The sequence below is a fragment of the Hippichthys cyanospilos genome, chromosome 20, assembly GCF_059441005.1.
Source record: "Hippichthys cyanospilos isolate Australia breed blue-spotted pipefish chromosome 20, RoL_Hcya_1.0, whole genome shotgun sequence".
Lineage (NCBI taxonomy): Eukaryota > Metazoa > Chordata > Actinopteri > Syngnathiformes > Syngnathidae > Hippichthys > Hippichthys cyanospilos.
In genome coordinates this window covers 1,700,562-2,235,986 of record NC_142388.1, presented here as the reverse complement: position 1 = coordinate 2,235,986, position 535,425 = coordinate 1,700,562, and the positions used below count along the sequence as shown (strand labels likewise).

Sequence of the window (535,425 nt, the reverse complement as noted above, 5' to 3'; positions counted from 1 at the left end):
TTCGAAAAAACGTATGCGTTTGCTTAGTTAAGATATATACAGATGCACATGGCCTCCAAAGTATATGTCACGTTTTGGAACTGGGATACTTTTTTTGGAACCAGGAAGCTGTAGGTACCAGAAAAATCGAGTAGCGTCGAGCCGGGTAGATTTGTCAGTGGAAACGGGGCTTTAATCTCGATATTTTTAAATTGGATTTACCCAACTTGGTCAACTTCCACCAGCCCATATCTACTGATGAGTCAGCACCTAGAGCAACTGCGGGTTCAGTATTTTCATCAAAGCGAAAGATTTTTCAGTCTTTTTGGTAGCCGTTTTTCCCGGGAGGTTTGCACCTCCACACTTTTGAAACAGCAGAGAACCAATTAATGGCCTACAAAGTATTTATGTCACGTATTGGAACTGGGTTACTTTTTTTGAGAACCGCAAAGCAGCAGGTACCAGAAAAAGCGAGTAGAGTCGAGCTGGGTAGATTTCTCAGTGGAAACTGAGCTTTAAGCGATAGTGGACACACCCAACTTGGTCAACTTCTCCCCCCAGCGCCAGGAGCAACTGCGGGCTCAATATCTTGTTCAAAGATACTTCATGAATCGAACCCGCAACCTTCTGACTGGGAGACGAGCCGATGTCACTTCTTTGGCAGAAGAACCAGAATAAAGCAGAAGGCGTCGAACGATCTTCTCGATTGCTGGAAGCAGTCCAAGCAAATTTTGGCGTTTTATCCTGCACAAGTTATGCCGTTTAAAACGGTAGAATATTTTCAAAGTCTGTATTTGCCTCCCCTGTTTGACACTCACGGTTTTGTCCTTTCGCATTACGTGCTGATGCTAACAAAAAAAAAATGTCTTTTCCCAGATGCTCCTCCCGCTTAAAGGCGCACAGCTGCGAGCGCTCCGTCTTTAAATCATAACCCTCGCTCCCAAAGCGCACCGAACGTGGGCTTAAACATGTACATTCTATCTTAAATTGCACTGTCAAAACTGATTTGTTCATCATGGAAGCCCGGGCGGCGTCCACATGCTAATGGCGTCTTCCTGGGGACGGAAGGCGTCGCTTTGCATTCTTTCAGCGCCGGCTGAAATATGGCAGCGGACGCCTGATGGATCGGCGGGATACTTGACGCGGACAGTCGCCGTCTCGTGAGGATGAATCCCGCTGACCCCGTTCCGCTACCTTCCCACAAGTTCCTCCGCAACGCTGACATTAGGTTTGATTGGTACCAAATATTAAAAAAAACAAAAAAAAAATCACGTTTGTATTCTCTCGACGCACGCCGTTAAAATCTCTCGTGAGAATTTTGCAGGAAATCGCACAAGAAGTTAAGAAGTATTACGTTCTAACTGGGCTATGTCAACCCTTGGAACATTGCACGCCACATTTTTTTTTTACTTCCCGTCTTGAAAACTTCTCGTCCCCCAGTTGAGTTGTAGACGTTTTATGAAAGGTGGAAAAAGGTTGGAAAATATTTATCTTAGTTTCATGACGATTGAACGGGGGTGTGTTGACTTTTGATAGCCATGGTCAAAAGTAGTTTTCTGATGAGAATCTATATATCTATATCTATATATCTATATCTATGTGTTTGGTTTGATGAACCCAATAAAATTATTTTAACATTCAAGATTTTTATTGTCATATGCATTGTGATACCACACAATGAAATGTTTATTCTGTTTACTTCCCCGAGCAGACTACATTCCATAATCGAGCCAATAATAAAGTAGGCAATAAAACAAAAAAAACAGTGATAGAGCAATAAGGGCAGTAATCATAAAACACTAATAAATGAATAAACTTACATTCGGAGCATATTATGGGGTAGATATTGTGGAAGAAACTCCACTATGCTAAACATTTGTTGCACTGAGTAAAAACATTTTAAAAAATTGGTGTATTTCACGTATATACATTTATGTATCGCATGTGTGTGTGGCTTGAAGGGGCGTGGCCTCCGGAGTGACATCAAAAGCAGAAACGGGCTTAGTTAGTGCGGCGCGAGCGCACGGGCGTGAGCCGTGGCCGACAGCAGCGCGCCTTCGCTTTCCGCCGCGCTAACGGCTACGCTAGGCCGTCGCACCTGACGGCGGGAGACGTTCTCCTGTTTTCGGCTGCCGATTTATCATTTCCTCCGGAGGACGAGGCGAAACGTAGCCTTTCATGTTGTGACGGGGGGGGGTCCCCTTTCGCTGACAACCCACCGCCGCGATACAAACGAGAGATTCTTCAAAGACCGCGCCGGGCTTTCTCCCTTTTGTGCGGCCCCATGCCATTCATTCCTCGCTTCTCAAATGTCTCCCGGGCCGACGGCGGGAGAGGACGGACGCACTCTTTTCCGCATCCGTCAGCACCGGCCAAAACACAAGGCGGACATAACAGCGGCAAAGGACAAGGACCCCTCCGAAGAAATCTCGCCATCCTTAAATGAGGTTTGACGTTGCCTGTAAATTTCCTCGAAGGCCCTCCGGAGCTAATAAAGCAAAGCTTTCTTAACCTAAATACTACACTTGGTTGACCTTCTTCAATGAGCTGCGCTGTCTTTATTTCCTGTCTCCTCGTCCCCTGTGGTCCGCCCCCGCCCAAATAGACGGCGCGGACAGCCGTCCCTCGCGCCCCCCCCCCCGCCGACCGGGAGACAAGGACAGTCTGCTTCGCTCAAGCGTCTCTTCCGCAGAATTCCTTTGCTTGCGTTTTCCACTTTTTGCGCCTAACGAATAGAATACTTATCCGAAGAATACAAGAGTATGGGTAAGGCCAAGAATATGGGTATTAAAAATTGAATAAGTGTCGACAGAATTAATTTGACAAGTATAATTCTCACTTTTCAGCCATGCTGACGTTTAGAAAATACAAATTGCAAACCGCTCCTTGGAACAAACCGGGGCGATTTTCAATTATTTACTCGAAAACAGCATTATAAAGTCAAATACTGCTTTAGCCTCATTAGCAAGCAATTGTACACACAAAACGAATTGACGAATTTCAAAATGATTACATTTTAAAAATATATTCACTCATTCAATGCAAGGGATGCATATTCACATTCAATCGCAGATAGGTAAGTCCTAAATTAATATGTAAGTCTTTGGAATTGAATGCCTGGACTCTTAAAAAAAACAAACATAAAAACGTGAAAATACGTCTTTGGCATTGAACGAGTTAAACTGGTTGAATTGATTACTTTATTGAATATTAATGAATACTTTCACAATTTTATATAAAATAATGTGAAATTAACACACACACACACACACATTATATATATATATATATATATATATATATATATATATATATATATATATATATATATATATATATATATATATATATATATATAAGCTAAACTGTCGCTCTTTCTGGAATTGAATTTGTTGCCACTACAAGGCCCTGGTCCTTTGATGATGTCATCAATTTTTCTGTCCTCTAATTGGTTGATCAGAGCAAAACCTGTTTATTTTGATCCTGGTTTTCAAGTCATTGACTAAACATGACTAGTGCTTTTCGTGGCCCAGTTGGACGCTGTTCTATTATGTTTTTGCTAAGTAATGATTGTTTGCATTACCGTGACATATTAAGAGACGGATGAAGTCGGGCAAGTCCCCACAGAAGGCCCGGGTATCAAATGCACGGCCCGCCGCTGGCAATTACGGTGGAACCGGTCCCACATGTGGGCCCCGGGGGTCGCCAAACCTGTGAAAGCCATTACGGCGGCGGGGAAACTGAAATCATGAGAGGCGGGCAGCTGCGAGAGCGCTAACCTGCCAGAAAAGTGCCGTTAACGCACGTTGACACTGGCCCGACAACTTTACGGGGTGCCAGATTGACTGCCGGCCGTAAAAAAAAAAAAAGTATGGAGCGCGTGAGTAAAAGTGTAATGATGTCACAAGGCGTGAAATTGAGTTTTATACTGAAGAATATCTGCTGGTTGCTGACTTAGACATATTTTGCCCCCCAAATTGGGACGCACCCCTAAAGAAGGGCAGTGGCTCTTTGACATTTGAAAGATGGAGCGATGACAGAAGCGTGTTGTTTCCGCACCAAATTCAATGACTCGGAACACGTCGGCTTTGACGTTTTGTCACCGTGCAGGAAAAAATGACTACAACTACATGTAACGTGTCTGATTTATCAAACTTTGGAACTACATTTGTGGTGGCTTTATTTCTAGTTCATCTCCCTATAGAAAATTGCATCAGCAATAAAAATGCAAGTCTGTTCCACGTTAAAAAAAAAAAAAGTCACTATAATACAATTTATCAATCGGTGTCTTCAGCTTCCAATTGATTAGCTCTTAATCTGAAAATGTAGTGTTCCAGTCTTTGCAATCGATTAGGTTTGTTGATACCTGGAGAAACCCTATTAAAATCTTGTATAAACCCTCCGAGATGCCCTCTTTTACCCCTAGAGGTACATGTACATATGAATCCGAGCATTCGTAACTCATCCACTGCCAGCCGAGTAAAAATGGCGCTTTGATGTCTAAAGCCGTCATTGGCAGTGACTAAATTAAATATTCTTCCACTAATTTACAATTTAAGTAAATTACAGATTAAATCTGTTATTTGCTTAAACTAATGCATTTTTACTCTGTGTCTGTTTCCACCTCATTTGCTCTTAATTTGAAAAGAAATCTACAGTTCCTGTCACGGCCTTGCAGAGCATTAAATTAGCTTAAAATTAAATTAGCCAAAATCCTGCTATAATGTCATGTCGCTCCTGAAGTGCCTACATAAGAGAACCGCTGCTTTTTTTTTTTTTTGTTCAATAGATTCATGAGATCCTCTTCCAAGTACGATTTATCAAAAAAAAAAAAAAAAAAGTTACTTCACTACCTCTGGTGTCATTGAACTGCAAATGGCAGCTAATCTCAGCGCTAGCCAATCTAGCCGCTATTAATAAGGACCCAACAAAAGAACGCACTGGAGACAGGTAGCAACCGAGCGTGTTTGCAAAAGCGTGTGACACATTTTGGACACGTCCCCGGTCCAGTAAACGCCAGCCACCTGGGAAGTCACGCTGATGAAATCAAATGTCCCTGATGTGCTTTTATGTCCCTGCCTGATTAGGCTTTGTGTTTATTTGCGCCAGACCTGTCACATGACCCGCGGCGGCTCACACCAGCGCCGCCATTGTACGGTCAGCTTCTTAATGGAGCCTAATGGACTGCATAGTGTACATTGCGTGCGGGTGCTCGTTTTTTTGGCACCCGTGAGAAGAGCGCTGACAGAAATGGAGGTGACTCATCTAAAAAAAAAAAAAAACTGAATTGAATAGTACAAACAGTGTTGGTTCATCTACGCCACAGACCTTGTCGTGACAGGCAGAGCAATTTAAGGCTCTTCCACTAGATGGCAGAGGGTGAAAAGAAAATAAGAACTGCTGTGGCAGTAAATGAACATTTCTTTGTGGCGCAGCAACTTTGCAAATTTAGCTCATTTGAGATACGCCCCTGATTTTTTTGTTTGTTTTTCTTTGTTGGGGGGGGGGGGGGGGGGGTCTTTCTCCCATCTCCATTGCAATACATAGAACATCTACAAGAAAGATCAGAGTATTTTTTTCAACCGATTTTTTTAGGTCGATTTACCCGACTTGGTCGATTTTCCCCCTGGCCCTAATCGGATCTAATCGTCACCCAAAATGAAAATTGGGACACATTATTCCCTTTAAAATTATACAGAATACATGAAGGTAGCCAGAAAATTAAGAAAGTTACAACAATTGGAATGCTGGCAACATCAATTGGAATTGATGTTGAAAAAAAAAAAAAATCTAATTTTTAAGTTACCAAAATGTCACGTGACTATTCTTGTAATCAGCATCCGGCGGCCAATGGTCACCCGGCGAGATCGCGCACAGCGAGACTTTGTGTCTGTGCGGCAAAGTCGCCCGCGCGGCCGGATCCTTGCCAGGTGGGGCGGAGAGCTGAATGGTTTCTTATTTTAGGTTGATATTCAACCGGGGGGGGCGGGGAGGGGGGGGGGGGGGGTCACCTGTTGTGCAAAGAGAGAAGAAGGTGAAAGGGCTGATGGCTGACATGCCCCGCCCCCAGCAGCAGTGGCGTGCAGATCCAGCTAAAGCTCCTATTAAAAGATAAGATAAGCGCGCACACAAGCAGGATGGATTGTATGTCCCAACGGTTTCATCTGGTACCTGCGGGCTTATCTATTTGACAGACGAGGGCGGGCAGCGCGAGGGCTTCCCCGAATTTGCGCTCATCCAACAGACACAGCTGAACACGGGTGGGATTTCGGGAAAAATACTTTACACATGAGTAGTCGCGTGTACCAGTGCAGTGGTTCTTAAATGGGGGTACTTGAAGTAACGAGATTTGAAATCAAAAACAAACGTGCAAAAATCCTTAAAAAATTAAGACAATGTCTTAATGCATTCATGTCAACCAACTAAATTAAAGTGTAATATTTTGAAAAGGAGCCACTATAACATGGTTCAACAATAAGTAGCCTCATGTTCCAATTAATTTGCTATTAATTTGAAAAGAACATTAAATCCATGTGCATCCATATAAACCTTCACAAAATTAAGGCATATAAGATTTTGCAGATGAGTCACTGTATAAGTTAAATAATAAGATGACTCGTGTTCCAATTAATGTGCTCTTAATTTGAAAAGAACAAGAAATCCATGTGCATCCATACGAACTTGAACAAAATATAATATTTTGCTAATGAGTCACTGTAACAATTTAATAATAAGCTGACCAAGAGATATACTTCTGTTGTACAACTGGTAACTGGTTTTCTCCATACATAAATGCACCATGTTTTTATGGTTGAGTGGAAAAAAAATACATTCAAAAATGCAGCTCAGTATGTATGTATATATGCACACACATATACATATACACACACAACGGAACAATCTGTAGAGAGTACAAATACTTTGCTACAATTCCAATGATTCAAAAGTGCAAATATGTACTACCATGTCGATTTGAATTTGATTAATTGTTCAGCTCGTTTAAAGTCGCCAAAAGAATACGTGGCCCACCTGTGCGCTGCAACGTGCCATCTTCATCCCCTTCTTTCTCCTCCTTCCCGGGAGACAGCAAGGCCTTCTTTACTACTAATCCTCCTAAAGAGAGAAGAAAAAAAAAAGTTCTTTTAGCAGCGGCCAGCTTTGATCCTGGACAAATGAAGAGTAAAAAAAAACTGACATAAGCTACTTAGATGGACCCCTCTTTCTTTCACTTCCTTCATCGTCTCTCGGCTCATCTCTCACCTAAACACGTCAGGTCGGACGCCAGGGTCAGCGAGGTCGGCCGGGGCGGCGGCCTTACAACAAATCAGGAGGATCAGATTTGACACCCGCGTTCCCATCCATGCTCAAAAAACTCGGCTCCCGAGTCTTGATGTATAAACAATGTTTTGTAGACTAAACAGGCTAACTTTAAAGTGCCTTTTTTGATGCGCCCACAAGTTACATTTTGATGATTTTTCTTTTAAACTCAAGCAGGATGGATGTTGTCGCAGGTTTGCTTCAAGCTGTTCATTTGTCAGAGTTGAAGTTTACTGTAAAACCAACACGTAAGGCAAAGCAAACGCAACGTTGTACAAATAAGCACCAAAATGTTCAACCAAGCCATGAAATTTTGCCCTAATGAAAGTCCACTAGCTTAATGCTAACATATCATATATAACTACATAAACAGGCTTTAAAATAGCAATTTCAAAACTTAATGTTGACATATGTAAAACGCTATAAACAGGCTAATGGAAATTAGCATTTGAATGCATTCTATCTAGAAACAGCAAAACTAAATTAGTTGGCATCGCTGTTCCAATACATTTGCAAGACAACATATCTGGATTATAATTGTAAATAGAAGCAGCAAAAAGGTTCAATCAAGCCATGAAATTTTGCCCCAACGAAAGTCCACTAGCTTAATGCTAGCATACACTATATGGTGAAATGTCATAAACAAGCATAAAATTAGCTTCCATATCCAATCTATCCGCAACAGCCAAACTAAATTAGTTGGCATTGCTGTTCCAATACTTTTGCAAGGCAGCATTTTTGGATTATAACATATCTACAAGCACTCAAAAGGTTCAACAAAGTCTTGAAATTTTGCCCTAATAAAAGTCCACTATCTTAATGCTAGTCATAAACTTGCTCATTAAAATGATCTTAGATACAATCTGTCTACAGCAACAAAATGAAATTAGTTGGCATCGCTGTTCCAATATTTTTGCAGCGCAGAAAATCTGGACCTCACACATTGTCTTCCCGTGACACATCTGGGCATCCGCAGCAGAATAGCAAATCGGGGCGAAAAAAAAAAAAAAAAAAAAAAAAAGTGCTGTTTGTTGTCTTGAATCAAGCATCAACAGACGCATGCGGTTTGTCGGCGTCCGTTCCGTGTGAAACCAAATCCCAAAACACTCGCATCGGTATATAATGATGATGAATATGCTGGCTTGATGATTGTGTGCGTGTGTTGACGTGTTTGTTGACACGAGGAACCTTTGCAGCGCAGCGACCCTTGAACTTGAAATGTATACGGAAACACACACTCATTCTAAACACTCCATTCAAGCTCCAGGTGTTCAACACAACACACACGCAAAAAATACTCTCACTCTATACTTAAAAAGGAAGACCCAAAGTTGTGTAAACACCATATTATGAATACGAATAAAGCAGAGAAAAACACCCTCTTTTATCCATCGATTTTTTTGCTTCTTGCAGTCGGCGGTAAATGACATCACGCTCATGAATCAGGTGACGACCAATCACGGCTCAGCTTGTGAACCTCACGAAACCGAAATAAAAAATAAGAGAAAAAAAATACTCATAAGTACCTGGAATTGTACATCTGGACAATTCCAGGTACTTATGAGTATTTTTTATATATATATATATATATATATATATATATATATATATATATATATATATACACACATATATACTGTATACATATTGTATTGGAGTTGTATTTTTTTCGAAATGTACAAATACAGATTAAAAAAGGGCGATAGATTCATAAACAGAAATATTGCTAGCGATTGCTAACACTTTGCTGTGGGAGTCCTCGTAAAAAGTTTTTTGGTCAAACACCAGTTGTAGATTTTGCTGTTGGGCAAATCTATTAATCTAATTATAATTCGTAAAAACGTCTGATTATATGCGAAATCGAAAGGTTTTTTTCGCGCTGGCTGGTTACTTGGCTGAAAAAAAATTATATACATATCGTGCCTATGGGTATATCATTAAAAAAAGAGTTGAGAAAACATTGTTACGTGACTGGTAGCATTTACGTGACTAGTAACATTAAAAAATGTAGAAAGCCATGTAATTTCTGCTTTAAAGGTTTATTTTGAAATTAAGAGCAAACTAATTGGAACATGAAGCAATCTTTAGCGACATGGTTATTTTGCAAAGCATATGCCTTTATTTTATTGTCTAATATGCATATTGTCATAAGTAACACCATTTTCCGGCAGATGAGCTAGAAATTTGCGTTCACCTGGTAAGGTTACTGCGCGTTTTGGGTTCGTTCTAAATTTTTAACATTTTTATAGAAAAAAAATTCCCACATGACGTCACAGGGCACAGGTGCAGTGTGGGAGAAGAATGCGAGGATTCCGCCATATCTGCTGGCACGAATGTGAAGGGGATGTCTCCACAAGGGAGGACGCTTGGCGAGCATGAAAGGAGTATTTGTTAGCATACTGGATGATCAACATTATACATAGATAAATCACAAGGAGATAGGGATATCGGCTTTCGGTAACAATTTAGAAGGAACCCAAAACGCGCCGTAACCTTACCAGGTGAACTTCACAAAATTTTGGAACTCAAATTTCTAGCTCATCTGCCGGAAAATGGTGTTGCTTATGACAATATGCATATAAGACAATAAAATAAAGGCATATGCTTTGCAAAATAACTATGTCGCTAAAGGTTGCTTCATGTTCCAATTAGTTTGCTCTTAATTTGAAAAAAAAACCTTTATAACAGAAATTAAATGGCTTCCTCCATTTTTCAACTCTTTTTCTGAATTGTATACCCAAAAAGCAAGATATGTATTTTTTTTTCAGCCAAGTAACCAGCCAGCACAAAAAACCTTTCGATTTCGCATATAATCCGACGTTTTTACGAATTATAATTAGATTAATAGATTTGCCCAACAGCAAAATCTACAACTGGTGTTTGACCAATGAACTTTTTACAAGGACTCCCACAGCAAAGTGTTAGCAATCGCTAGCAATATTTCTGTTTATGAATCTATCGCCCTTTTTTAATCTGTATTTGTACATTGGAAAAAAATACAACTTCAAACTGCAAAAGTGATTGAAAACAACACTATCAGATCAAAACACAAGTGTAGTAGCGGTAGCTAACATGCACGTGTTTACATGGCTAATGCTAGCTTGGTATAGCCTTTAGCGCTGATATTTTGTTGCGACGGCATTCGCTCTGACTTGTTATGACATTTATTATTCAGATTTTCACATTTTGCAAGTGAATCACAAACAATAATTGTGTGGGTTCACTGTAGCTCAATTTGAGTTGATGCTGAAATTTCACCTGGCATCGCTAATATTTTCCGAGTCACGTACATAGCGTCAGATTATGATTGAAATCCCGTTCTGAAGCAAGTGAAAAAATGGAAAAAAAAAAATCTCTACTTGATATCCAAAGCCATTTAAATTGAGATAAGGCCATTTGGAGCGCTATAAAAATGCTTTGGAAGGAATTTGGATTTGCCGTAGGATTGTGGGAGTTTTTTTGGACAATCCCCTCGTTTGAGTCAGGTCTGGCCGAGGATCTGAGCGCCGATCACAAGACGCCTTTCCTACTCCGGCGGTTCACTGGAAGCAAATAGGGCGAAAAAGACGTTTATAAACAGCGGTGGGGGTTGAAGAACACAAATGCAGAACACCTCCAGGATGGGATATACACGCTCGTAAATATTTATCAGATAATGTGTCTCTCCTGCTGCTCTGCGCATCTCAGACTTCCGCAGACTTTTTGTCTGCACAAAATGCACCCCTTGTTCCCTAAAAAAAATATTTTTATCAGGATAAATTCTGTAACTGAAAAAGTTCTTCCATAATAAATATAGAATACAAAAGATTGTCCTCATGATGCCACTTGTTGCTAGGCAGAAATAAAGCTAGACAATTTAATTTCTGAGTCTATTTTTTTTAACATTAGAACCTTGCCTTACAAGTTTAAGATCAATATTACTGCAGTTTACTGAATAACTTGCTGTGAAAGTCTTCTTTATTTGGATGTCCATGAGGGTTCTATACTGCCCCCGGTGGCAAAGTCACACACACCGAAAACTGTCACAATTATTTGACACTGTTTAATTCGTCATGTTATTTTTTGAACTGATACCAATTCCTTTTATTTGGAAGCAAATTAAACTTGTATTTTATTTAATATGTTAATCCATGTGTGTAATATAATAAAATAATATCTTACACTAGCCAACTGGGGTGTTTTTGTGACATAATAACAACACAGTATGATTTGATAAACTGGAAAATAGTCCACTTTGAAGATGACAATGTTTAATCTTCTTGGACAATTTTTTAAAGACACTAGGCACAAGCTTCTGGATTTTGTCCCAGGACAGTGGAAAACACACTTGGCACCTGTTTTTTATTCTATTCTGAAAGTCAATGTAAATGTTTATAAGTTGAGAAGCTGCTTCATTCGTATAGCTGACATTGCGTGTTGCACAGCCCCCCCCCCCCCCAAAAAAAAAAAAAGCACAAACGTGAGAACGTATTCATTACAAAAAAAAAAAAAAAGTGACGGGCTGATTTTGACATCAGCGGCAGGCGTTGCTAATGACATGAATAATGGCCGTTGTTCATGGAAATTGTTGCAGTGTTATGTTGACCCGTTGGCTCATACAGCAACATGAATGGAATTTGACCACCCTGAACGTTATTGTTTGCACCTGTGCCTCTTCTGCTTTGACTTTTACATTTCTTTTCCATGAAGACCAGCCAGCCATATACTTTACAGCATACGCGCTCTATACACACACAAATATATATATATGTGTGTGTGTGTGCTGTATGAATCTTGAAGAGTCGTTGCCAAATGGTTCTTTTCTAATGCCCTGACTCCATGGATACAGAATGAGGTGCAGTGGTTTAGTTTGAAGCGAACGTCCCTTCATTTGTGGCTAAACAAGATCGAGTATTAACAGGCTGCTTCAGACTCCACACTAGGACTAAGAGTGTTATTGCAGTACTTGTGTAACGTGATGGTCAAAAAACGCAAAAGGACTGAAGCTGGAACACTACACACAAATATGTATGTTGTCCAGATTTGAAACAAGACGTATGTCTGTGGCAGTTCAGTCACCACCTGTGATTTTTTTCCAAAAACCTTACATGAGTGTTTGAAGACATTTTCTGCTAGATTTGAACATAATCGCCTGTGCAAAAGCAAGCTGGGAAGAAAAGACGACGGAATGCATGACAGCCGTTTTCCTTGTTAGTAGCACGCATAGAATCACAGGCGCAGTCTAATTGATGTCTTTTCGGAAGACGCTCGCACGTTCGGTCGGGCCGGCGGGTTTCGCGAAGCTCCCACCCGCGCCTGCGCCGGGACGTCCAAGACAAGCGTATGCTTTTTGCTGCCGTTCCTCAAATGAGAGCAGATGGAGCGAGAGGACGCACCGGGAGGCAGACGCGAGCGCTTCCTGTTTAAAGGCCGTGAATACACCAAGCATGGAATTAGTTCAAGAACAAAGCGGAAAAACACGGCGGATTTATTTTTTGTGCGGCGGGGTGTCCGCCTCTGAAGTTTTGTAGTATTTTTGCTGATTTTACTGTATATCGGGGCAAAAGTGGTAGTTTCAATCCAGGTCCAGAAGATGGCACCCTCTAATCCACGGTTTAAATGGTTTAAAGTTAGATATGTTTTCAGCAATCATTTTTAACCCTTGTGCAGTATTTTGACCATTTTTGGGACTTTTTCATCCTTGCCGTAATATATCCAAGGGGCGGCATACTCCTGGTAGCGTGATAACTATGATATGTTGTCACCATCTGGGTGAAATTTCAGCTCCCGGGTGTCTTCTTTAAATGCTTTCCCTTTGATGGAACGATCAAAGATTTGGACAAAATACCGCAGAAGGGTTCAATTTGAACAACACTCGTCCATCTTAACTGTACAAAGTTAACTAAAAAAAAACGCATCGAAGGAAGATATATACTTTTTCCCGCCAAAATTAATTCCAGGTGTCTGGCACATTGGCGGAATACATTTGCAGACACTCCCTTGCGTTTCCTGGCCTTTGTAATGGTGAAAACAGCCGAGTTCAAGTTCCTTTAGGGCCATGAAAGTCAAGTCAATAGCCGACATTTTCGGGCCTATTTTGGACGCGTTCTATTTGGAGCCGTATCTGCTCCCTCTCTTTGTCTTCCAGCTGTTTGATTCGTGGCCCGGCTTCCTCATTTTTGATTCGCCTCCCACCATTTTTCCCATGGACTTGATGCGTTGGCCATTCCGCGGGATGAGCTCAGCATGTGCGCGGTATCGTTACTTACCTTTTAAAACACATCAACGGTACTGTTTATATGTACAAAAGTAGGTAATAGCCTTACAATGGAATTTGATCTGGGTTAAACGATGCTTCAAAGTTTACGTGAGCCCAATAGCAAAACATCAATCACCTTAAAAAGATACGTACAAACAAGATTATCGACTAAGACCATGAGGTAATTTTTCTGGTTTATCTGCGTGTGTCTCTGTTTATGTGTTGAATCCTTGTTTGAGGCGGACACATTCCAGACACATACAAAAATTTTAAATACAAGCACTGGATGCCAAAAGAAATAAAATAAAAAGATTCCCAAACAACACGAACTGGCAGAGTTTGTGTCGGGGCATTTTTTATGCAATTTTAGATGAAATTCCCTGTTTTCAAGCGTGAAATAAAACATTAAACTGAATTTGACATTGTGAAAGCTTGTTTTGTGTAGTTCTCAGTAATAATGTAACGGAGTTCATAAATTCGTAGAAAAGACGAAAAGAAAAAAAAACGGAAACATTTGAAATAGAGAATTTCCCATTCTATTCACCCATATATATATATATATATATATATATATATATATATATATATATACACACAAGCTATTTTTTTTATAGGTGGTTTAGATACTGTTATGTCCAATTAAGTTTCATCTCCAACCATTTTCTGCATTGAAAAATAAGTTAAAAAGAACAAAACAAAATTACCGTTATTCCCCAATTAAAAGACACACCTGTGTATCGGACGCACACTTAATTTTGGGATCAAATTCTGTTATTTATTTTACGGTGTATAAGAGGCATCAACACTTTGGCAACAATGTGAAAAGGATGGAAAAACAGAATAACAGAAAAACAGGATCTATAAGTTATATATTTGTTGTGCGTTAAGTTGAGCGTGTTTCAGATTTCCCACATTGTGAGTGGTCATTGAACGCCTCGCCGGTGTAACGTTGAAGGCGCTCAAAGCAGTTGTTTTTTTTTCCTTGCAATGCAGCTCGAGTTGATTTTACCATAAATACCAATAGTTGAGCAGCATCCGTATTTCACCGAGTTTGTGATTGTATGTATATTTCAAAAGACCACAATTAATCAAACAAGTCAAGTGAAGACCTTCTCGTATTTTCTAGCCAATGCGCACCGCTTGCTACACATAATTGTATAAGCTGGAGACATCGCAAACTCTCGGTTTTAGTAACATTCCTGTGTGTGAACAAGGGGGGACTCGGACGTTGGTTCGGTCTGCTCGCTTCTTTTATTGAAAATAATGCCCTAAGGACCTCGGTTAACGCGAGCTGCAACATTCACTTGCAGCTAAAAGCCAGTTGACATCCGCCCTCGAGCTCGTACCGTTACGTAATTATCGTGAGTAAGAATACGGCAGAATACATCTGCGCCTCAAAACTCGGCTCATGTGGCTGACGGATCAATCTTCCTCCAATGGTGTCAAATAAAAAAGTACATTCTAATTTTATAGGCCTTCATTTCGGGAGGGAGAAAATAGTACGCCTCATATCTGGGGAATCGCGTTATGTTGGATCTTAATGGCTAAAAGGAGCGACGGGTTTCATCCGGATGCGGAAATCTACCTTGATCCAAGGTAAACAAAATGTCAACACCAAAGCTTCTTGCTCATCGATTCGACATGTGGTAAACGTTTAAACCTTGGCGCCCTCCGAGCGCTCTCGTCCTTCAAAATTAGTTTTACAGAGCGGTAATATTTTTCACACACTTGATTGGTTTCCCCTGTCGGAGAGTTCTAAAGCCTCCCTTTCGCAGAAATACGCCTGCACTTGACACACGAGCTCCGGATAGAAAACAAGTGATCCGGTGAACGGATTGACCAACGTCGTTCACGCTATGACACGGAACACTTCTTGTTGTGTTTCCTTTTATCATGGCGGTTCATCATCTGCATGAGCGGCGACTCTTATCGGCGCATTGGAATCGGAGCCGAATGATGCCTTGTTTTTAGTTTGATCGGATCGGATGGGCGGTTCGGTACGCGTATTAAATGTGTACCTCCCGGGGGGTGTCGCATACTGTACATGTGATAGGACAACCATACCGGGAAAACAGTACGGGGCAACCTCTAAAACATCTAAAAGGTCTTCATTTCCCCACCAAAATTATCGAGAAAAGAAAAAATATCGATTGTATTTTTCGGATTATGAGCCCCAACTTTTTTCTCATTATTTGAGCCCTGTAGCTTATAGTTCAATGCGGCTTATCTGCAGGGGTTTATTTTTGTTTGGTTTTTGATAGCCATGTGTGTATCATTCAAGGTGACAATTTATGGAACAACTATGAAATAGAACTGAAAATATATGAATCCATGGTTGCATTCAAAAAGCCTTTTAAAAATATACTGCTATTTAACCCTTCGGTATTCTGTGATTGTTAAGTTGAAAATCTCCATCCGTCCATCCGTTTTTTCCAAATATGTTGGTACTAAGCCTGCAGGCTCCATTGTGTTGAAGATAGACTGTTGCTATAAGTAGGCAATTAACAAAATATGCCTTAAAAAAAAAAAAAAAACGTACGAAACTTCCATATGCTGTACCATCTTTCTGCGCAAATATCTGATGTCACAACCTACACCTTATAGTCCAGTGCAGCTAGGCCATGAGAATTTTTTTTTTTTTTTGGGCTCAATTTTGCGCTGTCGCTGGAAGTCTGAAAAATACGGTAGCAAAAATTTCAATACAAAGTATGTAAAAACATGTTCTTCTCGTTCTTCATGTTTTTAGTATGGCTGCATCATTTTTGTCCACCACGACGCCACATCTGCCCTAATCTAACACTGTCGTCATTCCTGCGCTCCTCTCCGTCCCTAAGATGTTATTCCGAGCCCTGCAAAATATTATTTTGTTATTGGTGAAGATTCCGCAGAAGACGATGCCATGGCGTAAGCGCGCGATGTCACGAGGGGGGAATTTAATAGGCGGTGTGTGAAAGCTCATGGGAAACACGGTGGCGGCGCACCAGGAGACTTCGCTCACATTACGGGGAGGGGGCGATGGCGCGGGAGGCGCTCGGGGGCAAGGTTCAGCGTTTCCCAAACTCCTGCAGAGCTTCGGTAGCCCCGACCGCCCGCCACCCCAAATCTCCCTCCTCTCCTTCCCCTCGGCTCGCCCTCTCGGCTTTTCGCCTTTTGTCCCAAAGTCTCACCTCCTCTTCCCCGGACATCATCGCGAGTTCAATTAATCACGCGGGCCGCTCCCATACGACGCCGGATTTTACTGTACGCAGTAAATCACGTTAGATCTGAGGGCTCATCCCCCCCCCCCCCCCCCCTACCCGCCCCCACGCCCCTGACGGAGGGTCAATATTGACTTTCGACTGAACCCGCGAGGCGGGAGCGCAACAGCGGCGCGGGGACTTAAGCGTTGCTTTTAAAGAGGCCGTCTCGCTCGGCTTTTTTGTTTGGTTGCCACTCAGCTTCGCTTGTGCTGCCGCAAAGTCAACAGTGTCAGGAATTTTCCGTCTCGCGCGGCGTGATTTTACCACCATTTGCTCCATGTAGAAAAACCGGCATTCGTCTGTCGATAACACAAATTCTTTGCCAATCAATCAATACGCCGTCGCTTGTACTTTAATGCGAAGACGCCTTATTTGACCAGGCTTTGATGTTCCTGAGAACAAACGCTTTCTCGAAACACATACAAGTACATTATTTTACCTTTAAGTGCTATACTGTAAGGTGTTCCTTTACACCTGGGAACTATGGACTGGAATCATTTTGTGCCATGCGGAAAATCCTGGGATGCCAAAGCAAAAATTGAGCTCTTAAAAATGGCTCAATTGAACTCCGAAGACCACCGCATAACGATACTGGTGGTGCTCCACAGGGCTCTTTACTCAGTCCATAGATTATTTGAAAAAACACTATCCACAAATGGCAAAATTATTTGGCAGTAAGTTAGAAATCTCCTGTAGTGTAGTGTGATCGTTCCAATCTCAATTTCATAACTTTCTATACTTCTTATGTTCTGTTTCCTGGTTAATTTGCCACCTTTGGGCTACACTATAAAAAATATACTAACGAAAAGCCTACCTTAGCAGATGCTTCCGACTTGATTTGCGATTTTCCTTTGAATCAGTGCAGTGATCAAAATAAAACAAAATATAAAACAAAAATGTTCATTTTGAGATTTAAATGTCAAAACAGTACTCAGTGCTGTTAAGTAATACCAAAGGTTTGCAGATTTACTTTTGACTTGGCTGATGTCAGCCGACAAAATGATCTGTGCTAAATTGCTAATTTTGCCATTGTATCGCATGTCTGTATACATACTAATTGTGAAACAAATTTTCTGTTCATAGCTCCTGGCTGTCTGTCCTAATGCGGTTTTAGCCACATCTCTGGAAAATGACAAATCTACTGTACACCTAAGCACTTATTTTGAATCATTCCTGACTTTAAATTTCACATTAGTGAGTAGCATGCTTAGCGACTCCTTTTTTGCCTTTGGTGATTTACTTGTCACCACGGAGGAGAAGATTCACCTCACGCAGCTCTCGGTTGCTGCGCACAAACATATGACATGCAAAAAGTCCGTGCTGCAAGCTAGCTTAGCGCCTAGCGTTGCCCAGTAACCGCAAATAAAATTACTTCCCGGACTACTGCTTTTTTTTTTTCAACAATTTCAGAGTTGATTAGTGTGACCTGTCCAGCGTAGGTTGGGGGCTGGGCGTCTTAAAAAAAAAAAAAACTCAAAATCATGTTGTCAGAGACCAAAATTTCTAAACGACACATCGTACAGCCCTTACTCCGGACTCCACTAAACTCGCTGCAAACATATTGACTGAAGATGTATTTAATACGGTGTCAAAGTGACTGGTGATAATTGTACACGCCAGTTGATTTGTTTTCACAAAAACTGCAGGAGGAAAGAAGACAGCCTGAGAAAGGAAGCTAATCAAACGGACAAATCACTCTCGGGAGGCCCACCACACCCCCCGGCTTTGCAAAGCTCCCACACACAGTCAGCTACCCGCCCGCTAACCAGAACCGGTCTACGTTACTGTATCGCTCCCTGGACTCGCATCGCTACGCTGGCGACCAATCATCATTTGAGCCCCATTTCAAGCTCTACGCCTAGTTGCGTGTCCAAACTCTGGACTCCTTCGCCTTTTGCGCGTCCCACGCTGTAGGTCCACATCAAAAGAGGGGCCGAGCCTTCGCCGGTCTGGCCCCTCAGGTCCTTCGGGATGGTCTACCGCGATCGATTCAATCTGCTGAATCCCAAGACTGCTTTCAAAGATGCCTAAAAATCTATCTCCACCGTCTTGTAAAACAGTATGCATGTGTTTTTTATGTTTTTGCCGTATCGGAGGATACTATGGATTCCGCCGGTTGTTTTTTTTTCCATCGTGTTCAAATTCTGGGTATATTCGGGGTTTGTGCTCATTACGGTCACAGGTAACCAGATTTTTCCCAACAAACACGCTAACAAAAAGTATTTTTTTTCTCTGATTATATCCTACTAAAAATCCATGAGATTGGGTTCAACGACGTGAATGGGTAGCTCATCATTCAAAAGCAGTTTTCAGGGGAAAAAAAAAAACGGCACCCAGCCCATAAAGGCCCGTCTGCGTGAGCGTCCGGTGTGTTCTTAATCAGAACCATTTGTTTGCAGAGAGGTGCGCCCCGCAGGCAGACTGCTGGGGATTATTAGACTGTAACGTTTTGTGCTGTTTTAAGCGGGGATCTAAATTTGCTGGCCATGAAAGGGCAGAATTATTTACGGTCGTGTTTACATGAGGTTGTTAGGGCATTATTTTCAATAAAAGAAGCAAACGGACTGAACCACAGTCCGAGTTCATCCTTGTTCACACATAGGAATATTACTAAAATGGAGAAGATTGTGTTAAAAGCTGATGTTTGCAGCTGATTCAATTAAGAGTGACAAGGTATGGACCTGTGTGCACCATTTAGAGACCACGGAAATGTATTCCATTAGACTCATTTATCGATTGTTGTCTTGGCATATAACATAATCATAAACTAGGTGGATTCTGCTCAACTTCGAGTAATTATGGCAAAACGAACCGGTCTACTGTTACTAGTCAGACACCATGGTAACGAACCGGAAACACGACTACACCGCCCGTAAAAATGCCAAAAGAATTTACAAACAAATCTCTGAATTTAATTCAGGGTTTTTAACCAATTAATGTTCAACACGCGAATTTTTTTCTCCTTTGGGCCCAGCAGGTCATGAACGGGTCAGGGTCGGGCAGGGTCGCACCCTCCCGCTGCGTCCTTAGCCGTGTGGAGAATGTGGGTCATCTTCAAAGAAGTCCTGTGATCAAGCTACTTCCACCAACGCGGAACTACAAATTGCGCGGGCGCAACAATTGGAATTCTCGAACATTCGCCAGCGCGCTCGCATTTAAAGCCTGAAGACACAGACGAGGTGAGAGGGTGCACAAGTCAATAAATTGTTTATATGTTGTGTAATGTCTGGCTGAGAGGGAATTAGGGGATAATTGTTGGCGGCATGGAGGATTTAAAGAAATTCACTGAAGCTTTTATGGCAGGGGAAATGTTCCGGGCCCACCCCCAATAGGTGAAAATCCACGCTTTGGAGAGACGCTATCAAAATTATTTTCTTTGAAAAGTTATACCCACCCACATGCTTTAAACACTTATTGAAACATAACTTTTAAAGTAGAGTGGTGTCTTTCTCCGCTCAAGGGAATCGAAATGTCGCTAATCCATTACAGCCCCTCCATCCTCGTCGGTACAGTATCGTACAATCTTGCAGCCATAATGACAAAAATGGTAAATTTTTGGTCAGGTTGTGTCTCTTTATGGTGACTTCTACGCACACACACAAGTTTTTTTTCTCGACTTTTCTGTATTGTTTCTCAAAAACAATTACTATGGACACAAAATGTAAAGCTAAAATGGTCTGCCTGTAATTTTTATCTTCAACATTATAAGTACTAAGAAAGCAAAAAAAATTGGTCTTAATATCTATTTTTTCCAATTATCAGACGATTAATTGGATTTCACATTTCATTCTGCCAAATAGAGGTGTATTATCTGTCTACATGTGTTGTTGCACCATTTGTGTTCAGATATCTACCGCTTAACAGCGCCACATACAGTAGATAGTATTTGTTGGTTCTCTGGAATATGACATTTTTCTTAATATTAAGCGAGCTGTTGGTTTATTTTAATTACACTATATGTCATTCTGTTTTAGGAATTTCCTGATAAAATTTATTCCATTTCAGATATAATACCAATATCAGTCTGTATATATATATATATATATATATATATATATATATATATATATATATATATAGGCCCCAAAACCCCACCTGCACGTAAAATAACCAAAAGGTCCCTGAGCTTCCCATCCACTCTCTGTCATTGATTTACATCCACAGTATTAAACAAAGGTAATTTCTCGGAGTAAAATTTAAGTGGCCGGGTCGCATCGGGAGCATTCAGTGTCGGGTTTAGCGGACACCCCGGCGTGTGGCCCGCCTAGAGTGAAACCACACCTCGTAAAGTAGTCAAGCTTTTCCTCTTTTTTTTTTTTTTGCACCCCCCAGCGAGTGTTGGGTTTCCCTACCGCTCTGTGTGCTAAGTGTATCTGGGAAACCGGCAATGCTAACAAAAGCATTTTGACCACATGACACAAACGCATATATGCAAACTCATCCCGCAAGGTTTCACATTGAAAACAAAGCAGCAGTATGCAGATTTTATCCAATCTGAAATAAATAAACAAGTTGTAGGAAATAGCATATAAACGAGGGCCGGGGAGGAAAATGTTGACCAATTCGGGTAGTTTGCTAAATATAGGTCGACTAAAACTAATTATTTTGAAAGTCCTGATTTACTTACTGATTTTGTAATTAGCTGACTGTTATTAAAGACAATGTTAGCACATGTAGCTTCGCAACGTATAGAACTTACCAAAAAGGACTAGGGCTGTATTATCAGAATATACAGTATAAACTGTCGTTACAAAAAATCCATGGCGGCTCACTTGTAGGTGTTCAAATCTTAACTAATAGGGGGCAGTCAAGCACAAAATGTAATGGAATATTTTTGAAGCATCTTGTAAGTAACTAAGGACGATTACATGTATAATGTACATAAAATATTAGGTATATATGACTTAAATGAGCATTAGCATTTGTTGACCTTTAATGTAACCGCTGACACGCTAATGCTAATCACGATTGCTAACCAGTTAGCCTTGGCAAATTTCCTGCCTAAATATTCTTACGAATACAAAAGCAATAAATTCATTTGTTTAGGCCATCATTCCCGTATGTTTGTAATGTGACCGCTAAGTGTTTTTGTCCTTTTTCCTTCCTGCTTCTCTGTGATCATTGCAGTGACCCCGACAAGGCAAACAAAAACAGAACAATAATTCCGCCCGTGAGAAGCGTTCATATTTCTTCGGCGTACTCTCTCAGCAGGTCCGCCGAACGTGGCCCGGAGCTACGCATTCCATCTCCGGCTGTACTTGCTGCTGAATATTGACTTACATAGATGGATGGGTATCTTCTCTTCTTCAGATGTTTTTCCTTATTTCCATTCTTCCGGATCTCATGATTTAGGTCACTGTACTGTTTTTTTGTCAATGCAATTGTAATTTTCCATAACAAGGCAGTGTTGAGGGTTTTTTTTGTTTTGTTTTGTTTTTTTGAGGGGGGGGCTCCATGTTGAAATGTGAGTGACCCCACACATGACAGTGGAAAAATATAGTATCTAGTGCGCAGTGGGGGGGCCGCTATGAAATTAGTGGTGTTTTAACGGTATTTAAAGTTCAGTATACCTACAAACTTACGGTAATGTCTTTGCATGTGGGAAAGGAGAGTCACTAATGCCCTTTATATGGATTTAGTGGGGCCGGGAGAACAGTTAAATGCAGTGAGCTCACTCAGCAGAAACTGAAATCGTTCACTGCTCACTCCCATGTCACAATTACTTGGAAGTTCCAGGAAAAAAATGGTGGCGTTCTGCAAGGTCCACTACTCAGTCCACAGAATGTTTACATAAATTTTGCGTGGTGTTGAAAATTTCAAAATTGCTTGGCATTCCAAGTGGGATATATATATATATATATATATATATATATATATATATATATATATATATATATGAGGGAGGGAGAGAGAGAGAGAGTTTGGAAGTCATATACAGCATGGAATGATCTAGATCAATGAGTGCATGTACCCCTGGGGGGTACTTCAGAGGGGGACTTCAGGGGTTATGAAATTTTAACAGGATTTCTGCAGATGTCAGCAAATCTAATTGAATGCCTTGACAGAAACAGTCCAGTTTTCTTTTAGAGATATGAAATGAAATATGAGGCAACTAATTAAGTTGTGTCTTTATTTTATTAAATTTTAAATGGATGCACGCGTTTTTCATTTTTTGTTTTGGCATAAAAGATAAAAAATTGGATTTTTTTTTTTTTTTATTGTTCTACATTCATGGCCTAGAAATGCTTCCCATACAAAAAATTATCCTAAAAATGTCTTTACAGCAGCTGTAAAAAAAAAAAAAAAAAAATCTTTGCTAACTGAGATCCACATTTTTTTATGACTAAAAAAAAAAATCAATCCATAACTAACTTGATAATGTTGGCTGCTAGAACGCAGATAAGGAACGTTCAGTGTTACTTCCTGTATTTTTAAAGATACTAGTGTGTAGTTTGTAATTGTGTTTGTGACATTTCTATAAAAGTTGGATAATTTCCACTCTTTTTTCATTCTCCAGCAATTAGTCAAAACATTATCTTTATTAGTCAGGGTGCTTGTGGGAAATCAGACTTGAAGCACACAAAATGGCCTTTTAATTGGATTAGACAGACCACAGTCCTGGTTCAGACTCTTTAGGGAAATTATTGTCTCTTTGTTATTAGCAACTACTAGTGCAAAAAAAAAAAAAAAAAAATCTTTAAAAGTAGTGATTTTACTTTAGGTCTAAAATGCACACTATTTTGGCTTCCAATTTGAAACCTTAATGTGCTATTTTAAGCAGTGAGGTGGATCGATTATTCGCTCAATTTACTTCTCTGATGTGTGTAAATTAAAAAACTGATCTTCGAAATTTGACATTTGGCATTGTGACGAATATCGCTAGAGGTATCGGGCATTTTGACCAATATTGGCGCAGATATTGGGCGTATTGATGAATATCAGCATAGGTATTGGGCATTGTGAAAAATATCGGCACCGGTATTTGGTATTGTGATGAATATCGGCGCCAGTATTTGGTCTTGTGATGAATACCATTGCATATATTCATCACAACGCCAAATACCGACGCTGATATTCATCACGCTAAACGCTGGTGTCAATATTCCTCACGATGCCAAATACCCACGTCGATATTTCTCACAATGGCAGCCGTTCATCAGGCAACGGAAGCGCTCCGCGTTTTGTAAACAGAGATCGTAGCTCACACGGCTACCTAGCGCCAAAGCTATCCGTAAGCTGACCCGCTTTTATTTCGGTTGGAAAGACGGCACCAAAAAGAAAAAAAAAACAGGATGTGTCACGCCATCTTGGCTTTAACGTGTGAATATCGTAGTCTATGAAATAGCTGGTGGGGCGTGTCTGTCTCCCAGTGACTTTCCACCATTCACTCAAGTGCTCACACACACACAATGGCCAACACAAAGGCTTTACGTTGGTAAAAGAAGTTGAAAGCGCGCGCTTTAGGTGCGGCGTCCCGCCAGCAACCGACGTCGGCGGTGCGCAAATATGACGGCTTCATGATGCAATCGTGCGCTTGCCTTGCGTTTTATGGGAAACGGAGAGACTCAACAGGTGAGATTAATCGATGAGTTCAGAGACGCCGACCCGTTGTCGGGAAGGAGGACAGTTGCGCAAGCATGAGAAGGTTTTAACAGAGCCAAGACGTGGTCAAGATTAGCATGTTTGGTGTGTAAAACCGGCTAATGGTTCAAAATAATTCATGGTGGAGATAAAAACTTTAAATGCTTTCGTGGGGATTTAATTGCCCTCCATACCACTGCTGTTGCATCACATTTTTTCATCAAAAACATGAATAAAACAAAAAAAATTAACATACATTATTATACATATTATACAATATATATATATATATTATATATTAAACTGTAGTGATAATTCATTTTCCTTTGAAATTACTGTATTTCTTAGTTTTTAATATTCATGTTCTAGAATAATCATACCATAAATGTATTTACTTTTTTACTTTACTTTTTTCCTTTATAACACAATCAATCATGTCATTCCTGATTAATAAAACAAATGCAGTATATTTTAATCTACGAAATTTATATATTAAAAAAAAAATAAGTTTGGGCCTGGCAATAAACTTATGTTTCAATCAATTTGTCATTTTAAAATTTATTTAATTTTTTTGTATTCATTTATTATATTGTGTTATTTTAATTTATATTTATTATATTATTAAAATTAAATTGACTTTATTCATATTATTTTATTATAGGTTAACTAAAGGGTCATAAAAATTGATCAATTATTTTGTATTTATTTGCTTGTATTTATTATTATTATCGTATCGTATTACTGTATTTTAATTTTTATTTATTATTATATCACAGGTTATATTATACGATTACAGATTAATAAAAGGGTTTACTATTCGTTAAAACTGATTTACATTCGAATACGTTCTTGTCTGAATATTTTGCACAAAATGTACTTAAAAAACGAAAATAAATGTTTGTTGAGTTTATTTGACTAAAATAACGAAATGGTTGCAACAGACTGTTGGGCGAGCCTGATGAAAGACCTTTTTTGGACCGCATTCTTGTCCATCCTTGGACTTCAATCAGATTAAGTGGACCGAGAAATGACTCTCGGGTATCCCTGCTCTCCATTCGAATGGACTCTTTCCATTGGCCGATGACGTGGAGTCCGTTTATTCAGGTGAAAGCTTCGCTATTTGTGTTTGTGATGATGCCGTGTGCCGGTTTGCGACACAATGGCGGATTAGGCAGTGTGTGTGTGTGTGTGTGTGTGTGTGTGTGTGTTTGGGGATTGCCTGTAGTAACACAAACACACCTGGAAGATGCGCTAACGTCAGATAAAAGCCGTAAAGTCAAACAGTGCTCATTTAAACGACCTGGCCTAAGTCATACTTGTGGCTTGGGATACTATCTCACAGATGCTATTTGTAGACAAGTAAAACAAAGAGATAAGTCTTACTGAACTGCGCAAACAAACCACAGTTTGCATCCTGCCAAACTTTCCCCAGCATCAAAAGATCTTGCGGCTAAAATGACTTTTGTATTACCTTATATCGCGTCCGGTATACGATAAGGCACCCGAAACCGCAAATTAGCATTTTCTATGGTAAGATCCATTTTTATCCTGATAATAGATTTGAAAGAAAAGCATTGTATCCAACTTTGGATTAATAAACGAATGCTAATGGTGGCCAGGCTGTGACGCAGTATGCTAAACATTAGCATTGGCGGCAACTTTGTATTTTACGAAACACAAACAAATTACATCTCATAGACCTGTTCTAAAAACTAAAAGAGTCAAAACCAAACAGGAACTAACTATAATTACAAAAAAAAATATAGAATCATACGTAATAGCTTTGCTCCTCCGCTGTAAAAGGCGAACTAGCGCTAAGTAGGCTAAAGTCCAGTTTTGGAGGCATTTGTTTGCTTTCTGTCGTGTGACTTCCACAGCAAGCTGCAACATTTCCACTGTGGACTTGACATTGCTCGAGCCAAAGTCCACTTAGGTTTGCATTATTTCCACTCTTTTCTACAAAGCTGGTATAAACACTCACACTGCGTACTTAAGTACTTGTGCTTTGAAAGTAAATGTATTGTTTCCCCTCTTGTACTTAGCATTTCATGTTATTTATATATCTTACGCATGTCTTGGCACAGAGTAAAAAACTGCTATGTACACAAAATAGATTTTTTTTAAATGATTTTCATTGGTTCCATTTGTAAAAGTTGTGTTATAGTGTATTATTCATGAGCTAGCTAGCATTGGGTTAACTTTTGCATGTTTGGAAAAGCAAATACCCGGTAGGTCACGTGTGTATTATGCTGTGGTCAAATCCTACTATGTTCAGTATTCACTTAAAATTGTAAGTAAAATAGGGTTGGCTGAAAAAAGTCGACCATGTCGGGCAGTCAGCTTTGGGTAAGTTGAAAAAGAGTGGCAAAAAAAATGATCAATTATTGCAAAGTGTAAACAGCAAACCATAGCAGTACTAGGAAAAAAATCATATGCAAAGACCATCTTGACATATGGCTCCATTGCTTGTCTTGGTGCGCCATCTAGTGACTGAATAGCTAATGCTATTTGTGTGCTTAAGGACACTATTACGTGTGTGATGTACTGTACATTAAACATTATGCATATGTGAGCTAATTAATAGTTAGTGTTTGATTACCTTAAATTATAATCATTGGCATGCCAATGCTAACCACAATGGCTAACTGTTAGCACAAGTACATTTTTGCTGGTGGCCAAAAATTCATACGTATAGAATATAATAGACAAATAAATGACTAAATAAAAATAACAAAGCAAACAAATAAAAGCAACAGGACAAATCCCTGAACCATCTGTGTAAGTATCGAAAGAGTTTCCCGGCCATGTTGCTTATCTGAGTAAATGATTTGAGGCTGACTGGAAGCCATTGAGGAGAGGAAGGAGAGCGACGAGGGCGGAGGGGACGGGGACGAGCAACTTGGGAAATGATGGGAAGTCATTTTTCACCCTCATTTGCCGGTTAACGCGCTTGAACTTTATCTTTATCACCCCTTCCCAATATGAACGCGGGACGAAGGGGGGGGGGACCCGAGGCCTCTGCCTCCGTGCGCCACAGCCGGGGCGGGTCAACGGTTGCGAGGCCGATAGGCGGATGATTTATTTCGATGCTATCGGACGTGAGCAAAGTCATCTGTGGAGCCGCGGTCGCTTGCCAAATTTCTCTCTCTCTCGGCTCCGGCCGGAGTGGCGTTTTGGCGAAAGATCGCAAAAAGTGGAACGGGCTGCTTTTGTGTTCCAAAAACTACAAACAAGATTTTTACTCGGGCGCTGTCTTTGGGAGACAGTAAACAGACTCAGTAGACCGTTTTACGTCTGCGCCTCGTCCGGCGAGCAGACAACTTTGACTCCGCTACCGGCCGGAGACAAATTCGTTGGAAAGTTGCGAAGCGGCTGGCTCAACGTTGCCGGGATCAGAAAAACGGTCGAAAATCTCTCCGCGGAAGCTCCGAAGTAGTTTTCGGCAGCCGTTGGAACGTTGGGGAGAGAACGGGGAATAGGTCAGTCCTTTTCAATGTTATTGTGCCAAGCTCCCACTAAGAAAAGGATCCCCCAACCCACTCACTGCACCAACTATAAGAAAGATTATCTCGAAAATTCTGGTATTTTCTATGTTACCGTGTATAGGATGCAGTTTTGCAACAATTTAAATGTACAGTATTTGTATTTATATCCGTTAGTTATTTGTTGGGGGCAAACTAACCTTTTTGTGTGTGTTTGTGAGAGAGAGAGCGAGAGAGAGAAAGAGAGAGACGAAGAGACAGAGAAAGACAGACAGAGACGAAGAGACAGAAAGAGCGATAGAGAGAAAAAAAAAGACGGAAAGAGACAGACAGACAGACAGACTGAGAGAGAGACACACAAACACAGACAGAAAGAGAGACACAGACAGAGACGGAGTGAGAGAACGAGAGACACACGCATATAGAGAGAGGGATGAAGAGGAAAAACAAAGAGACAAAGAGAGAGACAGAAAGCGATAGAGAGAGAAGGCCAGAGAGAGAAAGAGCACGACATACAGAGAGAATGACAGAGAGACAGAAAGAGGGACACGGAGAGAGACAGGCAGAGAGTGAAGGAGGGACAAAGAGAGAGCGACAGAAAGAGAGAGATACAGAGACAGTGAGAGAGAGAGACACAGAGAAAGCGAGAGAGAGAGAAAGACACTGAGAGACACGGAGGGAAAGAGAGACACACACACACAAACTGAAAGACAGACATGGAGAGAGACAAAAACGAGTGAGCGAGAGAGAGAAAGAGACTGAGAGACACGGACAGAGAGAGAGAGAGAGACACACACACACAAACTGAAAGACAGACATGGAGAGAGACAAAAACGAGTGAGCGAGAGAGAGAGAGAGAGACACACAGATAGGGAAAGACACAGACAAAGAGAGAAAGACACACACACACACACGCACAGAGAAAGAGGGAGGGACAGACAGAGAGAAAGAAAGAGAATGAGACAGAAAGAGAGCGAGAGAGCTGAGGCGCAAGGGGAGACTTACAGAGAGTTTCAGAAAGAGTCCTTTTAAAATAAATGTGAATGCTGATTGTACCTTCTTGTTATCCGGTTTAGTCGGCGATATTCCTGCGCGTGAACAAGGATGACCTCGGACGTTGGTTCAGTCTGCTCGCTTCTTTTCTTAAAAATAATGCCGTAATATGCCAATCCTTATATTATTGCAATCCAACTTCACATGGCATAAAGGAAGTCTTTTCCCCGGGGTCATTCGCGCCCCCATATATGAGAAGGACTGGAATAGGCGTCGACGTGGGGGTAAGAAGGCAGGAATGTGGAATTTGGCTGAAGGTGCTTGGGCAGACGGCCATTTTTGTGCGTCTGGTGGCGCCGCTGATGCAATTTACAGTATTGCGGAACCACAACAACGAACGTGCTCCCACACGCGCAAAATCATGCGTCTTTTCGATCGGACCCAACCAATTGGCAAGACGGTAAATTTGCGGTTGCGTTCATCTGGAAATGAATAAACCATTGTCTCTCCGGGCCCCTGTGCTGAAAGAGAAACATTTCAGACTTGTTATGTAACGATTGTATTTTTCTTAACATTTTTCGAACGATCCGGTGTGTACAGCATATTCACCGCCTTTATCCGAAAGTTTCTGAGTTTGTTCTGGATTATATTTAGAAAATCCCATATGGAAAACATCATGACAAAAATACATCGAAAACTATAGGCGATCTGGATAAAACAAAGGATACTCTCATATGAATTGGGCGTGTCAAACATATGGCCCGCGGGCCACTTCTGGCCCGCCAACGGGTATAATTCGGCCCACGAGATGATTTTCTAGTTTAAAGTATAGAAAAAAAAATGAAGGTACTTGTTTTAGGGATAAGTCTAGTTTTCTCAGATAAACCTCCTCTACAAATGATTACCTGTTTGGATTATATGGAACCTACTAACCAATTGTTTATCTAAGTAAACACTCTCCATTTTCCACAATTTAGTTGAATTTAAAATGGCACCTTCACCCTAAAAAAGGTCAATTTTGTAAATGTTACAAAAAGATGGGGGGTAAATTTTGTCATTGGCATTTTTGTGGATATCATTATTTGTGGTTATCCTAAATAAGTGGTTCTCACAAAAATAAATCATTAACCTGACAGGTAACGAGAGGTGGCACGTGATAAATTGCCTCAAACCATTCTAGTATGGGGGACAATCTGCCTTTTTATAATAATGAAATGGAATATCCTACTGAAATTTTTTTATGAACTTATATTTTGCTCAAACAATTTATTTTGAAAGGATTTGTGGATGTTCCTTCAACTACCCCCATTTGAGAACCACTGTCTTAATTGGTAGGAATTTTCAAATCCGAATATGAAAATGTTAATGTTTGGAGCGAGCAAAATACGATTACTAGCAAAAATAACCAAATTTGAAAGCATCTCATTGACTTTCATAGCCTTCTGCTCGTCATCACTTCTTAAAATGTTTTTTTTTTATATATTTAAGTATCACTACAAAAAATAAAAACAACACCGTATACAGCAAGCGCATTCCTTTTCTCCTACTTTTGCCATGTTATGTTTCAGCTCCCGTCTTCGCCGAAGTGTTGTCATGTCACACACACACACACACACACACACACACACACACACACACACACACACACACGCACACACAGAAGCGGTGTGTTATCACATCATCACACGCTCGTCAGTCTGTCAACTGTTACAGTGGCCTTATTACAACTGCAGTAACCTTTTTGACCAGCAGAGGGCAGCGCCACTGTATGAAGACACCTTGAAAGCGCTCAAGCCTCCGATAAATTGGATTTATTTTCTTCTACAACGCACACGTGAAAAGGTTTTTGAGTCAATCAAATTTCAGCCTCATTCCAAATCATAAAGCATCAACCACATCATCATCATCATTTTGGCAGAAAACAAATGTGCACGTTATCATTTTTGGCAAATATTCACAGGGTATTTTTGTCTTCATCAAATCCCATTTGATCTCATTCCGTGCCAATGACGACTATAGACGTCAAAGATGCATTGATTGAACTATCATGAACAACACAATAGTTATATCACTATGTGATTGGAGATATTTTCCATGGCTTTTGATGTCATATTCAATTTCAGTTTAAAAAAAATGTATAACACGTTCAGCGCAGTTGACAAGAAAAAAAAAAACATCAAAGGGACTACAATTCACGTCAATTGACCTAAATTACTTTTTTCTCTGGAAATGGGCGGAGCTTTGTTCCTTACGTGTATTTCTGTTCTTTTTGAGTCTTGAAGGGTGCAATCAATTGTCTATATTCCACATAAGGATTCATCTGTGAAAAAAAATACCTATAGCTAGTCAAAATCTCAAAATTTGCTGACAATTTAAAAAAAATGGCTGCCATTTAAAGTCAATACAGGGGCAATTGTGCTAAGTAATATACTGAGGTTGTTGTAAATCTATAATTTTCAGTATGAGGGAAACCTTGACTACAATATGACTAGTTGATAGGAAATTGAAGAAAAAAAAAACAACTTTAAATGTCTCATGGGCGGTCAAATCTCAGGTGTGTCTATCTGCACGTCGGCGCTTCTTAACTATGATTCACATTTAAATGAAGCTCTTCATCCGTCATCACTTTGGAAAGCCCTCTTTCCTTTCCTCCCACATCCTAGCCAAGATGCACCAGCTGTTGCCCCCCCTCCCCCCCCCCCCCAAAAAAAAGAAGACAGGTGGCTCCTTCAGAGCGGGACATCCTTGAGAAGACCCATTCAAGGAAAAAAAAAAAAAGAAAGGGGGAAGTGAGAGCGCGATCTGTCATGTGGACGCTGACGTTGCGCCGCTCACGCACGCTTGAGGTTGGGCTACGTGCGTGCACACACGCGGCACTGGAGAAACTTACAGTCAAAAGGGCATTAGTAGCTCGATTGTTTTAGCAATGCCATAATGTTCAGCTATAATTAGAATGGCACTCTGCCGACCACGCCAAGGTCGAGTTGCCCTGAAGCACTCCCGTCCCGTAGATGGCGGTAATGTTCAATAATCACAAAATTGCTGCCATGGACAGCATTTTTTTGTACATTACAGAAAAAAAATCTGCCATGATTACTGGATGATCCGTTTAATAAAATACAAAAAACAAAAAAAAAATGAGTAGACTGAAGAGTGAGCCTTGTGGAATGCCACCAATTAGCAAATGGTGTAATTGGCCCATTAACATTCGACTATTACGGAGACAAGGACACATTTTTTTTTTTTACATTATCACTGAAAGAATACTACAGTATATTCAGAAATACAGTTTTGCAAAACTAGTACATTTTTGGTAATCTCTTCGATTAATCTTCTGTCCTAATCAGGGTTGATGGGTACCGATACCAGGTATTGATATCGAGATGATACCACCCCTTATTTCAAAGTATCGGTATTTGCAATGGTAGCTGAAATTGGTGACGCTTGGAGCAGTTCATTATCACAAAATAAAATAGATATTTTGAAATAAAAATTACCATTAATTTGATGAAATTTTAAGGAATTTGCCATATTTGAATGGGTAGATATTTTTCTATAAATGATCTGTCACTGTTTTTTGAGGGGAAATGTTACGTATCAGTAATACTAGTTAATGGTGGAGTCGCACTTTTTCACTTCTGATACCAATATTGCAGCCGGATAGATCCAATACGATATCAGCAGGGATGATACATGACTTTATTTTTCTGTATGAAATGTTTGTTAGCATGGGCATTTTTAACTGCACTATAACGGCAGATACAGACGAGAAGAACTTACTTGATATCAACATTTTTAGCTTTCAGTATCGTGGCTGGTATCGGGAGCATTCAATCTGATAATTTAACGTATCGGCTGAACCTGTCCCGTCGTATAGTTGTGTTAAACTGAGTGAATATAAAATACAGTGTTAAATCGTTGTTTATTGTTGGGATTACGTTACCCAAAATACCTGCAGTAACTGAAATCTGCAAATACTTTTTTTTCAGTTTGTTTCTTTTATTTAAAAAAATAAATGCATAAAGTTGCTTTTGTTTTGAACTGATCCAACTTAAAAAAAACTTAGGGAGAAAAATTGTGAAATTGTTTCTTTTGTATAAAAAAAAAAATGGCTACTTTTTTTTATATGTTTCTTATGTTGAAGAAACGAGGGGGAATAAAATATACAAATAAGAACAAACTATCTTAAAAATACTTGAATAATTCAGGAGAATATCCCAAGCCCAAATGTAAAAAACTTTTCACAAATTAATCAAGTCACGGCAGGACTAAATAGATCAAGAGAATTCATGAAGAAGAAAAAAAAAGACCTTTTTTCCACTGGCTACTTTCGTACAACAAATGATTTAACTCTGCATCCCTCATTCCTGTCAAAAGAAAAAAAAAAAAAACGCTTAACGAGGAGCCTAAGGCTTGGAGCAAAGCCACGCCCCCGCCCGAAGCTCACCAATCACCGCCGCCCGCTTCACCCTCACACACACGCACGAACACGCACCGCGGAGTGCAGCCGGAGCTGGCGAGCTGAACGCGTCCCGGTTCTCGGATGATCATCTGACTCCGCGGAAAGGAGACGGACGTCAGAGCCGAGTTTACGCGGACTTCGTCCCCGCGTGTTCGGCCGGAGGGAGGGTGCGGGAGCGGGAGCGGGAGCGGGAGCGCGGGGCGAACGGCGGACTGACTGCCACTGGCGTTGCAACAAGCATGGGATTATTATTCGCTGCGTAATGTTGCCACTTGGCCGCCGCGGGACCATGTGAGACGTCCCGGATCGTGCCCCTCTGTGTTTGTGTGTGGAACGCGTGGATAGTAACCCCCCCACCCCCGTGGAACCCCCCCTCCTCCCGCCCCCGTGGATCGCGAGGAGTTTCGGGGCGCAAAGAGGATTTTTTTTTTTTTTTTTTTTGCACGGCACCCGCGCAAACCCAGGACCCCCCCCCACCCCTCTTTTTTTTAAATTAATTTATTTTTCAAGGCTAGCCTAGTAAACGCTAACTTGATGAACGTGAAGCCCAGCGCCCCCCAGCAGCACCGCCGCGGATTCTAACACCTCGCCCGGATTTGGATTTGACAACACCATGAACTTTATTGACAGTTTGACACTATTATTTCTGACGCTGTCGGCTGTCAAGGTGAGTCCACTGTGGGTCGAAAAGGAAAAAAAAAAAGATAACGAGTCACTCGACCTTGCCGGGTCATTCTCGGTCCTTCAAACAATTGGCTTTCCTTCGGAATTATTCAAGTATTTTTCACATGCTTATTTATTTATATTTTCGTATTACATCTCCTTATAACTGTAGTAAATATATTTTGAATGGATTCAATTAGACAAAAACATACAATGACCTTATTTAAGGTATCAGATACTCATCGGGGCATTCGATACCAGTCACTGATACTGAGAGCTGAACATTTGACACCAAGTTCTTCTCGGCGGTTTCTGGTGCAGCATTTTATCACATCAGAAATGTTTCATTTGCTTCAGAAAAAAAGTGTCAATAGGTGTCAAAGGTAGGGATGCTTGATACTTTTTTCAGACCAATACCAGTACAAGTATTCAACTCAAGTTGTGGTATTGATACCAATAGAACTTTTAAAACTCAAAACTAAAAATTCAGAAAAAAAGAGCAACAAATTCAAATCAAATTAATGGCAATATTCTTTTAATAGGTTCATTATCGTAAAACTAAAATGATACTTGGTATTGGTACTTGATATCGGTAAGTAATTAGTGAATCTTATCTTGGTATCAGCAAAATGTTTAAAAAAGGGTCAGAATGGTCAAATAATATTTTTATTTTAATATTAAAGGGTTTTTTAAATGTTTTCTTTAAATTTCCATGTTTTTCTTTATGTTTGCAACTATTGATTACATTAAAAAATGTGTTTTATTTATTTTTATAAGTGACATTGATTTAAATTCAAAGTAAATGCATTATAAAAAGGGTTGTTTTAAATCACAACGCTTTTATTAGTCCATGAATTGGGATTTATTTATTTATTTAAAAAATAAAAATACATATATTTAAATGGGATTTTTTTCTTGATAAAAAAAGATTAAAAATATATTTATTAATTGAAGTATTTTTGGAAAATTATTTAGAGTAAAATGATTTTAAATTAAAATTCTAATTAAAAGTAAAAACCGCAGCAATGATCGACTTTCAAGACTGACTTTTTTTTTTTTAAGAAGAACTCATTGAACTTTCCCATTGTGCCCTGGCTGCTCATAGGTCAAAAGTGTTGAAAACATACAGTCCTTAATCAACGCAAAGGTGAAAATGCAAGACAATTTAAAAAAAAAATGATCTCTTGTAATAATGATCAACGCCCCTTTAATCAAATTCCAGCACCCCCCCCAATAAACCCTATTAAAGTCTGACACCCACCAAAAGATTTTTCGTGAGTAAGTTTGCGATTGGTTATTTGGGGGGTTGGGGGGGGTGCTCCCTCAACCCTCTGTCACACCACCCGGAAGGGTGGGCCTTACCGCAGGAATTACTTCTTTTTTTTTCTCCATTAAGTCCAATTGCTGGCGTCTCACGCAACATGAGCGAGGTATTGCAAACTCATTCAAACTTGCCAGTAATCCTTTTGTGTAGTGCCACACACACACACGCACACACACACACACACACACACGTAGCGAAGCAATGAAAAGGGTTGACAGGGAGGTAGTGGCTGGTTGACATTCTCACCGGCTTTTAATGGGAATGAATGCAGCCGGGAGTCCATAAAGGTTACCAAATCAACGCACGCCGCCTTGTAAAAAGTTTGGCGTGTTCGCTACCGAGCTCGGGTCACGCTGCCCCTATGTGCTGTCAATCCATTATTATTGTCACACACACACATATATATATATATATATATATATATATATATATATATATATATATATATATACACACACACACATATATACACACACACACACATGATCAGGCTGTGTATACTATATACTTTTGTCCCCCTTTATTTTGCAGAGTGCCCAATTACCGAGGGAAACGCAGAGAGGTCCACATGACGGTAGGTGATCAATTGTGATTTGCAATGAAGTAGTCCGTGTGAAATAGCCAAGTATTCCCTAAACAGCGCAAAGTATTTTTGCATTCAAAAAAAAAAAAACTTAAAGCAAAGTGCGGTGCCATCCGCGACTGTTTTCACAAACTTTATTTTCTGGGTCTGTCAAAACAATGCACCTTTGCCTAAAACTTAAATAAAAAAATATGTTCTGCAAAAGAGTTACTATAACACCATATTCCAATTAATTTGCTTTTAATTCGAAAAGATACAACTCTCGCTGTCACGGCATGAACTCATATCGTACCAGCCGACTTTTCTTTCCCCTAATACTTGTAAATAAATAAATATTTACATAAATGCATGGGATTGAATGCCTAGTGTAGACTCCTGAAAGATCCGGATAAATACGTCCTTGGGATTGAATGAGTTAAAAACATCACCTTGACTTTGCTTTTACTTGCAAAAAAACTGTTAAAATCTCACATACTCGCTGAAATGCCTTCATGTACGCCCCGAGGTCCCCCAAATTTAAGAATCTCTGACTTAGGCTGGCAACGTAATGATGTGAGTGCATCATTGTGTCGAGGTAGAGAGAATGGAAGGGGGGGGGGGGGGGTATGTGAGTTTGTAAAAGTATGTGATAGTGCAAATGAGTGTTTGCGGCTGAGTGAAAAGTGAGTGAGCGAAGGTGCGTGAGCGTGCAGGTTACCATGAATGAGTTTCAAAAATGCGTGGAACTTTGTGTGAGAGGGCAAGTATGCGAGAGTCAGCAAATGTATGAGTGAGTAAATGTTTCAGCGTATGACTTTGAGTTCATGAATGAGAGTGCGTGCGAGAGCGCATGAGGGTGCGAGAGTTCATGTGCTTGCTGGCGAGGCCTACCACAATGAGAGTTCACCTTGACGACGTACAGGCACATGACCGCCCCCCTGTGGCGACTTTTTGCACTTCATTGCAAGGCCTTTAAATGGAGACATTTGGAACGTTTTTTTCCACTTTTTTTTTTTTTTTCCCCATGTCTGAGGTTAGACTGAGGGAAATGTTACGGTCACCAGACTCACTTTTATAGAACGGAATGCGATGTCACCCTCATTTTTTTTTTTTTTTCAGTGCAAAATCCCAGCATTGCCCAATCGGATTCGGGAAGAGTCAAAGCCGAGGGGGAGAAAACTTGTAGTTATTCTTGTGTTTGCATTGGCGGCCCCGAGCTTGTTTTCCGCTCACTTGTTCTCAGATTGATAGCTTGGAAGCGGCGAGTCCAGTACGCCACCCAAGGGACCGGCTAAGCGCTTTTCCTGCCGTTGATTGATTTACTTATGAGCAAAAGTGTTGACGCGGATCAATTTATTTAACCTCTGCATCGATTCCAAAATCAAACAAAGATTGCCTGAGACCGACGATATTATCTGCCTTCAAAAGAAATGGTATTTTTCTAAACTTTGAATAAATGCTCCGAGCAGAGCCAGTAGGCCTTCTTTCAGTTCAAATATGAAATTCTCAAAATTTCCCACACCTGTTCTCCAAGATACTGTCAAGCCTCCCCACAAGAGTGGAAGCTGTACTAACGATGCGAAAACGCCGGATTTTCCCTCCGTTTTCACTTTGTGACCGTAAAAGCCAGGCGTCCCAATAATTTTGCCCAAATGTAAATATCGAGGTGTTAAGTAGACCGCCCGGCTCCTGATCCAGACCTGTGACATTTTTATGGAGCCCGCCGCAGCCTGGGAATAATAAGTGCTATGCCAAGAGATAATGAAAAACGCCAGGGCGATTACGCAATAATAATCATACATTATTGATATGGCGGTTATGACTACTATGCGGCATGTGATGAAAACGAGTTTGACGGTCCCGGTAAATGATTTTGACTGTTTGTTTTCGTAATATTGGCAGCTAGGTACATTTTGATCGACTTCAAAATAAATGCGCTCGAGGACCATAGACCACAAAGTTACAGTTGAGAATTTTGCTAGCTAACGGTGAGCAAGTTTTGTTTAAAAGTGATCAGTAGGAACGGCGTCTTTTTCAGCTGAGTCAATTGAACTGACTATGAAAAGTAATGTCTCTTGCCAGTGGGGCACTTGCTAGCATCCGGTGCCGTTCACGTCCGCTAGCCGCTAACGTTGGAGCCGCGGCTAATCGCCGGCTGCGGGCACGGCGTCATACAATGTAATTGTACAGTAATTAAGTATTTTTGAAAAATCCTTAATGGGTATAATTAGCAAACGAACTTGATTTTAGGACAATTTAGCATTGCTGACCTTTGTCGTGTGCCAAGTCATTGTGCGGCGATACGCTACGTGATCTACTTTGAAATTAATGCGCACGGAGTATTAATGGCAATTTTATTTGGGAAGGTGATATTTTGAATCCAACCTTGTAACGCAGAAGCCTTCGATTGAGCGGCAGAAACCCGTAAGGCAGTTAGCGCAACTACCCTATTCATACAGTATTTTTCTGACGCATGCTAGCTAGCTAACCACAGTGCAATTGTTCCAGATGAAGCAAACGTTTTTAAAATGTGTAACATTAGAGATTGTGAATTCAGCAAACGGTGACTGAAAATGAGGCGGGTTCTTTTCGCCCGTAGTGATCCCCTTGATGGAGGTGTACAACAAGAGCTTGTGTAAACCTCGGGAGCTGCTGGTGGAGATCCTGCAGGAGTACCCCGAGGAGGTGGAGCACATCTTCATCCCGTCGTGCGTGGTGTTGACGCGCTGCGCCGGCTGCTGCAACGACGAGACGCTGCAGTGCATGCCCACGTCCAGCTATAACGTGACCATGGAGGTCGGGTGATCATCTAGGGAGCCGTTTTGTTTTGGGAGAGAGGGGCTTTTGTAAAGCATTGGGATTAAATCATCATTTTCTTCCTGGAGCCAAAAGGAATTCTGCATGCGGTTTTTCCGACGAGACCGTTATCTTCTCAACAATTTGTCGATCCATGAATGTGTCTCCGGTGTCTTTCTGATCGGTTTCCTTTTGGGATTAAATAACAACACACTGTGTGATTGTTTAAGGTTTTGAGATTTCACTGCTTACTAACCCTTGTGGGTTGTTTTTTTTTTCTTCCTCCACAGATCAAACGAATAAAAACCCAAAGGCAACAAAACGATATCTTCATGAGTTTCACAGAACACAGCGCATGCGAGTGTAGGTAAGAAACCCAATACACACACACACAGACACACCACTAAAACATGCGAATGTGTTGAGCAAAATAACAAAAACAAACGTCAAATCCTCCTCCTGATACATTTGACAGGTCCGCTAGATTCATATCTGCTTATCGTTTGCTTTCTTCTCTTGGCTGGCGATAAAAAAGCCGGCTGCGGGTTGAAGCGTATCCCAGTGGGCGTTCTTCATACATGTGCGCCGGCTTATCCTCATTCCATCGCACGGAGACACATTAGTGCAGCTACTACCCAAAACGCCCTCCCCCCCTTCTGCTTCCTTACATTTCACGTTAAACGTGCTTTTACTCTCTCATTATCGTCTCGGACGACAAAACGAGTCATTCGGAAGCCGGGTCTCCTTTCCAAAGCGTTTAGTCTTTTTCCAGAGTTTGAAAGCAGCTGCGAGATGCATTTTTACCTCCTCTAGAGAGCGTTGTCCTCTAAATCAGTGATTCTCAACTAGCGGGCCATGAGAGGTCAACACAATGCAGGTGGTGAGCTGCAAATGGCCCGCGGGCCATAATTTGGACACCTCTGGTGTACATCATAATGAGATTACTTCAAATGTAAAAATATATATGCTTTCGCTCGATAAATTTGAGAAAGATTGCCCTCCACTCAACACAGCTGCATCGGGACAATCCCACGTTAAACCTACTGTAGCTGCACACTCAACGAAAAGCAGAAAATTTGTCAAGTTCACAAAAAATTTTTTGAAAAAGGTCCAAAAATGTTTTCTGTATTGACCTAGTCATACCTAGTTTTGAAATCAGAGACCGGCAAAAAGTGTTCAAAAGAGAGAAAAAATGCTTCTCCCCCCCCTTAACTTTGTAAAAGTTGAAGGCAACTTGCAATTTGGTATTTTGACCAGAAACTTGAGGTCAAATCAGCATTTTGTGGCCTACATTAAATGATGCGGCAGGCCAGATTTGCCCCGTGCCCTGAGTTTGACACCTGTGCTTTAAACTGTGAAAACCATTAAAAAAACTAAATAAATTAAAAAAAAAACTTGAATGTAGGTCACTGGCCAATGATGACAAAACGGCGCTTCAAAAGTCCATTGACTCCCTCTCTTTCGGGGTTACGACACGAAAACCCGCTGATGAAACGCGGTTTCTGCCCGCAAAATGTTTCAAAAGGCCTGCGCGCCGCGTGACCCGGCAGAATGCAATTGTGCGCCTTTCCTCATACTTTTACCCAACAAAAGATTTCACCACAAAGCATTATCAACAGGAGAGGCTATTGTGCGCGTACGCATCTGCGAAACGACAATGAAGCGCTCGGGTGCCTCGTCACACTATGACTGCGCACCCAGAGGTCGGGTTCATTGAAAAGTGAATTCTAGTTGGGCCGCATTTCTGGAGGAAGAAGATAATCGTCCTCGGCGCGAGCCTTTTGTATCTAATACCGCGTTTTTTGTGCCCGCTTTCAGGTTAAAGAAAGAAGTGAAAGAGCTGCGAGAAAAGTGAGTACAGAGCATCTTTTCAGCTTTAATGTTTGACTTGAAGAATAGCCAGCGGAGATTTGATCCGGTTCCGGCAAACAAAAGTGGGGCCCGTCGCTCAGGCTCGGCCGTTTCGACTCCGGCCGAGCCGCCAAAGCGCAACACGAGCCGTCGTTCGGCGAATGCCGCTCGACTTCCAGGGTCGTCAAAACTTTAGTGGCGCCGTGTGTTAAGTAACCTTATAACATTCTTCGCTTGTAATACACGCGTAAAGTCAAGTTAACAACTCTCAGATAAAACTAAAATCAAAAAAAGGCGGCCAAGAGGCGCGCGGGAAGGACGAGGGGAACTGGGCGGCGTTTGCCGAACGATACTGTCACCTAGTGGCAGCTTATTGGTATTCGTTCACGATGGCTACTACTTAAACCATTACTTTATAATGAAATGGTTACTATAGTACTTAAGTACCAAGAGTAATTGATTACTTCAGTGGCTAACTACCCAAAGTAACTAATTATTCCGTGCCAGCCGTTTTTTGGCCCTCCTTTCGCCAAGCACTTGAAAAAATTTGAAAACAAATTAGCGTTAAATAAATGTGATTGGCTGTCTGGACCGAGGGTCACCAAGATGGTGCCTGCGGGCATCAGGTAGCCCCCAAGCGTCACATGAGCGGCCCGCAAATAGCTTACAAGTGATAGAACATTGTAATTTAGTTACAATTAATCATTTAGTTACAGTTGTCACTACAGTGCTGAATTGGCTCAATATTAGATAAGCACTCGTCAAGGGTGTCAGTTACCCTCCATAAAAAATGTATTTGATGAGAATGTTTTATTTATTATTATTACTATTTTAGAAGACAAGAATTCTCGTTTGTGGCACTGAAAGAGTTAACCTCGGTGTCCTCACATAATCTGGTAGCCCTTCGTATTACTCAGTTTCAAATAAGTAGCGCTCCGGTTCGAAAAGGTTGGTGATCGCTGGTCTGGACTTTTTTGGGTTTTTTTTTAATAAAGACACAGAAAAATACATCTGTGGTATAGAACAATTGTTTTTTTTTCCCTAACACTAACTCACCGAAGGTAGACTGCAGTTTAATTAATTTTTAAAATAACTGATAGTTGCAGCCCTCGTAAAATAAAAGTTTCTAGATGTCAAATAGGGTGCATTTTCGGTTCATCCTGGAATCGCAACTAAAGTGTCTGATGTCTTGTTAGGACTGTATTTATTTTAAATGGATTGGAAATGGATCTTCTGAACCTGCGTTCAAGGCCCGGGGGTATTGAGCAGAAATATATATATATATATATATCTGTGGCCCTATATAACTCAACAGCGCCTCTGCAGGTTGTAACCAGGAACTGCATCCCCTTTTGCCGCAGCAGCCTCAAGACACGACTAATCGATTGGCGTTTTTTCTTATTAACAAACGCCTACATTGCTGAAGCGCGCCGGTGGCTTTTGCCGTCTTTGAAGCGGTAAATAAGTGACTTAACGAGTTTGTTGCCCTCGCCACGCCTGACCTTTACGCCTTTCCTCCCTTGGCCCTATCTGCTATTTACATTCTTCCCCTCTTTTACGTCCACTTAACTTCGCTACTTCGATGAGCGCAGGCTCTGACATAGATAGCGGCGTCTTTTTGAAGAGCCGCCTCGGTTTATGGCGTTTGCTCAAGTCGGCGCCGGAAGCCGCGAAAATCGGTTCAAAAGACTCCCTAAGTGAACGCTCGTTAATATCGGGGGCGGGTGCTTACGTTGGGGCTTTAGGCGGGCCCGTTTGTCGCACCGTTGACTTTAACCTCCTCGGTTGTTTACGAGTCGTCCCGCAGAGGCTTGCGGTGGACGACAAGGCACTCGGGGTCATTCAACTCTGCCACTTTTTCCGTTTTTTTCTTTCTTTTTTTTTTTTTTTGTACCTTGTTGGGTAGTGTGACCTAAGTCATGAATGCGAGAGGTCGGGAGAAACAGCGGGATCCAAAATACGCGGGATTTCATAATCGTTCAAAATAACACCACCACCGAATTCTGACACATTTTTCCGGCGAGTTAGAAAAATGTTTACGTAAACACAGCAGAAACGACAGATTTAGCACCAGAATGATAAATCCGTTGCTGAGTTTAATCTTTTAGACTGTTTGGGGAGGCGTACAAGAATGTGGACATAATGAATACATGTCAAAATGGATATTTAGCTTGGTCTTATCAGCTTGTAATGATGGTAGCGGGTAAAAAAAAAAAAAAGTTTCATAAATACATCTCATTGACATTTTATATTTAACCCTTGTGTAGCATTTTGATCATTTCTAGCCCATTTTCTTCCACCGCAATCTCGTCGTATTTTAGCCAGGGGATGGCACAATCCTGCAAGTGTGATAACTAAGTGATCGCGCCATTTTGAATTTTGTTGTTTCTACCCTCTGGGTGAAATTTCAGCTTCAGCTAGTGGTTTTTTTCCAATGCTTTCCCTTTGATGTGAAATCACTTTGATGTAAAAATCAAAGGATTGGATATAATACCGCACAGAGGTTTAAACTCACAAAAAATAAAATAAATAAATATATATAAATAAATATATATATATATATATATATATATATATATATATATATATAGTGAGTGATAACGGACTGCAAATGAAAGAGTAACCGTATTTTCCGCACTATAAATTGCTTAGATTTTTTTTTTTTATGATATCGTTAAAGAATCAATGGGAAAAAAAAGACTAGGTTTGCCATCCTTACGTCTTACGCTAATTTCTGAGATTTTGAATGCGTGTCGTTTAAAAAGTGAGTTATTCGGTGCGTGATATCGGTCAGAGTCAGCAAATGAAAAAGTTAGCTGTTAGCTTCGCTTACGCAGAACACTTGAGATAGGCGGAAATAACATGTAAAATATAGAGCATATATGAATGTTATCATTTAAAGCACTGGTTGTTAAGTGGCTAACTGTAAGCCTGTACGTGTGCAGAATGTTAAGCCGATGATATGCATATGTTTCAAATTCTAATCATAGCAAATTACAAGCAACATATTTTCCATTGACCTTTTCCAGCCCATTTGGTCAAGCGAAAAATGGAGAATTTTTCAATTGCGAATAGCTGCGGTCCGACACGCAAACCACTCAAGTTTGTTGCGTTTTTGTATTGATTGCGGGTTATTCAAACAGGCTGAAAAAAAAAAAATCACGTTCAAAAAAATGCTTCCAGGCCAGGGGATGAATTCCTAGTGAGCCTTATGGACGTTTTCATTAAAGAGTCTTTAAATGACTGAAAGTAAAATGCCCAGCAAGCAAAAATGTGCAGATGTAAAGCCCCAGGTGCATCCTTTGTAGGCCTCTAATCCTTTATGAGCTTATTCCCATTGTGTTGCACTTTGAATCAATAACAAAGTGAAGACTTGGGTTGACTGATGTGGTCCGGAGGAAGTTTATTATCTTTCATTCATGTGGGAAGTTTTATGTATTTTATTTATTTTTTTTCCGAAAAGAACACCATAAATTGCTTGCACGCTCGTCTTCTCACGGAACATTTTAGGTCCACGGCGTTCCGTTATTTATGTGGGTAGCGCCGGCTGACGGGAGGCTGCGTTGTTGCCCATGTGTTTATGAATTTTTACCAGTCACATCTTCCTCTCTGCTAATTATCAAAATCCCAGATATCGCATTCGCTCTACATGAGAAATGTCTCCTGTACTTTCTCACCACATTTTTGGAGTTCTTTTAGTGAGGAATGTAGTATTGAATCCAATACAGGCCCCCCCCCCCCCGTCTTTAAAACCCCGTCATGTCCACTCTCTTCCTCTCAGACTTTCTCTCTCTGCATTGTTGTGCTCTCTCTTCCAGACAATCCCGGCGAGGCCCGGCTAAAGGCCAAAAACGAAAGCGAAAGAAAAACCCAGACATAACAATTGGCGATGCGTATGTCAGCTCCGCCTTCTCCACCTACCTGCACCTGAGTGTCGTGCTTCTCGTAATTAAGATGGCTTGGGAGGAGATCCTTTGCCCTTTTTAATGTACTACATCCGCAACCCGTCCATTAGCATGTTGCTAACGTGCTCCTCCACGCTCACATCCCATCGTCTCGTAAAATTGTGTGTTTCGCTAACGTTGTCATACGCTTCTAGCCGCTAAATTAATTCATCTTACCGGTCAAAACCCAGCTCGTCGTAACACTAAGTAATAGTCGGCTTATATTAGTTGCTAGCAAAAATGCTAACATCAATAGCTGCTACCTTGACAGCCATTCTAAGGACCACGTACTAATGTGTTCATTGTCCTTGCTAATAAGACGCATTAATAGAACATTCCAAAGTGTTTTTCGGATATATATTTTTTTTTAACTTCATATTGTGTTACCGCCATGAATTCAAAGAAAGCGAATGCTAGTCATGTGACTTCCAACGGCCGTGACTGGCAGGGTCACATGATGAGTGGAACTGCAAAAAAGGGGATCCCCACAAATATGTGGGAAATGGAAACACACCTCCTAACGTTTTTTTGTCACTACTATATGACATTTCTTCACATCATAGTGATGATCTTGGCGATAGATATTGTCATGATACAATTGTCCCGATATATACGAAAATACATCAACTGCTTCAACAAAACACAGCATCGTGAACTACATAGACCATGATACTTTGCACCAAGTCTATTTCTTTGTCACTGTTCTACAACAAATTGTGTTTTTCGCCCAAACGGGACAGTTGTAAGATTTGGCGACATCTAGTGGTGAACAAAATAATAATAAAGTTTACTAATACTAAAAACATGCTTCTTTGTGCAACGGATCCAAGAGGTAGAAGAACTTTGTAAACGTTGTGTAGAAGTCGTAGCTTTGCAAAGTGTGGTCTCTCCGAGACACCGTAGTGTGCATCTTTAAAATCGTTGCATTCTCTTAGATCGCCATTAGATGGCATTAAATTCTATTGTCATTTTAATATCATGAGCTATTTTTTTAAGGAAATCCTAAGTTATAGATATCATGAGGTTTTATTTATCGCCAAACCCTCTATGTTATCGTGATAATTATATTGACGATCAAATCGTGATATCGTAACATGATGATATAACGTGTTCTCCGATTAGATTGTCAATTTTTCCTAGTGAGGACATGCTATAGCTATCGTTAGTTGTTTATCAGTGTGCTCTAGTGATTCTACAAGTTCACTGAACAAAGAGCGTCCTAGTAGATGTTCGGAATCAAAGAAACGCTCAAACGATTTTGCGTACGCCACGCCTAACTACTGCGATGCGTCATTAAAGAAAAGTAAAAGCATGGGTACATTTCCCCGGAACGTCCCAACTTCAGACGGGCGATAAAGGACGAGCAAGAATAAACGCATGGACTGTTAGCCTCTGTCGCGCCGCTATCAGCGGGATCGTAATGGCCGTGTTTAGTCTGTGTCGCTTTGCTGTGTCTCGCTTCTGTCTGCTTTGCCCTCTGTGTGCTTTTCATCTTTTTTTTGTCTCCGCGTATAATGCTGGTACTTTTTTTATGTCATGCTCAGATATGAGTGATTGCTATCTTGTTGCTTTCCTTCCCCTCTACTAGGGGTCGTTTGTAAACCAGACCGATTGTGTACCAAGCACTTTTTTTGTGTGGCCGACCCAGCTCCATTTTTTGGTTTTGTGATTCATGTATGAAGAAACTGAGTAGTTTCGTCCTTCCATTTTTTTTCTTACAATAAAATGAAATGTCCTAGCGATGCACGAAGCAGATTCTTGAGTCTTCCTTGATGACGGATATCGGATGGTAGTCACGTTTCACCCAAGTAGTCCAGTTCAGTTCGGAATACCATCATATATTTTGCTGTTGTTTCACAGGGGGTTAGCGCCCTCTGTTTGTGAAGGTTTGAGCTTCACGTCAGCTCACGTGTGTCAAAATCGGTAGCTCGCCATTGAGTCGTCCTTATAGCGCATGGAAAATTGTGCAGCATTTCTATAGTGTAGCCTGTTTGCCGGCTATCGTAACATCAATTTCGGTAACCCTAGCGGTGGATCGAGTGACTAGACTTGCAATGCCTCTAACTTTGTAGAAGTGACTTGTATGTATCACAAACCCATTCACAATGAAAATATGAATTTTAACGGAGCTTATGAAATCGTGGCTATCTGACCTTTAAAAGACACACAAGGGGGAATGTCGTTTTGTTTGTTCACCCTGACGCCACACTAGTCAGACAATTTCACAACGCTGCCGTTTTGAATCGCGCCAGAAGTCGGGATTGACATTCAAGGACATTCGTTTTTCTCAGCCTTTTGTGTAAAAAGCACTCGAAACTGTCTGATGAGTTATTATGTATATTTGTCAAAAATTCTCATTTCATTTCTTGCTGATATGAAAGGATACAGCATACTCCCATACAAGAATGTAGTTTTTTTCATTAAGTGTGTGGATGAATACTATACACTATAACACAAAAGAAAATGGTCTATTGTACTGCTTGGTGAAATTGAGGCTGATATCTTTTCTTAACCTTCCTGTTCTGTTTGAATGCAAGGAACAATAATAATGTCCCCGGGTCACCGTGACCCGGGGCGCGTTCAGTCACCCAAACGTATCGGTACTGTGTATAATCCAAATCCTATGTTTTGATTTAAGCAGTGCTTTATGTTCATTTCTCAAGAACAGAAATAATGTCTCTGGGTCAATATGACCCGGAGATGAGTGCATGTATCCGAGCGTGACAAAAACTCTGTTTTGTTTTTTGTTTTTTCCTGGAAATTCACTCACAAAGTAACAAAGACAATACTAAAGTACTTCTACACACGTATGTTATGTTTATCTTTGTTGAATAGTGATAACATCCCGGGTCAGTTTGACCCAGGCTAATGCGGAATTATCCAAAGGCTTCAGACACTTTTTCGTGTAATACCCCCGAAACAGAAATTATATTCTTGGGTCATTTTGACACTGGTTTTGCCCCGAAAAAATGCCATAAATGAATAACGATCATTCTAAAAGCATTGTTAATAAAAATGCACACAAATGCATTTTTGTTCCGTCGATGATACATAAGACAACCGCATTTAAGAACGAACTTTCAAATGGGTCACTTTGACCCACAACACGAGGGTTAAATGTCGGTATGCCGAACAAACGTAAAGCATACGCAAACATTTGGAAGAGCAAACTGGGCCGTATGACCCGAGGGAGGCTGACGCTTTTCTCGCTGTGGTAATTCTTGATCATCCTCATGTCTCTCCTTCCTGTCTGTCTGTCTGTCTGTCTCCATCCAGCGTTTGCAAGCCGTGCTCGGAAAGAAGGAAGCATTTATTCGTGCAGGATCCTCAAACCTGCCGCTGCTCTTGCAAACATACCGACGAGTTTTGTAAAGATCGCCAACTGGAGCTCAACGAGAGGACGTGCAGGTGAGAGACAGCCTCTTCAGCCAAACACACTTGTATTTCTGTGTGGGGTTTTTTTGTTTATCTTTGCAAACTAAAGAGTTCTAAATTTGTATTTTGAGTGTTTCGCAATGTTTTCACTATTGTTAGAACGCCTCTTGTAGCGCCACCTAAAGTTGAAGAATAAAAAAAAACGATCCAAGCTATTTAGGCCCGGACCTAAAATCGGTAGGCGGATATAGCACCTCAAGACAGACACAAAAGTCCAAGAATGTACGGAATATTAGTTAGGAACTTTTAAATGTCCATTTTTGGACTTATACTTTTGCCCCCTGAGCCAACACACTTTATACGATCAACTTCAAATTTCGCCTGCAACATCTCAGGACCCGGGAGCGGAAATGTGCCAAAAGTCTTGGTGATTCCAAATACTATACGACGAAATTTAGTTTCATATTTCCTTTGGCACAAAGAAAAAATGCTAAATAACTCAATAATAATAATAATATAATAGTAATAGCATGCAGATCGCGCAAAAGCGTTATCAGGTCGGCTTTTAATTAGCGAACATCTGCATTAAAGTAGGACTGTGATTATGGAATAGTTTTTAATCCGTTATTCCATTGAATAATTGGATAAAATGTTATTTTGCATAAAAGTGTTTTGTTCTCTTTGTTGTTGGTGTTTATTTGGTATTGTTTTGGGATTGAAAGAGCTAAAGAACAATTATACAGCATGAAACGAGAGGAAATGTCGTCGTCACAGACTTTTTTGAAACTGATACGCTTACTGTTTCAGTCATTATTTTCAAAAAGGAAGCAGATGTTTGTGAATGTCTTATTTCGGTTAAACGCAAAAAAGGCTCCGTTTCCATGAAGGACTACAAAAATCTACAAGAGGTGGAAAGCAGAGGATAGGAACAATTTTAAGTTCAACAATGGCTCTGAACAATTACTTGATTATTAAAACAGATGTCGATGAATTTGAAAATCAATTAGCTGTCATGAATGTAAATTTTTTTCGTGAATTTAATAATTAATTGAATTAGATTATTTAACAATTAAATTAAATAATTAAAGTAATAATTGACTGCATTAGGAGGAAGCAAACGCTAATTGTAATTCATTAGAATTTTTAAAGTTATTCGACCGAATCATCTTTTTTTTTGTGTTAAAATGTGTTCTTGAATTTTATTTTCCTCTGTTCAGATGTGATAAGCCCAGAAGATGAGTGAGGAGGAGCAACGCGCAAATAAAAGATGAAGGAATACTCTGTTCTATTATTAGAACGTAATACAACGGATATTTCACAGCACAGCACTTTTTTCATTTTGGACCCGTAAGCTCTTTTGTTTTCTGTGGAAAGCATTCCCGCTCTGGACCTTCGGAGAAGGATGGACGGTTGCCTCCCGCTGTATACCCACAGTATAGGTGTGCGTGAGTAAGTGTGTAGACTACGGCATACTACACAACTGTTTGCTGCTACGGAAAAAAAAAAAATTCAAGTAAAACACCGCATCATTTGACGGAAGCGCCTTCTAACCAACTTGTTGCTTTGACTTCACTGGATGCGAGTCTACTGTGCTGGTGCGCAAAGGAAAAAAAAAAAAAAAAAAAAAACACACGCCGGGAGATTTCAGACTGCTTTAAGACGACAAGAATGGAGAGGACAACAAGCGTCCTGGCGGGGATTTTTTTCAGCAAACGACACGAGGAGTGCCTTGAAAGGGATGCAGCGAGCCAACGAAAACCACTGAACGAAAAGTCTACTGTAGTTTGATTCCATCGAGAAGACCGGCGCCTCGCTTCGAAAGAGAAGAAGAAAACAAAAAGACTGAGAAAAGTGCTTTATAAATTATTTGTTCCTTTTTTCCAGGAAAATGGGGATTGAACGCAGTAGTGCTTCGATCACACGTCCTCTCTGACCTTGTATATACCTAATATTATCTCCTCATGCCATAGTCCATCCTAGATAATTTATAATGTCATAGAGTATTTTTCAGTATTCATTTTATTGCCCATATTTAATGTGCTCTATTTATATATACAGTGTTGTGTCCCACTTTTCCCAACAACTCCCCCATTTGGCATGGATTCCCCGTGCTTCTATTTTTTACATATATAACTAAACGAAAAATAAGCCAACCAAAAAAAAAAAAAAACAAAAAAAATATGATATTTACTAACATTCCCTTAATGGTTCCTTTGTAGCGAGGAGGACACCTGAATTATTAAGCGTACGCAAAGCGTGTTGAACTTATAGCATCTGTGTAGATGTGTATGTGAAGTAGCATGTGTGTTTTGTCCATCCTGCAACATGCAATTACAAAAAAACTACTGCTACAAACACCAACACCAATACCGCCAACACATGTTCGGAATATATACAAAAAAAAGAAAAACATCGACCTCTGCCATCAGTCTTAGAAACCTGATTTTATTAGCTCCTTTTTTGTTGTTCCATCACTAATAACCTGTTTTTATGTGTCCATGTAAAACAGTAAAGCATATTTATTTTCAAATTATATTGTTTTTATATAAAATACAGAAAAAAAAAAGGTTCCTGCGCTGTGTTGTGTTTTCTGACTATTTCCAACACCGAAAGACGGAAACGTGAACAATATTAAAAATAGGATTTTATCTTAGTGGAAATACCCGGTGAGTCGCATGAGTATGTCGTTGTGGTGCGATCCTAGAATGTTCAGCATTAATTTCCAATTGTAAGTAAGTAAAGGCTGAAAAAAGTGGACCAAGTCGGGTAAGTCGACTTTAAACCTAGGCCAACCAAAATATTCGCCCCCAAGCTCTGCCAGAACCGTGTTTACGCCATCGTTTTCGGCACAAACCTTTCTTGCAGATGTACGTACATTGGCCCCATACCAATTCAATCTGGCCTGACAGATACCAATGATAAAAAAATAAAACCTGATGATTAGGGTCTCAATATTGTCTCAATACTGTCTCAATATTCACAATACAGTACCTTTCTGGTATTGTTTCTGTGCAAAATAATTTGTTTCAAATGTATTTTTTTGTACTGTGTTGCGTTTCAAACAGTGACAAAGACATTGGTCACAGGCAGGAAAGCTAACATCGATTTAAAAAAAAAAAAAACATTCTTATAACGCAACCAATTTTGATTACAAGAATGTTTGTACTCCGCATCAAAAAAAAAAACAAATTATGTATGGCTATAATTTAAGACATAGGTGTTGAAATCCAGTCCTCGAGGGCCGGTATCCTTCATGTTTCTGGTTTTCACTCCCCAACGCACCTGATTCAAATGATTAGCTTATTAGAAAGCTCTGCAGGGGCTTGAAAATGATCCTAATCATTTGAACCAGGTGTGTTTTAGAGTGAGGTTTCTAAAACATGCAGGATACCGGCCTTTGAGGACTAGAGCTTGACACCTGTGACTTAAGAGGTTCGGAAGTCCGCTGAAGAAATTCCAGCAGACTTCTACCCCCCAAAAGACAGTCGGACGAGGCGCCTCGTGAGGCCAAGTGCGAAGTTGGAGCGGGAATGATTGATTGGTCAAGGCGGGAGCAGCGTTGTATCGAGAGCAGCTGTCGCTCATGATGCGCCAATAACATCTGGTCCCCCGTGCCAAACGTCTTACGCAAGGACATCAGATGAGCAAGTCATGTGAAACGTGTGAGTCATTAATGCAGTTTAGCATTACTACTTTCAAACCGTCCTCCGTTGGCAAGTCCACAATGTCCTGAGGAAAGACAGCAGAGAGGAGGCCGAGGCATAGTCTACGCGTAGCCGGGGGTTCTTGAAAATGTCTCTGGTTTGCCCTATCATCTATTTTTTTTTTTTTATTTCTCTAAAAACTTTGCCAAGTTTCCCATCAGACGCAGACATTGGTGACATTAGGGGCACCTCTTCGCACCAGCCCTATTACTACATTCCCTCTGCACATGCGTTTGATGTAGTACTCCTCCGTGCCATAGGCGGCGCTAGTCACTGTTCCTACCGCATGATGTACATTTTGTGCAATGCATTATGAGATACCGAACGTCACGGCCGTTAGACACACTAAAACACGACAATTATCCAGGTTTAAATTCATAGCCCTGGTTACATGTACACAAGGCCTAATAGAACAAATTAAAGACATTTAATACGACAAATTGAATTTGTGTTGTGAATTTAGGTCAGTAATTATGATAGTCTTTGAGCAGTGCTCCCTGCAAAAAAAATAATAATCACACCGCTATTTTTTTTTTTGGAAAGTAGTCAACGCGGTGGGATTAACAACTTGCTCAGTAACACTTTAGCAGTAGCTGATCTGCAGGCCCCATGGCACCAGTTTAAGCCCTCTGAATATGCTTTAAGTGGACCTTTGGAGATCTTTGGCCATGTTTGTTTTGAAACCGGTTTCTCATAAGCCTCGTTGCACGGCCGCTTCCTGGCCGGATTAGCTCCCTTCTCTTTACATGCATACCTACGTATATAAAGCACACCCGTGTAATCCCAGTAAATTCTGGGGGCCCTCTCGGTTTCACGGAGTGCAACTCCCGAAAGAATGTCGTAAAACGTTTAATCTGTGATTTAACGGCAGCTCCAGACCCAGGGCGCAAACTTATTTCCCTCTTTTCGCTTAATTGCGTTTGCTCTGTCAGTCTGGCGGTTAACGTAAGACGGCGTGTTATCTTGGGAGCTGACGAATGTGCTTCAACTGTGGGGAAAAAAAAATAAAAAAAAAATAGTGAAGATTTCCCGTCTAATAGATTTTGCCATTATGAACGGAAACGCCAATGAGCCGCAACCGTGGCCACACCCCCGGAAAAAAAGAAATGTCGTTTTAAAAGAAGGAAAGATATTGTATGGATATTGTATGGATTATTTGTAATGATTAGCTAAATCGTGAAATGTAAAACATTTAATCATGGCGTTGTCGCAATTTATACATGCGACGGCTAGCTATTTTTTTTTACCTAGCTATAAAGGTTGTATAAACTACTTTTTGAACTAGCTGTGTTAATTTGAAATCAGTTTTAACGCACTTAATCAGCTACTTTTTGAAGTAGCTTTGAATGTTAATTTAAAATCAGTTTTAACATCAACATAACATTAATAGCTAGATCTTGAACTCGCTATGAATGTTAGTTTAAAATCCATTGCGATATGAACTTCGAAGCTATTTTTCATACTAGCTGTGAATATTTATTTAAAATCAGCTGACGTAAACTTAACATTTGTCGCTATTTTTTTTTAACTAGCAATGATCGTTAATTTACAATCAGTTTTAGTGTAAACAACGTTTGTAAGTATTTTTTTAACTATGATTGTTAATTTAAAATCAGTTTTAACGTAAACTAAATAGTCATTGTTATTTTTTTAACTTGCAATGTATGTTAACTTAAAATAAATTGTAACAAACTTAATATTGTTTTTTTTAAACTTGCTTTGAATGTGAATTTCAAGCAAATTATAACATAAACTTAACATTTGTGGCTACTTTTTGGCCTCACTATGAATTAATTTAAAATCATTTTTATTTTTATTATCGTTCTTATCACAGCTATCTATAAACTAGCTATGAATGTTAATTGAAAATAAATTGTAAAAAAGACAATATTCATAGTATACACTGAGAAATAGGCAAACAATTTCTTTTTGAATAGATGAAACCTTTAAAAAAATATTTGCTGGGAAAAAAACAAAACAAAACAATTAAAATTGTGTTCGTCCAGAATGACTGACGAAAAAATGTATATATACATTTATTTCTGGTCATATTGCCCAACAATAACTTGAAGTATTCAAGTTTGGATGTGTGCCTTTAAGGGGCGTGGCTTACTGAATGTCAGAACTCGAGTTGCAATTGTTTTGATTTTGTAATTGCATGACTGTTTCCCCTATTCAATAAATGACGCCTTTATTCTTGTAAAATGAGACTTCTGGCGGCATCTTGTAATACAACTTGATTTCAATGTTCTATCTTGTAATCATTCATTTATTCAAATGACTGCATCTTTTTCAAGATGACTTGATTCTCATAAAATTATTTAATAACACAATAAAATGATGACTTCATCCTATAAAATCTCCTAAAGTCCCCTGTAGTATCGCAAATCATTCCTGCTAAACTGCGACTTAATTCTCTTAAGAGTAAAACCTCTCGTAAAATTAAGACATTTTATCTTGTAAAAGCAACCAAAAAAAAAAAAATACTCCTATAAATCGGTGACTTTATTCACTCCAACCCAAAACGAGAACTTTTTATAGCCAAGATTTATTGCTTGTCTTTATTTGGGAGCACTTTAGTGTAATTTGGAGCAATATTTTGCCCTGCTGTGACCTTTTCGCCTGCGCCGCTGGAAACCATGGCGACCGGCGAGACTTAGTCAAGACCCGAGGCGGTAAACGTGCTTCCCAGCAGGTATACGGGTGCGCGCGGCGGACTGTAATCGCCACTCGGAAGCCGAACCGAAGGCGTGTCCGCGCCGTGCTCGGGTATAATATGTGCCGGCTCACACGTACCCTGCCTTTATTCTAGATTTACCCACGTTTGTGACCGACGGCGACGTGGGGAAAAAAATGCCCCGGCGGGGTCATGTGGCAGGAAATATTAAGAGGGAAATCAGTTTAGCGAAAGGATCGAGGGGCAGCGGGGAAAGGAGACTAATTGGGATCGAGGAGGACGGCGGAACGGGGGGAAGGGACGATAAGAGATTGATAAGTCAATGATAGCGGTAATAACTTATCATATGGTTTGATAATGAGGTGGCAAAGTTACTCCAAGGAGTAAAAATACAGACACGTGTAAAAAAAAAAAAAAGTAGTGATTCAACTTGAAACTTGGAAATGTGTATTTTCTTAAAGGGGAAGTCAACCCACAAATTTGTATTTAAATGCTCTAATCGCCATGTAATCCATGTTCATTCATATTTTGATTGTGGATTATGAATGAAGCTGCAAAATCCACCTGTGTTTATTTATCTATTTTTTTGGTGTCATAATGGGGGGGGGGTTAGGGTCCGAAAATGACATGTACTGAACGGCGTTAATTCCATATGCACAACATGGGAATAAATCTCCATGTAATCCATGTTAATTCATATTTTGATCGTGGATTATGAATGAAGCTGCAAAATCCACCTGTGTTTATTTATCAACTTTTTTGGTGTCAGAATGGGGGGGGGGGGTTGGGGTCCGAAAATGACATGTACTGAACGGCGTCAATTCCATATGCACAACACGGGAATAAATCAGAAGAGAGAGAAAAAGAGAGAGAGAGGCAAAATGAAGCTGTAATATGGGTGTTGAATGCTGCATAAATTGCATGAGTGCACTCGACATAATTACTGCAATATTTACCATTTTGCTAAAGTAAAATTTTGCATACAGTAAAACAAACATCTTCAGTTTATATTGTGAGCTAAATGAATGTGAGAACTCACATTTTTTAGAGTATGTAGTCGTTTTAAATGTACTAATACATGTGTTGACAACATCATAACTGCTAAGTACTTTATGTGGCAAAATTTCAGAATAATAACTCCCTACCAAGTATTTCCAGGTACTGGGCTTTCCGGGTGAGAGGTCGGGTACATCGCGGATTTGTCCTGGAGTTTCAAGTGAGTGCGTTCAACTTTTCCCCAATTGGCCGCGTGACACATGAATTGTTTGCCTGTAATCAAAAAGTGACAAAAACAAATGAGTATTGAGCCATCGCTTATGTAGCGCTTCACGCGTCTAACAGCGCGCAGCTGGCATCAAGTCCGTAAACGGAAATAAATTCATAATTTAGCAAAAATCAAATCTCCAAAATTGCCTTTTAAGCCTTTAGAAAGCCGAGCGTTGATTTATTCCTCCTAAATGGTAGCAGTCGTCTGCATTTATTAGCCGCAAGCTTGGCCTTGTTAAAAAAAAGAAATAAATGAAAACTACAAGAGCTCGGGGAAACAAATTTGGCGGGCGTGTCAAATTTTTTGCTCCACCACAAATGACTTTGTACTCAAATGAGATTGATGAACGCGTCGAGTTTTAACATTATGATCACTGCTCGTTCTTTCTTTTAACGGTTTTGAACATGATCATCACTGCTTGTTCCCTCGTCAAACACTGTGGGGGTTGGATTTTTTTCTGTCTGTCAATGCCATTCGTGATGGGGCCTTCTCTTGTTTCCGACGTGCAAATTGGAATTAAAAAAAAAAATTGCCTTATGTTCCCCTGGTTTCATATTTTCTTATTGCGTTTGAATATAAATAACAGCAAAATTGGAATTAAAGAAAAAAAGTGCCTTATGCGCCAATGGTTTGGTATTTTCTGTTACATTCAAATATAAATAACAGTAAAATTGGAATTAAAGACAAAAAATGCCTTACCAGCTCCCCTGGTTTGGTATTTTCTAATTACATCTGAGTATGAATAACAGCAAAATTGGAATTTTTACTACATCCGAGTATGAATAAGAGCAAAATTGGAATTAATGGAAAAAAAGTGCCTTATGCTCCCCTGGTTTGGTATTTTCTGTTACATTCAAATATAAATAACAGTAAAATTGGAATTATTATATTATAATTAATTTATTTTATTTATTTTTTTACATACATTCATATGAGTATAAATAACAGCCAAATCGGAATTTTAATAAAAATTGCCTTACGCCTTTGGTATTTTCTTATTATATTCAAATATAAATAACAGCAAAATTGGAAGTAAAAAAAAAAGCCTTATGCTCTCCTGGTTTGATATTTTCTTATTACATTCAAGCATAAATAAAAGCAAAATTGGAATTTTAAAAAATCCCCATGCTCCCCTGGCTGGATATTTTCTTATTTGAGTCTAAATAACAGATGGCTTGACATACATTAAGGGTGCCTTTTAAATGCAGCACCCGGTTTGATCCGGCAAAGCCGTCCTCAGTGTAAACACAGTAAATCTTTGGTAGCCTTTGCATCGTATGGCGACCACTTCCCAGCCCGCTTTATTCAGGCATTAAATTGATGCATTGCATAATTGCAAAGTTATCTTGCGCATTTATAGAGGTGACACTGAGCTAGATATGTTTTGTTTAACTTCCACGCTGTCGTGTCTGCCGTTCCGGCCACATCAGAAGACTTCTGCGCTTTATTATGTCAAAGTTGATTTTGTCTTCGCTGGTATCTCCTGTGCGATTAGATTCCCAGGAATTTTTTTTTTTTTTTTAGTTTCCCTTCCGGATGAACACAATTAACTTTGACCTGCATTCTGCTGACAATAATAAAGACCTTTTTTTTTTTTTTTTTTCCAATTTGACCTTTTTACTTACTTTCTCTCGTGACAGCAAAAATGTCAGCCGCCGTTCAGGTTTGAGGATCACAAAAAAGTCAATAGAGGAATATTATATTACTTTTTTTATAGTCTCCCTTGTGACTGGCAAAATGTCACCAGCTTTTCAAATTTCTGGAGCCCCAAACATCATTATACAGATATTATATTACATATATGGGTTCGGGCCAATGTAATGGGACCATTTGGTGAAATTTACGATTTTTCTCCATTCAACCAATGTAATACACTCCATCGCGGAACGGATGGCGGCCGGGAGACGTCTGGCCCGAGAGTAGCAGACGCTTCTCCCAGATTAGCGACGGGGTTGCGGGGGACGGGTTTAATTAAGATTAAGACATTCCCGGCGTGTTTTTGTTAAAAACGGCCCATTCATGACCACTTAAATCATTTACATGTGATTACTTAACTTTACGTGGCGGAGTAATCGGGCCCGGCCGTGATGGGCTTGTTACAAAAGACGTAGATCTTGATTTCAGATCGTCAGACTTGAAAGGTTGGGGAATCAAGAAGTGACTTTGATTTTAAATAAAACATGCAAAAAACCTTTAAAAATAATCGTTTCAGGAAAACTTAAGTTCATAAAGCAAATGTTAGATTCAGTAAGTTATTCAATTTCATTAGTGTAAAAAGCCAGATTCTCCTCCACGCTAGAATGGTTCGACCCAACTTGTCATGTGCCACCTCTCGTTACCTGTCAAGGTAATGGTTTATTTTTGTTAACACATCTCTACTAATACGATGCCAAAAGTTGAATATTTTTCATTTATAATTATTTATTTTTGAGAACAAGTCTGACACTTTGTTGATCATTTTTTGTGGACAAATATTATATTTTTTTTTTTCTAGAAGAGGTCTGACATTTTGATATATTCTTAACAAATATTTATTAAGAATTCAGTTATTTCTTTTTGATAACACATTTCTTCTATGATCAAAAAGAGGACACTTTATGTTGATTTGTTTTTCTTTTCGACCAATAAAAATGAGTTTTGAGTGGGTCTAAATGGTGGCATATTTTAAGTCATTTTTTTTAAATCCCCAAATGCTTTGCTCTGGTTAAGGGGCACTTGTCTGAAAAGATATTTTACGGGTTAAAAGAAACATACAGTTAAAAGTTTATGATTGCAGTTTTTTTGGTTGTTTAAATGTGGCAAAATTTTTAAATGGCTAATCAATATCCAAACATAGATACAAATGATGGTAATGATGAATACAATGACAATTAAAAGTACGATCCTACTGTTTCTTTCCCGCCCTCGCGGCCTGTTTTACAAGCATCATGTGTGACCCTGTCGCATTAAATGTCATGTTGTGATCACACAGTATATTGCCTATACATTAGAGCGATAATCTCAAACTTTAAGTGGTTTATGTGTAATCGCCTTACAGTTCCATATTGAAGGATTTTCACATATGTGGATTGATAGCTGCAGGCAAATCCAGACAGGAAATGGAGCCCCCCCCCCCCCCCCCCCCCCAAAGTGACGCAGACGTTCACGAATAAAGGTACAAGTGCAGTGTCACAAAGTCAAGTGGTGTGTCACACAAATCACACTGGACAACAGTACATAAATATTTACTCTGAGTGTGTGGTAAAGTTGGGAAATCGGTTACGTCACCACGCGTACTTGTCTTTAACCTGTTGTGGTCAAATCGCAGCGTGCAGCTGTGCAGCTTCATGGTCACTGTGGCTTTTACGCACACCAAAAAAAAAAAGGTCTCTATTGCTATGTTGTTGCAGGTCGAATTGACCCATTTTGATTTAAAAAAATAAATAAATATATATTTTTTAAATATATATATATTTTTTAGAATATATATTTTTTATACATATATTTTTATACATTTTTAATATATATTTTTTATACATATTTTTTAATATATATTATATATATATATATATATATATATATATATTATATCTATCACACAAACATACACTCATACATACAGGGCAAATAATATTTCCAAGACTATGACTCTTATAACAGTAGGAGCAAAAATAATTTGGGGAAAGCCTCACTCCTCCCGTTTGCAGGCTTTTGATTTGTCTGGCAAGCTGAAGCTCAAGGACGAACAGATAAGAGCACCGACACACACACACACACGCGCGCTTCCACACAAACGCACAGACCTGTGCACACACAGACACACACAAAAATCGAGTATCTGAAAATGAGCAACATCATGAAATCGATCATCTGGGAAAGTGGTAGAATGAGACGAGTAGATTACAATAATTACCATGTAACTGATTTAGCGGTATCCCTTTTCCGACCCTCCCTTACAATAACACTTGAAAATAATAAGTGGGTGAATAAATAAAAGGCGGCTGGGTTTATGAGTGGTTAGCATGTCCGCCTCACATTGAGTTAAGTTGATAGACCACTTCAGGTAATTAAATACTAAAATAATGGATTATTTGAAGTGATTAAGATATAAAGAAATTTTAATTTTATTTTAATTTACTATCATTTTACTTTTAATTTAGGTAAGATACTTTAAGGGTCATCCAAGTAATAAAGTTACCAATGACAGAAGTACTTAACTCATTCCATCCCAAAGACGTATTTTTACGTATCTTTCAAGCATTTTGGATATTCATTCGCAGGCACATTATTTATTTATTTGTGCAAACTAAAACTATGTCGAGACACTCCTTTGCTGTACTATTTGAAAAAAAATAAAAGATCTGTAAATTTGTACCTGTGCCAGCCATTTTTAAACCCAACATTTTAGCCAAGGAAAAAAAAAAAAAAAAAAAAATATATATATATATATATATATATATATATATATATATATATATATATATATATGGATCTGTACCCTGTTAACAATCTCTCAAGAGAAGCCTCATAAACAATTTGTAATCAAAGCTCAATAAGCAGCACTTTTCCACTCCCGGGTATACAAACCAGGGACACAAACTCATTGACATGCCCGATACCCCCCCGACCCCCCCCCGGTCAAACCTCCCACGAGGCATCCTGATCTCCTTTTAGCCCGGGCTATCAGCAGGCCAAGTGCCGCTGTCACCAGATCCCTTCAAGGTTCCCCGGAATGGCATGTGAACCCAATTGGCAGCTTAGCGGACGCCCCCCGCGACAAACGAGAGGCTCTCTTGGGTCATTTGGCCCGCGGGCTCCCCAAAGCGCGTCCGCCTCCCTCGCGATGTTCCGTCCGCGTCAGACAAGCGAGATCAAGGAAGCCAAACGGGCCGCTTCCGAGACCAATTGGTGAAATTTACGACTCCTGGTTTCACAAAAAGAACAAGTACGGCATTTGGTGAGCAGCAGGGGCGATTCTAGGGTCAAGGGTTTAGGGTTGGGTGACCGGATTTTCAAAAATAAAAGCTGGGACATGATACATTGGAGGAAAATTAAATATGCGACGCATTATTACCAGGAACGATTTCGAAAAAATGTGGGTACGGGCCAATAGGAGGGGACCACTCGGTGAAAATTTTAGAGGCGGGTTTTCATACTATTTTCTCCAAAATTCACTATTGCAAAGCGGGAAATAAAAAAATAAAACGAAATATGCTGCCAAAGTTTGTTTTGTGTCTTTCTCAAAATGGGGATGCCTGGAGCTGTGGAGTTCATAAAAAAAGAAACAACGAAATGAGATCTGAACCTCAAGTTTTTGTAGCATTGTTTTCTCCGAAGATCACTGTTTTGACGGGCGAAATACAAATTCTGAATCTCTGAATATGTTCAAGTTTTGTGATTTTCTCAAAATGGGCGTTCCCTGAGCGGTGGAGTTCCAAAATGCATTTAAAAAATTAAAAAAAAAATATTGTATGTGAATACATTTAGTTCAATAGCTTGTTTAAAAAATCTCTTACAATTTAGGGGGTGCTGGGATCAATATAGCCCACCAAAATGGTCTATAAACGTCCACAATTTTGACACATCTATATCAAAAATGAGTATGACGCATTTTTGCAATAATGGTTTCTTTTATTGATATTCCAGTACAATAGTAGTGAGACCGCATTATAATTTGTTTGTGGCATTTTAAGACCTTTGGCAGACTTTAGGCAAGCATCTTTACTCTCCGGTTCCCGTCGTCTTCCCCTAGCAATAAACGCGTCTTGCCGGAGATAATGTCAACGTGGGTGATCCGGTTTCAGAAAAAAAAAAAAAAAAAAGTTGCACAGCCCAAGTTTCTTGGAAGTGATAATGACCTCTCCTAACTCGGCGGGCTACGCCAGCAGGCACATGCGCCCGGCAAGTCGTTGGCCATTGTCACATTTACGGCGGTCCTCGCTTTACGACGGTACCGACATATGACGTTTTGAGGTTACCGAGGGCGTGCGATTTACGAGCTGCGCTGAAGAAAGCACACTCAGTTACTGCCGTTTATACTGCTTTTTATTTGATTGTTTTATGTTTATGACCTAGGGATGCTTTTCGTACAAATATTTACTGTAATTATGACTTTTTCACTGTGTTAGCTTAGGAGAATGACAAATTACTGTATGTTTGGACTTTTAAATTCTGTAGAAAATGGTATTCCACAAGGCTCTACGATAGATCCGTTGATTTTTTATTTTTTTTTCCATACAACTATTGTGTTTATTGATGACTAACAAGGCTCTATGATCCATGGGCTTTTCATATTAAATATGACTTTAAAACTATTACCATAGGTTCATGATGACAGTATATAATTGTTTTGACTTTTAAATTCAGTAAAAAATGGTATACTATTCTACAAGGTTCTAAGATAGACCCATTGATTTTTTTTCAATATATCTATTTTATTTCATAACAAACTTTTAAATTAAGTTAGTGATAAAGACTACATACAAATTATGTTCTGACTTTAGAAATCTGTAGGAAATAATATTCCACAAGTTTCTAGTAGATATCCCTTGTTTTTTTTCATACAACTTTTTTGCTTAATAAAGACTTAATAACCATTAGCATAAGTTAGTGATTAAAAACAGCATCGAAATTTTGTTTTGCTTACATTCCCTTTAGCGCAGCTCCATCTAGTAGATGCGTAACACAACCCCAGCCACTACAGTAGCTTCAATTCTATGCGCCTTATAATACAGTGCGCCCTATATATATATGAAAACTGTTTTCTTGTAAATGACTTTTTAGGTTCGTGATAATGACAACAGAAGGTTTCTGCAGGTATCAGCAACTGCGTGACAAGAACATCTTTGCAAATTAAGAGCAAATTGGAACAAGTAGAAAACTGGTGGTGTTCCTCAAGGGTCGCTACCAAGTACTTTTTTTTTTTTCCGCCCCAAAAACAATTATGAACTTTGCCATTGTTTTAGCATAGCTTTTATGTACGGCGCTTTCTATATCACGGCTGTAAGAGAAGAACTCATTCATAAATGTATACGTCAAAAATCGAACATGCATGTGAGAAGTTCACGTAAACTCATACCGTGCATGAATGCCATCGATTTTTTAGATAGATTTTTTCCATCTTGGAATGATACTCCATGTAAACTACACATTATTTTGGATATTCATTTCCTCAAATCTTTGTGCTGAATGTTCAAGAATGTCTTTGGACCTGACAAGGCCAAACCCGATTACCTTCTTGTTAGTGGTCGTGATTATCTGCAGCTGCGAGTTTCTATTCGCCAGCATTAAAAAAAAAAAGTACTTTTGTTTTGACAGCGCTCATCGGATGGACCAATAATCTAAACAATGGAAAAGTCCAAAGAACACAATAAAGATCTAAGAGGACGATTAAAGAGTCATACCAGTCGGGATTTTTTTTCTTTCTTTTTTTTTTTTTTGAAGCCATAGCTTAACAACCCCAGATTCCACCATCGTTTTTTTTTTTCCCCTCCAAATCACTGTACATAAATTCAAGTTAGTGGGACTTGTCACCACGGCCAAGAGAAAGTATTGTGATAAACTGTCAGCCGTAGATGAAAGGAAATTAGTAAGGAACAGATCAATCCTCGCTGTTTTTTTTTTTTTTTTTTTAAGCGATTGAACATTTTATAATCATTTTGCCCTGGGAAAAATGGCTGGAATAAAATCGTGAAAAGCCCCAAGTTATTGTAAAAATCCAGTCTGGTGAGTGTATGTGCGAGTAATGTCTGCCCACAGCCAAGCGGATGTTTGTTCTGCATTTGAAAATCCAATTTAGCTTCCTCATTTGGTGACGTTTCGCTTTGACCGTCGTCTACTTTCATTCTTCCATATCTCAATATGGAAGCTCTCTTTTATCATAAATTAATCATGCTAAGTCTAGTTAATAATTCAATTCCATATCCTGTGCCCTCTTCCAACACCTCTCATGCTCTCGGCAAAAATGACAGATTCATTTTTCATGACTCACTTTATTGCATTTCTGTATTTAAATATTTTATTTTTTGTAAGCTGAGAAATGATATCCTCATGGGAACAAAACCTATTAATTTATGTATTTACTGTATGGACATTAGATTTGGGTCTATCTCTTAATAAAATTAGGCTACCCGACTAAGTCCTAATGTGCTCAGTAGAGGACACAAAGGCTGGATCCTGTGGGACTGTAACAGGACTGAACTGTGAACTGTGAACACTTTCTTTTAAAGATGATAAAGCCAATAGCTGATGTGTGGTGATAGGCCCTATTTTTTTTTTGTTCCCCCCAATTGTCAAAAGCTACTTTCCATATATGCTGCAGGACCATAAAAAACGAACATGGGGCCACCAATGTCCCCGAGCCTTAGTTTGAATACCTCCGATTGAAAAGCCTCATTTTCAATATTTGACTTTTTTTTTTAAACATTTGGGGTGGACTGAAGAGAAATTTTGTTCCAATTTAAGCTGTAATTATTTATTTTCTTTACATATTTATTATATATTACATTTTTTTTCCTATTTAAAGTGTAAATATACATTTTTTGGACATATTTAGCAAAGGTTATTTATAGATATAACGGTAAGCTCCGTTATTCATGTCCCCGCCCACTTTTTGAAAGCTACTTTTAATGCTATACATTTTTTTTTCTTCAAAAAAAGGCGTAAAAGTTATTTTTAGCATATCCTGCAGGCCCTTAAAAAGGAGATGATGGGCCGCACTTGGCCCCCGGGCCATAGTTTGATTACCATCTTTTTTTTTTTCTCCACAAATAGCAGTGAAATAGTTTTATAAGCGTTTTTCATAGAAAATCAAGGGCAATACCGACGCATTGGACCTCATGGCGGCGACGTTGGAATGAAAAGCGGTTCAATTCCACAAACGGCGGACAGCAACGACTCCAATAAAATAAATAAATAAAAATCTCCACGGGCATGCCTTAAGGCTCAAAAGCTTTCCTCTTTAGAATGGGAGCAGCCTACCGGAGCAGAAATGAGCCTCGGGGGCTTTGTTCCGATACCTGTGGAAAATATGAGCGTACGTCGTTGCAAGGGCTTGCTGTTAGCCAGCGTCAAATATTTACTTGGTCATTATAGCCACCTGTCTCACTAAAAACGCACGCGCGCACGCATACACGCGCGAATTTGAGACTTAAGAGGACACTTGTTTGACTTCGACCATGGCCACCGTCATCAAAATACACCCAAACATTGAAAGACAACTGGATGAGCAATATTTAATAGCAATCAAATGCAAAAGAAGTAACGCTCTTATTCAAAAGTAGGTCAGGTTCTAAGGTTAAGCTTTTTCGTGCCAAATTGTGTTGGACCTGCCAGAACCAGCGCTGGCCCTGGAAATGGCTGTGTTGGGCCCATATCTCAAGCGACGCACTTGAAATCGATATAATCTTGTTTTTTTTTTTTTTTATTTTAGTTTTTTATTTTTTTTATTTTATTGGGTTTTATTTTTGACTTTTCTTATTTTATTTTTGTTAATTAATAAATACACGATCGAATGCTAAAGTCAGGAAAGAGACGTAAAAATACGTTTTGGGGATTTAATGGGTCGATTGTGACATTTGAGCAAGGTATGGATTAAGTTTATGTTAAAACTGATTTCGAATCAGTGTACATTATTGTTGAAATTTTCCACTAGATTTTTTTTTTTTTTTATAATCACATCGCCTCAATTAAAATCGATTAAAATCGGAATCATCCACAGTGACTGGTGAAAATTGAGCTTTTATATTTTGGCCATAATCGCCCAGCCCTAAAACAGTAAATTCATGAATTTTATAAATCACTTAGCACATGAAGTTAAAATTATCTGCAAATATCGCGCATTTGGCCGCTTAATCGGTAAGGGGCCAAAATTAAAACAAAAGCTGGATTAAAAACAATTCTACACTAGCTTGAAAATGTCGAGAGTTTAATCAATTTTTAGCCAAGCATGACCCAAATCCTAAAACTGGTAACGCAAGTCTGTTTTGCAGCTGGGCGGTATGAATTTTGAATTCACAATTAACTCATTCACTCTCAAAGACATATTTTTACATTTGCCACAATTAACTGATTCACTCCCAAAGACGTATTTTTACGTATATCACAATGAACTCATTCACTCCCAAAGAAGTATTTGATCTGGTCATTTGATCTTGTTTATTTTTTGTTTGTTTGTTTTTTTTCACTTGTTAGGGTAAGGAGGGTCAGAAAATGGCTGGCACTGAATAACTTAGGTTGTAACTATTGTAAACGTCTTATAAACCGTTCGTCGCGCTCTGCCACGATTTCACAATTTACCGTAACTCATTTTCTAATCTTTGATTTTTCAAACGGCAGGGTCAATTTTTTTCCGATTTCTTCCCGGGCCTTAGTCTGACTCGGGTCAAATCCCGGCTCTGGAGTCCTTCAACCCGGGTTTGCTTCTACAGTAGAGCGCATGTTGTCATCTTGCATCATCCCTGGGTAAATGATGCAAGAATTCCAAACTCGTGAAATTCCAAGAATCCCTCAACAAACAACCAGCCAATCAGAAGTAGCCGCGCGATAAAAAGACGCCGCCGCCGCCGCCGCCGCCGCACGATGACGACGACGGCCGCTTAACTTTACGGCCCGGGCCAACTGGTGGGTATTTTTGACGACGCGGCAGAATGTAAATAAACACATACCATTTAGTCACGGGTCCAAAGCCAGCAAAGCTTCCCTGGCAACAGCGCTCCATCACTTTACAACGCTAGCTCACAATTACCGGCCCACCGCAACGTACACTTTACGCGCTCGCGGGAGGATGACGAAAGATGCGCGGCCCTGCCGAGGAATCCCCCTCAACTGCTTTGCCGCAAGCGCTCACACTAAAAATGACGGAAATGCGCTAAACGGGTTTTGCTCTCACAAAAGGATTTTAATGTGTGAAAGCATTCCAGGAAGTGGCAAATTGAGACCGTTGCGTTTTAGGTTAACTCCAATCCATCTAGGAAGTGGCGGCCATAAAATGTCAATAGTAAACGACAGTAATTATCTGAGCATAGTGATGTGACCAAAAAAGAAAACTTGCGATGATTCAAGTTTGGATTCGCCCCTGTATAATAAAAGTCTTTTAAATTTGCTAAATAGCTTAATATATAAAATAAAAAAAATTAAAACGTGTCCAAGCTAAGGCTTGGGGGCCATTTGTGGCCCATGTTCTACTTTTTAAGAGCACAAGGTACATACAAAAAAATAAATGTTGTCGTAGCTTAATTGACTAAATGGGCTAGACCCAAAAGAGTTTTTAAAAATGACTGGTGTCCAAACTATGGCTCACGGGCCGTTTGTGACTACTCTTTTAGGGCCGGGGTAGATACTAAAAATAACATGCTTTAGTCGAAAAAAAAAATAAGCATTAAAAAAGTGAAGGTACGTTTACGAATAAGGGGGGGTATCGCTAACACAATTAAAAATTGGGTTATTCGTTTTGTTTTTTAAAGTGAAAATAAAGTAGAAACGACAAATGCACAATGAAGCTCAAAATGTTCACGCCCTCACCAAATTTGAAGTCATTCACTGCCATTGACGTCCACGGCTAGACAGGCAATGGGTATGTTTTAACCACTATGGACGTCAACGGCAGCGAATGAGTCAACGCAGGCTTAGGCGAAGTGGTAAAGCTAATCTTTTTTCGTTTTACAATCTTTTTCCAGTCAGATGAGACCTACACACCAATAAAAATAACTCAATTATTTGGCGCGTGACTCATTTTCCACATGACTACGTCGTGTAATCGTTTTATCTCCGAGTTGCGCGGTCCTTTTCCTCCATTTCCCATTCATGCCCTCAGAGTGTAACCTTGCGTAGTCTGCTGATTGGCAGCTAAGCTTTCAGGCTAGCGTTCCAGGAAACATTTTGTCATGCGGGTCTATCTTTTCAACTACCGCTGCTTTGATACTTGACTGGAGAGGGGGGGAGGAGGTGTTGTCTTCTAAAGCATCAGTCCAAATCTATTCTTAGAGGTTTGCTCATCCGCGCGCCGTATTTTTAGCTGAACACCTGAAATTGTTGAAATCCAACATTGTAGGGCTATTGTAGGTATCAACACCTTTTTTCGTTACTTTGCTGTTAGCCTCTTACACTGCTATTGTGCATACTTGGACTCAAGGCCGTGAGCTAGCTAGCTAGCATGAAAACTAGCAACACCTTTGTTCTTACTTTACTGTTAGCTTTTTACACCATGCTAGCATGAAAGGAGTTGGCAGACTTTTGAGGCTGACTGCTAGCAATCTAGCTAGCACAAAGAGAGTTTGCAAACTTGAACGCTGGACTGCTAGCTCGCTAGCACGGTTTTAGCCACCTAAGGCAGTGTATAAACAACTTTGTGTCACTGTATTGCTAGCCTCTTATATTGTGCTAGCATGACAGGAATTTGTAAACTTGGATGAGGGCTAGCTAGCATGAGAAGAGCCTTCTAGGCAGTGTATCGCCTTTTTCGTTACGTAGCTGTTAGCGAGAAGGGAGTTTGCAAACTTGGATGCTTGACCGTTAGCTAACATGAGATGGGCCTTGCTATCTAGCTAGCTTGATACGGACCTTCTCGGCCAAGGTTGTCAAACATGGAGTAAAAGCTTTTCCCAAGTGCTCCGGACTGATAAAATCATGGTATAGATTTAAAGAAATGGAAAATATGAACTTATAATTTGTACAACAAAATTTTACAAGCACAACATCACTATCAAGCATAAAACATGAACAATACTATAAATGAGAAAACATTGAGTTTTTCATTTATGGGAATTTATGGGAAAAATTCAGCTCATTTTTACTCTTTACAAAATCACGGATAAAAGCTGTTTGCGGACCAGAACCGGCCCATGCTCCGTAAGTTTCATACCCCTGTTCTAGGCATTGTCTCAACTGCTTTTTTGTTATGTTTTTGTTAGCCTCTTTTGCCCCGCTAGCATGAAGGGAGTTTGAAAACTTGGACACTGGAAAAAGTTTTTGGAAAAAAAAAGTTCTGCCCTTGGCCAGTGTGTTCCAATGTTTTCTGAAAGTTAAATGAAGTGATTTTAAATTCAAAATAAAAATGTTTCCATAGTTTGACATGGCTACGTTAGCGTAATAATTTTAGTGCATTAACTGAGATCTCAAAAGAGTGCTTGAATCAGGATTGTAACACATTACTGCCCCCTAGTGGTCACAAGCCGGATTTAAATGACCTTTTTGAGCCCAAAGTGGATTACAGGCCATTTATGAAAAAAAAAAAGCATAATCTCCATTCACAAAATAGTGACGCGGTTGTAATATTTCCTGACCTAATGCACACGAGCTCCAAAGTACAACGTCCTTGTTAAGAAATGATCGGATGTACTTTGACTTATCCCGGGGGAAAGTAAAAGCGTTTGACTCAGCGGACGCCAGACTCATTGAGGGAGTACGTGGCCGCAGACACACACACACACACTCCGCCGTCACACACACACACACTTTGCGTCAGCGCTTTCCCTCCGCCACACACAAAGCCCAAACTGTGCTCGCCCAGGAATGAAACAGCAGCTGATCACACGTCGGCTCCAAGACTGACGGCTGGGGGGGGTTAAAAAAAAAAAAAAAAAAAGGGAGTCCTGTGGTGCATGCAGGTGGCATTGGCCACAAATGGACTTTATGAGCCATGTGCCATCATGCTGAGGCATTAGACATGTGCTCACGTCAATAGTGGACTTTTTTTTCCCTAAGATGAAGGATAGTGCTGATACTTCCATCTCGCCTTGTGTCCCTTTGTGGACACTTACACAACAGGTCCCTCTCACTCACACACACACACACACACACACACAGACACACACACACACACACACTCAGACGTGCTCAATTAGACTAAACTGTGCCAAGTCCCCAGAGTTAATGTTTAGACGAGCTCGGCCTAGCAAGATATACGCAGCACGGACTGAAGGTCGGGCTGGATGTCCTCTTTGATCTGGGTGTGTGCATGCTTTTGTTCCTGTTTTCCTCATGTCGTGTGGACCTGAAGCAAAAATACAAATGCTACGCTAGGCCTTCGCGATACTTCAAATTAATCTGATGAATTTGCCATACGAAGGTTAGCTAGGTTATGAAATTGAAGTCTTTCACAGGTGGCATATGGATGACAAAGTGTTTTGCTGATTACTGTATTTAATTGGCCATTTGATCATTTACACTCATGTTTATTATTATTGTATCATATTATTAAATTATTGCATAATTTATATTTAAATATACTTATGTGCATATATATATATATATATATATATATATATATATATATAGTATATACACACACACACACACACACACACATTTATGCTTCGCTTGACCAGCGAGGTGATAAAAATTATAACAAGATCAAGGGGGAAGTTTGAATTGATTCCGAAAATCATCAAAATTAGAATGACATGACAAATACGCCAAAATGTAAGCAACCGTCCCCCAAAAAAGGCCATTACATGCAGCACCGGATAAAGCTGTCATAAATAATTAATTAATTGACAACTAATCAATTATCGATTTAATCAACAACTATTTTGATGATTGAGTAATCGCTTGGAGCCTTTGATTAACCCAAAATGATGCAAAAACCAGTGATTAGATTAAACATTTTGTTAAGTAATGTTGCTTTTTTTACCCCATTCCCATACAGTACAAAACAAGCAAATATAACTGGTAAACGAACTTTAAATGCGATAAAAACATTTCGATACCATCCGACTGCTCCGGTTACTAGAACGCAATTACAAAACGAACGGGCTGTTGCGAATCTTTATGAATAAAAAAAAGACAATTGGGTTTATAAACGTAGGTCGGATTCAACTTTGCAAAAGACAAATGGCACTTAGGAGGCGTCCCAATAGATTGACAGGCAAACGGCCAAGCTGTCACACACACGGCCAGAGTGACGGAGCCGCGAGAAAATCCAGCTGCGTCCAAACGAGGCCGTCCAAACGCTGACGGCGCAAAAAATAGCACAACAAATCCCGCACGCGGATATTCGCATGACCACACGAGAGCTTGTGAGAGGCATTGTTGACCGATCAAGTCTCTCTATTTTTATTGGCCGCCGCCGTCACATGACGGCTTTTTGCCAACCCGGTACAGCATCGGGCCATTAACGTTCATTCTTTGGCTCGGCTCAAAACGCGGAGTGCTGAAAGACTGTCTTGTGGGACGATGCGGTATAAGCACCAAAGCTCGTTTTGGTTTTATCGCTTGAGATTTCGGAAAGTCTGATTTGATGCTGTGGTGGGAAAAGTATGTTTCTTTTCAAATTAAGAGCAAATGAGTTGGAACATGAAGCAACTCACTGGTAAACTGTGTTACAGCGACTCCTTTGCAAACCATTCTATAACTTTATTTTGAATTTACGTACAAATGAACTTAAACATGTTCTCATCATACGGATGAAATTTCAGCTCCCCTGTGTCTTCTTACATTGTTTTCCCTTTGATGTGAAATGCCTTTGATGTAAAGATCAAAGTTTTAGACAAAATACCGCCATATTTCTCTCCCTGTTAATTGACATGTGATTTAGCTCCAGTCTTTATCTTCCACTTAAAAGCGGTGCTGATCTCAAAATAAAGAGATGCAACACCGCCATCTAGAGAGATTCTTGAGTCATTACAGTGGTTCAGATATTGACAAGTACGACATTCGCAGGAAACAGTAAATTTTACACACGTTAAAGAACAAAAGTAATCAATAACAATTTGGTACACAGTCAATAATGTTGAGCAAAATGAATAAATAAAATATTGCACTTCCTGATTTCATTCTGCTACTTTTTTTTTTTTTAATTATCAATGACTTCATTTGTACTGTGAAATAACACCCCAAAAAAATGGGAGATGGAACAAAATAGTTGGAGAGAAAATACCATATATTTCTATGTGTACTTTTTCTGTAACTTTCACTGCCATTGACGGCTGTTAACGCAAACGTAAAATATCAACTTTTTTCTCGTCTCTTCCAAATCAAAAGTAAATGAAAACACATTTTCATATCTTTTAAACTGGGAAAATGGACTCACGACTAAATTCAAGTTCTGAGCTTTGCAAGGGACCAAATTCAAGCCTTAACTCAAGGTATGAGCGTACAGCCGCCGCGGTTACTCGATACCAAAGATGGCCACCTGCTCGCCCCCCAAAAGCTTCCAAGCATTCTGCGTGCTCTCGGTTGGGGCCAAATCCCGCTAGTGCGTTGGCCGCGTGCTGGGCGCCAAGCCGGCCGGCGGAATTGCTTTTGTGCCCGTGCCCGGACGGCCAAACGTGGAAAACCTCAACAATGGCCACACACACTGGGAGAACGTTGCTCATGTCTTGCCTCAAAATGTGGACGGCAATATTTTAGGAGAGACCACCAGAGCTTGGGAAAATTTAATCATCTTTCCACTGAGCGTTACGCTTTGGTTCCGCCCAACTTTGGCTAAGATTTGAGCTTGCACCAAGCATATTGAAGTTTATTTTACTGCTGAAAACCGTTGTGACCCCGGGACTCACAATCCTAAAAAACTATGCGTCCCAACAGGAATTTTTGGAGTCCCGAAAATTGCACCGGAAAAAGGACAAAGTAAGTCTAAGGTTCAAAGTGCATTAAGAAGAAATTAGTCAAAACCAACAACGGATATGAACAAATGTCGCAGGAAAATGTAATAATCGAATGAACTTGCATCTGTCATCAAGTTGATTAATATGGCAGAAAAGTCTGCTGTTTACTTTTTGTGTTTGTTTAGTTTCAACATGTCTGTTTTGTTCCTCTTCTCGAGCTTCTGAAGCGTTTCGTTTTTTTCTTTACTTTCCGGCTCATTGTTGTGTAGTACTTGACTTCTCACTGATACTAAAACTTACTTAGTTTCGGGTACTGTAACTGAGTACTTAATACTTAAAGTATCATAGGCTTGAGTACTTAATTATTTTGGCACTAAATTACATCAAATAATAGATCACTTGAAGGCTTACCTAAAATAATTGATTACTTGAATACTTTATTATCTATGGTAGTTTATCAATTTGGCAGTCAATTTAATACCAAGCAAACAATTTAGGGTTTAAAATTTAAGCTAAATTTTGGGCTAGGGCATCAAAGTAGTGTTTCAAACTAAGGTTAGGGTTTCAAGCCACATTTCAAACTAGAGACATACATTCAAAAATAGTGTTTCAAATTAAGGTTTTAAACCAGGCTTGGAGTTAGTCGAACTTCAAGCTCGGGTTATGATTTCAAATTTGAGTCGGGAGAAAGCCTGGCATCTTCACACTTTTATTATTTATCAGCATAAACAAAAGGCCGAAGAAAAAGCTACAGTCATTCGATGACACCTGGTTTGTTTGATTTGCTCGTTATCACAAATCATCACGGCATTTGAAGAGTTACAGAGGAATCCGTGAGCTCTGAAAAGACAGTGTCTTGACTGTGACCCTCGGTTGCCAGTTGGCAAGCGACATCCTGGCTCGGGGCCAGGCGAACCCGACGCCTCGGCAACGTGCAGCTCGCCTCGTTCACCGAGGCGGCTTGGAAACCCGGAGGCGCCTCCTACAGGCGCATCTGCTCGACAACAGCGGCCTCTAGCGGCCAAAAGGAGACACATTCGTTCGCAAAATTTAAGTAATTCAAAAGCGACGCTTGAAGATTATTGGTTGGCCATTATTAAGGCTTTAGGGAACTTTTAAAATGTATTTCGTTCTCCCAGTGATAACCAGCTTAAACGACTCTTCCATAAAACAAATAAGCTCAAGAGAAACCATGCGAGTAGTGCAATTTCCATGTGTTGCGAAAGTGCATACATGAGATAAACGACTCCTTACAATCATGTGATTCTAGAATCGGAGTACAATACTGATAAATACGGCGATACAAATATTTATATGTATATATAAAAAATAATGTAAAAAAAATAAGAGGCTTACCTCTCTTACAAATGTGCCATCGTGTCCGGACGTTGATGTTCCGTGGTGCAGTTTCCAGGCCTTGATGCTGTTTCCATTCAATGTAATGTCCAAAACCAAGCGATGTCAAATCCATCCAAAAAGAAACGAAAGGCCAGCGACGCCCCGGTGAAGTTGGTCATATAAATTACAATAACCACGAGTACTTTACTTTGTTTGTTTGTTTGTTTGTTTGTTTGTCGAACATACAGTACGTATCGTCGATATTTTTCAGGGGCGAAAGTGTCGATGGAACAACTACCAAAAGACGTATGTTTGCGCTGTACGTCTACAAAATCTTACAAGAATACCAATCCAAATAAAGCAGTTCATATAAACGAACACCTGTGTATTTCAAACTCAAAATACGAGAGAAGAAAAATTGAAAAAAAATGTTGCCCCTTTTGTTTACACACCTGCCCCTGATTAGTTGGAGCCTATTAAACCCTCCTTGGAGCATGCGCGTCACCACGTGGCTGAACCAAACAATTACAATCAAAAGAAAATAATGTAACTGGCCCAACTCGTTTTTTCTCGATGAAAAAACTATACATGGTAGTTTTTGTTTTTTATACGCCTTATTGTACTTGCTTCATGCCTCGAAAAAAGCCGACATTGTTCTTATACGTACTTAGAATTTGTAAACGATTTTTTAAAAAATGGTCTGAATCTGTTTCTATTGCAACGTGCTTCCTTTTTTGTTAAATTTTTCAAAAATAAGACTGGGGAAAAGGAAAATGCCTTATTATACACAGTCGTTTTTTTGGGGTCGGGGTGTACTTTAAATGCTCTTACATTTAAAAATACATTTTTCTTTCTTTTTTCTTCGTAGTTTATCATGTATAATAAAGTGTAAAGTTAATGCAAGCATTAGCATTACACAATCTTTTGGGATAAACCCAAACACAATCATAATAACAAACATAAAAAATGTGTCATTTGCCAGTTTTAATGGACCAGCGGGTCCCATTGAAGAAATTGTGCTTTCAAATTCAATATTCCTACATAAGCAGCTCAAAAAAAATAATGATTCTTGTACAAAGCAGTAATGTGTGAATTTGAAAGCAGATCACATAGTGATTATACATACAAACAAACAAAAAAAGTCAAACCCCGAGTTAACTTCTCCAGAATAGACCTCGGGTCACGAGGTCCCTTCTTGATCAAAGTGCTCTGAGATCTTTTCAAATAAAAGCAAAGGGAACGGGGCGGTTAGAGGAAATCGAGCGGAATGGCGTTGGCGAGGTCATCCCGCGCCAGTCCGTCGAGTCGCCCGTCTGGAGAGAAGCGGCGAGACGGGGGTCTGGGTTTGCCGGGGGCCGAGACGTACCACATGACCACGCCCGTGGGGTTCACCGACACCACGAAGCTGCTTGAGTCTTTGAGCGTCCCGGTATTTCCGGAGAAGACGTCGTATACCTAAAACAGCGAGATGCAAAAATGATTCATGCCCGTCTAATTGAATTCTTTTTAATGCCATAAGAACAGTTCATTTTTCTTTTCAAATTAAGGCCTAATTAATTGGAACACGAAGCAACTTATTGCTAAATTGCATCGTAGAGATTGTTTAATCCTACTACACAAAAATAATGAGACTTTTGAGGGACAAAAGCGAAAAAATGTCGGTTTCCCTCTTGACATTTCTCCCTATTGACGTGACAAGATTCAACTCCAATCTTTGTCTTCCACTCAAAAGCGGTGCTGAACCCAAAAAGCAAATCAATGCCGCCATCTACAGGGATCATCACCCATTGCAGTAGATCACAAACCTGAATTTCAATGACAAGCTGTGCAAAACGCAGATGGCAGAACACTATTTTTATTCTTTTACTTTTCTGCCAGGAAAGAACCGTCAAATTACAGTAAGACATTTTCTACATTTATTGTAAAAAAAAAAAAAAAAGATACTGGGTAACGAAACACTTGGAAGCTTCGAGTTTTCTACTGCAACGGCAGTAGTACAATGTAAAAATCTGTGGACTTAGCATAGAGCCTTGTGGTACACCACCAGTATCTTCCTCCAAGTTTTTATTTACAAGGCACTTAATTAAGTTGGATTTGTCATAATGTACCGCAGTCTAACGCAAAGCTCTGCTATCAATGGTTAAGTTATAAGAGAATAAAAATGTACACAAAACTTGCTAAGCATTGTGGTCAAGCACAGACTGCGAAAGTCATAAATAATGACAAAGGGCCTAGCAGTGAAAGCCTGGGGCAGATTTCTTCTTCACGGATTGGTACCTTGTAAATTCCCGTGGTGTAATTGAGCTTGCTGAGGGACGTTTGATATCGGTACGGCATGTCGTTGCGTCGACTGAAGAAGACCAAGGCGCTGGCATCGTTCGACAGGGGGCGCCAAAACACCTCGATCCCGCTCTTTTCCTGACGGGCGACGAGCGCGTTTTGAAAACGGCCCTGCGACGGGATGAACATTTTGACACACCTTCAGGATGCGTCTTCCTTGAAGCCCCAGTGGGTCCTGGTTGATGCCGATGACCATTTTGTTCTGCAGAATGCTGCGGGCGCCGCCGCCGATGGCGCGCAGGTCGTTGGACATGAAGAGAGGGGCGGCCATAATGGCCCACAGAGCCATTTGCGAGCGAGACTGCTCCATGCTGAGGCCAAAGTCGCCGACGATCAGCTGAAGGGACGGGAATTCCATATTCCGCCAAATGACATTTTAGAACCGGTCACAATTAACTCATTCCCTCCCAAAGGCGTATTTTGCCGTTCTTTTTTTGGAAGGAGAGCAGACAGTCAATAGCAGTTATACGAGATGTTGAGGAGGGTCTAAAATAGGCCGGTAGCGAATGAGATAATAGCGCAAACCATATCGGGGTCATTCCAGCTCCCGGGTCCGGCTGCGGCAATCAGGACGTTCTGGTTGTCAAAGAACCAATCCACAATGTTCAGCACACTGTCCCATGAGTCCTGGATGTCGCCGTAGTTACGCCACAGGTTGCAGATCTTGGCCAGAAGACCGTAATTCACCTAAAAATAACAGATAAAACAATGTTTTGTTTTTTTTCCCAGGGGCGATACAGATTATTAGGGATGGGCAGGAACCGATATCAGACATAAAATGATCCAGGTAAACCTTTGTGTATAAAAGCACTAATGGTATCAGTACCTGGTATTGATATCAGTGACCACTTAAGATGGGATGAGAAAATACTGATACCAAATATCGATATCAGGATGACAACTGGCCTTATTTCAAGGTATTGCTACTTGCAAAAGCAGCCGAATAATAGTAATAATAATCGAATAAAAGTAATAATCGACACTGGTATCGTGGTGTCACGATAAATATCAAACATCCTGTTAGGTTTTGTTAGAGATAAGAATAGTCAAGGAGGCTGATAAGCAATATTTGGACCAGATTAATCGTCATAATTGTCAATATTATTATTATCACTCATTAAAAGGGAAAACTCTGGCATAACGTAACGTAATACTAACTCAAATTATGTCTTCAAGCATATCCTTATCGAACAACACAGATTTGCATAATGTTGACTGAATGATAAATATCATCGCCGCAATGTACATCTTTTTTGTATCAGCATGTCTCAAAAAGTTGGTGTATCTTGATTAAAAACTTCAAATAATCATAAATCAAGTGTAAAGACACTTTACCTTAGGTGGCAGCCCACCCTGGTAGGCGGGCCAACTGCAGGAGTATCCAATGGGACGGCCCGTGGCGTTCAAAGCCTTGGACATGCGAGGGTAGCCTTGCCGCACAGGAAGACAAAACGGAATCAAAAGTGGATCATCCCAATGAAGCGCCGTCAGATTCCAACGAGCTTACCTTGCTCCTGCTCCGTGGCGTTGCTATAACAACCGTCAAATTTCAACATGTCTACCTCCCAGGCGGCGAAGGTCTGAGCGTCCACCTCGATCTTGTCCAGCGGCGTGCCCGGGTAGCCCCCGCAGGTGTTCGTTCCCATGTCGCCGTAGATGCCCAACTTCAGCCCCCGGTCGTGCATGTAGCGGGACAGCCAGCGAATTCCTCTTGGGAACCTGAAAATTGGTCAAAATAAGGAAGGAAAAAAAGTCAAACCAGCAGTCACAGTTATTTACATCATTTGTACCCTGAGAATAACGTATGTTTGGTACATAAAATAAGAATGACGCATAACAATTTTTGAACTGAATCACTCTAACACAACTTGGCACTAAGTTGCCTCATGTTCCAATTCATTTGCTCTTAATTTGTAATTTAATAAATCTGATGTTCCTGTCACAGCACGACATTAAATGTGCTCATACCTGAAGAAATCCACCTGAAATATCACGTACCCTACAAAGTAGGGCTGTATACCAATTTTGCCAGACCCATACCAGTTCGAGTACACAGATCTGAGTAGTCACTGATACCAAGAGCTGATACCACTCGTGCTTTTGACACACAACCTTTTGATACACAAAGGCAGATCATTTCAAACAAAGGCATACCTTGTCCTATACATCACTTTCCTTAAAAATAAATAAAAGCATATTTTTGCTGATGTCATACCAGATCAACAATGATACTCCATTGATACTCCAAGCTTCAATCATGGTATCGTATCAAAAGTGAAAAAGTTGAAGAAACAGAGGATAACATATGTAATTAAAACAACTTAAGAATACCAATGATAGCTTAATGCTAGCAAATGTTTCATACTAAGAAAAAGATAAAAGCACTAAAGCCTGTGCTTACCTACATAAACGCATGTATCATTCCTGCTGATGATATTGAACAGGACCTATATTTGTCTTAGATAGTACTTCAAGGCTGTAATATCGGTATCATAAGTGAAAGTTTTTTTGGGAAACAATGAGAATCAAATATTATGTAATTAACAAAATTTAAGAACGCTCATGCTAGCTTAAGTCTTAATTAGCTTAATTAGATAAAAGCATGTATCATTCCTGCTGATATTGCACAGGACCGATATCTGTTTTGGTCAGTACTTCAGGCTGCAATATCTGTATCAAAGTTAAAACAAAAAAAAAAAGTAATATCAGGACATTTCTAACCACTAGTGCTTCTGATACTTTGAGTACGTAAAAATCTATGGACCTAATATGGAGCTTTGTGGTACACCACCGGTGTAACAACCATTCATTCATGTGCATGACACAAGCTAGCTGCTCACTAAATGTTGATATCCATGAGCACTTGAGCTGACATCCTTGTGAACCTGCTGACTATTTTTTTTAAGCTACCATGTGACTGTCACACCTTCAGTAAAACATTTATTGACCTAGGGGATTATAGTGCAGGTGTGTATGTGTGTGCGTGCACCTCTTCGGGTCCGCCTGGAGCCGGCCCTGCCCGTCCCTCTGCATGGAAGCCCAGCAGTCGTCGATGTTGACGTAGACGTAGCCCAGCTCCCTCCAGCCGTCCTCCGCCAGCCTGTCGGCCATGTCGGTGAACAGTTTCTCGCTGGACGGGAAGACGCTCGCGCCGTGTTAGGAATTTTCCGTCACGTGAACCATTCCAAATGAGGCCAACTTGCCTGAGGCAATTTTGGGGGTCGTGCTCGCAGTCTATGTCGCAGCGGAAGCGTTCCCAAGCCAGCCATCCCATAGGAGGGGTCCGCATGAGACCGTTGTCCAAGGCCACGCTGGCTCCAAGGAGTCCGGATGCCAACACAAGCAGCGTCCAGCACATACCTGTGGAGTTAACGGCTTGGAGTTGCTTGCATTTGAAAAGGATCCTGGGTCCCCAGTAGACCGCACACCCTAGTTTGAAAACCTCTGATTCAAAGTCATTATGAACACTCCAGAGCTGTGCGATGGATAATTGACAGTTTAGTATTGATAGGCAACAAGTAAATACTGGTGCCAGTATTTTATAAACTGTAATTATAAACTGCCCCGTTTGGTGTTTAATATTCTATAATATTATTAAAGTCCGACAATTAGCTTGAAGTAGAAAAAAAAATGGAATGTAGGGAAGCAGACATTAGAATCAAAGCAGAACACTAGACAAACATGCAAATAAACAAACTGGAATTTAAATGTTAAAAATAAGTCAAACTCTACACCAAAATAGTATTAAACAATAGTGAAACTACCAATTATTGTAGCTATAAAACGGGATGACGCGAGAGACATGAGAAACATGAATAAAAAAAAAGTATTAAAATTGGTCAAGAGGGAAATTTTCTACGTTGCGAAGGTCCTCGAACTCCCCATTTAACAACACGGCGTTCGAACAGATTATTAAATAGAAAGAAAATGTCGAAGAACAACAAACAAAAGTAACCACTTAAGTGCATCGACTTGATTTATTGACAGAAAAAAAAACATCGGTGTGTTGCCTGAACAACGTGGAGGTACTTACCGAATTTCCGGTATCGTGAAGCTTAACTAGGAAACTGTGAACCAATTCGTTCGCGTTGTGGCGTTCAGGAAAATGAAGAAAAAGCAATGGAACAGTTTCCCTTTTGAAATAAGGAAGTGGAGGTCACGTGACAAGACGCAGCTGTGTCAGCTGACGGCCAAGGAGGCCGCGTTCCATTTTGAATTACTGACTACCTATTATTCTCCCTCGAACCGTCAAGGGTGAACGTTTCAAGATGACAACAGCTAAGTTTAAATAAATCATGATAAAAAATATCAAGATTTTAAAAAAAAACGTACATTCGACACGAACAAACAGTTACAATTATGCATTAACAATTGAAACAAGCGTGATTTGGGTGAAATGGGATGGTTGTATTTTTTATTAAAAAAAAAATATAATATTGCACACAAAAATATATATAATTTTGAGAAGACAAAATGCTGAGGAATTTTAGAAAAAAAACGTGACAGTGGCATTATTTTGTACGTAAATATAACATAATTGAAAATAAACAAAAGACTTGTAATGTTATTGGAATTCTTTTTTGTTGTTTTGTTTTCCTGAGGGTTAGGGCGTTCAAGCAAAGAATTTAAGGGCCAAACATAAAATAAATATTTTATGATATATGATTCATCTTTGTCCCATATTTTTTACATGACAAAAACTTGCCAGTTATCCAGGTGTGTACATACTTATGGCATACGCTTTAGTTTTGCTTTTGTCAAAAAATAATAAATAAATAAATCAAAGATTTCAAGCAAACTGGTATTGCTTCAGGAGCAGGAATTGAACACTAAATATGACTACGGTATTTAACATGAGTTGAAACATTTTATTGGTGGACTCCTTGGTGTCCCAATGCAAATGTTTGTGGACGAGGACATTGGTCCCTTTGACACTGAACATTAACTATGCCAATCGATCGGTGTGTAGATTCTGATGATACCGCGGCAGCCATTGCACATACACACGCTTACAGTGAAATAAAATAAATAAATAACAAAAACCAAGCCAATTTGGGTTGCTTTCAACCAAGCTTTATGAGTTAAGATTACAGTATTCCCTCGCTATATCACTGTTTGGTTATTGCAGATTCCTTATCGTGGATTTTCATCTATGACCAGAACTTTTTTTTTTTTTATGGCAGGTTTATCTCACTTATTTTCTTCCTTTTAGGTAGTTAAAAAAAGTATAGACTTGATGTATTTCCTTTCTCAACAAAAGAAACAAAATTAAAAAAAAATGGAACAAAAGCAATAAAAAAAAAAAACAAAATCAAACGTTTTTTTATGAATTTGCATTTTTCTTGCTATTGTCAGACCAGTCAAAAGTATATGGAGTTTGTGGGTTTTTTTTTTTTTTAAACACAAACTGGAAAAAAAATGCAAACTTTTTTCTATCATTTTAATTTATGACCATAACACTATTGCAGGTTTGCCTCAATAGTTTTTGTATATATTTTTGATAAAGAAAAACAATAAAAATTGTATGTATTTTTTTAACAAAAGAAACAAGGTAAAGAAAGAAAAAAAGAGCAGAAACGAGCAATATATACAATATAATGTAATTGTAATATTTCAACATAAATTATGCAATAAAGTAAATTTACATGACGGTAAACGATCAAATAATAATACAAGAAACTAGAAAAAAACTCTTTTTTTTCTTTTGTTTTAATTTATGACCATAATTTCATTGCAGACATACCTCTCTATTTTCTTGCTATGTCTTAAGCTAAAATAAGTTTGGCACACCTGGTTTGTTCCATTTTGAGCTCAAGCCAATTTGGTTTACGATCCAATTTCAAACGCAAATTGAAAAGTGATTACAATAAATGGACATTTCCGCTCAAAGTAGCAAAAAGACGCCCACTGACCCCCAGTCAAGATTATAGATCCATTTGGTCCAGTGGGGAGGTTTTTGACCCGGGGAACCATGATTGCGTCCTTGCCTGCGGGCCAATGATTGACTAGCGTCCCATTTGACCCGTGAGGTGTTTTAAGGGGCGCTCAGTAAATGAAAAAAAGAAGCTGAGAGCGCATCTTGCCGCTGGCGCGCTGGCATCGGGACCTCGCGGGACAAAATGGAGACGTCCAAAGCAGCCTTCCTGCTGGCTGCGCTTGTCTGCACCGCCGGTAAGAATACATACTCTGCAAAGTGTTTTGATTTTTTTTTTAACCACGCACAGAAATAAAAAAAACAAAGGTTAGGTCGGATTTGATTTTTTTAGGGGTGAAAGGTTTTGGGATATGATTCCTTTTTAATTTGCTTCTGAGAGCAATTCAAAGTGAATGAGACTTAACACACAACTAAATTATATTCCCCATTTTCAAACTGTTTTTTTTTCTTAAAAAAATGTTTTTCTTTTAAAATGTGTTTATACTTTAATTTTTTGTATATTTAGGTCAATTGTAATATAAATTACACACACACACATATTATATATATATATATATATATATACACACATACATATACACATATACATATATATACATATACATATATATACATATACACATATACATATATATACACATATACATATACATATATACATATACATATACATACATATACATATATACATATATACAAAAGAACTACATTCTTCCAAGCAACCCTTCATCTCTCCAGGAGTTGTTTACGGTATTTAGGTCACGGTAGTCCTTTTCTGCCAAATCAAAGATGTTTGTACCGATGAACTTTCATAAGCAATAGTTTGTCCGCCATGTTTTCTGCTCATAAAGAAATTCCGGAAGGGACGCGTTGTGGAAAATCTGGCCCACGCGGAGGGGCGTGGTTGCCGAAATGACATCATTTTGACGCGTGGTGCCGAGCAGAGCTCGCGGACGCGTCAAGCTTAAAATCTCAACAAGACAGGACAAAATACAGGATAAAAGTAAGAAATATGAAAGATGGATGAAACAAAGTGAAAGTCATTTCGCAAGAAATTGATTTTTTTTTTAATAATTTATATACTTTAGGAATAGGATTTGTTTTCCTAGTTTTCTGTAAATTGAGACATTTTCTTATTAGAATAATTTGTTCACCCAGACGCATGCTTTCAATTTTAGTAATATTCCCCACTTTGAAAATATGTAGTATTTCTGTGTTGATGAATTTCTTCTTTTCGTCAATGAATTGCTTTATGTGTCTTTTAAGTGAGCGGTAGCGATGTGATGGGGGGCTACGCCAAAACCGGAGGCGCCTGGCTAATCTCAATCAACAAGCGACTGTATTCCACCAACACGGCAGAGGAGTGTGCCGCCAAATGTGATGCGGAGACCAGCTTCACATGCAGGTGGCGCTTACTCTCACACACATTTACGCTATATATTAGGGCAATGTTCTCAAAAGTTCACCTTAAAAAAAAAAAGTCTCAAATTTTCTCATAAAATTTGAGAAATGACCTTCAAAGTCGGACGAATTTGACAACTTCTGGAATGTTGTCATAGAAATTCTGGGACTGCGTTCAAATGATTTCAGAAATGTTCTCACGCAAGTTTTGGGAATGTCCTCACACAGGTCCTTCATGTACGTGGACAAGGATCAGGAATGTTGGACGGCAGGAGCAAACTCCAAAACGGAGACAGTCCTGCGCAGAACCAGCGCAGCTTTATATGAAAAACAAGGCATGTTTACTTTTTAATACATCCATCCATTTAATACGTTATAGCTTAATGCTAATGAATAATGGAAAAGACAATGGAAAGGCTAGCAAATAGCATCTATAATGGCAGGGTATATTGTGGGGTATATACAAAAAAATGAACAACACACATCCATCAAAGGACAGTACTTTACTGTAGATTACTGTGACTTTGTCTAAATGACTGAATTATACTGCCACCTGGTGGCCAAATCGCACACACCAGAAGAAATTCAATTCAATTCAGTTACACTTTATTAATCCATTAAAGCACAAACCATTTAATTATTTACTTTGTTGTTTAAAAAATACACAACAAATAAAAGAATGTGCTTTTTTTTTTATCTCAGATTACCTCCTAGAGTGCGTGAACGGGATCGGAAAAGACTACAGGGGCACAAAGTCCAGAACAAAGTCTGGAAAAATGTGTCAGCAATGGGCTGCCAAAACTCCGCACAGGCCTAAGTAGGTCACGATGTCATTCGTAAAAACTCTACTAGTCAAAGCAATGTCATTCAAACATTGTACGATGCTACAGCTTGACGCCAGAGACCCACCCCAAAGCAGACCTGGAGTCCAACTTCTGCAGAAACCCCGACGAGGACGCAGGGGGCCCCTGGTGTTACACCACGGACCCTGAAACCCGCTGGGAGCACTGCAACGTTCCCAGCTGCACGGGTGAGAAGAAGTTAAGTTTCCCTCAGTCTTATGCCTGCCCTGACTGCCCCCTTGTGTACCGACAGAGGACTGCATCCACTGCAATGGCGAGGACTACCGCGGTAAGGTCTCCATCACAGAGAGCGGCGCGGCCTGCCAGCGCTGGGACTCGCAAGAACCTCACAACCACGGATACAACCCTAACGCGTGAGCACCATAGACCGCATCGTCTTCCAAAATCGAAGATTCCGAGCTACGTCCCTTGCCACCTTTAGGCTCCCTCACAAGTATCTGGAGCAGAACTACTGCAGGAACCCAGACGGAGACCCTAAGCCGTGGTGCTTCACGACCAACCCCAACAAGAGATGGGAGTTTTGTTCCATCCCCCGATGCAGTAAGCCATAACGGGGGGTGTCAGTGTATGACGGTCCCTCATGGTCCCCTCATAAACTCATTCACACCTTGTTCGTGACCGAGCTTTCGGACAAATGCTTTTGAGACTTTCTGTGTCTTCGCCAGCATCCGAACCCCCCACCGTGGCAGCAGAGACCACCTGCGCCACAGGCGAGGGAAGCGCTTACCGTGGAACCATCGCCGTGACAGAGTCGGGTAAAACGTGTCAGAGCTGGACCGCCCAGACGCCGCACAAGCACAACCGGTCGCCTGAAAACTACCCCTGCAAGTGAGGCCTTGAATAGTTTTAACAAACAACTGATGACTCCAAAAACCAAATGTATATTAACCAAACCACCTACTTACCTACCAAACCAATCAACTGACAAATCTTTAAAATCCAACGAGAGTTGCCTCTATTCAACTTTTACGGACTACCGGGACCTGGATGACTGAAAATATCTACTTCAGCGTGACCACAAATAGTCCTCTGACTGAGCTTGTCCTTCGTGTACTCAACAGAGGTCTGGACGACAATTTCTGTCGAAACCCCGACAACGAGAGGAAGCCGTGGTGTTACACCACAGATCCTGACACTCGCTGGGAATACTGCAGGGTCCCTACTTGCGGAGACGGACCTGGACCAGGTTCTAACTGGCAAACTACTTCTTATGGAAAGCTGTCTAGTGGCCAAGTTTCTTCAGTCATGCTAACTCACGTTAACTTCCTGTGGCAGACGAACCGGTCATTCCCACAGAGGATGACGACTGCTATGAAGGCAATGGGTCCAATTATCGTGGTGTGACTTCTGAGACCATCAGTGGCAAAAAATGTCAGGCCTGGGCCTCTATGAGTCCACATCGGCATGCCAAGACTCCACAGCAGTACCCTACAGCGTAAGACACAGTTTTTTTGCTGAAATTCTTCCTGTGCCAGGTACTCTGAAACCCTTCCATGTACCAAAATCTAGTAACAATCAATACAATTGTAGACCACATGAGATACACTCTAAAGGGCCCACAATCCTGAAACAGATTAAATACCTAAGAGGTGTTGTCTTAGAAAGTGATCCAAAAACATAAAAAATATCCTGGTCAGCTAACAAAACTTGTAAGTATTTGGTCCTTCTTACCAACATTGTGACAATCTTCTCATCTAACAGGGACCTCAGGAGGAACCTGTGCAGGAACCCCGATGGAGATCGTGCTCCCTGGTGCTATACCACTGACCCTAGTGTACGCTGGGAATTCTGCAACATAGAGAAATGTTCCAGCCGTCCTGCCGAAGGTCCAGCCACCACCGAACCTACCACACCAGAAAAACCCTCCACACCAGATACAACACAGAAAGGTAAAATTCTTCTATGGCTTTTGATCGCTTCCAATTGTGACTTTGCGGCTGTCTTCTGAAGACTGCAAGGTTGGGAACGGCGACACCTACCGTGGCTCGACTTCTATCACCATTATGGGTGTGACTTGCCAAGCTTGGAGTGCTCAGACGCCCCACCAACACAACAGTTTCACGCCGGAGACTCACCCTGACAAGGGATTGGATGGCAATGTGAGTTTGGGCAGTGATGGGTCTAGATCTGGTCAAAGGTTTTGGGACACATGTGGTTCCCACCAAGTCGTCTCTTGTTTTGTTATCAGAGCTGCAGAAACCCCGACAACGATGCGAACGGACCCTGGTGCTACACAACGGACAGCAACAAGAAATGGGATTACTGTCAGATCCCTGACTGCGGTACGTAAACCATCACAGACACAAGTCGGCATACATTCTGGGAGCTTTTCTTCTTCTGACAATACCCCTACATTTTTGTTTCTAGCGGGCTTAACTTGTGGCACACCCTCCACCAAACCTAAGCGCTGCTATGGTCGCATCGTGGGCGGCTGTGTGGCCAAAGCGCATTCGTGGCCCTGGCAGATCAGCCTTCGCACCAAGTGAGTCCTGCTAGATAGACCGTGACGCTAGATAGCAAAACTTTGTGAGTTTTTACAATTGTGAAGCAAAATGACACTTGGTCGCGCCTCTATCACAATGTGGAAACATGCGCTTGACACGAGTCAAAAACACACAGGGAGTCGGCCATTTTGAATTGAAGCTAGCCATTTTAGGGTCATTTCTTCCATGTCTAGAGGTTCTTCAGAGCAGCTTGTGCAGATCTTGTCTGATCTGTTTTGGCCATGTTGCTGAAGACTTTCCATAACAGCAATTTCCAATGGATTTTACTCGATTACTAACATATTGCTGTTGCTAATTCGAGGTACATCTACTCAACAGATATTACATTCATTAAAACTTTCCAATTCTTTCCAGTTCAGGAGTCCACTTCTGTGGGGGAACTTTGATCCACCCTCAATGGGTGCTGACAGCCGCCCACTGCCTGGAGAGGTCAGGCTTTCACATTTGCGAAGAAATGATTCACAAAGCCTTTGCTAACACCATTGTCATCTTGTAGGTCTAGGCGACCGTCGGCCTACATGGTTATTCTGGGCTCGCACAGGGAGAGAAACCTAGAGGCTTCTGCCCAGCAGAGGGAATTGGAAAGGATTGTCATGGGGCCCAACGGGGCAGACATCGCACTGCTAAAATTAGAAAGGTGACGACGTGACCGCAGTCCGACTGGGTCTGACGTATAATCGTAATCCTACCAGGGTTTATAAAGTTGTATTTCTGCTTGCGTGTACCATTTCAGACCTGCAGTTATTAATGATAAAGTCCTGCCAGCGTGTCTCCCACAGAAAGATTACATAGTTCCCAGTGGAACCGAATGCTATGTCACCGGATGGGGAGAAACTCAAGGTACACGTGTCAGGCTCAAGAAGCCATGTCTAAAAGCACACCAGAGGTCTGACATTTTGATTAGAAGCAGACATTTTAAGGCCTTTACCTTGATTCCTTCAACTCGCCCAAGAGATTTTGTCCGACAATTTTGTTTTGTGGCTGCCATGGTTATTAGGTACGGGTGGCGAGGGCATCCTTAAGGAAACCGGCTTCCCGGTCATAGAGAACAAGATCTGTAATCGTCCGTCGTACCTGAACGGCAGAGTGAAAGATCACGAGATGTGTGCTGGGAACATCGACGGCGGAACCGACAGTTGCCAGGTAACCTCCAATCGCATCCCCATTTAAAGTCAACATTGACGTTGCGTCACCTTCTCACCCAACTCTCGAAACCTGCAGGGCGACAGTGGAGGACCTCTGGTGTGTAACGCGCAAAACAAGTTCATCCTACAGGGCGTCACATCTTGGGGTTTGGGCTGCGCCAATGCCATGAAGCCCGGCGTCTACGCACGAGTCTCCAAATTCGTGGACTGGATTGATCGAACCATCAAAGCCTACTGAAGTCGACGCGACGTAAAATGTTCGGAGCTTCATCAGAAAGGGAAGCAAAGTCAACCTCATCGCAAATATTTTGTATATGTCGGGAATAAACACTGGCCAAACCTTGTTTCTCTGGTTTGCTGACTCTGCAATCGTGCTAATGCGAAACAAGAAGATCCCCGTGACAACAAACATACAAGAGATTCCAGAATACACAAAGAGTTCTAGTTTATTCCTTGAAAGAAAAGGGGAGAAATCGTACAGGGACGACGCGACACAGCGTGCAGCATACAAGATCATCTGACTAAAACGGCAGCTGCTGTCACACTAGTGCTAAATAAATAACAGATTTAGGGAAGAGCTCAGACACTTGCGGGTTCTTGGTTGGTGGAAATGTTGCCATATGTGCTGTTGGGGAGAAGCTTGCTGGACAACTCCTGTTGTTGCTGCTGCTCCATCACTTTTTGCTTCATCCTAAAAAGAGCAAAACCCGCATCAAGGTCAACGTTGGACACAATTAGCATTAGTTTTAGCAAACTAGCATGAACTAGGAGTTTTATGCGGGAACAAGTAACTTTAGCCTGTAAACAGAAACTAGGACTTTTACCAAGGAACTTAGAGCTTTGCCGTCATAGTCAGACAGTAGGAATTTTACAAAGAACTTGCTTCTCAGGAACAAGGAGCTTTGCACAGGAACTAGGAATTCTACCCAAGAACAAGTACCTCCTGGGAAGGAGGATCGTTAGAAACTAGAGACTAGAAGACTAGGAAACAGAAGACATTTGGAACTAATGTAGATATTTAAGGCAGGAACAAGATACTGGATACTTTAAACTGAAAATAAGAACTTCACTCATCCAAACATCCATTTTCTAGAGCCGCTTATCCTCACAAGGATCACAGGCTTGCTGGTGCCTATCCCGGATGACTTCGGGCAGTAGGCGGGGGACACCCTGAACTGATTCCCAGCCAATTGCAGGGCACACAGAGACGAATAACCCTTTCACGCACCCAATCACACGTAAGGACAATTAAGTATGTCCAAACCTCACTCATGAATACGTAATATTATAAACTTTACTTGGGGACGCCTCAAGAACAAGGAACTTTACCTAGGAATTAAATTCTTTATCCAGCAACTCTGTACTTTACCGGGGAACAGAAAAAAAACACTTTCAGGACCATGGACCTTTCCTAAGGAACTATGAAATGAATTCTGCAACTACAATTTGAACTTTAGCCAAATAAACACTGGAATTTAGTCCAAAATTGATCATTATTCCCTGAGAACGTTTCTGTGGGAACTAGCATTGTAGATTTAGCTAGTTAGCACACCTAGAGCATCTACTTTGCATTAACTGTTAGCGTTAGCCATTTGGCATAAGCGTGTGCTTCTCAAATATTTGAGAAGGACTGGCATTACCACATAAAAACTGTCTTTTACAAACAACTCTCGCTCAAGACTTCCTGTGACTCACTTTTCTGGGTGTTCGACATCGTCGATGGTTTCGGGCAGTGGGAGTCCGCGAGTTTCGGGAAGCATTAAGACCAACCCTCCAGCCAGGAACGCCAGGAAGCCTGAAATGAATAAACATTCTGAAGGTTACTCCAACTAGCTATTTAGCCTGAATATGTGTGCTAGCACGGCATAGCAAGCTAACCGAAGATGATGAGGGGCAGCTCCAACCAGATGACGGCCAGCCGGTAGAGCAAGAAGGGTGCCACGATACCGCCGACGTCGCATAACGTGGAACACACCGACACGCCCAGATTCCTGAATTCAGTAGATGGTATTAGAACCTTTTCAGGAAATAAGTGTAACTAGGACCAGAAAATGAGAACGTGACATGGTAGCTTCTGGCTCAAGACCCTAGTTCCTCTGTAAAGTTAGTAGATTTTTGATCACATGTAGCACTTAAGTGATCGAGGCTTGAGGCGATGAAGATTTTACCTGACAAAGGTCGGGTAGAGTTCCGTGTTGACAAAAACGACCATCTCGAATGTCATAGTTATTCCCAGACGGCCCACGCACGCCACCGCCGTCTTCAACCAACCTGCCGGCGCCGCACCGAGCGTTAGCCACACCCCAGCCGTGAAGGAAGATGACGTTACTAACCGTCCTCAAGGAAGACTGCGATGAAGCAGGCGGCTCCGGCCACAGCGTTGGCGGCGGCGAAGGGTAGGCGGCGGCCCAAGCGCTCGATGGTAAGGAGGATGAGGAAAGCGGCGGGAAACTCCATCAGGGCGGAGATCAGGAAGCTGATGTAGACGTTTCCTCCCATGATGCCCAGACGCATAATAAGACCTTGGTAGACCACTGCGCTGGTGAACCTGTGAGAATATGGCACTACTGTTGAACCCTTCGATGGTATTTGTACATATTTTGGACTTTTATTGTCCACAGCAGCGAACATCTGCACAATTTAATTGAGAAGCACTGAGCTAGTGTCTTAGAGAGTACCAAGGTTATTAAACTTGGTGGGTACTGACCAGTTGTAGCTGAGAATGAAAGTGTGCTTCCTCATGTTGGGCGTTCGAATCAGGTCCATCAGGGAGGCGGTGGATGAGGTGTCAGCGTTGTCGTCCGCCAGAGTCTACGCCGCAGACAAAGCAGAACTGGATTAAAGCTGGGTTTGTGGAGTGCCTATAACGTGGAGGCCACTTAGAGCAGACCTCAATGTTTTTGCTAAGAGTCCTGTTGTTTTCTTTGGCCATCGCCTCAGTGATGGCCACAGCTTGGGACTTCTTGTTCTGCGATAGAAGCCATCTTGGAGATTCCGGGATAAGCCTGCCAAGAACAGATGCCAATATAGATAAAGACATATATTTACCACTCTATATTACTAATTGTGAAAAGTTCCTAGTTGTCAGTACTGTAATTACATCTTGTGTAACGATTTTACTTGTTGACCCACGTGGTGTTTTTATTTGTATTTTTTCATGAGTATATCTTTTTCAACACTGAAAACATAAAATTTTCTTTCCAACGTTCTGGACAATCACGGTCCCAAAAATGGACAAATACCGCCAAAGGGGTAAAAAGTCCTTTGTTCAGCGGTAACGTTACCAGTTCCTGTGTAAAGCTTCGTTTCGTTTAAGAATCATTGATTAAATCACTAGTCCTTGAGGAGCATTGCTAGTTCTCAGTTAAAGATCTGGCTCTCGTTCCTAGGTAACGTTCCAAGTTAGATCCTGCTTCCTGAGTTACGTATCTTCATGTTTAAGTGCCTTCAAATTAATAGTATAAATTCTTATTATAAAAGGAAATCTTACCAGTAGTAGACAATGTAGATGAAGTAAGGAATGGTGATGACCACCTGCAGCCAGCGCCAGTCGGTGATGAAGTATGCCAGCAGGGGGAGCACCAGTAGTCCCACGCTGAAGAACATCTGGTACAAAACGCCCACTGTGCGCCTGGACTCCACGCCCACAATTTCCGTAACTAGAAGAGAATAGCGATGGATCGTGATACTATCGAGATCGAGTCATTGGGCTAATATATAAAAGATCATCTTAATTATCATTAGTGGCTGTTTGGATAATTTTTGTCAATTGCAATAAGATCAAAAGGGTTACACACTCAGCACGTATCCCGCCATCCATCCGCCCTTCACGCCAAATCCGAAGAGCACGCGGAAAATCAGCATAGACACGTAGTTGGGCGCCAATGCCACCAGGATGCCCGCCACCCCGTTAAACACATTGGACATCACGAAGCTCAACTTCCTGCCGAACCTGCGTAGAGGTAAAAAAAAAAAATGTCAGGAAGCAATGTCAGAGTGGACTACGGTGACGCCGGCTGCTCACCTGTCGGCCAGGTAACCAATGGCGATGCTTCCGAGCAGGAAACCGATGTTTAGCATGGCTTGGAACATGTCCATCAGCCAGGCATCGGAGCATACCAAGTCAAACTGCAAATGCAAACATCACTTAAAAAATGCGGTGGCACTGCTACGCACGAAAGACCGTTTTGCACAGAAGATAAAGAATCTATGCCGGTGATGATTCTATTTCACATCAAGGACGTACCTCAGTGACAAAAGATCGCCTCCCCTCGTAGTCGTACTCCCATCCGCTGGCGCAGGGCTTGGTGGACACCCCGCTCAGGTTAACTTCCTTGGCGTCGCAGGTGAGCGTGGCGTTCCAGTCGACGTCGTACTGCTCGCAGCTGCTGCGCTGCAGCACGCCCGAGGCGTTGACCAGCGGCGCCGTCAGACGCCGGCCGTCGGCGAGCGTTCGGCCGCACGACTCCCTCCACTCCTGCACCGCGCCGTCCCGGCACCAGTGGTCCGGCGTGAAACCCTGAAAGACGATGCCCACGTAGACGCCGGCCCACGGCATGGACACCAAGCAGAGCAGAGCGAAGATGCGCTTCTGGCAGCGGCCGAACTTGCCGACCTCTTCCAAGATGTCATCGAAGGAAGTCATTGTGGCGGAAAATGGTGAGCGGTCCGATTCGCTGCGTTTTTAAGCGGAAGGGTCAGAGCAAAGTTCAGCCGGCTGAGCGGCGAAGCGTTAAAGCGTGTTTGCAGACGCATGCTTCTGGACGTCACGTGGCGTTCGTAGCTTACGTCACTCACATACACAAACGTGCACGGTTGAGTTACCGGTTGGGGAATGAAAGTGGATTTACGTCAGGTGAGGCATTTATTTACAGCGCAGGTGTCAAACCACAGTCCTCGAGGGCCGGTATCCTACGTTTTCAAAACTTTTCCCTCAAAAACACGAAATGATTGGGATCATTTTGAAGCTCCTGCGGAGCTTGCTAATGAGCTAATCATTTGAATCAGGTGTGTTGGGGAAACATGCAGGATGCCGGCCCTCGAGGACTGGAGTTTGACACCTATGATTTACAGTGACCGGTGAAAATCTGAGTTATGTGAGATTTGAATCATTCTTTTAACAACTGAAAAAAAAATAGTTTTTGTGAAGTGAAGCGCTTATTTTCTCAAGTGCATGACAATTACTTGTGTTTTTTTCTCCAAGATCACAAAAGGACATTTCTGTGAGGCGAGGGATTGATTTTCTCAAAGTTGAGCACCACCTTCCCCGTAAATGAGAAGAATGAAGTTTGTGGGGGTGAGGTGTTAAATTTAAGTGCATGATAAACAAGTTTGAAGTGGAGGCCCTTTTTTATGTACAGAAGACAAATGAGGCTTGCATCTATTGAAATAGATTTTGGACTTATCTCGTCGTCAATAACACAACCCAGAAAAAATTGATCTTTGATGCCTACAGCCGTCGATTGTGGTGAATGATTTAAGTTCGAGGAGGCGTTTATTTGCTAGGTTGAAGACGGGGCCATTTACTGTATGTTAGGTGAGGAGTTCGGTTGTTTTTAAGGCACATGGTAGAGTGTTTTAAAAAATAAACATGTCAGATTTAGGTCACATCCCAAGCCAAGTGACCTGTTATTTGTTATATATTAGTTACACCTGTCAGGAATTATGCACCATACAAGAATACAGCACGGCATCATTCATAAAGTATTTAATCAAATAAAGAGACACTTATTTCATGAAGGTTCTTTTAAATAGCAAAAATGAGCACAAACTTGGGAACACAAAAGCAGGATGATAACGATGATTATGATCGCACCGCAATTCTTGTGCTTTTCTCCAGTGCGCCACCATTTCATGTTCGCTTTTGAAATTTTTCAAAAACTAAAGTAGAGCACGTGCAAATACCCAAAATAAAAGCCAAAAAAGCAAAAACAAAAAAACAATCTGTAGCCAACGTCACGTACCGAGCCAGGCTTTCTCACAGCTTCGACGATTGTACGGGATTTATTTGTTGAAATGTTACAGCTTAACATAAACGTCTTTGACTTTTATGACTGAAATGCAAATAGATTTCTTAAGCCTAAGTTTGCTAACTTGACAAAAGAGGCTGTTTATGAGAGGTGAGGCATTTATGTGAATTGATGCTACGTTTGTCGGGTGAGGTGAGGCTCTTCTTGAAATGGAAACACCACCCTTTTTTTCTGAGGTTAAAATCTGATGTTTTGTTTCAATGTGGCATTCGATAAACCTTGATGTCGGGTGACGTCCAGCATATGTTTAAGTATGCAAAGCTTTTTCCGAGGAGGAAAAAAAATTTAATATACGAGATGAGGTGTTTATTCACACACTTGACCGGTTGTTTTTCTATGATTAGAGGAAAGTGTGTTTGAATGAGGTGTGATTGGGAATTATTTACTGAAGTTGATGATCGCCTCTTTAATTTCTCTGAGGGGACCATTATGTGAGGTGAGGCATTTATTGCCTTAAGTGGGCAAATCTTTCTCGTCTATTTTTGAGGAGGAACACTTTTGTGTCTGAGTGACATTTATGTAAGGTGAGGCATTATTTGCTTAAGGGGGAAAAACTTGCTCATCTGTTTTTGAGGAAGAGCACCTTTTTTTCCGTGGGGAAAATACGAGGTATTTATTTACTCAGATGCACACTTGATCCGTATTTTGTAGTTGTTATTTGAGGAAAGTGTGTTTAGATGAGGCGTGGCGCTTATTTGCTCAAGTTAACGACAAGTGATCACTTAATCTCACCAAAGGGAGCATTTATGTGAAGTGAGGCATTCATTTGCTTTAGTGGCCGACAACAGTTGCTTATCTGTTTTTGAGGGTGAGTACCTTTTTAGTCGGAGGTTGAAAAAGGTTGTTTATACAAGCTAAGGTATTTATCCACTCACTTGATATTTTCTGCGATGAGAGAAAAGTGCATTGAAGTGAGGTGTGGCGGTTATTTACTCAAGTTGATGACACATGCTCACCTTTTTATCATTTATGTGAGGCGAGGTATTAATTTGAATAACTTGAATTCATTTTCATGTTTTGTTTTGGCGTGAAGGTGTTAATTCACTTACGTGGACAAAATCCCGCAGCAAACAATGGATGACTATATACACTCAACATGTCAGCCCTCAAAACAATTCATAATTATGCTGGCATTTTCACCCAAACAATGTGGCAAATATAAATTTGACGAGGGAATACTACTAAAAAAAATAAAATAATGATAACAGGCATAGAAATATGGCTTTAACTGGACTTCACTTACATCGCCACTCTCAAAAATTTCATCCCTTGGCAGAGTCACGCTTAAATAATCATAAAATCTCAAGCAAACTAAGGATCATCTACATAAAGCGTGAAAATGTGACAACAATCGATTTTTTTTTTTAAAAGGCCTCGCGCTCTTTTCAGGGGGGAAAAGATGAGCTTTTGACCGAGTGTAAACAATGCAAGACCCAAGCATCTTAATTCCCTTTAAAGCCGCATGACGACTGACCTTCACCAAACACGTCCGCTCGACCAGCGTTCGTTCCTTGGTCATTTGGATGGCCAATTCTCTTTGCCGCCGCTAACCCTTGGTCCTAACAGTCTGCAAAAGAGATGCTCGCTTAAAGATAAAGTGCTAAATAAATGGCACGGCTACAATGAAAAAGAACACCGTTGTGGACAAATGCGGCAGCCGGAGACACGAGGGACCAGCTCGCACATCTTGATCGCTTCCACAGCAACGCTGAGAAACACTTTAAATAACGGAGCAATCAATAAATAACAAGATGGCGGCAAAGGGGATGGTGGAGGAAGTGTCAGTAATGCTGAGGGCGTTGCTATGGCGACATTCACTGAGAAAGAGATTGAGAGAAAACGAGAACAGTTCCGGGGTGCGGGTGGCCCCGTTACACCCGTAGGAGGTCCTCATCGCTGTCATCGTCCTCCCGCTTGGGCTTCGGCGCCGCCGCGGTGTTACTACGGCGCCCGGCCGCCGAGTCGGCTTTTGCGCTCTTGCGCTTTCGCTCGGGCTCATCCAAAAGGCCCACCAGGTCCTCGTCGCTTTCCTCCTGACCGCCACAAAAAAAAAGAGGGAAGAGGTTTATCATGATGAAGTGCAAAGGGAAGAAAACGCTGTTTATTTTGTCAAAGTGAAGACAAGACGAGTTGCTTCATCTGTTTGCCTGTTATCTGGCCGAAGTGCGAGCGAAGGAAGGCGAGATACGTTGTCACGCTGTCAAAGTTCGAGTTGACGAAAAGCAAGTGAAGGCCGGCTTTATCGCCATCGTGCCAAAACACAAGCAAAGGCATGTCGGTTCATCTTGTCTGTTGTTTTCTTGCCAAAGTTGAAGTGATGGAAATTTGTTATACTGCCCAAATGCCAATAAAGACAAGATATCAGTTTACGTAAATGCTTGTTTGGCCAAAAGTGCAAGTATAGGCAAGACCTACTGTTATTGTAGAAAATTCCATTCAAAGACAAGGTACTTTAATTGTCACCAGCAAGATGTTACCTTGCCAAAGTGATTCATGGCAACACTTGTTGCTTCATCTGTTTTCCAAGCCAAGATGTGAACTAGAACAGTCAAAGCGTTGTTGAATCCGAAAAAAAATGAATGCGCTCCCTTCTCTTCATTTTCTTTGTATAGCCCTAAATCACCCAAGTCTCAAAGGGCTTCACAGATGAAAAGAGGTCATGTGGAGACCTCTTTCGAAAAAAGAAGTCGTACAGAGACATCTTTTCAGTGTAAGGTACACAACAGCAGTGTGCTGTGCCTTCTGTGTTTGATTGATTAGACTTTGGAATGGCGTACAGTGTGTAGTAGCACTTCTATTTTATTCAGCACACTCTGAAGATAGATTTCATAACATCGTTTTTTTTTCTGGCTTACCTGCTGGAAAATAATGTTGCTAATCACAAGGTGAATTCATATAAAACAACAAAATAGAAGAACAGCGTAGTGATCAAAAATGTATATTTTTTCAAACTAACAATGATCATCTCACAATATATTTGTGCTCAGATGTTTACACACTCTAGGGCAGAAGTTCTCAAATAGGGGTACAGCAAGGCAATTCAAGGGGTTCCGTTGGATTTTAACAGGGTTTCTACAGGTATCGGCAAATCTACTTTAATGCTTTTTAATGCCATTGCCAGAACATAATTATTTTCAAATTAAGAGCGAATTAATTGGAAGAAGAGGCACCTTATTGCTAAATTGTGTCATACATTTGCAAAATATTACATTGTATTCCTTTATTTGGTTATTTTTGATATTGTAGTCATGCAACTCTCTGGCAGACAGGCTAGAAATAAAAGAGGATGTTGCACGATCTATCTTAGGAAGTTGCTGAGTAAAAAGCGCAAAGAGATGCCACTACTCAGGCTGTTCCAAAGTTAATTAAATGAGACAATGCTGTTATAGGTCTCCACCCAATATTGCTTTGTGCCAGTTTAAGGGTACTTTACCGATACCACTGATCTGGAAGTATGAGGGCCGAAGGCGCTCACCTGCAGGAAGACGCTCCGATGGGCAGACGACGACTTGACCACGCGCACTCCGGGGACGCTAAGCACCTCGTCCTCGCTGTCGTCTTCTTGCTCATCCAACGAGAAGGAGCGCAGGCCGTCCGTGTTGACCGGCTTGGTCTTGATGTGCCCGTTGCTGTGGTTAGCACGGCCCCGCTGAGTGGAGGAGAAGGATAAAGACGTGGAAGTCGCGGAGGGAGCCTCCAGTTCCTCCATTAGCCACTCCATCTCGTCTTCGCCGGCATCTTCATCCATGTTCACCTGAAAGGCCGCATAGGCAACATTGCTTCACAACCCGTCAGCGGTATCGGGACCCCTTACAGCCAATTAAGAAAACGTGGCGTTTTTCCAAGCTAAAATGGCTTTTAATCAATCTTAAACTTTTATTGCTTTAAAGCTTTTTTTTTTTTTTTTTTAACCAAAACGTCAGCAAAGATTGTGAACACAATTGGCTAACGCTTTTAGAATAAGGGTAGGTTATTATCATTTACAAAAACTAATGGAATAACTTTGGGATAATGGAATCATTTTACATACATTAAGCACCATTTTACATTCAAATCTATGCAATTGATTAATCTGTGGTAACCCCTGAAGGCTCCCCTTGGTAGTGTTCCAAATTCCCTATATATGGAAAAAAAAAAACAAAGTTTGACATCAATTCACATTGATGGCAACCCTCATAAGTTGATGTCCTTTCACGTCAAAGGCGCTCAAATTTCCCCCCCGCCCCTCAAAAAAAACACTCGTAAAAGAAAAAAGTCAACATGAAATACAATACTAATTATAGTGAAAAATTAGAAACTATCCAAACTATCCATGTGATTCATTTGTTCACCAGAAGAAGGAACGCACCTTGGAATATTTATAGGCGACTTGGTTGCCTCTCCTGCAGCAGCCGGTCACCTTCTGCATCACCATTTCTCTAAAAGTCAACAAACAAAAGAGACGTTTGAAAAATGCCATCTTGATTATATCCATTTTGACCAAATGAGATTCAGGTAACATAGATGAAATCCGCCCCCACATTGAGTTTCTATGGCCATGATTTGGAGGCTAGGCTGAGCATTGATTCAGTCACATTCCAGCACAAAGTGGAACCCGATCATGTCAAGACTCCATCCGCACTCATGAAGTAAAAAAGACATTAAAAGTTGTGTCCTTAAAAAGAAGACGAAAGCACTCCTTACCTTCTCTCTCGCTTCCGCAGCAGCAGTGCAAGTAGACAAACGCTCAAGCTCGCCATCAGCAGGCTCAGCAAGATGGCGGCTGCCTGACTCTTTCTGGAAAGAACCGGAAGGTTGTCGTCCTCGTCGTCTTGCGTCTGCATGTCCGCAGTCCTTCAGGAAACAGTTTGGTCGTGATTTTTTTTTTTTTTCATGAAAATTCTATACAAACATATTTAATATTGAAGAAGCAAATTTGAGAAAATTCTTCAAAATTTCAAACTGGACTGAGACAATTTCAGTGATGTGAGCCTTTAAATATGTGCTACTATTGCGACTCACGTGAGGCCACACACGGCGTCGGTGTGCCACACAAACATATACTGGCACTCGTCCGTCTCCAGCAGGAACTTGGGAATGCCCACACCGGCTGACGGGTTGCACTCGAACATGATGGTGGATGACACCGTTTTGTTAGACTCCCGTCCGCATGCCGACTCCGAAGACATTGTCACTTCCAGGATGTTACCTGTTGGGGGAATGAGTCCAGTACTCGCAAAGAATCTTTTTATCCTTTCCTCTGCATTTGTCTTATTTAAAAACAAATGACTATCTATTCTTTTTTTCACTTCAAAACTGACACACAAAAAACATCCCATAATGACAACATAGGGCTGCACAGTTATGGCCAAAATAATAATCACGTGCAATCACAATTATTAATCACGATTATTCATCATGTTTGGTCAAACATGTCTATTTATTGCACTTTTTTTAAACAGGCAGTAGGCCTATATTCAGTATAAACAAGGCTTGACACTTAAAAATAATAATAAAAAAAATAAAAAAGTGAGCATAAACCAAGCAGCGGACGTTCTTGCAGGATTTGCTCACTTGCTATTTCTTAAGCTTAATTAACTCATTCACTCGAGGATCCTTTTGACTTGGACTAGTTCAGTTTAAATGGACCGTTGACGTCTGTAGCCGTCAATGGCAGTGAATGAGACAAACACTGCCACTGCCCATCAGAGATAATGAATTCCTTGAATTTGTTGAAGATACGCGGATTCCCTGCATGTAATATATAAGTGTTTTCCATCAAAGTCCGTTTTTCCCACAAATTATCTCCAAATTACATAATAAAAGTCAATGAGTCACGATGCCAGAGTCTGTTTCAAGACCTGATGACGAAGATGATGCACGAAAGGATGACTTATTAACCTTTGAGTGGCCAAACTGCATCAACTCGAAATATCCAACATTGTGCACCAAAAGCAGGAGAGGTGAACTTTTGTATTGCCTTTTCAAAGCCATCTAACCATTGGTGAAAAAAAGTCAGTGGGCAAAATAACGATTATGTAGACCCCAAACAATTTGAACCTAATTTATAATTCCCAAAACCCGAATCAAATACCTTTGATGGAATATTTGGCCTTGCTGGAGGAGCCAATCCGTCGCCTGTTGGGTCCGTTGAGTTTGACCTGACAAATATTGGCGCCCATACAGGTGGGCAGGGAACTGTTGGTGAGCCCGGACAGCTGAATGTGGTAGATGTAGTGGTCCCCGTTATCGCGGATGTCTCCGGAGGCTTTGTGGGGACTAGGACAGACACAGACACAAGTGAGCATAGGTGTCAAATAAAGGAGGAGGCATATTCATTTTCATACCACACTACCTGAAGTAAAGCTCTCCAAGACTAAGGCGGGCACCCGTGTTGGGGTTCTGAATGGTGCCGTTGACCATCTCCGCTGCATGCTGCTTGACGGCACATGCCAAGCTGGTCTCCCAGCCGATCACAAAGAGGCAAGACGCCTCGTCGACGCTGAGACATTTAAAGCACACTACGTTAACACAGCAATACACGGGCTGCCCCCCCTCCAAAATCTTCACAATAAGAACATTAGATTTTTGGATAATTAAACTTATTCACTGTCACTCAGATGTCAAAGTTCCAATTTTAGTGGGCTGGGTCATTCACAGCCATTGACAGCTATGTAAAGTAAGTCAACAATCCAACAATATTATTATTATTATAATTAATGAATAAATAAACTCAATTACTCTAATTTCCTCTCAATTCTGATCACCCAGAAATGACGTAATTGGGATCACCATAGTTGCATATTTAGAAAACCTCTGGAGTAAAAAAAAAAAAAAAAAAAAAAAGTTGCCCCCAAACCTTAGTTTGGACACCCCTGTTCCATACTGTAGAACGTATTGCTTTATAATGGCGTCACAAAATGCCAAAATTTAACCTGAATGACGGAAGACTCTTCTGTCATTAACAGGCTGCTCGAGACAGCTAAACTGGAAAGTAAATGAATGTCACTGTTGTATTTCGCTGCTAAGGCGTCACGACACGTTCGTGGTCTTCACTGACGCATGAACATTTTGTCACGTGTCAAGCTGCGTTCATACTTGATGATGGCCGGGTGGCCGATGGTGCTGTCACAGCTCATCCGGATCTCCGTCCTTGCCGCCACGCCGTTACCACAGGAGGCGTCACCGGCCGAATAGGTGATGTAAATCTTGTCGTCTTTGTGAGAGGAAAGAGATGACCGGATATAATCAAAAAGTTTGAATAACAGAGTAAATCTACTAAAGTGAATTGTGGTGAACTGTGATGTCGCCCTTGATTTAGCAAAGGTGAAAAGTTGAGATGTTAGCTGTCACTTTTTTCAGATACCAGTATGAGTACCGGTATTCAATTTTTGGGTAGTTACCAATACTGATACTATTACCAATTCCATTAATACTAATTAATACACTATACTTAGTGTGCGCCATTCAATACAAAAAAGTGTGTCTATACTGCTATCACTGGATCGCAATTGCCAATACCTTTGTAAAACAGTGATGTGAAAGTGGTAAGAAAATTGTCAGTTTCTATGTTGTATTCAGCCATACTTCTTAATGTCAAAATTTCCCACCCTTATAGGTCATCATCTGAGTGTGGACGCGGCCCAGCATCTGTGTGCTTCCGTCTGCTGAGTGCCGACACACAGTGGCCCCCTCATCACAACCCGGAGGTCCTTTATGAATCCCCTGACACAGGTTGATCAAATATCTGTAGGTACGGAAATGGAAAGTCACAAGGAGGAAAATTAAAAAGAAAACATGCCGTTAACAAAATAGACTCACGTGACTCCGTTGTGGTTGAACTTCCACGGCTCGGTGAGGGAGGACAGGGCTCGCAGGTCGAAGGTTTGGTGCTGGCTGACCAACTTGCATTCCATCTTCCGTGGTGCGCACACAGCGCTCGTTCGCCACTCGAAAGTAGCCGAGCATCCTGCCGTTTGTGAAAGCAGCTCCGGCAAGCCGTGGCCCGCAGACGGGTCGCACATAAACAGTATGGATGATTGCCGCTTGGCGGATGCTAGCGGAGAGAGTCAACAGTAAATTTTGATCAGAGATGGCTTTATGTTCCTTAAAGGCGATTTAGAAAATGTCTTTTTTCCTAACACATCGGCGATATAGATTAGTTGCTGAGCATAATCCATGACTCATGTTGCTTGAAGTGAATGGTTTTTAAATTATTATGACAACTTGAAGCTCTATAAAAAAAAATATGGGCAGTTATAATCAGCCGCCCTAAAAAAATCCTCTCGAACAATACACTTGCACCCGATTTTAAATTTCAATCAAATTTATGGGCAGATGTAAGTAAACCATGAAAGACTTTCAGTTCTTTAGTCATTAAACTTGTATCAGCTTTTTTTTTTTTTTTTTGCCACTTAGCACCATCTATCTACCTATGTGGTTTCAATTAATAAAGACACTAAATCTCAAGGACTAACTATTTAAGGAACATGAGGCAAAATGTTTTGCCCCATTTTCTTGACACTTATTTAGTGGCTTTGCGCTGAGCGAATTCCATGCTGCTAAGTGAAATGCGCTGACTCACCTGGCTGGCAGAAGCCCCATTTTCTGTCCTGATCATAGCTGGCGGTGGTGGAGCACCACTTCCTGCCGTCGGTCCTCGCGTCCGTGGTGCATTCAGTGTATGAGCGATTCATGACGGTAAAGGGGAAGACGCACGCCTCGCCTCCTTGCGTCACTACAGCACACACCATTTTCACATCATTATTTCTTATGAGGGCTATAAATTGAAACTATGAACAAAAGTAAGGTCCAACAACACTTCAGATCGTGGCCAGCACTTACCGGGGGGGCACGGATCCCCACCACCATACTGCATCAGCACAGCTTGCTCCTCATGCTTGAAGTCCATGGTCATAGCCTTGCTGATGCCGAATGACTCTCCGGATTTGGCCGAGCCAGACACCCGGCAAACGGCGGCGTTCTTGCAAGCAGGTTCGGCCACTGAGCTACACACATTGATGAGGTAGCTGTTGGACGAGCCCAGAGGGACCTGTGGCACAAACACTGTTGCAGAACCTGGGCCTGTTTGACATTCTGGAAAAAAATAATGCATGTGTCTTTGAGGTGACCTGCACTTGGCCTGTCAAAGTGGACAAGTCAAAGGTGTACTGCAGCTGAGTGTCAGTCAGCTTGCAACCACTGGTGTGGGTGCCATCCGGACACACCACGGGGGTGGCCCATTCAAAAACGTATACGCAGCCCTGCAGCCTCAGCATGCGGGGAGAGCCCTAAGAAAACAGCACAATTTTTTCATTGTACGATGAGTGCTTTAGGGGATTGATTGGGGTTTCGGGGGGTGCACTGACCAAGTCCAGGCCTCTCTGGCAGATGAAGACGATGGTGGAGGTATAGTTTTGGGCCGGGTCGGATGCACACCGGGTGGAGCTGGAATAAGTGATGGAGACGTCGCCCATGGGGCTGATCTGAGGGCCGCTCGTTGTCCGCCCGATGTCCTGTCATAGACACAAAAAGAAATGTTAGATTCTGACTTGATGGCTTTAGATTTCAAGGATCCAACTTTAACTAATTCACTACAACTGGCAACTATACGTGTCAGAGGTGCCTATCAGATCAAAAAGTCCAGGAACTCTTTCATTAAGTACCCTTGAAAACTACAGACATAAAAGATCCATTTGAACTCATACACGATCATTGATGGCTATGGACTTCAGGGATCTGAATCTCACCATTAAAGAATTTCTTTGTTTTAAACTCCATTTTTACATTATATGACTTGCATAGATTTGCTAAAATCAGTCATTATTTGAAAAAATTCTCATTTCCCACTTGCAAAAAAAAAAAAAAATTGTGACTCACAATTGGAGGCCCGTTGTCTGGGTCCATACAGACAGAGGCGCCAGGTGGGCAAGTGACCCCAGGAATGGGGTTCAAAGGCTGACAAATGTTGATGTAAAAGTCCGGAGAGTGATCATTTTCATCCACCGCGTCATCTGAAGACCACAAGGACAAACGAGACATCAATGTGGACGACGTCAGGCTGGTGGACAAGTGCCAGCAAACCTGTGGCAGTGTAGTATGTAGCGATGTGGATCAGGGGCGCCAAGTCAATAGTGGTGGAGCCGTTCTGCACGGAACATTTGATCTGGGAGGAAGATAGTTGAAACAGTGATAATATGTGCTGTAGAAAACTTGTAAACACACAGAAACATACTCACAGGCTGTTCACAAACTAAGTGAGTGTGAAAGGCAAACAATTGTGTGCAGGTTTCTGCGTTGGAGTCAATGAGGACGGGTTCTGGCGGGGCAGAGCTCATAATGGATGGTCTATGAAATACATGAGGCAGATTTCAATGTGGCACTCCGGTTCTGAGCAGATGTCAATGTTGGGAGCGGCTGTCATACCGGCAGATAAAGTGGATGACAGTGCTGTACTTGAGGGTGGGGTTGGCGGGGCACGGACTTCCTCCTTGATACGTCAGCTCCACCACGTGATCCTTGTACGAGAGCTTCCCACTGGTCTGGCCACCGCTCAGCGCCGTGTTGACATCTTTAATGCACACCGCTGTGGCAGATCGTCACAGTAGTGCATGAATAGCCATTGCAAATATCAATTAAAAATGCACACACATCTCGTACTTCATTACCAGCATTTGGACTGTTTCGCCAAAGTGGCTTAGTGCAAACATAAATAAATATGAGGGAAATAGCACGTGAGGAGAATGAGTACATCTTTAAGGTATATTACATTTCCAACCATTTAACAGACAAATCCATATGAAATGCCTTTTCGTAAGCATGTACACCTCAAACATTAAGTATTGTCAACGTCTCAATGTAAAGATCCTTGGGGTGTTTTGATGAGAGCGTGTAATAGACTTTTTATCAAGGCACATGGGATTTTTTTATTTTGTAGCATACCGGTTCCTGAGCTACAGCCGGCGTTGGCTATGTCTGCGCAAATGTTGAGACGGAATATCCTGCTTTGGGCTTTGTGGTCGTACACCGTGTAACCACCCTCCCGTCTCAGGCTGTTCAGGTCAAACAGATGACCTGCAGGGAGAAGAGTTTTCAAAAAATAAAGAAAGAAGTGCATGTGAGGTATAAATATAAGCTACACAGGTTTACAGTAAAATGACATTTAAAAATTAAACCTGTAGCTGGGTTGGCAACTCTGCAGCCATCGTGCTGGCTGCTGTTCAATGGGCAGGCAGCGGCAGTTAACCACACAAAGGTGTACAAACAGTCCTCAATGGCGGAAATGAGAGTTGGACGAGAGTCCTGAGAAGGGGCAAAAAAAAAAATATATTAAAAACACCAACACTTTAACTCATTCACTCCCAAGGATGTATTTATACGTCTTTACAGAGTCGGACATTCAATCCCAGGGACTTTTTTTTTTTAATACAGTAGGTTGTTTTTTTTAATAATTAGGATAAAGAAGTATAAGATAAAAATCTGGTAAATTTGGTAACTTACAAGTTGGTCTTTGTCACACTTGAAGCGAATGATGGTACTCCTGTTGCGAACTCCATCGGGACAGGCTTGGCCACCGCTGTACTGCAGCTTCAGCACGCTGGCGTCCCACATGAGGCCGCTCGTTACCTGCCCGAGACTGACATATTGGTCTCCGACCTTCATGCAGGATGCGCTGCCAGAGGGACACTTCCACGAACCTGCCATGGAACCACAAAAACATCTTTAATTTGAAAGGTGAAATATAATGTAAACGTGACTTTCATTGTACAGTATTTATAAAAATAGTTGCTTGAAGCGGGTGCATACCTATTAAGTGTGAAACTTAACAACCAAATAAATCAATTTCTGAATATTGTCAGAAACACAATGCTACAGTCAAAATGAGAGGCATACCTCCCTGCGGGACCAGTGACCTGCAGATGTTTATGTAAAATCGCTTGTTGGTGTCCTCCGTTGAAGCGGTCACCTCCCAGTTTTGGGCCTCCATGGCCAGAGGTGAGAGGTCATATGAGTGGCCAGCCCCATCGCTAGGAACACAAACAAAAATAACAACTGGACTTGACCACTGTCGACAACTGGGTAGGAATAGACTTACAACTGGGTAAGGATAGACTTATATTTAGTAAGTTACTGTGGATTTACTTAAATTTCGTAATATGTTGAACTGTCAGAGGAGTATTCATTTAAAGAACCGTGACTTTTACTGTTAAATGCATTACTTGGCAGAATGTTTAAATATTGGAAGGTATGAGGACATTATTCCTTGTATCACTATAGAGCTTACTGGTATGAGCAGCTGGTGGTTTTGACAGGAAGGCATGCCAGTGCAGTGGGCCAGTTGAACAAGTAGGTGCACTCTGGAGTCTCCTTGAGGAACTCTGGTGCCCCCTTAAGGGAAGAAAAACAGAAGTGACGTCAACTGTTGGAACGTTCCAAATTGTCAGTTTACAGTCTGTATGTTGTATTTGTATGCTGACACAGGAGGTTTAACTGTACAAAGAGAACAAGTAGGATAGTTGATATCTAAGCTTGATCCTTACGGGGTGCATGTCAGGGTGACAGGAGAAGTAAATTTCTGTGGATCTCTGGTAGATCTTGTGACAGGTTTCTCCGCCAGTGTAGTTCAAGATCAGATGATCTCCCACATAGCTCAGACGCTGGTTAGCCAATCCTGTATTCACATTCATCAACCACAATTACAGAAAAACATAACTCGCACTGCAAAAATGATTATACTAGAAAGTGGGATGATTTTCCATTTTTGTTGTTGTTTGTCACCTGCTATCCTGTGTTTGCTTCCGTCCGCCTGGCACGAGGAAACGACGTCGCTGCCCGTGTCTTTGTCTGTACAGACGCCCCGCTGGAGCCCGCCACACACTGACAAGTGGTAGATATACTTGTCACTTCTCACGGGGTAATCTTTGTCCTTCAGGGAACTCAGGTTGAACTCAAAGCCACTTCTTGGGTCGCGGACGCGGCATTCGTCACCTATAAGGGCCCACAAACAAGCAGTAACAGTCAACAAGCAATTAAAACCATGAACCTTTTTACTATAGATGACCCGATCACATTTTTTTGCACTTGTGTCCATGTCCTCTGATTTTGAGGATCTGCCAAGTCCTGATTGGATACCTTGGTGTGCACCACCTTTTTCAGGTGGCATAATCTGTATTTAATACACAATCCTTCTCGCCCCGCAAAACGCAAGTCTTTACATTCTGAACGCGGCCAATTTACGATCACATGATCAAGATCGGGACATCTCTACTTTTTACACTGCTACACATCTCTGTGAGATTCAACCTTGGGATTTCCTGATGGGACAAGCCTCGGATGTCCGCCAGATGAATACATACTCGCAACCGTCCTGTCGGTCAAACATGGGGGAACCCTGGAAAAAAAAAAAAAAAAAAACACAGACGATGTCTCGCCCGGCCTTATTATCAACAGCTGAGTAAGATATACTGTACTAACTGGGCTGTCGTCACACAGCAAGATGATGCGCGTGGAGTAGCGAGACACAGCGCCACACTTGTCCCCGTTGTGGTACAAGATGCTGATGGAGCCGTCCTCCGCCACCTGCGGGCTGGCCTGGACCAGACCCAGGCTATAACTGGCACCGTCAATTACGGCACAAGCACCCAAAGGACCAACTGGAGGGACACATAAATGAATTTTGTTGTTATTAGATTTCTAAAGTGCGCTTGACTTTGAGAGGAATTGCTGACTGACCAGGACAGTTCTTGAGAGAGGGGAGGGGTCTACAGACGTTGATGTAAAAGCTGCGTGATTTCACCGCGTCCGTATCTATGGCAACCCAGGGGCTGTCCTCACCGCTTCGGACCAGGTGACTCAGGTCGTACTCGTTCCCGCGGGAATCTGGAGGTCACACAAATTAATGTTAAATTTAAGTACGTGGACAAATCTTATGACACATTCCGTACTGATACCGATGACGCGACAGTCCACTGGCGCGGGGATGCAGGCCAGTGCGGTGGAGAACTCGAAGAAGACATCGTGGACCACGTGGCTGGGCAGGGTGCTCAGGTCCTCGCGCAGCAGCTTGAGGGATCCAGGGTGTGCGGTTGGATCACACACAAAGTTAATGGTGAAGGTGTCTCGCGTAGCTGAAAAGAAAAGGAAAGTCTCAAATGAAATTGACATTTAACACAGGAGTAGGCAGGTAATTTCTCCAAATTAAAAACCTGTAGAATCGTCACGAGGTCCCTTGTATGTCAGTTTTAGGAGGCCATCGGTGGAGTACTGCAGGGTCTTTTCCACCCCGACTGGGCTGACAGGATGCCCGTCTTCCAGCTCACAGCCTGCCATTCCTGCGCCGCATTCCGCCAAGTCTGAGCAAATGTTCACCTACGAGGCGGGATGGAGTGAGAGAAACCGTTAAGAGTCCTTAACTCATTCACTGCCAGCCTAGGTAAATTGGGTTTAGGAAATCTAAAGCTGTAAATGGAAGTGAACGATTACTTTAGGTGCGAATGTATGAAGGGTAATAGATTACCACTTAAGTATATCAAGTAATTAAGACTTTAGTGCTCATCACCCTAAATAAGTAAGTAAAATAAGGCTCATTCATACAGCTTCTGCTTTCTCTGTGCTCTGTATTATTCATGTTCAAAATGACTTCCCTAAAAAGTGTGTCAAAACTAGACTAGACTAGAGGAAAAGACGTCTGTCTCACCAAGAAGTCCTTTCCATTGGCGGTGGTCTTGTATCCAGTCTTGGAGGTGAGTGGCTGTAAGTTGAATTCCAAGCCGGTGTTGGGATCGATCACAGCGCAGCTCTGAGAGGGGAGCGCACTGGTCACTTTACAGGTTCGAAAGATCGCTAAAGTGGCAAAGATTGTTGCAAAACGACTAATGGACTCAAATTACTCGATAAAATCACTTACGTTATTCTTGGTAGTGGTGATGGCACATGCAGCCCTGGTTTCCCATATGAAGTTGGTGGTGCAGTTCTGGTACATGAAGAATCGTGGGCCCATTGACTGTGCAGTAATGAAGACCAAAACATAAATGACATGGTGAATGCTGAAGTACACTCATCCAAAGCGTCTCCACTGACCAGCATTCCTCTGGTGCACACCAGGTGGATTTGGGTGGTGTACGTCAGCTTGAAGCCATCTGACTCGCACGGGTCGCCATCTGTGAACTCCAGCAGCAGCCGATCGCGGCTTTCGATGATGGGGCCACGCTTGGAGACGCCCATGTTACTTACGGACACCACTTCTTGTGGAAAGCCCTGAGGGAGGGTCAAGATCATTGCATTGTGTACATTTTAACACTGTCGTATAGGAATATATGTTAAAGTGAGCAAAGTGGATAGTTTTTTTCAAAACATCAATTATCAGCCCGGTGTCTACTTGTCTTAAGTGTTTCCCCCCAAAAATAACATTGATCCATTTGAAATGCACAAACCTGTGTATTTGTGTACTTCATCTGGCAGACGGACGCGTGGCGGTCGCAGCCCATTACAGCGTTGATGGGTCGACATATGTTGATGTAGTACTTGCGAAGGTTGTTGGTATCAGACAAGTCCATAGCCTGCCAGTTGCTGCCGGATGAGGGGTAAGACAAGCTGCAGAGAGAAAATGTTGGTTTTTTTTAAGAGGGGTGTCTACTACTCGTGGCTTTTCGCTTTTCCCATAAATAGCAGGGGTTAACTGTATTCGAACGAGTTTACCTGGACAGGTCATACTGGTCCAAGGTTTTGGGATCAGTCACCAGACATTCGTGGGGCCTTTCGGGACATGCGTACGAGGTATACCAGTGAAAGTTATATGTGTACTTGTCTTCCACCTGTGCCCATTGAATAGCATTAGAGAAACCGCTCAATAAAACATTTAGGGAAAAAAAAGAATAGCGACAGGGGGTCAACCTGGAATTCTGGTTTTCCAGCGCCAGCTTCAGGGTCACATAAGAAGGAGATGAGGGTGGATCGAAGCGTGTGCTGCTGGTTGTTGTACTGTGAGCCATTGCTGTAGGACAATTGGATCAGGCCATTGTAATAGGAAAGCCGCGAATTTGCCTTTCCTAGACTCCAACTGCTGCAATGACAAAAAGAACACTCATATGAACGACAGGGATAGACATAATATGCGGTATTTTGTATTCTTTATATAGGATCCAAATAACATTGAAAACATGACTGATAACTGAGAGGCAGGTTACCCCGACAGGATAGGGGTACCACAAGGATGCATGTTAGGGCCATTACTGTTTCTGATATATGCATATCAAAAAATAAATTAAAATGGAAATTCAGTGAACATGCATGTTAACGGTGGAGAAATACCTAAGATCTACAAGACTTAAAATATTAATTGATGGTATACTTATTTGATAGGCACATATTAGTTTTGTTTTTAATAAGGTTACAAAATCTCTGGGGATTATTAGTAAAATCAGCACATTCACCTTGTTTTCAAACCCTTTTATAGTCTGGTGTATCCGTATTTCAGTTACTGTATGCTCTTATCTTCATAAAATTATATTGTTGCAAAAGTGATTTATTTGAAATGCAGTGCACCATTTTTTAAATTTAAATATCCTTGGTATTACAGAGGCTATGTTCTGATATATTTTTTGCTCTGGAATGTGTAAATAAACAAACAATAAATTGTTTTCAATAGATGCAAACAAAACCTTTGTCTTACCTTTTTTCTACCTGGCAAGCACCTGCATTTTCAGGACAGTTGGCAGCTGTAACCGGGCCGCACACATTGATGTAGTAGTCGTAATTGTCGTTGGTCAAGTTATAATAGCCGCCGTTGGACTTTGTGAGCGGCGACAAGTCAAAAGAGAACCCTAGCGGAGAAAAAAAAATCCATAGTTGCTTAATTTTCTCTAATTCCAAACAGACTTCGGACCTTGTATGTATTGTATAGGGCGTACCGGCCTGCAGGTCCTCCACCTTGCAGTTGTCCCCTTGGGTCTTGGAGAGGACACACGCGGCAGCAGTGTACCACTCCAGCTCGTACATGCAGCGATCCGAAGAAAAGCTGCGGAGGACGGGGGCGCTTTCCAGATCTCCTGCAGAAGACACAAAATTTGTTTTCATTCATTCCATTATCATTTGCTTTATAGATTATTCAGCATCACATATATTTCTTTTAAAAAGCCGTGTCACATAGTCTTACTTATTTAAGATGATCGAAGCTCATATTAAGCCCACCTGGTTTACATTTAAGTGTCAGGATAGTTTGAATTCTTGTGGTTTTGCTGCAAAAGTCTCCATCAGTGTACACCAGCCTGATGTCGTTTCCCTTTTCAGTCTTCCGGGGAGAAGAGAGGAAGCTGCCCAGGCTGATCTTCTTGTGCTCTTTGTCTTAAACGCAAAATCAGAGTCATAGAAAGTATCGTTTACAATTAGGATCAACAATGTTAAACCCTTAACTTTGAAGATTACTGGTAATTACGGTAATATTTAAAGAAGAGTTAAAAAAATTCACAATCATGGAAAAAGTTGCAATTGATTAGTTAAAACATTTGAATTACTTGACAGCATTAATTTCAATTTAAGGATCATAAAAAAGGTCAATTGATGACTGGACTAACTTTTGGATGTTCTTATGTGTTCAGCCAATTAATTAAAAGTCAGGAATTGACATCGCTCTTCTTACCTTCAGCACAAATTGCAGCACTCTCCGGGCAGCCGGCTGCTCCTTCTGCCTGGACGACTTTGTGGCAAACATTGAGGTAGAAGCGTTTCAAGTCTGATTCAGCGGATTCGGGATCCACCACCTCCCAGTTCCCATTCAACTCTGACCCTGGAACAAAAGACAAAGAAAATCCAAATCGTTGTCGGAAAGCATCTAGATCTGGATTTCACGAAAATGCAATGTAATCGTCCACACTCACCCGGAAAGCGAGTGAGGGGCGAAAGGTCATAATGCTTGCTGCCATCAGTAACCCGGCATAGAAGATCCTCCTTCTCCTTGACGCAAGCGTACGCAGTCTGCCAGTCAAAATAGTATGTGCAGTCTGTCTCACCCACAAACACCGGGGCTCCCACACCACCATTGGCTGAGCAAAAATACCACATGTTAGTAAGGATTAGGCGAACGTGGCATCAGAGGCTATGTTCGTTTTCTCACATGCATTCCTGTTGCACTCAAAGTTGATGATCGTCATCCTCTGGAAGCCAGTGGAGCACTTGGCACCGTCAGGGTAGATAAGAGTCAGATCGCCATCGGAGTACCTGAAAGACATGGCAGGCAGATGTGACCTCATTTGCTGCCAGCCCACTTAAAAATTCATCTTTGACTTCAGTGACTGCCAGTGGAGTACAGTAAAATTGGATGGTTGTCATGTATAATTTTCATTGAGTGAAAAATAACGACAGAAAGCAATATCCATAACTGAATGGTTTAAATGAATGTGAATGAACAAATTTCCGCCAATGCTCCAGCACAAGCATGCCAATATTTGGTGATGATTGCTAAGCAACTTTACAGGACGTAGCCTGGTGCTTTTGGTGCAGAATTACAGTAGGTAGCCACCCTGCCATATGTATTTCCACAAAATGAGTGAGATGAGTAAAATAAAATAACACTAATATATAAATAAAAATAATTTCCAAAACATCCCATATCAACTGAGTTGGTTTAAGTCCAAATGGTTTGAATTGGTTAAGTTCAAATTGGTTAAGTAGTGGAAAAAGAAAATGAAGTGTCCTGAAATTATGTGATAGCTTGGATCAGAAATTTTAAGGAAAATAAAAACAATTTGGTTCACAGTAAAGTGTGTCAAAAAACTGCCTAAACACCAAAAAGCGGCACATTATGACGCATATTATTCAGACGAAAGACAAATTACCGCAGCGTCTGGTTTTGATATCTCCCGGCCACCTTCTTGACATCACCCGACTTCTTCACTTGGCAGGCGGATACAAACTCGCCCAGGCCGCTACATTCATCCGAGGGCACTTTTCCACATACATTTAGGTAATAAATGTAGCTTTCTGTCCCATCGCTATTTGAAGAATGGGCATAGTAGGGATGGTCTGCAGCTAGACACACACACAAAAAATCCCTCATTAATTTTAATGTATTGAAAATGTAGTTTTCAAAACAACAGGCAAATGGACCACTTACAGCTCAATGTGAGTGGCGTCAAGTCGACGGAGATGTCATGCTGCTGGCTTGTGAGTTTACATGTGTCGCTCTCTAAATAATCCCTGTGGCAGGCGTACTCTGTGGCCCATTCCACCTCATAGCGGCAGTTAGCCTCTGCCGTCATCTTGGGAGTGCTGCCCTGTGACCAAAAGCTCATTCAGACTCACAGACGCTCACACTTTGCGCCGGGCATGAACTTGACTGTAAGATACCGAATGTCTGCTTGATGGGCAGATGAAGGTGATGGTGACGGCGGGGGAGTGTCCGTTACAGAAGACCGGAGGAGTGGCATCGGCGCTCATGCTGTACTGCAGCCGCAGTCTGCACAGGCAGGTGAGCAAAAAAGAAAATATGTGATGTGATTGGTTGTGACCCAAGCTTTGAGCACTTGTGATGTCATTTTCGGTCAACAGCAAGTAAAAAAAAAAAAAAAAAAAGTTTTGGAACGTACTAATTGTACATGAAACATAATTTAATTATCACAGTTATAACAAAAACAACCTTCCATAGCTGAAAATTGCTCAATAATTTTAGCTTTTTTTAAACTTATAAATAAATAAATAATACAACATAATCTTGGTGATTTTAGGGGTTGTTGAGGTTACCTGTCATTGGATAGGAGCTCTAAGGGCTTGGTGGGAGCGCCCATATTGTAGGCCACGTTCTTGGTGACCAAGCAGGCAGCAGAACCTTCGGGGCAGAGTGTTTTTGCGCCACCTGGTGGAGCGGAAGATTGTGTAACTTCAGATGATAGCACCTCAAGAGGATTCAGGTGTTTTATGAACAAATGCGAGAAGAAATGCAGAGGAATTATGGAACGTAAGCAACACAAATGTGATGCTATTGTTGTGAACACACTGCGGGCAACTGACTGAGGCTGCGGCAGATGTTGATGTAGAAGTCGACGCTGTCGTCGCCATCGTCTACCAGGTAGCCGTCGCTCACTTTGATCAGCGGGTTGAGGTCGTGCTTCTTACTGTCGGAGTCAAAGGCGAAGCAGGGCACCTGTGTACACACAAAGAAAGCATTGAAGTTGCCAAGGGCAGCCAATCATTCGGGGATCTTTTTCGATATGGAAAATGTGTCTTCGGTCGCACCTCTTTATGAGGTTTGAACTTGTCGCTGCTGCAAGCCACGTAGGTCCTCCACTCAAAGTAATGCATACAGTGAGAAACGGCCACAAACTCCGGAGTACCCTGCAGGCCACAAAAACAACAATTACAGGGGACATACTGCATTGGCCATGTTCCACTGATTTTGCCTCAAGAAATGAACATAGACTAATGTAGACATTTCAAAAAAAAAAAAAAAAAATCGTCACATTGTCCTTACTATCTACAGTATTTTTTTTTCTTCCAAGTCAGCCGCTTCTTGTTAGCGTTTTTATCACATTTGCCAGTCTTGTGCTGTTGATATGCACCGTGACAGAACATCGACTGCAAGCGTGACATTCCATCCTCCATTTTCCCACTAGACCCACAAAAGAAGGTGACGCAGGTTTGTTCGGCAGAAGCACAAAGTAACAGGAAGTGACAGAAAGCGAGACACGCCGCCGAGCCGAAACCACTCACAATAGCAAGCGTGCATGTGTGAAATGTGGCTGCTATTGTTGCATTTGTTTGCTCTCGGTGCAGCCATGTTTGAGAGCAATTTCAGTCACATGGCCTGTCTGCGACTCTGTACCGTGTTTTACTGGCAAAATAAAGTATACAGTATATTTTTAAAGGAACGTTTACATTATAGTGGTCAAATTGTGACAATTAATGTTTTCTTAAGGTAAACAATTCAATTGTTACACGAAAATCAGTTTTACTTATTTCACCATTGTATTGAATTTTTTTGGCCCAATTTTTACAGCTGATGGAAAATAACATTGTCCGATGGAGTGGTTCTCAAATGGGGGTACGCGGAGGCACTTTCGGATGTACTTGATACAAATGTAGTTCCAAAGTTTGACAAATCAGACATCGATAGCTGAGAACTCTACATCCCAATTTGTTTTACGCTGTTTAAGGGGCACTTGTTTGAAAAAAAAAATAAAATTATGGGGTATATTGAAAAAAGGTTGAGAACCCTTGGTCTAATTTAGCTTGTTTTTGATGACTAAAAGTGTTTCCATATGAGAATATATATATTTTAGGCAAAATAAGAAATATTGTCTTTTTGAGACCAAAACTTGCAATAAATGGGAATGTCTTGTCTATTTCTGGCATCACAGGTCATTAAAATTGGACCTGAAGTCTTGGTGACGACACAGTTCTTATCAGTGCTGAACTGGGCCAGGGTCAAGCTTGTCGGATCTCACCATAGTTTTGCCACACTGGAATCCGATAGTGGTCTGGATAAAGTTGTCATTTCCCGCACATTTGACAGTACTGTTGTAATCCAGGACAAATCCAGACAGCCTCCGAAGAGACAGCTCACCTGCATGAAGAAAAAAGACGATATGTCTATAAAAGGCTTTAAAATAAACAAATAAAAAATAAATTGAGGATCATTGTAGTGTTTGTGACTGTGAATGCATGTGGCGTTTAAAAGCAGTGACATTTTAGTTTTTACCATGTAAAACAAATATGACTTTTAAACTTATGACAAAAGTCACAGACGGGGAAAAGGGTTCGTTTGCTTTGAAAAATGGAAACCTCAGCTGAGCCTATGCCCTTTGAGAAAATCATTTATCACAGCTGCCATGTATGACAACGATATAAATAAACAGCAGTGGGAAATGTTGTGCTATGGTAACTTCACTCACAGGACCTCTGGCCAGTAGCTTAATACTTCAGACTTGGCAGCCACCAAAAGATGAGATTCAGCGCCACAAGTGGATTTAATCAAAATGTTAGTGTAATTCCAGTTTATTATTCAGAAAGCAGGCGTCCCAATTGCATTTGCTGTCATTATGACTTAACTTGTGCATCGGTGCAGGTTAAAGAGAATGTTGCATTGTGACTTTTGCAGTCCCGAGCACCGCATCGTTAACCTGAATCAAGCCTTAACCACCCAGTTCAGATCTTTTTTTCTATTATTATTATTATTTCTATTATTATTCATTTTGACTACTGCTCAAAATTGCTTGTTTTTGGATTGTACACTAAAATGGATGATGTAACCATAATGACAGGTCGGACGGCACCACAACAATACATGCCCACAGTGTCTCTTTGTCATCCTGCAGCAGGACTGAAAAGGCTGTAAAATATCTTGTGGTGTGTGCCGGTCATGAGACATGAGGGGGAGTTCATCAGGCCGCTTGCATAAAGCAATCAATCAATCAACACGAAACCCGTAACACCACTCTTGTTTAAGAGCAAATAAAATTGATTGCTGATAAGGGCGTCCTTTCATATACTGTGGATCATTATTTGACATTTATTTTATTCAAATGCGATACATTTGTCATATCTAAGTTCGAGTTTACGTAGCTTAAATATTTGGAATAAAAAGGTAATATCTTCTCATATTTCATGAGGTTAACCATTGTTTTTCATTTGAATATTAAGTTAACTTCTGACTAACTTGAATTTGTCACAGTAGTCTATGAAATCAATAAGTATATAAATCAGTTTTAGGAAAAACACACAAGACTCACCAACAGACTGGGAAACATTGCTGGTCAGGTCACGGGCGCAGACCGCCGTGCCCTCGCCGCACGGGGTGGACGGGGATGAATCACACAGCTTGAGAGTGTAACTTATTTTATTATCTAGGTCGATAGCCTCCCATTTGTAGCTATGGAGAAAAAAAGGAAAACCATATCAACAAGAAGCAGCTCACTTTTGTACGACATGTTTACAAGGATCAAATATGAAACTCTATTTTACAGCATATCACAAAGCCCCTAAACTAAGCCTATTTTGGCAAGAAACATTCTTAAAAAATCTAGGGGTAGGGCTGGGTGATGTGGCCCAAAAAAACATCTCAATTTTCACCAGTTGTTCGGGATGATTATGATTTTAGCAGAATTTTTTTCTAATAAACCAAAATTGCTATTTTTTTTACTGGTCAGACTTAAAAGGATGAAAAAATTGCAAGAAAAATAATGGCGCCAACTGGCAAAAGACAAAGTTATGGTCATTGATGAAAATCCGCGAGGGAGTGAAGCCGCAATAATCGAACCACGACGAAGCGAGGGAACACCGCATATCCAACTGAATCATAACCCCACTGAATAAAATCGAATAGAATTGATCCACTTTTTAATGTACTGCGATGCACACCACTAATTCTTATCATTTGTGGAACTTTCATATGATTTATTTATCCCCAACTGACGCATACCACAGGATTAGCGAAAACTGGAAAAAGTTGTTAAAATTATGTCTTGTTTTTTGCGCAAAACCTTATCGCAATAAGACATTTAACCAAACAACCAGGGCGACAATAAAATGATCTTCACGCATTATTATTCAACTTTACTACGGCTTAAAAGTTAAATATTTGGTATGGAAGAGTCTTGATATTATCGCGTTAGGTGCTACTGTGTCAATATTTACTCACTCTTCGTGTCGGGTGCGTGAATATTGTTGACCGGTTAGCCGCTTAGCTAGCTACTTTAGCTTCACCACGGGAAGCTTCGACGGCCACAAATGTAAGCATGTTAGCGAAATTTGCTTTTTTTAGTTTATTCGGGACACTTTTGATGTGACAAACCGCGGCTCGAACGAGTGGAAATATTAAGTTGACAAGACAGAAAAAAACAATGGCTGACTCATGTTGTCAGACCTTTGAATGTCAAGAGGCGGGAGTGTAATCACGTGGTCCAGTTGCCAATTAAATGTTTAACCATTCCACTTCGTGTATTACTGTTTGATTGCAATAAGTGTTTTTTGTTGTTGGTTTTTTTTTGTTTTTACCTGCAGAGGTCCTGGTACCACAGGCTTGCATCCGCTTTCTTCTCCTCTGCTGCAGCACCAGCAGCCGTCGTCGCCGCTTCAGAAAAGACTAATAAACATCTTACACTGGCCACCAAACAAAGCAGACGCCAGAAAGGCAGACGACGCCGGCCGTGGTTCGGTAAAAACATGCTCGAGCAGGTTGGCTCTTCAGCAGGACGACATGATAATCAAGCCAGGAGAAGAATCGCTCCGGAGGAAGTGACTGCGCCACATGATTCAACGTCACATGACTGTCATGTTGCTCAGCCGCGAAGCCTTCGCGGAGCGTGGGAAATTCAGGCACCGAAACTGCAAACTTTGTCAAGCTCACGTATGTAACAGCAGTAGCACTTTCGATTTGGACGTTTGTGCAAAAATTCGTTTCCGGTTAGTCTGGTCGTCCAACGACAGCCGAAAGCGCATTAGGTTTAACTATATAAATTATATATATAAATGTTATAATGATGATAATGTGAATATATAAATATTCACTTCAGAAAAACAAATCAGCATAAAATTGTGGCTTCTTTTATTTTTCTCCACGTACGCCATCTTCCTCCCTCATTCCCCAAACGTTCACGTTAGCTTTATTGACCAATAAAATGAAACGTAAACTGCCCATAAAAAGTGAGTACAGTATAGCTGTCCAAAGTTGACATTCAAAGACGGCTGGATAATGAGTTTTTAAAATAAATAATGAAATAAAACTAAAATTGAACGAAGTTTCATATCACCAGACGAGGGCAGTATTGCGACATTCACGTCCCAATTTTCACATCGTTTCAGCCCACCTTATTGGCTCGTTTGTTACCACAAACGCGTAGGAGTTAGTTTGCACAATTTGGTCTCTATTTGGACTGAAGAAAAATGTTCTGCAAATATGTCTGCACTTGTCATCACACATGTATGTATATTTGTGGGTATTTAAAGATATGCAAACAGAGGCTAATTAAGACATGCCTTCGCAACTATATCAAAACACGCAGGCAAGGACTCGTCTGCGGAAGGGGGGGAAAAACTCAAATAGTTTTGTGTAATGTTTGTGTGCACATGTTGAATGATTGCCTCGTAAAGCCCATTTAAACATGCTGTATTTGTAATCTGTCATTTCTTACTGACAAATGCAAACATCCTCACTGCAAAGGTGCACAAACAAGTTTTCAATTTCATTGGAAGGCAAGACCAAATTAATAATAATAATAATTGTTTTGAAGGCTGCATTTACAAGTGCTTTACATTTCGAATGAAGCACTGTAAAAATGATTCTCAACTGGTGGGGCGGGGCCCAAAAGTATGTCGAGACAGCTAGTAAAACATTACATGTATTTTTAGACAGATTATATTTTAAAAGAGTTTTGAAGTCACCTAAAATGACCGGTGATGATCGAAAAGATGCTGTCCTCATGATCCTGAATGAAAAAGAAGGAAATACAAGAAATGTGTTTTGTGATAATGTAGGATTTTTTTCTATTAGCGCGTGAAAAAACTAATGAAAAAAAATCAGATTAAGATGGGGGGGAAAAAAAAGATTTGATTGTAGGCCAGTGCAGCAAGTGTTTTTTTTTTTTTTTTACTTTCTCCGAAACGGCCTCCTTTGCATGACTTCCATATACACTGCGGTCTTTCTTATCGACAAGACAACCACAACTCACACTGATAAAATGTGCTCAATGGTCTTGACATCGCATGGGAAAATAAATCATTTCAAATTCATCATCATCTTGTTAAAAGAATGATAAAATACTGTAGCTGCATTGCTTTATTTAGACTAACGCTACGCTAACAAAGGTACAGGCTAAAAAGCTTAAAAGACTGTTGACCTTTCTTTCAATCCACTATCTTTATTCGTTGTATTTGTATGGTTGAATTTAATTATTTTTATCGTATTTACACACTTCTGTGACAGTTATAATGAATAAAGTGGTTTAAAATGGGTAAATGCACAGCTAACAAAAGTACAAATGCTAAATGCTAACAGGCCAAGATGGCATTACCTTCATTATTTTCCACTCCATTATTGCATGTCAGTATACAGTACGGCATCTTCAAAGGGTGACGGCTTTATTTTTGTTTATTGTAGCTAAATGTTACACTTGCGGCAGTTGTTCATTTGTTAGCGAGTTAAAAACAAGTGAGGCTCAGCAATCAAGGCTAAAAGAAGGAAACGCTAAAAGATAACAGATGTCACATTTCCGAAACGTACGTTTACGTCAAATGTTTTCAGAAGGTTTGACATAGATGTATTATTATTATTTCAAACCTGGAACTGATTACTTCTATTTCAATGAAATAAATATTTTCCCATGAGAAACAAAATGCTATGTTATATGTACAGAGGTGAGATATTATATATATATATATGTCAACTTCTTTTTAACTTATACTTAAACTTCCTGGTTGCCATGGTCTCAGTGTGTTGCGGTTTTATCCTTCCTTCCATTGCCCTAAAAACCTCCGGAGGACCTTTCGCCAACCCTCTCGGGCCCGTTCAAAATTATGGTATGCTCCAAGAACAAGGTCTGGAGGCATGCTATGTCTGCTGTAAATTGACATATACGGTATAAAATTAAAGTTGAATTCATCTACTTTTGTGAGATACTGTGTTTTGAAAAATAATCATCCGATGGATGGGTTATAAAGATGTTTTTTTTCTGTCCAAAATCCAAATTGGCAGAAGGTTAATTGATGTCTTATCAGTCGGGCCCTAATATTTACAAGCAATAACATGGCTGATACAAAGAATTCAGCAAGTACATCATGTGACGGATGCGTAACGAAGATATGAGCCAGTGACTTTAGGTTCAACTCTAGACAGTTTGTGCGTAATGTCTGTGAAGCCTTTGAGTTGGCTTTAATGTCAGCATGTCAATCCAAAATGTCTCCGGGCGAAACAAGGCGGGCGAGGCGAGGAATGAAAGATTTAAGAGAGACCTGACAAAATTAGGATGACAAAAGGAATCAGTCGAAGCAATAAATGTAATCTTTCCTCAGTACCTGCTTGTTACAAGGCTAAAAGTGTTAACTGCTTGATCTCCATAAGCATTAACAGCAGCACTTTGTCATCACTTTGTCACGAGTGGAGCTGAATCACGTTTGAGTCGGTAGAGTGGCCAGATGATGGACTTAACGCTGACTCAGCTGAGTCATGGTGACGTCATTTGAGGGTCAAAAGGTAACGCTGTACGAAAATCACTTTCGATACAGCGGGGGAAAAAGTTGCAATTTACAAGTACAGTATATATTTTCTCATTTGTTATCAGTCCAATTAAAACGGATTTTTGACATATTGCAGTCAATGGAAGTGAATGAGTTAACTATACTGTACACTGCTAGTCCCATTTAAATAGATCGTTGACATCCATTGCCATCAATGGTAGTGAATGAGTTTTATAAATGTCAGGATTCATGGGAATAACGTTGTAATTTTACAAAAATCAATTTCAAAGGAAATAACAGGGGCATGCAAATGGGGGGGTGGCCTCAGGCGTACACACAAGGTATATATACAAATATATATATTTTTTTCCTGTTATATACGTTTGCAGGGAACAGCAATAATGTCCCTGACCTGAAGTGTATTTAGTAACGCAAACATGCCCGAAACGTGTATGATCCAAATGTTGTTTTTACCGGTGAAATTGTCACAAAGTGTCCATGTGCGAGTTTACATGTCATAAGTTTTGTATGTCACAACCTGCCTGTCATAAGGTGCATGTCTTAAAGCCTGTATGTCACAACCTGAATGCCACAAAGATCTGTCACAAACTGTACACCACAACGTTTATGTTTCTGGAATAGTAATACTATCCTGGGTCAATCTGACCAGGGGTCATGTTTAATTAGCGAAAAGTGTCAAAAAAACGTTTTTGTGTGTATGTGTAATCCTGCTAACTATAAAATCTTGTGACACCCCCCCAGAAACAGCAATATGATATTCTTGGGTCATTTTGACCCAAGTTTTGCTAATATATCAAAAAAGTGGCAAATATTCAAGAACTTTTAAAAGCATTCTAAAAATCCATGCAAAACACATTTAAATGGACAGAGGTCTTGTGCTGAAGAACTACATTCAACGATGAACTTTCAAACGGGTCAGAATGACCCAACAACATAATAGGAGGGTTGATAACATTTGCATATGCTACAAAGCAACAAAATAATTGAGTTACACAGACATTGCTAAAAGAAAAATATCTAAACTTCACGCTATACATCACAACGCATTTAGTAACCATGTGGGGAAGTTTCTGTTTGCGGCAAGCTAACGTTAAGCTAGGATCATTTAACGCTTATGCGGTGTTTTGTTCAAATTTCTATGTAAAGAACTTACTTCCTGAGTTATGTGTCTTTTTCATATTCAACCCTAGTCCGGTATTTTGTCCAATCTTTTGATCTTTACATCAAAGGGAAAGTACTGAAAGAAGACACTAGGGAGCTGAAATTTCACCCAGATGGTGACAGCATGTTAATAGTTCAACATGGCACAACCAATTAGTTATCACACTTGCAGGAGTGTGCTCTACCTTGGCTAAAATACTGCACAGGGCTTAACATAGGTAATGTCTGCAATATAGGAATATAAAACAAGAAATTAAGACAATTTGGATGCATTGTTTTCCTCAATACATTACTGAGGAAAATCTGACGACTTGGTGTCGAAAAACCTGTGATTGGGACATCCCTATTTGGAAAATTTCAATGCTAGGTTTTTTTTTTTTTTTTTTACACATGAATTGTCTGAAAACTAAGCTCACATTTGTGCCTGTTCCTCGCAATTGCGCAATTTCTGAAGCAACTGTGAAAGCGAAACGCTTGACTTTGGCAGCCGGCGACCAGTCAAACATCACGACGCACTTCAATAAACAAGCCGGCCTTATCTTTATCGCCCATAAAAGTGCCTCATAGTCATTTGTCACTTCAGCAGACCGTTGAGTTTTACAACAATCCTGGCGCGCCTTGATCCTCTGCCATGAGACGTCGTGGACAAATAAAGTGTCGTCTGAGGAGGAGGGGTTCAAAAGTCAGCTCTTAAGTAAACAAAGAAAAACATTACCTTAAAAATAATGCGTGACGGATGTGATTGTGTTGGAAACCAAGTCAGATTGCACAAAAGGGAGCGAAAAGAACTCCGATTATGTCCTAAGGCCTCATCATCCAGTCCTGGAATTGAACGTCCAGGTCAAGCCCGGATCGTCTTTTCCCTGTCTGACAGTAGAAAGTTTGCCATGGAACGAGCTGTCTGGACTTGTCGAGTCAGGAGGCATGCGCGAACCCTTCTACTACCTCCCTCCTCCTCTTCCCTGAGGAACGCCACATTCCTCGCAGCTTCTCCTTCCACATTGGCATTGACATAAATCAGAAGCTCCGTCGTTAATTCCCAGGCATCCTCAGCGAATCCCTCTGTGGCAGCTAGAGCACAGTAAGTGACGCTAAGGGGGTACACCGGGGGGCTACACTGGAAACCGTCACTCACGACAAATTTATCTCGGGAATGTAGAACCAAATGGTCTTTGGGGTTGACTCAAATTTGTGTTTGGTTCAGTGAAGAATCCTAAGCTGTGGAGGTTCGCTTCATGCTGGCTAGAATTAGGAGGGATGTCATTGCGAAGTCCAGAGAAGTGAAGCTGTCACTCACGAGAAAATCTCTGCACACGCAAACTCGCGGGGTTGAACAAAGCGAGGCCTCGGAATAGCTCGGCAGATAGTTCTCACACTTGGTGCCAAAAGATTGCGGGATGTCTGCGAATGCCTGTCAAGCACGTCCAGAAGCACGTCTACATGTGCGTCCGCAGGCACGTCCACGCTGACGTTGAGTCGTCCGAACGCTGGGCCGGCCGGGGCCCGGGTGACTCACCTCCTGGGGCTATAAGGAGGAGCCTTGTGAACCAGTTGCACCACTCTCCCGCCGTGAATCACTTCCAGAGCTGGAGCTTGCCGGCGTGAACAGAAACACAACAAGCCGGACACCCGCAGCCGGGGAGGACCCTGCACCCGCCGGGAACGCCGCAACAAACCAAGGAACCCCCGTCGCGGAAAATCACGATCCAACTTTGGAGCGCATTCGACTGACGGAACCGGTCGGACGAGATTCTGGGGTTTGACGAGAGGATTTGCTTTTTGACTAGATGCCCAAGCGGGTTGGCTGCTGCGTCTCAAGCATCGCTACGCCCTTTCCCACACTTGGGGACTTGCAAACTGCAAGAAATAAAATCAGGGCAGGCTAAAATCTGTTGGGATTCGGCCAAGCCCCTGAAACCATCTCTTCCAGCTCCTTTTCCCAGGTAGGCACTTAGACCTAAGCACACATTGCAGCCGCTTCATTGTCTGTGCTAGTAAAAATTTCAAAATCTTAAAAAGTTGACCATTTCCCATATTGCATGTTTCTCATTTGCATAATTTGCATAATTGTTGCTGATTAGTATTACCAGCAGGGCTGTAGTAATCTGCTCCAAGCCCGGACTCAATTTTCATCGTCTTTGACGTTTCTCGGACTCCTTGACATTCGACTCAGACTTGTCTCTGACGAAATATTTTTATTGCCTCGACTAAGTCCAATTATGTTTTAATTTCTGGAAATAAAATGTCAAACCTTGTCTAAAGAAGTATGCGCCAACCGGTCACGACAAGCTCTATGTCCTCGCACTTTAATGTGCGCGGTTGACATACTTCAAAGAAGAGTGTTGAGCATAATGATCTTTCTCCTATTTTGTGGTCATGAAAATAATATTTTTCCAGCTTAGGGTTTACTCTTGGTCTTATCTGGACTTGACTTGAACTCTACATGTCTCTGCATGTCACACGTAGACATCTTTTTGACTTGGACTTGACTCGGACCGTGGTGACTCGAACTTGTTGACTTGGACTCGATAAATACGGTGTTGACTACAGCCCTCTAGTGGAGGGAGGACAGAATTCGTTGTATTTATTAGTTTTAAAATTAGCTAACATACGAGACTGAGACAAGCGTTTTACCGAGGCGGTCCGATAAAGGCGAATCTGATTCCGATTCCAGAGAAGCTTCATTTCGGCTATCCACATGGCCAACGGCTCCATCTACCAACTCATCGAGGACTGCGAGGCGGCGCACAAGGGCCTCTACAAATTCTACGCCGCCGTCATGATCGTAATCGTCATGTTGGCCTTGCCTCTCAACATGTCAATCCTGCACCTCTTCATCTTCAAGTTGAAGTTCTGGAAATCCAACACCAACAACGTCTTCCTGTTCAACCTGGTGCTGGCCGACATGCTGCTTCTCTTCAGTCTGCCCATCAAGGCTTATAACTTCATCCAGGGCGAGCGGCGCAACAGCAATGACGCCGTGTGCAAAGCCATGCTCTTTATGCTCTTCCTCAACCGGGGAGCCAGCATCGCCTTCCTCACCGTCACGTCCATCGACCGCTACTTCAACGTGGTGCACCCGGGCCGCAAGAATCTGCTGAAAGCACTCAAGAAGTCGCCGCACATTTCCATCTTCATCTGGCTGCTGCTTCTGCCCCTCACTATCCCCACCATGCTCAAAAACTTTGATTGCTGCAATAGCCACAAGAGTGACGGAAACCAGGAGGATACCCTGATCAAGGTACGGTGAGGCCCGGGTTTATAGGTGAAAAGCTGCGATTTTTTTCAAATGTATTTGTTTTAAGGTCCGGCGGGGTCATAAATGTTCTCCGCTGGACCCTGCCGATCTAATCTCATTCGAGCATACTTGCAAATATGTTCAAACACATTTTTATACATGTATATACAGTACGTACCGTATTTTCTGCACTATAAGGCGCACCGGATTATAAGGCGCACCCTCAATCAATGACATATTTCAAAACTTTTTCCACACATAAGGCGCACCAGATTATAAGGCGCGCCCTCAATTAATGACATATTTTCAAACTTTTTCAGTCACAATATAGTAATACTCATAAGTAATAACAATAATAACTCCAATAATAACTCTAAACTCTCAATAGCATAATAACTCAATGTCAATATGAGCAACCTTGTTCAACTGTAAACACACAAAAGAAACAGGTCAATCTTACTTTATCAGTTCCTGCAAATACATCCAAACATACTCGCGAATATGTTCAATCGTAATTGTAAATATGTCTTAACATACTTGAACATGCATGCAAATATGTCGGAAAATACCTGCAAATACATCAGAACATACTTGTAAACATATGTCGAAATATACCTGTAAATACATCGAAACATACTTGCAAATATGTTCGTTTGTACATGATAAATGCATCTGAACATACTTGCAAATGTGATCGGAGAGCGATTCAGCTATTTTTGCAGAAAAAAATATTAATATTTTATTGTAATACTAAATAATATTTTAGCGTTTTTCCCAAGCTAACGACATAGCATTTTTCCCCATAATGCCACAGGGTATTCATTTGTGCATGTGTACAGAAAAAGTGATTCCTTTAGTATTTGGAAGACATGATACCAATATGAATAAAGGGATATGAAATTTACATAGCCGTTTTTCAGCAGTGGAAAAAAAAATAAAAAATTTGAGTGTTATCTATTTAATAACTAAATTATTTTTTAACTACATTGTTTTTTATGTAGAGTATGCTTAATACCTTTGCTAACACATTTTTCTAAATGCTGTCGCAAATCACAGATAAAGTAGGGCGTGAAAGATAGCAGAGAAAATAATGTACTGGGCCTAGTACAGTACAGTACAATCTAAACTTGTTCCTAGAAACCAGATCATTAGCTCCACGCTTGTTGTGGAGTGGCAGTCTATTAATAAAAGGGTTAGCTCAGCGGTTAGCACTGTGGCCTCATGGGAGAAAAGTTGACATGGGATCTGGGCCGCTACTCTCGCTTCCTGCCGCATTCCAAAAATATGCACGCTCTAGTAACTCCAAATTGCTATTGTGTTTACAAAAAGAAAATGAATGTTGGCATAAACTTAGTCAATAAAAAAATAGTTATCAATTTACAAGAAAAATTGTGTTGCGTATAGGAATGGCGTCTAAATTGGCCTTTAATGTATATATAAATGCACATAAGATACATTAAAGACTCTAAATTGTTCCCAATGTTCAGTTAAAAAATGTTTGGTGAGTCCGAACTGTTGAACTATTTAGAAAAAAAATGTGTGGAAGATTTTATTTTCTAAATATACTTTCAATTAACACGGTCAATATCAATTACATTTTTACGTGTTTTTATATATATACACACGTGTCTGTGTGTGTGTGTTTTTTACAAGTGTTTGGCTAAAGAGGATCTAAAAATGGCTGGTGAATTAATTAATTATTAAAGTAATCGATTACTTTAGGTATAAAGGGTACTAAAGAAATTGCCTACTTCAGGTGCTAAAAAAAACAAAAACAATTGTGGTATCTTGAGGCATATTTTCATCGGAAACTCAAAGTTCATGTGACATCATTCCTTTGAAAAAATAGAATAGGATGCTTCACGCTCCAATTAACTTGCTCTTACTTTGAAAAGAAAGCTGAACCGTCCCTGTCGCGGCATTCAAAAGTATAAAACATTTGCTTTGAAACCTTGTTCAAATATCATCTTCAATTCCTAAAAAAAAAGTCCCGTTTATGATGATTCAAAGTCGCACTGCCGCTGAAATTACCAGGACGTGGTGGACAGCCTACGAGAAGCGGTCTTCTTCACGCAAATCCTCATCCCCTTCATCATCCTGGTCTACTGCACCGTGCACATCGTCAACCGGCTGCGCAAGAAGACGGTGGGCGACAAGACCAAGCTGAGACGAGCCGTTTTCCTGGTCACCTCGGTCATGGTGGTCTTCTCCCTCTGCTTCCTGCCGTGCACCGTGGCGCGGGTCTTCCTGCTGGTGGCCCGAGTGCAGGAATGGCGCGAGTCCTACCAGGACAAGGCGGCCACGGCTTTCGACGGCCTCATGGTCCTGTCCTACTTGGACTGCCTGCTGGACCCGCTGGTCTACTGCTTGAGCAGCACCAAGTTCAAGGCGCTCTACTTGTCCAATTATTTCCCCTTCTTGCTGAAGGACGGCCCGCTGCCCATGGACAGCTCCACGGGGAACACGTCCAACCCCAAGCGAAACAACAACGTCATCTGAGCCGATCCGCTTGCGCGCCGAGCCGTAGCGGACTTCCTTCGCAAATTGGGACTTTGACTGACTGACTGAAGATATGTTGTTGGGCGACAAGTGAAAAAGAATATGTTGAACGTTACAAATGAAATGAAATTCTGTTGATCGCAAGCTCGTTTACTGTACATGCAAGCTATTTGTCAATCTTATTTTTTGTAAATAAAAGAAAATATCACGTTTTGTTATGAATGTTCTTAATTTGTTAACCCAATTCAAAGGGATTTTGGGTTTACAGTATGTAAGCCGTCATTTAGTTAATTAATAAATACATTTTTAATTAATATTATTTAAAAATCAATCATTATTTAAAATAAAATAATAAATATATATAATAAATATATAATTAATCAATTTTTTTTCAAATAAATAAAACAAAAAATAAAGTACAGTATTTATTCATTTTCCCTTATACCAAAGGAGTTATGATTTTTTTTTTTTTTTTAGAACCGTGACAAAATAGTCAACAATCCCTTCTGACTTCACGCCGTGTTGCGCAACAGCTAAAGGTCCGAACAGGAAGACAACTATTATTCATGTCATTTTGTCATTGCTTGTTTCCTGCAAGTTTCCTGCAAGCCTTCACTCGAAAAACACCAAAATGGACATTATTTTAAACTGACAATACAGGAAATGCATGAATACTAATTCATTATGATTCTGTTACTGGTTTGGGCCATCGAAATACTGTCAAAATACATCAAAATACAAGAGAGTTTGTTTTTCTTTGTTTTTTCCGAAGAAATTGTGAGCATTTGGACAATTTTAAATGTAAAAATTTGATTGAAAAAAATATTGATTATCATTATGAATGTATTACTTGTCAACTAATCCATTACCACACTGAAATTGATTTTGACTTACGGTATATTTATTTGTATGTATTGTAAGTAAGTAAAAGTTGATCTTGGACGTCTTTTGCCGTCAATGGTAGAGAATGAGTTCATCATTGCGTCTCAAAAATCACTATATATTTATAAAATTAATCCTCAGGTTAAAAACAACTCTTCCCTTATTATAACACACACCAAAATAAAATGTACAATTTTAAATACATTTGCAAATACATTTACATTTTTTTTTAAATTGAATACCTAATTAAAGATGAATCAATTATAGAGTAGAAAAATATATACAGTATATTTCCTACCATGGAAGGATCCAGAAAAGAGCAAGATCTTGAGCAGACGTCTCGGAATCAATGTCATTCATCATCTTGATGATGTCATGCCTGAATGGTCACATGACACATCCAATGATGTCATCCAGATGGCAAGTACGCGCATGTGCCGTCTAAAAATAGAAAACAACCATTTTGATTCAGTTCTGTGTCATCGCTTTGTCCACCTTCAAAATATGTTGAAATAACCATCTGTGTGTGTGTGTGTGTGTGTGTGTGTGTGTGTCACGTATGCCAACTCACAACGTTTATTGCAAATCGAAGCAAATGAAACACGTTTCCAGTAAATAGATGTTTTCCTAAGAATTCGGTTAAAGAGTCAGAAGCCTTTTGAATTAATTGAAGGCCTCACTTCTAATAAAGATTTTTTTTTAACATGCATCATCCAAGACAAAAACGAAAATGGCCCACCTCAAATCAGCGCTTCAGTTTCAAGTCTCACGTCATTTTTTGGGGCGGTAAATGTGCCATGCACTAAAAAATATAAACGCCTCGCCTTCAATAATCTCATTTACCCATTATTTGTTTAATAACCTCATTTTTTATGAGTGTGGCATCAACTACAAAATAAAAGCAAACAGCAACAAAAGGCCAAACCTATAACAAGGTGAACACCTCTCCTCAAATAAACACTTTGTTTGTGAAAATCTATTTGAATAAATAAATGCCTCATATCTCATCCCTTTTCCAAGTGCCATCCGCTACAAAATAAAGCACCTCAAACAAAGTAAATACCTTATTTAAGAAATATTAAAGACAATTAAATACCTCGCCTCAAATAAGCCCCCTTAGTCATGCAAAACAAAATTTATCATCAAACATGTCGCATCCTTTTTCCAAGTATCATCCACTATAAAATAAAGCATTTCTAACCAAGTAAATACCTGATTTAAGAAATATTAAAGACAATTAAAAACCTCGCCTCAAATAAGCCCCCTCAGTCATGCAAAACAAAATTTATTATCAAACGTGTCGCATCCTTTTTTCCAAGTATCATCCACTATAAAATAAAGCATTTCAAACCAAGTAAATACCTTATTTAAGAAATATTTAAGAAAATTAAAAACCTCACCTCAAATGAGCCCCACGCACTACAATACAGACTAGAATAAACACCTTGATTTTTCCAGTTTGGCCACTACAGTAAAGTAAACATCTCCCCTCAAATAAAAACATTGTTTTGACAAGTGTGGCAATAAATAAATCTCACCTCCTTTTTCCAAATGTCAAACACTATGCAAAGTAAACGCCTCACTTTTTTGCCAAATCTACTGTAAGAAATTATTATAGATATCGTATCGCTTAAAACACCTCAAACTAAGTACATACTTTATTGCAGAAATATTTAAGAAAATTAAACGCCTTTCCTCAAACAAGCATGCACTAAAATAAAAACCATACCTAAAATAAATCCCTACATTTTTCCAAGCAGAATTTGTAACGAGGGCGCTCAAGTAGTGTTTTGCGGTTTTCGGTCTTGGCGGGACGTGTCGGGACACAACAAGTATCAGACGGGCCGGTTTTGGTCCAGTGGGCCAGATAAGGCAGGGATGTGCCTTGGCAGTCATGTCTTTTACCTAACCCAAAATGTTGTTTTTTGATAACCATATAAGGACGCCGGCTACGATTCTGCTTGTGGTAGAAATTGGCTAATCGAAGAAGGAATCAGCGGCAAGCGGGCAGGATGAGATGAGATTGCAAAATGAGAGATTGCGTGCTTTGCGAGAGGCACGCACGTTTGAGGAAAGCCTCAAGACAAACAACTTCCCGCTCCCGTCAACGCGCTAGCTAATCTTCTGCATCTTGAAACTGGTCTTCTCGTTGCCGTGGCGATGACACAACTCGCCCGTCAAGTCAAGCGAATAACCGGCTAATAAATGATTGCAGTCCGAGCTTTCAATCATTGGCTAAAGATCATCCAGCACAACACAAAATAAACCTTAAATTTTGACTGTTCTCTTGCCTCTGGATAAAACCTAAAGACCTTCTACTTTTAAGCGCAGAATGTAACAAATAAATGCCTCACCTCAAAGAGGCACCTTCCTTTACAAACTTGTCGCCCCTCCAAAAAATAAACACCTTTCCTCAAAAAAGCAGCAGTGTTTTAAATCAATCACCAACTGTAACAAAGGTGCACCTCCTTGTTTCAAGTAATGCAAATAAATGCCTCGCCTCAAATGATGCTTTTCAAAATGTCATCAACCACAACACATAGTTATCCTTAACTTTTGACTTGTTTGAATGCGTCTGGACAACGACTTAAGAACCACCACTTTTAAGTGCAGAATGCAAGAAATAAATACCTCACCTCAAATAAACACAATTATGTTTTTCAAAATGCCATTCACCACAACACATAATAAAGCTTAAATTTTGATTTAATGCCCTCTGGATCAAGACTTAAGAGCTACCACTTTTAAGTGCAGACTGCAAAGAATAAATGCCTCACCTCAAAGAGGTACCTTGTTTTTTAAGAACATCCCTCCAAAAAAAAAAAAAAAACACACGCCTTTCCTAAAAGCAGCTCCAATCTTTTAAGACAATCATAACTAATGAGGAGAACCTTGTTTCAAGTCATGCAGATTAATACCTCGCCTCAAATAAAGACAAGATCCAAAGGGGCCATGGATGTGTTGTTGGGTTTGTGTGAAGTGGAACTTGTGCAGGCATGAGTGAATGTCTGTCATGGACACCTGAGGAATTTCACAGCACTTTCCAGCAAAGTTCTTGGGAAAAACTTGTGATGCATTCATTCATTCCACAGTGAGGTTTTTTTTTTTTTTTTTGGCAAAGGAGGCAAACAAAGAGGATGGCGATTCAGGGGAGGCCAGACTTGAAACCACACCTCCAAGCGTGAAGCTCCGTGTCTCACTCTGTCTGCGCGGGGAGGAAGAGGCAGTCGCCACTTTTGAGTTCGGCGTTTACTAACAGAGCTTTTCCTAGGAATGTGACTCAAACTTGACCCGGCTCTCAGAAGGACCAAGTAGACTTTGAGGAGAACCGGCGGAGGAACCTGCGCCAAGATGACAATGGAAACCAACGGCCAGATGGACCACTGCAACGTTAGCAACGCCGTCACGTATAACGTCCTATCCGGGATCGTGGTGGGTCAGTTTGTGCTTGGGCTGCCTCTCAACTTGTCCGTCCTCTACATCTTCATCTTCAGGTACACACACCTCTCAATTGGGCCCGTGCCATATTCAATGAACTATGATTCCATGTTACCTGAATGTTAAATGAAAGCCTCGCCTCAAATAATACTGCATGTTGTCCACAAAAAAAACACCTCGCATGAAGCAATTTGCATTGCCATGTGACACCAACTCACCTCAATTTGATAAGTTTTCTCCAGAAGACAAATAAATGCCTCACCCCTAAAGTATAAACTGTCACACTTTGAATTAAATCCTCTAGTTAAAATATCATCACAAAAGAACTATCTAAAATAGCCTAATGAAAATAAACTAAAATAAACTAAAATAAATGCCTCACCTCTCACCTGATTTTTAATTCCTCACATCAAATAAACACTTTGACTCATCCACAACAAGCAAGAAAACACCTCGCTTCAGGTAAACGACAGCCTGCAATAAACATGTGGAAAATGCCTCTCCTCAAATAAACATCTTATCAAGTATCAACAATAACAAAGCCACACTTCAAAAGAAAACCTGCATTTGAAATAATAGTGCCTCGCCTCAAATGGATGTCTCCTATCAACGAAAAATAAATGCCTCGTCTCACATAAACATAAGGGGTGATCCTTCCCAATCACAAATAAACATTTTTGGCTCATTCAATACAACGACAAAACATCTCACTCAAACGCCAGCCACGAAGAATAAATGCCTCCGCTCAAATAAACATCTCATGCAGGAAAAATTATGACAACATCAGAATTCAAATAAAAAGGTGAACCAGGAGAACAAATACATGCCTCAGCTCTGATGGAAGTCTCATTTTGAGTGCATCGACCATGACAAAAATTGAATGCCTCACCTCACATAAACACACTTGTCTGCAAATGTCTCATCCTTTGCATCAAGTAAACAATTTGACTCATCCACTACAACCAAGAAACACCTGACTTCAAGTAAACACCAGCCTCTTCCAAACTTGCAGAATAAATGCCTCCTCTTGAATAAACACCTTATCAAGTATCAACTACATCTATGCCACACTTCTAAAGAAAACATGCATTTGAAACAAAAACAACAACAAAAACAAATAGCGCCTCACCTCAAATGGATGTCTCCCTGTGACAAAAAAATAAACACCTCACCTCACATAAACCTATTGTCTGTCCTCCATGATATCAAATAAACTTTGACTTACCAACACCAAGAAACACCTCACTTCAAATAAACACCAGCCTGTACCAAAATGCTAAATGCCTCCCTCTTAATAAGCATCTTATCAAGTGATGATAAGACCTTGATCAGCGCATTTCAAAAGAAAATCAACCTGCATTTGAAACAAAAAACAAAAAAGAAACAATCAGTGCCTCACCTCAAATGGATGTCTATAAACATAGAACAAAGAAAAGCCACATCTCAAATAAATATTTTTGCCCTCATCCAGTACAACTATGAAACATCTGACATGATGAAAAAATGCCACCGCTCAAATAAACATCTTTTCAAGTACAACCCATGCCAAAATCAGACTTCAAATAAAAATTCAAAGCTCGAGAACAAACGAACACTTCATTAACCCCTCGTGGCAAACTACGGAATATTTTCCCCCAAAAAGAGTTTGAATTGTCCCGGTTGTTCTCCTTGGAGGTTCAAGTTCTGGAGGAACAAGAGCGTGTTCCTGTTCAACATCGTGGTGGCCGACTTCCTGCTAGTGGCCTGCCTCCCGGCCAAGGCCTACAGCTACCAGCACGGGCAGCGGCGGAGCACCAACGATCTGATGTGCAAGGCCATGCTCTTCATGCTCTTCCTCAACCGAGGAGCCAGCATCGCCTTCTTGATCACGCTCTCGCTGGACCGCTACTTCAACGTGGTGCACCTCGGACGGAGGAACTTCGTCAAGGCGCTGAAGAAATCTCCGGAGGTCTCGGTGGTGATCTGGCTGCTCCTGTTGCCCCTCACCATCCCGACCATGCTCAGGACCTTCGAGTGCTGCAACAGCCACGGGCGAAACGAGACCACCGTCTACCAGGAAATCACGGACACCTTTAGGGAGGTATTCAGCCCGAAAACGCTTCTTCTTTCCTCCGCGTCAAATCGTAAACGCCTCGTCACACAGAAACACATTTTTCCAAATGTGTCATCCGCCACAAGAAAAAACTCAACTCAAATCAACAGCTTCCCCTCCGTCAAGTAAATGCCTCGCCTCGAATATTTTTTTAAAAAGTATCATCAGCAAATGAAGGCCTCACAAAATTCTTCCCCCCAGGCATGAACTACGACAAACGTCTCTGAAAAATGCCAAACCTCAAATAAACACTTCCCCCGTGTCTTCTAATATTAAATGCCTTACCTCAAACAAACACATCTGATTCTTAAAAAAAAAAACATCAACTACAATGAAAAAGCCTCGACTAAAAACAAAAAATCATTCCCGCAAAGTGAAAGAAGTGCGCTATCAACTTAAACACCTCGCCACAAATAAACATAATTTTTCAAAGTTGTGATCCATGACAACAAAAACAACTCAGCTCAAACATATCTTCCCACAAATGGCATATAGCATTGAAAATAAATGCCTCACCTCTAATAAACATCCTTTACCCCCAGCATGCGTCATCCACTCAGGCAAATAAATGCCTCACATCAAATAAACACTTTCCTTGTGTAAATTTCAGTACAAACACACAATTAAGCACCTCTTATTCCTCAAATAAGTGGCATCCGCTCCAACAAAAAACACAGCTCAAATAAACATATCTTCCCACAAATGTAATAAACCATGTCAAATAAATGCCTCACCTCAAATAAACAAGTATCATCCATTCAGACAAATAATTTCTCACATCAAAAAACACACTTCCACCCTAGTGGAAGTATTCCTCCTATTCCTCAAATAAGTGTCATCCACCACAACAGAAAACCTCACCTCAAAAAACAAACAAAAAAAACTCCATACCGATCAGTTTTTGCTGCGTTGTACAATCTGGGCTTTCCTAAGCGTATTTTATTTTCCTCCTGGGCCGTAGTTGGTGTTCTTTTCCCAAATCCTCATCCCCCTGATCATCCTGCTCTACTGCACGGCGCGCATCGTCCAGCGGCTCCGGAAGAAGACGGTGGGGGAAAAGGCCAAACTGAGGCGGGCCATGTGCGTGGTGGTGTCGGTGGCGCTGGTCTTCTCCGTCTGCTTCGTGCCCTGCGCCGCGGCCCGGGCGGCCTTGCTGGTCGTGCGTCTGAAAAGATGGCAGGAGGCCGAGGACGTGGTGGTTCAGGTCTACGACGGCCTCATGGTTCTGTCCTACAGCGACTGCCTGCTGGACCCGCTGGTCTACTGTTTCTGCCAGTCGGGCTTCAAGGACGCCTACCTGGACGCCTTCTGTCCCGCTTTTGTCTACGAGAGACTGCGGAAGGCCGAGACCAGCGCCGCCGCCACGACGACCACGACCACCTCTACAGCAAGGAGCCTTTCTTTGCCAATGATTGAGAAATTTCAAGTATGAACATTATTTGGATGCGTTTTTGTTTTTTAAAGTCAATATTCATCATTAAAGGAAACTCTGATGTCACATACTGCAAAAATCGGTCTAAAAATATAGGAAAGGGTAACGATGTGAGAATTTCGCTTTGCACAATGTATTCGATTGAGAGTACTTTAAGATACAAGTGACCTGAATAACGAGATTTGCGTAAAACGACTAATATTACTGCAGTTTACTGTTCACATTAAGGAGCTGTGCAAGTCTTGTCTTCATGACTGCGTTTTACTGCCCCCTTGCGGTCAAACTGCGCGCACCAAAGGAATAACTACAGTACACAAAAATTGCTTCATTCTTTCAAATATTTTGAATTATATTGTTCCTAGTATGTTATTTTGCGAACCTTATTAATGGCATTTTCAGTTTAAAGTGGCCTAATTATGACAGCTTTTTGTTCAAATCGACGTGGTCACTCAAATTTCCGATTAACGCCGACTAAGCTTGAAAGTTTTAGAAAAACTACAATTCGTTTGATTTGTGATAAAAAAAAAAAAACGCTCATTTGGGGTCATTTCCAATCAGGCACAAATTACGAAAGGACCGTCTGTAGGAAACTACGCCAATGAGCGTCGGAACAATTTCAGTGCGACACCCAACGGGGGTCGGGGGGTGTCACCATGGCAACGGCAACAAAAACCGGCCCAACTTGTTTCCCTTTGACTTTTCCTCGCCATTAATCTTCTCATTAAATCCTTTCTGCTTTACGTTCCATCCGATAGCTGTGATTTATGTATTCTGCGTTTGTTCTTGTCGTAATAGTTCCGTACAAGATTGTAATGGTACATAGTATACCATTACGTGGATGATAAGATGTTAAAATTACACCCACTGACAAAAAGATAAGTAATGTATTAATACCCGTGTTATTTTTTTATGAGAAGTGAAATTACGCTGGAAAAGAACTAAATCGCTTCTCTGCTGCCCTCTCGTGGTTTAAGCTTGACATGAGAAAAATGACATTTTAATCAGTTGTGTTAAAATATTGTGTCTTAAATACTGTACAGACCCACATTTCAAGTGTGAAATTTAAAAACCAAATCTTCACTCATTGCGGTGTTCCAATGACAATTAAGTCAAACGCTATGACGTTAGTTGCTTATCAATCTTTGTTTCATATTTGTTTGCATGAGCCTTCAGCAAACTATTGCCCAATTGGGCAACACCGCCCTCAGCCGTCGACAAACATTAATGACACAATTAAGGTCTTGCTTGGTTAATATCACGTGACCAAACCATATGTGCCGCGATGACCAGCATAACCACATACAGTAGTTTGATCCTCCCCAAAGAAAAAAACAACAAAAAACATCAACTCATGTTTCAATAACCTGTCGTAAATATTGTCACCCGTATTCTAATAGCACTAAATCATCCCACACTTATATTTTGGTAGATCAAAAAAATAAATGTTTATTGTTCATATAATGTTCAACATATTTAAACGTATTAATTCATGAAGATAACTCTATTTTCAGTATAAGATGATTATTTAATTCCCATAAAATGCTTAAGTAAAAACCCGATTTCTTTTTTTCTGAAAGTGATGACACTCGGCTGCAATTAGCCAGCTAGGCCTTCTCCTTGATTCCTATTGGACAGGACACCCCAGTCCCGCCCAGCCCGCAGTAACCACCTGGATTCTTGCTGAGGTATTGCTGGTGGTAGTCCTCGGCGTAGTAGAAGGTTTTCCCATCCGCGATCTCTGTTGTGATGCTTCCAAAACCTTCTTTGGTCAAAACCTGCACCGGCACAAACAGAGACCATTTATATTATGGGATGGAAACTACTGTATAAATAAAATGATATATACTATGTCTACTACTATATATATAAGCTTTTGTACATTATATGTGTGTTAGTTTTGCAATTCAAGTGACTTTAGAAGGAGACAGATTTAGGACCCAGATGGTTTGGCAAAAGTGTGTGTGTGTTCATGTGTTTGCTTTGGGCCAACTGCTCACACACTCACACACATACACACACACACGCACACAGATGGGAGCGAGAAGGGGATATGTGATTGGGGGGAGACATTCTGTTGAGGAAGAAAAAAGGAAGCAAATGGAGATGCTCACCACAAACCTCCTTATCAATTTGACATCAAGTCAGGAGCAAACGATCACAGAGTGGCAATGCAATAGGATCATGTTGATCCAAAAAAAAAAAAAACACTGTAAAGACCACCTATGGAGGAAGATTGCTGTCAAAAAGATGTTGTGTAGTTTGCAAGCTAATGACCTGTGACTTCTATATACTGTTTGAAAATCATGATTATTGAATATAAAATATAAATTGATCCGTCACGATGTTTTTTAAGAGATTGACTGCCACATCACCGCAGCAATAAATAAATAAACAATAAATCGTATAAAAGTCTTTATTTGTAAATCATTAATCTTTATTTCGTGCTAGGATTCTACTTGAGCGCTAGTGTGCAATTCAAAGGAGTTTCCCTAATTCACTGCAGTGCTTGTTTATGCCAGCAGAGGTCAGTAGTTTTTACAGAAGCTTCCCAAAATGATGCATTTTCCAAGAATATGGCCCCAAAATCTTTATTTGAGCATCACTAAAAACGCAAACATTCAATTCGTAAACTCAACACAATTTAGAGTCGTACCCATACGAAAACAATTCAAACTGAACACGATTTAGAGTCATGCTCATACGAATAGTGAAACACTCAAATGTTTTTTTGACAGCAATCTTACTCCACCGCGCTACTTAGTCGCCATAGAGCCGTAAACGATGTCATACAAACCTTCTGGTACTGATCTCGGGATGCCAGCGCTTCCTCAAGTTGCTGTTGGGTAGAGGTATAGATTGCAGAGCGGTACGTCGTACCCACGTCGTTGCCTTGACGCATACCTGAAGGCGGACACACCGAGAAATAATAATTAAAAAAAAAAAAAAGAATACAAATTTCAGAGACTAACTAAGAGACTAACTAACTCACAAAAGATTGACATAAAACAACAAAAAAAGTGGTTTCAGGCATTTATTTTCTTTAACAGATGCATTTGCAACCATTCTGCTAGAATTGAGACGAGCCCCAATTGCTGGCCGCAACCTTGAGTTTCCGCCATCAGGAGGCACGGCGCACGTTTGTAAATTGCGGCAGGTAGCTATATAAGCGTCCTTTTTGCTGTCATTAGCTTTGACCGCAGTCGCAGCAGGATGCATTGCATTGATGTGGTAAGCTAAATTCACGAAGGATGCACATTCATCGGTTCAACAGCTCTTACATTTCGTTTTCATGTCTTCCTTTTGACCTTCCTTCTTCGGATTATGTCAAACTATAAAACACATATCCACATAACAGGATAAAAAGTGTGATCTCGAGTGTGTATACCGTACCTTGCGTTGGGTTGTGGCTTTCCCAGAAGACCTTGAGCAGATTGGCGAAGGAAATCTGGTTTGGATAATAGACCACTTGGACCACCTCAGTATGGCCTGTCAGACCTTCACACCAGATACACGTTACACATTATTGTTGCACAATTTTCAAGAGTAAACACATGTTTTGCGCGTAAGTGTGTGTGTATGTACCTGAGCACACTTCCTCATAGGTGGGGTTGGGTGTGTACCCCCCAGCATAGCCCACCTGAGTGGAGTAAACGCCTTTCTGACGCCAAAACTTTCTCTCTGCACCCCAGAAGCAGCCCATTCCTGCGGGACACATCAAAGAAACACAAACACACACACACACAAAAACATACACAACAATATAGGGTTTAAAAAAAGATGAAATATAAAATTCTGGAATATTTTTGAGGGGTTCTGAAGATCTTCGGAGCACCGCCACTCACCAAAAACGGCAGTCTGCGTGTCTTCCGGGAACGGCGGCGTGGTTTTATTGCCGTTCACGTGGTGTTTGGCTGAAAAAGGACACAACAAAAAAAGAACTCATGTAATGATTATTGACTGAGATTTTGTGTGAGATTTTTTATGATATAATAAGTGAATATTTTTCAAGGTTCTTGCAATGCAATTGGGAGCAAACAATCAAATATAGAAAAAGGAAAAATACAAAGCACACAACAATAGTGGCAATAAATAACATGCATCACAAATAGAACAAAATAGACTGCCTGTATTGTTATTGTATAGCTGGTATCCAAAAAAATTGGGAGTGCTGCTCTGATTGGTGAATATTAATATGAACTAGGGCTGCACAATTATGGCCAAAATAATAATCCCGATTATTTGGGGATTATTATATCTCAATTGACAGCCAGGAAACAATGTCCCCTGATGGTAGGATGAAAAAGTGCTTGATTTGACTTGTAATAAAAAAAAGTGCTTGAATTTTTAAATGTTATCGCTGAGGATCATTTCAATGAATCATGGCAGCCAATATCATGATCGCGATTAAAATTCCATTGATTGTGCAGCCCTAATATGAACAATAAATGTAATAAATATTATAAAATAAAAATCCTGGTTTCACAGGGTGCAGTTGCTAATTCCATCGTGTTTTGGGGAAAAATCTATATAATATAATACAACACAATACGATATAATAGTCAATGTTATTATTATAAATGTAATACTATGAACATACAATGATACATAAGTATGTTGATTCTTTTTGGCATGGATGCGCACACATACATACACACACACACACACACACACACACACACACACACACACACTACATATTAGTGCTGCTCTATTTCCGTTCAAGCCTACTGTATGTGGGTATCAGAATCAACCAATCAGCATTAAGCAGCAGTGACATCACTTCTAACCTCTATCCATTTTTCAACGAAAAGTTGGGTCCGAATTTTTTCATATCCTCCTGAGACCCAGCCTAAACATTTGTGTGCACTGTAGTGGACGTTTGTTTTTGGGTGATATCTTTTGAATCGCTGGCGCAACCCTACTAAGTCCTAGTGTGCTCAGTGGAGGACATCCTGGTCTTTCCGACGACGTCTCACGCAACTCACTTTGCTGTCTTGCTGAGACAAAATGGACACAACAGTGGACATAAAGGACTCATGGTCTCAGGAGGATAAGACACCTGTCTCTCGCATGAGACTTATTTTGACACTTGAATTCGGTTCATCGAGCCTATATGGATTTTGGCCTGTTTTCTTGCCATTTCCCCTGCATCCCCCTTTCCCATACGCGCGAATCCGATTGCAGGAAGTTGCGTTGCAGCGTGAAAGCACACCCGATTTGAAGCGACGTCCTGCCGCGGCTGGGTTCTGCGTAAAAGGCAAAGGCAGATAAATGGATGCTCTTCTGTTCCGGTTCCGATGCCAGTGCACATCTATTCACGGCGCGCCAACACTCGGGCGCCCCACTCGTACTGAAGAGGGGAGCGCCGCGGTGCCAGCGGGAACGGCTGCCAGATAAAAGCTGACAGCAGCCTTGTTGTTTCCTACACACTCGAGCACACGCACACTCCCATCGCAAATACTAAAAATAAAGAGAACATATCCTGAATAAACAGATGGACAAACTAGTCCGCAATGCGTCGCGCTCGTCGACGTTACACAACACTTGGCCAATATACCGAAATGCAGTTGATTATTATCCTGTTCGGAGTTCGCCGTCCCTTCCACTGAGATCGATCAGGTCCAAGTTCTGAGGTAAGCAGAGCTGCAGTGTGAGCAAACATTACTACCCGGATAACTAGCTTTAGATTCTGATACATTTCTATTCATTTTTGGTTACGTTTTTTTTTTTTGTTGTTGTTGTTGGTTCGGTGTGATATCGCGAGGTTTGGCCAGGTGATTCATTTGTGTATTTCGACGGGTTTGTGAATGTTAAGACAAAAGAATGCTACAGGCATTATTTCAGACACCTCTTTTACGAGAGGTTCAAGCGGAACGGGAATTAGTTCGTAAAGCATTCAAACAGAAGAACCAAAATCATTTTTGATTGCGTTTAGTCATTCGCGATTGCTTTCGTTATTTGTCGTGGTTTACGCAGAAGTTAATACATCGTGCGCATGCGCATTACTTTCAAAACCCAAACGACAATATAATTTGTTTTTGCTCAATTATGACGGTATAACGATTGTTTTTTTCATTCTTAATGTGTCCACTACCAATATCTTCATCGGGAAATTATTGCTCTCGTTTTTCTTAGCGAAAGAGAGAAATAGTGTTGTCATCCTGGAGCTAGCATGCTAAAGCTAAACCAGTGGAGACTTACCGGAAACTTTAATGGCTTCAGCCCGGCCGGCCAGTGCTTTATCCGGGCTTGGCATCTGAGTCTTGGAGGCCATTTCTCCCATACGACCGTTGACAAAATGTCGCCAAATAAGACTTAGTCTGGAGACGGAGGGGGAGACCATTTAATGCGTCAACCGGATTAGCCGCTAACTCGGTTATCTTAGCTACGTGACATCCACCTGTTTACACAAGTATCGATTTGTGTAACCAACAATTTTGACGTTACTCAACTTCGCCCTCTTACACACATGAGAACACGGAAAGACGTACTCTCATTATAATGATATAGGCTTTCTTCGAGTGAATTATTGATCTTTCTGCTGCTTTTGCCGCATCAAAATGACATCATGTATCCGGCATTGCACTGGTTACTTTGTTGGGTTTCGATTGATCATAACCTACGATAAACAAAGTTAAGAAAAAAAAAAACAATTTACAAGCCGAATTATTTACCCTGCATTCCTCCATCATAAGTGAATTGCATTGTGGCGTTTATGCGATTTCTTTTGCAAAACGACAGCGAAGTGAGTAAATTCCCAACGGAGTTTGGCTTGGAAGTCGACACAATGAATCAACTGCGATGCCCTCCCCAAGCAGTCAAAAAATAAGTTAAATTACCTCGTTGACAATAAAAAAAAAAATATATATATATGTATATGCATATCTTTAGACGCTGTGCCGATTAAAGTGGCCGGTGGAGATCCATGTCCACTTGATGGAAAAAAATGCTGCGCTGTCATTACTTGGCCACAAAGTAAAAGGTGTCTCTATAACCATAATGATATTCATGGAGTGTGTAGCTGCAGTGGCGCAGTCCAGGCCCCATCAGTCAGTCAGTCTCCTTTAGTGGGGGAGGAATGGCCAGGGGAAGCAGGATTATGCCCATATGACCATGCGTGTCCTTTTTCCATTCACAGTAACGAAAGTGCGGGGTAAAAATGCGCTGCATCAAATCATGCCGGGAAACCAGATTGCAGCTTCTTTTCTCCACATACCTAAAGGCCTCGAGTTTAAGTACAAATGATGAAAACGCAACATACAAAAGAACATTTACATTCGTATTTTGAGCTCCATCGTGTTTCCATGTGACTATTTAGCTCACATTTGACTTGTTCATGGTGAATAAATATAAAACACGATGGACTGGTCCCTCATTGAGCTGGTACATAGAGGATGCAAGGGGGAGGAGGGTGCAGAGCTGGAGGCTGAGGATGTAACAGAGGACCACCCCTCCCCATCCTCTCTCCATCTGACTGCGCCCAGCTCCTCATCGTCATCCTTCATCCTCATCCTGCTGCAGCCTCATGCGCTCCTAAAACATGTTCGGATCCACTAATCTCGTTGGAATGACTCGGGAGCTTCCCTGGACTCGTTTGGGAGACGCAACAACAACAACAAAAGGATGTAGGTCCGACGTCCGCATCCCTGCCCCTCAGCATCCGCAGCATCCTCATCCCCCTCCGCCCCACCACCCCCCGCGCGGACCTCCGGCGGAGGACTCCGAGGTGATGCTCTCTAAAACGCGCGGTGTTCGGACAGACTCGCCCGCATCGGCCTCTTCTTCCATCGCTTTCAAAGGCATCCGTGCGGTAAAAAAAAAAGAGAGAAAAAAAAATAACTGCGCCATTTCCCCTGAAAGGTACTGTCTTAACTGAGCTTGATGTTTTTATTACATTTAAACCGATCATTTGAAATATTAATCGGTTTTAAGACGTAATTTCAACGCGGAGTCTTAAAAAAAGACGCAATATGCGTTTGTGCTGTGCATGCGCAACTTGCGCGAGATTGCGCATACGCCCTCGTCCGAAATACACGCATCCTACTGAATTCCATTTAACATTTACCGTTACGGCTATTTAACATTCAAACGCACACGGGACTCGTTGTTTTTCTTCTTCAATTTGAATGATTTCTGTGGGCGTCAGGTTTACACACGACCCCCACAAAAGGCAGCCTAGCACCCCCAGACCCCCACCCTTCTTTTTTTTTTTTTTTTTGCATTTGATGCTGCTGCACGCTATCTGGGTTATTAGCATGTAATGCTGAAGCTCCATTTACACACAAAAAATGCTGCAGGTAGTCCGTTTTTTGTTTGTTCTTTTTTTAAGGGGGGGGGGGGGGTATCTGACATGGGTGATGATGTCAAGTCCCAGCATCATGATTTCCTCTACACCCCCGCCCCCATCACTACCCCTGCAGCTGAGCCAGTAATGCAGCGCTCTATAAGAAGGTGCATTATGGTTACTGGATAATGGAAGCTGAAGGTTTTAATGGGCCCAAGTGCTGGCTAAAGTGCCATTCCGCTGCTTTTACCTGATGCCCGTGCACAAAAACCTGCACCATTTGTGCTCAATGCTGCATTGAAAGTAAAATCCGGAATTAAAAAAAAAAAAAAGTAACACCCCCCCCCCCCCCCTAGATCTTGGTTGCCTTTGATGAGATTTCAAAGGCTGAAATGAAAAAGCACCGATATGATCTTGGTGTAATTCTTCAACATTTTTGCGTGTAAACTGCGCAAAAACTCACAGCTGGTGTGGCAGCCACAAGGTCACCAGTCAAGGTGATGGAGATGCATGCGAGGATGACACAGGAAGGATGCGGTGGAATTGAACAGAGTGTACCATGTTGGTGGGGGGAAGGGATTTAGGCGGGGGGCCGCAGGAAAAAGTAGGCCAGCCGATGCAGTCGGCGGTCACGTGAAAAGCGGGTCGTCTCTCGTCGTGTTCACAGCGGACCTTGATTTAAATGTCCATACAATTAAGGCACGCGGTGAATGCCAAGAGCGAGGCCTACTGACAACAGCGGCACATATGGAACCATCCGATTCTCCGATGTAACCGAGGGGATGAGCTCGTATCGGCTAGTAAAGATTTTGAATTTTACAAGTCAAACGTTTAGGATCTACCAGGAGTCCAAATTGAAGCGTTGTGTTGCATTTAAGGCCTCTCGGGGTTTACATAAACGGGCACGATCAAGCTTGCTTCAAAATGGTGGGCGGTCAACTTCATATATTCAAGGGGGTGCAAACTTTTGTGCACGAGGGCAGGAGTGCATACTTAAAGTAAAAGAAAAAAATACAAGTACAAAAAAAAAACTAGATTGTGTATGGAAAATAAGATTACATTTGTAGTTTATTTATATTTCCACTCTTTTAATTGACACTGAATTGTGTACAGTATATGAATGGGTTACAAATTAAAAACAAAATAACTAATAGCAAATAGCTGTTTAAGACAAAAGAAAATAATATTAATTATCATTCCAGTGTTAGAATAAAAAAATGAACAAAACATCTCCCAACTCATTTAAGCTTGTGCCATTTTTTTCCTGTAATATGCTCAAAAAATTTTTTTAATGACGACATCATGCTTTTCTTTGTGTTCTCCAAATAGCATACCGAACATGCAAGCAGCTCACTAGTGCCTCGAGAGGTCAAGTAAGGTACTGCATAACATTCAAGGAAAAAACGTCTTAGCTCAAGAATGTTCTAATGTTAAGAGGTTGATAATTTACTTGAAAAATGTCTTCATCCAACACAAGTACGATTTAGGGGAAAAAAAATATTTTTTCAAAAAATACTTTTATTGAAAAAAAAATACACTGATTGATTAGTATATTACAGGTTATTGTACAATTGGGTTTCTAAAGATTTATAATATCTGTAATATTTTCAACCATTGCTAAACTACTCTGTCAGCATTATCTTTTTGTAAAAGGTATTCATCTCCAACAGTGAAATAAAGTTTTTTTGTGTGTGTGTGTGTGTGTGTGTGTGTGTGTGTGTAGCTTGCCCCTTGATATTTTACCAGACAATAAAGTCGATAATGTGTGGAAAAATGACTATAATTTATTGTATATATAATAAAAGAAAACTGGTGCACCAATAAGTAATGACTCTTTGGTTTTTCTATGCGCCGCACGGAGGAAAGACTTTTTTGAACTTTGAAATTTCCCAAAAATTGGTGATGCCATCCCGAGCAGGAGCGCGAGCCCTTCCCCTGAGACACGGAGGAACGTGTTTCCGTGGCGACCAGACGGAGCGACTGAGTCGAAACTATTCACGGCGCCTCACTGCCATACAACGATATGTACATGTAATTAGGGATGTCCAGATTTTGATCACGAAAAAAGATCGGGGTTCGCAAAATTTCAATTAATTTTTCTTAAGGCAAGAAATATACACAGAAAAAAGATCAATAACAAAAGACAATTTTGATACGTTTTAGAATAATTTAATAAAATATTAAATCGAGACGTTGTATCGACAGCTCCTCAAAAATCAGGTGACAAAACTATTGTGATCGGGACATCCCTGTACAAAAATACATACCCGAGAGTACATGAGGAAAATAATATAAATTCATATCTCTTACGTGATCTCTAGAAGCAACATCGTAAAAACAGCGAGGACTTTTTCATGCCTTTTTTTGATGAATTGGGTTTAACCTGGAAGCATAGTATGAAGAAATGAACATTGAGAAATAAACAAACAAAAAAAATCCACAATTGTCACATGAAGCATTGTGGCTTCAGATCATTTTTAAAGGAAATTTTACAAAAAACAGTCATGAGTACTAACATGAATAATAAATATTGTCTGAGAGCCCAGTTCCTATTTTAGAATCAAAATAATTGAAATGAGGTTGCTGCGATTCCGGGCTAACGGTCCTGAGGAAAAAAAAAAAGAAAAACAATGGAAATTAGAGGAAAAAACAAAAGCAATAAAAAGCCGATCAGATGAGAGGAAATCAATAATAAACGAGTCATTTTTGAGCACCTTTTGTGGGCGTCAATGGAAGGAGAATCCAGATGCGGGAAGGCCGCCGCACCATTGGCTGATGAACTTCAGGACGTCCTGACACTCCGGACTGTGACTGGTCTAAAGACGCAGCGTGTCCAATCGCAGCATGAATTGAAAGAACGCGTGCGGTCATTTTTCGAAAAGGCGACGTATCGTCATTTGGAATTGACAAACGCGTTTTTAAAATGTCCTCGCTCACCTTGGTGGCCATGAGGAATTTGTTCCAGTCTTCTTTGTTGGCGGATTTTCCCGCCGACGAGAACTCCACTTTGTTTCTTAGGACGGGATAGCCTGTAAGGTGGGAAAACATTTGGAGATGATTCGAATTTAGGAGCTGGGCGATTCCTCGATTTGATTGGCCAGTAGCTAGTTTTGAAAAGCAGTCATTTGTTGCCAAGGAACAATTGGATTCTTATGTGCCCAAATATGGTCAATTTCATGTTTGTTTGGTTTTTTTTTTTTTTTTTATAAATCGATGCTATTTAACCCTGGTGTAGAATTTTGTCCAATCATTTGATCTTTACATCAAAGGAATTTCACATCAAAGGGAAGACATTGAAAGAAGCCACCAGGGAGCTGAAATTTCACCCAGATGGTTCAACACTTGATGTAATTAAGAAATTGATTGTCATTTATTAAATACTAGAGAAATGGATTACCAAATATTCAATTACCAGAAGTGATCGATTTATGTCAATAAATGTAATCAATTGCCGCGCGCGTCTTACCGGTGAGAAGACAAGGATGCGAGCGCAGTCCGCTGTTAGCGTCCACTAGCGAGGCTTCGTACGAGTTCCTCTCGTCTCGCGACAGAACCCGCTCCAGGTGACCGCTCACGGCCATGGTCAGGACCCAGTTGCGGATCTCCTCCCGCTGGCCGTCCTGCATCGCGCGTGCACGCAATATTAGAGGAAAAGGGGGAGGGGCACAATTTTTGAGGGGGGTTGGGGGGAGGTTACTTACAGAAACACAAGGCTTGGTCGGAAGAGGAACTTCAAAGGGGATGTCGGTGTCGGCGAAGTCCGAGGGATCAAGAGAGTCCAGCGACCCGTCGGCGATAGCCTAGCGCGAAGCGACCCACGGTTTTAGATTGAATCCGGAACGGTTAGCTGATTCAAATCCACTCACGTCGCACACGTCCAGAAAATGGTTGAGAAAGATGAAGGCCATGTTGTCCCAGCCCGCCGCCTGTGAGGACGAGGGGGACGATTATATCTGAGGGGCCAAAGACCCCCCCCCCCATCCCAAAAGCAGAAGAGGACCAACCCTGCAGGCCAGGCCCGCTTCGTAGAAGGCTCGGTCCGCCGGGACCACGTCGGTGTGGCGCAGCAGAGACACCGACAGCTTGGCTGAGATGCTCATCTGGAAGAAAAAAAAAAATTTGATTTTTCCAAAAAAGAAAATGCATCTGATACCTCAATTTGGAGTTGTGCAGTTGTAGGCAAGAATAGAAAGAGAAAAATTTAATAATAAATTCAAAAATAAACAATTAACATTACATAAGTTATAAATAAAAAGATTTAAAGTTTTTTTCTTCAAGTTCATAGAACTTCAACTTACAAGGACTTATTCATTGTATTTTTTTTTCATTTTCAAAAAGTCTGAAATTAGCTGGCCATGAATTAGTTTGATGAAAATTTGACCCTATTTTTTACATTTTTTTAAACATTTATAATCAACTGCAAGGTCTAAAATCAAATAAATTAGCACAATAAAAATCCCATCTATGTACCAATTTGGATTACCGTATCAATTAACTCATTGACTGCCAGCCCAGTAAAAATCAATCTGACGTCCATAGCCATCAATGGCAGTGAATGAGTTAAATATTTAGGGCAGCATTTTTTTTTTTTATTATTACTGCAAGTAATATATATTAATTCTTCAATATTTGCCAGCAAAATATAGTGAGGTAGAAGAATGACCTCATCCGATGCCAGCCCAGAAAAAAATCAATCTTTGTCGTATATATCCGTCAATGGCAGCGAACTGTTCAAATTGTTGGACGTACCAGCTCCTCCAGCCCACTGACAGCGGCTCTGGTGGCGTAGTAGTGCGAGATCAGAAGCATCTGCTCAAAGTCCTCGTGGGCCAGAGAGTTCTCACCCGCCGACTTGGACAAGTTCTCGCACTGATGTCCCCAAAAAAAAAAAAAAAAAAAGATGGCTTGTCTCGTTTCTTATGAAATCGTCACGGCAACGTTAGACTGTTACCAGCTGCAGCAGAACGTTGCGGAGGTCGGCCCACGTGCGGTACGAGTCGGGAGCCTCGGGAAGGTGGAGCATGTCGAGGAACAGCCGCTTGTAGATGTTAAAGTTCTGAGGAGATGGATAAGATGATGGAGAAAAACGGAGGATGATAGAGGAGATGTCTCCTCTCCTCCTGATGCTCCTCCTGATCACCTGCGGGTTAGGGGGCGCTCCGTGCTGCACGTAGAGCTGCAGCGCCTTCAACGGGCGAGCCTCCTTGATGAGATGCGTGGCGTACAAGGCCACGTACTTGTGGAGGATCTTAAAGTTCTGAAATGACGCCGCGATGACGGTCGGCAACGTGATCGCGCGCACGCTTGCGTTTGCCTCGTTTATGCACCTGCTTGGACGCCGTGTCCAGGCATTTGTCCCACTGTCCTCTCTCAGCGTACATGTCCAAAGCAGCCATGACGTCTACGCCCACCAGCTGGATGGAAAAAACTACGTTAGCTCCTTTGGTTAGCATGGTTAGCATTAAAAAGTGTATAAAAAGAACATGTCACAGAGGGTGTACAGTATACTGGACCTACTGAGTCTACTTTGCCCTGATTCTTCAGGTGCTCCTTGTATTTTTGGTCCACGTAGCTCTCGTACCTGTGGGAGACATTGGAGACGAGTGAGTGAATCTAATGGGTGTGTGGGTGTAAGTGTGCGGATGAATGTGAAAGTTTGTGATTGGGTGACTAACGTGTAAGTGTATGTGTGTGTGTGGATGCATGTGAATGTTTGTGAGTCAGTCAGTGAGCGAGTGACTAAAGTAGTGAGTGAGTCTGTCAGCCCGTCAGTTAGTGAGTGAGTGAGTCAGTCCATCAGTGAGTGAGTGAGTGAGTAAAGTAGTGAGTCACAGGCTCAATTAGTGAATGAGTGAGTGAGTGAGTGAGCGCGTACCTTGGCTCCAGCTCCTTGGCCACCCTCTTGGCTTTGTTCCACTCCTCACCTTCCATGAGGACATCAATGGCATCCTTGATCAGGCCCACGTGCAAGTACTGCTCGGCGGCCTATAACGTGACAAAAAACAAATTAAAAAATCTATTTCAATCAGGGTGTGTGTGTGTGTGTGTGTGTATGCAGATGCGCGCTGACCCACAGTGTTGTACTTCCTGAGCTGGGCCAGGCGAGGTCCCACCACCTGAACCACCTTCACGGCCCTGTCCTCGCCCAGGAACTTGATTGACAGCTCGGCGGCCTGGCCGTAACAAACGTATCAAATCACATCCGAGGAAACCATTGCTTCGGAGGAGAGGAGGAGAGGGTCACCTTGATCCAGCACTTCTCCATCAGGGCTGCGTTAGGGTCGTCCTTCACCTTCAGGTAACACTCCACCGCTCGGGAATACTCGCCCGACTGCTCCCACTCTCGAGCCTGTTCCAGCAGACCTTGAGCACCTCTGGACAGATCCATGTTAAAAACGTTAACTGAGGAAGGTCAGCCCCCCAATTCAAAACACATATTGCCACTTGCGGTCGACTGAAAATGCCGTCACACCTGATTGGTAATGACCAATCGTGGCTCACCTGACGCAGGCTGAGCAATGATTGGTGACCTGAGCCCTGAGTACATGCGATTGTCATTTTCAGTCGACTGCAAGTGGCAAAATGTGTTTTTAATGGTATTTATTTTACATGAAAACTATCTTTATATTAACAGCTATATATCTATATAGTATTAACTGCATGTAAGCTGAAAAATATCTTTATATTAACAGCTATATGTCTATATAGTATTAACTGCATGTAAAAATAATTTGATCCGATCATAAAAGATCAAATGATCTTGTTCTATTCATCGTCAAATTATTTATACCAAATCTGACTTTGACTGCCTTGCGTTTTTCATGTTTCATAAAAAAAGTTTCTTTTAATAAGGCAGAAAGTAACGCAGGCAAGAAAAACCAAAATCAGGCGAACGCAAGCGGAAGGCAGACTTGAATAATTCAGCGTTGTCTTGCTTAAAAGGGCCTTCTTCCCGCACGGTTTCCACGGGTAACGTTTGATGTCTTCTCCCACCAGTCGTCGGGGGGGAGGCAAGCTGCCAAGTTATTCCTGTGAGTGACGCTGATCCTTCAAGTCACCCCCGGAGACTCAAATTCTTTTCAAGCCAACGTCTCTCAGCATCATTAGACGCTCATGTCCATGAGCCGATGAATGCTAAGCTAATCAGAAGAGATGTTTTAGCTCCATGGCAACCGGAGGAGGCGGCGGAGGAGGTGGGACTGCACTTACTACAATGTACGTCACTAGCTGGATATGTGTGGAGTGGACCCTCGCAATCAATATTTTTTATATATATATATATAGCGTATTAGTCTATGTTGCGTGAATTATAAAATCCTTCTTTTGATTATATGAGTTGGTGAGCTAAGTCCCTCACCTCATTCCTTTCTTGGTGGCTTCTTTCTCGTATTCCTCCTGAAGAATGGAGAGCTTGTTGGGCAGGTACTCCTTGCAGATACGCATGGCGTCGCTCCACATGTCTGCATCCTGAGAAAACACAGGATACAGACATAAAACGCATTTTTTTTCAAGCATATATTGTATTTAATGGACTACAAGCAGCACCAATTTGTAAACCCCACCAACATGTTTTTTTATTCACAGAAAATATATTTTTTCATATATATAGGCCCCAGTGGACTATGAGCTGCAACCAGCATATTTATCAGATATTTAAGGTGCATGGAAATATTAAACTTTTGTTTTTATTTACATTTTTCCCCAAACTGCCTCAACATCACGACTACATCACAGACTGAACATGCCAGCACCTTTAGAAATAAGCGCAGTGCCAACATATTTTGATGATGAAAAGTTGTTAGAATACTGCATCAACACAACAGTAACCTGACTGTAATGCCTGATTGCATTTCCTGGTGGCGATTACGCCCTGGTGGCTAGTAACAAAAACTGCAGATAAGCCGCAGTGGACTCTAAGCCGCAGGGTGCAAAGCGCGAGAAAAAAGTAGCGAGTGATAGTCCGAAATTTACAGCATTTAAAAAAAAAGAAGAATCACTTGAAATTGGAGTAAAGTTGACCTTGTAGAATTTGATAGCCAAGTCTGATCTCTCTGCTCGAAGCAGGAGGGCTTCCGCCTTCTGGTAGTCTTTCTGTTCGAAACAGAACTTGGCGTGTCCCACCAGAACCTCGGGGACGCTGTCTGGATCGTGGCTTTCGGCCACGCGCTGCGCGTCAGCCCAATCTTTGTTGTGCGCGTACCTGCAAACCATGCCAAAGCGAGCGCACGCGTCAGCAAATCTTTGCACGCCGAATGCGCCGCGGCATCTGAAACGCGCGCACTAACATGTGCACGGCTTCTTTGGGCTTTCCCGCTTTAATGAACTCCAGCTCGGCCTCTGCAAACTTGTGCTGGAAGCAAAACGGGGAAAATTTAGGAGCGTGCCGGAGCTTTTGTCAGTTAGCTCCACGCGTACCTCATCTTCCAGGTACATGGCGTGCTTCAAGTGGATCTCGGGTATTTTATCCTTGCTGGAAAGTCGAGCCAGATCAAAGGCAAAGTCGAATAAACTTCGAGAGTAAAAGAAAGAGAAATTGTTACTTCGGCAAGCGGGCCACGAGCTCACAAGAAAGGGCGCGTCGCTCACAAGCTGTTTGACGCCGACTCGATGGCGTAGTCCAGCAGGCCAAACTTGGTGAGGAGCTTGACCGCCGCTTCGCCGCCCAGACTCCTGGCCCACAGGTAGCCCACCTGCTTCTGAGCGTTGGGGCCGCCGTGGCTCTTTGCAATCTGACACGCCAAAGACGTGAATATATTTTTTACATCTGTACTGGCGCTGCCTTGAGACACGACTTTAAATGTTCATTGTTTCTCGTTGAAATGAATCGAAATGTGCGGAAGCGCTTTCGTGCCAGCGGTAAAAAAAAAACAAACAAAAAAAAAAACAAACATGTTTTGTCTTTGTAAGTCTTTATCTCTGGGAATTTACAGCCAGTTTAAAACCAAAACAAAGAAAAAAAAACTTATTTTTTGTAACTGTCCGAAGCCCGTTTCTGCCAGTGGATTCTTTAAAAAACATGTGCCAACTATAAATATAAAAATAATAGTAATAAAAAACAATAACTTTAACAATAATTTTTTCTGATGGAAGCTCGTTTCAGCAATATTTATTTCATAACAGTTCAATAAAAACTGTCAATAAAATCTCCCCATTGGTGGTGAAAAAAAAAAAAAACGCAAATCTTTTGTGATAAATATTTCTACTGTTATTTTTCATAAAATACACTCTATAATATGGTAATTGACAAAATCATAAAATAAAAACAGTAAAAATATAAACATAGTTGCATGTTACATTCTATTCATTGTGCTCCTCAATCTAGTATGCATGTCTTTGCCACTAGTGGGCAGTATAATGCAGTCATATGAAGAGAAAAAGATATAGTACATTCCTACTCTGACGAGGTAACATGCTGTTGTTACATTAGTCATTTTTCAAAGAGAATTAATAAAAATACATAGTTCAAATAACTGCTTGTATCTCAAAGTACTAGTAAGTTGGGTCACTTGTATTACAGGGCAACAGTGCGTGTCGTCCAGCAGAAGTGCAAGAGAGAGAGAGAGAGAGAGAGAGAGAGAGAGAACGTGTGTGTGTGTGTGTGTGTGTGTGTGTATACCCTATATGCATCCTCCCACATGTCATGAAGTCGGTACATATTGACAGCTGCCTTCCAGTCTTTGGCCTCCATCAGGTGATGTTCCGCCTCAGAGAACTTGGCCTCGGCTTCCAGCTCCTGCAACACGGAAAACGGCTCACCAACAACTGTTGCAATTTTTCTTTTTTTTGCAGAAATAAATGAGACACCTGAAATCCGAATACTTTGCGAAGCTTACCTTGGCCAAGTGGAGGTGGGTCTCGGTCAGAAGGTCGGGGTGATGTTTGGCCACCAGGCGGACCACCTCGTTGAACATCTGCTTCTTCTTGTACATGGTAATGGCCATGTCCGTCAGGTTCACGGTGGAAAACAACCTGACGGAAGACAGCATTTGGAAATAGATTTGAGGGGTTTGGATTCTTGAGACTTTTTTTGTAGGTCTTCTCATGGTGGCATATGTCTATTAAATTTCATGTTGCTGAAACTGGCTTCATGGGGCTGATTTTATTCATTAGATAAAATAGAACAAGACAAATTTTAAAGCTTTAAAAGTAAAAAGATTTAAAACTGGTAAACATGTAAAAAAAAAAACAAATACCACTTTTACCTCTCAGCCTCCTTAAATTTGCCGTCGCGCTCCATCTCCTGAGCTCGCTTCACGTAAAGTTCGGTGACTTCCTCTGTGCTCATGCACTTCAGTGCCAACTGTTACATGCCAAAAAAACAAAACAAAACATCTTTATTACCAACACTGATGTTTAATGTTTAACCTATTCAATTCCCAGAACATTTTTTTTCTTTTTTTAAGGTCCATACTGAATGTCAATTTGGGGTATTCATTGAGAATTCTGTACATTTTTGGAGATGTTTGTCTAAAGGAGAGAAGGTCCAAAAATGGCAGGTACCGAATCAATAAAGTACTAAATTAATTGAGTGCTTTCTGTAAATAAGTAATCAATTACTTAAGGTAATCAACTACCAATGTGATTCTTTTAGGTAATTAAGTCCTAAAGTCACTGATCACTTTCAATAAACAGTTACTAAAATAATCACTTACTTTAACTTAACTTTAGGTGCTCAAGTACCGAAGTAATCAAACCCTTAAGGCATTTAAGTTTTTAAATAATCAATTACTTGAAGCAATAGTGTACTGAAGTAATGGATTACTTAATTAGCTCAAATAATTGTACCTGGTATGGAATATCTAAGCCCTAAAAAAATGGAAAAAATCTGTCTCTGAACAAGGCAAAAATTGAGAACATAATCAAAACCTTATGAGCTTTCTCCCAGCACCCCGCAGCCGTGTACATGTCGATGGCGTCCTTAATGTGTCCCGCTTTGATAAACAACTGCTCTGCTACCTATAGAACACAAACAAAATACATTCTACGTCAGTGGCATAAAACAATTAGATTCTAAATGACAAATATAAACACCCATGGCAGTAAAAGTTTAATCATAATATTCACTAGTCTTAATTTGATCAATTTAAACTGAATCTACTTCCAACAGGGTTGAATTATCTCAGTGTTAAAATGCATTACACAGAATCTACTTTCAAACATTTTGACACAGGTATGCCACAGGGGTCAATCCTGGGTCCAATTTAGTTTTGTTTCTATGTAAATAAGCCAAGGTCATTAATGTACACTGAAGCCACCATGATTTTTTGCAAAGGGTTAAGATCAACCAGAAGCTCCTGCAAACCTTCTAAATGTGAAGCTAAGCGTTTCAAACTTCCAACTCAACTTTTCCCCAAATTTTTGCAAGACAGAATATAAAATAGCGAGAAATAAAACGTCAGCATTTCAGGTGTAGGAATGACGTAAGTAAAATGGCCCACCACCGCTTTTGCATCCAGTACATTGAATGAAGCGGTGATGGAAAGATATAAAAAAATCAATGCGGCAAATGCGCATTTGGCAGTTAAAAAGTGTCACGTCATTGTTTCCCGCAGGTGCGGGCGCGCGCCTGGGTGGTCTTTATTGTTGTAGTTTGCAGAGAAACACACTTTCCTGCAGGCGGCAGCCAGCTTGTTATCTTAATGACTTTGCCAGAATGTGCCCGCGGAGCAAAGGCACGCAAATAGACGACTATTTTCAGCTTTGCAGAGGCGGCTCACCGAAGCTGAGCTCATCACAAGCGGCATCCTGCGTCGCTTTTATTCCTCTCTATGCATTTTACGTCTCATCTTGTTCCGCTCTCCCCGTCAGCAATTATTCACACCGCTGTGACAAACTTTCACGACGCGCAACTTGCGCCCGGTTGTTTGAATTATTGTCGTGTAAGCAACTTTGACTCTTAGTTACGAAGAACTCTTGCAAATTAAGCGCGGGGCTGTAATTCAATGTATGTGTCAAATATATTCAATGTCATCCATTAATGAGTGTAACGGCATCAATTTTAAATCTTTCCATCTCATTAGGGTGTTCAAATATGGATATGCCTGAGAAAGGGAGCCATACGTTGATATTTATGTAATTTATTGATGCAGACATGAAGGCTAAAATTGGCTCATACAACATCGCCCCCTAGTGGAATTGGTCCCCGCAGTTTTACATAACAGAGGTTTCGAAATCTTTTTCCAGTGATGAAATACCGAGCCTTTTTTTTTGGCTTATGCAGTTTTTCTATTTTACTAACCCCAACTTCAGCATACTTTGAAACCCTGACCCTCGCTTGAAACCCCAATTTAAAAGCAGAAACTAGTTCAAAACCATCGTTTAGAAACTTAACACAACTTAAAACCTCAAATAGAAACGTAAAACCGAGTAAGAAAGTCTGCACTGAAATCCTATTTCTAATTTGAAACCTTACTTTGATACCTTAACCTTCACTCTAAATCCCACTTTGAAAGCATATACCTGGTTCAAATTCAAATTTTAAATCTCTAATTTATTCTTTTTTACCGCAGTCTTATTTAGTATGCCGGTGTCAGCATCCACCATTGCTCAGCTCTGCAGCTCCACTTATTACTCCCTGATTGGTGATTTCAATAATCTACTGTAGAGCAAAGCCCCAACCACAGTATGTGGCCGTAATGAGAAACCAAACAAATATTTGAGTCGATAAAAGAGTTGGTTAAGAGGGACTATTACAGTGTACTAAAGTGTTTTAGATGCAATATTTATCTTACAGAAAAGCGTGCCAAAGCGTTGACTTCATCGACTCCTTAGTAAGATTACCCAACGTCTCCGTTAACGAATATACACCTTAATCCATTTTTACTTAACTGAACTAATGCATTCACTGCAATTAACATTTGTTTAAATTAAAGATGCTTTTAAACTCAGGTGGCAATGAATTATTGAGCTCAGTCAAGTAAATATGGATCATTAACGTCTATAGTTGTCAATGGCAATAAATGCATTAGAAAGAACTAACATATAGCGAATAACAGCTCTATAAATCAAAGATCAATTGTAAATGGGCTGGCAGTGAATGGGTTAAAGTGGGCAGTTATTTTATTCATCTTGTGAGAGAAAATACTTTCATAGATTGGAAATGAAATGCAAGACTTTCTATGATATTGAAATCAAACAATAAAATCACTGAAAAATTAAGAGGTTGAATTCCAGACAATCAACCCCAGGTACGGATTTTTTACGTTTTCCTTATTTTTTTTTTTCAAGCGATAGCTTGACGGATGGTCTGAGCAAGGTTGGCAGTGAATGAGTAAAATTCCAAAAAATGATGACATAAAGTGTGCTGACCTCCATTTCCTGCATGGAGGCATAGTGCTGAGCGATCTTGAGGCAGTAGGTGGCGGCCGCCGGGTCCTCGTTGAGCACCAGGATGTGGACAGCCTTTTTCCATTGGCGAGCGGCGATGGCCGCCTCCACCGCCTTGATGGAGCAGCTGCCATGGGACGACCCCCACGAAAGAAAAATATTAAGTGTGTACAAAGTGTAAATTCGAGTATTCAATGTCATTTTTAGGGATAATAAAGGCCTTCAATTTACTGAATCTAAACAGTCTGTGATTAGTGGTGTTCAATTTTTATTTAGAGTTATCAATTTAACAATGTATGTTATTATAGAAGTTGTAATTTGCAGTTATGGGTGAGCTGGAGCTTTTTTCTCAGTTTTACAAACACGCTAACAGCGAACCCACCATGCAGCATATTTTCAGCCTTTCATGTTGCTACAATTTGGCAACCAAAAACTCTACCGGCACTTCAAAATACAGGCATTAAAGTGTTCTTGTTTTTTTAATGAGTGACTCATCCTCCCAGCTCTCCATCTGCCCATAAAAGTTCTCCCGACTTCAGACTTCTTTACCCGGCCTCGATGAAATGCGTGATGGCGGCGTCCATCTGTTTCTGTTGGACCAGGTAGTCCCCCCAGGCCTCCTCTAGTTTCACCACCTCGGCGGGAAAGGAATGGCGGGCCAGCTCCACGGCTGCAACGTTTTAAAAAAGCTCAATGGGCATGCGTGTGTGTGTGACAGCGACTGATTGTACCTTTACTAAAAGCGGCTCCTTTGCAATAGCACTCCAACGCCCTCTGCTGGTGGTTGGTCTTCACGTAAAGGTCGCCAGCCTGGACAACATTGTTTTTTTGAGAATTTCCAACGATCCCTTCGTTATCCTAACAGTCATGCGTCCCACTTAATAGAACTAAATTGTACAAAATTCTGATAGCTGAATAATCAGCCCATTCAACTATTTTGCAAACGAAACGTTTTTTTTAACTATTAACACAATCTCTGCTTCAACCAAGGAAAATAACACTTAAAGGGTGTTTAGGGTAATAAATTAACATTGTTACAGGGTTAAGGGCTCCCAAAAGTTGGATTTCTATGATACAAGCCCTTTAAAATTTGAGATTTCAGACATTTTTGAGCGAAGGAGAGTCCCCGCCTACCTGCTCGTAGTACTCGGCCTTGACGAGGCTGGCGGTGATGCGGCTGACGGTGTCGCTGTTATTGGTGATGTTGGGCCGACTCATGGCCAGCCGGGCGGCTTTGGCCGGAAGCCCCGCCTTCAGGTACAAATTGATGGCGCCCTGGTAGTCTCCCTCGCCTTCCTTCACCTCGCCGGCCTTTTCGTGCTGGCCCGTGTCAGTCAGCCACTGGTAGTAGTTGGAACGCAGGGTGTCCAGCTCCGGGTGGCCCTACGTCGGGTCACCAAAACATGAGGCGGACTCAGTCGGGAGCTGCCGGATCGAAATTCCAACCTACCTTGGCCTCGGCCACCGCGATGCATTTGTCCCACATGTGGAGCTCCTGGTACATCTCTATGGCCTCGTCGATGGCGTTCTATGACAAAACAGTGTCACATGACTGACAAAATAAATGTTCTAAAGTCCCCAGCATGGCCAAGTCAGGAACCTGCTCCACGTAGTGCATTTCAGCCAACTCAAGGTTCTTGTCCAGCATGGCCATGCGCACCTGAACTTGATAGTACATCATTCCATCGCCGCCCTGGACATAGATATACATGACGAAACATTACTACGGCAAGAATTTTGTGTATGTAGTGAATGTCTGTAAACGCAGGAAACCCACCATTTCCTTTGAAACTTTCTCCGCGATCTGGTTTGTTTGGTGGAGGTAGCGAAGAGTGGAGACGTCGCCCAAAGCGGCAAAACACCTGCAGCAAATGTTAATTGACACCCATTTGTCATTTTTTCCTGATGTTGGAGATCAGTTTGAAAAGTAAGAAAGAAAAAAAAAGTACTCAGCTCGAGTAGTCATGATACGCTTCAAAGTAGGATTATTATAAAGAAAATACTCAAAGGTTAAAAAAAAAAATCAATAAACAAACAAAAATTCATAAATGGAGGGAAAAAAACAAAACAACATACAGTTTAATAAATGAAAAAATGTATATAAGGAAAAACAAATCAAAAACGTGATGAAAAACCATAAATGAAAAATCAAACAATTAACAAAATGAGGTACAGTAGTAATAATGCATTCAAAATCAATTGTCTCTAAATTAACATGTTCACTGCCAACCCAGTAAAAAAAGTATTTTTGACATTTTTGTTTACCAATGGCAGTGAACAAGTTAAATGTGACAAAACCAAGCAAAAATACATAAATCACGACATTCATGTCTCACCAAAGTGGTGTCAGTTCATTCAATGGATGTCATGTAGAAGTTTGGCTTCAGGCATGTGTTTAAATACTTTTTCTGTTATAATATACCCAATTTCATGTTGATTGACTCAAGTGGGGACTAAATGTGGAATTTCCACCTTCCCGCTACCAGGAAATATGAGTCACCCAAGTGTATTCATTTTCTCAAGTGTATATAAACACACCTGCAAAAATTGGTGGTGTGTGCGTGTACTTAACAAACCTTTCTGCAATGTGCACCTGGCGGGCTTCCAGCGCCAGATTACGGAGTGTTTTCCACATGGCCTCGGTCTCCGGCGACATCTCCAGAGTCTCCAGGAAGGCCGTGACGCTGCACATTGCTTAAAGTTCAGCGAAGGTTCAACAAGAAAAAAAACCTACGCGATATTGCGAAGATGATGACGGGAAAGCGTACGCTCCGTAATCGCCGTCGTTGACCGCCGTGCCGAACTCGATGAGGCTCTCGTCCAGCGTGTACGTCACCGTGTTGACGCCTTCGGTCACCAGGACGTCCGTCTTGCCGTCAGCTCTTTCCAGATCTTTGATATCTCCCTGCAAATCAGTAAAGACAATATTTTTATTTGAGGTAAACAGTGGAAATTTTAACTGCTCAGGTCCAGGAAAAAAATCTGATTAGATAGAATACAAAGATCTTAACATCTTGCGCATCGTGATCAAACCATTCACTGCCGCTGACGGCCACAAGGGGCAGTCTTATAAAATACAGCATAATAAAACACTTTGGATAGAAAAACAAGCCTTCCTAAGCGTGGACAGGCCAAAATCTTGGACAATCCTCACCTTAATGGGGAACATGGTGATGCTCTCAGGGCTGTCGATGCTGTACCAGATGCACAGGTTCCCTCGGTTCTGGGCCACCACCACGTCACTGCCGGGTACCCACTGGACGTACGAGCAGAAGCTGAGCAGCGTGCTTTTCACGCCGCTATTGATGTCGTACAGATGAAGCTGCAAAGGAAACGTCATCACGTCATTACGCAATAATTGATGACGTAAGGTGCTAATAAAGTAGTTACGCTTGTACCTTAAGTAATAGATTAATTTATAACGTAATTGACCACTTAGGAATTGATGACTTTGATCATTAATTTATTTAGTAACAGCCACTTTAGATATTCCTTTAGCGAAACACGAAAAACAATATAAAAAGATATAAAGAAGTGAAACATACGGCTCGAGGTTTAAGGTAGGTCTGCTGTCCACAATCAATTGACAAGAATAATTTCCTTAACAAGCAATGTTCAGATGATAGCTACAATTTACAAGCAAACGTGATCAGTTGCAACAGTTGTATATAATCAGGTTGAATAGGACTCATACTTTTTTTTTTTTTTTTAAATCACATGTGGTATACCCCTGGGTTCAATTTTAGGCCCAGTGCTTTTTAACCTATATACGCTCCCTCTTGGTGATGTCATCAGAAGACATGGCAACAAATTTTACAAATACGCTGATATCTTTTGTTACTTAAAAATTCCAATCGGCTACTTCCAACATTCACCGCACTTGGCCCTGCTTAGCTTGCATCACCCTCACCCGCAGCTTTTTGTCACGAAATAGCAGCTTGCAGCCCGTCTCGTTCAGTTCCAGCCAGTCCACCTTGAAGTCATGGCTGATGGTTCCCAGGTTGGAGCCGGCCACCAGGTCCACTGAGGAGAGGAGACCAGCTCAATTACGAGGAGCTTGGTTCGTTATCATACGTGCGGCCAATGTCGGAGGTTTTTCATTCAAGCTGACTATGGGTCACCGGATAACGAGACATGAACTTACCAACAGCGATGGTCTTAAGGTCGACCAAGTATGCAAGCTTTTTGTTATCTTGAACTCCTTTGTGCTTCCTTTCATTGATGCGCACACTGAACACACAAAACACGTCACATATAAATTTTACACTACTGAATGTAACGTTTCATACGTAATCTTCTGTTATTTTTGCATGTCCTGAATAGAATTAGAAATTATAAAGAAAAAAATCCAGCGATTCTAAATTGTGCAGTAACCCTTTCTAAACACAGCTTCACAGCACCATCTAGTGTACACAAATGGAAAGACAATTTTAGTTTGAATGTGAAACATACTGAGCCATGATGATGCAGATGATAGTGAGCCTAATATTCTAAGCTGAAAAAAACCCGTTAGTTTAACAGAGTTAAAAAATTGGAGACCGTCTGTCTGTCCAGTAAATAAATAGCTTATCTTTTGGGGTGATTTTTTTTATGTCTAACATATATATTAAAATATACGTATCTTTCAATTCAGAATTTTGTATTCTTCATACCTGATGAGGTGATGGTTCATAAATTCTGTTCTGACGGAGCCCAGCACTTGGTTGTCACTGTACTCCACCAAGCTCAACTCCCCAGCATTGAAAATCATGCACACCTACAAAAAAAAAAAGTAAATAGCAATGAAATGATCGTGTGTGACAAATTGAATTTTCGTGTTTGTCCGCAGCAGATACTTACAGACTCATTTTCAAAAAAGAACTTCTCATTTCCACCGCCGCCAGGCCAGGGCACCTAAGAAAATGAAGGCAAATACGTTTTAGAAAATGCACAACAAAAAAAAAAAAACCTCCTGTTCCTTGTGTACGAAAGTCAAGCGCGTCACCTCGCTGAGCTTGTTGGCCAGCATGTCGCCCAGCAGGAGCGTGTCGGACGTGTGGGCCACCAGGTAGCGATCCTTGCCCATGATCCTCACCTCCTCGATCTCGTAGCCGTAGTACGACTTGAGGACCACCCGCGTGCCCGTCGAGAGGTTCCTCACGATGACCTGAGGAGCAGTTGAAAGAATGGTGACCTCACATGGTCAAAATAAATTCCTGTGTGCCATATTTTAAGTAAAAACTCTGAACTTTAAAGTCAGAATTTGGGGAAATTAAGTGAGAATTCCGAGAGTAATAAGTGAGTATTGTGAGAAAAAGTGACATTTCTGAGAAGGTAAAAAAAAAAATTCTCACTTTAAAGTCAAATGTGTGACTTTGCAGTGAGCATTCTGAGAATAAAACCTGAATTCAGACTTTAAAGTCAAAACTCTGATTTCAAAAGTCAGAATCCTGAGAATAAAGTGAGCTACGGTGCTTTTTTTTTTTTTGTTTTCCCATCAAGCCGCTAAAACCATTGAAAACGAAATGTTGTGTATGCTTGCTGGTACCTGGCTCAGGCCCACGTAAGTGATTTCAAACTTGTTCTTGTAGATGCTCCTCCTGAGGCAGCAGTCGAAGAGCTCCACGCCTCCACACAGCGTCCCCTGTCAAAACCACAAGGAGGTTCAACTCATCGTTTCCCCACATAACGCGACATCACGGAGTGAGTATTTACAGCGCAAAGCCGAGATCCGTCTCTCTTCCAAGCCAGGCTGGTGATGGTGTAGAGGTTGGCGATCTCTTTGGACTTGGCCTCGTCCCACACGCCCCTCCGAGGCGCCCAATTGAACACACGCAGCCTGAAGGGGAAATTGTACAAGTCGTCCGGATCGGACGAGGTCATGGATTTGATTTCATGAAAACTTGCTGCAGCGGTCCCTTTCAATACAACTACTGTGGTTCTGACATTTTTTTTTGCTTTGAGTTGAGAGCAAAAAACACTCTGGCAGAGGATTGGAGCTCCTCGAAAAATAAGCTTCAACGGATAGTTGAACACAAACAGTGGAGCAACACATATAGACAAATACAATACTGACAAGCATATTTGATTTGTCCTCTAATAAAAATGACAAATTGAGGCACTTAGACCATATCCATGTACAGTGGTGTATAATCTAACTTTTCATTGGCCCCCAACCTGTCAAAGCTGCCCAGTACCACAGATTGGCCGCTGGGGCTGCTGGCGGCGACGGTGAACTCCCTCTCGCTGCGATCGCGACTGTAGTCGAAAGTCTGCAGGATGTGACCCTCGCGGCTGTAGGCTACCACTTTCTTGTCGCAGCCCCCCACCACCACGCTGTTGGCGCCCCACGCCAGGGCGTACGGTGGGCACACGTGTGTCAAAAGCTTCCCCTTTGGAGGAAAAAAAAATCAATTCAAATAGGCATTGACAAAGCTAGGAGGAGGTCGTAATCTGTTGGATACTTTGGTATTTTTAGTCAATTATCTTCCCAATATTTGCATATTTATTATTTTCCATCTGAATTTATTGTTTACCAATGTGTTTGCATTTTACACATTCTGCTTAAAAATATTTTTATCAATGTTTTCGACAGATACTTGTATTTTTTTCTCAGTAGTTTTTTTTTAAATATTTTTCTGTTGATATTGAACAGTATTTTAAGTTTTTAGATAGTTGTATGTGTACATCATAATTTTACATACATTTTGATTGATTTTGGAGGCATACTTGTATTTTGTAGCTCTGATGTTAGGTTTCCATTTTTTTCTTGTAATATATTGCATCATTTACTTTTACTTTTAAGTAAATTTTACACATGTCGTATATTTTACATGGTTTTCTAATATTTTTATTTTCATTCTGTGGTTGTTTTAAATGTTTTTGCTTATTTGAGCTGGATCCAATTTTTGTCATAATATTTTGAAAATGTATTACGTTATCTATTTTTTCTATGAACAGCTTTGCATTTCTTCCCACACGTTTTTATTTATTAATTTGTTTTTCTTAATGCTTGTGCAAATTACATTTGATATTTGTACATTTTCTTCTGATATTTTTCTTTTTTTTCCTTTTATTTCATGCATTCGCGCATTTCTGTTTTCGCTGTAGTTAGCTTTCCAAGTAGTAGCAAACTTGTCTTTCCGCAATCAACACAAAACTTTGCGCTAACCTGAGATTCACCCGAGCCTTCATCGTCAAAGAAGTAGCGAACGACATTCCCGTTTGCATGTCCGCACAAGATGCCTTTCCCTGAAACGCTGGAGAAAATTCAGAATACGCAACAAAAAATATAAAAATGTCTACATTGACTTTTCCTGAATTGTTTTTGAAGTTAAAAAAAAATTAAAGATATACTTGGATGCCAACGATACAACACAAGACTCTGTGCCATAGATGGGCGATGACTTGTTTGTCTGAACGTTGGCTAGGCGAACCTGCGAAGAATTACGAAGGTTTAAAAGTGAATTGGTCATCGCGAATTGATTCTTTGCAATCTCACGCTTACCTTTCCATCCATTAGCCCATAAACGATAGCATGCTCTGCAGGCCAAAGAAGACGTGTCACAGAACTCTGAAGAAAACATCATGCATAATGAATACATCCCCTTTGCTCACAAGAAACAACACACACACACACACACACAAAAAGTTCTTACTGTCTGAATAAATTTGTTGCAAATGGTTTTTTTATCCCCCCTGCAAAAGAGAGAATAGATGTGTCATGTTCACACATTGAAAGTAAGACGCGTGCGCTTGATGTTTGGTACCAGTCTTCTCCGATCCTGTACACGTAAATGATGTTGTCCGACTGGCCGATGGCGATCCTGGTGGAGTCGGGGGAGAACGCCATATCGTTGACAACGTAGCTTTGCTTCCCATACTGACAAGAAAACACCCAATAGCAATTCGACATACATTCAACCTGTTTGGCAACGTCTAATTAACTTGCTGGTATGTGCATAGTTTTGTTAAAAAGGGAAGTGTGGCATTGGTAACTGAGAAGACAAGATGGAGATAGAAGATACCTTAGAGTCGATGGGCTTTGTGGAGAATTTATCTCTTCTTTCTCCCTGCTCGTCGTACAGCAGCACCACTCGGTCCACGGTGCAAACAGCTAATTTGCTGTTATTCGGGGCCCAGGCCATGCAAGTCACTTTGGCCGAAACCTCCTGAGGAGTTGAGCCAATATGTCATTCCAAATTTTTATATAAATATTGAAACTACGGTCGTGTTTCCCTCTTGTTCAACACAATAGTCATTTTGACTTGACATCTAATAGTCCTATTATAGACTTTTTTGAGGCCTTAAACGCACCACAAGAGATTTGGGCATCATGCCAACTAAATTTCCACTCACAAAGCGTATGTTAAAACGAAAGTCCAAATTAGCATCTCGTTTGGCGTTTTCGAAGGCGCCAAGTCACAGTTTAGCATCGTCTAAATTAGCATCTTACCTGGGGTGTTAAAAGCGTCTTTAGATGCTTCAGCTGCATGTTTGGTCGTCGGTCGTCGCAAACAGAAACAGCGTTGATATTTTTATTTATTTGCTTTGGGGGACGGGTTTCGTGCTTGCATCTTGCAAAGACGACAACTTGCGGAGTAAAGAGAAAGCTGGGGCGTCGCTCGGTGTCCTAGGGGACGCTGACTTCATGGCTGACTTCGGCTTCGGATGTCCACACTCTTTTGCTATGGGAACAGTCGCCATCTTTACGACGTCATCAACGTTTTGAAGAAGGGGGCGCGGTTATAGCGTCATCAGATAACTGAGGACCGCCGATACGCTCACCATTAAACAAAGAATATTTTATCATTTCAGAAAATACAATTGCCGTCTTGCCAATTCGGTACAAAATATAATTTCAACGACTACATTACCGTTTAGAGCATCCAAGAAGAAACATCCGGGTTCTGGATGCGCATAGTCTGTCGCTGGATGATGACGTTTACAAGAACGCAAATCTACCGAGTTTAGCAGTAAACAATGTTATCTCCTTGGTTACGGGTCAAGTGAACGTGTTTTGCGTCGAAAAGCACAGAAGTCAAGTACAAATAAGTGTGTCATTCGAAGGGATTTTGATTTAATTTAATAATTTACATTGAAATGTTTTGAATGAAAATGTTGATTTTTATAAATGGGATGGAACTACATTGATTGCTAGAATATAACAAGTGGAAATGCTGGGAATTGAACCCAGGGCATCATGCATGCTAAAGATGCACTCTACTTCTGAGCTACATCCCGAGATGAGGGGTATAACATTGCCAAAGTAATTTGCATTCTCAATTGCAAAACACCAGGCCGCAAAATGTATGCAATTAATTTTCACGGCTTGAATTGAACCTAAAAAAAAAACAACACACCCATGGCAATGTTATCGGTAGCCATGACATGTGTCTTTGCTGTCACAAGGAAGCAAAAATGACTTCAGCAGCCAGACAAAGCTTTGATGATGTCACCTTTGTGTCATTCATGTTCACAGGATGTCTTGGTGTCATCAATATTGGTGGTTTTAACCTTGTTGTAATATATTCAAATCATCTCAGCTGTGTAATTTGAGACCAGTAAGGATGCCTCCCAAAAAAGCCAAGGGCAAGGGCAAAAAGGAGGGAAAGGCGGGCAAAAAAGAAAAAGAGCCCGAGCCGCCGGTCGAATTGTCGGAGGAGGTGAAGGCCCTCATAAGTCAAGTGGAGCAGCTGCAAAAAGATGTGGAAACAGAAATGAAGGAGCGCAACAAGTTCCAGCTGGAGGTGGACATGCTCCGCACCTTCTGGGAGGTGACAGGCCAACAGCTGGAGGAGACTAACGCAGAGTTTGTCAACCTATACAATGAAATCGAGACGGACGAGCTCAACCATCGACAGGACATCAAAGAGTACCTCGGAGAAATCAAGCTCTACAAAGAGGACCTCAAGAAGCACCAGAAGGATTTTGAAAAGCACGTGCGCAAGGTTGACGACATGGATGTGAAACCGTACGAGAAAGAGCGTGCGGAAATGATCCTGGATGAACAGCTGGACATAGAGGACACAGTAAACATAATTAAGGCCAAGCACAATGAAGACCGAGCCAGGAGGGAACAAGAGATGAAGGAGCAGCTCCTGCAGACGGAGCAAAAGTATAAGAAGAAGCTGGAGCTCCTCCAACACGACCTGACCAACAAAGAGAAGACCAAACTGAGCGAGAGGGAATATTACTGGAGTAGCCTGATCCATAGTCTACAGCAAGATCACGACAGACGCTACAGCGAGTTTGATGCCTTCCTTGAGGAGTGCAAGCAGAAGGACCTTCGTCACAAGGACAGGCTGAAGAAACAAATCCAAGTTTTTGCCTCGGACGAGAACCAGCGTGTGGATGGATCGCTGGATGTCAAAATGCTGAAGCAAGAGCAAAAGAAAGTCCAGGCACAGATTATCAAAGTCCGAAAACTCTTGAGGCACCCCATCTTGAAGATGCATCCCAACGAGAGAGTCAAAGGTCTGGAACTGAAACGCCTGCGGCGCGACTACGACGCGCGGGATCAGAAGTTCAAGCAGCTTGACCAGGACATGGAGCGGATGCGCAAGAAGTATTGTGAAGACATCCGGGACATCCAGCAAAGAGCTAACGAAGAACATGCTGAGCTGGAGGCCAAACTGGCCGCGCTGACGGAAAAAATCCAGAAGCACCAATCTGCGGTTTGCTCGCAACTCTTCGGGATTGAAATCCTAACCTCTGGGGGACCCTTGGACAACCAGGACCCGGACTCCAAGGGGGATGCAGTTCCTGCTCAGGAACACTGGAGCCGGAAGACCAGACTTAACCAAACGATCAGCTGGCAGCTGCAGAACGTCAAGGAGCTCCTTCAGAGAGACTTGGAGACTGCCATCAAAGAGAGGTCCGCCCTGATCAAACTCATCAACGATAAGGCGGACGAGGTGTTCCAAGCCAAGCTGGAGTTCCAAAAAGTCTCACGCCAGCTTGAAATGGTGACCAAGTCTCACTCTGAGGACATCCTAGAGGAATCCACTCCAGAGCCCTTGGAGCCACCGCTCCATCTCCATGACGACCGGCAGCCCCTGGGCGGCCTGATGGATGAAGTCGTGAGGATCGCGTGCAAGAGCGCTCCGGACGATTCTCAGAACAGGTTTAGCGCCTTGGTGTGTGACCAGGTGTTGGAAAGGCAGCAGAGGAACACCAAGGACCTCCTGGAGAGTCACGCTGAGATGGCCACCAAGAGGAGGACCAAGCTCATTCTGATGTTGAACGACAAGACGCATGAGCTGCACCAGCTTCAACGCAGGGTTAAAGAGCTCAAGAAGGAGCTAGAGAAGCAGAAATTAGCCGCCGACCGGAATCGGAGTGTGCGAGGAGCTTTGCTACAACGCCCGCTGTGACAATGAGCTGTCCGGTCCTTTCTTCCATTGCTTAACTCCGTGGTTCACAAGTGGTGTACTCTTGGGGTACGTGAAGGCAGATTTTGACGTCTTCCGCAAGTACCAGAAAATCTAAATGATGGTTTTTCGTGCCGTGATAGGAGCGGTACATTCTTTTCAAATTAAAGGAAAATTTATTGGAACATGAACAATTTATTGCTTTATAGGGTCTTCTTTGCAAAATGTATGCTTTGCAAAGTTTTACACAGACGCACATTGCCATTAGTTATGCAAGAGTCCAGCAGATGAGCCGAAATTAAAAAGATTATGTAATATGATCTATCTTCAGAAGTTGCTGAATGAAATACTCGTGATATGACTGCAAATGTAGTTCCAAAGTTTAAATAAAACAGAAAATGATTGTGCAGCACTTTGTCATTTTACTACGGTAAGAAATATACTGTAAGAATGTTTGCAATCCTTGAGTTTGCTACGCTTTGCTAGCAAAAGAAATGTACTGAAAATCGAGGAATATGCAACAGACGCCACCTTCAGGCCAGGAAGTTAAACAGATACACAGAAATCACAATGACGATCTGAAAAGGCAGAAATTAAAAAATATCTTTTTTTATTTGGTCAAATTGCAGAGCGCTCACACACAAATTTTCAGTTTTAATCAAGTCATCTTTTTTTTTTGTTTATTATTACAGATAATTACAGAAGACAGATTGTCTAACCTTTTTTTTTAATGAAGGGACTTGAGCAATAGCTGGTGGCTAACCATAAACATGCTAACAGGTTAGCAAAGCTTTTTTTCACATAACTTAAAAAAAGTATTTACAATCGAATAAAAACCCTTACAACAACAAAAATAAAAGTGTCATCTTTGAAATGTTTTGCTGATGTCAAATGACGACAAATTTGGCTGTGAGGTAAACAAGACATCTTTTTTTTTTTGAAATATTGTTTGAAATTAGCAACATTTATATAGATTAAACGTCTAAACTTGTCAAGTTGGAGCTCAGTTTTAGCAGCGGACTTCAGAATGTGCTCGTCAACATCTGGCATGAGGAAAAAAAAAAAAACTTGTCTTTTCCAACATGATAAAGGCTCAATAAAATGCTGGTTTGATTACAAATAAGCAATTTTGCATAGTGATGAAGCATTAAAATCAGAATGAATAAAGTCAAATGTATTGAGGTTCATTTGCAATTGGTTTTTGTTTTGCTGGCATCGGGCCAAAATCACATAAGCCACATTTTGGTGAATTTCATATTTTTTCCATAATTCTATAACTATTCGTAATGGACTTTTTAAATTAAATGTCATTTACTTTTCGGGGTCTTCGGAAAAGTTATGATTTCACCCGATTTCTAAAATAGGGCTGTCTTGAAATTTTTGGGAATGGAGAAAAAAAAAAAAAAAAAGACTTTTCCACAAGTGTCTGCTGCACTTCTTGTTCAAGGCACAACATGCTCGGGAATTGTCCATAAAATGGCGTTGACATCATGATGTGGGAGGTTTTTTTTGATTGTTATTTAAAGCAAGATTTTTTGAATCAGAAACTTGTAAAATACTCTTTTGTATGTAAACATGGAATGTAGCGAACATCTATAATCAAAGCAATTAATAATGGCAAATGCTTAGGTCCTCTTGAAATCGCTTTTATTCTACCAAGTCCGATATTCACTCATTTAATCCCAAAGACGTGTTTTACCAATCTTTAAGGGGGGCAGGACTAAGATATTCACTTTTTTTTTTGAGACCCTTGTTTCGTCTAATATTTGAGAAAAAAAAAAAGTTAAATTATTCTTTTGGATTGAATGTCTGTACTCTGCAAAGACGTATAACTACGTCTTTGGGATTGAATGACTTAGACAGGAAGTTAGCCACTTTAGGCAAATTCCTTTCATAGCGTACCCTGGAAAGTTCAGGAAAAAAAAACAAAACGCCCACATTACCAGTTTGATCAATCAAGATCAAACTGGGTGGACATGTTTTGGAAAGAATCAAGGACCCATGCGTGAAATATTGTGGGTGTCAGCCATCTTGATTTCGAAGCTTCCATTTCAGGCAAATTACGCCAAAACCATCCAGGCTCGAATCTTTTTTTTTCTCCCCGAACAAGAATTCTCCACGAAAATGGGCCAGCGATGGGCGGCTCATCACCGCTTGACGTTTTCAGGTGTGAAATGATTAACAAGCTGCTACGATAGTAATGGCAACAGAGAAGAAAAAAAAAACTGCTGGCACGAAGCAGATGTGGCTACTGTCAGTGTGCTACATGGAGCTCCTGGAGAAAGAAAAAAAAAAAAATGTTCCGGTCGCACGGTCCGTTTTAGTGGTTCAGTCAATTCGCTGGTTGTTTTTTTTTGTTTGAAGTGGCACGAGACAAAAAAAAAAGTGTTTGGGAGCAGATTCTGCAGGTCTATGGAACCAGAGTCCATGCATGATTAAAAAAAAAAAAAGAAGAAGAAGAAGAAGCATGCATGTTAAACTTCCCTGAAGAGGAAAGTGGTCCGTTCCGCTGTGAACACTGTTGCGTGATTTCCTGCTCAATCCCGTGTGGAGATGAGATGGAGGTTAAAAAAAAAACAAACCAAGAAGCAGCTTTCCTTGGAGGAGGTCCGGCGGGTCGGGAATCGGGGCGATGGTCCGGCGCTGGCTGCAAGGGGGGCTTCCTAAGTACCCAAAAGAAAAGCCTCGGTATTATTGACAAGACGATGATATTGCAGAAGTAGAATAACACTAAAGCGACAAAAGTGTTGGGGTAAGGATCAGCTATTTTTTGGGGATGTTTTTGATGCGTGATATTAAAGGAAAAGCATACAAAAAAAAAACACTAGAAGGCTAAAATTCTGCATAGATTGTCAAAACATGTCGACCCTTGCAAACAGGAGGTCAAGAGGTAGACCCTGTAGGTGTCAAATTTAGCCCATGTCGGGCTTATTTACTGCCATTCAAAATTGGAAATATTGTCAATTTGGGAAATATTGAAAACCCAATGTTTTATCATGCACTTCCCCCGATTTTTGCATTAATCCTTTCAAGGGCAACTCGCAGAACAGGGTGCAATAAAAATTTCTCGTTGAGAGCCCAAAACCACCAGGGGGCAATAAGACACAACTTATGACTTTTGCAAGGCTTTCAATGACTTCATTGAGTGGCTTAGCCTGACTCCCATAATGCAAAGTTCTTGCCATGCATTATGGGACTTTTAGTTGTACTATTTACTTGTAGTAAATAGACATATGTATGGATAGGGCTGATGAAATTAAAAATATATGTATATTTGAAAAGATGATGACTCTTTCAAAGTCAGCCTAAATTGGGTCATAATAAGGCCAGGTTAGTGTAAGTACCCCGTCACCGAAGGGTTAATTCTTTTTTTTTTTTTAATTAAATGCTCAACACTCAGAAATGAATTTAAAATGCAATCAAATAAAAACAATTGTACTAATCACCTGCTTGCTTTTTTGTTGGTTCATGACGTCCAGTGTCATCGTCCTGGGATTAAAAAAAAACAAACAAAAAGGCACAGTGGCAACACTGACGATGAAATTGCAATTTTGAACGCGTATTGTGAGACATTAACATGCAGAATGGACACTTCAATCGAAAACTGAAAGGCGAGGTTAGTGGAAAAAACAAGACGGACATGAAAAAAGACAAGCTCGGTAAAAGACGGCGGCGGGCGAGCACGGACGAAAAGGAAACGGCGGCTCTTACGAGTCATTTCGACTCGGGCAAGCTCTCGCGGGGCCTCTCCTCTTCCGCTTGCTCCGTCCGGGACTCGGGCTCGGGCGCCGGCGGGGGCGGCATGGGCAGTGGGATGGGCGGACTTTTGCCATCGGGGGTGTCCCCGCTAGACGAGGGCTGGCCTATGATTACCGTGCTGCCTGCTTTGTTGAAAATCAACAATACAATGCGGACATGCGCATTAGCTCCCCTTGGAAGAAAAATAGGGCAAAGATGTTCCGCTGCATTCAAGCACCTCCAGCCGCTTGACTTCCTATCAACTTTACAACTCGTTGCATATTGGAAAATTAATAGGCATGGGACGAGATCTCCTACAATGAGATCTTGTGAGATTAAAACAGCATAAGATTGATTTTTTTCGACCCATTTACAATGAAATACATAGCAGAATGCGCTGCATGTCAATAAAACTACCAAAGAAGACCAGACAATTTATGAAAATAAACCTTTGCATAAAAAAAAAAACAAAGTATGAACATGAACTTAGCATATATTAGCCGCTAGCTAGCAACGCTTGAGTGCTCCTGAGAGCAATCGAATTACTTTCCAGAGGCGGTTGAATGGATTTAAAACAAAACGGCACACTTTGGTGCTGACATCCTGACACGATCGCCGTTGCTACTGATCACTTTTGAGCATGTTTTAATGTCCTTATCCCTGATCTCGGAGCGCTGCACTGTGGCTGTATACTGACAGGCCTTAGTGTTGTGTAGTCCCCTGTTTGTTCATGTTTTTGTGTGTTTCTGGGACAAGTTCCAAATGTGTCCTTTGTGGACAAAATGATCAAATTTGGTCATTCATTACATTACCAGGAGACATTTTTATTTGGACTTCTGTGTTAATTGTGCTTCACCAAATAAAAAATGTATTTTTTGTATCTAATGATATCAAAATACTCAACAGAAGTAGCCCAACAGGAGAAATAATAGATGTGCTTACTATTTTCCAATCAAGTGTGTGGCTATATTTTGGTTTTCCAGTTGAAGAAATGAATGGTAAAATAACGGCATATTAGACAGTTTGTAAACATTGCGGGAGAAAAAAAAAAATCAGCCAACCATCTAAGATAAACACAGGCGATGTACATTTTGTTCAACTAGCTTCAAGAAAATGAAAAAAAAGAGCCTGTAACAAGCCTGTGCTTCTTCTGTTTTTACTTTAGCTCTTTTTTTTTTTTTTTTTTGGCAGAAGAGTTGAAAGAAAACTTTGAAAACCGGAACATTTATACTGGGCATTATTTTATACTACAAATTTAGCCAAAATCTCATCTCATTTTCATGGACTCAAGTTTCTGGTCCCGTTCCTAGTAATTCTAAAAGATGGAAGACATGTATGAAAAAAGCTCACCGTTGTCTTGCTCCGCCTTGATTTGCGCTTCCAGGTCCTCTGGGTCCACATACTGGTAGCTGTCATCCTCATCGGGTGGCTTGCACTTGCCGCAGCAGAAGCAGCAGCAGCAGCAACAGCAGCAGCAGCTGAACAGCGTGCAGCACAGCACCAGAGCCTGCGCACAAAAAAAGTCAGCCCACGGAAAAGAAAAGGGACTTGGAAAATTGGGTGAAATCAACCCAAAATTCACTATAACATTTGGAGGTGAACCAGAGGAAAAATCTCTCTCAGTAATCTCAATGTTTGGTGGCCAAAGGCACCGGTCCCCACCTTGAACCACCACTTGGACATGAGGAAGTAGTACTTGACGCTCTCCTCTCCAAACTGCTCCGACACGTAGAGTCCCATGGAGCCATACTGATCGTAGATCTTCCTCTTGGTGTCGTCGTTGAGGATGGAGTTGGCGTTGTTGATCTCCTTGAACTTCTCCGCCGCCTCCGGGTTGTCCGGGTTCTTGTCCGGGTGGTACTTGAGCGCCAACTTCCTGCCGGGACAAAGAAGGGACCGTTTCAACTTTTGTGTTTCAAACAGGAAGTCGGGCTCCGATTGTGAGGCGGGGGCTTTACCTGTAGGCTTTCTTGATGTCCTCGGCCGAGGCGCCTTTTTCCAGTCCTAAGACCTTGTAGACGCTCTCCCCCGCCGTGGACATCTTCCTCTGGGCCCGCGAGTTGGAGTGGGGGTTGGGGCTAGTCATGGCTCACCTCCGCTCTACACCACAACGACAATTCATTTGGATTTGTTGATTAGCTAACGAAACTGCCAACGGTTTAGTTTTGGGTTGAAAATTTGGCTCACTGATACAGCTCTTGTATTGGTTATTGTTAAACTGAAGTATACCACACATAACACACACAGACAGACTCTCGCACACACACACACTCATGCATACAAGTCATTAAGATAAGAAGATTACATTTTGCTGACCTCTCACATAATGAGCAGGTGGATCAGAGTCTGTGGTCACAAGGTCACAACCACACACACACGCATAGTCTCACATTTACAGACGTACGGCTTACATTAAACTTATGGAAATATGACAAGGGCTGCGCGAAAGAATAAACCCAACAAACATCTATTAGACGTTCAGATTATTTTTAATCTATTGGAAAATATTCAACAAAAAACAATAAATACAGATTAAAAACAAGTGTGCGAAAAATAGCTATTCAAAGCTTGATATTTTTCTACTTGTCAACTGAGAATGACATCGCCTGTGGTCAAGGCTCAGGTAACAACCAATCACGGATCAACTCTAGGCCATGTGACGTCCACAAGCTGAGCCATGATTGGTTGTTGCCTGTCACGACACAAGTGGGGAAAAAAGTAATCAGCTTAGTAAAAATAAATAAAATTAAACAACTTTTTGTCAAAACATTTAAATGGATGCTAAGGTTGTTTAGCCATTTTACGCTGTAAAAAGTTAAAATTGTGTTGATTTAATAACTTTGTATCCTGTACAGCTAATTCAATTCAAAACACATTTTTTTCTACTGAAAAATAAAATGACATTACATGCACTTAGGGCTCAGATAACAACCAATCATAGCTGATCTTACAAACATCACATGATCGAACAGAAAACAGGTGAGTCATGATTGGAAATTAGGCTTGAGCACATGCAATACAATACAGTATATTGAGGGCTCATCCAATCAAATTCGTTTTGGGATTTTTTAACTTTGGGCCTATCCCTTTAATGTAATAAAGTTTAAAAAAAATACAGGCAGAACATTTGCCAAGTTTTACACCACTTTATCCTAAAGTATTCAACCTTGCTATTGAAATAAATATCGATTTTTGGAGGAAATGTTTCAATGTCATTATGTTAAAATGTGCTGAAAAATGAAAAACAATCACCAAAAGTCTTCCTAAAATTTTTTTTTCTTCCAATTTTAACTCATAAAACGCCAGTTTTCAACATCTTTGGCGGTCAATGGTAGTGAATTAGTTAAAAGCGGTAATACTGGCCAATTATAAACAAAATCAATTGTGTAGTACGACATTTACAGATAGCGATGCTGGGAATTCCATGCATCCCTAAACACACGAAAACAGTGATGTCATTAATCCAGACGCGTGGAGTCTTTGGGTCAACAGACTGCCCTCTGAAAGCGTATCAAAGTAATTAAAAGCCGACCAGAGTGAAAAGACAGATCAAGAACGTAGTTTTAATCAACCCTGTCACACACACGGGCATCCAGATGGTGGCGCCCTTCCTACAACTATGCAAGGAATATGAATGCGTACCACCTCATCAGGCAGAATAAAGCGAGAAGTGTTTTATTATTTTTTTTTTGTATCTGTGGTCGTTTCAGCTATTTCAATGCATCTGAATTTAGTTCATCTTGAAAAGCACAAAGATATAAAAAGAAGCATTTTTTCCCTCAATCTTAAAGGGAGAGTCCACTTATTTAGACATTTACAGTAGTAAATATTATTATTATAATTATTGACAATAATTTGTTAAGGATTATTTTTCAAATACAATTAATCCTTTGGGGAAAAAAAACCAAAACATTTTGCCACCAGATGCTACATGCGCTGACGTCTCCAATAACAACCAATCATGACTCAGCTGGTGAACATCACATGACCAACAAGTGAGCTGTGATTGGTTGTTAAGACTTGCGCATATGTGATATAATTTTCAGTTCACAGAGAATGGAAAAATGTGCTTTTGAAAGTATTGATTGTTCATGAAAATGATTAGTTATCAAATTAATGAGACACAAAATTAACTAACAGCTGAAAATGGCTAAAAAAAAAGTGGACCATATCTTTAATAAGCAATCATTTAGCATCTATCCTCTTTCACAAATGAATAAAGATATAAAGACAGTATAAAGAAAATAAATAAACAAAATTTCTATTTGTTGTTAAAAAAAACATTTAAATCCATTTTTTGCTTGTTCCGGCTCAAGTCAACCCGCAATATGTCATAAATCATAATCCATGTAATACACTTTAATTTTTTAATAAATAAAAATGCTGTTTTTTGACTGGTCTAAAAGGGAAGAAAAATTGTAAGAAAATTATCGTTGTACACCTGCAACAGAAAATGTTGTGCTCATAAAGGAAAATCTGATGTAGACTGAGTCAAGTTATGGCAGTGATTAATTCCTAATATTCTGATTCTCTTGTGCAGCCAAAGAAAACGATGAAAAGAAAACTTGAGTACCTTTTATAATAAAGTGCTGCTGATGCTGATGATTGACAGGTCAGCGAGGACGCCTGAGCCTGCGAGGTTGGAATCAGGGCACAATACCGACGCAACCTCTGTTTGCCTTTTTAACCCTGATTAGGTCACTAGGATTACTGTATATCACATCCGTTATTTTCACATTATTTCCACCAACCAAAATGACTTTTATGATATTTCACACCGTATGGCCAAGGTGTTGTTGAAAACTGTCGCAAACAGAAGTGACGCTGCGTGTTTGTCGCCCTTGTCCTTGCCTGGCTAGACCCTAATCCTCCGGCTAATGTTAATCTCTCGGCACGTTGACAATTAACTACTTTCTATTATTCCGCTTGACAGCAATTCACATTCAGTGAGATCCTCATTGCGAGGAATTTCCGGAATGAAAGAAGAAGACAAGTATTTACGCCCCGCTTCGTTCAAATACAGGCTAAAAATAACATCAGCCCCAAACCGGGTTGGAATTGTTAGCAACTACACATTCACCCCACAATTTTCTGCGTTAAAACGTCACGAATGTTACCCAAATGTGTTTACACATTTTAAAAAAAGTATGACCTTTAATTCGGCTTAAATTTCAACGTGATGCGTCTTTACGTCGGTTCTCGGGGATAGTATTGAAATGTCAGCATTTGTGGGCAACAATATCTCAAATGAAAACAAAATCAACGCTATTTTATGAAATTATTGGCAAAACAATCTTGAAGTGTCAGATTTTATTTTATATTTTTGAATGGAAAAAGGCCTATCCTCATCGGTTAGCATGATGCTAGCTAATATGTGTGTGTGTGCGCGTGTTACCTGATGCTAACTAAACGTGGTCTGTCTCGCCTGGAAGCTAACTGGATCATCTGGTTTAGCGTCCGGACCTCCAGTCATGGGTTCGGTACCGCGTAGGGAAGGTCAGCCGGCTTTGAGCGTTCATGTGGCGGCGTTGTTATCCGAACCGAACCGAGCCGCGCCGGTGTAATCACAACCCGCTCTCAAGATCTTTCCAGGGAATGACGTCGCGCCACCGACTTGACGCGTTCAATGTCACATCGGAAAAGTTAGCGATCTGTCTAGGCGCCTTGACAGGCGTCGCATTTACTGGAGTTTAAAAAAAAGACCGTTCAAAACTAATAGTGTTAGATAAAATACTAACAAGAACCCATGATATCAATTTTAAAAATATATAATTTTGTCAGAACATTTGCATGTGTATTTAAGAGGGCGTGGCCAGCAATTGACGTCAGAATTCCGGATCCTACTGGCTATTTACACGAGGTGAGTTCAGGGTAGCATTCCTCCTGCTCCTTTTGTTTTCGTTTTGTATACTGAATTTAACTTTATCCTGTTCAAGAAATAGCTAAATCGCAACAACTTTACTTGATAGGAGGTGTTGAAGAACTTTTTTTCATAAGGCCAATGCCCTTTCCGATATTTGGCTGAATAAAATCCTGATAACCAATTGTATATAGTATATATATATATATATATATATTATTTTTTTTTTTAATGAAATAATTTGTGATTGCTTACTAAGGTGAAATAATGAATTACATTAATAGTTGTATTTACCTTCACAACAGCATCAAAAAGTCTCCAAAAATCATCCCAGGTCACGTTTTTTAATAATCGTTTTCAACAATATCAATTACAAAGGGATGACTAGTATTTTATTTAATTTTGCATGATACAAAAACATTCTCCGACCCTACAGAGACATGATATCCATGGTAGTAACCGTTGTCTCTTTATCTATTACATGATACATAACTGACAGCAAAACCCCAATATCACCTAAAAATGAGAAAGGTTATGGGGTAATGTTGCATATTTCAACAAGATGAGGTATATCATAGGAGTGGGGCAAAAAAAAAGCAGGCTTTTTACAACCGAACTGGTGCTTATGTCATTCAAATCCAGCAAAGTCTTGTTAATCAAAGCAGCTTTCTTTTCCTCTGAGGGGGTCCCTTTAAAAAAAAAAAAAAAAAAAACTAACACTGGTCCCAAAATAATTGACGTCAGGAATGGCTAAAAAGGAGAGAAGCTTCATGTTAAAAAAAAAACAAAAACAAAAATTGATTAACAAGAGTGGCTTATCTACTTACTGCCTCCAATAGATGGCGCCAGTCTATCGTCCAAGTACGGTGGCCAGCAAGGCCATTCGGATGTACATGCCGTTCTCCGCCTGGCGGAAGTAGGCGGCCCGCGGATCAGTGTCCACTTCGGCGCTGAAACCAAAACTAAATCAACAAATTTGTCCCTTGATGCATTCTGTGTTGAGCTGCTTTTCATTTACTTTATGAGACTCTATTAATCTGACACCCATGTCACTCACCAGGTTAGGCCCCGCCTTTTAAAGCCATACACACTCAAAAGTAAAAAAAAAAAAAAAAAAACTACAGTAAAACGTAAAGATGGCAAGCCCAAGTGGATAAAACATTAAAGAGACCGCATGCGTGTAACTGAATTGAAAATAGTTATTTCGATCAAATTACTTGAATAATCGATGGAATAATTTGATTCTAAAAAAAAAATAAAAATAATCAAGAGTCAACGTGACTGTTTTGGAATGGAACCTGATTTCGTTGACTCGGGGCATTGGGTGCATGACCACCATCTTCTTCTTGGCTGCGGTCATGATGTGAGGGCTGAGAATGAACTGGCCGAAACACTGCATAGGGAAGAAAAATGATCAATGAAAACATGGCAACTATTTTTCTCTTTTGAATTGATTTGTTGGATAAAAGTGTCCTCTTACAGCTTTGTACTCCTCTTGGGACGCAAACCTCTCCTTCTGAATCCTGGTCATGTAGAGGACGTCGGTCTCAGGCAGAGCTTCCTCGATGCTCTCAAACTCCTCCTGCGGATGACATCATCGTTCCCTTGGGTCAACTGTTGGACCAGATACTCAGATACTTCAGGGCTAAAGTGATCAAACTCTTTAGGTTACTTTGGATTAAAAGTACTGTGAACGGTGTCCGCTATTCATTTTTCAATCTTCTATCATAAAGTTTGTTAACGTACTTGTCGTTTCCCATGAAAGGAAATTCTGTTATAAGGAAAGATTGGAAACGCAAATAAGATTCCTTAGGAGAGAATACTAACTGTTTATTCAAATGTACCTGTTTTATGCCCTTGGAGGCCACAAAGTCAACAATCTCCGCCGGCATGTGGAGGTTCTTCGGGGCCACGTAGCGCAGCGTGATGCGGTACTGAGTCAGCAGCTTGGCCAGCGAGTGGACAGTGCGGCCGTGTTTCAGATCTCCGACCATGGTGATCTGGTTGAGAAGAAAAAGGCAAAGATCTGTGAGGTATTTTTATTCATTTTTTCAAAATGTCGTCTTTATGGCAGGCAGTCGAAGCGTGCCTCACCGTCATGCCGTTAACCGTGCCCAGCTCCTCCCGGATGGTGAAGACGTCCAGGAGAGCTTGGGTGGGGTGCTCGCCCACACCGTCGCCTGCGTTGATCACCGGCTTGCGGCAGTGGCGGGATGCGCTCTGATGACGCCGCACCAACAACATATTCAAATACCAAATGTTTACGAGTCAAAACAATGAAAAACCATCAGCGTAAAAGTGGTAACAGGATGATGTAATCGCATCTACAAGATTAGAAAAAGCAGGGATGCTCAATTTTTTTTTTTAAGCCTTTTAGGACAGAAGTGCAATGAAATACAAATTCAATCTATTCAATTTTAGTAAAAGAGCCAAAAGTTGTCAGAAGGCTGGTCAATACTTCAAAATAAACTGCACCATGACAAGTCTTGTATGCCACAAACGGCCTTAGCATGCTTTTATTTTGAAGTTCACCCCAGAAGCATGGTCGTGATAACTGTCAACTTGATCATCTTAGCCTCTCAGAAAGAGAGAAGCTCCCGATTGTTCTTTTTTTCCGCTGGGATGTCACATTTTATTTTAAAGTTAAATAAGACATGTCATCAAGCCCAGAGACATTTTATTTTTTTGATCTGAGATCAATAACGATTGATTTATAACCCCCATATTGTATGTACTTAAAACACAACAGTTGATTGCAACGCCCAAGCTTCAGCTCACAGACCCCACTTTGAGATGTACCTCCACAGCGCCGGGCTTTGGGTGCCTGAGTACCAGAACGTCGGCGTAGCAGCTCATGGTCTGCACCGAGTCGGCCAGGGACTCGCCCTTCTGCGCGGACGATGTGGTCTCGCAAAAGTGGACCACGGAGCCGCCTAGACGCTGCATGGCCGCCGCGAAGGAGCTGCTGGTGCGGGTGCTCACCTCGTAGAACATGGAGGCCATCACTTTGCCCTGCAGAGTGGGTCACGACAAGACATACATAGACAGGAAATTTGACGTCGAAACGTTGTGATTTCGGCACAGCTTATCTTTGTTGAAAGCCTCCTCTGAAATCCTACTTTTTACACCTACAGAAAGTGGTTGGAACGTAAAGCTCATTTACTGTACTTACCTTGAGTATGTCAAGGCTGCGCTCCTTCTGAACCATCAAACGCAACGTGTGTGCGATGTTGAACAGGTGAGACATCTGTAATGGACACGAAATGTCCAAAATGTTCTTGTAAAGTACCACATGTCTCCAAAGTGCCTTGGGTCAGTTTTGTTACCTGTTCTTTGCTGAACTGTTTGACGGACAGGATGTGCTGGCCCACCAAGGGGTGGAGCAGAGGAGACATGTGGGCATGGGGCAGCTGACCAGTAGGGGGTTGGCCCGGTACAGGCTGGGGGGACAATAGCCGGGACAGCGGAGGGGGGTGGTTGTAGCTTTCGACCACACCCGAGGGCGGCAGCATCACCATCTCTGCGTATTTATGGAATTTAGAAATACAAACATCCCTCGTGTTGAATATCATTAACATTTTTGGGGGGGGGGGGGGGGGTTACCCCATTTAAACATCCTCCTGAGACCATCCCTATTCATTTGTGTCCATTTTGTCTCAGCGAGACAGCAAATGACATAACTGATGTAAACCAAAATCAAATATTCGCTACAGTGGACACAAATCAATAGGCTGGCTCTCTATTTGCTTTTTTCAATTTCCTCCTGAGACCATGCCGATTCATTTGTGGCCACTGTTGTGTCCATTTTGTCGCTACAGGACAGCGAAGTTCACTGCATCCCGCCCAAAAGGAGACATAACTGGAAAGAACAGGATACCCGCGAACGAGGACACAAAGACTTAGTGAGGTAGCGCCAATGAGTCAAAAGCTGGAGACCAAAAACAAATGTCCAATACAGTGGACACAAATCAATCAATCTTCATCTCAGGAGCATCGTATATAATGCAGGGGTGTCCGAACATTTTCATCTGTCTGAGCCGCAGATAGGAAAATAGAAAGATGTAAGAACCACGGGTATGTGCCACGGGCCACTGAAATGTGGACGGCAGGCCACAAACGGCCCCCGGGCCCTAGTTTGGACACGCCTGATATGTTTATCTGAATTTATATTTTTTTTTGGTCAATTTTACAGTAATCTTCAACCTTAAAAAAAAACATAGGAAATGGAGACAAAAAATAAATACATTGCAATTAACTTTATTTGGTCATACCTGGCGGCATTCCCGGGTCGGACAAGCGGTGGACGCGAGCGGGCATCATGTAGCGAGACTCACCGGCCGAACGTCGAGGGCTGGCGGCTCGTGTTCGCACCAGACCGTCGCGGGGAGGGGTCGGGCGAGGACGCTCGGGGGTCTAAAGCGGAAAATCATCATCTCGCATCAGTGTACACTCAATTCCGAACATTCCGTTCCGGATTCCTCGTCACCATTGGACTTTCGGGGGAAAGGACGGACGCCACCGGCCAGGTCTTCACATCTTCGCCGTAACCCGGTGGCACCAGCACCTGACAAAATCAATAAATATTGAGCCAGCAGATTTTGCGGAGCCCTTGGGATTGGGGAGCGATCGATGCACAGATGTTCACCTGGCCATCGATGTAGGCCACCTCTCCTCGCAGGACCACGCGGCGAACTTTCCCTTTCACCTTCATGCCTTGGAACGGCGTCCACTTGGACTTGGTGAACTGCATGGCCTGAGGAATCACCCACTCTTGCTCCAGGTCCACCTAGTGTCCATTGTTAAAAAAAAAAATATTGCCACCAGTGTGCATGTGTGTGTATAGATATATATTTGTGTATTAAGACTGCCCCTAACCATGAATAAACAAAGCATTGTGAGTGGGTACCTCCACATAAGTGTTTTCCTGCAGGGGCAGGTTAAAGATGCGGCGCGGGTTGTCGTGAAGACGACGGATGATGTCGTCCAAAGTCAGACGACCGTCGCTGACGGCGGTGAGCAGCAGCGGCAGCATCGTCTCCAGGCCCGGATAGCCCGGGGGAGGATTGGCGTTGTTTTTCTCCTCCACTGAGTGAGGGGCTTAAAGAAAATAAATACCCGTAAATAAGCATAATAAAACAGTCTTTTGTTTAACTGTTGTCATAATATTGATTTTTTTAAGGAGTCCTTACCGTGGTCAGTGGCAAAGCAATCGATAATGTCCAGATTGTCCCATAGCGCCTCCATGTCCTCTCGGGATCCAAGCATGGGTCGCACCTGCGCTCGCCCTACACCGATCTGTGCAGTGTTGTCATCGCACAGGAACAGGTGATGGGGCGCCACCTCGCATGTCACCTGGATGCCCTTCTGCTTGGCGGCCCGGATGATCAGGATCTGAAAAAGTCAAGAAATAAATGCTATCCATCATTTCACAAGGTTTCCTTATTATTAATACACCTGCAGAAGCACTCGGCGACGAAATTTCAATTAACAGGCTCGAACCGTCCAAGAAACATAGAAACACAATGACCGATAGAGCGAGACAGGACGGGAGCATCTTTACTTCCTGATAGGTGCCCAAGAAAAACATGAGGGATGGGAAGGAAGAAAAAAACAGACTCAGGCCATGTCCCTAACAGGGGTCATAGTATAAGTCTGAAAAAAACTCAGAACATGCTACATAGATGTACATCCCCAAAATTAAGGGACCAGCATCTGTGAATGTGTGAATGGCAATGTCCTTCAGCAGATCGCATATCGTCCAAATGCCATGGAGACAGCCTTGTCCGTATCAGTCCAGGGGGAAAAGTCCAGATAACAGATGTTTAGGGAACAGGCCCACAAACAGTAAGGCCAACCTTGAGTTTTTAAGATGTCATTCTCAGTAGGGCTCCAAGAAGCCGGATTAGAAATCAGTTCTTTGAGGCAACCACTTTACACAAGGACTCTAAAACCGCATCCAATTTGAGTTTGATCTCACTCGAGTCTGAGTGTTGATCACTCGCCTGACACCTTCAAAGAAGACCAACAGCTTGTTTTCTAACCCTGCCATGCCCGTCTGGGAAATCCTGCGATAAATCAGGAGCCCACCAATAAATAAATAATAATAAATAATGTAGATATGATCCACATCCTCTTCGGACAAGCTTGATCTTCAATTTACGTTATTCCAGGAATCCATGGTGTCCCAGAGGGGCAAAAAGACTCCCTTCGACCTGCCCCCACCTCCATCAAGCGCCAAACATTTTATCACTCAGAACTTTTCAAAAATGTTTGTAGCTTTTGTACCCTTGCATACTTAAGTTCTTCTGCTTCTTTGCCCATGAAAAGAACATCTTACCTCCTCCTTCTTGGCCACGTGGCAGATGTGCACCGGGCGCTGATAGAGCTGGGCCACCATCAAGATGGCGGCCACTGTCTGCTTCTCGGCGTGAGCCACGATGGGAAGATGCTTGGGCCACTTCTCAAAGTGCTTCAAGAAGAAAGTTGCAAATGAAAATATATCGCAACAGTCAATCGCGTGGTTCACCGCCGGCGCGGCGCATACCTCCATCCACAACGAGACGTTGTCCATCTTGAGGATGGTATAGGTGTCGTTCAGGTACATCTTCAGGCCCACGGCCTGATTGGCGACGGACGGCAGGGTGGCGGCGTTGTCCGAGGCGGCGCCCAAGTACAGGGCGTAGTCACAGCGGCAGCCGGCTTTAGCGAGCTGTGACAGCATTCAAATCTTCATTTTCAAGTTGGAAGGTGTTTCGCTTTGCAACATCTGCCCGTACCTTCTGCGCCAGGGCCAGAGAGGTGGCGTCGATGATGGCGGGGGAAGTGTTGGGCATGGCGCACACCATGGTCACGCCGCCCGCCAGGGCGGCCGCCGTGCCCGAGGAGAAGTCCTCTTTGTGTGTGCCGCCGGGCTCACGCAAATGGACGTGGACGTCGATAAGACCTGCGAGACGAAACAAAGCCCACAATCGTGACTTGCGGAAAATCATGTGTATATTTTAACAAAATACTATATTACAACATACAACACAACACCAAGTGACATTTTAAGTATTACAAAACAGTCATATGTTTTGTCCATAATCATAAATTTATTGTTGTAAGGGTTGAGGCAGTTGGTTAAAAAAAATAAATGGAAACTACATTTGTAGAGAGAGCTCAAGGCACTTTTTTCCACAACTTCAGAAGATAGCTCATGTAATATAAATGATTTTAAGCGGAAAGATTGTGCCAGTAGCCAATGCACGTTCATATAAAACTTTTCACAAATAACTAAGCAAAATGTTGCGTCATGTTCCAATTAATTTGCTCTTCATTTGGAAAGGAAAAAATGTACTGTACCTGTGACTGAATTCAATTTTATCAAAACATAAAACGAAAGCACACGAAGTTTTGCAAAGGAGTCATTATGACTTATCATTTTCCAAGTGATTTGCTCTTCATTTGAAAGAAAATTGCACTGTTCCTGTAATTGAATGACAAAGCAATAAATTTGATTGGCTGATCCCCATTAAAATCTCATGTACCCCAATTTGAGAACTGCTGTATTAATGGACCCAAAAATAAGTTTATTCATTTGATTTATTTTTTTATTAATCAGCCAATTTATCAGTGATTGAAATATTACTCTGCTAAAATCGGAATGGAGATCTGCCTCAAAAATCTCTATCAGTCATTCCCTGACGTGTTCATTTTCTACATTTTTACAAGCGTGGATATTTGAAATCAAATGTAATATTTTCCACATTCGCATAAGAAACCACGACTCACCAGGTAGGCGGACCAGCGTCTGTGACGTCATGCTGTCGATGTGAGTCTTGACGGGCGGGCTTCGACCAATCTGACGGAGAGCCTGCAAACAACCGTAACGATTTCAATTTTAAAGGACCGCAGTATCTCTCTGCCTACACTAACGTGCATACCTGAACAAAGAGTTTGGTGCACTTGATGTCGATAATGAGCGGCACCGAATAATCAATGGCCATCCGTCGGGTGCGGTAGCCCTTGGTAACGAAGGAAGAGAGGCGCCGCCCCCCGCTGTTCCTCATGGAGAGGTTCACCACCAGGTCAAAGTGGTTCTCCTCCAGGTAGTTCATGATGCTGCGCTGCTTCTCCTTGGTGGGGCACTCGCTGTCGTCTTCCTCGAAGGGCCAGTCCACAGCCGTCACCTAGCAAAACGGAATGCGCAAAGCTAATGCGTATAAAACCCCAGACAAAAACATCAACATTTTATATACACATAAAAAATAGTAACAAAATAGCATAGTAATTGCTACTTATATTTAATATAGGCTAAAAAACATCATAAATACAAAATATATAAACTTGCCTTGACGCCATGTTCCGTGTAGAAATCAGCGGTACCCAGACTGGCGTAGAGGTCGTAACCCAGCGCTTCCAAAGTCTGAACTGTGGGTAGTAGCTCGCTCTTATTCTGCAAACAGCCACAACCTCCATAACATCTCACGGGTGACAGAACAGTTAAAATGACGGCGCGTTCAAGTCTGATGGGAGGTCGTAAATTAAAGCTTTAAAAAATTTACCGTAAAATAAAAAAATACTGAGGACCCAAATGAAATTTGTTTTGTTAGGCTGTAGTTTACTTCAAAAAGGAATCAAGTACCTTGTAGCTGCCAATGGAGAGCAAAATGTTCTTCTTGGGAATCTTGAAGCCGGTTGAAAGCATGGCTTTGAGATAAGCCTCGTATCGGTTTTCACCGAAACACGCCACCTCTCCCGTACTGGTCATCTCCACGCCGAGTACCACGTCTGCGCCCGCTAGCCGGGAGAAGGAAAACTGAGGAACCTGAGAGGAACATGCGCATGCACTTGACGTCAACAGGTGAAGAAGTAGAACAACAACAAAACAATAAAAGCGGGAGTAAAAGCGTACCTTGACGCCCACAATGCCCTTTCCTTTCATCAGGCCCACTGGCTCCACCTCTTCACCCATGATGACCTGCGTGGCCAGGGCGACCAGGTCCACGTCCAGCGTCTTGGATACGAAAGGGAAGGAGCGCGAGACGCGAACGTTGCACTCGATCACCTTCAGCTGGTCGTCCTGGTAACACAAACACCTTCAATCAATTTAATGATGTCACGATAACCAGAGATGGACCGAATCTTTTTTTTTTTTGTGGGGGCGGCTGGGCTAATACCGATTAATAATAGTGTAGGAGGCTGATAACCTATATTTATAGCCAATATTGATTTTCAGAAAATGGAGTCACAAGAATCGGGAATCGTATTGTGGACCCAAAAATCATGATCAAAAAGAATTGTGACTCCAGCTCTAAATTTTCAATGGATTCGTTTTGAGACATCATATTTTTTTTAAAGAAACGTCTTGATGCCGATATCAAAATTCAAAACATTGGTGCTGATAATCGCTAAATAACATAATAAAAGAGGAAAATATTCAAAGCTTGAAAAAAGATGGTTTCAGACCAGAAAGGGGAAGGTGTTCCTCCCTCAAAATGAAAATAATAAACCCCAGCAATTCCAAGAGTGCCTTGTAAAATCTCGTCACCTTTGCAATGAGCTGCAGATTGAAGGGTCCCGTGACTTGCAGTTCTTGCCCGATGGCGTGAACGATCATCTTGATCCTTTCAATTGTCTTCTGGTTGAGATCCTGAGGGGGCGTCATCAACGTGGCGTCACCCGAGTGGACGCCGGCGTTCTCCACATGTTCTGACACGGCGAAGGCCATGACCACGCCGTCGCACGCCACCGCGTCCACGTCTATTTCCTTTTGGGGCAGCCATTTTTTTTTTAAACAGGCACCTCCAAAAAGACTATTGGTTTGTTGAGAACTTCTTTTTTTTTTTTGGTCTCACCTTGGCCTCTTGTATGAACTTAGAGATGACAACAGGATGCTCCTTGGACACAGCCACGGCGTTGCTCAGGTACTTCTCCAGGTCGCTGTCGCTGTACGCCACGTTCATGGCGGCGCCGCTCAGCACGTAGGACGGCCGAACCAGGCACGGGTAGCCCACCGTGGCACAAAAACCGATCGCTGACTGCAGAGACATGCAGAGATTTGTATTTCAGCTAGGACAGAAACACCCTCGGCAGTTATGCCGTAATTTCCGCACTATAAGGCGCACCTACAATGAATGGGTCATTTTAAAACTATTTTTATATATAGGGTGCACCGCATTATAAGGCACATAGAACAGAAGCCAAAGTAGTGGCTGGGGTTTCGTTGCGCATCCGCTAGATATAGTTGCGCTAAAGGGAACGTCAACAAAAGTGATGCCAGTCAAACTTTATGAACTCATTCACTGCCAATAACGGCTATAGACGTCAAGGAGGGTGAGGGTTAGGCATTGTGTCCTATTGTGCGGAAAATACGTCGGATGAAAAATGTGAGTGACCTCAGTATCGGAGAGTTCCTTCCACCTGGGCTGGCTGATGCCGATGGTGTCCAGCATCCGGGAGAACTTGAACCTGTTCTCGGCCGAGTCGATGAACTCCGGCGAGGTTCCCAGGATGCGGCACTGCTGGCGGTGCAGCGCCATAGCAATGTTGTTGGGCAGTTGGCCCCCCATGGACAGGATCACGCCCTCCGGGTTTTCCATCTCGTAGATATCCATCACCACCTGAGGACACAAACGCAAACGGGAGATTGTTGACGCTCAAAAAGGATCGTTAGGGCTGTGGCTAACAATTATTTTATCGATCGATTCGTCTGTTCCTTATTCAATATGATTTTAAACAAAAAAGAATTTGTTCATTTTTTTAATGATTTGCTTGTTGGTTTGCTTTGTAATGTCAGAAACTCTGCAAAAATGTTGATGTCCATTTTCCAATTTAAAAGCAGTTATTTGTATCAGAATTACGATTCTCTCTCAATTTTGTGACTGTAGACCAAATAGGGTCAGTCGCACAACATTTTGGTTGGCAGCATTTTAACATTTATTTCAAAATTCCTTTAAACTCAGAATTCTCACATTCAAGTCAATGATTTTCTTTATTTGTAAGAATAAAGTCAAAATAATCAGTCTGAATTCTGACTTTAAAGTGAGAAATCTGAAATAAACATCTTTTGAGACAGAAGTCAGAAATTCTGTAAACAGTTACAATTTTCACTTTAAAGTTTGAATTTCGACATTAGGCAACATAATTCTGAATTTCCGAAGGTAAAATTCTCACCGAAGTCAGAATTCTTAACTAAAAATTCTGACTCGAGAATTCTCACTTTAAAGATGGACCATAAATCCAGAACTTGGAGAAAAGTGAGATCCCTGCAAACCTTTTTTCTTTCTTTTTTATCAGCCCTATTCCTTTACTGTGTGATTATGCTTCACCATGTGACCATGTTCTCATATTTGGACGAGTCTTAAACAAAACGGTACCTCAAAAGAGATTTCATCAAAGTAGAGACGGTCGCACATGTCGTAATCCGTGCTGACCGTCTCGGGGTTGTAGTTGACCATGATGGTCTTGTAGCCCATCTGGGGAAAGAAAAAAAACACAAAAAACCAAAAACAGTAGATAAACGGCTCAATCAAACGGCCTGGATGGACTATTAGGGTTGTCGGCGGCGTTTGACGATGGCACCTTCCGGAGCTCCGTGATGCAGCCCACCGCGCACCAGTCGAATTCCACGCTGCTCCCGATGCGGTAGACGCCCGATCCGATCACCATGACGTGCAGGTCGCTGAAGCTCAGGTCGTGCTCGGCGGCGTTGTAGGTGAGGTACAAGTAGTTGGTGAAGGCCGGCCACTCGGCCGCCACCGTGTCGATCTGCTTGACCGCGGGGAGGATGGACCAATCGCGCCGCAGCTTTCTCACCGCCAGCTCCGTGCTGACGGCGGAAGGAGCGGAGGCATTGTTGGAAGGCGGGATTAGTTCTTTTTGCCCACCGAAACAAATAATAATGCAGGACGGCTCACCTCTGTACAGCCTGCGCGATCTGCTTGTCCGAGAAGCCCAGCTGCTTAGCCTTGCGCAACACCTCCGGCGGCATGAGGCTCTCGACCTGCACGGTAGAGTCCACTGGAGTAAATACCAACCGGGACTCATGGTCCGGTATCTCCGTCCCACCTGGTTGTACATCCCCAGCAGTCGTTTGTGGTCGGCGATGTTCTTCATCTTGTGCAAGAACCAGCGGTCGATCTTGGTCAGCTCGTACAGTTGGTCCACCGTGTAGCCGGCGTGGAAGGCGGCGGCCAGAACGAAGATGCGCTTGTCGGTTGGCGTCTGGAGCTCCTGTGGTGGAAAGCCAAAAGCCTTTATGTCAGGTTCAGTCAACCCAGAACATTTCATAAACAAAACAAAAGGAAGGAAGACAAGAGATTGACTCTTTTTACTCGCGAGGAGAACGGACATCCCAAATCTGCAACCGGTCTGATACACGTACAGTCCAGCCCTCTTTTATTCATTTGAGTTGGGCCGAGTTACAAAGCGATTGCGGCCCTGAAGGTTTAGAGGAGACATATGGCAGCAACGTAAAAAATTCGCTTGTGATAATGGGGGATGTACAGTAGGTGCTAGTGCATTCAATCACTGCTATCTTCTTTCCCAGGAACATAACAGACTCCATACCGTTCTTGCCTTTCCTGCTTTTTTCTTACAGCTGCAGGAGACATTTTGTCTCATCAAACAACTTCAAGAGAAAATATCCATGTCTATTAGTATAAATATTACAAAAAACAAATACAGGATAACCTATATATATACAATTATTACAACACTTTAGCCCTTTTTTTTCCTCCAAACCTTCACGGATGATGTGGAAGATGAGTCAAAATGCTCTAAACAGCCAGGCAATAAGAGAAACTCTGTTTTTAAACCAGATGTCTGTCCATCAAAATGAATCTTTGACCTCTATAGGCGTCATTGGCAGTCAATGATTTAATGAGTCGCTCACTTGTTCAGACACTGGCTTGATGGTATGATCAAATCCGACGCAATTCTCGTCCACCATCCTCAGAGCTTTCTGGAAGGCTTCCTCGAAGCTGCGGCCTATAGCCATCACCTCACCTGGAAAATAAATGTGTTAGGACTGACCGCATCATAGCATATCAAATGCTTTAAAATACGCAAAGAAAAAGAAAACTGAAATTATCCGTAAATGGTCAAAGAATAACTTAAAAACACACTCTTCCATGATTGGTCCCCTACTAAGCCAACTGTCTCTTACCAACACTTTTCATGGAGCTTCCGATCTTTGTGGAGACCCTCAGGAACTTGCTCAGATCCCAGCGAGGAACCTTGACCACGCAATAGTCCAGACTGGGCTCAAAGTTGGCCGTGGTCGAGTTGGTCACAGAATTCCTGCACAAAAAACAAAAATTGTGTGAAATAGGCCTCATTTCAGACACGCAATCATCATCTTACTTGAGTTGCGGAAGCGGAATCCCCAGGCCGAGTTTCGCCGCTACGTATGCCAGAGGGTAACCCGTTGCCTTGCTGGCCAGGGCGGAGCTCCGCGACAGGCGGGCGTTCACCTCGATGATGTAATACTGGGAAAGAGGTTCAAAAGAAAGAAGCTTTCAAACACACCCTAAAAAAAGTTGGGTCAAAGTGAACCCATATGAGAGAAAAAGGAACTGATACTTTTTTAGTTACTTAGTCTTATAGATGTTTATTTTGTTTTTTTACTTTATTTGTTTATTACAAAATCGAAATAAACCAATCCATTTCATCGATTTACCTGGTCCGATTCCGGATTAAGCGCATACTGGATGTTGCACTCTCCAACGATGCCAAGATGGCGGATGACCTTGATCGCGGTGTTCCTAAGCATGTTGTACTCGTGATCGTTGAGCGTTTGACTAGGTGCCACGACGATTGATTCTCCGGTGTGAATACCCAGGGGGTCAATATTCTCCATGTTACACACCTGGAGATGATGAAATGAACGGTTATTTTTTCGAGAAGGAAAACGTCATGGTAAAAAAATCATTAGCAATGTGAAATGGACTCACAGTGACGCAGTTGTCATAGGCGTCGCGCACCACCTCGTACTCGATCTCCTTCCAGCCCTTCAGGGACTTGTCCACCAGTACCTGGGACGTGTGCGCGAAGGCCGACGTGACCAGCGAGGTCAGCTCCTCGCGGCTGTTGGCGAAACCCGAGCCCAGGCCGCCCAGCGCGAAGGCTGAGCGCACCAGCACGGGGTAGCCCAAGCGCTCTGCGGCAGCCACCGCCTGACGACATCGCAACAAGCCAACATTGACCATTTGCAAAGATTCCATTGGGTCATTGGTTCTCAAATGGAGGAACGTGAAGGCGCTTCATGAGATTTTAACAGTTTCTGAAGTTGTCAACAAATGTAATGCTTTTTAATGCCAGGATAAAGAGTTCTTTTCAAATTAAAAGCAAATTAATTGGAACATGAAGCCCCTTATTGCTACACGGTGTTTTAGTGAATCCTTAGCAAAACATCGTATGCCTTTATTATCTTAAGGTTAATACAGTTCCACACTATCATTGCAACTATCTCACAGATGAGCAATAAATAAATCAGATCATGGAGTACATGAGCTATTATTTGGAGTTGCTGGATAAAATACGTTAGGAGATTAGGCGTGACTCATTAATTGGCCGGTTGATTAAATTGGCTGATTATGCCCCTTCAAATATCGGCCAACAACGGCCAAATGGGTGATGTTCGCCAAATTTTTTTGGCGCTGATGTCATTACACTGTATATATTATAAACATATTTATTGTTGACCCCAACTATTCACACAGAGTATGTACCAGGCTGGCCCGTGAATATGAAAATCTACATGACACCTATTAATGCGTATTGGGAGGAAAAAATGCATTTATTTAATTTTTTTTAATGAATCTGCCAATTAACCTGTCATTTTTTTTTATTCTGACAAAAAATAGAGCTTCAGCCTAAAAAAAAAATCAATTTTGGAAAGGCCCTAAGTTTAAGCCTTGTAAGTCTTGTCACCTGCTCGACGGAGAGAGCGGCTTCGCTGGGCGCAACGTGCTCGTTGATCTCCTCCATCTTCTCCACAAAGATCTTCCTGTCCTCCGTCATCTCGATGGAGGCCACCGGGGTGCCCAGAACCTTGACGTCGTACTTCTCCAGCACGCCCAGCTTGGTCAGCTCCACGCCGCAGTTGAGCGCCGTCTGCCCTCCGAACGTCAGCAGGACGCCGTCCGGACGCTCGTTTTTAATGACCTTGGAGTGAACAACGCTGTCAGTGCACTGCCCCCATTATCCATTCTTATTTTTGTGTGAAAGGAAAATGATGACTGTAACTACAGTTCTATGAGTCCCTGCCCTCTGGCGGCTAGCAAGGATCAGGTGGAACTTGTTTTTAAATTTGTTTAGCTAATTTTGTTTGCCGTATTTTCCGCACTATGAGGCGCGACTTCAATGAATGGCCCACTTTCAAATTGTTTACATATATAGGTCACGCCGCATTATAAGGCGCATAGAATAGAAGCCACAATAGTGGCTAAAGTTGTGTTATGCATCCACTAGATGGAGCTGCACTACAGGGTTTTTACACAATAAAAGAATCAGGTCAGTCAAACTTTTCCAACAGAAATGAAAAATAAAGATGATTTGTGAAAAAAAAAACAACTTTCGACTACATTAAGACTGTTTAGATCAATGCCATGACAAAGTGAGAGTTTAAAAGAATATAATTATGATTCAGTTACATAATAAACCTTGGAATATATTGTTTTGTTAATTTAAAAAGTTTCTCGATTGATTTTATAAAACCGCGCTTTCTTTTACCGGTAGAAAAACTCGCAGTTTTTGCACCTTGTCCCCATATTAATTGCATCAAAATTGGAGCATGATTACAAATCATTTACATTTTTGCAACAGGGTGTTATAAAATTTTTAACTGTAAAAACTACATTTGTGACAGAAATGCAGAGGTGAAAATTGAAGAATTTACATGAAGTTATTTTATTTTTCTTCCCCCCAAAACGAAAACCTTCAGTTTATGCAATGTATAAGGTGCGACAGATTATAATGCGCACTGTCGGCTTTCAAGAAAATCGAAGGCTTTTAGGTGTGCCATATAGTGTGGAAAATACAGTATATTTCTCACAAGGGTAAAGGATTTTTGAGGGCAAAAACATGTGATTTTATTGGAAATAATCACATACCTGGGTGACATATTCCGGCGTAATGGGCAGGAAGTACACCTTGTCTGCTAAACCCTTGGAGGTTTGGACTGTGGCGATGTTAGGGTTGATCAGAACTGTCTGGATGTTCTCCTCCTTCAGTGCCTTAATAGCCTGAAAAAAAAAGACAATTTAGTGTAAAGAAAGATTGTATCTGTTAAAATGCTTGTAATAGGAAAAAAAACCCATCGGAAATCAAAATGGCGCCAGCTCGGTGCGAAAGGGGAATTACCCACCTGAGAGCCCGAGTAGTCAAACTCGCCGGCCTGGCCGATGGAAAGCCCTCCGGAGCCCAGGATGAGGACCTTCCTCGGTCGGGAAATTTCTTCCGGCTTGGGGGAACCCGGATAGGTCAGATGATCCATCAGACGCTGCTTGACTACGGGAAGAAAATGGAGAGGCGCATAAAAACAAACAATGGAGGAAATTCAACCATCCCCATCCTAATTGAAAGCAGTTTTGTCGCATTTTGCAAACTTGTGTGATCTCGTTATGGAAAAAAAAAAATCCTAAAAGTGCTATCTTTAGGCCCAAAACAACATCAACTCATTATGATTTTTTTTTTCCTTTAGTATCCGCGACAAGTCAAGAAATACACAATCAGGTAAGAGTGAGCCAGCAAGTAAAAAGCGAAAATCAAACACTTTGTAAGTTCGAGAATAGGAACAAAACTGACATGTTGAATGAAAGTAAAAAGCAAAATACCAAAAATAGAGTTAATATTATATGGCTTCTATAGCTGTCAGTGAATTCCATTAAAAAGGGATTTTTGGCATCTATATGGCACCGAACAAACGAAGAATATCTTACCAGATTTGCCCGGTTTGCCCTCCTTGTGGTCTCTGACAGTGTCGAGGAATACATCAAACAATCTGACCAGATCCGTCGGGCCGGCCGTATGCTCGGGATGGAACTGGACGCTAAAGGCGGAAAGCAATATTTCAAGTTGGCGTTGGGGAAGGAGTGAGGAAAGTGGTTAGCCATTTGTCTGGCCGTACCTGAAGAAGGGCCGCGTGTTGTGCACTACGCCCTCGTTGGTGCGGTCGTTGGCGTTTGTGAAGAGGACGTCCCAGTCGCCCGGCAGCGTGTCGGGGTCCACGGCGAAGCCGTGGTTCTGACTGGTGATGAAGCAGCGCTCGGTGCCCTTGTGGAGGCAGGGCTGGTTGTGGCCGCGGTTGCCGTACCTGCCATGCCAAAAAAAAATATTCAACCTCTAAGACGCGGCTTTTCACTTGTGATCATAACTATTGCAGGTTTTACTTGCTATTTTTCTTTATGTTTTCCCACCATTTAGGTCATACCAGACAAACAAGCATTGAGACTATTTGAATTTGAAGTTTTTTCCGTGACGATGCAAATACCATAATCCGGCCCACGAGCCATATGTTGCCCACCGCTCGTCCGTCACCGTTTTCCCAGCAGGACATGTTGCGGGTTATCATACTACCGCCGCTTGTTGGTAACCTTGGGCATCTCTGATAAAGCATCCGTTGCCTTCGGAAGGGCTTCGGTTCACTTTGTTTGTTCTTCCTTCATTAAAAACACCCGCGCTCAGCTGCTGAGAACGCCGACAAGATGCGATTCACATCGGGGCCGAGCGAAACGGGTCACTGAGTTCTTATAAAATCCTTTATCGTTTCATATTATGAGAATGTATGAAGATGGAACTTGATGCTTCTTAAATGTGTACTATATAAAGCACTTATAAGTTAATGTTGTAGCAATGTTAAGTGATAGATGTAGAGCACACTACAACATGATCATTAACTGCTCTGGTTGTATCTAAATCAAGTTTGGCGAGCTCTAGTGGTTAAATTTGGAACTGAAATTTTACCATTAAATACCATTACTCCAGATACACAATTAGTCAGGTTATCTTTACAACACTTGACAAGTACAATATGCGACAAAATTAATTGCGCCAGATTAAAATTATGATGGAATTTTACAATTGAATAGCTACAACCCTAATACGACTCATGATTTTAACCCCTGGGTTTCCGGGAATTTTTCACTAGCCTGGCCTTATTATCACCCAACTTGGGCTAACTTTGAAAGGGTCATAATATCATCAAATATAACTATATATTTACTTCCAACCCCTCAAAATGTTCAGTGGCATGAATCTTATCCATACATACATAAATGCTTTTTATTTGGGGGGGCTACATCCACTTATGCACAAAAATTGTAAAAATGCGATAATAGCAAAAGTAACGACACCGTACATGTATATATTTAGGAAATTGAATTAGGAATATTTATTATGTCATAATTAGAATATTGTGACTTTAGAAAACTTTTGCAGGATTGCAGTCCAGGCTAAGCCAATCATCGAAGTCATTAAAAGGCTCACAGATGCTATAAGTTGGCTGTGAGTGCCCTCTGGTGGGTTTTGGGGTACCAACACAAAGACTTCTATTACGCCCCATTCGCGAAACACCGTTGAAAGCATTAATGCAAAAATGTATTCGAGCCCTTCTCAATCCAGCAAATCACTGACTTCATTTTGTAGGTCTTTGCTCCGATGACCAAGGAAAGCAGCTGGTGTCCCAGGCAGATGCCAAAAACCGGTTTGGGCTGATCCACGCAGACGACCTTCCGCAGGCTGTCGATGGTAGCCTGGCAGAGAAGCGGATCGCCGGGACCGTTGCTGATGAACAGACCGTCAAATTCTGGAAAAACAAAGGAAAAAAACCCAAAACCATTAGAGATCAAAAACGACTGACGGTGAGCCTCCATGGCACTTAAGATTTTGACCTGAGCTGTCCAGCGGGTGGTCCCAGGGCACAACGGTGACGCGGGCCCCTCGCTCGGCCAGGCAGCGGATTTGATTGTATTTGATGCCGCAGTCCACCACGGTGATGCGCACACTTCCACTGGGGTTGAACAACCGCGGCTCCTGGACACAAAAGCAAACCACTTTTTTCGGGTGTTTTTTAGTTATAAAAATCAAATATGTAAAGTAAATATAATCAAATCTGATAATCAACTAAAAGTCTTGAACAAGAATATCTCCTACGCAACCCTACCAGACAAAACAGAGCATTATCCTTAATAGTGTTGATTGCACATGAATTATACACAAAAACTCGCCATTTTTATCCATCGCAAGGAGCAGCCATTTTACCACTCGCGGGCGACTGAAAATGACATCACAGTCCCTCAGGGCAAAAAAACAATTTGAGGCTGACTTCCCCTTTAATACTTAAAGGGACAATGTGTAAGATTTAGACCCTTTTCCATTACGGACAGCAGAAGGTGCGGCATTTACTATCGTCCGAAGCTATAACAGACATGGCAGCCTCCGCTTGAGTACCACCCCCCATCTAATATCATTTAACCATAACTAAACCTACAACTACATTGAAAACATACACATTTATTTGCAGGTTTTTGAAATTTGTAAGCATTTAATTGATTCCTTTTTAATGAAAAACTGCCTAAATCTTACACACTGTCCCTTTAAAGCCACAAAAAAATCCTAAACATAAGCCAATTATATGAATAAAAGTCGAGAAGGAAGAAAAGCTTTCCGACCCACATCAGACATTTCTAACGAACCTTACCTTCATGGACACCTCCTGGACCAAGTTCCTCTTGTCGGGATTGTCAAAGGGAACGCTGTCCTCGGGGGTCCCCTCCAAAAGCAGCTTCCCCAACATGGTCCCCTTCTCGCGAATCTTTTTGGTCAGGCAGCGGGTGTCCACGCCTATATCAGGACACAAGAGGCTCAAAGCGTGTCTTCTCGGGACTAACTTCAATCTGAGACCTTCCTACCTTGTAGACCGGGAACGCCGTGCTCCTGGAGCCACCGGTCCAGGGACTTGACTGAACTCCAGTGACTCGGACTCTCCGACAGCTCCCCGATGATGAGGGCGGCGGCGTGGATCTTTGAGGACTCGAACCACTGAAGGGAGACAACGCAACGTCGGAATTATTGTAGCTTTCAAATATGTGTTCAATAAATTATCAATATAATACCACAGAACCTTGCTCAAGCCGAAGGCGCCCTCCCGGTCAGATGGCACGCCGTAGTTGCCCACCAAGGGGTAGGTGAGCGTAAGGAGCTGGCAGCGGTACGACGGGTCGGTCAGGGCCTCGGGGTAACCTACCATACCGGTCTGGAACACTGTCGTGGAAAATAACAACATTTTGCTTTGGATGGCTGAAGCGCTTGATTCAAACTCATTCTGTACCAAAAATGTGGTAACGTGTCCTTTTAAGTTACTACTTTCATCACAAAGACGTAGTTATACGGTTTTGCTTTGTTTTTTTGTTATTGCATGCTGTAATGTGCGTGTAGTGCACTTATTTCTTTTTGCAATAGGACTGTGCTTCTCAGCCGTTAAAAATAAAAATAAACAGGATGATCAAATCGAATAAAACATTCTTAACCTCGATCCTTTCTCCCCTGATTTCAAGCAGCCGAAAATGTCATGATCTGGCCCGATATCTGATCAAGTGATCAGGATTTTCACTCCCTACATATTAATGTGAAAGCCAAAGGTCAACTTGTCACAATAAGTTCATCTTCTCCTATTTATTATCAGTAAAGGAAAAATGAAAGAAACTTGGCAATGTTCTGCTGCTAATGAACAGAAAAGGGTGTATAAAAACTTTTTCCTGATAAATGACGGCGGTCTAATCTTTCTTTTGATCGTTGAAAAAAATATCGTGTGCCTTCAAAGATCAGTAAAAAAAAAATCATCTACATTAACTGTAGGGAGTTTTATTTTGAAAAATGGCTGGTTGAATAAATTAAGGATCTAATCTCGAATACTAAAATATAAACATAAATCTCGTTTAATATTGAGTTTCTCGAGACAATCTGTCTGAATGATTAAATGCACAACACAAAAAACAGCTGTGCTTCCATTTCAGTAACAATCAAAAGTGATGCATAATAATGTCTTTTATCGTGTTTTGAAATTGTGTCGCAATGGAGTGACTTTCTTCAAGTATGCCTCAAATTCTGGCGCTTGCACATGTAGCGCATTAAACAAATACAAATTTGAAAAGTAGAACAATTATGAGACGTGTTCCAACAAGTCAACAAACAGGTTGATCGGGACACCTTGCCGTATTCGGATAAACAGCTAAGCAAACAAAATATCGTGGAAAAACAGGAATCTTGTTAAAAAAACAAAACAACTGAGGTTCGATGTGACGTACCAACTTCGCCGGAGACGGACACTTTAGCACCGAAAAGGCTGCCCGTAAACCTGGTCCCGTCCTCCAGGATCAGGCTCGCCGTGGTTGTGGAGGTCTTCTCGGACATCTTGGTTCCACTTCCCAGTCGTGTCTACTTACTGGCGGCCACGAAAACGACCCGGCGGTTTTCCACGAGAAACTGCCTAAAAGTGGGAGAAAAACCCGCAGAGAGTCGTCTTCGGTTGATGTTATCCGGAAAATGGTGGCTGCTCAAAGGGGTTCCGAGAGGCGGCGAACGATGCACGCGGTGTTCGGTTTGAGTTTTCCCGGTTTGCGAGGGGGAAGGGGAACCTGAGGATGCCCAAAAAGTAACACGTGTGCGGCCGACACCGATGAGGTGCTTGGCCCGCGGTTCGAGTCGTTCGAACAGCGAAGTTGAACTTGGCATTTCCGGTGTGGATTTTCAGCTAAAGAGCAAAGTGTGACCTGTTTTACTGACCGCTGAAGCGGGAAACGATTACTTCTTTTGAATTCAGAAGTGCTCTTCAATAAAAATTCATTATTGTTTTGCAATAATACCCTCCACGCAAACAACAACGACGTACGTATTTTTAAACCCCAAGGAGGGAATCAAGTACTTCCGGTACAATTGGCACTTGACAAAAAAAAATTCTCTCTTATGGCGTCATCACCAAACGTCAGTAAAAGGCGGGGATACTGCTTTGCATCAACCGCATGGTAACAATTTCTCAACATCTGTACTTATGTTTTTTTTATTTTATTTTTTTTAATACCCGTCCCTTTCCTGAAAGTGACAATAAGAATTAAACCACTTATGTAATCAGCATTTCTTAAATTAAAATCAGTTCCCGAACACAGTCATGACAATGACATGATGCTTCTTGCTAACCTCTAATTAACATGTGAAGACAACAAACGATAATTAGCCACCATTCATAATAATACACCGAATTCTACTTGTAAATCAATGACAACTTGACAACAATAACAACAATTTTAAAACCAATACTGGTAACATTACAGCTCTGCTTATGTTCTGGCTTTGACATGATTTGGGTGTGTATTGTGGTTTTACTGGTTGCCAATATTATAAATAGCGCGCTCATGCTGTGAGTAGCTGTGTGTGTGTATGAGTGTTTGTTTTTTTTTGTGTGTGTGTGCGATGTCCATTAGCCAACAACTCATTTGTTGACTGTTAGCTGGTTAATAAAGTTCAGCAATGCTACTAGAAAAGATATGGATCGTTTTCACCAGCAGAATTCTTCTTCTTCTTCTCCTTCTTCTTCTTCTTCTTCTTCTTCTTCTTATTATTATTATTATTATTATTATTATTTAACTTGAGGGGCAAGCGTTAGGATGAAAATACTGTATTACACTATTGTCATACGCATAGTAACACTACACAATGACATTCTTATTCTGTTCACTTCCCCTAGCAGACCTATAGAGAAACTTAGAGAGCAAATAATAAAGTAGACAATAGTAGGCAGTGCAAATAGTAGGCAGTGCAAATAGTGCAAAATATGAGCAGCATTCCTGCAATTTTTTTTTAATATTATGATTAATTACTTCAAAATGGTGACGGCCTGATCAATGACGTAAGTAGAATTCACAAATCCCTCTCTGCCCCCCCGCACTCTGACGTGTGTGTCCCACGCCTGGACTATTGGACTTGCAGCGGAATGTGCTTTTGGCAGAAACTCAATCCATAACAAACACAGCAGCTAAATATAGAAACAGTCACTTAGTCGAACAGAGACTACAGAGTTCCGGGGGGTCTTCGCACAGTGATGCGGTGGAAATAACACACGGGCAGCCGAGTGAACTTGGATTCCCCTCTAAAAGCTTCCGGAAACGTCTTTTCGCTGTTATTTTGACAGCATCGACGTTTGATGAACTTTGCCCTTCAGGCGGTGGACAGCGCGGCGGGTCGCGGCCCGGAGGGCGGCGGAGCGAACATGGAGAACCTTCAGAAGCAGCTGCTGTGTCCCGTCTGCCTGGAGATGTTCACCAAACCTGTCGTCATCCTGCCCTGTCAGCACAACCTCTGCAGGAAGTGCGCCAACGATGTTTTCCAGGCCTGTGACCACCTCAATTTGCTCCCACTATAATATTACCTTATATTTTTGACATTATTAACCGTTTGTTTGACTATTTTTAAGTTAAATTTTGATACAGCTTTTTCATGGAAGTTGGCATGTTTCATTTGCATATGTGGGCCAGACAAAACAATGTGGTGGACCAAATCAGGCCCCTGAGCCTGGAGTTTGACATCTGTCTTCTAGAGCATTTTTATGGTGCTAATGAAAATATGGTACCTGTGACATTGCAGTCATCCAACCCATCATGGCAGTCCCGCGGGTCAACCAGCGTGGGGAGTCGCTTCCGCTGCCCGTCGTGTCGACACGAGGTGGTCTTGGACCGTCACGGAGTTTACGGTCTGCAGAGGAACCTGCTGGTGGAGAACATCATCGACGCGTACCGCAAACAACAGGACTTAAGGTCGGCTCCTCCTAATAAGACAGACCAGACAAAAAAAATGTATTTTTCAGCAAAATAAACAAACTAAAAAAAAAAGGAACGAAAGCAAAAAACAAAAGCAAAATCTCTACTTCGCTGATTTTGCATACTGCGGGTATTTTGGGGAGCATAACCCCGCGATAAACAAGGGAATACTGTTTGTTTTTCCATATGCAGTATGTTTTTTTCATTGATTTAGTTTTCTCCTAATTATTCTGTCCTGTCATTATTTCTTCATTCGTGAATTAATCTTTTTCCATTTATTCTAAAAGTTAAAAAGAAAAAAGAAAAAACCGCACTGAAAAATCCGTAAACACTATTCGTACTGCATAACAACGCAATCATGCTGCGTAGTTGTAGTAACAAACATGGCCGCAAGAGAGCAGCATTTCACCCACCTTTGTTTTCAATTTAAATTTTTCGTCACGCGACATTTTTTTCATGAGTAATTTTCATTTTTCACTTATTACTAATCACTGAAATAATGAATAATTATTAAATAATCATTGGGATTATCTTGAGTGGATATAAATCCCGCCTTTGAACTCCTATTTTAAAATCAAAGTAACCTAGTAGTAAATGCTCTAAAAATATGAATGTAAATTTAAACTTTTTTATAAAAATAAATGAGAATACCAAAATCTAATGTCACAAACCTGCTGTAACTGATTAGGGGAAAAACGTTCTGTATGCGTCCACGTAGGATGTCTTGTAATTATTGTACGCCTAACCTCATAAACATTGTATGAACATTATTGCATAATAGATTAGCAATACTGACATGATCGATTGTAATTTTGGCGGCAGGAAGCTGAAGAAAACGTGTTGTGGTCACATTGGGATGATGAGGAGTATGTGTCACGTTCACGCTGAGTGTGTTTGCAGATGGGTGCCGCCATCCCATAATAGACGGGATTCTTCTCATTGGCCAGGCGTGACACATCGCATTTACTCAAACGTCCTCAGACACTTGACTCATTTCATCATTATTTCATTGGAACTACAAACAAAATGTGTTGTCACGTATTTTGGGCTTATTGTTGCATCATGGGATGCGACTTCCTGTCCGGACAGAATGTCCAGCGTGAAGCCGGAGTCGCTGACGTGCGAGGAGCACGAGGACGAGAAGATCAACATCTACTGTTTGTCCTGTCAGACGCCAACGTGCTCCATGTGCAAGGTGTTTGGACGCCACAAAGAGTGTGACGTGGCGCCACTCAGCAGCGTCTATATCAGACTCAAGGTACATGGAACGATTTGGGACACCATGAAACAAGATGGGACATGATTGCGGACATTACGGGTCACTTTGGAACGATATGAGATGCCATGACGTAAAATAGGACTTATTCGGGGACTATAGGATGCTATGGAACAAAAAAGGTCATAAAAGGGGCACGAATGAAGAAAACGGACATGATAGGACACAAATGGACAGAATGAGACGCCGTTACTATTTGGGACATCAAGAAACAAAATAGGACATACTTGGGGATATTATGGGATACCATGGAACAATATGAGACTTCATAAAACAAAATAGGACATATTAAGAGACATTATATGACACTGTGGAACAATTTGAGACACCATGAAACAAAATTGGGCATAATTGGGGACATTACGGGACACTAAAGAAAAATATGAAATGTGATTAAATAAAATAGGACATATTAATGTTCTATAGGATGCTACGGAATGAAGTCGCTCATTAAGGGGCACGATTGAACAAAATGGACATAATAAAACACAAAGGGACAGAACGAGGCATAACAGAGACGTGTTGGATAGTATGGAACAAAAAATGGACATAGTAGGGCATAAGGAAAATGGAAATTAAAAAAAAAATATCAGGGGATATTATGGAACAAAATGGGACACCATAAAAAATGGGACATAAGACAGAAAGGGGACAGAGTGAGCCATGATAGGAAATATAGAGGACACAAGTGGACATAATATGAATTTATTGGGACATAAAAGAACAAAATGGGGCAAAACTGGAAACATAATGGTGAACCAAAAGAGAAAATGATAGGACATAAAGTGTCTTAATGGGATACCTGAGAGAAGTGTAGTGGTCCTAATATAAAACCTTGCAGAACGCCACTCTCGACTACACACGCAGTTTAGGGAAAAAAAAAAAAAAAAGAAAAGAAATGAGACCAAACATGACGATGGAAAAGGAGTGTGAAGGTCAGTTGCGATGAAGTCATTTTAAGCATTTGACTCACACAAAGACACAAAAAAAAGTGTGTGTAAATGTGTGAGTGTGTCCAGATGGCGATGTTGACATTTGTCCGCCATCTCGCGTTGTGATTCACTATATCTGAAATGGAGATGAAGATGCGCGATTCTATGATGAGACCAAAAAAGACGTATGTATCAATTGTCCTCTAGTTGTGTCTTTTTTTTTGTTTTTTTTTCAGACGGAATTGAGCGACAGCATCGCCGGACTTGTCGCCAGCAATGACAACATCCAAGCTGCCATCACGCACATGGAGGGAGTGTGTAACGCAGTCCAGGTAACGTGCAGCGAAATACAGTTAGATTAGAAACGGTATATTGGTCGTTCTTCACGGAGGATAAAGAATATATGCGAATGAGTATTGTTATTTTTTTCCCCCAAGTCACGCCACAATTTGTGTTCAACACATTGATGCTATTTGTTAGCCTGTTAATGGCATTTTCCATCAGCTGTTAGCACTATGCTAATCAAAAATATGCTGCTCATATTTTGAAAAACCTCAAAGGCAGGTCGCTCATATCTCAAGGCACCACTTTACATTTGGTCTTAACATCTATGAAAGCGTACTTTGCGTCCTCAGGGGAACAACAAAATACGGCTATACTGGACATGTTATATGGGTTGTTCTTCACAGATGATAAAGAATATATTCAAGCATATATGGTTATTTTTTTCATGTCTCTCCAGCATTTGTGTTCAAATATGTGTTGCTAAAAATGGTAAAAAAACAAAAAACATCATCACATAGATGCTATTGGTTAATCTATAGCCTTTCCCATTTTCTGTTAGCATTATGCTAATCAACAGAATGTTGTAAAAACTCATATTTTGAAAATCTCAAACTCAGATCGCTCATATCTCGAGACGTCACTGTATAAATTTGGACCATCCATCAAAGTGTTTTGTGTCCTCGAGAGAGCACTGTCACAAAGAAATACGGTTATACTCAACATGTTATATTGGTAGTTTTTCACAGATGATAAAGAATACATGCAAGCAATTATGATTATATTTTTTTTCTTGTGTCTCTCCACAAATATCTGTCGCTACAAGGGTTAAACAACAACACACCAACACATCAATGCTTTTTGTTAGCCAATCTATGGCATTTCCCACTATTTGTTAGCATCAAGCTAATCATATGTATGCTGCATGTTTTGGAGAACCTGAAACTCAGGTTGCTCATATCTAAAGGCGGCAACTGTGTCAATTTTGCGTTCTCAGGAGAACGCCCGCCACCGTCGGGAAGACATTGCTAGCCAGTTTGAGGCTCTGACGGCCATCTTGGATGAGCGAAAGCAGGAGCTGGTGGCTCTGATCACCCGGGAGCAAGACGAAGAGCTGCAGCGTATACGGCAGCTCATCTGCGAGCACGGGCAGAGGCTGGAGGACAGGAGACAGTTGGTGGAGACGGCCGTGCATGCCGACGACCACACGCACGCGGCGGTCTTCGTCCAGGCCAGTCTTCTAAATATCTAGCCGTCCGTCCATCTGTCCATCCCATCATCCAATCTGAGTCCCATTCAAAGCAGTAAGATTCCAGTGATGTTCCGTTGCGTTTGTCTTGCTGGTGTCCCTACATTTTTGTCCACATTGGTGTCCAAATCGTCCCATATGTTTGCCTTCATGGCACCAACATTTTTTTATCCCTTTGGTGTCAAAAATGTTTTGTCCTCACGAATAGCTCTAATCCAAACCAAAGCTTTTGTCCTCATGGTGTCCTACTATACTTTTGTACTCCTCGCATCCCAATACTATTGACTACCTCAAAACATTTTTCCCCAATGGTATCTTTTGTCTGCTTCCAAAAGCTTTTGCACTCATGGTGTCCCAATACTTTTGTCCTCAATGTTCCCCAATACATTTGTCCTCAAGGCATCCCAGCACATTAGTCCTCACAGTATCCTAATCCTGTTGTACGCATGGTGTCCCAACACTTTTGTCCTAAGGACTTCCCATTACTTTTGTCTTCATGGTCCATCAGGAGATTTGTCCTCAAAGCATCTGAATAGTTTTGTCCTTACTGTCCTAATCCATCTGTCTTCATGGTGTCCCTGTACTTTTGCCCTCAAAGTATCTCAGTACCTTCGTCCTCATGGTGTCTCAATGCTTTTGTCCTGAATGCATCTTAACCTTTCTTGTCCTCATGCTGTCCCAATACTTTTGTCCTCACCGCATCTTAATCCTCAATCCTACTACTTTTGTTCTCACCTTTATCCTACTCCATTTGTCTTGATGGTCTCCCAATCATTTTGTCCTCATTGCATTGCATTCAAATCATATTGTCCTCAGGGTGTCCCGGTGCATATGTCCTCAAGGCATTTTAGTAAATTTGTCTAAAATGCATTCTATTTTTTTTGGTGCCCAAATACTTTTGTCTTCATTCTTAACTTTTTCGTCCCTGTCCCAGTATTATAACTGCAACTTAATGTTTTTGTCCAAGTGGTGTCCCAATACTTTTGTCCTTGTGATACTTTTCTTTCTTTCTTACAGAATGTCACTGTCATACTGGACAAGTAAGTGGTGTGTTGTGCTGGATCCTGCTAGCGCATGTATCTGTTTTTATGGGTTTTAGTATTTGATTTGTTATTTTTATTTTAGCAAAATATGTCTTTTTGTCACCAGGATGTCGGCGTGCGCCCGAGACGCCAACGTCCTGCGTCCGCAGCTGTCCTTCGACAACATGAGCCATTTCGTCATCGACGTGGACGACATCGCAGACATGTTGAACGACATCCACTTCCGACGCGGTTTGTACGTCACGCCGCGGCGTCTTAGCGTAGAAGTCACATGACTTACATATTTTCAGCTGAAGACGATCTTGAAGACGACTCCGAAGTGGACTGACGCCCTCCGCTTGCACTTTGTGAGGCGAGAAGACAAGTAGAAAATGATGTGTGTCCATTTTCTGCCTTCACAAAAAAAAATTACAAAATAATTAAAATATGTCAGTTCTCAACTTTTTTTTTATCCTTCAAAAGGTCAACATGGGTCGAGGACGTCCCTTATGAGGTCCCTTCACTCACTGCAGGTGTCTGAGGAGCCATGAGGTTTTTGCTCATATTTGCCTCATTTCTATTTTTGTGTACTTGTGTGCGCTGTGTGTGTATTTTGTGTGTATTCAAGCAGGATGTGATTAACATTGCACACCATTGTAGTTTGATTAGCTTAATGCTAACAGACATTTGAATACGGCGCGCAGCAACACATGTAGACAGACATTTTTTTTTTTCCGCAGCAAAAAATATCTACTATGTAGTCATAGTAGTTGTAAAAGTCTTCCTTATTTGTCAAAAAAAAAATATTATACTGCCCCCGGTGGCCAAGTCACACACCAGAAGGTGATGCAATGATTTAAATCTGTTTTGTACTTTGTTTTAAATATTGTTTTCATGATGTACATTTTCAACAGGAAATTTTAACTTAATAAAAACAAATAGTGATATATTTGACTGATTGAAATTGATTTTTTACTTTTTCTTCATTTGCAGAAAGGACATTAGAAAAAAAATGAGTTATTTTTTAGAACGTATTTTGTTATTTATATATGAGCATGTTCAACAATAACATTCTACTTAGGAAAAATGCATTGCAATGCAGTGTTTTTTGACACGCGACGGATTAGTCAACATCCCCTTTCAATTGTCAGAAGAATTAGTCATGGTGTTGAATTGAACTTGTAGACAAAAACACGTTTGAGTGAGCCAGGAATTTTGAACGTTTTATTTCAAAATCTATATGACAAAATGAAACTTAAACCATTTTTTCCCCATTTGCTGACAAACGATGGAGGTGGAATAAAAACATGATATCATTGGTCATGTGACACAGAAATAAAGATGCTGGTTTCAAGGTCCCGCCTCTTCACTCATTTTCTATGTATACTAAAAACGATGCTCGTATTTACAATATTTGATTAGTTTTACTAGAGTGCTCGCTGCGTGCCGTCCCAAGTTTGGCCGTCTCACTTCCCGATTTCGTCGAGCAACTTCCGGTTGACTTCCGCGCGCACACGCTGCTCCTCCGTGCGCGCATTGTGGATCATGTTTCTCAGGAGGTGAAAGGTCAGGTCGATGGAGAGCGGAGCGTACTCCCTGCGGGTCTTGAACTTGATCGGCTCTTCATCATTTTCGGCTTCCTCATCGTCATCGTGATCTTCATCATCATCAAACTGCTCTTGCTCGTTTGGCGCCCCCCTGAGGAAGATTCGAGGAACGCCGAAGCCCAACAGACCGGCGGCGTTGACGTCAGAGCCGGCGGCCGCTCCGAGGAGCGTCTGGACCGGTTGAGGGGTCCGCGGACGAACGGCCCAGGACCAGACGGGAGGCGGGGGGAGGAGGAGAGACAGCAGGAGCGACGAAAGCACAACGGACCACAACTTCATGTCTGCACGCACATAAGCAAGAATCGGGCATTAACCGCTTGAGGAATTCTTGTTTTGGTCCTCACAAAATTTGCTCTCAAAATATTACAGAAACAAGCTTGATTAAAAGGTGATTCCATCAATCAAGTTAACTTCATGTGAAACAAATATATAATTAACATTATAAACATATCCTTAATCACATTCTAACTTGAAAACTTCAAAACATTAACAAATATGAAAGGAGGAGGAACAACAACCTTCAAAATATATAATCAAGTTGGGGCAAACATGAACGCAAAATGTATTTAATTATTTGGGGGTTTAAATTAAATTATCAAAAATACCTGTACAGTATTTGAAAAAAGAGACCAAACAGAAACCTTAAAATGTAATGCAAATACAAACTGGGGTATATATATTTTTGCATTCTATAATTAATCCAGAACTAAAAACACAAAAAACTAAAAGCTACGTAAACATCAAAATTAAGGGAAGCTTGAAAAGAGCAGCTAATGACTAAACAGGGAATTGAAAACAAAATAATAAATGAAGCATTCTCTCCACAAATAACTACAAAACATTCAAAAACAAGTAGAAAAATATCATAACATCAATTGAATTTCTTGCATTACGAATGGAAAGCATCTTACTTGTTGTGTTGCTCTTGCGGGTGGGGGGTTCCGCCGAGGTGTGCCGATGCGGCCCGTGCGCGCGCGCAACTTTTATACACGCTGTGTGTGATGTCACTGCCACTCGCGCAAACATCGGCCTCGCAGCTCCTCTCTCACACACACAATTTGTTTGCCTTGTTTTGACACTTCCATATTTTTGGATACAATATAAAAGATGACGAAATTCATCACATGACATGACGGCCTTTTTTTTTTTTTTTTTCAACGCCGCTGTTTAATCTCACGCACGCGCTCTTACAAAAACACACACATTCTCACACACACACAGAAATAAAGTCAGACTGATATCGTGCCTACTAAACATTTACATAAGAGCACTTAAAAGAGAAATTAATTTTTCATCAGCTGTGCTTGAGTACAAGAGCGTCGATGTGCTTTAATGGATTTAAACGGCGTTTGTCCCTCTTTTAAGGTATTGCTACAAAATCTATTTAGGGTCCCGATGGATATTATTTTTTCATTCAAAATGACCTTTGTCTTCAAACGGTATTCACAACATTTTTTAAAGAACGCGAAAAAGGACTAACACAATCTTGTAACACTTTTGTTGGACGCTGGGGACACGCAAAATTTGAGTTCCATAATGACTTGTGTTAAATGTGTCATCCAATCGTGAGTCAGCCCGGTCAAGTTGAACGACGACGCGCAGCAGTCGCGTCAGAACCGACACGACGGTGAAAGAAAAAGAAAAAAAAAAAATGGCGGCGGTGGCGGCTCAGACGGCGTTGGCCTTCCAGGTCAAGTAGGAGTTCCAGGCCACGGCCACTATCTGGACCACAGCCAACCTGAGAGTGCCACAAAGTTTTTTTAAATTCCAAACACTCAGCAGGGATTAAAATGAAAATGATCCAAGAGGAGACTAAGGGCAAAGTCAAGAGAAGTGTGGAATAGAAGAATTTCCCCAGGCGACACAGCATTGGTGTCAGCTAAAATTATTATGTGAGGTCATTTTGGGGAAACACATTTTATCCATGATGAGAGTAAGGGCAAAGTGTGGGGTAAAATACACTATTTGCAGGGCTGAGGCACAGCTAAGGTTTCAGCTAATATTAGCATTCTTATTCATTTGTAAGTCATATTTTATTCAACAGGAGAATGAGGGCAAAGTGCGGTAGCATCCCGAGCTATCACACATTTTCAGGATGAGCTAACATGATTGTGTCAATTTATTTTTGTGTTAGCTTAAGCAAGCATTTTAACTTGTAGGAAGCAAATTTGACCTGACAGGCGAATGAGGGCAAAGAAGAGACTGTGGACTTTGATGGGGTAGTGTCCCGAATTAACACACAGCATTGGGGTAATGTAAAATGATTTTGAGTGTTTATTTGTGTGCGAAATGTATCAATGGGGAGACTCAGGGCATAGTGGGTATAGTGGAGGATAGGACCACAGCCTCCAGAGCTGAGGCACAATATTGGTGTTAGCTAAAGTTAGCATGTGTTAACTTGTGGGAAACAAATTTTATCCGTCAGGAGAATGAGGGCTTAGTGTGCCCTGTGAAGTATAACACCGCGGCGTCCTGAGTGGAGCCACAATATTGATGTTAGCGAAAGTTAGCATTTGTTAACTTGTGGGAAGCAAATTTTATCCGACAGGAGAATGAGGGCCTAGTGAGCCCTGTGGAGTATAACACAGTAGTGTCCAGAACTGAGGCACAATGTTCGTGTTAGGCCGTTAGCTAAAGTTAGCATGTGCGGGAAGCATATTTTATCGAACAGGTGAATGATGGCAAAGTGGAGACTGTGGAGTGTTATATGGTACAGTCAGCTAAAAAAAAAACAAAAAACAATAAAGGTTCCAAAGCTAACACACGGCAACTGGGTCGGCGAGCATTACAATGTGTTAATTCCTGCGAGGCAAATTATATCCATTGGGAGACTGAGGGCAAAACTGACCTGTGGTGCAGTGGTACGAAGTAGAAGTTGGCGATCTGCACGGGCGGCCATAGCTGACGCACAAAACAAATGTCATTACAAAACACACTCCATCACAGAAAAACCATTAACTTGAAAACAAAATGAAAACTTACGTAATAATTGGAGATGAGAGCATCTGTGTAGTCCTGCAAACACATGGCAAGAACAACATTAGCACACGCGCGCGCGCGCACGCAGAAAGTGCACGTGTCATGTAGTTGAAGGTCACGGCGTGTACGAGGGAAATGAAAAGTTGGGCATGCAAGACTTTGCTATCAGAGTAAAACATGTTTCCAATTATCACCTGACACACTTTGCTTATTTTCATGCGTCATCGTCGACGTGATTTGCGAACGGGAACAAAATGACAACGTTGCGTTCAAGGACAGGATTCATAAACTTATCAGTGCGCACGTTGTTTCATGCTCAGCTATTCGGAATATTAAAACCACACCGCTGGGTTTAAATATTAAGGACGGCAGTAATTGGATCTAAATGATTAGATTTTTGGTCTAAAGTCGTGAACCACGGCGAAAAAAAATATCAATTTATTGTGGGGTATACTTATGTGAAAATTACTGCCGCCTTTTGGATTGAATGGAGTGAAACGTGTCACAATTTGTATTTGTAAAACCGGTTAGCTCGTTAGCTAGCTAGCATCAGCCAATTTTCAGTCTCATTTTGTGACGCCCATGTCTGGTTGGAATTGCAACCAATCAAGGCTCACCTGTTTTCTGTGTGTGGTCATGTGATGTTTGAAAGCTGAGAAATGATTGGTTGTTACCTGCATGCTAAATATATTTGATGTCATTTGATTTTTCAGTTGACAGCAAGTAGAAAAATGTGTTTTTACATGTATTTGTACATGAAAAATAAATTATCGAATCAATTAGAAACCAATTTTTTTTTTAGCATAAAATGTCTAAATTACATTAGCATCCCTTTAAATTTTAATAGACATAAACTTGTCGTATAATTAATTGTATTTATTTAGTTTTATTAATCAGCCAATTAGTTATTGGTGATTAAAATTTTTATTCTTCCGGCAGTGCTAAATAGGCTCAGATAATGACCAATTACGTCTCGCATGCTTTCTGTTTGGTCATGTGACATATGCAAGCTGGGCTCTGATTGGTTGTTACCTTTTCACGTCTGATGTCATTTTCAATTGACAGCGATTGGTGAAACACTTTATTAAAGGTTACGAGTGTAAGGTGAAAAATAGTTTAGTTGAATGAAGTATAGACATATTTTTTTACTATTGAAAATAGCTAAATAAATTCCGCATCCTTTCAATGCCCGAATAGAACAGTAGAATGTGAGGATAGGGCCTCCAAGTGGACACAAATAATACAGAAAATACCTATATGCATCTGTTTCAACGTGTAACATAAATGTAGACTGTGTGGCTGCTAATCACTTTATAAATTACACTACTGCCACCTACAGGCCTGGAGCAGATGAAAAATGGGCTTTCTTTCAACGCAATTCTCAGCAGAGGACATTTTGCGGTAACGTGCGCATTCATTCAAGCAGTGTGAGCGTGTGTTAGCTCGGGGTCCTCTTTGTCATTTGTTTTGTGTCCCGCGTGACAACAGAAGTGTGTATGTCCCGCCTCCCAACGTCAATAATTGAGCAGAGCTGTGTTTGGACGGCCGGGGAGCAAACATGCACGCGGCGGGGCACACACATTTCCAGAGCCAACACTTCGGCTTTGGCTGCTATGCTGCATGAACTTTTGTTTTGTTTTGTTTTTTTTTTGGGGGGGGGGCTTGGTGACAAAGTGTGACACGTGGCCCGCTAGTTTAAAAAAAAAAAAAATCACCGCTTGATGAAAGGAGCTCAGCGTGTGATGTCCAAAAGACAAAATGTCCACCCAGTGATGACTAGATCTTTGACATCTATAGCCGTCATTGGCAGCGAATTAATTAAATGTGCTTCCGCAAAATAGCAGATTAAGTCAATCATTTAATGCGAGTTATGCATTTTTATACTTGGTATAAGGAATCGTAGTAATAATTACACTGTAGTAGTAGCAGTAGTAATTTATACACTGAAAGCCCTGTAAAAATTCATCTTTATCGTCTAATTACGTCATTGGCAGTGAATGACTTAAGATTGTTCACCATTTTTTATGCATTTTTTTTACAGTTCAGTCAACTAATCTTGGGTGGGAATTGACAAATAAATGATCTCACCCTGTGCAGCTTGGCAACATTCTGCTCCACACTGAGCCCGTTCAGAACTCCCGACAGAGTCAGGAAAGCCCCCAAGAAACATGGAGCGAAAAACAGCTGGACACAAAATTCAAAAAAAGATATTTTGACTAAATCCATTTTTTTAATGAGTTCAGTGTTATGAGAACCTCTGACCTGATCGATCATCATCTTCTTCATGGCTGCACTCTTACTTGTTCCCACCACCAGGCGGTCCAAAATTTTGTACCAACTGCCGATAACGGGGCCCTTTGGACAGGAAATCACAGGGATCTTTATGTTCATTTTTTACACAAAAAAATCCTATATAGTGATTAGGGGGCACGGAATTAGTCCGGGATTCTGAAGACGACTCCAATTACTGTGAGGTCGTTGACCTCGTTTTCCAAAATGGCCGACATTTGGAGCCTCACCACAAAGAAAAATCCAATGCTCATCATTTTGGCGGTGCGGCGCATATCGTGTTGAGGGAGTCCGCGTCGCTCGATCAGCTGCTGGGAAATGACGTCACCCACGCCCACCAAAGAGCCTGCACAACACACACAAGCCACTATGTTAGTAACAAAAATAACAATGCGATATTGCAGGTTGAAAAAAGATATACAAGATCATGCCAGCAAAATTGTTGCTTCAAAGTCATTGTGTCAGAGGCGCTATACTGTACATATTTTTTGAAATCCCCAGAAAAAAAATTCAACCGTGAATTTGAAACCAGAGGCTTAAAATATGCCGCCACCGTGTGGTCGAATGATGTACTGCAAGAGAGCTTCCTCCAATGATTCCAGTGCATTTCTGTTAAAATGATTCTAAATATCTAAAGAACATTACTGTACACGTCTAGGTTCAAAGATGATAAAATATACAAAGGTATTACTATAAGGTCAAAAGTATTGGGAAACCTAGAGAGAGAGAAAAGCGAAAAAATTGGCTTTTTTTTTGCAGCCAAAACAGCTTCCTGGAGTTTTAATTTGAAAAAGAATATTTTCTCCATCATATTATTTGGAGTTCGTATGTGGGAATCAGTACAACTTTGGATTGCTTATCCGATAACAATAGTTTTGTTTAGAGAGAATGTTAATCTGTGGTGCAGCCACGAGACGTGATTGTGTGTGTGTTATGTTCAAAGTTCTTTGCTTGTATTGACTTAACTATTTTTTTCCCCAAGTACTGTACACACAAACCCAATTCGAGGGGAAACTCAAGGTAATTTCTCACCGGCCGTGACAATCTGCACCGTCCATGGGCGTTTTGCCATCAAGGCCTGGTACGAGCGCCACATGCCTGCCATTCTGCAAAAAAAAACAAAAACAAAAAACAAAACTACTGTCATCAAGTGATGTACATATACGTAACATAACTAATATATTTCAGTTGTCATGAAACAAGTGTTACAATGAAGCTAAACGAGAATCATGTACTTAGTTGAGGACGTCTCACGTGAGTGCATTTATTCTAGACAGCAAATAAGTGACGTTATGTCGTTGACACAATTAACATGTTAAGACTGGGGAGGACATTGATTTAGTACAGTGAAAAGCTGTGACCACTAAAGTGAACAAAATCACAACGCCGAATGAAAGGGCGGGAGCTAAAACAAAAAGGGAAGGAACGATCTTCTTCGGACAAAAGACAGTGTTTTCAAAATCAATAAAGCAACTTTAAATGTTGGTGTTTTCTAAATGATATGTCGGCGCCACATGCTGCTCCGGGTAAAGTGAAACGTCACTTCGCTGGACATAAACGTAAGATGCAGAATTTCTGTACAAGCTTGCAAGAAACAAAATTCATGTTTTGGTATGAATTCTAAATGCTGAAAGACGACAAAAGTACATATGAATTGAATAAACGTCATTTTCAAAGTATGAAATGTTTACGCACCTCTTTGATAAGCTTCACTCTGTGGAGGCTGGTGATGCGTTCATGTACATTCACCCGTTCTACGACCAAGTCCTTCGTATCATACTTGAAAAATTATAAACACGAGTAACATGTACTTCCATCGTTATAAATTGTCATGTAATCGAACGCTTCAACGAACAATACAAAAAGTAGTCCGCAATTCAGTCCCAAAACGACGAAATCTATACAATAACAGCTACAATAAGCAGAAATTGTGGAGGGTTCTAATACGTCCCACTGAGACTTTTGAAGTCAAAAAATATCTAAATAAAAGCAATAAGAGATGTATGTGCACATATTTTTTGTTAAAATGGGAAGACTTTTAAATGTACATCAACCGCAGGAATTATTCCCTACAATCAGTGAAGGCCACACGCGAAAGCTCGTCGTCACTTCCGCTGTCTTGGGAAGTGCTACTTCGTATTCTGCCTTCTGGTGGACAATAACGTACATTTTAAACGGGTGTCTGAACCAAATATTTTTTTCGTATAATTGTAAGCATGCGGCGACGTTTAAAACGAAAACAACAACAAATAATAATTTAAAAAGTGTTTATTTAACCAACAATTCATAAGTGTGAATTCCCTTTAAGTGCGCTCTGGACCAGAGCAGATGAAATACAGCCTTTCAATTTTTTTTGTGTTTACAAAAATAAACGCCATCATATAAAATGCAACATTTGTTGAGCTACACGGCTGTAAAGTCACAGTCAGCCAATTATAGAATAAATTAAAAAAAAATCCCAAATAGTAAATAACAAGGACAATTCCACGAGTTTATAAGACATTTTGTTGTCTTGGCTCAATGATATTTACAGAATTTCATTTAAAAAAAATTGCAGAATTAACAAGGGTGACAGTTCTTTTCAATGTAACGAGTTAGTGCGGCGCATGGAAAAAAACGTAAAAATTCGAAGGCCATCATAAAATGCATACAGTATTGTGAAAGTAAACAAATGGTTTTGCAATTCAAGTAGAGAAATTGTCATGATGTTGTCAACTGTTTCTTAAAGTACAACAAATTGGCAGTCCTAAGAGAAAAAACCCCATCAAAAACAGGCCATTCTTGGTCGCTATGGCAACATTAAAGTTGTAACTCATTATAAAATACTCAAGTACACAATTCTTAGAGAAGACTTTCGAGAATAGTCTCCTACCCATGCTACTGCTCATGGTGAAGCTGAATGTAAATCTAAGTAACTTTTAAAACTAATCTTTAGAAGATCAAAATAAATTATGTGAATACATGAGTTATATCTTTAAAAAAAAACAACTCATCAGGTATGTATTGAGTGTTTGTTTGCATTGTGGACCTGGGAGGCTCGGTGATCCCGTCACAAGTCCATGCCGTCGTCACTTTCGCAGTAGTCTGAAGGGGCGTCCGTGCCGAAGTAGCGATCGCCAAAATTGCCTTTGAGACAGAGACGTTACATATGTCAAATTGACCATACAAGTCAACTGATAAAAAGTTAAAAACAGAAAATAAAAAACAGCAAGACTGCTTCTGATACAATCCTTTCCCCCCAAACCGCTATTTTTTTTTTTGGCGTCCCTTACCGATGCCAGGGATGATGTGGAACTGGTGGTTGACCTCCTTGTCCACGGCGGTGGTGATGATACGAACTTTAGGGAAGGCGTAGGCTACCGAGTGGACGCCCATCTCGGCCATGAGCAACGAAAGCAAGAAGATCTTGTCCTCCGCGACGTCGTGGTCCTTTCCACATCAACGGAAACGTCACACAGGTCCAAATATTTAAAGAAACTCACAATTGTGACTTTTCACTTCAGAATTCTCAATTTCAGAATTCTGAGATGAAAATGAGAATCCCGCCAACTCCGTTTTCTTCTTCTTCACCGGCACTAATCCGCTTCAGTGAACACCAAAATCCTCGCTCCCCCTGCTGGCCCGGAGTTCAAATGACACACTGCGTACTCACCAGCAGGACCCTGATGGCCATGAGCGCAGCGGCCCCGGTGGACACGGTGCTGTCCATCAGAATGACAAAGTCCTCACTGATGTCTTTGGGCAGGCGCAGGTAGTGCAACTACTCTCACAACATAAAAAAAAAAAAAAATCCTTTTCAGGATGTCATTTGAATGGGATAACATTACCACAAAATTAAAAACGGAGGCGTCGTACCTCAGGTTCACCTGTGTCGTGGTTGGTCTGAATGAGGATTTTCCCTAGACGGATGTCTTTGCACACAGCCATGAGGGCCTGCTCCATGGTCTCTCCTGCCCTTAGGATGGAGACGCCTGTGATCTAAACAAACAACAAGAAGTCAAATATAAGCAAAAACGTTGCATTTTACATCATCGATACGATTGTAATGTGTGCGATGATGATGCAAAACAAAGAAAAGCGACTTACTCTTTTACCGCTCAGCCTCTTGCCGTGGTAGACGCCCCCCTGAGGCGTCTCCACACAGGCTGGCTGCAGACCCCCCCCCCAAAAAAAAATTGCAGTTATCCCGGTGCTAAACGGATAAATGAGAACGCTTAGCCAAACAAACCACGGACCTTGAGGGGCAGGAAAGAGAGGGCGTGTTCAATCAGGAGCCTCATTAATCTTTTGGAGTAGAAGACAAACTCGTCACGATTGGTCTCCTTGTTCCTAATGGAGAGATGACAGGAGAGCTAGTAAAAATAAGTAAATGGGATGGTTAAGTCTTTTGGCCGGCTACCTGATGATGGTGTGGATGCCGCGCACTTGCGGCGAGCTCTTCAGGACGCTCAGAGTGGCGGGCAGCGGCTGACCTTGATGAGCCGACGCCAGGGCCGACCTGAAAATCGCATCTGGTGACTGAGCCATAGAATAAAAATAATGGAAAAACAAATGTTCAATGAAAACAGACTTTTTGTTGGGCCTTAAAACCGAAAAAGTTTGGGCTGTGGGCCGCGTTGTGCCTGATCTTCTATCATTTCTTATCCAGGTGTCCTGATCAGACATTGATATATGTCTGATGTCAGACAGTAAAACAGTATTGACAGTAATGAGACAGTACTCGTATCAATATTGTTTTGGAAGTGAAAACGTTGCGTAAAGGATTTATATAGTTGACCTTTCCCTAAAAAAATTCAAATAGAAAAATCATTAATACATAAAAATGACTTATTTTCAGTCTTTTTTTTGTTATTTAAAATACATATATTTTTGATGTAGTTTAAATTTATATGTGGATTAATATGTGATCAGTTCAAACAATAAAACATAGAAATATAATTTCTTAAAAATATAAAGAAAACATTCAAATCGCTTTTTTTAAGTTATGACCAGCAGGTGGCGCCAAGTCTCTTTAAATGCAGTCCTATCAGCGTTCCTATTTGATTTATTTAACCAGGATTAATGGAAAGCCTATTAAAGTTAAAATTCCAAAATGAAGCAAAAAAAAAAAAAAGGTGAAGTCAACCCAAACGTTTCCTGGGCAATAACACGTTCTATGCAGCCCCACTCGTCGAAATACGACATTGAAATGGATACTACATTGCTGGAATACAAATAAAGAAAAATACGCCAATTTCGACACATCTCATGGGGCGGCCATTTTGCCACTTGCTGTTGACCGCAAATGAAATCGCTGCTGCTTAGCTAATGACCAATCACGACTCATTTGATTGGCTGAGCTGTGACCGGCAGTTTGCGCAACTGTGGATTTAGTCAACAGCAAGTGACACAATGTGTCCCCACTGAGATGGTTTCGAATGAGCACAGAATAAGCACATATTCAGTCTAGATTTGAAGAGGGTTAGTGATTTTGCAATACGGTGTCATGCTAACAACCAAAACAATGATACATGGTTAGCTTGTTTGCTTTGACTCAGGTCAAACAGGTGCATACAAGAAAAGCGCTACAAAAAAAAAAATCAGACAATGCAAGCAACCACTGCTGGCCACATCATTAGGTACACCAAAACAAACACGACATGCGACTTAAGAGTAGCTGGGTGGGCGCCACTGCGTGAACCCATAAATCACTGGTGGGGTGCACGTTGCGCAGTAAACATCACACTAGCGTTCAAGGGAGGAGCGTGTGTGTGGAAATGCACCGCAAACAAGGTCAAAGGGCAACGAGGTGCCTCACATATCTGAGCGAAGCATCCCTTGGAGAAAGATGGTGTGACAGGAAGTGATGATATGCATTGCGGAGGACAGAAGAAAGAGAAAGTAAATCAGACAGCGTGGCAGCCGTGGCACACTCACGGTGGGTTTTTTATGATCTTATTTTCAGATGAGATCTTCTGGTCATCAGCTTTTCAAAATAAAAGCCACATTTGGAAAGTTAACCCATTCTGATATAAGAGCTATTATTTAATACTGAGTATTGTTAGAAGATTTATCTTATGAACAACTGTATTATTTATACATACGCTGAATGAATTTTGAAAGAATATCTTAGCTGCCAAACACTGACTTGAGGCTTCCAGCAATCTTTTGTTTTGAAGCTCGGTTTTAAATCTGAAAGGGAGTGAAGTGTGTTGGTGTGAGAAAGCTTTCGTTTTGAGTGGAAAGTAGTAAAGAGTTGTACCTCACTGTGATTTCACGCTGGGATGATTCACGCAGCGTTCGGCGGGCCGTGCACGAAGACAAACACACAAAAGAAGTCACGTAAGTCACCTGCATTAAGTTGGCATGAAAACACAAGCAGCCAGAGGGGCTGTGTGACTTTATTTGTCTGCTATGCATCTGCTACATTGAGACTGGGGGAGTTGGGGGAAAGAGGGGGGTCTCCCTGTCCTTGAATCAGGCCACCAAGCATTTACATAATCAAGCGTCCTGTAATATTTGCAGTGATGTAGAAGTAATATACAAAAAAATACAGGATAAGATTGAATAATGCTACGATAATTAAAAAAACAACAACAAAAAAAACAAACATCTGACTTATTTTGTAGTTTTTTTTTGCGCCTCAAATACAGGACAAAAATAGCCATGTTTCCATTAAGTGGCCCAGTACACATGAAATTATGGAAAAATAATTTGCTCAATAACATAGGTTTATGTAAATCACATATAATAGGGAAAAGATAATAAAAACAAAAACAAAGATATATTCCCTTAAAGTTTATAACAGGAACTATTTCAGTCCCTGTGGGTTATAGTGTGCATTTTTTGAAAAGCCATTACTGCAAAAATAAAGTTTAAGATAAAAAAAGCCATTATGAATTATTAACCTACAAAAGGCCCTAATTTAGTCACCTTAATAATTTCATTTTGAAACAGTTTTTTTTTTTCCAGGGGTTCTGGAGGGTATTTGGCGTTACCTTCTCCAGCTGACTGTGAACATGCTGAACGATCAAATCCAGCGCCACAAAGTTGTCACCACCTGTGCCAAATACAACAAACGTCTTGTCTCAGCGTCCGTTTTGAAAAGTCGCCAAACAATCAAAGTGAAGCGAAGAAAGACCTCGCGGGACCACGATGTCGGCCAGCTGCACGGTGGGCTCGATGTACTGCTCGAAGGCCGGCTTGACAAACTTGTTGTACTGCTTGATTATGCCAGTGATGTCCCGCCCGCGCTGCGACACGTCCCGCTTCAACCGCCGCGTGAGCCGGATGTCCGAGTCGGTGTCCACAAATACCTTCATGTCTAGCAACTGGTTCACAAAAGAAAATCTGATCTAATCTATGCAAAAAAAAAAAAAAAGTCATTCAATGCCGGCCCAGTTAAAATGGAACTTTGACGTCTAGTCCTCAAAGGCATTGAATGAGTAAAACGCTATGCCTGTCAGCAAAAAAAAAAAAAATGAATACCATCATTCCACAAATATGTAACAATTTTTTTCCAAAATGAAGGTCAAATGTATGGGTGTGTCCTATAAACGGTATTTTAAAAACTTCAATTCTTTTTCATTCAACAACATTTGAGGAAGATTGATCCATCATACACATAAGCAGAGTTTTAACGCGCAGGTACACGTTTTTATATCAGCCGTATTTTTACTTACAATAATTACCGTAAGAGAATGAGATAAAAGAAGCGAGCTGACCGAACCAATGTCCGATCCCATACTTGTTCACACACAGGTCTATTACTAAAACCAAGAGGATCATGCAAATGTTATGATGTCTCCAGCTGATTCAATTAAGAGCAACGGTTTAATACACGGAATAGTATGCCATTTGACTCAATTATTAATTGTGGTCTTTTGGCATATACACACACAATCGTAAACATTTTTGGCAATATGAAATTGAGCTGCGTCACGAGGAAAAGGAAAAACAACTGCTTCTAGCGCATTTTACATTACACTGGCGTGGCGTTCACTGACCACTCACAAAGTGGGAAATCTGAAACACACTTAACTTCGCCTGCAACAAATATATAATTTATGGATATGATCATAAGAAAATATGAAGCATTTACAAAAGAGGAGATTCATTTTGTTTTGCTATAATTTTTACATTGTCGCCAAACTCTTGGTGCGTCCCACACACATAAATAAATAAATAAATAAATAAATAAATTGACCATAAAAACAAAAGTGTGTCCAATGCACAGATGCATCCTATATTTGGGAATTAAGGTACATAAAAAAATAGCAATTAGTGAGGCATTGCTAATAATCTGGCCGAGATTTGAGTTTGACACTACCGCTAGCTAAGCTAACATCAGAAACCGCATGGTCAACGGCATGTCAGAACAAGTTCCTTACATTTCAAAGAGAAAAAATATCAATGACATCATCGATTAGTGGTTATTCCACCCCGAGCGACCAGTCCAGGTCCTCTTACCCAGATCCCACGGGGCCTTGCAAGCGTAGCTAATGAAGTGGTCTACGAGAAAGCGCACTACCTCCCAGCAGTGGGCCTCATTAGCATATCGCTCCATTCCCGTCGTCCCGACTACTAAGCGCAAACGCAATTCATCACCGCCCAGACATGGGTCGTTATTAACAGTGATGGAGGGCGTTCCCAAGGGAGACTGCGGGCCTTATCGCCACGCTCCAGCTCACAAACCGCACACGTGCACGCAACAACATAGTGTGGAGGGACACACCGTAATAGAACAAAGTAGCGTTCACACACACCAGAAATGAAAGAAAAAAAAAATACCTTAAGCAGTTCTTTGTTGGCGAAGGCCAGGATGCCCTCAAAGATGACAACATTGGCGCCGTATATGGTTTTCTGTTTGGAGAGAAAAACAAAAACACAAAAGTAGGGCTAGTTAAAATATGAAAAGTCGAATGAGCTCAAGCCGCAGATTTGTTTGCATTATTGTTGCAATGTCATTATTGACTTAGGCTTGTTCTGGGATAACTTTGTGAAACATCAAACTGTGCTGTCATAAATATTGATTCATTACCCAGTTCTGTATCCGACCCCTATTTCTATCAAAATATGCTCCTCCCCCACTTTGGGGTCACTGATCCAAAATCAAACTATTAGTTCCACTCTGAATAAATGCATTTATTAGGATATGGGAAAAAAAATACATGGAGGTATTCCCTTACATCCATGTCCATGGGGGACATGATCAAACCATAATATTGGGAGGGAAATAAAAACCAAAGGATTAAGATTTTCCAAAAAAAGGGAGCAGTATTCCTAAATCTAGAACCGTTTTTTCAAGTTCCACTAGCACGAATAACAAGTGAGTAGAGCTCCAAAGAGAAAAGGGAGGTGAGGACTCAGCACCATCAATATCCAGCTTCTCGATCAGTGTCGCGTGGAAGTCGATAAAGCTGAGCAACGACGCGCATCCGAGCCGAGACAAAGCGGCCGCCCCTTTTATGTGAATTGTAAAGAAACGGATGAGCGTTTATCGACCGCTTCATTTAATGTGTGTGTGTGAGCTCCCCTCACCCGATTTAGTGCACACTCGACATGTTCGAGTGCGACCGGCCCGACCGCTCCGAAGTTCCTCATGCACCGCAGAAGAAGAAAACGGAGAAAAAGAGAGGACGTGCGGCACTCTTGATGGGAGAGATGTGGGGGGGTCGTTTCAGGCTTTTAATTACCAGCAGCCGGTGCAAAGCGCCCGTAAAAGGATTTGTGAGTGCGGACAGGCCATTTCCCATGAGGCTTTGTGCCTTTCAGCCATGAAATTGCATCGCCAAGAAATAGAGAACAGTTGTCGCTGCCAGATTGATTCCGGAGCGCGTGCGTGCATGAGTGGCCCTTTGCGCTAACGCTGATAATTAGCACATTAGCGCGCAGTTAGCACGTCGTTAAAGAAGAGCCCTTTGAAAGCTTTTAATCATGTACACGAGGTTGGTTGCGTGCTGGGAAACGATGACGGCAATATTGACTTTAAATTAAAAAATAACATCGTTTTTGCGCATGCAGTGCAGACATAACAAGTGTCGATAAAAATATTGTGTTTAGCTAGCGCGATTAATCTGGACAAATCATTGGTTCTTCTATTCTTTTTGTTGTGTTACAACAAATCTATCTGCCACATCTCAGCAAAACGATGCAGGTCTATTAGGAGGAGGACTTTTTTTTTTTTTTTTTAATCCCTGAGCAGTTAAAATGGGTCTGCAACATCTGTTCTATCAATGGCAGTGAATGAGTTAAAAATAATGGCGGCACTCTTCTTGATTCCCTTTTTGCTTAACTTTCTGTTGCGTACTTTATTGTGAAAAGTCACACGTGCGTGATACATACCCATTCTTTGCGTCTGCAGTGAGACGTGAAGTCATATACGGGGACTTTGATGCTTTTTCCTTTCTTTAGCTTCCGCAATACGTTGACCAGGAGCTCAAAGTCAAAGGCGTCAGGGTGGTCGAAATTGTACTCGTTCTTGGCCGCGAGCTCCTGCTCGTCTTGGTTCAGTACCTTGAAAAACCACAAAACGTATTGGAGAACACTTAGGAAAATACATGAAATTTCTCTTTACGTTTACAAATGAGTGACAGGTTTGAAATATTGAACTCATATTTCACAAAAACTGCATTTCAACAGGGGTGTGTAGACTTTTTCACATTAAATACCAAACAAGCTTCCTGGAGAGTACCTTGTAGAAGGAGTCCATGGAAAGCAGAACCACCCACGGAACATCCAGCGCCTCAATAATCTTATTGGCTACTGTCGTTTTCCCAGAAGCACTTCCTCCACACAGACCTAAACGAAGAACCACATTGCTTTGAATGGAAACTTTTTAAAAGCCATATGCATCCAGGCATGTTTTCTGCATCAAACCATAGAAGAAGTATCCTAAAAGAAGGCGTACATCCAACACAACTATTCCAACGTTGAAGTTAAAACAACATCACCTACGGTATATCCTCCATTGCTATATTATGGCGGAACTGCACAATATGGTCCCCCCCCAAACAATTCCCTCACCAATGACAAAAGCTTCTTTGAAGGTGGTCCCGGTGACGTTGTACCAAGGGGGGCGGCCTGCTGTGTAGATGGTCCTTTTGCTGGTTCGCAGCAGCGAGGGCCCCGCTTGGGACTGGCTGGTGGTGCGTTTTTGGGGTGACAATGACGGCGTCAGGGGGCAGCAGCGAGGGATGCCGCTGGTCAGGCCGTCCAGGGAATCGTCACCACTCCCGCTAATGTTTACAAAAAAGTCATTTGAATAAATTATGCAAGCATGTGAATGCTGAAAAGCTGACAGTAATAAGTGGTTTTCTGTGCTTGATGCCATCAGATATGCCCGATGTGCTCAGAGCGACCCCACGCTGCTTCTTTTCAGGCATTTTTGTCAATGGAGCAACTGCAGGTTCCACAAAGCTTAGAAAGTCTTAAACAAAAATAATGTCGCTCTAACTGCTTATTGATAAAGTACAAAAAACAGTTGGATGACAAACAAATAAAAACTTTGTGATATCTGCTGCTGCTGTTTCTGTGGAGGTGAGACAGGAAGTTCGCTCACTATGGTAGCTCCCTTCAAAACAAAACATAAAAAAAAGAAAACCCTCCACAGTGCTTTTGCTGTCGGTGTGTTTGAGGGAGAGGGTGGTGGGATGGAAGAGCCGACCCTCTCCAGGAATACACAACGATGCCCGGGAGGCAGCTGACAAGTAGGGCTGCAAGTCGCATGAGTAAGGCTGTCATCACATGGCAGAAAAAAAAATACAAGAAATTCTGGACTTCCTGTACTGATGTCATCAAGTCGCTTGCCAGCTTTATTATTCGCGAATAACCAATGCGCAGGTGGTGATCTGTAATTAAGGGCGGTACATTGTAAATGAAAACTGACAAAAGGAAATTGTTTTAAAAAAAGAGAATCTATTGTTTTCATTTAACGAACGCCATTTTGAGTGAAGACAATTGTGTTACGTCATCTTTCAAAGTTAGTTTTCATAGACGAAGCTGCCTTTGTTCGGGATGTTCTCTTTGCTAGCAAGGTGCTGGGAGCTAGTCAGCCAGCCACGTTAGCCTGCTAGCTCTCCACGCCTAACCTGCCGTTTCGGCATTACAACTAATACAACATACGTTTCCCATTCGTCGCTTCTACCTGTCGGAGCCGGACATGCTTCTGTTGGACCCTTTGACAGTACCGGGGGGAGGAAACAGCTCGTCCGGTTGCGTCTCGCTTAACGTGGGGTTCATACTCGCTTTTGCTCCAAACGGCGCGGAACACAAACACGGATGACGTCATGACGTAAACGCACGTACAGCGGGTGCTTACTTCACTTGTCATGGGCATTTGAAAATTCCACTCAAAATTGACAGATTTCTGTTAGTAGGCAGTTACGTTACAAACAAAAAAAACGTGTTTATTTGTAAAGATTTTTAACAACGCGATACACATGAAGTTTCCGGTTACTTGAAAAGAGAAGGCGAGTTATAACATAAGGTTAATCATGTAAATTTCAAATATACGCTTCTCTTTTGTGACTCTGAACATAAATGACTTTTGCTGCGTTCAACTGCACAATTTAGTGTCGTTTTTTTAAATACATTACAATAATTATACACAATAACAATCATATTTTCTGTTAAGAGCCTAAAGACTCATAAAGACCGCGTGACTATTGAAAATATTTTCATACACAACGTAACATTTCAGAGTGAAAAAAATATCAAATCAACATAAAGGTAACTTTATAAACGGGACAGTGAATACTCGCTATTTATAACCTTGTATAATATAAATAATCATCACATAAAACGAGTAAAAATATAAATGCAATATTTATACGACATTAAATATAATTCCGCTATGAATCATGATTTAACTAGGACAATATACTGATGATACTTTTAATTGAAACCGCACAAGAGGTGTGATAAGTTTTTTTTAAACGGTATATGCCACAATAAGATGAAAAAAACATAATTTTGCTTGACGTTTATTACAACAACAATAAACCTCACATATGCCCAACCTCCAACGTATATTTTATTGGTTACCAAATTGGATTCTTATTTTCCTTACGTTGAAAATGTGCACAACATCGTACACACAGCACAATGGAATTAGTTGGGTCAAAGTAACGCTGTAAAAAATAAATACATAAATAAATAAATAAAATGCTGCAAAACTGTAAAATCCCGAGAACTTGGTTGCCAGAGAAGTACGGTTAAATTACAAACACATTTTCTACATTTACTGTAAAAACATATCGATACTGTTTATTTTACATTTACAAAATGCACTTTGCAAAATCAACAGTTTCAAAACATTATTTTTAATTTTTATACCGTAAATGTAGAAAATGTGTTTCTCTTTTCTGGCAACTAAGTTTTACCGTAGAAAGAGCTTTTTTTTAGTGCAGTGTTCATAAGGTAAAATGCTTTGAGTGAGACGTAATGCTAAAAATATTGGCGTTTTTGTTTAGCTAACATGTACTGTGTATATATATATATATATATATCCTATAGAATATCTGCTCGCGTGCTATTGGACATACTGAGCAGCACTGAGGCTTGACTGGACTTATTTTTCGCGTCCGGAAGCCCGCAGTGAGCACTATAGGTTTACTTATTGCTCCTACCGCCGCTCATGGTCAACTTCAGCCCAATTTATTAAAAAAATAAACTAAAAAAAAAAAAAAAAAAAATTGTCCTCGACTCTCAGCGCGCGCCCCCTCCTCCTACCAAAACTCAGCAATGAAGCTTTTCCCCCTGCTCGCTTTTTGCTCCGCGAGGACTTGCCCCTGCCCGCACCGCCAGTGATTCCGGCTTACAGCGGTACCGAACCCGACCGGACCGGACCCAGCAGGACTTTCGCAGACCATCACGCCCCCCACCCCATTGGGCAGAACCTCCTCCGCAGCTCCATGGATGCGAAGGCGTCAAGTTCGGAGAAGTCTCAGCTGATCCACGACAAGAATCACAAGAGCTACTGCGAGCGCGTGCACAGGTGGGAGACAACTAAGGCGCACGCGCACGCGATTACGCCCGGGTGCGCGTTCATCGTGCACGCGTGGCTAGCTCTAGGACAGCTTGCGTGACAAATGGCGCGGGCGTTGTTGGGCACACCTGACTAAGCAAGTCACTCTGCATAGGCTGAACACGCAAAAAAAAGAAAAGAAAAACAGTAAGAAATCAATAAGAATAAAGACTAAAACGTAACACGTGTCAATTATGACGCAAAGCAAAAATGTTGCCTTATATGAACATGTAATATTTGAAACAACTACATAAAAGAAACTATAGTTGCATCTATTACCTAATGAAGCGTGACTTATAATTGAATACAAAATCGTGATTTGCCGGGATGAATATTTGTAATTATTTCAGTAGAAGCCTATGCCATCGAACGTTTTTTTTTTTGTTTTCCCCTGAGCATTGATGTACGTGTAACAGAAATGTTTTTATTTTTATAAAAGATGAAACTGGGCCTTCAATAGCACACAATTGACATTTGTGGCCTTTTTTACTCTGCAGTCTTTCGTTATTGAACCATTAAAAATCACGTTTATCAATCACAAATAAATATTTAAAAAATGAAACGTTTTATAAAAAAAAAAACCTAGACGTTGCGCGTGCACGCAGGCAAGGTGCATCTGGCACCACATTTCATGCACCATTTGCGACGTGCACGGTGTGTGCGCGCTGACTGACTGCTGCACTTTTTGCTCTCCTGGAAGGAAAATGCCGCGTTTTTTTTTTTTTTTTTCCAAATCAAGCCTCGTCTGCATATTTTACATTCAGATGATTATCAAGTCGTTTTTAAAGCGGATTCTAGTACAGTGCTTCCAAGTTGTAACGGTTGCGGCAGTGAATGTTTAACAATGCAGAAGCTCTGCAGCAAAAAAAAACATTTTAACATATGATTATCATATTGTCAAAAAATGATTGAACATTTTACACAGTGAAAAAAAAATGTCAGGTTTAGTGGAAGTCAGAGCGAGAGCAAAGAAAAAGAGAAAAAAAATGAGCAATTTGTTCAGTCTGAAAAAATACATACCATATATATATATATATATATATATATATATATATATATATATATATATATATATATATATATATATATATATATATATATATATATAAGGCTATCAATGCTAACAGTTAACCTGCCAAAATTGATTAGTATTAAGCTAGCAGATAAATCAACGTTGTTTGGTTGTTAATTGTCTGTTTTATGTTGAGTTTAGTTGTAAACTTCAGCTAGGGCTTGGCAATAAACAGCTTGAAGCGTTTTTTATGAACAATATGTCAAGGCGTCACTGTATTAGGAACACTTTGTGTAGTGCATGGTATAGGATGTTTGATATATTTTAGCTCTGTCATGAAAATTATTGATATTATTTTCCTCAGGAGAATTGGCCCAAAAATAAAGAGTGAGGGAACACAATTTAGGTGTGTAAGATCCCGTTGACATCCCAAAGGTGTCATTTGAGTACAATCTCTTTCGCACTTGGGTGCTTTTGTACACAGTGGACATCGACCCCTCTCCGTGTGTGCGTTTGTGTGCGTGTGTGTTAAAGCTTTGTTGGGGAGGTCCTGTGTGACATGAAATGTGTGTGTGTGGTTATCTCAAGTGAGTCCAAATGAGGTTTTCTCCAGCTCATTAAACATATCATCACCATGGAACCCTTCAGCCCCCCCCCCTTCCACACACACACACAAACGCACGTACATACGCGCGCACACACACACACACAGACACACACACAGACACACACACACACACACACAATAAGAAAGAAGCATTGAAATTAGCTTGGCCGGTATTCCGTTAGCATTAAGATCACGTGACGAGTTTTCCGATTTAGTCTCTGGTTTAAGGTTCAAGCTAGTCATTTTATGAGCTGTTTAAGGAGGCATAACATCGAAGCTTTTTTGAAAATGTCATTTAGAATTTGCAATGACATTTCGGAGCAAGAAGATAATTTGGAGAAAATAACACAGTGAAAAAGACCAATGCTTTGTGAAAAAGAACTACCATCTTCTAACCCAGCTCTCAAACTCACTTTAATTTAACCAAAATTCATGACTAAATTATGTGTTAAAAAAAATTCTGTCAAAAAATACAATTAAGCAATTATGAATTAATCATATTGCTTCAATTCACAGCCAATGCTGCAAAAGTTTGGAAATTGTAAACATGACAGGCTATAAACATGTCAGTCAACCAACTGCATTTTTAATATTATTTAAATTAATTGAATCATGTGCTATTTTATGCAGTCTTTAGAATAAGATTGTCATGTCTTTTTTTTATTTTTGCCCTAAAAACTTTAGTGAAGCACTTTGAGACTTCTGATTAAGAGCTAAATAGATAAATTGGACAATTGAATGTGTTTTTACGCAGTGAAGAAAAAAAATGCATGTCTATTCAAATTAAGAGCACATTAATTAGAACATGAAGCAACATCACAAAATTCAGCTTGGTCTCTTCTTTGCAAAACTTAATATTTTGCAGGGGATGCGCATGATCATAAATGATGCCATTTTCCGACATATGCGGCAGATGATGTTCCACATTCTATCTTCTGGCGTTCCTTCATACAATACACCGAGAGACACCGCTACAAATGACTCTTTTATCCATTGAACTCATCAATGAATTATTTTGCAGTTCCTTCCCTGACCAAAACGAGCGCTTCCCCGACTTCCCGCTGAAAAATGGCGGCGTGGCAGGCGGCGCGGATCTCAAGCGTCCGACCGGCGCCCACTGCCACCCCCGCGCGGTGGTGTCCGCGGGCAGCGGGGACGACGGCGGCCAGGACGCCGTTCTGGCTAAGAAGAAACTGTACATTGCATCGGCAGTCTGCCTGGTCTTCATGATTGGCGAAATTATCGGTAAATAGCGGACAATGCTAACTTTTGTACCGACTACTTCCTGGTAGTGAGACGGGTGTGCGTATGTCTTCAGGAGGCTACCTGGCCCACAGCCTGGCCATCATGACTGACGCGGCCCACCTCCTGACTGATCTGGGCAGCATGCTGGTCAGCATCTTCTCCCTGTGGATCTCCTCCAGACCCCCGACCAAGAACATGACTTTTGGATGGCACCGCTCAGGTCAGATCATTTACTGTAGACACAAAAGTCCAAAAGAATGGTTAATACTATTTCTTGTCTGTTTGTCTTAGAGATTCTCGGAGCGTTTTTGTCCGTCATGTCCATCTGGATGGTGACGGGCGTCCTGGTCTATTTAGCTATCGAGAGGATTGTGCGCAACGACTACGAGATCGAGGGACACGTGATGCTGCTTACGTCCGCCTTTGCGGTCATTGTCAACATCCTGTGAGTCACAATTTAAAGTGATTCCTTTACAAAATACTGTATGCCTACTTTTATACAGATGAGGATTATTGGTGACATCGTTTTCCAGCAAATTATTTTGAGTTTAACCGTAGATAAAATTGCTAAACATAATCATTTAAAAGGATAATTCATTTCTTTCCAGCAAACATGCCATCATTTTTTTTCCGTTTTTTGGAAACCTCCCTCAGCATGGCGTACATCCTCCACCACTCCACCACCTTCCACGCCCACGGCCGCGGCTACCAGCACATCGAGGACGACGCCCAAAGCCCCCGCGCCGCTCACGGCCACGCCCTCCTGGGCGGAGCCCACGGCAGCACCAGCGTCCGGGCGGCGTTCATCCACGTGGTCGGAGACCTGCTGCAAAGCGTCGGCGTCATGGTGGCCGCCATTGTCATCTACTTCCGGGTCAGACCCTTTTTTTTGTAATAAAATGGGGCGCCATAACGAGGTTAATATTTCAAATATTTCTTTTTGTATTGTTTTGCCATTCCTTTTGATAGTCAAAGTATTGTACTTCCTTACTTTTAAGTATTATCCACAACTTTTTATTGTATTAATTTCCTGTTATTATGGTAATTTCAAAATCTGTTTCTGTTGTCCACATTTTAATTGTATTTTTTCCTTTTATTATGGAAACATTAAAATTAATAATTTATTTTCAGTTCAGTTTGGTAATTCTGGGAATATGTGGAAACTATTTTGACGTCCATAGCCGTCTATGGCAGTATATGAGTGAACATGACAACTTGAGTTCCTTGTTTTTCCAGTATTCCAAAGTTTCATCAAATTTACTGTGCAAATTCCCTTTAAAAAATGTCTTCTAGGAGTCTGTTTTTTTTACCAGCTTAACCCACTTTCCATGACAGTACAAATAGATTTTTGACATCTATAGCCATCAATGGCAGTGAATGAGTTAATTTTTACCAGTCATTTTCTGCACTTCATTTCATGCTTACCCCGAGACTCAAACTATTATCCAATTGATAATAAGCAACCATAATTATCTTTGTATATTTTTGTCCCTGGCAGCCCGAGTACAAAGTGGCCGATCCCATCTGCACTTTCCTGTTCTCCATCTTTGTCCTGTGCACTACCTTCACCATCCTCAAAGACGTTTTCAGGATACTCATGGAAGGTGGACATCAAACACACACACACGCACACACACAGACAACATAATATCGACCCCAAAAAGCCGAAGAAAAAGCAAACTCACTTTCCTTTGACAGGTTCTCCCAAAGGCATCGAGTTCAAGTCGGTTAAGGAGGTTCTGCTATCAGTGAAGGCGGTCCGCTCGGTCCACTCGCTCCACCTTTGGGCGCTCACGCTGGGACAGACGCTGGCCTCCGTACACCTAGCTGTCGGTAAGAAGCAAAGATTTGGAAGAAAAAAAAAAAAAAGTCCAATGAGAGGGCCAATAGAAAGCCGAGATACTGCACAGTGGTGTGTGGGTTTTTTTTCGACTGGAAATTTTATTTATTACAACTAAAGATATCAGTATTGTTACTGGACATCTATTGGTGACACTCAAGAAAATATGAAATACAAGCAGAATATTTTTATAGGGATGAGCAAATATTGAACGATAGGGTTAAAAAAAATGTTATTGCAGTTTTAAGAAAAGTTATTGGGTTAAATAGGTCTGTCTTACATTATTTATTTTTACAGAAAATTTAATGCATTAAAATTAGTCGTGGTATATCCACTTAGTATCGGTAGTTACTCAATAATTAAGTGCTTATTGTGTCTAAAGAAAAGGCCCGTAATTATTACAAAATATTCTGTTAAAAAAATCAATATACGAATGCTAGTATGTTAGAAACACATTGTTTTTTTCTTGATTAATCCCTTTTCCTTTCTATTTGATGGGGAAAACTGAATGAATGAAACTGAAATTCGTATCTCGAGACCGCTTTGTTGAAACAATTGTGCGATTTTTTTTGTCATTCCCGTACCGATTGCGTGTTGTACCGCGACGATCCAGACGAGGGCGCTGACACGCAGTCGGTTCTGCAGGAGGCCACGGAGCTTCTCCACACCAAGTTCGGCTTCCACAGCGTCACCATCCAGGTGGAACGTTACCACAGCGACATGCAAAACTGCGGACTCTGCCAGGATCCTTGGGACTGACACTCACACACACACACTCACACACACACACAATCCTCCACAAATTCACTACACAAGGCGCTTTGTGTCATTTAAAAATCGCTGACACCTCTTAAGGTGCTGATGTCATTGATTACGTGGGTCCAATCACTTATTACGGCACAACTTAAATATTGTCATCGGTGTCGATAATTTTGATCATATCTCTACGTGGCACCTGGATTGCAACGTAATGAGTATGGATCAATAAGACTGATCATAATTGGTCGCACTCACTGCCTAAGTCGTCCGGAGGGAAGACAAATCCACTGCCATTTATCGTAAAAATTATGATCGATAATCGTCATGTCGTGGATAATTTGCGTTTTTTTTTTTTTTGCTTAAAGGGCTGCACCTCATGAAAGTTTGTGAAAAATTAATAACACCAAAGCAAGTAAAGTCGCTCCATTTTGGGATCAACCATGCAAGACAATACATGAGGTATAATTCTTCATATTGGGCTGGTGTACCTAATGAAATGTCCATTTAGGTGTTATGAAATGTGATATTTGTCCACAAGTGCAATTGAAGCAAGTTGTTTGTTGTCTTGTGTTGGCCGCATGTTGTCTGTTTTTGTGATCGACGCAAAACAATTGAGAAATCATTATTTCATTTAAAAAAAATAATCATTTATCATGCTTGCGTAGCCCCCCTTTCAAAGTACCAATTGGTACGTCCCACTATTCCAAGATGTCCGAAATTCCTTTTTGAGTTGGAATCAGAAGTGAATCCTCATTCAAGAATTTATTTGATTTCATTCGCCTAAAAAAATCAGTTTTGAAATCGATAAATACTATGCTTGCATGCTCGTATAACGTGCTCAAGTGCCAGTCACACATGAGAAAACTCCTCTAAAATACGACGCACACACACACACATTTCGTGAATGTAATGTCCAGTGTGTTTCCGATATTTGTGGATGCTCCATGACGTGTTGTCTGTGTAAATATTTTGTGTACATGTGTAAATACACTTTCAACCGTTTGTCTTCTTGTGACGTTTGCGTGCTGTCGTTTTTTGTAACTTCACAAAATAAAAGATTGCACATGGCACGACTGTCAAAGTTTCATTTAACAGCTGAGGGGCAGAATAATATATATATATATATATATATATATATATATATATATATATATATATATATATATATATATATATATATATATATATAAAGACACAGAAACATTCAAAGTCACAGATACTAATGTACAACATGAGGAGCATGATCCCAAGTGGACAAAAACAAAACCGACACGTATTATGTCATATGTCAAAAATATATGCATAAATTATAAAATATATGGTAAGTACTTTTGCCTGTTTTCTTAAAGGCATTGTCAACTGTAAATGAAAAATGTGTAATCTTTGAAGTATTATGGATGAATGCTGGTATCAAGACACCTTGGAGATGCTTTTTAAATTAAAAAAAGGACACAACTTCTTTCAGTCCAAAGGTTAGCTAAAGCTAAACTAGCATTTGAGTTAGCAAGTGAATAACCTGTAAACGTGACCAATTATGATCCAGCTTTCAAATGTTAATTTATTGATCAAAACAATACATTGCATACAAAAGCACCATATTTACAGTATATTTTGAGAAAAAACAAAACTTTGGAACGCATTCATTCTGTACAGGGTACAAGAAGAAAAAGTTACTCTTTTCTTTATTATATGTTTATGTACATATTGACATAATGAAGTGTAGAAACGAGGTGTTGACTGTAAATGAGATTGGGCCGAACAAACCTGTCATAATAGCTGATTAATTCTGTTAAAAAATACACCACAATGCCGGCAGAGGGAAAGTGCATTCAAGTAACTCAGGGATTTAAGTCGTCAACGGAACTTTTTTTATTCTAAAAATGTTTAGAGCTTCCTGCGTTGGGATGAAAGACAAAAATTTAGTCAAGGTCATAGAGGAGGAGTGTGGCGAGGGGTGTGCAGGGGGACATTTGGGGGCGTGTCCATGGGGGTGTCCTGGAGGACGCCGGAGGGGACGTCTTGGGGGGCATCCTGGGGTACACCCAAGTGGTCCGCCCGGGCCCGACAGATGAGTTTTTCAACGTCTTTGTTGTTCAGGCCCCTGATGCAGTTGAGGCGCACCAGCCCGGCCCGACCGCCCGACGCAATCCACGTGTGGGAGCTCAGATTTGGGTTGAAGCGCACCTGAAGGGAACGTGAAGGAGGACCGGGACGAGACGGAGATGATCCCAAAAGAGGAGACTTATATTTATTGATTCATGATTAATGATTTATTTTTGTGAACAGATCTCTACTGTAATCCCAAAACAAGGTGTTTTATGTTTAACATTTTTATGTCGACAAATATTTATATTTATTTATTTTTGAGAATAGATCTGACACTTTTTATTGATTTTTTTGTGGAAAAAATATTTATTAATAATTAAGTTATAAAAGGTTTCTTCTATGATCCAAAAGACAACATTTAAGGTTCTTTTTTTGTGGACCAATACAAATGAAGTTTGAAAGGGTCTCAAGGTTAATTGTTCTGACAATGATGGCATTTTTTCAACCCAAAAATGTTTTGCACTGGTTAAGGGGTACTTGGCTGAAAAGATATTTGACAGGGGATACATCATTGAAAAAAGGTTGAAAACCATTGCTTTAAATAACACTCTTGGTTTAACGATGATTGCCCTTATCTGTAAATCAAGAACACCATCTGGAGGAGTCAAAAATATCACAGGTGTTTCATGAGGCTTCATTTTCACTCATGACTATTTTTGTTTGTATTTTAAACAGCCAAAAGACAGGGCAATTTTTTTTTTTAAATAGGTGTAATTATACATTTTTGAGTTCTGATATTAACCAGTTCTTAGGAAGACATGAAACCTTTGTTTGGATTTCTTGTTGAAGTCAGCCCAGCTTTAAAGTTGAACATAAATCCTGCTCTTAACTTTGCTGTCTTACCCTGTTTTTAAAGAAAAACCCTCTGAGGTTTTGTCCCGCCTTTACCTCCCCGGATTCACACTCCTCCTTCTCATCTTGTGCTCAAACTGAACACATTGCAAGCCTCCACGACCGCCTTCCACCCAGGGCGACATTTTTCTTATTTTACACATCATTACACACACCGGGGAGGACGAGGAGACGCTTGGCCCATCACTCCTTGTGGACTTGATCTTTTCATGGGCTGTGTGTGTGTGTGTGTGTGTGTGTGTATACCTTGTGCAGTGAGGCCAAAGGCAGGGCATCCATGTCGATGTTATTTTGGACCTCTGTGTCTTTCATTCGCTTCCACAGGCGTCCATATTTGCTAAAGAACTTCTGCAGGAGACCAAACATGCACTTAAGAGTTATCACTTATGTTGTTGGATTTTTTTTTTAACACACTATTTGTATTCTCACATTTTTTCTCTTCTTAGAAGTTCCTAACAAACAGAAATTTTAGGTCATAATTGACTGGACTGATATTCCCCCCCCCCACTCCCAAATTTGGACGGAATATTAAATTCCCTAGTTGGATTTATTGCTTAAATATTAACAAATTTCTTAACACTCAACTATCATTCCTTCATAACCATGAAATATCAACTCATTCAATCCCAAACACGTATGTATACGTTTATATAGCATCTCATCTTTCAATCCTTATATTAAATACATATATTTTAAATTCTTCCTTTCTCTCATGAGTGGAAAAAAAAAGTTTTAAAGTAGCCACGTCAACAGTGTACATATATATAGACACACACACACACATGCGCACACACACACACAGATAAAATTACTTCAAGTATGTGTTCAAAAAACAAACTTCCATATCAAATACGTTTCCAATACATTTACGATGAAAAATATGACAAAAAATAGCCTCGCTACTCACCATGTTGTTATCATCAAGGTGAAGGTAATATTTCCTTTTGGCCTCCTTGTAGGATTCATGGGCTTGCGATTCAACGTCAACGTTCCGGTCGCCGTCTTTTCGTCCCTCTGCTTCCTCATCCTCCTCACACACTTCCTGTTCTTTCTCATCGGCCTCTGCGGTGGCATGGAGACGTTTCACGGTCGTCATGTAGATAGGCTGAGTAGAGAAAAGGTGTAGAAGTGGCTCGTGTTTTTATATACGGAATACACAGGTTTATATCACTATTCATCAACACAAAATGTCACTTAAAAACTGTCACGTGTGAAACCACTACTTTGTTGAAACGTGTGCGGAAGGTATGCAATTATATAGTTTATGTAATATGAAAAGTTTTCTACTTATTGCCGGCGGGTAAACGTGCAGGAGTCAACTTACAAATCTTCTTTCTAATGTCCTTTTGACGTACTGAAATCCAGAAAGAAAGGCAGGCAAAATGCAAAGCAGGAGATCACCGAGCATGTCGGACACCAGCAAACCGTTGACCCAATCGGAGTAAGAGATGGACTGTCACAAGAGAAAACATGAGACTGTAATGAAATGAAATAATAATATTAATTATGACGAATAGAAAGGGACAGACCCAAATGGTGCTCAGCCTGGGTATAGGAAAATAAGACTGCATTTTATGGTCATAGAAATGGACTCCATTGGTCTTGTTACTGGGGGGGGGAATAAACAACAAGTGGAAAAAGAACAGAAATAACATTTCAGAGATGCCAGAGGGATATGAACACATTTCAAAGTAAAATCCCATTGAAAGTGATATTTTGGACTGTGAGGACTGTTAATATACAACATTGCAATATGAAAATGGGATCAAAAAAAAAAAATACACACACACACACACACACACACACACACACACACACACACACACACACACACACACACCTTTTTATCGAAAAAAAAAAAAAGTGTGTTACCCTACAAAGCCGGAGTCCTGACACCAAAGCAGACCCGCTGCATTGGTGGGCCAGCAGATCTCATTAATCAAGGAACGTTTCTGCACGGTGATTGGCCCGTAGAGCCTGCGCAGATCCCACGTCTTCAGGTAGCGGTCCTCCCCCGCCGTTGCCAGAAGATGTCTGACACAAAGACAATGTGGACACGTACCAAACGGTCACGTTGGGAACGGTCCGAGCAGAGCGAGTGCTCTCACCTGCTGGCGGGACAGAACATGAGCGCCCGCACGGCGTGATCGTGAGCAAGGAAACATTTGTACGGCAGAAAGGTGGGAGGTGAGTCATGTGACTCCTGGATGCGCAACAATGCAGACTTGGTGTTCAGATCCCACAGGCCTACCATACCTTAACAATGACAAGATGTTTTACACAGACATGTTATTTTTTTGCCACAATAATGCTACAGTTGCACCTTTAAAAAGCTACAGTTCAAAACAAAGATGGTGAAGGATCTTTTAGCAGCTTTGCGGAACACAGATGGAATAAGTTGCTATCAAAATTGACGTCAGCCCAAAAAATAAATCATTTCATACCATATGGTCTTTTAACTTGTAACTTTAATGATCTATTTTTAAATAGTGATCACTGAAGAACAGAATAAGGTAGAATCTTACTTTCTTTTTCTTGGTAAAAATAAATAAATAAAATTAAATTAAAAAATGGAATCAAAGAATGAAGAAGACTTGGCACTGAAAGAGTTAAGGTTATTGCTTTTGTTTGAGAAAAGTATATATGGGAGCTGGATCTTAAAAAAAAAAACTATCACTAAAATAAAGAGGGAAAAAAAACTATTTGATTATCTTTCAAAATATTTAATCCTTCCTATTTAAACAACAGATTTAGGAAAAAATATTTGGTATTTGGACACCTATCAAAAATACTATTCAAAAAAAAAAAAAAAAATGCCACAAAAGATTGACTTTGCCTTTAAATGTCATTTTTTCCCCGCCAGAAGTCGATTTTTGATCGAAAAGCCGATGCTGCATTTCCGTCTCGGGTTTACCGTCATAAAAGCCAATAACGATGACGTCATGCGGTTTGACGGGCAGCCAGTCCATGGAGAGAACCTGGCCGCTGCGTTCCATGCGAGGAGCCTTTAAGGAGCCCATCTTCAAGATGACCACTGGATCAACCTGCGGTGGAGACCCAACAAGTGATGATGTAAACAACGGGGGTGGGGCGGCACACCTACCTTGTAAATGCAGGCCGGCTGGCTGGCATCCCCTGCCAAGTGAAAATCATAATTAGCCACACTTTTTTTTTTTTTTTTTTTTAATTCAGCCAGGTGAAAATGGCGATGCGGTTGAGACTGACTGACGGGCTAGTGAGAGGAGTGGTGTAAATTTCACAGCTTTGCCACGCTAACGACCAGCCATGTAATGCATCTTCTTTGTCATTTCAATTATAGATCCTGGTCAGATGGGGGGGAAAAAAATAGAAACAGTCAATTACTCCGAAGCTGTCTAGCACCTTTTGCCTTTGACACCCCCACCGCGCCCGACCTCCTCTTCCTCGCTTTTACGCCTCATTCATTCATGGGACGAGAGCATTTGTAATTATCTGATGATAAAATTTGTCTTGGAGGAACACTTCTTTTTTTTTTTTGGCTCGGTGTCTTTCAGTGCAGCAGCACTACTCCGAAAACGCATGGACATTTTCGCATAATGTCCTCAAGCGACATCTGTTCACCAAGGCATACATTAACTAACACATTCACACACACGCTGACCTGTCTCGCTTTCTCTCTGTCTCTCGCTCTCTCTCGACAGACTCATGGTGTGTCTCGCAAAACCACACAGCACATTAATTCAGCAGGGTGTAATATTTTTGGTGTGAGTGTTTATGGAGTCTAGCGAATGTGCATAAGCTACGCATGGGCGCCGTGAGCTGATGGAGTCGCTCAATGACCCGCTTCTGCAAAATAAAATGGAAACTAAAGGCCATGGCGCAACGGGGGAGGGGGAAAAAAAAGTTGAATAATGTCAAGACTTTGATTTTACATCCAAAGAGTAGCGCCGCTCCTTTGTTTTTAATCACACAAGCAAGTCAAGCGTGCCGCTGGGGGGGCTTGTGGTCCCGTCCTTTTATTCCACTGGGATTAATCATTCACAAATCATTACTGATATATTTATGATACAAAGAGTCATATGTGTAAGAAATATACTGTGCGTGGTCATATGAAAAATGTAAAAGATGTATGTAAGAAATATTAAGGTCATGTTGCATGGAGCATGTCTACTGTTTGACATGAGCAAATGCTTACTGCTTGTGAGCTCTGCTCTTTCATCAGATTATCTCAGACACACATGAACACACGTGAGCACACACACAGCATAGCTTTGCGTGTGTATGATGGAAGAGGCGTGCAAGCCATTTATCTACTCCATTTTCTGAGGGTATACAATAGGAGTCGGCAGGATGAGGGGAGATTCCACCACAGGCGCCATCATCCATAATGTCATCATGCATTCATACGCACGCGCGACACTATAAGCGAGTAGGCAGACCATTAAATACATAGGACGTTAAATAGTGTCCGTGTTACAGCGCCCTGAGCGAGTCGGTTAATTGAATAGATGTTGTGGTCCGTTGCGACCGGACCGGCATGACGGTGATGTTTGAGTGTGATTGACGGTGTACTTTTACCTTTACGATATCTATGACCATATATAATCTTCATGGACGGTGGTTCACAACCTTTTTTCAATGACGTACAGCCTGTCATTTTTTTTTTTGTATTTTCAACCAAGTACTGCTTAACCAGCAAAAAATGTTTGTGGATTGGGGGGGCTGAATAAAATTAAAATTTCACGTATCACCATTTGACAAATGCGGCACTGTATTATTAGTGGACAGTTAATTACCACATAAAAACGCCTTAGAGAGCCCCATTGCCTGCTGTGTGCGTATGTCACAAGAATGACAAATTCAAATTTATTCGATTAGATTTGCTGATACCCTCATAAGCTTTGTTAACATTTCACGTACCCCCTTGAGAACCAGCGTTAAGAGATGACAAACATTTGGAAGGCTGGGATTTGTGGATTATAAACATGGACAACAGCGAACTCTGCTGGACAAAAGGTGAATCGCAGTATTTTATTACATTAGTAAAATGGAACTCGAGAGTGGGTAAAGTGTGGCTCCCACTTGACCATGAAATACAATAATTTAATGGTTCTTCTCTTGTCAACAAATATGCATTGTTCATTTAGCTCATTACATGATTGCTTCATTGATAACCTATTGAGAAAATGTAATTGTCTTACCAGAGTTTGTAATTTTTTGGCCGGCTTGCAGGGCATCAGGATGAGGCAGGCTGTAGATGGAGACCACGCCCGTGGACCCGGTAACGGCCAGGAGACCGAGTCTTGGCAACAAGGGAGCCTTGAATATATTACGAGTAAAAATATGATTATTATGTGTGTTTGCATTGACTTCATATCATACGAAGGCATGCACATAAATGATACACAGCAACGCATGCTTGACAGAAATCAATGACGGATTACGTCTCGTGCTTCACTTCGTGCATTTGCATCCCCGACCTAACATTCACCTATGAAAACAACTGAGCCTGAGCTGAACTGTTTTTTTTTTTTTTTTTTAACGCAGAAAAGTGGCTTCAAGATGCGGTAATTTTCTCCTCTTCCTTCATAAAGCAACTATAAGCACGCACGTCCCGTTTCTTCTATTCTGAGGATATTTGTTTGTTTACTGAAGCAGCTTGGACTGGCTAGATAGCATGTATGACAATTTTATTACATCTTATACAGTGATAAATATAATAATTCAATCTAATGGTAGATTGGATCCCTCCTCGTACCTTTTTGGGGGATTTGGGCGACTCCCAGCCTCCTGATGGACACCACTTCATGTGCCAGATGAAACCTTGGTCCAGAACCAGGCCGTATACCAGGGCAGGCTGGGAGTTTGGCCTGCGCATGAAAAGAGAAAATATTTTAAATAGTACTAGCCTTTCCAATCACATCTCAGGTCTTTGGGTGGGTTGCAATTCACTTTGTTGTCTTGCAGACACAAAATGGACAAAACAGTGGACATAAACTGGATTTAAGAAGGATATACGTATAATAAATAACTAAAATGCTCAATTATGATCACATAAAATATATATAATGAAAACTAGACCTGGTGTCATACTCCAGTGTGCTCACATCCCATAGTTGCACCAGTGCTGGTCCAGAATAGATTTTATGAGAGTAGTGCTGGTCCTCCATGCCATTGTGACAGGCAATAGCCAGATACTGCGAGGCTAGGACGTGATCTGGCGTCGGGCACCACTCCATGGCCCACACCGGCCCGCCGGTGAACAGGTGCATGTCCCAGCACTGCGGGTGGGCGGCGAATGATTCGAACCTGTGCAAAACCGAGAGAAAATGCGTGGTTATAGTTACAGTTATCCCGATGTGATCAGATGCGCAGAAAGCGGGGCCAGATGGCGTACTTGTGGGTTTTCCAAAATGGATAACTGTATGTGTATACCTTTTAAGTCTCTGCAGTGGTGTCTCCTCATCACACCCGTCCCTGGACACTTTGAAAGCAGCTGAGACAATTTCCTGAGGTAGATAGGACTCCAGTTCACTGGAGGAAACACATGTTGACTTTTCGTTATTTTTACCAACTATGAGGGCGACAAAATGGCTGCTGCTGGATGGTGATGGGAATCACCTGGGGGGCACCGGATGCCAAACACTGGAGGAGGGCAGCCACTCCGGAAACACCCACTTGCTGAGTTGCTCTTCTCGACTACAAAATCAAACAAACTTTTAGAGTGAAATAAAAAGTCTTAGAAATGTGAAAATCTACACATGACTCACAACTTCTTATGATTGTTGACGCTTTCTAAAACAGTGCTGTTCAAAAGGCTGGGTGTTCGGAGGATTCGAGCGGCCTGGAGGAAAAATGATTTTTATTCAGCTCTTGAATTCAAAACAAGAATGACCAAATCCATTTCAAATTATATCTATAATAAACTTTGCATTACAAAAAAAAAAACAACAACATTGGGCGTAAAACATCGTTACAATGTTTTAAATTACAAAAAAAAAATATTACTTTAACAAGTATTGAAAGTAATTGATTACTTTGATACTTCATTAGATGATCCTTCAGCCAAACACTTTGAAACAAAATAAAAAAAGACACAACCAAGTATCTGGGATTGGATGACTGGACTACAAATAAATAAATAAAAATATGTAATTGCAAATCAATTAGTAAAGTGCAAAATATTAAAACTGAATGTGTCATGGTGATAATTCTAGTGACTAAATACGGTCACTTCTTTTCTATAGTGCAACAACATAGGACATAGGTACTAACGTTGACATTCAGTTTTCCGCTGCTGTCAAGCACCTCTTCCTTTTCATCATATTCCTCTTCCTCCTCTACATCCTCCTCGTCTTCTGCAGCATCGGGAACAAAGTCCTCATCTTCTGCATAGTCAGGATCATTGGAAAATTTTCTCTTCTGGCCTGGTGGGCATCAAATTACATTTACTTATAAAAATAAAGGCGACACAAGGTTTTTTTTCCTCACTTACGTTTTTTCTTTTGAGAACTTGTTTCGTCTGTAGTTTCCGGTGTTGGTTTGGAGCTGATGTCACTGGGGGCATTTGGAGTTTCAGAGGAATGATTGAACTCCTCATCAACCAATGAATGGAGGAGCTTCATTGCACTAAAGTGTTTTTGAAACGACAAACAGAGATGACATAAAGGAAGACAGGATTGTAATCGATCGATTTGGCAACAACTCAATGACTTGCGTTTGTGGCTGTGAGTGACAGAGCTGTGCGGAGATATACACATGGGGGAGGGGATGGGATGTGACCGGATGCATGAGGAAATTACTCTGAGACAACACAGGCTTAGCCTGGCACTTTAAGAAAACCAGCTGGTTAGGAGATGACTGGACAAGCAAAACAAAGGTTTTATGAAACATATTTCATACTACTTATGTATATATAATGTCCGTTGCGGGCGGGGGGTTTCTTGGTCCCCATTACCCGCAAAAAACGAGGGAAGACTGTATTTTGAACATTTCATTTTGAAATTGTGTTCAGTGCGAAAGGCGGCAAAGCGTAGCTGTGACTCACACTTTAGCAGCGCCTCTCCTTGGACGTCTTCCTGGTGGCAACTCTTCGGGTTCTTCATCTTGAATCTTCTCACATGGTGTGACGGGCTCCAAATTAGTGATCTTCCTCACATACTTCCGTTTTGGCTTCGGCGTCCCATTCTTCAAAGACCCCTCAGTGGCGGGCAATGGGGAAATGTTCAAAAGGGCCGAGCTGTCCCCATTAGGCAATTGAGGTGGCGTGCATACATCCGCACTTGCCGGCAAATCCCTTTTCTGAGGTGATGGCTTTCTTGGCGTCTTCCTTGGAGTTGTTGCCACTGCCGCCTTTGCCGGGGGCTTCTTTGCCGGCACTTCCTGTTCTTCCGGGTCCTCATTTGTGCAGCTTGTGACATAGTCGAGATATCTGGAGTTTTTTTTGCGTATCCGACCTTTGGAGCTGGGCAGTAACTCGACGGCGAGCTCGGATGGCGTCTCTTGACCTGCGAGGTGAGGGATGTCTTCATTTCATTTTTAAAAAGGACACATTATGTTACCTTGTAACATTTTCTAATAAGTGCCTGCGCAACCAAGAGGAGTGAAACTTGCAAATGTTGGCTCAATAGTCTAACCTTGCTCGGGGTCATCAGCATCTTCCAGCACTGTTTCCTTTACCATTATCTTCTGTGACGTTCTGTCATGTATGTCTTCTCATGCCGGTTGTGCAGCACTGAAAACAAGTTACTGACATTTATTATGCTGCTGATATGCCAAATCATTGCGTATTACATGTACAAATCTTCACTTCATTTTGTCTATCCTTCATCTTAGTTTTGGGTGATCTGGAACCTATCCCAGTTTTCTTCCACATCCTAGAGTACCTGCCAACTTACCAGGCCCACAACTCAAACAGTCGGACAGATCTCGAGTGTTTAATTCATCTAGCAACTGTATTTCTGTGATTTTCTGGTAAGAACGGGGAAAAAACACACACACAAGCAGGGGGTGGTTATGTTTCTCACCCTGAATTGCAGCCGCTGGACCGAAATGCTGGGGCCGTTAAAGATTCAAAAAAATTTGACACCTGCACTGGAATTTGGATAATGCGGGTATACTGCACCTAATGTTGCGGTCCGTGAGAAGTTCTGCGCCGCAATTTGTGGCAAAATTTAATAAACAAAAAAATGAGGGTTTCTGCATTTTATTTCATACAACCACAGATGCTTAAGAATGCAACTAGAAATGCATGAATTGAAGGAACAAAAATACCGCTATATTCAAACTCACATGTGATTCTTTTGACGTTTACACCCTTTAAAAATATTGTTTAGGACAGTGAACAGCGAGTGATGCTAAAATACGTTGTTTGACACTATTGCTTAAGACAAAAATATATACTGTACAACTATGGATGTTTTTTTTTTGTTAATGTACTCATTGCGTCAGGCATGTCGTGTCACGCAAGCGGGTTAGCATCATAAGGCTAATGCTAATTTGCAGAGCAGCCGATGGTTGTTTTCCGGGCCGGGTAGTCAAAGTCCTTGTTATTTATTTTTATTTTGTTATTAAAGACATTCCGGCTTGCCAACCTTTAAAAATTAGCTACGGTTAAAACTTCACCTGGTGTCATCCCGAGTCCACTTCTTTAGGTGGCGGAGGCTGACAATCCCCGTACTAATCAACGATGTTCGAATCTGGACATGCGGGTTCGAGTCCCTTACACGGAAAGTTGAGCTACAAAAAAAATTCAAAAATATTTTAAGCTGTCACGGCCTTGGATGTAACACTTCGGCATATGCAAGAATTCTGCAAAAAAAAAAAGGGGGGGGGGGGGCGGCAGTCAGGACTTGTTTAGATTCAAACTCACATTCAGCTTCCTTCAGTCCGCCATGTTGACTATAGTGGGAGAGGGGGCAGTCCACATCGCCCCCTATCGATACAAACAAGAACTGCAACCTTTTATCTGATAGCGCTGCAACACGCATGCGCCGTTTTATGTCACATGATTTTGTTCTTCGTAATCTCCTATTAAACAGATACTGTACAGTATAGCGTTTACGGGTTTAAGTATTTAACGTTTTGAACACAGGTGCATTGCTTGGAAAAAGAAATGGATACCTTCTGTTTTCATGTTCACATGCAACGTTGAATATGAATATAAATGGAGTTTCACTTTTAACACTTCTACCTGAGGCTCTCAAGCGTTTCACATTGACTATTCGTTTTACTGATGACGCAACATCAGGATGCAATGTCTTGTCACAATGGTCGGGGATTGAATCCAAATATCTGCCTTTTTTTTATTGGGGGGGGGGGGGGGGGGTTCCACTAGATGGCAGAAAGTACGTCTAAAATATGTCTTGGCAAACGATTGCATAACAATGGCTTACAAATATATACATTTATGAAATTAACAAATGTATTCCATGTTAAATAACATATTGTGATATTTTGTGTTAATGCAAGGATAGAACAGACCTTGTTTTACTCTATGTAAAATCACAAAGCAAAATGTATATTTATGGCCTGACCAGAGCCAAATTGTCAAGACGCATGAAAAAAAAAAAAAAAAAAACATAACTTGTTTTAACCGGCTCTTTGCATGCAAGTTTTTATTAAATTCTCATCATCCTCGAAGTGCTTGTCCTGTCTCATCTGATAACAAACTAACACTTTTTTTTCTCTAGACAAAACTAAGAGGCTCAAATATAATAATAAGCGCTACCTAAAGTAGTTCACGCTATGTACTGTATGTGAATATAATGGGTTACATACACAGATTAAACATTAACTACACAGGCAACAATCTCTCACCTTCCTCCTTAGCTCATCTGCACGCTTCTGGATTTTTTAACAGAGTTTTTGTATTTTGGAGGTCTCTACATGGAACTCCAGTCCGTCTGACCGTCTCAGAGTCCACTGATACACCGGTGCGTGTAAACTGTTCTTCAGTCCCTCCTCGCATTCTCTTCGGCTCCCCTCCGCCATCTCGTCGGCGTCCTCCACCTCAATGGGTGCCTGCTCGGCCCTCACGTCGTCGTCCAGCCACACGGGCCCGGATGGACGCTCAACAGGGGTGCACAGAAGCACGGGCAGCCGCTGGTGGTGAGGGTGATGATGATGGTGATGAAGGTGATGAAAGTGGACGGGCTCTCGAGGCTGTTTTTTCAACTTGATGGTAGCCTTTTTGTTGGTCACAAACCATTCCTGAAGCACACCACCACAAAAATTGTGAATGCGAGTTTAATCAAGTGTTGCGTGGGAATAATGAGAGAGGATGTAATCAAGCTAGAAAGCTGATTGGTGAAACCGAGCATTCCTTTTTCAATCATCAAATTCAATGTTTCAAAAAATCTTTGGAAAAATAGCTATACTGCAACAAATATTAGATACAGAATTATATAGTCGCCGTTGATTACAGAAAGTGATCGATATGACGCCACTCCCATATTATTTTTACTATCAAACAAAAAAAAGAAAAGAAAACCCAATTACACACACACATAAATATATATATAAATATACACGAGTTTGCTTTCTGCTAGCATTAGTGCTAACATACGATACAAAACGCTATAGACAGACTAACAATCAGCAATGATAAAAGCACATTTTAAACGTTTAAGTTGCATGGAAAGAAGTGTCATAGGTGTATTTACAACTGATCTTGCAGTATAAAAAAATATCTTAGGCACGTGCGTGTTGTTACCTGCGAATGCGTGGTGTTGATGTGATATTTCACACCGCTCTCTGAGTGAAACTCTTTGCCGCAAATCAGACATTGGTACATTCCCACCTCAAAGTCACCCTGCAAGGAAATGGCTTGCATAATTATTCTATTCTGACCATAACATTACGTAATAATTAAGGCGAAAAGACAACATCCAGATATATGGAGGCGGTGTCGCACCCTTGAGCACAGCCCCAGGTGAGCCTTGAGCCCAGATACGCTGGTGTATGTGCACCCGCAACCCTGAAACACACAAGACAGTACAAACCGAGAGGCTACGTTTAAGGTCACGTGGTTTTCATGGTAACCAACGCTGTACAGAACCGCCCCTCTGAACCGAGTGATTTGTGAGGAATGGATTTTCTAAGAGACAAACTGTTTTCAAAATAAAAACGTGCATGACCTGGTTGGGGCAGTGGACCTTCCTGTGCAGCTTGACTTCGTTTTTCCACTTCCGTAGCAATTCCTGGCTGAAGGCTGGCAGGCCGGGTCGTGAGTATTTCAGCTGCAAGGTAAGACAATTTATTATACGCGTGCTTCAATAAAACCTGGTTATGATATTACCCTTTTTTTCTCAGAGGTGCTCTACATTTTCTTTTACCACCGTACTTGGTTGAAAGACATATTGGACTCTCACCTTTTTGTCGTCGGGGACCAGGTCGGACTGAAAGGTCCTCTTAGGCCAGTCTTTGGACGGCTCCTTGTTGGACATCTGGAAATTGGCCTGCACTGCGGAAGCCCGCTGAACTCTGCCCCCGGCCGCCCTCCCCGCCTCAGCCTGGACACCTGCTGCTTCATCACGGTGAGCCGGACTGGCGGGGGCGTGTTCGGACTTGAGGTGGTACTCCAGGCCGGCTTTGGACTTATATGCTTTGCCGCAGTGCGAACAATTGAGCAGCATTTTGTCCAATTCCGCTTGCTCCTTGCCGCACTTCTTCATGTGGTACATGTAACCCATGATGCTGCTGAATGCTGCCGAGCAGCCCTGGGAAACATGACAAAAAGTAGAACTTTCTTTTCAAATTAAGAGCAAATGAACTGAAACATGATGGAATGTATTACTAAATTGTGTTAAAAGTGCAAAAATGCTGGTGTGCTGCTATTTTAAGTACTATAAGGACACACAATGTAACTAGTGTCACAAAAATGTAGTTCCAAAGTTTGCTCATATCATTTAAAAAAGGTTGAGAACCACTGTGTTATTTAAATATGCTAACTACCATTTTACCTCCTTGGAGCACTTGACTTTTCCCAACTGCTTCAAGATTTTCCTAAGCTTGTCTTTGACGGCCCGTTGGTCCATGTTCTGGGTGTCTTCCATAGACGGCTGGGCAAAACAGAACACTTGGAAATGTCGAAGATTGAAGCCTTTCGCCACCCTTGTCACTTACCGGGTTGCCGTGGTCGGCCATGATGTGATACTTCATCCCTGTGGAAGATTTGAGCTGCTTCCCGCAGTGCTGGCACGTATATGCTTGCTAAAAGTCATGATCGTAGATCAAGGGTCACATGTTAGCGTACCCAGAATGACAGCTATGCGCTAAATTTCACACTCAGCAAGCAGATTTGCTTGGTCACTTATGATTCCTTTAAAGAATGTTACAAATCTTACAAACACTGCCAGGGGTATGGAAACTTATGATCAGATCTGTACATGTACTTTATGTATCAAAATTGGATCATTATTAGCCTTGAGAGCTACTGACCAGTCTGCAGTTGTCCATGTGCTTCTTGAGACCTTCCACCGTCTTCCTGCTCACACTTTTACATTTGGGACAGTTGACTCGACCTCTGGCAACAATTTGGAGCTGCCAACACTCCTCTTGGCTGCCTGAGATAAAAGGCCAACTTTTTAAGACTTATTATACATACTCCGTCCTGACTGTGGGGCGTTTAAACTTGTCTGACTTCAAATACCTCTACTTACAAAATGAATTCAGGCCACATTTCATAACATGAATTTTTCCTATGTAGAGGGGCATTTTTACAAATAAATAGCCTAATCTGTTCCAAGCCCCCTTAAACCCTTCAAATTCATATTTCATGTAGCAGTTGAGAATAAGAATGCAGTTCATTTGTTTGCCTTGAGATGGCACTGGTGCATTAGTGGTCCGTGCAGAGAGGTTTGTTTGGGTTGTTTTATTTGTACATTTTTATTTTACATTTCCAGTGCTCTTGGCAACATTTACAGGTCCACAGGATGAATATTCATTTTTGGATCCTTTTGAACATGCATGTTTACTCAAATTTAATTTAAGGTCATGCAAAGTACTTCCTGTGTGTTATGCTAATATTCTAATGATGCTAACGTCAGACGCAACAGCACGCTAGTTAACTAGCAATTGAAGAGGAAGTGTTGAGTGGTTTGTTTAGGATGTTATCAATATTGACACTAAAGCTTGTTTAAGATATTTGGAAGTAGAGGCACTACCGTATTAACATTTCTGTTCTTCATAATTGACATAGCAAGCCAAGATTTATCCCTACTCTGTATCCTTCACTCAAAAGCTGTGCTGCATTTCAAGTGACGATTATAAATGTCCATGCCAGTGAATGAGTAAACTCTGTATCAGGCAGGCCTACCTGGAGGATAGGTGGGAGGTTCCTTCTTCCTGGAACTCACTGGTGGCTTCTTTTCTTCTTCCTCATCGAACTGAAGGATGGAGACATCTCCATCATTTTGGACACCATCAACAATTGTTGCTCCAGTACCTAGAGTGTTTCATAAACCAGTCAATAATTTCAGCGAAGAAAAGTGAATATTACAAATTCATAACAATTACCAAGTACGCAGCAGACGTTTCTGCTAGGGTTCCAAGTCCGGTCCAGTTCTGAAGAGGAATCTGTGCTAGCCTGATCTTGATTTTGATCACTGTCACTGCCTGTTGTGACTGTCCACATGTTCTGCTGACCAGAATGGCCCTCTCCATCTGTGCAGAGCCTCTCCTGTACTGGTTCCCCTTCCACAATCCAGGATTGCAAAGTCGGGTCCTGAATCTGGGAGCTTTCTCTGCTCTGGGGCCACATGTCCTTCAACAAGAGCCTGGGGGGAAGCCTGGCAGCCTTAGCGAGTGGAGAGCATCTAGTCTTTGGATACTTTATGGAGACAGACTGAAGGTTCTGGTACCTGATCCAAGCAAACAAAGTCATTTCCATACATGACTTATTTGTACCACAATTCGGTAAAGAATGCCCTTATTGCAATTAAAGTATCATGTTGGGAAAAGAAAAAATATATATCACAGTGAAAATGGAATTCCTCAAAATTGAAGCGTAAGCTTTTGTGTTTAAGTCTCATAATGTTCAAAGGTCGCAAAGCTCCCTCAACGATTCAGATTGACCTCTTACCTTCTTCCAGCAAAACCTCTCTTCATCTTAACAGCTTCTTGGATTTATTAACCATCATCATCATTGATCTTTAAAAGAAAAAGTGACATTCAGTAACAAATTGTTGATATTTTTTGAATTAAAAACATGCAGAATTGGCAGGCCTCAGTAAACCTTGGTTCTAATATTTTGTTGTATTTGGGTATAATGGGGAGTAAGGCAGAGAAGAGTAAATCTTGCACTTCTTTGTGCTGTTGTGGCCACTTTAGAGTGCCTGGTTGTCACAACATGGAAGAGTCCCTTGTCAATCCGGTGTGATGTATAGGCTTAATGTTTTCACAGCTCAAGCATAGTTATATGAAGATACAATAAAAAAAAATGCTAGACAAGGTTTCATCCATTTTTCAGTTGTTGTTTTTTTCAGCAGACACGCCCACAGCATTTGAGAGCAGAAAAAAATCTTGAAGCGTCACTGTGTTTCTAACCAAAGCTCTGTGGACAGGGTCTTTAATAGATCTTGCTTTTACACTGGTAACATAAGTTTACCAACGTTTATCAAATAAACAAAATTGGAGATATTTGTCCTTACCTATCGTGGTATGATGATATTGTTCAATGTTTCAGTCAATCAGGTCCTATAGTGAAAAACTTTTAATTAGCCAAGACATCCAAGTATACGATTTTGCAAATCAGGCATCACGTTTTGTTTTTTTTAAATCTTATTGGGAAATGTTGGATCTATTCAATTCATTTTGGAGCAAATCGTGTTTTGCGTTTGCCAGGCGTCTCGTGCTAACGCTTCAAATGTACAACCTGAACGAAAAAGTGAATCTGAACTGCAATAAAATAATACATCAAAAGGCTATTCTGGGTCGTGTGAGCTGCTTACTTTCAACGATCTGCCATTATTGTTGTGGTCGAGTCGCGGGGATGAACATCGAAGTAGCCTAGCGGTAGAGTCCGACTTCCTGCAGCCAGCAACCGCCCACCGAACTTCGATGTCCTAGTAGCCTATGGAGCCACGACAGAGGTGGATGGAAAAAACTAACAAGCTGTTCTGATTCCGACGAGATCGAAGATGAGCACGGAAAAGACGCGAGTGGTTCACTCCTTGGTGCGTTTACGTACACGGCGGAGGAACGCCCTCTGCGTCTGCCGCTGCCTTCAAAGCCTGTAGGAATTATTAGTACTATGGTTGCGTAGAGAAAACACGCAATTGGGAGTCTGAAATTCACTCTGAAATCATACCTCATTGTGAAAGAAAGAAAAAAAAAAAGATTACACGAATATGTAGATAATACGGCCACTCAACAATGATGAATTAAAACAAAATTACGTGTTTCTTAATCAAAGGAAATAGAATTTTATGGTTTTGTTTTTACTCATGACAATAATACAGGAACCTTTTTTGTTTTTTGGGGGGCAGAAAAGACAGGCATTTCTTTATTTGGTACTGGTTGCTAAGCTATATAACAGGAAGTAGCCAAGTGCCTTAGCGGTTTTAGACATAAAAAGGAAGTTCAACTAAAGTCATTGCTTCATGTTTTTTTTTTGCTAAAAGTTAAACATGTATTTTAGGATAAATTTGTTAAAAATAACTTAAGAAAAATACATTTCTATATCACGGTAGAGCATTCTGCCATTTTCCGTGAATGCGCTTGAAGATCAACAAATAAAAAATGGCCACATTTACCTCCTCAAGCTGTGATCAGTCAAGTGCAGCAGCACCTTCAGGGAAATAGAAATGAACTATTCCAGGGTCAAACTCGCATTGAACCTTTATTAACAGTAGAGGCAATATAAAACTGCAGAAGCAATATTTTCAATTAACATTCATAACTGTCATACAAGTGTAGAAAGAAGCTATCCACTTGCATATATGAGGACATTTTTCTTCATTTTAAAATCAATTGCTGTACTAACAGTAGTAGTCATGTAGCCTTTTACAATATTGTCCTTAACCATAAGCAGGACCACTGCTACTACAAACGAATATGATTATCTAATTGTTGAAGATGATTCTGGAAGTGGAGGTGAAGATGGTGTAGGTTCCTGGTTTCAGCTACACTGTAAAACACAAACAAAATTCTGTGTTTACATAAAACTGTCTTGATTTCTGAGCAAAAAATGGGGGAATTAAGTCAAAAACAAGCCTGTCTTTTGAAGACAAGGGCTGGAGCGATATTTTTACACGTATGCCATATTCTTAGACTCCTTGATATGTAAAATGCACATTTACATGAATGTAATAAAATAAAAGTTATTTTGAAAACGATTGGTGCCTTTCCCTGAGGTGTGGTCACCCTGGCCCCGCCCCTGTTGACAATCACATGGACATACATGAATGTGGACAATTGCCGAAAATTTGCAGGATTTTTCAGGAGGTCCGATCTACTCCAGAACATCTCCAAGTCTACAAATAGAAAAAGAACCTTAGTTTTGAGTAAAAAACAAACAAACTGCAAAACCCACTAATCCATATGATAAGAATGACTCAAAAGTATTACCAAGATCCGGATCTTTATCTCTGCCGGAGTTCCAAGATAAATCTGGTCCTGAAGAGGGATCCTTGCCAGTTCTTCAGGTCTGATCTTGGTCCCCATCTCTTCTTGAATCTACTTTGCTCGTGAATGGAGAGTCTTACTCCATCTCTGTGAGACATTGCTTCTGAAGCTGCTTCTTTTTTTGGGATGTTTTGGGACATGACTCCGAGTTTATCTAGATGGCCACATCTGAGGCTTAATCTACTGACAGGCTCATTAAAGATCACGCTATCGCTAAAGTCCACACCGTGGACGCCGTAGAAGGAGCCTCTTTGACCTTTGGATTGTTTCCATCTTTAAAAATACGATACATATTTGAGTTGCTGTTAAAGAGGTAATTGTATTCTTAAGAGTCATGTACGTGACACACAGGGTGACGATGATGATGATGAAGGTGGTGGAGAGGAAGGCTATCACTCCACGGAAGGCGTGGCCTCTTTCATACAAACTTGATCCAAGTCACCTTCCAGCGTACAGGCCTTCCTTCGCTTGACTTCACTGATGGAAACTTGGAGATCATTACTACTGCTGCTGCTTCCACCATTGGCTTCTTCCTTGGAGAAGATGCTGTCCAAAGCCGCTTGCCTTTTGCGACTTTTCAGGATGGCTCGGAAGTGCTCCACCACGTTGCCGTCGAACAGGTTGATGTTCCTCTTCACCACGGCGACGCTCGGGTGCCACTTGGCCACGAGACTTTGCGTCTTGGCCCAGTAGCCAAGCAGCTCCTTGATTTCCGCCGTGGGGATGTTGTCGTTCCAGCCCGCGTCTTCTTCCTCGGAGGACGCATCCTCAGGAATGCCTTGCTGTTGAATGTCCTGCAGGTGGTCGGTGGAGACCACCAAGGTGTGCTCTTCCACCAGCTCCTCCACGTCATCACTGTCTACCTCCAGACCCATGAACTTGCCCAGAGACACAATCTCATCCACCACATCAGTTTCCAAAGCAGGATCATGCTCAAAGCCCTCAAAGAACCTGGGCACCATGGAGGCCGGCCAAAGCTTCTTCCAGGAAGATTGCACTGTGGTTTTAGAGACTTGTTCCCAGGCTTTCTCCAGGACGGTCAAGCAATGGAGGATGTTGAAGTGGTCCTTCCAAAATTCTCTCAAGGTAAGGTTGGTCTCCATGGTCACCTCAAAGCACCGTTGGAAGAGTGCCTTGGTGTAGAGCTTTTTGAAGTTAGAGATGAGCTGCTGGTCCATGGGCTGGAGAAGAGGTGTGGTGTTAGGCGGCAAAAATTTCACTGCAATGAAGTCATGGTCGCTACTCCAGTCTTCTCCCAGTCCCGTCGGCTGAGCCAGGGCGGCGTCCAGGACCAGAAGGGCCTTGAGTGGGAGATTCTTCTCCGTCAAGTATTCCGCCACGCCTGGAGCAAACACTTCCTGGAACCATTCGGTGAAGAACTGTCGAGTGACCAGCGCTTTGGGATTTGACCTCCACATGACGCTGAGATTCTTTTTCTGAACATTGTTCTTTTTAAAGGCTCTTGGAGTTTCTGAGTGGTACACCAGTAGAGGTTTGACTTTGAAATCCCCGCTAGCATTAGCACAGAGCAGCAGAGTTAGCCTGTCTTTCATGGGCTTGTGTCCTGGGAGGCTCTTCTCTTCTCGCGTGATGTACGTCCTCTTGGGCATTTTCTTCCAAAAGAGTCCAGTTTCGTCACAGTTGAACACTTGCTGCGGGAGAAAACCTTCGCTACCCACAAATGACTCAAACTCATCCGCAAACTTCTTGGCGCTTTCTTTGTCGGCCCGAAGGGTCTCCCTCTTTCGGACCACGTAGCGGATCCCGCTTCTTTTTTTAAAGTTTTCAAACCAGCCCCTGCTCGCCTTAAAGTCATCGGGGCTTTCCCCGGGGCTGTTCCGAGTCAGGTCGCTGTAAAGCTGACGTGCCCGCTCACAAATGATTGGCTCCGACACTTTCTCACCCCTCGCCTGCCTCTCTGTGACCCACTGAAGCAGAAGCTTCTCCACATCCTCCATTCGATAATGCCTCCTGCTTGTAAGCGTTTTTACTCCTTTTGCCACGTCGGCAGCTTTGATGGCTTCTTTCTTTTTCAAAATGGTGGATATGGTGGACTTGGCCATGTTGTACTGAGTAGCCAAGTCGGACACGCGTGTGCCGCTTTCAAATTTGGCAATAAGTTCTTTTTTTAGTTCTATGGTCCTCATTATATTTGTTCTTTTGGGCTTATGCCGAACAGAAGTCTTTTGGGGCGGCATTTTGAACAAGCTATCCATCACAACTGAACTATTACGTATAAGTAAAAAAAAAATGCAAATAAATAACCGCTTATTTATGTACCACTTGCACGTTGGAATGACGTCAGCTTGGACCGCTTCAGTATTGGCTGATCGGAAAAGATGGACTCCTCCGTGATCATTCAATACTCGGATACAAACAAACAAAAAAATCGAACATTATCAATAAATAACTATGCACGCGATTTCTCAACCTAATCACTAGAACATTAATATTTTTAAGTGTGCGGAAAGCTTGCCCGCATTTGACTGACAAATAAAGAGGGCTTGTCTGTCATCTGTCCCTCAGACGTAAACAAAATATATCATTAACAAACAGGACGTACTATCTACTAAATGTTATGGCTCGAACACACTTCAACTTCACATTGCGGAGGGTCTTGTTTAATCTAGTTAACAATCGAGGAACGAATTTCGTTTGTTATTCCTGAAACAAGTCGATTTCCTGGTCCAAAATGAGATATTTACGCCACATCCATTTCACTGTTTAAAAGTGTCCAAATAACATGGCACGTAAATAACATATGTTTATACGGGTAGAACATGTTTTGCGTTAGCTACTGTTAGCACCGTGTGATTTAATGCAAAACACGCCAACGCTATTATGCAACAAATAAGAAAGCTTTAGTGTCAATATTGATAACATCGATGCAGTGATGGCTTAACGGGCTGCTTCTTTAACTTACGTTCACAACGCCAGAGTTCCACACGGACAGTTAATTACTAGATAAAGGCATTGTTGAAGTGCGTACCGCCATCTCATTTTCAGCAGCAAGGGTTCGAAATTGCACAGAAAGAACGGGTATGAGTTGTCAACAGGCAAAATATGACTAAAAGATTATTGTTGCAGGCTTGCAGCCCATAGTGTTATTTTTTTTTCTTCGCCTTTGTCTCCTACTTCCTGCAATAATGCATAACAAACACAATTTAGGTAGATTACCGCCACCTGTTGGATGAAAAGTGTACCGCAAGTGTTTCGGCGTATTTACAATGTACAGTACATTGTACAGTTTTATCACACCGCTATTTCAAGTTCTGGCCTATATTTCTAGTTCATCTAATATTCAAACAGACCTCGATTCATTCACCTTTACAAATCTTTCTTGAAGAAATCAAACAGAAAAATCAGCGAAAACCCACTAGGACATCGGAATTTTATTTGGGGCCAATCAGAGGCGAATTCAAAGCTGATAGACGGATGGTGACTCCCTTTAAAATGAGTTTGAATGTAATTCTCACAATAACTACACGCCCATTCATATACTTTTGCAGTGTGCATAGTATGTCACTGTGTATGTATCAATACATCTATATAAGCACCCATGATGACAGCACGACACTGAAGTGTGTGTGTGTGTGTGTGTGTGTGTGTGTGTTGGGGGGGGTGTTATGAGTGGACTGGTGGGGGGGTTAAGGTCACGCCTCTGGCCTAAAAAGGCAAAGGCGAATAGCAGCCGCTCTAAGAATAACTCAGCCGCCACACAACCACGACATGAATGTGCACCGGTGCGAATTGGAAAGTTTCACCAAGCAAACCGGATCGAATGCGCATGTGAATGAATCGGGCTCAGAACCAGAGTCACGCCACGTCAAATTGTAACGGCAGCTGGAGGGGACGAGGTGACGTCTGTCTCACCCCTTCGCCGTCGCCCTCCGCCGATCTAAATCTGTCGGCCCGGAGGGGGGGCGGGCAGTCCGCCTCACACTCCCAGCACCCTCAACTTGGGTTTCCTCCTTCTGTACCCCCTTTGGACCCCCAGCTAGCCGGACCACCTCGTTTTGACTTTTTCAAGAATGCAAAGTGTTTGTCCGTGATCTTTTTTCTTCATTTTTGTTGAATTTTGGGATACATTAGGATTAAGAGTGCCACTGCCGAGAAGGATCCATCTCGTTTTCATGGCAACGGAAGCTGCCGCTGACACTTTGATTGTACAGCAATGACTGAAGCAGAAGGTAAAAAGTTAGAGGAACGGGTTTGTGTGACAGTGTGGGCTGCTCCTGTGTGTGTGAAGGGTAGTTAGCATGGACATAGCTAAAAATATGCTGCTATCATGTATCATCTGTTTGTAATGTTGCCATGCTGGTGTATAGCAGGATCATTGCACATTAACGCTGACACGTTTCATTGATTGGCATTGGTTGCGTCATTGATTGTGTATTTGATAGTGTCTTGAATGGTTGCCTATTTGATTGCATCTGCGGAATATGTCGAGGTGTTGGAGTAGGTATTTGCTGTGGTTTTTGTTGGTCGTTTTGTCATGTGGTTTCTTTTGACAGTGTCGTTGATTGTTTCTCGGATGATATCAATGATGGTTCACGGTTGAGGTCGTCAATTTTGTCTTTGTCCCGTTGATTATGTGTTGAGCGGTGCCTTTGAGAGTCTCTGCAGATGTCGTTGACAACTTTTATAATTATTATTTGAGCATGTGCCACTGATGGAGATGATTGATGATTATTTGATTGGTATCTGAGGTGTCATTGGTTATGCCTTGGATGAAGTCTGTGATTGTCGGTGTCACAGATGTCCTTGTCCCATTTCTTTGTTTATGATTTGGTGTCTTTGGGAGGCTCTTGGGATGTCTTTCGGACTTTGATTTATTTTGTATCTTCGGAATGTGATTGATAGCGGTAACATTTTTCATGCTGTATTGGACATTACATTTTTGATAGTGTCTTTGATGTGTTTCTATTGGTTTTTGATGCTTTATCTGTTATTGACATGATTTTTTTTTTTTTTACATTTTTGGTGCCTTCATCAAGCTAAGAAAATTGGAAACAGGTTCACATTCGAAATGCCAATCCGTCTGCATAAGGCAGAGTAAAACAAAGCAAAAGAAAGGAAGACAAGTCAAGTAAACAGTGCCGGCTGTTAAACTTTGCATCCTGGTTTGGGTTGCCGCTGCTATTGCCTTTTCACACAGGTGGCACCCTGCCTCTGAAACTAATCCAAAGTCAGAAAATAGGCGAGTCAATGTTGCCAACTAGTGACCTGGCATGCAATTACACTACAAGACTGGGGCTTAGTGAATAAGGAAATGTTGTGATTCTGTAGACTTGTGAGGAGATGAGACAAGTCAGGGAGGCAGAGAAGAATGAAAATAGCAGCTGGCCTTAAAAGGACGAATCCAGCATGGATGAATAATCACGCCGGAGAAGGACAAAGAAGGATTCACAGGTCAGATTAAAAGGTCGCAAGGTGTAAAACTTTTTAAAAGGTCTGGAAACACTTTTCATAATAGACCACCATGAAAAAATATAAATGTTCCTGGGCTCAAAAACAGCTGTCATACAACTTTTCAGTCACATGTTAAGATGCTTTACAAGCATTCAAGTGTATTGTATGATTTTCATTGATTTGATTGATTTTCTCTATTTTTCTTTTTCTCATGTTCAAAATAAACAAGTATTCATTCATTCATTCATCCAAACATACAAATAAATTAACCACTGAGAATACTGAAATGCCACATAGTTGTGAAAAGTTTTACAAATATGTAGTGACTAAAAATTAGTTCACATTTGTACAAATTGTTGAATAGTTGTGAATATGCATGTATGTCAAGACAATAAAAGATGATTTTCTTCATTTATCCAACCCGCCCCCCAAAAAATGAACAAAACAACTAATGAAAATATGTTAGCATAAACCTACCTTGAGCGGGTTTGCTCGATTTTACTATGTTAGTGTCCTCCATATTTGATGTGGCGCATCTGCCTGTAAAAAACTGTGAATAAAAGGAATGAACACCAGCCAATTTGGATAACAGATAAAGAAATAATGAGTGTCATTTTTAAATACAATGTTAAATATTTGATATCTGTTATGTAATGTTAAAAAATATTAATATATACAAATAATAGCAATATGTACTGTACTTTCCTAAAAAAATATGAGGACATATAAATGTCACTTATATTTTATTGCTCTCAGCTGTAATTCATTCTATCTTTGCGAGGGTAAATGTATTTTTTTCTGTTATAAATAGCGATAATACATTCTATCACTCCAAAAGGCTGCATATATGAATTGACATACTACTGCTGCTAATACGTCAACTTATGATCCTACTTATAATACACTATGCTGTGACTGAGCAAGATTGTATGACCTGTGACATACTTTACTAAGGTGATGCTTTGACTTGAAATTCAGCGTGATCTCAAAGTGACTGACTTGAGCTTTTTGTCGAAAATAACGTGGGAATTGCTTGCTACTTCTGACTTGTCATTGGTAGCTTGTTCCTACTGCCTGTTGAACATTTGACTATCAAGTAAATAGGACTGCCACAATGGGAGTCCCGAAAGTGTCAAAGGATGATGCTGGAAGCTACGGGCCGGCTTCATGTGACGTCCTTCACATCAAAGTATAACCGATTGTAATGAGGCCTCTTACCACCGTGTGTATGCATGCACCGTGTGTGTGCCCGTGTGTGTTTTGTCGAGTGCCGCTTAAGCCTCGTGAGTCAGCAATGGCGATGCCAACGCGAGCTGAGCAGAGTTAACAGGTGGCGGGAAAGATCGGCTAACAGCCTCAGTGTCGGCTTGTTCGCTTTACTCCATCTAGGTGGTCATGTTTGCTGCCCCAATTCATGCACATATGGTAAATTATAAGTATGCAGATGACATATATTATGTAAATGCTATATATCTCTAATGACAAACTCCATACACATGAACGGCAAAAGTGCATTTGTCAACTCAACATGGAAAGTGTGTAGTCTTGACCGAAGTAAACGCTCGAGGAGTGCTGAAAAAGCACATTTGCTTACCCGCTCCTGGATGTCTCTCCTCAGTGAGGTCGTCCAGCAGCACCACCACTATGGTCATCGACGGCAAGAACGGAGACGCCGGCTCGCCGCCCGTGGGCGTGCCCAGGCGCACTTTCGCCGAAGACATTTACTCGACGTTCAGCTCACCGCTGGCATGGATCCTTGTGCTGGCCCTCCTGGTCACGTGGTCGTGCGTTTTCGTCATCATGTTCGACCTGGCTGACTACAAAACCATCTCAGGTCAGCATTTCAAACGTTTATTTACATTCGGTGAGTTGGAAAAGTAAACCTGTGATTTCTGTGCCATTACAGAGGGATTTTTCAAAGTGGCTTTAGTGATGTAGTTTTGTGACGTTTAAGGTGTTATTTTTTTCTAAATGTAAGGTTTTGTCAATAATCCAACACTGTATGCCTCTTGCTTTTAATGTGGTGCAACTTCCTGTGTGTCTTCTCTTTTTCTGTCTTGAGTCGTTGATTGCCAACTATTTTCAAACACTCCTATACTCTATTTAAAAAATAAGTCTTGAATGTCTGGACTATGTCAAGACTTTGGGATTGAATGTGTTAGGTTTCTGTTTTCATTTCACGAGAATGAAGACAACGCTTCTTTCCTTCTGCCCCATTTCTTCTTCTTCTACTTCCTGAAAGCAGGTCCTGGCATCAGGAAGGGTTTAAGGGACTCAGAGCGTCGAGGCAAGAAGACAATACCACTATTAACCCCTTCTTCTCACAGAGCCCGCCACTAACCTCCCTATAGCTGTCATTTGTAGCTCAAGCCTTAGAGACGTATGCAGTGGTGATAATTGAGTGTTCAAATGTGATAAAAATCTAGGATTTTTTTTTTTTTTTTTTATCATATTTGAACTTCAGGTGAGCTTGAATGGGCACAAAAAAGAAATCAAGCTCCTCTGAACACAACTGCTTTCATTAGCGTCTATTTTATTTTAGTTTGGCATTTTGTTGGTAGAATGTGGTTGTAGAAATGAGGGCAGGGGGATGACACTTGCTGGCCATTTTATTAAGTACGTCTGCACTGTCAAATCATGAGGATGGTTGCTTGTGAAGTTTTGACGATGGTGTCGGTAAATACAGTGAGCAGCATTTTTTTGTATTGGCTCTCAATTGATAGTGTACCTAATAAAATGACCAGAGAGTTTGTTAGTCTTATATTAAAATGAACTGAATGAGCACGTCAAACTTGGCCTGTTGTGCTTTTTTGGATGTATGCCAATGGACGGAATACTCTTTATATAGTCATTTTCCATGTGTTCAAAAGGGAAGTTTACTAAAAAAAAAAAAGATATGCCCATGAGCCTGTCAATCAAATGCTGACAACACTCTTTCCTGCAGGAGGCCTAGGCAGGATCAGCTCAGACCCGGCCAAGGCCGTCAACGATGTGGTAGAGAGATCCACCAACGCGGTCCACTCCATGTTGAAATTTGCTGCCAGCCTGGTTGCTCCCGACGAAGATGATGGTAGTACTTTTAGTCCATTATTTGTTTCTATGTGCCTTAACACTGATTGTGGACCAAGGCAAAGATGGTGAAGCAACATTTAGCCGTTCTACAGCAAACGAATAGAATACACTACTAACAGTAGTGAAGTTTCGAGCCGAGCTAAAATCCTGTTTTGCGTTTTTCTTCTTTAGGAAATCTCTACGCCGTGAGGAAAAAAGGTGAGTGTGAATATCAACCGCAAATTTGATTAGCTAGTTAAAAAAGCTCACTAGATGACATCACTGTAGTTCCCCATTATCAGCTGGCAATGCTACACTCCAAAATAAATGATGTAAATGCACAGTTGTGGAAGAGCTGGATGTTTAATGGAAATTTTTGATCAATTCAAGTTCACCGCTCAGGATAATTTTGCATTTAGTGGCCTCCTTAGTTGAAAATGTGTCCTTGCTGATGTGCCCATTTCATTTTACAGCCATGTCACCCAGCCCAAGTTGTATTACCTCCAATTGTTAATCTTACACATAATAGCATCATGAACTTACTGTATGTACTTATGAACCGTCTCAAAGCAACAACGTGGTTGGAGGAGGAGGAGCAAGTGGAGGTGAATCTTAAGAGAAGAAAAGGTACTTGATGCGAAATTGTAATCGCTAACTGTTCTGTGATGGTGTCTTTAACTGTGGAGGGTCCATAAACATCCTCTTTCCCCTTAGTAACAACAACTGTGCTCAACAGCACGAAAACACACTCTGGTTTTATGGTCTGGCTTGTCGCTAACTTCTAACATGCTAACAAGGTGCTATGTGGTCAAACTGAATTTGTGTGCTCACTTTTGGCTTAATTTTGTTTTCTAGGGGAGTTTCTACCATCCCGAAAAGAAGGTGCGTGCATACACTACGCATTTTTTTCAACGCATGTTCCTAGTGATGAGCACTGCTTACACTGGCAACATCAATTGTAAATGGCACAAATGTATTTGGATTCTTTATGGGGAAGGAAATAATCAAGCTGATGATTTGTCTCCATGTGTGTTGAAGTCATCAAGATGCAAGTGAAGAAGTCACGGCGAGCGGTTGAAGTGGTCCCAGAGGACGAAGAAGTGGAAGAGGAGGATGAGGGGTATGAGGAGGACTATGAGGAGGAGGAAGAGGGTGCTGAAGAAGATGAACTGGATGAGGAGGAGGAGGAGGAGGAAGCTGCTGCCGATGATGAAGAAGAGGAGGAGGAAGAAGGTATGGTGGATGAAGGAGTTGAGGAAGAGGAGGAGGAGGGAGATGAAGCAGCTGCAGAAGATGAAGAAGAGGAGGAACAGGAGGAAGAAGGTACGGTGGCTGGAGTCGATGAAGAAGAAGAGGAAGAGGATGAAGCAGCTGAAGAGGAGGAAGAGGAGGAGGGGGAGGAGGAAGAGGGTGTAGATGAAGCAGATGCCGATGAAGTGGTAGAAGAGGAGGAGGTGGCTGCTGCTGAAGAGGAAGATGAGGAGGAGGAGGAGGAGGAGGAGGAAGAGGAGGAAGGGGGTGTAGAGGAAGCAGATGCCGATGAAGTGGCAGAGGATGAGGTGACTGCTGCTGAAGAGGAAGAAGAGGAAGAGGAGACGGAGGAGGAGGAGGAAAAGGATGAAGAGGGAGTTGAAGCAACTCTGGAGGTGGAGGGGGAAGAGGAGGAGGCAGAGGAGCCGAGAGTCACTGCTACTGCTGAAGAGGAAGCCTGGGAACCTGACGATGAAGAAGATAAAAAGGAGGAGGTGATGGCTGATCAAGATGAAGATGGGGCTATCACACCTGAGACTGATGAGGATGAAGATGAGGAGGTGGCTGAGGCTGAAGATGAGGTCTCCAAACATGAGACTGATGAAAATGACAAACAGGAGGGGCTATCTGCTGAGGCTGAAGAAGATGAAGTCTCCAAACCCGAAACTGAGGAAGATGACGAGGAAGAGGCTTTGGCTGCTGAGGAAGAAGATGATGAGGCCATAACCTACGAGACTGATGAAGATGATGAAAACAAAGAGGATGATGAAGATGACGAGGAGGAGGAGGAGCAAGACAGGGGTGAAGATATGACAAAGGATGAAGAAACTGAGGCCTTTGGTGACTCCTTGGATCTTGTACTTCCTTTCAGTGAGGAAGAGGATGATGAGCTTCATCTTTCCCTTGTAACCGAAGATGAAGATGATGAGGAAGAGGAGGGCCAGAAAGATGAAAGCGTCACTACCATGCCCCTCGATGACGCCGATGAGGAAGACCTTGGCCAAGCAGAGAGCCCCGATGAGAACATACCTGATGATGTCCCCGATGATGAGGAAGACGAAGAAATTTCACTACCTCCCTTGCATGAAGATGATGAGGATGATGAGGATGATGAAGATGCAGGCTTACCACCATTGACCTTTGGCGAGGAAGATGAGCCTTCACTTGACCTCGAAGATGATGTCACAACAGAGTCTCATCAGGATGAAGATGATGAGGATGAAGATGATTTGCTGTCAGGTACAGTGTTGACATTTGCATAACAGGATCCACGCTATGGATCTATCTACTGTATCTATCTGTTTTGCAGTCAGTTTCGCCACTCCACATGTGGCTGCAGATGTCGTTGATGAGCTCAGCCCAGAAAAAGGAGAAGAAAAGGAAGATGAAGAAGAGGAGGTTGAGGTACCAAAGACTGAACCCGAAGAACTCGCAGGTAAGTGGGTAAGGCAAGGTTGGGTTTATTATTTGTACCGAGCAGATTGCTTGGAAAATGTTGGTCAAAAACTTAATTCTATTTCTTGGTAGCCTTAACTCATCATTATGGATAGTTGGGTTAGCAATTTCACTTCATTTAGATTAGCGTAACCTCCTTCTTCTTCTGCTGTAGTTCCGGTGTGTCCCTGCACAAGTTCACCAAAGACGCGAGTGTCTGCTGTGAGAAGCACCAAGAAGAAAGGTTGGTCCACAACCTACCCAAAATGACTGCATGACCTGCACTCTAGTTCTAGTTAATCACAAATTAATGTGGGATGAAAGTGACTATGTGATGTTCTGCTTGTTTTTATGTGAAGAATCTAAAGCAGTGAAGATCACAGAAAAACCAAAAAGAACAGGTAATAATAATAATAATGCATCACTTTTATCTAACGCCTTTCTAGGCACTCATATACACATACACACGTGGATAAAATGCAAATGTTTGCTTACCAGCTCTTCCCAGGACCGCAAGTCTGGAGCCAAAAATGAGACGGATCAGGAGGATTCCGACACTTCTCAAAAGTATGTAAGGATGATTTGACAACAAGCGCATGTGTGCAGGTTCTGGTCTAATTCCAGTTGTTCTCTTTGTGCCTAAAAAGGCAAGAAAGAAGACAGGAGCAAAAAGGCCAAAACAGGTGAGTCAATTGTGGAGCAAGTTCAAGTACATCCATTTGAAACTAGTTAGAGTGCAAAATAGATCAGCTTAGGAAAAAAGAATCTGTTTTAATCCTCTGTGTGCTCGTTAGAACAACCTGCTGAAAAGAAAAGTCCAAAACCAGAGCAAGTCCCAGAACCAGTGCAAGATGGTACCTCTACTATGTTCACAAATCAGTTAGCACATAGTGCTAATATTAATAAAATAAATTCATACAATAAAACTTATTTCAAACATATGCGTTGCTTTTAGTTGGACCTTGCAGACCAGCACCGGTTTATTGTCCGTCTCCACCCGGCTGGTACGGTGAGTGTTCAACAACCAGACCTATGCCAACTGGATTTTGCATGTGTGGATCTGTGTTTCCTTAACCTCTAAATATTTTGTCTGCCAGTTCATCAGATCGTGACCGACACGCCATACCCACCTCCGACAGCATCAGGTAGCCCACCGGACCATCCACTTCCTGTGTCACCAACACAACTTGAGCTATTTTTTTTTTCTTTCCAGGTCCCGCTGCTCCAATTCTGACCACTCATCCCATCCACCCGCCACAACTTTACCAAGCGCACCCGATGATGCCGCCGCTCTACCCGCACTACCAGCACTTTGCTCAACCCGTTCCGCCGGCCATGCATCCGCCGCCAGAACCTGTCCAACCAGTAGAACCGGTCACACCTATACAACCAGTAGAACCAGTGCAACCAATTGAACCCGTCCAGCCTGTCCAACCGGTCCAACAACAAGCAGAACCGGTCCAGGCAGTTGAACCAGTGCAGCCCGCGGTTGAAACCGTCCAATCAGAGGCCGCAGAAAAAGCTCCTCCCACTCAGTCTGAAGTCAAGAAAGGTGAGGAAAAAGACTGCTGAATGAATATACATATGTATGAATTATTTGCTTCTGTTTTGTTTTTAAAGAAGAAGCAGAAGCGGATGAAAAGGCAAAAGCTGAATCAGAAAGTGTCAAAGAAGATGTGACGGCATCATCTGCAAAGAAAGGTATGACTTTCTCTCTATCTTTTGTGAATGTTATTGATTATTGCAAGTTATCATTTAGGAATTCCAGAAGCTAAGAAGAAAAAAACGACAAAGACGAGTGAAGATCACAAAGGTACTTTGTTTTCCATCACCACTCGTACAACAACAGTTGCAGAGAGGTTTGTTGGCCATTTCACTAGGTACACGTGTAACCATCACTATCTTGTCTATTTCAGATGACGGACTCAAAAAAGACAGAACCAAAGCTGGTTCGGCAAAGACAGGTGGATAACTAAAGATGATCATTAGTTAATCCCAGCGTTGGACAAATTGCTTCCAAAAGTAATATAGCACTATACATATTATAATAGTGAAGTATGACATTTAATTTTAATCCACTGATGGCCTTCAACAACAAGGCTGCAGACGAGAATAGCATAAGTGTTGAGTGGGAGGGATAAGACGGAGCCGGATATTACAAAGGTGAAAGTATGACAAGCGGGTAATGGTATTTACAGTAAGATTTTTAAGAAATAAAGGTTAAAAACCTTTATTTCACATAAGGAAACAAAGAAACAAGAACTATAGATTAGCAAATGGCATAGTGCCACTAGTGTTATTTTTGTTCAAATAAGGAGAATTTCAGTTTCATCACCCAAGTCAAGAAATTCATAAAGTGAATCAGGATTTAATTTCAACTAATTTGAAGGTAAAAGAGTGGCAAGTGTTGGATTTGTTGACTATAAAACTCGGTGTCAGCAAAGAAAACAAATAAATATTGACAACAGAAAGCAGTTAAAAAAAAAAAAAAGATTAAAAGTGGCTCAAAGATGGAGCCCTGGGAAACACCAGTGGTAACTACAGAAGGATTAGTTGGAATTTTACTATTCTAAAATAGTCTCGCATTATACATCGATAGTCTCCAAAATAGCACTTATACGTATGTAACAGTCCATTCCAGAATCCGCTCTTACTCTTCCATCCAGGATGAGTCAGATTTTCTTGAATCAACAGTTGCTGAATGATGTTCTTTGTTTGAACTGTATCCCTTGATACTAACATTTATTACAAAAAAATTAAAAGCTAGCAGTACCATAGGTTGCAATATTGGTAACATATCTGAAATTAAAAGTTATATTGGGACACCCCTTCATTAATTACATGTTGGTGTCTGACCCCCACATTGTTGACATGTCTTTTTCTTTACATTCAGCCGTGAAAGCGAGAAGCAAAAGTGCTGCAGCTCCCCCGAAGAGAGGTAATTACCTTATTTGTCTTTAAGATTCTGGTTGCGGCGGTGATGTCTTTTTTAACCATCAGGATTCTTTCTTCACGTTAGAAGCCGCAGTTGCAAGACGGAACAGAAGTTCATCATCTGCCACAAAGACAGGTCGCTCATTAGTTGTCGGTCTTGTAATTTGACGGCAATATATATACATATTTTTGTCACATTCAGATGTTGTCAAGAGCAAAACAAGGACTTCAGCCTCGGCAACCAAAAGAGGTAAAAGTAGCTGAGCAAAGCGCAGTTTCAGAGCGGAGCAAATGATTTGATTTTTCTAAACATTTTGGCCTTGCAACAGGTCCAAGTCTGAAGACAGCGGAAGCGCCACAGCATCCCAACAGGCTGAGGGGCGGACTGCCGGACACGTTAAAGAAAACAAATGTGACGGACAACCGCGACAGATCCTCAACGTCGCAAACACGTGAGGCAGACAAAATGGCTGCTTGCTTGTGAATGGACTATTGACACTTGTGCATGTTCTTCTTTCAGCTAAGACGAGGACAATGTTACTAAAAAGTAAGTTTGTGGATGCTTTGATGGTTTGTTCATTAAAATGTATTTTGTTAATTTAAATTGTTTTATATACATTTAATTGGTTAAATGAGTTCTCAAAAGTAAAACACAAAAATGATAATAAAATGAAAACTTGTATACACTAGATGCGGAAGTTACCCACTTCTAGTAAATTATAATTGAATATTAGAAATGGTTCACTGAGTTTTGCTGTCTACTATTTGAATTGGTTAAGGAAAAGTTTAAAACACAGATTACATGATATTTTTCCCGACACTGTCGTCACAGGCAAAGCCGATCCAGCAGAGGAAAAGGAAAAACCCTTGAAAGACACCAAAGGTTTGTAACAGTTTTGAACTAAACCACATTTCCTGCATTTTATCATTCACATGTCTTCTGTTTTATTTCAGATAAAAAAGACAAAGAAACTACACAAGCCAGTAAGTGTCACCTCAGAATTCAGACTTTATTTTTTTTCACTTTATATTGCAAATGCAATTTAAGCAAATATTTTTTGAAGGTACCCTCCGTGTATTAGTTTTTAAACAAACAAGAAATAAATGAGCGTGTATTACAAAAAACAGTATCGGAAAAAATAGATTAATTGTTCAGCGCTAAGATGAATGTAAATCAAATTTCCCTCCACCTAATATTTATTAATAATTTGTAAATAACTATCAACCGGCTTCCTCCTCTAACGCACCCAAGCAGTCAAAAAGATTTCATGTTTGTTTTACTGGAAAATAAACCACATTTTTCAATGCTTGTTGTCATCAGAGGGAGGAAAAAGAGCTTCCCATAAGGCGTGAGGTATTTGTTTTATGTCTAATTGTCTTCTTCTTTTCCTCTCATTAGCACCATATGAAGATGAGCTGTAATCATTTGACTTATTATTACCAGCAACGTAACACTTCTTCTTCTTCCCATAGCAGCTCTTCGAGTGTTTCCGCACCTTGTTAATATACATCCCCCTTCATAAACCGCCTCCAAGGTGGGGGTGAGCAAACTTTTGTAGTCAAGGGCCACATTTAGATTTAGATGACCGACATGGGATGTCATTTGTGTTGAGGCGAAATGATTGCTTACAAAAAAAAAAAGTTCAAAATAGGCGGACTTTTTTTCACAAATGCTTTTACTGTTAAAATTGTATTTTTGATGAATGTGAGTCGATGTGTTTTAGAATTTAAATGTGGCCCCCAAGTTCCAAAGTTTGCTGTTGTATTTGCACTAATTTTACTACTTTACATTACGACTTTAAAGCCTTTGCCGCATGCTGACACCACAACCCCCCCTTCCTATCTTTATATCTGATTTCTTGTTAGTATGTAGCATTTGAGCTCAATCTTTTTTTGTGTGTGTGCCTCTCGTAGAAAAGACGGAAGATCAAAGCGAAGAAAAGAAGAAATCAGGTCAGAACATGTTCAACAACAGTTGAACCACTGCACTCACTGGCTTTTTGTGGGAAGTGTGCTCCTTTACTTTCTTAAAAAAAAAAAAAAAAAAAGGCCCACATCTGATGTCATTTGTTTTTCGACAACTGCGTGCTTTGTCACCATCTAGTGGCTTCTATATGCAATTATAAAACTTTTATGGACGGTGGATGTTTCTTACAAGTGGGTAACTGCTCATTCAATATATCAGTATAGTAACTGTTTCCCCTCGTTGCCAATAGAGGTTAGTATAAGCTCAAAGAGGCATATTAGGTAGCGCTTTCAGTTTTCTTTTACTTCTTCTTGTTTTAAATTTCAAAGAAAAACCCCACGTGTGATTGCTTTCAGGTCAAAGATACTTCCAGTGTGTTTACGTACCCGGCAAAAATGCGCACTACCCCCTACGACCGTTCAGCCCAGCCATGCCACCCACCGCTGTGCCCCCCGCCCTCAAGTCCCTAATGGAGCAGCAGAGGGCGGCCAGAACATTGGGGTAGTCGGGCAGCTTCCATCGCACCCAGGATGTCGCACAAGGGACTCCTTTCCATTCAAAGCAACAAGGACTGAATATTTCTTGATTTTTTTTTTTTTTTTTTGAACTAACCAGACTGAGCTCCTGGGGTCTTTCATTCAGACCAAAAATCCCATGCAGTATACTTGAAATGTAACTATACAGCAGAACTAAATCAAAAGGCATTAACTGTGACCACATCAATTGTTGTTAGACAGAATTCCTATGACTCAAACGTCCTAAAAAAAGGTGTACAAATATCACATTTACTGGGAGGGCTGGCAGAAAAAAAAGATGTAAGTTTAAAATTCACTACTTCAAATTAAAGAAACAATTCACAATTGAAATTTAGCTTGCTTACAGACTAATAATGTTAAAAACACCAGCAAAAAACATTGGAACGAAAGTAAGCTTTTTTCTTCCAACTACATCACCATCTGCTGGATCTGATGGCGTACTGCAGTTGCAATAGCTCCATCTACAGCACTATCTGCAGGATTTTATGGGGCACTGCACTTGCATTTGACCTTAATACAAATTGTACTTCATTGTTGTCTTTTTTAAGAACACTTTTAAGCACAGTTGGCAGTTTTAAACATTGGCAAGTCAAACCCCAGGAGCCCTGCCTCTTCCACAACTGCGCCACCTGCCTCTGAACACATGCTAATACCGCTACTGCTAGCTAGCGTTATGTAGTACTTGACAAAATGCGGTTACGGTCTAAAATTTTAACACGTTACGTGTCCAACTAGTTTTTAGTTGTATCAAATTTGAGTGAACGACTAGCATTAGTAGCATTAGCTTCCTGTGTTCAGAGACAGGAAGCGTGCATTTGCGCGACCAACTACAGCGACCGATCGTATTTATCAGTCGGGTCGATCGGTGATCTCATTTCTTCGACTGTACGTCAAAACAACGGGCACGGCCATGTTGGCAACAAAGCTAGCATTAAGTATCGTACTCGTTGGCTATCGATGTCTTACTTGATGACGACAGAAAGAGTCTTTGCACCAGACTCCACCCTGAAGTAAAGTCAGGTTAATAAAAAAAATCGTTCAGTGACCTCATTGTGTTAGCACTTAGCATACGTTGGCATATTTTGCTACGGCTGTTGCTATGGATGCGCAAGGTCCAAGTCATGTAGTTCAGAGCTGAACTAGCCTCAACTTTGTGAGTCTTAACCACGCTTGGACTTGATGACATAAGACTTGACAATTTATCGATTAACATGCAAACATCCTTCCCATGTTAGCATCTTTTATCTTCCACTCTATTTTATCAGCAGCGAGAATGTTTGTTAATTGGTAAATCCACCGAAAGGGTTTTAATTCTATTTATATTATCAAGGCTAGCAGTAGCATTAGCTAAATACATGCACACTAGTTGCATCCATGTTCTTGCTGAAACCTTCTTGGGAATATTGATTTAGCACCTGGCTTACAAGCATGAGCTAACCCTTTAGTTAGGCGCTAGCCAATGAGATAGCGAGCTGGTTTGTAGTTGTGCTGCTTTATGTTGTTTTTAGGTCACAAAAAGTTGTGTGAATTTGAGGGCTGTTTTGTCAACATGGTTCCGTATTTGATAACTATTAATAATAATAATGATGATGGAGCCTGTGGTGTGTGAATTCAGATGTGAATACTTGTTGTTTTTATTTAATGTCAAGAGTTTATATAAGTTTTGAGAGGAAACAGGTTGTTGCACAGATACAGGTTTTTAAACATGAATCAAAATAATGATAATTCGATACACCTAACAATGTTGGTCAACTTCAATCAGAAAAAGCGATGGATTGGATGTTTATTTTACCTACAAAAAAAGTGCAATGCTGTTGTAGTTTTCTGTCACTTATTCACAGAAAAAAGACAATTGATTTATTTTAATAAAACTATCATTCATGTGACAAATAAGTTGAATATTTGGTTAGTTGTCACATCATTCACATTTGAACTTGTTTTATTTGATGAAACTAGTATGCCATTTTTTAGTTTTAAGCCTTTTAACAATTACATTATTTTCTTAAAAGATCCAGTTATAATTTTACATAAAAGTGTAGCATTATTTTCTTATTTAACAAGTATAACAGGTAAGAATAACTCAATTACTCAAATGCAAATAAGAAGAGGCCTTCTAGTACAAATTGATTTTTTTTGGGGGGTGGTGGGAGTAAATTATTACAATTAGCATTAATTATAAAATGTAAGTATTCATTATCAAATGTAGAGTTTAAATGGCATAGTCTCATGAACCTAAAAATACATTATTGTGTCAGCGCCAAGCTAGGTCTAGCTAGGTGCTGCTGTTTTGGTGAGCAATAGGCTTCATTTCAGCGGTAAAACTGCTCAATAAAATTAAGTGATCATCATTTAAAAAAAAAAAAAAAAACAACAAATAATTAAAATAGAGGCTTGTGTGACAAAGTGCGGCAACCTTTATTTGTACATGGTCGGCAAGATGGAGGGCATTTTCTTTTTTTAGACACTCAAACGCGGCGCTAACGCTAACCTCACCAAACGTTGCTTTGCTTTAATCTGACGTGAAATTATCTGTAGTTGTGAGTGTGAATGGCCGTTTGTCTAGATGTGTCCTGCGATTGGCTGGCAACCGAACGGTTGCACAAAATACAGTGTCATTCTAAATCCTTAAAGCTCAAACACTTCAGGATTATTTAAAATAATAAATAAATACATTATATGTTTGTTGACTTTGGCTGAGCTAAACAAACATCGTCAAGTGTAGAATATGAATAATAATCAGAATAATAACACTTAATGGCTGCATGCAGCTTTTACATCATCATCATCATCAATACAAAAAATATGACACAGTGAATAATAATAACAACTGCAATAGCTCATAATGACAGAAATATCACTATGATAGTTGGTCCCTGTTGGCCACTTGATTAGGTACACTGTCAGGTGACATCCAAAACAAAAATATTAACACTGACTTCTGATTGACACTGTCAGAGAGCTTTTCATTGAACAATATCCTTATTTTCATGATTGTTGTGCTTGTCTAGTACACTAGTATGAATTACTATTATTTTTTTACAGATGTCAATCACAAGTCAAATACATGTACAAGAGTGTAAAATTGGCTTTGCTAGTGTCTATTAACAATCACAATTACAATTTTTTCTGGTGCATGTGGAAGACATTTAAAAAAAAGTCAAACAAAATCATTACAGATTGAGGCTGATTTGCCCTCAAATTTGTTTTTGTTCTGCAGCAACAAAGCAAGCCATTTAGAAAGAACAAAAAAAGAACAAAATAGCTGCCAACGACACTGGCATGTTGCAGAAAATGTTTTACAAAAATAATCATTTTAATACTACTGTCAATGGACAACTTCACAGAGAACATTCGAAATGCTGAACTATTCAAATAATTGTTACATTTCTTAAAATAACAAACGCTTGTGCCAAATACTGCACATGAATAAATAAAAGTCTTGAGGTGATAAGTGTTTGCATTTGTGATAATAAAAGTGTTTTTCTTGTCTTTCTTTACATACATTATATTACATCACATACATTATTTCTCATTCATTTCAGGTGAAAGTAAATTTCTGTAAAGGCATACGCGTGTATGCTGAAAAGCTGAAACCAGAGTGAAATGTTGTGCTGAATATAATAAAAAAAGTTTTTTTTTTTTAAATTATAGAGGTATATTTGTAAAACATCTGCATTCGATTGTGAACGCTTTCATGGAAAAAGCGGAATACTGAAAAATTCCAGGAATGAGAAAATAATTCCCTAAATGTGCTGAATGAGCTGAGCATTTTGAAACGACGTTTGATTTATATAGAAATGCATCAATCATAAAATACTGCTTTTTGAAAATATCACTCTTACTGCTTAGTGGTAAGCTAGCTAAAATGCTGCAATGTTAGTGGTTGATGCCATAATTAGCTTAACTAAATTAGCATTTCCAGTATGTAAATCATTGTATAAATTTATAAAACAGGCTTGAAATTTGGTTGTTTGCCAGATGTTTTGTGTACATAAAAGAGAAAAAAAAATCACTTAATTTGGCGGGATATTTTTCGTCAACTCTTATTGTATTTGCTAGCATCTGCCAAAAACGACTTGCAAAACAGATGCTCGGAAAAATTTAGCCTTACATTTCTACATGAAAACCATAAAGAGTACATACAGTAGCTATATTGTTATTGGTGTGCAATGAGTTATTTGAAGTATTTTTTTTGTTTGTTTTATTTGGTACATAAGCCCTACGCCATCATATGTTCGCTGGTTTAGTTTAATTTAAAATTACAGTAAACCCCCCTCCATCGCGATGTAGAAAAAGAACATGAAGCTTACAGCACTAGACACTTTTGAAAATAAGCAATTTAAGTTACATTTTTACACAATTCAAACTTTTAAACAGGTAAAATATATTAAGAGAGCAAGAACAATAATTTACACAAAGTATTTTACAATGTAAAATAATAAAATGTTTACTCACACCGGAGGACCATAACGATGATGAAACTGCCGTACATTCCTGTTTGTTCCGCCAGACCGAATGATATAACTTCGTGAATGGTTACAGCCCTTCGAGTTTCGTCTGTTTGATGTGATGTGTTGTGTTGTTAAAAGAAAAAAAAAGTTTTGTGCTGTTACTGTTTGACTTTCTTCTGGTTGGCTCCATTAACGCGGTTTTAAAACTCCATTCCGCTTCCGTTGACAAACGCGGAAGTGATCAGCTGCGCCCGACACATGGGCTAAAATGACAGCCAATCAGCAGCTGAGAAAACGATATTGACGCTCTGATTGGTTAACCTAGATTTTTTTTTGTTAATGCTAACACGCTGTATTAATTTTCAAAACAGCTGCAAAACGCAGGTGAATAGCAAAAATACCAATTTAATAACAATTACACATAAAACAGATGTGAGTCCCCAACCGCGATGGGAAGGCGGGGTTTACTGTATATACAATTTCCGTATAATTTCAGTTGAATTAAGTTGTGTCTCAACCTGACCAAAGTAGAAGATACTCCCTGTAGGGATGATTATGAATAATAAAGAGCACCTATTTGAATGTGTCTAATTGTGTTTCTTCAGGAGGTTTACATGTGGACACCATTTGGGCTTTTATGATGAGCGATCTAAGCTTCACAAAGCTAGCATGCTGTACTGATTTATTTTTAAATTTGGATTAAAACGACCCCCCCCCCCCCCCATCAAAAAAAAAAAAAGATGTTTACGATGTTTGAGGAGTAGGTGTGTATATCATTCACATGTTGATTTAGACTCTTCGCTTTGCTAGCTTAGCAGTGCATAGCCAGAATGTGCCACTGTATGTAGGCTAGCATTTGAGATTAAAACCACATACAATTCACAAATAAAATGGTACAAGGAGTGTAGAGTTTGTTTTAGCATCACAGGAGTAACTATCTTCAGTGCTAATGCTAACAGAAGAAAAATATACTTTGAGGCAGTTGGGTCATTATTCCTATTAATAATGTTTATGTTGTATTTGAGTTGGTAATTAATCATTATTGATATGATTGGACTGCCATTTTGGTCAAATCTTTGGGTTTATGACATTTTTCTTGCTTTATGTTATCAGAACTCAAAATGGAGATTGATGTTGTGCGAGATGTTGATCAGAAGCAAATAAAACTTGGTCATATATTTTTTTTTTCCATAAAGGGAGCTTTGCTGGTCTGCCTCGACGTTCATCTTGCTCATCTTGAGCACCTGGAGAAAATCCTCGTACAAAGACGTTGGAAAAGCTCAATGTCCATTGGTCCCATCACTTGCGTTGCCGATTGACAGCGGGAATCATTTGAAGACAATCGCTTGGAAGTCCAAGTTGGACTTTTGTTGACTTGGCACTTTACAAAGAAAGACTCCTCTAAATAAGTCGGAAGTTGAGTAGAATCTCCTTGGAACTCCACACAAAGATGCTTGCCAAGGATGACCCAAAGATTTCCAGAAGAGTGGCTTTTTTGTTTGTTTGTTTGTTTGTTTTTAGTCCAGCGAAAGCAGCGGCTGCATGTTGTCCTCGTCGCATTTGGTTTTATCAGGTCGCTTGAGAACACCGGGTTCCACCACCGACTGAGACCTGGAACATGCCGCAATGTTAGGATCAGGGCGCATTTTGCTTTTGGGTTTCTTTTTCGTTTGGTTTTCTCACCTCTTCATGGTTCTGGGTGAGATGTTCTCCACATCTCTGTGAAAGTCCTGCACAGAAAACGCGTAGGCCTCCGGTCCTCCGTCAGGTCCCGCGTCCGGTTCCGCGTCCTCGTCGTACGCGTGCTCCAGCAGGGCCCTAGCCCAGGTGCCCATGTCATACGGCGGCATCATCCCACCCAGTTCTGAAGGCAGAATTTCTGGATGCAGCAACTGGTGGAGGCTGGTCAAGTTGTTGCCATGCATGAAGATCTACACTCACAACAAGAGAAGAACATTTACAAATAGACGCCAAGCCAGTGGCTCCATTGCGACAGACCACATTATCCTTAATATTAAAGGAGTGAAGATTGAAAAGTTTTTCTTGGGACATCTGGAACTCCTTTACAAGCATGACTATCATGACAAATTAATTAAATAGTGCTTCATGAAGCTTCATTTCCCCATCACTGCTAATTATGTTCGGGAAAGAATTTGAGCGGATTGACTCACCCTCTTCCTGGTCTTGTCCTTGAGGAAGGGCCTTATGACAGTATAGAGGGCGTGAATGTACCATGGCTGGTTCACAAAGTGGATTCCTCCAAAGCGGGCGGGAAAACTGTCCTATTGCGGGAGCGGAAAATACAAAACAAAAGTCGTTGCTTAGTCCTCTGTGGACCCAATAGAAAGAAGTTATGCTTGCGAGTCGTGACTCAACGTTATTATTGAGTGAGATCGTTACCTGAGCCTTAGGTATGAATTAGGTGCAATGTGTTTATATGTTCGCTAAACAAAGGGAGACGGAAGAAATCGCTTTGGAAGTTTTGCTTTTCAGTTTGAACTGCTATCACTCCATCCATCCATCCATCCATCCATTTTCCTATAAATATGTTAGTGCTAAACATGCAGGCGTGTTCAGTCTGTTGCTGTAAGCAAGCACTTCTCAAAAAGTTTTAAATAAAACAAAAATCCATATTCCATCTTTCTGTGTAAAATCTGATGTTTCGAACTCCGTTTTATAGTCAGGTGCAGCTTATCTGTGACCTTTTTTTTTATGCTAAATTTTTGCTGCTGGGGCTCATATACAAGTGTGGCTTATAGTCCGGAAAATACAATATTTCCCAGCCCTCGTATGGATCAATGTTATATCTTGTTTAGCAGCCAATATACCGGATATCTGATGATATATGGGTTACCTTGCCCACCGTCGCAGCCCGAAAAATTGGTCGGGCTTTATTTATTAATTTATTTTTATTTGATGTATCTCCTCACACCCAATATCTTTCTCAATGCTCTGTGTTATTTCTCTGAAAATCAGTGTCTCCCAAGTCGTATTTCTTTCTCTCTCTCTTTGGCGCTCCCAATTTGCATCCAACACCATCATCTGGCTATGTCTCAATGTCTGCCTCATTGTTATTCGTCTTCATGATGCAAAAATAGGACGCCGTGTCCTTTTTTTTTGTACTTTTGTTTTCGATTGTAGACGATGGAGAGGAATACACGACATTTCATCAATCCCGTCTTATAAATAGTCATCATTAAAGTCAATGAGGACACTTTTATGTAGTCAACAATTGCTTTAGACACAACAGGACAAGAGAACGATCAGGGGTTAAATTTCACAATCTATGTCCCGCCATTCACTTCAAAACTTCCCCGCTTCATCTCTGATACTGCTCAATGAAATGGGCTAAAGCACGGGTGTCAAACATATGCCCCACGGGCCGTTTCTGGCCTGCTAACATGTTCGATCCAGCCCGCGAGATAATTTTGTCACATCAAGTATAAAAACGAGCTGAATTTTTTCCAATGCTGTATGTGAAAAACGTTAAATGTTTTATGATTTATGATTGTCAAAACAGGATGACTTTCAATATGCCACGCTGCCGTGCCTTCCAAATGCTTGCAAACGGGAGAAACGAGAGATACACCCTATCAGTGTCAAATTTAGCCCATGTCGGGCTCATTTACTGCCATTCAAAATTGGAAATATCGTCAATTTTGGACATATTGAAAAGCCGATGTTTTATTGTGCTTTTTTGCATTCATCCTTTCAATGGCAACTCGCGAATGGGGCACAATAGACATTTTTTGTGTTGACACCCCAAAACCACCGGGTGGCGCTAGCAGCCAGTTTAGCAGACAACTCCCATATGGCAAAAGTCTTCAAAAGTCAAAATACTTAATTATGACAGTAAAATATTCCTATTTCAATTTCATAAATGTATAAATATGCAGCATAGTTACTTTGGCATTTATCACATTTTTTGCACAATAAAGGGGGCGTAGCCAGCCCTTATGAAAACACACCCAGGGGGATAATAGTAATGTTCATGTTTTATGATTAATTGTGATGCTGTGCTTGTACTATTTTCAGCAGTATTCAAAACGAATAATACATTTGATGTTGTTGTTTTAAAATGATAGAAATATATACTGTACCATGATTTTATTGGTCCGCCCAATTTAGGAATAGCTTTTCATCCATGCCACCCCGCAAGCTAAAACAAGTTTGATACCCCTGGGCTAAAGTTTCAGACACTAATGCCAGACATGATGGCATCATACCAAAGGACGTGTCTGCTTCCTACCGTGGTTAGAAATGACCTTCCTGTGTGTGCGACTGGATTAAATTATGAGATGTAATCTGGAGGTCAGGAGGAAATTATCTGTGCTCTATTTTAGACCTGATGTTGGAAAGGACAAGTCAGTTTGGAGAATACTTTGCTGACCAAAAAGAAATTTCCAGAATCTTCTGCCAGTGGCCCAGAACTCATTCGTGTGGATGACAAGAAGTCACCGGCCATGTTTAATGTCCAAATGTCAAGAACTACTATGTCCAGCTTCTTATAGTCGCAACAAGCCAGTCAAAGTCTATCAAAAATCCTTTTGATGTTTCATGTCCGAAGGCCAAAGGTGGACTTTTCTGAATACACTTTACAAAAATCTATTTAGGGATGTTTGCTGCAGGTCAGCGCAAAGCTTGACGCAAATTGAAGATGACAACATCCAGGAAATTCTCATCACAAGCACGACAACACAAGCAGGTTAGAAAATCGAGGACTGAACAAGAAATCAGTAAAAAAAACATATTTATATATATATATATATATATATATATATATATATATATATATATACAGGAAAGAAAAAACATGGATGCCGTGGCTTTCATATTAAAGCTTTTTAGTAAAAAGCAAACGCTCCCTGCAGGCTGCACTTAAAACATACTCCTATGTTCTTTTTTATTTTACTGCTGCAGGATATTTTTGTTTATCTTTGGATGGTTGAAAAATGACAGGGGCTATGTTACTTTTAAACGTACAGAATCAGTCAAAGGTTTGAAAACAGCTTCAATATGGAATTGTCTCAAACACTTTGAGCGCCGCTGACGTAAAAAGACGTCAATGGAAACCTTGCTAGAGAGCACCACTGATGATAATTGTCGCCAGCTGTGTTTTGTTTTTTTTTTAGTTGGAGAAAAGGTTTGGCAAAATTGATTTAACTATTAATCTAAATCTATAGTCAGCCAGAAGGCTTAAAACTGGATGGAATTTAAAAAAATAAATAAAAATGGATCATACACATCATAAAGCTGACAGGGGTACTGTAAAAGCATATTTTAGTTTGAACTACATTTTAAATTTTAATAACTGATTCTTTCCATGGTGGACCGGTGGAGCAGTGGTTAGCACGTTTGCATCACAGTTCATAGACCTTAGTTCAAATCTACCTTCCGGCCTTGTAGTGTGGAGTTTGCATGCTCTCCCCGAGCCCGGGTGGGTTCTCTCCGGGCACTCCGGCTTCCTCCCTCACTCCAAAAACATACATGGCACCTTGCTATTGTTCTTACTAAATTATCCTTGGGTGCGAATTGTTGTCTGTCTCCCTGCAATTGGCTGGCAACCAGTTGAGGGTGTCCCCCGCCTCCTGCTTGAGGTCAGCTGGGATAGGCACCAGTAAGCCCGCGAGCCTTGTGAGGACAAGCGCCTCTAGAAAATGGATGGATAGCTTCCTTCCATGTCGCTGCATAGTCAGGATGACTTCAGTTTTGATTTGCATTGCAGAAGGAAAAATAATACTGAATTTAAAGCTGTTTCTAAACTTTTGACTAATGTCTCACGGCGTCTTACGTTTGCCTGGATGGAATAAAAGATTGTCACGTCCTGATCCGTTGCTATGTCATGTGTAGTCATCATTATTTTTGGAGCCATTTTGAATCACCAATTAGGATTTTGTTGTCGCTAAATGTCTCTTGAGCACTCGGCAACGCAGCAGCTGGTTATGCAAAGCTCATAAATGAAAGAGCAGCGGAGCGATGCATAAAACATCACACACACGCGCGAGCACGCGCACACACGCGCAACAAAGGCGAGCCCATCTGGAGGAGAGGCCGGAGCAGACAGCCTGGCAGTCGGGCCGGTTGCCGTGGAAACGCGGGGAGGGTGGGGCGTGTGACGGAGCGGGTGGAGGGAGGATGTCCGGCTGCAAACAAAGCGCTTTGCATTGAGCGAGTGGACGCGTTATCAAAAGCAGGTGAATGAATGAATGAATGAGTTAAGTCGTTGTGTCGTAAAATGTCAGCATCTTGTCTGATTGCTGACAATGGGGGGGGCTTTAGGGGTAGATAGCAGGGGCAGGGAGGGCTAAAATGACAGACAAAGTAACCCCAAGGAAGCTACCCGCAACTTCAAAAGATACCAGCAGTCAGGTTTTACACTAGCTCAACATATAGCTGCTAGCATACTAGCATTAAACCATTCGATCCCAAAGACGGATTTCTACGTCGTTAAGGAGTCCAGGCATTCAAATCCATGTACCGCAATAATCTGCCTCCTCCGGATTGTGAAAGAATGGAGTCAAATTGCAAACAAAATGGAATGATCAAAAGCTAATTGTTAAAAACACACAAAGCAGACGTTTCATATGAAGCTAATGCTAATCACTTGAACATTTTCGTCTTTTCAATCAATACAAAGACAAAAGTAAACAATCACATTAACTTTAATCGCTTTCTTTATTAGAAGTTGTAAAATGAACATTCCAGATAGCGTTCACTCTCATTTACCACCATTTTTTAATCCTTTAACAACCTTGTAATCCAGCAGGATTATGACTGGATTGGGTTGAATCATGCGCACTGTTCACCTGCCGCACATCCCTGGAGGCCCTAATAGTCATAATAATCATTATGCCAACAAAACCACGCAAGCGTACGGCTGCATGAGAGCACAAAGCAAAGATGATGATATAATGAGAGAATAAGAAGCCCCTTTGAAGATGGTGATGACACGGGTGATCCCAAAGCATGTGGCCTACATGCTATTTAATCGAGATGTTCCACATCACGGTGACCAGAAGGACTCGTGAAAAATGATTCCTGCTAGTCATGTGACCACCACAACAATATCCTAACATATATTTGCCGACCCCATCAACAAAATGATGGTCATGTGACCACCAGCACAACAAAAAGCTAACATATATTTCACGACCACATGAACACGTAACATAACATGACTTCTGCTGGCAGCTGAGGAAGTGAACTACGGCCGAAACCGAACCCAGAACCCTGACCTGACCCGACCCGACCCTTTAGCCTCACCTGTAGCCCCTCGATGGCGAGCCTGAGCATGCTGGGCGTGAGCTTGGAGGCTTGCTTAAAGGTGAAGTTGCTCCAGTCGATGACCAGGATGAAGCCGTTCACCTGCAGCTCAGCGTCCTCAATCATAGACTCCAGAGACAGCAGGATGGACCTCAAGATGTCCACAAACATGTACCTGGAAACATCACATGAAGTACATGAGTTCCTCCATTTTCCAATTAATTTGCTCTTAAGTTGAAAAGAATATGTACTTTTCACATTTTAGAGAAAAAGCAGTACAGTACGTTGTACCCAAACTATACCTGCTCTGGTCCCAGTTGGCAGCAAAGAGGAGCAGAATCCTCCTCCCGTGTCGGTCCAGGTTGGCCAGTACACCAGGAAATCCGTCCTTGAGCGCCTGCTTAATTCCGGGGTCGGTGGCCTTCAGGTTCTTGAACATGTCCAGGTTCTGCTGTCTGTACTCAAAGTACTGGGCCAGCAGTCTGAAGGCCTCAAAGTGATTGAACTTCCTGGCCCGCAGAAACCTGAGGATGAAGGCGTCGTCCGTGCGCAGGAAGCCGATGTCCGGCCGCGTGATGATCATGTCGCGCACCTCCTGGATGTCCTGGTGGAGCGTCTCCGGGTTTTCCTTCAGCTCCGCTTTGGCCTTCTCCAGGGTGGCCGGCGACAGGCCGGCCTGCAGGTGAGTCATCTCGGCAGGAGCCACGTCCAAACGTTCCTTCAGAGACGTATTTTTCTTCTGCTAGGCCTGCAAGGAAAGGCAAGCTGATGAAGCATGAATTGGGCCCGCAGGAAATTAAACTCCTCAGGTCACTTCAACACAGTTGCTTGGAACCAGGATGCTACAAGAGGGCTAAAGAGCGCAGTGAAAATGAAACTCATCAAACCACATCAACACAGTTCTTTGAAACCTAGAAGACAATATGGTGGCGCGCACTACTTTTGTTCAAATAAAACTCATCAACCAACATCAACAAAGGTACTTGGCACCAAGGTGATGGCAAAGCTATTTTGGGCTGAATGAAATTTAATTCAAACGCAGTTCCTTGAAACCAAGGTGACGAGAAAGCACTATTTCTGTTTGAATAAAATTCATCAAGTCACTTCAACATAGTTCCTTGGCACAAAACTGCCACAAGATGGCGGCAAAGCACTACTTTATATAAATTAAACTCATGACACAGTTACATGGAACCAAGGTGACAAGATGGTAGCAAAGCACTATTTTTGTCTGAATAAAACATATCGAGACACGTCAACACACACCCTAGGCACAGAGCTACTGCAAGATGGCGGCAAACTATTTTTGTCGGAATGAAATGTATCGAGTCACTTCAACACAAGCCCTGGGCACAAAGATGCCACAAGATGGCTGCAAAGCACACATTTTGTCTAAAATGAAACTCTTCGAGCTACTTCAACATAGTCCCTTGTCAACAAGATGCCATTAAATGGCAGCAAAGCAATACATTTGTAGAAATGAAACTCAACTCACTCCAACTTAGCTCCTTGGCACCAAGACACCACAATATGACTACACAGTACAATTGACTTCTTTAGCCAGAGAACAAGAGCAGCTACATTTTAGCACCCCCTCTCCTCAAATTTGCAACTACTTTTGCACCCCCCCCTCCCCGCAAATCAATTCTTTGACCCAAGAAGCCAGCCGCAGCTAAACGTCCAACGGTCCCGAAACGCTTGGCGCCGTCAGAAGCAAACATGATCACGTTCATGTGTGTGAGGGAGCGTGAGATAACGGCATCACCTTCTCCCCCACGGAGGAGGCCAAGCAAGCAATGCGGCACCAGGCTGCAGCACCTGCTACCAGCTACATCACCGCCACCCTCATCTGCTCCATGCTGCCGCTGTCTCTCCTTCCTTCCTTCCTTCCTTCCTCCCTCCTCCTTCTCCTCCGCCTCAAATGAGCCAAGCCGCCCGCTCCATTTGCACAGGTGGGTCCGGTTCGCTCCGTTTCCCGGATTCCGTCGCGCAGCTGGGGAGGCGTCGGGGCGGGGTGCCGGATTGGCGTCTGTGGCTCTTGTGCTGCTGCCGTCTGTTTCGCCGCCAGAGTGAGTGACATCAAGCTGGGCCGGTGGGGGGAAGGAGGCGGAGGAGGAGGATGAGGAGGATGGTGGAAGAAGGGTGGAGGAGGAGAAGGGAGCACGTGCAGGACAAAAGGAAGCAAATAATGAGAGGATGAAGATGAAGATGAGGAGGGTGCTGGGAGACTTGTAGCCTCGGGCAAAATGTCAACAATCAGGTTTTGTGCCTTTGTGATTTTTTTATTTTTTCTCTCTTTCATTCACTTTCCGAGATCTAAATGTTGCAAAAAAGCCTTGTCATAAAGAAATGTAGCTACTACTTAAATTTTAGATCTAAAATCTTAGGGTCCCATGGTAGTTAGTGGAGGGGTGAGGGCACTTGACAAATTCGATTCGCTCCTAGATGAGCCAATCAAACTGAGGTTTAAAAAAAGCTTTTCGGGCAGCTGACACCTGCTAGGATGTAAAATTTTCGTAAAATTGTTTATGACGCCATCGTGAGGTGGGCCCGGTGAATAACAAGCTTATAGTCACGCAGTAAAAGCGTCACACGCACCGTTGTATTTTTGGGGAGGCTAAAATTTTCATTTACGTCGGAACAACTTCAAAATATAAAATTATCGACATTGATGGCAACAACGTGAGTTAGCACTACAAAGCACGCAAGATGTTTGCTTCAATTACATCGAGAAAAAGTGTTTTAACATTTTGTGAAGATGCTAACTAAAACATTTTTAATTAGCAAATGTTGAAAATATATTTACATGTCTTAAATAAAAACGGTAAGGTGTTTTTTTAATTTTAAAGATATATATTTCTTAAATCGTTCGAAGAATTGAGTGTATGTAAGGAAATCTGAGCACCCGACAGCGGAAGTACACAAATAAAAGCTTAAATCTGTAAGGTTTAGCATAAAAAAAAAAAAAAAAATCTCATACCCTGACTCAAGAGGGGCTTTGTATTTCACAAAAAGAAAAAAGAAAAGAAGAGGAAAATAACAATTTGCAGGGAATAATACAATCTTATACAATGACAAAAAATGTGATATGAATGAAAATATGAATAGTCATAATTTCCTGAACTTTTGGAGGGATGTGAAAAGAAATTTACAACCTGTGGGTGTCGCCATTGCTCTGAAATGGAGCGTGGAGGCAAGTGAACAGCAATTTATGTATTTATTTATTTATTTTACTTTGAAGTAACCCAATTAAAATTTCCTGAGCTTTTGTAACGTCTCCAAAAAAAATATAATCACATACACAAATATACATGTATATATATCAACAAATAACAGCAATAGTCATACTTATGTGTTTACAATATTTGATGGGCATTTTGGATTCAGTTAAGACAATTCTTTTAAGACATTAACGTTTGCTGTTGCAATTTATACATAAAAACACATACTGTATATAAGTGACTCAAAAATGCACCTCCGATTTTTTTTCAACCACTTAAGCCAAGTGTGATAACATCGCTGTTAATTGTTCAAATATGAATGAAATTCCTAAGATAGTACCCCAACACGGCCCCAAACACTCACCCCCCTCTTTAATGTGGGGTAAACCCAGTGACCCCACATACAGACCGGACAGGGAATGGGCGGGTCATGATGGAATGATAGAGACAGAGGAGAATTTGGATGGAGGGATTGAAGGAGAGGAGGGATTAAGAGGAAAGCTTCACCTCCGACCCCGTCGCCGAGGGTGCGGGCTGGCCGTCCCACTTCAAACGGCGCACAAACACACAAGTTCATTTCCAACCTTCTTTTTTGGTGCACTCTGAAGATCACTCTGAAGCTATACATAAAATAGAAGTCGTTGTTTTAAAATATTTTTATATATATTTATATTGTGCAAGCTGATTGGCTGAGTGTGTGTGTGTTTGGGGAGGGGGGGGGGGCTGCATTCAGACCAGGGAGTAGTAGTCCAACCTCAATCATAAACAAATACATACACACACTCATACACACACAGTTGATGAAGGCACCCATTCAAGGCGGCTGACAAACGACAAATGAAGCATAGGACAAAAAAGAGAGAGAGAGAGAGAGAGGGAGAGGGAGAAAGATAGAGAGAGAGAAAGCGAGAGAGACCCCCTTCTCTTGACCCCCCCCCAATCCCAGTCGATCTCCATTATGGTGTGTGAGACTTGGCAGGAGGCTAATATCTCACGGGAGTCCCAAATGAAAAGAGCCTTATGAGCACTATGTTCCCTCCCTCCCTCCCATGGCTGAAAAACGTAACATTTTTGGCAAACATCATTGTGCGTGGTGACAATAGAAAATATGTCAGGAGGACAGCAAAACACGCAATGTGGACACACACACACGAAATGAAGTCAAAATGAACAATGGAGATGGGTTGCAATCAACAAATGTTAAGAATTCTTTTATCACTTTTATCATGGATAAAAACGCCACCAGTCACATGACCACTTGTCTGTTGTGCCATGAACTAGACTTATGATATCTCAAATGGGGTACGCGAACACATCCTGGGGTATGGAAGATTTTTACAGGTTTCTGAAGGTATCGGCAAATCCAATTAGGCTTTTTTAATGCTGTGGCAGAAATAGTAGTTTCCTTTTAGAATTAAGAGTAAATTTACTGGAACCTGCAGAAATGCATTGCACAATTTTAGTGACTCCTTTGCAAAACATTGGATGCCTTTGTTATGTTAGATGAGCCAGAAATAAGAGATAAGAAACGATTATATTTTCTTTTCAAGTCTTTTTTTTAGGTTGAGCAACTCTGAACTAGGTAAAAACAAATAAGGATTAGCGTTAGCATGTGGCTAGCTAAATTATAAAATCAAAAACTACATTGTCGAGGCTAATCTCTCTGAGCGGAGACTAAACAAAAAGCGCTTTTGGAAAAAAGGGATTAGCCAAACGGCAGAAGGACGAGGTTATTTCAGGTCAGGTAGATCAAAATCAAAGGCCGAGTTAAAAAAGTTTTTTTTTTTTTTCTTTAAGGTTTCACGCAGTCAAACAATGCTCGGCCACCAGTTGACGTTCACCTGGGATCAACCTCGAGTCCTCTACAATTCTCATCACGATTGAACCTTTGGGATCGTTCATCATGCCGGGGCAATCGGTCGATAATATCTATCTATCTATCATTTCTCAATATTTTTTCAGAAGCAAAACTGTCAAAATCATCATCTGAATTATATTTACTGTGGCTTTTGCGGTTGTTTTCTGATGCGCATATTCTTTTTTCCCCCCAAAAGAGTAGGCAAAGAAAGCGAGAAGCGACAAGCTTTGTTTGCACACAACAGCGCTTCGCTGATGTTGCCGTGGCGACGGCCGTCTCTGCAACGCTCCGCGCTCCCCCGCCAGTATGCTGTTACCACGGTTACGCCCCGACCAGGCGAGCGAAGGGATTGAAACTGGGGGGTAAGGAGAGGTGAGTTTCTCACCATTCATCATTCATCTTAACTTCTTTTTTCTCTTCTTCTGACACTTTCTGGACATTTTTTTGGCTCTTTTTGAAAGTGAGCGAGCGGATGTTTGAAAACGTGGGACTTTCAATGTTTGGGGTGGGGAGGGGGGGCACACAATAGCGCTGGAATGGGGCTGAGAACATTCAAAGCAGAAGTTGGCAGGGGTGCGAAGGGGGCTAAGGGGGGGGGGCAAGTCAAATGAGGTCAGTGGCTACTCCTTTTTTCCAGCCGCTTTTAGCATTTCAACAAACAAGCGTGACATTATTTTCGCTTCCTGCTCATGTGTAAGCTTGTAAATGCTGACAATTTGATTCATGAGTCTTGAGCATTAGCCATGATAGCGTTTAAAAAATTAACGCTAACATTTGGCCAGCAGAATTGAACGTAAAATCGTCAACAGAAAAACAAAACTTGGCAAGGACACAAAGTTACAGCTAGTTAGCACTAGCCAAATCGCATTATTAACACAAAGAAGCAAGCAAGAAAAATCATGCTTTTTTTGTAGCATTTGGACTGTATTATACCAAATCCTACTAATAATCACAGTGCTGAACTGATTTAGCTTTAAGTGTTGTCTGTTCAACTCATTCACTGCCAGTGACGGCTATACACGTCAAAAATCCATTTTTAGTGAAGGAGCTAATCAATTTTAGGTGAATGAGTTAATTGTATTACTGGCAAATACTGAAAAATAAAAATACCATTACTTGCAGCAAATACGTTTTGTAATCTGCAGTTTTGCAGAAAATAATTTTGACTATTTCACTGCCAATGACTGCAAAAGATGTGAAATATGCACTTTTACTGGTCAGGCAGCAAATTAGTTAATCATCATGCTGGCAAATATCAAGCAATAAAAATGACGTTACTTGCAGCAAATAATGGACGTAATCTGCCCTTTTTGCAGAAAAAAAGTTAACTCATTCACTGCCAATGACGGCAATAGACGTCAAAGATTCATTTTTACCGGGCTGGCATTTGAATGAATTAATTGGCAAATAACAAAGAATAAAAATGCAATTACTTGCAGCAATAGGCGGCAACAGATGTCAAAGATGCATTTTTAATAGGACTGGCATTAAATGAGTCAATAAAAATCAATCAATGATTGTTTCATCAAAACAAAATGGCCGACTTCTGACTTCTTGGGTGTCTGTGATATACATGCCAAGCAAGTTTCATGCTGCTCAAATTTTGGCTGTCAGTGGTTTAGGATATTGTGAATGAAGTGCATAAAGCAACATCAAAGATGGTCCTTAGCGAGATAGTGATGATGTTGTCGAGCCGTCACACATTTGGAATAAGAGGGCTGGTCAAGGTAGAGCATGGAGCACAACTGAAGGACCTTACAGAGGCCGCGGCACCGCGGCCTGTTATCGTAGCTGACCGTGTAGTGAGCAAAGTAGGTGTCGAAAACGGCGGCGGGCGACAGCCATAAGCGCAGAACCAATAGGAGCAGATTGGGAGGTCGCAGGTCGGGCAGGCCAAACGTTTCCGTCATAACGTATTCCAGCTGCCAATTGGCTCGTTGCTTGAGGTTAGCCTCCGTCAGGTTGAGGAAGTATTGCCAGATGTCCTTTACATGAAAAACATAACGTTTTTTTTTTTCCCAGAACGGGTTAATTGTTTTTTTTTCCCTTTTTTGTCCGCCTAATTTTTGGGATGGGAAAGTAACAATGTTGGCAAATATCACTATCATGCAACTAGTGTTGTTCCAATACCGATACAGGTATTAAAATTACAATTGTCGTGATGGCAACTGCGGGTAATAACTTTCTTCAATGCCATTTTCTCACATTGATGTTTATTATTTTTATTGTCAGTTACCCCTTAAAAAAAAAAAAAATCCAAATGATAGTGAAAGGGTTAATAAAAAATGCTATATTGGAATGAATATATATATATATATATATATATATATATATATATATATATATATATATTGTGGTATGGAACATCACTACTTAATTTCAACAAGCAGACATAAATGAAATGTTTCTAATAATGTGATGCGGCAAGGTGGGCATGGATCTTACCAAGATGGCATAATCTTGTTTGTCATATAAATACAATCGCACTGCCGGGTTGTTGGAGTATGGTTCCAAAAAATCCTTGATGGGCGTTACCGCCGGGGATACAAACATAGAGTTCACAGGCTCACCTGACAAAAAAATAAAGGAATTAAAAACATGTATCATCAACTTACTTTGTAAAGAAAAAAAAAAAAATCACAATCAATCACTTTTTCAACAACTATTTTCTGATGAGTAAAATCTTGAAATGAACAAAAACATCAAATACAAATCATTTCTTTTCAAAGACTTTAATAACACTTTCAAAAGTAAAACTACGCAAACGTCCATCTTTGTTTTGAAGCAATTATTGATTTAAGTACGAATGGAAATGGTTACTTGGCTACTAAAACAATTGAGTACTTTAGATACTAAGAGTACTCAAGTAATCAACACCTGAGAAAAACATAAATAAGAACCTAGGATTGATATTCTGGAGTGAAAAATATAAAAATGATTTCCAGATTGAATGTTAAATCTCAAGAGTTAAAACTAACTTAGAAATAAGTCATTTTGATTTACAATGTCTAGTTTAAAATCTATAGGCGTAATTATTGTTTGGGATGCCACAAGGCTCAACCTTGGGTCCCCTGGTTTTCCTTTGATTTTATGGTCATCATAGTGACACCTATTCATAATTTTCTAACAAAAAACTCATAATGTGAGCTTTATCATCTTATTTCTTAGTGTATGTTGTTAGATTGTGTACTTTCTATATGATTCTATTACCTTCATCCAGGAGCACCATAATGCTGTCTTTGTGTGTGTGTCCATAGAAATGTCCCGCAATGACATGGGCATAGCGCGTAAAAATGGTGAGCAACCTCTCGTTATGCTCATCCCGGATGGCGGTCAAGTTCTGGACGAAGGGCAGGAATCCCAGCGGAATGTGAGATATTATATACACCTGCGGAAACAGATCAACAAATCAATCGTCTTAGTCCCATGACTTGGATTTGAATTTCGGGCCCTCTTGCCACACGCTCACTTTAGCTGAGGTTGTTACGGCATTATTTTCAATAAAAGAAGCGATCAGACTGAACCAACGTCCGAGTATCCTTGTTCGCATCCACTGCTGCATCTTCTATTTGGGGGATTACGGTAATTCACGACGACATCTGACCTTTTCTTTGTTGTCGCCAGCTTTTTTCAGCGTGTCCTCGAGCCACTCGAATTGTCCCGCCGGGTCGCTCATGTTGGCGGTGGCCCGGTCAGGACCGTAGTAGAGGATGCTGTTCACGCTTACCACTCGAATTCCCGCGCGAACCAGCTGGGTATAAAATCCTCCTGGGGGCACACCAAGATAGCAACATGCTAATCTTCAGATACCAACTCTGACTGACTTGAAATGTTAGTACTTCCGTATTTTCGGCGCTATAAGGGATATAATAAAATAGGCCATCCATTGAAATTCACCTTCAATTTACTTTTTATTTTAAAACCGTTTTCAATCAAATTGCAACCAAAAACCTTAAAATATCTTGTTCTGTCTATTTAAAAACAGTTTCTGCATTTGTTTTACAAAATTGCACTTTTACAAAAAAATTGCAGTTTTTGCGCCTTGTCTCCATATAAATGGCTTTAAAATTGGAGCATATATAGCATATCAAAATTTCATACCAAGTGTGATAAAAAAATTGTCAAGCAATATATTTATAACCGGAATTCATTTTCCATCCCCTAAATGAAAACTCTTGGTTTATGCGCTGTACAAGGCGCACTGGATTATAAGGCGCACTGTCAGCTTTTGACAAATTTGAAGACTTTTAGGTTTAGGCATCTTGCAGTCTGGAAAATATGGTAAGTCCATACAAATGTCCAAAAAAAAAAAAAAAATGGCATGGGTAACCTTGTGAAAGAGTTTTCAAAGCGTCCTCTTGCAGCCATGGCTTCCAAAGGCGAGCAGCAGCCTTATAGATGTCATTTGTGGATGTAGGCATCTGATCCTATCATACACACATTCAGTATTCGCACATGTATAAATACATTCAGCAGTTTTTAACTCATTCACTGCCAGCCCCGTGAAAAGACATTTGCCGTCTATTGCCGTCAATGGTAGGGAAGGAGTTAATAAGAATGGGCGGTGTTGGCTACCTGTGGCCAGTAGTCGTGGTTTCCCACGGCGGGAAAAACGCTGATGTTCGGGAAATGTTGTCGGATGCTTTGCGTCAAGTTGCTCATCACCTGGATCACTACTGACGTGGATAGCTCTTTTGGCGGAACGTGAGGCGGACTGTCTCTGTAGACGGAAAGCAACGGCATTGAATTATTAAAAAAAAAAAAATAAAATCCTGAAACATGGAACCGTGAGTGCAAACAATCTCAAACTGCGTAACAACTAAAATTCCCGTGTGCTTTAGACCGAAAGTGTATTGTCATGATTGATCTTACTCAACTTCCTGCTTCCAACTTCCTGTTTGACTTCTGAAAGCCTCTGTTGTCAAAAAAAAAAAAAAAAAAAGGAAAAATTGACTGTACCCAGTCCAAATGATGAAGTCGTCAGGTTGTACGCGGCCCTTCATGTGTGTGAAGGCCGACTGGATGAGGCTGTAAGGTGAGTCGCACAGGAAGTCCCCAAATGGACCGGCACGGGTGGCGGGCTCCCCTTTGGAGGAAAAACACACCTTGGTGGGGTCCGGCGCCATGTGGTAGGTGGGGTCCAAATGAAGGTCCGTGATGTGCCAGAACCGTCCTGGCATGTGAAAAATTGGTCATGAGAAATACTACACTTGTAGGTCAGAATTTTATTGATATAATCACATCTTAACTTTCCCAAAAGTAAACAACTGTCATATAATTATCCCGAATTATTTTTCCAAGGTCTTACACCTATTAGCAATGCAATAAAATACAATTTTATTGATTTATTTTGACAAGCAGACTATTATTAAACGGAGACGAATTCCACGCTAGAATGCCCAAATTTAAAACATGCTGCTGATTAACAAATGCGCCAAGTGTCGCACAAAAATATTTCAAAGTTATTTTGACTACTTCACGTGTGTGGAACAATTCGTCGTCCTTGAATTAGAACAGAACTCCTTTGATTTGTTCGTAGACGTTGCACAGTCGCCCTGTAACTTTGCAGCGTGTTGACAGATCAGCCATTGATGTTTGCGTACGAGTTCAAGGGTTCCCGTCGGAAACTTGCGAGGTCTCACGACCCACCTGCGTCCCTCGGACCGATTCCTCTTCCCGGTGGAGCCGCGTCAAGGTGTCCCGCAGAGTACAACAGGAGAACCAAACAAGCTAGTTGCGCCTTCATGTCGTCTAAAGGCGACAGTGTCACTCAACATAAAAAAATACCTTTACAGTCATGTATTTACCAGTCAAAATCCGGAAGTTGTAGCGGTCAGCCTGTCACGTGACTCGCAGTTTCAAAGGGCGGGGCGGAGTTTCGAGGTTGCGGACGGCAGGCTGGTCACGTGACTTACAGTCCTCGCTTAACTATGCGCAACTCAAACTTGTTCAACACGTTTTGAATACGGTTAGATTCCTCCGTTTTTGCTTATGACTTTGATACGTTTAAAAGCTCCCCTTTTTTTATTTTTTTATGTAAAACCTTTTCAGAACTGAATGGCAAGTAAAAATTGCTAATAGGCTAACAAGTGAAAACCCATGTCGTCGAGTTCCCCATCAAAATGTAAACAACCCTCATTTACTCATTTAGTAAATATGAATATTTACGTTTTAACTATATTAATAATGAATTACTTTTATATAGCGCTTTTCCAGACACTCAAAGACTCTTTACAATTGTTTAATTATGATTAAACAATCAGAAAACGCCCAATTGTGATCCACAGATAGTCAATAATTCATTCAAGCGGATGAAAAAAACAGTCAAATATTATCTTTGTTTTATTTCCCACATTTGCAAAGAAGATCAGTCCAACATGTCACAAATGTTTTCATATAAAAAAAAAAAGACTTGATTAAAAAAATGTGCAGCCTGGTTGAGGAAGAAGACGACGTGCAAACGCTGGTCTTTACGCCTTTTCGTAGGTGCGCACAGCATGGACATCTTCGAAGGTCAAATTCTGGACAAGGAGAAGACAAGGACACGTTTTACAGGAATTTCACCAGAACATTTCATACAATAATTTTTGGGGCATATGTGGTATGGGTGTGTATTGTATGTTATTCTTAGGGAAAAAAATCAACATGATCTCACCATGACCAGCTTGCCATCCTTGATCTCTCTGACGAACTTGGTCTCCTTGCCGTCCCACTTCTGCACGTGGACCAGCTTGTCGCCGTCCATGCTCACTGTGGACTGACCACAAAATGGTCATTAGCATTTAGCGCATGCAGAATTTATATCATTTTTAAATAATTGCTATTAAGTAAAATTAAAAAAAAACATTTGCACCTATGTGGCAATGTTATATTTTAAACAAGAAGGGTGCAGCAACACACATGCACAGACAATACTCACATTTTAAATGAGTACTTTTATATTTTATCCTCACTGGCATTCTATATAATTGACGCTAAAAATGAATGTAAGGGCACATTTGACGTGGTGGTCTTACCTTGCAGTTCCTGTCATCTGCGGTGGTCTCGTCAAACTCCTCCCCCAGCTTGAAGGAGATCTCGGTGTTCTTGAAGGTGCTCTGCGTGCGGATGGTCACCTTGTCGCCATCCTGGCTGATGACGACGGTGGGCTTGGTCACGTTGCCCACCTGCCGGGTGGCGAAGCCCACGCCTGGCAGAAAAGAGCTTCCTTTCAGTATTTTTGCACACCCTACATGTGTTGCTGCACCGCGTGTGGTAAATTAACTCTTGTTTGAATGCTTACGAATTAGCGTATTGTTGAAGCTAATTCTCGTCAATTGCGTTATATGAGGCAGGGTGATAACGGGGCGCTCTAATCTCAAGCCCGCATTAGATGTTTTGGAAAAAAAAAAAGACATGCAAACAATGAGGCACTCTAAATCTCTCCGAGATATTTATTCATTTGTATCCAACAACAAGGCACTCTAAAACAGCCATACCTGCTCAAAATACATGCTGGCTGTTATCTAAAGAATTTTCAAAGTTTTTTTTCCCACCTTGGTTCCGTCTTCTCTCCATAACGCGCATGCACTCACAGCCAACAACGAGGCACGCTAAATCGGTCATGTCAAATCAGGCTTTTTCATTTCTATTTTTTTTTTCAAGTCACCTTTCTCATTCTTCAGCTTTCACAGTGCACAAATCTACTTTTTGTCTTTCCCTCATGGTGTCCATGCCCTGACAGCCAACAAGGAGGCACGCTTAAGATGCATTTTTGGTGCGTAAGCACAGAGAGCATGCTGAGTGCATGATGTGAAATAAGGCGATCAAGTTCTTATATAGTGGGGGGAAGGGAGACTCATGCCTGCCTCAAAAATGTGCACCCCCCCCTTCTAAAAAAAAAAAAAAAAAAAGTTGAAACTCTGCTTTTAACTTCAACATAGTTCTCAGTTTATGCACATTTTCTGCAACTATCTTCATGTATTCAAAAAGTAATCTTTGAATAGCCAACATAATCTTTTAGTCAATGCAATGTTGCACTGTACACTAGTAAGAAAATTCAGTTCATTAGTACGACCAATTGTAATACTGTTTTCACTTTTATGGCATTTCTGCACACTAGTTGGACAACTTCAAGCTACTAGTACAACAAAACTGCGCACAATTTGACCACTGTGCGCTACTAGTGCATTGCAAAATTCAACCGGTTAATATCCGGCGCTCCACTAGCAGCACTAGCGCGACTCACCCAGTGCTTTCATGTACTCATCAAAGTTTTCGCTGTCCACCAGCTTCCAAGTGGCGCAGAAGGCGTCGACCATGTTGAAGGTTTTGTGTGCGCTGAGCAGGCAGAAGGTCTCACAAGAAGTGCGGGGCCCCCCTTCAGGGCTCTTATTGGGGGGCACCGTTACTATGCGAGCAGGTGGGTGGGGCCAGGCTCCTCATTGGTTTGGGAGACTTTTTTTGGCTGGTTTGTCATTGGCCCAAGAGCAGAGTCCGGTGGAACCACCATGAAGAAAAGTTCACACTTCTCCAAAAATTCTAATGTTGATATTTTTTTTAATGTCAAAAAAATAAAATAAAACATTTTAAAAGATAATGTAAGGACAAAAATTATAATTCATATTATTCATATTAAATTATGCAAACTGCTGGGCAGGGCCCAGTTCCTCATTGGCTCAGGTGACTTTTTTTGCCAGGCTGCCATTGGTCCAAAAAAATGGGTCACCATGCAACTGAACCCCCAGGATAGAAAAAAAAAAAAGAAGCCCAAATTAGTCCAGTGGAGTGATTAATGATGTCATTTGCACCATTCAGGCTGCAAGTGGATGAAAAAAAAGAACATGTTGAAATGGGAAAAGGAATGTGAAAAGTTCACCAAAAAAGCCTTTTATTCTGGAATAAGATGGCTTTTTTTCACAAGGAGTGTGGGGGCAATGGGGGGAAGGTACATGACTAGGAAGGAAACACAGTTGGTTGTTTTATGGAAAAAAAAACAAAAAAACATTGTTTGGTCTTGTGTTTTTCACTGAACTGTAGAATTTGAAATGTTTTTGATTTTGTTTATGTAAGCATGTAAAGCACTTGGGAGTCCGAAGACTAACATATATACCGACTTATGTACTTTTTTTCACTCGCTCGCTCGCTCACTCACTCACTCACTCACTCACTCACTCACTCACTCACTCACTCACTGGCATTCCCGTATGTGAGCATGCACTCGGGCGTGATGGCTTTGTTGAAGAAGCCTTTGTCCTGAACTACATTAACTGACCCCCCCTCCCTTTTTGACCCCCACCGCCAAAAAAATAACTGCCACTTTTTCATGCTCAACACACACGCTAATAACAATACTCCCTACTAGTCAGACGCTAGGCCAGTCAGTTTGTCGAAACATTTTTTGAACTAATTTAAATAATTTCTAACAGTAATAAAGTATTTCTTTTAAAATACATTAGTTTAAATTGCTTCTAACTGCAAGAAAGTATTTATTTTGAATCATTTAAATTATTCTTGAATAATTTGTAAGACTATCTATCTAGCTTGCTAGCTAGCTAGCTATATCAGTGGTTGTCAAATGGGGGTACTTGAAGGAATTCTTTTTGAGAACACGTCTAACACCTTATATTGATTATTTTTTATGGACAAATATTCATTGATAACTGTGATATTTGTTTTTGATAACAGATCTCTTCTATCATCAAAAAGAGGACACTTTATGTTGATTATTTTTGTTGAATAATACTCATTAATAATTAATTGCTTATTTATTTTGTGAACAGATCTCTACTGTAATGCTATCTTCTTTTTGAGAAAACGTAAGTGATTTCTTTTTCGTCAAGTAAATGAAGTTGAAGAATGCACTGGTTAAGGGGCACATGGCTTAAAAGAACATCACTGAAAACGGTTGAGAACCACTGATCTGTATCGTAGTCAGAACCGCTTTTCTTAAAGTTCTCTGCCGCCATCTGCTGTTCACGTGTTTCTATTGCAAGGTCCGACAGATTAATGTCAATCTGAATACTGTATTTAAATGCAAATGTGTGTTGCAATTAATATCGTGATTATAATTATCTGAATAAAACGATATCAACCGTCATCCATTTAAACAACCCTTGTTTTAACGGATGTTTATGTCATGTGACTACCAGCCTGTACGCGAAAAGCAGATTCGACGTTGCATTAAAAACAAACAAACAAACAAACAAACAAAACATAATATAGTGTTCAATTATGTTTTTTGAACTGCTGGTGTTGCTATTTTTAACCCACGTGTACACCCGGACGTGCATTTAACATTCCCGCACAAGTGACGCGTTGCCTGGCAACTGAGTGGCAACAAACACATGCCTCAACATACAGTACACACACGTTGTCATCATATAAGGACAAAAATGTACTGTACACCCTGAGGCATTGACTCTTTGCCCTATGTGCTGTGATGGTAGAGCAGCCTGAGATACGAGTTTGATTAATTCTGCTATATCCCTTGTAACTCAAAACAGCAAAAAATCGCTTATATTTTATGTATTTAAATCTTTTTATGCCCACAAATATCGTTGCCAAGTAAAATAGGCTGCCCCCCCCAAAAAAAATAAATCAGTGATCATTTAACTCTGTAAAAATCCACTAGAGGGCGACATATCACTGCAATTCAATTGGACGCTCACTACACGCATTGCTCGCCGGGAGCGCTGTTATGCAAATGAGCCAGACCGAACAAGGACCGATGACATCATCGCAAACCTTCGCCGAGGCGTGGGCGAGTATCGGTAGACGAGAACGCACCGCAGTCTGGACCGCACGCCGAAGCAGAGCCCAAGCGGACCTTGTGCCCCCTACATGGCGTCGACATGCCCCAAGTGTGACAAGACGGTGTTTTTTGGTGAGCGTGTCCTTTTATCTTCTGTATTTTAAATATCATGCAAGGAGAGGCTGCTTATGAATCCATATGGTCGTTTATAATGTTTATGTCCGCATTATTAGTATTACTTATTGTCTTAAGTATTTTTCGAGTTGGATGTATTTTGGGCATATTTTTCAGTTACAATTTTAAAAATATATATTTTCGTGGTACCTCGTAGCAGTATGAGTGAGTTTTACAAGGTTTTGATTTCAATGAATCGAGTTAATTTTACTGTAAAAATGAACAACCATTTTCAGTTCACTTGCATATTGCTTTCAAATGAAATCAGTGTCACTGTTATAAATCTTGCGTATTGGAACACAATTGGTGGAGTAAGACATATAGACAGAAATACGGCAGTCTATACGCTGTTATAAATTTTACAATATTGGAACACAAACGCTGGAGCCATATATATAAAAATATGGCAGTGTATATTCTTTAGCCTCTGCAAAGAACGAGAAGCTGAGACCACGAAGAAAATTGTTTTCAATATTTCAATTCTATTTAATCAAGTTATGTCGAAGTAAACTGCCAAGTTCTATTTACAACAGTACTGCTATTGATGAAACACAACTAATTTCCTATCGGCGACCATTTTTGAAAGACGTACACGATGAAAATCCAGACCCTTAGGATGCAAGATGGCGGCACTGTAAAATGATAAAATGCTGAGAACTCACTTGACAGATGGCAGGCGTCCTATCAACTGGAATATTCTTGGACGACAAACAGAAGATAGTAAGCCAGCCTGGAGGGCTTTCTGTCCTCCCCTGCGGACAACCAATCAACAATGGTCTTTAGTTAGAGTGCCTTCAACTTAAAGCGACCATCAAAATGAACAAAGTAAAATTTGCATACGATATACGAAGAGCATGAAAACTATTTTTGACGGCTGAGTGTGCTTGTGTGTCCACAGCGGAGAAAGTGTCATCTTTAGGCAAAGACTGGCACAAGTTCTGTCTGAAATGCGAACGATGTAGCAAGACGCTGACCCCTGGTGGCCACGCGGAGGTACTGTAGGCGCTTTCCTACTGCCAACCCAGTTAAAATGGGTTTTGCATGTATTCCGCGCCAGCCTAGTAAAAACCGATCTTTGACGTCTATAGCCGTCAATGGTAGTGAATGAGTTCATTTTTACCCCGCAGCATGAGGGGAAGCCTTTCTGCCACAAGCCATGCTACGCTACCCTCTACGGACCAAAAGGTGATATCTTGTTTGCTCACATTTCCCCCCCCAAACAACAAAACAATATAATTATTAAAATTCATCATCAAATAACGAGTGACCCATTTGACTGCTTTTCAGGAGTGAACATTGGTGGAGCTGGCTGCTACGTTTACAGCGGTACCGCCAACGAGGCCCCGGCGGCTGTTACCTTGGCAACCAAAGCGGGGGAGGAGAAAAAAGTCCCCTCTCGGGGACCAGTGAAGGGTGAGAAATATGTGGAATAAAAATAGAAGGAAATGACAGTTATGAGAAAATAGTGGTGGGTGGAAAAACAGCAAACAGCAAAACCTGACTAACTCCATTGACCATGCTGCGTGTGTGTATGTATACATATTAAATATTTATAATATACACAATATACACACAATGTATCAAAGTGAGACAAAAAGTGTCAAGTCTTCAGTCCAATAAATGCAGGGCAACGAGGGAGAGTCTAGAAAAGCGACTAGAAAACAAAGTAACAATAAAATGGTCAAAGGAGGGGAAAAGGTAACAAGACAAAGTACAAACACAAATTCAGGCAAAACAGATCAATTTGGGATTAGACAGCTGGGAACTTTACAGAAGCTTCTCAGAGGGTGCCGACGGAATAACCCAGCGCAGTTCTCCTGCTTTGACCGTGCTTAAAAAGCCCTTGATGAAAAATTGCCGTCAGGTGTGGGGCCGGTGACTCCGCCCCCTCAAGAACTTCGCTTGAGAGGCAAAGCACAGTGGGTGGGGAATGTATATATATACATATATAAATAAATTCGTGCAACCTGATTGGTTGAGTGTGGTGATGGTGTGCTTGCTGTATACTGTATTCATTTTTTTCTTCTTTTTTTTTTTTTAACTTACAGCTGCCAGTTTCTCAGCAGTTTCGGTGGGTCCAAATGTCTGCCCCGGTTGCAACAAGACTGTGTACTTTGGTAAGTGCACTTGAGTCATGAACACCTTTTTTTTTTGTTTTCTAGGGTACAACATTTAATGATGTACAGTTGAACCGTGAGATAAACATAAGCACTGTCGATGGATAGAAAAAGTATTTTTTAAAATGTAACAGCACAAACGTTTTTTTTTGTTGTTTTTTTTTTGATGGCGTAGTCCAGCATAGCAACCAGGTGCATTTGTGTATTCGCAGCGGAGAAAGTGTCATCGTTGGGCAAGAACTGGCACAAGCCGTGTCTGCGCTGTGAGAGATGCAACAAGACTCTGACGGCCGGCAGTCACGCTGAGGTGATACAGACAATGGGCGCCGTCTCGCATTTATCTTATTTACGAAGCCGACGTATTGATAATACAGTGCAGTATTTGGATGTTGTGGTTTTAGCATGATGGGCAGCCATATTGCCACAAGCCCTGCTATGCCACGCTGTTTGGACCAAAAGGTATGAAACCATCTTTTGGCGTAGAATTTGATATGTCATCATTTGTGAGTGTTTTTTTTTTTTTTTTTTTTTCCTGAGCTAATGTTCTCACTGAATCCCACAAATATGAGAAAATCTTACTTTCCAAACTTCTATCCCCAGGTGTGAACACGGGAGGCGTGGGCAGCTACATCTACGACAACCCCGAAGCTCAACATTGAAAGAGAGGGAAAAATAAATCATTACGTTGTATTGCTAAAGCTTTAGCTATTATTCAAATGTTACTTTGAAAGAAATCAAACTGGGTGTGACTTTTGCCAAATAATGAGCAGTATGTATTAGTCGAGCTCAACACGCACAAATAAACTCACGCATTTTTGTTGTACATTTAATAAAGCACTTATGTTCAACATGTTTTATGTTTTCACAAGTAATTTTTGGCTGAATCTCATATCACAAATATTTGGTTTGATGGTTTCTGTTCGTTAATAGTTATTCTGGCATGTCTAATATTTTAACCCACGAGGAAAAACAGGAAGCTACAAAAATTTATGACTACTTCATTTAATCAAGTAAGACGCCCTAAATGAATGCTGAGGTATTAAAAAGACAAACAAATCATGCGTCGTCTACAACGTGTGTTTGTTCTGTTATATTACCCGACTACATTTCCCAGAATCTCGTGCGATAAACTTTACAACAGCCATACCTATTTCCCTTCGTACTATTTTCAAAATAATTGCATAATCTCCCTTGTCGTGTTTTACTGGACAATAATTTACTGATGATGTTAGAGGTTTGAATTAATGTGATCAGAATCATTAACAGTTACAATTAAATTATCAGTAAGAATTCTTTTAAATGCGACTAAGACACAGTGAATGAAAATAATGTTATTTTGAAAGAATGCAAATCGTTTGCCAGTTCGCTTCCGGGTTAGTATACGTTCCGCGAAGAATGGCAGAAGCTGCTTTCAGGTGTATCGAGTGTAACGAAAAAGCGACAGAATTACACCGAGATTACACCAACGGAATTTTGAAGATCACATTATGCGTGCGTTACATTATTGTTACAGTTTAGTTGCGTGGTCTGTCGTCCTTATTGTTGTTTTGACGGCACAAGGGAACCTTGTACATCCAAAGTAACTGCAACTACGGACTGCGGCCGTTCCGGATTTACGTACAAATGTATAGCGACATAAACCGAGGACTCCCGATGTTACTAATACGTCGTATGATTTTGATGTCGTTTCTATTCTTCCATTCATTCACCAAATGACTTCAGATGTCTCAATCACACCCATTTCAAGAGTATTTCCAAGCATGATTCCTTTCAAAATGGTATGAATTTCCGGTCATATTTGCTCAAGCCGTAGTGAGGAACAGACATCGATTGGCTAGTCTAAAAGCCGATACCACAAGGGGGCGCAAATTTCCCATACAAACTGAGCGTCGTTATGTGAATTTGCCTAATTTTGTCAGGGGTGTCCAAACATTTGCATGTGAAGGCCGCCTACAGAAAAACGGAAGGATGCAAGGGCCACTTAGAAATTCTCTTGACTTTATTTTACACAGGAAAAAAGCAAGAACATGTTTACATTTTTTAAGTTATTTTCAATACTTTACAGCCTCTTTTTTTTAATGTGATAAGGTCTAGGATTTTTAAGACTTTAGGGGTGACCTAGACGAAACAGAAACCACAATGGCAACCAACTGTTTAAAAAAATGTTGCTTGAAGATTATTAATGATCTGAATTTGGACCTTTTGTAAAGAGCTTGACAAGTGAGCCCATTCTTATCTGTGTCATTTTTTTGGATATACTGCGGGCTACTGAAAATGGATTGTGGGCTGCAAATGGCTCCCGGGGGCCTCAGGTTGGACACCACTGCTCTGTCTGCCTCCAAAGTTCTATCTCCTTGAATAACTACATTTTAATTATCGGCTAGATATTTTACATGCGCGTCATGAAAAAACTGTCCAAAACTGTCGGCTTTCCTCATTGTAACTGGTCCTTTGCCTGACAATTTTTAGGGATCCTGCCAGAAACCAGTGGACAAATACATCGAATACGATCCAGTCATCATCCTGATCGACGCAATCTTGTGCAAGACTCAAGCCTTCAGGCACATTTTGTTCAACACCAGCTTAGATGTAAGCCACCAAGAATCCTTCCAGCGAAAGCATCGAGCAGCTAATTTCACATTTACTCATGAAATCTGACTGCTAAACTTGCGAAATCGTTTCAGTGAAACGGAAGCACCGGAATGTAAAAAAACGACATAACTCGACCTTGGCACCGAATGTTTTGATTCCAAAGGACTTCTTAAGTCGTTTTTGGCATTTCGTGAGCGAAAACGCGCGTGTTCCGCGGCAGATCCACTGGAAGCTGTGCGGGTTCTGCCTGCTGTGCGAGGCCTACCTCAGGTGGTCGCTCCGACACAGCTCGGAATCCAGCGACGACCCCGCTGACATCATCAGGTACACCAAGGAGTGGGAGTTCTACTGCATGGTCATCTTGGCCGCTCTGGGTAAGAAGACCGGACTCAAGACAGGAAGGAGAATTTGATTCCAGATAAAAGTTTACCTGCTTTGACGCTCAGAGTTGTTAGCGTTTTGCGGCGGCGTGCTGTTCGTCCTGAGGGCGGCGCCGCTGCGGGCCGGTCTCCGGGGCGTGGCCCTGCATCACGTGGTGCGGGCGCTGCTGCTGTCCTGCTACGGAAAGGTCCTCATGGTGCCCGCCGTTATCTGGGAGCACGACTTCCTGCCCCTCTGCCTCGGTTTCATCAAACTCTTCGTGCTCACCTCCAACATGCAGGCCGTTCGAGGTCAGTCGCCGCGTCGGCTGTTTGTGCTTAGAAAATGTGAGAAAAGTGCTGGACGGTCGTTTTGATTTCGATTGTTTTGCTATCTTGTCCTTCAGTGATGCTGAACTGCAGATTGGCCTTGGCGTTGTTGTCCGTATGCGCCGGCCTGCTGTCAGAAACTCTTGCCGTTCACGTGTGTCAAACTGTTGGGGCTGCTATCCAGGAGGCGGCCATGTTTGATTGAACCGCCCTCATTTTTGTGTTTAAAACGCTTTTTATTATTTTGATGGTTACAAATAAAAGAAATGGAATTGTTTATTTGGAATATTTTGCATATATATATATATATATATATATATATATATATATATATATATATATATATATATATATATATATATATATACATACACACACACAAACATATAAACAACACACATGTACTACATACAAATACACATTTATCTCAAGTATGCACAATTTTCCGAATTGTTAAAGTATTATAGAATTGCCGAAAGTGACCAAACGTCAGTATTGTGTGATATACAACAGGAAGAAAAATGTACGTTTGAAAAAAACACTTATCAGGTGACAATGAGTAGAATGGAGCACCTTGGATTTGCTACCGGAGCCAAGATTATGTTAATCTGCTCTAATCCGCAGACGGCCACGCACACCGCAGCGCTCCACAAACATGCCCCACTCTCACTCACAAATTCCTCTTTTTATCTATTTACTCAAACTGCCTGCTGCACGCCACTGATTATATTCAACCGTCTCCTTATACATGCAGGGAATATGCAAAATAGCTCATTTGCATACACGCCACACGCAGCCATACTAACGAGACCTAAAATAGGTTTGTTTGTCCTCGTATTTTTTCCTAATGGAATCTGCCATAAATACGCTATCAAATTTTAATTTTCTAATTGATTTACTCCAAAAAACGTTTCCCTTTTTTTTTAGTCCAGACATTCAATACCATCTATCTATTTTACATACTTATATACATAAATATACTATATATAGACATACAAGTAAACATACATATTTATACCATATACTATGTTTATACTATATACTATGTGTATACTATGTGTGTGTGTGTGTGTATATATATATATATATATATATATATATATATATATATATATATATATATATATATATATATATATATATATATATATATATATATATATAGGCTTGAGGATGGTACTAAATACAGCACTCAATCAGTCAATGTCTAAATACATGTCATCTTGTTTTAATGGTGATATTAATTTTGAAATAAAAACCATAAATACCTCAATTTCACATTTTTTTGTCAAGACAGAATTTTACTTTGTGTTGCTGCACCATTTGTGTTCCAATCTGGTACATCATTGCTGCTAGAATAAATGTAAAATACATAAATTCCAAGTTGCTTTTCTTACACTGGATCAGAAAAAAAAAAAAAAAAAAAAGATTACAGACATGCATTGACCCATTTTGTGCATGTGCAAGTTGTGCTCATCAATAGCGAGGAAGTGAAAGCGCCTCCGGTGGGAGAGGCTGCCGCTTCAAAGCTACCAAAATGCAGATGGACACATTGAAGTGCACAGCACGCAGCGATGCGTTCAGGGAACTGCCAGAAAGTAGGCCAGAAGACACACACAAAAAAAGGAAGACCCAATTTTTTCCCTAACTTTTCTTTCAAATGCCTTCAAAATCAAATTGATATTTTTCAAGACAAAAACAATTTTAAAATTACGAAGAGCAAAATTTCGCTAACTGATTAATCGGTTGTTTAAATAAATTTGTAACTTCCCTTAATTCTTACAATAAAAAGCATTATTACCTACATTGTTCAATTGTCATATTTGATCATAATTTAATGTTCCAATTAAATTGGAAGCCTATGGGCATTAAAAAAACACACACCCTGGAATCATATGTAATCCTTTTATTAAACTGCTATCATCCAGAAGCGCAGCAGCAGTGTGGTTGTTCACAGAGGAATGAGAGACGAAAACAGCAACCAATGAAAATCTTCATTGTACTATCACCAACTTGCGATAATCAAAATAAGTTAAGACATTTTCCAAGAAAAATGCTACAATCCGGAAAAAGAACGTGTGCTTAGCTAGCATTAGCAGCGGCAAGATTTGATGATCTTATTTTTCAAAAGCGTTACTATACAGGTCGTAAAGCTTGTATACATTTGCGTTAATATGTAGCGAAGTTTCACACATATTACCTGTTGTGGGCTATTCAGCGCCCCCAACAGGTGTGGAGTAAGAATGAAACTCATCTATTAATGTCATGGAATTCGTGTTAAAGTGAATCACAAGACTTGTACAATAACATGGCAAATAAAATTGGTATTTTGACAAGAACAAACTTTCAGTCACATTAGCGTTGAGCTGCTGGTGTATAATTTCAAGTTTGTACTTCTATTTTAGTTGTTGCATTTTGTGTTTTAAAAAAAATTCTTAACAGAGAACAGCCTCGAGGTACGTTGTCTGCTTCGCCCAAAGTATGCTACGTAAAAGAATGTAAAACTCAATACTACTACTTTGCAGTTTGAAGAATAATTTCCTAACTTGAATCGGCATCTTCTGTAGCTTAACCAGTCCTGACATAAACAATGCGAGTAACACAATTTGTCATAAGTCAGTTGACGTAGATACATTTCATATAAATAGCATGTAGCATAACGGCTAATAATGACTAGCATGGCAAAAAAACACCAGAAGCCTGATGTCAAAATGTGCCAGAAATTGAGTTGCTCTTAAAAGTGTGAGTAGTTTTGCTTTATTTTTGTTTACAGTTGCTTATTTTTTTAATAGTTATGTATGACCGCTGAAAATGTCAACAGAATGCTACTACGCAAGTGCCGTTAGCCTAGCCGTTAGCGTGATCAGCCTGCATACTGCACGGTTTCTGAAGGCACTGCTAGTAAAGACATCCAATGAGTGTGCATCGTTATTCGGATTTCACTGCAACGATTCGTTGACACGTTTACGCGAGACAAAATGACAACAAAAAACATTCAACACATTACGATATTGTTTTTGATATACTGATACAAGCTGTCTTTTGATATTGCGAGATTATTCACTGGTTTTCCTACTCACTTCATTAGGTACGCCCGTGCAGTCAAATCCAAACGGTTTCAAATCTGTCAAAGATAGGGAATCAATTTTTTGACCCACGTCTAGTCCTCAAATGCACGGGGAAAAAAATGTAGAAGATACTCCGACTGAATTGGATTAGGTGTACCTAATGAAGCGTTACGTTAAAGTACATGTACAATATTTAACTCTAGGGAACACGAATATTAGCGCTACTAATAGCGCTTATTAGCATTAGCTAAAGGCACAGCTAACCCTGCGCTATGGTGTGGAGACATTCTTGGAGATTCATTTCGTACATTTCGCAAATGTAGCTAGCCGTGCGCTGTGCAGTCTTTGGTCAAGTGACGTATACAGACGCATAAATGTAATAAACGTGACGGTTGCCGACGCTGTAACGAAGACAAAAAAAAGCACCAATAGCATTTGCGCCGTGCGATGGGTTGGTGACGAAAACATAAGATAACAGACCTTGGCGTCAACGCGAAGTCGCTTTACGTAAGATAACGTAGAAAAAGACCCTGTATTCGGAACGCTAACTACGAACTCCTCGTGAGCACGTTTACAAATTTGTGCTTCTCAAGTGAACCGTAACAGTCTGCTAACTTTTGGTGATGAACGCTCACAGAACTGATGTGCCGAAATCCTAAATCGGACTCTCAGACTGCTCTAAAAGTTCGCAAGTGAAATACTTCCAAAGACCATCAGGTGGCGCTCATACGATCATAAAACCTTCATGCGAAAATGCTGGCTCCATTCAAATTGCTAGCCCAACCGGTGGAAAAAAAGGCCGCGTCGTACGATGGCTCATTTTCCGATGTCACGTTCCAACACTTGACGACGCTAAGATCGGAAGTCTGTTTTTGCCGTTTACACGCATCTTATAGGCTAACCGCCCCCAAAAAAAGGCCACCTCGTAAAATCATTCCTCTCAAAGATCGTCACAATCGATTTAGCTAACAAATTCATTCTTGTCCGCAACGTTTTTTCAGACACTTGCCGGAGCTGATATTTTTTTTGTTTGTTTTTTTTGTATAATAAATAATACAACTTTATCCATACATTTATATGTAAAACCTGCTAGATAGCATAAATGACCAGCAAAAGTTTAACAACAACAAAAAAACATCTAACGTACATACAGTATATTACTAATATATATTTTTTTCGAGTAAACATGTCTGAGCCACTCCAGGCCGGGTCCCTTGCAGCATCAAAGTTTGACCACCGGGGGCGCCAAATTTGCATCACATTCCTGGCGCGAATGCAAAGAAAATAGCCGGCGGAGGCGTCAGATGGTGACGCGAAAGGATTCCCAGCTGTCGTCTTGACTGACCCCCGTGCCGTTGTTGCCCGGCGCCGCCGCCTCCGCCATCTCGTCGCCGTCCGGGTGCTCGCTGGTGGGCGTGGCGCCCGGCTCGCCGTAGAACTCGTCGTCCTCGTCAAAATAGCCGTTCTCCATCATGCCCAGGCCGGAGGCGCTGCTCAAGTCCTGGCAGCTGCCCTTGTACTCCTGGATGGACTCGTGCAGCGACCATAGCTGGCACAGTAGGGACATGTCCTGTTGACGTAAGCCCACCTGGAGGGCGGAACCCGGGAGACACCGGCGAGGGACATCAAATTATAATTTGCTGAGATTTTTTTTTTTTTAAAAAGCTTCTGCAAAGTTGCTTGCATCTGATCGTCTTGGACTTTCTCCCTCCCGGACGTTTTTCATAATAGCAATGTTGAGCAACAAGTAGTTTCGTGTTCCAATTCATTTGCTTTCAATTTGAAAAAATAAACAACCGTTCCTGTCACCAAATTTAAAAGATACTACACTAGATTTGCCAAACCCCTTGAACTGTCACGTATGCCCCGAAATGCCTTCACGCACCCCATTTGGTTGCTTCAGAGTGCTTCGTGGTCATAAGGAATAAATGCCCAGTGTCTAGTGATGTGATGTTCACGAACAAACACGAATATTTTGAACGGCTCTGCACCCCAAACGATGGGAATCAAATCTTTCTAAAGAGCCGTCCAAACTCTGCTCCCCGAATGTTCCAATTAATTTTGCACTCAATTTGAAATGAAAATCTACTCCTCTTCTTATGGCATGCAAAGGCATTACATTCGATTTTTTTGAAACCCTACTACAATCTCACGTGGACCCCCAAAAATGCCTTCACACAGCCCATTTGAGATCAGCTGCCTTGTCGTGCCTTGTCGTCACAACATGTAAAAGCCTGGCAACCAGCGACGTGACGTTCACGAATGAATTGAGTCCTTTGAGTCCCTCCCCTAATTAAAAAAAAAAAAGTTGAAGAGCCAGCCATTCAAACGGCTCATTTTTTTAGTGAACTGCTCCCCCTATTGTTGCTGATGTTAAAACGAACTTTTGAAAGCCGTGTAAAAATAATTAACAGCCGTAGTCTTGTTTAGCTTAGCTAATAATATTTCGCATAGTATTCAAGCGAGCTTTTTAATCATCAAGTGATTAACAAGGTTAGCTTTTTTTGCGCATACTCTCCTCGCAAATGCAGATGGAATTATTTAGAATCAAGTGAATTCAGTTCACAACTTGACGGTTAATGTCAACTGCAACCAGTTTGAGGTTGACGTACAGATCGGTAAACCGAGTCCTTCAAACTAAAAAAAACAACCTTTTTATAGGACTGCTTTGTTAAACAAGAAAAAAATGTGGACGTTCTACTCTGCCCGAACGCATCAATCAAAAGTCAACTTTGTTATCTTTGTGTAACACCATTCGTCTTTTTACGAGGCGTACGATGACGCAAGCTAACCAGAAAGGTTACTTCTCCCGCTTGCCACCGAAACGACAAGGCGCATCGTTTGACCCGAGGTCGACCGCGTTGCCCGAGTCAACAAATCGCCGGCGTGCCAGTGGAGATTGTTCAAACAGCTTCGGACTCTCGACAAACTGGGGAGCGAGCGCGGCCGCTAGCCAAACGCTAACGGATAAGCCTCGACCCGAGGGCTCGCAAATAGGATTTAGCCAAGCTCGTATCCTGCCCCTGGCAAGAGAGATCATGTTTTTCATCGAGTGACTGACTGTTGTCAGCAGAAGCATGGGGAGGAAACTGCGGTGGTTCTGAAAACCCTGGCTGCGGGCAAGGAAGTGTTGGGGGGGGTGTCTACATGTCAAACATTCTTTTGTGAGCTTAGGAAAGACTGCCGGGTCAAGTTTAACACGGTCATTGTACAAAAATTGCTTCTTCAGGGGAGGAGAAATTCGAATTAGACAATGGCAACATTAAAAACAAAGAGACCAACAGCGTAAAATTCCAATAAACGATGAATAAAAAAAGTTCAAATAAATCAACCGGTTCCATCACAGCACATTTTGAATATGTAATCTGGAAGTCAACAATTCATTAACACTTGTAAAACTTGGATTGACTGCGTACCGCATACAAAAAGATTTTGCAAAAAGATTCCAAAAATTCACCAGGCATTTAAATCTCTAGTAATTAGAGAGTCAATTAAGTACGTGGAAACTTGGAACGTGGAAATGTGCGTGTTTCTTGAGGGAGTTTGCTATTTAAATCACTTGTAATTAAAGAGTCAAGTAACTATTCATTAGTCAATCAGGTAAAAAATTGTAAAAGTTGCCGTTTGCGTCGTTGAAGGGCGGAATTGCATATTAATTTGTTCCCTAGTTTATCACCAGATCCAAAAACACACACAGTAACCAAAATCCGCTAAGTAGATATTGAACTTTTTGATTTTTTTGCTTTTGTTCTTAATTTCTTTTGTTAAAAATGAAATATTCAGGAAAACTATCATTAAAATAGCAAAGTAAACCTAGTTACGGTCAAAAATGAAACCCAACAAAAAAAGAATTCAAACTTGTTTTTGGTTTACCCCTTTACTTTTTGTTAAATAAAAAAAAAAAAAAAAACATAAAATGGACTTTATTGACTGGTCCAACTACAATGGAAGAAATTAGCAAGCGAAATAGCGAAGTATACTTGCAATAGATAAAGCTAAGGTCCACGATGGTACAAACGCAAGAACCGAAACGCGAAATAGCAAGGGAACAATAACACGAGCCGAATTTACCAGAAAATGCCAAAATGGGTAATTAGAATCAAGTAAAATATTTTGGGAACGTTTAAACACTTTAAATGATTAATAAAATTGGCTTGTTTCAGCAGAGTTTGGCATTGAGAATACTTATTGGGGGTTCACAGAAAATCAAGTTAAAACCATCTGAAAAGTTACGATTTGTTTTGACCAAGGTTGTCAACCGCACGTAATAACCAAACCGAATTTGCCACACAAAGGCAATATTTGTTCAAACTATCATTTAAAGTGATTAGGGGTTATTTAAAGAAGAGCCTAGGTGAGGTAAAATGAAAATATGCGTAAAATTCAAGGGAGCCCGGCTCCGAAACGTTACCATCTCTTTGCGCAGCAGAGCCAGGGCGGCGTCCAGGTTGGCCGGCTTGCTCGTCAGCAGACTGTCGGCGTTGTTGCGTCCTCGGCTCAGGTCGTCCTGGATCATGGTCTTCTTCACGTACATGCGCTCCATGTCCCTCCACGAGCCGCCGCTCGAGTTGAGCAAGCCGCTCAGGCTCTTGGGCAGCGGCGGCAGCCCGTCGATGCACGCCATTCCTCCCGCCGAGCCGTTGGCCGACTTCCCGTTCATGGCGACGTCAAGGCGACCCGGGCCAAGGTGCAAAATGTCACTTTTACGAAAAGAGCCGAAGTTAACTTTTTGTTTTGGGGAAGGAGGTTAGTAAAGTGACACAAAAGAAGCAAAGTGTGGTAGACCGCACGTCCGAAAGACACGTACGGTATCGCCTGTCTCTCGTGCTGGCGACGCCATGTCAAGTCCAGTGGATAAGGAGGAGCACTTCCGGTCTACGCTTCAAACGTCAAATACGTCTCAGAGAAATGCGCAATAGTCTAATTACATGTTTACGTGTGCGTGTTGGGCTAATTAGCACTATTTCAAAACGAGATGTCACTGAACTGAACAATAAAAAGGCGTGGATCACAATGATTTATTTTGCAACGAAATTGAAGTTCATCTCGCTTTTATTTTCAAATCAACTTCCGGGTCTGTTCTAGTCGTTTCCGTTCCGCTGTGTGTAAAATCAACTTCCTCTGCTTTTATCACTGCCTGCTGGGCGTCTCCCCTGCAGCCAGAAAAAAACCCCAAAACGGTTTAATAGATAGTCCTGCTTTACCCATGTTTAATCTTCGTTGTCATGAATCCATTTCTGTTCGCCAATATAAAACCATGCTAAAAATTTGTGGACACAAAGTGATGCATTTTGATTTGTAACCACTAAAATGAATTGCGAATGTGTGCAGTCTTTCCTCCATGTTCAATTCGAGGCAATAAAAGTGTCTCTGTTTGGATGTGTGTGTGGTTGTGTGTTTGAGGGAGAAACAATAGGACAAAAGACAGATGGTGGCCTTCACTTCCAGCCCCGCCAGCAGGCCCTGGCACCACAATGGGGCAATAATATTGAAAACAGTGCACAAAACACCCCTTAAAATGAAACTAAATGCCATCTCATCATCACAACTTTTGAGTTCGTTATAATTCTTGCAAAAAAAATATTATTGATTAAAGAGTATGGTGTGCAAAAGTGTGTTCATGTCTGGGCCCTGGAAAGCACAACTTAATCCTCACTTTCCTCAGCAATTAGCCGAAGAGTGTAAAAAGGCTGATCCAGGACCAACTGTTTACAGTACACAATGTTATTTTCACAGTGTGCCGACACCAGAGGATTAAGCATGCGCGACGGGACCCCCTGGCGGGGATGCATGCAAAGCCCCGGGAGGCCTCTGCTAATCCTACCGTCAAAAGAACAAGTTAGCATCAGTGACCAATATGCAGCAAAATAAATAAATAGGTCTTTGACATTCGCGGCCATTGTCATGATCATAAAACTAAGTTATGTACGAACTAATTGATCTTGAGCCAGCTTCTATTTTAACATTATTTATTCATGGTGAGCAGCAGCTGTTCTATGACGTTTAGCACTTTAGCTAATATTGCGCTAACGGCTTCTACTTAGCCGCTTACTTAACGCCTGCTGATTTATTAAATGATGTATTTGGAGCAGATGTTTTTGTCCTCCCCCGGTGACTAAAAATATACTTTCATGAGTCATTTCTCTTCCATCTGGCCTAGCAGCTGGCCTTCTTATACCGTTGACCTCTGACCTCCCATCGACCAGCCACCCAACCACACACCCATTCACTTAAGACACAAAAGACAGACTGAATTGAAAAACTTTATTAACATTTCAAAACAGATAAAAATGTAACAAACGTACAAACTTGTACAGATTTATGATAGTTATATTTGGTAACAATCGATTCAATCCGCAGCAAGAACTTGATACCCATCGAGGCAAGGGTTCTTCAAAATAAATAATGTGAAACATGACTACCTCTTAGGATAGTCTCTTGCTGATTTAATGCAGAAACAACAATACAGCATTTTTATTAATATTATTAGGGGAAATGTCTATCAAATTTTTTAAGTGTAAAAATGTGGTAAACAGCAGCTGTAAAAGTAAACACAAGTTTGCGTGTTTGTTTTTTTTAAGGCAAAATGTGTCTGAGTAAAACATCAACATCAAACTACTTACTTTGTGCAAAATCCATCAAACGTTCCCTTAACACTTTATTAATATTTTTGTGGCTGTCGCTCCTGCACTGACGGCTGTTTCTAATATTTTGAGACGCTCAACTTACCTTTAATAAATAAGGCTGGCGTATAGTTATCCACTTCTTATATTGTCTATAATTAATTTGCTAGCTAAATTATTTTTCACGTACAATAAATATTTTTAAAACAATCCACTAGCTGTGAACTGAAACCACCATCACATATGCTGGAAGGTTAACAACCAACCACAGCACAGCTTGTGAATGTCACATGACAAACTGGCAGAGCATTGATTGGTTGCTACCCGAGCCCTGAGCACATGCAATGTCAGTTTTTAGTCGGCAGCAAGTGGCAAAATGTCTTTTTAAAGGTATTAATATTATACGTAAAACAATTTTGTTAATCAAATAAATTACAGGCAAAATATTAAAACTTTTACTGCTGAAAATGTAGACTATCCGTTTAAAATGTGCTTGTTAAAAGCCAATCCAATTAACCTGAATTCTATTAAATGAATGAATTTGGGCTACAGATAAGTATTTCTTTAAAACAAGGCCTCAAATTTAGGCTATACCTCAAATCGCTTTGGGGTTGACTGGATAAAATTCAACATTCTAGTACCTTGTAAAATACATTAGTTTAAACCTTGTTTCCCCAATACATTTTTTGACTCATAAAATGTTCAAAATATTAGGAACAGCTATCAGTACGTCACAGTGCGAGTAGACTACCCCCACGTCCTCAGTGTCCCGGTTCAGCAGAGGCAGGAGTCCAGATGCTGGTTGATGCTTGACTCCTGGACGCTGCTCTGACATACGGGACATGTGACCATCACCGCCAAACCGGGCGAAGACAAGGACGAGGTGGAGGCGTGGCTACTTGTTGGCGTGTCTTCTTTGGTGTCCATCTTCACTCTCTTGCTGAAGAGCTCATAGACGCCGCTTAGGTCATCCAGAGGTCTCTTTTTAAACGGAGGCGTTTGGGTCGCCGGGTTTTTCGGCGGCGTGGAAATCGGGGACTTTGTTTGACTCGGAGAGACATCGACGCCTGAATGATTTGTTGACTTTTTGAATAAAGTATCAATGGATGCCTGTTTGCGTTTATCTGGTTCTTTGCACTTTCCACCATCAAAGTCGCCGCCCCCGCCGCGAACCCCACGACCGCTATCATTGTCTCCGACGCCAACGCCGTGAACCATCCTAACTGGCGAGCCGTCGATGATGATAAACGCGCGAGTGTTTGCGACAGATTTCTTGGTGGGCACCTTATGGCCCTGCGCCGCCGCCGGCTGAACCGCGAGAAATTCTCGGGTCGGAAGGGAAAGCGTGCCGGGCTTACTGACGGTGGAGGAGGCGAAGCCGGTCGACGTCGTCGAGGAGGAGGAGGAGGAAGCCCCGCCCAGGACAAAGCCTTTGCCGCTGAATGCGATCACGTCTCGAATGTCTCGACATCCTGAAAGTCACCAAAAAATACTTATGAAAGAAAAGGCAATATAGGAAATAAAAAATAAATTAACAATAAAAAAACAAATACAATTATGCAAGACCTTCAAATCAAAGAAAAAAACATGATATCCAAAGGCAATAAATTGTAAAATAAAAAACAGCATCATTTGACAGCTTAGATGGAAAAAAAAACAATTAAAACATAAACCAAAATGTCAAGTACCTAAAAAAATTAAGGAAAAGGCGATATAAGCAGTCAAATTGTTGCTGTTTTCATCAAAAGTTGTAAGTATAAAGGGCTTACAAATAAAATGTAAACAAAACAGTCAAGTCATGAAATGATGAAAGTAATCACGCCATTCGTTACCCGCGGGCTTTTCAACAGCAGGCGTCTTTTTGTCTTTTCTGGCCTCCTTCTTCTTGCCGTAGCCCTCGGGCTCTTTCACCTTGACGTAGGTGCCCCCGCACGTCCTCCGGTGGTCCTCCCACCAGGGGTCCAGGGCGGACGGGGCCCGATTCATGGCCCTCTTCACGAAGCCAAAGTAGGGCTTCCGCTGCTGACACGGCCCGTCGCAGCGCCACCAATGCCGGCGGTACGAGTCCACCTCCTCGTTGAAGTTATGGTACACCTGGCACAAAGAGGAGGGGCTTCCATCAGGAAAAAAAAAAAAAAAAAGTGAGAACGGCGGTACGGGATGGGCAGCTCACGGTGATCTTGGCGCCGCTGTCCCTGTTGATGCGGTTCATGTGCTTGCAGAAATTGGGCCCGTGTCCGTCGTGGTCCCGGTCGTTGTGCGTCACGAACAGCAGCGCGTGGATCATCTCGTGCAGCAGCGTCTGATCAAGCGCGAAACGTATACATACCTTTTATATGATACCAGAACAGGCATACGACACCAATATATATATATACATATACAGACATATGTACCTAAAGAAGCAGATACATACCGTATATACACACACATATATAAAAGCAAGCAAGTTACCTCCACCAGGTCTTTGCGGGGTCTGAGCTTGAGCAGAGGCTCGCTGAGTCTGATGGAACAAAGTCCGCCGCGACCTTCGTAACAGCACACGCCGGCGCAGCTGCCGCCACAGACAACATTTAGCGTTACGGAAAATGACTATTTAAATATACCAGAATTTTGATTGAGTTGTACTACTTCATTGAATGAAATTTATATGAACAAATTATTAACTAAATATTTGAACAATAATGATAAGGAGGAACTACAGTAATGTATGCATACTGATTATTTCAAAGACATTTTTTTTTCAATTTTGCAAATATTTGGTAGAGTTTAATTTTGATTTACCAATTAACTAGTTGAAATAACTTGATACATACTATCTTTGAAAATATTTCTATTTACAAAACATACAGACAATAATTTGCATTTAATTAGAAGAATTCATTAATGCACATTAATGATCTCAGAAACCTATTTCTATTTACTACAATTGTTTGGATGTATAGTTAGATTTGCTAATTTATTTAGTGGAATTATTCATACACATCAATAATCTTAGAATTATTTATTTATTCATCAGGAAGTAACATTGATTTAGCTTTGTGAATGTTATGGTGGAAATGGAGTCTTTCTAAATATGTGAAAAAAGAAAGATTTGGCTTTTAAAAATAAATAGTGTTGCATCAAGTTAATTGACACATTACATGACCTAAAATCTATGGTATTGATTGTAACTGTTGCCATATTTTAGGGGAGTCAAATTGACTTAATGTCATGACTTCTTGTAGCGAAAGGTTCAGCCCATAAGCACTCGAGTGCCTCATTGTTGACTTCCATGTGCACGAGTGCGCGCGATCCGGCGCAGCGATCTTGAGCTCACAGTGTCATCCGGGGACTCCACTTGACCTCCACGCCGCTCAGTTTGCCCCAGAAGAACCTGTCGTTGAACTCCAGGAACATGGCGCGCACGTCGGGCGTGGGGTCAATCGTCTCCCACGACGGGTCCACGACGGACAGCGGTCTCTCCGGCTTCCGCGGGACAGGCGGCCCGGGGTCCACGTCCACGTCGTTGAGCTCTTTGTCGAACTGCTCCTGAAGCTGCAAGGCGAGGATGTAGTCTTCATCCATTTTACGGGGAATTTCAAACCCGAGGCCTCTCAAAAGCGACTGTCAGGCCACTTATTGTAAAAAAATAACATATTTACAAAAGGGAAAAAAAAGGGCGAGAATCAACGGGGAGCTGTGCTAGTAGTTTCATGGCGCCAGCAGCCGGTTCAGCTTATTGTATAATATAGTATAGTACGAATGAATCCTGTACTTATTTCAAAATAAAACACATATACCCAAGATAGGCGAATTTGACAACAATTCAACGCCATACCACAGTAAAAACATACAAACAAAATTTAAAACTGATTATATTTAATGTCTTATTTTTGAAATTTTCATAATTATGATCGGTTTATAAAACACAAAAGACTTACGCTGAACAGCTCACATTCTTTTTTGCTTTCGAGACTCTAACTTGACAGAAACAAGCTTTTGTATCCGGAAGTCAATGGAACAGTTCATAACATATCAGGAGTGTACCATTCGCTCCGAAGGAACACAACAAACAAACAAAAATGTCACGTTAACGACAAATTCACACAAAGAGACATCTTTCAAATTAATTTAGTTTCACCGTGTTTTAAAAAACAAATTTTTGTGACATTACCGCCGAGAGAGAGTAAGGTTATTTTATCGTTGGAACGCTCCCCCCCGGGCTCGTGACGTAGTAGGGTGTCACCTACTTCCTGTTTTGGTTGCTAGCTGTAATGAATCGTTTGAACCTGGCATGGACTAATTTTTGTCCATCTTAGCGAATATTTACCACTAGATTCGTCAAAGGTGGTCAATTAATCACAATTTAAGATGTCCGAACCGGCTAACCGACTACGCAGACTGCTGGAGTCGCCCAATTTCAACCCACAGAATTACGTGCAGCAGCTTTCTCAGCAATCGGATGGCGATCGAGACCTTCAGGAGCACCGACAGAAGATCCAAAACCTGGCCGACGAGACGGCTCAGAACCTGAAGAAGAACGTGTACAAGAACTACCGTCAGTTCATCGAGACGGCCAAGGAGATCTCGTACCTGGAGAGCGAGATGTACCAGCTGAGCCACATCCTGACGGAGCAGAAGAGCATAATGGAGAGCATCACACAGGCGAGTGTTGTCCCCTTAACTCAATTCTGATTCGCCCGCATAAAGAGTGACCACAGCATACAAAAAATGTATTAGGAGTCCTCCAAATAATTATTGAATAAAAACACGAGATTGCTATGATTTTCAACTCTAACGCAGGCCCTGCTGTCCACTGACAAAGACGAGACCTCCAAGGAGATGCAAGCCGCCTTCCCCAAGGAGAGTGAGGAACTGAAGCAGAGGAGCCTCACCTCGCTCCTGGAGAAAGTGGAAGGCGGCAAGAACATCATGGACACCCCCGGAAGGCACCTGGTGTACAACGGCGACCTGGTGGAGTTTGACGTGGACAACATGTCCCCCGTCCAGAAGGTGCACGCCTTCCTCATGAACGACTGCCTGCTGATCGCCACCTGGCTGGCCAACCGACGCGGGGCCGTCAAGTACAAGTACAACGCTTTGTACGACCTGGAGAGCTTCGCCGTGGTCAACGTCAAGGACAACCCGCCCATGAAGGACATGTTCAAGATCCTCATGTTCCCCGACAGTCGCATCTTTCAGGCGGAGAACAGCAAGATCAAGAAGGAGTGGTTGGAGATCCTGGACGAGACCAAGAAGAACAAAGCCAACAAGGAGCGCGGCAAGAAGGAAGAGGAGAAGATGCCGGCCTCGCCCGTTCGGGCCGAAGTGTCCACCAATCCTTTTGACCAGGACGATGATGACGAGCAGGCTGAGGTAGACTGGCAAAATCCCTTTCATTTTTAAAATGAAAATCACTCTAGCTTTATTGGCTTTAGACTAGTCAAACAATACCAAAATAGTTTGTTTCCTAATGACTGTACTGGTGATGTTGCTTTCGCTTTTTCCAAAGGTTGAGGAGAGCGTGGACCTGAGTCTAGAGTGGATCCAGGAGCTGCCCGAGGACCTGGACGTGTGCATCGCCCAGAGGGACTTTGAGGGCGCCGTGGACCTGCTGGACAAGCTCAACGAGTACCTGAAGGAGCAGCCGCTCACGCCCAAGGTCAAGGAGCTACGGGCCAAGGTGGACGAGCGAGTGAAGCAGTTGACGGACGTCCTCGTCTTCGAGCTGTCGCCGGACCGCTCGCTGCGCGGCGGGCCTCAGGCCACCAGGAGGGCCGTGTCGCAGCTCATCAGGCTAGGTCGTTACCTTCAGATGCCATCGTCAATCGTAATCGTGAAAAAAAAATAAACAAGCTGTTAGCTTTGTTAGCATGTCACCTGGAAAAGGGAGCTGGAGTGTTGCATTCATGTACTCCTGTTGCCATTTGCAGGCCAGTCCACCAAGGCGTGCGAGCTGTTCCTGAAGAACCGCGCGGCGGCCGTGCGCACGGCCATCCGGCAGCTTCGCATCGAGGGCGCCACGCTGCTCTACATCCACAAACTGTGCAACATCTTCTTCACCGGCCTGCTGGAGACGGCCAAGGAGTTCCAGATGGACTTCGCCGGCAACACGGGCTGCTACTCGGCCTTCGTGGTGTGGTCCCGCTCGGCCATGAGGATGTTCGTGGACGCCTTCAGCAAGCAGGTAAACCCGGTTAGAAATGCGCAAAAATAGAAGAGCCCCTTCCAATAAACATTCCGGTGAAGGTGTTCGACAGCAAGGAGAGCCTGTCCACGGCGTCCGAGTGCGTGAAGGTGGCCAAGGAGCACTGCCTCCAGCTGACAGACATCGGCCTGGACCTGACCTTCACGCTGGAGTCTCTGCTGGTGAAGGACGTGAAGGCGGCCCTGCTCAGCTACAAGGACGTCATCGTGGAGGCCAGCAAGCATCGCAACTCCGAGGAGATGTGGAGAAGGATGAACCTCATGACGCCGGAGGCCCTGGCCAAGCTCAAGGTGAAGGAACATATGGCTCAAGCGAGGCTTGATTGCTTATGTCTGGAGAGTCAGCCACAGAGATTGACGTCATGTCAAAAACAAAGACTTGCACGAAGCTAACCCAAGACCTCATCAAAATATCGATTGACTCAATCAAAATGCTCACAGGCCGGGTTAAACCTCTTTGTGGGCAATATGTTTGACACCCCGCTTCAGGCCATAATTAAATGCAGTTTATAAGCGCCATCTAGTGGACAAAGGACCGCATCTTGAATCCCAACACTTTCACTGGTCTGATCTGCAGGGTTTTTTGTTTTTTGTTTTGTGTCCACCTCCAGGAGGAGATGCGTGCGAGCGGCATACGGACGTTCGACGCGTACACGGGCGCCGACTGCTGGGTGAACCTGAGCTACACGCTGGTGGCCTTCACCAAGCAGCTGATGAGCTTCCTTGAGGAGGCCCTGAAGCTCTACTTCCCCGAGCTGCACACGGTGCTGCTGGAGAGCCTGCGCGAGATCGTGCTGGTGGCCGTGCAGCACGTGGACTACAGTCTGCGCTGCGAGCAGGACGCCGACAAGAAGGCCTTCGTGGTGCTCAACGCCGCCTTCCTGCACGACTGCGTCTTGCCCGAAGTGGAGCGCCGCTTCGAGGAGGCCGTGGGCAAGCCCGCCAAGCAGCTAAGGGAACTCCGCAAGAGCACCCGGCCCGTCAGGATCAACCCTGAGAGCACCACGTCCCTGGTCTGACCTACCCTGTGCTCAACTCTAACCCTTTTAAGGAGGGGGGGGGGGGGGGGGGGGGGGGGGGGGGGCTGAAAAGAGATGGGAAATTACCGGGAAATATCTGCAATTAACCTAATTGGCCATCAGGGAGCAGTATAACAGTCATGAAGACTCGGCAGTTTCTCAACTAATTTGACCTAATCCAACATTTCATCTTGAATGGCATTTGAGTGGAAGAGATCTTTTTATAGTAAATGTAGGTACTTTGAAAATTAGACATTTATACGCCAGAGCCAATACAAAAACCTTGCCTTTTTGAGGTGACTAAATGTCATACAGATGCAGAAAGTTAGTGATGTGCAGGACATCAATGAATATTGCTGCCGGATGGATACAAAAAGGGATATGAAAATATATAAATGTAAATGTTGACTGTACTCCTTTTTAACACATGCGCACATAAATACTTATAATCACCTTTCACAACTATTTGTATTATTAGTACGATTATTATATCCTCTAAGGTTGATTACTGGTCGCCCGCTTACGGCAGCGCCAACACACAGAAGGCCAGAGAAAAAGCAGACAAAATCACAACTTTCCCCTCCTTGCTCATTGAGTACTCAAGTGTTTCAAGTGTGTTCTCCTTGCTCGGATATTTTTAGTCTCCGACTGGCAGCGCGCGATTCCCGCCTCGTTATGATCACTCATGTGGATCGGCGAGGGAATTCTGCGCCCGGAGCAAATCGGATGAGGCTACGAGGGTATGAGAGAAGGAATTCATTCAAGTATGTGTGTAAGGATTACTCGTTTGTTGATTGAACACGCTTCCTTCTTTGCCTCACCAACGCACTTTTTTTTTTAAAATGGCTGTAAAAAGTGGCATATTTATCGACATTGCGACGACGTTCAGATTTTGGGCTGTTTTACTGTCCCTTCCCTTCTATCTTCACCCCGCCTGGACTTGAGGTTTTAACAGGAAGTCTGCCACCCAAAATTCCATTCAATAATACAAAACAGTGAGCTATTTTTTCCCATCTAGTGTAACAAGGGCTAATTTGAGAGCCTTTCCCCCCCATGACTAAGTTTATATTCATTTTACTTTAAAGCAAATAAACTTGCCTTCAGATTTTGGCCTGTTTTGCTGCCGCTTCCCCTCTCCTCGGTGTGATGAAAGTGTAGGCTTTTTCTGCCTGATTTTTGGACCTCCGCATAAACGAATATTGCCGGTGGCGCAGAATTTGGACGTAGTCTTCATTCTAGAATTCCAAGAGAGCAAACAGGAAGTCGGAAATGAAAATGATTTTATCTCCATAGGTTGTCGCGGTATCTCAAACCCTCCAGTCATCCATCATGGTCTGCACGTGACCCTCCCCCTCGCTCAGCGCGCGCGCATGCGCACGGCACGCCCGCCCGCCCTGCTGCCAGGGCCAGGGAGCTGTCCGCAGACGTTCGGTGCTGGAAGCGTTTGGACGGGTCGCGATGGAGGAAGAGCTGAAATGTCCGGTGTGCGGCTCCCTGTTTAAGGAGCCGCTGCTGCTGCCTTGCTCGCACAACGTTTGCCTGGCGTGCGCGCGCAGCATCAGCGTGCACACGCCGGACGGGGAACCGGCCGCCGCGGCCGTGCAGCAGCAGAGCCGCGCGTCGGCGGCCAGCTCGGACTACGACTACCTGGACGTGGACAAGATGAGCCTGTACAGCGAGACGGACAGCGGCTACGGCTCGTACACGCCGTGTCAGCTCAAGTCGCCCAACGGCGTGCGGGTTTTTCCCGCCCCGCCGCTGCACCCGCACCAGCAACGACTGTGCTCGCTCACCTGCCCGCTGTGCCACCGCAGCGTCTCGCTGGACGAGCGGGGGCTTCGCGGTTTGCCTCGCAACCGCCTCCTGGAGGCCATCGTGGCGCGGTACCGGCAGAACCGCGCCGCCTCCACGGGTTCCGCCGCCTCCGGGGCGCCCAAGTGTCAGCTCTGCGACCGCAACCCGGTGGACGCGGCCGTCATGTGCGAGCAATGCGATGTGTTTTACTGCAACGCCTGCCAGCAGCGGTGCCACCCGTCCCGGGGCCCGCTCGCCAAGCACCGCTTGGTCCCGCCGCCCCCGCAGCGGCCGGGCCAGCCGGCTTCCGGCTCCGGGGCGGCGGCGGCGGGACAGCCGCCGGCCACAGCGCGGAAGCCGGCGACGTGCGTCGAGCACGAAGCGGAAAACTTTGTCATGTACTGCTGCAACTGCAGGGCGCCCGTGTGCGCCAAGTGCGCCGAGGAAGGCCGGCACGCCAAGCACGACGTTAAGCCCATCGCACTCATGTGGAAGCAGCACAAGGTATGCGACGCGTCGGGGGTCCTCGCTTTACGACGGCGGTGACGTAACCCAAATCTCTTGCTGGAGTCTACGCCTACATACAATTTTCATTTAAAAATATATTTCAAATATTCCCATCAAGAAGTCAGGCGGAAACAGACAAAACTTGTTTATCGTAAAGCGAACAAGGACGTCGATTGTGATACTCAAACTGTAGGCCTGAAACATGTAAGTAGAGGTTTCGCTGATGTAATCAGAGGTTTCCGTTAGAGCTGGGCGATACTTGATATTTCAGTATCAATCAATATCGAGTGCCAGTACTGGTGCCAGTATCGCTGATACCGATACCAAGCATTTTTAGGTTCATAAAATAAACAGGAATTTGAATTCTTTTGCCCCATTAAGACTTTTTTTTTTTTTTTTGGTTTTGAGTTCTTCACCGAACTGTAATATTTTTAAACTTATACTATTAGCATGAATCCATCAGATAAACCTGAAACTGGAATTAAATTAAGAAATTAACTTTGCTCTAAAAACGGAATAAAAAATACTGAAACTACGAATGATTGTAGCAATAAGAGTGCCCCATAGACATGCACTAAGATGGGATTGCATGAGTGACCAATGAGAAACTAAAATAATATATATGTCGAGCATCGATATACTACAGTTCTCAACTTTAGTATGCGTTTTGAACGATACTTGGATCGATCTGCATATCCCTAGTTTCCGCTGTTCTCAATTTCCTCTAGGACAAACCTGCCCTAATTGAAGTTATTTTTGCCAATTTGCACATCTTTTCAATTTTAAATATTTGTGTCACAGATTTGTAGACCACAATCAACTAAAGATTAACATTAGACTTCTACTAAGTTTATAGAAATACATTTCTGAATGTTTATGTTTGCTTGCTAGCAACCCGGTGATGCGAGGGGACTTTGTTACCATGGCGACTGACCGACTTTGACAAGGCTCTCTTATCCGGCTAACTCGGACATCCCCCTCAAGGTTAAAGACCCAGTAAAGTGAAATCATATTTTGTTTTGCTGCCGTGGATGCTTTAGAGCGCCTCATCGCACAGAGGAACACAAAAGAGCTTGTGTTGGCAAATTCACAAGAGTTTTTTACTTAAGACTGTAAAATAAAAGCGAGGGTTTTATATCAGGTTCAGTTTTATGAACATGTAGACTGACACTAAATCTTGAAAACTGAGATGGAAATGTGAAGATTTTTTATGATGGCATCCATTCATCATTTTCCCATCCACGATGGTGTCTTTTTGTCCCCTCCTCATCTTCCTCCCCCTTCCCCCAGCCAGAGGCACTTGTAAATGGACCGTGAAAATCCCATCAAGGGAACAGGGAGGTGAGGGGGCGTCGATAAGTAATGAGCGGCGTATGAATAAGATATGCTCAGTTAATACGGCGTCCATTCACATCGGGGTTGCCCAAGGAGTGCACGCCTTGGTTCACTGCATTTGGTCACCCAACAGAAAAAATAGAGTAGATATTTTGGAACTCATCAGTCTGACAAACCATGCTGCCCTGATTCCCATTACGCTTGTTTTTTCCAACATGGTTAAAATGATAAACTATAAAGATTAAAAAAAAAATCTAAATGAACCTTTACAGCCTCGAATTGTGAAGATAAATATGTGATGGTAAAGCTAGTACTTCGGGTTGCATTACGAGATGCTGTTACTGTGGTAACGAAAGCAGATGTGGGCCCAATAACGGCGATGGCAACACCGAAGCAGGTTGGTCTTGCTTCCCTTTTACACTGGGGGCACACGCACACGTGAACGCACCTAAAAAAAAACAGGCTGATTTTATATATATATATATATATATATATATATATATATATATATATATATATATATATATATATACACATACACACACACACACATACTGTATACTGTAACTAGAGAGTTAAAGGAAGTAAACAAGGGTTAAGAAAACTTGCAGTGTGAGGGAGGAGGGTAGTACTCAGGGCTGCGAAGAGAGTTAGCGGACGTTCACCACGCTCTAGTGCATTGTGTGTTGTAATAGAAAATGAAGCTTGTGCCCAAAAAGGGACACATATTTAACATTCATACTATGGTTAGAGATCACTGGGCATGGGAAAGAAAGGTAGGCGATTTACTAAACACATTTACATTTCATATACTTTATTTATGTACGCTCAATGTTTGTCAGGTGAAGGAAGGAAGGTGGAGATCCTACTTTGCGGAATTTGCTTATGTCAGGGTTTTTCTAGTCTTTTATCCATCCATCCATCCATCCATCCATCCATCCACACATCCATCCATACATCCATACATCCATCCATCCCTTCCTTTCTGGACAGTAACTCAAGGCTGTTCTGGTGGACTCGGGCACTGTAATGTAGGTTAATGTGCACTTTATTGCACTTCCTCTCCTCTTGCTCACAGCCCACACAGAAGATGTTGTATGTGTGTGATGTGTGTGTGTGTAACAACGGCCCACTAACATAACTGAGCGCGTGTATGATTTATTTTGGGTAACTCTACGCCAGATCTCGGATAGGATATGGCAACAGCAGAACAATGAGCCGTGGGCGTTACCATGGTTACGTGCCACCGCAAATTCGTGCTCCCTTAAACGTATCTTGGAGTATTACTGAGGGAACGGCACAGTGATCCGGAGTTCGCTTTTGGCCTCACGCATTTAGAAAGGACACCAATTGAGCCAAAGCAGGGAAGGATTGCGAGTAGCGGGCACATGAGAGGATGATGAAGACCAAGGGGCAGATAGCAGATTGTTTTTGACCTTGCGCCTGATGCGATGCATTAATGCCCAAACACACAGCTGCCACCGGGAAGGCAAAAAGCCACATTGAGTAGGAATTGTGATTTACAACAACAGCTTGGGGAATCTGACTGACGGAACAATGTGCAAGTTATCTCATTTAAATATATATAACCCATGTATTCACTTATTCCTGTCTGCTCTTAGTGTGGTAAGAAATGGTTCCTATATGAGAGACAGCTGCATGCAAGAATAAGAAGTGCTTCTATATAGAGAGTGGAAGGTTCGACCAGTTGGGGGACTTCAGTAACTAAAGTATGTGAAGCACACACTGCTTGAGAAAGAAAAAGAACTCAAATCAAGAGGTAAATTGTTATGCACTTCATAAGATAATGCTGGCTAAGCAGTTTAAAAGGAGGAATGGAATACCATTATAGCCATCAAGTTTCTTTTGCGCTGAAGCACTTGAAAGAAAAACTAATGCTAATGCTTCGAGGCTGAATGAGAGACAAAATGTATCTATAAATTAGGGAATAGCTAGGTTTAGCCTGGGTTGTTAAGGAGAGTCTTTGCTGGATGTTCATTTAAACACAAACTTGGGGGTTTTATTATTTTTTTTGTAACCAAAACAAATAATCTGTTAGGCATTTACTTTTAATAGTAATGTATAATTATATTTTGGGATATCAGTTTGTGATGTTTATGGTTCAAAGTACTTAAAATAAGTAAGTTCATCTTTTTTTGGGGGGGGGATTGGTGTCAATCAAGTTTTTCACCGTCCGCTGACTGTTTGTGCAACTGGACCATGAAATTTTTTAACCACAGCAGGATAATTTGAGATGTGTCCAATCAGCAGACAGAAGGCATAAAAGAAGCATAAATATGCTAATGAGGAGAACTTAAAGTGGCTAGGGCAAGCACCATAAATGGTTGTAAAGAGGCACCCCCTCCCCCCACAATTCCTTTGGGTGTCGTTGACATTAAGGTCAAGCATTTGGGAAGGGCGTTGACAGCCTTTTGTTCTCCCCGTGGTCATCCATTTTGGAAACTACTACCCGGTGCCTCACTATGCTACAAGTTCCATGTCGCGGATGTGATCCACATTAGGTGATGGAATGTCAAGAAAGGTGAAAAAAAAAATCAAACAAACCCCACATGAGGCAGAGGTGATGAAGATGAGGATGAGGATGCAGGAAAGCCTCTCATCATCCATCACGGCCCTCGTTAGCAAGCCTTGGCGCGCGGGCCCGACAGCTTGGTGGGCCAGATGGTCTCCACGGCGACGAGCACCGCTGAAGGGTATGCTTGATTTGTGACTCATCAAGTCATCTTGGCGTGCTCGGGGGAGGGAGACCACCCTATTCTGTGTGCACATGTGGAGGGGGGATTATCGACGTGGTGCATTAAGACCGCGCGTGATGAAGGTCTGATGATGAATAAAACATGTCAAATTTGTACGTGATGACTCTCGGAGGAGACAATTCATGTTAATGAATTTTGACCCTTTGTGAAGTCTGTGTTCTATGTGAAGTCCAGGCAGGGCCGTGCATCGAAAAATTTGCAAGAATTGGTGCCCATTGGTTGGGGATTTTCCAAAATTTTAAACAATTAAAAAAAGATTAATGGTTGAGCTCAGCGGCATCAAACATACGGCCCGGGGGTTGATTCTGGCCCCCAAACGGGTTAATCCGGCCCGCAAGATGATTTTGTCATGCATTAAAAAAAAAAAAAAGAGAAATGACTAATTCTATGTTGTCATTTTCACTCAATGTTATACGACAGACAAGTTATGGAGATTAAAAACAATAACAAGCTCATTTATCTTTTTTTTTCTACAGTGTCAACTCTCACAAGCCCTCAACGGCGTCTCAGACAAAGCTAAAGACGCAAAAGAGTTCCTGGTCCAACTCAAGAACATGCTGCAACAGATTCAGGTATATATAAAAAAAAAAGAATCATTTGTTTATCAGCAGGTTTTTATCCAACCATACGTTTGTAATTGTGCTAGCCCCACATCATGCTAACACGCTGACCTTGTTGTTGTCGCCCGAGGAGCGGCAAGGCGAGCGCTAAGTCAGTGAAGCATCAAAAGTGCAGCTCTCGTTTGGCACACGCAGTATTTGCAACACACTCGGTTGCCTGTTGAATTCAACATTATCACGTGGCGGATTAAAAAGAGTCATCTCAAGGTTAATTATGGCCGTTTTGGGGAGGACATGTCTTCCGCTGTGACAGCCAGCTTCACTGCCAAATTAAGTACACGCTTAATCCGATTTTTACTCCATTTTTTTGTACGGCGACAAACACCTGCATTATAACGAGAAGGAAGATTAAATGTGTTACGCAATCACAGGACAGTACATAAATTACAATAATAGGAGAGATTGATTTATTTGAATAAAAGCAGGGTTTACGCCCACACTATGATGCAAGACATTGTTTTTAAAGAGCTTGTAAAAAATTGAGAGATTAGTTTCTAAATACACTACTGCATTATAGTAAGCAAGCAATAATGAAGCTAGCGATAGCAAATGAATGAGTTAACCTAAAAACTGCCAGCACAGTAAAAAATGGATGTTTGCCATCATTGAATGAGTTAAATAGTCTGTGATGAATTCAGAGATTTGTTTCTAAACACCCTAAAGCTAGCTAGCTAGCGACAGTGAAGCTAGCTATAGCAAGTGCCAGCCGAGGAAAAATAGATCTTTGACATCTCTAATGAGTTAAAGAGCCACTACATTATACATTATAACTAACTAGCTACGATAAGCACACTCATACAAGAAGTCGTCATATTTGTTGGTTGATTATTTCAAGGAAGTCTTTAACAGCTTAATAAACCACACAAGAACAGACAATGGAGAAAAACCTTTTGGTTGCTCAGCGGGAAACCAAAGTTTGGATTGAGAGTAAAAGCTAAAAACTTTAGAGTTTTTGCCCAAGTGCCACTATGAATCATGTTTTTGCGTTCCTCGCGGGCGACAGGAGAACGGCGTGGAGTTGGAGGCTTGCCTGGTGGCTCAGTGCGACTCGCTGATCGAGGCTCTGACTCGACAAAAAGCCAAACTCCTCACAAAAGTCACCAAGGAGAAGGAATACAAACTGAAGGTAAGCACATCATCGCAGCAAAGCCAGCGTTCTCGCCATTTTTTTTCTCCTCAAACCTTCTGACTCAGCGAAATCCAACCACAAACTGTTCAAAATCAATAAGCTTTCTGGCCGTAAACAAAGACGATTAATCAATGACAGTTAAGAGCTCGATATAGTAAACATTGCAAAAAATGGCAGCAACTGCGCATTCATTTGACTGGATGCACAAAGCGATAATTAGGCTAAACTTGTTCAATTATCCGTTCTTAAGCTCAAACTAATCATTTATTTACAGTTATATTTTTTTCAATATCCTAATGCATATTCATGTTTGTCCAATGTAGTAGACATTCGTTTTTGGTATTTCTCTTTTGAATCACTGGGGCTAACCTACTAAATTCAAACATAGTGAGTAGAGGACATTCTGACCTTTTCAATGTGGTCTAATGTGTTCGGATGGACGATTCATTTGTGTCCACTAAAGCGGACATTTGTTTTTGGTCTCTATCGTTTGACTCTTTGGAACTACTCTACTAAATCCTCGTGTACTCAGTAGAGGACAGCCTGGCCTTTACTATGATGTCTTTTTTTCTCGTCCAAAACTTCCACCTGTTCTTTTCTTGACACTTTCGCTTGGCACGACTCCCATTAAAATGTTTCCACAGAACCGCGGCGCCACCAAACTTGCGTCTGCGCTTGAATGTTACGTAAGCACAACCCTTTCAGGCTATAAAATCTATTCTCACGGGATTATCTTTGTCCCCCCCCGTATACACTCAAGTCACTTACTGTAGCTGGAGTCTCTTAATCTGCTTTTGCAGACCAGAAACAGACAGATGTTTGCCCATTTCACCAAACGCGACCACATGTTCTTTCAAAGAATTCTCACGGTTTGGGCGCATGGAATGTGTGATCAAATTTCGAATGTGAGTTGAGAGCGCTTGGCTTGAAGCTCTTTCACGCCACTCATAATTGTCTGGCTGACAGGTGAATAATCAAGCGCGATCCCATTAGCCGTCAAATTAAAGCGTGTGACTCCGACTAATTAAAAGTGCTTCTCATTTCCGGACAACGCTTGTTAATGCGGCCATGAACTGAAAAGGACTCACGGAAATAGGATGTTTTTTTGTTGTTTTTTTTAAGCTGAAATAACTGTTGCTGTTTTACATGTTACATATTTCTAAGATTAAAAAAAAAAAAGGAACTTAATAGGATTTTGTTTCCCTCAAATCAGCAAGGTAAAGCCAGCTTCAGTTATGTTCATCATTTAGCTCAGCAAGGCTGCTTAATGAATGCTAAGAGCTTGAAAAGCTTCAAAACGAATTAGCCTCAAACGATGCTAACACGCGTCGACACCGGATATAATTTCCCTTTTGATAAGCGCAAAATCGAATTTCCCCGCAGAGCAGAAACGTGCTTGCTTTTCCCACTTCCCACAACTCCTCAATATTTAACACTGGCCTATATGCGCAGAGCTTAAGATGCACTTGCCTTGAACTGTTGGTGTCACTTTGATTGTCGGCCACCAGGTGGCGCGTGACCAGATCACCCACTGCACCATGAAGCTGCGGCAGACCACGGGCATGATGGAGTATTGCCTGGAGGTGCTCAAGGAGAACGACCCCAGTGGCTTCCTCCAGGTAAGACCTTGGGCCGGAAAAACTCCACTATTAGTGACTCCATAACAATAGTATTTGCGATTCATTTTTTTGCAGAGGATAAAGAATATACGCCAATGGCATTGCTATATTTTATTCAAATGCCAGGTTTTTTTTTCATTTCTGTTGTTCTAGCAGGAGTTTTGTTCCAAAGCTAAGAGGGTTTTACATTAACACTGCTAAATGTTCTTAATGCCGTCCTTATTTGAAGATCAACATTGAATGCAGATGCTTTGATTTGGCGACATTTATTTTCATATTTTTCCAAGATTTCGGACGCTCTGATCAAGCGGGTGGCGTCATCTCAAGATCAGTGGGTCAAAGGCAACCTGGAGGCCAAAGTGGGCCCCGACTTCCAGCTCACGCTCAACACTGACGCTCTCCTGCAGACCATCCTGCAACTGGATTTCTGCCAGGGCAAAGGTACATGCACCGAAGACCCCAAAAGTTTTTTTTAAGAGCTAAAATTTTTACAGCGGTACAGATTTTTGAGTACTTGGGGCCACCCCTGCCAAGCTGCTCTATCTTGGGCCACTGCACTAGAAAGTCTGGATCTTAAGTCATTTTTTCCACACTTACAATGATGAGCAAATGAAGAGAGTTTTAACTTGCAATTTCCAGAATATTTTGCCATGTCTGCACATGCTTAATTTCATAGCACCCCACCGCAATGGCTAATGCTAATATAGAGCATGAGCTAACATTGTTTCGCATCCTTTTTGCGAGCACAATAGCATTCAAAGTGACCAATGGCAGTTATTCTGCTAACGTTGTTCAAAGCGTTACCACTGTCAAGTCTACAGATTCAATTTAATGCTGCGTAATTAAGTGTTACATAATAACATACTCATCGTGATGAGGCACCGTCAGTGGGTTTACGACGTAACTGAAAAGACGAGGACTTTAATCACGCTAGGGATGATTCACTTTTGAATGATTGCGCCGCAATATGGAATACATGAGAAAAACTGTACGACGATGTCATGAAATGTTATGTGCTAGATTTTCAGTGTTTTTGGCACAATTTAAAATCTGTGCACTTTAGTGCTAAAGTGTCAAGCTATATATATATATATATATATATATATATATATGTGTGTGTGTGTGTGTGTGTGTGTGTGTGCACTGTAAGGTGCATTTGAAAACAAGCCTCGTTATATTGCTCGGCTAAATCATTGCTTGTAAAATTGAGATTTGCTTTTTGATTTACAGGTCAGCAGAATGACCTTGTTGTTAATTTTCAGATACAAGCGTATGGTATAGATTTATGTGTCATAAATGATGAACACCAGTGTGCACCTGGTGAAGAAATCGGAAGGTAAAAATAAGCCAAATATAGACCTTATGGTTAATCACTCGGGCTTGAAAATAATTTTTTAACGTATTTGTATAACGTTTAGCCAACAAGTAAAATCGAAGGTACAGTACTTGCAAATACGTTTCAACACACTCATACATTCCAAACAGTTACCAGTCCAAAAAAAAAAAAAGTTTACTTAAACATTTTGATCTTGGTGTGTGCATCAATCCCCAAATGATATTTCCAGACGTGCAGGACGGTCCCTTATTGAAACAAATGCAGCAGGCCGCGGGCAGTGCTGAAGCTGATGCCGACGCACAAAGTCCAGGAGGTATTCTTTCCAGACTTGTCCTCCCTTTCCCCATTATTCCTCCTCCCCGGTCGGAAACGTCTTGCCGTCCCCGACACCCACCCACCCACCCACCCACCCACGCACGCACGGTTTGTTCTTTTCAAGCAGGTTGGCACTTCCTTCCCTGGAACGCACCGAAAAGAACCGACAGTAGCGAAATTTATAGCCTCAAGTAGTTATTTGTTTCGCTTTGAAATACAAATGGGAATAAAGGGGTCAACCCCAAAATACAATTCTGTTTTGGTTTGTAAAGCAGGAAACACAACTTCTGTGGCTATAAATGCAAATTCAGTTTTTAAATATTCATGTAATGAATCTATATGTGCATATTGTTTGTCTTGACTGCTGCCTTCCCTCCCCTTCAGTAAAAATGTGTCAGTTTGTTTTGTGCGGCACTCCCTTGAGGATACGTGATGAAAAAAAATGCCTTTTTATATGATGTTTGAAGGTGTTTTGAAATGCTAGCTGATTTTATTCCAATGCAGTATGTTAATATGTACACAGAGATGTTTGGTAATTATTTTTTTTAATAACGTTTGAGTACTCACTAGTACCAATTACCAATACTGCTAGTACTTTTGATACCGAGCAAATACATTTCAACAGTTAAAGACCATTGTGAACAAGACCCATTTTTGATAACACAATTTGCGGACATCATATGTCAATCTAAAATACTATAGCGCTACCTACTGGGGGAGGATGGCAATTTTTTTTCGTCTTAACATCGGCCCAATAAAACTGTACATCATATGCTATTGGTACACATCCATCCCTATTATTGTAAAATATGGTAATACTGTACATACACAATATATGTATTGACAGGGGCGGAGCTACACAATGGCCAGGGGGCCGGGGAAAATATATATTTCACATCCCGTTGCAAATTACTCCATGATTCTCACCGCTAGTATTTTTTTTGTGGAAAATTCATTGCACACATTGCGTTTAAAATCAGCGACCTCCTTTATGAACTAATCCTCCACTGATTGTGTGCCCTATGACTGAACCCAACTTGATTCCTTGAAGCACTGTTAATAATCCACTTGATCCTCCTTGTTGACACAATCCAGCGCACAGGATCAACCCGTTTGTCTTTGAACTTTCCGTTTTGCTCCCGCAGGTCAACGATTACTTTGAAAATTCGGTGATATACTAACAGATTATGTGCCCTTCACCCACCCTCCCCTCGCAGCGGAGCCGGGACCCCCGGTGCCGCCGGCTCCCCTTCTGCAGCTGGAGAAATGCTGCAGCGGCAACAACAGCGCCACCCTGGCTTGGAGGGTCACTGCGCCCCAAGCGGCGCCCATCGAGGGCTACATTCTGGAGCTGGACGACGGCAACGGTGGACAGTACAGGGTCGGTCACGCACACGCTCGCGGGATACACTCATTTGACGAGCTAATATTGGAGCTGTCTGCATTTGAATTTAGAAATTTGATTTTTGATCCTTTTTAAAAGTCATATGTGCGCATCATTATTTTATGCTGAACGCAAGTTGGATTAAGAAATTTGTGACAGCTCCTTGGGAGTCTTTACAAGTAAAAATTGAGCCAACTAAAGGTAGTACGGTAATTATTTCCTAAACTCTTTTAGTGCCATAGACGAGAATTCTCATCTTATAAAATTAAAGTACTTAGTAATAAAATTCTCATCAAATATGCTTTTAAGGAGGGTAGCTGAAACCCTTGACTAGTGCTTATCTAATATTAAGCCAAATGAGCACTGTAGTGATAACTGTGAACATTGGATGACAGACATTGATACGATGTATCATACAACACATATTACATACTTGTGATTCTAAGTAAGGAATAGAAATCAATCGTTCATGATACCACCCATATTTACATATCTTGTAAAAATGAGGTTTTAGGAAGAAACATGACTCCATCACATTAAAAATGTCAGTTGAAAAAAACAAAACAAAACTAATCTAAAAATAAAACTTAGATTCTGACTTCTTTTTGCCAAAAAATGATTTATTCTTGTTAGGATTTTGTTTCCTGTAAACACAGGATTTGATTTTAATATCACTATTGGCTATTCCGACTAAGTTTGCCATACTGTATTTTCTAAAATAAGACTACTCTGGCAACTAGTATGGTAACTGATAATGGTAATTTGTTTTAAAAAGTGACTTCTTGAGTCATGAGTATTATTTTAAACTAGGACTTACATCGTATCAATGTAAACCAAGAACTTTGTCTTCTAAAAAGAATATAGCTAAGAGCTTCTCAAAGTACGTAAAATGCTTGTACAACTACATGTTATTTCCTTCTAAAATTACAACAGAATTCTGCTAATCGGAAAATTTGATTTGCACAGGAGGTGTACGTGGGTAAGGAGACTGTGTGCACGGTGGACGGCCTCCATTTCAACAGCTCGTACAACACCAGGGTGAAGGCCTACAACGCCGTCGGCGTGGGGCCTTACAGCAAGACGGTGGTGCTCAAGACCTCTGACGGTATGAAGTGCACGCACATTTCCACATAAACCCTCCCCAAAACATTTATAGATAGGCCATGAGAAAACCGGATTCAAACTCACAAGAATTGTTTGGTGGTTCACTGTGAATTAATGACTTCTTTTTCTTCCGTCTATTTAAAACAACCCTAATGAACCTTTCAAACTTCATAAAATACTTTGCACTTACTTGCACTAAGAAATTTCAAGGAGGGTGGCAGGAACCCTGCCAGACAAAAACTACAAAAATGGCGACGGTGTGTGGTTTCTATTCCTTCCCCTTTCCCTTTTCGCAACAAAGATGGCAGTTGGTATAAACGTCTATGCATGTTTACTGCTGGCATGGCAAAAGCTGCAAAAACAACCGAAAAAACAAAGTTTTATCCGATCATTACTAGCCCATCTTTTTTCAATCAACTAGGGGCTTCATGACACTGTTGGTACTGATGGGAAATGTAGTCTTCTATTACTCAGAGCACTACTTATTTTGTCTGTATGGTGTCACCATAATCAACAAAAGCTGAAAATTATCTAATGTTGCTTGGGCAAAAAAAAAAAAAAATATTGACAGTACAAATCGGCAAAATAGTCAAATGTCCATTCCTACCATTGACTCCTTTCACTCCAAAAATGTACACACGTACGTTGAGCGGGTTTGTGTGACATATGTTTCACCGAAAATCCACCCGCTTTCTAATCCAACTAATTGCAGCCCATTCATTTTTGGACTAAATCCAAATAAAGACTCAACATTAACACAATAGGCTCGATCAAATTGCCTTTTTGTCAGCCGCTAAGCCAAGACGCATCCTAATTGCTTTTCTCTCTCAGAAATGACGACAGACAAAAAATTAGGAGAGGGACGAACTGTTATCAGTCACAAAACACTCTTCGTGACCATTGTGCGTGTGCTCGGACAACTCATTTCCTGGCCACATAAGCTCCCGCGTGATAACTGTTCATTGAAGACTCGAGCGCTCGCACAGCAAATGTGACTCTGACATTACCGCCCGCAAGTCCCAAATGTTCCGCCAGACAGATTGTTGACTCACAACAAGCGCCAGACTCGGATTTCACTCCTCTGCTCACTCTTGTTCCCCGCAGTCAAAAGTAACGCGATGCCCGTGATTCATCCATGCTAAATCACGACCGCTTCCTCCGCAGTGGCTTGTTTCACGTTCGACCCCACTTCGGCTCACCGAGACATCGTCCTGTCCAATGAGAATCAGACGGTGTCGTGTAACAGCTACGATGATCGCGTGGTGCTCGGAACCGCCGCCTTCTCCAAGGTGACGTTACAGGGCTCTACGCCAAATTTTGCACTGGTACCATATTTTTAAGTTGGTCACACTGCACTGGATTTGGTTGCTCACCTTCTCTGTTAGGTACAGCATTTTTGCTGCGTCTTTGTTTGTAGTTTACCGTATTTTCCGCAATATAAGGCGCACCTAAAAGCCTTGATTTATTTTAAAAAGCTGATGGTGCGCCTTATAAGCAGGTGTGCCTTATATATGGATCGATATTGAGATTCGTAGATGGGGAATGAAGTGATAAAGTAAGCTACCAATTTTTTGGTGTGTTTACAGTTGAACAAGGTTGCTCATATTGACTGAGTTATTAGGCTATTGAGAGTCTAGAGTTATTATTGGAGTTATCATTATTACTTTGAGTATTACTATATTGTGATTGAAAAAGTTTTAAAATGTCATTAATTGAGGGTGCGCCTTATAATCCGGTGCGCCTTATATATGGAAAAAGTTTTCAGATGTGTCATTAATTGAGGGTGCGCCTTATAGTGTTGAAAATACGGTACTTATTTGATTCTTGAGCATTGGCAGATGTCCCCAATGAGTTTTTTCAAGAGGGATTCAAATATTTCTTGGATCTCAGGGCATCCACTACTGGGAGGTCTGCATCGATCGCTATGACAACCACCCGGACCCTGCGTTTGGCATTGCCCGCATCAACACGGTAAAGGACATGATGCTGGGCAAGGATGACAAGGCCTGGGCCATGTACGTGGACAACAACCGCTCCTGGTTCATGCACAACAACTCGCACACCAACAGGTACGTGCCGAATACAAGTACAAGCACGCTACAGGACTGGCAAGGGACAAAAGTCTTTGGTGTGTGCAGGGCTGAGGGTGGCATCACCAAGGGCTCGACGGTGGGCGTCCTCCTGGATCTGACCAAGCACACTCTGACGTTCTTCATCAACAAGGAACAACACGGACCGACTGCCTTTGAGAACCTGGATGGCGTCTTCATGCCCGCCGTCAGCCTCAACAGAAATGTCCAGGTCGCCGCACTTTGAAATTTGGGATATTCGGCTGGTTTGATTTGGCGACAAGAAATCCGGTTGACATGCCAATCACAAGTCAACCCACAAAAAAAAGACAATGCACATGCGAGGGAGAAGCTACAAGGTGGCCACAGATGGCCAAAGTCAAAGAATGACAAGAAACAAGAACATTTTAAAATCTATTTGCTATTTTTACACAGATGTACTTTTTAGACCCTTCAATTTTTCACATATTTAAAAAATAAAATGTACAACTGACCCAAATGCATAATTTGAAATATATGTTCTTCTGTGGCTAGTACGATAGACATGAATGAAAGTTGTTGTCACCCTAGCCACCATACTGAAACATTTCTAGCTATGCCCCTGCGTATATGAAAAGACTCACTCATTTACTTGTCCATTTCTGTCCAGGTGACCCTAATGACAGGCCTGGAGGTGCCAAGGGTCTTCAAACAGTAGGACACTAACACCGAAGATCTCCCACACACAAGCCGACGGCGTCTGCAAAGTGGTCCTCTCAAGCTTTCGCTGTCATGTCTAAGAGATTCTTGTAGATTTGAACATCAATTCGGTGCTGTCAAATTCAGCTTGACGCTAACAGCCCCGCGTACGAGTCGGAAGGCCGCACGCGCAATTAAGCAGACTCTGCAGGACTACGTTTTGTCATTTCGCGTCAAGCTCCGACGATATGGTGCTTTGAGCAGGCATAAAAAAAACAAAAAACAAAAAAACTGGAAGACATTTTAGGGTGACAGCGGTGAATGCTTTTGTTGGAGTTCACACCGCAACTCAGGTTGTTACTGATGTAAAAAATTCATGAGTTCAACTGCAGCTGCGGAAAAATGTCTCCATGAGCCGAGTGAAGGCAATTTTTGCTTTTATATCACAACTTTTATTTTAGGTTAAGTCATATATGACGACACCAATATATGTGTCTGAAATGTCGCAAACTACTCTTATTTCTCTGTTCACAACTTCAAGTTAACAGTTTGACATTTATTTTGCTTAAATTTCCATTCGGAACAGAACAATCGGATTGGTTGGATTTGATTTGAACTAAAGAGTTGTACATTCATTTAAAATAAGACACACGATCCAGTGGTAATTAATGTATTTGTTTACGCTCACTACAACTGGAAAAAAAAAAAAATCTGCGCTGTTTATTAGTCTCCTCATCATCCTGGATGAGCCGTGACAAGGCCGAGCATCTCTCCCTCAAACAGCATCAGTGATGCGTCTGCAGTGGGGGGTGAAGCCTGCTTATTTGAAAATCTCAAGACAAAAAGTGAATATTTTATACGCAACGTTGGGAATCAAATTTTTTTTTTTGTCATCTCATGGTAATTTTATAGCGCAATCTCTTGCAGTATTGCCTTGAATCAAATGAAAAGTGGCTGCTGCCCGCAAAAGATCACTGTGACATGAAAGAGAACACTGAGCCACTTTGAATAACCCGAAACAAAATTCTTCTCATTTTGCCTGATTGGGAGTGTGCGGAATTTCATTCTGATTCGAGGCGTTTCGAAGCGTCAATAGGGAAAGTGTAAATAACAATATGCAAATAAGATAAAAGAAATGTGGTGAGCATCGAACAAGTTTACAAATGACAGTATCTTAAGCTGCGTTGTAAAAAGCCTCCTGCATTATTTCGTTTACTGCCAACTGCTGTGAAAGCTCGCCCTCTACTGCCTAAAGGAGGAACTGCAGCCACCCTGGCTTCGGCCCTAGCTTCTTGAAATGTACACTGATCAAAAGCCATTGCATTTCATCTTCATATACTGTATCAAACACTTATATATGTATATAATTGTATAAAAGTGGTTGCTCATGTTTCTTGAATCACATACATATATATCCTTTGATTTTTCATTGCTGCGAGAGGCAAAATATTTAAGGTTGCAAAATATACCATGTAGATGTTATTTTGAGGGTTTTACTCAACTGTTAATTTGATGCCTCCTGTCAGCTCGGCTCGACCAACAACAAGCCAATATTGTCTATATTAGATGGACAAAAGTATTGAGACATGCCTCTTAATTATTTAATCATTTAGGGTGGGAACAGTTTCCACAGCTGTTAATTTCTCATCTTAAAACATTGGCGAAAGCGTTTTTATTTCCAGATCCCAAACATGTAAGCGTGGAAGGTTTTGGTGTGGAAGACCACCATGTCCAAACCAGGCCATCTTCTCAGGTCCAACATCATTGACCTCTTAACTGCAGACCGAAACTTTTGTAGTCTTCCCAGACAAGTGCAACATCATCACATTTTTTTATTTCACTTCCAGAAAGCGTCCCAATACTTTTGTCCACAGCGTGCATTTGCAACCATCTTTTGTCAAAGGGCTTAACGGAGCGTCCAAACATTTGGAAGGACAGCCCGAGCCCGCTGCTCACTGTGGTGGCTGCCGTGTTGTGTCAAGTACCTTTACCTCACGCCTGCCTGCCCATGAATGTCTTAAACTTTTACATATTTATTTATTTAAAGGTACGAGGGGAGGAATTTAAGGAGAGTGCATGACCTGATATTTAAAATGATTTATTGCGTAAGTCTGAAAACCTTTTTTTGTATGTTGCCCCCCCTCTCTCTTTTTTTTTTTGTTCAGTGTTAAAATTGCTGCTGTTTCTACAGTATTTCAAAGTGTAAATACAAAGAAGCTCAACTAGCATTTACTTCCTATTACTATTATTTCTTTCAATTTAATCTCCTCATTTAAACGCCCTGCTCCCTCTTCTCTGGCCAAGATGTGAATGTTTTGTACGACTATATGGTTATATGAAAAAGACAAATACAAATGTTTTCTTTTTGGTTGTTTATATATGAAAAAAGAAGAGAAATAAATTACCTGTGATGAAATAAAGACAACGAGAGTCCAGTTTGGTGCACTGACGTCCATTTGTATCCTCCATTTGCAGTAAAGATGAATTTTCACTATGTCCATAATACGGAGTCCATAATGTCCATACAAATAAAGTCAATGTTGGAGGGGGGGGGTTCAATTCTCACGATCAGCTCAATGGCACATAAAAACTTCATTACCATGTGTTCAGCAACATTTTCCACGAATTTCATACATGTGAAAAAAAAGAATTGTGTGCCGCATTACAACACTAAAATGAAGCTAAATTACTCACCAAAGGAGATGGAATAAGAAGAATTTAACACATTTTACTGCTGAGTCTGAATCCTTGTTCTACATGGGAAAGAAGTTTTCCTGAAAAAAAAAAAAAAACACAATTGACACACAACGGGTGAGGGGCCTGGCAGCGATCGCCTACCCACCTCATTTGCGTTGAATCTTGCTCTTGATGGACTTAATCTCCTTGTGGCTGAGGACCAGCACGCCATCTTTGAAGCGGCCCACCTGACCCGTGGGAGCCGAGGACGAGCTAGACGTCGTCGTCTTCTTGTTGTCCTTGCTGGAGATAGACACATTCATCGCCATCATCATGAGAATATGGCGGCTAAGACCATGCCGGTTAGACACAACTCTTAAGGTTTCCGGCTAAAATGACTTCAAATATTATGATTTTAAAACTTTTTAGACACATACCTTGGATTCCTCTTCTTTTTGAGGTCCTATTAAAACCAAAAAAAAAAACCAACACAGTAAGAAAAGAACAGAAATTATTGAGTAATTCTGGAGGACTTACCGGATGCATTTCCACCTTTGCAGCCTTCTTCTCTTTAATTTGCTGCTGCAGCACCTTATAGTTCAAATAACTCTTCTTGGCAGGCTACAAAAAAGTCAAACAAGTCTGTCAAGTGACAATCACACGGCCATTGATGTAACGCCGAGGTCTTCCTACCCGTGCGCCCAACATGACGGCCCGCTCCTCCTCAAAGACTCGCTGCTGCTCTTTTCTGTAACCCGTGATACCGAAGCGATGCACCTCAAGGCGAGCCTAACGCACACAATACCACGGTATAAATAGCAATCGCACACACAGAGTTTGATATGTAAAACCACTTACCTTCTCCAAACTGAGACCCCGTTGTGGAGCACTGTGCTGTTTCTCCGAAGTCTGCACAGGCTGGAGAAGTAAAGAGGGAAAAATAACTTGAGTTCAACAAGTGTACGGTACTTATTAAGGAGTCCAGTGAGGGGAAGCAAAAAAAGACCCCAATTCCAATTAAGTTGCTTACCTTGTGTAAAATGGAAATAAGAAAAAAAAAAAGAGCACAGTTTGCAAAATTATCTTCAACCTATATTCTTCTGTTTTTTTTTTATAACATTGCCAAACTTCACTGGGGGTTGGGGTTAGAAAATAAAACACACTTACATTTTTCGTATCTACTGTGGGCATCTGAGTGGTCATCTTTTGTCTTTTGGCGGGATCCTGGAAGGTCACTACCTCTACCTGCCTCAATGGCTTGACAGCAGCATGTTCTGTACCGTGACTCTGGACAGTCATCTCAGACGATTCTTGGTCTTCTCTTTGGTCTCCATTAACATTGCAGAAATCGGCCGAATCCTCCGGATCCGAATCTTGCTTGCATCTTTTTTTCTTTTTCTTTCTTTTTGTGGACCCATTTCCTGCACAGGCATGAACAGGGAACACAACAAAACTCAATATATTAGGGATAAAGTATTGAGAGACACTCGGTAGATGTCATATTTTGGGGATAGAAAGGCAATTGTATTGGGGTGGTTCACACACCTCATTTTGCCTTTTCTATGAAATGGTCTCAATGTGTACAGTGTTCTTGTGAGAAATTTCGCTGGATTATTTTCACCGTTGTGAATGTGAATCACAATTTGTAAACATTGTTTTTCAGTACAACACACCAATTCATTCGTGTAATTTTACAATGTTGGACAAGAACTGGAGCAACTTTTTTTTGCTTAGGTAATTGTGAAAGTTGTTGGAAGTATAACGTACGTGCTTAGGTGTATTGTAAACCATTCATTTAAAAAAAATTGTGCACATACTGTACTACAGTATAATGTGTATTTCAGTCCGCATTTAGGTTTGCACATGAGTTTTGACCCCCCCCCCCCCCAAGACAATTATATATATTTTAATCAAATCACTGTTATATTACACGTATTACTGAAATGACAGCTTTTATTATGTTTACATTCGATTACAGTATTTAGAAAAGCTAGCGGCTAGCAGTTAGCTTCACCACTAGTTTCAACCGTCAGCCTTTCATGCTGTTAAAATTGACTTAAGAGTTTTTGAACGAATCTTAACAGTGATGACGTACTGACAGCGTAAATACAGCGAGAAAAAAAATAACAAAAGAACGATGGAGCCCGACAAACGAAGAACGTTTGTCCACAAGCTAGCTACATGGCTAAACTTACCAAAATCGTACAACGTATCCAAAACTTGTTCCAAAACAGCACAATCCTCGTCAACGTCCCCATTTACGTCGGGCTTCATTTTAAGGTTAGTTGAATAAGGAATTTACATTAAAACACAGATAAATGAAACGTAGTAGTTGCTTCGTCGTCGCATACGACAAATACAAACGCCACACGCGTGGTAGTGACGACGCGGTGCGGTTTGGTCCTCCTCGGCTGCCGTCCATGTATGGCAAAATGCCGGAAGTGGTAGCTAACGCCCATGTGAAGTTTCTCCTCTGCAAGCCGATATCACTGTTGTGTTTTATCAATTGAACAGCTCGTAAAAAAACAAAAAAACAATAAAAGCCTCGCTGGATGCAGCGTGGCTGCTCACGTGAGGACGAATGGCATCCAAGGCGGCTTACTCGGTATGTGAACGTTTTCGATTGGCGTGCATGCTAAGCTAAACCCACTCGGTTTTTTGCGTGCGGCATTTGACATTTGACTTGCTTCTCCATTTAGCAGCCCACAGAATGACTATCTGCCCTAGTCATATGCTTATAATAACACAATTTAATGACATACAAAATCAAAAGTACATTTTTGTGTTCAAGTCGTTTTACCAACATTTTTGATTTGTTGCTCACCAATAGAAAACGATTTGTAAGTTATCAATGACGTTTGTGTCTTCAAATGCTGCGTCTTTTCTGTAATTATAAATAAACAATAAAATAAACTATTCAGCTTATGACATCCCATTCAATAGTTTGTCACATAATGTTTATGTATTGTCGTTAATGGACATTTTTACATTGGAAAGATTTCCTACATTTTCCTTGTTTAACAAAACGAAACTGTCCTCCCCATAAATTGTTCATTTTCATTTATCTAGCTAAATTCCAACTGAGTTCCACCAAGTCTGAAGGCATGTAACAATACAATGTTTGATAATAATTAAAATGAGATTGGTACGAGCCAATAATAATAATAATAATAACTGATACATGTTATTTGTATTGCACTTTATGCTTGTCAGAAAATCTCAAAGTGCTACAGTGAATTTAAAAACAATAAAATGAGACCACTTAGTGTTTTTGTTTTTTGTTTTTGTTGAAAGGTCACAATCACGGTTAAAATCTCTTTTTTTTCCCCCAACAAACAGTTGCTGGGAACCCCATATGAATGAAACACGAAACAAACATTCACAGCTTAATGTTTAGTTTTTTTCTGTGTTTATGCTTCAAAACTGAGAATTTTGTAGAAAAAAAGTGGGAAAAAAATGACCCAACACCGCTTCACTGTCTTCGTCACTGCCTCGTGACTTTTTTACATCCTTTTTCTGAATGTCCGGTAAAGTTTGCATTTTCTCCAAATGTTCCCCTCCTATTGGCCTGTAATAATTTGTATATTTTCCATAGGGTATCTGTTTTTACATGCAAAACAATTTTAATTGGCGAGAAATGGCAAAATCCAGGGATAATGCTTTTCATTGGATAGGGACAATATTTTAGAAATATATGTATATATGTCTCATCAAGTTTCCTCATTTTGTGCATTCGATTGAGGCGTTCTATGTTTATGTCCGTTTCCTTATTACGTCCTTTTTATTTAGCGTCGAGATCCGATGCTGAACAAACGAGATGACTTTGAAGACATCCTGGAGGAACGGCGGAGTTCCAGCGACCTGCGATACGCCGTCAAGTGCTACACGCCCGTCCTCTACAAAGGCTTGACGCCGTGCACGCCGGACACGCTCAAGAATGCCGCGCTGCACTCGGATCACCTTCGCTATGTCATCCGACAGGTAAATCATAGCAAAAATAAGTGTGGGGATAATGAGCTGACCCTTGTTTTTCATTTTCTCAAGGTGGCCAAAGAGACAGGCAAAACGATGGACGAAGTCCAGGCGGACGCGTCGGCCATCTTGGACGAGATGGCCCACCGCCTGCAGCTCAGCACGGTTCGCTTTTTCGCCTTCACCCTCAGCAAGGTGTTTAAGACCTTGTTTCGGAGCGTCTGCGTGAACGAGGAAGGCATCCAGAGAGTGAGGGTCTTACTCTTAAGTCAAGGTACTAGCGTAATGCTAGGCACGCTAAGTAAGCTAGCAACGGACTTTGTGATTAGCTCCAGCAGGCCATCCAAGAGCACCCGGTGGTTCTCCTGCCGAGCCACCGCAGCTACATGGACTTCCTGCTCATGTCCTACATCCTGTACACCTACGACCTCGCCCTGCCCGTCATCGCCGCCGGAATGGGTATGTCGTTATCGGGTTCGCAGGGCCTCACGTACTGTACACGAAGCCTCGTAGGATACACTTCCTGCGTGTTTCCCCGCCTCCAGATTTCATGGGCATGAAATTTGTTGGTGAGATGCTGCGAATGTCCGGCGCTTTCTTTATCCGACGCTCGTTTGGTGGAGATAAACTGTACTGGGCCGTCTTCTCCGAGTATGTCAAGACCATTGTCAAGGTAAGGACGAACATCACAGTAAATAAGTTAACATTCATTCGATACCATTGACGGCTACTGACGTCAAACATCTATATTTACTTTGCTGGCAGTGACTAAGTCATTCACTGACTTTGACGACTATTGACCTCCAAATTCCACTTTTACTTGGCTCGCATTGAATAAGTTAACATTGACTGCCTTTGACGGCTATTGACGGCAAAGATCTATTTCCACTTGGCTGGCAGTGAATAAGTCATTCACTGCCATTGACGGTTACTGAGAGCAAAATTAAGTTTTTACTTAAGATGGACGCAAATAAATGAAGTAATTCGCTACCATGGACGGCTATTGACATGAAAGTTCCATCCATACATGGCCGGCATTAAATTAGTTATATCATTCACTGCCTTTGACAACTGTTGACGTCAAAATTCCCTTTTAACTAAGCACTCCCTATACTATTTTGTTAGCAGTTGTTAATATGGATATACAATTTTGATGTTTTTACCTGTTCTATTTTTTGTGTTTGTTTTCATAATTGTCAATTGTGCTTTTTCCAGAACGGGTACGCTCCCGTTGAGTTTTTCCTCGAGGGTACGCGAAGTCGAACGGCTAAATCCTTAACGCCAAAGTTGGGTAAGAAGACCATAGGAGAAGAAGAACGAATCATAAACAGTTAATATTCACCGTATGGCGTGTGTTCTCTCCAAGGTCTGTTGAACATCGTGATGGAGCCCTTTCTCAAGGGCCAAGTTTTTGACGTGTGCTTGGTGCCGGTCAGCATCAGCTACGAGAGGATCCTCGAGGAGGCGCTCTACGCCCGGGAGCTTCTCGGGGTTCCCAAGCCTAAAGAGTCTACGTCGGTGAGTCGCAACATGCGCGCAGAAAACGTTTTTTGCTCTCTTGTATCAGTTCGTGAGTGTACTTCATACCTTGATTTTGGTTTTCTCGTTCATGCCAGGGTCTCATTAAGGCCAGGAAGATCCTGCGGGAAGACTACGGCAGCATCCATGTTTACTTTGGTCAGCCCGTGTCGGTCAGAAGTTTAGCACATGGACAAGTGGACCGCTCTCAATTTAATCTGACGCCCAGGTAGCAAACTAGCAGCTCAATTGTTTCTTTTCTGTTGTTGTTAGTGTCAATAATGGGGACTAAAGGAAACAAAAACAATTAGAAAGATCTGATGCCACCCAAAAGCTGCAAAGCAATATTTAAATTTTTGCCTTCATTCGTATATATGCGTGGATTAGTAATGGGAAAATGAAACCTCATGATATTTTATTTCTCCTCTAGAGGGCACTGTCGGTTTGAATATGAAGTGGAAATGTAATTTATTTGGATTGCATTAGCCTTCATCTGTAAACCGGTAGCATTATCAAGAGGCGTATATTTGATATGTAAAATGAAAGACGTTTTGACATTTTCTAGACACATCCCAACAAGGCCCAGCGAGGAGATAGCACGCTTTGTGAACGACACGGCCTACAGGCTAGTGAGGGCGCAGGAGGAGAACTCGGTGCTGAAGCCGTGGGTCCTCCTGGCGACTCTGCTGCTGCAGAAGCAGGACGCGGCAATGATGCTGGATGAGCTGACCGAAGAGGTCGTTTGGCTGCGCGACCTTTCTCGGCAGTACGGCGCCTTCCTCCACTGGCCCGGTACAGTGCGGCGCTTTGTTGCCACGACGACAATGAGTCCATTCATATACACACACAAGGTTGTTTTTTGTTGAGTTTTATTTGGAAGGTTTCAAATATAGAATAAAACCTTTACAGGCCATGTAAAATTGAGAGATTTGTTTAATTACGTTATACATATTTGAGGATAATTAGAGTGCCTTGTTGTTGGCCATGAGTGCCTGCTCATCGTATGTAAACGAATTCAAATTTACCACGGTTGCTTAATCAATGTAGTGTGTCAAACTTTATTTGAATTCCATTTTTTTCAGACCACTTGCATCCATCTGAGGTGGTGTCCTCCAGCCTGGCCTTGCATGGAGGACTCGTGAGGGTCTCTGAGGGGAGAGTTCACCTTGAGCAAGGTTTGTTCGGGACTACTTTGAACTTAAGTATTGGGACATGACTACTAATCAATCAGGTGTTGCAATAGATTTCCAAATGACCCCTTGAATGAACAGGTGGATAAATACTAAAAGTGAAGTTTCTTCTGCCCTCTAGTGGAAGAGCTTTGAATTGTTTTGCTTGTCATAGATTGCTAAACATTGATACATTCATTATTTGAACAGTGATTGCGCCACATTTTCATCACTTTCTGAAAGTGTCTAGATACTTTCGTCCACAATATTGACATTCTTTTCTATGTATGTTTTTTTTCTGAATTTTTTCATAGCCTCCCTTTTTTTCCTCACTCAGCAGGAGCCACCGAGGCGGCCATCTCCCCAGAAGAAGAGCTCCTGAGCCAGGCTGTGCTGGTGCTCTCTTGCGCCTCCTACAGGAACCAGGCGCTACACGTCTTCCTGCGACCAGCGCTGCTTGCTTCGGCCCTCAGCACCGCCTCTTCCACTCAAAAACGTGAGCCGCAGTCACCACACATTTGTTCTTTTAATATATATATTTATATATGTGTGTATATACCTCAATTACCACCATTAATACTTTAATGTATCTTATTATTCCACTGAGCAGCTACATCCTAATGCTACTTCCATTTCCTGTTCTATGGTTAGCGTCAAACTTTTTTCTTTTTTCCTGCCGCAGAGGATGTTTTCGATCGCTTCAGATTTCTGAGGGACGTCTTCTTCAACGAGTTCATCCTGTGTCCGGGAGCCACCGTGCAGGTGAGCGCCTCTAACTTTTCATTGAGCGTTCACTCGAAATTTCTCTAGCAGTTGTTTTATCTCGACTTTTTTTTTTTTTTTTTAAAGGATTTCGACGAGGCATGTTACCTTTTGGAGAAGACGGGGGTGCTGCAGGTCACCCAGCACGACGTGGCGGCGACAGAACGGGGGCAGAGGACCTTGGACTTTCTCACGGGTTTGTTGGAGCCATTCCTGCAAGGATACCTGGTCAGTGATTAGATATGATTTTATATATATGGATTTCTGCATGCAGAGTCAAATAATTTGTGTGCAGGTGGTTTGCAGTTTTCTTTTGGAGGAGGCAGATGAGATGCTGACGCAAAAGTCGTTCATCCCGGCCATCCGCCAGTTTACCATCAAACATTTGCTAGCGGGTCGGTTGTGTTTATTTTGCACACGATTTCATGTGAAAAGATGGTGAGGTGTGTAAGGCGGCGGGTTTTGTTGCAGGGAGGCTGGCGTACCTGGAGGTGTTATCGTCGGACCTGCACAAGAACGCTTTGACTGCTTTGCTCAGGCTTGGCGGCGTGCGGAGGTGCACTTGTTTTCTATATCATCCTGACATAATCCTGAACACATTGTGAATGATTAGAATTTAGGTGAAAAAAAAAGCCCCCAAATTTCATAGTTATTTTAAAAGTCTAGTCTTTCTAAATTTTTATATTGTCTTGGAGAATCAATGCTTATAAGCGAAATGGTGCGCACCTCCTTTTTGTTTTCAGAAATCACGCCACTTTATAAGGCAGCAAACACTGACCTCTGCTGGTTTGAGTGAGACATTGCATCGTATTACACAATGTTTCAATCATCTATTTTTAATGATGATTTTGGCTGGCCAGTGGTGATAAATTATTGACATTTAGACTATGGGCTCTACTGCTGATCTAATCAAACACTTTTTCAAACACTCTCTAAATGTAGTTAGCAACCACCAGGAGGCGACGTATGGTTAAGATTCTTAATGATATGGTTGTAAGATTTAGCAACATCTTGTGCTATCACCATCACTTAGGTATAGTAATAATGTTTTGCCCCCACTTTTCTTCGACGAATACTCAAAGGAGTGGAACTTTGCAAATATTTTGTCGTCGTAGTAGACTTGCAAATTCTTCGTGCAGCGTGTAGTATGCTTGCTTCGAAACTGCATTCTGTTAGTTCACCACGAGATGGCATCAAAATCTACACATTGTCATTTTGAATAAATCATTTACATTGAGATTTTTTTGATGGTTACCATTTATTGTAAAACAATCTTTTGTTTTCAGCAATCGTTTCTATTTTCTTACAAAAGCCGACCGTGTTGTTTCCTCAGAGCGCAGCAGCACACTTTGAGCGTCAACAAAGCGAAACTGACCTCTGTGGAAGACACATTGAGTAAGAAATGGCAAGTGTGTCACACACAAACATACGTAAAAAGAAGTTAACCCCTCACCTTTTGCGCAGGAGGGAAGCTGGCGCCTCCCAACGTTGCCATGGCTCGCCTCTAATGCTGTGAATGTTCACCAAACGACGTTTTGGACGTCAGCGTGCCAACCAAACCACTTGAATTCATGACTCATGTTTTTGTGTGTGTGTGTGTGTGTGTTTTGAACTAACATCTTGCCTTCAGGTCAAACACATGGTTCAAGAGCTTTTTGTTCTCGACTGAAGGCCAACGTGTCAAATGTGTGAATTTACCTCAAGAAAATCGCAAACTTCTGCTAATCTATCCTCAGTAATTATTTTTTCTATTCTGCTTTTTGTACTTTATACAAATTTGTCCGTGTGTTGTGTTCAGAAAATATTATTAAAGTATTTACACAAATATTGGTCATAGCGAGGTGATCTGTAACAAATTTGTATGTTCAATATACTTTTTAAAAATAATTCTAGATGGAATCTAATTACATGAATTAAAAAAAAACACCAGTTTATTCTGAAACTATTCATTTGTGTCCACTCTTGTGTCCAGGTTGTCCTAGCAAGACAATAAAGTTGTTATCCCACCCTAACACATGACACTGTAAAGGCTAGGATGTCGTCTACTGACACACTTGGATAGGCAAAAAATAAATGTCCAACAAAAAGAATAGGCTGGTTCTCAGGAGGTTTTTGTATGGGACAAAATATATTTGACCGCTAGGGGTCAGACTTGCCTTATTTGTAGCTTTGATAGCAGGTTAGAACCTTGAGACGCTAGTGAAATTCAAATTCAAAAGTTTAATTAAAAAAATATATTTTTCGAAAAAATGATGTAGATTTTCTGGGAAAACAGGTTAGAGGTTTTTTTTTATCAAAAAAAAATGCTGAAATTACAACCCACAACTTTCTTTTGACAGTGTCCAAATCCAGTATTGATAATGATCCAATATTATCTCCAAAAACAGTATCAGATTATATCGGTCTCCAAAATTTCCAATTTTAACACGCTGAAGCAAACAGTCCATTCCACACTCCACTTCTATTTTTATGTCCCACCCTCTGTTGTTCCCACCATATACTGTACTGTAGTGAAACGAGTTTTCTATTTTATTCATGCACTTTACATTTTCGTGTTCAAGAGAATTTCTGTCGCCAACATGTTGGATAAATTTGTCATATTTTCTCATCCCTACGATCGCTGACTTGTTTCTTGTTTGAATAGTGTCACTTCTAACGATCCAAGCTAAAAATAATTTGCTATCATATCAGATCGACACCGGTAGCGGACAGTTCTCTAGGCTGCAATATCGGTCTGAAAAAGTGATATCGGTACACCTTTTGACATCACTACGTTTTGAGGCGTGCAATTTCTCTGCTTTCCACGCTGCAACGACGGGGCACTCTAAATCCTCGCTCCGCATTTTGTCAAGTCCGTCTTGTGTTCAAAACTATTTCCAAACACATCTGTGATTTCACTAAGTGAGTCCAGTCTCAACGGCGTTGACGAGCAAAACCCGAAACCCGGTGTCACACGCCAGCGTTCCCCCTTGTCTCGCCGTCCGTCTCGCCTTTTCCCCCGGAATTAATCATGCGACATGTAGTCTGGGAAATAAGGTGACATTTCCCTATAATGAGAGCAACGGGCGTAAGGGCGGGAACGTCGACGTCGGTCGGGCCCTCCTCGTACGCGGATTGACATTTTCCATTACCAAGTCAAAACGTACACGCGTGCTCGTGTGTGCACTCGCCACTTTTTTTTTTGTCTTGGCCGGTGGATCATCCATCTTGTTATAGCCATATCCCCGCGTCCACGTGTGTATGCGTGTGTGTGTGTGTGTGTGTGTCGGGAAGGTGAAAAGGAATGATTTATGGACGGGAGTGGTGCCGGAGAGCAGTGCGTACAGCAAGGCCTGTAAATCCTGATAAAAAAAATACTGGATAGAAGCAATTTAATGCCATCAATCTTCACACCTGGAGGCTGTGATATATTGGCAGGTGTGTGTGTGCATATTTGCGAGAGTGTGTGTGTGTGTATAGGAGGCAATCTAAACCCAGCGGCACCAGTTGTTTAAATTTCATGTTCAGGGAAGCCAACAAAACTTCAAAGCGCAAATGGCAGTACGTCATCAAGCAATTTCCACTTGTGAAATTACAAATTGTGCTAATCGGGAAAAGATTTTATTTGATTTTATTCTATTCAGGGGCGTTCAGTACCACTTTTGTTTGGAACGATACCAGTAAGAAGAGTCAATTCCTGAGATGTAACCGATACCAAGTACTGATACTACCAGTGCTTTTGATGCATCAAATATCCAGAAAAAAACTGACAGATCATTTTAAAGACGCACTAATATGTCCCAATATATCAATTTTACTAAAAAGTTAAGAAATTGTCAATTTTGTATAATTCCAATTACTAAGTCCTGCATTCTAAAAACAACCCAATTATGGGTGAAAACGTATGAACCCAATATATTTATTCCAGCTATCCTTGAGAGAAGGCTGGCATCGGCACTGATATCAATACCTGGATACTCATCTATCCTTAATTTTATTGGAAAAAATGAACTAGTAAACCTGTAGGTATTTTTCATGGATGTTTCATTTTTCTTCATTTTTTAAAAATTATTTATGTTTCAATGTTTTCCCCAATTTTTATTGTATCATTGAGTAAAAAAAAACTACGAATCGACAAAAAATATAATTTCATATCATTAATATTATAAAGTTGTTACAAGGAACGCTAGGCCCGAGAAAAAACAAATTTTTGGCCTCTCATTCCGCACAAAGTAATTATAACTTGTGCTGATAATCTCATTTACACTACTGCACACACACACGGACACACACACACACACACACACACACACACACACGCACCATGGTGTTGATTTGTTTTTCTTATTTTAGATTTCAACTTCCTCCACATGTCATTTCCTGACGCTCTTGACTGACCAAACGCAACATTGCGCGGACGACAATTTCCGTTGTCAATTTCCGACGCGCTCGCTCCGTTATGAAAGGAAGCAAAGCGGCGGCGGCGTGAAAATGCAAGCATCCTCTCCAATACGTCACTTGCGAGCCATTGCATTCTGGATTTAACGCCGGCCGCCAGGGCAGCTGGGAAATTGCATTTGCGAGCCCTGCAACCTAAGCGGTGGTGTTTTTGTACCCATGTGTTTGTATGTTTTAAATATCGTGAGAAATGTCACAGACGGGCTAGCGAATAGCATCTATGTAGTAATGTCATAACCCGTTATGGAATAAACATCGGATACAAACGGTGCAGCAACACATGTAGACAAAAACATAATCCTTAAAGGGATCTATTATTTTAAAATTAGTAGTGTCGACCAATTCATCGGCCGGCCAATCATAGCCTTTTAAACATCAGCAGAAAAATAATTGGCCAAAATTTGCCGGCTGGTTTAAGTGTTTACTCAAAAAACTTTTCTTTATGTAGTTATTCTAATTATTATGTTGATATTGATAGCGTTTTTCTCACATTTGGTGTGATGTAAAATTTAGCGCCGAGTGCCATTTTGAATGCACACACATTTTTGTTATAAATGTATGGTGGTACCCCTCCACACCCAACCCCCTAAAAAACCCTATAATACTTGCAATTTGTTATTGTAAGATATTATTTATCGTATTGCAGGTACGCTCACTTACTGCGGGGAAGATACATGCGAAGCAACAAGCCAATTTAATCACTCTTTAAATGAGAATGAATCGAAGTGAGCACAATTTGGATTGGAAACTATTTTTTGTGTGTGTGTTTGCATGTGCGTGTGTGTGCGCGCGTTCTCTATGTGTCGGCCATTTATTTGCATTAAGCGCTTTTTGACAGGCGAGGGAGGGAGGATGTTCTTCTACTGGATTGTAATTGTGCAGCAGCTGTGGATGACAGCCGTTTTTTTTTTTTTTTTGCACCTCACTTCTTGCTCATGAGTCGTAAAAAAAAAGGTCCAAAGAAAACCTCCCTTAATGTGAACTGAAATAACTTGAAAGCGACCTTATTATTGTTGTTTTGGGTGCTGTTTTTCTTGATTTTTGTTGTTGTTGATGATTTGACGCTGAGGAATGAATGAATGAATGTATTTGGATGAAAGGCACTTCTATTTGTAGTTAGACGAATGAAGCTTCATGAAGCACTTGTGATACTTTTCGATTCCTCTAGATGACACTCTCAGATCATAGATACAGTGAAAATTTAATACAGTCTAATTTGTCCTTCAGAAGTGCAGTAGTATTTAATTTATGGTAGACATGTGAGTGGGGTTAGAGCGCCCTCTTCTGGATGCTTTTGTATATTATTTTTCTCAGTTGAAGAGCGTGAAATCCAATGTTGCCAGGTTCACGTTACGCTGATCGTTGAATATTCTTTTTGTTTCGCCCTGGACGAGATTTGTCACTACAAAGTGTAATATCAATAGCGGCCAGAGGGGGCGTCAAAAAAACTAAGATGGAGCCAAACAAAGCACAAATAAATGCAATGGTGTCAAACTCAAAGGCCCAAGTGCCTTCATCATTTTACGTGTACCGCAAAATGTTGATTTGACTTCATGTTTCTGGCTAAAATACCAAACTTGCAAGTTGTCTTCAAACAATTTTTTGTTCCCAATCTGTCTTTTGAACGGTTTTTACCGGCCTCTGACTTCAAACCTAGGTAAGTGTGTGACAAACTCACTTAAAATTTATTACGGCCCTCTAATAGAATTTGGCCTACAGTAAAAATGAATTTGACACCCCTGTCTTAAATGATAAACTAAATCAGTTCCAAAACGGACCAGTACCGGGCTGCAGACCGGCGGTTGGGGACCTCTGATTTAGAACATCGTTATCCAGCCGACTAGCTGGCGAAAAACCCGACGCTTGTGAGGGAGGACGGCATACTTACTTTTCCACTTAGAGCGCCATCTAGAGGATTTAAAAAATATCACAGGTGCTTCATGAAGCCTCATTTTCCCATTTGGGAATTCCCTTGTGACACTTCTGATGCTTTAATGTTCCCTGCAGTGTGTGTGTGTGTGTGTGTGTGTTTGGTGTGTGTATACGGCACTCTTGAGAGCCACAAACAACAATGACCTTCACTGCTAATCTTTAAAAAAAAAAAAACAAGATTTAAAAGGAATAAGTACATAAAATGTGTTGATAGCCAGCTGCTTGTTTCCTTTTTGTTTTATGTACTTCATCTTAAGAGTATTAAAGTAAGGAAAAATATAAAGGTTTCCCTTGAGAACATTTGGCAAACGCTGACTTAAACGTCTTTTTGGAACACAGCATTTGGTGACTATAAATGAAATCTATGAAAATGATAATGTTTATAAAAATATTATCTAAGAAAATTGCAAAAGGATACCTAAAATGGTTTCCTTTTTAACATAAAAAAAATACAGCCGCTTACACAGGTTACATCTTATTTTGAATCTGAAAAAAAAATCTTAAAGTGCGTAAAATGAAAAACAGAACATGAAATCTTATTCAAACTACAATCATTCTTGACCGACAACACTTTTTTTTCAATCATATATTTGATATGACTATTTAAAAAGTCTTTAGCCTGAAAATGTTTCGAGATAAATGTTGCTCGATGCAATTTTGCTACTTTGGTGCTTAAAGGGTTCATGCTAATGGACTGATGTGCAACAAACACATGGTATTGCTTTAACGCTTATGCCTGGATGCTTGCACTAAAACGCCATCCTGCTGTTTTAAAGCAAATAATTGGGCGCGTGTTAAACAGCTTCCGCTTTTATGCGAATTGAGAGATGGATGCATGTCAAACAACTAGCGAGTGTCGCTTTAATGCCGACGACCGCGTGCGTGCGTGCGCGCGTGCTTTGCGTCAGTCAGCGCGTTTGGGATTGAGTCCGTGTGACGGCCGCGGTCCGTTCCCGCTTTCATCTCTGGCCGTCTTCTAAGCTGTCAGCGCGCCGCTCATTGGTCACGCCTCCATTAGGCTTCCATCATGAATAAATCATCTCCATCTTTATGATTATTCACTTTGGCACCGGGCGACACTCATTGATTGGCTGCCAGCCCCGAGAACGCCGCTCCCTCCCGTCCCTGGTTTTCTCCCCCAAGGAAAATGGGCTAAATTGATCTTTGGTGAGAGAAGTGGAACGTCGGAGGATTTAAATCCTTCGACGGAGAATTCCAAACGGAGTGAGATGAAGTGTGATTCATATCTAGAACTATCGCGCACTCCAGAAAGCAATTACAAAACAGACAAATACCGTACTTTCCGCACTATAAGGCGCACCTAAAACAAAAACCTAAAACAATTTTGCCAAAAGCTGACAGTGCGTTTTATAATCTGTATACGGCGTATAAACTGCCAACGAAAAAATAAATGAACTTAATTGTCATGTCAATTCTTCCATTTTAACCTCTGCGTTTCAGTTATAAATGTATTTTTTTACAATTAAAATTTTTATAACACCCAGTTTGAAACTTTAATATGCTATACATATGCTCCGATTTTGCAATGTATATGAGGACAAGGCACAAAATCCGTGAGTTTCTGTTAAAAAAAAGAGAGTGATTTTATCAAATAAATCTAGACATAAAAAAGAAAAAAAAATATATATTTTTTAAGGTTTTTGGTTGCAATTTGATTACAAAAAAATAAGTTTGATATTAATGTAATGAAGAGGTATTTTTTTCCCCTCATTTTTCAGAGTACTTTCCACAAATCATCTTTATTTTTAATATCTGATTGTCTCTTAATAAAGGATGACTGACTTATCTGATGTTTTGTTGACATTCCCTTTAGCACAGCTCCACCTAGTGGATGCATTACGCAACCCCAGCCACTACTGTAGCTTCTATTCTGTGCGCCTAATATTACAGTGCAGCTTGTATATGAAAACAGTTTTAAAATGGGCCATTCATTTAAGGTGCGCCTTATAATGCGGTGCGCCTTATAGTGTGAAAAATACGGTATTCATAAATGCATAAATGTAACCCTTTTATCCAGTCTATTGATTTTTACATCGATGTCATTTCACATCAAAGGGAAGGCATTGAAAGAAGACATTAGGGAGCTGAAATTCCACCCAGAGGGTGACAACATGCCAAATTTGATCACACGAGCAGGAGTGTGCAATCCCTTGGCTAAAATACAGCAAGAATGATGTGGAAGAAGATGAGCCAAAAATGGTCAAAATAAGGGTTGAATATGACGTGGTCTACTTTTCCGACGTACACATTCAAAGTAGAGCGGTGGCGCTTTGTTTACGAGTACATCCGGAAGTACGTGTGACGTGATGGCGAAATGTCCTATATGTGCTATCTTTTCCCCCAACTATGTTTCTCATTTAGGCCTGTCTCCTCACATTTGTCATAGCGGTCGCTCACGCGCATAGACACACATACGCGCAGCCGCACACACGCGCGGCTCGATGGTAAGTCTCCAATTTTGGGTCTAAATAGGACACATCATTGGATCTCGGCAATCGGGGGAGAGCGCAAGAGAGAGAGGATGCCAGGGGAAAGTTGAAACCAGGCTTGCTTGTCCCTCTGCTTTGGATTTTAGGGAGGTTGCCGTTGGAGTAAAGTTCTGCTTCGGGTTCTAGTTCGGCTTCAGGATTTTCATTTACGTTTCGCTAGAACTTTTGGCTCGCTTTCTCATTCTTTGTTTCGCTTTGGGAGAGACTTTGAATTTGGGTTTGATTCTGGTACTGATCTAGGCTAGTCCGGCATTTTGACGACCGGACTATTGTAGGGCAGTCACGATTGAATAATTCTCGGTTATTCTTTTGAATATTCTGTCAGGTAATCTGATTACATTGCATTTTTCATTAAAGTGTATTTCAAAATAATTTTTCACTAATTGGTTTACTTGTCCAAATTTTGTTGTTTACTCTTGTTTATCTTTTAAAAAATACTAAACAACAAAAACGCTAAATTGTTGAGATGGCACTTTATTTAATGTTTTATTTAAAAAATATTAACAAGTTGAGCGGACCTTAGATCAAATATATTTTTATTCAATTAAAAATAAATTAAAATTTGCCACCATTTTTATACATTTTAAAAAGTAGTGCTGTTGCGATCACATATTTTAAGACATTATTATTCTATTCTATTGATTAATTGAAAAAAAAAAAAAGTGTTTTAGAACCTCATACTTCCCAATTAGTGGTTTAATTTCCAATTATTGATTTTTTTTTGTAATATTTAGTGATTAAAACCAAACAATATCGCACAAGAGGAATCGCTGTTGTACTCGCCAACATTTTTGGAAAGGATTCAATTAATGATTCGTTTTTATGAAGCAAATCTTTGTAACTATCTTATTATGACCAAATGCAAAAAATAAAAAGCCTATTTTCATAAAGGACTGCAGGAATCTGAATTATTACTGTTGAAAGACAAAAATTGGAGCCTTTGGACAATTGTAAGTTAAATAAAAGTTGTTGATTGACGAGTTGTCGATTCGTCGATTAATTTTGACAGTCTACTCAATCCTGACTTCCCTTAACTAAAACTAGAGCGGCGTGGTGGCTTAGCTTACAGCACACCCTTGACGAGGTGAGACAAAAAAAAAAAAAATTGGGGGCGGGGAGGACAATACAGCGTCTGATTATCATATAGATTTATTTTTTGGATCAACGTGTTGGCCTTTTTATGCCGATCCTCAAGTTGAGTCCCTGCTGGGAAGAGAAGCAATTAAGGTGGAATTATTTTAATATTCATGCGCACGCCCTTAATGACGGTGGCATGTGGGGGTTTTAGGGACACCTTTTCACTTTAATAGGAACACTCGTACTCTCGTATTTTTTTTTTTTTTAAGCTGACGCCAATATTTGGCAAAAAAAAAAAATCCATAAACAATTAACTGGCAAATTAATAATAAAACATAGACATACAGAAGACATGCAGAAATCCTTCATTTTTCATGGTTAATAGGTAGAGTTACCAGAGTTTTTTTAAAATGTAAAAAGTACAGTATTGAAGGCAAATATTACCGCAGTACACATATTTTCTTAAGTCATAAATTTCAAACCATATACAGTAACTGTACTGTTGTCCCTTCCCATTCCCATCCCTTTGTATGTACTGTAGTCTCACGGAGAGCCGCGGTTATATGAGCGGAACCCGGACGTCTAATTAGACTGAAATTTGTAGCTGACCGAACATGATAACAAGCAATGTTTACACTTGAAATTCCAATTTATTACAAAGGAAATCTAGGTAAGAGATTTACAATGCTCCGGTGAAGCCTCTTTCCTCTTCTCCCTTGCGCCCATCTTAGAGCGTGAGGGAGATGCGCACTCCTACAAGACACGTGAATGGCTCCCATCGACCAATGAGGGCAGGAGTTGTCATCTACTCCCGCCCCAGCTCCCGCTGTTTAGATAGACCAAGAGAGGAGTGCCGCGATGCACCGAGGGCGCGATAAGGGAGGGGCGAAGTAGCGAGGGATCACTGTATTTGCGGCGTCTAGCCATTCAATCAAATGTATTTATTTACAGTATTTTTTCTGAAAATAGTTAGCGCCGAAGCAGCTTGTGACTGTGTGTTAACATAATAAGATATTCAGATGCTAGCAATATTTTTGCATGAAAATCTATAAGCTTCAGTTTTAATTGTTGAGCCGTATTAACATCGGACTCAAGGAATACTTCTTCCAGCCGTGCTTAATAAAGTGTCCGTGATTTCCATTTGAAGAAAAACCAGGACGCAAAAAGTCCCATTGGACGCCGTGAGACACTTTCATAGCATACGTTGATTTTATTGGCTTCAAACAGACACGAACCGCAGCCGTAAATGTACAATGGCAACATTGTCCATCATAAAGAAGCCGCCAGAGTTCAAACGGTTTCCTTTGCTCTTTTTTTGGATTACGCGGAGAAGAAAGTTTGTGTTCATGCAGCTCACGTCCCTCCTGTGTTCTTTTGCGAGTGTGAGCGTACCTCCCGCGTACTGGTCCACAGGGGGGCGCTCACGCTCACAGCCTCTCGATGTCACGGTACTTCTTGCGCAGCATGGACACCTGGTCCCGGAAAAGAAGCGGGTCCAGCCTCATCTGAGAGTGCAGGAGAGGCATGAAGCCCAACCAGCGACTGAAGGCGTTGACGCACGTCTGACGCTCGGCAAAGTGGTCCGGGTCTGCCCACCGGGACGCCTTCGAGCCCTTTGGGGTGGACGCAAAGAGACGGCGTTTCTTCTCAGTTGTTCCAATCCCGTTTGTAGTCTGGACTGCTGTTACAGTTCAGTTTTTTTTTTTCCACCACACATACACCCAGGGTGTTTTTTGCAATTATTAAAACTATATTCCACTCATATTGCTTCAATAAAAAAGGAAATATTGATTGAAATGAGAGATAAACCTGATGACATCATTATGACATCGTCCCTGTTGGAACCGTCCGCAGGGGCATACGTTGTAAAACGCTGTCGTAATTCCCCAGACAGCGATATCAAAAGATAGTTTATTTTTAGGAGGGGAGAGAATAATGTTGGTCATTTCTGCTGGGGAGCCCACTTAAAAAAAAAAATCATATTATAAGTTTGTTTCATAATTCGGTTACCATGCCGCGAAAAAGATGAACGATGCCGCCGGATTTCGGGACAATTCTCATCACGTTGATGAGTGCTCTCATCAAACATAAAGAAATATATGACATTATTTCCCCTTATATTATTTTTATACAGCTCATTTCATAATCCCTTGGGCTTGTGATAACAATAAAATAATTATAATGTCTAAAAGTGATGAACGTAAATGGTGAGGAGGATCTAAAATGGCCGCCTCAAACCAAATGGCAGACATGCTTTGCCTTGAGATTTTTTTATTTTTTTTTCTTACTTGGCTCATCATGGTTTCTTTGTACTGCTTCTTCTGTGTGACCTTGACGGGCGCTCGCTTGGTGACGGCCGAAACCAGGAAGTTCATCAGGATGTCCTCGCAGTTGGCCATGCGGTCCACCATGCTCAGCAGGCTGCTGGGAATGTAGCTGCTGAACAAGTAGTGGTAGTACCTGAAGGGGGCGCCGATGCTACATGTTAGCATCGCCAGCCGCTCGGAGAAAGAATTTCATTTGTAAATTGTCGGCATTTTTAATCCCCAAATTCAAATTCAACATATAGATAGGTCATTAAATATTGCGTATCATAGATGGAAACATTTTGATGGGAAAATTGGACATTTGCTCACACCTGTGGTAGAAGGCCGCCCCGGTGAGCACCATGGAATAGTCGTTGGTCCATTTGGACGTGTACCCCCAGCAGGACCGCGAGCCGTCCCAGTAGTGGCTCCGGGCGGGATAACCCACGATTCGCTCCGGAAAACTTTGCCACACGGTGAAGGCGAAATCCACCTGGAAGGGGAATGGGGATTGGGAGGGGGGCACATTTTTCCTTGCCGTATGAGAGCATCACTAAGTCTTGCTCGTACGCCAATTAGCGGCACCGGCAACGCAAATGTCCACTCTGACGACACTTCTGGGAAGGTGTGGCGTTCACTAGTACATTCACTGAACACTGATTGGATGCTTTAAGAGCCATCAAGTACTGTTTCATTATTTAATGAGGTCCAGTAGTGTCATTTCGCAGCCTACCTGCTAGGTTGTGTTTTCAACAACTCAATCAATAGCCACAGTGTTTCAATCCTTGAAGGAATACAAGTTGGAACACAAACTGTGCAGCAACACGTGCAGACAGACATTACAATAATCACAGGCATGTATTCTTTGTCTTCCATACATCCGTTTTCTCGAGCTACTTATTCTCACTAGGGTCACACGTGTGCTGGTGCACATCCTCGTTTTCTTCAGATAGGCCCCGCCTACTACCTGAAGTGGTTGCCAGCCAATCACAGGGCACAGAGAAAAACGACCCATCATACATACGAAATTTGAAGTGTCCGGTTCACCTACGACGCATGTTTTTAGGGGGAAATGTGGGAGGAAACTGGAGAACCTGGTGAAAACCCATGCGGGCACGGGGAGATCATGCAAACTCCACACAGGAAAGCCGGAGCTGGAATTGAACCCGGGACCTCTGAACAGTGAGGCGGACATGAAAACCAGTCTTCCACTGTGCCGCCCTTATTCTTTATCTTCTGCCACGAAAATGACAGCACAAACGGCTTATTATTTACATTCTGTTTATGGCGTCGCGTGTTTGAAAAGTACAATTTGATTGGGTGCAATTTTGTTTTTTAAAAAACATTGCATGCTCAGATCAAATATATTTCTATATTTTTATCTGAAAATGACGTAAGAGTGCCATTTGTAGGCTAAGCGGGCAATCGAAAAGGTTGCGGCGGCTGCGGGAGTGATTGAGACGTGTTGCGTGCTGTGAAATAATTGATAAGTTGCTGCACTTTTAATCACGTCGCCATCAGAGATGAAAACGTTTCTAATAATGCCACTTGGCATGTGTGACTTCAGCGCGGAGGCGCACGCTTGGCACTCCTCGTCTGTCTGTCTCCATTAGCGACGCGAGTGACGTGCTGGAAGAACTGAAGCGGAGAAATGTGTGTGTGTTGTGTGTGTGAGTGGGGGGGGGGTTAGGCACGAATAAATGGATTCCCAAACACTCTGCAGCACGGTGTGCCAAAAGAAATGATCCAATTTCACCTAATTGGTCTGAAATGATCATTTATTTATAGCTAATAAATGAAATAAATACATCCAAGTTCATCTATCAGTGCCAGTAAAGTTAAGCAACGAGCAGAAAAATCGAGCGCGCGTACACGGGAAAGCTGAGAGTACAATTAAGTTTTACTTGTTTTACTTGTTTACTTGATAAAACAGACGTTGAAAAAAGGAAAACAATCCCATAATGTTTGTAATTACCTACAGAGGGCACAAGATGGCGGCAAAGCACTCATTGACTTTTAGATAAGACTATGGCGTGACGAAAAGAAACTCCTGGCATCACTTAAATACAGTTTTTCAACAAATAACAAATACGAATAGGCAATATATCTTGCGGACAAAAAAAAAGCAGCTTTCTGAAATCACAAAAAATAATGACGAGATTGCGTTTGTAATCATTCCAAAACACAACGTGTTTCTTTTGAAAATGCGAAATCTGTACCTTGCCTCTATAAATGTTTGGAAACACTGAGCTAATAAATGCCGGCAAGGCCAACCCGAATCCCGAGATTCAATATGGCCAGCGTATTGACTATCAATCTCTTGAGGCTTTAAAGGCGTCACATAAAAAGGAGTTACGTCACGCTTTACAGACCATAATATGCGCAAGCTGAAGGCGAGCACATATTATGAACGAGGTTTCCCGGACACGTGAAAGTACGTCGGCGCCTTTGTACTTGTGTTCATTTTTTCCCCGTGGTGCCACTGTCAAGGTGCAATAATTGCATTGGCGTTCAATTATTATTAATAATTTTAAAACTGGCAATCTCTGTTACGTTTGATTGCAAGGAACAGCAATAATGTTCCTTGCTCGTATTAAGGTCGTATTTAGTCACCCGAATTTGTCAGGAATAACCCTTCATTTTTATACAGCAATAATATCTCTGGCTCAATAGGTGTGAATATTTATCCAAAAGTGTAAAAATTGAGTTTAATTTTTGGGAAACCAACTCACAAGGTAACACAGACGATACTTGATTTATACCACTGCTTCTCAACTATATTTTATCAAACTCACCTCCAAGGAAAGAGAAAACATTTTGCGACCCCGCCACTCAACCGGCTGACTAGAAATAAGATTATTATCTATAAAAAATGCATAAACATACCTAAACCTGTATGCGTTTTAACATTAACAAAATAAGAATGCAACATAAATAAACTTTCAACTGTTTTTACAGCATTTATACAGGTTACAGCTTAGTCTAAAACTGAAAAATGATATCCACACACACAGAAAAAATCATTTTTTACTGCAATTCCACTTCACAAGACAGAAACAAAGAGTTTTTCATGGGGACATCCACTATTTCAGAAGAACTGATTTATACCTCTGTGTTACATTTGTTTGGGAAAAAAAAAACGTACATATGCTATTTTAAATGGATATGTTTATTACACATAAGCCAAGTAGAAGTACTTTCAAATGGGACAGATTGAAAAAAAAACATAACAGGTGGGTTTAAATGAATCGATTAAACAGTTATCCGGTTATTTTGATGCTCTGAATCGGCCTTAAAAAAACAAAACAAAAAAAAACGTGCCCTACCTCAAATCAGAACTCCCCTTTTGAAATATCTAGTAATGACAGGCTATCATAATGCATACGAACAACCGCGGAGATCAGAACCCCCGACGCGGTTCAAAAAGCCCCATCTGCAGACGAGACGCATTTGAAAACGTCACGTGATCCCTCTCTCGTAATATGGCGAGACAAAGTCATTTGGAGAAAGTTGCCTTGGAAAATATCAAAGTGCTATTATTCAAATGGTCGCGCGTGATTCCATTCCGCTCAATGCATTTCATCTCCTTTTCGCCCAAATCCCCGCCGCCTTAAAAGGCCAATTAGGGCCACGGCTTATCGAGCGCAACTGAGATTCTCTTGCCGTCCTTCCTCCTCATCCTCCCTCCTCCCTGACAACAAGCGAGCGCCGCATCCAGCTTTGGCCGATTGTTTCGCCACGCCACCAAGTGTGATTGCCACACGGTTAGCGTGGAAAAGGTGAGCGGTGAGATATATATATATATATATATATATATATATATATATATATATATATATCATATGTTAGCGTTAGGCGCAATTTCACACAGGAAGCACTTCGCACGACTCCAAAATAAAGTAAATTTACACTCTCGATCACTTGAAATGTAAAATAAAAACATACAGTATAGATTAAACATCGGAAAAAGGTGTCCCTCACTGCACTCGTCACCAATACACGAGCGCCATTTAAGCATAAAATGTGTGAAAAACATTACATTACGCCGTGCAGTAGTTCTGTGAACCGAAAAGGAAACTTTTTTTTTTTTTTAATAAATTTACTGCTGTTCTCTGCTATTAGTGAGAAAAATAAAATACCAGGCCAGCCCATGAACGGTCAAAATCAGCATATAATTGATGCCTATTGAAAGGAATCGGGGCGAAACAAAAGCAATTTTATCCATTATCATTTTTAAAATGAATCAGTCCATCATAATCATATTAATTTTCTCTGCGTCGACCTAAAAAAAATCCATATCATATATGCTGTGCCCTATATATGCAATCTATATATATATATATATGTACATACACACAAAAATGTTAGAAAATAAATAGTGAGAATAATGTAAAAATGTTGAATCCAATGATCCCATTTGACTTGAATTAGGGGGATGAGCACTTCCCGCTTGCCCGATTTCCCTGCCGTATGACGGTTGATGAAGCGGCAACAGCCAGCATGAAATCAACATAATGAATGTAGCACTGGTGGCCCTTTGCTCTGCTTGCCTTTGTTTGGCCAACTTGCCGGACTTCCTCCTCATTCCCCATTCCAAACCATGTATTTGGAGAGGACCTTTGGATGCCCCCCACCCCCGTCCCCCGTCCCCCGGCGTCCCCCGGCGTCCCCCGCCCCTGGCTCAGCGGTCACCGCGTTGCCCGTTCGTCGGTAATGAATAGCGTTCACGCCTGCGCGTGGACCGACTGCCTCATTTCACCGGCGATCGATAACTCCCGCGCCGGCCGCCGCGGGCTGGCATCGAAACAATGAACAACTTTTAAAAAGCATTTTCAACTTTATATGACACAATGAGAAAGCTTAGTCCACATTCATACTCAGTAAGCAGCGGCCGATTTATTCAATTGGTGCGGCGCGAGTCTCGCTGGTGGTACGCAATCTCGCTCCGGTGGGAGACAAAACAATCATTGCCTTAGCCCAGTTCAGTTGTATTCAGCTTTGGAAGTCAATATACTTTCACCTAATCTTCCAATGTTTTTTTTTTTAATTCAACTTATTTATTATCGATTTATTCATCATAACATAGAAGAACGGGTGCTCAAAAATTAATTCCCCAAATATAAGACGCACTTTTTTTTCAAAAAATGAAGGCCAAAAAGGAAGGGTGAAACCTATAATCTGTAACTTATCAGCCATAATCTTAATTACCGTAATGGTAGAAGCTAGAGGGCGGACGTCAAGTGGTTTTTAGCAGTGCTTGTTGAAGCTAACAGCAGGTCATGTCAGCTGGGGTCGCTAGGGCATAAATTTCAATAAAAGAAGCGAGCAGACTGAACCGACATTCGAGTCCATCCTTGTTCACAAACAGGAATATTATTAAAACGGAGAGGCTCATTGAAAGGTATTTAAACCTGATTCAATTCGGAGTGGCAAGGTATAGAGCTGGGTACTCCGGTTAGAGAACGCAGAAAGCTATTTCGTTTGACTTGTTTATTAAATGTTGTCTTTTGGCATATACACGCAATCATAAACTTGGTGGGACACAGATGGCGTGCAACTTCGGGTATTTATGGTAAAATGAGCTCGAAAAGCGTCGGGAGGAAAAGGAAAAGACTGCTTCAAGCACATTGAACATTACGAGGCGTTCACTGACCACTCACGATGTGGGAAATTGGAAACATACTTAACTCACAACAAATATAGAACTTTTGGATATGAACACACAAAAAAAAAAAAAAATTACAAAGACTAGATTTATTCTGTTTTGCTATAGTTTTTACATTGTTGCCAAACTGTCGGTGTGTCTTCTACACTATAACATAGAAAATAAATGAATTTGACCCTAAATTTAAGGGAATTACAGTACTAGAAATGTTTTCTCTGTTTGATGTCATTTCGTTTTTTTTCCCGTTCTGACTACACAAAATATGAGCATGAAAAAAACCTTTTGAACTCACCTCATTGGTGGAGAGAACCGAGTCTTCATCAAGACTGAGGATGGCGTCGGCTACAATGACGTCGTGTGGGAAAAACCGACTGCTCATTGTCTGTACAGAACAACAACAAAAAAGACTATTTGAGTGTTTTTTTTTTTTTATTACAAACCTTCAGGCGAGGTAAACAAGCAAAGTAAAATGTGTTTATTCCTCTGCGGCGTGTCCATCGATCACACGGCCGACTTAATAGTTTTTTTTTTTGGTTGTGTTTTTCTTGATGCCAGACGCCGTCAATTTTTAGCAGGCAAATCGCAGAGGGCCAGGATCCATTAGCTGCTGATGATCTTATTGACTTATAATTAAAGTGTGAATTATTCAAGTGCGCGCAAGGACCCGCTGCTGCGCGGCGAAAGAGACTCGATCGGGAAAAAAAACATCAACGTGGGGATTGGAGGTTGAGGCAAAGATCAAAAATCATGTGTCGTTTTGGGAAGGTTATTCCTCATACGTCACATTTTATGTTGACCAACTATAAGATCTTCCACTCTTCATTTGTCTTCTCTAACTTAGGGTTCTAATTGTTGTCCACCGGAGTGGACATTTGTTTTTGGTCTAGTAAGTCCTAGTGTTCGCCGTCGAGAGCATCCTAACCGTTTCAATGATGTCCTATGAGCGGGCGTGAGGGAGAATATCCTCCTTAGATCCAGCATTTTGATTTTTGTCCACTGTGATGGACATTTGGTTTTGGTTTCCATTTATTGACACATTGTGGCTACACTGACAAGTCCTAATGTGCGCCGTTGAGGGCTTCCCGGATTTTCCGATAATGTCTCGTGTTTGGGTAGGTCGGTAGGATGTAAATAAATTGCTGTCTTACTGAGACATAATGGACACAACGATGGACACAAATAGGTTGTGTTTCAGGAGGATGAACTGAATATTTTTTTATTGTTTTTGTTTATTTGTAGGCATTTTTTCGATTTTTTTAACGTCTCAATTGTCTCAAAAACGAACAACATGCATAAAACAACAACAATAACTAAAAATAAGTCAGCCATTTTGGTTTAAATCTGTACGTCGGATGAGTGATGCAAAATAAGAGTTTCCCGGGCAAAGCGAAAGATTTAATTTCCCGGGATTTGAGTTTTGGCTATTGTGTGCGCGCGGTGAACCGCGGCGGTGAAATTTGATGGCTCTCAAATTAAAACAGGAAAGTCTAATAAATTAGTCATCTGCACAAGGTCAGAGCTGGACCGATACGTCTTGTGTGTAATAAAGGTCCCCGTCCAGTTCAATTATCATGTAAGCGACTGACTTCATAGCGTTATATCATATTTAATGTTAGCCCTGTGGCGCTCGCATTTGAAATCAATTGGCTGAAGGCAGCAGAATTGAGACCCTATCCTCATCTTTTCCCCCACCCCCACCCCCACCCCCACCCCCACCCCCGGCCTCCGGTCTAAGATTAGATCCTGCCGTGATCTGGGGCGGTTCAATGGTCTCCAACCTTATCTTTGCCCCGCTCGCCTGGCGGCCATTAACTGGCTCACCATACGCGGAGACCGCTGCGAGTCTGAGGGAGGTTTTTTTTTTCCGTCGCGTAGTCGCTGTTAAATCCAAGCGAGAAGCCAAAGATCACGCATCGCCATCCGTGGCCTCAAAATAAAGCCGTATCTATATACATATCCGCATTCCCATTTGCAGTCCAATACCCATTGCTAACATACATCGTATGATTTATCCCGATTAACGTACACTTTCACTTTTGACCAAATATTTAAATCATCACGCGGGTAATAATGAATAACATCAGAAATCATCCTTTGTCCCACCCCTATGAAAAAGTACAGCGAACGCCTTGAGATAAAAGTGTCATGATTTTAGCGGGTTCTCGAGATATGAGCTGACGTGATTTTTTTTGCTTTGACTTGCGAGCACAGACTTCAAACAAATAATAAAAAAAACACCTAGCTAAGCCTTCCGATTTGTTATCTTGATGCTAATGCTGCGTCTGTTTTGAGATGCTAGAAACTCTTGAAGCAAAGGAATCAACACAAATGGTCAGATGTTCTTCAACCGCTGCAAAAATGGACGAATATTATTGCCAAAACGATGAGCCGAGAGGAGTTGGGACATCTCATTGAACGTCGCCAAGGCAGGCACACCAGAAAAAGCAAAACAATGGCTCTTCTTTGTGTTTGATTCTCGTTTTAGGTGAATCCCCATCAAGCAGAAAAATGACAAATAAAAAAACCTACGACAGTTATCGCTTGTTTCTGATGGGATTTTACTTTTCCCCATTTTTAACCTGTTCATTAATCTCTGATCCGTCACATTTTCCGCGGCTTGACCTTTTCACCTTTGGTGTTCCTCACGCGCATGATTTTTGTCCCGGCTAAAGAGGCAGGATGGATGTCGGAGAGGGAGCCGTACGTAAAAGTCAAGCTCGCGGACGGAGACGTGCCGAGTTGAGCTGTGATTGATGACGCTGAAATATGTCCGCCGGAGCGGCCCCGCGCCGCCTCGGCTGATAATATTGATGCGGCGGGCCAAAGCGCTTGCTCGGCATGTTCAACCCGACTGGTATGATTTAGCGTTCGTACCCACGGCGGGCAGGCGAGGGTCATGTTGTGCTTACTCAGGCTGGACGGAAAACAGATGAGACGCTCGATATGGAATTTGCCGGAAATCCGCCACAACCTACCACCATGTCACAACTTCCTTTAAAGATAATCGGTAACTTCCATCTTCTGTATCCTGTACAACATGATTTGCAACTTGGGATCCTCGTGCTATAGCTTCGGGTCTGCAATTTTTTTCCCAGGACTTTTTTTTTCATGCATTTATAATGAAGATCTATTTAAAGTGGATTTTTTTTTTTGCTATTCATTTCTGTAGTAAGGAGCTCCTCTTCAATGCAGTAGACAGGGCCAAGGTGGAGTACTACTTGCTCCTCTCATTGGCTGGGGCTTGTCACATGGGGCACTTAGACAACTTTTCACATCTACAGCGCTCGGAAACATACGCGGTAGTTACGCCGAACTGACGCTAGGATGGCGCCTTGGGGAAAATTTCTCCCATGATCCAAAACATGTTTTAGAAGCCGAGCTGGAGAGTGCTGTCACCTTGCTCTGTCCTTGGATGATGGCGAGAGGCACACTGGTGGAGGGCCACTTGTTCCTGGGAGGTAAAGGCTTGTCGCTGTTCCATAAAACCACAATCTACAGCATTGAAAAGAAAAGTGAGTGCAATGCTCGATCTATATGATAAATTATTCACGCAGGATGTCATAATATGAGCATATCTGTAATGTGCTTTTTAATACATTCTTTTACATTTTTTTTCATGTTGCGATGTGGAATACGGAGTTTTTTCGTACCCTCTTATGGTGTTTTCCAGATTTTGTGACAAAAACAACTGTCATGACCCTAGGGGCTTGGCTGTATTTGTGTTGTTTTGTCTCCATCTGCAGGCGTTTTTGCAACTTTGATGTTTTTACCTGGGGTTCAGAACGCATTAGCGATTTAACAGAAGTTTGGATTGCCCGTCATGCGGTGAATTCGCCTTACGAGCGCATTTATGTCGTAACACGGGGGCCGCATCATCATAAGTATATAGTTATGGCTTTACTGTATAGACTGCACTCATCTTTATGCATACATGACGCACTACACTTCTGTAATGAGGGACCTGCCACCCACCTGCGCACAGAACTTGGACTTGGCCACAGCAATGATGAGCTTGACCACGGGGGACGGGTGCGGCTGCAGCGGACTCCCCATATGGATAACGCCGGTGAACTGCAGTGGGGGGCTCTTCCCTACAGAGGTGTATACAGTATTAATCAAGCAATATATTTTTTTAAATTATTATAAATATTTACCTATAATTACCATCATTTTATCAACTTTTTTCTCATGATTTGAGCCCTGCAGCTTATTATCCAGTGTGGCTTATCTGCGGGTTTTTTTCAGTCCACCATTAAAACAAACGTGCGTATCTAAGTTGTCAATTTGTGGAACAACTATGAAATACAGAAGAACCGAAAAGATGTGAATCGATGGCTATATTCAAAAAGAGTTTTAAATATATAGTATTAAAACGATGTATAAAATGAATATGTGTGACATGTAATCTGATATATATATGTGATTGTATTAAGAAATTATGTGCAATGTGTTTATATTTTTTACATTGTTGCTGTAAGCAGGCCATTAACATTTTTTAAATACAAATAATAATTAAAAAAAAAAAAAAAAAGCATAAAACTTCCATGTACCATCTTTCTGTTTGAAAATCTGATGTTACGACCTGGTGTACGGGATACGGGATATGTAATTATGATGAGTAAAATTAACATCTTTCAATGATAAATTTGTCTACACAAATATAAGGGAAAAATAGCTAAATAAGTGCAGCACATATTGCAAAATTCTTGATGATGTAAATGCTGGATTATGTATGTGTGTGTTGAAGCTGCCATCTGTCTTTCTGACACACAAGCACATGCCCCCCCCCCCCCCCCCCCCCCCCCCCACACACACACACACGCACATCGAAACACACTTGCCAATCACACGAGCACACTTAAATCCTCCACTGAACTGGTCAGGTTTTGATGCCCTCCGTTAGCGTGGCCAATTTGCTCCAATAACCCAAAAGTGTCACTTTTGGCGCGCAACCAGAACGTTACCGAGCGGAGCCAAACTTGAAACGAGCGCGCTTGATAAATGAGCCGCGCCATGGCTAAATGGACCCGAGAAATTGATTTTTGGAAAATGTAGAGGAGGGAGTATGTCACCAGTTTGCAGCGTTAACCTTCAAGTTTCAAGCTAGTCCCAAGTTACTGTGGCAAAAACAAACAAACAAATCAAGTAGACTCAACACCGCGTCGCTTGTAAGTCAAGTCATAACTCGGGTTGGGTGACTCATGAGTCGAGTCGGCCAATCGTGCTCAGGGACGGGAAATAAGCGCAGTCTGAAGGCGTGGTCACATTAGAGCGCCTCGTCGGGCGCGAGTGTTAAAGAAAAGGTGCCTAAACCCCCGCAATCTAACACGGATGCCCATTTCTGACTGGAGGGGGCGCGAGCGAGCCGCTGTAACTGCTCATGGGCACATGGCGTGCCAGGTGTTGCCTCGCCTGTTTGGGAATACTTGCATCCTCACGGATAAGTGGAGCTGGAGTGCTCTTTAGTGTCGCTCTATCCATCTCCCTGACACTGACCGGATCTCAGGTGGGCTTCCATATATTTATGGATGCACCTGGTCTGCCCTTTGCTTTGCTCTGAGACGCGAGGTGGCTTGACAGATAGCAGGATTGGACGCGGTCTCGCTTATCCGTGCCAACTTTCATCAAGTAAAATCAAGAATTTTATCATGGCATCTATAAAAAGCCGAAATATCGCCATTTTTCGAGCCTGAAATTTCTATTTGTGTCAAAGTTTGACAATTATTTTGTTGGTTATTCAACAGTTTGAAAAACATAACACGAGTTTTCCTCCTCACCCAGCAAGGAGTAGTAAAAGGGGAAGCGGGCGGGGTCGGTGGAGTACTGAGGGAGTGCATAGAGACCTCCAGGCAGGGAGTTCCACATCAGACGGTTTCGGGACACAACGGAGTCCACGCGGTCTCGGATAATCTGGACAAGGGGGTAAACAAAATTAACATGCAATGTCACAAGTATACTATATCAAGGATTGAAACACTTTTCTTCTGAATCATTGACTAAATTTGGTTCTCTAATATTTAATTTTTTTTTTTTTTTGCAGGTTTATACCAAGAACCGGAACCAACATTCTTTACCAAACATTAATACGACATGATTATTTTTATGATTGCTACAGGTTTTATTGTTGAATGCACTAATAATTTGTACAGGTTCGAAATGTCCAACTGCATTTGAATGCACCATCCGTCACTCCCTCACGTCAGTAGCTACTTGAGATTTAGACGTGTCAAGCTAATCAGAATGGCGAAAAACCAAAAATTCAAAACAGAAACCCGATAAGACAACGGCATTGACGGCCATGGCGTATTGCGTTATGATTCCCAATGAAACGAGTCCGTGTGTTTACATGAGTAGCAAATATCAAAATTCACACATGGCCGCTGTTGTATTAGGAAGTTGTAATAATGGGGATGCTCCACTAGTTTATATTGAGATATGAAGGAATCTAGAAAAAGCTTCCTGCCTTAAACTAGTTCCTAGCGTGTTCGTTTTTGTTGAAAGATCGCCCATACCACAACATAGTGAAACAATCGATTTAATCCAGACAGAGTGGGAAAGTACACGAGGCCTCGGGCCAGTCCTGCCGCGGGTCCGAGCAGAAAAATGGCAACGTTTCACATTCAACATTCAGTTCTTATACCCTTCCGGGTCATCTAGTCCCACTGTGGATTGCAAGTGTGTGTGTATGTGCGTGCCCGTGCGTGCGTGCCTGTCGGTGTGTGTGTGTGTGTGCGTGCACGTGCGTGCGTGCCTGTCGGTGTGTGTGTGTGTGCGTGCACGTGCGTGCGTGCCTGTCGGTGTGTGTGTGTGCGTGCACGTGCGTGCGTGTCTGTCGGTGTGTGCGTGTGTGCGGGTCTGTTTGCGTGGGGATGGTGTCTTCAAAAGTCTTTGTTCTGCCGGCCATTCTTTGAAGCGGGAGGAAGTCTGAGCACCATAAAACCCTGACTGATATCTTCTCTTGAAGGCCACACCTAGCCTTTTGTTCCTGGTGTGGTCGGGGGATGCCATCTGTTCCTTTTGGAGGTGCCGACTTGTCCCCACTTCCCCTGGGCCAGGACCATATACTGACATTGCATCGTCTCAATCTTTATTAGAATAATACAGTTCCATGTACATACTATTTTATTTATAAATTGAATTTGAAAAATATGAATTTCCTTCAGATACAACAAACAGTCAAGAGCCTGCATGCACCCCCGCTAATACTAGCAAAGAGAAGCGGCCGCGTGTGTCACGAAACTCAAGACAGACGGGAGATAATTGAAGCCCTTCACCCGGGGGGGGGGGGGAGAGGGGGGGGGGGGGGGGGTGCCGCGCTCCCAACATGAGGAATCCATTAGCTATTTAGTCCGTCATGTCCATCAGCTATGTTTGCGAAGGTCAGCCACGTTGGCGGTATGATGTCAGCCAACTCTTCGGGGGACTCCGAGAAACTGACATCGCTCGGCCAGAACTCCAAAAAATAAATACTTTTAAAAAAAGTTCATAATGTGCTTTTTTTTTTGTTTGGTTTTGCAGATTGCATACATTTTTAGAATCGGTTAATCTATCGATTATTTCACTGATGAATTAGATAAAACTTCATTTTGCATCAAAGTGTATTGCAAAAAAAAAAAAATGGCAATTTTTTTCCTGTTTTTTTTTAACCAATTACTGTTTTATTGAGTATTGTTTAATGAAAAAAAAATCAACAAGATGCCACATGAGAAGGATTGATGTTATGGTACTCAAATGTTTTGATTAGTATTCATTAGTAGATCGATCATCGTTTGTCATAGAGCAGATGTTTGCAAATGTCATATTTTCATGGCGGACTACACAAATGATGAAAATGATGAAATGAATAATTTAAACGTTAGCTACCATCAATTACTCGATTATTAAAAGAGTTGTTAATTTGAGAATCATTTTGGGTTCTCATACCGTCTATTTGTTTGTTAAACTTGCTTGTTGATGATACAGGAGAAAAAAAAAAAACCTTTTGAGAGCAGAACAAATGTATCTATTATTTCCGTCTATGCACTTTCCGTTCAATCACTGACTTGCAAATTATGAAAGCGATGCATTCGCACATAGAAAATAATATTCCATTTCCACACTCAGTGAGTTTATCAGTAGGAAGGTGATGTGAGACGGTGCATATATTAACAAAATAAAACAACATTTAAACGAAAAGTCTTGCTTTAAAAACAAGCCTTCAGTACTGGTAGTGCTTCAATAATGTTTCCCATGATTGACCGTAAAGGCAACTGTAAGAAATGCGAGGCAGAGGTGCTGCCCCCTACAGGCCTCATAACCAAGAAAAAACAATCACGCGTTTTGGCCAACCAATTCCAAGTTTTGTGTCCTCAAGTTGATTATTATGGTCTGTTTGGTCCCTGAGGGTTGGACATAACCAGAAAGCCAACAACAACAAGTGCAGTTGTTTCACTTTGGCCTGTGGAGATTGTTAAACTTCCTTGTCTGGAGAATGCCCACCCACACGAAAACCTTGACTCCGGCCTCTCTCTCTCGTTCTCTCTCTCTCTCTCTCTCTCTCTCTCTCTGAATGGACTCTCGGAGGCCCGCCGGCGAAAGCGATGCTGCCTCACACTTGCTAGGACCTTGTGTTCACTTTTGCAAGTGCTCCACTCAAGGTTGGACAGGGAATTAAAAAAATATCATTTTGAGATGTTTAGCAAACTAGTCTGTCACGTCGTTTTGTTCATAGAAAAAAACTGACAACCCTAAAAGGCTTCTCATGGACTATGACAGCTCAGAGAGTCCATCAGATGGCGACAAAGCACAATTTTTGTCGAAACGAAGCTCCTCAACTCACTACCGCACAAAGCTGTCACCAGAAAACACAGATTTTGTTTCGTATTATTCAGGAATTATGCCGCAGTGAGACGTCTGTGTATCATTATGAATTTTAATGAAAGTTACAAAAAAAATGTTGAACTTTGGCGCTGAAGAGGCAGTCAAGTAAGTTCCGACACAAGAAAGTTTACAAAACTAAATTTCATGACATTATATAAGCCGGATAAATTTGCTGTGAAAGTTTCTCAGAGAGGTGAAGCAGAGCTGGCGGTCACAAAAAAAAAAGAAAAAAAAATCTGTGGTGGTGGATTGAATACAAGTTTTCTGACAAAGTGAAAAGGTGAATGTTTAGTACCTCCAGAGTGGTGAGGACGATCTTGGCTACGGAGGAGAAGTAGGCGTCCCACAGGAACTGACTCTGCTGGCGGAGAGCCAGGATCTTGTCACGGCCTACCGAACGAGTCATGGACGGAACCTGAAGGAGGGACCAAGGTATTGAAGTGGGTACTTCACAAATTTCTACTTGAACTTTTTATGTTTACTGTTCATGTGAGAACAGTTCTATAATCTCTACTTTATTAAAAAAAAAAAAAAAAAAACAGATTCAAACCCAGAACCTCAGCACTGCGAGGCACACGTGCTTCCCACTAATCCACCGTACTGTCATCTAAAGACATGCATGTAACTAAAAACACAAATCTTAAGTAAAGTTGCGTATCAACGCAGGATTCCAAATCCCGGACTTCAAAACCGTCAAGCAAACACGCCAACCACGAGTCCGCAAAGATGAATTGTTGACGATGCAAACTCCTGTTCATATGCCCATCTATGTTCTCAAATACTGTCACCAGTGTGTTTGTTTGTGAATGTGTGTGTTTGTGTGTGCGGGCTTCCAGTTGCCGCTCTACATACTAAACAGTCAGGTAGTGATGTAATTGAACATAATGACATTCAAATTTCTCAGCGGGTTACCAAGGTGTGAACAGTGTGTATATTACAAGTGCATAATATCAGCATAATAAAAATAGTTTCACACATCAGGCCTCTTGGGGGGGGGGTGCAATGGGCTAAAGACAACCATTTATCTAATAAAAACATTACTCGATCAAGTCCTCCATTCTGAAGACACTTAGAGAACTCACTGATGATCAACCATGTCCTACATGTGCCAACAATCACCCCATAAAAGACACGGCTAACACAACCAGATTTTTGCTGTCTCGTCAATCATTTAGAAGCGATAGGCTGATAAAAAGCTTTGTAAACAGAAGTACGGTATGCAGCTAGTTCGAGCTATTCCTACACGGGCCAACAATCTCCCGCATTCTTCACTTCTGCCCTGCCCGCACTCCCACCTTTCCCCCGACAAACGAGCAGATGGCGGGAATGCCAACCTCGCCGGCGGCAGATGTTCCAAAACCGACGCCGTCAAGCTTTATTGCGGAGTCGCCTCGCAAATCGGCCGAGAACACCCTAGCCGCGTCTTCTCCGCCCGTAAATAGCTGCCGGATTACAATAAAATGCGTGCATGTGTGTTTAATCAGAAGCAGCTGGCGGCACAAACCGCCACAAGATGTGGCACAAGATGGCATCGACATCTCGCCTTCTTCATGCACAGAAACGATATTATGCGGCTAATTAGCTCGCTAGCTAGCTGTGAGCTGGGGTATGAAGTTGTGGAAAAACCTTGACAGGTTTTTGATTGAAAATTTTGGAAAATTGATATTTATCAAAATGAAAGAGGATCCAAATTGGATGAATCCCACTGGCTCTTTTCGCGACGTCATAACCAAACTAGCGTGCTAATTAGCCACTGAATATCAGTCAAAAACAGCTATAGCCAGTTAAAATGGAAAGCTTGATCACACAGGCACACACAAAGCACAGGTGTGTTCTTTTTTTTCTCCCTGTCAGAATCCCTGCAATGTAAATATCAACACACTCTGCCCCGCGGTGCTAATTAAAGGCGACAGAAGGTAATCCAATTGCGGAATAATCCGTTTTAATCCACGACAACACTTTCCGGCCGCAAGTGGAACCGCAACTGAGCGAGCGTCCTGGCTGCCGTCGGGCTGATAAATTTCAAATTCCCCAAAAGTCAACGTTCGTCGTCACGGCTGGCGCTCGGAGAAGTAGCGCAGCCGTCAAAAGTTCTTGTTAAAGCAGCTCGGATTTGGAGCATTTTGGTATTTGGCCCAAGGGGATCCAAACCCGGGGGTGCTGACATTTCGCCGCGCGGCAAACGGAATGTCAGACACAGTGTTTCCGGCACCCGTGGGTGTCGTTTGGAGAGGTAGCCGATTGTCGACCTTGCAGAGTTGAAGAACAGTCACTGGATGAACAAGTTGAGCTTCCCGCAAGAACCTTTTTGATTTTTTAACGATAGCCGAGCAAGAGTGTTTTACAGTCTTGGAATTTTCATGAACAGTTTTTATGATTTTAGTTTGCGCGATCGCTAATCGTTCTCAATGACACCTTTAGCAAAACACATTCACGTCGTTGCAATTACAAATTTGAAGCGTTCAGTTCATTTGAGTCCATTTGGAAATGACATCCTGTTTTCCAAATGACAAAGTCTCCGTGCAGCATAAAAAAATACGTACTCATTTCTATTGACACATTCAAAAGAGCAATTCAATATTTCACATCATTCACTTTATATATTATTCCATATTTTTCCAATATCATTCCACATTAAAAATTGGCAAAAATCCTTCCACGTTCCAATATTTTTTTACTCATTTTTTATGCATTTGAGCCTTCACACTAATTTTCTCCTGAAATTGCAAATGTCTTGTCCGTTTTACTTTTCTGAACCTAAAATCATTTCATTCATTTAAAAAACGTGGTTGTGTGGCAGAATTGATTCAGAATGCCATTTTGAAGCCATCGTCTTCTCATTTTAAGGTACTATTTTGCAGGTGAAAGCAAGAACCTGTAGCAATTTGTAAGTCGTCATATGATATTTTGCTTTCCTTTTTGGCATTTTGCTAAGCAGACTTTCCCATGGTAAAAAAAGCAAAACAAAACAAAAAACTAAGTAGCTGTTTTAAATTCGCCACGAGCCGGATGTCAACGCTTCCTTTTGAGTCTTTTTTTTTTTCCTCACCTGCAGCAGCAGCCTCTCGTCGCCGAGCACGGCCGCCTTCCTCCAGTCGATGACCTCGGAGAAGGGAAGTTCCCAGCCGTTGCTTAGAATGACGGGGATGCACGCCGCCTGCCAGGAGACAACACGTACACGCTTGGCTTTTTGTTTCTACCTCCATCAAAGGAGGAGATAATGACAACTTTCTATAAAAAGAATCGTCAGAGTCGGGGGAATAAAAATCCCGCGGGATGACGACGGAGGAGGCGTTTGAGGAAGCCAAACCGCCGGGGATCCTCCGCGCTGGCTTTCATCCTCTCCGGTGGCTTCGGAGGCCATTTTATGGAGTGAAGACTGCTGTGAAGAAGTTTTCTGGAATTCCCAAGACCCCGCAAGTATTCAAATACTTCTTCGACTAATTAACAATTTTGAGTAATCACCATCTTACCGAGATCGATTGCTAGTTTTCAATAAGCCGCGCCTCCTCGAAATCTCGGAAAGCCAATCAGAGCGCGGCACAGAAGTCCTTTATTTTGCTTTGCCATCTGTGCGGGAGATTGTTGGCACGTGTAGGACAAGACTAGGAGAAGGCTTGTGGTTGAAAAATGTGTATTGCATTTGCCTATTTAAGCGATTTTGACGGCGACTAAAAAGCTAAAAGCTGCTGGGCTGGCTGTTTTAAAATAATCATTACGGCGCCAAATGCTGCTTGAATTTCAACCTACCATCTTGACAGGAGATTGCTGCTATGTAAATAACAAGACCAAGAAGGCAACTTGTTTTTTAAATCTCATGTCTATTTAGAGTAAACACTTGCTTGACATGGAGATTGTTGCCATGTGTAGGACAAGAAATTCTTGCTCTCTCTCTGCAGTAGATTTCATTTTTTTTCCTCCCAAATTTAATCATGGCCCTGTTTTGAGTGATTTTGACGGTAAATGGAAACTTAAGTGCACCTGCAGCGCCTCTAAGAAGCGAAAGGATCCAAGTCGTCGGCCCCGTGGCACCAGGCAGAAGGTGGAGTTGTGGAGTAGTTCTTGGTAGTCAAACCTAAACAAACAAAACAAAAGAGGACATGATGATGATTCAAAATTTGTTTGTTTGTGACCCAGAAGTAGTTTCAATTTTTTTTCTCCTCTGGAATTCGATTCATTTCTATGGATACCAAACTCCAACAATTTCTTATAATCTTATCTCATGGAATTATAAACAAGAAATAATCCATCAATTTTCTATAGCTGGTTATTCTTCCTTGGGTTGCAGGCTTGCTGGCTCCTGTCCCAGCTGGCTATTAGCAGTAGGCGGGGGAAAAGTCTCAACTGGTTGCCAGCCAATTGCAGAGCACAGAGGGACAAACAACCATTCACGTACCCAATCACACCTAAGGACAATTTAACGTGTCCAATACACCCGCCATGCATGTTTTTGGACTGTGGGACGAAGCCGGAGTGCCAGAGAACACATGCAGGCTTGGGGAGAACATGAAAACTCAACACGAGAGGACTGGAGCGTGACGGATTTGAACTCGGGACTCTTAACGGACAAAAAAAATCAAAAAGTTTAGCCTACATTTAATAAAGAGCAATCAGTTACGCCAGAATGTTTCTCAAAGTCACTTTTCAACAATACTTTCTGCGACTACATCGATGGAAAACGTGCACGTGAATGTGCGTGTGTGTGTGTGTGTGTGTGTTCCCGGGGCTTGCCTGGGGAGATTTCAGATTGCCACCTAATCTGTCTGGGGATCAACTGTCCCCACAACCTCACCAGCAGACACCTGCACGCTGGCAGCATGTGTATGCGCATGTGTGCGTGTTTGCGTGTGAGGCCAAAGAAGAAAAGCTGAAAAATAAGATGTCAGGCATCCAGCGCGTCACCTCAAGGTCTCTTTGAGGGGACGGGCTGACAGACCAAAGCAGCAATCCAAGTTGACGATTAGCTACCGTGGGTCAATTAAGACCTGTCGCGGCCTCTGTGGTTTTTTTTTTAAAAGCAGGGTTTAATGTCCAGAAACACGCGCATGGGCGTAAGCGTTTTGAAATTGTTTTGCGTGACAAAAAGAAGGCCAATGCATTGGTGCTGTTTTATATGTTGTGTGATTTAACCGTATGTTGGAAACCTTTGACCCGAGGTATGTGTGCCTCATCTGGAATTGAATTACTGCGATATCGAATTATTGAGGATTTTAATCGTTAATTTATGAAAGATTGCAGCCTGATTTATGGTGAAATTACAGCTGTGCCTTGAAATTCAAACTGGTATGGTCTGATACTGGTGACGATTGTTAGTAGTCCAAGGAGGCAGATAAATTAAATTTGGGGGTGATATTCATTGTCACAAAAGGGGAAAATATTAGTTGTCAACATTTAAAGAAGAAAAACTTTAATTGTATTTATTGAAACACTTTTCAAATGAGCATGATAGATTTTTTTAAATCAATTTTACAATCAATAATTGTTGTAAAATTCTACTTAAAACGTTTCGTGAGGTCCCAAGGTCATCACATTTCTTAAAAAAAAAATAAAAATTGAACTTAACCCTAACTTAGGTCAAAAATAACCCAATTATGTATTAAAAAAAAAAAAAACATATTGACCCAATATTTTGGACGGTTCGACCCAAACTATTTTTTGAGGTTCTCTTGTAAAAAACATTTTGGGGGGAGAAAGCTGAATCAAAATGATCCAAATTAGATTCCTTGATGCCTTGAGATACAAGTTTAATTTTTTTAATTAAATCCTCTCTCTCAATGAAAATGTCAGTAATATTTTTGCAATGTATTTCAACATGAATATTTTATAGCCTATCCACTAAAAACATTTTGTTACCGCGGATATTTTTTTATAATTCCTCCCCCAAAACACAGCATTTCCTTTCATCCGAATGTTTAATTAAAGCACACGATTGCAGTCAGACCTTCAATAATGATCTCTCTAATGGCGGCATGCTGCGTAAACTATAAATGGCATCACAAGTAATTACTGCAAACAGGAAGTGGAGACACACACACACAAAAGTGCGAGACGCAGTGGCTAGTGGTCCCTTCCAGGTGTAATTGTTTTGCGCGCTTTACTTGAGATAAACACCCGTACACAATCATACACCAGGGGGATGAAAACAAACAACCTTTGTTCATTAAAGCGCTCGCAGACCTGAAAAGTTTGCTCATTTCTGCACTTTACGAGACGAGCCACGCAAATGGCCCCATAACAGGAAAGCAATTTGAACAGAACAAAAAAAAAAGAAAAATCAAGCTGACAATCTGCCACATTTTGTACATTTTCCCTCATTTCTCAGCAGATGATGAGGAAATTAGATTTGCGTGCTATTACACTGAGGGCACAATGAAGGTGCGATTTGTTGATAGGCCAAGAAAGAGGAAGTGGAACCATGATGCAGCGGATTTGTTGGGACTTGCTTTGCTTGGTCATATGTCAGTGTTTGCCATCACAATTAAAATGAGGTATGAAAAAAAAAAAAAAACGGGTGCATTGCAGCAATCTTTCCAGGTTGGAAACGTACAACGTCAATGAGACGTCCGCTAAATATTTGGAGTACGGAACTTATGAAAATGAAGCGCCACTATTAGAAAAAATACTGCATGTGTTTTTTTTGGGCAAATAATACAACAAGTGACAGAAATATGTTGCGCCCCGATCCGAGATCAAAAATGTTGACGGCCTTCCGGAAACGGCGTCACTTAATAGACGATGACTTTTGTGTCCATGTCCTTTCCCTTAAGAAATAAATAATTGTTTTCCCAAGGGAGTCCCGCACAAAACATCTAAAAGCTTTCCGCTGTTAACCAATCAGCTGTGAACTTTCAGGGTCGCACGGACAAATCCCCTCAAAGGGATGAACTCAAAAGCGACAGTTTTCTCTTTTTAGTCCACTTTGGCCGGCGTTGTGTTGACATTTCCAAATCACGGTTAGATTTCCACCCCGTCGCGTGGGGGCGGGTGGGGGTTGCGCGTCGGAAAAATGACAAATCTAGCGAGGTGCCTATTGCGGTGACGAGCATAATTCATTATTGATGAACAGGAAACAGAGACGGCGAAAGCCGGAGGCGCGGGATCGACGGCGTCGCTCTCGTTTGGCCGCAGAGTGATGAATATCAGCCCGGCGTGTGCGTTTACCCGACGCGTGCGTTGCCGCCGGACGTGTGGTTTCCACGGGTGAGGAATGAAAAGGCGGGAGACGTCATCAGTCCTTCTATTGATTTTGTCGCTCCTGTGCCTAATTGAAGCTGTTGGGGCGAACAAAATTGAACTTGGACCTCTCCGTCACTGCCCTCTCGTTAGCGGCAAACCACACTCTGAAACAAACAAACAAAAACAAAAAAAACGCACATTTTTCCCAGAGGCCTCCACGGGGCCATTATTGGTTTCCCGAGCGCGCCTGGAGTCTCGCTGGCTGACCTCTGAGAGGATGCATCTTTTGAATGTTAAAACCCGTCGGGAGTTACTTTTCATACGGGAACGCAATATCTGTGCTGTGACGATTACTGGCTGCCTGACTGCACCTGGACTAAAAATGTTACTGTTGTACCACTGGCCACATCTTTCCCATTTTAAAAGTACATTTCAGAAATTAGTTGTCGCTAAATAGACTGCAAACACAAAGACAACCATCTGTTCTGTAGTACTCAATGATGGATCAAGCAAATGCGTGTGCCTTTTCCAGGTGCCGATTTATGGAACTATGAAATCGAACCGGAAAGATGGGAATCAATGGCTGTATTCAAAAAGAGTTTTAAGATTATCGATCCAGTCATCCATTTTCTTCCCCTTCTCCTCACAAGGGTCACAGGCCTGCTGGTGCCTATCCCAACTGACTTACCAGTCGATTGCAAGTTACACAGGGACGAACAACCATTCACGCACCAAATCACATCTAAGGACAATTCAGTATCTCCAATACATCTGTCATGCATGTTTTTGCAGTGTGGAAGGGAGCCAATCGGAGACAACCCACGTGGGCTTGGGGAGAACATGCAAACTCCCCACAGGAAGGCCGGAGTGAGATGGATTTGAACTGCGAGGCGGCCGGTTTTAAAATATATATCATTTAACTATAAAAATGATGTCTAAATTGAACAAGGGCTTGTATAAAAAAGTTTATGACGTGTAAATTTGACATTCAGTATATATAATTGTAATTCTATATTTAACACAATCTAATTCACCACCTGAAAGAAAATGATATTAATGTCACTGATTAACTAGGTGTCATGTTGGCATCGTTTAGTTGTAGTTTTGTCGCTCTCTATGCAAAAGACAGGTGCAAAAATAAAATGTGATTGGGACGTCCTTACTAGTTGAATTTGTTATCATTTTGAATCCTCATCTCGCACCTTAGCCAAAGTAATAGGTGTGTCAACACTCTTCTTTTGTGTGCCAAATTTATCAGACATTTAAGACTTGTACTTTACAGAGACTGTAAAATCAATTCTTGCTTTGACACATCAAAAAACTGCCTGTGGATGTCACGTCTGAACATGTCTAGAATCCGAGCGTGGTAACGAGATGGTTATTGCGATTGTATTAGTTGTGCCGTGCTACGATTAGCTGCATCTCCAGCGTGCTCTCAAGTTGAAGAACAACAGCAAGGGAAACAATCCATTAACTTGCCGGAGGCATCCAACTATAAGCACTTAGCAAAAAAAAAAAAAATATATATATATATATATATATATATATATATATATATATATATATATATGTGTGTGTGTGTGTGTGCGCGTGCATGTCACAGGCTTTGATACGTCCACCAGGGAATAAGCGGAATATTTCACAATTCGGCAGGTGGTGGGCGGCGTCTTCGCAAGCTTCCCGCAGCTCAGGCGGAGACAAGCTCCCGTCGAGACGAGAAAATCGCAGTCGCCGCGTCAAAATCAATACGCTCGTCACCTCTCCCTCGCCGCGTTCACATCTGCGAGGGAATATTTCTCTCTGGTTGTGAACAATGATTTGTTCCACGCTTTCGATAGTTTGTTTTCTCAGTCAGTTTCTTAACATGGCCCGTTTCCAAAACATTTTCAAATTGAGTGATGTCATGTAAAACATGAGGTAAGGTACTTGTATTTCTCTAGCTTACAAGTCGACCCCCCTTTTTTACTGCAATTTGAGTGAATTTTACAATAACGCAATTATAAGTCTACCCCTGACTTAATGATTATATACTGTAGATCATGGCCGTCTAAATGAAAGACATGGTGTTGATGAAATTACAATACTCTTAGAGACATTTCTAGATCGTATTTCGATCATTTTTTTCCGATTGGGGGGGGGGGGGTATTCATACACAAAAGTTTTTTAAAACTGCTTTAAAATTTCCATATAAAAAAGTTGAATTGAATTGTGTTGAGCTTGGGGAGAAAAATAATCAATGATCGATACGTTTTGTTCGGACGTCTTCGGATGCCGTTTTACCGCTTCGACCCAATGGGGTCATAGCGTTGGCAGCGGGCGACGTTTGACTCGATTGGAGGTCGGCAGTGCTGTTACTTGACGCACAAGTGCAGGCCCAGCAAGGCAAAGTGCAAGAAAAGCGCGTTGATTAGCGAGTCACAAGTCTCACACTCATGGATTCTTCATCTGGCGGGCTCTGTGGCCATGATGAGGTGGAGCGCCAGTGTGTGCGTGTGTTTAGAGGCAGTGTATTAAAAGCCTGAGCCAGCAGCCGGTACCCCCCCCCCCACAATCTACCCGATCCCCCTCGCCCCCCCGCCTTCCGCCGTAGTGAATCCATTCCTCACACCTCCGGCCTCATTTCAGCCCTCCTATTTCCAAGAAATGATTGTCTGACTTACACGCAGAGGCGCCAGTGCGTGCGCGCGCGTGTGCGAGTGGTGATTTTTTTTTTTCTTTTATTTCCCAATTTTGTTGTTGCTGTTGGGGGGCCTTTTTCAAAGTCAATAGAAGAACGAACGCTCCCACGCTACCCGAACGAGACAAAAGTTGGCACGGTAACGTCTTGTGAGGACAAAGGTAGCCCATGTTGTTAGCTAAAAGCTTTGAAATGCATCACCTAGTGGTTAAAAAAAAAAATATGGCCTGACCAGTGTTTTGAGTTCCGTACCAATTCCAATATTTGTCAGAACAGCGTTCAGATAACGAATCTATCAGCCAAGTCAACCCCAAAGTTTTCTTCATTATAAAATGCTATAGGGCAAGTATCAGATTTTTTTGATCAACTGGATGTTCTTTTTGGACAAAAAAACTAAGCAAATCTCATTTTGAGTGACGTTTTCAAAAGAAGTGTCTAGCTGTCCGACCCGCACACAAAATGTTTTTCAGATAATTACCACATTTGCATGTGTGTTGCTCTTCCAGCGAGATAATGTTGTTTCAAAACTTTAGCTCAACCCTCGGTGTGCCTTATTTTCATAAAGTTAGTCGCTGACGGGCAATTTAAAGGTAAAATCCTTCCTGCCAATCGGCTCGCCGCTGGACTTTATAGGTAGAAAAGCCAAATCTTACCTCAGACTCAACATTAATACGAATTCCAGAAGCCTGAGCATAAAACACGTATAAATGTCCACTGTTAGCGGCGCAAATGTCGCATACTGATTTCCCGCGCCTACGAGAACCACGTCGGAACATAATCCGGACGAGGGCGAGGAGCCGCGTTTACATTCGGCGGGGTCTTAAGGAGGGATCCCATCAGAGCTTTCAAGTGAGTATTAGGCCAAAGCCGGCCAAGTCTTGGCGGGTCCTTTGTTCAGGAACAGCTAGAGAGCAAAAGCCGCATTGTTCGTGTGACGTCGGGAGATGATAACAACGGGCGCACTCAAGTCTGAAGTAGGTAGAAAAGACAAGAGATTACCTGGGCAGTCTGTGATCTTATTTAACGCTCTGGTGGTTATTACTCAATCTGGGATGATAATGGCGGTAGGTACATTTTTGGGCGGGGTAAAAATACAAAACTATGCATCAGAACAAAAAGATGTACTAGGTATAAATATAGACATATTTCTCCTTTCAATTTGTCAGCCGTTCGGTCGGATTCCGTGAATGGAGAAGATCAGTGGAATTCAGTCCGAGCCACCTGAGCGCGACGTCATTATAGGCGGCGAGAAGCCGCCGGACATGTCGGTCGTCTTCGCGGGGATCGCGGCGAGATCACACAAAGACCAGACGCGTCTCGCTTCGGCACAAATCAAACGAGTTCGGAGAAAGCGGAGGAGGGAAAAGAGCTCATCAAAGCCTCGGTGGATTTAAGCTGAGCCCTTTCAAAACTTTCAAGTTGTGAAGAGATTTGACTTGTAGGGCCACGCTTGAGAACACACAATTAAAAAAAACACATTACTGCAACACAGTGGACTAAATCCGCCACGTCATAAAAATCTGTGACAATTATAGAAAATATCAATACAATCTATTCTTTATCCTCTGAGAAGAACGACAATTACGGTAACCTTTAAGGTCAAAATTATGGGTTCATTTATATATGTCAAGCATTACTGCCCCTTATATTTTATTTGTGTGTGTATATAAAGCAATTTTTGGCAACATATATGAAAATTCGGCTTATAAAAGAGCACACGCCTCTCTTTTTTCTCAAACCTTAAGTTCCTCTTCGAGGCACAAAGCGGAGGCCGATAAGATGCTGATCAAGATCGAAGATGACTTTGCTTTTCAACCGAAAAACAAACAAACACGCACGGAACATTTTTCCCCTTTTATGTAATTAGTTTGTTTTGTTTCTTATCAAAAATATGATCCTATGGTAATCTACTTTATAATAAAATCTCATAAGGTGGTCATTCAATTGTTTTCTTGAATTTGAATATTGTATTCATCCCTATATTACACATTATTTCCATATATATATATATATATATATATATATATATATATATATATATATATATATATATATATATATATATATATATATATATATATGGGAGAATTATGGTAACTTTTATGGTACCATATCTGTATGTTTTTGCTCCACATGCCTATGGAAATTCCAATTGAAGTGACAGATGTCTGGATGTGAGTCGAGCTCACAGCTCGCATGGCAAGAACTCATATCTCAAGGCGCCACTCTGAAGAACTTTGTCACTTCCCACAGCTTCCAGTAAGTATCAAGCGCACTTATAAAAAGAGGCGGCGTGAGCAGACCGGTGGGCACAACGGAGAAGTAAAACATCGGACTCTTAATTGTCGCTCATCGCTCACAGGAAACTTCTGTCATTTGGAGGTGAGTCGATAAACATTTAAGAAAGTGTCTCAACATAACCTGACGTCCATTTTTTGGTATGCGTAGGATGAAGTGGACGGCGGCCTTCCTGGTTTTGCTCCTGGTGGTGCTGATGGCGCAGCCCGGAGAGTGTTTTTTGGGACTCATTTTTCACGGCCTGGTTCACGGTACTTTCATCTAATTACTTACGACAGCACATTTTAAGGGTAGATGCGATTGTTCTAATTCCGTCTTTGTATTTAGCCGGGAAGCTGATCCACGGGTAAGAATTTGCACTTCTTTTACTGTTGTCAAAATTTGGTGCGAACGACAGATTGCAAATGCGCGCTTGTGTCGTGTCCAGGTTAATCCAAAGGCACGGTTATGAAGAGCAAGAGGACCTAAACAAGCGCTCTGTGGTGGACCATCAGCCTGCTTTCAATTGAGGCACTTTGCTCCCGTTGCAATTGTGTCGCTTTTTACATTTTTTATTTTTTTTGTGCCGAAGAAAATGCTTGAAACTCACAATAGAGTGGTGTACTGCTTTATGTAACGGCAAATAAATCTGCAATGCAACCCTCTCCGTTGTCTCATTTATTTTATTCTTTATCTGATACGGAATCTTGAGTATGAAAAATATTGACATGTCTAGTCAAGTTTTAACGAATGCGTATTAATAAATGAATTTGACAGGATTTACTTTGTTTTCCATCGACCGACTCACCGAGATGAGCATTAGAATTTTCTACATTTTTAATTCAAGGAACAGAAAGTTGACTGGAATAAAAGGCAGTTATTAAAAGAGACAACAATGTTTATAGTCACAAAATTAATACATACAAAATTAATACAAATTTTCATGAAAACTACACACATACGGTAGTTGTAATATGAGATGTGGATATTTTATTTTACTACATTATATATATATATATATATATATATATATATATATATATATATATATATATATACACACATTTGTCTTACAATGTGAGTCAGCACAATTTTAGTGAAAAAATTTAGTTCCGCAGCATCAATGCGGCGACGTTAGATAAACGCGGTGATGCGACCACGAGCAGAAGTTGAAAGGTGTTGGCCAAACGCCGCCAGATGATGTGAGATTATTGCCAGACGTCGTGCGCTTGACCAGAAACGGTTAAAGAAGCAAAGGCAAAAGCCCGCCTACTCAAGCGAAAAACAAGGGCCGAAGTCAACTTGGATTAACGACCTGACCAATTCTGATTTCATTGCTCTGTTGGAAGGTGAGGAGAAAATTCTTAAATTTTAGTCTTTACTTTTGCTCCTTTGCTGATTATTCTTGTTGTTATTCATTGTGTATGATTTTTCGTACAGTATATGGTAGTTTTAGTGCTCATTTCAGCCTCAAAATGAAAAATAAAAGCTTTTTCCTTTATCGTAATGATAAACTGTAGAACTTAAGTGGTTTTTTTTTTCAATTTGGCCAAATAATTTTAAATTCGTATCTCTTTCCACAATGCGAATTGAATTGAAAACGGCTAAAAACAAAGTAGCGGGAAAAAACAAAGTGCAAATGTCAGGAAAAGCCTACGAGCTCATCTCATTTGGATGAATCTGAGCCACTTATTGGAATTCAATTTAACAAAAAATTTCAATGACATTAGTTTTGTTTTTCCCACAGCCACATTGTGGTTTGAAGAGGGTGTGCACACTTGCACAACTACATCAAGTGTGCATTTAAATGTACTTGATTAAAAAAAAAAAAACCTGGCATTTGAACAGGGTAGACTTTTGTCATTTATTTTTAGATATTATCTAGTTTTGTTTCCAGATTGAAATCCGCTGACATTATTTGTTCCTTTGTCTTATTGACGACTTTTGCAGTGTTTTTTTTGGTCAAAATGAAGTTAGCGACGCTCTTCCTGGTGTTGTCGCTGGTGATGCTCACGGCCGAGCCGGGCGAGTGTTTTTTGAAAAATCTCTGGGGCGGCGCCAAGGCGGCGTTCAGAGGAGCTCACGCGGCATGGCGAGGTAAACATCTCCTTAATTCTTGAAACATTTTGATATGCAAAGGCATACCCTGCCCAACTTCGACATTTTTTCTTCTTATCATTATGATTTTTTATTTTTTTAGCTCACCGGGAACATGCTCGCGAGCAAAAGAGACTTGCCTGGTAAGCAAATCACTTGTGTAACGCAAACTCAACTAGTGCAATAAATTCATAATATTCAATGATACATTTTGGTAAAAAAAAAAAACAATCCTCACCTAATGTCTCTTTCTCCAAATAGGGAGACCCAACTGAACGCATACCCGCCCCAACAGCAATACATGCCGATCATTGTCGAGGACTGAATGCAAGATGACGATGAGGCACACGCTGCAAAATGAAAATTCATTCAGCTCGTTAGGAAAAAAAAAAAAAAGTTCAGCTCAACGCTTGTCATTGCTAAAAATCTTTCATTTTACTGCAAATATCCTGTCCGCCCTGCTGAATAAAGCAAACATGAAAAGACAAATTCGACTCATGATTTTTTTCAATTATTAGCTTTTGTTAAGATTAAAATGGCCGAATTTAATCTTAAAAAAATATTAGTTTTTAAAATCCTCGCGATGCTTCATATTTGTCCTTTCAGTCGGAACTATTTGTAAGAAATTACTTTGAAAAAATACGTGAAAAAAATAATCAAATACCCACGTAGTGGAAGGTTAAAACGTTTTATTTTTTTAAATTACCTTCAGAAATGCTTACATATAACGCACTTTAAAAATGTAAAAAGGTGGACTGTATTTTAGGTGTGTAAATTATTTTAGAAAATTTGCAGTGCACTGGCTTTCCATAAGTGACTTATTTGAAGGTTAACTTTTGCAAACGATCCTCTTAAAACCATTTTTTTTTAATGCAATAGTCCCAGTGAAGGATTTGGTGTTGTGCAAAAGACAGATGGTAAAAATGCAGGTAATCATTCTTATACGTAGCAATTACACAACCTCAATTGGAAAGATACACTAGCCGGGTCACCAAATTTGACTTCCTTCCCCCAGCCGCCAATTCTCAAGCATCAACGTGCTGATGTTTGATAAACATGGGGGTGAGATGTTAGTTGGGCGTCGGCAAGTTGAACAGGAAAAGTCAAGAGAAGCAAGGACAAACGTCCGCCTATTTAAACGAGAGACAGACAGAAGATGTCAAAAGTCACTTTGACTTGATCCACTTCGCTTTCATCATTCAGTCGGAAGGTAAGGTGAAAATGTGTGAACTAACATTGCCGCTTATCAAAAATTACTCGTATTTTATCTGATAGTTTTCACTAATGCTGATAGTATTGCGACTGACATGAGCAGTGAATATAAAAAAATGTACACACCCCTGTGTAAATACAGGTTTCTGTCTGTGATGGTTTCCTGTATTTTTATGGTTTTTACTTTTTTCGCTAAACCTCAGCATTTTTTAAAATTTTATTTTAAGGTCATTCAGTGATGCGGAAGACATTCTGAACAATTTGAATGTGATTATTAGCGCAAAATGTTCAGGGGGCAAAAGGAAAATCCTACTAGAACATTTGAAATCCATCTGGGATTAATGAATCCGAGGCATTTTAAATGATGGCGGGAATGGTATGGTCTTAACATGAGTTTGAATGGGATTGAATAAATCCCTCAACCGCTGCCGCATCCTAATTAAAAGAGGGTGCGCATACTTTTGCAAATAAACTATTCTTGAAGTCACAATACGCTTCTTAATTTTACTTGAATTTGAAATGACTTATTTCACCTCAAAGCTTGATATTATAAAAAGCTGGCATTTGAAAAGGGGTGTGTGAACTTTTGATATCCACTTTCTTCCACGGATTGATATTGGAATCCGCCTGTTCTTCCGACTTTTATCTAGCGGTGCGGTTTTGTGGCGATGAAGCTGGCGATGCTCTTCTTGGTGCTGTCGCTGGTGACGCTCATGGCCGAACCCGCCGAGTGTTTCCTCAAAAATCTTTGGAAAGGTGCCAAAACCGCATTAAGGGTGCGTGACGCATGGCGAGGTAAATCTCGGGTTTATTCTTCAGATACATTGATTTATACAGCGTATCGTGACAGGATTCTAAATCATCTATTTATTTATTTTTAGCACATAGACAACAGGTCCACGAGCAAAGGAGATTTGCTTGGTAAGGAAATGACTTGTGCGATGCAACCCGTAATAACTACGAAGTTTAATTTAAGTAGAAAACAATCCTCACCGTCTTTATCTTTCCCCAACCAGGGAGAATCGACAACAGAAGCAGTACCCGCCTCAACAGCAATATCTGCCTATCATTGTAGAGGACTGAACGCAAGATGCAAATTTACCACGTGGCCCATTCTGCAAAAGAAAAATTTACACACGGCGCTAGCAAAATCGCGCTCGACACAAAGCTGGACGCCGCTGGAAACGCTTAGGTTTTATCGCAAGCTTCTTGAAGCTCATCAATGCCCTGCCGAATAAAGCAAATATGAAAAAGAGAAATTTGGCTGATTATTTTGTTCCTTCGAGAACTACCCCAAAATATCTGAAGACATTAAAGCCACAGAAGCAACCATTTTTGTCAAATGCCATTAATGCGTTCCTAACAATTAAAACCCAATAAACACCTGAATCGCCAGTAATTTTTAAATTTTTGGAAAGGGTAATCACCATACTCAAATATCCACTCTTGAATGCTTCAAGATCACAAATAATTGTTAGCTCGCATATGGTATTTCCCATTACGTGTTAGCATTGAGCTGTGGACATTTGGCGAAGTTATGCGAATATTAAGATGACGCAAAGTGTCTTCTCGTTTTCTCAGCTCATCAGTAAGGCATTAATATTAGTCATTCTCTGGAGAGGACAAAGAATATGCGCATGTGATTATTACGATATCTGTTACGATCACGAAATAAAACAACATCCGTCTCGCCTTTTCAAGCATACGCTTTACCAAGAGTCGGAAAAAAACATGTGACGACAGGGCGGCAGCCGCCCGCTCTCACCGCCACTCCAAACACAATAAAACAAACAAGCATTGAGCCAGGAGGAAGTAACATTTGCTTTGTGCGCTGGGCTAGAAACAAATCGATTGGAAATGAGAGAATAGTCGGATCCCGGTGGCGGTGGCGAGTCGGAGTGGGCTCGGTTTAATGTGAGGGTCACTCGTGTCATCGGCAGCGGTTGTTTACCGAGAAGCGCTTGTTGGACACACACACACACGCACGCACGCACGCAAACAGACTGAGTAATAAATAATAGACGAGGCAACACACACACACACACACACACACCAGAATCAAGGTTAAAGACGGGTGCGCGTGTAAGCGGAGATCTCTTTATCGACACAAACGCCGGCGGCGGTGTCGACGCGGCCCCTCCACCGCTATAATCACACATGCACTTACGCGGGGGGGGGCCGTAGGCGTGTCAAAGTTCCGTCGATATAATTTCGCCACATTGGAGCGTCAGGTAACCCGATTGGGCACTTCCTCAGTTTACATAAGTGCGTCGGGTGTGATATTTATGATACTAATAATCTTCGGGTTGATGAACTTTCATCACAGAGATATCCCGTAAACCGCAACACTGTCGGGATGCGTTAATACACACTGGAAATGACACCCGGTGGACATTTCATTAGGTACACTTGCAACAGGCCTGGAGTGAGTAATCTTGATGGCGTGACAAATTCCCGCTGGGCTTGGCTGCAATATATGCTGTTTGGTTTCGCGTTAGCGGTAAGCGCTAAGGAGTAAGGGTGAAGAGGTACCGTAATTCTCCAAATATGGTATACTTTTTCTCCCAAAAATGAAGGGCAAAAGTATGGGTGCATCCGACAAGCGCTAACTTAAAGATTTTAATTTTTGACACCCTTTGAGGAAGATTGACGTGTCAGCCACATTTGCCAAGTTTTGAAGCACAGATGTACATTTTCATACTGGCAGGAGTACAAAAATGGTACGCGCTAGAGGGCGGATGTCACTTGGCTGTTAGCAGCCACTGCCTGTTGCAGCTAACAACAGATTGTGTTAGCTTAGGTTATTAGAGCACTATTTTCAATGAAAGAAGCGAGCAGACTGAACCAGCGTTCGAGTCCGTTCCTATCAAAGGAATATTACGAAGCATCATGTAAAAGCTACGATGTTTCCAGCTGATCCAATTAAGAGTGGCAAAGTTATGCAGCCGGAAGTTACAGAACGCTAAAATGTATTCAAGTTGACCTGTTTATCAATCGTGGTCTTTTGATGGTGCGCAACTTTGGGTCGTTCTGGCAAAAATGAACTCAAGCTACAACTTCTGGAAATCCGAAACACAAGGAACAACTCTTGGTGCATCCGACACGCGGTAAAAGAAAATACCAGAATTTGACCCCAAAATTAAGGGTGCGTCCTCCACACAAGGAATTACAGTCATTTTTAAGGGGCTCGGACACTATTTTCGGCTGCAACATCGTCGTCATATCGGAAGTGAAAAATCACGACGCCCCTGATCATTTCCGGAGAAAAAGCTTCCGAGTTGTTTTCGAAGCGCTCTTGTAGAAGTGTACAAAGAAGAGCGAGACATAAAATGGTGAGCTCGAAGATTTGCTCTTCATCGCGAGCGCATACGTCCACTGCCAATCAAATGTGCAGTAATGGCACTTTCGATAAATCAAACGCTAACAACGACGGGGGCGTGTCGCCCTCCGTCACGCCGGCCGTGCGGGACCCGACAAAACGAGAACAATAAGTCGGTGCTAATGAACGCGCCGTCATTCAACGTCCTCTCTTGTCTTTTCCTTTTTTTCCCCGACCAACAATCCATTTGCCTTTACAACCCGCAATTATCGCGTCTGGCTACTGAATGGAAGTGAAATATTCTCGGGCGTGCTTATGTGCATCGCCGCGTTTCTTTGTGGCAGTTTTTGAAAGCCACTAGCTCGGCCCAACTCTGTTATTAGTCAGAGTGACTCATTTGCTGTCTTTTCTAAAATAGATGTAAAAACAAGAGTAGAGTCCCTAAAGGTTTGAAATGCAGTTGCACGTAGAGCTACCAATTGAATCTCAATTGACGAGTAGTAGGAAAGTCATGTGACTCTTGGAGTTGCAAATATAGTAAACATATGAATACATAATAGAAGATTAGCCTGTATTTGTATTTGGGTCTCATTTTGAAATGACCTTTTAATGACCTTTCAGTATTAGATCTTGAATGCATTGAGGAAATGCCAACGGAAAGTAAATCCAGTAGGAGTATATATATATATATATATATATATATATATATATGTAATTATTATAACATGATTTTGAATCATGTTTTCCAAAATCTTAAAACAGCTGAAGCTTAAAACGGAGCACGGCGGTTCCATACGCTGCAAATTTAACCACGGTTGCGGGTGTTTATACACGCGCCATATTTATGTTGGGCGCAGCGTCTGCCCTCCGGGCTGGCGTCACAGTAAACGGAGACCCGCGGTTTGCGGCGGGCCAATATTAGTTAAGTATTTATTTACCAATGCAGCCGGCGGCGTCCCGTGAATTATTCATCTTCCTCGCTCGCAGGGAGTCTGTTGGCAGCAGAAAGGAAATCAATGTGAAACGATGACGGGCGGGCAAACTGCGGCAGGTCGCCTACCTGCCGTATCTAAGCTAGATGCCCATGTAAAGCGATCGGGTCTGCTGAACGCAGGGAAACGGGAGTCTTTCCCTAGCCTGCGGGGAGGGGGGATGTCGTCTCACCCTTCCGCCGCTGTCAAACATCGGAGAAGATGGTAACTGGGCACGCTGTTCCAACATGACGCCGTATAGATAGGCTAACCAAGAGCATTAGTGTGACGGCATTGCGGCGGCTATTTTAACGAACGATGCAAAATATTTTCTTTATCCTCTGCGAGGAACGACTAATAACACTGGAGCTTTACTTAACGTCTTTAAATTGCATTTATTTAGTCATCATGGCATGTTTTTATAAAGAAAACACAATGAAGTCCTATTTTTTTTAAATAAAAACGTCACAACATATTTTTAGTATTTTTGAGAGGCTGGAATGGATCGGTAGCATCTCTATGAATTTAAGTGTCGCACGATGCTTTGAGCTACAAGCATGGTGACATAACAAACTAAACTTATCTCAAGGCACCACCGCATTAAGCAAGTCTTCCTTGATTTTTCCCTATTTCTATGTGTCTGCTTGTGTTTCGTACCCATCACTCAGCCCCCCCCTCTGCCCGTTGAAAAATCTCTCCAGCCCGATGGAGACAAACGGCGACGGGATAATTGAGCGCTAACACGAGCGCCGCCAAGATGAATGAAGACAGATGACGAGCCCTCTCTCCCCGGGACGTCTTTTGCCCCACGTGAACAAAGTCGATTGCTGAGTTTTTCAGGGTTTTTTTCCTAGCCCCGCCTTGCCAATTTGTTCTCAAAAACTGCCGAGGCTTGAAGAAAACTTTGTGTCTGTTAAAATAAACCCCGTAGAATGAGGAACTTGACGTAGAAAACAACATCAAAAAATAACCACAATATTAATGGAAGGGGGGAATTTGAAGAATGTATTTCTATATTCTAATTTTACCCTCAATTCTCTTTAAAAAGACGTTTCATAAATGGAAGTAGATTAAAACAAGGGTGAACAATAGTAATTTAAATATTTCCAAGTTCAAAACCAGTTTTGAGAAAAATATTTCAAGCTTTGGCAAATCCATCATTCAATGCATGCGTCGTCTAGTGATCCCCTATTTTCACCCACTTTGAAAGCTTTTTTTCACTTGAATCTGTCTGCCGGGAAATGAAAGTCGAGACCCTAAGGAGGTTGTTTTTGTAGAGATTCCAAAATGGACATCTGTCAACATATTTCCGTCAATTACTCAAAACCAATGTCGTTTTGTGAAAATGCATCACATCTATTTTTCAAAACCGTAAGTGCTGGAACTTTGTGAAAACAAAAGTGAAGTGGGACGTCTCAAGTCTTCAAAATTGGTGACTTAAGTCTGACGGGAGTCAAGTCGAGTGACTGGAGTATTCGTTCTTGCACGGGAAGCGTAGGGAGAAGGAGCACTCCATAAAAGAAAAGCCAGGAAACAAAGGGCGTTTTCAATTATATTCCGAGCTGCAGTGCCTGGAGGAGACACGCGAGCGGAGAATATAGGGACGATCCATCACGCAGACATTCGGCTAGCACTGTCTGAGCAGGGGAAAAAAAAAACAGTCGTTGGTAGGAGGAAAAAGTAGAACGGGAGCTCTTGGGAGCGCAATATTACTACGGGAACAAGCACACAGGTGGATACAACCATGTGTCTTGATAACTTTTTAACACTTTTTTTGTCAAATCATCTTTCCCCATTGAAATGAATGGGAAGGGTATTAATATGTTCCTGTGTCCCGGGAAAACCCAACAACTAAGGCACAAACAATATGATTTTTTTTAGGCCGATGCCGATTGTGATATTTGGTACAGAAAAAAAAAAAAAGATTTTTCAAACAGTTAATTTAAAATACAAATTAAAAAAAATAGTATTTTGGGCTACTTTACAACAAAAAAAAATGTCATTCATTTTGAATCACGTTGTAATGTCATGTTGGTTTACAAAATAAAAATACAAACAACCAATCGTTGCAGATTTTAAAAGCGCCAATATCGGCCACTTGTTTAAGCTTGAATACGCTATAAAAAAGGAAACACTAACGTGACTGATCACAATTACGATTACGATTAAAACAATGCGGCTCCAGGTGTGTGCAACATGGCCACCGGGAAGCAACCAACATAAAAGGATGAAATATTTTTTTTCTTTGGTGAAAATACAAAAATAAGGGATTCCTCTAAGAAAATCTTAATAGCCGTGGAAAACACTGATTTAAAATTGGTGAAAAACACTGATTTAAACTAATTTTAGTGAAGAGAAGAAATAAAATCATGATGATTTGTTAACATCTCAACAGCAACAGCTGTTTCAAGGTTTCGATTTTACTCGCACCTTCGTCTTTGGCCATTTTCTCGCTCTTTGCAGTGATTATTTCTGCTAATCGGAGCGCGGCGGCAGATAATTGACCCAGCGCCAGTCCTCGTGCTCATATTCAATTCATAAAGCCCATTTCATTTATTTTCGCTCCCCGCTGATTGAGATGATGATCACATTACATCGCTCCGCCGGCCTCAGAAGATGAGAAATGAAGATTTAGGAGGGAAATTGATGAGTCACCTTCCTCAAGAAACACCCTCAAAGTTTTGAAGCAGCCGAAATATTTTCAAGAAGCATTCCTGGAGATTTAATTGAACCTCGGAGAGCTTGGAGATCAAACATTGGACCCTGATGGGAAAGAAGGATTCCCATGCCTGATTGAACTTTTATTAACTGTACAGCCCATGTCTGAAATGCATGAATACGACCACTCGGATGAAACGTTTGACTTTGGAAAGCAATAGTTGAAGCGCTTTACAAATTGAGTTTAGTGTGAACCCGGCCGGCTCGGTGGCGCAGCGGTTGGCACGTCCGCCTCGCAGTTCAGGGACCCGAGATCAAATCGATCTTGATCCAGCTTGCGACCCGTTTGAGGATAAGCGGCTCTGGAAAATGGATGGATGAGTGTAAAACCAAAACATATACGTATCAAAAATTTGATACTGATTACCGTAATTCCCAGAATATAGGACACGCCTTTCTATTGGACACATCCTTAATTTTAGGGTCAAATTCTGCTATCTTTTACATTACCCTGTATAAGACAGTTTGGCAACAGTGTAAAAACGAAAGTAAAACAGAATAAATCTCATCTTCATATTTTCCTAAATATTTTCCTAAATTTTTCCAAAATTGTCTTTCAGATTTCCCACATTGTGAGCGGTCAGTGAACGCAGCCAGCGTAACGCGCTCGAAGCACTTCCTCACGATGCAGCTCGAGTTCATTTTGTCAAAAAAAAAAGTCGCGCACCATCCGCGTTCCACCAAGCTTACGATTGTGTGTATGTGCCAAAACACCACAATTAATAAATGAGTCAAATGAAAAACATTTCCATGTTTTCTAACTGGAGCACTGCTGCATACCTTGGCACTCTTAATTAGCTAGAGACATCATAACCTTTACATCTTTAATCAAAAAAAATGCCGCAACAACATCAGCTGACGTAAGATGCTGTTAGCTTTAACCGGCACTAGCTGCTAACAGCTAACTGAGGTGCGCCCTCTAATTCCTTCTGTTACGGTAATTATTGCAAGAAAGAATATGGCCCATTTCAAATGCACATCTGATCAACATCAAATCTTTACGTTTTTAAGGAGACGCCCATACTTTTCGGCTCGACTTAAAAAAAAAAAAAGTGTCTTATATTTGAGACGTACAGTAAATTACGAGTTAAAAATGAAACGGGAAGGGGGATCATCAACAAAAGAAAAGGCTCGCATATTACATCGCAACCAAGTATTGAGGAAAAGTAAGCTGAGATCTCAATTATTTTCATAACGACTAATGTCCGGTAGCAATGCACAGACACATGGGACGCAGGCGTCTAATAGGGCCAAGCTTGCAGGGAGGGGGGGGGGTTCACAGGGCCATCCATCAACACGTAAAGACGGAGGGCATGCCGTCAATGACAAAATGGAAATAAACAGAACGGCGACAGCGAGTAAGGGGAACAACAACACATCTGCTGGTCCGAATTGGCCAATCAGGCGTCGGCGCCGAAGAAAACAAAAGTGCGGGGGGGGGGGGGGCGAAAGAGAGGCGAAACCCCCGAAGACATGAAACGGCTAGGAAATGGAAAAATGAAGTCAAGTTAACCCGTGGGCACGTGTAACCTTGAGCCTGTCTATTTGAACATCATCAATCTAGCCGGCTGTCCATCTCGCCATCAATCATTCTCAACATGGCTCCCGTCTTGAGATACAAGGCTTTTAGATATGAGCATACTGAATCAAAATCATATCTCGAGGGACCACCGGACTTGTTTGTGCAAAGCGCGGGCCTGATTACTAATTCACAAATCTCACAGGAACTCAAGCAGAAACTAAATAAGCATTTTCCGACAAATGACCCGAGTAAGACTGGATAATTGTACGCGGCGGTTGCCAATCATTCCCGGAATGGCAAAAGCGAGCTGGACAAATACGGCGCAAACGTTTTACACGCGCACGCGCACCGGCGCACCGGAGGTCTCCGCGGAAGCTCTGCTAATATGCGCCACCTGTGGGGTCACATCCCATTTGTCAAACCTTTGGGTGCCCGCCAGCAGGCCACCAACCTGCTGAGTACACACTTTTGAGCAACACACACACACACACACACACACACACACACACACACACACACACACACACACACACACACACACACGCGCCATCTGGGTGCAGCACAGGTAAAGTTAAAAAGTGGTGTGCTGTTACCTACTGTAAAAGAATTCACCACGAAAAGCTAAAATCTACTTCGAGGAGACTTTTGAGAAATTTGCTCATATTATAAAAGACTTGAAAATTAATATGTATGTTTGAATATGTGTGGAGGCACTGATCTTATTTCTCTCAACAATTAATGTTCAATGTTGCAACAGATGAGGCATTCAACACAATGCCATGTAGATCCCGCAAACTGAAGATAGAGGTGGAGTTTTACAACGCTTGATTATAAAGAGTAGTTTATGAATTTCAACTCTTTAAATGGGTTAATAAATCATAGAATTAAAGGACAATTCAATTTGTGAACATTTTGAAATACGTATTGAGAGACAAATAAGGCTTTTTATACCACAATCACAGGAACAAACATTCTACCATGTTCAATTCATCAAAACTGTCAAAGGGATATCTAATTTATTAAGGCATTTAGCAGAAAGAAAAAAAAATCTTGCTTTCATAATTCACAATCGGTGGCTTTTCTAAACAGATTTTTTCTTTTGGTTTTCGGTCATGTGAAGTTTGCAAAAGAAAGATGAGATGTCATTTTCAGTTATATATCAAATCATATGCAAAACAATCGCACATTACAGCACATTCAGGCTTGAAAACAACATATACAGCAACAATGATCAACATTTTGGTAACCAGGCCATAAAAACGGAGGCGGGAGGGCGGCATAAGCGGGTAAGTGCCAAGGTGGAGGTGGCGCTGTTTGGTAATTGGACTTAATTGTTGGAAACACTGACCCCCACGAATTAGTCGCGTGTTCACGACTATCTAATGTGATGTGTGCCGCTGGAAAGGCTCGGGCCACATCTAATTACATTCTCTGTATTATGCTCGGACCGCGCACACACACACACGCACACACGCATACACACGCGCGGTGACATTTAAATATCAGTTTAAGGTTAATGCGTCTCCCCAGCAGATGGATAAAACCCTCCTAATGTCATTGGGTTCCAACCACATTTACAATGACAAAGCAAGTGGTCACGTGAGCGTAACACGGGGAAGAGTCATTTTAATTAAAGCCATCATAACTCATATTTAGGCTAAGAAGTCCTTAAGATGTGGGAAAATTGTTTTTCTTTTCTTTTTTTAAATCTAAAAAATTGCTCTTCTACTATCAGACAATTTTTTTGCCCCGGTTTGTCCCGATTGTTGCCGCGCAAATCAGGAGGCTTCAGTTTTTTCAAAATGAAGTTCCTGGCATTACATTTGCATCCTGAAAGGAATTAACTTAAGTTATGACTGGTTGTGACTGTGTTTTGGCTTGTGTCCTTGTTGATGACAGTTGCTATGACTTTTTATTTTGTCACCTTTGTTTTGATAGTGAGCATCGGTCAGAGGATTTAAGATCAAGCTGTGTTTAACCTTGCATTTTTTTATTTATTTTTTTGTTCTGCATCCTGCCCTGCTCTCTGTTATGACGTCATATTTTTGTGTTCTGCATCCATTTCTGAGTTCTGCAAATAATTAATAAATGAATGAAATTGAATAGCTTTTCCTGTTCTCTAACCGGTGCACACAGGGTCCATACCTTGCCACTTTTAATTGAATCAGTTGAACTGCTGGAGACGTCATAAGTTAACATGATCCTCTCCATTTTAGTATTATTTCTGTGTGTGAACAAGGATGGACTCTAACATTGGTTCAGCCTGCTTGCTTCTTTTATTGAAAATAATGTGGAAAAGGCGCTGACGACCACCCTCTAGCTAGTACCGTTACAGTTACACTTCTAGAATGAAACGTAAGTCTTATATTTGGGGAATTACGGTATTTAAAGACGTTAACTTTCATATACTTTGTATAAAGACATTCGCTTTTCCACTAGTCTACCTTTGGGTCCAAAATTACAACAAGTAAACTCCTCATCACGAGTTTTGCGCTAATGTCGTCGGTGGATAAAGCTCGCCTCGCGTCGGACTTGAGCGCCGTTAAGCAAGCCGCCGACGTGGACTTTCACGCCTCAGAAATTAAATCATCAGCCGAGGAGGCGGCCGGGAGCAGAGTGGTGCCACCATTAGGTTAATGAGCTGTGAAATGAAATGTATTCCTTCGCACCCCCAGCCGCAGCCCACACACACACACGAGCCTAATGAACTTTACTCCGTCGCCATCAATTACCTGCAGCCTCGCGCTTTTACTACCTGGACTCAAGCACTGAACAAGACCGCACTTAGCGCCAGCATGTGCTCGCTATTATTATTATTCGCATTAAGAAAAGTGGGTACAAATTAATTAGGATCTTGGAAACACAGCGCAGACATTGAGGCCTTAAACTCAACAACAGCGCAGGTTCAGACTTTGGAAACAACCTCAAATTCAGTTGTTTTTTGTTTTGTTTTAAATATTTAAATGCCTGAAATGTATATTAATATTTAAGATATTAACAAAGAAATTTGGATGGAATTATTTGGTAAAAAAAAAAAAAGTTAAAAAACAGTAGGTATTATTCCTGTCAGACTTATGATGTGGATGATGTTTTATGACCTGAAACGACATTCCGTTCACAGCTGTGCATTTTCCGAGAGTTCACATCGTAATATTTTAGAGACAATTTGAATTTGCCTGCAATAACGGAACATGAATGGATATTGTGTCTTAGTTGTTTGATTCAGGGGAAGAGGAACTAAAAATAAGGCAACCAAATCTCTCAACTGGTTCTGGCAAAATTGTGTGAAACAAAGCAAACAAAAACAAACACATATAAACTCTCACACACATTCATGACTACACAGAGAGACACAAAAATAAAAATAGACACACATTCAGAAACATACACTCAGTCTTACATAAACAAACACTCGCACAAGCGCACACACGCACGCACTCCCAAATCTCCTGCGCAGTTAGCTGGCGGGCCAAGCGATGTGTGATTTTCTGCGGCAGAGCAGAAGGGGAACAATTGTTTGGACAGCATGCGAGGAATGTGAGAATAATCCCGTCATCTGGACCCCCTCTTCCCAACTCTTTAGTCTCACACACATGCAGACAAACAAACGCACCCACAAACCTACATGCACTTTGACACAATAACAACTTGTGCACCCCTCGTTGAGCAGTTACAAATGAACCCAGAGAAAAAACACAACATATTTTAATCAATAATTTGACTGCCCTTGGGCCACCTTGGCTTCAAACAATGTATTCATTTTTTAATCCCACATATGTAGGAAAATCTCTCGCTGGTTAGCTGGCCTTTTTTTTGTTTTTAGAACGTTTGGCTCAAGTACCGAGAGGCGTCCCTGCAAATGGCAAGTCGTCTCAATGTCACAGAAAGGATATTTTCTCCGATGAGGCTGTCAGCTTTGGACGCCTCTTGAAACGATCTTAGGAAAAAAAAAAAAAGTAATGCGGAGAGAAAAACGCGGCAAGATGGACAAATAAGTCAAGGGAAAGATCTTTTGAGCAAATGAAGACCGTAAAAACGCCAGCGATGGATTTATTTGCTAATGACGGTTTCGAAGGAGGCCCCACACAAGTGGTCGTTGGGGTTGAGAGTTAGTACCTCAAACTCTTGTTTAAAATATATACAAGAACTCACTTTAATGGGCATCACTAGCCAACAAGAGTTCAACACTTCTGCCCGCAATTCTCAAAGAAAAAGTAAACAATAAAGAATTTAATGCATAGAAGTTGCGAGGGCCGGCCGCCCATCTGACAGTTTGGGCAGTCCGACACCAAATGGGCGGGCAATTACGACAGGTCGGCGGACATCTTGTCTCCAGGTGCGCTTAACAAGCATCGCAAGCATCAATTCATGCGCTCCGCGCAGGGGAGCTACTTTTTTGCCAGTTATGTGCTCATCCTGTGAGCGTCAGCTATGTTTTTACACTGAGTCAAGGTTTTACTCAAGATTTGGGGATTTTAAAGTAGGGCTTCAAGCCAATGCTAGGGTTTGAAGACAAGGTTAGAGTTTCAAGTTTGGATTTGTTATTTTCCAATTTGGGTGCGATTGACAAAAGGAAACAGCGCCATTCATTAACTTGGGACTCAATCTTTTCAACAATAACAGTGTAAAAGAAAAAAAAATGGAGGGATTTTAATTAGGATTTTTTTAGGTGAGATCAAAAGCATATATTCGTTAATCATTCAATTTTGATAATCTTATGAAATCACAAGTGAGAGTTTGGAGCCTGGGTTCGAGTTTCAAAGCCTTGAAATACTTAAATAATGGACCTAATGTCGTATACTAAAAGACGGTAAATACATACAAGAGCCGGCGTTCTAAAAAAGAGAAATTAGACATTTCTGTTGAAAATGTGCCGACCTGACCGGAGGCCTGCCGCATTTGTCACGTCTGTCATCCGAATCTGACACACACTGAGACATTTTTGACGGCCGGCATATCCGCAGGGCAAAACATCCAAACATCCAGATAAACTTGTTAGCTCCCGAAGCCTTTTTATCCGGTTGGGGGAAGGCTCTCTTGTCAGCGGCGGCTTCTTTACTGCCGAGTCTGTCGGGATGAGTGAAAGCGGCGCAGTCGGGCTCGAAACGTCGGTGCGGCAAAAATGCAAAAGCTATCAGAGATGTCCCCGGGTTGCGGCCTGACGCCTAAATCACGTTACGCCTAAATCAAGTATTTCCTGATATCTATCCATCTATATATCTATCCATATATATATATATATATATATATATATATATATATATATATATATATAAATATCTTGTAATTACACAAACATTGAGTAAGGAACAAGATTATTTTGAAAATGTAAAATGAAAGTACAAATACCTGTTTAAGAAAAAAAAAACGTAACCCAAAAAAAGAACAAGTTAGTTTGTACACACTCAGGTTTTACAAGTATTTCCTGGCTGCGCTTAACAAGCTAAAGGACGGAGAAGCAGCGGAAGAAGTGGTTTCATTGCATTTCAAATTCCCATCTACTTGCAGGCCGGAATAAAGCTGAGCAGCAGACGGAACTTTACGTTAACTCAACATGAAGGCTGCTTAATAATACGGCCAGCGTAAATAAAAGAGCGTGTGAGTGCTTTTTGCAGGGTGTCCCGGGACTCGCCGAGCCGCTCCGCTGTCAGTTGCGGTCGCTCGCCCGACAACCACGCCAACTGGGGACAAGCGAGACAGTCAAAGCCCATAAACGTGGGCCTCGACCCCCCCCCGAATCAAAAACATTGGTGTTGAACAAATTACACAAAACAAAATACCAGTTGTTACTCTCTCAACTCTTGCTTATCCCTGTTTTGTTCTCGTCATGGAAAGCAATCCCATTTTTTTCCCCTTTCAAAGCATATTTTTTTCCCGCTTGGTTGCCCAAAGCTCGGCGTCATCCGTTAGCATAGCAAAGCAGATTCCTATCGATAGCCCTTAACCAAGTGCCACCGCCGAGCATCGATTTGCCGTTAACGCACTCCATACCAACAACAAAATCAACACTGGCCAATTAAGTTCTAGACCCTTGGGCGGGTTTTCATTAGACTAAACGAGATGCTCCTGATTAGACACCGGGATGGATATTGTCGAAATCTAGCCAACGATGATGCTATTTAATCTATTACCATAAAATCCATGGAAGTCAAGTAGGGCAAACTTGTAATATCCAAATGAAGATATGAAAAAGCACTTTATCATCTATTCACTATGACACACCTCGTTCAAGGTTTTATTCGAGTAAGAATGCGTTGACTCTGAAAAGAATGTAAAAACGCAAAATATTATTACATTATATAACATTCACTAATCCATTTAAAACCCCAGGTAAAGACATCAAAATTGTACACACATATTAAAAATTGGTACCAAAATAGTATAGTAAGTGCTACGTATATATAATATACATGTATACAATCAGAAAACTATGGAGATGATTTATTTACCTTTGAGTGGCGCGTGTTATTCCAATATTCCCTAGTAAGGGTAGCCTAGGCTAAGATAGCTTCGTATTTCTTGATGATCTGCAGCTTGGTTTCCATATAAATCATCTTCTTACTTCTTTAACATCACTGGCAATCTTGGGACCCATGGCTAACCCTTTTGAAACCATTTTGAAACAAGTGCATTGCAGTGACGCGTTGCATGGATGCATTGACGGCAACAGAAAATAAGTGCGATTACCTAAAAACGCCTGCAGATGGAGTCAAAACAACACAAATACAGCCAAGCCCCTAGGGTCATGACAGTTGTTTGTCACAAAACTGGGAAAATGCCATAAAGAGGGGACGAAAAAACTCATTATTCCACGTGGCAACACGAAAGACGGAAGCCAGGGACGCTGTAAACCAGGGGGTCGCTTCGGCCTAATAAAACATTTTAGCCATCGTAAGGCCACCATATCAACACCCGATGTTGGCGTCGCGGTGATAGCATATGGCGAGAGATAACATTCGGATTTATCGAGACATTTTCCATCGACAATGCGTGACAGCAGCAATGCTTAGCAGTGTGTTGATCCCAGCTGTGTCGCTTCCAGTGCTATCAGTGTAATATTCATGACGCGCCCGTCTCGCCCTCGCTCGATGTCATGTTCCTTTGTTCCCTCTCATTACGGCACCGTCCTGAAAATGACAAGGTACAAGGGCCTTTCTTTTTTTTTAATCTCGCATCCATTTCCTGTGAAGTAGCAGAAGAGGACAAAAAGCCCAATGAAGAGATATTATCGGTAATGGAGGTTTTGTCAGCCTTCCAGCCTTCACTTCTCGCTGTGTTTTAACAGACACGAAGCATTCAACTGACCTAAAAGATGTTTGTGTTTTATTTGGATTTTATGTCATAAGACAGTGAAAAAAAAAATCTATTGAAATTTGTGTTAAATGTGTAAATGTGTTAAGGCGTTTTAAAACTAGCATGGTATTGCAGTACCTACATAAGTGTTATTTTGCTTTGTATTTACATTTTTGTTATGGTATTGGATTTTGCAGTTCTGGTTCCAGATTAATTATTTTTAATCCAACTACATAGACTAATATTTATAACGTGATTAGGAGGAAGAAGTTAATCATTTTTTGCCATGTTTTTACAGACACGAATCATCCATTTGTCCTCACCTCTCGCCGTTGTTGAGTAAAAAAGTTTCTTGGGCAGAAATTGAGCGGTTAAGGACAATAATGATCAGGGCAACTAAAGTCCCGGCTTGAGCAGTGGCGTGGTCTATCAAGGGCTATTAGCCGTCTTAAATGGGACAGTTTATCAGCTGGGAACGGACGCTTGCCCATCCAGGCTCGTCTGGCAGAATCTTATCTCTCACCTTCTGTTCATCCCATAAAAGCAACCGGGAACTTCGTTGTTACAGAATTATTGTTTGTGTATTGTTTCAGGTACATGTTAAACAGTGTGATGTGTTTTCATTGCACTCTAGGGACTGTACTTTCATAAAATCAAAATATAAGGAGTTAAACTTGGTTTATACCTGACCAGAGGGGGCAGTATAACTGTTCTAATATTTGTTTAGTTTTTTTTGCATCTTAGAATATATGCCTGTGATTATTGTGAGATAAATTAATTTAGTAAATTGCTCAAGTTTTGCTTGCAAGACAACGGGAAAAAAAAAGTCCTTATACAATGTATGTATTTAAAAAAACATAACCCTAACCCTAAAAAAAAAAAATAAAAAAGGCTTATTAATCCCTTTACTGTACTATCATTGTTCCTTCTTGTCCTTTGATGAATTAAAGCAAAACAGACCCGTTCTTACAAGGAGAGCCGTCCATCCCGATCATGTTGAACGATCCACGTGGTGGAGCTTCAGTCACCGACAGCCTCAGTTTGGCCGCCCCATTTGCACCAATCATTATCTCAGCCATTAGCTGGCGTATTAGCTACCGGAGGCGCGTCTAAATCAGCAACATATAGACTTACCAACGCACACACACATATGCACACACACAAGACAGCCAAACCCATTAGGGCGTTGCGCACAAATCAAGCAAGAAATAGAAACCCAGCGGTGAAAATGAATATATGCAAAACAGTCTGAAGTTGCTTTTAAAACGTCAATCCCGTAAGAGCACGGACTTAAGAAAGAAGATACGGTCAGGAAGACAAGCAGGATATGATGTCAACAGGTAAACAGAGACGCTAAGTGGACTGGAACAAAGTCCAAGGACGGACTTGGAGGAACTGCGGTGGAAAACGGCCCAAAAGTCATACTTCAAATTCAAAATATACTACCCGCAAAAAACACCTCCACATATCTACCGGAACTCCAAGTAATTTTTACTTTTATGTAGAGTAGCAACAAGCCTTGTTGAACTCCTTTTTCTATGCCAGACAAATTTAACATCCATATAAATTAAACTATGGGGACTGAATACTGAGCCATGTGGAACGCCACCAGTTTTCTACCATAACGGTAATATTGACTTATGAAAAGGGGTGTTTCCAAAGCTTTATTGAGCAGACAGACTTATTTCACATTCGAGAAACTCCATGGCATATCCAAATAACCTAGCACAAAACCTTTATATAGCCTATACAAAGTTTACACACCCCTATTTAAACGTCAAATTTTCTGGTGCAAAAAAAAAAAATAACCAAAATTTACTGCCGTTGTATTTGATTAGGCTTACAAATGCAAGTCGCCACAAGAGATGAAATAAAACAGACATTTGTCTTGCACGCACACCCAACCACCCCCTCACCTCCCCCGCACACGTACAAGTTGTAATTAATAATCACCACCTCAACGCTCAAATTGCTGCTGAATCGCAAACAAATCCCGGAGGCAAGAATAGAAACTACTCCAGTTTGTCTGAGTGCATGTTTGCGCGCGTTATAAATGTTTCATCAAGGCGATGACCTGTCGTCACCCTCAGCTCAGATTAATTAAACAACATTTGACCTGTTGGTGAGAGTTCAAGGTGTGGACGAATAGTTCTTGTCTTAATTGCTTTTGAGCTATTCCGCCCAACAGGTAAAAAAAGAACAGCCGGGTCTACTCTTTGTTAAACATCATTATAACATCCGTGACCCCATCTTGTACCTCTGTTTTGATATTCAAGCAAGGTAAGTGACGAGAAGCAACGCGCAATTTTAAATCCGACCGGTTTTGTAACATGTTTGCTTGTTGGCGTGCGGCGGTATTTTCTAGCGCGTGTCCCGGTTCAATAAAGGATGGAGAACATTGGTCTCGTGCGTATGTGGCGCAGACACATCGCCCAAACAAAATGGCCACGTAACAGATTTACTCAGTTGTTTAATTTCACACTTGATGGGTGGGCAGGCACTCTAGAGCCACAACTATTTGTATACAAGCAATTAAAAAGTCAATCTTCCGTAATATGTCCCCTTTAAAAGGCTCTCTACGAGTAACGATCGCCGGGGGAGTCTTGTTAAGAACGATGGTGTTGGCACGCGCTTGTTTTCTGTGGCTAAAGTGCTGAGAAAATGTTATATTTGCTCGCAAATGGACAACGCGCACAGAAAAAGCCGACTCGGACGTTAAATGTCGTACATACGTGCTGAAATAGACTTCAAAGTGATTCATTGTCATCGAGGAACAGCCATGTCTTTTCACGCACAATAATACGTGAAAAAAATAATACGACGCAAGGTCGTCTGCGCTTCTGTACGTTGATGGCGCTGCGCTTCTCCGTCAAGCGCCGTACCTCACGGCGCTAATGCGTTGCGCGTCCTTGAGTGGCGGATGCAAATGATGGCCATTTTCTAGCCCAAAAGCACAGCCGGAGAGGCCCTTTAACGAAACGGACGCACACGGGCATCAAATGGGAGAAAACAAGACTTTCAAAGTTTACGCCTCCGCTTCACTTTGTTTTAACACAAGATGGCTACAGTGTTGATTTGTGGACTTCTTTCCTACACCTATTATATATTATCTTATTAATATCTTATTTCATTCACTTTGATTAACTTTTTTTCAACCTGCATAAATCCTGTAAAAAGTAAGCTAACATTTGTTGATTTATCGTGCCGTTTTCCTTTTGTTAATGTTAAACAGGATACATTTTAGGTATATATTTTCAAAATTTTTATCGACAATGATCTTATTAATCGTCAACGCGGCGAGTGAGAAGGCATAAAATGTTTTGGCTTGGCAAAAAATAACTGTGAAGCACTTTATCAAATTAACACACACAAACTCATCAAAAGTGCCTCATTGTTTGTGTTAGATTAGCGCTAACATGGACCAGGGTCCCACAAAAGGACGAAAACCACCGAGAGTAAGATGAAGCAAGTGACAATCTTTCCAAAGTCATTGTTGGCTCTTTTCATTAATGTGAATTATTCATGGCACAAATCTGAATGGGATTGTTAGCTCTGCTTTGTAGTAGGATTTGAAAAGGACAAAACGAGCACACAGATGATCTTTTTTTTTTTCCCGTAGGATGGCTCTGCAGCTTACTAAGCGAGCCGCCCGCACCATCTGGCCAGGCCTTGCCAGCGCTCGACGGCTTGAGCGCTAACACCACGTGATCCGTGTCTGTTGCTTGACCGTACAGTCTGCTTTATGTTTATGTTTAGTTTTGACAGGGTATATACGTGTTAATATACTATAAATGTGTGCGTGCGAGAGTGTCAGCCTCGGTCAGCAGAAAGCACATATGGCACCGTTAATATGAACACTGCTGACACATTAGATGTGCTAACACTGCAAGCAGGGTCGGTGCCAATTCACATGTACAATTGGTCCTCATCCAATATGATTAAAGAAAATACGATAATACAAGTGTGTGTTATGGCGGTGAAGCTGATGAACAGCAGAGAACATTGTGGAGATTTATATAATTTGACAACTTAAATTGACAAGTTTGTCACCAAAACGATGTATTTTACAATGACCTGCAGCAGCGGTTCTCATTTAAAGCTTTTTAATGGCGTGACAGAAACAGAGCAATTGTCTTTTCAAATTAAGAGCAAACTAACTGGAAAACCCAGCAACCCTATTGTTCAATTTCATTGTAGAATCTCTGCTGAAAATGTTGTATGCCTGTATTAACTTTTATTGGGTGCGCACAACATTGCTGAAAGTATTGTTTTGTATTGTATATATATATATATATATATATATATATATATATATATATATATATATATATATATATATATATATATATATAGTGGGTCCATAATTGAAAAAAGGTTGAGAACCACCGATATATGACACCGCTGCAAAAAATGTCAGCCTATATTCTAATCAACTGTGAACTAAATATTGCTTGAGAATCCCTCCGTGCGTGTCCATCCCTCCGATATGCTGACAGCAGAATTTGGGGTTAAACGAAACCACAAAGCCAAAAGTGCACCATCTGTGTTCCGAGACATAAAGCAAAGAGTCCAGCACCAAAATCAGACATTGGAAGGCAACCCGGGGAGCAATTGCCTGACTTAAAAAGTGAATTAAGCAAAACAAATTGTGATTAGTTTGGCGCCATTTGAGCAACCATTTATACTGATGGTACTTTGAGCTCGTTGTAGTTGATTAAAAACAATATAAAGCGACCTTTGGAGAAACCACGTTGAGAGAACGACAATTTTTTTTTTTTTTTGCCTTCCAACAAACGTTACAAGCAATATAATGTACATCAACACAACATAAGACTGCTGCGTATTTACAACAAGACCAGACAGAGGACTCCGACACTAAGAAAGAGTTCAAAGTTCCCGGCACTGTTTTCAACTTCCTTACTAACCCTCAGGCTGTTGTGTTTGTGTGAGAGTTTTCACGCCGCCATTGCCAACGGCACATCACAGAGATTAGGGGGTAGGAAGAGGCGAGGGGTCTCCGGGTGATAACATACTTTCGGGTCGTATATTCCCAATGGAAAAAAACAAAAACAAACGAATGAAACACTAAAAGTCCAAGTTATAATAAGATATTAAAAGGTTTGGTCACTACGCCTATGCAAATAGCCTCTTCTTAATTTTTTTCCTGCGTCCCTTTATGATCATAGAGACAGAGACGGTAACAATTAAAATGTGTATTGTTTTTGTTTTTTTTTCTTTTATACGATAAGACAACATAAATGAGGAATGGTGGGTGTACGGGGTCGGTTGGGTGGTTGCTCGGCTGCGTCTGCCAGCTGCGCTCGGTGCCACCTCTCTAATCCACCGCAGAACAGCCGGAGGCTTTCCGGCGCAATATCACATTTTCATAATGAGAGCCAATGAGCTGTAAATCCCTGCTGGTGCACTTTTATTCCGCCACACAAGTCTAACACCGCCCGGCATTTTAGTTCTAAATGTAAAAAAAACAAAAAAATGTTTTACCTTGACTGCGGAAGATGATTTTCAATTATGACTTGAAATCCTTAGCTTGAGCAAGTGAGGTAATAAGAAAAATACGGTATTTTCCGCACCATGAAGTACACCAGATTATAAGGAGCATAGAATAGAAGCTACAGTGGTGGCCGAGGTCGCGTTATGCATCCAACCGATGGAGCTGCACTAAAGGGAATGGCAACAAAACAATCAGATAAGTCAAACTTTATGACTCGACTATAAAATATTAAGATTTAAAAAAAAAATTGTGCAAAGTGCCATCTGAAGATTGGAAAAAAAAAACCTTGCTTACACTAAAACACTGTTTAGATCCATACCAAGACAAATGAAGATTAAAAGACTAGAATAATGATTCGATTAAATTTTAAACAAGTGTTTTGATTGAATTGCAACCAAAAACCTTAAAATATATTATTTTGTTGATTTATAAACAATTTCTAGATTTCATAAAATTCAAGCTTTTTTTTTTAACAAAAACTTGCATTTTTTTGTGCCTTATCCCCATTTAAATTGCTTCAAAATTGGAGCATGTATTACATATAAAAATTTCAAACAGGGTGTTATAAAAATGTACCAGTTATATGTGAAAAAAATACTTTTGAAAATGACATGCAGAGGTAAAAATCGAAGAATTTACATGCTAATTAAGTTATTTTATTTTTTCAACCCCCCAAAATGAAAAGTTTTATGAACTGTATAAAGTGCACTGGATTATAAGGCGCACAATCAGCTTTTGTGAAAATTGAAGGTTTTAAGGTGCGCCTTATAGTGCGAAAAATACGGTACACAAAAATGTCAGAAAAAAAATGAAATGAAATACCGTTTTAATATTGAGGCCATATCTTAAACATATCCCTAATGGTTTCATTTTGTGGAGAGGTTAAATTTGCTCGCCATTTTAGTTGAAAGCCATTTTAGGTTCCATATTTCTTCGTGTTGGCGTTGCGACAAAAGGCCCTTTTTTCATTACGCGGTCAATAAAACATGATTGTTACTAACAAAGTTCAAATGAGTGAGTAACGAAATTCGACAAATTTAGTATTTTTTGGCCATGGTGGAGGTGTAGCACAAAGTTTCCTGGACAAACAAGAGTTTTTTCTCCCCTCCTGCTGTGCTCCATCTCGCCACGTTGCCTCTCTTTTCGCAACTCTGTAATTCCGTCTCACTAGGCGCGAATGGATGGCGGTGCACCTTTACTTCAGCTCAACTGGCTGGCGTGAAGAGCAAGAGAGCAAAAACAAAAAAGCAGGAGGTAGATGGTAGATGACAAAGGAGATGAGGGCAGAGAGGCGGCAATGTGACGGATGGACGGAAAAAGGTTGTGATTGAGTGGAATTTAGGCTGCGGCAGGTAGCGGAGAATTGAGTGCGAAGGCCCGTCACACCCGAGAAAAATGGCGAGGACGCATACCTTGTTCTCCCGGATGGAATTAAGTTTCTCCTAGGTTGTTTTCATTTCTCTGGGTTGTTGTAACTCCACATCGACAATGAACAACTACCGTGGCTCCATACTGACATTTTTTCACCCGGTGGAATCAATGCTTCGCTTTTAAGCTGAAAATGCCCGGATTTGTATTTTTACATATTTACATATGCACTTAAGATTCCAAAGGAATACAGCGGCGTCCCTGGCTTACTTTACGTATCCTGCTTCACGATTAACATCAACAACTGTTATGACCTGTGGGGTTGGTTGTGTTTGTTGTTTTGCCTCCCTCTTGAGGCGTTTTTAGGTAATTGCTCTTATTTTCTGTTGCCGTCAAACTGCCTCCGCTGCAACTCGTCACTACAATGCTGGTCTGCAGTCTCGACTCCCGAAGATGCCGGTCCGCTATTGGTCGGCGCACGGGGTCACAAAGATGGCAAAGATGACTTTTTCATGATATTGAAGCCCATAACAAAGTTGGCACTAGCATGGTTGCTAACAACACTTCTCTGTGTTGAGTGAAATTCAGAAGAATTTTTTTTTTTTTTTACGCGTTACAGGAAATTTAAATAGGAAATTCAATGACAAACTAATTTGTGGCCCCCAGGAGAACACTTGATATAGAACGCAACACAAAAGGGTCAAAGGGACTATTGTGATGATTTGCCTTTGTGTTCATTCCTGCGGTGAAGCGGGCATCATTCTGAGATAGCGAATGAAATATTGAAATAACGTCTCGGTTTGTCGCCATGATCAAGTTTTTTGTTTTTTTTTCCCCTCTGCCATCAAGACTAGTAGCTGGTCACGGAGAATGAATAGCGATCTATGTTTGGCTTTCATGTGCCAAGAGGGGAGCATTAACCTCCATTCATCTGCTGATTGGCCGCCGCGACGCCGGATCGATACGGCTGTTTTTACTCACTCGCCATCCTTGGCACAAAGCCTTCAGTATATTGACAACTCACGCCACCCGGAGAAATCCCTCGGCTGCATGGCAGACGGGAAGAAGCTCTAAGTTGCCCCAAAGGAGGAAATTGCCAAAATCTTCACATACTGTAAGTGCTTCAATCCTCCTAATTACAAGGAAATGAAAGGAAATTGCGTTTGTCAGGATTTGTTTCTTTTGACTCTAAATCATATCTCTTTCCTTGACATCAACACGCCAGACTGGTGTGATTTTTGTTCATGTTAACAACGTCACTCATTTAATATTTACATATTTTTATGCTCTTTTAAGAGTGCGCGCCAATTTATTCATTTTTCAAATGTTCTCAAAATGGCTTGTACTAAACAAATGAAGTTCTAAAGTAGGCTACTTCATGTTATTAAGTAATAAATTAATTTGATTACTTGCAGTAATTAAGTTCTATAGTAATTTAGTACTTTATTACATAAAGATCTCACGTGCTAACGTAATCTTTAACATTGAGGTGCTAGCTTGCTAAAGGAGCCGATCACTTAAGATACTTAAAGATGACTTAAAATAATCTGCATCAATCCCCAAAACAACTATTTTTACATTTTTATTACGACTTCAAGACATTCAATCCTTGGTACTTGGTAAGATTTTTTTTTAAATATTTTCTTCAAGTTTTTGGCTAAAGAGAGACTAAAAATGGGTGGTACCAAATGGATCAAGTAATCAATCATCTTACTAAAGTACTGAAGTTAGATTACTTTGTTACCTAAAACACTAAAAGTATTTGAATACTTAAGTACTTCATCATCAGGAGTAATCTATTATTCATTACTTAACTAATGATTATTTTATGAGGTCATTAATTTAGTACAACCCCAATTTGAGACACTCCTAAGCAAAACACCCAAAAAAAATCTGAAAAACAAAACGAACTGGAATTTCGTGTTTTGACGCTTAAAGCACACATTAAACTACGTCCGGGGTTGAATGAGTTAAAACAGACTATCTGGAGGAATTTCAAAGACAATAGATTGCTCTTATCAGTACGTTATTCAAACTGTAGTTAAGATTTTTTTTCATAATAAAAATGGAACCCCATCTTTTCCATCCCTATGTGCAACACGCATCAAACATCCAAGCAAGCGCACTTCAGTGTCGTTTACAAACATCAAACCAAACTAAAAGTGACATAAACTCAGACGAACGTACGCCGCGTGTGGAAGCGCGCTTAAAGCGAAACCGAAAGGGCTCAAAAACGCAACCCTGGAGCACACCGCTGCATCCGCAATCCAGTCGTGACTTCCCCCGGTTGACCTTAATTCTCCCGTCCCACCCGCCCGACATTCCCTCCCGCATCCCGTATGTTTCATTATGCTGGCAAAATTGTCACGCGTATCAAAGTTGTTTTAAAAAGTGTCTGGTCTTCTCTCTCTCCGGCGGGAAAGTGGCACCGCGTTATTATCCCTGGTGGTGCTCTTCATCGCCACTCGCATCAAAAGATGCACTTAGACAGCGGCGAAAGCTTTTTCCACGCTTTGCCTCGGCTTGGCAGGCGAGGACGAGCATGACGGCAGATAAGGGAACAAAGCGGAGGACGAGAGGGAGGATGAGGAGGAGGAGGAAGGATGAAGATGAAAACGCAGAAAGAGGGAAATGGATGCAGCATCACGCTGACCACATGACCGTCGTTAACATTTGCTTTTATTACCTTTTGACACTTTTTCCATCTCCATCGTGCATCGATCGTGTGTGTGTGTGTGTGTATATATGTGTGCGTGCGTGTGTGTGTTTTCATATTCACCTTCAAGCCATCTTCCTCCACACAATATTTTTTTTTTTGACTCGTACACGGCCATTGACAGATACACAAGTCAAAGATCAATTTTAACTGGGCTGGCAGTGCATTAGTTAAATGCCGGAAATAATAACGATAGCTGGAGGTTGATAATACTTTCTGTGTAGTACCAGTCAAAAGTTTGGAAACACCTTCAAATTACAGGAAACTCACGTTGCTAATTCTTGAAAATGCACAGCTGTGAATTGATCATCTTTTGAGGAAGAAAATTAGAATTAGAAAGAAAATACAAGAATATACAATTTTTGGTTTGAATTCTATTTTTAACTTTTGTAAATGATTCCTTACATGTTGCTGCATAGTCTGGATGACTTTATTATTTTACAATGTAGGAAAGACAAATAAAAACATTTTCAAACTAATGGCTTGTACTATATTAGAACCAGCAGAGCCATTAAGTTTTACAGCTCGTTTTACTCTGAATTGCTGTGAATTTTATAATGTGTTTACATGCATTTTGAATCATTTTTTTTTCCCAAAAGGAAAATCATCTGTTAAAGAACAATATCACATTAAAAAAAAAAACCTCAACGTTTCTATTGAACTGAATTAAATTGATGCAAAGCTGTTCACATGGGCGAGCACCAGTATTTTTTTCCACAGCGTATCTGTACAAGGCATGGAAGAAACACTCAATCTTTCTTTTCTATGAGTCAAGAAAATAATTTAAGGTCCGCCATCTCTGACTTAGATTCCAATCTAACCCCACTGTTGTGACTTGAGGTCTTAATTCCCATAAAGGGCTGACTTGACTGTTTCTTTGATTCCAAAGCACAAACATGAATAATATAAATACATCAACAACACCAAAAAATAGAAAACACTAAAAGCCACCGAGTGTGAAATTGGGATCCACTTTCATAATAAAAAGCTATCAGGCCGCGAGAGAGAATGTGCTAATTACTTTTAGCGAAGGAGCCTCTTAAGAGCGCTGTGTTCATTCGCGCCTGCTATTGATTAGCAGCCTCTCACAGTTCACGTCACTCTATTAATTTCTGTAAAACTCATTTGATGAAGCGCGACGAAAAATATAGTCATTTGTTTTTCTGTCATTAAGACTCCAAATGCACCCATTCACTTGTGTGTTGTAATTTTGGCAAATCTTCACCTTTATGCTGACCTGAATGAAAATTGTGAAAAATGACCAGATGTGAAAAAAAAACTTTGGGGGTTTAAACTGAAACGTCGGTATACGACCACGTATCCATAATTTCTCAACAATCAAACATAAGTATTCCAAAAGCGAATAAACTTCAAAAATGACAAAGTGAAAAGCACACGTTGTAGCCCACTCTCATACTAGCTTAACTTATGCAAAATATAGAGCAGACGATGCTCGCGCAACATCAAAACTTGTAGACCATGCTACTTTTGTTTGAGTGCAATCAGCAGTCGCTTTAAATTTTTCAAAACAGCTCCTGTCGCACTCGTTCGCCAGCGAACTTGTCCACCTCCCAAGAAAAAAAGGAAGACACATTAGGCCGCGGCCCAAACAAACAAGTCAGGAGGCACTCGGCCGTGAGAGAACCCAAATGACGTCCTAACAGTCCTTTCCTGCAGAAAATGACATGCCGCGACCGAAATAACTCACCCGCCAAACTAGTAAAAAGACGTCACAGCCCAAACGACTGAAGAACTTTTGAATGTGGACCTCGGAAACTCATGACCTAGTTTTACACTGAATGAACTTAGTCAGCAGTACACAAACGGGGGATATGAGCACTGCCGGCTTACGTGACGGCACTTAGGGGAGAAATATGCTTTTTAATGCCGTGACAGGATCAGTGCGTTTTTCTTTTCAAAGTAAGAGCAAACTAATTGGAACATAAGGCAAGTTGTTGCTTATCGCTTGTTAGACTGACTAATTTGGTGCGTGTCTGTTAGAGAGAGAGTGAATTGTTCTTACTTTGAGTATTCTTGGTTGTCATGATCGCAGCGGGAGTCTTTGTGCTTCTCCCAGTCTTTGCCGTGCTTGCAGGTGGTCAGGAGGACAACGTCGTCCCCGTTATGGATGTGATACAAAGCGTTCCTGGTCTCTGAGCCGATTCCCGTCAAGTAGCGCTTCCCTTTGAAGACCAGCAGGTAGGGCCTGGAGGATGAGGAGGCGGCTGACACGTCACGACCCGGCACGCCACTGATGGCCGCCATGAACCCTGCTTTGAGCGGGTGGTCCTTGGAGAACAAGGGGATGGAAATATCAAAGTTGGGTCTGAAATTGGCCACGTCGGCACTGGCTTTTGCCAACATGGCCTGGCCCACCTCAAAGCCCAGATCCTCGGAGTAGTCCGGCCAAGTCCCGGAGTAGAGGTTAAAAATCAGGTGGTTCCTACCGTCGTTCCACGTGGGCAAACTCTGGATACGCATCCTGGCGTTCTGAACATAATGGGCCGAAAGACGGTCCCTGTCCAGTGTGTCCACGGCCAAAATGAACAAGCAGGCCTTCAGGGGGTCCGTGGTGTGGAAGCGAGACTCCTGGACGGCGGAAAGGATCTTGCGGTAGGCGGCGGAGATCTCGTCGCCCTTCTGCGGCGGGTAGATGTAGACGCCGAAGTGCGGCTGGCAGCGGGAGAAATCGAAGCAAGTTTCCATGCGGCAGCGTTTGTTCTTGTAGAGGTTGTCGCGGACCGAACGGCGCTCTCTGGGCGAGCTGTGTTGGTGGTGCACCTGGGGACGGTCCTCCTGAAAACCACACGGGAAAACAGCTTTCAGGATGCATTTCGAATATCCGGATGGAAATGTTCAAAACATAAATAACTCCTAGGGCATTTAATGACATTATGTTGCCTCGGCGACACAAGAGATGGGTAATGTATACCACAGTTGATTTGAGTGTTAATTATGAATCCCACTCGACTTCGAGGCCGTCTGTCCTGGAAGCCGCCGACAGCATTAATGTTCTTCGCAGAGGATAAAGAATATATGATTGTGTGCTTACTTTGGCCTATTGTAAACATTTGAACGCACAAGTCCACCTGTTCAACGATTCGCTACGTTTTGCAAAATGTGCTGTTTTCATACAAGGAACCGAACTGCAAGATCCCAAACCGTGTTCGATCCATGAATTGACCAAGATATTTCCAAGCATACACATGGCCATGCCTTTCTGTTATTGTGACAGTTGCAAAAAAAAAAAAAAAAAAAAAAAAAAAGAATCTGTATTTAGTGTACCTCCTGCTCTCCTCCCTCCAGGTAGGGCCCCAGCAAACGGTTGACCTCGTTCCAGTGTCTGGGTCGAGTCCGCCCCGTTTCGTGACTCTGGCTGTATGACTGGTGCTGGTAGTATTCGGGGTACTGGGGCAACCGGTGGTGTTGGTACCACCGCTGTTGCTGCTCAAAGTCAGCGATTTGCAGAGCCCACATATAGACCAGGAAGAGAAGAGCGACCCCCACAGACACGAGCAGGTACCCCTTCTTGGCCTGCATGTGTGCTGCGGGGGGAGCGAAAGGAGGGGGGGATCGGGAGGAGGACGGAGGATGGGAGCAAGAGGGCTGCGGAGGAGGACAGAAGCGTCAGGCCGGGGAGAGGGGATGATGAGAAAAGGGAGGCGAGGGGGGTTGGCTTAAGTCAGGTGGACCTTCTAGAAGTTTGCCACACCATGGCATTTAGGGACGTGAAGTCACTAAAGAGACATAAAAACAAAAAAAAACTCCATGAAACAATGCAACAAGAAAGTTGTTTCAATTGACTGCTGATTCAAATATTTGGACATTCAGATAGATTTTACATAAATACAAGCGCAGTTACTGATTTGGCTGTAATTCTATTGAAATATTAGCAACAACAGAGAGAACAATTTAGCTGGGTTAGATCTTTGTGATAATGCAAAAATGTTACTTTTACTGCTCGCCGAGTTTAACGCACTTTTTGTTCTTAGTTTAACATCCTCCAAGATTATTCTAACTAACGCAAAAGTTATATTTAGCGGCAGTGACGTCACACGAGTACATTTTTAGCGCCTACCTGTTTACTAGGGAACACCTGTGGTGGCGGCAAAGCTGGATGCTGCTGCTGTCGACCTCGCAGCCGGCGCGCGCATTCCTCCGCTTCCGTGCACGCACGCGTGCAGCCAACGTAGCTGTAATTAACGAGCACGCGCACGCTTATACGCGCGGCCGGCGTCAGAGGGTGACCACGAAGCGCCGCCGCTCCTCCATCCGACAGCGAAACTTTTTCCTTCTCATCCGTGGAGGACAATAAGACGAGCCGGGGTGCGCGTCCACACCGCCGGTACCGGTACCGCCTCCTCCTCCTCCCGCATCCGCTTACACGCGTCCATCCCAAAGCAAAAATCCTAATTTGTCAGTTTTGGGGCACTACATCGCCCTCTTGCCACTACATCGGAGTATCCAGTTACGAGATCCGGTGGACGGTCTCGCCTTGATTGACAGGCGGTGAGAATTGCCTCGAGGAAAGTGGACGCGCGCACATGCGCGCCTGAATGCGAGTGCTCTTTTGGATCAGAGCAGAACACACACTCACTCGCACACACACCCGCCCCTCAGCACGTGAGCAAGGAGAGAGGAGGTGCGATGCTTGTGAAGATTAGCATCATTTTGTGTGGAACTTTTCTTAAAATACAACACGCTCCTCCGTTGCAAGCCCTGTTACGAAATGTGCGAATTTAAGGCTTAGCGTCGCTTTACTTTCATAAAATCAATGCATGCAGGAGCGGATGTCCATTTGTCACGTGCTAAATTAGGACATGTTCTCAAATTTTCTGCAGGTGAGGCTTTGGAAAGAGATTTTGCATCAACCTTTATTTTTGAAGACATTGAGCTCTGATTAAACTTTGGACTACTGTCAGCAGTTTACACTTTAGTTGCGATTGAAACGAATGAGACAGTTCGCCAGTTAATTGTCGCCCTCTTGCGGTGAAGTTTTGCACCGTTTTGTTCATTTGATACATTCAAAATGCAATGAAAAAGTTCACCTTAGGTCGATTTCTGTCCACAGACATGCTATGGTGAAGTGATTAGAGAGTAGGGCGATTGTTGTCACTTATGGGACACATCCTGGGGGACTTTTTATCGGATTAAGGCATATTGTTGTCATGTGTAAGACAGCCAGTACTTGCCAGAATTTTTTTCAGCTTTTAAGTGAATGAGATGAAAATATCTTTTTTTTTTTCTTCAGATCCCTGGAGCTTCTTGTTATGCACTCACTCATTGTTATCTCACTGAAATTTTCCATGTGAAAAATGGGAGATTGGTGTCACAAAGTGCTGGTCAGGCATGAATATGGGAGATTGTTGTGATATGGAATTCATGCTCTCAATCCAATTAGTTCAGATCAATCAACAGGTTTCTTCCTTTGATTTGGAATTACAAACTTGCCCAGGGTCCGGTCATTAAAAAAAAAAAAAAAAAATATTGCATGGGAGAATGAGGTTTGGAGGAGAAAAAAAAAGTGTTTTTTTTGAAAGGGGCCATTTCAATTATCCAAAAGTCCCCCTTGGACGCCGCCGCCTGTCGTTCTGTCAGCGTTAATGTTTTAATAGCGGGGGAATGCGCGCATGCACGCACACACCGCAGGCACACGCATGCATTTTTGATTTATAGTCTCAGCTGCGCTTTCCAACTAACCGTGTTGAAATATTCATGCCATATTTATCCACGTGAATGACGCCTCATGCATTTCCAAGGAGGCAGGAATTAGCGCAGAGAGAGTGATGCACGATGGGCCGCAAGTTGACGCCTCACACGTCATCAGATTCATCAACGTAGACACCTGTGCTCACACTTGATTTTCTTCATTTTTATTTTGAGAAGTGTATTTGTCACCTTGAGGGGGGGGGGGGGGGGGGGGGGGGGGGCAGGTATTTACTTGTCCTGTGTAGCACATACCAGACATTTCACTTCTGTCTTCTTAAGTAGTTTTCATAAAAATATAGGGCCGATTGTTGTCACTTGTAGGACATTCTCAGTACTTGCTATAAGTCTGTGATGATCATTTTTAATGTCACTGGAGATCTCGCTCCACTCCCTGAGTACTCAACATGAAAAATATGGGAGATTTTAGCCTTGTGGAGGCACATCAATAACTTGCCATATTTCATATATATATATATATATATATATATATATATATATATATATATATATATAAGAGATCGCTGTAATGTGTATGGCACTTGATAAATAAGGCATAGGGGAGATGTTTGTCACATGAATACAGGCAGAACTTAAAATACACTTAAACTGAAGCATATTGGAAATTGTTGTCACTTGATGGGAACAGTCAGTACTTGTCATAAAAATCATTTCGATCCGTTTTAACGCTGTGCTACCACTTTTTGCTGCCTCCAGCAAAAACAGCTTTCAGTCGAAGGCGATGAGATTGTTGTCAAATGTAGGACAGTCCCAACACTTGCTAGAAATTCCTGAATTTTCTTGTTGGTGTTATTATAGACCTGTTCAGTCTTCCTGAGCACTTTTAATGTGAGGATTATGAAAGATTTTTGTCTTGTGTTGGACACAGCCAGTAATAAATAAATGACAAATATTGGTCAAAAGTAGGAAACGAGTACTTGCCACTTTTAGTGATGTTACACCTCTGTCTGCAGCTTCCTTGAACAGTTTTCAGATAATTGCAACATGAGATTCCACATGCAGGGAGGGCATAGCCAGTTTTTGCCAGAAATTCTTTTTTTAAGCTACTTTCTCACAGCTATAGCATGCGCATATAGGATAGTTACGTGCGGTAAAGAACAAGACTTAAAATACATTACTGTCATCCGCTAGTTTCTTCGTAATTCACGGTGGTGCTATTTGAATTCCAATGAGGGGGTAAAAAAGGGCTGTTATTATTGATCGGACCAGCGGCAGCACAATAAATCTGCAAACGCTTGCTACGTCCGAGTAAGAAATGAATCTCTGATACAAATGAGCATCATTGCTTCTGGCCCAGAAAGCCCAAATGGAGATAAAATTGAGCATAATTGCCTTCCTCGCTTCATCTTCTTGTACAGTTGCTTCACTAAAACGATACCTTTACAACTTTGCATGGAGAAACTTCTCATGTCATATATCCATGAGGTCCTATTTGGAAATTCAATGGAAATTTTAGGGAACATGCGTGGCCTGCCTACACACGACATGATCTATGAATGGATTGGAAGGTCCGCTAAATGCCGTGTAAGCCCCTCGTCCAATTAGCGCTAATTGACGGATGATCGACGCGGTCCAAACACTGATGGATCAGAATCCCTGCACTGGGACTTTTCGTTAGTCTCATTCGCCCTCCTTCAAACCTCCGCTGATGCCTTTGACGTGACATTAAGGTGCCAAAACGGAAGAAAGAAAGGCCATTTTGTCCCATGTCAAGTCCACTTATTTAATCTATACCCATGTCCTCAGTTTATAAAAATATGACTGCGTAAATCTTTGGGGCCACTCGGTTGTCCGAATTCAGCGCACGACAACAAAAGAGTAATAAGACCAGGAATTTTGATAACATCTCCTGGGCTCACGTTTCACACAGGAAATCACTTTCCCCCTCGTCATCGATTCTTCTTTTGCAGCTAAGATGTCCATCATCCCTACCTTGCCAGCCGACGGATGGATGACTGGAGGGGAGAACAAAATGGATGGAATGGGCGGGAACCGGAATTAAAAATGAACGTCTCTCAAGCCGGGAAACATTCTGCAAAACAGAGAACAGGAAATAAGAACTTGTGTTTGTAACCCTTGAGGCACATTAATATTTGATGAAAATGTAAACCCTTAAAGACCATAAATATATATTTTTTTACTTTAAACATCAGAACTTTTCAATAACGTCCGGCCTAACTTTAGGGCTAGGCGACATTTGCAAAATAGTTTTGATGTTTTTATGCTGATTTTCTCCCCTCCCAAACAATATTTTTTTCCTTTTTCAACACAAAATACGTATTATTTTCACCCCCAAAAATCCAAGTGGAATAATTGAGATGATTATGGTAGAACCTTGGGTAGCTCAATAATTCATAAACTCAATTTTATTGCATTTTCATCTTTGGAGAAGTTTTTTTTTTTTAAAAACATACACTATAACTAAGGCCTGTAATATAAAGTGTTTAAATAATAAACAGATTTTCGGGGGGGAGGGCATTCAACACCTGAAATCTTTAATAACAGATCTAACTCTGGATAATGTTTTTTTAATGTTTTCTCCTGTTTTTTTCAGAACAGCCGCTCTGTTTTACAAGGGAAAATAAAACACAAAATGTGTGTTTTTCCCCATTTTTGTGGAAGTGGAATAATTGAGACAATTGTATGGGGACTGATGTTAGGTCATGTTGTCATGTTTGGGGAGCAGAGTGTTTACAAAAATCTCACAATTTGAGGGGAAAGTCAAGACACACACAAAAAAAAAAGGTTTACAGGTGCATTATCTTTCTTTGCGTACTGAGCTCACCTGAGCAGATGTCCCCCAGTTCTCCCACTTCCTCCTGCACTCTGAGGAGGAGGAGGTCCTGCAACATGGCCTGCTGTTGATCCTCCGAGTCCACGCCGAGGAGGTGCAGGTGGTGCTCCCGAAGCCTCAGCAGCGCCCGGCCTACACCGCACAATGATTATTACAATATCAGACACTCAAACCCCTTCCAAAATTAGAACCTATAGCCATTTTATCAACATTAGGGTAACAAAGTCATCTTTACAGTGCATAAATCACAATCAAAAAAACAAGACAAACATCAGGAAAGTAGTTCTGGTATTTTTGAGGGTTGTATATTGGGGTTTATTCTGTTTAATAGGGTACATTTGATGTAATGCTTTTTAAGAGTACATTTTAAATTAAATAAATTGTAACATTACGCAACTTGTCATTAAATTGTGTTGGACTGACTCCTTTGCAACTTTGGGTTTTTTTTCTTGGGTTTTATACGGATCTGCATTGACATTAGTGGCACAATTTTCCAGTGGATAAGCCAGAAATAAAATAGCTGTTACACCATTTATTCTTCTGAAGTTGCTGCGTAAAATACACCACTACAAAGTTAATTAAATCAGACAGGGATGGCACAGCACCCCGCACCCATCCCAAAATGTTTTGCGCTGGGTAGGGAACACTTGGCTGAAAAAAAAAAAAAAAGATAGAAAAATCACAGGGGTTCAAACACTGAAAAAGGTTGCGAACCACTGTTATTGCCAATTATAAACATTTTGGGGAGCGTCGAGGGTACTCACCTGAAATGGCGTGTTTCATCACAGCCTTCTGGAGCACGCCCACTAGGCTGGGATAGCACTTTTCAATCCATTCCAGCACATCTTGCACCGACCACGACGACACCCGCTTGGACGCTTCCATCACCACGACTACAGCAACAGAGGAGCTACAAGATAGCAAACATCATCACGGAAGCTTTAAAAATAAAAACAGGAAAAATAGGGGGACGCTCCTTGTGGCAGAGCTTAAACGATATGAATGTAAATTACTCAGAAGTCTTCTATTCTTTAATAAGTTATTTTGATTTTGCAGGTCTCATTGGATCGGATCGGTGTCGCCGACTCCAGCAGTCATTTTAAACATTTCCCGGGTATTATTATTACCACGTGTCACAGCAAGAGCAGTATTGATTTTGTAGGCCATCCGACTCAAGCAATTTGAGCAAGCTGAGGTGAGAGGTCAGGAAAAAATAAAGATACGAGTACAGTACACGCTCCTTGTCAGCACTCTCGCACGCCAGGAATCAAATTGATTTTGACTATGTTACACAAGAGTGTAAAGGTCCCCTGAAATCCTTTCCTGTGCTGGGTCAGTCCCCAGGACGATCATCATCAAACCTCAAAAATTTGCAGGAATGAGATTGATTTTACAGGATTAGCCCAAGTTATGCTAAATGACCTAGCTTCCGGCTATAATTTGAAATCAGCACCCGAGAAGCAAATATTTCGTAACATACAGTAATTGATGGTTTTCAGTGTCCCCACATGAGGTTTCATTTTGTTAGCCTCAGGTACATATGCAAAATCGGCCGACGTGGGACAACCTTAAGACAAACAGAGTGAAATCCGCTGACATTCCAGGAAGGAAAAAAGTCATGTTTGCTACAACAAATCCTCCTGAGGGTGAAAAAAACAGCTAAATTGTTGATGTGACCTTTTCAGTGAAATGTAGGAATGTCATTTCCTGTGTTAATTAGTGGAGGCGCCATAGTCACGCCGGACTCATTGGCATACACGGTAAAAACATTTAAGGACTTTAAAAGTCAAAGGTGGCGGTGAAGACTCCAGCTCTTTCGTTTTGAAATCATTATGCTTCTGCAAAAAACTGGCACAGTTCCCATGTCTCTTATAACAACTGTTATTTACATTAATGTATGTGGACGTCACATTTTTGGCCAAAATGGATTTCAGGATCTTTCTCTTGCCATGTCAAGCTAGTCAACATAGGCAGGGAATCAAAATCCCTACTGTGGGACAAGTAGATGTGACGTCACAAGAGGGGGTGAGATGGAAAACAAAATGTTAAAAATATAATATTACAATTGAGGTTTTACACCAGTTAGTATGTGCATTTGACTCAAAAGACTCGACTGTGCGTATGAAAAAGCGTTTTTGTTTAGCCAAAAAGTTTTTTTCTCCAAGAAAAAAATGACGTGATACACGAACCATCCGGAGGTTTTAAATTGTGCAAGCAATGGCGCCATCTTGTGGAGAGTACGGCCTTCTTTAATGGACAACGAGAAAAACAACGAGACTCTTTTTCACTATTTTCGGTTTAACAACTGCTTCCGGTGTATACTAAACGCGTAACCTTTTTTTTTGCATTGGTTAAAAAACAAACAAACAAAGCAGCCTTTTTCTTTTCTTCACAAACAGCCACATGACAGATATACTGCAAATCTAAGCACACGTATATATTTTACAACCTTCTGTCAGGTTATGGTCATCAAAGTAGGCATATTATTATTTAAATGACGTATCTAGACACATTACGATTTATAGGACACTACCAAAAAAAAAAAAAAAGTTGCATTTGACACAGTCCCCAACAACGTACGACAAACAAAAAACGTAAACAAAACCATACTGAACTTTTCAGTTATTGATTACCTTATTTGCAGCTCGTTTATTTAAATTTTCATCTTAGTGTCTGGTCGATGTTTTGTGATTCTTTCAAAAGGACGACGCCCCGGCCACTTGCCTTAACTTGTCTGCGAAAAAGTCAGGCCACCTGGTTTGGTTGCACCTTCATCAGGTGTGTTCAAGTGTGCAAGGAATTTTCACAATACCTTAAAAAAATCTTTATTTATTTTATATAACAGCATCGTTCATTGAGTTTCTGATCACCGATGAAGTAACAAGAGTCAGATATAATTTAACAATCACAAACAGGATTTTTATTCTCAAATAACATTAAACAATGGAAATACTCAAATCTAAACATCTGTTTGAAAATAAAATAATCCATGAAATGTATAATTGAGAAATATAAATATGTTGGATGCATGTAGAAGTAACTTAATCAAAGCAAAAATAAAAATAAAACATGTTTGTAAATCTCACGCACGCCCTGCAGATGATCACTAGAGGGCGCATGCGCACAGCCCACGATGGTCTCTGTCCTCCACCGGTGAAGAACTCCAGCTGGACTTTACTTGACTTTTTGGATCACGTGGACCGTGGTGATGTTTTTGTGGAGGTTGCACATATTCCCCAGCTTTACTCCGTCCGTCTGTTGTTGTTGTTGCAGCAGGAGGAGGAGAGGCCGTCCACGGCGTGTCCTTCCACGGCGTGTGCTTGTGGAGCTGTCGGAGCTGCAACTTTTGCTTAGTGGTGCAGTGAGGGAAAGGATGAGCCACTTGGAGCTGTGATTTTTTTTTCCCTCCCCTCTGTCCCCCATTTGACAGCTGATGAGGTGAGTGGGCGAAGTTTTTCAAGTTGGGCCACTTCATTAGGTGCAGTTATGTCGAGACAAAATATGTTAAACACCTCTAACACCTCTAAACAAATCCGAATTTTTCATTCACTTGTTGCTTAGGTGTGCCTTATAAAGTGGCCTATGTACTTACAGAATGTAAATTGCGCAATACTGCATTGACCAGGAATGGATAATTGAATGATGGGGGGGATCCACATTCAATCACACTGGTAGGGCATAAGGGGGGGGGGGGGGGGGGGGGGGGGGGGGGGGCTCACTAAGCAGGTGTGTGTAAAACATGTAAGCATGTTCAATATCACTGATGTAGACTGATACCAGCACAAGTGATCAATTTTTGAGTAGTCACAGTACCAAAACTTTAATTCTTTCAATAGATATAATTTCTTAGAAAAAAATCTTTTAGGTTTTACATACTGATCATAAAATGGACACAAGCAGCCGGTTGATATTGGTATCAGTACTCGCCCATTGGTACAAAAATTCTATGTCCTTCCTAGTCCACAGAAAATGCTGCTTTAGTGTGCCTCGTTGTTGGCCATGAGTGTGTGCATGTCATGGAGAAAAAGGGAAAAAAAAAATCTAAAAAAAATTGACATAAGTGCCTGCATTTACACAAGATCACGCCAGTATGGGTGCTTTAGAGCGCCTCGTTGTTGCGGAATGGAAAAGTCTAACAACAACAACCCTGCTGAATGTATTCCAACAGATAAGCTGATATACACAGCTACAATCATTAATAGTTTAGAACTTTTGATTTATAGAGCAATGGGTTATTTATGTTCTTAAAAAAAAAGCTCATTATTTAATGGTGATTCATTCTTGATTGTCAAATAAGAGACAGCAAAGTGTTCCAGATCACCGTGACTCTTTGCTTTCCCACCCTCCTTTACCACATACACACACATACACAGACGGGTAAGCAGGCACACATGCAAGGAACTATGTGTGTATATGGGGGGGGGGGGGGGGGGGGGGATCTCCTAGCAGCCGTAATAGTTTCAGTCCAAATGTCATTCTGCTTGCCTTAATGAGAAAGTCAGGACTGAGTGCTTTTAACGGCTTTGTCAAACCCTTGCACATCTCCCACTGCGACAAATCCATTACGGCCTCCTGGGAATTTTCACACACACAATTGCCACCGTTTTGTGAGTCGACCCATGATTGACAGGTCGGCAATTTCATGTAGCTAAATGAAATAGGCGTTGAATTTTCGAAAATTACGAGTTGCGCTCTGCAGAAAATAAAATCCAACAAAATTCTCATGAGATCTGTGTCACGTCAGGCCTTTGCAGCCACTCACGCAGATTTCTTTTTGCCCGTGAAGTAACCTTTCTCAAAATACCATATATATATTATGCATTCTGAAATTCCCGGTGATATATTTCTTGAAGGCGAACACGCGAAATGTAAGGACCAGGTTAAGCACACAAATCTGACCCATCTCCACTTGGACGTCCTTCATTTTGTTTTGCTTGGAACGTCTTTATCCGTATTCTATCCGACATTCAATCTATGCTCGCATGTGTGTTTGGATTCCAGCCAGGAGATGGAGAACAAGGCCATGTACCTGAGTACGTACGAGGAACGGGAGAGCGCGACCATGTACGAGGATGCCTATGAGGGACGTCATTTGTCCAAGCTTAACCTGTGTGATGAAGGTGAGGAGGAAGACGAGAACCCTTAAACTCAGAAAAACACGCATGAGTAAATAGGAAGTTTGCGAGAAAATGAACCCTGGCAAAGTGCAGTTTATTGCAGAAGTTGCTTTGCTTCCTCTGAACGTAAACATTTTTCTCGTTTCTGGGTTAAATGAGGCTAAGACGATGTCACGTTAGCTTTGTTTGGCAGAAATTAAGCAGATGGAGCAGATGCCTTAGCTTTGTCAATCATAAACACACGAAGCCTTTTTTTTTTTTCATTTGTTGGACAGCCTACCAGCCTACCACAATTCTTGATGTATGAGAAACAAAAATAACAATCAGTTTGAGGTTGCTAGCTTAGCCTAGCATAGTAGCAGAGAACATAGTACATCAGTTAGATATACTATGGCAGTTCTAGACATGATGAATTTTCGATCTTAGAGTTCAATAGAACGTTAGCAGCTAGTTTAATTTTGCTTTAATATTCAAGGGAGCCATTAGCTTAGCTACACAGTTATTAGCACACGAAACTTGCCTCTATGGTCTTCACAAAACATAAAATTAGCAAGGATTTTGGAGAGTTTTAAAGTAGACTTTACATTTCTTATCTCTTTTTTTAATTCCACATTTATAATGTCCATTTGTCACTTTACAGAAGAATAATACGGTATAATGTGGCTAACCAATGAAAAATAGTGGGCACATTAGCTTAGGCCTGTCTTTCTATATCAAGTAAAGTCATTTTTTTGTGGAATAAAAACAAAACAATTGTGCGGATGAAAGAATAGCTCATCGTTGCATACAAAAGCACTGGTACAGTTAGATGTATCTGACTCTCAGACTGATGCGGCTAGCTTAGCTCGGTGCATAAACGCAGGGTGAACATTTAGTTTGATGCTGTCAGTCATGATTTTTTTTTTTCTGTTACATTTTAAGTAGATGTAGAGCATGTCTATCTTATCTTAAAATAGCACAATAGAAAGTTTCAATGTCATAATAAGTTAATGGTTTTGCACCCGTAAGCTAAGCTAGCCTAGCCTCTCTTAACCCACAAACGTGTACGTTAGGAGGAAGTAAAGTGACTTCTGCTTATGTTTGCGTGATGCCAAGTTGCCGTGTCTTCTTCCCGACCTGCTGAGATCGACATTTTTGCTCTTCTATACGTTCCAACCATGTGGCGCACACTTACGCTTGCACATATCTGCGACAGCTGTGTTTGTCTTGCACTGCATGAGTGTGTGTTCCTGATCATATGAGCGTTGTGTTAGTGTGTATGCGTGAGTGTGTGTCAGTCACGGTTCTTATGAATTCAGCTGAAGTTGGGTCATTCCCGCTATATGATTTTTAGGGTTGTAATGTCACTCGGTGAAGGATCAATCTATGTATGCCCACAGTACTTAAGAGGGGAAAGTCTTACATGCTTTTAATCATTCAAATTTGCCAGGGTTGTTCACAGCAATTTTCCCTGTGGCGTGTCAAATTTAGGAGACATATTTATTTTTACTTTTTACTCCATGGGACTTTAATAACATTTGGCCTTCAGGTGAATGTACCGAGAACAAGTAAAATGAATGCATATTGTTTTTATTGAACATATGGTCCCAACTTTTGTCAAATTTGTTCCCAGAAGAAGAAACTAATCTGATAATTTGAATCTGTAAAGGATTCTTGAGCGCAGACACGGGCGGGCGAACGTCCAAAGCAAACTCTTAACGTATCGTGTTGTGGAAGCCAAATGTCTCATTGTGTTGGCTGTTAGCTGTTAGCCTTTGGCGCTAAACACTTTGGACCCACTGTTGTTGTCTTTGCTTTTTTACCCCCCCAATCAGATTCTGGAAAGCGGCGCAGGAAACGGGATCAGTGTTGCTCTCAGCTCAACTCTTTGGCGGCTATCAAGTACGCCATCGTGTCGCTCTACGTGCTTGTGCTGCTCACCATCTTTGGACTGTGCCTGGCAGGTATATCGGCTTTCCCTAATACCCATCCATGCATAGTTTTTTTTCCCCATATATATATATATATATATATATATATATATATATATATATATATATATATATATATATATATATATATATATATATATATATATATATATATATATATATATATATATATACACGACCTGATACCAATTGACCTACGGACCGGTACAAGGCCGCAAACCAGTGGTTGGGTAGCCCTGAAGCGTAAGCCACCAAGATTTGTACATAAAGAAAACATGGATGACAAAGTGTATAGTATAGTTATATATCATTTTTTGCTTCCACTTAAAGTTGTTTGTTTTAAAATCAAAAACAGTATTTTTCATTAAAAGTCTGAAAATGACTTATAAATCATTATTCAAAAACAAAAAAAGAGAAACTGGGAACAGGTTATTTGGAGTTAAATTGGGAGCTGTTAACCATGAACTTCCTGTTATGCTACATTATATATCATTAACATATAAGTCCAGTGGGATCTATTGTGGTTTTCTGAAACCTTGCCATGTACACACAGATGGGGTATGGGTTTTTTTGGGGGCATATGTCTGTGATCAATAAGTTTGCACATGGAAATAGTTTCATGTCCATCTCTAATTTCTTCGCACATGACATCAGCCCTGCCTCAAAATGAAGGACACATACACACACAGACGGTACACACACATGATGAGTGCTATGGAGGGGATACATGATGTGAAACTAATTTCCGTGTTACTGTAGCCGTGTGTTGCGCTTTAGTGTGGAGAACACACACGTAGGATAAACAAGTCACGTCCAGTGTAAAGTGAACCGCTAACAGTGAAGTGGGAGACGACTGGGATTCAATGGTGGGGCCACGTTTTGGAATGCGAAGCCCCCTCCGCCACCCACCCTGTTGTGATGTAAAATCTAGATAACACTATACATTTTCATCTCCTGGAAATGTTCCAGTATGTGTACATCTTGTGTGCAGAATTCTATACGGTACTCATTTTGAGAAGAGATCCTCAGGGAAATGTTTAAGGTTCACAGTTTTTCTATCAATTCGCTTATCATCCTTAATTCTTAATGGAGTTGTCCCAAAACTTATGTTCTGATCATGTACAAACTGTATGCAGAATCTTCCACAACACTATACTATAACCATACTTCAGTGAGAAATCTTTTTGAGTGGCGTCCCTCAGGGAAGGGTTCTGGGCCCATTCATAATTCATAATTAACTTTTAAAGCCAGATTTATTTTTTTTACAGAACCTGCCAGATCATTTTGAGCATTCTGAATGGATAAAGTTTTTTTTTTTTTTTAATAACTGGCCCAAACTATCCAATCACAGCTCACCTGTGTCGATCGTTTGCCGTTTTACAAGCTGAGCTGAACTGGCTAAATAAGTGGACTATCCATTTAAAAGTATCCCCATCTCTAGTGTATGTTGTGTATGCATGATTTTGTTTTCACTCACTAAAATGTTAAAACACACTCAAATTTAAGACACATTTTTTAGTGGCATTCCTCAGGGAGATGTCTGAGAGCCACTGTTTTTTTTGGACAACAATCCTCGTCCCTTAAACAGTCCAATATTTTTCTTCAATTTTCATGTCTATGTCACATGCACTCCAATATCCATTCGCTGGTGCGACACCATTCCAGTGGAGTTCCTCAGGAAAAAATTGAGCTGCATTCCTATGTCACTTCCTGCAGTAGGTGTATCAATGCTTTTATCCACTCATGGGTGTATATGTTACTTCATATCGCTCCCCTTTGTGTGCATTATGATTATGTAAGTTGATTAGGGTGATGCCCCCTGGAAAAACCCTGGCTGGGCCCCTCCTTTTCTGACCCGTAGCCAAACCTTGTGTGTGAGAGAGCGACTTTTTGCCTTTTAACCTTGAGCGAGAGGCCACTTAGCAAATGTCAACGTTGTTAGGAGACACGGAAAGACAAGGTGATGGAGACATTGCCGACCAAGTGTGCGTGCTGGAGTGTATCTGTGCGTAGTCGGAAGGTATTTTCTTATTTAGAACATTTAGATGAGCTGCCTGAAGAACAAGCAATCAAAGCAGCCTTTTTGCGTGCCAAGTGGCCCCAGCACTGCTCCCAGGGGGCTCCCGGCATCCACGCTCATGTAAAAAATGCTTGTGACTGTTTGCCAATTTTCCCCCCTACTCCTGTTTGCTTTTGGATTGAACTCTCACTTCTTATTGGGCCGCTGCAACCAGAACCCCCCCACCATCAACAATCCTGATCTCAACAACTATTTTTTTCCTTACGTCAAAGGTTGGACAGGCCACCATCTCCTGGCCGCTAGTGATGCTAATTTTTGTCAATTTGATGATCGAAAGACAAGAGCAATGTATAGTGGAGCAATTTGAGCACCCCCCCCCCACATAGGAAATCATACGACGTCAGTTACGAAAAAAAGAGAAAAACAGTAAAAGTGTGCAGTCCAACAAATAACAGCCAAGAGTACTTTACTGCGTGTCGTAAGATGATCATAGACATTTATTAGGCCGACAGCGTATGTCCATATATGGTCAGGCTTTTCAGCAGATTTTTATAAATTACGTGCGTTTATGGAAAGCAGAATGAAAGCTGAAATTTGGACGGTTTATCTTGAGTGTAGCCCACACTACAGGATAATCACTCAGGATCATCCTGACATCATCTGACAATCAGGCATACGCTCACTTTGCTTGGAAGGGAGGAAAATTGCTCAAATTAGGCATCTGCTTTCAAGTGACTTTAATGCGGAAAGGCGTACGCGCTTGCGTTTAGCCCGAGTTGACGAGTCGACACACATGCCCGAGTACATGTTACATATGTGACACATCTTCACGCAGACAGCAGCCACTTTGAAGCTTTGTCCGAAAACTAGACGACAGAAGATAAAAGGGGGGCAGCGATGGGAACCAGATGGGAAAAAGTGCAAGAGGGCAAATGTGACGTTAAAAGTTGACACCTTGTGAGTTTAATGATTGTGAAAATAGCACTTTGATGGTGATTGCTGGATTCTTGACATGTTAAAATGACATGTTAAAATTAATAATTCCACCAAAAGAGGTTCCACCAGATTTCCCAGCATTAGCGTCCTCTGTTTGTGAAGATTTTGTCATTTCCTGTGTGTCCAAATCTCCTCCTCAAATTAAAAAAAATGTTACTCTTTACTGAGTTTTCCACGTTGTGCGTGAAAATTGTGCAATCTTAAAATCTCTTCCGGTAACCCTGGCGGTGGATTGAGCAACTACACCAAAGTCGGTAGGTGCGGAAAAACTTAGAATAAATCATCAAAACCTAAACTGTAATCCAAATGTGGTTGACAAATTCCTGGAAATGACACGTATCTATTACAAAACATATCAACAATGAAAATATGAATTTTAAAAGACCCAATGTCAACAGATCAAGTTTCATGATGGCAACAGTATGACCCTGAAACAGATATATTTTCATCATTTCCAGTGGGGAAACTTGTTCCCAAACAAAGTGGAAGTGCACCAGAATTCCGATCACAAACACACCGACAAACATACCGTTGTGAACAAACACTCCATCAAATGCACACACTGCACACTCCCAAGCAGCTTTAAATTGACTCTAAGAACATAAAACCTCCAGTAATGTGTGCAGAGTTCTCTGCTCAACATAAGAGTCTGGAGAGCGTCCAACGCTTCCCCAGTGGGAGTGCTGCATAAGTGGAAGGTGCACACACACACACAGACACACACACTCACACACATAGTATGCACATGCAGACACCAGAGAGAGCCAAGGTTCTTTCAGGCCATCAAACGCAAGTCATTAAAGTGTAAGCGACTAATTGGAGATCTCACTATTGCCTTCTTTCCTTCTTTCGGTTGTTTTTTGGGGGGGCGGGGCTGCTTTCTCAAGAGCTTGTCATCATGATTGATTTTATATCCATTTTGTATGCACTGTGTAAAGAAAAAAACATTATTTTTTCAGAAGTTAATTAAATAACATTGCTCTACTTTCTATGATTTATTTTAATATATTTGTAGAGCCTGTAAAGTGAATTCAGAGGTTTGTCTCTATGTACATGTTAATTGGTAGTTCATTCACTGCCTTTGAGAGTGTTTAATATGACTCCATAGTACATTTCAAATTGGGAACAACTTTAGTGATGCGCAGTCACCAGTAGATGGCATCGATGCTTTATTTTAGAGATGATATAAGCACTCTTTGTGCATCCACTTAAAGAAATCTCAATAAAAAAAAAATGCATCAGGATGAAGTTAACTTTAATTGAACAGTTGGTTGTCATTCAAGTATTTAAGCCACGGTGGAGGTCTTCTTTCGTGATACCAAAACAATCGCACTTTTGCAATAATCCTGCCTGTAGAACTCCCACATGTTGCAATTTACACGCTGGTTGCAAGTCCTGCAGTCATGCCTTTTGCGCCTGGCCAAGCCGCGCTTCGTTTTAATAGAAACAAGCTGTGCTGTTTGTGGCCGTATCAAAGCGGCGCACTGTTGTTTTCTTTGTTCGTTTACTTGTGGCTTTCATGGTATAAATAGTTTCAAGCCAACATATGCCGCAAGTGCATTGGAATAATGCCGGGGAGGAAAGTGCCACACCGTGTTACATGCCTGTGAGATTACGGTCAGTAACAAAGTGGAATGTCAACGCATGTAAATAAGTCAAAGAGATCGTTTGACTTTATCACTGCGATTAAAATCAGATGCAGTGTTGCATACAGCAGATGCCAAAACCAAGTCCTGTAAAGACACATTTTCCCCTATAGGAAATACTGTAATTTTAATTCTTCATGAGTCACCTGGGCGTAGTATACAACAGACTTCTGGCTTTACAGTGGGCTGGTCACGGCTTGTTGCTCTTCTCAGAGGATCAAGAATATATGCCTGTTCATATGCTCCATTTTTTAGTCCAAATATCCTTTGTTTAAAAAAACAACACCAATACTCCACTCTTTATTCTTTGGACCAGTGGTTCTCAAATGGGAGTATGTGTACTCTTGGTTGTCCATGAAGACACTTCAGGGTCTATGTGAGATTTATAGCAGGTCTTCTGAAGGTATTCGCACATCTAATTCAGTGCCTTTTTGATTTTGCAGGAATAGTGCGTTTCCTTTTCAAATCAAGAGCAAATTAACTGTAATATGATGCAACGTATTCAAATTTTTGTTGCAGTGACTCCTTTGCAAAACATTTTACACCTTTATTTTGTTTTTTTTTTATATTTTCCATTCAATGACCTAGAAATAAAACAGAGAATGTTGCTCAATCTATCTTTTGAAGATGCTAAATTTAAAAAAAGCCCTCTAAATACCACTAAGAATGTACTTTTTGGTGCTTTTACCTCAGCTTGGGAGCAAAAAAAATATGTCAAATATCTGCCAAAATGTACACTTTGATGTTGGACAAAAACGTCAAGCTGTGGAAGGAGTTAACGTCCGAGCTTAGTAACCATGGACGCTGATCCAGCAGCCGTTTTTTCAATGCAACACAGACACGGATGTAGAATCCGACAATCCCCAAACACAAAACGGTTCACTTGTAATTGTTTGACACAGTTTATTCAATGTTGTTTGGGAAGGCAAATATGATTCATTTGAATGTGCTGGGAATTTTTTTTTTTCCATCCAAAGTGCATCATGGCAGCTGAGTTGTTGACAGGCTGTGACCGACGCGTTAGCTGTTGCAATTTTGCTGTTGAAATGTGACGTAGGAGGCCAAAACACGCGCGGCTGTCAATCACCAGAAGCCCACAGCCAAAAAGTGACGATCTTGAACGGCAGCTGTCCTTTTGGCTCCGGGAAACACTTGACAGATTTTGCTTTTTCGACATTGTTGTTTGTGTGGTCATTTGAAAGCAACACCGAGTCTTACTTTTTAAATTGGTCAAAGAGAAATTGCTGAAGTCATCTACAAAGACTGAGATCTGTGCGAGTGCAATTAGCTAGCTGGCTGTCTAATCGCACACACTGAAAGTGTATTTTCCACTTTGGATAGGCCGCTGGTGTTGCTGCTGTAGAGTGCCTCATTGTCCGCCACGAGTGCATGCACACAATGAAACACAGGCAAAAAAGCTTTTTATTTCCCAGTCCACGATGACAGCAAGCACGTAAATACAAGTTTTGCAATGGAGTGGCTACTTTAGAGTGCCACGTTGTTGGCGATGGGAACACGCACATGGAGAGAAGTTCAAAAAAGCCAGATTGTGAGAGTTTGACGCGGAAGTAGCCGCTTTAGAGTGCCTTGTTGTTGCAAGGTCAGCGAGAAGCAGATTTATTTTATGACAAACCTGTGATCCAACCTGTTCATTTGTCTCTACCGTTGTGTCCATTAAGTGAATCTCATTCCAACACATGAGACATCATTAGAAAGTTCAGAATGTCCTCGAGCGAGGACACTAGAACTCAGGCGAACTCCAATTAGTCAAAAGCTATAGATAAAAAACGAATGTCCACTACAGTGGATATAAATGAATAAACTGGTCCGTGAGAATATATGGGTATTTTTTTTTTCAGATTGGCAAATTTTTTAGCCATTTATTTTCACGTTACAGGGACTTTAATGTCCTGCACAAAGTGTACTCGCATGAGTGTGTGTGCTTGCATGCATTGCAGTGCAGACAGACCATCATTTAGCAATTAGCCTCCCCCGGTCTCGGGTCATTTGGCGTAAACCTAACACGCATAACGAGCTGCAATCCATTTGTTCTCTTGCGGAGGTCCTCTGCATTTTTTTTTAACCTCTTTTAAGCAATTTAGCCCCCTTGGGGGAAAAAACCCCGCACCCCTGCCCCCTCGACACCTCCTGATACTTTTAATAACTTGTTTAGCATAGGTGATGTCATCCCGACGTCATGCTGTAAACATCTGTGCTGTAGAGGGAATCGTTGCTGTGCTACAGGCCATCAGAAGAACGATTTGAGAGGCCGCAGCCAAGCACAAGACAAGAAAGGTTAATGGATGCTTAAATTGGGAGCTTTGCAGCTAAATCAACATATGCCAAGTCTTTTTTTCTGCTGTTATTCCTCATAGCTGTATTGACTACATGCTTTGAACAGGGATGGAACATCAACACATTGCTTCCAATTGATCATTTTCCCGTTGAACATGTTGGAAGTGGAGCAAAACTCCAGGCCAAATTCAATATGGTGACCAAATTTTCCGGGCCTGAGCAGTCATAATACAGCCCACCTTCTTTCACCGGTCCCCTACTGTGGGACGGCCACCTTGGAAAATTGATGGGTAATTCTGCCCCGCTGGGTGGCAGCCATCTTGAAGAATCTCATTGCCATGGTTGCTTTTCTTGGACAATTTATTCAATAACTTCACTTTTCTGGTTCCAATATTGCACCTACATTGTGGTGGACATCTTGGACAGGGACATTTGACTCGATCCACCTTCACAGTACCGTGCACCCCCACTGTGGCGGCCATGTTAGACCGTGAGATTTGGCTCACCTTACCTTCTTACTCTGAGGTCCTCACCCTCGGGTAGCGGTCACCGTGGTCAATTTATTAAGTACATTGAAGATTCTCACTTTCTGGCTCCACTGGGGGGAAACCATCTTGGAAAATTGATGAGGTACACCACAGATTTTCGCCCATCAATTCATTAGTTACAGCCAAATGTCTCTCTCCCAATTCTCTGTTCTATTCTAATCCATTCTATTCTATTCTATTCTATTCCATGATTTAGTTCTAGGAACTACAAGCAGCAAGAACTTTGGATGGAGAGCGACATCTGCTCTCCATTACAAACAACAGTCGTTATCCCGGCTGAGTGATTGATGCTGACTGATCCCCTTAAATTTGGGGACTTTTTCTTCGTTGCTGAGAGATGCTCAACAACAACTGCTCCGTGTTTTCTTCCCTCTGCAGTGTCTCGCTCCCAGGCCTGGTCGCAGCGGCAGCAGGTGCTGATGGACAACATCACCCAGATGTCGGAGCGCTCCCGGCTGCTCCAGCAGACGCTGGGCGAGACGCCCGATAGGACCGACCTCCTAGAGAACATCTGGAAGCTAGAGAATCTCTTCCAGAACCACAGCGATCGGCTGCAGAAGCTAGAGGTCTTCATCCAGGTGCTTTGGACATCTCATTATTCTCACTATCTCATTCTCATTATTGAACTATTATTGTATTTCGGTTGCTTCCAGAGCCTGGAGATGGAGTTGAGAAGCATGCAAGCTCACTCTTTGCAGTCTGAAGGCTACCTGGTGCAGCTAGATGAACGGCTATCATCGTTTAGCAGTTCCGCCGGACGGAACCTGACGGGCCTGACCGCCGAGGTGGCGCGCACGGCCACCTGGCTCCACGACCAGAACTTATTGCTTAGGTTCGCCAAGTTACCTTAACGCGACTAGCGTGACGTCACCGCACGCGCTGACAACCGTGTTTGTTTTTTTTCTAAGGGAGACTTCGGGTCAGGTGACCGGGCTGAGAGACAAGTTAGAAGAAGTAAACTGGACAGTGGGAGCTGTCAATCACACCGTCAGCAATGACATCAATATTCACCATTTGAAAATACACGATCTGCAGGCAAGACCGCAAGAAAAGTCGGTCGAGAGCTTTGCATTCACCGTCGATATTAATCATTACAAATTCAATTCCGTAGATTCAGATCAGCAACATCACGGAGGACACGTCCAGTCTGTGGGTGACACACATTCACACGGAGGGGCAACTTCGGAACGAGATGGAGATCTTGAACACCATCACCGAGGACCTGCGCCTCAAGGACTGGGAGCACTCCTTGGCGCTGAAAAACATCAGCTTCATTGAAGGTCAGCTGGAGTTCCATGCTTATTAAATTGCTCCCAAGTTAGCCACTAATAGTTTTCGTGAAGTGTTTGCTTAAATCATTTTGTGCCCTAAATAACTACATAAATGTACGAAAACCTCCACCAGGAACAACCAATCCTTAACTCTCAGTGCCATGGATGAGAATTCTCATCTTTTAAAATAGGAATAAAAAGGATAAATATTTCACCATGTACAGTATTCTCCCGCCTTTTCAGCAGAAACATTCAACAGGACTGCTCCTCATAAATCTCATTTCTGGGTGGAGGAGCCGTCCGGAGCCGAGAGATATTTTTTCAGTGACTTGAGAGCATATGCTCTTCGCATGACAACATTTCAAACTTATGCGGAATAAATTTTGGGCGCGACTATCACCGTGCCAGGCGAGCGAATCACTTCCCGGCACCAAGTGAGACAAGCCAAAAATGCCCCCCACCCCCCAAAAAAAAACATCATAAAGGAAGACAATGACAATGTGGCCGTGTTCTTCGTAAAGTTGACAAACAAATTAATATGCGTTTTATCATAGATATTTCTTGTTGTTTTTGCAGGACCTCCGGGGCCAAAAGGAGAGAAGGGTGACACCGGGCCACTCGGGCACACCGGGGCCTCTGGATTAACCGGTTTACGAGGTTAGTCCTATCCAACTAATGTGGAAAAAAGTCTAACGACACAAATTGTAAACAGTCTAAGAACTTGCTACGCCGCGTTGCCCTTAAAGTTTGTTTTGAGTCCTCGCGGCCTTCTTCCTGTTCTTGAAATAGAAAATGAGAAAAAAACAAATGAAAATAAATAGTCAGGTTTACAGTTTTACAAGCCCCACAATGTTGAGTCCACCAGCTAAACCATGAAAAGAATTTGAATTTCCTCCCCCCGACAAAATGTGCTATGATGCAATCCATCCGCAGATGTGTTGCTATGCGTAAAAATGAAAAATACACCCAAAATATGGAGGCTTGTTTTTTCCACTTCAGCAGGATTCTCAAATTCAATCTTTTAACAACGAAACAGGCACAGATTCAACTTTGAATGACTCATGTCAATTTGCAGAAACTGTTGTGGTTTTTCATTTAGATTCACCCCTCTCCTTCTTCCTTGACAATCGCACCATGTTTTTGTGGTTCTAATACACATATATATATATATATATATATATATATATATATATATATATATATATATATACACATACACACACACACACACACACACACACACACAATCCCAAGTCGGGCATGCTAATGTTGAGCGTGCCCAAGTTAAACCGACTCTGGGGGCTGAATTTTCAAAGCACGCTGAGAGGCGCTCGCGAAAACCCAGTTTGACCTTCAAGTGTGTTTTCACACCAGAGGATTGAGACTGGAGTGGCATCAAAGTCCCTCCTGCTCTTTAAACACAACACAGCTGCTCAGCTGGCGTCGCCACGCTGTCTTACGGTAAAAGGTGACGCCAGCACACACAATTACACGGTGGAAAAAACACGACTTAAGACTTTAGGGTGAGCGTGTGAAACGGCTACACATTCATCTTTGTGTTGTCGGAGGTAATCTCACGATGCAGAAAAAGCTCATTTGTTGGCACAATCAGGATGTAATCTATATTATACTGCCCCTAAGTGGCCAACACAAGAAATACCAGAGGAGCAGCACAGTACTCGTTAAAGTAAAGTAAAAAAAAAAAAACTTGCTGCAAAAAATTCTTTGAATTATTCTGTTATCCATTGGGTATTCTTTTTGCATAAAGTACAATATTAAACTCGTTAAAGCATGGAGAAAAAAAAAATATCCCCAAGTGGGCCGGACAAATAAAATCATTGTATATATTTATATATCTTTAAAACTATCAATACTCAACTATCAATAACATTAATGCACATGAGAATTGATTAATTGCGCCACCCAATGCATGCCGCAAATCTAAGTTTTTTTGTTTTTTTTTAACAATATTGTTAAGATATTTTGTGTAAAAGTGTTATTTAAAAGGAATCGGTTCCAGAAAATAGCAATATAAATTAGATATATAGAATATATATTAGAATATAATTATACATATTAGAATATAATTAGAAATAGCAAATAGTGAAAATTCGCTTATAACTGACACTTATTGAAATGCATTAATCGGGCGTTTAATAGGTAATCAGATTCTTTTCTGCCCAGGATCGTCATCAGCCTAAAAATAAATTAGCCGGGCCCTATGATAGAGGCTAAGGCAATTAAACGATTAAAAAAAAAAATCTCGTTTTTCTGCGTATGCTGGAACAGATTAATGGCATTTTCATTGACACCCATATAAGGCACTGCTTTGGCTCCATTTCTAGCGAGGTTCATAATCACTTCTGCGTTTTTCAGAGCCAAAACAAATAGTGTCCCGTCAGTCGATTAATACCGATACATGTCTGCGACTTGTTGCTCGGGAGCAGGCATAACACGAGAACGTGCATGTGTTCCTCATTAGCGCGTTAGCTCGGAGTAACTCCGGTGTGCTCACTGTAAACATACGCGTACACGCACACATTCATTATGGCGGGGAAATAGATTTTATTAGCGGGCAAGAGGGGGAAAAAAGGAAAAGCTATCGCTGTTTTCCTCCAATTTCTGGCCGGCCGAAAGCTTTGGAGCGTTTATCCGGCTATGTCGTCCATCAATGATGTCATGGCGGCGCCCAGGGAAAGCTGGGAATGGACCAATTCAATTTGCGAGAACATGTTGAACAATTGTGCGCGTCCAACTTTTGTGGGAACGTTTTGGGGGAAGTTCCTCATTCTGTTCCCAGTGCACAACAAACGGTCCTTGAAGACCTACTTGGAAGAACGCTATTGGCAAGCCAGGTCCGATTGCCTTTTGTTTTAATTGAAAAAGTATGCATATGCTACGGGGCAATTAGAAACGTGCAGAAGAGTATAGAACAAGTGGTTCTCAACATATTTTTCACTGATGTACCTCCTGTGACTTTTTTTTTTTTTCTCAGCCAAGTACTCCTCTACCCAGCGCAAAACAATTTGGGGGATTACAAAAAAATAATCATAAAATGGAGTGTGGTTTTAAGTCATGAGACAACTGGTGTTCACCAGTTGCTTCATGTCCCAATGAATTTTCGGAAATCTTTGTATCTCCAAAATCATAGCGTTTCGGAAAATTTGCCGTTTGTGAATAATAATGGTTAATAATCTTTTTTCAAAAATTAAAGTAATGCAGTTAATCAATTATTAAGTACTAAATTAATCGATTACTTAATTGATTACTCAAGGTCATTAAGTATTCAAGTAATCAATTACTTTTGGTTTTGGAGTAATAAAGTAATTCATTACCTTCAGTAATTAAGTAACAAGTGATCAAATACTTTCGGTAAATAAGTATCAAAGTAATTCATTACTTTAGGGCGCTGAAGTAACTGATTACCGCAGGTACTAAAGTAACTTTAGTGCTTTATTTATTTTGTACCAGCCCCCATTTTTAGACCGTAAAGTAAGAAATTACTTGGGTAATATAGTAATAAATTTATGATGACTTAGTTTACTAATGTATTAAAGTAATTGATTATTTTAGGTACTGAAACATTTAATTACCATAGGACTTAATTCAATTAGTAGTAGCCATTTTTACACCCACTTTTAGCCAAAGACTTGAAGAAATTAAAAAATATATAAATGAGTATCTGCATTTAAATGTCTGGACTCTTAAAAACATTGTAAAAAAAGTATATGCCTTTGGGATTGAATGAGTTAAAAATCCGACCAAAATCAAGGTGTTGTCTCCGCTCTCAAATCCTGCGTATGTGCCCCTTTGAATCTTGAAAAGCTAGTCTTTTGATATTTTGGCCGCATTGTTCAAGGAAATAACTTCCAGATGTCTCTTCAAGGGTTTTCTGGGGAAAAAGGCATCCAGGGACTTCGCGGGATCAAAGGATCCACGGGTGACAATGGCAGTCAAGGAGAAAAGGGTGACGCCGGACCTGTCGGACCAAAAGGTGGGTGAAAAGCACGAATGGGTGCCAATGTTTATGGGTCGACCAGATGTCAAGAGGGACGAGCGCAAGAGCTAAAGGGTATCAGCTCGTGTTACCCGAGGTTGTTACGGCATTATTTTCAATCCAAGAAGCGAGCAGACTGAACCAAGGCCCGAGTCCATGCAATTGCAATTGATTGCAAAAATCAGTTTTGTTATGGATAAAGAAATATGAACCGTGGCCACCCCACTGGAAAATCTCCGACTACGCGCCTGGACAAAATAAAAAAAAGGTTTGCTGCCGGTCGCCATATTAACGATTTCAATCAAAAATTGTCTGAACTTGTACACGATAACATTCTGCAACCGTGATCAGTGGTTGATGTTGGCACACCGGATGTCCAGGAAGTGTGTGTCGAGGTGTGTTTTGCACCACCGCACGGCAGGTGTGATAATAGTCTCAGAGTTCAAAATAAAATGAAAATAAAGCCCACTGTTTGGGAAAAAAAAAACAACAACAAAAAATTAGACCTCTCTGGTGAAAACGAGCAACAAATGGCACCCCGACAGATTTGAAGGTCGGTCTTGTGGTTTTTGGATCACAAGTCTATTCCGTAAGCAAGCGAGGAGTTTTGCTTTCCAAGCTGCCAATAGAGGCTGAAACCACAGGAAATTTCATTTACGACCGTTTAACAATTTGACTCTCTCAGGGCGGGTTGGTGGCCTCTAACTGTTTAATTTATAACCAAATTCACGGATTCCAGGATGAAAAAAAAAAATACACCACATATGCTCCAAATATTACAAACCGGAATGTTTCAGCAGACAAACAACTTTGAAGTTGATGGTCAATAGTCCAAAATTTGGTCAAAACAAATAATAACAAAAAAAAGTGATGACGTCCATTGTCCTTTCGTCCTCAGGGGAACGAGGAGAACGAGGGATGAAGGGAGATAAAGGTGACAGAGGAGTAAAAACAGGTGAGGAAATGCTACTTGACAGGCGCAAAATAATTCACATTTGTATGACTCGATGTGAAAGTTTTGGAATCGTATCACATGCTAAGCTGTCGCTCTTTGAATTTGAACACGGCTTGCAGACAGGCTTCGACTTGGCCGTCGGCCACGTCGGCAAAATAAGTCCAGATGACAAGAAAGGGTCCGCGGCAGCACAAATTGCACACCGATAGAGTATGGTTGCTATTTTTCTTCAAACCGTCATTGAGAAACGGTACAATATGGAATCCTATCACAACCGCATCATTTTCAAGGCGTCCTCCAATTTTTCACATTACATGATGTAGTGTCGTCAAAGCTAGAAAAGAACTTTAGTTTACTGATTATTTCTGGAAAGGTCATACAAGCACAATTTGAATTAAATCATCAATCATTTGCTTCAAGCAACCACGTACCCTGCGATCCAAAACCAACATTTTGACAGTGGCGAATTTATGAGCCGATGATTCTACGGTCTCTTGAAACAAACACACCTGCTCAGTTCTACAGTTCTGGGTACTGTAGCTCTGCTTTGTTTTAAGATTTCATATACATCAAAGGCAATACTTAGGAATATTATCCAGTGCAAAGCTAAAGGCACACATGTTTTTCCTTCGTGCAAATGTTCTTGTGAAGTGCAGATGGTCCTTGTGTGTGTAGCATCCTTAGCATGTTGTTAGAATGGAGTGGAAGATGATAGAATGCTAAATTTAAGGCTGACGTTGTCAAATGTGTTCTTTATCTTGAGAAAATGTGCACACTGTTACCTTAGCTTTTGTTAAGCTAGCAGGTCAGGAAAGTCTTTTCTGGTTTGCTGTTTTATTTGTATTTATTTATTCATTTTTTGCCATTTTGGTACTATAATTTTTGTCTGACAAAATCTATAGAAGTTTTAACAGTATTTAAGTATCTTCTGGTCTGGATTATTTTTGCAGCTCCTTTTTGACAAGCTACATTTGCTAGCTAGCTGACAAGCTAAGTATTTTCCAGTTTTGTTTTGTTTTTTTCACCTTTTTGGACTATAATTTCTGCGTCACAAAGTCTATAAAAGATTTAACAGTATTTTATTAATGTTATGTGTTGGTCTGGATCATTGTTGGGGCTCCTTTTTGACAAAATGAGCGTGCTAAACCAGCAACAAAGCTAGGTTTTTTTCAGTTGGCTGTTTTTTTTTTTTTTTAAACCTTTTTTGGACTATAATTTCCGCATCACAAAGTCTATAAAAGCTTTAGCAGTATTTAAGTACACTCTTCTTTTGGTCTGGATTATTGTTGGAGCTCCTTTTTGACCAAATAAATATGCTACGCTAGTAAGCAAGCTAAGTACTTTACAGTTTGCTGGGTTTTTTTTTGTTTGTTTGTTTTTTTTACCTTTTTTGGACTATAATTTGTGGGTCACAAACTGGATCATTGTTGGCGCTCTTTTTTGACAAGATAAGCTTACCAAACTAACAAACACTCAGGTATTTTCCAGTTCACTGTTTTTTTTTTTTTTTTTTTTTTTGCCTTTTTAGGGCTATAATGCATCACAAAATCAATGGAGGCTTTGACATTATTTAACCAGCATTGACATTTGGTCTGGATCATTGTTGGAGCTCCTTTTTGGTAACCCAAATTGTTAGTATTTTCCAGTTGGACAAGCTAAGCTGCTAATGTTTTCCAGTTTGCTGTTTTTTTTTAACTGTTGATCCATGTTGAAGCGCTTACAGGGCTCAAGATAAAATATACCTTTTCATTTCAATGTGTTTGATTGTACTCCTTCACTGCTGATTATATGACTTATGAGTGAACATTTACAGATGCAGGAAAGTGAATTGTTTTGATTTTAGCTGTCAGGTCCCCGAGATTAATACCAGACAGATGAATCCTATTTATTTTTAACTTCAAAGTCCTCTTGGAAAAGTCGAAAGAAACAACCGAATGCAGTGTGTTTGAATCCGAGCCACATTTCATTAAAAAGTTATTGAACGTACACTAATGTCCCGCATGTGCTGAATTCCAGAGTCCTGTAAAATCCCGTCTTTTGTCCTCTCAGTGGAAGACACCCTGGTGCGACTGGTGAACGGGTCGGGTCCCCACGAGGGCCGCGTGGAGGTCTTCCACGAGCGGCGCTGGGGGACGGTCTGCGATGACGTGTGGGATAAGAAGGACGGCGACGTGGTGTGCAGGATGCTGGGATACAGAGGGGCCGCTGAGGTCCACAAGACGGGACGCTTTGGACAAGGTAAAACAAAAAAAAAAAAACGTTTTTGTTATTTCATTGGATTTGAACGCGTTCTTTTCTTCATGACTTTGATCCACGTAGGCAGCGGTCTGATCTGGATGGACGACGTTGCGTGCACAGGCTCCGAGACCGCCATCCATGAGTGCAAGTTCTCCGGTTGGGGTAAAACCAACTGCGGTCACGTGGAAGACGCTGGCGTCACCTGTCTTGGCTGACCAATAGATAAATCAACCCTTTGGGCCCAGACACTTTTTTTTCCTTGTTGTTGCTCTCAACGCAGCTTAGCGGGACCGTTTTGCTTGCCAAGATGGACGTAGAGACTTTCTGAGAGACCTATCTTGGAAACAAACCTTCATATTGGGGCAGCTGCTGCCGCTGCTAAAAAGACTTCTGATCTTCACCATTTTGTGCCTTACCATGAGGACCCTATTTTAATGTACTCCTTTATAGTGTTATCTTCATGAGGACTTTTATGGCAATTAATTGGTCTTCCAAGATATTTCACCACAATTCCAACAGAATTTTCACTACCAACTATGACATATGTGGTACTCTGTTTATACCATACATACAAATGTTCAAAATCTTCAATTTGAGTAAACATGACGTAAATATACTGTTTTATGTATCGTGCATCGACGGCAGTAAACAGAATCTATGCTGTGGTGATATCGCGATACAACACGCTGCTGAAGAATCTATGAAGTCTGCCGTTCAACAAATCCCCAAAACACAGTTTTCCCAGTTTTATTTGGAAAGAAGCGCTTGTCGTTAGCATGGCACATGTTGGCGGTATGTTTCTCATTAGAGCTCAATGTTTTGTTTAAAGGCGTCACATTCTGACGGCGCAAAAGTGTCGCCAAAGCTAACACCCGACTTCCATTTTGTTTATTTTCCCTGTCCCGCTTTGTCATCACAACGTGTCTCGTCTGGCGGCCGCAGGGACGCAAACAGGATATCCTCTTCTCGTCCCTGCGTATTGGCTCAGCGCGATGAGTCTAATCGGTCGTGGCAGTTTAGACGCTAATGTACTGTACCAGCATGCTAACATGCAAATGAAGGATGTTTTTATTTTTGCAATGGAATGAAACGTCATCGGAATTGTGATCGACGAATCCACCACGGCAGTCGTCCTCCACCTTTTTTCAATAATGTACACGCTGTGATTTTTTTTTTCCAACCAAGTCCCCCTTTTTAAATTTGGGAACTTCATTTGTTATGGTATATCTAGGTGTATTTTATTCAGCAATTCCAAAATATCAGAGCATCAAAAGTTTTTATTCACCCTCTTTTCTGCAGTAAAATTACAATGTGCATTGGTATAAAATTTAAATTTCAAGGTATACCCGAAGAAGTCACTATAACACAATTTAGAATTAAGGTACTTCCTGTTCCAATGGATTTGCTCTTAATCTGAAAAGAACATGCTCTGTTCCTGTGATGGCGTTAAAAAGCAATCGGTTAGGTTTGCTGATACCTTCAGAAACCCCGTTAAAATGTGACACATCCCACACAAGTCCCTTCACGTACCCCCATTTGAGAACCGCTGCATTTTCTAATTCAAACCACAATAGAATCAACGGGATTGTTATTGCTATATCACACCTGCTCTTGCTATTCCTGCTTTGTGCTGCACAATCATTCCTGCCCTGAAGTTCAATGGTTGAATAATTTTGTCACACCAATGTCAAAAACAGGAAGTCCGCAAAGGAAAAGTTTGAAATTGAATCACACCTCTTTATGAAAAATAAAATCAATTTGAGCAAAAATAAACACTGCAGCATTTGCTTGAGCTGCTGCAGAGCAAAAGCAAAAGATCCATTTCTGTATGAAATATAAAGCACATCTTGGAAGCTGAAAATATTCTGGAGCAGCTGCATGCACAAAGAAAGTAAAAAATGTCCAATTTTTTCAGGCCCGACTGATGTTTTCTCACAGGAGGAAAAGTGGTCATGTGATCTCCCGTTTGGGACGATACTTTATCCTCTTGCGGTTAAATACTTTCCCGTTGTACCTTTTGAAAATGAGAAGTGCTCTTATTCACTTAATTTTTCTCTTTAAACATTCATGGTTGCTTGTCATACATGTGTTTTTTATCATGGCGTGTCAGTTCGAAATTTATCAGAAGTATGACGACTTAGTAAAAGCCAATATATTTGATAGTATGCTGTTCGATTTGTGTTTCTACTACTAAATTCTGCATATGCACTGCTGACGTAATAAATATGTTTAAGTGGGTGAGCTTGCTTCTCTTTGGCATCGCCTCTTGATTGGCAATTATGTATGAATCCTGTTATCTTTAATTCAGTGTTAGATTCCCTTTCGTGGAATGATTAAAAATGTAAAGTTGTTTTATGGCAGTTTATGTCTTTGAGGCAAGTTCCAAACTCTCATTTGAGGAGTCCAACTTTATGTTACTGGCTCAAATCAAGTGCGTAATGTTGTAAATTCTCTCGTCAATTTATTGAATTACTGCACCAAGGCAGCGCTATTTAATTTTCCAATAAAAGACAAATATAAACTTCCACACCAAATGTGTCTTCTTTCTTTTTGCAGCAAATGTGTCTGAAAGGCAAGTAAAAAGATCCTTTCATTTGCTTGCAGAGACACTGATTCAGGGGCACCTTGAGATACAAGTGACCCCAAGCTACAACTTTTTCAAGCTGTCATGTGGATGCTCAGGGACACGATCATTTGTCCTGTCTTCATGTTCTAACGCACACCACAACATGTGGCTGCGTAGACCGCAAAACATGAGCTATTTTCCCCTTTTGGGTGAAATAAAAGAGGAATGGCGAGCAAAGAGCGCCCATCCAGAGTCCGTTGTCGCATTCCTGCTCCTCTGCCTCAAAGGAAGAGTTCTGTCCGGGTCAAAGGTGACTGGACGGGGGACAAGCTATGCTATGTGAAGAAGGAGAAAAAGCTGGGGGTCAATGCCATTCCCTGGTATTCAGCAGACAAATGTATTCATAAAAAGTACCACAATGTACTCATTGTGTTGATAAGTTAAGATTTTTCAGTGATTGATGACTGAATGCAGTGCAGCTCAAAAAGAGCAAATCATTCCAACCACTGGAGACACGCGTCCAACTCGTATCTTTGCCAGGTCATAAAACAGACAAAACTACACTAGACTGAAGAATAACATCATAAAAACACAAGCAATGCTGCATTGTTGAGATCAACAATTTTCAGAGTTAATGAAACAATAAATGACTGTTGGCCAGACAAAGAGGTAATTTTCCAAGTTGAATTGTGATGGAGAATGTGTTTGTTTTGATTTGTTTTTAATGTCCATAGCTTCGAAATCAAGACATTTACATGACTCTATGTATTTGCAGCGTCATTGACATCTAGTGGAGACAAGTTGTATTGCAACTATGGCAAACCACACGAGAATTGCAGCGTCAAATTAAAATGGTCGTAATTCATCATTTCTATAGCGTTTGTTTCGAAATCGTCTGCAGCATGAAATAAATATTTATTAGAGAAGAACTTTTTCATTTTTATTATGTTTCATTTATATTGTTCATTTTTATTTTCAAAGTTACTTTAGTTTGCTACACTTATAAATGTTTTGTTTCACGATGGTTCTAATATTTTATTTTATTTTAATTCATTATAGGTGTAGACGTTTATTCCTTTTTTTATTTGACTTTCGCACTGTTTGTCCCTCTGACGCTTCCGTCAACTTCCGCAAATTACGTCCACATTTTCAAAGTTCGGCGCGAGCCTTTTCGCAACACAACACCGGATAGCCAGGGAAAACAAACAGGTGACGTTGCGTAAAATACACTAAATAATATACGCTTCAACGCTACTTATCATTTATCATCGCTGGACTAAGTACCCGTTATTTAGAATAATCGCACATTTGTTGTTAGCTTCATTGATGCTAGCTAGCATAATGCTGTCATGACGCATGCCATAGTTTTTCAATGGTTTGAGTCATTCAAATGCAAATTCTATGCTTTTTGGTGTTTCAATTATGTCAGCGAAAGCTCACCACTCAATTACGAAAACGTGACGCGAAAAAGCGAAATAATTCATTCTTATGCAGTATTTTCACCATTTTCAGTTCTTTTAGCCAAAGGATTGGCACATTCCAGGTAGTGCGACATGCTGTCGTCATTTGGGTGAAATTTCAGCTCTCTAGTATCTTTTTACAGTGCCTTTGTTTGATGTGGAATTCCTTTGATGTAGATATCAAAGTATTGGACAATATCCAACACAAGGGTTAAACATAATTGGCTTTAGGGGGTGGCTTGTAATAAAAGCAATTGCATAGTAATTTAGTGCATTTTTTTTCCGACAGCATGGCAGAATTTACCTCCCCCCAGATGTCCAGAATCAGGAGCGTCGGAAGTGGAGGACGAACCCCCATCAACATCCCGGCCTCGCCGTTCATGAAAAAGCTCGGCTGTGGGACCGGAGTCAGTGTCTACCTGATGAACAGGTCAAGTGACCTTCGTGCCTTCCTAACATAAACTCAATAAAAACTTGAGCTCTAATGGGAAACACAACCAAGTCGATACTGACCACTCATTAACTTGTTGATTCGTTTCCAGAGTGGGGAATGTCAATGCGTCGCCCTGGGCCATCAAGAAGATCAACAGCAAATGTGCCAGCAAACAGGCTGAGGTCTATCAGAAGCGTCTGAAGGAGGAGGCAAAGGTCCTTAAGGGAATCCACCATCCTAACATTGTTGGTGAGAACCAAAAGTCGCAGCACTCCTGCTTAATCACAGCCAAACCTACAGGAAAATAAACAGGCCAGCAAGAAAAAAAAAAAAACATAATGTTAAACCTATTTGTCCTATCTGAACATATTTGGCAAGTCGGAGGTATTCAGACGGACTTCAAAATCTGCATTATTGTTTAGTTTAAATATATGACATTATTCTAGTCACACAATCAAGAAATTAAAGAAAATTGTATCATGAAATGTATATTGTTGACCCCAACCTCCACACAGTGATTAACACACTCATAACCGCAAGATTGAAACAAAAATCTACTATGAAGCAACACAAAATTTAAATTTAATGGGTTCTATCTCTGACATAACTCCGGGAATAAACGTTTTAACCAAGTACTCCCTAACCAGCATAAAACATGAATGAGTAACAATTATAATGCAGTAACTCGCTCGGTTAAAATCTTTTTGATGTCTAGATGTCGCTCGTTGAGGTAATTTTAATGGATTTTTGAATAGATGCCACATTTTTTAGTGTACTTTATCATCTCATGTACCACCTGGAGTGCCTTTCACGTACCCCTGTTTGAGAACCACTGTCCTGCATGACCTTTGGGTGTGACCCTGCAGGTTTCCGGGCGTTGGCCACTGCCAAAGACGGCTCCGAGTGTCTGGCCATGGAATTCGGAGGGGAGCAATCTCTCAACGACCTCATCGAGAAGCGTAGAGAAGGCGGCCTTGGGGCCTTTCCTGCTGCCGTCGTTGAAAAAGTGGCACTTCACGTAGCTCGTGGACTGCAGGTAAAATAGAAAACGTTTATGGCTGGTACGCTGCACGCAAATGGAATAAGCAACAGAAGCGAAGTCAAGAAGCTGTAACGCCTTGTGCTGTGTGCAGTATCTTCACGAGAAAAAACTGCTGCACGGTGACATGAAGTCCTGCAACGTGGTGGTCAAAGGCAACTTTGACGCCGTCAAGATTTGCGACGTGGGCGTGTCCCTCCCGCTGGATGAGAACATGACAGGTAGCAAAACACAGAGCTTTCAAATAGAACACAAAGAGACATTGTTTGCACGTGTTTTGGTCAGTGGCCGACCCGGAGGCGGAGTACATCGGCACCGAGCCCTGGAACCCAAAGGAGGCATTGGAAGGGGGCGACATCACAGACAAGGCCGACATCTTTGCCTACGGCCTCACCCTGTGGGAGATGATGACCTTGGCCGTGCCTCATATGGACATGCCACCGGAGGACGACGAGGAGCAAGATGAAGGTGACATTCTTTGGGAGACTGTGGGAAGATGAAAGCTGCCGATGAGGTGAAGCGATGTGTGGCCTCAACCGGTTTTCTCTTGACCAGTGGTTCGTGAGGAAACCGTAGTACCAGGCATAGAGAGAACATGCAAACTCTAAACAGTCATTTGAAATACTCAACCGCCCGGTAGCTTGGAACAAAAAATAATCTTGATCCCCACGCTGCTTCACCGCACAAATTTCTTCCTCTTTCAGACGATTCGATAGAGGCGAGCTTCGACGAGGACGCCTACTTTGCCCGCCTGGGCACTCGACCTCCTCTGGACCCAGAGGTGCTCGGCGAGTCCTACAGGAGGATGTTGGAGCTCTTCTACGTGTGCACCGAGGAGGACCCCAACAGGAGGCCCTCGGCCGCGCAGATCGTGCAGGCCCTTGAAGGCCCAACGAGAGTGGCCTGTGAGGTTTGAGGATCCCCATGACTTCACCTGTAAATATTCATTTTTGAGTGACTCTTTGCCTTATTACATAATTACCATTTTCATTAGAACTGCCCTAAGCTGTAGGCAGACAAATCCTGCAATTCTTTTCTTTATGCCATTTTTCTCCTGCTTTGTATGCATGTCATGTCACTTTCCCGGAATGAAAACAAGTCTCTGGAAATGAAACTTTATTAAACCTTTCCAGAACATAAAATCTTCCGTCCCATCCCAAAACATTTTTCTCCTTTTGAAATAACAGGAAAACTCACTTCAAATAGGAACATCAACAGGAAGTCCTTGCCATATAAACATTCGCAACACTACAGCAAATGTACAACATTCAGCTCCGAGCCGAAGAACTGTTCAGTACTTGGTCATGTGATCACATCAGGCGATGAAGTTGTAGACGAGGAACGTGGGCGTGGCGCAGTACGCCGTAGCAAATAGTTTGCCGTCCGGCGTCGGGTCGGAGAAGGCGATTTCCTCCCTTGTCAGGTGACTGCCGTACACGAAGGTGCTCCTTGAACGAAAGCAAATTTCGCATATCGACCGGTAAATTTGTTGGCGGGAGCCATCCAAAATGGCCGCCTACCTGACGGTGTCCAGCATTCGACGGGCGATGCCCTGGCGGCGAGCCAGGCTGAAGACCCAAACGCGACTGACGCCGCACAGCGCCTTCTCCGGCACGGTGGAACAGCACCACGCCCGGTGCCGGTCCATGAAGTCGTCCTTGCTCATGTCCTTGTACTGATCCGGCTGCTCGAGCACTCGGAAGGCCTGCGGGCGACAAAAACATCCAACTCATCCGAGCCTTCTTCGACCGGAACAGATCTATTAATATGTTTTAATTTAATTGGTTTTAAGTATCCATTAATTGACAGAATTCTTAAATCTGATGTTCAACGGCATTTAAGACATTTTCAAGTCAAGCTGGATAAACGTATTTAAAGATACTGTATTTTATTTCAACTGAGTTGAGAGGAATACATTTGATAAAAGCGGATTCAAAATTAATAAATTAAAACTGACTTTATTTCATTGAAATCAAGGTGAATTTGAAATCATCTTACACATTTAACCTAAATAACTTTAAGAAGTATTACATGAGACCAAAAGAGATTTAAGACGTTCCAAAATTCTTAACTAAATCTGCCTGAGCGAGCCGTAAACAAATATTGTGCTTATTTAGCCATTTTCAGCTGTAAAATTGTGTCAAATTCATTTGATACTCACATCGTTTTTCATGTATAATTAGCACACGTAAAAACATTTGGCAATTTGTCGTTGACTGAAGGTGACATCACATGCTCAAGGCTCAGGTAACGACCAATCACAGCCCTCCTTGTGAATGTCACATGACCAACCAGGAAGTTATCATCATCAGTTAACAAGTGTAAAAATGTGGGGGGTTTTCATGGTATTAACCGTACATTAAGAATCATTAACTTATCAAAAAATTAAGTAAAACAATGACAAGTGTTTTTAATTAGATTAAAAAAGATCTTAAACGTTCCAGTGCAAATGGATTACCTGCCGAATGGATTCTGCGACCAGGCAGCCCACCACCATCCGCTCGGTGTTGACAAACAAGTATGTCTTGGACTGCGAGGGTCTGCTCAGCGTCGTCTGCTGGAAGCCCAGCTCGTTGTCTGCGATGCGTCGCACCTCCTCCGCCTGAAAAGCAAATACTCCAGCTTGATAGAAGTCGCATTGATTTCAATTCTGGTCCGTGATTGGTTATGGATTATGTACTAAAGTGGGACTCCCCGAGTAGGAACGTACCTTTTTGACGGCATACTTGGGATCATCTGGCAGGACCATGATGATCTTTCCGTCCCAAAATTCACCTACCACCCGTTCCTTCTTCCAACCCTAAGGAGTTTAAAAAAAAAGAAGAAGAAGAAGTCTTGACACGTCCTCTTCCCATGGACAATTTAAAGCTGGTCTCCTCCGACATTCTTACCACAAACTTGATGGCGTCCAGGAGGCACTGGTGGAACTGCTCATGTTGGAAATTGTCTTCGGGATTGTCTGCGCTGTACACCATACCGCAAGAGTTACATACGGCGGGGCCAAACTGCTTCTGGCCCGCATCCTAGTAGGGAAAGAAAAAAATAAGTCGACCATGTGGCAACACGATGGTAAAAAATGTAGCCGACGTACGATGATGAGCTGGTCGTCGTCACGTTTCTCCTTCCTCCTGCGGACGGGCCGTTCCTTGGTAGATGATGAAGGCTGGCCGGCAGGGGTGCTCTTGGACCTTTATTGCAAAGCAAAAGACACTATGTAAAACTGAGGCAGATGTGCTAACCACTTTTTTGACTGTGTTGGACATGACGTTCCAAGGAAGAATTTATGTCTCACCGTTTGGAAGCGGATCCGAAGATGGGATACACAGCGGCTGAATCTGGAGAGAAAAAACAGATTTTAGAATGTTTGTTGAAATTAGGAAAATTTGAATTCTTCAAAACTTATTTTGAGAAAACCTTGGAAGCATTTTAGCTTCTGATGAATGCGTCCCAATACTTTTGTCCACGTATTTGCTGCACCTACCTTTGGGCGGTGTGGAAGCAGGAGTGTTGAGATTTGCGTTTTGGAGGTCACAATCATTCTTGGAGCTGGCATCCTGGGCCAGACATAGTTAATTTTGAAGAAAAACATGAATTAAAATTGGGATATATTTAATGCTATGCTAGGCTACCTGAGAAGAGAAGGACGACGAGTCTCTGGATGTCTCAATCGGCGTCCTTGTCAGCACAATTTTTAGCTCCTTTGTGATTAGGTGATTCTTGGCAAGGGCCTTCGGGGAACTAAAGAAAAAAAATGATTTTGTGTATTTTAAAGAAAGATTTAACTGCTAGAATAATAATTTTAAGCTGCTACCAAAAATGGATAACGGTAATAGGCTGTGCTGATGTTCCTAATCAAATGTCCCGTAAGTTTACGTAGACTAAAATGCACCTCAGTTGCTTTTGTGGCAGCTCGCTCTCGCAATCCAACAATTCCTTCGGGTCAAACTTTCTCTGGGGTCCCTCAACTTTCTTCACGGGCTGGATGGCAGTCTGAGGACCAAAAAAAAAAAAGATCAACACTTCCTATTTGAAATCAAACTTCATCTTGTATCCATTGTTACCTCCACTGGATTTTTCTGCCCTTTGTTAGGCTGGGCGCCCACCACCTGACTCTTGGACTTGTGTGTTTTGCCGGCGGCTTTGTCTTTGGCAGCGGGTGCCTTTTTGTACATAGAGGAATGCTTCTTGGCCGTGCTGAAGAAGGCCGCGCCCACAAAAATCTTGGGTTTGGGCTTCTTTGTGTTGCCAAAAGTGATGGTGATGGCCTTCTTGGGCTCAGGCGGCTTGTCGTTGGCGTTGCTGATAAAAAGGAGAAAAAAAAAAGTCAACTCAGAAAATTCAGCATTTAGACGGGAAGTCGACTTTTCAATAATATTCAGATTCATATTGTGATTAAAATTAAGGAACAAAAATCACAATCTGAGGGGTCAACCATTTTGCCGCTTGCTGTCGATTAAAATGACATTGCACTCGCCGAGTGCTTAGGTAGCGACCAATCACGGCTGAGCTTGGAAAAGAGGTGAGTCATTGACTTCATCTTTAAGGAGCAATATTTCTTTACAGTAAAAATAAAACCACGGCTATGTATTGTTGGTGATGAATCTAAAAACAGTCTTGACCACATTAAAGTGTCTAATTTTCAGTTATATTCGTTTTACGCTCCAGCGACGGTTAAAAATGTAACCATTTCATTCCCGTGGCAAAAAAAAAGACAATTCTGTTTCTGACAAACCTGCTAGAAGTCAGCTTGGACAGCCTAATGGTCTTGGTGGTGGGGGCGTAGCTTCTGATGTCCGTAGCAGTGTCCGTCTTTGCCTGCTTGCCTTTGGCCACCTTGCCTTTTGCTCCCTTGTTTTTCCTCTCCGCCTTTTTGACTTGTTTGCCCGGAAGAGAAAGAGAACAAGGAAGCGATTCCTTCACTGCTTTCCTCTCTAGAGGAGTGAGATAGATGTTCTTTTTCGGCCCGTAGAAGGAGCTTGTCCTGATTGCCGGCTTGAGCGGAGAGCCTGGGGAGAGTGACGGATAGAACCGTTGTAAATAAAAGCTGAATTCTCAAAGTAGACCCTCCCACAGCACATCCATACCTGCTGCTCTTTGAGAGTTCCTCGGTGAAGTGCAGTTTTCTTTGTTAAAACACCCATCTCCAGACAGTTTCTTTCTAGGAGATCTCTTGACGGGGGAAGTCTCACTCTCGCTCGTCTTTGACGGGGGACTGCCAGGAAAAAAACAAAAACACGTGGCTCAGATATAGCACAAAGTTCTTGTGTCCACAAAATGTCGTTGGAATACTCACTTATCCGAGTCCACAGAGGAGAGTTTTCGCTTTCGAGTGCTCATTGGCATCATTTTCTTAGTTTTCTGCCTGCATGTGGACAATTATGATTATATAACAGCAGTATATTGGTTACTTAATCCCATGAAGAGCACACGAAAGGAAATTAAGATCAATGCATTTTGCGCAACCAGTGCAAGTTCCAAATGAGACATGAAATAACACACGTTGAAAATCGTTTGAAGGCAAAGTTATGTTATTGTTATAAAACAAAACTTTATAAACTGTAGGTAAATAACGGAAATAACACCAGCGCTACGTGAGGTCAGAGGTTGCGATGTATTCCTAATTGGCGGGATTATTTGGTAAAATACAACGCAACGTACATTACAACATACAATGTGGAACACTCATCACGATTTAAAACACATCAAAAACGAATTCAGCGCTCACATTTGATGTTTTAAGATAAATACAAAACGTTCGAACGAATCTGCGGCAAACGCTTCGAAAAACACGTCGACGTCTACTCGCTTGTAAAGGCAGTCACCAAACAACTAACACGGAAAATTCAAACGTCGAAAAAATGGGAACTTGCCCGAATTGTCATTTTGGTTGTAGATGTTACTATAGATATGGAAATATTATAAGAAGATGATAATGAAGACACTGTCTGTTCTCCTTACCCGCGTTTCCTCAATGTGTTTGAAAGAGGCGCGCCAGATCTCACCGGAAGCTATAATTCGCGGGAATTACCAAAATAACGTTATCGTTCATTTGGAAAATGGAATTTCATAGATATATTTTTTTAAACTGTACAAAAACATACGAAAACCGATAAAACATTAATATGAAAGCGTTTTACCGTGAAAAACCTTTGCCGTAAAGAACACAGACTAATGCTTCCGCGGCATTGTCAGACACGTTTAACAATTTTATGAAACGGCGGCGCAAGTAATTAACACAATAGTTAAAAATTCCGATTAATAAACAAAAATGTCCGCGAAAACATAGTTTAGCTCAACCATAGAGAAATATATCGTTTGCGGCAATGTAAAATTTGCTTCCGTGGGCCGTGGCCTTGCTGCATAACAACTTCCGGGTTAAATTACCCGACCGTCCGAAAAATGACAGCATAGTCATTCACAAAATAGTTCCACTTATAAAAAAAAAAAAAAAACAGCAGCAACAACGTTTTTTCGGTTGGGTACTTTTTCACCTTGGTATTTTATTATTTTGCGTTTAAAATGGTGTTTTACTTTACTAGTGCCGGTGAGTTTATAGTTTTGTTAGCCATTAGCCCGGTTAGCTCCTCATATTTGTGCTCACACATTTCTTTTCTCGTCCTAGTGGTGGAGCCTCCTTACACCATTTATATGGGAAAAGACAAGTATGAAAGTAAGCTTGTTCACACAAAAGTTAAATTGTATCTACTGCTGAATCTTCACTTAATCAACTACTTTACGCCTAGACGAAGATCTCATCAAGTACGGCTGGCCTGAAGACATATGGTGAGTTCCGTGTCACAGGCACTGTCATCAAAACATTGGCAAAACTTTGCTTTGCTATTAAGTTGGGTTCGGGTTTCCTACCATAATTTCATTTACAGAGCTGTACTTAATGAAATTACCACGTGACTTTCTAGTCAGTCATCAAAACGTTTAATTTTCTGGCAGGTTTCATGTGGACAAACTATCCTCGGCTCACGTGTATCTCCGCTTGCCAAAGGTAAACAAAACAGATTACATTTTGAAGTGATTACTCGTCTATTCGTTTTGTATTCGTTTCGCGATTATTCGTTTTTATGAGTATTTTTGCGTGCTTTATCTTCACACATGCTCTGTTTATCTATTCTAGGGTGTGACTATCGACGATATTCCCCCAGAAGTGTTGATAGACTGTGCGCAGCTGGTCAAAAACAACAGCATTCAAGGTCTAACTATCACAGCCTTAAAAATATTGAATAATATTGACATGTCCGGTGAGTGTGGATTTGTGTGTCGCCTCGCAGGTTGTAAGATGAACAACATCAGTGTGGTTTACACACCATGGGCCAACCTGAAGAAGACAGGAGACATGGATGTAGGACAGATCGGTTTCCATCGACAAAAGGAGGTCAGAGGATCGAGCCTCTGGATGTTTTGCACTGATTCTTAGCTGACGGCTACACTTTTGTGTTTTCTTGCTTCAGGTGAAGACGGTGGCCGTGGAGAAGAAAGTCAACGAGATCGTCAACCGTCTGGAGAAGACCAAAGAGGAGCGCTACCCCGACCTGGCGGCCGAGAAGGAGTCGAGGGACCGAGAGGAGCGCAACGAGAAGAAAGCTCAGCTGCAGGAGCAGAAGAGACGTGAGAAGGACGAGCAAAAGAAGAAGAAGGAGATGGATGAGCTCAAGTGAGTCGGCATTGCTTTTTCTACATTTGCAGTACAAATCATTCACCCATCGTTTTCCTTTGGTTTTCACAGTAGAGGACCTTCTGTGTAACTTGAATTGACTTTGACTTTTCATTGAATTTTGTTGTTTTCCCGAACAGGTCCTACACTTCGTTAATGAAGAGCGAAAACATGCAGACCAACGAGGTGAGCGCGAATTAGCTACACCTCATCAAAGACCTAGATCATGATGTTTTCACACGTTCCACAGTTAAATTTATTTATATTTATTAATTTAATTTCTAATTTAATATGAGTTTTATGGGTCTTATATTTCTAACCAGGAAGTGAAATGTCTCATTGGCGGGCCTTGTTTCTCACTGTGTGGCTGCCATGCCCCCTTTTTGATGTCATTCAATTCCGCCGGCAACAAAACTTTCATCTTGACCGCTTATCCTCACAAGGGTCGTGGACTGAATGAAGGAGCCAAAAATAGGCCTTTTACCAGCGTTAAAATGCAAAACAGTGCCTATAAATCACACTGAGGAACACGTTCCTTTTATCAAATCGGTCCCTGTTCACTTGCTGTTCACTTTGTCAACTTGGCGCAAAATCTCTGCTCCTCAAATCTAGAACTACGTACAACCAAACTAAAGGACGTAGATAAGATTGGCGTGTATAGGAGGCACGAATTTCTTCAGTTATCATAAGCTTTTCTCGAGCGATATTCATCTGCTCAGGCAGGGCTAGCATTCTGGATAGACTGCTAACTACTAGACTTCTAACGAGCAAGGCTAATTTTTTAAAATCCATCCGTCGGCAGGGAGGTTACGATTCCGACGACTTCATGTGAAGAGGACATCACCAAGAACGGCGCAATGAAAGCAGACGGAAAAAATGACATACATGGAACAAACGGAGCAGTGATGACCCTGCCCCAAATTAACATGGCCGCCGCGTCCTAGAGGAAAGAGGACGTCGTTATAGCTCCACGAGACAAGCCGAGGACCGTTTTAGGGGGACGTAAGGCTGATTGCACCATTATGAATGATGTACGGACTGACTGGTTGCACTTTTTTTTTTTTTTTGCATGTCAAGTGTTTTACAATCAGTCATGTTTAACAATACATCAAATTTATTTTTAGGGATCGGTTTTAAACTCACGTCATGCAATTTCAAATCTCATCAGCAGTCTATCCTGGGAGACTTTTTAGTCTAGAACATGAATCACATTACGTTTTCATATCACTACTGACATGCCATTCAATACATTTTCTATTAAATGTCTTAAAAATACACGGTCTGGCTTTTGTATGAATTAATATGATAAACTAGTCTGCTGCAGTAGCGCACCCAGTTTATTCTCGTCTAATTATACTTGTATGTTCTCAATATTTGACACCAAAAAAGTCGTAGAACAAATTGAAAACGTAATTTTGCCTCTCAATTATTGAATTAGCGTGGGCAATTTCAATCTGTGGACTTTTTGTTGTTGTTGTTGCAGCTACCAACAGTGGCCACTTGATGTCAGTGTCGGTTTTATAATTATATATGCCGTGTTTATGTTTGCGACCCAAGTGAGGATAAGTGGCTGTAAAAATGGATGGATGAACGTTTGCTTAAAAAAAAACAAACAACAACAACAACACAAGAAATGATGTGTGGCACCAAGTCCAACCATTTTTTCTTAAGTGGGCAAACGCTAAAGTTTAATAAAAAGCTAGCGACAAGAGGCGCATTAATATGACGTCACATTTACTACCCTTTACATAAACACCGACAAACTTCATCTGGACAAGTTGAAGTTGTTTAAAAATGGCTCTTTTTCATTTTCTTTTTACCGTGGTCGCTCATGTGCTCGGGTTACTCTTGTTTGTGTTATTTGTAGCCTTCCTCGGCTACTGCGCCTACATCAAGTATATACACCTGAAGTACGACCACATACCTGGACCACCGAGGGAAAGGTAAGGAGAGAGAAAAAAAAGTTTGCGTCATCCGCGTACCTCACTTAACCTCAAAAATGTGTTTTCCCTAAGCTTCCTATTCGGACATTCACCACTTTTATTGAGGACCATGAAAAACGAGGAACTGTTACACGACCTGTTTCTCAAATGGTAACGTTTTGTAAAAATCATAATGAAGATGATGATTATTATTGACAGAACCGTTAATGTCATTACGTTGAAGGGCCGAGCAGTATGGATCTGTTTTCAAGATCTTTACGCTGCATCATGTCCTTGTCTTCGTTTTATGCCCTGAAACGGTTAAGGTAATGTCTAATTATTACAAATATACAAATAAAATGAGTATACATATGAACTAGATCATTTCAATCCATTGATGATTGTTTTCCACACATTTAACAGCTTTGTGGATAAGGTCTGTTTTGATAACACAAATACCGAAAACACACTCCTGCTATTTAATTCAATGTGCTGTTTGATGCAACCAGGACATTTTGATGTCTCCCAAGTATCCCAAAGATATGTTTCTCCACAAGCGACTTTTCAGCATGTTTGGTCAAAGGTGAATAATGGAGTCAATCGCAGCAAGATAAGATAGAACGATACTGCATGTATTTATATTATTGTTTGTGAACTGCAGGTTCTTGGGCAACGGCCTGGTAACAGCAAGGAATCATGATCAGTGGTATAAACAACGGAGGATCATTGACCCGGCCTTTAGCAGCCTGTGAGTTTTTTTTTTGTTTTTTTTTTACACCAGTCAATCAATAACCAGTTCAGATTTTTTTTAAGTTATATAAGATAGGGTGTGGTCCACACAGCATGTGTGATAGCAATCCACACAAACAACCACACAAAAAACCAGTCAAACTACTCCCCCCCCCCCCCCCCCCACCCCACCCACCCTTGCCTGATAATAACAATCATACTGCACAATGTAAAACAAGACATTAAAAAACCCTCTTAACACATACATCAGTCAGTTTCAGAGTTTTGCACAAAATGACACTTCACAACCGTTTTAACTCTTGAACATGTGGTATTTTGCTCCCTCAAGGTTGAAATCCTTGACGTCTTTTAGACCACTGGTGTCAAACTCAAGGCCCGCGGTCCAGATCTGGCCCGCCATCATTTTATGTGGCCTGCAAAATGCTGATTTGATTTTTTTTGTTTGTTTGTTTCCAAAATGTGTATTAAAAATGGTATTTTCATGCATTCCTGTTACAATGATTGTAGATTTTTTTAAATTTGCATAAAAATTAAATAAGATAAAATTTCTCTGTTTCTGAGAGGGAAAAAAGGATCACAATATTTGTTAGTTAGCGTGATTATTAAGTAACCCCCAAATAAGTTTCTGAAGCTATTGGATAATTAGAATGAGCCTGGGTCAAACTGACCCAGGTCGTTATTACTTTTAATAGAGAAAACAAAAGCAAATTAAACACAATCAAGTATTGCCTTTGTTACCTTTTGAGTGGGATTACGGTAAAAAAACAAAAAAAAACAAACAAAAACATTTTTTTACACTTTTTGATAAATGCACATACCTCTGGGTCATATTGACCCAGAAACATTATTCCTGTTTTTGAGAAATGAACAAATGTCACTACAGTAGTTTAAAAAAAAAAAAAAGTGATTAGTGTGGGGAAGAAAAACAAACATTGCATTTAGATTACACACATTTCGGACACATCTTGGTGACTAAATATGTCCTGTGTCAAAGTGACCCTGAGACATTTTTGTTCCTTGCAAAATAACATAACAGTGCTCGTGCCATGTTGACATTTGACATGTTGTTACCATCTGGGTGAAATTTCAGCTCCCTAGTGTCTTCTTTCAAAGGACAAAGATTCCTCTTCAAATGTAGGGGTGCTTCAGCACCTCACAAAACGGGCAGATTCACACGCGCTTGAAAATGTCTGTGGGTACGCGTGCAGGTACTTGAGGAGCCTGACGGGCACGTTCAACGAGCGAGCCGAAAAGCTGATGACGAAACTGTCCGACATCGCCGACAAAAAATCGGAGGCGCCCATGCTGGAGTTGGTCAACCGGGTCACCTTGGACGTCATCATCAAGGTCGAGCACATCTCACCTAAGGAAAAAAAAAATCTTTTTCGCTCAGGCGTAGGCATGTGTTTTTTTTAGGTGGCCTTCGGCATGGATTTAGAGCTGCTGGAAGACACGTCTCCTTTCCCCAAAGCCATTGAGACGTGCCTCCAAGGGATGGTGTACAATGTACGCCATCTTCTTTTTCAGGTACAGCAAACTTCACCACATGAAACTTCAATGTTAGTAAGGGGCAACAGAGGATTCGGGGGGGAGCAAAATGGGAGCAAGGGGTCGCCGTGACCACCTCTTGTCGCCCCTTTTAGTCACCCTTAGACCCCTTAATTGAATATTTTAATATTTTTTAATAAACCTTTTCTCCGTTCTTTGTTTGCGCTGATTAATTTTATTGCAAACTTCTGCTTGAATTGAAATGTTCCGTATTGCGATAGCCATTGTAGGAAAATTTTAATCCTGTAATTTATTTTCATGTTATGGCCCCATGTTTTATAAATGAATAAGGAACTTCTCAATTATTATTTTTTTCAAGTGCATATTGCAAAAGCCATTATAGGAAATTTGTAATCTTTGTAATTTGTAATTTTTTTCCAACGAAACTGGACCTTAGTGGAAGTTTTTTTTTTTTTATAAATAGGAAACACTAGTGAACTTTTCTCAATGATTTTTTTTTTTTTTTCAGAAATGTCAGATGTAACTGAAAAGCGTAAAGCGTATACGTATTGCACAAGCCATTGTCGGAAATTTGTTATCCTGTGATTTATTTTAATTTTTCCAACAAAACTGGACCTTTTTGGAGGAAGCCATTATAGGAAAATAGGACGTATTTTCATTTTTTTCCCCAAAAAACCATAACTAAGAACGTTATTAAAGTTTTTTTATCATAACTTCCTAATGTCCAGATATAATAAATCACAGGATTACAATTTTCCTATATTGGTGAGTGCAGTATGGACTTTACTGTGTTTTCAGTTTCTGTATAGCTGATATTTCCAAAAAAAAAAAAAAAATCAACAAGAAAACGTCTCTAGCAAATCACAGGATCACAAATGTCCAACAATAAAAAAAAAAAATAACTTTTTGGGGGGTAAATGTCAGCTATAACTGAAAACACGGTAAAGGCCATATCGCACAAGCGGTTAAAGGCCAATTTCAATCCTGTGATTTCTTTCCAGTTCTTTCCCCAAAACTGGGCCTTTGTGAAAAAAGTGCGAGATGCCTGCAAACTGCTGCGTTCCACCGGCGCAGAGTGGATCCACAACAGGAAGACGGCCGTGCAGAGTGGCGGCGACGTGCCCAAAGACATCCTTACGCAGATCATCAAGTCAGCTGGAAAAGGTTTGCTCTTTGGAGGAAAACTTGACGCCGTGGCAAATTCATTTCTTGCCAGCGCAGTTAAAATGCATCGATAAAATGCATTCATACCAGTCAATGACTTTGAATTTTGGGAGATTTATCATTTATTTATTTGACTGAAAGAGGAGCCAAGTAACAAGCCATAACCTAATTGGATATTCAGAAAAGAATCAGTAAAATGCTGAGATTCGGTTTTCTGAGGTGTATGTAAAATATGTATACCGGTATATACAGTGTATACATATATCTATTTTTTAATTTCAGAGGAAAGCATGACCAAAGAAGACGAAGAATTCATGCTGGACAATTTTGTGACCTTCTTCATCGCCGGTGAGACTTTAATCCGATTAAAAGTCATGTGAATTTTTATTGTTGCCATGGTAACCCTCTTGAGTGGCATTCCCTGCAGATTAGCCGGTCAGTGGTAAAATGAGAGGGCAAGACTATATATATATATATATATATATATATATATATATATATATATATATATATATATATATATGAATAGCAATACAAAGTTATGCATATTTTACATGAGTGAGCGCATTTTCAACAACTATTTTATTTATCGCATTTTATGAAGTGTCAAGCAACTTTTTTTACAGTTAATTTGCATACACTTCCAATTTTCCGATTAATGAGGTTAAAATAAGTTGGCATTCATTGAATTGCTTTTTTAAAAATGATGTTATTTGACCATTTTCTCCTTTTCCAGGACAGGAAACCACTGCTAACCAGCTAGCGTTTTGCATCATGGAGCTCGCAAGACATCCTGACATCATGGAAAAGTTAGGAACAATCGCGCAAAACAACAATCGTAAAATTGGACTTTGCTTGTTTTTGTTTTGTTTTTTGTTTTGTTTTTTAAATTTTGTTTCATTTTGTAGAGCTCAGAAGGAGGTGGACGATGTCATCGGGATGAAACGAGAAATTAGCTACGACGATCTCGGAAAACTGGTTTACCTCTCACAGGTACGCCGCCTTGAAATGTTACAATCGTTGAAAAAGCATACAGTGTTCCCTCGTTATGTCGCAGTTAGCTATTGCGGATTTTCATTTATGACCATAACGTTAGTCTATTGCAGGTTTGCCTCGCTATTTTATATGCATTTTTTTTTCCTAGCAAATTTATGTATTTTGAAAAAATCTATTCTGGATTTTTCATTATGACTATATCTTTTGCAGGTTTACCTTGCTATTTTTCTTGCTATTTTTCCTCCTAAGTCGAACTACACAAAAAGTAAATATTCATTTTATGTTTGTTTGTTTGTTTTAAACAAAAAACCCAAAAAGGAACAAAAGCAAAAACAAAATCGATTGCTGGTTTACCTTGCTATTTTTCTTGATATTTGTCCTCCTTTTTAAGTCGGACTACACCAAAAAAAAAAAAAAAATTGTTTAATGTTCCTTTTTTCTAAACACAAAAAAAAATATATTTTATGATTACTTTGATACATTTTAGGAAAATAAAATAAAACTCGATTGTCGTTTATTTTTGTTTTTTGAATTCGAATTAGAAATGTATTCTGGTGATCGGACAATTCATATGTTGGGAAGCATACGATTGCGTTTAATGATTGATTTTTTGAAAATCCAACATTTTCTGTGTGTAAATGTGTCGTTATTGACTTGAAAGGTCCTCAAAGAGACATTGCGGCTGTACCCTACGGCTCCAGGAACGTCCCGGGAGCTCGTCAATGACCTCGTCATCGACGGCCTCCACGTTCCGGCCGGAGCCGTCTGTATCGTAAGGCAATCGAATGTACCGTGGGAGAAAAAAAAAAATCAAAACATTTATGATTAGTGAATGTTTTTTTTTTTTTTCGTGTGTGATTCAGTTCAGCTCGTACGTATCCAGCCGAATGGAAAGGTTCTTCAAGAATCCGCTGGAATTTAACCCAGATCACTTTCACCCGGATGCTCCCAAGTAAGATTTTTCTTTTCCTCATTTCCTGCACCTTTTTATATCGTCAAAACACCTTTTTGTTTTAAATTCTAAAATTAAAAATTGGATTTTTTATTTTTACTTTATTTGGATTTTTGCTAATCAAATAAAGCTGACTTTTTGTTGTTGTTTTTTTTTCTTATAAGGCCTTATTACTGCTACTACCCGTTTTCTCTCGGCCCGCGTTCCTGCCTGGGACAGAACTTTGCTCAGGTGATGACAAAACAAACCTGAAACTGAAAATGTAGCAAGTAACAAGGAAAGCAGTGGGTCATTTGCTGTGTTTTGTGGACAGATGGAAGCCAAAGTGGTGATGGCCAAGTTGCTGCAGAGGTTTGACTTCGCCTTGACGCCGGGCCAGGGCTTCGACATCCGCGACCTGGGCACGCTGCGGCCCAAAGACGGCGTGGTGTGCACCGTCACGCACAGGAAGCACTGCGGCCAGTGAAAGCACAAAATGGCGCCGGCGCACCAAAATACATTGGAAAAATATATGTCCTTCTCAGACTGTATGCCGCTAGAGTTAACAGCTTCGCAGAATCGATCAATATATCTTTGCTAATTATCCATCCAATCAGAAAGTCTAAATACGGAAAAAAAGCACTTTATTGTTAGCGACAGAATTATTTAGCTACTGATGAATTTGAAGTCATGAGACTTTATTGCAAATAATCGCTGGATTGATATAATGCACTATTAATGAAATATGATTGTACTTGATTTATACGCCAGTAACGTTTTTTTTTTTTTTATAAATATTGTCTGTTTTATAATCAGTTACGATAAATACATTTTATTAAAATAAATGGTGTTTTGTTTTAATTTTAATTATTTCCTTGAGTGGCACCTTGAATGCTAAAATTCATTTATTTGTCTTTTCTAATGCAAATAGGAAGGGATTACTAAATGTGTTGAGCGGCTCAACTCTTCCCACTAAATTTGGTACCTCGTTGAATTTGAACGTTTTTAATCGCAGTTGTTAAGATTAGCCACAAAGCGGCAGTGTTTGACGCAAAAAATATATGCGCTCTTGAGTTGATATCAAAAGTCAAGTTTCGTTGTTTTATTTGAAAGCAAATAAATTAAAACATTTTAAGTTAATGCAGGAATGTAAGCACAAGCACGGTTTTATAGGCTTTGTTCACGGTCCAGTTTATTAAAATTAGTCCAATCTAATATCAGATTACTTATAGAGTAAACTTCATATGCTCGTTATAAATCAAAGTACTGTAAATTAAAAAAAGAAAAAAGATGATGATGATGGTGATGAAAAAAAATCCCGTCATGGAGGGTAACCTGTTGTCGACGCATCATTATGACGTCATACGTACGGCGTCTTTTCTGTCACTCTGCAATACACCCGCCGCTCCAAAAAAGTATATATAAATAAACCAACCTTTACTCGACGTATTTGAATACATTAAAATGGTCTCTATTCTTTTTTTCTTTTCACTCTTACCCGTCATTTTCTTGGTTTACTCTTTCTTGTAATTTGTCGCCTTCTTTAGCTACTGCACCTAAATCGAGTATGTACACCTGAAGTAAAGTACGACCACATACCTGGACCATCGAGATAAAGGTAAGAAATTAAAATTCAAAACAACATTGTAAACCTTCACTTTTACTATTCCATGAGTCATAAAGACACCCGTCAACACAAATGTACTGCTTATTTATTTATTTTTCTTCGTTATTATTTTTATTTACAATCCAGTGCTATTTACAAAAGTAAGTATGAATTTTAGGGTTTTTTGAACACAATAATAACATTTTAACAATGCATTCCAAAGGGTAAAATTGATTTGAGGTGTATACATATCTTTCTAAATCGCTCAGCCCGAAAATTGAGCCACAAACTTGGTTCTCGAAACCGAGATACCCCTGTATTTCGAAGGTGCGCTGTGGAGGCCATTTCAAAGTTTTTTTTCTGGCGGTTTCTCCAGACGCTCACGCTTTGCCATATCCGCCGCCGTTCATTGGCCCGTGCAGGCCTCTGGCGACCATTTTGGCTCTCCTCCTGGCGTTGCTGGAGCACGCCAGGTAGAACACCTCCACCACGTTGAGCAGCACCGACACGCAGGACATGACCAGCATGAAGATGATGAAGATGGTCTTCTCGGTGGGTCGCGACATGAAGCACTCCACCGTGAAGGGACAGGGATCCCGAGAACACACGATCTGGGGTTCCATGACGAAGCCGTACAGGTAGTACTGCCCCACGATGAACGCCAACTCCAAAATAATGCGGAAGATGATGGACGTCATATAGTTCCCCAACAGGTCGCCCTTGATCTTCACCTGGCCTTTTTCGTCCGAATACTTGGGAAGTTTGAGCGTGAGCGACTTGTTCTGGCTCTGTTTCTCACGTAGCTTGTTCTCCTTATGGATGACGTGCATGACGTGGCCCAGGTAGATCAGCGTAGGTGTGGACACGAAAATGATCTGGAGGACCCAGAAGCGGATGTGCGAGATGGGGAAGGCGTGGTCGTAACAAACGTTCTTGCAGCCCGGCTGCTTGGTGTTGCAGACCATCTTGGACTGCTCGTCGCCCCACACCTGGAACCGAGCAGATTACTTTGAAGTTATCCGCATTCCGCGGTGGCGCTCTATGTTCGAGCGAAGACGTAGTGAGGAAAGAGACCTTCTCAGCCCCGGCTCCGAGGACCATGATCCGGAAGACGAAGAGTACGCTGAGCCACACCTTCCCGATGACGGTGGAATGCGACTGCACTTTGTCCAGAAGCTTCGCCAAAAAGCCCCACTCGCCCATCTTCAACTTTATCTACCACACTTTAAACACAAAAGCAGTTCATGGTATTTGTGTCGAAAACAGTCGCCGACAATGTTGGCCTTTTTTGGGCCGTTGTTTTGTGCGACTTGTGGGTCTGCTCGTGATATCAAGTTTCATGTTGCTGAAACTGGTATTCGAGGTTGAATTTTCAAATTTGACTAATTGGTCTTTCGTCATTTTTAACGAGTAATCGAACTTTACTTCCACATGCTGCCAACCGTGTGGTTTTTTTGGGCAAGGCTTCATGAGAACTTTTTTTGTGGGTCTTCTCGTGACACGTCCCTACCAAATATCATATTGCAGAGTGAAACCGGCTCTGCTGGCTGAATTTTTAAAGTTGACCATTAGTTTCATCATTTTTGAAGAGTAATCAAACTTTGCTATTATATGCTGCCGTCCGTGTGTGTTTTCGGCAAGGCTTCTTGAGATTTTTTGTGGATCTGCTCATGGAAAAGGGCTCTACCAAGTTTCATGTTGCTGAGTGAAACCCTCTTTTGAGGATGAATTCCAAAACAAAATCCTAGGGTTGCCTCGAAACCAGTTTTAGAAAGTGTTACTTACCAAATTACATTTTGTAATCTACCTAAAATGAGTAAATTCATATTAAAATGACAATAAATAAATTCTGCGGAATAATCATAAAAAAAAAAAAAAAATTTAGACAAGTTGTATTAGTGGTAGTAGTAGTAGTATCTGTAGTAATAGAAACAAGAAAAACTCATTTTTCATTGAGTATATAACCCTGTAAACTTAAAAAAAACACTTATACATTTGTATTTATTGCATATGAATATTATAACAAACAAATCTTCCTTAGTGTTTAGGCATATAAATAAAAAAAAATATATATATAGTTTTTGTGACAATCATTAATAAGACAACAATGGTAATGTTACCACGTTTCATGTAATTGAGTAAAACTGACTTTGTAACTGGTTGCAACACATACATTTTTCTCACAAGCAAAAACTATAATAGATCAAATAAATCAAAATACAGTTATAACAAGATTGATACTTTTGATTTTATACATATCTTGTGCAATTCTTAACCCCTGTTTGAATCTTTTGCACTTTTTTTGATGATTATTTTTTCAACTGCTCTGGAATGTTTCAACATCTGCGCCTTTTCGTCTTTGAGAAGGAAAATTGTCAAAATACCGTATGTGATGAAATATTGTATATGGTGTCATATTGAATAAAAGAAAATCACTCACCTAGGGTTGGATAAGTGAGTCGTGCTGCTCTCCAGCTGTGCTCTGCAACCACTGAAAGTTGTTCGCAATCAAGTCAAGAAAAAAGCAAAGCAAAGGTGAGCTGCTTTTGCTGGTTGCACATGTGTGTACGTGCATGCATTGCGGAGTGTTTGTGTGTGTGTGGGTGTGTGTGTGCGTGGTCACGTTGCCGTGCAGCAAAATGATTCAAAACCAAAAAAAACAAGTGACACACAGTTTTGGGCTGGCAAAAGACAAGATTATGTTGGTTAATAATTACTTTTTTTATGTTAAAGTCCAAACTGTGGCACCCAGTGTTGATGTTTTCTCCTTATCGTCTCACATGTTGCACGTAGACCATGACAACTTGTAAACTTTCAAATGTACTAATGCGATGATGTAACAACAGATATAAGAGAAATTACTTGGAATCCTTATGGAATTTATGGGCAACATTACAATGTCAGCAATCATTTATTGATGAGTAAGAACAATAAATCTGTCAATCAATTCAAATTGTACAAATGTTAATGGAAATAAGTGTAGAAAAACATACATTATACATACAAAGATGTAAATATACGTGTATAAATATGTACATATTTAATGATATAATGGTATACATTATTTTATTTTTATTATATATATATATATATATATATATATATATATATATATATATATATATATATATATATATATATATATATATATATGTGTGGATATAAAATGTTATTGCTCTGTTCATGTGATGTATATTTGAACAACGTCGAGTATATGTGTTAGAAATATAATACGCACTGAATACAGTACCCAACATTATATTGTGTATATTCAATGAAATGGACTTAAAGTGAAGATACAAATGGAGTACCATATGTATAAATCTTAATGCAGTTATGAATTCAGTAATAATAAATATGGAATGAAAATTAAGATACAAATAAAGTACTACATGTATTAAAAACAAAATACATGATTAATTTATATGTTCACTGTGTATCAAGACATCAAAGTTATATTTATATTTTTATATGTCTTTACACAACTAATGAATTTATCTGGTTATACCTAAGTAAATATAATTATTAAGTGTACCCTATTAATTAGAATCACTTACAGTTATCAGACTACAATTAAATAATATTTGTATATGCAATTAATAGTCATTTCTTCAACTATTTTACGATGACCCAAAAATGAATTCCAAAAGTAGCATGTGTATCAAACTTTATTGATTTTGCTAAAAACATACAGTGCATGTCCAACAAATTGGAACAAAATAGAGCAGAAACAAGCAATATCCAATGCTATTATTACATGATCATTATTTTACATGTTTTTACGCATGAAACAATAACTTAAAACAGAATCAAAAACTAGAGAGTAAAGAATGAACATAAATACAGGGACAACATTATGGGGCTTGAATTTTTTTTTTTACATTTTGAGAAAGAAAAAAATGACAAAAGTAGTCCAAAGTGAAGTAGCCTGCTAACTTGTTGACATGCTAACCCGCTAGGAGTCTCCACATTCAGAAGTGTGAGGCAGCTATGCTAACCAAAAATGTACAATTACCACTGTTGTGACAAATATGGCAATCATCATCATTATTGTTAATATATCTCTTTTTGAAATGGTGAACAGACTTAAAAACAATAAAGTAAAGAATGAACGTCAGTTCCTTTGGCACACTTGATTTTTACATTTTGAAGAAGAAAAAAAAAATCCATCGAAGTAAATCCAAGTTTCCTGTTAACTTGTTATCATGCTAGCATGATAAGAGTCCACAAATTCTTACTGGCCCAGTCCAGACTCTTTCCCGGATTCTGGCTTAGGTCATTGTTGTAATTGTTTTGAAACATGTTCAACAGACTCAAAAACCATCGAGTAAAGAATGAACTTGAACACAGCGACAACATCGGCTGGATTTTTACATTTTGAAAACAAAAGAAATACAAAATGAATATCATCGAAAGCGTAGCAAAGATTTTTGCTAACGTGCTAACGCGCTAAGAGTCGTAGCGGTTGTCCAGCAGCTTCTTCTCCTCCTTGGATCCATCCAGACTCCCGCCCAGACTCTGGCTGGTCTCCATATCCATGTCCAGGTTTTTCTTGTTCTGCTTCAGGGCATCGTCGACCGTGGGCCACCCGGGCTCGGAAAACCCTACCTGGCCCTCGCCCGAGTTGATCAGTCTCTGGCCGATCTCCATCTCCAAGGCCAAGTTCTTCTTGTTCTGCTTCAGGGCATCGTCGGTCGTGGGCCACCTGGGTTGCACCAGCCCCATCGGGCTCTCGCCAGAGTTGATGGCTAACTTCCCTCTGGACTTGGATCTGGCCTTGCAGCGGTTGCACAGCAGGTAGAAGACCTCGATCACGTTGAGCACCACGGACACGCAAGCCACGACCAGCATGAAGATGATGAAGATGGTCTTCTCCGTGGGTCGCGACATGTAGCACTGGACGGTGAAGGGGCACGGCGTCCTGGAGCACGGGAACATGGGGACCATGATGAAACCGTACAGGTAATACTGGCCCACGATGAAGGCGGCTTCGATGAGGATCTTGAAGATAAGCTGGGACAGGTAGCTCCCCAGGAGGTTCCCCTTGATGGTCACCTGTCCCTTGGCGTCTGTGTACTTGGGCAACTTGGGGCGGAGGGTTCCGCCGGGGCTCGCCAGCTTCTCGCGTAGCTTGTTCTCCTGGTGGATGACGTGCATGGCGTGGCCCAGGTAGATCAGCGTGGGCGTGGACACGAAGATGATCTGGAGCACCCAGAAGCGGATGTGCGAGATGGGGAAGGCGTGGTCGTAGCAGACGTTCTCGCAACCGGGCTGCTGCGTGTTGCAGATGAAGTCGGACTGCTCGTCGCCCCAAACGCTCTCGGCCCCCGCGCCCAGGACCATGATCCGGAACAAAAAGAGGACCGTCATCCAGATCTTTCCGATGACGGTGGAGTGCGACTGGACTTTGTCCAGCAGGCTCGACAAGAAACCCCAGTCTCCCATTTTTGACGATCGCGTTCGATTGCTGACCTGGAATCAAGCAATGGCCTTTGGTTAGCAAGAAGCACGACGTCTTGACTGAGGACCGATTAATAGAGGTGCAGCGACTAATTGATTGATCGACAGCTAGTCTGGGGGGTGCGATTAATCAACCGGAAACCATTTTCAAATTAATCGAGTTATTTTGATACTCATTTTGAGACCTAATTCGACCTTTCATCTGTCATTATTTACTGATTTCCGTAGTACTGCCTCAAAGCAGATATATATATATTTTTTTTCAAATCTACATTTTTAACAGTATTCCGACAACGGCTGCCTATCCCAACGTGAAACGTTTTCAATAGCAGTTTTTCAGGTGGCTTATTAACTCATTCAATCCTTAAGGTATATTTTTACTTATTTTTTTGTAAAAGTCCACACATCCAATATCAAGTACGTTTTTTTAACATTTTTTTTCTAGTGTTTGGCAAAAGGAGGGTCTGAAAATGGCTGGGACTAAATGAATTAAGTAATCAATTATGTAGTTGAGTAATCTATTACTAATCGATTGCGTAATCGACGACTTTAGGTAATTAAGTCCGAAAGTTAGCGATAATTTTAAGTATTCCTAACAAATTACTTTGTATACTTATTTACCGTGCAAGTCGTCATTTACTTTAGGTTCTTAAGTAAATTATTACAATAGTTACTAAAGTACTTGATTACCTTAAAAAATTGACTGCTCTAGTACTGAATTTAACAACACCTATTTTTAGACTGTCCCTTTTGACAAACACTTGAAAAAAAGTTGGAAATAAGTTCCTAGAATTGAAAATTGTGCAAACTGGGACAGAACTTACGAAAAACGTAAGAACAGGGTGGAAATTTGATGATTAATCGACATTCCGTTTGCTTTAGAATGGATTGGATTAAATCCGGAACACAAAATTCTTTTTTATTTATTTGAATGTCTTCACGAATTTATCTCATTCAAAAAAATAGATAATTAATTAGTTCGGTTAAAACAAAACTTTTTTGTATTTTAGTCTTCCAAATAACGAAATAAAGAGATAAGTAAAAAATATAATTGGATTATTTCAAATCTTAGTCAATAATTTGATGATTCAAAGTAGTATTTAAAATAACTGGAATTATGAAGGATTCTACTTTCCACACATTTGAACTTGAAGAAAATTTGCCTCCTCTGCTGCGTGTACGTGAAGGGAAAAAGAGCAGCTGTGCCAAGTTCTTGAAATCAAGTTGAAAAACATCAGTGAATTCAAAAGTGACACAAGGTCCTAACAGCATGAAATCACTCTTGCACATGAAAATTCATAACAATATTATGACTATGAATATTGCTGCCATCATCTTACCTTAGGAGCGTGCCCGAGTGGACTGTTTGCGGCTGCGGCCGAGCGCTGACTGAGCTGAACCTTGGAGTGGCCTTTAGGGTGAGGAGGGTGACTTCCTCACAACAGTACTCGAGTATTTTTCTGCCAATGTATCAAAAATGGTCATTCCATGTACAGATTGTCAAAATAAACTTTTAATTTTGTACAAAAGTACATAGAGAATTTTTTTTTTTTTTTTTGTTAGTCAGCTCTCGTACGTTTACCATTTGGATTTAGCATTTGTGATATTTGTATTCGAATACAGAATACTTGTGCCAGCGTTGGTTGAGGAGGCGCTCAAGGATGATTGGTCAAAATGTGCAACACGCATCCTGACTTGGCTTGTCACTTTGGACCAGCGGTAAAGGGGGCGGGACCCAAAGTAATAATTGACAGGTAAGAGCACAGCTGCACCAGCAACATTCTAATCATTGGGTAAGGGTTTAAAAAAAATAATCTGCATATTGCACAATGCTTAGAAAGAAATGTTTATGAGTGTGTAAAAATAGTCAAATATTAGCTAATTATGTTGTTGCTATTAAAGCTAATAGCTAGTTAATAAAATCAACATAAAATGCAGAGAAGAACATTTATTTTATTGATTAAGTTGACAAAATGCTAAATACAGTGATCAAAACATCTCCCATAGAACTGTATTCAATCTGAAACTTTATTGATAAAAACCATGCAAATTACAATCGTGCCAAACATCAAACTGAACCAACTTTGTTTATAATTACAGTGATTTGCATTTGATTGAATCAAAAAACGTTTATCAAGGAATCAACACCCTCATTTTGTTCTGTGAAAGGGTTTATAGTTACCCACACTTTTACCACTGTTGGCAAAATAACCCTCCAAATTTGGTAACATGAAAATGTTATAGTGTAACCCTTTTGACAGGGGTGTCCCACCCATACTGTAGGTGATGTGGGTGTTTTAACACCAACACCTTTTCCAATGAGATGGTTGTACACCCACACGTCACACACTGTTAGCAATATAAAGCTAAAACTGTCACTGATTGGTAACTTTCACATATGTGTTGGACAAGCATCACAATTTTGACTGTGGATTTCACATCCAAAGACCCAAACTTTTCATTCACTTTTCCCTCTGTGAGCAACATAAAACTGTTAATTTGCAACATAAAACCGTGACTGGTCGGCAACTAATGTTGGAAATAATTTCATACCCATTGGTGACCCACACTTTTCCCAGTAGGATGGTTGGACACCCAAATATATATACCACTGTGAGCAATATATAACTTCCGCCGGTTGGTAACGTCCAAATTTACAGTACAAACCCCACAATTTTGACAGGGTTACGATATCCGTGGGAAATGTGGATGTTTTAACCCCCACACTTCTTCCAGTGAGACGCTAAGACACCCTCACTTTTTCCATCATCCTCAATATTACTGAAAAATGTCACAATGCAAAATCTCCCCTACACTTTTGCTGAAGAGCATCACACACAGAGAACGCAAATATTTTGGAACATCCCCACTTCTTCCAGATAATGCATTTTTGGAAACAAAACATTTGCAGTGAAATACTTTTACAGCCACAATTTTTCATTTTCATCAATATGTCTTGAAAATGATGTGGCACATATCAGGCAACACCGGGACAGACGTAAACACATTCCGACACACCTCTCAGATATTTACCTCCCTCGTGTTGCCTAGCAACCCTTTTCCAAACTTGCGCCCCTGCATCTCCAACTCGGCGTTGATCCCATTCTGCACGACGACGTCATCCCTCGGCATGTACGACTTCCTCTGAGCGGCCGGCGGCGCCAGAGTGACGCTTGGGACGGGTGTGATGGGCGTGACGGTATAGTCCCGCCGCCGGGCGGCACACTCCTTACCCGCCTTGACGCACAGGTAGAGCAGCTCGATCACGCCCAGGGCCAGCGAAAGCAAGGCAGCCCCCAGCATGAACCAGATAATCGCCGTCTTCTCGGTGGGCCGAGACAGGAAGCAGTCCACGCGGTGCGGGCACGGCGAGCGCGAGCACACGTAGTTGGGCTCCAGCGTCAAGCCGTACAGGAAGTACTGGCCCACCACAAACACGACCTCCGTGCCGATCTTGGCCAGCAGGTGCAGGACGTAGGCGCGGAGGAGGCGTCCGCGGATGCTCACCTGGGATGGAAAGAGCAACAGAATAAATGTTACCTTGATACGTGGGCCGCGATCAGTTCGAGAACAGTCCATTTTCAATTCTATTTGGGTCGATTCAGCGGGAATCCAATTTAAATCTCTACGGCTGCGGTTCTCACGGGATACGAGAGACTTTAACGCTTGTGCAGTATTGTCCAACATTTAAATGTCTGGAGATGGCGTGATTGTGGGAATTGTGGAACCAATTGCAAGGAAGCTCAGAGGTAGAAAGTAAGTGCATATTTTAATTAAACAAAAAGGTAACCAGAACTGGCACATGGGAAAAACGCGACAGCAAGAATGATAAAGACGGGCAAATATGACAATATTTGACAATATTAAAATCGGCGAAAAAAATTGCTCAATGTTCCAAATCTTGTAATTTACGTCACACGTATCTCAAGGCGACAGTGTACCTTTCCGCTGCTCTTGATGTACTTCGGCATCTTGAAACTCCTCTGAAGGAACAACGAGGCCTGGTCGTTAAGCTCCGCGTGCTTTCTCACACGCTCTTTTAACTGCACATACGGGGAATGCATGCTCAGACGTTTTCCTCCTTACTGTGCGAATGCTACGGCAAAAATGTTATGCTAACGGACGTCAAAAATGAATTTACAATTTAAATTGAGAAAGCTTTAAAGAAAAGTGTATGAGAAGACACAAGCTGTTAGCTAATGCTAACCGCTATCACAAAGCCTAGTTTACTGTTTTATTTACAGTATGTTTAATTATCAACATTTAAAAGGGGGCGCTGTTGTCAATCCATTTTTGAAATTTTACCCTACCTTTTTTTCCACGTGAATGACGTGAAGGACGTATCCCAAGTAGATGAGCTTGGGCGCCGCCACTGCGATGATCTGCAGGGCCCAAAAGCGCACGTGCGAGATGGGGAAGGCTTGGTCGTAGCACACGTTCTCGCAGCCCGGCTGCCTCGTGTTGCACACGAAGTCCGACTGTTCGTCGCCCCACACCTGCGTTAGAGGTTTTAAATTACATTTACAAGGTGTTAGCCAGTCTTTTGAAGCTTTTGAAGCTTACCGTTTTTAAGTAAGACCCAAGTTATGGTGAAAAAAATCGAGCGGCTTTTTGATATTTGTGATGTGTGATAGGCCAAAATATCGCATACGTAGCTTGTCAAAACAGAACGACTTTCAATATGCCACGCTGCTGTCCCTTCTAAATGCTTGCAAACGGTCAAGGGGGACTCCTTGCAGTTGTCAAATTTAGCCCATGTCGGGCTCATTTACTGCCATTCAAAAGTGGAAATATCGTAAAATATTTCAAAAAAAGCTGACCCTGTCGGCGCCCGTACTCAGGACTAGGATGCGGAAGACGAAGAGAACTGTTAGCCAGACTTTTCCGATGATGGTGGAGTGCGACTGCACTTTGTCCAGCAGGCGGCCCAGAAGATCCCATTCGCCCATTTCGTTGCTTGTCCCGCTTCCTAAAAGACGTTATGCAGGTTCAACAACAAATTGTCAAATGTACGAACAATAAAACAATTATACTTCAGATGCGAGTAAATACAGTTTACTGTATTAATACTGAATTTAATACTGAATTTAAAAAACAAAACAAAACAAAAAAACCTATCATAACTAAAAATCCAGCTAGCTAGTCAACAAGCTAGCAAGGTCCCAGATTTGGTGAGGCAATGTCTCGAATACAAACTTTCTACTGAATTTAAACTGAATTTAACCCCCCCCCCCAGGTCTTCTTCTTATGGATTTTGATAACGTGAAGGGTTACGCTGGTACCCGTTGCGATTTGTTGCTGCGCTAGTGACAGCAGCACAGGTCCTGGAAGGTCACAGAAAGAAACACTTGTCTGATTGCAGTCCCAGCTGGTGGTAAATCTACCCTTGAAACACTTTATCTGTTCGTGAGCCAGAACTTAACCTTGGATGATAGCAGTGATGGAAACACACACTCACACACACACACACACACACACACACACACACACACACACAAAAGTATAAAAAATATATATATTAAAAAGAGGCATGTTTTGTCATGACGCAAGTTGTCAATGTTATTTTTGGGTGACGTAAATGAATGAAAAAGTCATTCATTAAAAAAAAAATATCGATAAATCAAAATGACAATTGTTATTGCTAAAACAATTATTTTCACTTACGAAGCATCCCCGAGTACATCGAAAAGCATGTTAAAAATCTAAGCTATTGTTATGATTAACTAGCATCACGAGTGGTAAAAAATGTTTGGAACTGATCTCAATATGATACAGTCGTACACACAACAATCTCTATTTTAAAGAATAATCCCTGTAAGGCAAATTGTTTGGAACTAGCTCTTGAATTTGTTTATCCGAATAAAAGTTATAACGCAGAGTGCTAAATAGGTATACATACCAACAGTGAAGAAAATGAGGAACGCCGGCGGCTCGGTGCGAGAATGTGTCGGAGCGCGTCGTCGCCTTGTCGTTTTGTTCAGGTGCTTACTTATCAGGAAGGCTCCGTCCTACGCACCACAACAAACCTTCCAAAGACCCGGAAGATTCTGGAAGCAGGCCCCCAACGCCCTAGTTGGGCTGCTTCGAATTCAAGCGGACTGTAATATCAAGCATGCCTGTGAGGATTGTTGTATGCCGGTTGGAAAGTAGCGGTTGTTTGAACGTTTACAATTCCTGAGACGTTGTTGCGAATTTCATTTTATACATTTGCTTTTGAAATGAATGGAACATGAGTTCATTCTGTTAAAAATGCTCAGCTTTTATTTTAATGAGAAAAATAGCACAATACTGTAAGTATTATTCTGTCTACATGTGCTGCTCCACCGGTTGTGCTCAAATAGCCATTCCTTATAACAGTGTTTCTCAACCTTTTTGAAGATTATGTATCCCCTGTGAAATACACATTTTTAATCCAAGAAAAAAGGGTGAAATGTTTGCTATCTTTTTGTCTATGGCTTTTCCCATTATGAGTTAGCATTAAGCTATCTTAAGGCAATTTAGTCTTCAAATCAGCAGCGTTTTCTCAACGGCGCCAAGGAATATTTCATGATAGAAGCAAAAGTCATAATGAAGATTTTTTTTTTTTCTTTGGAAATACTTTATTCCATTTGTTTTCGACGGTAAGCTAGCACAAACACCGAGGGGCGGACAAGCTCCAGTTGAAGGCACGGTCACCGCGTACAAAGCCAGCTAGTGCAAATGATTCACTGGTAATCTCACCAAGAGCCAAAAAGGCAAATTTTAAACGGGAAAACAGTGTGACATAGTACAGCAGGCAGGGCAAATGTTTGTGCTCAAGGGCCACGAAGGACAGGATATGAGTGTTCATAACACAACTTTATCACCTCATGTGTTTGTATCGTCAATGTCTAGAGGATGAACAATATTATACAGTAATATAATACTAAAATGATGCTATAGTTGATGACGATTCGCTTTTAACTGATGAAGACCCGCGAGCCCAAAACCCAAATACACTCAGGGATGCACCTCATCATTCCAAACTGGAGAGAAAACAAACACACTTCATCAAGGTCCAGAACACAAAAACAGTAAATATGCGTGTGAGCGAGTTTATATATTGCGTGCCTACCAGAAGCGTGTGCGGCCAATAGCCGGTGGTCCGGTTGGACACGCCAAGGGTGGAGATAGCGTGGCGAGCATAGACTTGTGGCGTGGGCGCCAACCAGCCTTCTGTGGATGATGCCGCGCGCTGCTGACTGGAGGCCAGCTGCACATTAAAGGGGAAGACTAGTCAAAATACTTTCAAAAAAATCCAAAATGATTAAAAAAAAAAAAAAATTTAAGTAAACATTTAAACTAAAACAATAGTAAAGTAAAATCAATTTACTACAGTGTCTACTGTTTATTGTGCCATTTTAAATTGTGTAAGCTAACTCGATTAATCTTTTTTTTATGATATAGTAAATGAGTAATAGAAAAATAAATGTAAAATGGCTTAGTTCAAATATGAAATCATTTTTCTCGTGTTTAAACTAATATTAAATGTAGTTATAAGAGTAAATTATTCAATGAAATACGTTTCAAAATATTTTTATTAAATAATTTATTGAATTAAGATTCATTTAATTCAATTTTACTCATTTTTTATTTCATCACTTACAATAGATCTACACTGTATTAACTAAGAACTTAATTTAAGAATTTAAAGAAATTTAAGTATGATTTATTTGAAAAACATGCAAAAAAATAAATGAACTTGCTCAATTACCCCCACCACAAACATGTTGGATCAAAACAATCTGAGTGGTTCTTCTACATTTGACTTTATATAATAATTTATAAAATTATAATCATTTTTGCCATCTTGACGTAAATTACATACCTGAAATGGAATGAGACTTTGAAAAAAGATCCCTCTTGCACCATACTCAAAGTGGAGAGCTCTTGAGAAATGATCCAAGTAGCCCTGAGACACAAATATAATATTAAAAATAAAAAAAAAAAAAATATATATATATATATATATATATATATATATATATATATATATATATATATATATATATATATATATATATATATATATATATATATACAATAAAAAGTCATAGTAATTATATAAAAATAATTCCAGTTTAGTAAAGAATTGTTAGACTTTTGAGCCGAAAGCTATAATTTTTTTGCCAATAAATAGCAACTTCTGTGTTCAAAAAATGTAATTTTCTGCATAAATATTGTCTGATTGTGGCCAAATATATTTCATATGTTTGTTCTCACAGAGGCAGCGGTGAGCAGCACTCTTCCGGGCGTGGGCCTGCAGCAGGCACCGGACGAAATGTTGACTACTGCCCCTCTGCCACGTTCCAGCATGCCCGGCAGCACCAAGCGGGTCATCAGGGTGGCGCCCGCCACATTATTGGCCGTCACCTCTATCAGCCTCTGCTCAGACATTTCTACCAGTTCCTGGGATGGCACGCACGTCTCGTCCACGCAGTTGACCAGGAAACCCACATCTTTGCCCCTCAGAACCTCCGTGACGACGTTCCCGGACGTCTCGTCCCTGCCTAGCTTGCCGGGGATCGTGATGGTTTCCACGCCGTAAACCTGGGAGAGATTTGTGGCAAAGTCGGCGATGCTGGGGTGGCTGTGTGTGATGAAGATGATGCTGAGGCCGTTCTGGGCCAGCTCCTCGGCGTAGGCCTGCGCCACAGGCTCTGATGCACCTGACAGAAGACAAGACAGTAGGTGACAATAATGCCTTACATTTTCCATGTTTAACTACTTTTGGTTTCATCAGCTACTCATTTGTTATGCTGGTTTCTTTACAACACCCATAAACATAAATGCAACCTGCCATTTAATATTAAATGTGCATATTGTGAATATTTTTTTTCAGTAATTTTGCTATTTCTTACCATACACAAGAGCCCAGTCTCCATATTTTTGCCTCAGCTTCCTGTAGGGGATCATCCTGGGTAGGAAATGCACCCTGACTAGTACACAACAGTCTCTGAGCAGAATGACAACCTTGCTGGCCGTGTACAAAGCGCCCACCACGGCGAGCGCTTCCATGTAACCGCCGCACGACCGGGAAATTTCCCTGTACAATAAATGGAAGCTGTCCACAGCCGCCATGCTAAAATGATGCTTCCCCCGAAAAGTAATTCTTAACGAACCCCGCCTCACGAGTTAGGATTTCAACAGATCGTTGTGTTTGCCCGATAAAATGTGAAATGGGAGCGCGGGTATGCCAATTAATTATTCATACTTAGTATATTGATGCGAAACGAGTCTGAAAGGAAGTTTGACAGCCGATTAATCCATTTGGGATTTGTTTTGAATGGAACCCGGAAAACGGAGCAAAACAATGAGTCATGTGATCGGAAGTTGAATTGATGCATTCAAGGTGTACTGAGATGACACGTTCATCACAAATTGTCATTCTGCAAAAATGTTTATCTCGACATTACTACTTTTTCATGGCAAAATAATACGTATATCGTCTTTTGGTAATGGTAGTTTGTCAATTTATGATATTATTTTTCAATAAAAATGCATGTATCATACGTATTGTGCCTATTTCCCATAACCTTTTTTCATTTGAACGCATCAAGATGTTGTGCTATGCTATCCCATCGTAGTTTGGCGGATGTTTCCATAGAGACGCTGATGGCTGCCAGCTGGTAACGTTACGAGAGAAGACGTAAAAGTCATGCTAGGTGCGTTCAGATACGACCATCTTTTTATGTTTTATTTAATTTCGGTGGCACGCGGTCGTTTGGTTTTCTGCGACGCTTAGAATTTGTTAAACTAGTGATAAGATTAACAAGTAAAAAATCGTTAACACTGCTCGTTCCTTCCTGGTATTATTAGTAACCTTAATTGAGGCCAAAAAAAGGTACTCGTACGTTGACCTCCAATACATTTCAAAAATATTTAAATAGCTGGCATACTAGTAGGGTAAGTGCAATCTACAAAAACAGTCATACTTGCACTACTTGTCAATTGTTTATTTCTACTAGTTAACAACTAATGCTTTACTAGTAGAAGGCTACTAGAATCGAGCAGAGGGCAACTAGTACTATACATCGTTTTTCCACAATACTAACATGCACAAGTCGAGAAATATACAGTGGAGTTGGAAAAAAAAAAACTAATTGCACGTCAGTCATCTGACTGGTGTGACCTCTTGATTGGCCTAATGCACTGAAATATTTACTACTGAGGACAAAGAGTGGACAAGTGCATCCATCTTTTGGTGCTGCAAAGAAAAGGAGAAGTTGTGAGGTTCACTTTAAAGTGACACTCAACATATCATAGTTGATTCTCTTTAAGGTCTTGAGATGTCTGGAGAAGATGACCACCAGCTGGCGGCTTTGCTCAAGCAGTTTCTGAGAAGCGTCGACGAGCAACTCTGCAGCGCTCCCTCCCCTCAAAACGCAGAGGAGATCCTTCTTCACCTGGAGGAAACCGACAAGAACTTCCACAAGTGAGCTCAGAACTGCCGGACTTTTGTTTTATTTCACACGGCAATACTCAATTTCAAATTTTGTGGATACTAATTTTAAAACAACTAATTAACCAATTGTTTTATCTGTTATATTTCCAAGCTATGAGTTTGTCAAGTACCTTCGGCAGCGTGTGGAGACCACCCTGGGGTGCGTGGTGGACGAGGAAATCAGGAAGTCATCGTACGAGGACGAGCAACACGACGTGGGCTCGGGTCACGATGTCATCATCCACACGGCGAGCGACCGCAGCCTAGCGTCGGCACAGTGAGTCCAACTCGAACTTTCGGATCCGTCCAAGGCAGGGGTGGCAAACCTTTTGACTCAAGGGCCGCAAAGCTTTCTAAAATTTGTCAAAAATGCCCAATCCAGGAGCAAATGAATGTAGTGTTTTGAATATCCACATCATAAAAAACAGTGGGATATCTAGCAAACATGTACTTTAATTTGAACTAACAAAAGCAATACAGCAGTGTTATTCAAGTATTTATCTATTTATTGAAATGACTCTTCCAATAACTGAGAATTCAATAAACAAAATAGTTTTTTTTTTGTTTTTTTTTTAATTGCTAACAACTACTGTTTTAAAACACTGATAGTTTCGCTATCATTCAGGATATTCACATTATCCCTCTCCTCCCTATTGAGAATTTCAAGTTCGGTGGGCCGGATTAAAAATCTTACCGTATATGGCCCCCGGGCCGTAGTTGCTGGTCTAAGGAAAACATTGACAAGCCGTATCGTGGTCAGGTACCAGGAGGTCTCGCAGAGCTTGAAAACTGCAATGACTGCGGCGGTGGAGGGTTTGGTCAGCAGATTTGACGAGGACCAGCTGAGGAAGGAGGAAGAGATGCAACATGGTCGCTATGGCGATGACTGCTCTGACAGCGGCGACTCCTTCAATCAGGTATTTTAAGACCCATCACTAAATGTTTATTCCCCCAGCATTTTGGATTTTTTTTCTTTCTTTCTTCTTTTTTTTTAATTGTATTCATTTATATATATATATTTTTTTATTTTATCTGTCCTCGTCCCCAGTGTTACGCCTTCATTCGTCAAGAGCAGTTGCAGGCTTTGACTGAGAAACTGGATCCAAGTCAACCTAAAGAGGTGAAGTTGCACCCAATGCACACAACAATACAAAAAAAATACTTATTTAGCCTTTTAGCAGTAAGCAGTAAAGCAGTCAAAAGTTATTCTTACGATAAATGAAAGACTAAATTCTATCAAGTACAATTAATGTCTTTAAGAAAACATTTTTCCACCTGATTGACTGAAAATGACATCACATGTACTCAAGGCTCAGCTAACAACCAATCAGGGCTCAGTTTGGGAACTTCACAAGAAATAAACTAGGAAAATATATGTTGATGTCATTTGTGTGTGTAGGTGCGTAGGGAGGCCCTGCAGGCGCTCTGTCGCGCGCCGCCATCCGACGCGCTAAGCTGCGAGGGCTGGGACCGCCTCCACCAGAACCTGTGCGCCGCTCTGGCCGAGCCCGATGTCGAGCTTAGCGTACGCCGCCCTTCACGCCGCAATTTAAATGGAAAAATTGGTTCAAACTGCAGTTTTGCCAAACGATTGAAATCCATTGTCATGTTCTTGCATGGCATGTTGTTGCTGCAGGATTACGTTCTTCGGTTTTTCGCCAAGAGCTTCTCTTCTTTGCCACTGAATGTCACTCGGGAGATTTACACTAGTCTTGGTAAGGCTTTTTTTTTTCGCTATTTTCGAGGATGCCCCAATTCTCTTGTTGGGCCTTGGCAGAGTTCTCACAATAATAAATTCTCTTCTGCTCAGCTAAAAGCATGGAGTCCAGTTTTTTCTCCCTCAAGTTGAGCTTTCCGAGCGATGCGCCCGGCTTGGACATCAACAGACCCGAGATCAGCTCCCTCCTCAAACAGGTATGTTCACCGCAAACAATATCGTGGTCAAATAGCATTCGCAGGTAAATCAGAAACTTCTCTCAGCTAATTTTGCCTTTTTTGTGTTAAATGGGTTACATGTTATATTTATTCATCGAAATCACAAAAAAATGTACATTGGATACGTTGGTACATTGGATCCATTTAAACAACTCAAAAGGAGACTTTAAATACATTTAAAGATACGTTTAAAAAGTAGTAGGTTTCTAATCATCTTCAAATATCATTTGCTAGCAAAACAAAAAAATTCCCTCATCTAATTTTGCCTTTTTTATTCAATACAAATAGAATTGTTGATTTTTTTTTTTCTTAATGGACAAATGTCACATTTACTTATTTACATTTATTTATTTAGTGATTTAATGGAGATTTGAAAGCAAACCTGAAACTGCTAATGTTTTGCAAATCAATGCTCATCTTCACGCGCACTCAGATGCGTCTGTTGAATGACTTTCAAAAGGAGGCCCCCGCCTTCTGGATCCGCCACCCAGAAAAGTTGGTAACGCCCGCCCGCCCGCTCATTTTATATTTCCCTGATGTCTGACATTCCTCTCGCTCTTTTTAAGGTACATGGAAGAAATCATCGAGAGCACCTTCTCTCTCTTGTCCCTCCATGGCGACTCAATGGAGAAAATCTTGGAGCCCATTCATCTGCTGGCCCTGCTGGATGTTCAAGCCACCTGGTTTACAAAATGGATGGTGCGTGCTGCAGTTCAACACGTGCATGTTATGTATGTTGTTGTTTTTTTTTGCTTCTTTTTTTTCATTTGTATATCTTTTGTGTTGTTCCTCAGCATGGCTCCTACAGCAGGACGGTGGTTCTCCGGCTCCTCCAGAGCAAATGGAAAAGTCTGGTGAGTGGAAATTACTCCCTAATAACATTTCTTCAGTAGTTTTGCTGTATTTTAGGTATAGGTCAAATATTGGCATTTTGACGAATACCAGCATCAAAATTTTTTGAAATGGAACTTCAATGCGACTTGTCCTAATATTCGTTTGTTGAATCTCAATTCCACAAATTCCTCCTGTTTTTATCCATCTCAGAGGGGCGTCCGTTTTGTCACTTCCTGTCGACCGAAAATGACGTTGCAGTTGCTCAGGTTCAGATAAAAACGCATCACCGTTCGGCTCGCAATCATCACATGATCAAACTGAAGATAGGTTACCCAAGCATCTGTGATGTCATTTTTAGTCGACAACAGCTAGCAAAATGGCCGCCACCTGATACGGGACAAAAACGATTTTACCGCTTTATTCATATTCCACAATACTAAAAATAATGCCATGTTTACACTGATATGGACGCATAGAAGTTATTGGAGATATGGGTTCAATTGATAACTGTTTTGTATCTTAAAAAAAACAAACAAAAAAACATACCAGTCTATCTCTACTCTGTTTTATTTGTGTTATACAATTGTGTGGTGGATCTGTGATACATTGCTTCCAGTCATATTGTTGTGAAAGTTGAACAAGTCGGCGGGCGTCACGGAACAGATCACGTTATACTTTGGAGGTTCCTCGGAGAGACTTTGCCATTCAAGAAGTGATTGGTTAATCCTCTCGCTCGCTGTCAGCCCGTTAAAGAGGATTATTGCTCAATCCTTCCCTTTACGGCCTCTAAATTAACTGTCAGTAAAATGCCAACATAATCCCACCACATAGTTGGTGCGCTTTATACATTCAGCAGTTAGCCATTGTCATTTCCTGGACTAATATACTGTACTTTCAGACGGAGGTTGCCGTGCAACATTGCATCCTTTACCTGGAATGCTGCCAGCGTTCCACTCCTCTCCTCTCTGAGGAGCAGCAGCACTTAGGTGAATGGGGAAAAAGTTATTGGTTCCATCAATCATTGCGGGAATTCTAAAATGGTTTAACAAAAGGGATTTTTCCTGCTCAGGAAAAAGAACATTCATTTTTTTAAATCACCTGTAAAGTAAATCGTTTTATATCTGTTTTGTCTCAAGTTGATTCTCTAATTTATCAAGGCATGTTTTGATTGCATTTCAGCCTCGGAAGTGAGCATTTATAGTGCTAAGGAGCTGCGGTACGCTGTCGTGGTCCATTCCTTGTGTGTATTGGGCAAGATTCTCCTCTACGCTAATGGCAGGAAGCTGTTCCCCATCAAAGTGGCTGGACGACAAGGTAAACCATTCGTGATTAAATTCTCGGGACATATCCCGACAAATGTCCAATTTATGGTAAGTAACATCATGATGTGAAAAGTGATAACAGTGAACTATGAAACATTTTAAAGGGTAATAGTATCAAATTAATCCATAATGTTTTTGAGCATGGATTTTATCGTTTTGCGTTGTAATTTAACTTGAGATTATCCAAATCTACACAATTTCACAGGTCTCTGCACTCATGAAATCATACTGAATTAAAAGAAAATATTCATAAACATCATCTTTTACTTTGCAAAACAATAAACATCAATTTTGCCAATTTTCTCATGCGTTAGACCTTACAAGTAACTGAATCACAGTGTTTATTTATGTTCATACATTTTCTGCACTCTCAATTTGAAGTAATTCCTGTATTTGAGTCTAAGAAATAAAACATTTTTTTTTCAACAATTCAGCAATTTCTCAACAGATTAATCAAAATAACGATTTGATCTCTAAATTTAAATGTTACATTTTGTCCTTCACAACTTTCATGACTTTGTGACCTTTACAGGCTATAATCTCACAATGGAATGTTTTCCACCCAAATGTTCATAACCATACAATCATCTAATCTGCATAATCAGCAATAAACATAACACGATTGCAGGTCCTCTGAAAAGACTACTCATTGTCTGCACTCTCTTTATTGAGGTTGTTAAGATTGTATTGCCGTATCGAGGCGGTGACCTGAGATTGATGATTTCTTTTATTGATTCCACACAGGGAGGTTTATTGACATTGGGTTTGCACCACAGACTCAACCGATAATAACTGCAATTACAGATTACAAATAGTGAACATGTTGCGATGTGCAATATTTGATGCCAACTGGCGCGTAAGCCCATTTTAAAATTGCATCATCACCCCAATCCTCTGGGTTCATCAGAGCTGTAAAAACGTGCGTGCTGAATGGACTCATGGTTATGTCACGGCTGACTTGGCTTTACTCCTTCAGACAAAGTGCAAGGGAATTAATCATGCTGTAAATGTGAATTGTTGTCATTCGCTCCTTACAGATGCAGTCAGTCTGACAGAGCTGGTAGTCATTCTCATAAACATCATGTACCTACACCCTCAGCCCTTTTGCAATGATGGCCCGCACACAGGTGGGTGCACACGCACGTGCGCGCGTTGGTACGGCTACACGCGTGAGGACATTTATTGATGTTACGCAGTTCCGAATTCCTAACCTTAACCATCAGAAATGATTGCCCAACCCCAACCTCAAACCCAACGCAGTTCATAACTACTCTAAAACAATTCTTGACCCCGCCAAGAGGTCCGAACTTCCACACAGGAACAAACAAACGTTTCTATACTTGTGAGGACATCTGTTGACGTAATGCATTTCCCTAGCCCCTACCTAACCTTAAGCCTAACCTCCACCCTAACTCAATATGAACTCCAAAAGCAAGTCTTGACCCTCAAAAAGAGGTCTGAAGAAGTGAGGACCAGCTTAAATATTCTCACTTTTCCAAAATGCCTTCACCATGTTGGTGGAAAACTCAAATCGGTTCTCACAAGTATACAGGAAAACACACTCACATTTGTACAAGTGCACTTGTGAGGACATCCATTGACACAAGACCTTAACTATCAGAATCTTAACCTTTAGCCTAACCTCAACCCTAACCCAATTCATACCAATACTGTACTCTTAAAATCAAGTCTTGACCCTCAAAAAGAAGTCGGAACTTCCTAAATGTCCTCGCTTCCTCCGTAATGTCCCCACTACGTTGGTGGAAAACTCAAATCGGTTCTCTTAAGTACAGTATAGCCTTACTGGAACACACACGCTCCTTCAGATAACAATGTCAAAAGTTAGAATGTGTGAGCAATCAAGCAAGTGAGGGAACGTTGAGATCCTTCCCAACATTCTTCAGCGCTATCTTTTATCTGGTAACCTTGTCTTGTATCATATTGTCTCCCGCTAGGCTTTTCTCAGATGTGTTTACGGTATAATCCTGACGATTTCTGTTTCTGGTCAACGTGGACAAAACGGCATTGTCATGACAGAATAAGCAAACGTGCTTGCCAGAAACGCCTTCATAAATATCTACACTGAACAAAACAAACAAGCAAAATCCATTTTATCCATCCCAGAGGGCAGCCATTTTGCAACGTGCCGTCGACTGAAAATGACAACACAGTCACTTGCAGCCAATGGCCAATCACAGTTTACCTTGTGATGATAACAGCTGGATTTTGTTTATATTCCACAAACAAAAAAAGTCATGAAAACGCCATGTTAATACTGAAATAAATGTACTTTTCTACCATTTTTTAAGTTGTGTAAATGCAATTCCTTTGTGAGGAGATACTTAAATATTCAAGTCTAGGAGGAGGCGCTGATATTTGCCGTTTTGAGGAATAGCGTTTTGATTTTTATTTGATTGGCTGATGATAGATCCGTTTAATACAGTTTCCTCAAAGTAGGTATTTACATATTACCCTGGTAATTTTGCTTGCAATCAAAACAGATTGGTTATGAGCCGAGCCCTGAGCAACCGCGATGTCATTTTCTGTTAACAGTGTGGCAAAATGGCCGTCGATTGAGCAGGTGGATTTTGCGGCCTCCTTGACTACGAATAATCAATATCTGTCTATCTGCAACGTGCACTTTTCCCCACCTGATTCCAAGTGGCTACGTTTTGACAGACGCACTGTGCCCAAGCAGCCTGGTGATGGCGACGCTGTGCACCATGTGTGAGCGGACCGAGTGTGCCGACCAGTGTCTGTACCAGAGGCCTGTCGTTCAGGCTCTGATGGCCCCGGTCATCCAGGCGCTCAATGGAGGCCAGGTGACTAACAGAGGGTGCACATGCATCAATTTTTTCCTTTTTTTGTATAAATTCAGAATCATTCTCCTAGTTTACGTTCCACGTCTCTTTAAAATGTAATCACCTCTATAGAAATTGCATTGAGTGGTTATTAGTTTGCTGTGTTTACTTTTGCAGAGTAAATTAAAGTGTGCTGCAGTCACGCTGCCTCTGGTGGCGGACGTTCTGGCTCGAATGGTCAACACAGACAAAGGGTTAGCTCTCTTCTTGTATGACCAGAACCTGATTGTAGGCCATGGCGAAAGGTAAGTCATCGATATAGCGAAATTATAGTACGCATCAATTCAAAGGTCTTGACGAGAGCTTCCCAAATGACATTGTCAAAACACCTTAGTATGATGAGGTCATCGGTGAAAGATTTTTGTTTCATTTAGCTGGGAAATTTTTTCAATATCCCAATATGAAAATAAGCATTTCCACAATATGAGTAGTGATGTGCAAACCTCTCGTTAAGACCTATAATTTGATATGGTACTTAAAGTGTCTTATGGTGCATACATTAGTTCTTTGGTAACCACAAAGTGACTAAAGATCAGTGACATTTTCAAGCTAAAAAAAAAAAAAAGATTCTCACTAATAATGTAATAATAATATGAAAACATTTTGGAATGACGTGGAAAAAGAAAATCTTCATCAGAGCCATTCAACTGATCCATAATTCAATACATCTTCCTGCGTTATGTATTTGTGAGCTTTTCGCTAGTGGACTAACAAACCGATTGTCCCGCTCATCCAAACGTGACAAAGCTTGGAGTGATTTTCATCCGTCTTGCCGGCGTCATGAATCCTACACGAGTAGCCGTGTGATGCGGCGGAACGTCATTAATAAAACAGCAAATTGACTCTGAGATAATGCGGCGTTCCCGCTGGCAGGAGCGCGGCCGCTCACGTGCTGTTCGGCTTCACTCTGCGGCTGCTGGAACGGGAGCTGTGGAGCGAGGGCCGAGGCGACTCGCTTCGTGCGCTGTGCGGGGCCTTCGTCTTTGCGTGCAGGCAGATGCACAACACCTGCGAGGGCCTGCAGGTCCTGCGAACATACGGCCTGCACGAGGCTGCCGCCGCCGCCTGGAGAAAGGTCCGAGTCAGTACTGAATCAAGAATTAGCAATTAGAAAAATAGGAAATTGCTATATTGGGATGTAGATAACTTTTTTCTTTTTAGGTCTCCTCCGAATTTTTTTGGTGTGTGTGAGTGTATTGTGTTGTTTGCAGCTTTTTCCATGACAGCAGTAATCGCACGTAGACGTTTGAATCGACAGCCATATTTGTAACAAAAGGGTAATGTGACGTATGTCGCGTGGCAGTCACCATGTTTGTAGTTTTTTTTATTTGGCGGTGTTCCTGCCACCCTCCTTGAAGTTGTTTGGGTTAGTTAAAACAATACTGACCCCCTCATACCATGGCAAAAGTACCATTTCAGTCGATTTCATCAAAAGAGCTATGATAATATTTTATGAAGGTTGAAAAGTTCATTATTTATAATATAAACTGCTTCTTTTTTTTCACTCTTTGAACCCTGAAATTTTCAGTCCAGTGCGGCTTATCTGCAGTTGTTTGTTTTTTTTGCGAGCCACCAGAGGGCAATCTCCAATATTTTTTGTTTTATTTTCAGAGTATTTCCTTGTCTGAGAAGATTCTGACTCCAGTACCTGGAAATAATCCTGCAACGACTACGCAGACATTGCAACAAATGTAAGAAAGTTACATAATATGTACCCCTTTTTCTCAAACTTCAATTATATTTTATGTGAGAGAATCTCACAGCATAGCACCAAACAAAAATGTCATGTAAAACATCTTGACTGAAATGATATTACTATGGTATATGGTTACTGTGTTTACACACAGCATAAAGGCTTTCCGCCTCATCTCGCCCGAGCTGCCTTCATAAAAATACTGCTTTATTCATACATGTTATATAAATAATACACTTTCATGGTTTTCATTTTTTTTAATTACGTATAATAATAACATTTTAAACTTCCTTGACAGCGTTTTTCTTAGTTTTATTGTCTCTTATATTGCAGAGTTTGCTTTTTAATACGGGATTTAAATAGCATTCGCTAGATGTAATATTATGACCGGTGTGCTGACATTGACATTTAAAGGCGATCTTTTTGATGATTTATTTCTGCTGGATGGCATTAAAATCACCTTATATATCTGTGCTGACTTCCCCTTGACAGTATAATAAGTGCACTGTGCAACTGCTTGACAAGCATGGCATTTTATTACACTTATTAACTTACTATCTCAATCTTGTATTTTTTTTTCCCTCCCTCAATATCTCTATCTACTTCTCAGGGTAATCTGGGAAGAGACATTGCTGGACAGCCTGCTGAACTTTGCAGCCACCCCCAAGGGTGTGCTGCTCCTTCAGCAGACTGGCGTCATGCAGGAGTGTGTCTCACACATGTTTTCACGCTTTAACAAAAAACTGCAGGTAAATATTCAATATTGGGGATCTAAAAAAAAACATTTCCGAAATTGTAGACACACGTACAAACTAATTGAAGAAACTCGGGCTGTCAAAGTTCAAGAGTTAACTTTGGAATTTTATAAAGCTTTAAAAAAATACTAAATTACGATTAAAAATAGCTTTGATGTATTTACTTCCTGTGGCAGTAAAACTGTTAAAATTGTAACCAAACTTGTGAAGGGAGTCACTGGCATAAAGAAAGACCAAGATGGATGTTCACGTAGTTTAAAAAGTTTTGCTGTTGAAAAAAGCAACTAGTTGCGATTAATTATGGAAAATGTACGCACTTTATTTGATGATTTTGCATTAATTCCAAGAATTTACGCAAGTAAATGCCTGTTACATATTTTGGCGGAAACGCTTTTGGCGAAAATGTGCTAATCATGGTTAATTATGGAAAACTTTTGAATAATTAGTTTAGAAACCCAAACACTTGTTAGACAAAAGCGTTACGAACCTGATGTTAAAAAAAAAAAAACAGTTAAAAAAAAGCCAGTTAACTGTCTGACAAGAAGATGCACTTTTTTTTAAATCAACAGTTGTAATTCCAGTTCTAGTTACCACGTCCATGTGTGAATCGGTATGGTCAGTTAAGGTTTCTGGATTCACACTTGTTGGAATCAACATTGAATGTTAAGTTTTTTTATCGGTCGCGTCCTCTTTAGCATTCCCGCCACGCGTCGCCGGCTATGCTAATTCCGATGCGCACCTTTCGCGCATGGCTCACCCCAAACCCACCCACCAACCGCTCGCACTTAATTTAGCGCCATTGTTTACTCACGCTTGTAATTGCCTGCCTTGTTTGCTTTGCACTTTAATTAAGGAGCGTGATTATTTTGAACTAACGAAGGGCCAACACCCACACTTGAAATCCGGCGTGTAATTGGATTTCAAAACGCTCCACCGACAATTTTTCTCTCAAGTATATTTTCAAATACATGTCATTTGCCTAATTTTTTTGGTTAGGAGAGTCCTTGTGGGAAGTTTGGCTACAGCGTCATGGTAACGCAGGTGGCGGCCACGGCGGCAGGCGCGACGGCTTTGCAGCGCTCAGGTATGACCACGCGGCTTCAGCTTTGTTTCATTTACACAACATAGTTTACGCCCCCTGCTACACTTCTCTGGGGACACATTTCAGGTTTTGGAAAGAAAAACATTGTGTAATTCTATCCTTTTTTACATTAACGAAAGAAAAAAAGCAATTTAAATGCACTCTGCTTACTATTTTTTTACAGGTTACAGGTTAGTTGAAAACTGAAAAAAATAACCAAGCGCATCAAAGTGCCTGAAATACAGAAAATGATGACAATCCTTTGTTTTTGTTTTTTTTTTTGTTTTTTTTTTTCCAACTGCGTTTATACAGGTTACAGGTTAGTTGAAAACCGAAAAAAAGTGTATCAAAGTGCCTGAAATACAATAAAAATAATGCTAATCCTTATTTTATTGGAAATAAACTTTACATGTAAAAAACAAAGCCCTTTCCAGGGGTCACCCCCCCATTTAGGAACGGCTTTTTGTAGGGGAGGAGGAGAGGACGTGTTAAAAAAAAGTTCTGTAGGTGGCGTTAATGTAAAAATAAAAGCACAGTTTGTAAATATAGCAAAAAGACATGCTTACTCACACACACAAACACTCAAAATCTAATTTTTCCCCTGGTCATCATGGTAATGGAAGGCAACTGTCCAACTGTGCAGACTCATTTGCATGACACAGATCTGATATGGTTTCATCAAGCGTCACGCTTTGTGCTCTTGTGTGCCAGGTTTTGTGCGGGCCCTGGTTCTGGAGCTGTGGTCAGCGCTGGAGTGCGGCAGCGATGATCCCAGGGCGGTCCGACCCAAACCCACGCCCATGGAGCCCATAGACCGAAGTTGCCTCAAGGTACTAACAACTTCAATTATAGCTCTCAAGAAGCTCATCAAGTAATACTATTGAGAAAATTCGACCCATTTTTTCCAAATGGTGTGTTACATTAAGCTTCAACATTAGAATGTACTGCACTTTAATGAAATACAGTAAATGCAAAAATAATTGAAGCATGTTAGTGTTGTGCGTGTGTGTGCGCGTGTGTATGGCCACTTGTGTGCATTTGCAGTCCTTCCTGTCGCTGGTCAACTTGCTGTCGTCCCCTCAGTCCGTATGGCAGCTGCTGCCCGGGCAAGCTTTGGCCAACAAGAGTGAATACACACTGAGGGAAGTGCCAAGCTCAGTGCCTGTGAGTGGTCCAACACGCTTATACACACTCACACACACATGCACACATGCATAGTAAAGCAAGGAAAGTGTTGCTGTGTCGCCACCTTTTGGAATTTCTGCACCTATGTGCTGTGTTTTAGTGATTTGAGGCATTTTATCTGGACAGAAGCATTTTTGGCGCCATCTTGTGGCTCACTCGCTTTCCCGTAGGTGCAAACGCTTTACAGGAGTAATAATGCCCTTGCTGTACATTTGTTTAGATGTATTTAACTTTTATATATATTTTTTAATTACCTTCTATGTTCAATGTATTTTAACGTAACCCTCTCCTTGCCCTCCGTGCCTGCAGTTCCTCATTTAGCCGTTTGAGGTCATGTTTGCACTTTTCACAACAATTGGAATTGTGACATACTCCTTGGTTTTCTCAGTCGCAAATATATATATATATATATATATATATATATATATATATATATATATATATATATATATATATATATATATATATATATATATATATATATATATATATATATAATATACACACACACACACATACCCAGGCTGTAATGCAGCGTTTCCACCACCATAGTAAATGTGTGATGTTCCACGGCCTCCCGCTGTGCTCCCCAGGACTTGATTGACAGGCTGATTGCTGTGAATTCCGCCGCTAAGGTCCGCTCACTCTTCCATTACGAGCAGTCGCACACGTTGGGCCTGAGGTGAGAGCCACGCACGAACACCACCGCCACAACGACAATAACCACTGCAGCAGCGCTTCAGTTGCGCAAAAAACAAGAACAATGTTAATTGATGCTGTGCTGCATTCAGGGAACCTTGAAGTGAGGAAGCATAGCATCCATTTCCTTTGGCAGTATTATGTAATACTAACATGGCTCTTCATTTTTTTTATTTTTTTTATTAAGTATATGAAGTTGGTAGGGCAGCGCGGTGGAAGAGTGGTTAGCACGTCCGCCTTACAGTTTTGAGATGCCTGGTTCGTTTCTGGCCTTCCTGTGTGGTTTGCATGCTCTCCCCATGCCCAAGTGGATTTTCAAACAGCTGGATTAGGCACCAGCAAGCCTGCGACCCTTGTTTATTTGTTTGTTTATTTATGTTTATTTTTTTTCATTTTCCCCAGCTTAACGGCCAAATCATTGCTGCCTGAAGCGTTTCTCTACCCGTTCCCATTAAAAAAAAAAAAAAAAACACGAACAAAACAAAACAAAAAAACCCAATTGATGTCATTGGCGCACCTTGGTAGGGTTCCTGCTTGACGTCATTTCACGTCAATGGCACTCAAAGTGTTGACAATTTAAATCTTTTACAATCTCATGGAAATATAAAACATACCATAAATTGAGCCATGAAGCTACATGTCATTTGGTAAATTCTATTTCAAAGGGGCCATAAAATAAATCCACTGTTTTGCTTTTATTGTGCCCATCCATCTGGAATGCAGAGTGAATAGTTAACATTTCACCTTTTCCCAAAGCCTCACCGAATTTGCTGAGAACACGTTCCTCCGTTTGACTTTTGAGCCACAAAAAAAAAATCTCTAGTTTGGCCGCCGTCTTCTTAATATGCCGCTGTTGTGTCGAAACATCCCATAAAAGTGAGCCTCTCGACGGAGATGAAGATCCCAAATGTCTTCTCCGGTTGCTGCCATGGCAACCGGCACTCGTCCGGGCCTGCATCGATCGCTGCGCCCTCCCCGCCGGTGATGGATTAATACGCAGCAGGTGTGCGTGCGCGCCGGCACAGAACGTAAATTTTGTTTTTTCGTTTTTTTTATATACCGTGCGTTTGAACTGAATATATGCTTAAGGAAGATGAGCAACGTCATTTAAAAGCAGGAGTAAAAGTAATGTCAAATTTGTCCTAAATATGATGCGCTCCAGTGGAACTCGAGTTGTCTTAGGACACCAGACAGGACACTTGAATACAATTTAAAGATGATCCCCTGTGCACAGCCTCAAAAAAAAAATCACATTGAGCACACGGTCTTCATCCTAATTCACAATTTCAAAAGGATCTATGGCAATCTTGGCCAAAGAGTTGGCCTCAAAGTTTGCGATTTAGTTTTGTATTCAGTTGAGGCGAGGCAAAACTAAATGACAGATTTCTCAAACTGGCTCTTTCGACTAGTCGCAATTCGTACGGTAAATGAAAATTCCGTGACAAGTCAGAAGGCTTGTCAAAAATGGTGGTTATCCTATCAATTAAAATGCTATATTAGCATGTATTTCAAAAATCTCTTTTCCGAGATTATTGTTCATTAACCGATTTTTGTTTTGTTTTTTTTATTTTTTACTAGTTACAAAACAACGGAACAATTAAAAAAAAAAAAAATACAAAAAGCAAAGACCTCCTTGACATTTGGCTCCATTGCTTATTTTTGCGCACCACCTAGTGGCCGAATGGCTGATGCTATTTGTGGGAATGAAAACACTTACTGATTTTCTAGATAGCAGGCTTTGATCAAGACAATACTAGCACATGAAGCTTCCCGAAAGAACATCCCAAAAAGCATGCCGTAATATCTGAGATTATAACCGGTGACTGCTAACAATTTATAGTGGCTCAGTTTTGAATGAACAGGAAGTTATGGACTTCCTATTATAGGTAACGTTATGTATGTAGTAAAAATGAAATGGTATTTGGTGTTTGTTCACCTCAAATGGGAATCGTTAGCATGCTAATGCTAAGTGTGATTGCTAACGAGTTAGCATAGGCAAATTTTGTCTTTCCAAAATTCATATCTATAGAAAATACTTATGAGTATTTATATTTACTCACTTCAACTTCACATTAAACCTGAGTGGAGTATTAAAAAAAAAAACAACTCACATAAATATGGATTATGAAAAAAAAGGGGTGGGGGGGTGATTACTAGATGGAATAACAGATAGGCTCATCAAACCCCTGTCCTGTATTGTGACAATTTCATCCACATTCTACTCCCAGAAATCTAGCCAAATCACAATGTTTTTTTTTTTTTTTTTTGCCCATCACAGCAAATAATTTGAAAGGTTTGAGTGTTAGCTAAAAAAAGAAAAGAAAACTCTGCACTGAGCCATTGCAGGACGTCCAGCAGACTTAGGAGTGAAAGGAACACAGCGAAGAAAGCTTATCAGACAAAGCGCTAACAGCTTGGCGTCTGGAAGCATTGCTTTCAAACGGGCGGGAGAGGTCGGCGAGCCTGACAAGCTGGCAGCCTCTCACTTGGCCGCTGTCGGAAGGACTGAGAGTGCTTGTCACTCACATGTATGGCCTGCACTTCGGCAAAGCATCCTGTATGCTCACAGGACACCGTTAGGTAGTGGGGTTTTTTTCCATAATAGAAGGCGCACCGGATCATATGGTGCACCATTAATAAATGGCTTGTTTTAAAAAAAAAATCAACTATCAGGCACACCACATTATAAGGGGCATAGAATAGAAGCTACAGTACCGGCAGTGGTTGCATTATGTATCCACCAGATGGAGCTGCACTGAAGGGAATGTCAACAAGATCAGATAAGTCAGTCATAAGTTTATGCGCTGTATAATGTGCATGGGATTCTAAGTTCCGCCTTATAGTGCCTAAAATATGGGACACAAGCTATTCATAATCAGTGGAAGAGGGGTCATATAATGTCCCACTGGTTGGGTCAGGTGAAGGACTTTTGCACCTTGGACTTTTCATAGGATTCGGTGTATTTTTGCAATTGAGTTTTGTAAATTACAAAGCCCAAGCAAGCCTGTGCAGAGTCTCAGCAGAATGCTTAAGCCGGGCATCATTACCAGCATTTGAAAATGAACCATGAAGGCTTCTCGCGGGGATTCCCCCACTTTTTTTTTTCCTTCTTCTTTTTATACAAAGCCGCCGAGTGAAGCTGCCGGGGAAAATTGGCTTCACTAATCCGCTTCTCGTAGACATTCATGACTGGCCGGAAACAGACAGGGATTGTCGGCGCGAATGGTACCCAGCCTGACACTTAAGCGCAGTTTGAGTGAATTTGTGCGACTGCTTTACTCTTCTATGGCTCTGTGCCAGCATTTTATTTCATGTTTTTTTTTTACATTTTTCCTGGATGCCATAGTACAGTGGTACCTTGAGATACAAGTTGAATTTTTCGAACACTTGTCACTTAAAACATTCGCATTTCAAGTCATCTTTCCTATTTATAATGAATGGAAACGCCATTCATCTCTTCCAGACTCTGGGGGGAAAAAGTGGTAGTTTTATGATAAGTGAAGAAAAAATAATAGAATTCCTACACTGCATTCAGATTAAAGTGTTTTTGAATTATAAATTAAGCAGTGAAAGCCACCTGTTTAGTGAACATTTTGCCATTTGCTGTCAAGTAAAAGTGACATCACAGTTCAGGGCTCAGGTAACACCCAATCATTTCTCACCTGTTTTCTGAGTCTGGTCATGTGACATTTGCATGCCTACCCCTGATTGGTCATCAACCTGAGCCCTGAGCAACTGGGATGTCATTCTCAGTTGATAGCACATGGCAAAATGGCTTCCTCCCTAAAAAATCAAAACAGATAGATTTTACTTCAGAAATAATGATCCCCATTTATCCCTAAACTGGAGCCTATCCCAGCTTTCTGAGCTGGTGTCCAATTGCAGGAGACACACAGACGAACAACTATTTATGCTCACAAACACATCCAAGGGCAATTTACACTTTGGGGATGGAACAGGAAACTAAATTAGCCGGAGAAAACCCACACAGGCATGGGGAGAACATGCAAACTCAACACAGAAAGGCGGGAATTGAATCTTCAACCTCTGCTCTGTGAGATGGACGTTTTAACCAATTCCGCTGCCGTGCTACCCCGCGTGCAACATATCGTACAGAAAATTTGGGGATTGACTTTCCCCTGTAATGTTATTTATTTGTGAGTCAGTCTGAAAATAGGCTGAAATCCTATAATTGCATGTTGTAGACTGCTCAGCGTGCTGTGCTCCAGTCTGGACTCCTTCCTGCTGCTCGAGACACAGTACAACATATGCACCATGCTGTTGCAAAGCCAGAGGGACAACATGGCCGACCTGGACGGCGGCGACGGGTAGGAACTGACCAACCATGGATGATTTGCTCAGTCAGTCGCTCAAATGATCTAACGAACGTAATAGTCGTCATTTTGGAGGGTTTTTTTTTTTAGGATACTTTGTGCATCCGCTTTAGCATGTGCAGCGTGGTTGAAGTTGTGTGCCCGCGTCAGTTGAACGGAGTCCACTTATGCGTCGGAGTAAAAGGTTAAAGTCACGGGAGGGTTGCGGCTAACCGCTGGAGCACTCGGCGCGCAAATGCCACAAGCTCAGCGGGCTCGCCGCTCGCCCGCTGGAGGCTTTGTGAAACATTTGGAGGCTGCCGAGTTTGACGTTGTGATGTGCGCAAGTTTTTTTTTTTTTTTTGCCCACTCGCTTCGAGGGGGCTTTGCTAATGCGGTGCTGAAGGTCTACATGTTACACAAGGCACTAGCTGAGTCACAACAGGTGGTCGTAGACATGCAAGAACACCTGGAAACATCACCTTGTTGGGAGGGATTTCATTTATTGGGATCAACCATGTTAGAAAAATCATTTGTTCTTTTTCCCCTCACTGTTGCAATTTTTTTCAAGGCCTTTTGTGTGTGTTTTTTTTTCTAAAGACAAGCAATTAATGAAACAATATTATAACAAACTGTAAAATACAGATTATAAAGCGCACCTTCAATAAATGGCCTATTTTGAACTGTTTTCATTCTGTATATAGGGTGCACTGCAATATAAGGCGCATAGAATAGAAGCTGCGGTAGTGGCTGGGGTTGCTTTATGCATCCACAAGACACTATACTCCTGCGTTAAAGGGAATGTCAACAAAGGAATGAAATAAGTCAGTCAAACCTTTATAATAGTGACTGCCCTAATCAGCACTGTGTTTTCAACGTTTTGAAGGTTTTCTTCCTCCTCTAAGTTCAACGATATGTGACAGAGCCTCTTTTTAAACATGCCAACGGACAGGCGGGAGAATGTTTGCCTTTCTAGTCACAGCTAAGATGAAATAAAGCGGACAGGAAGTTGAAAGGTTCCTAGACCATCTGTCAGGCTAATGACGACTGCCTTAGCTGGCGCGTGTAAAATGTAAATGGCCTCAAAACGCCGACTCATGTCAGTGCATCAGGTGACATGACAGCTTGTTCATTTATCCGCCTTCCTCTTCCTCTATCATCATCATTATCTTCACCAACCATCGTATTCATATTTTTCTCCTGTTCACTCCCAGTGAAGCTAATTGTGGCCCCCACAAATACATCCCGTGAGGCACATTTCATTGAATGCATGTAGTTCTTTCAGCTACTCTGCGTAATCACTCACGGCCAGTGCGAGCAGACCTTTGCAAAGAACGCCTCGTCTCCTCCTTATTGCCAATTTTCATGCCCAAATTGCTTCAGAGATTGGAACTGAAGCAGTTAGCATTCCGTCCTTAAAGGCAGTCATATTCGAAAATTCACAGATCCGATGAGAGGCGTTAACATTGAGCTTCCTTCGAGCCGTGATAATGTACAACAGTGGCTCTCATTTATGGTTTTCATTCTCTGTGCAAAGTCTGTAATTGGACTTTTCACAGGCGCCTTTTTTTGCTGTTAAAAACTTGGAATGGCCCATAAAGGTCCAGAGAATTTAATACAATTATTCATCAAATCCTATTACCCCTGAGGACTCGAGAAATGTGAGACCCAGACTAGATTGACGACATGTGGGACCCGGTCAAGTCCCAGACCGAGGAAACATGAACCAGAGTCACGATGAAAAGCGTTGAGAAGTTGAGACTTGGTCAAAAACAAGACCAAGGAAATCTTGAGAGAGAGACGAATGAGAAAAAGACCAGTAAATGTAGGACCAAATCAAGACCAAGAGTGAGAAAAAGGCCAGCTAATTTAAGGCCAAGCTCAAGATCAAGACGCTAAGGAGTTGGGATCCATTAAATAACACCAAGCAAATATGAGATAAAAGCAAGACCAAGTCCAGAAAAAAATGGAAGCTCAGGTCAATTTAAGCAAATGTTAGACGAATTAATAATTAAGGCATAGAAAATTCGAGACCGAGTCAAGACTAAGACCAATAAAATAGGAGACAGTCAAGACCAGGGCTGGGGAAACCTGAATCCAAAACAAGACCATAGAACTCTTGAGACAAAGGAGAGTACAAGACTGAGTAAACTTAAGACCAAGACTGAGAAAATACGTACCAAGTTAAGACGTAATTGCAAGACCAATTCAAGTTTAAGACATATCAAATATTGGACCAAGATTGGTCAAATGTGACACTGAATCAAAACCAAGACTTCGCCAGACAAATTCAAGACCTAGACTGTGAGAAACTCGAACCAGGTCAAGACCAAGAACACGGATTGGCTCTTTCTTCACAAACGCTACGAAATGTTCCATTTTCTTCAGGAGTAAAGTGTTTTGCTCAATTTCTTCTTGTCAGGAGCTTCATCTTAGACAGTGTGTCTATGGAGAGGAACCACGTATTGGTTCGCATAGCCGTTGTTGGAGGCCCGTCAGAGAGAACACTGCCCCCTCGAGCCTTGCAGCAGGTCAGTCTCAAAAGTCCAAACTCGAATCTACTCAGTTGTATCGGGTATTGATGTCCCTTTTTATTACAGAGAACGCTTCGCTGCGCGTTTGAAGCTTGCAGCCTCTCAGGATTGGGTACTGCTTATCAATTATTCAGGTCTTGTTTCAGTGAACAGAAAACAGGGTTTCATTTTAAGCCGAGGTCACGGAAAGGATATGACACATTTCCAACAGAATGGAGAACGTGTCAAGCTCTCCGAACAGAGTGTTTGCTTCAAATTTCACAGCTCTTCTGTTTATCCCTCCTGTTGGTAAATCAGCTGCGATTGGGGGGGGTTCAAGTTTTGGGCTGAAAAAAAAGAGATCACAACAAGCAAAATAAATGCAGCATTGAATACAAAAAAAGCAGATGAAGGGAAAGAACGACGCGCGCATGTGCAGCAGCTCGGCTTTGATGAACTTTGAATGCTCAGCAATCACTTCCTTATTGATGGCCTTATCTGCAAGTCACTTTTAACGTACTGAAATGGAAAACACATGAAACCGAGTCAAGACCAATGCCATGGAATTGCATGGGAGAGGAAAAGGTACCACGGAGTCAAAATCAAGACCAAGAAAACGTGGGATCGTTCTAAGACTACGACTGGTCGAAATGGGACCAAGAAAAGACCAAATATCGTGCAATGATATCATCAATAATATCATGCAGTCAAGACCAAGACGGAGGAAATGTTATGAAGATTCATGACAAAGCATTGAGGAGTCAAGGCCCAGAAAGGGGAGATTTCAAACCCAATTGATACTGACATTTAGTAGGTGAGATTGAGTCAAGCTCACGACTGAGGTGCAGAATCCAGATGTCAGGAAGATCCACGGCAAGACATTGATGAGTTGGGATGAGATCATGTCCAAGGACTAAGGAAATGTAAGACCCAGCGAAGACAAAAGACATTGAGTAGATGTGAGGACCAAGGTGCAGGAAATGTGAGGTCTAGTCCAGATCAAAACCAATCAAATCCTGTTCAAGACCTAGTATGAGGAATAGTGGAATTCCAACCAAAACGACTCTTTGAGAAAGTACTGAATTTTGCTTCGAGAGAAAAGACGAAAATGTTTCCTTCATTTTGCTTTCCTCTGAATCACTGAACAACTTTTAGTTGGTCTCTCGGTATTCCATTCAGGGAGATGTTCCTTATCCCTGGCCCATGTTTTCATCATTACCTCCGCCCACCTGCTACATTTCGGACCCACCAAGGACCCGCCAGAACCCGCTGGGTGAGATTCCCTTCATGCGATTCTTTTCTGTAACATGAACAAAGAGCTGTCGCCTCATTTCGTTGAACAGAACCGGAGATGATTGATTTCCTGACATCATCCCCAACCGCAAAGACGGAGGACAGCTGGATGGAGAGTTGCCGCAGACTTTATCGCAAACTTATCGGGCACAACGGCTTGAGCACCACAGGTAAGATGATGGCTGGGATAGACCGGGCGCTGTTTTGGCTAAACTCAGAAAATGTGAAAAACGAACATGGAGAAAAACAAGTTGGTGCTCTTGAGAATTTGCAAGGACGACATGATTTTGCCATCGTCAAAACCAAGTGTTTGAGCTCAGCAATCAACGGTATTCTACCGGTTACCAAAAAAAAAAAAAAAGTTAACGTCATTCTATGGTAATCCTATGGAAATCTATGGAAATTCTTTGGAAATCGTTTCATAAATCAACCAGCCCTACTAGCTGATAATTGGGTACGACCCAAAAGTAGGGCACCGTTTGGGGAAAACTCAAATTCTACAAGGGAGTGAGAAAAGGATGAAAAACCAAGAGGCGGAGTTGGCTAATAATTTAAGCTAGTTTGTATGACATATAGAATAAAACCTGATTGTTATGATACAAAGGTTTTTCTCAAATTGGGGCTTCTCAGAGCTATGGCAATAAAGAACATAGAATAGAAGAGATTTCGACCTCAGATCCTTGCTATATTTATTCTCTATTTACAATAATAAGAAAAAAAAAAGGAAAATTTCACCAAGTGATCCCAATCTATAATAAACCTACCAACCTACAATACACCTTTAGCCTCATTGAAATCTGTAGGTTCGTTGCATTTTTTCGATGATCAGTTGAGAATTGTTTTCAAGATGATTTTACCTCCGCTAACTATAAACCACTGAGAAGAAGTCCTTTCCAAATGAATGGCATTCAGCCTCTGACGCTAAACGATAACAATGAGTCTCAGTTGTTCAAAGATGATCATCTAATTGATTGAGTAACATCTTGTCTATTACCGCTGATGTTTCAAACGTTCAATGTGATTCCATTAAAAAAAAAAAATCAATAGTCTTTTTTTTTTCTGACACTGATTAAGATTCATTGAAATATTATGATGCTTCATATAATCACGTAAATGACACCCTGAGGTTCAAGGCTACTATTCAAAATCAATAGCTTGGCATTGATGGACTAATGTGATGTCGGCCTTCCATTCACACGCGCCCACTAGAAGCTTTTAAGAAGTCGCAGCGGGTCCTTTTCAAATGTCACGCTCGCTCCCGGCAAGTGCGGCCGTGACTCAGCGGGACAAAAGCAAGTCGCGGCCAAGGTGGGCGTCGTCCTGTCGCCGATGCGTCAAGTGTGCCGCCTTTCATAAACACGCCCGCCAAACTCTTCGTCGCTCCTTTTCTTTTTAAGGCGGGATGCGCCGCCGTGAACATTTATAAGCCGATCTGCATTTATGCGGGCCGCCGTTAAGCGCTGGCTGCCACCCGGCTTTAAGCAACACTTCATTGGAGGAAAATTGCAGCACTTACCAATAATGACCAATCAATTAAGCCCTTTGTTACACACTACTGAAACACTCACAAACACAAGTGAAATGAGCTCGTTTCCACTTTCTAATAGACCCCTGAAATATTTTTAAACGCTGCTGTCATTTACACAGCTGAAAAACTCATGTACGCCATGCTGAATCTCCATACTGTTTACTGTTCTTTTTCTCCTGACACACACAACCAAAATGCTCTCAATCATGACTAAAACCCTTTCGTACATGCTAGTGAAATGTATTCGTTCAAATACTCTGAAAGGCTTTACTACACACAAGCAATGTATGTCTTTGTTGGCCCGCATACTCTAAAATTACGTGTATCAGTGATTAAAATGCTCTCACACACACCTGCTGCTGAAACTCTCTCATACACACTAGTGAAAGACTCTTGTTAAGGTGTTTACTTTCAAATTGGCCACATCTTGTACAATAACGATACCAAATGAAATCCTCAGCTGTTTTGTCGCCTTTTACGCGGTCGTCTCATTCGCGTGTGCTCGGGTGTGTGTTTGTTTTCATGCGCAGTGCTGGCTGACCTTCTGGAGAAGGTTGTTTTCCATCTGTCCAAATGTTCCAGCGAGCGCTTCTTCTCCCCGCCCGAGTACAACAAAGGTCAGTGAGTGCCACGTGGCAACACGCCGGCCCGGCCGCCGCTTCTTCTCCATCCTGACAAGTCCGGACGTGAGAAAGGTGGCTAAAGGGCAGCGCGCCGCGTTTTGTTCTCCAGACACCTGTGCTCTTTCACTGCCTGCTGCTGACGCTCTTGCGCGATGACAACATGCGTGGCTTTCACCTAATAGGATAGCCGAGGTGCGGAACGCCGAGCCGGAAGATAGAAAGAAAATGACACGGCGCATTCGTTTTTTGAAACACATGTAGTAAATGAGACACGTTTACTTCAGGATTGGGAATTGAAAAATTTTTTTTTAAATCATTGCGGGCTGTCAGCAGGTTACTGTTTACTAGCCGGCGGTGAAACAAACTGATGATGATGATGATGATGATGATGATGATGATGATGATGCTGCAGCGGTAATTAGCGGGTCTCCCAGTTTGAAGCTGCACACTTATTTTTCCCGCCGGCACCTCTGCGTTTAATTGCATATTTCTTAATTCGTCCACACAATATTCACAAATTAAATTCACGATATCAAACACCTGAGGACAACTTTTCATAGCATCGGAGGCGAACGATTGAAATGGGTTTTTCGTGGACACTTCATTAGGTACAGCTGCACCGCCTGATGGCAGCTGCTTCCGCAATTCTGCTTTTTCTGATAAGATGGGATGCCATTTAAATGTGTGTAAATTAGGGCTGGACAGTGCATCAAATTCATTAATTGATTAACTTACAAGACAATAATTTACAATAGTTACTATTAACTCTTTCAGTGCTTCTTTTTATTCATAATATTTGAAAATAATGAATAAATAAATGCCTAAGATTGAATGCCTAGACTCACGAAAGATACATGAAAATACGCCTTTGGGATTGAACAAATTCATTGTGACATTGGAGCTAATTATGCACAATTTATGAATATTAAGTTTTTACTTTAAAATGGATTAAAAATCAGTATACCTTATTGTCAAACCTTATCAAACCTTTAAATAAATGTTAGTCGGGATTATTTCTTCAGTTAAAATCAATATGAATTGTAATACTCTAACTGGTGAAAATAGAGATTTTATTTTTTTTGGCCATCTCGCCGAGCCCTGGAGTAAATATTGGATGGATAACAAAATAATGTACAATGAGTAAAAAAAAAATCAAATTAGATTTTTAAAAACATGTAAATGGTTGAATCAAAAACGGATACTTTCGTAAACGAGCAAATATTTTCCTTTACGATAATGACTAATATGTTCATACATAGTTTTAAAAAATCATGAAAAAAAAACAATAATCATGATCGGAAATAGCTTTTTCTTTTTGGAGCCCATTTTAATTGCAAAGCTTCGAGGCTGTTGTGCCAAGAAATAAATGAGCGGATCCTCCAGTGTGTGACCTATCGGAATATCGACACCTTCGCTAATTGATGAAGTCATCCGCTAGCCATCTAATAAAGGAATGACGATGAGTCCTTTTTCAGTACACAATCGTTGCGGCATTAACAACGGTCTTCTATTTTTAGGCCTAGAAAAAAATAAACATCTTGTGACTTTTTGAAATAGCTTGAAAAACGCCTGAAGATGGAGACAAAACAACACAAATACAGCCAACTCCTCGGGTCATGACAGTTGTTTTTGTCGGAAAGCAGGAAAAACACCATAAAGACGGGACGAAAAAACATCCCGGATCACGTCATAAGCTGAAACAAAACTTGAGGCAATGATGTCATACCCCGGGGTCCCAAAGTATATTTCAACAGAAAAATCATCAACCAACCTATATCATTTCATCTAACAAAACTCTGCTTGCTTAACCCCTGGGGGAAGTTTTGACCCAACTCAGGCTTTTTGATGTTTTTAATGCGTGATATCAAAGGAAAAGCATGCAAAAAAACATTAGGCTAAAATATTCCATAGATTGTCAAAACATGACAGCTTTCAATATGCCATCCCTTCTAAATGCTTCCAAACGGAGGGTCAAGATGGTGTCAAATTTAACCCATGTCAGGCTCATTTACTGCCATTCAAAATTGGAAACGTTGTCACCTTAGGACCTATTGAAAACCCGATGCATTCCCTTTTCACTTTAATAAACGGCAACTCGCCTGGACTTCCATAATGCAAAATTCTTCAAAAGTCATAACATTCTAATTATGACAAAATAAATAGAAATGAATGGCTCATTTTTACTCTTCTCTGCCTGAAAGGAGAAGCGAATAAGATGAGCAAGTTAGACGACACATTGTTTGGCGGTAACTGCAAAAAGTATGTATTTTCTAAATTATATTTTGGTTTATTTGCTTGCAAGTCAAAACAAAACTAGCCGAATAAATGCTAGTACATCGATGCACTAATGTATATGCTTTGGACTCTTTAGCTTTAGACACACACTTTACAACTCCACTCTCAGGCCTAAATTCTTATAATCAATCCCTGCAAATAACAGCTTAGGAGATCAGAAGGCGAATGGGATGCGTGTGTGTGTGCGCGCGTGTGTGTGTGTGTGTGTCTTGGCTGCGCGCCTGGCGCCTCAGCCCTTCTCGAGCGCTCTCATTGTGCGCCGAGAGCAGACTCATTTGGCGAGCATTAACCTCTGTCACGTCAGCCGTCTTCGCCGCCCGTGTGCTCGGGGGCGGACTCGTCTCTTTGAAAACGGGCCGCAAAACCAGAGCGCCTTTAATGTGGCGTCTTAACATCGCGGGTCGGCGAGTCCGCTACACTGCAGTCCTACTTGGCCATTCATATCAAGCTGCACCACTAGGATTATGAAAAGTGCCGTCAAATAATATTTTACTGGTTAATATGTACAATAGCGCTTCGGCGGTTCAGCTAGGAGCGCACAGATGTCAACTCGTTTTTAGTTTTGTCTCACTCGAGATATTTTGTGGTCCTGTGCAAAAATGTCATGCCGTGGAGGAGTGCTAGTGCTACTGCTTCTCTCAATTGTTGTACTACGGCTAGCGAAATTAGTAGTAGTTAGCAGTGACAATAGTAGTAGCGGTGGGAGTACAGTGGTAGCGGTGGTACTAGTAGTCGTCGTCGGAGCAAATTGTAGCATGTGTAGTTTTGGTAGTAGGAATTGTGGTAATCACCATGATATTCATAGCATTAGCATTATAGCATTGGGTTTGCCCCAGAAAACCTATTTTGTCAACATTGCACTTTGCCCGACTGGAGGGTCAGGAAAAGTCTGGCGGGCTGCCAGCCTTATGATATGCTGAGGTAAACTCTAGTAGTACTCGCCGTGAATCATATTTGAATGGGGAGTAACGTGGCAGTATCAGAAGCAGTAGTGGTAGTTTCTCACCAATCTGCTGTGTATTTTTCATCATACCGAGTGAGCGATGATGTTGTAATTTGTTTTTCCCCCACTGTGAAGCACAACCGTAATAACAACAATAACAATAAAAGAAAATAGTTTTCCCCACCGGCAGGAAACCACGACAACATTTTTCAACGTAAAATATCACCCCCGCGCTTTTATCGTCTCGCTCGCACACAATTACATGTGTAACGCCAAAGGAGCTAGCTGTGCACTCATCACATCGGATGCCTTTTTATGGCCGATGCCGGTTAAGTGCCGCCGCCGTAATGCTGATTGGATGCCCACCAAATGGGCTGATTGTGACACGTTATTTACGCTCTCCGGCCTCGAAAGCAGCGAGCGGTAATTGCCGCTTGACTGTTTTTCCTTACGCGTCTTTTAATTGTCTTACAGCGCAGGAGACGAGCGTGGACGGTGTGGAACTGTCGCCTGTGGAAATCCTTGGGATGGATATCTGTCTGAGGTCGGTTGGCGCTTTTCGTCTTTATTTACAGTGATACTGCTTCATAATTTATGCATTGATTTATATGGTTTACATTTATATAGTTGAATTATTTTGTATTTAGAGCTGGCATACACGATAATCGATAACTTCGGCGTTTATAAGGTCGGTCATGTAAATTTTGTATAGAATACCAGTCAAAGGTTTGGAATCGCCTTCACATGGTCTCATGAACAGGTGAAAACTTTCTGAGGAAATATCAAGATGTGCAAATGTGTTATCTGGGCCCTACTTTGAAGAATATCATTTACAACACTTTCTCTTTTAATTAGGGATGGGCCAGTCCTGATACCAAGTATCTGTATCGAGCCGATACCAGGCCTTATTTGATTTTCAGTCGCTTGGTCACGAACTAAAAATGACAGATTAGAAAATTGCCATTCATTTATGAAGTTTGACAAATGTTATATTGGAGTCCATGCATCTTTCTGTTGTTGATATCTGCTTGGTATCGATATCGGTGAATATTCAAGAGTTGAGTACTCTTACTGGAATCTTTTTGTTTTTTTTTTAATGTGGTTTCAAGCATCCCGATTTTTGCTGAGCATTTTTGTTTGCCAAATAATTACATCAATATTTAAAAAGAATTCATTTTTAAATAAATGCAAATACAGGAGAGGTTATTTCTAAACCTTTGACTGGTACTGTATTTTTATGATCGTATGTGTATACTATTATTTATATTATGTCCAGTATGTACTAATAAATATAAATAAGCTGCATTAAATGTTTTCATTACATCAAACTATATAATAATTATTCATTGTGTATTTGTCAATATTTCTTCCATGCATTTTGTGTGTTGTAATTTATTTATGTGTATATGAAAACAGTACTATTCAAAAATTGCTTGTTAGTGTTTATTGGTTATGTTTTTGAACAGATTTTTACAATATTGAATTACCACACATGAATGCACAGAATGATCAAGAAAAACGATAACATATTAAAATGATCCCTGAGATACCACCCAGCGATCCTTGTCCATATTTACGAATCAGTTGACGTTCCACAAAAACATCATGCGGCAAGAAAATAGTAGCTAACGAGGCCACGGCGCACACTGCCTTGAAGACGTATACGCTCCACGTGCCTAAAGGGAGCACTTGAGATAAAAAATAAAAAAAAAGATGCCCAACTGCTGAACTGTTGTGTTTAGTGCTCAGCAGGAGACGCCATCACAAACACACTAGCCTCATTTTGTGTGTGTCGTCCGGTCGCCCCCCAGGAAAGAGAAAACCTTTCACGCTTCCCACCCTGTGAATAAGATTACTATCAATACATTAAGGTATAATTAGAATACCTACAAGTACCTATTTCAACATTAATAAAAGAAAATGCAATATAAGCAACTTCCAATCACCGTTACCCACTTTTTACAGTGTTTATACAAGTTACAGTTTAGTCTAAAGCTGAAAAAAAAACGTGCATTTTTTTTTGGCCAATTCTTATAAAAAACTATGTATGCTAGGGTCATTGGGTGAAAATTGTTTTTAGTTATGAGAACACCCCCCAATTGCGGGAAACTCCCATTAATCGCATTCATTGGACTTATTCACTCCGAAAAACTTTTTTATACATTTGGGGGGTGGGTCCACAAATTAATTACCAGGTATCCATACATATTTTTTTACAAATGGTCCAGAATAGGCTGGTACTGGATAAATTCAAGATATTGTTATTGTATTCTTTTTTCTTTTTTCTTTTTTCCAGATACAGCGCCTCCCTTAAACTTTTCCGGCAAGAAGATGCGGAGAGCCACCTGGTGATCCTCATGAAACACATCAAAAATTTCCTGTCCCGCCGAAGGGTTCCAATTTCCTCGCCACTGGGTATCCTTTGACTAATGTTTTAGGGTAGGGGTTCTCAAACTCATTTTAGCTTGAGGGTTAGGGTTATTTGAATTTGAATTTGAATTTATTTCAATTTGAATTTGTTTTGTTTGCGGAATTTGAATTAGGCAGCAAAATCCAACCGTTTTCATCCATCTCAGGCGACGGCCTTTTGACACTTGCCGTCAACTAAAAATGACATCACAGTTGCTTAGAATATGTCTTATCTCGTCATCATTTTTATTGTTTAGCATAATTCTTTGGACTTAATGGGATAACATTGGGCCTCGTAGAATGTATTTCCTGCCGTATCATGTGGACGTTGGAATTTCTTGATAGTTGTGGAAGGGTTGAAAGAAAGAAGCTCCATCCACTCAGTTTAGGCTTTCAAACTGAGTTTAGGATTCAAAATTTGGCTCTGACTTTCAAAGTGGGCTTTCAAATAAAGGTTGTGAGACTGTTTTTGAAGGTAGGTCGTATAGTAAGTGGCACTGAGATTCCCAAAGCAGCCAAAGGAAACAGGCCATCCGATTATGCTTTGTCTTTTTGTTTAATTCCCTCGACATGGTTGCATTCTAGATGAAAAATGTTTTTTTTTTTTTCTTTTAACTGGGCCGTGCATCATTTGGAATTCTGTGGCAAGTTGACAGCACATTGCAGATTGATGAGGCAGTCAGTCACAGTCAAAGCGCTCTTTAGCTGTCTGTTATTTGCCACTCAGCCGGCGGCGTCCTCGCCAAACAAATCACCACTTTTGTCCTCCTTATTGTATTATTTGGCAGTCAAAAATGATCAGAACTCGCAAAACAGCCCTGAGATCCCCAGACTGACTTTCACGCATGCGAGTTGGTGTCGCATTGTGCTATTCAACACAATTTTGAGCTTTTGCCTGGGAAGCGGCATAATTCAGGGTAAGTGTTAAGGTTGCACATTATGGTTTTAAGTGTGACTAGTGAAACAACGATATGTAGTCTGTTTGATCACGTTAACGCATGGGTGGTTTTTTTTATTACCCATAGTTTTTTTTTCTTCACTACACTTGTGGTATTGAGTCACTTATGAATATTTTTTCACTGTCGCCAATCAAACTTGTCAGTGACATCATGCCTTTCAAAACAGTCATATCACACGTGTCAAACCCGAGGCTCAGGGGCCACATCATTTTATGTGGCCCGTAAAAGCAAATCATGTAAATTTCCATGACTCTTTCTAAAGTCAGAATATAAAAATTTAGAATAAATAATAAAGTAGAGAGTTTACAATATTTTTTGGTTTGCTTTCGTTACAGTAATCTTAACAATATTTCAGCAAACTTATGATTTATTTCTGATTTCAAAACTACAAAGCCATCAATTTGCTGCGTGCACTAATAATACTGCGAGACAATTTAAATGCACTTGGTTTCCTCATCATATCGATTCAGTGAGGTAAGTCGTATCTACAAAATGGGTCGCGACAAAAATGAATTTGACACCCCAGAGTTATATCTATTCTGGTGTTGTAGACCCCAGGAATATGAAACTAATGGATATCTTTAAATAGAAATATTGCATCCCTCCCTATTTGGACAATAAAAGTCCAAAACGTAGACAAGTACAAATCACTAACAGGTAAAACATGCCTCTCAATTTTTCTTGGGAATTCAATGATTATGCTGGCAGCTGGATTCATTCGTCCGCAGATATTGATCCTTGAGTTAGCACGTCAGTCATCGGTCAGGAAGAATATCCTGGGCACGATTGGTTGACGTCAACTGTGTTCCTGATGATGTCTGGAGACTGGCAGCGATCTCTGAGGGTGCTGCTCAATTTGTCCTGCTTGCTCACTTCTGCCCTCATCTGGCCAGCCAGTGCACACGCCTCGGTGAGTACGCGATATCAAAATATATATATATATACACCCAGCAAATGTTTGCCATTATTTAAAAACAAATAATTGATTTTAGAATGTCAGAATGTGTTTTAAAGATCTGCAATAATCAGGCCGACGAATCAGTCAGAGCCCAAAAATAACTTTGGGTGCGTGGGCTGCAGGCGGACTTTCCGGCGCGAGTGGCCCAGTCAGGAATGTCCCCGCTGTACTGGAGCTCAGCTCACTACGTGGAGATGCTGCTGAAGAAGGAACTCCCGCTGGTGCACGCTGCCTTCAGGATGTCCGGTTTCACGCCTTCACAGGTCACGCCCTTTGTCTGTCCTCGCCGTCCTCCACGCGCGCCGATTTAATGCCTCCGACTCCAGAGCCACGCCACTTAACATTAGGCTCATCTTCCCGCTTTTCAAGCCCCCCCTCGGTGCCTCTCCGCCTTTCAGTCGGCAACACTTTTCAAACGCTCCCACGCACCTGAGGAGGTGCCTTTGCATATGAGCAAGAGATTTGTATCAGCTAGACATTCAAGGTTGGTGTTAGGTGAGGTCCAAGCTCCCATGAAGCTTAAAAACAGGGTTCCAAACCCCAATGGATTACTTTTGTACTTAAGTACATCCAGCAATTGATTATTTTAGCATTTGAAATAGTCACCTTAATACTTAAAGTAATTGATTATTACTGTATAGTACTTAAGTACCTAATGTAATTTATTAATACTTTGTTCTTTTTTAACTCACCAGCCATTTAGACCCTCCTGTAGTTAAATACTTGAAAACAATAAAATAACTATGGGACTGACAAACTGGACTACTAAAAAAAAAAAAGCCAAAGTTAAAATATGGGACCAATGTTTGAAAGGCCATAATCGGTCGGGCCCTAATTTCCAAACGTCGTGTTGGGTTTGACGCCCCGCAACGAATGTTTGGTAATTGCAAATAAACAACGAGCGTTCGTCCACTCATCTCCACGTCCCATGATCCCTCTTCAATATTTAACATTGCCGCCGGCCAGCCAAGCCTCCTTCCTTCTAAATGATTCTTAGTCAGCACAATCTTAAATTACACTCCAGATGTATGCGTGCCATGTTTTTACTTGCGTACAATTTACCACAATGCAAAGTCAGTCGGCCATATGCAACTTGTGTCGTGCCCTCAAAATGACCCAACACGGGCAACAAAAGTGTCAAACGCGAACAAGACTCGCTGAATCGTAAACAAGGCACTCATAGCTCCGGTCTTTCCACGCAGATTTGCATCCACTGGCTGAGCCAGTGCTTCTGGAACTTTCTGGACTGGCCTGAGATCTGCCACTACGTTTGTATTTGCACGCTGATGGGAGGCGACTACCAGGTGTACGTCTGCCTGGCCGTCCTCAAACATTTGCAGCCGCTTCTGCTGCAGCAAACGCAAGCCCGCCACATGCAAGTTTTCCTCAAGGTGAGCTGGCATGACCTACGTACAACTGTGAGGGGTTTTGCTCTTAGAAAGTTTAAGTACCAAGGTTGAAGAATTGTGGTAGATAGTTTTTTGTTTTGTTTTTTTCAGGGTCAAGAAATGTAATATTGGAGCCGGCATTTATTTAATCCTTTTCTCACTGTTAATTCATATGTAGTATGATCGGACCAGCCTATGTTGTAGTATTCATATAGACGTATGTTTACCTTTTTTTCTAAATATTTTGTCCTGGCCACTTTATTGTTTTTCCCCAGTATATTTTTTAAACTATCAGTATCTGGCTGTCTTTTTTTAAGGCCAATACAGTACTAGTCAATATTTTTCAAAATGCCGGATATGGTTCCATACTCAGCCCAGCCGATAATGGGTTTGTCTATTAACCCTGTCTTACAGAGCTACCCGGGTTGTCCGGATATTGTCTCGAGGATTTTGATTCTCTTTTCCCATCTGTCCAATGAGTCTCATTAAGTGGGATTTCACGCTGTCATTGTCATCTTAAGTTAACGTGGCCGTCATCCACCGCCCACTTCCTGCGAATAAAACAGCAGTTAGCGAGACTTTATCACAGGACGCTCGCTTAATGAGCGCCAGCATCAGATACGACTGCCTGAGATAGACTAAGTGTGTGCGTGTGCACATATGTGTGTGCGTGTTGGAGAGTTTTACACAGTCCTTATCCTGAACTGAACCATTAAGTTTTAGATATTGCGATTTTGTCTCCGCCAGCCTCGTCGTTTATGTCTGTGGGAACGATGTGTGAAGGGCAGAGTTTTACATAGACACGCGCGAGGCCTGTCTCGCAAGGAGCAATATCTATATTTCAGCCAAATTAAAAATTGAAAAGGGAGACGACGTGTTGGCGTCGTTCTAAGTCTGCGACGGGGAACTGAAGCGCTCAAACGCTGGCTAACCGCTGTGGGACGTAGATCCGGAGCTGCGGGATGCACGCACGCCGCTGTGGGAAGTACGTGTGCAGCTTTGTCAAGTCTGTGCACCGCTGTGGGACGTACGGATGCGGGACGTTTGTACACACAGCTGTGGCGCATACGAGTGCCTTCAAATTCCTAATGTGTGTTTAAAAAAAGGTGAAAATCAATATTCTTGAGAATAATTTTCATTTTGCCACATTGGGAGTACTACAGTGCAAATAAAAAGTCAACACACAGCTAAATCATTTTCAAGACATGTTATAACCTTGAGCGTTGTGTTAGCATTTAGCATGTAGCTTTGTAAAAATTGTGGTTGGGATGTCTTCACAGGAAGAACCCATCCAGGGCTTCAGGTTTTCCGATTATCTGGACTTCATGGAACTTCTGGAAAGATGCTACCGGAACCTTGTGCTCAGTGACATGAAAAGCATGCGTAACCCAGACTAGTAAACGTGGAGAGCGCCTTGCTAACGTAAGTTACGTTGCTAACGGAAGTGAAGTTGAACCGTATTTTCCGCGGGACAGAATTCTTGCGTCTCCAAAATGGCTACATTTCAGGAAAGTAAAAAAACAACTAAAAAAAACACCTGAACCTTGTGCTGAGTAACATGTCAAGCACGGTGGTCAAACTCAAGGCTCGGGGGCCAGATCCGGCCCACCACATTATTATACGTGGCCCGCGAAATGCTGATTTCATTTGAAGTTTTTAATTCGTGTTGCTAACGGAGGTTAATTTCCACCATATAGCCAGTGGAAAAGAATCCTCGCATCTCCAAAATTTCTGAAAGAGAGAAGGAAAAACTTCCTTACAATGTGCACTACATCAAAACAATGCACTGAAACACCGACATTTTCATGTTGCTATTGATTACAACGATGGGATACGTCCCAAGCACATTACCTGTGCCAGCCATATCAAAAGTGACCCGTTTTTTCTGTACTGAAGCGTTACATTAATTTCAAAAAGTAGGCTTACCCCAAAACACTTTTAATCTCGAGGCGACGCATGACGCACGGCTCCTGCAGAGTAACGGAAGAGGCGGAGTTAAACAGTTGAGCCTTCAGTAGAACAAATGGATTTGTTCTCAAGCTGTTCTCAACATTTTAAATAATCATGACGTGGGGGCAGATCAATCGGATTGATTTGTTTAAAAAAAAAAAAAGAGGTTGACCATATTTGGACATCCGCCACACAGTGACAATCTATACAGCCTTCTGATCATGTAAAATTCATATGCCTGTATACGGTTTCCAGGTCTCTAAATCTCCACTTTCCAAGCTGTCTTCAAGCTTTGAGGCAACCGCATCATTACCAAGAAGCCTAAAGGTAGACTCTTGTACTTTTTTAATGACATCCTTGCACCGGTGTGGCATTAATGCCAGCCCACGTAAGACACGGCAGCCGCCCGTGATGAAAGATGCATGAGGACGCTTGCATCACGCCAGTAAAGCCTCATCAGTAAGCACGCCGTCCCCTCGCCCGTATGATGGCTCTCATGCCCGCCGCAGTCGGGCGGGAATCCCAAATGAATCTCAAACCTTCGTTTGGGTTGCAACTTACTACCAAGGGGAGCGAGCGATGATCGGATGTTATCATATGTAAAGGCTTCCAGAATGTTACTGTTGTTAAAAGAGGTTGTAGCGAAATGTGGTGAAATGCTAGCAAGAACCATGCTAGCTATAACACTGTTATCATGCGTAAACTGTCACAAAATAGTGATCTTTAATCACAAGATGACCAAAAGCCTAATGAATACATCACCTTGGGACCATTGGCATGTTATGAGCAGAGGTTTTAGGAATCAAATCATCTTTGTCCTTTGATATGAATGGGAACGTCCTTAATCTGTTTCCACCTGACACCAAAAACAACAAAATACAAGTTGTGATGTGCTTTTAATAAGAATAATACTCTTTATATATATATATATATATATATATATATATATATATATATATATACACAAAATAAATGCTGTGTTTTTAATAAAGAAAATACTGTATATTAATGTATAATTAAATTATATTTCACTTTTTACTAAGAATAGTGCCAAACAGAATATAAAGAAGGAAACCACTGTAAATCATTGCATTAACGGACGTTCTTTGCAGAGGATAAAGAATATATGCTGTTGTGCCAGGTCAAATTCTTGCTCTCAAGTCGAAGCAAAACAAAAATAAGGGCTGCATGACAAGATATATTTAAAAAAATGTGGTCACATCAAGGCCCTACTGTACACTTATTGCAAGAAGTTTCAAAAAGTGGGACAACGACTTGATTCCATCATTAATACCGTTATCATGTACTGTATGGCAGTTGAGACTCAGCATTGAAATTGCCAATTCCAAATCTCAAATAAACACAAATCAAGCTTTTCTTTATTCGTATTTGTTTAGTAGATTTATTTATGCGCCCACCGTTGAAGAGAATGCCAATTGTCAGTCGGGCTGAAACGTGAACAATTTTCTCCTTGAACATCATCATGCAGACAAAATGCTGCGAAAATGCATTTACAAAAAAAAAAATCAGCATGCAAATGTCAGATACATACAAAAAAAAACCAATCATTTTGCGAGTGCATCGTCAGTCTGAATGGAGGGTGGCTGCTAATGACTTGGCAAGCCAGCACAAAAAGAATAAAGTTTACTTTGTTTTTTTTCAGCCGCTATGAATAAGATGCACACACGGTGCTTTATATTAACTCGAATGTATGCAAACTTGGAGCCTCGCCAAGAAAAACAAAACACAAAACCTGCCAGCAGTGACAAAAAGTCTTGCGCGCAAAAAGACAGGACAATCCCGATGTTGGAAAGAAAAAAAAAAAATAATTAAACTCTTTCTCAAATAATCCCTTTAATCATTGCTGTTAATGACTAGTCATAATTAGACTTAAAAAAAAAACAACTGACAAAGTAAAACTCATAAAATTATTTGATTTTTTTTTTTTTTTTTATGAGGAACAACATGTTGCAATGATACAGTTGTAAATACCGGGAGGGGAAAAAAAAAAAAAACAATTTTATGGCCGGAGCTTTACGACTTTTATTCTTGTAATGTTAGATATTTTTGTTTCCTCATAAAAGTCCAATTATGTTTTGTTATGAATTTGTTTTTCGAACAAACACGTTTTGTTTTTTTTATGTTTATGTTTCTACTGTTCCATAATTACACACGACTGCATTTGCATTTGAACCCAACTGCTATGTTTGCTTGCAAGGAACAGCAAAAATATCCCTGGGTCACTTTGACCCGGAAGGTATTAGGTTGACCAAAGTGTCTGAAATGTGTGTATTACAAATTCAATATTTTGTTTTGACCAGTTTTTTTGTTTGTTTTTTCCTCCTTAAGAGCAATGATGTCTCTGGGTCAATATGACCCGGAGCTTATTTAGTCACTCAAATGTGTTCGGAATGTGTCTGATCCAAATGTAATATTTTGTTTTGACCAGTATTTTATGTTGTTTTTTTTCTCCGAGCAATACCATCTCAGGGTCAATATGACCTGGAGTGAATTTCGTCACCGAATGTGTCAAAAAAAGTGTGTAATACAAATTTGACATTTTGTTTTGAGAAGTGTTTCGTGTTTTTTTCTTCCTCTGGAAGAGCAATCAGTTCTCCGGGTCAATATGGTGTGCGCATTTATCCAAAAGTGTGAAAAACTCCTTTTTTGGAGTGGGGGGGACGTCACAAAGTAAGAAGATAATGTTTAATTTATACTTGTGTGTTCTCTAGGTTAGTATTAACATCCTGGGTCAATTTGACCCGGACACATGTGTGATTATCCAGAATTTCAGAAACATTTTCAGGTGTGTATTCTCCTTGAAATAGCACTCACATTCCTGGGTTTTTAACGTCGGAATGTTGTTGCTAGCTAAATCTGGCAATTGCGATTCGTTTTTTTCGAGTGCGTCCCACATTCTCGATGTGTCTCTCAGCATCACAGCGAGTGTCAACATTCGAGCGCTTCGCCGGGTTCCCTCCGGGTCGCCCGGCGACGTCTCGGGCGGGCTGCGGACGGCGAGCGACGTGACATCCGACCCCCCCCCGCCCGCAGCCCGTCCCGACACTTGGAGACGGGCGCGACTGTGCACCAGCTGACGCACTCCGGGGGGACGGATAACCTTTGTGAGACGACCAGCTCTTTTATAAGGAGAGACAGTCTTGTGTGTGTCACCGACTTGGCTGACAGTGCGCCTGGGCGCACTTTCAACCGAGTCGCAAGTGCGCTCTGCCGCGCCCCGTCGAGGCACTTGATATTTGGCCACGAAAAGCCGGGAATGTCCGTCGTCCTCATTCAGTCAGGCCAATCGGTCAAACTGAAATGCGAGCCTAGATTTTTGGGCATTTCGAGTCCACTTAGGGATTTGTTTTAAGTATTAGCGTAATGAAAAGCAAAGGATGGCATTTTTAGCACTAGCATATCAAGGCCGCAGAAGGCATTTGGAAGACCACAAACCGCAGTTTTAGCATTAGCATCTGAAGTCCACAGAAGGCATTTCTGAAGACCCTAGACATCATTTTTGCCATTAGCATCTCAAATCCACAAAGGCATTTTTTTACGATGAGTGTTCAGAAATCCACTGAGCCTTTTTTAGCATGACCGTCTCAAGTCTGCAGAAGACATTTTTTGCTTAGCACTTGCCTGATGTAGACCGTAGGTAAAAAAACATCAGCGTCTCAAGTCCACAAAGGCATTCAGGCATTTCATTATTAGCATTCAGAAAACCACAGAGCTTTTTTAGCATCTCAAGTTTGCAGAAGGATTTTTGTTTTCTTAGCATCATCGTGACATAGACCATAGATAGCATTTTTAGCATTAGCATCCACAAAAGCATATTTAATAATATTAATATTCAGAAAACCATAGAGAACTTTTTTAGCAGTACCAGTCTTTAGAAGACATTTTTTTTTCTTAGTATTGCCAAGACGTAGACCGTAGATAGCATTTTAGCATTAGCATCTCAAGTCAACAGAAGGCTTTTTTTTTTCCTTAGCATTACCATTCCGAAGACCGTAGACAGCGTTTTTAGCATTAGCGACTCAAGTCCACAAACCGCAATTTTTTTAGCATTGGAATTCCAAAAACCATAAACAGTATTTTTGGCCATAGCATCTCAAGGTCACAGGTTTTTTTTTTTCCTTTGCATTCCCATGATCACACACAGCGTTTTTAGCATTAGCATTTAAATCCACATCAACATTCAGAGGTTAACACTGAGCATTGCCTTAAGTATTAGCATTCCAACTGCGTTTTTTCCGCATTAGCATTTCAAATATGAATACGCAGTTGTCTTGTGTTATTTACATTCTGAGTCAGACTGTTGTATTTCGGCTTAACAATGTTGACATATTAAAATCAGTTCTGACAAGAATGAATAAATGTTAAATTGACCACAACAACATATAATTGTTGACATTGATATAAAATTGTTCCACGTCATTTTTGACTATAGGCATACAACGCCTGACCACAATTGATGACCTAAACATATATTTTTTTTTTTTACCATAGACATAAATTGTTGGCCATAAACAATCATTACCCTCAATTTTCCATTCACATATATGTTAATGTTCAGAAATGATTAAAAATTTTAGTTTTATATAATTATTGTATGTTTATGGTCATTAGTTGTATGTTTATGATCGCAAAAAAATAAATGTTTATTTGCTGACTGACTGCTCATGTGCTTTTTTTTTTTTTGACTCCAATGCTGATTTAGAGCAACTGGTTAATCCCGGCGTAATGGGCTGTTTATTTCAATTAGTGTCCAAAAGCTCGTCAGCGGCGGCGGGTGGGCCAGCTTGACCTCTGTAAAGTTTACGCTTTAGCGATGATTACGCTTAATGGCGGCTGTTTTTTTGTTTTGTTTGTTTTTTGTTTTTTTTAACAGCGTTGTGCTGTTGTTGTTAACGACGACCCATTTCGAGGCAACCGCGGCCGAGTAATTGCTGCTAATTAGCGTGACAAGGTGGCCGTGAGGTGTTGGTGTGAAGTCGGAGACAAGCTAATCATTAAGCCTATTTATATCCCGCACATGCTAAATGGAAATTTAACAAACCAGAATGGAGATGGTAGCACGAGTCATTTGTTTTTTTTTTAATTCTTACATTAGCAATTATGGTTAGCAATTCTATGATTGCGATCTATCACTGTATATTTTCGCTCGACCATGCTACGCTTATTTCCACAATTGTATGTTTATGATAAGCAATTGGATACTGCATCCCTGTATTTGTTCGGTACAATTACCGTACATTTTGTACTCTAAGCCTCTACTTTTTTTTCTTAAACCTGCGGTTCATAGCTCAGTGCAACTTATCTATATATATATATATTTTTTTTTACCAGCCACCAGAGGGCAATGTCCTAGTACTCCCGCAGCAATAATCACAAATATCCGTTTGAATCGACTGCCGTCTTTGTAACAAACAGGAAAAGGAGAAAGTGACGTATGCCGCGTAGCAGTCACCATGTTTGTAGTTTTTCATACGGCAGGGTTCCTGCCACCCTCCGCAAAGTTGCTGGGTTTCATTAAAAACAATACAGACCCTCTCACGCCATGACATAGTACCATTCAAGTCGATATTTCACTTGGAGTGTTATGAAGATATTTTATGAAGGTTGAAAAGGTCATCAGTGTCACTTTAAAATTACCGTAATCTTTGAACTAGAAGCTGCTACTTGTTTGTCATGCTTTGAATCCTGTGGTTTACAGTCCAATGTGGCTTATCTGCCGTTTTTTTTTTTTTTTTTTTTTTAATAGCCACCAGAGGGCAATCTCCCAGTAAACAAAGGGAGACAGAAGAAGACTTGTCAAAGCTTTTGTTGTTGAGTTTGAGCTGCTATTTTATTCGCCACTAGAGGGCACACTATGAGTCAAACAGGGATGTTACTGTTGTATTGGTGCAGTATTCTTAACAATAAAAAAAAACTTCCACGTACCATCCTTCTTTATAGTACGGTGCGGCTTATACATTACCAAAAAAATACATTTTCCGTCACATTTTTGTTGGTGCATTTTATAATCCGAAAAATACGATGCTCCTGTTCTTCTCAAGGAACAAATAATCTCATCTGTTTTTTTTTTTTACTTTTTTTTATATTTGGATTGCTTCTCCGCTTATCTGTTTTGGAAAATCTAATGTTGTTCATCCTCTCTTCCCGCTTCAGCTCCTCTTTTTTTTTTTTGGTTTTGATTTTTTTCCCCTCATCTCCATTCGCCATGCAGGCGGAACACCTCTGGGCTTTGGGGACTCCTCCATTAGCATTTCCATTTGCCACGGTCAATATTTCCCACCGTGGAGCTTATTGTTCTTGTGCTCGTTGAAATGGGATGACGTCGGAGTTTGCTGATGAAAACCGCGCGGGAAAAGGTCAGATCTTGGTTAATAAAGATGCCGTGAAATTTGCATTGATGCTCGGATGGCATTCGTTAACTATGACAGAAGTATCCACCTGCTCCCTCATTTATTTTCGAAAATAACGTAAGACGACCAGGAGTTTCGTATAGTGCGAATTCCGCGTTCTTTTGACACCCCATTCCCGACCCGAGTCGGGTTTGTCCACAGATTTGCAAGGCCCGACTTGAAATCCCCCCCGTAAGCCTGTTCAAATCCCGATTCCGCTGTCAACAAACACTGCTGATCTTCGTTTCAATGAGAGAATCACGCCACTATTTCAAATAGACTCTTAGCAACTTCCACGACGGATTTGTCGTTTTCCTTTGAACCACGCTTCGAGAAATGAAGAAAACGTGAACTAAAAATAATCATGTCTTGGAAAATCCGCTTTATTGCCCAAGGTTATTTTTGCATAGAATTTTCAACAATTGTATATTCATGGTCAACAAAACACAGCAAAATAAAAATAATCTCATTGATGCAGAATCTGACTCATTTTCTATTTTTTTTTTCATTCTTTAAACCAATGCTTCTCAATAATATTTTGCCAACCCCCCCCCCAGGAAAAAGAAAAATGTTCTCTGCCCCCCCCCCACTCGACGCGCAGACTATAAATAAGATTATTATCTAGAAAAATGTATACTTGAACCTGTATCCTCTCTAACAAAAGAAAAAAGCAATAAAAATCAACTTTCAACTACTGTTAATTATTTTTTACAGTGTTTATATGGCTTACAGCTTAGTCTAAAACTGAAAAAAGTGCATCAAAATGCCTGAAACATAAAAAAAAAGCCACCATGGTGTAATATATATATATATATATATATATTTTTTTTAATCTCAGGAAAAAAAGATTTTATTCAAGAACAGGGATGAAGGCAGGTTGCTTCCTGACGTTCAGCACCTCTCGTCTCAGTCCAGTGAAGGACGGAAATAAAATGGTGAGGTGAGCAAGCACGCTCACACACACACACACACACACAATAAAAAAAAAACAACAACAAGGCCAAACGCCTTCTTTTATGTTTGAATTTTAACTTTAATGTTCATGCATCCAAAAAAAACTGATATCCAATTGTTTAAAGAAAAAACACATTTTGTGTCCTTGGGCCAACAACAACCCTAATACAAAATGAGACAGCTAAAATGTTAAATGTTTGTAAGTAAAAAGTCAACGTCATTTTTTCATTTCAAACCTTATTTAACTAATTTCACTTTGACGCGGCCCAATTTTAGCGCGACAACAAACATTACCCAAACGGTGCTTTGATTTCCTCCGCTGTAGTGAGATGTCATGACCTGGCAGTTTGACCCTTTCCAGGGTGGCGGGTCACGACGGCCCATATCATCGTGGTGCTCACTTTTTTTTTCTTTTTTTTTTAATCTCCGCCGACAGATGTTCCGCAGGCAGGAAGACATCGCGGGAGGTGCGAGTGCTTGAGGCTGATAAGATATGGAGTGTGCGGCGGGCGGCCCCTATCTGCCGCGTCGTCGCTTGTTCCGCTTCGGAAAAAGGTCAGCGGCAAACCAAGCGTGGTTATCTGAGCAGCAACTTCACTCGGACTCCGGAACAAGTGGCTTGGCCCGCGCGTTGAAAAAAATGCGTGGAAAACGTGACAACAAAATATGTATTTTGCTTTAAAAATGCCATCACAACAAAACTGGGTGTCGTTTTCAGGCGACGTAGAACATTTAATAAACAACAAACCAGAAGGAAGACTCGCAAGGAGGGTGGACAAAGACGTGCACCTTGACAGATTTTCTACAGGTCTGGTTACACTTTCTGTCCGCCCTTCTTTTATTCAGGGTTGGCCCTATTTACAAAACCATTTGCTGCGCTGAAAGGTCAGGGGTTACAGCAAAGTAACAATCAGTTACTGATCATGGGGGATGTAGGTGGAACTCCATACACTATCAGTCTGGGCAATCACTATCTTCTTTCCCAGGAACATGACCACAGACCCAGTACAGTTCCTTCCTGTGATTAGGTCACGGTGCCTGTGATTTGCTCGTTAGGCCATCATGCCTGTGATTCACTACAGCTGCAGGAGACATGACAACAACAGAAAATATCCATGTCTACCAATATACAAGCTTCAAAAACAAACATGGGGTAACCTATATACAATTATTCTAACAAAGGATTGCTCAGCGCCAAATCTATTCTGAAATTCGGGGCAAAAAATGCCCGTGTGGCATCTTAGTCAGGGCAATCTCCGGCATGAACACAGCACTTCTCAATTATATGTTGCAACCCCCCACCCCGCGCAACTTACCGCGCTGATTCTAAATAAGAATATCATCTATAGAAACTGCATATCTAAAAGTGTATCCTTTTTAAACACGATCAAGAAAATAAGCAATAATAACCAACTTTTCAGCAACAAACTACTTTTTACAGCATTTCCACAGGTTAGAGTTTCATTTAAAATTGAAAAAAACAACCCTTGTAAAAGGCGTGGCCGTGGTGTCGCACGGCTCACTTCTTGATCCCCTTATAATCTAAAATCAAAACGTATATTTGCTCACATTAAGGCTCCACTGAAACGCTATATATTGAAAATCATGACCGTTGAATGAAAGCTGTTATTACATTTGAACACAAGACCCTTCGATCCTTGATGCTTTGGCGGGCTGATCCCTCATGTGATTGCAACATTTTATCCTTCCTTACGTGCGCTTATTTCTTGATTTTTTGCTGTTGCAGGTTTTGAATTTGGATTTTTTTGCGCATGTACCTGGGACGGAAAGCAGCCGCAAGGAAAATGTCAAGACAATATCAGAGTTAGCTCACCGTGGAATGTCAGCACTCTGGAGAAACGCACAGGTAGGGAAGTACACACAAGCTCGCGTCTATCACACTAGCGGGATTGATGTCGTCCCTCGGGAATTGTCCCAGAGCGAAGCGTCTCGCGGTGTCTTTATAAGGTCACGTTTGAATGTCACTGATTGACTACGGCCCAAAATGGACACCCTCTTATGCGGTTAACACGCAAAGCGCTTTATTTTGTTCAGAGAGCGCACGATTAAATGTTAGTCATTGTTGTTGGATGTTGCTAACCAAAACAGCAGCGCGTTAGCAAGCCTGACGTACATCTACCAAACGTGCGCAGATACGACGTGTGGACGCTCCGCAATGTTGTCTCTGTAATATTTCCCATGCACCCGATTTATATTTCATATTTAATACATGTGTTTTTCTTGTCAAATGGAGGTCCACGGGAGTGAACATGAAATATTTAAAAAGTACTTTGCCGGAGCTTCTGCTGCCGGGACCTGCGTCATTTCACTTATTTTATATTTTGTATCTTTCATTTTTCTTTATTATTATTAGTGCTCGGCGCCTTTCAATTATTCATGGGTGCAATGAAAAAGTCAGTGACTTTTACGACTTTTGCTTTGTGGTGTTAAAAAAAAAAATCTAAGCTCTTTGTTTTATTATAAATGATACTGTTTTACATCAGTAATATTAAAAATTAAAGGCAGTACCACGGGTGGTAAGACATCAACGTCGGAAGATACTGCATGTAAACGGAGATAGATTTGATAGATTTGAGTTTTTGATCGTCTGTACAGTATGTATTTCGTGTGTGTGTGTGTGTATACACAAGCACAAGCTGATGATGACAGTTTATTTAATGACTTCAAAAGCTAGATGATGCAAAATCTGTTTTATTTGTGGTTTATGTTTGCCGGGAAATTGCATCCAAAATAACAATGCAAAATAAAAACAAACTAAATTAAGGCATGCAATGGAGGCGCCTCTACAAAATAATTCACCTTCATTCAATTTCATGTTCCAATTGATTTGCTCTTAATTTGAAAGGTCACCGCATTGGAAAGGCTTGAATTATATTTGATGATCGTAACGCTTTTAAAAACGCACGTACCCCACTGAAGTGCCTTCACGTATCCCCATCGGCGTAGCGCAGCTCTGAAATTGTTTGTCCTATTCGGTATTTGATCCAGAAGCATTTATTTGTTTTGCTGTTCAAAAAAGCCGAATCCTCAAATCAACGTTGCAAATCTTCATCGTTGGAGACGATGAGGTTATTGTGTTTCGTATTTTTGCCCACTCTAAAAAGAAAGGGGTCGTCCCCCCCCCCCCCCCCCCGAAATCGCAAAGAAGGAATTTCTCAGAAGACGGCACATCTTGATCTTTACTACAAGGGAAAGTTGGAGTCCCCCCAGGACGGATGCGTCGCCCCCGGCGATAGGGGAGGGATGCGAGTGGGTGGCGTCTCATGGCTTTGAGGGAGATGACAGGGAAAGAAGAAGGAAGCCAGGACAAACACATCAAAGATGTGGACAGACGTCGTCTCCGTACAGTTCTCGGACTGAACAGGAAGTTGAGTTTGACGGACGTTAGTGGCACCTATTTGCCCGCCTCATTCATTTTGAACGGATGATTGACAGCGCTTTGACGGGCTAAGTGTCCATTTCCAAAAAGCAAAATCTATCCTCTTGAAGATTGAATTCTTCGTGTTTGCTTTCTTGTCCAAACAAAACGTTAATACCGTATCCCTATATACGCCAAGGCTTTGTTTGACTTGCATGTGTGTCTCAATTAGATGATGGACGGTGATCGATTGATTGATTGATTCATGAATTGATTGGCCATGAGTCTCCCCGCCGCCCTGTAGCTTCTCTATCACTCAGCTAATTATGCTTTGCTCCATTTGTCCACTTTGCACACAAACGCCATGGAAAGAAAACAAAGACAAACCCTGCAAGTAATTGAACAATAACCAAACAAAATAATGTCCATTGTTGGACTTCATCTAAAGATACGGCCATTTTTAATGAAAATAAATGTCAATAGATCCCTCCATTTTCTTCCATCATGGCAACAGGTTCTCATCCTTTTTCAATGATAAAATACTTTTTCAGCCAATTACCTTCTTAACCAGAAGAACGATTCTGGATTTAAAAAGAAAAAACCAAGATAGAATCGTGGAAAATTGTGTCGATCAAATTGTCATTTAGAAGCGCCTTTTTCAGACCCAACTTCAGACTAACATTGGAAAAAAAATGACAAGATTGCATTTCCGGACTCCTCAAATTATAGAACTTAACGAAATAAAGCATACGAGGTTTGCAAAAGTTGTTCCAATTAATTTGCTCTTAAATTCAAAAGCCCTATGCTGTTCCTGTCACAAGTATTTTATCCGATTGGCTGATACACGCAGAACCCCTGTTAAGGCGTCCATTATCCACATGCTAAAAAAAGCATCTGCCACTAGTCCATTAGCCTCTTCTCTCTTTTGTGCCGATTTATTCCGGCAGTTACCTGCGCTTTTGGAACAGATTGATGACAAACTATCGATTCTGGCGCGCGCTGTTCAAGTAGACCTTGTTACAGACGCTTGTTAAATCACGAAGAGCGCGAAAGCTGACAGCAGCCCTTTCTTACTGTAAATCCTCCAAACCATCATTACGCTTTCAAGCCAGGCCACGCCCACGCCGGAAAAGGTGGCAATTTCATCATTAGTCTAGTCCCTCCCCTCCCCTCCCCTCCCCCCGACAGAGCACCCTTATTCGGTCTGACGCCCAACATCTGTTTGACTCGGACACCTGCTGGAAAAGAAAAGTGTCAAAAACTGTTGGAAATTTGACAGCCATGCATGCCGGCGAAAAAAGGGCATGACAAATAAGGAGAAAATCATCCATTATGGAGACGGAGCCTGCTGGAAAGTCACAACGCGGGGTTCGAGTCATCGGGGTTTCTCACTCATCTCCCACTTCCGCACCAAAAATGTCACGCCGGCTCGAAGGGGGCCAGGGCGGGAAACGAAGATGAGACGAGGGAGAGATGGAGAAAAATGATTCGTGATCGTAATCGGTTCTATTTATTAATTGGGATGCTTCTCAAAAGTGGCCAATCAATGTTGATTTTCAAGATTCTCGTGATGCTTTCAACGTGACGCGGTTTCTGCACTTTCCTTTATATTACTCTCACAAAAAAAGTTGAAATGGAGCTGCGTTCAAAGGCTCCATTTTTTTATTCTCCCCGGACGACCCAGCGGCTGCCGCTAATTAGCCGCGATAAGACGAAACAAAAAATAAAAGAAGAGTCGATTAGACGGAGCCCAATCAAGATGGACGGCGAAAGCTTGCGCGGCGGTCAGCAAAAACGGAAGAGACAAAAATTGGGACGAAACACATGGGAAGAAACGGGTCAAAGGAAGGTTAAAGCCTGTTGATACAAAAATATTGTTACCGTAATTTCACAAATATAGGACGCACCTGTGTATTGGACGCACCCTTAATTTTACGGCCAAATTCTGGTATTTTCTGTTCCCGTGAAGAATACGAGCGATATAAAAATGCACATCTGTTCGTCAAAACTATGCTAATCTGGAATGAAAAAATTTCTAACCTTACGTTACCATTAGTCGGACGCACCCATACTTTTAGCCTTCATTTTTGGGGAAAAAAAACGGTGTCTTACATTTGAGGATTTACTATTATGATACCATCCCGCCAATATTGGATCGTTTGTTTATTGAGATCTTTTAGTATGCTAAGATATGCTAAATGCTAAGCGAAGAACAAATTTTCAGAACCGATCTTTTGCGTGATCCTTTAGGCCGCAGGCCGGCTGCCGTGAATTCCTTTCAAATATTATTCCTTTCCTTACACTCGACTCGGGATGATTACCGAGCACCCCGCCAAGCTTTTCTTACCTCATCAGCTGCATTGACAAAGACGGCGCTCCATCTCTCGCGGGACTTAATGCTAGTGGTGCGCTGAAGGCCACCTGGCACATGAAAGCAAAAAGAAAACCTGCTAATTATTCCTTCATTTGGATAATTATTCATTCATTCTCCTAATTATTCATTCATTGGGATAATGACTGCATTCATACCTACTGTTTTTTTTTTTCCTTGCGTGACTCTATCGACACAAAGTACCGCATCCGCCCTCGGAATATTCACGGCGCGTTCCCGTAATTAGTCGCCGGGTGCGTCGTTGAGACGAGCCCCAATTAAACGCCTCCTTTTGTCCCGGAGATATTTCCTGCGATAACCTGATGCGAAAGAAGCTATGCCGCTGTGCTGTATGGACTCTGTCGCTAAGCAAAACAGCAGCACCTAACGCGACCTGTAAACAGTCTCAAATTTGAAGTTTTGATTGCCGTATCCCGCTCGGTTTTTTTTACTTTGCAAGAAGACCAAGAGCATTCCAGGTCAGCGAGGATATCGTACTATAAACGGCAAATCTAACATGGCTGACAAGTCATGGCGCTTCGCTGTTATGTCTGAAAATGAAAGCTGACACGAAGGGGAAAAAAAACAGTGTGGAAGTTAAGTAAAAGTGGCGCCGAACATCCCGCTTGTGGAACGTCGTCATCAGCATGATACTTATCGTCCTGGTGGACGCCGTCACGCAATTGGTGCATCCCAGGCTTGTACATTATGCATCGGTTGTTTCCTGTGTGTGTGTGTGTGTGTGTGTGTTTGCAGTCGATCTTTTCTAAGTTACAAAGTTTGGTCTTCTGGCAAAGATTTAAAGTTATTGGTTTGCTACATGTATAACTATTTCAGTGGTTAAGTATACAATGCAGGAAATACGGTCTTCCAACAGGCAAGTTCATCAAGTCAGCAGTTTGTTAGCTAGCTAGCTGGTTGTTTGGCTGTTTTGTCAGTAGATTTGCCGGTTAGTTAGTTATTATGGCCGCCTGTGCTGGCATTTTTTTTATTAAGAATATACAGGGTGTTCCAGAAGGCTTGGGGACATTTCAAGTCTTCATATCCACTGAGCTAGAGAAACTGAAAATTTGCTCCCAGATATGCGGTCTGTTCGTGCCTGTAGTTTGTTAGCTAGGTAGCTACTCAGCTAGCCGCACATGTCTAACCTCATCCAGTGTTTGGATGCACAACTATGAAAATTTGGTCCTTAACATTTGGTTTGTTCAGGCCAATATTTTGTTAGCTAGTTTGCTAATAAGTTAGCTGCATAGCTCTAACCTCGTCCAGTGTTTGAACGTACAAACACGAAAATTTGTTCCTGAACAGGTGCTTTGTTTATGTCACTAGTTTGTTAGTTTTTTTCCGAATCAGCTAGCTGCAAATCGCTAACCTCGCATTCTGTTTGAATGCACAACTGTGAAGTTTTGGTAGGTAGCAATCAATTTTTCCAGGCCAGTGGTTTGTTAGCTAATTACCTAGTTGCACATCGCTAACCTCGTCCATTGTTTGAATCAAAACCATAAAAATGTGTCTGTTCATGCCAATGGTTTGTTAGCTCGTCAGCTAATCGGCTGGCTCCAAATTACTAGCCTCGTCCTGTCTTTGAATGCACCACCACGAAGATGTTGTTTCCAACAGGTGTTTTGTTCAGTCCTATAATTTACGTTCCTCAACGTGGTTTGTTCGGGCCTTATACTTTGTTTGTTAGTTGTTTGGGTCGCTACAATCGCAAACTATTTTATTGTTTGAATATGCAACATCGTAAAGTTGGTCTTCAAAAGGAAATGTATTCCAGCTAAGGGTTGGTAAAATAGTTATCTAGCTAGCTAGCTGCACGCTGCTAATCTCGCTGTGTGGTCAATAATTTTTGTTTGATAAAAACAAAAATGAAAATAATAGTTATTTGAGCCCAAATTTGTTAGGTTAAAGTGATGCAGAACAGTTGCGGTTTGGTTCATCGTCATCATGGTCGCGTTGATCATCTTCACGCAATTGGCACGCCGCAAGCTTGTGCATTATGCATCACGTGTCATGTGTGCGCTCGCCTTGATGTAATATTTGTAAGCCACACACCGCAAAGCTCATCCGCTGTTTGTCCGCACGCTGAAACATTTCCGCCTGGGTGGCGCTACTAAAAAAAAAAAAAAATGTTTGAACACAAGGACCGCATCATCGTCTGATGCCAAGTGACTTTGTTCAAGTGCTAATTACACCCTGGCACTCTGCGCAATGAATTAAGGAGTATGTGTTGAATATTTAAACGCTCAGCTAAGAAAACATCTGTTTGGTTTTCCGTCACGGTGTGGTGGAATACGCCTGGAGACCCACTCGCTCGCCGGTCCCGAAAGCTTTAAAAAAAAGTTTTTATCAGCTTCCAGCAAGACGAGGGAGACGCACGCATAACGACTGTAATGCCGTCTTATAAACTTCCAACAAATGGTTACATAAATCAATGAATGACATCAAAGTATGATTTTTTTTCGGATAGTGTGCTGCCCACTCGAGCGTGCGAGGTGATTAACAGCAACACGGTCTCCTTGGACACAAGCGAAGAAACTAATGAATTCAATTAGGATTTAGCAAATGGTCTCAGTCAGCGAACGGTGACCAGGAAATCTGCCCAGCGTGTGTGCGCGCGCGCGCGCGTTCGTATGGAATCACTGGCAGACTTTTAATTAAAAGGCCACCGAATGACAAATGGTAACGACTTAACGGTCACCCTTTTTGAAGAATACATGTTTGAGGACCATTATTGAATATCTTTGTGGGTCATTCACAGTGGCCCGAAGTGCAAAATCACACACACAAAAAAGCGGCAATCAATAACAAACAGATGCAAAAAAGGGTAGGGTAGGGTAGGGTAACAAGTTAGCTAGTTCTGTCAACCATCCTCTCCTATTAGGAATGTTTGAAGAATATGATTCCCGAAACAAAAGCAATAGATGCAATGATTGTTTTTTCTTAAATGTTTGTTTTGATGCAGCTACTTTCTAGGTTTATTACTAAGGTATCAAGTTAGCTAATCAAGTCTATAAAGTAGATAAGTTTGTCTTTTAGCTAGCTAGCTAGCTTGTTTGTTCAACCATCTTTTTCTGAGTTTCATTAATTTGATAATCGATTAGCGTCTCAATGTTTTTCTTCATTGACGTGACAGATTTTCAAAAAACGCTTTTTATTACTTATTTATTTATTTTTAATGATTTGGTTACTGTCATCTCCGTAATTGGCAAAAATGTTGATCATTGTTTTCAAAGGCAGGAGTAAATGTTTTCAAATGTAATTCTGATTCAACACCCTACCAATCTGCTTTCATAGATGACTATAGAAATATCTTCCTAATATGAAGCTGAAATTTTGAGCTCTTAGACAATTTTAATCGATCAGTTACCGATCAATCCTTGCTCCTCTACTTTGTTGTATTATGTATATGTGTCAGGTGGGATTGGCCCGACAGAATTTCACATTCACGGATGCAGATTGACACTTGACCCGCCAATGTCACATAGACCGCTTCCCTCAAATGCGTTTTCATTTGCGCCACTTTACATGCACGTCAAATCAATCGTACGCACTCACGCACACCGGGACGCGCCTCTTTCTGCCGTATACTCGAGACCTAGTAAATAACCAGCTGAGCTGTCAATTTATGCATGAGCGAGGAGGCTGTCACATGCACACGTGCTTTGCAGTGATTGTAACGGCACAGGAAAGAAATCCATAGCGTCTGTGTGTGGTTTCCCATTCAGCCCTCGCTTCCACTTGGCATTATTTTTAATAAAAGAAACAAGCAGACTGAACCAACGTCCGAGTCAATCTTTGTTCACAGGCAGGAATATTACTTAAACGGAGAGATTATAGTGTCTTCAGCAGATTCAATTAAGAGAACACTGCAAGGTATTCCATTTGACTCGTTTATTGATTGTGGTCTATTGTATACACACAATAAGCGAGGTAGAACAAGGATGCCGCGCAACTTCGGGTATTTATGGTAAAATGAACTCGAGCTGCTTCGCGAGGAAACGGAAAAACTGCCTTTTCACTGGCGCTGCATTCACTGACCGCTCACAATGTGGGAAATCTGAAACACATTTAAACTGCAACAAACAAATAACTTCCGGATACGAACACAATAAAATATAAAGAGTTTAGGAAGATGAGATATATTCTGTTTTGCTTTACTTTTTCTATTGTTACCAAAGTGTTGGTGCATGTTCTACACGAACAACAGAAAATACCAAAATTTGACCCCCAAATTAAGAGTGCGTCTTATTTGGTTGAATTACAGTAAGTTTCCCATTCTTTCATTGGCTGCATTATTTACGCCTTTTAGTCTTTTTATTTAACGACAAGGAATAAAAGTAGCCAAGAAGAAAGAGATGAAAGTTCGACACGTTCTCGCTGTCGAAAAAAAAAATGATGATGGTAGCGCTGTGTCGTGAATGAGCGATAAAAGCCCTCATGTGCTGCTGAGCCTGAGACTAATCACAGATTATTAACATTCATATTGAAAGATGAGCTTCCATTAGCAGGCAGCTGCTAAATTACACGCGGCTAGCTTGCGCGCGCGAGTGTGTGTGTGAGTGTGTATGCGTGTAGTTTATTGGCAAGTGGAGGACACGACTCATTTTAGCAAGTCAATATCCGCACCCAAGGGTCATAAACATTTCAATATTTATGAAGCTCCGCTTCAAATGTTACGCGGAAAACGCGGTCATTTTTGTCGTGATCGCACAGCTTTAATGTCGTATAACACATATTCTCGTAGTTGCTAATATAAAAACAAGTTTTAACCTTCAAACTTTGCCGGATTTTTTTATATGTGCCAGATCAAACTCTTGCATCAGGATGCTGCCTT

The 535,425-nt window shown here is 41.3% G+C and overlaps 43 protein-coding genes and 3 long non-coding RNA genes across 73 annotated transcripts; 21 read left to right on the top strand and 25 right to left on the bottom strand.

Annotated features, from left to right (window-relative positions):
• The first annotated feature begins 33,324 nt into the window (after nucleotides 1–33,324).
• vegfab (vascular endothelial growth factor Ab) lies at nucleotides 33,325–50,376 on the top strand. 2 transcript variants are annotated; one of them, XM_088403673.1, is made up of 8 exons: nucleotides 33,325–33,958; nucleotides 35,810–35,852; nucleotides 38,440–38,636; nucleotides 38,927–39,003; nucleotides 40,455–40,487; nucleotides 44,306–44,380; nucleotides 47,708–47,839; nucleotides 49,024–50,376. In XM_088403673.1, exons 1-8 carry the CDS (start codon nucleotides 33,905–33,907, stop codon nucleotides 49,043–49,045), a joined length of 633 nt encoding a protein of 210 aa, XP_088259799.1. In that variant the 5' UTR covers nucleotides 33,325–33,904; the 3' UTR covers nucleotides 49,046–50,376. The 2 variants fall into 2 exon arrangements, with proteins under 2 accessions (XP_088259799.1, XP_088259800.1); XM_088403674.1 differs by lacking the exon at nucleotides 44,306–44,380.
• Nucleotides 50,377–74,282: 23,906 nt separating this feature from the next.
• naga (N-acetylgalactosaminidase, alpha) lies at nucleotides 74,283–79,821 on the bottom strand. Its single transcript, XM_088403419.1, has 9 exons — nucleotides 79,689–79,821; nucleotides 78,855–79,015; nucleotides 78,645–78,781; nucleotides 77,163–77,374; nucleotides 76,991–77,085; nucleotides 76,181–76,342; nucleotides 75,795–75,992; nucleotides 75,593–75,733; nucleotides 74,283–74,770 (listed from the first exon to the last, which is right to left on the bottom strand). Exons 2-9 carry the CDS (start codon nucleotides 79,011–79,013, stop codon nucleotides 74,564–74,566), a joined length of 1,311 nt encoding a protein of 436 aa, XP_088259545.1. The 5' UTR covers nucleotides 79,014–79,015; nucleotides 79,689–79,821; the 3' UTR covers nucleotides 74,283–74,563.
• A 1,836-nt stretch (nucleotides 79,822–81,657) lies between these two features.
• On the top strand, nucleotides 81,658–87,847 carry plg (plasminogen). The gene is made up of 19 exons (XM_088402956.1): nucleotides 81,658–81,826; nucleotides 82,857–82,995; nucleotides 83,220–83,326; nucleotides 83,694–83,808; nucleotides 83,882–84,021; nucleotides 84,087–84,207; nucleotides 84,276–84,394; nucleotides 84,520–84,682; nucleotides 84,916–85,040; nucleotides 85,130–85,289; nucleotides 85,556–85,743; nucleotides 85,805–85,953; nucleotides 86,043–86,136; nucleotides 86,222–86,336; nucleotides 86,713–86,787; nucleotides 86,855–86,995; nucleotides 87,092–87,198; nucleotides 87,356–87,501; nucleotides 87,580–87,847. The coding sequence occupies exons 1-19, from the start codon at nucleotides 81,775–81,777 to the stop codon at nucleotides 87,739–87,741; spliced, it is 2,418 nt and encodes an 805-aa protein (XP_088259082.1). The 5' UTR covers nucleotides 81,658–81,774; the 3' UTR covers nucleotides 87,742–87,847.
• Nucleotides 87,848–87,931: 84 nt separating this feature from the next.
• On the bottom strand, nucleotides 87,932–95,154 carry slc22a2 (solute carrier family 22 member 2). 3 transcript variants are annotated; one of them, XM_088402960.1, is made up of 13 exons: nucleotides 95,007–95,150; nucleotides 92,119–92,179; nucleotides 91,750–92,022; nucleotides 91,528–91,631; nucleotides 91,301–91,455; nucleotides 90,994–91,162; nucleotides 90,394–90,508; nucleotides 90,211–90,314; nucleotides 89,837–90,051; nucleotides 89,672–89,774; nucleotides 89,382–89,494; nucleotides 89,199–89,298; nucleotides 87,932–88,194 (listed from the first exon to the last, which is right to left on the bottom strand). In XM_088402960.1, exons 2-13 carry the CDS (start codon nucleotides 92,146–92,148, stop codon nucleotides 88,083–88,085), a joined length of 1,593 nt encoding a protein of 530 aa, XP_088259086.1. In that variant the 5' UTR covers nucleotides 92,149–92,179; nucleotides 95,007–95,150; the 3' UTR covers nucleotides 87,932–88,082. The 3 variants fall into 3 exon arrangements, with proteins under 3 accessions (XP_088259086.1, XP_088259085.1, XP_088259084.1); XM_088402959.1 differs by lacking the exon at nucleotides 92,119–92,179 and having other exon boundaries at nucleotides 95,007–95,154; XM_088402958.1 differs by having other exon boundaries at nucleotides 91,750–92,179.
• Nucleotides 93,196–117,682, bottom strand: igf2r (insulin-like growth factor 2 receptor). The gene is made up of 51 exons (XM_088402955.1): nucleotides 117,494–117,682; nucleotides 116,230–116,369; nucleotides 114,946–115,064; nucleotides 113,738–113,836; nucleotides 113,513–113,645; nucleotides 113,246–113,357; nucleotides 112,853–112,961; nucleotides 112,620–112,779; nucleotides 112,342–112,534; nucleotides 111,621–111,724; nucleotides 111,385–111,549; nucleotides 111,147–111,293; nucleotides 110,699–110,851; nucleotides 110,419–110,556; nucleotides 110,181–110,331; nucleotides 109,403–109,571; nucleotides 109,208–109,323; nucleotides 108,943–109,102; nucleotides 108,590–108,766; nucleotides 108,417–108,512; nucleotides 108,207–108,308; nucleotides 107,716–107,878; nucleotides 107,461–107,637; nucleotides 107,243–107,389; nucleotides 106,985–107,163; nucleotides 106,814–106,901; nucleotides 106,289–106,498; nucleotides 106,051–106,181; nucleotides 105,795–105,898; nucleotides 105,404–105,537; nucleotides 105,011–105,207; nucleotides 104,686–104,812; nucleotides 104,453–104,584; nucleotides 103,937–104,096; nucleotides 103,750–103,858; nucleotides 103,595–103,676; nucleotides 103,391–103,524; nucleotides 102,880–103,026; nucleotides 102,643–102,801; nucleotides 102,356–102,563; nucleotides 102,096–102,248; nucleotides 101,333–101,567; nucleotides 101,122–101,258; nucleotides 100,610–100,727; nucleotides 99,867–100,013; nucleotides 99,606–99,790; nucleotides 98,534–98,720; nucleotides 98,216–98,365; nucleotides 97,881–97,950; nucleotides 97,008–97,286; nucleotides 93,196–95,565 (listed from the first exon to the last, which is right to left on the bottom strand). Exons 1-51 carry the CDS (start codon nucleotides 117,661–117,663, stop codon nucleotides 95,404–95,406), a joined length of 7,524 nt encoding a protein of 2,507 aa, XP_088259081.1. The 5' UTR covers nucleotides 117,664–117,682; the 3' UTR covers nucleotides 93,196–95,403.
• Nucleotides 117,683–122,809: 5,127 nt separating this feature from the next.
• Nucleotides 122,810–127,779, top strand: LOC148406921 (12-(S)-hydroxy-5,8,10,14-eicosatetraenoic acid receptor-like). Of its 2 annotated transcripts, XM_088404003.1 has the most exons (4): nucleotides 122,810–122,933; nucleotides 123,307–123,795; nucleotides 124,527–125,093; nucleotides 127,125–127,779. In XM_088404003.1, exons 3-4 carry the CDS (start codon nucleotides 124,551–124,553, stop codon nucleotides 127,587–127,589), a joined length of 1,008 nt encoding a protein of 335 aa, XP_088260129.1. In that variant the 5' UTR covers nucleotides 122,810–122,933; nucleotides 123,307–123,795; nucleotides 124,527–124,550; the 3' UTR covers nucleotides 127,590–127,779. The 2 variants fall into 2 exon arrangements, with proteins under 2 accessions (XP_088260129.1, XP_088260130.1); XM_088404004.1 differs by having other exon boundaries at nucleotides 122,859–123,795.
• Nucleotides 127,780–131,686: 3,907 nt separating this feature from the next.
• On the top strand, nucleotides 131,687–135,499 carry LOC148406920 (12-(S)-hydroxy-5,8,10,14-eicosatetraenoic acid receptor-like). Its single transcript, XM_088402900.1, has 3 exons — nucleotides 131,687–131,965; nucleotides 133,584–133,989; nucleotides 134,963–135,499. Exons 1-3 carry the CDS (start codon nucleotides 131,823–131,825, stop codon nucleotides 135,431–135,433), a joined length of 1,020 nt encoding a protein of 339 aa, XP_088259026.1. The 5' UTR covers nucleotides 131,687–131,822; the 3' UTR covers nucleotides 135,434–135,499.
• Nucleotides 135,500–136,848: 1,349 nt separating this feature from the next.
• Nucleotides 136,849–142,484, bottom strand: msraa (methionine sulfoxide reductase Aa). 3 transcript variants are annotated; one of them, XM_088402901.1, is made up of 7 exons: nucleotides 142,273–142,484; nucleotides 141,635–141,753; nucleotides 139,276–139,344; nucleotides 139,016–139,135; nucleotides 138,824–138,928; nucleotides 138,228–138,334; nucleotides 136,849–137,208 (listed from the first exon to the last, which is right to left on the bottom strand). In XM_088402901.1, exons 1-7 carry the CDS (start codon nucleotides 142,392–142,394, stop codon nucleotides 137,038–137,040), a joined length of 813 nt encoding a protein of 270 aa, XP_088259027.1. In that variant the 5' UTR covers nucleotides 142,395–142,484; the 3' UTR covers nucleotides 136,849–137,037. The 3 variants fall into 3 exon arrangements, with proteins under 3 accessions (XP_088259027.1, XP_088259029.1, XP_088259028.1); XM_088402903.1 differs by lacking the exon at nucleotides 142,273–142,484 and adding an exon at nucleotides 142,108–142,239; XM_088402902.1 differs by lacking the exon at nucleotides 142,273–142,484 and having other exon boundaries at nucleotides 141,635–142,009.
• A 2,480-nt stretch (nucleotides 142,485–144,964) lies between these two features.
• ift172 (intraflagellar transport 172) lies at nucleotides 144,965–165,711 on the bottom strand. Of its 2 annotated transcripts, XR_015863766.1 has the most exons (50): nucleotides 165,478–165,711; nucleotides 165,050–165,193; nucleotides 164,792–164,904; nucleotides 164,681–164,720; nucleotides 164,530–164,595; nucleotides 164,379–164,458; nucleotides 164,194–164,281; nucleotides 163,200–163,414; nucleotides 162,738–162,861; nucleotides 162,571–162,666; nucleotides 162,028–162,189; nucleotides 161,883–161,936; nucleotides 161,696–161,799; nucleotides 161,188–161,273; nucleotides 160,954–161,066; nucleotides 160,198–160,365; nucleotides 159,812–159,948; nucleotides 159,620–159,727; nucleotides 158,821–158,905; nucleotides 158,644–158,736; nucleotides 158,494–158,571; nucleotides 158,178–158,426; nucleotides 157,775–157,853; nucleotides 157,593–157,713; nucleotides 157,026–157,170; nucleotides 154,584–154,673; nucleotides 153,920–154,017; nucleotides 153,551–153,686; nucleotides 153,334–153,450; nucleotides 152,304–152,446; nucleotides 152,133–152,226; nucleotides 152,003–152,067; nucleotides 151,737–151,917; nucleotides 151,075–151,184; nucleotides 149,962–150,091; nucleotides 149,792–149,890; nucleotides 149,593–149,702; nucleotides 149,235–149,298; nucleotides 149,045–149,131; nucleotides 148,858–148,974; nucleotides 148,669–148,773; nucleotides 148,467–148,586; nucleotides 147,722–147,817; nucleotides 147,584–147,643; nucleotides 147,419–147,517; nucleotides 147,184–147,337; nucleotides 146,655–146,746; nucleotides 146,432–146,533; nucleotides 146,234–146,322; nucleotides 144,965–146,100 (listed from the first exon to the last, which is right to left on the bottom strand). XR_015863766.1 is itself a non-coding variant. In XM_088402899.1 (49 exons), exons 1-48 carry the CDS (start codon nucleotides 165,514–165,516, stop codon nucleotides 146,444–146,446), a joined length of 5,244 nt encoding a protein of 1,747 aa, XP_088259025.1. In that variant the 5' UTR covers nucleotides 165,517–165,711; the 3' UTR covers nucleotides 144,965–146,322; nucleotides 146,432–146,443. The 2 variants fall into 2 exon arrangements, 1 of the variants encoding a protein (XP_088259025.1); XM_088402899.1 differs by having other exon boundaries at nucleotides 144,965–146,322.
• An 875-nt stretch (nucleotides 165,712–166,586) lies between these two features.
• On the top strand, nucleotides 166,587–168,798 carry LOC148406917 (dynein regulatory complex subunit 4-like). Its single transcript, XM_088403640.1, has one exon. The coding sequence runs from the start codon at nucleotides 166,592–166,594 to the stop codon at nucleotides 168,395–168,397; it is 1,806 nt and encodes a 601-aa protein (XP_088259766.1). The 5' UTR covers nucleotides 166,587–166,591; the 3' UTR covers nucleotides 168,398–168,798.
• A 189-nt stretch (nucleotides 168,799–168,987) lies between these two features.
• dnajc5ga (DnaJ (Hsp40) homolog, subfamily C, member 5 gamma a) lies at nucleotides 168,988–177,738 on the bottom strand. Of its 2 annotated transcripts, none has more exons than XM_088403642.1 (7): nucleotides 177,528–177,738; nucleotides 174,091–174,232; nucleotides 173,795–174,008; nucleotides 173,483–173,639; nucleotides 172,106–172,278; nucleotides 171,841–171,883; nucleotides 168,988–171,057 (listed from the first exon to the last, which is right to left on the bottom strand). In XM_088403642.1, the coding sequence occupies exons 2-5, from the start codon at nucleotides 174,216–174,218 to the stop codon at nucleotides 172,109–172,111; spliced, it is 669 nt and encodes a 222-aa protein (XP_088259768.1). In that variant the 5' UTR covers nucleotides 174,219–174,232; nucleotides 177,528–177,738; the 3' UTR covers nucleotides 168,988–171,057; nucleotides 171,841–171,883; nucleotides 172,106–172,108. The 2 variants fall into 2 exon arrangements, with proteins under 2 accessions (XP_088259768.1, XP_088259769.1); XM_088403643.1 differs by having other exon boundaries at nucleotides 172,106–172,275.
• A 168-nt stretch (nucleotides 177,739–177,906) lies between these two features.
• On the top strand, nucleotides 177,907–183,095 carry LOC148406915 (uncharacterized). Its single transcript, XR_015863799.1, has 6 exons — nucleotides 177,907–177,992; nucleotides 179,475–179,642; nucleotides 179,856–180,025; nucleotides 180,111–181,011; nucleotides 181,127–181,230; nucleotides 181,811–183,095. It is a non-coding gene; the product is annotated as an uncharacterized LOC148406915 (long non-coding RNA).
• On the bottom strand, nucleotides 178,321–199,630 carry cad (carbamoyl-phosphate synthetase 2, aspartate transcarbamylase, and dihydroorotase). Of its 2 annotated transcripts, none has more exons than XM_088403314.1 (45): nucleotides 199,280–199,630; nucleotides 198,097–198,236; nucleotides 197,885–198,014; nucleotides 197,674–197,816; nucleotides 196,865–197,006; nucleotides 196,608–196,779; nucleotides 195,103–195,288; nucleotides 194,915–195,024; nucleotides 194,341–194,483; nucleotides 194,087–194,218; nucleotides 192,906–193,139; nucleotides 191,927–192,148; nucleotides 191,653–191,841; nucleotides 191,337–191,461; nucleotides 191,140–191,273; nucleotides 190,867–190,979; nucleotides 190,041–190,205; nucleotides 189,890–189,975; nucleotides 189,555–189,801; nucleotides 189,350–189,448; nucleotides 188,369–188,593; nucleotides 187,829–188,011; nucleotides 187,522–187,740; nucleotides 186,886–187,053; nucleotides 186,616–186,798; nucleotides 186,322–186,426; nucleotides 185,915–186,160; nucleotides 185,763–185,844; nucleotides 184,769–184,935; nucleotides 184,537–184,701; nucleotides 184,330–184,461; nucleotides 183,182–183,383; nucleotides 182,899–183,089; nucleotides 182,638–182,778; nucleotides 182,479–182,556; nucleotides 182,264–182,405; nucleotides 181,319–181,512; nucleotides 181,165–181,239; nucleotides 180,792–181,004; nucleotides 180,087–180,212; nucleotides 179,837–179,992; nucleotides 179,473–179,574; nucleotides 179,291–179,385; nucleotides 178,820–178,942; nucleotides 178,321–178,742 (listed from the first exon to the last, which is right to left on the bottom strand). In XM_088403314.1, exons 1-44 carry the CDS (start codon nucleotides 199,383–199,385, stop codon nucleotides 178,843–178,845), a joined length of 6,708 nt encoding a protein of 2,235 aa, XP_088259440.1. In that variant the 5' UTR covers nucleotides 199,386–199,630; the 3' UTR covers nucleotides 178,321–178,742; nucleotides 178,820–178,842. The 2 variants fall into 2 exon arrangements, with proteins under 2 accessions (XP_088259440.1, XP_088259441.1); XM_088403315.1 differs by having other exon boundaries at nucleotides 182,327–182,405.
• A 344-nt stretch (nucleotides 199,631–199,974) lies between these two features.
• Nucleotides 199,975–207,436, top strand: trim54 (tripartite motif containing 54). Of its 7 annotated transcripts, none has more exons than XM_088403885.1 (9): nucleotides 199,975–199,996; nucleotides 201,190–201,357; nucleotides 201,612–201,781; nucleotides 202,874–203,042; nucleotides 204,229–204,324; nucleotides 205,272–205,505; nucleotides 206,673–206,801; nucleotides 206,857–206,942; nucleotides 207,029–207,436. In XM_088403885.1, exons 1-8 carry the CDS (start codon nucleotides 199,994–199,996, stop codon nucleotides 206,932–206,934), a joined length of 1,047 nt encoding a protein of 348 aa, XP_088260011.1. In that variant the 5' UTR covers nucleotides 199,975–199,993; the 3' UTR covers nucleotides 206,935–206,942; nucleotides 207,029–207,436. The 7 variants fall into 7 exon arrangements, 3 of the variants coding, with proteins under 3 accessions (XP_088260011.1, XP_088260010.1, XP_088260012.1); XR_015863866.1 differs by lacking the exon at nucleotides 199,975–199,996 and adding an exon at nucleotides 206,541–206,563 and having other exon boundaries at nucleotides 200,930–201,357; nucleotides 207,029–207,435; XM_088403886.1 differs by lacking the exon at nucleotides 199,975–199,996 and adding an exon at nucleotides 206,541–206,563 and having other exon boundaries at nucleotides 200,931–201,357; nucleotides 206,673–206,797; nucleotides 207,029–207,431.
• Nucleotides 207,437–207,755: 319 nt separating this feature from the next.
• ucn1 (urocortin 1) lies at nucleotides 207,756–209,815 on the bottom strand. Its single transcript, XM_088402970.1, has 2 exons — nucleotides 209,064–209,815; nucleotides 207,756–208,433 (listed from the first exon to the last, which is right to left on the bottom strand). The coding sequence occupies exons 1-2, from the start codon at nucleotides 209,281–209,283 to the stop codon at nucleotides 208,012–208,014; spliced, it is 642 nt and encodes a 213-aa protein (XP_088259096.1). The 5' UTR covers nucleotides 209,284–209,815; the 3' UTR covers nucleotides 207,756–208,011.
• On the bottom strand, nucleotides 209,452–215,287 carry mpv17 (mitochondrial inner membrane protein MPV17). Its single transcript, XM_088402971.1, has 8 exons — nucleotides 215,116–215,287; nucleotides 214,453–214,526; nucleotides 213,651–213,766; nucleotides 213,394–213,486; nucleotides 213,220–213,315; nucleotides 211,135–211,167; nucleotides 211,001–211,053; nucleotides 209,452–209,890 (listed from the first exon to the last, which is right to left on the bottom strand). The coding sequence occupies exons 2-8, from the start codon at nucleotides 214,523–214,525 to the stop codon at nucleotides 209,821–209,823; spliced, it is 534 nt and encodes a 177-aa protein (XP_088259097.1). The 5' UTR covers nucleotide 214,526; nucleotides 215,116–215,287; the 3' UTR covers nucleotides 209,452–209,820.
• A 383-nt stretch (nucleotides 215,288–215,670) lies between these two features.
• On the bottom strand, nucleotides 215,671–225,696 carry LOC148406910 (uridine-cytidine kinase-like 1). The gene is made up of 15 exons (XM_088402966.1): nucleotides 225,545–225,696; nucleotides 224,425–224,636; nucleotides 224,093–224,199; nucleotides 223,744–223,914; nucleotides 222,190–222,261; nucleotides 220,541–220,730; nucleotides 220,398–220,459; nucleotides 219,662–219,678; nucleotides 217,820–217,918; nucleotides 217,656–217,749; nucleotides 217,507–217,569; nucleotides 217,276–217,398; nucleotides 217,073–217,180; nucleotides 216,693–216,849; nucleotides 215,671–216,546 (listed from the first exon to the last, which is right to left on the bottom strand). The coding sequence occupies exons 1-15, from the start codon at nucleotides 225,637–225,639 to the stop codon at nucleotides 216,470–216,472; spliced, it is 1,647 nt and encodes a 548-aa protein (XP_088259092.1). The 5' UTR covers nucleotides 225,640–225,696; the 3' UTR covers nucleotides 215,671–216,469.
• Nucleotides 225,000–233,956, top strand: slc30a2 (solute carrier family 30 member 2). 3 transcript variants are annotated; one of them, XM_088402968.1, is made up of 9 exons: nucleotides 225,000–225,128; nucleotides 227,181–227,395; nucleotides 230,066–230,289; nucleotides 230,363–230,509; nucleotides 230,581–230,734; nucleotides 230,944–231,163; nucleotides 231,788–231,893; nucleotides 231,988–232,122; nucleotides 232,743–233,956. In XM_088402968.1, the coding sequence occupies exons 2-9, from the start codon at nucleotides 227,313–227,315 to the stop codon at nucleotides 232,886–232,888; spliced, it is 1,215 nt and encodes a 404-aa protein (XP_088259094.1). In that variant the 5' UTR covers nucleotides 225,000–225,128; nucleotides 227,181–227,312; the 3' UTR covers nucleotides 232,889–233,956. The 3 variants fall into 3 exon arrangements, with proteins under 3 accessions (XP_088259094.1, XP_088259095.1, XP_088259093.1); XM_088402969.1 differs by having other exon boundaries at nucleotides 225,013–225,107; XM_088402967.1 differs by having other exon boundaries at nucleotides 225,038–225,128; nucleotides 227,206–227,395.
• Nucleotides 233,957–234,426: 470 nt separating this feature from the next.
• gtf3c2 (general transcription factor IIIC, polypeptide 2, beta) lies at nucleotides 234,427–246,019 on the bottom strand. Of its 2 annotated transcripts, XM_088403387.1 has the most exons (21): nucleotides 245,697–246,019; nucleotides 245,450–245,563; nucleotides 244,462–244,559; nucleotides 243,873–244,332; nucleotides 243,321–243,454; nucleotides 243,101–243,252; nucleotides 242,596–242,669; nucleotides 242,447–242,524; nucleotides 242,261–242,359; nucleotides 241,907–242,134; nucleotides 241,584–241,695; nucleotides 241,027–241,144; nucleotides 238,950–238,981; nucleotides 238,761–238,890; nucleotides 237,955–238,102; nucleotides 237,719–237,880; nucleotides 237,376–237,454; nucleotides 237,171–237,299; nucleotides 236,754–236,951; nucleotides 236,093–236,194; nucleotides 234,427–235,072 (listed from the first exon to the last, which is right to left on the bottom strand). In XM_088403387.1, the coding sequence occupies exons 3-21, from the start codon at nucleotides 244,505–244,507 to the stop codon at nucleotides 234,818–234,820; spliced, it is 2,736 nt and encodes a 911-aa protein (XP_088259513.1). In that variant the 5' UTR covers nucleotides 244,508–244,559; nucleotides 245,450–245,563; nucleotides 245,697–246,019; the 3' UTR covers nucleotides 234,427–234,817. The 2 variants fall into 2 exon arrangements, with proteins under 2 accessions (XP_088259513.1, XP_088259514.1); XM_088403388.1 differs by lacking the exon at nucleotides 245,697–246,019 and having other exon boundaries at nucleotides 243,101–243,213; nucleotides 245,450–245,665.
• Nucleotides 246,020–246,426: 407 nt separating this feature from the next.
• Nucleotides 246,427–252,025, bottom strand: znf512 (zinc finger protein 512). Its single transcript, XM_088403389.1, has 13 exons — nucleotides 251,776–252,025; nucleotides 251,476–251,521; nucleotides 250,908–250,975; nucleotides 250,343–250,686; nucleotides 250,143–250,271; nucleotides 249,266–249,390; nucleotides 248,951–249,037; nucleotides 248,788–248,886; nucleotides 248,197–248,544; nucleotides 247,963–248,064; nucleotides 247,740–247,802; nucleotides 247,539–247,637; nucleotides 246,427–247,036 (listed from the first exon to the last, which is right to left on the bottom strand). Exons 3-13 carry the CDS (start codon nucleotides 250,931–250,933, stop codon nucleotides 246,680–246,682), a joined length of 1,779 nt encoding a protein of 592 aa, XP_088259515.1. The 5' UTR covers nucleotides 250,934–250,975; nucleotides 251,476–251,521; nucleotides 251,776–252,025; the 3' UTR covers nucleotides 246,427–246,679.
• Nucleotides 252,026–257,450: 5,425 nt separating this feature from the next.
• On the top strand, nucleotides 257,451–273,485 carry trdn (triadin). 3 transcript variants are annotated; one of them, XM_088402936.1, is made up of 27 exons: nucleotides 257,451–257,640; nucleotides 260,481–260,696; nucleotides 261,807–261,932; nucleotides 262,106–262,132; nucleotides 262,769–262,795; nucleotides 262,952–264,403; nucleotides 264,474–264,599; nucleotides 264,774–264,842; nucleotides 264,958–264,999; nucleotides 265,097–265,165; nucleotides 265,246–265,281; nucleotides 265,393–265,452; nucleotides 265,554–265,607; nucleotides 265,696–265,743; nucleotides 265,812–266,150; nucleotides 266,222–266,299; nucleotides 266,358–266,411; nucleotides 266,515–266,562; nucleotides 267,492–267,536; nucleotides 267,618–267,668; nucleotides 267,735–267,782; nucleotides 267,862–267,984; nucleotides 268,053–268,079; nucleotides 268,365–268,415; nucleotides 268,487–268,516; nucleotides 269,447–269,485; nucleotides 269,855–273,485. In XM_088402936.1, the coding sequence occupies exons 1-27, from the start codon at nucleotides 257,625–257,627 to the stop codon at nucleotides 270,001–270,003; spliced, it is 3,450 nt and encodes a 1,149-aa protein (XP_088259062.1). In that variant the 5' UTR covers nucleotides 257,451–257,624; the 3' UTR covers nucleotides 270,004–273,485. The 3 variants fall into 3 exon arrangements, with proteins under 3 accessions (XP_088259062.1, XP_088259061.1, XP_088259063.1); XM_088402935.1 differs by having other exon boundaries at nucleotides 266,219–266,299; XM_088402937.1 differs by lacking the exons at nucleotides 269,447–269,485; nucleotides 269,855–273,485 and adding an exon at nucleotides 268,854–268,886 and having other exon boundaries at nucleotides 266,219–266,299.
• On the bottom strand, nucleotides 272,426–283,895 carry clvs2 (clavesin 2). The gene is made up of 6 exons (XM_088402940.1): nucleotides 283,514–283,895; nucleotides 282,051–282,496; nucleotides 281,749–281,923; nucleotides 276,657–276,767; nucleotides 276,169–276,416; nucleotides 272,426–276,096 (listed from the first exon to the last, which is right to left on the bottom strand). Exons 2-6 carry the CDS (start codon nucleotides 282,437–282,439, stop codon nucleotides 276,003–276,005), a joined length of 1,017 nt encoding a protein of 338 aa, XP_088259066.1. The 5' UTR covers nucleotides 282,440–282,496; nucleotides 283,514–283,895; the 3' UTR covers nucleotides 272,426–276,002.
• LOC148406904 (uncharacterized) lies at nucleotides 283,864–287,193 on the top strand. The gene is made up of 3 exons (XR_015863768.1): nucleotides 283,864–284,008; nucleotides 286,767–286,887; nucleotides 287,024–287,193. It is a non-coding gene; the product is annotated as an uncharacterized LOC148406904 (long non-coding RNA).
• A 1,087-nt stretch (nucleotides 287,194–288,280) lies between these two features.
• On the bottom strand, nucleotides 288,281–292,666 carry smpdl3a (sphingomyelin phosphodiesterase acid like 3A). The gene is made up of 8 exons (XM_088402938.1): nucleotides 292,477–292,666; nucleotides 291,787–292,000; nucleotides 291,403–291,547; nucleotides 291,158–291,254; nucleotides 290,432–290,595; nucleotides 290,038–290,215; nucleotides 289,273–289,397; nucleotides 288,281–288,812 (listed from the first exon to the last, which is right to left on the bottom strand). The coding sequence occupies exons 1-8, from the start codon at nucleotides 292,571–292,573 to the stop codon at nucleotides 288,480–288,482; spliced, it is 1,353 nt and encodes a 450-aa protein (XP_088259064.1). The 5' UTR covers nucleotides 292,574–292,666; the 3' UTR covers nucleotides 288,281–288,479.
• Nucleotides 292,667–293,156: 490 nt separating this feature from the next.
• LOC148406902 (fatty acid-binding protein, brain) lies at nucleotides 293,157–295,223 on the bottom strand. The gene is made up of 4 exons (XM_088402974.1): nucleotides 295,055–295,223; nucleotides 293,844–294,016; nucleotides 293,483–293,584; nucleotides 293,157–293,348 (listed from the first exon to the last, which is right to left on the bottom strand). The coding sequence occupies exons 1-4, from the start codon at nucleotides 295,125–295,127 to the stop codon at nucleotides 293,298–293,300; spliced, it is 399 nt and encodes a 132-aa protein (XP_088259100.1). The 5' UTR covers nucleotides 295,128–295,223; the 3' UTR covers nucleotides 293,157–293,297.
• Nucleotides 295,224–297,523: 2,300 nt separating this feature from the next.
• LOC148406901 (cysteine-rich protein 2-like) lies at nucleotides 297,524–300,702 on the top strand. Its single transcript, XM_088402972.1, has 8 exons — nucleotides 297,524–297,691; nucleotides 298,632–298,726; nucleotides 298,861–298,918; nucleotides 299,021–299,146; nucleotides 299,782–299,850; nucleotides 300,063–300,157; nucleotides 300,252–300,309; nucleotides 300,451–300,702. The coding sequence occupies exons 1-8, from the start codon at nucleotides 297,649–297,651 to the stop codon at nucleotides 300,507–300,509; spliced, it is 603 nt and encodes a 200-aa protein (XP_088259098.1). The 5' UTR covers nucleotides 297,524–297,648; the 3' UTR covers nucleotides 300,510–300,702.
• A 526-nt stretch (nucleotides 300,703–301,228) lies between these two features.
• On the top strand, nucleotides 301,229–303,408 carry arv1 (ARV1 fatty acid homeostasis modulator). The gene is made up of 5 exons (XM_088403555.1): nucleotides 301,229–301,341; nucleotides 302,320–302,439; nucleotides 302,663–302,816; nucleotides 302,889–303,113; nucleotides 303,209–303,408. Exons 1-5 carry the CDS (start codon nucleotides 301,246–301,248, stop codon nucleotides 303,334–303,336), a joined length of 723 nt encoding a protein of 240 aa, XP_088259681.1. The 5' UTR covers nucleotides 301,229–301,245; the 3' UTR covers nucleotides 303,337–303,408.
• A 1,614-nt stretch (nucleotides 303,409–305,022) lies between these two features.
• On the bottom strand, nucleotides 305,023–311,163 carry fam89a (family with sequence similarity 89 member A). Of its 2 annotated transcripts, XM_088403852.1 has the most exons (3): nucleotides 311,007–311,163; nucleotides 310,611–310,899; nucleotides 305,023–307,787 (listed from the first exon to the last, which is right to left on the bottom strand). In XM_088403852.1, exons 2-3 carry the CDS (start codon nucleotides 310,857–310,859, stop codon nucleotides 307,500–307,502), a joined length of 537 nt encoding a protein of 178 aa, XP_088259978.1. In that variant the 5' UTR covers nucleotides 310,860–310,899; nucleotides 311,007–311,163; the 3' UTR covers nucleotides 305,023–307,499. The 2 variants fall into 2 exon arrangements, with proteins under 2 accessions (XP_088259978.1, XP_088259977.1); XM_088403851.1 differs by having other exon boundaries at nucleotides 310,611–311,066.
• A 1,286-nt stretch (nucleotides 311,164–312,449) lies between these two features.
• Nucleotides 312,450–316,561, bottom strand: sprtn (SprT-like N-terminal domain). The gene is made up of 5 exons (XM_088402741.1): nucleotides 316,142–316,561; nucleotides 315,277–315,376; nucleotides 314,996–315,124; nucleotides 314,655–314,916; nucleotides 312,450–314,294 (listed from the first exon to the last, which is right to left on the bottom strand). Exons 1-5 carry the CDS (start codon nucleotides 316,387–316,389, stop codon nucleotides 313,597–313,599), a joined length of 1,437 nt encoding a protein of 478 aa, XP_088258867.1. The 5' UTR covers nucleotides 316,390–316,561; the 3' UTR covers nucleotides 312,450–313,596.
• Nucleotides 316,562–317,036: 475 nt separating this feature from the next.
• On the top strand, nucleotides 317,037–320,069 carry exoc8 (exocyst complex component 8). The gene is made up of 6 exons (XM_088403012.1): nucleotides 317,037–317,469; nucleotides 317,608–318,180; nucleotides 318,317–318,605; nucleotides 318,738–318,991; nucleotides 319,054–319,302; nucleotides 319,623–320,069. The coding sequence occupies exons 1-6, from the start codon at nucleotides 317,176–317,178 to the stop codon at nucleotides 320,028–320,030; spliced, it is 2,067 nt and encodes a 688-aa protein (XP_088259138.1). The 5' UTR covers nucleotides 317,037–317,175; the 3' UTR covers nucleotides 320,031–320,069.
• A 1,272-nt stretch (nucleotides 320,070–321,341) lies between these two features.
• trim67 (tripartite motif containing 67) lies at nucleotides 321,342–339,132 on the top strand. Of its 2 annotated transcripts, XM_088403007.1 has the most exons (12): nucleotides 321,342–322,328; nucleotides 326,920–327,015; nucleotides 328,067–328,189; nucleotides 329,701–329,811; nucleotides 330,099–330,252; nucleotides 331,377–331,460; nucleotides 332,680–332,843; nucleotides 333,813–333,951; nucleotides 335,115–335,239; nucleotides 335,841–336,019; nucleotides 336,089–336,251; nucleotides 336,669–339,132. In XM_088403007.1, exons 1-12 carry the CDS (start codon nucleotides 321,489–321,491, stop codon nucleotides 336,714–336,716), a joined length of 2,226 nt encoding a protein of 741 aa, XP_088259133.1. In that variant the 5' UTR covers nucleotides 321,342–321,488; the 3' UTR covers nucleotides 336,717–339,132. The 2 variants fall into 2 exon arrangements, with proteins under 2 accessions (XP_088259133.1, XP_088259134.1); XM_088403008.1 differs by lacking the exon at nucleotides 331,377–331,460 and having other exon boundaries at nucleotides 321,348–322,328.
• Nucleotide 339,133: 1 nt separating this feature from the next.
• fsaf1 (40S small subunit processome assembly factor 1) lies at nucleotides 339,134–341,792 on the bottom strand. Its single transcript, XM_088403011.1, has 8 exons — nucleotides 341,569–341,792; nucleotides 340,541–340,794; nucleotides 340,232–340,291; nucleotides 340,067–340,162; nucleotides 339,911–339,994; nucleotides 339,811–339,836; nucleotides 339,540–339,676; nucleotides 339,134–339,471 (listed from the first exon to the last, which is right to left on the bottom strand). Exons 1-7 carry the CDS (start codon nucleotides 341,645–341,647, stop codon nucleotides 339,541–339,543), a joined length of 735 nt encoding a protein of 244 aa, XP_088259137.1. The 5' UTR covers nucleotides 341,648–341,792; the 3' UTR covers nucleotides 339,134–339,471; nucleotide 339,540.
• Nucleotides 341,786–348,739, top strand: gnpat (glyceronephosphate O-acyltransferase). Of its 2 annotated transcripts, none has more exons than XM_088403010.1 (17): nucleotides 341,786–341,978; nucleotides 343,163–343,354; nucleotides 343,418–343,594; nucleotides 343,675–343,804; nucleotides 343,891–344,018; nucleotides 344,561–344,636; nucleotides 344,712–344,863; nucleotides 344,962–345,092; nucleotides 345,429–345,655; nucleotides 345,946–346,038; nucleotides 346,373–346,528; nucleotides 346,715–346,794; nucleotides 346,882–347,022; nucleotides 347,090–347,189; nucleotides 347,266–347,350; nucleotides 348,128–348,189; nucleotides 348,259–348,739. In XM_088403010.1, exons 1-17 carry the CDS (start codon nucleotides 341,955–341,957, stop codon nucleotides 348,300–348,302), a joined length of 1,998 nt encoding a protein of 665 aa, XP_088259136.1. In that variant the 5' UTR covers nucleotides 341,786–341,954; the 3' UTR covers nucleotides 348,303–348,739. The 2 variants fall into 2 exon arrangements, with proteins under 2 accessions (XP_088259136.1, XP_088259135.1); XM_088403009.1 differs by having other exon boundaries at nucleotides 346,370–346,528.
• A 9,198-nt stretch (nucleotides 348,740–357,937) lies between these two features.
• On the bottom strand, nucleotides 357,938–420,291 carry LOC148406892 (exostosin-1). 2 transcript variants are annotated; one of them, XM_088403617.1, is made up of 14 exons: nucleotides 418,517–420,291; nucleotides 417,724–418,175; nucleotides 416,815–417,234; nucleotides 416,462–416,727; nucleotides 377,562–377,655; nucleotides 376,630–376,737; nucleotides 373,876–373,995; nucleotides 370,499–370,631; nucleotides 368,694–368,812; nucleotides 368,118–368,213; nucleotides 365,014–365,103; nucleotides 359,389–359,549; nucleotides 359,039–359,210; nucleotides 357,938–358,363 (listed from the first exon to the last, which is right to left on the bottom strand). In XM_088403617.1, exons 2-14 carry the CDS (start codon nucleotides 417,976–417,978, stop codon nucleotides 358,178–358,180), a joined length of 2,220 nt encoding a protein of 739 aa, XP_088259743.1. In that variant the 5' UTR covers nucleotides 417,979–418,175; nucleotides 418,517–420,291; the 3' UTR covers nucleotides 357,938–358,177. The 2 variants fall into 2 exon arrangements, with proteins under 2 accessions (XP_088259743.1, XP_088259742.1); XM_088403616.1 differs by having other exon boundaries at nucleotides 416,462–417,234; nucleotides 418,517–420,290.
• Nucleotides 388,880–390,254, top strand: LOC148406893 (uncharacterized). Its single transcript, XR_015863837.1, has 4 exons — nucleotides 388,880–389,017; nucleotides 389,670–389,814; nucleotides 389,901–389,940; nucleotides 390,036–390,254. It is a non-coding gene; the product is annotated as an uncharacterized LOC148406893 (long non-coding RNA).
• A 99-nt stretch (nucleotides 420,292–420,390) lies between the features above and the next one.
• Nucleotides 420,391–425,728, bottom strand: LOC148406891 (sterile alpha motif domain-containing protein 12-like). The gene is made up of 4 exons (XM_088403660.1): nucleotides 425,593–425,728; nucleotides 423,724–423,869; nucleotides 422,951–423,091; nucleotides 420,391–422,197 (listed from the first exon to the last, which is right to left on the bottom strand). The coding sequence occupies exons 2-4, from the start codon at nucleotides 423,842–423,844 to the stop codon at nucleotides 422,181–422,183; spliced, it is 279 nt and encodes a 92-aa protein (XP_088259786.1). The 5' UTR covers nucleotides 423,845–423,869; nucleotides 425,593–425,728; the 3' UTR covers nucleotides 420,391–422,180.
• A 405-nt stretch (nucleotides 425,729–426,133) lies between these two features.
• scara5 (scavenger receptor class A, member 5 (putative)) lies at nucleotides 426,134–448,467 on the top strand. Its single transcript, XM_088403325.1, has 12 exons — nucleotides 426,134–426,397; nucleotides 427,961–428,079; nucleotides 429,891–430,019; nucleotides 437,891–438,090; nucleotides 438,166–438,344; nucleotides 438,421–438,547; nucleotides 438,624–438,792; nucleotides 439,360–439,440; nucleotides 442,670–442,777; nucleotides 443,679–443,735; nucleotides 445,785–445,973; nucleotides 446,055–448,467. The coding sequence occupies exons 1-12, from the start codon at nucleotides 426,393–426,395 to the stop codon at nucleotides 446,186–446,188; spliced, it is 1,497 nt and encodes a 498-aa protein (XP_088259451.1). The 5' UTR covers nucleotides 426,134–426,392; the 3' UTR covers nucleotides 446,189–448,467.
• A 1,192-nt stretch (nucleotides 448,468–449,659) lies between these two features.
• On the top strand, nucleotides 449,660–452,604 carry pbk (PDZ binding kinase). Its single transcript, XM_088403874.1, has 7 exons — nucleotides 449,660–449,748; nucleotides 450,289–450,429; nucleotides 450,542–450,681; nucleotides 451,299–451,468; nucleotides 451,566–451,692; nucleotides 451,757–451,939; nucleotides 452,176–452,604. Exons 2-7 carry the CDS (start codon nucleotides 450,290–450,292, stop codon nucleotides 452,385–452,387), a joined length of 972 nt encoding a protein of 323 aa, XP_088260000.1. The 5' UTR covers nucleotides 449,660–449,748; nucleotide 450,289; the 3' UTR covers nucleotides 452,388–452,604.
• On the bottom strand, nucleotides 452,573–457,205 carry esco2 (establishment of sister chromatid cohesion N-acetyltransferase 2). Its single transcript, XM_088403872.1, has 15 exons — nucleotides 457,197–457,205; nucleotides 456,765–456,833; nucleotides 456,556–456,683; nucleotides 456,204–456,477; nucleotides 455,533–455,770; nucleotides 455,361–455,461; nucleotides 455,101–455,209; nucleotides 454,953–455,025; nucleotides 454,764–454,806; nucleotides 454,563–454,659; nucleotides 454,363–454,494; nucleotides 454,182–454,271; nucleotides 453,930–454,073; nucleotides 452,992–453,176; nucleotides 452,573–452,919 (listed from the first exon to the last, which is right to left on the bottom strand). Coding segments are annotated over exons 1-15 (1,818 nt in total). The 5' UTR covers nucleotides 457,199–457,205; the 3' UTR covers nucleotides 452,573–452,786.
• Nucleotides 457,206–457,831: 626 nt separating this feature from the next.
• ccdc25 (coiled-coil domain containing 25) lies at nucleotides 457,832–460,412 on the top strand. The gene is made up of 9 exons (XM_088403875.1): nucleotides 457,832–458,015; nucleotides 458,094–458,141; nucleotides 458,215–458,254; nucleotides 458,420–458,471; nucleotides 458,601–458,676; nucleotides 458,755–458,858; nucleotides 458,935–459,137; nucleotides 459,278–459,323; nucleotides 459,940–460,412. Exons 1-9 carry the CDS (start codon nucleotides 457,991–457,993, stop codon nucleotides 459,967–459,969), a joined length of 624 nt encoding a protein of 207 aa, XP_088260001.1. The 5' UTR covers nucleotides 457,832–457,990; the 3' UTR covers nucleotides 459,970–460,412.
• Nucleotides 460,413–460,855: 443 nt separating this feature from the next.
• LOC148406886 (cholesterol 24-hydroxylase-like) lies at nucleotides 460,856–467,254 on the top strand. The gene is made up of 15 exons (XM_088403914.1): nucleotides 460,856–461,080; nucleotides 461,153–461,230; nucleotides 461,304–461,385; nucleotides 461,569–461,642; nucleotides 461,721–461,807; nucleotides 463,018–463,156; nucleotides 463,226–463,336; nucleotides 464,320–464,482; nucleotides 464,765–464,830; nucleotides 465,219–465,291; nucleotides 465,391–465,475; nucleotides 466,140–466,250; nucleotides 466,342–466,430; nucleotides 466,595–466,661; nucleotides 466,744–467,254. The coding sequence occupies exons 1-15, from the start codon at nucleotides 460,932–460,934 to the stop codon at nucleotides 466,894–466,896; spliced, it is 1,527 nt and encodes a 508-aa protein (XP_088260040.1). The 5' UTR covers nucleotides 460,856–460,931; the 3' UTR covers nucleotides 466,897–467,254.
• Nucleotides 467,255–468,236: 982 nt separating this feature from the next.
• LOC148406885 (gap junction Cx32.2 protein-like) lies at nucleotides 468,237–470,622 on the bottom strand. Its single transcript, XM_088403917.1, has 3 exons — nucleotides 470,456–470,622; nucleotides 469,090–469,238; nucleotides 468,237–469,004 (listed from the first exon to the last, which is right to left on the bottom strand). The coding sequence occupies exons 2-3, from the start codon at nucleotides 469,216–469,218 to the stop codon at nucleotides 468,396–468,398; spliced, it is 738 nt and encodes a 245-aa protein (XP_088260043.1). The 5' UTR covers nucleotides 469,219–469,238; nucleotides 470,456–470,622; the 3' UTR covers nucleotides 468,237–468,395.
• A 1,043-nt stretch (nucleotides 470,623–471,665) lies between these two features.
• Nucleotides 471,666–475,133, bottom strand: LOC148406884 (gap junction Cx32.2 protein-like). Of its 2 annotated transcripts, XM_088403916.1 has the most exons (3): nucleotides 475,058–475,075; nucleotides 474,816–474,935; nucleotides 471,666–473,487 (listed from the first exon to the last, which is right to left on the bottom strand). In XM_088403916.1, the coding sequence occupies exon 3, from the start codon at nucleotides 473,458–473,460 to the stop codon at nucleotides 472,465–472,467; it is 996 nt and encodes a 331-aa protein (XP_088260042.1). In that variant the 5' UTR covers nucleotides 473,461–473,487; nucleotides 474,816–474,935; nucleotides 475,058–475,075; the 3' UTR covers nucleotides 471,666–472,464. The 2 variants fall into 2 exon arrangements, with proteins under 2 accessions (XP_088260042.1, XP_088260041.1); XM_088403915.1 differs by having other exon boundaries at nucleotides 474,816–475,133.
• Nucleotides 475,134–475,408: 275 nt separating this feature from the next.
• gja11 (gap junction protein, alpha 11) lies at nucleotides 475,409–479,510 on the bottom strand. 2 transcript variants are annotated; one of them, XM_088403397.1, is made up of 5 exons: nucleotides 479,375–479,510; nucleotides 478,296–478,444; nucleotides 477,786–477,971; nucleotides 477,417–477,518; nucleotides 475,409–476,982 (listed from the first exon to the last, which is right to left on the bottom strand). In XM_088403397.1, exons 2-5 carry the CDS (start codon nucleotides 478,422–478,424, stop codon nucleotides 476,497–476,499), a joined length of 903 nt encoding a protein of 300 aa, XP_088259523.1. In that variant the 5' UTR covers nucleotides 478,425–478,444; nucleotides 479,375–479,510; the 3' UTR covers nucleotides 475,409–476,496. The 2 variants fall into 2 exon arrangements, with proteins under 2 accessions (XP_088259523.1, XP_088259524.1); XM_088403398.1 differs by lacking the exon at nucleotides 479,375–479,510 and adding an exon at nucleotides 478,758–478,902.
• An 820-nt stretch (nucleotides 479,511–480,330) lies between these two features.
• On the bottom strand, nucleotides 480,331–482,803 carry hsdl1 (hydroxysteroid dehydrogenase like 1). Of its 2 annotated transcripts, XM_088403395.1 has the most exons (6): nucleotides 482,708–482,785; nucleotides 482,355–482,410; nucleotides 481,717–482,162; nucleotides 481,322–481,405; nucleotides 480,569–480,706; nucleotides 480,331–480,479 (listed from the first exon to the last, which is right to left on the bottom strand). In XM_088403395.1, exons 2-6 carry the CDS (start codon nucleotides 482,407–482,409, stop codon nucleotides 480,414–480,416), a joined length of 789 nt encoding a protein of 262 aa, XP_088259521.1. In that variant the 5' UTR covers nucleotide 482,410; nucleotides 482,708–482,785; the 3' UTR covers nucleotides 480,331–480,413. The 2 variants fall into 2 exon arrangements, with proteins under 2 accessions (XP_088259521.1, XP_088259520.1); XM_088403394.1 differs by having other exon boundaries at nucleotides 482,355–482,803.
• Nucleotides 482,804–483,110: 307 nt separating this feature from the next.
• tbc1d32 (TBC1 domain family, member 32) lies at nucleotides 483,111–523,197 on the top strand. Its single transcript, XM_088404067.1, has 35 exons — nucleotides 483,111–483,158; nucleotides 483,775–483,928; nucleotides 484,050–484,214; nucleotides 484,698–484,854; nucleotides 484,986–485,057; nucleotides 485,337–485,462; nucleotides 485,574–485,652; nucleotides 485,748–485,851; nucleotides 486,306–486,367; nucleotides 486,439–486,571; nucleotides 486,667–486,726; nucleotides 487,605–487,692; nucleotides 487,886–488,020; nucleotides 489,066–489,155; nucleotides 490,708–490,850; nucleotides 491,007–491,134; nucleotides 491,763–491,964; nucleotides 492,501–492,580; nucleotides 493,193–493,331; nucleotides 494,334–494,421; nucleotides 495,130–495,248; nucleotides 495,463–495,582; nucleotides 496,197–496,285; nucleotides 500,508–500,630; nucleotides 503,038–503,146; nucleotides 504,308–504,401; nucleotides 504,472–504,591; nucleotides 506,480–506,566; nucleotides 510,285–510,354; nucleotides 512,107–512,225; nucleotides 513,934–514,088; nucleotides 514,259–514,399; nucleotides 515,339–515,527; nucleotides 516,805–516,946; nucleotides 517,730–523,197. The coding sequence occupies exons 1-34, from the start codon at nucleotides 483,152–483,154 to the stop codon at nucleotides 516,919–516,921; spliced, it is 3,864 nt and encodes a 1,287-aa protein (XP_088260193.1). The 5' UTR covers nucleotides 483,111–483,151; the 3' UTR covers nucleotides 516,922–516,946; nucleotides 517,730–523,197.
• Nucleotides 523,198–535,425: the final 12,228 nt, after the last annotated feature.

Bases quoted from the DNA above. Each gene is read 5' to 3' on its own strand.
- LOC148406885 (XM_088403917.1), bottom strand. From the start codon at position 469,218: ATGGGCGAGTGGGGCTTTTTGGCGAAGCTTCTGGACAAAGTGCAGTCG. The intron at 469,005-469,089 runs GTCTCTTTCCTC...GCTCGGTTCCAG, and splicing joins TCGGAGCCGGGGCTGAGAAG to GTGTGGGGCGACGAGCAGTC.
- LOC148406884 (XM_088403915.1), bottom strand. From the start codon at position 473,460: ATGGGAGACTGGGGTTTCTTGTCGAGCCTGCTGGACAAAGTCCAGTCG.
- clvs2 (XM_088402940.1), bottom strand. From the start codon at position 282,439: ATGACTCACCTGCAGGCCGGCCTGTCGCCGGCCACCCTGGAGAAGGCC. The intron at 276,768-281,748 runs GTGAGGCTAAAG...CTCCCGCAATAG, and splicing joins TCGCCATCGAGGGGCTACAG to GACAGTTTTCCCGCCCGCTT. The intron at 276,097-276,168 runs GTGAGAAAACCA...GGCATGTTCCAG, and splicing joins TCACCCAGAACCATGAAGAG to GTCTCAGTCGGTGGTGGAAC.
- msraa (XM_088402901.1), bottom strand. From the start codon at position 142,394: ATGACAGCGCAGCATTTTTTTCCATCAAGTGGACATGGATCTCCACCG. The intron at 138,929-139,015 runs GTACATACACAC...TCTGGTGTGAAG, and splicing joins CTATGAGGAAGTGTGCTCAG to GTCTGACAGGCCATACTGAG. The intron at 138,335-138,823 runs GTACGGTATACA...GTCCGCCTTCAG, and splicing joins AAGCCACAACCCAACGCAAG to GTATGCGTCAAGGCAACGAC.
- vegfab (XM_088403673.1), top strand. From the start codon at position 33,905: ATGAACTTTATTGACAGTTTGACACTATTATTTCTGACGCTGTCGGCT. The intron at 38,637-38,926 runs GTCGGGTGATCA...CTTCCTCCACAG, and splicing joins GCTATAACGTGACCATGGAG to ATCAAACGAATAAAAACCCA. The intron at 44,381-47,707 runs GTATGTCAGCTC...GTCTCCATCCAG, and splicing joins GACATAACAATTGGCGATGC to CGTTTGCAAGCCGTGCTCGG.
- LOC148406901 (XM_088402972.1), top strand. From the start codon at position 297,649: ATGGCGTCGACATGCCCCAAGTGTGACAAGACGGTGTTTTTTG. The intron at 298,919-299,020 runs GTGATATCTTGT...ACTGCTTTTCAG, and splicing joins TACCCTCTACGGACCAAAAG to GAGTGAACATTGGTGGAGCT. The intron at 299,851-300,062 runs GTAAGTGCACTT...GTGTATTCGCAG, and splicing joins CAACAAGACTGTGTACTTTG to CGGAGAAAGTGTCATCGTTG.
- mpv17 (XM_088402971.1), bottom strand. From the start codon at position 214,525: ATGGCAGGCATGTGGCGCTCGTACCAGGCCTTGATGGCAAAACGCCCA. The intron at 213,316-213,393 runs GTCAGAGGTTCT...TTTTGTGTCCAG, and splicing joins AGAAGATGATGATCGATCAG to CTGTTTTTCGCTCCATGTTT. The intron at 211,054-211,134 runs GTAAGTTTTCAT...TTTGTGCGTCAG, and splicing joins CTCTCATCTCCAATTATTAC to CTATGGCCGCCCGTGCAGAT.
- hsdl1 (XM_088403394.1), bottom strand. From the start codon at position 482,574: ATGGCGGCTGTGGACAGCTTCCATTTATTGTACAGGGAAATTTCCCGG. The intron at 482,163-482,354 runs GTAAGAAATAGC...GTCTTCTGTCAG, and splicing joins AGACTGGGCTCTTGTGTATG to GTGCATCAGAGCCTGTGGCG. The intron at 480,480-480,568 runs GTAGGCACGCAA...TTTTCTCTCCAG, and splicing joins ATTGGCCGCACACGCTTCTG to TTTGGAATGATGAGGTGCAT.
- LOC148406902 (XM_088402974.1), bottom strand. From the start codon at position 295,127: ATGGTCGACGCCTTCTGCGCCACTTGGAAGCTGGTGGACAGCGAAAAC. The intron at 294,017-295,054 runs GTGAGTCGCGCT...CTTTTCTGCCAG, and splicing joins TGAGTACATGAAAGCACTGG to GCGTGGGCTTCGCCACCCGG. The intron at 293,349-293,482 runs GTGAGATCATGT...CTCCTTGTCCAG, and splicing joins AGGATGGCAAGCTGGTCATG to AATTTGACCTTCGAAGATGT.
- ucn1 (XM_088402970.1), bottom strand. From the start codon at position 209,283: ATGTCATGTGATGAATTTCGTCATCTTTTATATTGTATCCAAAAATAT. The intron at 208,434-209,063 runs GTAAGATGCTTT...ATGTGCGTGCAG, and splicing joins CCGCAAGAGCAACACAACAA to ACATGAAGTTGTGGTCCGTT.
- trdn (XM_088402935.1), top strand. The intron at 265,453-265,553 runs GTACCTCTACTA...CGTTGCTTTTAG, and splicing joins CCCAGAACCAGTGCAAGATG to TTGGACCTTGCAGACCAGCA. The intron at 267,783-267,861 runs GTAAAAGTAGCT...GCCTTGCAACAG, and splicing joins AGCCTCGGCAACCAAAAGAG to GTCCAAGTCTGAAGACAGCG.
- trim67 (XM_088403007.1), top strand. From the start codon at position 321,489: ATGGAGGAAGAGCTGAAATGTCCGGTGTGCGGCTCCCTGTTTAAGGAG. The intron at 328,190-329,700 runs GTAAGCACATCA...GTCGGCCACCAG, and splicing joins AGAAGGAATACAAACTGAAG to GTGGCGCGTGACCAGATCAC. The intron at 329,812-330,098 runs GTAAGACCTTGG...TATTTTTCCAAG, and splicing joins ACCCCAGTGGCTTCCTCCAG to ATTTCGGACGCTCTGATCAA.
- LOC148406886 (XM_088403914.1), top strand. From the start codon at position 460,932: ATGGCTCTTTTTCATTTTCTTTTTACCGTGGTCGCTCATGTGCTCGGG. The intron at 461,081-461,152 runs GTAAGGAGAGAG...GTTTTCCCTAAG, and splicing joins CCTGGACCACCGAGGGAAAG to CTTCCTATTCGGACATTCAC. The intron at 463,157-463,225 runs GTCGAGCACATC...TGTTTTTTTTAG, and splicing joins CCTTGGACGTCATCATCAAG to GTGGCCTTCGGCATGGATTT.
- LOC148406920 (XM_088402900.1), top strand. From the start codon at position 131,823: ATGACAATGGAAACCAACGGCCAGATGGACCACTGCAACGTTAGCAAC. The intron at 131,966-133,583 runs GTACACACACCT...TTCTCCTTGGAG, and splicing joins CTCTACATCTTCATCTTCAG to GTTCAAGTTCTGGAGGAACA. The intron at 133,990-134,962 runs GTATTCAGCCCG...CCTGGGCCGTAG, and splicing joins TCACGGACACCTTTAGGGAG to TTGGTGTTCTTTTCCCAAAT.
- naga (XM_088403419.1), bottom strand. From the start codon at position 79,013: ATGTGCTGGACGCTGCTTGTGTTGGCATCCGGACTCCTTGGAGCCAGC. The intron at 75,993-76,180 runs GTTTGCGCTATT...CCGTCCCTTCAG, and splicing joins GCTGGAATGACCCCGATATG to CTGATCGTCGGCGACTTTGG. The intron at 74,771-75,592 runs GTACCAATCCGT...TCGCTGTTTTAG, and splicing joins ACACCACGGGAATTTACAAG to GTATACGACGTCTTCTCCGG.
- gja11 (XM_088403397.1), bottom strand. From the start codon at position 478,424: ATGGGCGAATGGGATCTTCTGGGCCGCCTGCTGGACAAAGTGCAGTCG. The intron at 477,519-477,785 runs GTAGGGTAAAAT...CCGTATGTGCAG, and splicing joins TCATTCACGTGGAAAAAAAG to TTAAAAGAGCGTGTGAGAAA. The intron at 476,983-477,416 runs GTACACTGTCGC...TTTCCATCCCAG, and splicing joins ACATCAAGAGCAGCGGAAAG to GTGAGCATCCGCGGACGCCT.
- plg (XM_088402956.1), top strand. From the start codon at position 81,775: ATGGAGACGTCCAAAGCAGCCTTCCTGCTGGCTGCGCTTGTCTGCACC. The intron at 85,290-85,555 runs GTAAGACACAGT...CTCATCTAACAG, and splicing joins CCACAGCAGTACCCTACAGC to GGACCTCAGGAGGAACCTGT. The intron at 85,954-86,042 runs GTGAGTTTGGGC...TTTTGTTATCAG, and splicing joins ACAAGGGATTGGATGGCAAT to AGCTGCAGAAACCCCGACAA.
- ccdc25 (XM_088403875.1), top strand. From the start codon at position 457,991: ATGGTGTTTTACTTTACTAGTGCCG. The intron at 458,859-458,934 runs GTCAGAGGATCG...TTCTTGCTTCAG, and splicing joins GTTTCCATCGACAAAAGGAG to GTGAAGACGGTGGCCGTGGA. The intron at 459,138-459,277 runs GTGAGTCGGCAT...TTTCCCGAACAG, and splicing joins AAGGAGATGGATGAGCTCAA to GTCCTACACTTCGTTAATGA.
- tbc1d32 (XM_088404067.1), top strand. The intron at 488,021-489,065 runs GTAAACCATTCG...CGCTCCTTACAG, and splicing joins CAAAGTGGCTGGACGACAAG to ATGCAGTCAGTCTGACAGAG. The intron at 496,286-500,507 runs GTGAGAGCCACG...TGCATGTTGTAG, and splicing joins TCGCACACGTTGGGCCTGAG to ACTGCTCAGCGTGCTGTGCT.
- sprtn (XM_088402741.1), bottom strand. From the start codon at position 316,389: ATGGATGAAGACTACATCCTCGCCTTGCAGCTTCAGGAGCAGTTCGAC. The intron at 315,377-316,141 runs GTGAGCTCAAGA...CTGTGGCGGCAG, and splicing joins TGGAGTCCCCGGATGACACT to CTGCGCCGGCGTGTGCTGTT. The intron at 315,125-315,276 runs GTAACTTGCTTG...GCGCTTGATCAG, and splicing joins CCCGCAAAGACCTGGTGGAG to ACGCTGCTGCACGAGATGAT.
- LOC148406917 (XM_088403640.1), top strand. From the start codon at position 166,592: ATGCCTCCCAAAAAAGCCAAGGGCAAGGGCAAAAAGGAGGGAAAGGCG.
- LOC148406910 (XM_088402966.1), bottom strand. From the start codon at position 225,639: ATGAACCCCACGTTAAGCGAGACGCAACCGGACGAGCTGTTTCCTCCC. The intron at 220,731-222,189 runs GTATTTTTTTTT...TTTGTGAACCAG, and splicing joins CCAACAAAGAACTGCTTAAG to TTGCTAGACATGAAGGTATT. The intron at 220,460-220,540 runs GTCTTTCTTCGC...TATTTGGCACAG, and splicing joins CGACATCGTGGTCCCGCGAG to GTGGTGACAACTTTGTGGCG.
- gtf3c2 (XM_088403387.1), bottom strand. From the start codon at position 244,507: ATGGTAAAGGAAACAGTGCTGGAAGATGCTGATGACCCCGAGCAAG. The intron at 242,670-243,100 runs GTTAGTACCTAT...TTTTTCCTCCAG, and splicing joins GCGGAAAACTGAATGTCAAC to GCCGCTCGAATCCTCCGAAC. The intron at 242,135-242,260 runs GTATACACATAC...GGTTTTGCACAG, and splicing joins CCACTGCAGAGACTTAAAAG to GTTCGAATCATTCGCCGCCC.
- gnpat (XM_088403009.1), top strand. From the start codon at position 341,955: ATGGCATCCAAGGCGGCTTACTCG. The intron at 346,529-346,714 runs GTGAGCCGCAGT...TTCCTGCCGCAG, and splicing joins CGCCTCTTCCACTCAAAAAC to AGGATGTTTTCGATCGCTTC. The intron at 347,190-347,265 runs GTCGGTTGTGTT...GTTTTGTTGCAG, and splicing joins CATCAAACATTTGCTAGCGG to GGAGGCTGGCGTACCTGGAG.
- slc30a2 (XM_088402967.1), top strand. From the start codon at position 225,086: ATGCCCGGGAGGCAGCTGACAAGTAGGGCTGCAAGTCGCATGA. The intron at 230,510-230,580 runs GTCAGATCATTT...TGTTTGTCTTAG, and splicing joins TTTTGGATGGCACCGCTCAG to AGATTCTCGGAGCGTTTTTG. The intron at 232,123-232,742 runs GTAAGAAGCAAA...GCGACGATCCAG, and splicing joins CTCCGTACACCTAGCTGTCG to ACGAGGGCGCTGACACGCAG.
- LOC148406921 (XM_088404003.1), top strand. From the start codon at position 124,551: ATGGCCAACGGCTCCATCTACCAACTCATCGAGGACTGCGAGGCGGCG. The intron at 125,094-127,124 runs GTACGGTGAGGC...TGAAATTACCAG, and splicing joins AGGAGGATACCCTGATCAAG to GACGTGGTGGACAGCCTACG.
- exoc8 (XM_088403012.1), top strand. From the start codon at position 317,176: ATGTCCGAACCGGCTAACCGACTACGCAGACTGCTGGAGTCGCCCAAT. The intron at 317,470-317,607 runs GCGAGTGTTGTC...ACTCTAACGCAG, and splicing joins TAATGGAGAGCATCACACAG to GCCCTGCTGTCCACTGACAA. The intron at 318,181-318,316 runs GTAGACTGGCAA...CTTTTTCCAAAG, and splicing joins ATGATGACGAGCAGGCTGAG to GTTGAGGAGAGCGTGGACCT.
- znf512 (XM_088403389.1), bottom strand. From the start codon at position 250,933: ATGAAGAGAGGTTTTGCTGGAAGAAG. The intron at 250,272-250,342 runs GTAATTGTTATG...GAAACACTCTAG, and splicing joins AAACGTCTGCTGCGTACTTG to GTACTGGAGCAACAATTGTT. The intron at 249,038-249,265 runs GTCAGTAGCTCT...CATGACTTTTAG, and splicing joins ACATGGACAACTGCAGACTG to CAAGCATATACGTGCCAGCA.
- fam89a (XM_088403852.1), bottom strand. From the start codon at position 310,859: ATGAACGGGAAGTCGGCCAACGGCTCGGCGGGAGGAATGGCGTGCATC. The intron at 307,788-310,610 runs GTAACGTTTCGG...TCCGCCCTCCAG, and splicing joins CTCTGCTGCGCAAAGAGATG to GTGGGCTTACGTCAACAGGA.
- trim54 (XM_088403884.1), top strand. From the start codon at position 201,172: ATGAACTTTGCCCTTCAGGCGGTGGACAGCGCGGCGGGTCGCGGCCCG. The intron at 201,782-202,873 runs GTCGGCTCCTCC...CTGTCCGGACAG, and splicing joins CGCAAACAACAGGACTTAAG to AATGTCCAGCGTGAAGCCGG. The intron at 204,325-205,271 runs GTAACGTGCAGC...TTGCGTTCTCAG, and splicing joins GAGTGTGTAACGCAGTCCAG to GAGAACGCCCGCCACCGTCG.
- cad (XM_088403314.1), bottom strand. From the start codon at position 199,385: ATGTCCGAGAAGACCTCCACAACCACGGCGAGCCTGATCCTGGAGGAC. The intron at 186,161-186,321 runs GCAAGTTTATAT...CCGTTTTGCTAG, and splicing joins ACACGGAACATGGCGTCAAG to GTGACGGCTGTGGACTGGCC. The intron at 178,943-179,290 runs GTTCCATTCCAA...TTTTGGTTTCAG, and splicing joins CCCCGAGTCAACGAAATCAG to CGCCGAAGTGGACACTGATC.
- scara5 (XM_088403325.1), top strand. The intron at 428,080-429,890 runs GTGAGGAGGAAG...CCCCCCAATCAG, and splicing joins GCTTAACCTGTGTGATGAAG to ATTCTGGAAAGCGGCGCAGG. The intron at 442,778-443,678 runs GTGGGTGAAAAG...TTTCGTCCTCAG, and splicing joins CGGACCTGTCGGACCAAAAG to GGGAACGAGGAGAACGAGGG.
- ift172 (XM_088402899.1), bottom strand. From the start codon at position 165,516: ATGCAGCTGAAGCATCTAAAGACGCTTTTAACACCCCAG. The intron at 147,818-148,466 runs GTACGTCCAACA...TTTTTCTTCCAG, and splicing joins TCAGTGGGCTGGAGGAGCTG to ATGAGCATCTCAGCCAAGCT. The intron at 146,747-147,183 runs GTAAGACGCGCG...CCCACCTTACAG, and splicing joins GCATCCTTGTCTTCTCACCG to GCTATCCCGTCCTAAGAAAC.
- smpdl3a (XM_088402938.1), bottom strand. From the start codon at position 292,573: ATGAAGGCGCAACTAGCTTGTTTGGTTCTCCTGTTGTACTCTGCGGGA. The intron at 290,596-291,157 runs GTTACCCATGCC...GTGTGCCCCCAG, and splicing joins TTTGAAAACTCTTTCACAAG to GAGGATTTTATACCCAGCTG. The intron at 290,216-290,431 runs GTCAGATGTCGT...CTGTTTCCGCAG, and splicing joins CTGGCGACAACAAAGAAAAG to GTGTATATAATATCTCACAT.
- pbk (XM_088403874.1), top strand. From the start codon at position 450,290: ATGGCAGAATTTACCTCCCCCCAGATGTCCAGAATCAGGAGCGTCGGA. The intron at 451,693-451,756 runs GTAGCAAAACAC...TGTTTTGGTCAG, and splicing joins GCTGGATGAGAACATGACAG to TGGCCGACCCGGAGGCGGAG. The intron at 451,940-452,175 runs GTGACATTCTTT...TTCCTCTTTCAG, and splicing joins CGACGAGGAGCAAGATGAAG to ACGATTCGATAGAGGCGAGC.
- igf2r (XM_088402955.1), bottom strand. From the start codon at position 117,663: ATGTTTTTACCGAACCACGGCCGGCGTCGTCTGCCTTTCTGGCGTCTG. The intron at 106,902-106,984 runs GTTAGTACAGTA...TTTTTTTTCCAG, and splicing joins TGCTGTGTGACGACAGCCCA to GGTTCCCCCATGTTTGACCG. The intron at 100,728-101,121 runs GTGGGAAATTTT...CCTCTCACAAAG, and splicing joins TCAGATGATGACCTATAAGG to ACGACAAGATTTACATCACC.
- arv1 (XM_088403555.1), top strand. From the start codon at position 301,246: ATGGCAGAAGCTGCTTTCAGGTGTATCGAGTGTAACGAAAAAGCGACA. The intron at 302,440-302,662 runs GTAAGCCACCAA...GTTCCGCGGCAG, and splicing joins TGTTCAACACCAGCTTAGAT to ATCCACTGGAAGCTGTGCGG. The intron at 303,114-303,208 runs GTCAGTCGCCGC...CTTGTCCTTCAG, and splicing joins CAACATGCAGGCCGTTCGAG to TGATGCTGAACTGCAGATTG.
- esco2 (XM_088403872.1), bottom strand. The intron at 454,807-454,952 runs GTAGGTGCAGCA...TTTTCTCTCCAG, and splicing joins TGCTTCCACACCGCCCAAAG to ATTCAGCCGCTGTGTATCCC. The intron at 452,920-452,991 runs GTAGGCGGCCAT...CTTTCGTTCAAG, and splicing joins CGAATGCTGGACACCGTCAG to GAGCACCTTCGTGTACGGCA.
- fsaf1 (XM_088403011.1), bottom strand. From the start codon at position 341,647: ATGAAGCCCGACGTAAATGGGGACGTTGACGAGGATTGTGCTGTTTTG. The intron at 340,163-340,231 runs GTAAGTGGTTTT...TGTGTGCGTTAG, and splicing joins GGGGTCTCAGTTTGGAGAAG to GCTCGCCTTGAGGTGCATCG. The intron at 339,837-339,910 runs GTAAGTCCTCCA...TGGTTTTAATAG, and splicing joins CAAAGGTGGAAATGCATCCG to GACCTCAAAAAGAAGAGGAA.
- LOC148406892 (XM_088403616.1), bottom strand. From the start codon at position 417,978: ATGCAGGCCAAGAAGGGGTACCTGCTCGTGTCTGTGGGGGTCGCTCTT. The intron at 370,632-373,875 runs GTACTAAACATT...CCCCTTGTCCAG, and splicing joins TCGTCCTCACCACTCTGGAG to ATTATCCGAGACCGCGTGGA. The intron at 359,550-365,013 runs GTGAGTTCAAAA...TTCCCCTTCCAG, and splicing joins CGGTTCTCTCCACCAATGAG to GTGGATTTCGCCTTCACCGT.
- slc22a2 (XM_088402958.1), bottom strand. From the start codon at position 92,148: ATGACTTCCTTCGATGACATCTTGGAAGAGGTCGGCAAGTTCGGCCGC. The intron at 91,456-91,527 runs GTGAGCAGCCGG...ACCTCTACGCAG, and splicing joins ATTGGTTACCTGGCCGACAG to GTTCGGCAGGAAGTTGAGCT. The intron at 89,775-89,836 runs GTTAGTAACGTC...CGGCGCCGGCAG, and splicing joins CGCAGTCTTCCTTGAGGACG to GTTGGTTGAAGACGGCGGTG.
- LOC148406891 (XM_088403660.1), bottom strand. From the start codon at position 423,844: ATGGAAGCGTCCAAGCGGGTGTCGTCGTGGTCGGTGCAAGATGTGCTG. The intron at 423,092-423,723 runs GTGAGTACCCTC...TGTGCGGTGTAG, and splicing joins GATGAAACACGCCATTTCAG to GCCGGGCGCTGCTGAGGCTT.
- dnajc5ga (XM_088403642.1), bottom strand. From the start codon at position 174,218: ATGACTAGCCCCAACCCCCACTCCAACTCGCGGGCCCAGAGGAAGATG. The intron at 174,009-174,090 runs GTAAAGCCCCCG...TTGTCCCGGCAG, and splicing joins GACATCAAGAAAGCCTACAG to GAAGTTGGCGCTCAAGTACC. The intron at 173,640-173,794 runs GTGGGGACCGGT...TTTTGTGCGCAG, and splicing joins TGTCCAAGTGGTGGTTCAAG to GCTCTGGTGCTGTGCTGCAC.